The 468,679-nt window shown below is 47.7% G+C and overlaps 8 long non-coding RNA genes across 11 annotated transcripts; 6 read left to right on the plus strand and 2 right to left on the minus strand.

The window, feature by feature from the left end:
* Positions 1-29,910: 29,910 nt before the first annotated feature.
* LOC111556567 lies at positions 29,911-36,358 on the minus strand. Its single transcript, XR_002736074.2, has 3 exons — positions 36,222-36,358; positions 34,628-34,687; positions 29,911-31,472 (listed from the first exon to the last, which is right to left on the minus strand). It is a non-coding gene; the product is annotated as an uncharacterized LOC111556567 (long non-coding RNA).
* On the plus strand, positions 33,024-44,296 carry LOC102901587. 2 transcript variants are annotated; one of them, XR_002145323.2, is made up of 5 exons: positions 33,024-33,217; positions 36,278-36,440; positions 36,536-36,928; positions 42,436-42,578; positions 43,947-44,296. It is a non-coding gene; the product is annotated as an uncharacterized LOC102901587 (long non-coding RNA). The 2 variants fall into 2 exon arrangements; XR_441240.5 differs by lacking the exon at positions 36,536-36,928.
* Positions 44,297-61,046: 16,750 nt separating this feature from the next.
* On the minus strand, positions 61,047-404,087 carry LOC111556568. Its single transcript, XR_002736076.2, has 9 exons — positions 403,382-404,087; positions 253,984-254,091; positions 251,829-251,996; positions 250,831-250,950; positions 242,018-242,120; positions 240,260-240,356; positions 105,012-105,210; positions 91,443-91,678; positions 61,047-64,356 (listed from the first exon to the last, which is right to left on the minus strand). It is a non-coding gene; the product is annotated as an uncharacterized LOC111556568 (long non-coding RNA).
* LOC109491805 lies at positions 102,406-118,240 on the plus strand. Its single transcript, XR_002145328.2, has 3 exons — positions 102,406-102,443; positions 107,608-107,853; positions 118,137-118,240. It is a non-coding gene; the product is annotated as an uncharacterized LOC109491805 (long non-coding RNA).
* Positions 161,363-173,022, plus strand: LOC123380347. Its single transcript, XR_006585959.1, has 4 exons — positions 161,363-161,633; positions 165,548-167,037; positions 169,378-169,452; positions 170,716-173,022. It is a non-coding gene; the product is annotated as an uncharacterized LOC123380347 (long non-coding RNA).
* Positions 249,174-258,739, plus strand: LOC123380348. Its single transcript, XR_006585960.1, has 2 exons — positions 249,174-249,444; positions 258,370-258,739. It is a non-coding gene; the product is annotated as an uncharacterized LOC123380348 (long non-coding RNA).
* Positions 261,856-267,143, plus strand: LOC123380349. The gene is made up of 3 exons (XR_006585961.1): positions 261,856-262,124; positions 262,243-262,374; positions 267,026-267,143. It is a non-coding gene; the product is annotated as an uncharacterized LOC123380349 (long non-coding RNA).
* Positions 311,461-316,879, plus strand: LOC109491804. 3 transcript variants are annotated; one of them, XR_006585957.1, is made up of 3 exons: positions 311,555-312,136; positions 315,019-315,309; positions 316,325-316,879. It is a non-coding gene; the product is annotated as an uncharacterized LOC109491804 (long non-coding RNA). The 3 variants fall into 3 exon arrangements; XR_002145327.3 differs by having other exon boundaries at positions 311,556-312,136; positions 315,034-315,309; XR_006585958.1 differs by lacking the exon at positions 315,019-315,309 and having other exon boundaries at positions 311,461-312,136.
* Positions 404,088-468,679: the final 64,592 nt, after the last annotated feature.

Genomic DNA, 468,679 nt, shown 5'->3' on the forward strand with positions numbered 1-468,679 from the left:
CCCGGACTTCAAGCTATACTACAAAGCTGTAATCATCAAGACAGTATGGTACTGGCACAAAAACAGACACTCAGATCAATGGAACAGAATAGAGAACTCACAATTGGACCCACAAACTTATGGCCAACTAATCTTTGGCAAAACAGGAAGGAATACCCAATGGAATAAAGACAGTGTCTTCAGCAAGTGGTGCTGGGAACACTGGACAGCGACATGCAAAAGAATGAACCTGGATGACTTTCTTACACCATACACAAAAAGAAACTCAAAATGGATGAAAGACCTCCATGTAAGACAGGAAGCTATCAAAATCCTCGAGGAGAAAGCAGGCAAAAACCTCTTTGATCTTGGCCGCAGCAACTTCTTACTCAACACATCTCTGGAAGCATGGGAAACAAAAGCAAAAATTAATGATTTGGACCTCATCAAAATAAAAAGTTTCTTCACAGCGAAGGAAACCATCAGTAAAAGTAAAAGACAACCGACAGAATGGGAGAAGATATTTGCAGATGACATAACAGATGAAGGGTTAGTATCCAAAATCTATAAAGAACTTATCAACTCAACACCCAAAAAACAAATAATCCAGTGAAGAAATGGGCAAAAGACATGAATAGACACTTCTCCAAAGAAGACATTCAGATGGCCAACGGACAAGTGAAAAGACACTCAACATCACTCATCATCAGGGAAATACAAATCAAAACCACAATGAGATACCACCTTACACCTGTCAGAATGGCACCATTAACAACTCAGGCAACAACAGATGTTGGTGAGGATGCAGAGAAAGAGGATCTCTTTTGCACTGCTGGTGGGAATGCAAACTGGTGCAGCCACTCTGGAAAACAGTATGGAGGTTCCTCAAAAAACTAAAAATAGAACTACCCTACGACCCAGCAATTGCACTACTAGGTATTTATCCAAGAGATACAGGTATGCTGTTTTGAAGGGACACATGCACCCCCATGTTTATAGGAGCACTATCAACAATAGCCAAAGGATGGAAAGAGCCCAAATTTCCATCGATGGATGAATGGATAAAGAAGATGTGGTATATGTATAGAATGGAGTATTACTCGGCAATCAAAAAGAATGAAATCTTGCCATTTGCAACTACATAGATGGAACTAGTGGGAATTATGCTAAGCGAAATTAGTCAGTCAGAGAAAGACAAATATCATATGACTTCACTCATATGAGGACTATAAGACACAGAAAAGATGAATATAAGGGAAGGAAAGCAAAAAAAATAATATAAAAACAGGGAGGGGGACAAAACATAAGAGGCTCTTAAATATGGAGAACAAACAGGGGGTTACTGGAGGGGCTATGGGAGGGGGGATGGGCTAAATGGGTAAGGGGCATTAAGGAATCTACTCCTGAAATCATTGTTGTACTATATGCTAACTAATTTGGATGTAAATTAAAAAAATAAAATTAATAATAAAAAGAAAAAAAAAAACTACTGAGATATTAACCAGGTTTATGGCTAATGCTAAAAACTCAACAATCATTTACATTGTACTCATACTATTTCTACACACAGTGGTCCAATGGGCAGCCCAAATCCAGGAGGGCTTGGCCCCAACATGTGGCCATCCTTCCCTCTGCTGAGTTACCATGGTTCTGCTGCTAAAACATGGAATAGGTGTATAAAAGTCATGCCAGGCTAGACTTGAGGGGCATGACAGATGCAATTTGAGTCATAGAAGTTACTTCTAGAAGAATAATCCCTTCCATTTGTAAGGACCTTAGTTTCCAAAGCACATTTCTCATATAACATCTCATTGGCTCTATTAGAGTGCCTGTCTTATTTTTTTTCCTCCACCCATTTTATTGAAGAGGCCACTGAGTCTTTAAGTGGGAATTTCATTTGCTCGAGGTAACATTATGGTAGAATCCGTGGTGGAACTGGAATATACTTTTCCCTCTATACCTTAACACCCACCATGTTGAATACTATGAGTGTGGGTGACCAAGGGTTCTCTCTCTGCACAGACTGAATTTCCCACTGCCCAAAGCTGGGAAAATAAAAGAATGCCATTGCCATGCTCTAAGACCTTCCTCAATGCCAGACAACATTTCTCCTGATCACTAGTGTGGCATGAACCCCCTGGGCTCCAGCAGTCCAGTCAGCTGATGGCTTTTATGCTTGTCGATTCCATGAACGGATTGAGGCATCAGGGAGACTTTGGGCCATGGCCAGGAGCAAAGTCATAAACTGAAGGGGCAGATGGGGTTGGGAGACAAGCGTTCTGCCTCAGTTTTCTAGAGAGTGGCAAGTACAGCATTTCAGCCCCAAATCATGCCAGATTGAGCTACTTGGAGGTAACCATGTCTATTTGTGCCAGATGTCTAGAAGCTTTCTCAGTCGAGTCAGAAATCCTAGATTCAAGTCCACTCCTACCCTTCGTAGATGTATGGGCTTGGGCAGGACACCACAAAGTATGTGTAAAATGGAGATAAAATGTTATAGTTCCTTCTATATTACTGGCTTTTAAAGAGGATCAAATAAAATGCCATTTATGAAAATTCCTCACATACATGAGTATACTCCACAGATGTGAGTATTTATGAGGCAGACGGACAAGGTGAATTGTCCCCAACCAGCCCCCACCCCCTGTGGGGCCCAGTGGCCTTGCCCTCGACACTGGCCAGAAGATGGGCAGTAGCTCAGCAAGGCTACTGCTCAGAGTAGCACTTTCAGGCTTCTCGATGCTGGCTCATAACCCAAGGGCTAGAGTTAGGACCAAGTGGTACAAATTACAAGGCAGACACATCAGGGCTTCATGTTAATTCATATAAAATTAACACCCAATATGTATTGGATGTCTGCTCTATGTAAAGTCCTTTGCTAAGTTCTTTGCCTATACAAACTTATTTAATGTGTTAAACAAGGTTACAGTCAATCGTTCAACAAATATTTACTGAACATGTACAACGCATCAGGTTCTGAAATAGGAACCCAACCACAGAGGTGAAAAGATGTAGATTCTGTCCTCAAGAAACTCATGGTCTGGTGGAGAGACAAATACACAAATGAAACATAATGTATTAAAAATATATAATGGGAATATATTTTAAAAGGTCAGAGGGACAGAGGACCCAGGTTTATTAGATGTCAGGCAAGATCAAAAGAGGTGGCCCCTTTTGAAGGACGGGTTTATGACCAAGGTGGCAAATTGCTCAGATGTGCAGCATTGTCAGAAAAGAGCCCCTCAAACAATCAGTAGGAAAATAAATATTGCTCTGTACGATGTGGGCTAAATTAGCTGCTCCAGGGGCCAGATAATGGCACAAATACGATTGTGCAAAGCGAGATATTATAACGTATTTCATAAGCTGCAGTGATATTTTTGCAGCTCGTGAAAAACAAGATAATGCCCATAAAAATAAGATATTATGGCAAAATCGGTATTAATTACTAGGAGCCAAAGTGCACTGCTTGAGGCTGTAAAACTTTTAATATTCCAGAAGAAAGCAGTTCAAGTAACAGGCTAACCACGATCACTTAATCGCTTGGCAGCCTCCCAGCCTATCTTTGTGAACAACAGCGTGGAGGCAGCAGAATCAGCCCCAAACAAACAGCCCCGTGAAGCGTTGCTAATTTGGCTGAGATTACAGGGTGGGGCGAGGAGGGCTGAGAGCAGAAAAGTGCCCTCTTTGCAATTTACCTTCTTACTAATGATGAACTGGGCTCAGCAGAAAGCTACCGGGTTAGCCTCTTCGGGGCTTTTGAGATGCAATGGACCATTGGCTCCTTAAGATCGGGTTTTCCAGTTGCTGTAGATACAGATGAACTACAACAGGTCCGCGGTGGGGTGAGAGATTATATCGTCCTCCCTGCCTCTGCCCTCCTTCTGGCTGTAAACACACACACACACACACACACACACACACACACACACACTCGTGCATGAGCACACACGTGCACACACACGTTCATGCACTTGGTACACAGAGCTTCCACCTTATGTAAAGGTTAAAAATCTCACTGCTCCTGTTCCCACACTTTGAATGTGAGACCAATTTGATGACAGCCTCTCATGTGCCATAAACGAAATAGAAACATATGCACATGCAGCGATAAAACAGATCTGAAATGACATCCCCGCCGCCTGTTGGGTGGCAGCTGAAATCAGATATCTTAATGTATGATATTATGGGAATTACCCACATTAAGATAAAATATCTGGATTTAAGTAACTGTCTTTTGCTCTGAATTAACTTGCAGATTGAACTCAGAAAAAAAAAAAAGGCAAACGAATGGGGGTAAGGGATTCATTTCACAGCCACTGTGCCCAGCTGCTGCTCTGAGGGTGGCACTGGGCAGGAATGCCAATAGGAACAGGGTCTGCTTCATCCCTGAGGCTCAAGCACTCGGCAGAGGCCCCCAATATATAGTAGGCCCTTCAACAATATTTGTTGAGTGGGTGATGTGGCGTGTGGTGAGTCCTTTCTCAACCACCAAGTACCTTCTCCATTCCTTCTGCTTCCCCTTTCCTTTGCCGGTACCTTTTACATCAGTGCAAACCTCTACCTCCCTCACCTGGTTGGAACCTATATTGCAGCCCCATCAGCATGAGCCAGTCTGGGAAGGTTCCTTCTCTAAAGGAGCTTTGCAAGACTTTGAGTCGGTGCTATTTCTAGTTGCTAGGAGTCCCTTTCCTGGCAGTCTTCTTTGCAGGCTACAGATGCAGGTCTGAATAGGAAGACCGAGGTGCTTTTGTAAACTGGTGTGGGGGCAGTGAGTACAAGCATCTCCAAGGATTCTCTCTGTCGGTTGCCAAAGGACTTCGGTCTCCTGGGATGACGATCTGGCATCGCTCCTCTGGGTTTCAGAATGCAGTTGGTACCACCTCCCACCTGGCAGACGTTTACTCTTGCAGCATGTGGCCCCACGCTCCTGGGTGTCTTAGATTTCCTTGGGAAAGACAGGTAGGGCCTTTCCATTCCTCAGCGATGTCTCTTCAGCCTCACTAACGCCACCAGGATTACTCAGATGCCAAGTAAATAAATAAATAACCCGTGGTTGAGGAGTAATGTATCCCAAAGGGCCCAAATGACTGCGTTTTCCAGGATGGGCAAGTCCATTGAGATTTGAAGATCTAAGTTCAGATTGACCTTTGAATCTTTTAAACACGTATTCATTGCATCTACTAGGGCTCTGGAGCTGCGAGGTGTTGGAGTGGGGTGGGAGCACAGCAGAGATCAAAGAAGCACAAGAAAAGATGCCTGTTCACAGGAGTTAGTGTGTAAGACATAAAGATATATGTACGTGATCCATGAATGGTAGAGGTGAGAGATCAAACAAGGGGGAGAAAGAGAACTGATAAACAGAGGATCGGGGAAGAATTCATGGAGCGGGGAGGTCTTGGATTAAAGAGTCACTGGAAGGGGCTGGTGGGAAGGAGAAGGAAACGTTCGTGTGGAGGTTTAAGGTATCATGGAATTGATACAGGGCTAGGCTAATTGACCAACGGGTCAGAATAGAGGGCTAGCAACATCCCCACTAATATATAGAAACTCGATAGCTGACAGTGCCCTTGCAGATCATGGGGAAGAGGAAAGGCAACCTAGCATTGGGCTGAGGCGATCACCTATGCTTATGGAAAACACTAGAAGCTGGATGCTAATGCATAAACTATAAAATTAATTTCCTCATAAACTAAAGACTTAAATGTGAAAGGCCAAACTTTAAAGCTTTGAGAAGTAAATAAAAGAGGCTATATTTACGACTACGAGATGTGGAAGATTTCTTTAAAAAAAAGCATTCATAATGAATTAAAGGACTGATAAATTCAACTACATTAAACTTAAGAATGCGTGTTGGCCAAAACAACGGCATAAAGGAAGTAGAAAGACAAACCACAGATGGAAAGAATATATTTGCAATAAATAAATTCAGTAAAGAATTAACACCCAACGTATAAAGAATTTAGAAAAATCATGAAGGAAAAGAACAGTCCAACAGTTCAAGGGGAGAGAAACACATGAAAAAGCATTCCATCGTAAAGAGAATAAAGATTGGCAAAGGGCCGAGAACTGAGTAGAAACTGGGCAGGTTGGGGGAAAGGGATAGGGCCCAAGGTGGAGACAGACCCTTGGCTGGAGATTCCGCATTTTGTTTCCCACTGCTCCCCCAGGGAGGCTCTACTTTTAAGAGAGAGTCTAGGCACAGAGATTAGCAACAACTTCCACTCTTTGAAACTCCCTCCAATAGTCTTGAACTAAATGCATGACTTTAGTCTGTCACCGAAAGGTCATCAAAAAAGCATAAAATGAAGAGCTTACAGGTAATATACAAAATGATATGCCCTGGACACCCCCACCCAGCAATCCACATCTTGGGCCCCTTCTAGAATAGATCTGCAGACTTGGGTCTCTGTGAAGCAGAAGGGGGCTGGGGTTGGCTGGCTATAGTAGTTGCCTCTATTCACCTTCCACTTGATCCCATCGTGCCTGCTGGGGGCCCTACAGCGTGGGGTTCTCTGTTATTTTTCACTGCAAATAGCAGAACGGTGGCTGATAAAACCCTCTCTTTTGGCTCTGGCAGTCAGCGCCACTAGGCAGAGGCCGCTCTTCAAGAAAATCCTTCAAAGGCCCCATTGCCTTGAAATGTTGTGCACTATTTCTGTGGGCTCTTAAACAGAATAATTCATTAGTCAGTGAAGAACAATCAATATCACATTCCGACAATTACACACTGACTCTGTTTACCCAGTGGACCCTCTCTGATAATATTATTTATGATCCTAAATAACTCCATCGGTGTTCAATAGAGCTGGGGGTGCCTCTGGGACCAGGACACAATCAAATTATGAAGACATATGGTTTGCTCTGCCCTGGAAATGTTCACATGCATTTCATTGATGTTAGTCTTGAAGTTGTACTTTCCGCAGTCAGTTCTCCAGCTTCCCGAATGGTGCCTGCAGGGGGGTGTCCCCGTTGAGCAGGTTCTGCGCCATAGGAGGGAGATGTGGCCGCCAAGGGAATTTACTAAGGCTATTTTAGGATTGTCTAAAGTGAAGAGCATGAACAGTTCGGTGGATTCTGGACCAGAGCAGCAACTGGGATGTCACTAGGCTTTGCCCATAGGAGATTATGGAACAAATGTGTCCATCTGGGAGAGGTTAGCGGGGCAGCAGAGAGAGGTAGATGACACTGTGAGGTGTGTGTGCGCACGCACGTGTGCATGTAGATAGGAGCCCACAGTGGGGGAGGGGTTAGGTGAGAAGCAGAGGATTGTGAGGGCTGAGGGCCCCACACACTGGGGAGACTATTCGCTTAAGAACACATCTCTTTATTATTTGACTCGTTACAATGAGCATGTACATTTACGTAAATTAAAAATATATATAGATGGTAAATCTCCTTCTCCCTTCCTTCTCTCGCTGTCTTCCACTTTCTCCCCCCACCTGCATCCTTCTCTCTCGTTCTCTCTCTTACACACACGTATACACGGGCACACACACTGACGCACTAGATTCAAGACAAGCGTTGCCACTGGATGCCAATGGCAGGCCGGCGTAACATGAAGATGGGGTGCCTCTCAGTACATGTTCTGAGCCCATTTGATAGAAAGTTGTGTGAAGGCAGAAGGTCAAGGAGGGCCGAGAGTGGAAGTGTGAAGACGACGCATTGAAATCCTACTTCTCTGTTTCTACTCATTGGATTTTCCCTCCTGAGGAGAGTAGACTGGACGTGGGGAGGGCTGTGGTCATGAGGAGAGGGAGCACACGGTCCAGGATCTCCCAGGCTGTCTGCATTGTGCTCTGATCCCACCTGGTGGGGAAGTCTCCAGAACTGAGAGGAAGAGCCCAGCCTTCTGGGGCTATGACAGCCTTTCAAAGGGCACTGAAACCTTGGACTGGTGCCAGCACCTGGCATTCACGTTTGAAACCTGCCCTTTCCAAATGCTCTCCGTAACAACCCTGAGAGCTGGATGGAGAAGGCATTGCTACCCCCCATGTACCAGATGAGGTGACTATGAGTTTCAGGCAGGTGTCCATGGGCCTGATGCCAGGAACTCCAGACACCCCATCCAACGATCTCTACATCAGCCCAGTAGCTTTCCTAGTCATGTGACTTACATGCTGATGGACAGAGGCAAGTAGCTGTGTGCAGGTCTGGACCAAAGGATTCAAAGACCAGAAATCCCTTGCAGAATGTGGGTGAGATGCCCATCAATTCTAGCACCACAGTCCTCTGGTTCCTTTGAAGGCCAATGACCTTTGCTGCACAAAAGTCTCATGGATGCTCAGACCTTTTTTCCTTTCTCCTTCCCCTCTTTCCATATTTCTCTCCCTTTCTTCCTTTTATCCTCAAATATTTACTGAGCACCTGCCATGCTCCAGACACTCCGATAGGGGTTTTAAGAGATAGAAAAAGAAGACACTTGTCTGCAAGAGGCTTACAGTCTACCAGCCCAAGAAGAGATGTGCCCATAGTGACCACACTGCAAGTTAGGGAAAATCTATAATGGACGTGCAGATCAAACACTATGGGGCTGTAACCTGTACTTTGAACAAGCTTAACATGTAGTGTGAAATCACAAAGCAACTTTGTCTTGGTTCCCACTGCCCATTTACGTTTATTCAGGGGGGATGTCCTTCTATCCCTGGGTATGTACTTGGACAGACCATAACTTTCATCAACACTTTTCAGTGACAGAAAGCTCAACGACACTTTAAATAATGCTCAGACTCAGCTCATATTTAAATGTCCAACCCCAGGTAATTGGCAAAGCTTCCAAGTTCATTTAGGATTAAAGCCACATTCCCTCTGTCTAGCCCGCACCCGTAGCAGGTGTCACCAGCCTGTTGTCATCTGCGAAGGGGGAAGGTGGTGGGTTTCTCTCCTGCTCCCTTCTGACACCACTCCCAGTCCTGTTTATGACCCTGTGGAACTGGGTAGCAGCGGGACAGAAGAGAGGTGAGTGGGGCGGGAATGTCTTCCCTGGTGGGCCCGTCATGGCTCAAGACAGCATCCAGTACTCTACCATCTCAGGTTCTGGGCTCTGTCCTTGGCAGGACAGAGCAGAGAGAGGTTAATTTTGACCAAGGACGTTTGGGGATGTGACCATGTGGAGATGTGCTGACATTCTAGGTGGAGGGAGAAGTAGGGACATTTCCGGAAGAGCGCCATAGCCTAACCCCGTGCATCAGAGGGCTAAGGTCATGGGCTCTCGGCTGCTGGCACACACCCATGGGAATCTGGTTGCAGCCGGACGACCCTCTCCAGCTATCTTTTTCTCCTCGGGTACCATGACGCCCTTACTCTGGGCTTTGGCAGCACCGGCACGGGGGACAGCTGTTCTAAGAACTTCATGTTGTCTTGGTAGCACCTCTGCCTGAGATTGAGCTACGTGAGAAAACGGGAGGACCTCCCTCCATTTCCCTGCACTTGGATTTAACTCGGGTAGCTTGGACTTTCTTTGGACTTTAATTCAGAGAGGCGAAAAACTTTGATTTTGGACTTTAATCTCTGTGGGATTTTAATCTCTAATTTTCCCTAGGAATTTGATAACGGGAAGGGTTTATATCCAAATTTGGGGCATCTTATTTTGGCATTTATTATTGAAGAATCTTTATGCATTTTTCATTAGCTCTTTATGCATTTTATTATTGAAGTATCTTCACGCTGCTATTAAATCTCATTACAGAACCTCTGATGAGTTTATCGGGCCATGTGGCTAGACATAAATTTGGGTCGGAAAGAGAATAAGTTCTGAACTTTCAGCCTTGGGTACAGCAGAGCTTTGAGGTTAATTTAATTAATGTGCTGTTCGGACCCATTTCAGGGCCTCATGGGAAGAAAATCGACACTGTCTTATGATGGTCCCAGGAAGACCCGTGAAGGGAGCAGGAGTTGGTTAGTACTGGGTGAGCGGCCTCATGTAGCGGGGACAGCTCATTCCCCACTTAGAGCACCACAACCACACCCCTGGTTGACCAGCAGCTTAAAAGTTAAGCCCAGTTGAGGCTCCTGGGTGGCTCAGTCAGGTCATGATCTCATGGTTGGTGAGATCGAGCCCCACGTCGGACTCTGCACTAGCAGCACAGAGCCTGCTTGGGATTCTCTCTCTCCCTGTCTCTCTGCCCCTTCCCCTGCTCTCTTTCTCTCTCTCTCTCTCTCTCTCCAAAATAAGTAAGCATTTTTAAAAAAAGGAAGTGAAGCCCGGTTGGTTAGGAAAACCAAAAAATGAGAAGCGCTTTTCCCCTTGGTCTCTGGTTTCTGCGTGGAGGGGTTTCCCTGGCCCCTTGCTGCCTCTCTTCTTCACCCAGCAAGGAGGAGCGATTTGTCATTTATGAGCTTATGTGTGACCCCCTTTCCTCCTCCCCTATCCCTCTCTTTGGGGATGTGTCTGCTTTCAGAGGACATCAAGTATCCGCTGTCGGCCAGGAGATAAGACAGTGGGCAGACTGCCTCCACCAGGGAATCCTAACGTTTGGGGGAATCAGATCAGTTGAGGTGCAGGGTAGCAGGTCACTTTGGTCAGACACAAGCCACCCCCTCCCATTTAACGTTATCCGTAATAAAGGTGCCATTTGGACCTCCATTTCTCTGGCTCTCGGTCCACCTTCGATGTGGTTCTTGACACAGAAAGGGAGAAAGCAGTGTTCCATATTTGCCCCCTCAAACCTGCAGAGTAACCCCTTTGGACCAATAGCCAAGTGATTTCTCAGCTGTGAACTAACAGTTTTCTTTTGGAATGAATCGTGTGCTTTCAATTTTCCACTTCAAAAACACACACTTCAGCAGAAGTCACTTCACAGCAAATGAAAGAAGGAATTTCCCGGGGGAAGAGAGGGGTTTGATACTTAGCCGAGGGCAGAGGGTATGACTTAGGGGCATCTATTTTTCCCAATTGTGAAGTCACCAGGAGGTCTTTCTGATATCATTGTCCTCACAGCCCATAAGGGAGTGGTTTGCAAAATGCCAACCATCAAGCAGTGCTCCGGCTGAATGGCATCCTACCGTCCGTGCGTGCGCGTTAGTTCCGGGACAGAACCTGCCTTGGTCAGAGTGGCCGGCTCACAAGGGGGGCACGGGGCGGGGGTTGGGGGGTGGCGGGGGTCGGATCCCTCTTATTGTGACCTTCTGAGTGTCTGCTGCTTAGCGTTGCAGATAGAGCAGGGCTGTTAAAGCGGTGTGTGCTGTAGTGGGGCCCGCTGAGACCACTCCTCAATAAGCGCTTCACCTCAGTTACCACCCTCCTCCTCCTCCTCCTCCTCCTCCTCCTCCTCCTCCTCCTCCTCTTCCTCACGACCACCATGTCTCTGGCCCCCACCCTCATTATTACTATTAGCGCATACTGAGCACTTTACTAAGTCCTGGGCACCGTGCTTTGTGCTTTTCAAGCATTATCTTCTCACATGGGCCCCCTGAGCTAGATACCATTATCACCCCTCATTTCTGATGGGTACACTGAGGCTGGAAGAAGGTAAGCCAAACAACGGTAGATTCAGAATGCCAATTCAGGCCGGCGTGGCTGCAGAATCGGGGCCCTTGGCAGGTACCCCATGCAAGGCAGACGCCGACCTCTTGGATGTTTCCCGTGACAGGAGGCTCACTAGCTCCTAGTCTTTGGCTTTCTGCCCGGAGCCATCCAGGAGGCCTCTGGGAACACGAGGTGGTACGTTGGATGGAGGCAGGGCCCCGTGAATGCTCCGCAGCCGGGCGGGGAGATGGGGCCGGTGCCATGTACAAGACTGGCCTGTGGAGGTGTCGCCTCACCGAATGCGGTGAGGCTTGAAATGGGTGTGCTGTGAATGGCACGGCCTTGCCCTCCTGAGGGGGGCACCCCGAGGGACAGCTGGGCAGCCTGGCAGCGCGCCCCTCCCCTCTCTCAGCACGCCGTGGCCTTCGGTGGGGGCTGCGAGCTACGTGCTGCGGGAGCCTCGTTGCTCCCACATGCTGTTCGCAGTGTTTTACATCTACCTCTGCAAACCTGCCAGGCGTTCTGGCTGGGTGATGCTGTTCACATTCTGAATGCTTGTGTTTACCCACCTCTCCGCTGAACAAATTTACAAGGTAAACATTTTGGGACATCTCAGAGATTTAAAAAAAAAAATCACAACACAAAACCAACACAACTGTGTTGTCCTCCCCAACCCCTTGTCCCTAACTAATAAATCATAAGGTGGAATTAACCGAGACTCAAGTTCTTGGCACTGGACCAGTTTTGAGATGCTGCCTCCACCCTGTTCTCATCCCCAGGCTTTCCCCCTAACCCTTACTAGAAGCCTCACCGTTCTGAGATGTGATGGTACACAGAACACAAGATGGCGGGTCGCCTAGACCTGGCTTCAAATCCCAGCTCAGCCCCTCGCTAGCTGTGTGATGATGGACAAGTTACTTACCCTCTCTGGGTAAGAGAGGGTTTCCCATGGGAAACGAATAGCTTCTTTGCATGGTTGTGGTGACTTTTAGACCAAATGCCTGGGACATGAGTAGTCTGGGCTGTGCTTGACCATTCCAGGATTTAATTTTTTCAACCTCGACCAGTTCGGTGGTCAGTGATTTTCACGAGTTAAACCTGGATGATGGAGTGACAGATCAGGGGTGGGACTGGACAGCTGCACTCAAGCCAGACACGGAGCTACCTTGGGCACGTCCCTGCCATTGTTGTGTGTCCCGCGTCCATCTGTTGAGCAGGGATCATTTTGCTGCCTTTTTGCAGAAGGATGTGAGGCCAAGATGGGAAGACGGGGAGGCGGGGGGGAAAGGTCTGTTGAAAGGTGAGTGGCCCCTTCGAACCCCCAGGTGCTGTGGCTCACTCTTGATGATACGTGGCCCTGGGAGGAGACAGCACAGCAGAGCTGTGGGTCACCCCAAACCTATCAATAACTGCTGATGTCTCCTAGAAAAAGGCCCTGTCTCCTGGGTATTGACCGTGTCTCCACACTCTGGCCCCAACAGACCTCTGAAGCTTCATCTCTGGGCTCTCTCTCTCTCTCTCTCTCTCTCTCTCTCTCTCTCTCTCATCCCAGGGCCCATGGGTGGACCATGTCTATATGCCCCTTGGAGCTTCTACCCTTCTTGGAATGTCCCCCATTGGACCTCCCTTATTCCAACACTGCTCTAGCCATATCAACTGCGGTCGCCCCCCAGCCTTCCTTGGAAGTATTCCGTGCTCCCCGGGACTCTTCTGTTTTTAAACTTTTTTTTTAATGTTTATTTTTAGTTCTGAGAGAGAGAGACAGAGACAGAGACAGAGCATGAGTGGGGGAGGGGCAGAGAAAGAGGGAGACACAGAATCCGAAGCAGGCTCCAAGCTCTGAGCTGTCAGCACAGAGCCCAACCCAGGGCTGGATCTCACGAACCATGAGATCATGACCTGGGCCGAAGCTGGACGCTTCACCGACTGAGCCACACAAGCGCCACTCCCCGCTTCCTAACTCCTCTTCCTTCCTCCCCACCTTTTCCCCTCTCTGCTCCCAGGACAGCCAGCCAAGCCCCCATCATAGCACCTGGCATTGTGCTGGAACTGTCTATTTCCACGTCAGCCTCCCCTGACAGAGCTCAGGCAGGAGCCGCCTTCACTCTTCCCCATCCCCAGTGCCCAGAACAGTGCCAGACAGATGACAGACAGTATCAATAAGCATTCATCGTTGAATTGCATTCACAGCTGTGTACCCGGCGCTCCCATCAGCACGCTCCTCCCCACAGCACACTCCTGGCCTTTCCCCCCTGCCCTGCTCTCTCACTCTTCCTCCTCCCTCTCCCTGCTGTCCCATCTCTGTCCCCGAAGTCCCCTAATTGAACCTTTCTGGGCAGTAACAAGGCCAGAGAGACCTCGCAAAGCGAGTGCCCCACCTGCCGACAATCAAGAGTTGCCACTGTCCTTTTAGGCGAGCGCTATTTGGGGGTTACCATCTATCTGCCCCTTCTTCCCACACGTGCAGCCCCGGGGTGGGTCGGGAAGGGGACAAAGCCATCTCCTCTAATTTGGTGGCCTCCAGCACAGAGCCAAGCAGCCCGCACCCCCGTCCCCCTCCTCTTACCTCTGCAGGCAGCTCTGCGCAAACAAGTCAGTCTTCATTAAGACAAGGCGCACCTGTTACCTGGGCGAACTCTGCCCCTGTCCCTGGCGGCAATTAGCCCGGCTCCGGCTGGTGGAGAGGCGTTCGCTTCCCCTGCTCTCTCCATGAGACTTTCTTGGCGTGCGGGCGATCAGAATCTCCTGCCCAGGGGTCCTGCTGTCGGTTATTATATCGCTGCCCCTGCCATCCCTGCCTCTAAAGCACCCCTTGGAGAGGAATTTTAATGTGGGCTGAAGACGGCAGCACGAGTGGGTGGGGAGGGCACGGGGAGCCACGGCCTCGGGTTTCTGGGCAGGGGAAGGGGGCCTGCCCTGGATTGTTTTAAACTTCAAAGAGACAGCTTCAGGAACCCTGCATTTATTTATTCCACATTTCCCGGAACGGTGAGGACGGAATGACAATGCCAGCTCTCGAAGGGCCAGTCTGGTGTGGACTAGAGCTGCCTGTGTGGTGGAGGTCTGAGTGGGGGAGAAGGAGAGAGGAGGAAATGTGCTTAGTGAGGTCATTGTGTCCATCCCCCGGCCTCCATAGCCTTTTTTTTTTTTTTTTTAACATTTATTTATTTATTTTTGAGACAGAGAGAGACAGAACATGAACGGGGGAGGATCAGAGAGAGAGAGACACACAGAATCCGAAACAGGCTCCGGGCTCTGAGCGGTCAGCACAGAGCCCCACACGGGGCTCGAACTCACGGACCGTGAGATCATGACCTGAGCTGAAGTTGGACGCTTAACCGACTGAGCCACCCAGGCACCCCATAGCCTTCCGATCCATGAAAGTCTTTCTTCCCTTTCTCTCAAGTCGAGACGGGCCTCAGTTCAGCCATTCGCACCCAGCCCCAGCTACGTCCGTGTCCAGGATGGCATTTTGGTCGTATATCTTTCCGATCCCTCGCAAGCCAGTGACTCCGCCTGCAGCGTTCTGTTTCAGCAGGACGCGGAAGGCGAGTAGCTCCAGAGTGAGCCTGCCGTGGGACACTCCCACTTCTCTGCACACCTACCAGGTCCCAGCCACTGTGATTGATCGTTTACATCCACAATTCCATTAATCCTCATGATCAATCAGAGAAGTAGGTACGATTCCCCCACTTCCCGGATGTGGTAACTAAGACCCAGAGACACGGAGGGATGTTTCACACATCTCGCGGCTGTGAGCAGTGGGGCCATTTACAGCAACATGGACGGACCTCCAGAGCATCACGCTAAAGTGAAATAGGTCAAACCGAGGAAGCCCAACATTGTATTATCTCACTCATATGTGGAATTTAAAGCAACAGCATCAACAGCAAAACACCAAGCTCATAGATACAAAGAACAGATTGGTGATCTCCAGAAGCAGAGGGTGGGATGGGCAAATGGGTGAAAGGGGTCACAAGGTGCAAATTGCCAGTCATAAAACAAATAAGTCCTGGGGATGTCATGAACAGCGTGGCCACGTAATGCATATCTGGAAGTTGCAAGAAAGGAGATCTTGAAAGTTCTCGTCACAAGAAAAAGAAAAGTCTGTAACTATGTACGGTGAGGGATGCTGGCTGGACTTATCGTGGGGGTCATTTCACAATATATATAAATATCGAATCATTATGCTGTACGCCTGAAATGAATGTGCTGTTATATGTCAGCTATGCTATCATTAAAAAAATGATTGTTCAAAAAAAAAAAAAACCCCACCAAACTTTATATCCGTTAAATAATTCCTATTTTCCCTTACCCCCAGCCCCTGGTAACTTCTATGCTATTTTTAGTTTCTATGAATTTGCTTATTCTAGGCACCTTATATAAGTGGCATCATACAATATTTGTCCCTTGGTGTCTGGCTTCTTTCAGCACAATGTCCTCAAGGATCATCCATGGTACAGTGTGTGTGAGAATTTCCTTCCTTTTTAAGCTAAATAATACTCCATTGTATGTAGTTGGCCAGGTGTTTTAAACTTTTCACCTCAGCTTCTCCATCTGCAACATGGAGCAAATAGTGGCAGCAGCCCCACGGGGCTGTTGTTACAATTAAATTAGTTAATATATGCAGCATCCTTAGAAGAATGCCTGGCACATCCTAACCGTTTCATAGGTGTTAGCTGTTATCACGGTTATTGTTGTTGTTAGGTCGTACCAGCTCTCCCAAAACAGAGTTTTCTGGACCTGATAGTAACAGTTTCTATTTACTGAGCACCTTCTATGTTCCAGGCACGTGCCAGGTGTTTTACATTAATGATCTTACGATGTAAGCCTATGATGGGGTGTCACTTTCCCCGCATTTCAGAGGACTTCACTGAAACTCAGAGAACTTAGCCTGAGAATATGGAGCTCTGTGGGTGGTAAGGTGACCGTTCAAAGCCGGGGTCATCGGATCCCCAAGCCCCTCAGCCTCTGCACCACACCACCTCCCAGAGGAACCAGCTCCCGGATGACCCAGCTTTGTTTTCTACAAAACAAAGCTGTGCAAGGCAGCAGCGTCCCCTGGTCTCCTTCCATGGCTGCTTACTCTCCCACGTTCCAGCCGTGAAAGGTAGAAAGGGGCAGGAGGGAAGCTGGTCCCTGTCCCCTCTCTCGTCCTTCTCTCCCCCGTCCCCTTCTCCTGTACCCCCGGTTCCTCTGCTTGCATGCATCCTGAACCCGCCCTGTGCTGGCAATGACTGACCCCCTGAAGGAGAGATGCCCCTGTGGGATTCTTAACAACTAAAGCAGACTATGAGGCGCCTGGGTGGCTCAGGCGGTTAGCATCCGACCTCTGCTCACGTCATGATCTCATGGGTCGTGAGTTCAAGCCCTGCGTTGGGCTCTGTGCTGACAGGTCTGAGCCTGGAGCCTGCTTTGGATTCTGTATCTCCCTCTCTGTCTCCCGCTTATGCTCTGTCTCTGTCTCTCAAAAATAAACATTGAAAAAGACCAAAAATGGGTAAAGCAGACTAGCTGGGAAGGAATTGGGGGCAGGAGGTTTTGGGCTGGTGAGTGTCCATAACATAAGCCTACCCATTGGTCAGTGGCGTTAGAGAAAAACGGGGCAGAGATTGCCCCATTCCTGCGGGGTTTACGTGGGGTTTGAGCTAGATAACCTTTACCAAGGGTCTTATAAGACGTTCTAGGTCTATTACAGCCAGTCATTCTGAGGTTGGAAGAGTTTCTGTGGTTTAAACACAAGGGAGAGGAGCTGAGGGGAAACAGAGCCAACACCTGGGGAGACTCCTGTTACCACTGGACGCATCATTTACATACACCTCCAAAGCCCAGGCCAGCCATTCCAAGGAAGTCAAGCTGAAATGGCATTATCATTCTCCTGGATGTTGTCACTCTAAGCCCACACTCTCTGGGCTTTCTCACACATACACTTCATTGATCCAAATCCCCAAGAACAGAAAAATACAGCAGAGAGCCGAGAGCCTTTCCACTCAAGCAGGGCAAGTGTGTATGTGTGTGTGTGTGTGTGTGTGTGTGTGTGTGTGTGTGTGTCTGTGTATGTATGTATGTATGTATGTGTGTGTGTATCTGTGTGTGTGTGTGTGTGTGTGTGTGCCATAGAGAGAGGATGGCTCTCAGCTACGTCTCCCAGCCCTTCAAGCCCCTTGCCCTGATTAACCTGGCTTTGTGGGAGCTGGCCCTGTCCTGCCTTTAGACAAGACCCAGATTTTGCAATTTTGGGAATTCGTAGAGAAGTCTACTGGCTTGTAGCTGGGGAGTGACCAAAGCAGACCGGTGGCAGTGTAGGGAGTGAGGTTCCTGCACTTTGGAACCATTGTTTAATGGCCAGCGTGGCCACATACGAGTCTTGGGAATCTGAGCAGACCCCTTCAACTCAACGGGCCTTCTTCTCCTGAGACACTGAAGTAATAATAACTACAGCAATCAGGCAGTAATAACAGAACCAGTTCTGCAAAGATGTGGTAGGACCAACCGGATGTGAAAGCATTCTGTAGACCATGTATGCCATCCATGGGAGTGATGTTCTCACACTGGAGCCAGCAGCCAGGAGTCTCGGGGGGCAGCATGGAGGAGGGGACTCAGGGACACTCATGTGTGGCTCCCTGCCTTGCCCGTTAGCTGTGGATCTGACCTGCAGACTCCCCAGGGGTTAGAAGGAGCTTGGGGATGAAGGGGAGAAGGTAGTACAGAGAGTATTTGGTGACCAGTAAACGGTCATTCTCTCCCCATCTCAGATTGCTGGCACTTCACAGCGAATGCTCACAGAGCCTCGTAACCCTCCCCTCCCCCCCCGTGTCCCAGTTTCCTTATCTGAGACATGTGCTTGTGGTTTTGCCCCCATGTAGCTCGTAGGATCAAACCGACTCGAAAAGCCTGCAGTGTCACTGGGTGCTGAATGGGCTTTCAGGCTCCCCCGGGTGAGCCCCTCTGTGCCGGCCCGTATGGTGGCACCGTGGGCCCCAGCCATCTCAGTGCTTCTGTCCAGTCCTGCCCCCACCTGTTCCCAGCATGTGCCGAGACCTGGGCTCCGGGGATCCTACAGGAAGCAGTTTCTTACTGAGGGAGAAACAAATCCGCTTCCTGGTAGGGGAGCAGCTGCAGGCTGTGTGCACCTCGGAGCCCAAGCCCTCTGTCCTCCTTTCCTAAGAACTCGGGTGGGGAGCTGGGACCAGCCATCTCACCCACGTGTCCTATCCTTTAAACAGCTCTGCGTTGTGCTTTGTGGGGTTTCAGTTTATGTTCTCGGGATTCAGAACCGGGGCTCGGGAAGCTCCCTCAACTGGGGAGTTCGCCCACGCACCAGACTGCAGAGACCCGCTCCCCACCTGCCTTCCTTCCCTGCCCCTCCTATGGGAAGAGTGTGAGGCACCTGCCTCAAGCGTCTGCGGGAGGGGCTCACATGCCTTTCTAGAGGCTTCCACAGAGAGACAGTGGCAGAGGAGAAAAAGGAGGATTGAAGAAACAGAAGAAGGAAGAAAAAAGAGGAAAGGCTGGGATCTCACAAGGGATCAGGAGGAGGCTGTTTAAGTACACAGTGATTTACATGGGAGCTGGGCTCCGGTGGCTGATAGGGGCTGGAGCTGGGAAAGGGTTGTGCATTTTAGAAGCCAAAGGAAAATGGTCATCTTCCAGCAGGGTCCTGAGGAACTTCAGGCAACACTCAGCTCCCCGAGGGCAGGGCTGGGCCATCGACGTGCCTTATCTCAGCCTGGGGGCCACAGACGGTCTGAAGCACTTCTCTGGGGCAGACATACGAGACGGGTAACGTAGGTGTGTGTGTATAAGTAAGGTACATTTATCAGTGCACGGACTGCATGCATTCACTCTGCGTGTGCCTGGCTGTGTGAGTGTATACACCTGCCCAAAAGGCATACAGGCAGCCTGAAGCCACATCAGCTCCCAAGCCACGCGACACCGTCCAAAGCGACAGCCCTCTCTCTCTCCAAGTCAGGGCTGCCTACTCCCCAGCTTCACACACACAGGCTCTGAACTGGGCAGTGGTTCAAGGTGGCCGCCTCATTCTTGGCTGGGTTAAATTCATAACTGATATGTGGCCAGGACCTGGTGGTTTACCAAGAACTGTCACCCTCGGGCTCTCATGTGATCCTCATAGAAGTCGGGTGGGCAGAGCGAGCAGTCCCCATCACCAAGATGGGAACTAAGACTCAGAGTCTCAGAAATGTCTGCCTTTAAGACAGATGCAGTATTATTCCCTCTGCCCCAGAATGTCACAGTGTGCTGTTTCCTTTACTTTTGGACTGTCTCCTCTTATATCTCTACTCTTTGGATCCCTGCAGGTTAGAAAGGTGCAGGGCAGGCCAACTTAGTGGCCTGGCTCCCTTATCCAGGAACTTCCTGGCTGCATTTACAAGGTCAGGGTCAACGTGGCTCCCGAGCCCAGAGCTTAGCTGCTGGGTGAGACCCTCGGCCGAGGCCCAGGGGCCCACACATTCCAAATTTCCATACTTAGAGAGATTTTAAGGTTGGGACTAATGCTTGTGTAGAGGAGAGAGGTACTGCTATCAGGAGCTCAGGGAGGCTTTTTGACTTTGGAATCTGTTGGGACTGTGTTCAGATCCTAGTTACGTGACAGGTTGGTCTCCATAGTCTCTGGACCTCCGTTTTCTCTGCTGTAAAATGCGCATAATAATAGTAATAACAGCTAATATTTATGGAATGCCAATAATACGACAAGCTTCATGTTAAGGACTTAATATATATTAATTTAATCCCCACAACAATCTTGTGAATCCGGAATTACTATCACCACTTAACAGATAAGGAAACTGAGACTCAGTAATTTGCCCAACATCACATCACCAATTGACAATGAATATGCAATGCGAGTCCAGACTGAACGATTGGTGACCAGTTTCAAAACATGTTTGCAAACTCCTTTACGCCCTTTGACCAAAAGGCAGAGAGTCTCGGCCTCCTCCCCTGGAATGTTCTAGGGGGCTCTGCAGCTGCCTTAAAGAATGGGAACGTGGCAAATAGGATGCTATGAGATCGCCAAGGCTGGATTAGAAAAGGCCTATTCAGCTTCTGCTGTCTCCCTTGGGACTCTTGCTCTGGGGGCCTTCAGCTGCCATCTAAGAGCCCTGACCCCCTGAAGCTGCCACGGAGAGAGACTGAAGACACAGGTCGAGATGCCCGAGAGCTCCAGGAGTTTGTGATCTCCCAGCCCAGCCTCCAGACACATGGAGTGAAGACAGCTTTGAGAAGACCCCGGCCCCAGCTCCCTCCAGACTGCACCTGCAAGAGAGACCCCCAGGGAAAATTGCCTAAGTGAGCCCAGGCGAATCCCAGATTTGTGAGCAAAAGACAGGATCATTATTATTTTAAGATACTGTTCTGAATGGTTTGTTATGGCACTGTAGGTGCTTCACAATAGTTACTGTGGAGAATAATTAAGAATGCCTATGTCAAGTCCCTGGCGGTGAATGCCACCTCCCTTGCCCTCATCCATCAGCCTTCTCTGGGTCCCTTCACCAATACCTCTCAACTTGTCTTACAACAGAAGCCATGTACACCCCAGCTGAATGGCCACTTCAGTAAAGCCATGAAAACCAGGGCAATGGATCCAAGCCTTCTCATGTGTAACCTGCGGGCTCCAGGCCCTTTCAGAAACAAAGATGCTCAGAAGACGCTGTGCCCTGGAGCCCGTCGGCACAGACAAGAATGACTGGCATCCTGTGTCACTCAAGAAAGCCCCATGGAGCTCATGCAGCCCATGCTCTGATGCTGACCTGGGTCCCTTCATTACAAACACCCATTGGGCTCACACTATGCTGAGTTTTCCTTAGTCTGAAAGTTGTGTGGGGGTAAAGGCTTTAGCTTTATTTTATTGTTCTATTTATTCTGTGAGGTTCATCACTTTCCATAAGAGAAAAGAATGCATGTTAGAGTATAATGAGGACCTAGCCAAGGGAAGAAATGAAATGAAAGGGGGAAATGAAAGAAGGCAAGGCAAGGGAGATAGAAGGAAGGAAGGAAGGAAGGAAGGAAGGAAGGAAGGAAGGAAGGAAGGAAGGAAGGAAGGAGGAAGGAGGGAGAGAGGGAGGGAGGAAATGGTGAGGGAAGGAGGGATGAAGAAAAGCAGAAAGAGAAAAAAAGAAGGAAAACAGAAGGGGAGAGAGGGAGAAAGGGGGGGGAGAGAAAGAAAGACAAAGAGGAAAGAAGAAATGAAAGAGAGGAGAGGAAGGGCTTTGGATGAAGGCAAAATGCAACATGTACATAGTAGCCAGTCTTGATGTGCTGCTTCTGCCCTTGGCCTTGTCCTGGAGCCAGGGCAGCTGGAGGCCCCAGTCCCTAGATCTGCTCACCTCACTTTGTGCCAGTGCTGGCCTTGCACACACAGCTTTTGCCTGTAGCTCAACACCTCAAGCTCCTTAAATAGCTCTGAACTGCACTGAGTGGTGGATAAACATTTGTTTCACAGCTCACAAAGCAGAGCTGCTGGCTACCGGCAGGTTTGATGTAATGAGTTCCATTCTGGACCCCAGGGAGCATTTAGAATGGGCTCTTCTTTGCCCAGGCTGCCAGTCAAGCTGGTACCAGGGGCGGGGAAGAAAAAACACAGCACTAATCTCTTCCCCACCATCCCTGTCTAGATCTGGAATCCCCAGAAGCCAAACTACTGCATTCTCCCAGGACAGGATCGGGGAGCAGGGTGCCAAGAAGAGTGACTGGGTCACCTCCTTTCTCCGCATGCTCGGGAAATGACCTGGCTTCGTGAGCAGTCCAGAATACAGCCCTTCTCAGGAGCTGGAAATGGCTGGAAGTTTACAGTCCTTTCAAAACCTGTCTGCTTGCCTTACTGAGCCTCCTGCAGCTGGAGAGCTTGCTCTGAAGGAAGGGGGACAGACTGCCATTGCCATCCTGAGTTGGTAGCCATCTTCCTTGACCGCGATTCTAGACCATCCAGAACGTGCCCAGCAACTTCTTGCTTATCTAAGAGCCAGTGTCGTACAGTCTGACCAACATCCCTATCACAGGGTGGTTGGGAGGTGGGTGGGGAAGAGGTGGCTGATTCTCCCCTTTCTTCTCCCCTTCCTCCCCAACTCCCCACCCCAGGACACTATGACACGCTGCCGGAAGGAGCTGAGGACCAGTTGATATGATGAATAAATGGTAATTATGTTGTTGGCCTTTCCACACTTCCTCTGTGGATATTAATAGCCATTAATGCCCTGCTGTTTTGCACCGCACCGAAGCCTGACAGCCGGAGCGCTGGGGCGGGTCACAGCCCCGGCCCCCTCGCTCACCCCCCACTGCCGATGCCTCCTCTGCTTCAGAATTTCAGGAAGGAAATGAACTAGTAAAGACAGTGGGTGGAAATTAGAAGTGGAGAAAACAAATCCAAGGGGAAGTGATTTGGTTTTTCAGTCAAATTGGTTGTTGAATTGGCTTCTTGGATTGTTCTGATTGGGATCTCCTAGGGGTCATCTTGTTCCTTTCCCCAGACTCCAGGCAAGAGTCACCATGGAAGTTTATATCCTTGTCCTTAAAGTTAGCAGGACTGAAGAAATTGGTAAATGAGCTCGGAGGCAGACTTGAATTTTCCCACTACCACACATTAGGTGACAAGAACTGGATGAATCAGGCTTAACTAGCAGAGGTGTAGACAAAAGTGGACTTTCCTGGATCCCACTGTTCTTTGTACCAGCAGCTTGGTTCGTGAGAGACCATGAGCCGTGGACTCAGAGACCATGGTTGACCAGATGGCTCTGTGCCCTGGACGCTAGGGGATGAGGAGGAGGGTGTATCCTTTGGGTTAGAAGACTCACCTTCATAGTTGTGTGATCTTGAGCAAGTTACATACCTTTTCTGAGCCTCGATTTCCTCATCAGAAAAAAAAAATACTCCTAGAACAGGCCAGGATAGAATAATAGTAACTATTGGTCCTTGTCCAGTGATGTGTTGGGGCAGTTTGTACCAGCTCCTCAGCCAATGGTGTATGTCTCTTCCAGATTTGAGATAGGTGACATCACATTGGTAGCTTGAAACCGGCCATGGCAGGAGCATTTACACCACGGAAATTGGTGGATATGCTACAAATCAGGACTTGTATTTTTCCCTTAGGAGGAACAGACTGTCCAACATCTGCCAGCATGTCGCTGTTGTTGTCCCATTTCAGCCATCTGGAATCACAGGGTCTTCGAGCGTGTCCTCAGGTTCCCGGAAACCACACACCAGCCCTTCAGATGATCTATGTGCCTTCTTCCCTTGCTTCTAGCAGGGATTGTCAAAACCTCCTTGAGGCCCTATTAGAAAGCTGCACCTCCTTGATATATTCAGCACCAAGAGGCAATTGTCAAGGAAGTTGATTGTAGTCCAAATCCAGGTATCAATTCAAAATGTTTTTGCCTCAGACAACCGTGTACGATCAATCAGTAATGTAATCCTCTGTTGGTAGAACACAAAAACAAAGCCCCACCTTGCCTCTTAAACACAGCATCATTAGTCTTAGGATAAACTATAAATTGATGCATAGAGCAAACAGCCAGAGCTGCGTCCTTAGGAACGGGGACAGATGAAATAGCAGTACTTTATGGTGAATGACAAATCGTCGCTCGTTCTGTTCCCTATCAAGTGGAACACCATCCATCACGTGGTGGTCGCGCTGGGTTCCAAGACAAATAGGACACCAGGAGCAGATGCTACGGCTGGGACTGCTGGCCTGGGCTGAGCTGCGCTTTCTGCTTTTCCTGGGAGACGGAGAGGAGCCCAATTCACTTTCTGTATGGTCCTGTCCTTCATTCCAGTTTATAAGGGTGAGTGAGGCAAGGAGTACCATCAATTATAGTGTCCTTGAGGATGGGGAACTTCATCTTTTTCATGTTATACAAAGTCCTGTCTGAACGGCAAGAAAAGAGCCAAGCTTCCAACCAAGAGAGAAGGAGCAGAGAACTGGTCTCCTCCTTTTTTCATTTCAGGAAGTCACTGAAGTCTTGTGTGGCCCCATATGGTGACCCCTCCTCCCCGAGCCTGCCCTGGTACCTATACTCCCAGCCCTTCCAATCACTTTTTTATATTAAGGTATTATGTCCAAGAGGATTGTACTACCGTGCACGTTCCCGTCCCAGTGTGATGGGTCACTATCTGAGCACAAAATGGGTGTTCAACATCTGTTTGTTGGATGGATAAATTCAAGAGGAGATGCATGGCAACACAAGGTAGGTAAGCTTGGCTGGAAGGAGAGAAAGAGGGGGAAAGGGCTGAGGGCTGAGGTTGTGAAAGAAACGTTAGAGCAGGAGGGTCTAATTTGGGAAATAGGAGACCGGAGTAAGAGATCTGAAATGAAGGGGAGTGGTATTAGAGGAAAGGGAGGAGGTCCTGAAGTCAATATCCACTTCCTTCCCCATTTTTCCCAGGACCAGCCCTGGCTCTGGTTGATTTTTAAACAAAGTACATTGACAGCAATAAATATCAAAGGCTGTCTGTACCCTAATGAAAACAGGAGGCAAGGAGGAAAAGTTAGTTGGTTGTGATTCACCACAGCTCATAAATAATCCCACAGGCCCTACTTCTGGCCCTCTGCCATTCCTGGGGCCAGGGAACCGAGGAGCCACGGAATCTTTCTGACTGCTGATTTAATTAAGTGTGGCTCGTCTGTGACGGCGCCCGGCTCGGCTCAAAGCCAAAGGAACAGGTGAATTGGCCGTGTCATTGATGGGCAGGTCAGGCCTCTTGTTCGACCAAATCAACCAGTCATTCGGGAGATCTGAAGACTTCTGGACAGCAGTTGACTCTGCCACAGTGTTGGAAAACATCGGTGATTTGGTTAAAACCTATCACGATAGTGACAAACATACTGGTCAAGCGGGTCTATGTGACAGTCTGTAGCTGCCACTTCAGTGATACCAAGTTTTGACATTATGTAGTCAAAGCCATGTTTGATTGACTGATTTTTTTTTTTTCCTTTCACCTGGTCGTTGTGGACGTAAAGCTGACACAGCAGAGGGGGCAGTGTAGAGACAGTTGGCATGTTTCCTTCATGTAGTTTTCACCTTTACCATCTGGAACTCGGGAAAGATGTCTTTCCTTCCACCGGCACCAACCACCTTCTCCGCACGGAGGTCTACACCACGTTTACCCAGACATCAGGAGCAGCTGTCTCAGGCAGAAGGCGGTGGGCTCCAGGTGGGCGCTCAGCGCGAGGGCAGGTGAGATAATGAGCAACAGTAAAGGCCTTTTCAGGGAGGTGGGAGTCTATCGGAGGGGTGAGTCAGCTGGCATATGCCAGGCCTTACGTGGCTCGAAACATTTGTTCTTCTGTGTGGCCTGTTTCTCAGCGTGGGACCAGATCTGCTCTTCCTTCTCTCCCCTTTTCCTGACTTCTTTTCGGTGCATGACACTATGTTTGATGTCATAGGAGAGTCAGAGACGGTGCAGCTATAACCCCCCACCCTCAAGGACCTGGTCACCCTCTACTTGGGAAGGCAGGCAGGTTTGGAAGTAACCACACTGCAAATAATAATAATAATAACAACAATAATAATAAGGAGGAGGAGGAGGAGACATAAGCCAGAAGAGATTAAGGGTTTGTGAATTCAAGAGAAGGAGAGTGGATGTTCCCTTGGGCTTCATGGAGGAAGTAAGTAGCATACATGAGCCGGGAAAGACAGGTGAGATTCAGACTGATACGATGCCCAGGGCAGTAGGGGAATCTGGCAAATTACATGCAAGGAGAAAGAAAAGAACAAAGATGTAAATGAGGAAAACAGGGCTGCGTGGTTGAAGTGGCCAAAGATCCTTCCAGAGAGAAGATTCAAACCAAAGAGTAAGTAGGAATAACATTTTGCCCTGATGAAATCGGGTCAGAGCACAAACGGCATTCATTGGATGCCAGCTTTCGGAGGTTGGACATATTTAGGACGTCTGCTGGGAGCCATTGAGGATTTATGAGCAGGTTAATGGTATTGGAACTAATCTTTAGGAAAAACAATCTGGCATCAGTTGTGTGGTAGTATGGAAGAAGGGGAGACAAGCCCTAGAGATGGAAGTTCATCCAATGTGAGACAGTTCAAGAGACTGGAAACATGGCGAGGGTCAGCAGTCTGGGACTTTGATGTTTGGTTGAGCCGACAGGAGGAAGGATGCCAGTCCTGCCGACCTCCCCTTGATCTGCCTCCGCTTGTGGCACAGACGTGGTGGAGAGTCCCACGTGGCCTCAAACTCACTTTGCGCTCTGCCTGCACCTCACCTCAAAGCCTCCTCGTGTTTCATTCCATTTGCGCCCCAACGCCTTCTCTGGAACCTAGAAGCTCCCCGCCCACTCCACGTCTCAAGCTCTGCTTTGGGGATACTCTGAGACAGACATAGCCCGTGTGAGGTGGGCAGTGGGCGTTCAGGTGGAGCTTTTCCTAACACCAATGTAAATGTGACTCCAGAATTTTAGACTGATAGGGGAAAAGAAGGAACAGAGGTAATTTGATGGTCTGAGGCAAGAAGGGAGGGAGGAGATGTCTTAGTGTAGAAGAGATGTAGAGGGGATGCATCCCGGGTAGAGGGAATTGAGCCTGTGGAAAGGAACGTATTAAAGATGCAAGAGAAAGGGAGTCATATGTGAAGAAGGACTCAGAAGAGAAGGAGGGATCGAGACCACAAGTGGGGTCCAGGGAGTCTGGCTTTAATGAGGATTCATTCATCCAGCCATTCAACAGGCATGGATTCGGTCCTTCTGTGAGCCCAGGCTTCGCGCTAGGACCCTTGGCACAAAGAGGCGGGCGAGGCACAGCCACTCCCCTCTAGGAGGGAGGAGGGGGAAACAACCATCCCTGGAAACGGGCTAGCTTCCAGAATGGAAACATTTGTGGCGGAAAAGGAAGAAATGCTCCTGCTTCAAATAGCGCCTCTGATGGCTTCCCCACAGGGGGGCCGAGAGGGGCTTACCTCTTGGAGGCTCACTCTCCTCCTCTTTCACCACTACCCCACTAAGCTGTGACAGCAAACCAAGCAGAGAGGTGCTGTGTGGCACCACCGATCCCAGCAACGAGACGAGCACGTACTGTGCCTTGCAAGCTTAGCTTTGTTTCTTCCCGGGGCAAAGCACAACAGTACTATAGAGGATGACACTTTTAACTCTGTTCCGAGCACCAAGTAAAGCTGTTGAGAGAGAAAATTAGAGCTGAGGTAGGGGAAAGGGAGAAGGTGGTGAAGATTCAGGAATAATTGGAGTTAAGAACAGGGCAATGAGGAAGATAGATCTGATGGCTCTGGTCTTCTAATGAACAGAAAGCAAGGTTGTCTTTTGAGGCGGTATGGCCTGAACCGTGTCCGCCCCCCATTCATATGTTGATGTCCTAACCCCAGTATTCTGTAATGTGACTATTTGGTGATAAGGCCTTGAAAGAGGTGCCTAAGGTAGAACGAGATCATACGAGTGGACCTTAAGCTGACCATGTCCCTGTAAGGAGAAGAGGTTAGATCACAGACACCCTGGAATAAGACGGCCATGTCCAAGCCAAAGGAAGTGGTCTTCGAAGAAACCAACCCTGCTGTCACCTTGATCTTGGGCTTCTAGTCTCCTGAACGAGGAGGAATAATACATTTCTGTGGTCGAAGCCACCTCGCCTGTGGAATTTGTTACAACAGCTTTCACAGATTTACACATTAGGGGTAAGGGGACAGCAACGGATTGGAGAGAATGAGGATGTTTTGGAAGAACCATAATGGGAAAGTCTATTAAATCTGAGTAAATGGGCTCCTGAAGAGAATATGGTCCATCTAACTAGGGATGAATCCATGATTTTTTTTTTTTTTTTTACCTCCAGCAATATTTGGGAAGACAGCACAGAAAACTGGGCTGTGTTTGGGCTTGGCAGCAAGAGACCTATGAGGCGGGACAGTGGGGACTTCCGGAGTGACAGTGAGCAGGTGAAATGGCTGCCCAGGTAGGCACATGAGGCTGGTGAGAACACACAAACTAAGAGGTTAAGGAAGATTCTAGAATGGGAGAAGACTTGGGTAATTACGGGGGATGGAGTGGGAGGTAGAAGAGGGCAGAGTTGTGCTCGCAGAATGGCAGTCAGCTTGGGGGGGGTGCTCATGGTTTAAACACAGTGGACAGTTTTGTCATATCATGTGATGTCTGAGTCGGACTGAACAGTGGTCAAGTACAACATGGAGAGTTAGGTTAAGGATGTTTTGCAGCTTCCAGTGGTCCATGTTTCAACAGCAAGGTTCTGAAAAGTGGAAGTCCCGGCTTGCGGACCCTTCTTGTCTGCTATGGAGGGGCATATCCCCTTTATAAGGATGGATATGAGGCCTTGCATCCTTCCCTAAAATGATTATGCTCTGGTGGAGCTGGAACCTGGGCGTCCTAATTCCCAATTCAGGGCTTTCCACAACCTGCTCACGTTAGCAAGTGTGTGGTGGTGAGGGCACCGGTGTCCTCCTTCCACAGAGGACATGGGTTAAGAGTCATTTTCCCAACACCTCACCAGGATGTAGCCTTGCAGCCTGTGGATTAGCAGGACCCGGTGACCAGAAGGAGGCAGCTGAGGGTACAGGCCACATGATAGGGTTCCTTCTTAGACTCTCCCATTCTAGGGTCCTGGAACTAAGGCCACAAATCATCCCTACGTGCTTGGAGAAGAATGGGAAGTAACTGGAATGACATATGTCAGAATGTCATTGGCCTTGCCAATATTTTTTTTAAGTTTATTATTTTGAGACAGAGAGAGAGAGCAAGCGAGCCAGTGAGGGAGGGGCAGAGAGAGAGAGACAGAGAGAGAGAGAGAGAGGGAGAGAGGGAGGGAGAATCCCAAGCAGTCTCCATCCACACTGTCAGCACAGAGCACCATGCAGGGCTCCTTCCCACCAACAATGAGATCACGACCTGAGTGGAAATCAAGAGTTGGGCACTTAACCAACAGAGTCACCCATGTGCCTCTGGCCTTGCCCATTTTCTGCCTGATCTCTGCTTGGGTGATTTACTTTCTTTTTTCTTTAAATGTTTATTTATTCTTGAGAGAGAGAGAGACAGAGACAGAGACAGAGTGCAAGCAGGGGAGGGGCAGAGAGAGAGGGAGACACAGGATCCTAGTAGGCCCCGGGCTCTGAGCTGTCAGCGCAGAACCTGACGTGGGGCTCAAACTCACAAACCATGAATCATGACCTGAGCCAAAGTCGGATGCTTAACCGACTGAGCCACCCACGCGTCCCTGCTTAGGCGATCTTCTAAACCATTCTTAAAGATATTCATAGATTCCAGTTACTCTTGGAACAGGCAGTCATGCCCCACACCTAGCACAGAGCCCGGCACCAAGTAGGCACTCAGACGTTTGCTGAGTGCTCATAAATCGCCCTACCCAAGAGGCTCTTATACTCTCATGCCCTGCCACACGTGTGTTCCTTACAGTGTGCTTGGCTGTTGGTTTCTATGCCTTCGTCGCAGTGAGGCGCACTGCGAGTACTTTGTTACCAATCATACGGCATCAAGTCCGAGAAGCTTTTATTTGAGAAAGAGAGAAGATCTGAAAGAGAGCTTAGCTTATCATAATGTCTCTTGCACCGCACCCGGCATTTCCGTTTGCTCTTAGCGGGAAAGCCAAGGGCAGAGTCACAGCAGGATTGCGGGGCCTGGCGCACGACCTCTGTAGAGGCAGTGGGGGCCGTCTGGGGTATGTAGCTTTTGTCCAAGTGTCCTGACGTAGTCAGGGGGCGGGGGTGGAAACAAGCATGAGCCTTGCCGCTGAAACATTCATTCCTCATCGTGGGGTGGATGGCCAGCTCTTCAGCTTCCCCCTTGCCAGGCCGGATATGCACAGATCTGCCCAGGGGACTGGATGTTTAGCACACTCCTGAAGAACAGTTTAATTGTCTGAGTGGGTCTCTGAGGACCTGCCCCCATTAGCATGAGAGTGATTCCTGAAAGTTGCCCAAACATAGCTGTGTCCTAACAACAGGGCGCCGGTGACCTCTGAACCACGCCTCTCTCCATAGCCTTGGCTATTTCAAAGAGATCATTAACAAGGTGGAATTGGGTGCCCCCAGGGTCACTGCACAATATACATTGTTACTGTCTTTTAATGGACTTTCCCCAGACACGGTGATTCTTAAACTGCAGCGTCGGCAGCTGCTAACGCCAGGCTGAGCCACGCTGTCTGCAAGGAGAGAGCCGGCCTGCCAGTCCTGCCAGAGCAGATCTGAGCTTGGGCAGATGGATCGGGCTGAGAGAGAGGAGGAGGGGACGTGGGCTTAAGGGGAGGGGGCACCAGCGGAGAAGCCTGGCAGCCCTCGGAGGTCTTTGTTATTGATTTAGCGTGAGGACTGAAAGTGGCAGGCAGGCAGGTGGCAGGGGCTGGCGGGCGGGGAAGACAGGTGTAGGCGGTCGTGGGCAGTGATTAGCCGGGGTGTTCCAGATGTGGCTGGGGGTGTCAGCTGGTGGTGACGAACGTGGGTGCTTCTGAGGGGCGTGGCGTCAGATGGTGGTTTCAGAATGCAGATGCGAGAGTTCGGGGCCCCCCCCTCGCTGCTTCCACACCGCTTCACACGAGTTCTACTCTCCCGAGCATGCGCGTTCAACTTCATCTTTACTTCCGCGTCGCGACTACCCCTTCCCTACATTCCTCTCTAGGCCAAGGGCAGGAATATGCAGATTACTCTCCCCCAGCCTTCAGCCTTCAGCCTTCACCCAATTTTGGAGATGATCACACGGACCGAGCGCCCTCGATCATGTACGAGCAAGTACAATCAATTACGATCATGCGCGTTCACGTGAGAAACATACCTGGTGGCAGAGGACGTTCATAGTCCACGGTCTTCTTTGCCTGCTTCCTTTTTGAAAACCTGCCTCCGATTTTTATAAAAAGATTTTTATCGAAGTAGAATATACACAAAAAGTAAACATAGTAGTACCACTCCCACTGGATCAAGAAACAGATAATTCACAGCACTCCAAAAGCTTTTCTTAGTCTGTTCCAGTCACACTAACTCTGTTCTGGCCTTCTTCTCCAAAAGTGGCCACATGCCTTCAATCACCACAGATTCGTTTTGGCTGTTTAGGAATTAAAAAAAAAATTTGTTAATATTTATTTATTTTTGAGAAGAGAGAGACAGAGCATGAGCAGGGGAGGAGAGAGAAAGAGGGAGACACAGAATCCGAAACAGGGTCCGGGCTCTGAGCTGTCAGCACAAAGCCCGACACGGGACTTGAACTCACCGACCGTGAGATCATGACCTGAGCTGAAGTCAGACGCTCAACTGACTGAGCCACCCAGGCGCCCCATGTTTCGGAATTTTATATGAATGGACCCAGACACAATGCATTATGGTCTAGCCAGCTCTTTCTGCTCAATGTTTGTATGCAATGTTTGTTCTTTTTCATTGCTGTATACTATTCCACCAGCTGAGTCATTCACAATTATCTGTTCCACTATTGAGAAACATTTGGATTATTTATGGATTTGGGTTACGATGAATAATGATGTCCTGATCATTTTAACAGGTATTTCGTTCTATATATGCATCCATTTCTGTATATTTGGGAATGGAGTTGTTAGAATCATAGGGTATGGGTATGCTCAGCTGTAGTAAGAACTGTTTAGTAGAAAGGATTTTGCAAAACCATGTGCCATGCCTTGGCCTTGATGTTATGGCACCAGCCCCCCTCCACACCACAGGGGCCCAGGAACTCACCACAAACCAGTCATGTCTCAGGAATCTTGTTGGACCACTCAGCCTCTTACCCACTTTGACATGTGGCTCTCCCTATTCATCTACTCTTGCGTCCTGACCCTTATGAACTCTGGCTCCCTATGACCATTTCAGGCCTTCCTTGCTTCAATGACCCCTTTGTATCTGCTTCTGTGACTCACTGACCAATTAAACTCTTGACTACACTCCATCCCCAATCACAGAGTTCTGGTGTGGCCTCCACAGAGCTCATTCAGGCCAGCCCCAGCTCCTGGCCTGTGTGTTAAGAGTGGGTAGAGCGATCGGAAGGAGAGCTTTGCCATCCCAAGAAGAGAAGCAAGTGAACTGTAAGACAGGCAGATCAATGAAATTGGCTGTTTTCATTATTAATGGGCCCAATTTGTCCTGGGTTAGTGGCTATTTACAAAATTTCAAGATGCCCAGCCCTTTGAACTTCCCTGTGTCCCGACCAGATTTCCTTGCTATGGTGAATGTGTGTGCGTGTGCACGCGTGCGTGTGTGCATGGGCATGTGTGTGATGTGTCTCTGTCTCCCAGCGTCTGTGACTTGCATGTCTGCAAGCAAGTGCTTGCACCCAGAAGGAGGGTGTGATGAGACGCTGTCACGTGGCTAGCCGCGGGCGGTGAGTCAACAAGCTCCCCCACAGCCACCTCACTGGAGTGGAGGGAACAGGAACCACCACACTTGGCAACTTGGGCTGTGTCCACATGGTTGGAAACAATCTGTGAAGTGAGTCAGATCCATTGAGAAAACAATTAAGTCAGTGGGAAAAGAAAATCAGTAGGCCAGGTTATTTGGCATGGTGAAAGAAAGCAGCCCATTGTTTGTTCACATTTGTCCCTTTCCAGCTGGTCATTGTGACACTAGCTGATGCTGGGCTTGCCTACACAAGTGCTTTTAACAGTTTGACCCAGACTCTGTCTACACAGCTCTAAAACCACCCAGCGAGCTTGTCCAGAGTCAAAGAATCAACTATCTGCCTCACTAGTAATTCTGTCCTCAGGACTGTTTTATGGGGATCCCACTGAAAATGATGGCAGATATTTTGGGGCAAGATGGAACTTTGGGGCTGCTCCACCACTTCTGGTGAGTTCCATGTCTGAGGACTGAGTAGCTTCAGGCAGCTCTAGATAATATCTGGCCACTGGTATGGGAGGCAGGGATAGGGGTCAGATGAAGTTCAAAACTGTGAAATCCAGAGATAATCCCCCCAAATCATGCTGACCACCTGTTTTGTTCTCGCTTAGGATTGTTGGGTGAGTGACCCCAGAAGAGACAAACTTCTAATTCTGGCCTCTTGGAGATCATTATCCCAACTCCCAGGTTTTTTTTAAGCTTTATTTTTTTTAATGTTTATTTCTTTATTTTGAGAAAGAGAGGGTGTATGCAAGTGGGGGAGAGGGGCAGAGAGAGAGAGGGAGAGACAGAATCCCAAGCAAGCTCCATGCTCAGTGCATAGCCTGACACGGGGCTCGATCCCACGACCGTGAGATCATGACCTGAACCGACATCACGAGTCAGATGCTTAACCGACTGAGCCACCCGGGCATCCCCCAACTCCCAGAACTTAAAGGGGAGAAAAGGGAGGCCCAGGGAGATACAGAGACATACACAGGGCTACACAGGTAAAAAGTGAGTGTTCACTTGGCTAAATTTAATTGCACCTGGCTGTCTCCAGTTAAGGTGCTAATGAACCAGGAGACGCACATACAACATAGCAACTTGTAATGGACATGTTGAAAAGGAATGGGTTATGAAGTAGAATTCTCTCTTAAGAACTAGGGAGCTTCTCTGAGTCCTTTTTTGGGCACCTTTCCTGTATCCAGCTGCTAGTTACCTGCAAGAACTCTCATCAATCTCCAAAGAACAGCGGTGTCCAAAAGTTGGGGAATGTGTATGATGTGGCTTTGGCTGGAGCATATTTATGACCTGGAGTGTGCTCTAATTGTGCAGATATTCCCATAAATGTTATTTTATTAAGTTGAGCTACAGTAAATCTGTCATCTCCATAAGTAACACCACAGTGAATCTGTAGGTAAGCTCAGAATACTGCCGTGAGCCATGCTGGGCTATTAGCTTCAGTCCAATGTTGTTATCTGCGCAGTTATAGCATCTCAGGGGCAAAACTCAGGCACTGCGTTTACAAGATTTGGTTCCTCATGCATGCCCTTGGCTCCCAAAGACAACAGAAATGGCTACAAAAGACGGGGGCGAGAAAACCAGAGAATGCTGAATGTTTGCTTCCTCGAGCCCGTTTGGAAACAGCTCAGGCCAACATAGAGAGCTGGAACAGGGAATTCAGCGTCTTGGGTTCCATTGTTACTCTTATGAACTTCTCAACCTAAGGAAGATCCGTTGGTGTGACGGGTCTCACACCTGCCATCTTGGAAATGGCGGCACGGTAGGCATGCCTCTCCATGGTAAATACCGCAGTCCTGGAAGCCACGTTGTTGAGATCTCAGGGTGAAAGCAATAATAATTAAGTGTATCTATTACCTGGTCTGATATCCTCTGACCACCACCTGGAGAGGGTCCATAATCCACTATCTCCTTCCCCTGGGGAAAGAAAGGAAAGGAGATTAATGATGTCTCTTCCTCCAGGGAAATTTATGACACGTTGATATCCAAGCACTTTGTTCATGAATCCGGGTGACTCATGTCTACTTGTGGTGTAGAAGCCAGACTATTGTAAACATAGCATTCCTGAGTATATTAGGAATTTTCCAGAGCTGACAACATTCAAGAACAATCAGGTTCAGCCCTAGTCCTTGCCCCTCAAAACCGATCGCGGGATCCCAGTTGTGAGGCAGTACAGTGAGTTCAGAGGAAGCAGTCTTTGAAGGGACAAAATTGGGAGGCATTTGCTTTAGCGCTCTGGATTGAATTAGTTGTTATTCATTACAGGAAATCACATTTCATAGTTCCTAAGAAATAAGACAAACGTTTTTAAGATTTGATTCCACATCCAATAGAATCTCTCTCCACAGCCTTTTCAGAGCATCACTGTAAAGTCCCCCCAGCCCCCGCCATTTTTTTTTTTTTTTTTTTTTATTAACCTGAGAAGAAAATGAACTGAGTTTGGAGAAGGATGTTAGGCGGACACAAGGGAGGGTTTACAGACCCGGGGAAAATGCACTTGAAGAAAAAATGCCACAAACCGGGGTCAGCAGACATTAAATTACAGACATGCCCATGGTTTGTCCAGATTGGTTAGAACATGTTTCTTTTCAGCAGTAAAAAACAAGAGCCATTAACAAGCAAAGATGTTAGATGGAATTAAGTGGCGTTCAAACGATGAAAGGGGAATTTAAGGAGCTAACCTTCCACTGCCCAGGCAGTTTACCCAGTCAATTAAAACACAAGACTGTCTTTCCCACCGTCCTGCCATCAACGGGAGAAAGTGACTCTGATAGGCCACAAGGCTTGGCTGCCATATACCCTCACGCAGCCGTCCTTCCCAGAGCCTCCTGACGGCTTCAGGTGACTAATTGGCCAGCTAAGCACGATACATTTCGCTTGAGCATCTTGTGTCTCGTGGTGGTTGCCTGATGCCTCCCTGATGCAAGGCACTGTCATAGATCACCGCCATCCTACAGGCACGCCACCCAGATAGCAACCATAGGATTGTCAACAGAACGATTCGCACACCGGCAGCAGCAGCTAAACGCAGCGCAGTTCGCGACCCCAAGCACGACACCAAGATTCTAAATGGGATGTTGCAGCAGCAAAGATTCTAAAACACAACTGTGTCACTGGGGCATTCAGAGGGTGTCACGACCTGTAACTGACAGGCACAGCTGCCCTGGTTTCCCCCTGGGCACAGCATTCTTGCATTCCCCTGGGCCTCCTGTTGCATTGCGGCTGCTTATTTGCTTGCATCCGCAAGCAGGGAGCAGGTATCCTGCAGAAATAGTCCGGGAGTGGTGTCTGATTCCCATAGGCCTTTGCAGCCAGCTCTAACGGAATGATTTCCAATATTCAGTTTCTGAGAATTCTAACCATGATAGGCAGACCATGGCAGATCTTAATGACAATAATATCATCTCACATTTTCATGGCATTTAACAGTTTACAAAGTGCTTTCACATACATTATCACATTTAATCCCGGTGAGGTCGATACTCTCTTCTTTTTTTCTATTGGCAGCTTGGTGTAGTGGAAAGAGCACTGGACCCAGGCAGACGTAAGTTCAAATCCCGGCAATGACCACCCACCAGCTGTCCAACCACAGACGACGTGCTCCCATTCTTCCAGTGTCCTTTTTTGTACCTGTAAGATGGGGAATCATTTCTACTACCCGTAAGATGAGGTATGCGGTAAGAATTAAACAGCCTATATAAAAACACAGTGTAGGTCCTGATGCATAGAAGCACCGGATAATCGTTACTTTCTATCCACTTACAGAAGAAAACGAAGCTGGAGAGGTTAAGGGAATTGCTCAGAGTAACAGCTAGTAAACGGCAGAACTGAGACTTCATTTATTTTACAAACATTATTGAACACCTACTATATGCCAGTGCCTCAGGCATAGGAAAGTGGATAAGTCCTAATTCTAGTTCTCGAAATGTTCACAGTAGAGTGCCAGAGCCTGAAACGCAAATAATCAATTACAGTCTAGTGTGATGTGAAAAGCAAGACGTATTTAGGGAATGTCCTAAAGCCCAGGGGTGGGCCCAGGTATCGACACAGGAAGTGAGTCTTAAGGAGAGGACCCTTCAGAGGAAGCAGCCACGGAGTTCAAGCTGGAATATACATCAGCAGGCGGACGCTGCAGCCAAGAGGGGATTCGAGGGACAGGTGAGAGGGAGAGAGGAGGAAGCAAGGGTGGGCAGAGTCAAAGGGGCTCACAGGGGATGCCGCAAGGTGATCCCCTTCATCCAGTCCGCGCTGGAGCGAACCCATGGGATGACTTCACATAGGGACCCAAGGTGGTCAGATTTGCATTTTTGAGATCGGGGCAGCAATGTGGAAGATCGACTGCAGGAAGGAGATAATGGAAGCAGTAGTTCAATGAGAGATAATGAGGCTGTGAACTAAGAAAGTGGCAGAGCAGACAATTTTGAGAGGTGTAGCAGAGTCAGAATTGACAGGGAGAGGCCATTGATTTGATGTCGAGGCATGAGAGAAAGAGGAGTCAGGAAGAACTCCCAGGTTATTAGCTTGGATGGCCGGGTGAATAGGTGCCCCCCCCCCCCCGACACAGCGGGGAGTGGGCTTGAAGGGTCAATAATGAGTTCATTTGGACTTGCTTGTTCTGGGAGACCTGGGGACATCTAGAAGCAGGTGTGCAGGAGAGGGCTGTGAGTCGAGCTTGGGAGAGAAGGGGGGTGCCGTGCTCTGATCTGGGGGTCCCTGGCTTTTAGATGGTGGTTGAAGTTGGACGTAGGCTAAGACCACAGAGCAGGAAGAAAAGAGGGTCATGGAGAGCTCTAGGGAACACCCAACATTCAGGTGCTAGAATAAGGACTGTCAGAGTCGCAGAAGTCCCAGGAGAAAGAGGGGCTTAAGACTCCAAGGGAGACAAGCATTTTGTGATGGCGCAAGCAGATGGAGGTGTCAAAATCTACCCAGGGTCAAAGAAGATGGAAACCGAAACATGCCTATCACATTCGGAAATTAGAAGGTCACTTTGGCGACTTATTTTAAGACGTAGTTAAGAGAAGAACTTTTCCACTTTGGTTGTTGCTGTTGTTACTATGATCCAGAGTAAGAAAAATATGTTATATTATGACCTGGGACAAAAGTTTCATGACCAATACTCGCTCTCTGATATTTCAGACTTTTCTATTCTATTCTATTCTATTCTATTCTATTCTATTCTATTCCATTCATTCCATTCCATTCCATTCCATCCTGTCCCATCCCATATGGATGCTCCTTAGTATGCACTAAATTTGCTTTATGGCCAAATAGTGGGCTGCAAGCTGCAGTTTTAAAAAGCATCGGTTTAGATAGATATAATTTTCCTAGAAGAAGAGACATGTAGGATAAAGGCAATAACACTGGATTTTGAGTGGAGATACCTGATTCATGGCATGACTCAGCTACTTATTGCCTGTGTGACCTTAGATGTGCCCATTAACCTCTATGTGTCTCTTTCATTATCTGTAAAATTCAGGTAATACATTAGCTGTAAAGGGATATTCTGGGGGATCAAAGAAGATAAAATATATGAATGCAAAGAGAGTATGTCTAGAATAGTCTTGGAAAAACTACGACTTTTTAGTCACATTCAAAGAAAGAGCAGAATAACGTCTTATGTGTCCCAGTTGGTTCTAGCTCTCTAACCTGAATCCTGGAGCCATACCACTGCAAAACATACCAAGAACCAGGATGGAACCAAAAAAAAAATCAGGCAAAATTGGTGGTGTTGCTACATTTATAAAATACTCTTGTTCTAATACTATTGTAGCCATCTTAGTTTCCTGATTTATATCCGGAATCTAATAGAGGACTTCCCTTAATAAGAGAAGAGCCAATACAGGCAGTTTTTTTTTTAATGTTTATTTTTGAAAGAGAGAGAGAGAGAGAGAGAGAGAGAGAGAGAGAGAGAGAGAGAGAGAAAGACAGAGGGAGACAGAGAATCCAAAGCAGGCTCTGCACTGACAGCAGACAGCCCAATGTGGTGCTCAGACTCATGGAACCATGAGATCATGACCTCAGCCGTGGTCAGATGCTTAACTGACTGAGTCACCCAGGTGCCTCTACAGGCAAGTTTCCTCACCACTGTGTGAAATGACAGCAGAAAATACCGCAGGCAGACACAGAAAGATGGGATCCCAGTGGCACCTGGGTCCCAGTTGGTTGAGCGTCCAACTCTTGGTTTCGGCTCAGGTCATAATCTCACAGTTCATGGGACCACACCCTGCACTGGGCTCCTTGCTGGCAGTGCAGAGCCTGCTTGGGATTCTCTCTTTGCCCCTACCCTGGCACACATTCTCTCTCTCTCCCTCTTTCTCTCTCTCTCAAAATGAAAAAATAAACTACAAAAAAAAAAAAAAAAAGAAAGAAAGACAGATCCTTTAATATAGGCAATAATCTTTACGAATTCCAGTAGACCAGCTGGTATCACTGTATTAAGGCATAATACAGTAATTGATTTTTATGATTCACTCAACAAACTGCTATATTTTAATACCTAACATATGTGTTGACTTAGGTGTAAGGAAGACAAAGATGACCAAGGCATCATTTCTAACCTCTAAAAATGTGCAAACAGGTGGCTGAGCAGACACATAAATGGATAATTCCAATGAAATGGTACAACTAAAAGAGACATGCATTTGAATATAATAACATATGAACATACCATGAGAGAAAAAAAGAGCAGCCAGCCCAATCTGGAGTTCAGGGAATGCTTCCTGAAGGTCACCCTGCCCAAGATGAGTCTTGGTGTAAGCATTAACAAAGGAAGCTGGGAAAGACATTTCAGAAAGGCAGAATAGTCTAAGAATGCCACAAAAGTACGAGAACCTGTATAGTGTATACACTATCTCTTGAGCATAAAAAGGCAAGAACAAGCTAGACAACAGAGGTAGGTATGGTCGCCATCTTGGAGAGACTTCCCTACCAAGTTAAGGTGCTTAGAGTACATTGCATTGGACATGGAAGCCATTAGTGGGGACCAATCACTCTGGAAGCCTTATGGAGAGGAAGTTAAGAGTAGGTCAGGGACATATTTGGTGATAATTGCAGTGATCCAGGAGAGACATGTTGAGGGCCTGAGAAGCAGTAATAGAGAAGGGAGAGAGAAGTTAGATTTGAGATATATTTTGGATGCTGAGATTAGATGTGGGGGGTTGAGATCATATGACACTCTACTTCAGAGACCAAAAATGAGTAACACTGGCCTATACTGCCCAACAACATTGTCATCCTCAAGTTCGGGGTCCAGTGTGGAAAAATTAAGACAAGTCTGTTGTAAGCACTTGTGACACAAGGTTGAAGATGCTAAGTGTTGAAAGAGAGGCGTAGACACCTGGCTGTGGGAGTCAGAGGAAAGAGGCATAAATTCCAGTTGAGTTATCCAGACAAGGCTTCATGGAAGAAATGGCCTTCAAAGTGGGCTTTGAAAGATATAAAAGATTTCACCATGACTTCATAAGAGGAGAGGGCATTTCTGGTGGAGGAAGCATCCTGAGCAGTCATTGGGACACGGAATGGTGTAGTCTAGGGACAATACCACAGGCTCTGGAGTTACACAAGCCTGGGCTCAAACAGCTCTGTCACATTCTAGGCAGAGAGTTAGGGGTAAGTTACTTTGCTCCTCTGAGCCTCTGTTCCTCATTTGTAAAATAGTTATAATTATCATTTATCTTATGGTTGCTGTATTTAATGAAATAATGTATTTAACTGTGTTTGACTCAAAGCAAGCCATCAGCACAGTTAAGTGCTATCCTCTTGTCATGGCAGAGCAACAGGGAGTGGGGGCTGAGGCAGGGTGTGTCATGTAAAGAAGAATGCATATGGTGCAGAACAAAATGGAGAGTGAAAGTGGGTCAGAGAGCCTGGGAGAGACTGTGCAAGGCCTTGAGTGCTAGACTAAGGAATTTGGACTTTCCTGGGTTGGCAGCTGGGAGCCACTGAAGATTCACAAATAGGGCTGAAGAGTTGAGCTGTGTTGACTGAGATTAATAAGTACCCATACGAAAGATGGTTTGGAGGAGGAAGGGATTGAACACATGACAATCATTTATGAAATTACAAGAGCTCAAATGAGAGGTAATGAAGGTCTGAATTTGTGTAGTGTCAATAAGAATGGGGAAGCGATATTAAACACGGGGGAATCTGTTGAGGTAAAATAAGAGGAAATATCAAATACCCAAATTTCCAATCAAGGTTACTGGAAGGAGCACCAACAAATATTGGGACAGGAGTTGTGGGAGTCAGGGAATAGACAAAATGGTGGCCTTTTTGAAAAACTGAAAAGTTTTGGGGGTTGCTAATGACCTCAATATTCCTTCTCCTCCATGCTGTATAGATGGCTACCCAGCTAAAGACTTCATTTCCCAGTCTCCCTTGCAACAGGTGTTGCCATGTGATTAGGTTCTGACCAATGGGATGTAAGCGGAATGATATGTGCCACTTCCAGATCATTCCCTTAAAAAGAGCCCCTTGTTTTCCATTCTTCTTTCCCTTTCCTAAAGGTCTATATAGGAATGGAGTAGTGAGCCATGCAGGCGAGGGCAACCTCCAAAGCATTAGGATTAGAACAACAAGGGGCCCCAGCAGAGCTGTGCCTCTTACCCAGACCTCTACCAGCTCAGATTTTCACATAAAAGGGAAACACAGCTTAAACAGTCCTCTAATAAAGAGACAATGAGTTTGGTGTATAGCAGAAGGCAGAGGTGGCCAGGAGAGGTCAAGCCTGAACAGTAGCCATAGAGAGGGATCCAGGGTGTAGACAGGGATTTAAGAGTCATGTGAGTCATCATGATGCTTGAAGCCATGTAGTGAGTGAGATTGCTCAGGGAAGCACTGGAGAGAGAGGAGAGGTGAGGACCACAGGGCACCCGGACAGCATGTTTGCTCAGGTGGGAGGGAAGGAAGAGGAGCAGGGACTGAAAGTGAAATGGAGGCAGGTGCACAGCGGCGATGAGCTGAGAAGGAGGAAGAAGAGACAGAAGAGAATAATGGCAGGGTCATCGGGAGAAATTTTTTTCCTTGATGAAGAGTGGCCAACAATGTCAAAATCTGCAGAGGACAAGGGAGGTAAGAACTGAGAAAAGGCCACAAAATTTACAGAGATTAGAGTATACTTAGGACAGGGAGCAATCAAGAAGAAGTCAAATTATGTTCAAAATAATGTGCTTAAGGAGCCTGGGAATTTATTATTTTTTTATTATTTATTTTTTATTTATTATAATTTATTATTTATAGTAAAATGCAAAGAGTTCAATCAATCTAAAATTATTTTTTTAAAAAGTGTAAGGCAAATAATATATGTAGAAACGTCTCCCTCTGGGAGGTAGAGCTTAATCCTCCCTGTCCCTCAGTATGGGCTGGACTTAGTGAGTTGGCTTCTACAGAATAGGATGCAGAGAGGGGAAAAAATAGTAACTTTAGAGTGGAGAAGCCTGGTGAATACCTCCCACCTTACCCAAATGGTCAAGGTCAACTACATCAGTGATAAGTCACATGGATATAATGCGCCCTTGTGTGATGTGTTGAGAAGGGCAATTCAGCTCTGTGGTGGTCTTTCCCAAAACCCATAACCTCAGCCTAGAATTGAGGAAAACATCAGACAAACTCAAATTGAGAGACGTTCTACAAAATACCTGACCAGTATCTTCAAAACTGTCTAGGCCATGAACAACAAGGAAAGACTGAAAAAGTGTCACAGACCAGCAGCTATGGAGACTTGATGATCAAACGTTATGTGGATCGTGGACGGGATTCTGGAACAGAAAAAGAAAGGGTATTACTGAAATCTAAATAAAGTCTGGAGGTTAGTTAATAGTATCGTACCAACATTACCTTCATAGTTTTGATAAATATACCACAGTTATATAAGATGTTAAAATAGGGGAAGCTGGGTGAAGGATATCCTCTCTATTCTTAACTATCTTTGTAACTTGTCTGTAAATCTAAAATTATTTCAGTATAAAAAGTTTGGGGGGTGGAGTTGTTTTGTTTTGCTTTGTTTTTTGAAGGTGTAAGGCAAGGGCAGAGCTAGGTTCTTACTAGGACTAAGTAAGCTTGCAATAGGAAGTATCTGGTCTCCCACTGCCCCACCTCCACCCCCCACCCAAGAAAAACTTTCCGTTAGTCCATTATTACAGTACAATGGAATGTTCAATTTCACACTGTGTGTGACATTCCATGCCAGCTAGAATAGTTAATGCAACTTTACATTTATGACTCTGCTTGGGTGTGAATTATTGTGTTTATGAAAATCTCCATATTAATGTCTGATTGTAAATCATTCTGCCGGCTCCTTTATTAATAGCTCAATTCCCACTACTCACTGCTGCAAGCCATTCAAATTACGGCAACCGTACAGGAAACGGGCTGCTTCCCATTTGTTTCCCATCTAAATTTAACCATCTTGGGCTTTGCTTTAAAGCCACTGTTGCTCTGAATTGTTCAAGCCAGACATGTTTGACTGTGTTCGTTGGTGAAGTTAAGACAGCGTGTCTGAGGGGTAGTTTATTACTCTCTGTTTCTGGATTTCCTGCTCTTCAGAAGCGATCTGGGCGCAGATCCTGGTGGTGTTGGTTCAAACCCTGGCTGTGTTACTAACTGGCTGTGTGATCTCAGCAAGCTATTTAGTCTTTCTGGGTCCCGGTTTCCTCATCTAAAGTGGAAATCATAACACATCATTTTTATTTGTTTGTTTTTTTAATGCTTATTCATATTTTGAGGGGGGAGAGGGCAGAGAGAGAGAGAGAGAGAGAGAGAGAGAGAGAGAGAGACCCAGAAACTGAAACAGGCTCCAGGCTCTGAGCCGTCAGCACAGAGCCTGATGCAGGACTCAAACCCTTGAATCATGGGATCATGACCCAAGCCAGAGTCGGATGCTCAACCAACTGAGCCACCCAGGCACGCCAATCTGAACTATTGTTTTTAGAGTTGGTATGAAAATTGAGCGTGATGTTGTTAGGAAAACTGGTGGTGTAATTGTGGCAGGTAGGAAGCTCTTGGTGGTCTTTTTGTGATGGGAATTATACTAACAATGATGGTATTAATAGTGGGTATAGCTGAAAGAATTTAGGACTGGCATCCAGAAGGTCTGGGTATAGTTCCAGTTTGTCTGTAAACTAGAGTTGTGATCTTGGAAAAGTCACTTTATATCTCTGGCTCTCTGTTTCCCCAGGTGCACAATGAAGGAGCTGCCTTTCTTAAACATCTCTTCCCCAGGCTAGTATTCCAGGCTCTACGTGTGCAACGGTCACCCCTAAAAGGTGTGCCCACCTTCATTCCTTTTTTTCCATCCTTTCCCCAACCACCGCCAGCTCCTCGGGTCAGACAGCTCAACCGGAGGCTACAGAATGTTCAGGAAGGGGCCAGCCTTGGCTTTGCATTTTCAGGCTTCCTCACACGACAGCTCAAATCAGACCCCCTACCCCAGCCCCCTTACCGGCAGGAGGGGAAATATGAAATCTCAGCAGGCAAGGAGGTTTTTTATGCTTCTGTAAATCATTAAAGTGGCCAATATTTCCCTTTGCTGCACTTCTCCCACCTCACAATATTTTTTTTTCCTGCAGTGAAATCCATTCGCCCAGCCTGGAAATGTGGTCACTTTATAGAAAATCTTTAGCTTGTACCAGCACAAATGGATGGGTCTTATTTCCTGTCTACAGTTCATGGTGTTGCAAAGGCATTGCCAAAAACTATTGACTGAGACATAAAAGCAAGAAACGGATGGAAATGAACGTGGGCACGTTCGCGTGTACATTTACAAACACACAGAGCCGAACGTGATCAAGTCTACACTTAAAGGAAGAGATTCCCTGAAGGGACGTCCTAATTCATAACTCAGCCCCCTACCCTGCCCATGTTCAGAATCTATCTCACGCTCTGGAGGAGAGAGAAGAGGGTAGGACCAGGCAATGTGGTTTAGATACTGGGGAAGGAACTCGGTCCCCAGTAAGTCTCCCTGATCCCTGTGCCATGATGCTGGAAATAACACCCTTAACAATTCATCCATCTTGTAATTTCAGAAGTAGAGAAAAACATTCAGAATCCTCTGCGATTCTTTTTTTACTAAAATGATACTTCCTAAAAACGATTGCACCTTGCCTTTTAAGAATGAGCTTTGGGATACGTGTAATGCCATATACGATTTTTACAGATTTCTGAGGGAACTGTTAGCACCCCCATTTTACTGATGATGAAGCTGGGGTCCTCAAGGATGAGGTGAGGCATTCGATATCACCCAGCTAGGAAGTGGGGCAGCGGGGACCCCAGCACACTCTCTTGAATTCAGTCCCGATGTTCTTTCCACTCGGCCACGTTGCCGCCTGGCAGTACCCTGAAGCAGAGGGCCAATCACCCTCAGGAACTCAGCTTCCTTCTGATCACAAGGTTTGTAATCTGTGGGAGAAGAGACGGAGCCCGAGACGCAGGGACCTGGAGGCACGGATGGAGCCAAGGGACTCACAACAGTGAGCAGCAGTGGGGGCGCGCCTGTCACTCACTCTCCTCACCGGATCTGGAGAGCCCAGTACGTGCTCAACAACACCCAATCTCCCTGGACACTGACTTACTCCCTGTGTGATCGCTTTGTGTCCCATTTCCTCATCTTTCGAGAGGGAGTCACAATACGGATTTCACAGAGTGCTGGGAGGATTGCTGAGACATCTAATAGAGAAACGTGTTTCATTTCTTCCTTCTCCCTCCCTCCTCCCTCCCTCCACCCCTCCTTCTACCCCTCCCTCCCTCCTCCCTTCCCTCTTTCCCACCGTCCTCTCCCTCCCTTGTCCCCTCCTTCTTTCCTTCCCTCCTTCTCTTTCCCTCCTTCCCTCCCTCACTTTCTTCTTTCCTGCCTTCCGTCCTTCCCTCCTTCTTCCTTCCCCCTTCTTCCTTCCTTCCTTTCTTCCCTCCTCCCCTTCGTCTTCCCTTCCTTCCCTCCTCCCCTCCCTTCTCTCCCTCCCTTGTCCCCTCCTTCTTTCCTTCCTTCTTTCCTTCCCTCCTTCTCTTTCCTTCCTTCCCTCCCTCCTCCCCTTCCTCTTTCCCTCCTTCCCTCCCTCACTTACTTCCTTCTTCCTTCCTCCTTCCTTCCTTCCTTCCTTCCTTCCTCCTTCCTTCCTTCCTTCCTTCTTCCCTCCCTCCCTTCCTTCCCCCCTTCTTCCTGCCTGTCATCCTCTCCCTCTGTCTCTGCACTGTTTGGTAGCTTTGGACCCAAATAACCTGAATTGAGTCACTTGAGGAGCTTCAATTGTCTGCTGGTCCCTCACCCCTGGCCCACCCCCACTTCCTCCACAGAACACTCAGCTCTTTCCCTCCAGGCAATGTCCTCAGGGAAATGCTGGCCTCCCTTGCAGCCAGAGGCCAACAGGCCAGCCCGCACAGGCCACGTGTCATTACACTGAGGGGCCCCCTGCACAGTCTCGTCTCTGGCAGAACCAACATTCAGACCAGGTGGGCTGCCCGCTGTGCCCAGCCTGCCGTCGGGGAGGCCTTCTGCCCAAGGTCAGGCTGCAAGTTCAGACTGACCCAAGCTGCTGCCCTGCTTCCTCCTGCCACACCTGCGACCTGCCCAGAGAAGTCACCTAGTGCATGGTGACAAAGGCCCCCAAAGAGAGGCAGGGCTCAGAGTCAGTGCTCTGAGGGGCAGTGAGATTCCCCTCGTGGAGGGGAAGGGGCCACTCGGCCCCCAGCACAGTGACACCCCCTTCTCAGGGCCGGATGCCACCTCGGCCCTCTGCCCCCAGGTGCGTCTGAGTGTAAATAATCCCCACCTCCACCTGGGCTCCCGCCCCATCACCCGCCCTTCCCTGGACTGTGCGAACTCCCTGGAGGTTAGGGGACAGTGGCTGTTTTCCTTTTGTTCCTCCTTAGATGTTCTGTTTGTTGAGCGAATTGTTTTCTTCCAGGCTCCGAGCTGGCGGCTGACACGGGCTCACCCGCGCTAATTAGCTAGGCCAGCTGGTGCGTTGGGAAGGTTTTTCTGGGCTCCTCGGTATGCGTTTCCTTTTTTAAACATGATCAATACCCTCTCCGGCTGGGCTCCCTCACACACTCCCCATTGTTCTCCCGTTCGCATTGTGCCCTGGTCCTGGTCAAGGACTCAGGGAGCCTCAGAAGACACGCTTTTCCCCGAGGCTGGCGCACAGCCTGCAGCCGGGGAGAGACCGCACAGCAGATGTGGCTCGACCTTCCCCTGCTCCCGTGCCCACAGCTTGGAGCAACTTTCAGTAGCTCTGGACGACGGCCCGGGGAGGCCCAAGTGGATGCCGAACGGTTGGGTAAAGAGGAGAGATTGCTGTGTGGCTCCAAGCAGATCCCTTGCCCTCTCTGGGCCTCTCCTTCCTTGTTTGTGAAGAGAGGAGTCAGTTTCTAGTTCTCGTGTGAGTAGCCTAGGCCTGTAATTCTCAGAAGTCTGAAAGGGGCATCCTGAGATGCGGACCCTTCTAGAGGGAGGGATATGAGGACAACATGCTCACCACAGGACCTCAGCTTGCTCCCCACCTCGGTCCTGAAGGAGGACAATGCAACCTTTTCTAGGTGGACACTCAGAGAGACCTCAGCCCGACAGGGGCAGCCTGAGGCCTGACCCTCCCCTATGGCTGGTCCTGCCGTCCTCACAGCCCACTGGGGTCCACTTGCTTATTTCACACAAGAGACTCTGAGAAGATTCTCTGACGTCCCCCCTTCTCCTAGTCATCCAGCTGTGGTGACTGGGTATGCCCTGGGTGCAGAAGCTGAAAAATGTCTTCAACGTGTTTTTGTTTTACACGTATTTTTTAATAAACAGATGCTAGTTCAAATACGGTTTTACTGACAACTCATTCGGGGGCTTAGCTTTTTTCTCCCGCCTCCTTCAGATTAATAGTGTCTTCTGAAAATCACTGACAGACCAGGTGCTGGAGAGATTTTTCCCCTTTCTACCCAAGGTCATAATTTTTTTCCCGTTTTCAGAAAGCAATAGTGATGATTTCTCATTGTTACGGAGAACTTAGGATGTGCCAGGTATTGGCACAAGGCATGAGCTATTTTGTTAATCGATACGATGCACTTATGACATCCTCATTTTCTAAGGCTCAGAGAGGTGAAGGGATTTGCCCAAGGTCACACAGGAAGTAAGCTGGGGAACCCAGAAGCAAGCCCTGGCCTTTCTGACCTCGAAGCCCCTTCTCTCTTGGATCTTCCCCTGGATGTCCTGTTTCAATGTCCCATCCCTGACTGCTAAGACGTTCATCACATCTGATGACAACATCAAAGAGGAGGGAAGACACTGGCCTCAATGTCAAGTCTAGGTTTCCAGCCCTGACTCTATGGTCTTGTACCAATTAAAAAACAAAACAAAACAAAACAAAACAAAAAAAACCAAACACCCTCAAAACCCCAGTAAGCTCTCCAAGCTTCTGTTCCCTACTTCACAAAGATACCATGAAAATGAAATAAGATAATAATCGTGAAAATGCTTTGAAAACTATAAAGCTCGCTCTCTCGGAATATCCAGTAAGGTATTTTGTTCTGACATCCGCCAAGACGGAGAACCACATTAATTCTCCAGGCATGGAAAAAGTCCTCCCCCGTCCCTTAGTAACGCCCGCCTCCAGGTCCCTGCCGCCAGCCCCGCTGCCCGTCCCACCCCCCTCCCGAGGAAGCATGAGAGGGAAGCCCCCCCGCACCCCCCACTCGCCCCCGGCACTGGGCTCTGCAGCAATCTGCGGTTCCTTTACTCCCAAGGCTCCCTCTGGACTTACAGGAGCCTAGAGTGGCTGAGTCAGCTGCATTTCCTCCCGTCTCAGGGCTCCCTTAAACCTGTTACTGAAATTGGCTCCCTGGTACCCGCAGGTCCGCTTGCCATCCAGCAAGTCCCCCGGGGTGGCCCCATTAATCACATTTGCTCTCTCTCTCTCTCTCTCCTCTGGCTAGCTGGGAGGACAGCAGGTAGGTGAGCCGAGCGTCCGCAGGTGTGGGTTGCGTGAGCCTGTGTCTGTCCCCCGGGAGCGGGGAGACTAAGTTCTCCCGCAATAAAAGTGAGTTAGTTGCTGCCTTCCTGATAACCATAATCCATCCCACTTCGCCCAAGGAAGTGACAGGCCCCCTGGGTGATGCATCTCCAAGACTGGGAGAAATCAGCTATTTCAGTCCCTTTTCTCGCAGAGGCTGGCTCCCAGCGCTATCTCGCGGCGGCCTGCCGGGCCCCTCTCCCATGCCGTTCGCCAGTTCCCGGGCTCCCCAAGACCATCCACGTGAGTTTAGGAGCTGGAGAGACACCCCGTGCGGCTCTGCCGGGAAGCTGGCCCTCTCAGAGGTGGGGATATACCGGATGCTTTCAGGGGTTTCCAACCACTAAAGTTCATCCTGACAGAACAGCCTGAGAGAGTCCGCCTCCTGCCCTCGGGGAGGCCTGGGGGCACACCCTGGAGAGGCCCTGCCACACGCCTGCAACGCTTCTTTGAAGTCCTACGGGGAAGTCCCTTGACTTTTGCATTCCATTCCATGATGTATACGTTTGTTTTAACATACAAATGCTGAAGCCCACATCTTCAAGTAACAGGGGCGGTAGACTTGTTTATCCACGTCATCTGCCACTGCGTACCCCGGGAACACGAGCACTGAGCAGAGAAGCGCGTGAAATAATGCAGCAGGACTCCTCCCCAGACTTCTGAAGAAGATCCCGCGTCTGTCTGCTCAGCTCTCCTGTCTTCTGTCCAGACGGCAGGATAACAGGGAGAACCGAAGAACTGGGGGAGCCACAGAGGCCACAGCGGTCCACGGTGTCCGGCTGCTTCCAAATGTTTGTTGAATGAACACTTTTCCTTGTGGCCTTAGCTCCACCTGCCCGTGGAGCGTCACATCCTAATCAGACAGAGCCTTTTCCTCAGCTCGAACCCCGCTCCAGTAACAGCACAGGCAGCTTTATTATCCACCCACATATCATTTGCGCCTGCCTCGGAGAGTAGAAAGGAACTTCTTTATAAGCTATGAAGTTCCTAGAAGAAATGACCCTGAGAAGTTTGGGGGAGAAGAGGCGATAGTTTTTTCCAATTCAAATTGTCTGGAGGGAAGGCCAGTCATGAGGAAAACTGATGTTGGGATTGAGTGGATGAGAAAAAGAGAAGTCAAGGGACCTTAGAAAATGAGAGTGAGGAGAATTGATTTGACCTAGAGGAAGCCTTTTTGGATGATCAAGGGGATCCCACCCAGACTGGACAAATAGGGCTAGCGGGTCCCTGGAGGAAGTCCCCAGAAGTCAGGCAACTAACTCCACATAGAACAATTTCAAGGCCCGTCCGTCCTGGAGACAGGAGGGCTGGAGCAGGCGATGTGGGGCAGCGTCCGCCAGCCCCCTCCCTCCTCCTCCTCTATCCGCTACGGTCCCCAGAAGCTACCACTACAGGCGAGATAAATTATGGGACGCAAAGGCGCGACCTGATATAATATTTGCAGTATTTCTTAGACAGACAAGGGAAACATCCAAGTCTGTGATTTCGCTTGAGACAACAAAGCCAAACCTTTATCACACAAGCATACGCGGAAGCCAGGAGTGAGAGAGCTGTAAACATCTCAGAGCAGCTCAGCAGACAGCCCCACATGGAGACACATTTCAATGGGGGTGGCCGGGGTGGGGAGGAAGGCTGGAGCTTGCCAAGTCACAGGGTTTTGATTTGCAGGGAGCGCAGGGTGGATATTTCAAATCATTTCTTTTTCATTAGTACCTAATCTCCCAGCTGTTCTCCGAGCCCTGGCTCAAATGCTGGGAAACAGTCAGCCTCAAATGTAAAAGCCACAGGGCTCCTTTAAATTATGTTGTCTTGCTACATTGGTGTGTCCTGTCAGCCCAAACTCCTGTACAGCTTCTGGGACAAGGGAATGTGTCTGATGGTGAATTTAAAGGAAAACGAGCCTTTTTTTTTTTTTTTTTTAATCAAGGCCACTTACAATTAAACATAGCTTGGGCTGTGGTCTTATTTGAAGGCTCAGGAGTCCGTGAGGGAGGTTATTTTACAGCTGGATCAGAGTCCCCAGTCTCTTTTGCAACGGTCCAGGCTGTGAGGTCTGAAGTGACCGTGAGCTTACGAGCATCAGGGGAAATGGAACCGATATCTGATGCCTGAATCCCAGATGACACTTCATTCTACTCACATTAATCAAACGCTCTGTGATGCAATGGTACATTTGCCCGTTCATATAGATTAACTCATGTAGCCCCATGAAGCACCGAGTATTGGCCCCATGTTTCTCAGATGTGGAAACTGAGGCTTGGAGGGCTGAAGCAACCTTGCGTAAGGATCCCACACTTAGAGATGGTGCATCAGGGTTTGAACAAAGGTTCCTAATGTCCAAACTTGGGCTTTTCTACTCTACCACTTTAAAAGGAGGCCTTAATCCTCTCTCCCAAAAATAAATAAACCTTTAAAAAAATGTAAAAAAAAAAAAGCAGGGGTGGGGGCAGCGCTTGGATGGCTCAGTTGGTTAGGCATCCGACTTTGGCTCAGGTCATGATCTTGCAGTCTGTGAGTTCAAGCCCCACGTCAGGCTCTGTGTTGACAGCTCAGAGCCTGGAGCCTGCTTCCGATTCTGTGTCTCCCTCTCTCTCTGCTCCTCTGTTGCTCGCGCTCTGTCTGTGTCTCTCTCAAAAATAAATAAAAATTTTAAAAAACGTAAAAGGAGGCCTTAATCTACATTCATGGGTTCACGTATTCGTTGATTTATACACTCAATAAATATGCACCAGGCATCTGGGGACTCAAATAGGCCAGGCACTAGGGAGATACCAAGATGACATGGGCAAGTTCTCTGCACTAACAGATTACAGAATCTAGTGGAACTCACAACCTAGTCTTGAAATATTTATTCAACAAATATTAAACACTTAGTAAACAAACAGCTGGCCTGAGTGCACACAGTTCTCAAGCAACTGTTGTCACGTCCCATGGTTGCTACATTGCTATTGTTTTATGAGTGGGTTGCATCCTCTGCACTTGTCTTCAAGAAGCAAGGCAACCTCATGGTCCATACCCGGGAAGAGCCTCGTCCTGGATTCAGTCGGTCTGGAGCAAGGCCCAGATACTGTAGTTTTGCAGAAGCTCTACAGGTGAATTCATCCCACTGCCACCTGAGAGCCATTAAAACCCAAGGCTTGGGGGAAACACATTCCCTTGCGATCTAAATATAATTTTGCTTTTCTGGTTTTTAATCTATCATTTTGGGCCTTCATTAATTTTGGAAAATTAATTCTGGAAAAATTAATGAAGAGGGTTTTTTGCTTTTCACTTATGATGTCTTGTATTGTTACATTAAACAGAACCTCGGTCTTACCCCAGACCTTAGCTGGGTAATATTGTACATTGGTCAGGGGTTACGAGTCACTTGTTTGAAACTATGGTCATTGAATTGGCTTGACGTTGAGCTTAGCTCCTTCCCCACCCATAGCCTTCCCGAAGACGCTGTCTAGAAGAACTCACCCTTTGTCCCCCATTGCTTCTGGAAATCCCATTGATGCTGCCTCTGCAGACGCCCTGTCCGTTCAGAGGTGCCAAACCTATGCTCTGGTTCTGACACCTGCTCATCATCCCTTGCCTCCTTCTCTTTCATGCTCCTCACACCCAATGCCCACCTGCCGACCCCGCTCCAGTGACCTGTGACCATCAGGTCAGTTTGAGCCCTCTTCCCTTGGCCCTGCTTCCTCGAAAACCCAGACTCAGCTTAGCTCATGGGAGGTCACGAATTTTCTAAGACCAGAATAATGATGAAGAGAAAAGGAAGAGAAAGGAGATAGTCATAACAGTCTTCTTTTTTCTCATCCCCATACACGCATATTTTGGTGCTTAGGACTGATAATTTACCGTAGACCTTTACCATCCTCCTCCTCTTCCTCCCCTTCGTGCTTCTTCCCCTCCTTCTTTAAAAACATTTTTTAATGTTTATTTATTTTTGAGAGAGAGAGAGAGAGAGAGAGCGAGAGAGAGAGAGCAGGGGAGGGGCAGAGAGGGAGGGAGACAGAATCCAAAGAAGGCTCCAGGCTCTGAGCAGACAGCACAGAGCCCAGTGAGGGGCTCAAATCCAGGAACCGTGAGATCATGACCTGAGCCGAAGTCGGACACTCAACCGACTGAGCCACCCAATTGCCCCTCCTTCCTTCTTTTTTGATTCTACCGATCATTTAACCCAAGACAGAGAATCATCCAGGGAAAAAAAAAACAGAAACAAAAACCAGAACCAGACAATCAGAGCCGAATTACTTTGTCCAATTCTTTCGTTTTGTAGACAACAAAAGTGAACCCAGAATGAGGAGCGCTTTTCCCAAAGGCACACGGCCTCACAGTGCCATTGGCTGGAGCCCAGAGTCATCTTTCTGAGGTACAAAGGAGGAGGCCGCGTGTTCGTGTCAAGGCCCGTGGTGAGCACACACCTCCAGATGGCCAGGGATGTGTCCACTCCCCGCTCCAGCCGCTCAGCCTTAATACCAGGACACCTTCTCCGGTAGAACCAAGTAGAAGACAAGGAATTCTGTGATGGGTCAGGCCTGCAGTGCCTCCAGGCAGCAGCCGGGTGTCAGCCGGGCGGCCGGGGGGTCATTAGCATTCAGGAAATATGACAAGCCTCTGCTCCCTGTCTGCTGCCGTGCATCATGTGTTGCTTTACACGACAGGAGTGGCCCCGGCTGCAGACGGGAATCAAAGGCAGGGCCATTCCTGCAGCTGCAGGTTAATAGTGGACGAATTACACACTTGGAAAACAGTTTTCCCCTCGATGCATTATCTGGACCATTTCAAAGCCCTTTGTCTGGGCTAAGCTGGCTGCGGGCGATGTTTGCAGGCTAGGGACTTGCAGAAAAGATGTATTTTCTGACAGGGAGAAGGTCACCCGGGCAGAGGCCATTACAATGTGCTGCGGTCGGGTCGGAATTTCCCGGATCCCGATCGATGTGGTCTCTGGGCATTACTCAAGCATTGGGATTAGAGCGCTGGCCAAGAAAATGCTCTTCAAATTGGACGACAAGTCACACGCCATAGAAAGTCACTCTCTCGTTTACCCTCAATCCTTCTGTGCCGAAGCTGGGGCCTCAGGGGTCAGCAAGACTTCAGGAGGTCAGAAGAGGAAACTCAACAGATGCGGTGCTGGGAGGGGTGGTTTGGTCTGGGGAACCTGAGTCTAGGGAGCTCCTGGCTCAGTAGACTGAGCTGGTAGAGGGATGTCGGGTCCCGGCCCTAGTTTTGCTCTGGACTCACTGATAACCCTGAAGAGGTCACTCAGTTTACTCATCTATAAAGTGGGACTAATGATACTCACAGGCATCCTTGGTACTTCATGCATTAGACACAACAGATATAAAAACTCTGAAAACATTAAAGTGGTATTACCTTTTGGATGTAACTTTTGGAAACAAAAGTCTTCTTTGCCAAGCCCCTTAGAGGCGTGTAGATGGGAACAGAATGGGTTCTAATCAGTCCACCCAGCAACCCAGCCAAATTTAATATGAGCAAAAATAATGTGCACTAAGCTCAAAACTATGGGCATTGCTTCCAGTCAGTCATTCCCAAAGTGTTGGCCCAGTCTTGGGAATTGGCCCATCTTGTCCAGCCCATCTGCTTTGAGCTGCGTTTTCCAGAGGCAAGCTGACCCCCAAATCCAGCCCTGATTTTAGGTGGTAGTGAAGTTGGGCTAACTACCTGTAAGATTTCCTGATTTCAAAATGCTGCAAACCTGGGCTTTTGTGGTTTGAAATCACGCTCTTGATCACACAGATGCAATGATCACACAGATGCAATGCAGGAGATTCGGAACTGACGGACTCATTTAACACCTCACAAAACACACTTAGGCCCCAGAGAATGCTTTGCCCTGTCCAGGGTTTCTATCCACAGGGATGTGGGGACAGTGGGGCACAGGTGAGAAATGCTTCTGTTATCACGTCTTAACAGCCAGCTAGCTCATTGTCCATCAGGACCCCTTGTCCCAGGCTGAACATGTTGGACTCCTGTCCGTGAAGTGGGACAGGTGCCGTGGTTTGCACAGCCACAGTCCCACCCCTGCTTTCTCCTTCCTGGACAGTTGCCATTTCCATGCAGTTCTCTGGGTCCCATCCTGTTCTGTGATTCCAGTCTCCCATTCGTGGACACCTCCTTTGCTTTTGACGGTCACATCTGGTCTACCCAAACTTCGGACCATCAGCTCTCCTTGAAGAGTTCTGTCTCAGGTCCGTCCTATCTGCTCTGTCTTCCCAATCTATACCCTTGGCAGCGGTCAGAGGGGTGCAGGCCACCCTCGCCCACTATAGAGTGTTTACCGAGCACCTTCTGGTGCCATTCTGCCATTGCCTTCTGTGGTGCTGGGACCCTGAGACAGCTCCTTGGATTGTGGATGTCATGACACCATCACGTCACAGAATGTTCTAGCAAGAAGAGCCTCTAGATCTCACCTCATTAGCAGTAGAACCCTTTCTTCTGGTGAACTACCACACAAAGCCATGATACATAAACTAACTTTTTTAAAAGGTGGGGGTTCCTGGGGCGCCTGGGTGGCGCAGTCGGTTAAGCCTCCGACTTCAGCCAGGTCACGATCTCGCGGTCCGTGAGTTCGAGCCCCGCGTCAGGCTCTGGGCTGATGGCTCAGAGCCTGGAGCCTGTTTCCGATTCTGTGTCTCCCTCTCTCTCTGCCCCTCCCCCGTTCATGCTCTGTCTCTCTCTGTCCCAAAAATAAATAAACGTTGAAAAAAAAATTAAAAAAAAAAAGGTGGGGGTTCCTCTGGTCCAGGCAGACTCCTGAGCTCCACCCATTTCCCCAGCGACCTCTGGGTCCTTAGAGTTCTAGCTACTCCACTGAGCCCCACTTGAAAGCCACCGATGCAGCCCACTCTCTTGATTTGGCACATAAGGAGACAGAGGCACGGAGAGGTGAAGTAACTGTTGGCTGAGTCACACAGCTGTGGGCGGTAAAGCTGGGATTCGTGCCTGGAGCGCTCACCACCTAAGTCCCAGCTATTGTCCTGCACTTCCTCATTCTCTTCATCTGCTTCATCCTCATCGTCATTCTCTTCTTTCTTTCTTTTTTTTTTAATGCTTGATTCATTTTTGAGAGAAAGGCATTGAGTGGAGGAGAGGCAGAGAGAGAGGGGGACAGAGGATCTGAAGCAGGCTCTGCACTGACAGCAGAGAATGTGATGTGGGGCTCGAACTCATGAACCGTGAGATCATAACCTGAGCTGAAGTCAGGCGCCCCTCGTCGTCATTATCTTCATCAACCGCAGTTAACACTGTGTGCTAAACCACTTCCTTTTGTGACTATGGGTAGCTCTGTGCGTTATTGCCGGGCCCACTGCGGTGTCCCAGAGACGAGAATGTGGTACAGTTAAGGAAAAATGGTAGAGTTAGGGAGAGACCCAGACTGAGAGGCAGAGACCTTCCCTAGCCGCCCAGTCCGCCTACTTGCTAACCGCATAAGCTCTTCGGGCCTCACTTTCCTCATCTGTGAAGTGGGAGGAGCACCCTCTACTTTAGAGATTGGTTTTGAGAGCCCAGGGAGGAGGCATCTATGGAAGGGCTTGGCACGGTGTCCCATGTGCAGTGGGTGCCCCCACTAAGTGCATTCAGTTCTGACGGGAGGCCCGCAGGGAACCAGCGTGAGGAAGTTCTGCTTTGCCTGAACAGAGTGGGCATTTCCGTCAAAATAAACTCGGTGTCTTTGCTCTGCACTAACGCTTTCTCTGGCTGCTTCCGTGGCCTCGGCGAAATAAATAAATAAATAAATAAATAAACAAGCAAACAAACAAACAGACAAACATGAGATGGGGTGAGAGGTGGGAGAAGGGATGTGGCAAAAGACAAAGAAAGAGAGAGGGAGATTGATTTCTGGGCAGAATTTATACCTTTTTGGCTTTTTCAAAGGTAAATGAATAGATTGTTGTTGTTTTTCTGCCTGCCGCTGAGAGTATGCGTGCGCCTCTGTTATGTATAGACCCTTTTAAAGGCTTCTGGAAGCAATCCCTAACATTTTCTATAGGTGCAGACAGATAATTGAATGCTTTCAAAGACCACTGTGAGGCAGGGAAAGTTCAATTTTGCTGTGTGCCATTGCCTGCATTGACTGAGCGCGCCGTGTGTGTGTTTTCCTGGGGAAGCTGAATTTCTCTTTTGCTTTTCTTCCCACCACTGCCCCTTCACCCCTGTCCCCCCATCTCTGATGAAGCACTTAGACAGAGGACAAGAAACAATATATATTCGCCCCGAAGTCACACCAAATAAACACAGCCAAACCTCCCAGCCACATCTCTGGCTGCCAATGAGAAGTGCTGTCTCTGTGCTCCCGGGCCTGACGGACAGGGGGGCCTTTCTGCTCGGCTACTATTAGAGCTGCCGCGGCAGAAGCCCAGGCAGCTCTGGGCGATGGGGGGTTCTTGTTTTAATTTGTTGCCTGTGCAGCCAGAACAAAGCGACATAGGGAGAAAGGATGGGGGGATTCCCTCCTGCTGCTATTTCTCTCCACGACAGCCATCACGTGTGTGTGTGTGTGTGTGTGTGTGTGTGTGGTGCAGGGGCTGCGGCCTGAGTGTGCCTGCTGTGTAGAACAAGAATATGCTGTATCCGCAGTAAAATGTTCCCTTCAGGGCATGAAGACGAGACGGACAAGGGTTTGAGGCAAGGAGGTAAAGAAAGCCCACCCCTCCAGATTCATGGCAAATGCGATTAACATTGACCATCACCTTTATGGGAGATCCTCACCTTAGCTGTCACAGCTACCCCTTCTCTTTGTAGATAAAAACCTGAGGCTCAGAGAGGTTGACTGAATTACCTAAGGTCTAGCCCAACTGGCTCTAATTTCAGCACGATTTCTAATAATATATTTGGCATGCCCACTGCGTTTGTGGGGTATAGCAGAAAGAGAATCTCTTAGGGTTTCCGATCCACGCACTGGGGACGATTCAGCAAGGTGCTTCCTCCTGGCAGATGGGTACAGGGCAGTGTGCCCTTTCTGGAGGTTTAAGGAAGGAACGTCCCCTATGTTCCCATGGCGTCACTGTATGACTCTACTCCTATCTACCACTCAGGGAGCACCCACTCTGTGCCAGGCCCTGGACCAAGAGCCTATGCACATATTTCTTCTATCCTCAGGCTCTACGTCAGAGAATGTAGCACCTGCTACCAACCAATAAGGGATCAGGCAGGGATTCTCACCCAGGTCCATCCCTGAAGCCAAGTGGCTTTATCTTCTCCAGACATGTGAACAGGAAAATTCCCTCCCTGAGTTCAAGCCCACCATGTGATGTCTTAGTTCCAGCCTGGTCCCACCACTGCTCCTCCCAACTGAACTGAAATGGCACTTGTCCCGAGCTACATTTCTGTGTCCTGAGCAGCACATTGGAATATTCGGAAAATGCTGTTTCCTGGCTTTCTGTTATCCATCTTGCTTCCCCACTTGGAATGCAAACGCCCCAAAACAAAGCCCCCAGGGCCAAGAAGTTTGAATTTACTTTTTACTCTTCACCAAGAGTCTCTAGCAACTCCATATGGAGCACTCACTATATTATGCTGAGTCTCCAGGTGTTATTTATACAACCCTCACGTTAGACACAGGAGGGAGGGATTGCAATAGCCATTGTACAGACGGGAACTCAAGGCTCAGCCATGTTGCATAACTTACCCAAGATCAAACACATAGAAGTCTTTAAACCACATTAGAACCCAGTGCCCACGCTCTACTTACGGTTTAATGCCTCGCTGTGTGTGCGGTGCCAATGCCTTTCCCCTGTCATGTCATGCTGCATCCCATTATGCCCCGCCCTAGTGATCAGAGGCGTTTAGTGCACCAGGATAGTGCCCCCTAGTGATCAGAAGCATTTAGTGCACCAGGATAGTGCCCTTTCCTGGTTCCCACAGGCAGGATCTGTCAAATCTGCAATGAGGATGTGCTGTTCAATCTTGGGGGTTGGGAGCTGACATACCCACTGTTTGGAGAGTTCTGAAGTGAGCTTTCCTTTGTCCACTTCTTGTCATCCTCAAAGACAGTAGGGGTTCAGAGTTTAAGCTCTGGAGACAGAAGGTCTGGGTCGGAATACTAGGTCTGCCACCTAAGTGTGTGACCTTGGGCAAGGTAATTGACTCTTTAAGATTTGGTTTCCTCATCTGCATTGTAGGAATAATAATAGTATGTACCTCATACAGTTATTATGTGAATAAAGAGAGCTATACATTTAGAATACTTAGAACAGTACAAACCCTGAATAAATGGCAGCTAATATTACTGTCAACATTCTATAGAATCATAGATTTTATATCTAGAAGGAACCTTCAAAGCTAACTTGTTGGCCTAACACCTTATCTTTCGGCAAAGAGAGGACTTGTAATCAGAAGACGTGAATTTAAATCTCATATCTACCACTTATTACTGGTATCTATCACTTTGGACAACTTGTTCAATTTCTTTGAGCCTCAGTTTCTTCAAATGTTAGCAAAGCGCTATAATAATATGCTTATTTCATAGGATTGATCCTCCCATAGGGGATCCAGGGCAGGGATGTAATAAAGGGGCAGATGTAATTTTATATTAATATTATTTGATTATACATAAAGACAAGTAAGACTCAGAGAAGTTAAATGGTTTACCCAAGAAGAAACAGCTCACTTATCAAGATGGCATCAGCAACTAACCAACATGCGAAGAAGTTTCTACCATCATGGCGTTGGGTTTGAACTGGAAGGCCCAACAACTAAGGGCCGTCCTCAGGTAAATGAAGACTAGGGCCAGGCAGAAACTGCCAAGCAAAACAAAACAAAACAAAACAAAACAAAACAAAACAAAAATGGTGCCAAATGACAGACAGACCGAAGAACCAGGGGACCACACAAGATCAGACCCTCACTAGAACAGGAACAAGCATATAGGCTATATCAACCAGGAGTAGGTACAGTCTGGTCACAGTGTTAGGAGAAAACAGTGTTTATCTCATTCTGACTCCACATGAAGAATCGGGGGAAAGCCACCTACTTTCCAAGCTCCTTATGGAGGATATTTGTGGTACTGTCTGCCCAGCCCTGCCTTTCAGGGCACTGCCCATTCCCTAGGATCCAGCATCTCCCATGCCCATATCTAACACAAGAGCAACAGTTTAATATACATGATCAGGCTCTTCAGCCTCAGCTGTTAGGTCTGGGGATAAGCAAATGACTCAGGCTAATCAGAGTTCTTTGCTGAGATGTTTAGATTTCACATCCAGGCTGAAGCTTTAAGGCCAAAGGTGTTTTTAGCTGTTTCCTACCATGTGGAAAAAGCTTGTCTGCAGTGAGAATGAAGAATAGTGCTGAGACTCACTGTGATGTGTACAGAAAAAAAGGATGAGGAGTGAGGACTGATGGCCTTCAAGGCCATCCTTCCAGGTGTTCTTGAGATGCAAACACGGTCCTGATGATGCGTCCCTTTTCTCATAATGAATTACCATTTTGCTCAAGTTAGTTCCAGTTATGGTTTGTATTTTGTTCTTCGATCAAAACTGACCTGATGCTTCTAACAACTAGTTAAAAGCGTCCTCAGTCATCTTCTTCTTAGGACTCTAGCATAAGATCTTGGTGAGAAGGGCTGAATCAGTGGGCAATTTATAATTACCCACGTGGATTGACTCTCATTTCTGAGGCCAGCCTCTGCCTTTGGACTCCACTTTGACACCTTGCCTCCTCCTCCTTCCCAAATATTCAAACTGACTCCAGTGGTTCAGATGGCCAGTCCCTGTATATATCCAAGCACATCCAAATTTACGGGGCACACATGGCTTAGTTTTCAGAAAATTAAGCTGAAAGATAGGGTTGGTCTACACCCTTTGGTCCTCTTGGGAAAGCCCTTGAATTCATACCTCTTAATGATGTGGAGTTTCTTGGACACAAGCCCCTATTGCTTCTGCTCTATGACAGCCCATCCCCCTAAGGAGCTACTAATCTTTCTCTCTACCTGTCATCTCACTTGAATGAGATATGGTCTTGGGAGACAATGAATCTCTTTGGTGCTATGGGGTACTATGTATTTATTTTTTAAAATTTTTTCATGTTTCTTTATTTTGAGAGAGAGAGAGAGAGAGAGAAAGAGAGAGAGAGGGAGAGAGAGAGAGAATGCACACAAGCAGGGGAGAAACAGAGATGGATAGAGAATCCCAAGCAGGCTTCATGCTGTCAGTGAACTCATGAACCATGAGACCATGACCTGACCTGAAATCAAGAGTTGACACTTAACCAACTGAGCCACCCAGGTGCCCCAAAGTAAATGTATTTTAATGTGGTGATTTTTCACTCAGGGTATGGGGGAGGGGGAAACAAGATGTTTAATATTTGGGGGGGGGCATGATTTCTTGTGTACTTAGAAAACGTATACACAATATGCCAGTTGTTTTCATAATATAAAACAGAAAAAGCCCAATGTAATAATATCGCATGGATTGGGATTATGGAGAAGATAGAATGAGAATACATCGAGGTACATATTTTAGTGCAAAAAAGATTAGGAACCACTCCACATTTTCTTTACCATTTTTAATAAGGTTTAATTTACATGCAGTAAAGGTTACAGGTAATAAGAGTACAGCCCAGCAAAATTTTACATGTATATCCACTGTGTAACTACCACCCAGATCAAGATTTAGAATACTTCCAATATCCCAGAAGCCCTCCTGTATCTCCTCCCAGTCAGTAGACCACAACCAGCCACCCTCAACGATAACCATTACTCCAACCTCCAAACATCGTAGTCAGGGTTTGCATGCCTTGGAGCTTCATACCAATGTAAGCACACATATGTACTCCTGGCTTCCATGGTTTCACATTCCGCTTGTGAGACTGACCCATGTCGTGTGAACAGTACCTCACCCTTTATCCTTGCTACCCAACACCAAAGCGATGCGATCATTGTGTAGATATGCTACAATTTGTTTGGCCATTCTACTGTTGATGGACATTGGATTGCTTTTGTTTGTGCCTATTGGAAATAAGGTTGCCACAAACATTCTTGTACATGTCTGAGTAGACATGAGCCCTTGTTTCGTTTGGATACATACCCAGGCAAGTCAGAGCACAGATACACTCAGCTTTCAGTAGATTCTGTCAAATAGTTTTCCAAAGAGGTTGCATCCAACTGCACAATGTAAGGATTCAGTTCATCAAACAGTCTTTGTGCACCGATGATGAGGCAGGCACTCCACTGAGCACTGGGCACATGAGAAAATGAGGATCATCCATGGCCCAGAGCAGCCACTAGCCTGGTCACCAAACCAATGGATGATTTTACATCACATAGTAAATGATAGGGCAGAGGTGGCCTTTGGGGGCTCTGGGGTTGGCTTCCCAGCTTCAGATGATCTAACAAGAGGGCTTTTCCAGGTGAGGAAGGGCTGGTGTTTGAGGGAGAGTCTGCAGAGGAGGAGCCTTTGGTCCCTCCAGAGGCAGACCCTGCAGGTCCTTCCCAGCTGGGAGTCCCACTGACGGAGCAGCCAGGCCCAGCGAACGAACGGCTGCCAACATGAGCAATGATTTAAAGGAGAAGGTTGAGACGTCGGGGAGATGAATACCACTGACTCCGCTGCCATCCTGGAAGCGATCCATCAGGGCGGCTTGGCAAAGAGGGGCATAAATCCCCAGCCAGCGAGGCCAAGCAGGGCTCCAGGAGGAGGAACAGGACGTGATGGCAAGTTCCAGAGCTGCCTCCGGCTGGGCGGGAGCCAGCAGGTTGAGAAGTGTCAGTCTGAAAGCATCCCCAGAGGAGGGTTTTGTAGTGAGGGTCCCTCTCCTCCTGAGATGCGCATCCCCAAGGAAGGCACCCTCCTGGTTATTTGCCATATTTGTGCCACATTCCGTGGGAAGCTTTTCTTCAAAGGAGGTTCCGCCTTTCTGTCTCCTCTCCAGCCTGAATCTTGCCGCTCCTGGGGTTTGGCTCAAATGATGCATTTTTCAACCAAAAGGGGAAGATTTGGGTTTGAAATGCATCCACACCTCCATCCTCTGAGCCTCCCATTGATCACCCTCCAGCAGCAGCCTGAGGCCCAGAGGGATGTGGACCTGGGACGTGAGCGGGAACAGAACACTGAGTGGGAACGGCAAAGTGTGTGAGTGAATGGGAGATTTTTATGAGTGAAATTTGCTCACGAGCTTCTTTAATAATGTTATTCATCTTTCTGTCAAAGCCGTCACATTAATGTAGCGGGGAGAGATTTAGGGGAGATGAATTAAGACTTAAATACACAAAATGACTTGGGGAATATTTAAATACAATACATTTTATTTTGGTGCTGCATCCTTCCTCGGCATCGCTCGTGACTCTTGCCAGGCGAGCACAGCCTGGGAATCGACAAGCCCCTCCCTCCCGGCACTTCATTCACTGAGCGTTTGCTGTGCACCTAGTGTGGTGAGTTAATACAGTCTAAACAGAGCACTTTCACAATAGCCCGGGAGTCAGGAGACCTGGGTGCCGGTTCTGGCTTAGATGAGCCACTTTTCCTTGGGGGCCTGCTTCTTCATGGTGAAAATGAGAGGCGTTTCAGTCTGAATTTCAGAGGATGCAAACAATCCTTAGGGACCGTTGCAGAAGAACGGGGGAGGGGGGGAATTACTTGGGATGCGGAGTTCTGAACCCCCTCCCATCTCTCCATAACAGTTCGTTGCTCTGTTTTTGCATATTGGCAGCTAGCAAGCATTTCATTTGAAATAAGATTTTGACTTTGGAAAAAGAAGAGTGTATGAATTTGTTCATTCATTCATTCAGTGACTACTGATGGAGCCCCTTCCCTGGGCCAGGAGCTGTGTTAAGCACTCGGGATATGTCAATGAACAAAGCAGACATGGCTCCTGCCGTCCTGGTGCTCAGTTATCCAGTCCAACTCTTACATTCCCTGGTGGCAGTGCTGAAAACGAAGACTGTGTGCCTCTGGGATTAAGCAGAGAAGCCTTCCAGAAGGAGGAAGGCTTTGAAGGCCACCCGCCTTTCTATCTGCATGCACACTGGACTTCTGGGCACGCAGAGCTAGTTTCTCCCCCATGAGTTAGGGAGGCTCAGCCTTGGCTTTGGCTGCAGAGAGGGTGAAGTGAGGACACCAGACAAGAAGCCAAAATCAGAGTCAAGGAGGACAGCCCAGATGAGGGCCCCCCATTCTATTTATTGCCCCACTGCCTGGGCCTGGGCCTGGGCCTGGGCCGGGACCGGAGACCTGGGGAGCTTGGGATCCCATCCCCTTATCCCACCCATCTCCCCACCCCAGGCCCCACCATTACCACCACCATCTTGCCCTCCTATCTCTCCCTTTCCTCTACTCAGGGTGTTTGGAGAACAGGAGAAGGATGCTTTCTCAGAGGGGAGACTCTCCCACCCTGCCAGCCTCCGCTCGCCCCTCTCTGAGCCACTCTCCCAGACCATATGCAAAACATCTTCACCTATAGCCCTCCAAATCCCCCGAGAGTGTTGCCCCCAGTGGCAGGCCCAGGGATACACCTCAGCCTGACCCAGCTGAGCGTGTCATATGGGAAATGAAGAGGAAATGACGGGCTGGAGGCCAAGGAACCTCTGGTCAATGCTTTGCTTACCTTTTAAAGCAGGTTGTTTTGAGTATGTACTCTGTGCAAGTTACATTCTTTTGGGTTCTAGAAAAAGAAAACATGCTCAGGCCACTGTGACTGTTGCAAGAACACAGGAACTCAGCCTTATGAGAAGACAGGCCTGGGAGTCCCCTGTGCCCCGGCCTCTGGGTCCCACCTGTGGGAGCAGGCACTGCGCCAGCCTAGGGTCACCGAACTACTCTGGGTGCTGCCCCTACCACCTCCAATTTACTAACCAGCCCACTCTTTTACCTCTCTCTTTCAAGCTTCTGGGGGACAATCTGACTCGTCTGGTTAGTCACCATCCAGGACTGGCCAGCTTGGAAGCTTTAGAAGCCTGACAACCACACAGGCTGCTGGTAGGCTAGAGGCGGCTACGTTTCGGTCTGAGGCCCCTTCTGGTCCCTTAGCTGTGGTGAAAGGGATGAGTTGGGTAGTCTGAGACACAGAGACCATGCATAAGAAGGCCTCCAAAGAGGGTTCTGGAAATGGGCAGGCAGGGCCGAGGGTCCCCCGAAGAGGTCACTCTAATAGGCAGCCACCTGCCTTTCTCCCCAGGACAGGAGGGAAGCAAGAAGGTGGGCCAGAGGCGGGACCTCAGAATATACGGAATTTGGAATTTGAGGCATTCAGAAACAAGGTCTGTGTGTAATTCCTTGCTTGGCCTCAAAGCAGCTTATACAGAGAAGGAACCAAAACTCCTCAAAGAGAGTGCCTTTTTTCTGTCAAACATGGCAGCCAGTGGAGACGATCCAGAATGCAAGTGTCAGGGTGACAAACTTAGGGGGTGGGCACACTCACAATCTCCCCCTTCCCCAGGCATGCAGGAGAAAGGCTGGACTCCTAGTCCAGGTTTGAGGACAGGACTAGAAGCTTCAAGGCTAGCCAGCAGACCTATGATTTCTTGAGTCCCTTAGCACCACACTAAGGAAGCATTCCAGGCACACGGGGGGGGGGGGGGGTCAGAAAGCTCCCGGGGAATGCCAGATGGCCCTCCCATCTCCCTCTCCTTTGCATAGAGTGGGTATATCTGGCCATTGTCAAGTCCATTCCCAAACCCTTCCCCCCCATAGGACCTGAGGCCAGACTGCGGGGGAATGTGCGGACCCTGGCAGGGAGAGTTGCTTCCATCCCATGGCTGTGTGTTGGGTCATTTTTCTCAGTGGTAGGAACGGAAGCATGCTGAGCCATCCATACTCTCTTACTGGGACTCCTTTGCCTTTAAGGAGAGTGTTTGTAATTCAGCTGGCTGGGGAGCAAGTAGAGGGTCCCCCAGGAGCTGCCTCCTAGGGCTGAAATTGTATGAGTGCTAAATATAAGTAAACCGGAAACTACTATCCTTTCTCCCCATCTTCCCCAAAGAATCCAAGGGCATTGGGCAGATCTATAGTCCAGCCAACTGAAGGTACAAGGAACAGGAAGGGGTCTCTTCAAGAACAGCCAGGCCGCCCAGGCCATCCAGGGGCTGTTCTTCCTGCAGGCAGAAAAGGCACAAGGTGACTCACGAAACCCTGCAGGCCCAGATCCAGCAGACTCCCCCAAAACTGGTTTCTATTTGAGACGGTTGGAGATGGTCTTGGGCCAGGATGGGGTGTCTCCAACTTCATGCAGTAGAATCAGGACATTACCAGCACGTTGAGGGGATGTGTCCAATTCCCAGGCCTTAATGGGATTTGTACTGGTAGCTTCTTTTATCCAACCCTCTGCTTCCAGGCTCATAGAAAGACTCTCTCAAGCTTTCAAAACAAGAATGGGAAAGCAGAAACAGGCACATCTACCCTGGAAACGGCTCACCTCATTATGGCCTGCCTCCTTGCCTCTGCCTGTCTGTGCTGCAGCGGCACGAGTGAATCCAACATCGTGATTCCTGGAATTATTGAGCCCCAGGCAGATGGCAGCCAGCAGTGATTACAGGGTAAATTCAAGTGGCTCTTGGAGGCCTTCTCAGGCAGCAGACAGACAATTCATATGAAAGCATTTTGGAAAATACTTATTGACACTGAAGCTATTATTTAATTATTAATATTATTATTGTCGTGATTGTTAGCAAGATGGCACTATTGCCCCTCGCAGAGAATTGACAGTAGGAATGTGCTTCAAAGAGTACAGCCCCCTCGGAGACCAGCTTTTTCGCAGAGGCATCCATTCGTAATTCCATTAATGCTTCCCTCCTAAGAGCACACAGAGGTCCCTCACCGAAAGGTAGATTCCCTTCCTAGAGTACAGAGGCTCCTGGTGTGATGGTCTTTTCATTGTAGGGATATAATACCAGTGAATTTGCATCTGAGGATAAAATGCAAATTGTATATGAATGTATAAAGTATAAAGGATCTTATCTTCTGACCCACCTTCCATGACTACGCATGAACCCATGTTCCTGGTCTTCTGGAAAATTAGGTCCTAAATGGTGGCCTGACATGGAGCACTTTCTGTCCACGGAGCTTGGGGATGTGAAGAGAACCCTGGGCCAAGAGTGAGGAGATCGGGTTGAATCTTGATGGGCTCCTTGCCAGCTCTGTGTCCTTGGCAAACCCTTCGTACTCTTGATTTCCTCAAAAGATACGTAACAATTGTGTTGATCCTTTAGGCTGCTATAACAGAATACCATGGGATGGATAGCTTATAAACGGCAGGATTTTATTTTTCACCGGAAGCTGGGAAGTCCAAGGTCAAGGTGTTAGCAGGTTTGGTGTCTGGCGAGAGCCCACATTCTGGCTCAGTAGATGGCCATCTTCTCACTATGTCGTCCCATGGTAGGAGGGGTGAGGGAGTTCTCCAGTATCTCTTCTAGAAGGGCACTAATCCCATTCATGAAGGCTCCACCCTTCTGACCTAATCACCTCTCAAAGAGGTGGGAATCCTCACACTGGGGATGAGGTTTTCAACCGCTAAATTTGGGGGGATACATTTAGTGTGCAGCAAAAGAGTTGCCTAATGTCAAAGTATTGTTGAGAGGAACAAATGAAGTAATGGATATACCCTCCCAGGGCCCTGAGCCCTGTTAATAGTTAATATTAATTGAATCAGAGTTAAAGGGAGCTATTCACACATAGTAGGTAGAATTATGGGGGGAGGTTGGTCGTAACGCACTCTCAACAGGTTCAAGACAAAGAATGGACAATTACACACTGTGTTTAGACCCTTGTCAACCGCAAGTAAAGGGAAATCCAGCTAGAAGCCCGGCCATAGGACTTGTCAAATCCTAATATGCGAATTCTGAACAAATCAACAGCATTCTTCCATGGATTCATTAAAACAAACAACCCCTCTTATTTATCAATGCTATTCACCCCAAGTGAAGATGACAACAATCAATTAAATAAACAAATCAAGTTTAAAAAAGCTTAACTCAAGGCAGACGTGATTAATTTCCTCATCATTGATTGACATTAACTATATTAGCCAGCTTTGCTATGGTAACAAACAACCCCTAAAATCTTAATGGCTTATAACCACAAGCATTTATTTCTTGTTCACGGAACATGTTGGCAGCTGTGGATACATTCCACTTGTCTCCTCATTCCGGGACTTAGGCTGAAATGGCAGCCCCTAATTTTGGACTGGCTCTTCTGACAGTGGAAGGAAGCAAGCCAGAGAACTGGCTGACCATGCCCTACTTCTGATAGCCTCTGAACTAACATTCCATGGGGCCAAGTCAGTCAAATGGTCAAGGCTGACAATGGCGGGATAGCACACAGGGCTGAGGGAGTGGCTAAAATGCATCCCATTTTCTTTTTTTTTTAATTTTTTTTTTTACATTTATTTATTTTTGAGAGACAGAGTGAGACAAAGTGAGAGTGGGGGAGGGACAGAGAGAGAGGGAGACACAGAGTCCAAAGCAGGCTCCGGGCTCTGAGCTGTCAGCACAGAGCCCAACGCGGGGCTTGAACCCACAAACCGTGAGATCGTGACCTGAGCCGGAGTCAGACGCTCAACCGACTGAGCCACCCAGGCGCCCCAAATGCATTCCATTTTCTAAAGGCCACAGTGAGTCAGAGGTTCACGGGCAAGGGAGCATAATGGTCTCATGGGAAGAGAATGAATACCTGGTAGAGCAATTCGATCCACTACAGTGGGCACTGACCCTCTCCTTCCCCTCAGCTGCCCCGATGGATACAGTATTCTGCTTAGAAGATATCCTGTGCTCTGTTAATTTCATGTACCTGGTGACTTGAAGAGTGGGCCACACCTCTGGGGGGCCTCTGTGCAGCTGGGAGTCCCTCCACTCACCCCTTTCATCCTTCCTGCCTGCTTCCTTCATGTCTGCCTTACCCTTCTGGACTTTCCTCCCTCTCCCACTGGGCTCACTGAGGTGACTCTTCCTGTGATGGGGCAGCGGACACAAACTCCTTTGATGACCTCGTTGGATCCGGTGCCAAAGCCAGACCATCCCTCAGCCCCCCAGCCCCCACAGGCTACTGGGCAGGCCCCCCGGCCACCCTTCCAGATTGGCACCTGAAAAACAGAATTTCTGCTTCAGGGAACGCAGCTGCTCCTGTCTGAATAATGCATGCCGTGCACCGCACCGGACCAAGGACAAGTGGCTGAGAAATTGGGGAGCTTTCATTTGATTTCATTATTTTGCTTTTAGACCCGAGCATTTGCTGCTGTCAGGCATTTCAAAGAGGACAAGACAACAAGGTGTTCTGAGACAAGCAGAAAAGGTCAATCATCCGCGGGGGCTGAAGGGATTGCAGTGGGGGACGGCAGGGCAGGGACATCCCCCCTCAGACACAAGGTCCTAACGGGGCAATGTGGCTGACAGTGCCCGTGGGGTCTGGGGAGCCCGGAAAGCCTGCGTCGACCGACTTTCCATCAGGTACTTCCAGGAGGCTGGGGACCGACACCTCCACACAAGTCAGTGGCAGAGGAGAGCAGGACACACAGGGAGCTCTGACATGGAAATGAGGGATCGGAATCAGAGTCCAGAGCAAAGGATGGTCATCAGTGTAGTAAATGGGCCTTGATGAAATGTGGCTCCAACAAACAAAGAAGGTTCAAGGCAATGAATCAGCCCAACTAGAGTCAGACAGCTGAATCCCCCTCCCTGTCCACCGGGCCTTCTCCTTCCTGGTTTGGGCTTCTCATCCGACCTGCTCAAGGAGGGCGGCCTTAACCAGCCCATACCCCCCACCCTGCACACGTGCTCTGCTCTACTCTCTTGTGCCTGCAGAGCACAGGTGATCACCTACCTCCCTGCCTTTGCTCACCTCCAGGCCGCCGTCCTCTCCCTGCTCCCCTCTGCCCGGTCAGACACTCGCTTTCCTTAAAGGATCAGTGCATGTCCCGCTGCTGTTTAACACTTAAGCTCACATTGATCTCTCAATTCCGACAATTATCTCCATTAATGGCCAGTCTGTATGATTAATAAAAATAGTAACACACAATTTCAGAGCATTTTCTCACTGGTCTTCGGGTTACAATTCTCAGAGCCATCGTGTATTCACGGGTGCCGCAGAGGTCAGCCTGGGGCCGAGGAGAGGCTGGGTAGGTGGGTGAGCCCTACGCCCCCGCCCCTCCAAAAACAGCAGCTCAGCCACTCTCTGTGTTGTATCTTAGACTTGCACATACAATGTTCCTTTCTAAAAAGGATCCTGCTATTAATTTGGAAACCACAGCATTTTTTTTCTTCCATCCTCACAAGAAGCTTGGGCGGGCACATAAGACTAAGTGTTATCATGCACATATTACAGTAGAAGAGCCTGACGCTCAGGGAGGCCCAGGGAAGAGGGAGGATCCCAGCTTCTGTCTCCTGACTCTGTATTTACAACCCACGCTTGGGAGTGGCTTATCTGTGATTCACTTGTTAAACTTCTTTCACGAGCAAAAAATGTATTTTAATATCTGTCCTGTTTATCCGGCTTACTTCCCATTGGAGCACGGTTGTGGGCACACAGTAGGCATTCGCTGCCTTTCTCGCTGTGATTGTGGGTCTGCCCTGGGCTTTGCCGAAGATGCCAGGCCTCCGGCGGCACGTGGCGCAAGCTGAGCGATTTACAAGGCTGTACTAGAAACCTGGGCGCTTTATGTAATCAAAGGGATACTTCCTCGCTCCCTTTCTCTTGCTGTTGACATGGTTACAAAATCTTATTATTAGCCCAGAGGATGGGGTAATAGGACACGACATTCATATTGTCACTGTTTTAAAGAGCTGCAGTCACCTTCTGGAGAACAATGCGTGTGTTGTAGTGATAACACCGTTGCTTGTCAAATGCAGCGTCTGTTCTCCACCTTCCTCTGGTCTGGGAATGGGGTGTTCCCACCAGGAGGGAAGATGGGGTGTCCTACCTTCTCGGCCTCCCCCGGCCACGCTTGGGGGATCCAGCACCATTCCTGCCGCCATCGTGACCCCGGGAGGACTCATGGGGAGGACTGCCTTCAGGTAAGGGAAGGAGCAGAAGCAGCGGCTGACACACAAAGGGGGGGGGGAAGAAAAGATAAATCGAGGTAAAATTGTTTCCAAATTGAATGTTTTTCACTATTTTCAGTGTGGTGTCTGCAGTGCTCCAAGATGCTTCCCTCTCGGGGGCTTCAGAAAAGCTGTAAATAGAATGAATTGCTTTTAGGGACATACTCCGATAGTTCTCTTCTCAAGAAAATATATGCTAATGCATGTAGACTATCATTATTGGGGAGACCTATGTACCGACTCTTTTATGTCTATGAAGAGCGGATTTCTGATTGCTAGCATTTTGCCAAAGTCTTTGTCACTCGTGGGCTGAATATCTAGCAGGAAGAGGCAGATCAGCCACAACTGCATGCTGTGTCTCTCCTCGGCCAGGGCTGGAGGGGGGTCTGGGTTTGCCCGAGAGAAGTTTCTTAGAAAACCAGAAGCAGAGAAAACACATCTTTGTCTGAGGACAAAGCCAAGCCAGTCCGGACTCCACTGCAATTCTGGGACCTCAGGGAGGTGAAGAGGCAGGGAGCCCCCCCCCAAGGGAGTGAGGGGGTGCCTACTTGGTTCAGCAAGGCGTGATGCTACACCCAGCCAGAGGGTGGCAGCACCTCCCACATGCCCTCAGAGCTGTTTCCTGCGACCTTTTGTGGGATGATGTTCCCCTTGCCCAGCCAGCCTCTTCTGCATTTTCTTCCTCTGTGGGAAAGTAGGTTAGACGGCACTCGACTTTGTGACGAACGCTGCCAATACATGAGGTATCAAACACAGCTTCCCGTGTAAGAGATCAGACTCTGTAGGGCATGCACGCGGGCGCTCTGCTGGAGCTCTTGGGCTCTGCAGCCAGCTTCCTTTAGGATTCATAAATACTTTTGCGCACTCCGGCATGTATTGCCACCAAAGGAATTTCATTCTGCATCATCTGCATTCGAATGCAACAGAGTGCAAAACTGTGGACCTGAAGAAGAGGAGGAGGAGGAGGAGAGGTTCTGAAAGCAAGTCGGAGGCTCGGAATGGTGTGTGTTTGGTAGCTGGTGACTTGATGAAGCCTTCCGTCTGGCTTTCCCTGGCTCCAGTTCACCGGTAGCCAGTTTGGTAAATGCCAGTTGGCATAGGGTTCCTTGGCCAATGAAGCTTTGAAAACTGCCTAATTGGTGCCTGTCAACGTGGGCATTGACCTTAGACATGTGTTGATCGTAAAGTCCCTCCTTCGAGGCTTCTAGGGAGCTGGGACGTTTTGAGCTCCAACTTGGGTCTTAGGTAGCAAACCCAACTGCCTCTGGGAACCAAGCCGAGGAACTTAAATGCGCCAGGTGGGCCAGGTGATACGTAGAGTGTGTCTGCCCAGCCTAAAGAGGGCGGCAGCTGAAACTCAGTTTCAGCTGGTCATTGTCAGGTGGGAATTATCAAATCTCCAAGTTGATCAAAAGAAACCAGAAACCCATCTCTCTCTCTCTCTTTTTTAATATAAAATCTGATTTTCAAGTGATGACAGCTAATTAAAAAAATTAAATACTAGACGGGCCATAATAACAATTCCAACAGGTTACACCCTGTGCCACATCTACCCTAAACACCCTAGTCTATCAAATACTTTCCTTCTCTGGTTGCTTAAAGCTTTATAACCTGTGCCCCATACATTTTCAGGTTTGTTTTTTTCCTGACTTGTTCTCTGGTTTGCATTGTTTGCTCAGCAGGACTCTATGCATTTCAAGGGCAGAGTCATGCCTTTTTTCCCAATCGTTCCCAGCTGCCAGTTGATACTCAGCAATTTTTAGAGAGTTGTAACCTACCCTATTCCATGAAAGATTTGAAGAACCCTACACAAATACATTCTACAGAAAAACACAATAAATAATCAAGAGCGTCAGCGTGAGTACTTGGGCTTGACCTGTTGTCTGGGTGCCTCTGTGGTACTTGTGTGAGTTTCCTCAGGATAACTGCCTCCTTGCAGTATGTGTGGAACCAAGAGGTATGAGCGAGTGCCTGGCACACGGGGCAAGCTCATCAATTGTTTGTAGAGTGAACAAAGGACAAGGCAAAGTGAAATGGCCCTGGGGGAGGAGTTTTGTCTGAGAGGACGGGAGCTCAGAATGCAAAATCCAAGCTCAACTTGGAGCCAGGGGGCCAGGGTAATGAATGGTAGCCTCTCTATTGAGCCCCTTTTGGTTGTAAGTGACAGAAAACTGGTGTAGGCAAAAAGAGGAATGTACTGGAAGGGGACTGACACACTAGCATCCCAAGCCATGAAGAAGAAATGCATTTGGATCCAAAGAAAACCTGAGCCGGATATACTGTCACCAGTGTCTGTGCATTCTGTCCCCCCTTGGAGTGTGGGCTTAGTTCTCTCTCCCAGCAGTTAAACCTCCCCCACACATTAGGGAACAGAGCAACCAACCGTCTCTGCTTCTCATCTAACAGCTTCCACACCCAGGAGGGAACCGCTTCATACTCTTTTCTCATGGCAAGATCAAAACCCTGGGGAAGGGCTCTGAATGTCCCCCACAGAGCCATCCCAATCAACTGTGACAGCCATAGGAGAGGGTTGCCATGACTGATCTGGCTTCGGTCAGACACCCACACATGGAGCGACAACATGGCAGCTTGTATTCAAATCACAAGGTTTGTTGTGAGGGAGGAACATTCCCCAGAAGATGGGGCCTCTGTTCTTAGAAGAAGGGAAGGGTGCTGTCCGATCAAATGTCCCCTGGAATTCACACGGCACTTGGCTACTCGTGGCTCCTTATATGTATCATGTCATTTTGTCTCTCACCAAACTCTGCAGAGAGTATAAAACGTTTATAATTCTTTCCATTTTACTGACGGGAAGAATGAGGTTCAGGGAGGTGAAATGGATTAAACAAGGTCACGTAGCTTCTAAAGGACCAATCCATGACCTGCGTCTTTACCGATTGCTCTACTGATTTTTATTTCAATACGAATCTTCATTCTCCTGTACAAGAGGGGAGCAGGAAGGTTGTGAGCTTCCAGGAAAAGAATGTCTTATTGTAAGATCGTGTTTTCCTGAATGATATAAAGCCTTGGCTGGTAGACTTCTTGGGGGCTATTCCTCAGCTCCATTTGAAAGTTTGTTGGGATCTCCTGAGATACAACAGCTGACCTCAATGACCACGTCTGCTTAACTTAGGGATTTTGTTGTCTAGCGAGGATCCATACCCAAAGACTCTGGCCCCATCCCCATTCCACTCTTGATTGTCTAATTTTGGGTACTTAGAGATTCTTCTACCTTGTGAAATGACTGGAGACCTCTGGTCCAGAGGCAGTACTGCCTATGGGGAAAGAGAAACTGGAAAAGGGGATAAAATCCATCTAGAAGGTATAGTGCAAACTGAGACAAAGTAGATCATTCCCATTGCTGTGGCCGGGAGCAGCTCCAGTCACCTTCGGCAGGTGGCACTTACTATCGTGAGTAGTAAGACTATGGCAGACAGATATTTGACATCTTCTATCCAAAGATGATGAGGGACCCACACGTCCTCGGCTAGATCACCACTAGACTCACCAAGTCTCACGGCCTCTCCTGCTTTTGAGGCAAATCAGCAACATGCACCTCTCCACCATCCTTCATGTCAACACCCAGAGAAGTACTGGGTTGAATTGATTGGAGCTGGATCAGCCAGGCCCTGTGTCCAAGTCACTTTGCCGAGAGTAGTAAGTACCACATAACAGAAAGAAAGAATTACTCTTGACACCAGGATTATATCGCTGCCAAAGGCATCAATAATCTATTAAAGATGTGGGATAATATAACACTAATTATCAATTGAGGGCACCCATCACAGGGAGAAGGCAGGTAAGGTTTCGATTTCCCTTTCTGGATGAACCTTACCCCTCCATCCCACAACGATTTGCTGTTCCCTGGGTTTGGCCTCATGCATAATTCAGTGATCCGTGTGGCAGGAAAACATTTAGAAAACTTCTTTTGCCTTCTCCAGGAGGCTGGGGCAAAGGTGGCTTACAGCTAATCATCCGTGCAGGGAAAGCTATCACTGCTGCAGCCCGCCGGAAAGGACGGGGGCCTTGGCCTCTCTCATTCCCATTTGGTGACTTGCCTAAGGGTGACATAATGAATTGCTGTGACCCAGTCAGAAGAAAAATACAGGTTGGAGGAGATAAACTGACGCCCCACCCCCCACCCCACTCTTTCCTGCAGTCCTGGTGGTGAGGAACATCTCCTCCTTGGAGGCTTTGCTTCCTCGGAAGGAAGGAAACACCAGTGCTTTATGTTGCCGATGAAGGTAAGAGAATGGAGTTCTGTGGGGCGTTACAGAGCAATGTAAATGAATTGACTCATTCCTAACTGTACCCATGTATTCATCCTAAAAAGCTCAATGAGCATCTACTAAGCTCTAGCTACCGTGTTAGGTCCCAGGAAGGCAACGAAAAGCACCCAGAGTGTGTCGGGAAGCACAGACAAGTGGACAATCACACTTCGTATTTCTGCTGCCTGAGCTGCTGGAAGCATTTATTATTATTTTTTTAATTCATTCATCAGAAAGATCTTTCTTGAGCACCGGTTATGTGCCCAGGCCTGCACGAGATGTTGGGCATTCAGCAGCGCACAAGACAAAATTTCTACTGAGGCAGGTGAACAATAGACCAGCACATGACGTACGTGCACAGTGTAGCTACTGATCAAAGTAAGTGCTCTGAAGGAAAGAATGGGTGATATACCAGAAAGCGACTAGGGTGGGGGATAACTTCAGACTAAAGGTCTCTCTGAAGAGGTGATATCTGAGCTGAAATGTATAGATTAGAAGAAGCCATTCATGCCAAGAGATAAGAAGAGAGTTGCCAGCAGTGGTGTGCCAGTAAATGTTTCACAGCTGGCTCTCCGGGGGAAAAGAAAGCCCTGACTTGTAACGTTTGCCAGTTTCCATGGTGTAAATACTCCCGTATTGCCAATTTCGAGCTGCCAACGTGATATCACTGCACACAGAACCAGGAAGAGATGTGAAGGACAGATCCCCACCAGCCCAGGCAAGCTGCCTTCAGCACAGCACTGGTTCGCAGTTACCTGGCCCAACCAGAGGGCGAGTAGCGAATGGGTCGGGGCCAATGTTAAAGGATCAGACAACCGAAATGATGGGAGTAGAGAGAGCTCTCCGGGGCTATGGGCTGAGGATCGGGGATTGCTACATTCAGGCACAACTCCCAGATACATGGATGGCACACCCCCCAATTAAATGCAAGAGACACTGCACCTGATCCTTCTTAAAATGATCCCATTTAAAATGAAATACTCCCGTGCCACCTGCCTAGATAGGTCTACTTAATTTAATAAGTGCCTTTTTAACGTGTGCATGGATGGATGGATGGAAAAGGCATGGTGTTAGGAGTACAAAAATGGGAAAGGCAGGGTCTCTGCCCTCATGTCACCTACAGACTGATAGAGAAAGGGGAAGCAGGGAGAGAAAACAAATACTTCTACCATTAGTAAAAATTAGAGAGGTCAGGAGGGAGGAAACATGAAAGATCATATGTATTTTCTGTGATATAAAGAATATATTTTTATAGTTCAGTGTGACTCAGAATTTTTCAGCACAGAATATCTGGGCCAGATGGACAGAATGAATGGTTTTCTTTGGTCCAGGCCAGGAAAATGTCATCTGATAAGAATTGGTCTCATTACTCTTTTAGTGAACACATTGTTCACCCATCAAGAAAGCTTTGAGAGGCACTCCAGATGTCAACTTACAGATTTTGGTCATAGACACCTGCAGAAATCAAGAATCTAGAACCCAGGGAGATGGGTAGCATCAGGAAAATGTCAATCCCTACATTGCCACAACAATACCCAGAGACCTACGGGAGTAGACATTACCACCTTCTACTTGAATACCGACGCTACAATTTATAACATGAAATCTATCTAACAGGGATTGTTTTCCTCTGATTGGCATTTTGGGGGTGGTCCCTGATGGTAAGTACAGTTCTTTATAGGGCTGACCGGTAATCATTCAGTGTCTGGCCTTTTCAAACTGCTTTGTCAGGGGCTCTGCGAAAATGTATTGATTCACCTTGTGTCAACAATGAAGAGTTTGAGATTCTGGCAGGAAAACCAGATGGAGAAATCCAACAGAGTTGCAAACCTGGGACCAAAGCTTTGGGAAAGAAGTCGGAGCTGGTTATGTACCCAGAGGAGATAGTTGGACCCTCTGGGAGAGAGATTATTTCTTGAATTCTAGGTGAAGGAGTAACAGTAGGAAAAGGAAGACGGTGTTGCTGCTAGGGGCTAGAAGAGGATTTGAAGAGGAAACTGGGTAAGATATGTTAATTTCCTAAAAACAAATGAAGAGAAAATCATGAAAAGAGTTTCACAAAGAGGGACATGGTCAGCAGATTCAAATGTAGCCAAGGAGTTAGGACATTGTGAGTTGAGGAAAGACCATGGAAACAAGTGATCAAGATGTCATTAGTCAACTTTGTGACAGCAGTTTCAGTAACACTGACATCTGCATAGTGCTTTTCAGTGTGTGTGCGTGCGTGATGGGGAGCGTCTTCCTTAACTAGTAGCTCATTTGACACTCATAACAAACGGGATGATGAGAATGAGTTTAGATAGTAAATGGCCGATCCAGAAACTAAGCCCAAGTTTTCTGACTCCAAATCTCGTTCTCTTTCTGTTACATTGCGTAGCATCCCTCAAGAGAATCCCTTGGGACCAAAGCTGTACCACGAGGAAGCAGGGAGGTACAAGGATGTGGTCAAGGTCAAGGTCAAGCCCAATGAGAGTAACGCGTTCTCTTTAAAAGTTTGGATGGTAAAGAGAAGCTGAGTAGTAATTGAAAGGGCTTTTTTTTTCCAGATTCAAAAGCATTTTAAATGTGTGTGGCCAGGGAAGGAAGGACTGGATATGGCAAAGGATGGAGCAAGGTCCCAGAAGGGGGAGAAGGGACATGGGACCGAGCACACATGGGGAGGGGTGCATCTTGACACATCACTTTGACAGTGAAGAGGCAGAAGAAATTCTGAGCTAGAGGAAGGCGAGGGTGACGAAGACCCTGCCGATGGGTGATGACATGGTGAGATCATCTGTAAGGCTAACTGGGGGCATCAGTAAAGGGGAGCTATTGAGAAGACAGGAAAGGGAGGAGGAAAGCTGCTGTGGGTGTTTTATTGATGACTTCCTGTTGTCTCATGGCCTCCCATTCATGTCTCCTGGGGTTGGGGAAGACCCAGACACTTCCTAGTCCAGAGTGGCCACTTTTCGGCCCTGGCGGCCCTTCTCCAGGATAACCATGGTATAATGTGAACCTCCCCATGCTCAGAGTACAGTTCTGACCTCCTCAGCTTCACGTCCAGGAACTCCAACTACTGGGCGATGTGCCAGCAAGTCAATACTGCTTTTTCCAAACTCACTGGGACAAAAACCATCATGAAGTTACAGAATTGCAAGTGGTGGAAGGATTACCTGGTCTCATCGTTGAATTCCCTTTATAACAACTGTGCCAAATGTTCTGCTGATCATTTCCTGTAATAAGGAACTCGCTACTTCTTAGGCTGCCTGTTCCACTTTTAAGCATGTCTAATTGATATAAAATCCTTTCTTATATTTGTCTTAGATATTACTCCTGGGCAATACGGAACACAGAAATAAATTGGCCAATTCCTGTTCCCCTGGGAGTGGTCGTCAAAGATTTGAAGAGAGCCATCATGTCACCCTCTATTTTCTATGCTTAAGGGCATGCAAATCAATTTTTTTTTCCTATTATTTCTGGGCTAGCGACTGTCACATTCATTTTCGCCTGGACACACCCTGGATGCTGATGACCATAGGGGTGCCTTGGCTGAGCCCACCTTCTGCCTCTTGGCCTTTCTGCCTGAGGCTCTGATCCCCTTGGACCTGACCATAGCCTCTTTTTCTCCAGTTTATCTTCTTTCGGGTTTAATCTGAATGCCACTGTCAGACTAACCATACTAAAACATGATTTTTTACAGGTCACTTCCCCTTATCGGAGAAACCACAGTGGTTCTCCATTTACTGTGAGATGAAGTCCAAATCTGGCATTGACCACCCACCCAAATGATGGCATTTCAGTATGTCTCCAAGCTTATCTTTGTTCTGAATATTCCCCTCCAACCAGGTCCCCTCATTCACTTTTTCATTTGTTCATCTATTTATCCATTAAAGAAACAATTATTGAATGTCAACGATATGGCAGGCACCATGACAGGTTAGGAGAATACAACTATGATAGAGACATGGCCCTTGATAGGAAGGAGTTCACAGTCTGGGGAGGAAGAAAACGAAGTATGTGCATAAACAACTCATGTTATCAAATACAGCCAAAAAAATCACTACCAAAAATGTGTACTGGTAACAGGGGAGGGCGTGATCCACCCTCCTTGGAGTGGTTAGAAAGAACCTGAGCAGATGCCCAAGTTGAGACTGTAAGCGTAAGCAGAAGTGTGGATGGTTAATAAGGAAAGCCAGGAGTATTACGGATAGAAGACATGGCATCTGAAAGGCCATATTCTAGAAACTCCAAGTTGTCTAACATTGTAATAGTGTGGAGATGGGGAAAAGGTGGGAGGAAGCAGTACATTTTTAACAACCAGTTCTTTGGGGGAAGAAGGAATCTTTTTTTTTTTTTTTTTGTAGCATTTGCCTGTTTCTATGTTGCAAATACTCCCATCGTGGCTGATTTCAAAGTATCATATGTGACATCACCAAACACAGAGCTGGGGGAACAATTGTGTTGACCTGGCTACCACATGCCTATAGGAGATAGACAAGGACAAAATCAGGAATGGCTTTTATATGTTAAAGAATCAGGATTTTTGTCCTGTGGGGTGACAAGGAGGAGGCACTGAAAGGTTTTAGCCTCCTCTTTCTTCTCCTTTCTTTATTATACTGATGAGGACGTCTGATATAATGTTTAATAGGAGTGCTGAGAGCAGACATCCTGGTCTGTTTCCTGTTCTCTTGTTCTAGGTTTTTCATAGTTGCCTTTTATCGGTTTGAAGCAGTTCCCTTTTGTTCCTAGTTTGCTGAGAGTTTTTATCGTGAACAAATGCTGGGTTTTGTCAAATAATTTTTCTCTGTAAATAAACAGGATGAAATGTTTTTCTTCTTTCATCTGCTGAACGGTAAATTACACTGATTAATTTGTGAATGCTGGACCAAACTTGTATCCTGCAATAACATCCACTTGGTCAGATGTATTATCCTTTTTATACATTCAGGATCAATTTGCTATTCTCCTATTAAGAAGTTTTATAACAATGTTCATGGGAGGATATGGGTCCGTAGTTTTCATCTCTTGTAATGTTTTTTTCTGGTTTTGGTATCAGGGAAATGCTGACCTTATAAAACTATTTGGGGAGTGTCCTCTCTTGCTTTCTGGAAGAGTTTGTGTAGAAATGGTATTTTTATTATTATTATTAATTATTCTTTCTTAAATGTTTAGTAGAATTCACCAGTGAAACCATCTGGGCCTGGAGTTTTCTTCACTGGGATTTTTATAAACACAATTGTACTTTCTTAATAAATGTAGAGCTATTTAGATGATCTATTCTTAAGTGGACTTGGTGAAATTTATGTATTTCTTGCAATGTGTCAGTTTCTTCTGTTTTCAAATTTATTGGCATAATGTAGTTCGAATATCCCTTTATTATCTTTTTAATGCCTGTAGGATCTGCATGCTGTTTCTTCTTTCATTGGTGATACTGTTCATTTGTATCTTTTGTTCTTGATCAGGTCTGGCTAGAAGCTAATTAATTTTATTGATCTTTTCGAAGAATCATCTTTTGATTGTTTTCTCTTGATAGCTTTTTCGGTTTTATTTTATTTTTTTTTTAATTTTTTTTTTCAACGTTTATTTATTTTGGGGACAGAGAAAGACAGAGCATGAACGGGCGAGGGGCAGAGAGAGAGGGAGACACAGAATCGGAAACAGGCTCCAGGCTCTGAGCCATCAGCCCAGAGCCTGACGCGGGGCTCGAACTCACGGACCGCGAGATCGTGACCTGGCTGAAGTCGGACGCTTAACCGACTGCGCCACCCAGGCGCCCCGCTTTTTCGGTTTTAAATTTTGTTTATTTCTGCCCTTGTCATTATTATTCCCTTTCTTCTGTTCGCTTTCTTCAATTTTATCTCCTATTTTTGGCTTCTTAAAGTGAAAATTCAGACAATTCCACCTTTTTTTGTATCGTCTAATAGAAATACGTAATGCTGTAAATTCCTCTTGAAGCACTTGCTTTATTTGCATTCCACAAGTTATGTTGTAATTTTTTTCTAAGTTTTATTTATTTTTCTTGAAATAGAGAGTGAGCATGAACAGGGGAGAGGCAGAGAGAGAAAGGGAGAGAGAGAATCCCAAGCAGGCTCCGTGCTTAACGGACTGAGCCACCCAGGTGCCCCAAATTTTCATTATTATTAAACAAAAAACGGCTACAGATTTTCCTTGTGACTTCCTCTTTAGTCCATCAGGTATTTAGAAGTGTGTTGTATAATTTTCTAGTATTTGAGGGGGCACCTGGGTGGCTCAGTCGGTTAAGCATCCAAGTCTTGATTTTGGCTCAGGTTATGATCTCACAGCTTGTTAGTTCGAGTTCCCGAGTCTGGCTCTGTGCTGACTGGAGCCCGCTTCGCATTCTGTGTCTCCCTCTTTCTGCCCCTCTCCCACTCATGCTCTTTCTCTCTCTGTCTCTCTGTCTCTCTCTCAAAAATAAACAAACATTAAAAAACTAATTTTCTAGAATTTGGGGATTTTCGGCCTTCTGTCACTGTTTTGTTTTAATTCCATCGTGGTCAGAAAACACACTTTTGATTTTAATTCATTCTTATTATTTTTATGGTCCTTTTTTTGATGACCATTTCATGTTCACTTGTAAAACATGCGTGTTCTGTTGTTCTTGTATAAATGTCAATTAGGCTATGCTGGCTAATAATGCTGTTGAGGACATCTATCCTCACTGATTTTCTGTCTATCTGTTCTATTAATTAATGAGAGAAGTGTTAAAGTCTTTGACTATAATTATGGATTTCTCTCTTTTCCCTTTCAGTTCTGTCAGTTTTTGCCTCATGTATTTTGAAATATATTATTAGGTGCATAACCATTTGGAAGTGTTACACCTTCTTGAAATTGGACTCCCTCATCATTATGAAACATCTCTTTTTGATCCCTATAGCGTCCTCTGTTCTGAGGTCCACTTTGTTGTTAGGAGAGCTGCTCCAGCTTTCTTATGATAATTGCTTTCACCATACATTATTTTTCTATTCTTGAATTTTAACGTACACGTGTCTTACGGTATTTCTATTTTTACTTTTTTGAACTTATCTGTGTGTTTATACTTAAGTTGGGTTTCTTATAAACAGCGTATAATTTGATCATGCTTTATTATCCAGCCTTACAATCTTTGACTTTTAATTGGAATTTTTTTCCTATAGGTTTTCTGTAGTTTTTTTTCTTTCTTTTTTTGAAGTATAATCAACATACAGTGTCGTATTAGTTTCACGTGTAGAATATAGTGATGTGACAGTTCTGTGCATTACTCAGCGGACATCATGGTAAGCGTGCTCTTAATCCCCATCACCTGTTTCACCCATCCCCCACCCACCTCCCTTCTGGAAACCACCAGTTTGTTTTCTGTAGTTAAGAGTTCAGTTTGTCTCTTTTTTTCTTTGTTCATCTGTTTTGTTTCTTAAGTTCCACATATGAATGAAATTGTATGTTTAAACCATTTATTTTTAATATATTTATTTATATGGTTTAAGTTCACCCTATTGCCTTTTGTTTTCAATGTGTTCCATCTCTTTTTTGTTATTTCTTCCACCAGTTGAACCTTTCTTAAAGTTTTAATTTTTGTTTCAGTACTTTAAAAAAAATTTTTTTTAATATTTATATATTTTTGAGTGAGACAGAGACAGAGACAGAGCAGGGGAAGGGCAGAGAGAGAGGGAGAAACAGAATGCAAAGTAGGCTCCAGGTTCTGAGCTGTCAGCACAGAGCCTGAAGTAGGGCTTGAACCCATGGGCCATGAGATCATGACCTAAGGCAAAGCTGGACATTTAACCGACTGAGCCACCCAGGTGCCCCATTGGTTCAGTGATTTTAATGGTTCCCTTTTTATCTCCTGTAGTGGAGTAGGTATTAGCTGTATTTGTCTTATTTTTCATGTTTGCATCATGGTTTCCAGCACACATCTTCAGCTTATCACCATCTACCTACAGTGCTGTGACATGTAAGTCACAGTGCTATTTCACATGTAAGTAATGATCTTGAATCTTGAGCTCTTAGACAAGAATCTTGTTTCTCTCCTCCTATTCTTTGTGCTTTTGTTGTTACATATTTTACTTTGACATGTTATAAATCTCAAAATAAACTATTATTTTCTGTAAATAACCAATAATCTTTAAAATAAATTAAATGAGGGGCGCCTGGGTGGCACAGTCGGTTAAGCGTCCGACTTCAGCCAGGTCACGATCTCGCGGTCCGTGAGTTCGAGCCCCGCGTCGGGCTCTGGGCTGATGGCTCGGAGCCTGGAGCCTGTTTCCGATTCTGTGTCTCCCTCTCTCTCTGCCCCTCGCCCGTTCATGCTCTGTCTCTCTCTGTCCCAAAAATAAATAAACGTTGAAAAAAAATAATAAAATAAATTAAATGAGTACAAAAATCTTTTATACTTACCTCCATATTTGCTATTTCCAGCACTCTCTACTTCTTTAGGTGAGTCTGTTTCTGTCTGCTGTCATTTTTCTTTTGGGTCTGTTTCCCTTGACTCATTTTCCTCCTTTCATTTATGGGCTACGTGCTCACGTTTCTTCTCACGTCTACCAGTTTTTAACTGGAAATGGCGAATTGTACATTGCTGGGTGCTAGATTTTGTTACATTCCTTTAAAAATATTGGTCTTGGGGCACCTGGATGGCTCCGTGGGTTGAGCACCTGACTTTTGATTTCAGCTCAGGTGGTGATCGCAGGGTTCTCACTCCCTCTCTCTCTGCCCCTCCCCCACTCACGTACACACACATGCACTCTCTCCTAAATAAATGAATAAACAAATATTGACCTTTATTTTGGCAGGCAATAAAGTTACTTGTGAATCAGTTTGATCTCTTCAAGACTTGTTTTTTGAGATTCTTAAAGACCAGATCTAGAGGAAACTCCTATAGACTCAGTTTATCCACCTAGTAAAACATGACCCTTTTCAGTGTCTCTACTATATTTTTTGTGTCCACAACAAAGTCTCTCCATTCTGACGGGTTGGCACTCTGATGGCGCCTGGCCTCGTACAAGCTCTGTAAGTTGTCCTTGACTTCCAGTCCTCAGGAAGTGCTCTTTCCCCAGGAGGTGTCCTTTTTCCAGTCTTGTAGAATTTCACCCTGTACACGTGAGGGGTGGTTTGCAGCTAACAACCCCAAGGAATTCCTGGGCTGATTTCTGGAGCTCTTTCCCTGCATGGCTTTCTCTCTCTGGTGCTCAGCCCCACAAACTCTTGCCACCCCAATTTCACCAGACTCTGATGAAATCAGCGAGGCTATCAGGCTGTTTTGACTCTCCTCCCCACTGCCCAGAAACTGCTTCAGCACAGAAGGCCAGGGTGATCGTAGGGTCCTCTTGTTTTGTTCTTGTTCCCTCAGGGACCTCTTGCTCAAGGTCAGGGAAATGCTTCACCTATCTGGTCCAGTCCCAGGTGCTGACCCTGGGAAGCCAAGTCTGGACTCTCTTACTCCTTCATAGCCACAGTGGAAGTTACTAGATTGCAGGTTCATATTTCACTTCCCTAGGTGTACTGCCCAGTTAATTTCAATCTACACTCCCCTAGGAATGTGAAAAGTTCCTTCATCCCTCACCGCTTATTTTTGTAAATTGAGTAGATGTCAAGTAACATCTGACTTTTTAAAGTTTGTATTTCCTCATTACTAGTGAGGATAAGCACCTTTGCTTTTATGTGTTTTTTGAATATAAATCTCCCTTCTTTATATGCTTTGACAATGGTGACCATATATCCTTGCTTACCTGAGACAGTCCCAGGCTTTATTATAGGGTACATAAACAGCATTACGTGGAGAATATTTATTGTGCTTCCTGATATTTAGATTTAATTGTACTTTTCATTGTTTTGTCCTTCCCCAGACTTTCCTGCTTTCTCCTGCTTTTCATTTGATTGATTGCATTTCTTTTTAATTTCCTTCTTATATGCATTCTATTTCTCTTTTTTACATGAGTGTGGTTAGCTTTAAATTTTTAACATACCTGCTGACTTGAAAAATCTAAAGTTAATCAATATTTCTACATTTTCCTGAACAAAACAGGAAAGTTTAATCATTTTAGCTCCCAACTATTATGCCCCAACTGTTTTACTTGATATTGTATATTTACTTGATATATATATTTACTTGATATTATAGTCCACTATTTTACTCTCCACCTTGTTTGTATAAACCCCAAATCAGGTACTTTCGTTATTGTTATTTTATATAATCTGTTTCTGCATCTTTACCCACATATTCACCCCTTCATTTATCCACCATCACTTTTTGTGTCTTACTTTCTCCTTCCGGTTTCAATTCCCCTCTATAATTTTTCTCTCAGGAGGGTTCTGTGGGTTACAAAATCTTTTAATTTCTACCTTTCTGGATATATCTTTATTTTTCCTTCACTTCTGAACAGTAGTTCGGATCAGGATGGAGTTTGGCACTGGCCATGACTTTCCTTCCTTTAATCTTTCAAACACCTTCCATCACCTTCCGGCTGAAATACTGCTGTTGTGAAGTCGGCTGCCCAAATAACCTGCTTCTCTGTAGTAAAGTCTCTTCTCTTTGACGTCTGCATTCAGCACTTTCACTGTGAAGTGTTTAGTGATGGACTTATTTTTAATTATTCTGCTTGACCATGATACCTTTTTAATGCAATTAATCAAGTTCGTCATCAGTTCTGGACAACTTTTGTCTTTTCATTCTGTCAGTACTTTCCTTCTGGAATGCCTACTAGGCATTTGCTGTGGGTTTATCCTTCCAGCCCCTCTACATTTTTCATATTTTTATCTTTTCCTCACATCATATTCTGATTAAAGTCTCCCAGGGGCGCCTGGGTAGCTCAGTCGGTTAAGCGTCCAGCTTCAGCTCGGGTCACGATCTCACAGTGTGAGTTGGAACCCCGCGTCAGACTCTGTGCTGACAGTTCAGAGCCTGGAGCCTGCTTTGGATTCTGTGTCTCCTTCTCTCTTTGCTCCTCCCCTGCTCACACTCTGTCTCTCTCTCAGAAATAAATAAACATTGAATGCAAAATAAATAAATAAATAAATAAATAAATAAATAAATAAATAACGTCTCCTGATCCATTTTCCAATTCACCTATTGTCTTTTCTCCTATTTCCAACACATTTCCATTGAGCTTTTCCTCACAAAGGCTTTATTTCCCATTTCTATGTGGTTCGTGCAAAAACCTGCATGTTCTGTTGTTCATCGTGCTTTATGTGTGTATTAGAACTTCTACTACCTTTAAAGTTTTTTTATTCATTTTAAACAGACTTATTGTACATTATCTTCCAGACTGCTTGTCTATTATGTCAAGTTTCTGATGCCCAAATTGGCCTATTGGTGGTGTTTGCTGATTCCCACTCATAGCAGACCATATCCCCGTGTTTTCCTCTGAATACCCTAGTTTTTATCTTCCCCTTTTATGTTTTCCTTTTTTTTCCCTTGAGAGTTTACTTGTGCATTTATATGATTCTTTTAAAATATGAAACATATAAGGGAAGGGCGCCTGGGTGTCTTAGTTGGCTAAGCGTCCGACTTTGGCTCAGGTCATGATCTCGTGCTTCATGGATTTGAGTCCCGCCTCAGGCTCTGTGTTGACAGCTCAGAACCTGGAGCCTGCTTCAGATTCTGTCTCCATCTCTCTCCCTTTCTCTGCTCACTCTCTCTCCCTCTCTCTCTCAAATATAAATAAACACTAAAAAAAATTTAAATATGAGACATTTATAGCTGCTTGTAGTGGAAAGATTTTTGGGTTATAATGATTTACCATCTTGCCAAGACCTCGAGTGTCAACTCTTCTTTCTTAATGATGGTGCTTCCCAACACACAGGTAAGATGAGAGCAAAGAGTGCTATATTGTCTTAACTGGGTCATTTCTATCTTTGCAAACTTCAACTTGGTGGCAACTATCTCCATTGACCACTGATTCTATTTTTAGCAAAGTAGTTCTAGTTGCGGGAATCAAAATCAAACACACAAAATTTGAAACAAAAGTGCTTAACCTCAGGAGGTGGTGGGCTTTATTCCAAGGACATGGGGACATCTTAAGGACATTGAGGAGAAAGAGCAGCTGAGCCTCAGGGTGGACTGGAATGCTGTCAAGTGCCCAGGCAAGACTCCCTCTGATGTCTGGCCTCACCTCTCTCTATATCTGCATTATTCTTCTCTACCTTCTTTTAGATTGGCTTTTCCTGCTTCACAGGCACATGGCTAAACATGGCTATAAGTTTACTGACACCCCAGTGCACCCGTTCACTATTTCTCTGTTCACAGAACTAGCTCAGACTAAAACTAGTCTCTTGGTCCTTCTTTCTCAACTCCTGGAGGAGACAATCAGATTGTCCCTGTCCGACCGTGAATGTATGTTGGTCCTCTCACCTGTGGATAAGGAATCAGGACCATAAAATGTAAAGACAGTTTCTGGACCTACACCAGAAGGTCAAAGAAAAGCATGGCCATGGATTGGGAAGACACCCCCAAAGATAGGTACCATATCTCTAAGCAGAAGTATTATTTTTTTGCATAATTTCTTACAAAGTGACCTGGACACACAGATATAACAACAATTAAGAGAGCTGGAAAGACGTCTCAGCAGATACACGAGGCTCAAACTATATTGAGGCATTTCCCATGACAGGAAGAGTAATGATCTAGAAACAGAAATGGGGAAGTAGCAGAAAGTTGACCCTCACCCTCCCTTGTCTAGATGATACAGGGTGAGTGCAGAACGAGAGTCCTCCATTGAAAGAACTGCAAAGAAGGCCATGATCTCGGAGGAATCAGGTTTTTATAAGAGCCAGAAGATCGAGCATTGGTGACGAAGTTGAAGATACAGGATTTTTTTTTTTTTTTAAATAATGCGGTAGATGTGGATGGGTTACAGGTAAAAGGACTGGGGGAAAGTTCAATAGTGGGGGAGCAGATGGCAGGTAAAGGTGGGAGGTGCAGGGCTGTGTGAGGAGAATCCACAGGTGCCCATGAGCTGAGACTGAGTGGAGAGGCAGGGACAGGCCCTCCAGTGAGGGCTGCCTGCTCACCAGATCTGGTCATGGTGTTCTGGGCTCATTGGGCTTCATTGCCTTTGAATATTTCTTTGAGTATTCTCTTTTTCCTGTTCTGATTTTATCGGCCTATCCTGTTCATTCCCATCTCTCATCAGGCCTTCCAGGAGCACTGAAATCTGCCTTCCTGCCTACCGTGGCCCCTCTGGTCTACACCATTCATTTGGGATCATCTGTGGACCATCTTGTAGTATTGTCCCAAGTTGCTAAGCATCTCCTACGTCATCATTTGACCACCCATGGTTTTCGTTTTGTTTCACCAGTGAGACTGGCAGCTTCATGAAGGAGGAAGATGTTCTGCACTTCTTTGTGCTTAGTGCAGCACAGTGGACAGTGACCCACACATAGCAGGTGTTGAACATGCATTTATACAGACTACCGGGATTCTTATGACCTTTAGCACACCACTCTGGAATGTTCAGTTTACCTAATGGGAAAGCATAGATAACAACATTCACTCTCCATTTGCCTATTTTGTCTCTCGGTAGATACGTCTTGAACACCTACTCTGTGTAAGGATGAATTTGTGGAGTGAAAGCTTATTAACAGGATCACTAAAAGCATCAAATAAGATAATGGACATAAAAAATGCCGTGAAAAGCAGGAAGCACTTAGGAACAGCGTTATTTAAACATTCACATTTAGACATTGGAACATTAATCAAATGATTTTATAAGCTCCCTCCTGAGTTCCCATAGCACTCTGACTATACAGTACCTATATTATAGCACTTATCACATTGTATTGTAGTTATTTGTGTATGTTTCCATTTCTGCCCCAGACTGAGTTTCAACATTGAGTCCCCGGCACTTAGCACGGTGCCTGCCACATAATAGGTCCCAGTAAATATTTTAAATAAATTAATGAATAAAAGAGAATCAGCATCCTAGCATTCTCAGCCTATAAAAATATGTTCAGACAATAAGCACACAGACAAGAATTCTGTCCTAAGATTCTTGTGGAGAGAGAGTTACAAATGGAAGTGGGGAAAAAAAAAAGTATAGATTTTGCCCGGAAGGAGCTTATAAATGGAATGGAGAAGCAGAGCACATGCATATGAAAATGCCTGAAGATGATTTATCAAATTACCTAAATGCAGTTGTATTTTTAAACTATGACACAGGCATTGATGGATTTCAGAAGAACGGTAAAAAGCAGGAGGGGTTAATCAAGAGGAGCTTTTTGGAGAAGCAGGGCATTATATGGAGGCATTGGCAATATAAACAAAATTCTATCTGTCACTTTGGATGGAGGGGGTGAGCAGACACCATTTGCAAGGGCATTTGAAAGTTCTGGAGCCACAGCGCTCGTGGGAGAGGTTTCCTCTGCGGGACGCACGCACGCACGCACGCACGCGTGCATCCCTGTGGCTGCAGGGGTGGAGTAATGGACTTGAAGTGCTTCCCCTCCCTGGAAGGGAGTCCTCTCTCCTCAAGTGCTTCTTTCTTTGCTTTCACGTCGACTCTTTGAAGGTAGCAGCTTCGCAGCTCTCAAGAGCTCTCTCCCAGGATTGGGTCTGCACTGCAAGTGCCCCCATTTCCAGGATGTAACACGGAACCCATTCAATGATGATTCTTTGTTCCAGTGCCTTTGATCATCTTAGGAACAGGAAATTTGAGCAGGTTGGCCGAGGGCAGAGCCAGGGTGACAACTGTTTATGTTTCTCAGGGCTGGCCATGGGAAAGCACAGCCCCCTGCTATTGGGGGTGATGGTGTGGGGTGAGGTGAACAGGCGACTCACTGCCCAGTGCACAGCCCGCCCGTCCCCCAACAACATCCAGAGATGTGGCCTCCGAGCTCACCCTACAACAGGTATCCTGTGCTCATCGATTCAACAAATGTTTATTGTACTACTACGACATGCTAGCTATTATTCTAGGTGCTGGGAATAGAGTTGCCAACAAGAGAAAAAAGTTTCCTAGTTTCACGGAGATTATATTAAAGTGAGAGAAAAAGAAAATCAGCAAGTTAATTTTATACAGGATAATGTATAGATGCTATTAAGGAGTAAACAGTGATGTCCTAGAGAGGGTGCAGGGAAGATCTCCCTGAAGTTGCAATATTTGAGCCAACAGCTGAAGAATAATGAGAAGCCAGCCATGGAAAGTAGTAAGGAAAGGGTTTTCCAGGCAGAGAGACAAGTACAACATGCTGAGGCGGGCACAAAACCGGAAACTCCAAGGTATGTGCAGGTGCTTGCAACTCACCACATATGTATGTATCCACACCCACACCACATATACTTGTATCCACACACACATACTGGCCTGTGCGTAAGGAGTAAGAACATCGGGGAGAATCAAGCCAAAAGCCAGCAAAGGCCAGACCTGCAGGCTGACTAACGTATGGCAGTATGCTGGGATTAGATTCTGAGTACAATGGGAAGCCATTGAACCACTCATGGCCCCCTGAGGAAAAGCTTCGTATCTGGCCTGGGTCGTGGGAGGTGGCAGCTGCCATGCCAAGTCTTGGGTGGGGGGGTGAACCCTCCCGTATGACCCCAAACCTTTCGACTCTCCTGAAACCTGGACCTTGCCATGGGGAGAGATCGTCCACCATCCCCAAAGGCTGCTTTAAGATACATCAAGCTGGAAAGCCCATAATGTTTTCCTATCTGCAGGATGTTTCAGGTAAAGTATCCTGGCGGTGGGGGGGGGGGGGCAGGGGAAGAGGACACACCAAGTGCTTGCTCTTAATTTATGGGAGCCAGGTGGCTCACCTTGGGGCCAGGGAAGACAGGTGCAGGGCAGGGGTGGGCCAGCTCTGTGTGAGGGGTGAAGGGGATGGGCCCTGGTAATCCAATATCCTCTTGGAGCCACTCAGCGCTCCAATCCAAATCCATCACTGCAAATGAACCAGGTGACAGGATTAAATATCCCCTAATTGCAGTCCCCCGGGAGGGGCTGTGCCAGCTGTCTCTTCCACATGCCTAGCCCAGCAGATGGGAGATCAGATACCGAGGGGTCACTTTTGAGAGCCCAGAAGGCAGCCTGGGTCCCGGCCACCTGGGCCAAGTGGAAGGAGGAACAGAGGGCACACTGGGGTGCTCTAATGGGTCTGAAAAACAGAATACTGAGTACCGCCTGGGCCCTAAGCTTCTTTGTAGTAAGGTCTCCACTACTCGCTGCTGCCACTTCCTTGTCCTCCTCATTCACCAGGACAGGATTTGAGCTTGTCCTCTGAGACTCACTGCTAGCAATAGCTCTCTGTTACTGAAAACCAGAAAACCCTAGGGGTATGTAGAAGTCTGCCCACGCTAGGTCCTACCTGGAGGCCAGCCTGCTCCTCACCGAACCCTAAGAGGCAAGGGTATCTTGTCCTTCCTCCCAGAACTCTCAGGAAAGACTCTCTACAGGTTTGCTGGGTTGTGTATTCTGGTAATCGGGGCTCCAGTGAAAGGGGGGTTCTCCAAATCCACTGAGGACCAAGCAAGAAGAAATGGAACTTACGTTTAGGCTCAAGACATGGACTTGAGTGCGAAGTCAAAGCTCCTGGGCTGCAGAAGCTGTCTGGAGCCTCTCTGTTGGCTGGACTGAGAAAGCCCGTAGCAGAGGCGAGGTGGCTCCCGGCAGGCCCCCAGCCCTTCTCTTCGAAGACCTTTCCATTCGAGAAGCTCTGCTGCTGTCTCACCTCAAGGCTAGTCTCCCCCAAATCAGCTCCCATAAAAGAGTGCTGGGTAGTTAGTCTGTGGAAATAAAAGGCATTTTCATTTAGCTGAAATCATGATATTGCAAAATCAGCAGGAGCAGGTACATGCCAAGAATAGCTCTCCATCCAGGGAAGGCGAGACCACAAGGCAAAACGAAGGTTTGCACGTCAAACTTCACTGAGGCTTGGGCGAAAGGCAGAAATAGGCATTGAAAGGGCCACTCAGGGCCCACAGTGAGAGGGCTGCCTGAGGCTCTGGCAACCTTTGAAGCAACATGATTGTTGAGAATGACAAGACCTCAGCAGAAGGGCCGGGACTCAGGTCCATGCTCCTGGGTGAAGCCAGAGATCTCCTGGCTCATCAGCCCCAGCACTTAGGAGAGGGTCCGATGCCTGGTCCAGCCCTAATAGATCATCTCTCCTTTTTTTCATGTATTTGTTCATTCATTAACTCAACAAATGTACTTTTTTAAAAAAAAAAAAAGAATCTACTATTTTTTTAGAAATATGCCAAGGGCAAAAATGATTAATACTACTGCTGTCTTTGTCCTTAGGGATCATATGTCTGTTGACTGAGGGAAGTCAGTGCATTGCTCTGAGCTTGAACATCACCATCCATCAAATGGAAGTTGTAACACCCAGCCTAGGTCCTCTGTACGGTTGCTTAGAGGTGCATGTGAGATGACAGAGGGAAAAATGCTCTGGCAAAGCTCTTTTGCAGGAACCATAAAAGTGAGCAGTATTGGGAGTATGGCTTTAGCTCAGAGAACAATATGGCTAAGTCACCAGGGAGCTGACTTAAACCCTTTTCCCTTCTTCCTTGGCCTTCCTTATCCCCTTACTCAAGCTCTAAACAGAGACTTCATCTAAAGAGAACCATCCCATGCCAGATGATAGAAGGGACAATGGAATTTCCCGGTGGTCCTCTGGGCCCACGGACAGGAGACCTGCAGTCCAGGGTGCCAAGGAAACCAGGTTGTTTTGGAGTGAGTCAGAAGCAGACATGTAGGCTAAAAACAAGGGACTTGGCCCCTTTCTGCATCTCTGCAGTGGTCACGCACCAGCTGAGCCCAGCAGTTCCTGGCTGTGTCGCAATTTTAGGAAACCCACAAATCTGGAATCTCAACATAGCCCCCCAGCCCCTGCAAACTACTTGATGATTCCTGGTCATGGTGACTTCTGGCTAATAGTGTGCTATCATATAGACCAATGGGCCCAAATGTTGGAATTAGGACCTCAAAAATGATTCTGGTAACCAGAAAACTTGACAACCTCATATATAGACAGTCCACATGGGCCCATATCTTGTCTCTCTCTATATACAGATCATTTATATATAGTTCATATATAGAGATCTATATGATATATAGGTACATACACACACATATATTAGGACAGAGCACGGGACAGACATTTAATAAATGTTTGGTGACTGAGTAAATAAATTCATTGAAATATATTCAAATACATTCAAGGAAAGCGCAATGAGGGGCAAAGGTCAGACTTTTCTTTAGGATTGGAAGCTTTCTAGGAACCAGTTATATCTGATTATCTTTCTGGCTCTCTACTGTCAGGGTACAAAATTGAGAAGCCTAGAGTTGAGCTTTATGAGCTCTTTGTTAGGTTAGTTTTGAATAAATGGAGCTCTGCTCGCACTGCCATAAAATAGAACTTGGTGTAAGAATGGTCTATCTTGTTTCTTCTCTCACTGTATTTTATTCTTATTATTGTAGTATCAGTAATAACAATAATAGTAAATGCTCTTGCTTGCGTTTTCTCATTTTCTCATTAGGGATCTTATGAAAGAGATTGGGAATTATTATTCCCACTATACAAATAAAAAAAAAAAAAACCTCATGCATAAAGAGGTCATATATCTCACTTTCCCTACAATCAGCCAATTGGAAAACGGCAGCATCAGACTCCTGACTTGGAATCTGATGTTCTTCGTACCATTCCAAACTTCCAAAAACACCGCGGCAGATCTGAATCCAGTGACCTCCCACATATGTCATTCCAAATGTGAACACGGAATGACTGGAATCATTCACAAAGCACCAGGAAATATTCCTTTTCCAAAGAATCCCATTTTATAAAAGCTCTTCGTTTTATGTAGGATCATTAAGAGGTTGAGTAAGACAGATAACATAAAGAATCACTCCCTGCTAATGGAAATGCAGGCAAATCATCTCTGAAATGATAATGTAAGCTAATAGGAAAAAGGAATTTGTTTTAGAAGAATCCGGTATGTATGTGACTTTTCGGAAGTAAACCCGGCACTAGAAAGTCAGGTAAGTGTGTACCCTTATACACCAGACTTCGGCAGGAAACCCAGTCCTGAACTGAAAATAAATTCACAAATAAGCTGCTTCTCCTTTCCTTTCTCCCGGAGCTGGGTCCTTGTGTTGTCAGAACATTCCAGCATCCCAGCGACGACACTCAGTCAGACCATGGGCTCATGTATTTTCAACGAGGCAGCTTGAGCTGAAAGAAACTTTCAATGGAGTCCAACAAAATGAGCACAGCCTTAGGCTGGATCCAGATGATACCCAAGGAATGAAAAATGATGGCAATTTTCTGAATATTCCAAACTTGTGGATTGTGAAAGTGTCATTCACTTCACATACAAGCATAATGACTGAATATTTAGGCTGACCTATTACCCTAAATATTTTAAGCAATGCCTAAATTCATGACTTTCCTTAACTCCTGCTCATTTGGGGCAGAACTGATCAATTACTTCATCCTAAAGTCAATTTGATTAAATAGCCCATCAATTCAGTTTAACATCTGGCTGTTCCAATGAATGGGCTCACTGACAAAACAGACCAATAATCTTGAGGATGGGTCTTGGAACCAGTAGAGAGATAGGGTAGGAAGTAGAAGTCACCAGCTTCCCAATGTGGGGCCACTTGCTATAAAGCAAGAGCTGATACAGACATGAACAGAATAAAGGCACCCTTTACTCACTATGTGTTTCTGGGGCCCAGATAGATGGACAGTTCTTGTCCCTGGAGAACCTGGCTGCCTCGTGGAGCAACCTGGCTCCCCACCAGCACCCTCTCCTCCCCAGACCACAGGCATCCAGGTCCCTGTCAGCTCTAACAGGGGGTGGGGATTGGTCAGGCCATTCATTGGTTCTGAAGTTTCTACTACTTAAACCAATTTGTTAGGTGCTTCGTGATTTACAGCCACAGTGGAAAATGGGGCTGGGTATTGATTCTTGGCCTTTTCTATTGCAAATGGGCGTAATGTTTTATAGTATGTCAGAATAATAGCAGTGGGCACTCTATCAATGTCAAATGTTAAAAATGATCAGCTATTGTGATGTAGGAGATTAAATATGAAAGCTTGATGGGTATATAAAAGTGAAATGGCAATAATAAAGGGATTTTTATGTTCGGCTCATTGCTCTCTGGAATCCACCTGGGGAGCTATTAGAGCCAATTGTGCAGATCAGTGACATATCACCATGGGTTAAAGGACGGGACAGGTGCACCCCTTCCCAGGTGCTGTTCAGCCTGGCAAAGTGAAATGGGAGAACCCAAGTGGAGAGACCAGAGTTCATCTGGCCCTACCTTTGGGAGCCTGAGTGCAACTTCTAGGTTAACAAGGAAGGGAAGGTACAAGGTGACAGAGGCCAATCAGAAATGCCACAGGTCTTTATATCCCTCCAAACACTAAAGTCCGCCTAGAGAATTCTTCCTATTCTTTAGGGTCTCTGGAGGGATGGAAATCCCATGCTATACACCTAAAGAAACTTACAACCGGAAGAGATCTTGTAGGTCACCTGGAATAGTCAACCTTCTCTTTTAAAGCTCAAGGAACTGAGGCCCAGGGAAGTAAAGAGATATGCCCAAGGTCACACAACCATTGAGTGCTGAGGCTGGACCAAATCCAGCTCCAGGCTGGAAATGTCCTCACTGTAGATCAGCATTGCCCAATAAAAATATAATGAATGCCCTATATGTGGCTTTAAATATTCCAGTAGCCACATTTAAGGAGTAATAAGAGACAGGTGAGATTAATTTTAATATTTTCTATTCAACCTAACACAGGCAAATTAGTATCCTTTTAACATGTAATCAACATAAAAAGTGTTGAGGTAGTTTACATTCTTTGCGTCATGCTGAGGCTCTGGGTCCATTTTACAATGACAGCACATGTCAATCTGGAGTAGCCACATGTGCTTGTGCCTACCATGCTGTATTTGCAGCTCTACACTGAGATATATGAGGCCAGGGCAATGTACGCATATCCCCTGGAGAGGCAGGGAGGGCCTAGGCGAGGGCAGGCGTACTTTGAAAAGGCAAATAAATACAATACACTTGGAAACTTTTAAAAACCTGATTCATAAGCACAAGCTACATACAGATAGTAAACCTTGACAAAATCTTAGGACACCCTGAAGACAGACTGTCAGTCACGTTATGAGTCCTCTCAGGGAGGTATGGAAGGTGAATGAGAGTTTCCGGGCGTTATTAGGGGTCTGTGTTTGCCAAAAATGAGCATGAACTTATAGGCTAAGAAACATGCCAGCCCTTTGGGGCAGAGCAGTTTCTCAGATGACGTTGTTGCCACCACAATATAAGTTACCGAATGCGTTTCCTAAGAGAACGAAACTCAGTACCTATAGAGTCTCACGTGGAGGTGGAAGCCTGAGACTTTATGTAGGACGCCGGGGAACCCTCGAGGCATCCACGTGCCTGAGCCGTCCGTGTCCCTCTATCAAACACGCAGGGGAGCAGCAGCCTAGCCCCATGTGCAGGTTGGCCCATCTATGCCCTGGCACGTCCACTGGGGATGCCCAAGGGGTGGGGGGAAAGTCGTGGCTCCCAGCTTTAAGCTGGAGATCTGGCTAGCGGGGCCCTGGAGGTCACCCCCTGGCCAGCAGGTGGGGAGGCAGGAGCCGGGGGAGAGCGGAGATCAGGATGCCATGCGGCTTTGTGTTGCCATTACCAGGAGCAAGCCAAGCATATAACGCACATAAAGCCAGCCTGAGACCGAACAACAGGTCCCTTTCAGCCAGAGACAGCTTGTCACTCTGACAGCTATCAAGCCAATCAGAAGGGTAAATTAAGGCATCCTTTTTTTTCTTTCTTTTTTTTTTCCTCTTTTTTCTTTCTTTCTTTCTTTCTTTTTTTTTTTTTTTTTTCCTGAGGAGCAAGGGTTAGTTAAAATGCTGATCTCCAAGTGACAGGTTTCTGAGCTGAGAGTGAACTGTCACCGCCAGAGCCTCTCAGGAGGAGCATGTCAGGGAAAACCAGCAGGCTCCTTATAGACCTGCTTGCTCCCTAAGGGCATCCCGGCTCAAGTCACACAGTCTGATCTGCCTCCTGGGACCAGGAGGGTGAGAGCACCAGTCTGCACCAGCTCCCACTGCAGTGGGATCCAGGGATCAACTTTCCATTTTGGGGGAGAAACCCCTCCTTCTTGCCCTCACGGCAGCATTAATAATTAAGCGGGTGCTTTAATGATGTGGATGTCTCGTTACGGGAGCGACACCGAAATACGCACAGAGGCACACACACCCTCGCGTGTGCACATGTCTTCTGGAAACCAGACATCAAATCATTAAAAAAAAAAATTATCGTGAGCAAAAATTTTAAATAAAAACAAGGGATGTATGTGTGCTTAATTACAAGAGGACTTTATTAGCCGGTGCTAATTAAAGCATGTTATGGCGTCTGACGAATGTCTAAAATTACCCATTTTTGTAAATAGTTTTGATGCAAGTAATTTGTTTAAAGCTAGAACTTGGTGGAAAAGTTCAAGCAATTTTATTTTTGCCTGGGCAGCACATTATGCGATGTCAAGGGGGATAATTAACGATTAGTGGTTTAATGACAGCAGCACATTCATTATCCTGGTTCCAGCTGCTACCAGGACTTACATGCTGGGTACCCAAGCTTGCTCCACCCCCAGCTCCGTGAGAGCTGACAGTTGAACCCATTTCACAGATGGGCATCGCCAAGGCCCAATGCCTGCCCTCTGGTCTTCCCAAGATCCCAGAAGTGTCCTAAATGCACACTCCCTATGCCTCACGGACAAGGGGCATCTTCCAGTCGGCACTGTCTTCACAGACCCTGCCTCTTGTGGGTGTCCCAGGGCAGCGGACAGGCCCAATTGTGAGCTCCGTGGTTTGGTCCCCTCTCCCAGGAGCACCGAGCCCGACCCAGAGAGCAGTGGCTCCTTTCCAAAGCTAGGAAGGCCGTCGCCGATCCTTTCACTGGCCCTCGCCTGTTGGTTTCCTCACCTGTTCCAGTGCCTTCTCACCCCACCAGGGCAAAAGCAGAGCTAAGTCCTTATCCACACACAATCCAGGCCTTTCAGAAAAAGGAAGCCTCTACATTCAAGCCCAAATGAAATACATTGGCTGTGCGAGCAGGACCATATCCTCCCAGGACCGTCCTGTGCCTTGGTTTTTATGTCTCCCCAGAATGGTTCAGTGCCCTGCTCTGGACAGCAGGCTTTTTGTGGGAGGCAGGGAAATGGACTGATTGACCTCATGGGGCTCCGTTCAGTCTGTAAATCTGAGACAAGAAAGGGTCACTTCCTAGTCAATACAGACGCTTGCCTTTACTGTTCTTAACCCAGGCATACTTCTTGGAGGCAGGAAGGGAGACTCAGAAGAAGATCGCAACATACAGAACATTCTCTGTTTCGTCACCCGGCCCCACAGAGGAATCCCCCTCCTTCTTTCTCTCTGTTTTTTTTTTTTTTTTTCTTTTTTCTTAAACCAAAGTTTGAAGGCAAATCCACTGTGGGCTGAAGGAGGCACTTTAAACTTCACTTGCTTCCAAGTTTAAATGGGAAGACTTGACAGGTATGCTAATGCTCCTCTATTAAGTCTGCAGAAAATGACATTAAAGGTATTGGTTAAAGACACGGCTCAGTGTTTGAGCAATTTAATGAAGTGTTACACACAAGCTGACCTTGTAGAGGGAGAAGCTCGCGGCTCTCTCAGCGTTTCGGGAGGCCCTGGCCACTCTGTTTGACATCTGAGCTTAACACCAACCCCAGACTCATTACTGTCTGCGAGGTTCTGGGAACCGCCAAGGGGGAGACCGGCCTTTGCTTGTAAAGTCCAGTGACAGAAAGGAGAGGTAAAAATACAGGCTCCTGATCCTCAGCTGTGCGAGGCCAGAGGTGCCGGTTTGAATGACATGTTCAGTTTTCATAAACATGGGCAGTGGCCCCCTGGGGGAGCCAGACAGGAGAAAAGGAGGGGTTCTCGGAGTGGGCAGAGTGGACAGGGTCAGCCGAGTGTAAAGGCCAGAGCTTCTGGCTGGCATCTGATAGCCAGGTAAGCTGGCGGAGCTCTGAGGGGGGTCTCTGCCAGGACAGCGGGCAGCCCCACAGAGAGTCCAGGATGAGCTTGCCCGAGCCATCGGTGGCACTACAGAAAGGTGAACCCCTAGGAAGGTGGGGTCCCCAAGACCCCTAAAGCAACCTCACTCACTCACCAAATCATTAATTTGTTCATCAAACGGTATCAAGCCCCTGCTATATATCACTTCTCTCTCCAACCGCACCCCATTCGCTATGTTTCACCCATACTGGTCGGCCAATTCCTAGAACATTCGAAGCTCCTTCCCACCACAGGGCCTTTGCACACACTTTCCCCTCTGCCTGCAATGCTCTTCTGAGATTTTCATAAGGATAGCCATTTTAAGCCTTCCAAAATCAGTTTATCTATACTCTTATCAGAGAGACAGGTGCGCAGCTCATGGACAAGTGTAAGACCCACAGGTCTTGCTGGGTACACGACAGTGAATAATTGTTACATTGATGATACTTATAATCTTTTGCTTTTGAGTAGCTTGTTATGCCTGTCAAAGTTCTCTCATATGTTATCTCATTTGAGGTTTCTAGAACCTCCTAAGGCAGAAGGGAGGTCTGCTGGCTATACTTATGTAGAGGCAAGTAACCTGAGGCCAACAGAAGCTGCGAATGTCCAGAGAGACAGGGCTGGACCCACCCAACATTCAGGTCACCTGACTCCCAGAGAAGGGCTGTTTTCTGCAATGCGGTGCGTCCACATTTAAGGACCGGGTCTGGAATGCAGGTCTCAGAGCACCTCGGCTTGGAGATATGCAGAGGGTGAATGAGCAAGAGCATCAACCAGAGCAGTGTCTCTTGCGTCACACATGCACATTGCTGGCAGCTGGAGACATGCAGAAGGGAAGCCCTGCCTGCAGGAAGCCTTTACACCCGCGCTGAGCTAAGAACCATGTGTAGAGTCTTGGACAAGTCCCTGCTGATACTCTGTCCGTTCTCCCTGCTCCTTGTCCCCTTTGGTCTCTGCCAACAGCTGCCGCCTTCCACCCCTGTGTTAGCGGAGTTGGCTTATGCAGAAGAATTCTTTGGAGGAAGAGCCACAATCCAGGCCTTACAGGGGAGAAATTCATTGATCAATGAACATTTGCGGCGTCCCTCCTCTGTGTCCTCCCCTCTGTTCAGGCTCTAAAAATAATAATTGACATTATCGAGTTCCTGCTCATGCGGGTCTGTGCTCAGCCACTTACACGTGCTGTGTGCCTCCACTGTCACCACAGTGCTGTGAGAGGTACAGTCACATTCCCACCTTTCAGGCAAGGAAACCAGGGATCGAAGAGGTTAAATGATGGGTCTGAGATCACACGGTAAGGGTGGTTCAACCAGGCTGTGGACTTGGGGCTGCCTGACTCGGGGTCAGAGAGAGTCAGGGTCCGCAGAGTCCTGTGCACATTGTGGCGGGTGGGAATGATGGCCTTTGGGGGTGTGTAGGGAACGCACCAGCCAGGCAGCTGCACAGAGTGGTGTCGCTGACTCCAGAGACCAAGGGCTTCCCGTCACAAGATTCCATCTCCTCTGGCACTCCCTCCAGGGGAGCCCCTTGCAAAACAGCCAAAGGAGAGTATGGCAGACCTCATCTATTGCTGGGCTGTGTGGTGCAGACACAAGAGCATGGCCCCTTCAGAAAAGAAGGTTGGAGTAGTCACGGAGGGAGGGCTTCATGGAGAAAGCGGTTTGAGACGCCAGATCTCAGATGGGTGCTAATCACCCTACTTCACAAGCATCTAATGATAAAGTTATCACGGTCATTATTGTGAATCATTTCGTTGCAGGTCCCATCGTAGGTACATGACATTATTATCACATTTAATTCTTACAACAACCCTGTGAGGTAGGTAGATGAGCGAAGCCTGAAACTCTGCTCTTTCCTAAGCTGTTCTGATGCCATGTCCAATGTGATACAGCAAAGAGAATAAGGGCTTTGGGTCTAGCACACCCACATTTGAGTCTCATAGGACTGTTGTGTTGTGAAACTCCAGGAAGGGTCGGGGTTGCGAGAGTAGTCAGCAATAGGTACAATATACACGTGGAAGACACAAAACAAAAGTTAAGGCTAATGAGCAGTCTTGTGGTTGGATTGTTGAGCCTGGTAAAAAAAAAAAAAAAATGTTGACTTAATTATTCTCACTGGTAGCAGGTGAGATTTTCGAGGACTTAGGGCAGCGGCTGAACGAGCAGGCATTAGCTCCAAACACCTGGGTTCAAATCCTAGCTCCGCTGCCTGTAAGCTGTGTGACCTTGGGCAAGTTCAACCGCGTTACTTTGGTTGCCTCCTTTTGAAAATGAGGACAACTACAGCATCTCCTCGTAGGATCGTTTTGAAGAGTAGAATTAACACATGCAAAATGCTCGGGGCAATGCCTGCCCTCCTGTAGTGCATAATGTGTTGGCTACTATTAACAATTCTGAGTCTTTGTGTTGAACGCCCATTCTGCACAAGACGCTGTGGCAAATATGAAAATGAACCAGGCCTAGTCTTGGCCTTGGATGAGCACTCAAATAATTAACATAGCCCAGAAGGGGGTCGGGTGCTGTTTGTGAAGGACAAGAAAAGCATTTATAGAATGATACCAGTCCTGATTGGATGGGGTCCATGATGGAGAAAGAAGTTGAGCTGGTGCTTGAGGAAAGGGCAGGATTATATAGACTGGGAGGGCGGTCACAGGTACCGTTCTCACCACCTCAGCAGCCATCAGTTGGTAGGGTGTCTCATGTTCTCTGGGTGACACCCGCCAAAAGGAGAAAGAAGTCCATCCAACTAACATTGCCCTTTAGCACAGTGGGAGTCTCCATGCTCTTCCCAGTGAAGAGCTTTCTGGCGTTTGCAAGAACACAAGCCCATTCTTGTTTTCGTTTTGGAGCCCTTGGGCAGACCCAGCCTTAGCCCGCTCCACCCAGGCCTTCTGCAAAAGGAAGTGCTCAGCTGACACGATGGCCACCCACACTCTTGGCTTTGAGTCCACAGCTCAGGCACGACTGGGAGTGGGACTTATCGGAGAGGTTTCTGGAAGGCAGCAGGAGCTGGAAGCCTGGGGCCCAGTCCTGGATCCCACGGGACGCCCACAGACCAGGAGCACCTGTACCCTTCCCTTTCTGCTCCTTTCCTGCTCTCTACAACCATTCTCTTCTTGGGTCCTTCCTTGCTGCTACCCCTTTCTGGTTTTGCTTTCCTTTCCCCCCTGAGATTCCCCCACACACACACCTTCTTTCCTTCCTTCTTCTTTTTTTAAAAAAAATTTTTTTTTCAATGTTTATTTATTTTTGGGACAGAGAGAGACAGAGCATGAACGGGGGAGGGGCAGAGAGAGAAGGAGACACAGAATCGGAAACAGGCTCCAGGCTCTGAGCCATCAGCCCAGAGCCCGACGCGGGGCTCGAACTCACGGACCGCGAGATTGTGACCTGGCTGAAGTCGGACGCTTAACCGACTGCGCCACCCCGGCGCCCCTCCTTCCTTCTTCTTGGTGAGTGCCATTTCTGGGATTTACTTAAGAACCCCTTGTGCACCCCACAACCCTACACTCCAGTTTCTTCGTGCTCAACCCACTTCATGAGCCTGAGGCTCACCTTCCCTTTTTCCTGGAAGGTGGACAGATAACATGGCTGGGGCCAGAGCAGAGAGAGAAAGAGGAGGAGGAATAATCCTCAGACCAGGAGGAGATAGGTTCTTCTCCTAAGGAGGAAAAAGAAAGCCAGGAAAGAATCCACTCACAAACCTTTTGAAGGGACGCGGAGGAAAGTGGAGAGATTTTTTTTCCTCTTCTCCTTCAGGAAAAAAAGCTTTTAAAATAAATAGCTGACAGTGTCTCTTATTTGAGTAATTCTTCGGTGGTTATAAATGTGCCACTCTAGAGTGCTTTATTTAGAAGTTAAAAAAAAAAATGTATTCTCCAGGAGAGAGCTCAGCATCACCCAGGAGAGCAAGGCTCACTCTCCTCCCGGCTCTCCTGATGCCCAGGCTCAGACATTCATATATTCTCCTATAATCTGATCTACGTTCTAAAAATTAAAAAAAAAAAAAAAAAAAAGAGGAGAGACATCTGGTTCTCCCACACATCTGACATTTTCCTTTATGCCTGGTTTAACTTCTTTATGACAGCCTGGGTTCACTCCATTGGAGAATTCCTCTCTTCAAATGAGCTTCGTGTTTTATGTTTGAAAATTTTTCTTTAGACAAACCTGGTAATTTTTCAAGTTAAAATGTGTACACTTGAAGCACTTAGGAAGTTTAAGGATCCATCTGATCGGCACATGAATCTGAGGTTATTCATGCTAAAGTCCCATATCTAACTGCACTTTTAAAAAATAATAAAAAGCAAGTGACATATTTTTACTTGTTTTCAAGCGAAAACCCCCAGACTGTCAGTTTTCTAAGTAATTGATTAGTATCTCTGCACACTCCCCACTTTTCCCTTGATGACACGTAGTTGTGCGGCTGTTCCTGGAGTGCACCAGGCAGCTCATCTTGGAGCAGGAAAGGAAGACAGGGCCCATGAGGTGAGCTTCCTCTTCTCAGTGGGGAGACAGATGTCCTCCCTGGAGGTTCATGTCTGCTGCGTCCAAGAACAGGGGCTCTTTGCTGGGCTGATGTCTGGCTCATTGACTTCTGGGCTTGTGCAGTGTCCTAGAAAAATGTAGACTTTGGAGCCCAGAACCTGGATTTGACTTGCCCTTTGCTGACTGAATCACCTTGGAATGCCTGCTTGACCTCTTGGTGCCTCTGGCTTTTTCATCTATGGAAAGGTGTTAGTGAAAATGTAGAGCTGTATAGTATAGTATAGTATAGTATGGTATAATATAGCATAGTACAGTAAAGTATAGCATAATATAACACTGTGGGTTATACTAAGTGCTCAGTAAACAGTATGTCCCTGTGTGATTTTATTTGTTGGTTTAACATGGCAGGAAGCCAGATTACTTAATAGCCCACCTCCTTCAGACCCTTAAGTAAGCCAGCCAGGGGCAGAATGTAAAGTTCAACCCCTCATTCCTATTTCATCACACCCTGAGTTCCAGAAAGAACCTTGGTTATGGTAAATGTAAAGGGATAACAAACACCCCCTCTGCAAGCTTTGCCCTCCGTTAACCACCTGCTCTGAACTTCAGGGCCATCTAGGAACCGCAGAAACTGCATTCCTTGCTCGTGTTATATACATTGTGAGCTGGGCACACCGATACCATATACAGAATTCTATCCATCAGTGCCGTATAGGTCCTTTTACCTCTGGTTGTGCTCATAGTGTGGTCCCTAGACCACCAGCACTGGCATTGCCTGGGAGGTTTTCAGAGGTGCAGATTCTCAGACTCCCATCCCAGACCTACTGAATCATAATCTGCATTTTAATGAGACCCCGGGGAATTCATATGCACGTCAGAGTTGGAGGAGACAGTCCCCGACCACAGCAATATTGCAGGAGCCCAGGCCGCCTGAGAAGAAGGACCTTCCATCTACCATCTCCCACTGCTGGGGACCTGGAGCATGTACCCATAAAGTGCCACCAGGTGACATGAGCTCCTGTAGTGGTGGTTGGGTCGTGTAGACACCCTTCAGCCTCTTTTCCTTTTGTTTCTCTGACACGTGCTGTGTATGACAAGGCACAAGGCTGGGGTGGAATCATCTAGGCAAGGCCTGAGGCTAACAATCGGAAGTCTTCCTGAGTCGTGAGCTGATACTCCGAACGTATCACCATGATTCCTTACGTCGCTATGGCACTTAAAGCTTTGCACATACCGCATCATTTGATGCTCAGAGTACCTGGCTGCTTCAGGGGGCAGGGAGCTATCCAGAGAAGTAAAAGAATCTGCTCAGAGCCACCCATGAGTAGATGGTGGGGTGGTGGGCAAGGACTCTGGTGTGGTGGGTATGCACAGCGATTTATAAATTTGTGCTGCTTAGAGGAACCCCGGATGAAATTTGAAGGGGCTTCTTCCCCTGGAGGATCTGCGGATTCTGGAGATATTGAACAGAGGTTTGCAGCCCAATCAATACGAAATCAATTAGTTTAGCCTTCCAGATAGCTCTGTGTACTCACCCAGGGCTGGAGACTCGACTCCCGGCGTGGAGTCAAAACTGCTGATGCCAATCACCAATCAGCCTGCAGCATTGATTGAGCACCCACTGTGGGCAGCACCCCACGCCAGGCAGTGCAGGGCAGGGGGCGAGAGGCACAGCAAATAAATGTGCTTTTGGAACGGTGAAGGAGGAAGGTGTCCAGAACGCTGTTCGATGTTCTGTAGAGAGAGAGATAGGTCCAGTCAACGTCTGCGTGAGTTTTGTGCCAGCAAAATAAATTGTCTCAACAGATGAGTTTGTATGTTTTCTTTTGTTAGAAAAAAACCCAAAACTGTATAACTCAATGAATATCCGTCCTTTGCCTCAGCTGCCAGCAAATCCAGAGTAAATCTGCCCAAATGGTACAATCTACTCATTTCAGGAGCCCGAGAACATCTACTGTTTCTACATCCCTTCAAGGCTCTGCTCTGTTCCTTTTGTTTTGTGTTCTGGTGTGGAAATCACTTTGAATCCTTTTCCGGTAATAGATAGGGCATAAACACACACGCACAACATTACTTCTGTGTGGTAGAGGAAAGGCGTGCAGCAGTTCCCCGAGGTGTCTGATATGGGGCCTTAGAACTGGGGAGTTGGGGGTCTCAGGCATTCCACCGATGGGACGGGCAACAGTGCTCACACCCTTCCTCCTTCCTGGGCCCCGAGTGCCCCATTCACAAAACAGGGAGTTTAGGCTAGCTCCAAAATCCTGCCAGGTAGGTGAAAGGGAGGAAGAGCAAAAGGACAGGTACGAGTTATTAGAAATGCAGAGAGGGTGAAGAGCATGAGCATGCTTTGGCATTGCATTCGAGACAGAAGCTCTCCTGGAGCTTTGAACCGGGTGTGTGAATCAAACATTAGTGTACGTGTCTTCGCGGGGGCTGGGGGGAAAGAGGAGAGAGGCTATTCAAGCTGTAGCAGATGAAAGAAAGAACGGCCACAGACTGTTCCCCTCTGGTTCTGATGCTGAGTCCAGAAACTGTTTCCCCACTCCTTGACCTGAGTAGGTCATATGACTAATGGCCTGAGTGTAGCCATATGACTTTGCCCAATGCGAACAGGGGCTTGAAAACTTACGCACACTTCTGGCGTTGCCCTGTCACTGTTTTTGGAGCACAGCTTCCCAGACTAGCCTGTTAGATTGTGACAGACACATGGCCCGGTCACCCTCATGGCTTTAGCCAACCACCAGGGGTGTGATGGGGCCGTCTGGGCCAGTCTCCAGTCAACCCACTTGCACATCAGTGAGCCCAGCTGAGATCAGCCCAGCCCAGCCCAGCCCAGCCCAGCCCAGCCCAGAATTGCTCTGAAGAATTGTGATCGAAGGAAATGGTGATTGTTTGAAGCCACTAAGTTTCGACGTGGTTTATTACACAGCAAAAGCCAACTGCTAACCCCAGTTGGGAGGGCAGGTCTATTTGAAGACATCAAATCCTAGCTGGGGGAACCTGCTGGGGAGAGAAGGTAGGTGGGGACTTTTTCTCTCCATTTGCAAAGCTGGATGACTTCACACCCTCCCAACTCTTATCCCTGTCCCCATTCTTTTTTTTTTTTTTTCCCCTCTTTTTATCCATCATGCTTCCAGCAGGGGAAGGAAGCAGACGTTCCCACTCTTGGTGCTGCATACCTGCTAAAGGGAGAGAGGATTAGCTGTGGTAGACCAGCCAGGGAGCAGGACGCCCGCTAGATAATTAACCCATCCTCCTACATACCTTGGCTTCCAACAAAAGGAGCTGTACAAATCGACCCAACAAAATTATCGGTGCTAATCTCCCAGCCCCTCCTTCCCGCTGTCCCTCTCCTGGCCAGCACCTGGCAGGGCTGTTAAGCCATCACATTCTACCCCCCCTCAACCCCCAGCCCTGTCCCCACTCTCCTTTTCTCTCTTTCTCAAGTTGTTACCGCACAGGCATCACGGAAGGAATCAAACAGGGACAGGTCCTATTGTTCGGCAAAGAGGCAAGAAAAAAAAATAATCAAAAAAGCAGGGGACTTAAAAAAGACCAGAATTATTTCTCAAATAGAATGGGAAAATCTAACATGCCTTATCACTACGGAGAACAAGCACTGTGCAAACGCCCAGGCCTCTGACTGGCATGCCGCTTGTTTTGAATAGACGCATGACATTGTCAAAGAGCCTGCCATTGTGTTGCTGAAAGGCACTTGCAACATTGCATAAAAATCAGGCGTTCGTGTCACCCTCAGACTAGTCAAAGCTGCTGTTTTTTTTCTTTCTTTCTTTCTTTTTGAAAGAAGAAAGAAGGAAAATAAGAAATGTCCCCAGAATAAGACCTTCAAAGCCAGATAAATGTTATTTTTGAAAGACACTAGGAAACTGGGCACCCAAGCAAAGCCGCGAACGGAAGAGGTATTCCCTTTGGAAAGGGTGCCCGGAGGGCAACGGGGAAGTCAGAAGCCGGCGTGGGATTGGGCGCATGGCTTCTCCCGGACTTTGAATTCTTCAGGCTAGACTTGTTGTCCGGTACCTTCTGGATTTGGCCAACTCTCTTGCTGCCCCGATTATTTCCATTGTGAGCTGTTATATAATTTACACGTTTTGTTTTCCAAAACCCCTATAGTGTCCTTCTCATCTGTCACTTCTCGGGGAGGAAATGAAGTTTCAGACCTTTGGAATTCCAGAGGGATCTAAACTCGTCTCCGGGAACTGGGCTTATCTCCTGCCACCCTTAAACCATGCTGAGGAACCCGGAGGGAGCTGACCAGGGCTGTTCCTCAGACACCCCTCTACACTGCAAACAGCCTGCAGCTTTCACCGTACGCGGCGACTGTAGATAAAGAGTTTGATTGTTCTCCTGGTCAAATAGGTAAGTTCTCCCCCGTGGAACTTAGAGAAGTCATCAGAGAGAGCATGGCATGTTCTGTCTGGTCACTGCACCGAGAGACAACTGTTCCCTGTTTCCTAAAGGCTTACTGCAGGAGAAGGTGAGGTTCTGGCGTCTCTGGAGAAGTTAAGAGATTTGCACGTGCACATAAAGCCCGTACTGTGCTCTAATCGATTGCCATCCCTTACAGTCTCACAGATGCAACATTTAAGAAGAGGGAAGAATTTAACTCCAATATTGATTTGATTTGTCGTGCTTCCTGTGGGGAAGGGGGCAGGCCGGGAAACCAGTTCTGGGTGGGCAGTCTGGCTGAGGGATGCTCCCTAATTGCAAGCTTTGATTAGTTCAGCTGCTTCTAGATTTCTGGCTGTTAACAAATGGCCCTTAGTCTGTGCCTGCTGTCCTCAAAGAGAAGATGAGACGCTTCCTTGCACCTAAGAGCTGCCCCTAACGGGCTGCCAGCTCCCTCTCACAGACCAGTAAGTGTGGAGGAAAGAACTGTGAACTCCCAGCCTGCCGCATGCTCTTGGGTTAGCCATCGGACCACCTTGGGTTAGCTTCCTCATAGGTAAAATTGACTTCATTTTATTTATTTATTAATTAATTATTAATTTATTAATGCCCCACAGGTTCCAGAATGGATTTAAGGTGGCTTAGCTGTAAAATGAAGGGATTAGGCTAGGTGATCCCTTCCGGAGTATCCTCCCAGCTCTACGATGCTCTGACAAGCCTGCTTCCCACTTGACTTTGTAGTGTCCGCAGTTCAATTCCAAGTTTGAGGGATGCCAGCTGCCCCTCAAGTATGAGTGATTCAGAGTCACGGAGGGACTGTGGGATTGCCTGGGGGGACGTGTGCCTCCCGCTGTGGTAACACTTTGTACTCAGGGTTTCACATCAGCACACCAAATTCTGTATCAACACAATTCCCACTCACCTTTAATAGCAAAGAGTTTACACATTGGAGCAATTTCCAAGTAGTTCCCTACACGGAATAATTCTTTTTTAAATCCTCAGCAACATAATACAGCCCCTTACTGACTCTCAGCCCTGTGGCTCAGCCCTGTGGCATCCCACAGCCCTGCCCATCACTCACAGGCCACCAGAGCCTGAAGTCTGAAGAGTCAGTTTGGGGCACTTCCTTCTAAGAGTGACGCTGACAAACGGGGGTTTGTTGTGAGGAGCGTGATCAGGGAAAGAAGGGTGTGGAAGAGGTGCCTGATGGGGAAAATTAGGTGAAGCTGGGAAAAGAGGAGACTTCCCATTTGCAGAGCTGTCATGACAGAGAGGACATGGAGGTGCTCAAGCTGCCCCATCGGTGGGATGGGGTGTCTTGGGAGGTGGTGAGCCAGAATCACTGCAAGTATGAAACAGAGGCCAGGTGGGCACCTGTGCAGGGCCTATGGCAGGAATAACGCCTCCTTTGGTCCATTTCAGCAAATGGTTGTTGAGAGGACCCACTAGGAAGCGGGCTCTGCCCTGAGGTAGGTACAGTAGGAGATGCAAAAGGGCATAGCTCTTCACTATTAATTAGAATTCTCCGGGTTACAAGCGACCGAAACCAACTGGAGATGTTAGTCAAAACTATGGACATTTATAAAGATGCAGGGACGACTTTACACAAAAGGGACAGAGAGATGTTGCTGAAGCAAAGCAGAGTCAGGTCCTCAAACACCAGCAGAGTTCAGATTTTTGCTCCCTTCTGCACGTCTTTTGATTCTCCTTCTCTCCTTCTCTTCAGAACTAGCTTTGTCTGCTTCTCCTGTCCCTGAAGTTGAGAACATGGCAGTTGACATATTGTAGGCTTAGCCTTCTCTCTCTCCCAGGTCCTCATTTTCCAGAAAGGGACACTAATTGGTCCAACTTGGGCCAGTTGCCCAGGTACTTGTTACTGACAAGCGTCGTTCCCGGAGGGCACTGCTGTCACCTATGGATTGGACTTAAGTCGAACAGTTGGCAGAAAGAGGACAGAGATGAGAAAAGAAAGCAAAGAGTGCCCACCACAAAGGCACAGTTCTTGGACTCAAGGAGATTATAGTCCAGAGGGGAAAGCAGACACATAAACCATGAACCCTAGTGTAAGGCCAACTGTGGCACACGCTAGAACAGAGATTTGTGGTCCAGATGGTGCACGGGAGGGAGGAATTCTGATAGACAGAACCAGAAGGCTTCATATGAGAGCATTCCAACACGGCTAGTTTTCTGGCTTTGTTGCCACCGGTGGTGATAGTGGTGGTAATGAATTTTTAACCTCACAAACAAAAAATAAATACGTTCTTCTTATTAAAAAATTGACCATCTTCTCGTAGTTAATCATGACATACATATCCTTTTAGACTATGGCCACAAATTTACATTGATGTAAATGTCTTATCGTATAAAATATATGATTGTTTTGCATATGTTTTACATAAATAAAATACCATACATATTATTATTTTACAGCTTCCATTTTTCACTCAATAATACCTCTTGGAGAGCTACCCATAATAGTATATTAGAACCAATCCTATTCTTTTCAACTAATGCATATTATCCTGTCATATGACTACAATGCAATTTATTTAAAGATAATATAATTTATTCCTCAACTGATAGGAATCTGGGATGTTTTCCATTTCTCACTTAAAAAAATATTGCAATGGACATATTTGTACATACCTCTTTGTGCAATAGTACAACTGTTTCTCTAGATACAGAGAAGTGAAATTGCTGGGGTATAATATATGCATACTTAAAATTAAAAGGAAGTTGAAAAATTGGACTCCAAAGCAGCTGACCAAATTTCTTCTCTACCATCAGTGTCTGAGAGTATGTTTCACAACACTCACGCTTGACAAATATTTACCATTTTTGTGGGTTAGAAGGGGCATCTCACTGTTGCTGTGATAGTCATTTTCATGGATTATGGGTGTGAATATCCTCACTTGGCCCTTCCAGATCCACTCCCCACATTTCCCTACCCCGTTCTCTAAGAAGCTGGCCTGAAGGACTATTCCAACAGGCTCCTTGTCCTTCATCTTCCAGCTGGATTCAGCCAATAGAAGGTTCAGAGGACAGGAGGAGAATGAAGGTGAGGACTGTATTCCTTCGTTTCCTTCTCTGCCAGGTCCCAGTGGGTTAATGCACCCTGGACAGTTGCTGTCATCAGCTCTCTCCATACAGTACTCCCAGATTTCTACTCTTTGTCTTGGACCTTCAAGCCTTGAGGTGGCAACAGCTTCCAGTTTATCAAATTATGCGTTATTTTGCTATTTGCTCTATCAGTTATTGAGAGGAAGTTGTTAAAAACTATACCTGTGGATTTCCTTATTTCTGCATTTAGATTTGTCAATTCTCACTTTCTATATGGGAAGCTCTGTTGTTATTAGGTACATAGACCCTTAAGATTATTTAGGGTTTTTTTTTTTTTGATGGACTGACCCACCATTTAATGTCTTTATTTCCAGGGGCGCCTGGGTGGTGCAGTCGGTTAAGCGTCTGACTTCAGCCAGGTCACGATCCCGCGGTCCGGGAGTTCGAGCCCCGCGTCAGGCTCTGGGCTGATGGCTCAGAGCCTGGAGCCTGTTTCCGATTCTGTGTCTCCCTCTCTCTCTGCCCCTCCCCCGTTCATGCTCTGTCTCTCTCTGTCCCAAAAATAAATAAACGTTGAAAAAAAAATTTAATGTCTTTATTTCCAGTAATATTTTAGTCTCAAAATCTGTTTTTTTCTGATAGAAATATAGCCATGCCTGCTTTCTTCTGCTTATTCTTTGCAGTTTGCATCTTTTATTTTCAACCTGTCTGTGCCTTTATATTTGAATATTTTAAAACACCATACAGTTGGCTTTTTAATGCTTTTTGGAGGAGGAGGACATACATGCTATTTTATTGTGGTAAATATATATAACACAAAATACACATAGTATAAAATTATTGGCCCAGGATCCCTTGTCTGTTTATTTAAATCTGGTCCACACCTCTGTAAATGGTCCCTTTATTAAACTTTCTTCAAATTGCCTAATTTCACCCTCTATTTCTTGCTGGGGCCTTGAGTGATAAAACCAGGGAGGTTGAGCATCTCTTTGGGTTTCTATCAACCATATTAATGTCTTCTGTGAATTTCCTGTTCATATCTTCTGCCCACCATTCTAGGGGGGTAATCGTCTTTTTCTTGTTAGAGTGACTCCTTAATTTGTAAGCTGTCTTCACATAACCTCAATACTTATAATCTCTTGTCTGTTATTATATGTTGAAAATATTTTCTTCAAGCCTGTGTTTTATGCTTCCAACTTAGTTCATAGCATCATTGTGACAGCTAAGTTTTAATTTTTTTTGAGAGAGAGAGAGAGAGAGAGACAGAGACAGAGAGAGAGTGAGTGGGGGAGAGGAAGACAGAGAGGGAGAAAGAGAGAGAATCCCAAGCAGGATCTTCACTGACAGTGCAGAGGGGTTTGAACTCATGAAACCGACAGATCATGACCTGAGCTGAAGCCAAGAGTCTGACGCTTAACCAACTGAGCCACCCAGGTGCCCCTTAACTTTTGATATAGTTCTATTTATCAATCTTTTCATGCTGTGTCGGGGGTCAGCACAGTTTCTAGAAATGGCCAGACAGTAAATATTTTCACTTTCATGCGATCTACTGTCTCTGTCACAACCACTCAACTCCCACGGTAGCACAAACAGCCCAAAACAATGCATACAACAGATGTGGCTGTGTCCCTATTTTTACATAAAGATAGGTGGTGGGCCAACCCCTGCTCTATATATTTTGCATATTTTCATTTATTTAGAAGGCCCTCCTTACCCTAAGGTCATAAACAAATTGTCCTATAGTCTCTTTTAAATATTATGAATATCTTTATGATTTGGTTTTTAAGCTATTTGGAATTGATTTTTGTGACTGGTAGAATCTACCTCTATTTTTTCCCCTAATGAATAGTCAATTGTCCCACCACAATTGATGTGAAATGCCACCTTTATTTATTTACCTGACAAATATTTATTCAGTGTCTACTATGTGCTAGAGTTGGTATTCTAGTCTTTCAGCCTGCTTACCTATTTTTGAGTCAATACCACAGAGTTTTACTATAAATATATAGTATGTTTGATATCTGAGAGAGCACATCTCCTTTCCTTTTTCTTTCTTTTAATTATCTTGATTTTCTTGATATTTATGTTTCAATATGGATTTCAAAATTAGCTTGTCAGGTTCTATGAAAAACCTTATCGGGATCTTGATTGGAAGTGCATTAAATATTTATAGATCTATTTGGGGAGAATTGACATCTTTGCAATATTGAATCTTCTATATCAGGAGCGTGGTAAATGTCTTCATTTTTTCCAGGTTTTCTTTTATGACAATAATGCCTGGCATATTCTTAGCAGAAAGAAGACTTGTTTCTCTGACTTGTTGGCTAGGCCTGTCAGAGTAGCCTCAGATTGACAGGTTAACTTTGTACTATCTCAAACTTTCCTTCCCATTTTCTAGGACCCTCTAAGGAAATCAGTGTAAAGTCAGTTGGTGTGTAAGAACAGACTTTCTTATTCTAGAATTTTTCTTCATCTCTAAGAAACAGAGTTCCCATTGGTACATACAACTCCAGGCCATTTGGTAAAATAGTTCCTTTTATATTCAGGGTGTCAGGAATCATGGGAAATCTTCTGGGGTTAGGTATTTAAGAGGACATGATCATGCATGTAGTGTCATCAGCTAAATGTAGTGATTTAAAGACTTTCGACAGACAGGTCATGAGTGATTACTGTGAGCCAGGAACTGTGTTAGCTGCTGGGGCACACAGAGAGAACAATCCAGTCCCTGGATAATGAGCTTGCAGTCCAGGATTGGAGGGCAGGGCTACAGGTCACCAACACATGAACAAGTAATTTGTCCTCTTAGGACAGTGCACACGGGGGACTATGGAATCATAGCAAAGGAGACTCAGCCCACCTGAGATTCGGCAGAGGCTTTCTGGAGACGAGGATGCCTAGGCTGAGTCTTGATGAAGAAGTAAGATTAAGCCCAGCACAGAAAAGTGGGATGGGAACTCCAAGGAGGAGGAGAAGCCTAAGTGAAAAACACTGAGGTGTGAAACCTCCTGGTGTCTGCAATAAAGGAATTCTGAGCAGTTTAGCATAGCTAGGGAATATGACGCAGCGGAAAAGGCAGAAGGTAGGAATCAGGAGAGAAACAGGAATCACAGAGCACCTGCCAGTGCCTCACAGAGTGCAAACTTTTTTTTTTTCTGTGAGCAGTTGGGAAATATGGAGTTTTTCTTGGAGTCTTGTTAGAGATGTTTAAGTCACCCACCAGCTGAGTACAGATGATGGATTTAGTGAACATAAGACCAAAGTCAAGGAGACCATGAGGAAAGGAGTTCAATAGCCCAGTGCAAAGGGTAGGTTGATCTGAACCAGGGAGGAAGAAAGGGGCCATGTCTCCAGCCAGCCATGCGGCACTGTGGTTAAGAACATAGACTGCAGTTGGCAAGCCTGGGTTCTAGTCCCTATTTCCAATAGAGACTTGGACAAGTTTTTTTGGCTGCTCTAAGCCCCGGTTGCCCATCTCCAAAACAGAAGTGATCATAGCTTTATTCATTTGCCGGGAGGACCAAATGAGAGAAATGCCCAGCCCAGAGCACCTGCTCCATCAACCTTCGTGACACCAGCAGCAGTAAGGGCAGGAAGTAAGGGCAGGAACAATGAATGGAAACGTAGTTGTCATGTGGGTCCTACAGGGGACAGATCTGGTAGACGGGAAAGAGCATCCTCTCTTGCATTGCCCACCACGATCTTTGCTTATGGGGGTTTTGGCAGGTCTAGAAACAGTGGCTTTGGGGTATGGTGATTATATCCAGGGCTCTTGGATAGCACGGAGGCCTGGACTTATAGGAGGGAGGGCAAGTAATCGGGCCCTTTCTCATGAATCACAAGGGACCAGGAGAGCCAGGCCCATGTGGTGGTTAGGGTGGGCAGGACATGGGAGTCAGGCTGGACTGGGGGTGGGGGGAAACCATGAAATTTGTCACATAAAACTTAGATTTGGATCTTGGCTCTGACACAATCACCTGCTCCGTTACTTTGAGCACATCTTAGAATTGCTCTATGCCTCAGTTTCCCCACTCGTAAAAAGGGAAGAACTAACCACGGTGTGTAAAAGCCTACTTCACCTACTTGTAAAATGCAAAGGAGATAGTGGAGGTAGAGGCACTATTAACTATAAAATGGTGTTTAAATGTTAGTTATTTTGCTAAGTGAAGGTGGGGCCCTGGGGCGAGGCTGGGTATCTGGGAGCTGCTCCACACCACAGCCCAGCAAGCTTCAAGTCCAGGAAAGAATTCAATTATTGCAGCGTGTAATTTTCTGTTTGCAAAGCTCATATTGTGTATGTAATTGAATCAGAATAAAGAGATCCAAAGGCTGCGGGCTTGGGATAAGGCTCTGGAGCTGGACTCCAACGAAGCCAGGCTGCGGAGGGGGGTGGGGGGCTAGCCGGGGCGAGGTGGGGGGCACTGGCTGGGAGCGAGAGGGAGGGGAGAGGGCAAGGGGAGCAGAGGGCCAGGCGGGTCCTGGAGCAGGAGCATTGCCCCTCTATTTGCTTGGTTCCCCCAAGCCTTGTTCCCCCAGGGACACAGAGGCTCTTGGCTTGGAAGGCATCTCCAGGTGTCACTCGCCCTTGGCTGGACATCTCTTTTCTCTTTTGCTGGCATGAGAAGACTGAGCCGCTCAGGTCTGAAGGCTCTTTCCTTCCCACTCAAGCTGCCCTCTTGCATCCTTCTCACTGCCTTCTCCACCAGAGTGCATTTCAAGCCAGGAAGGTACCTCTTTAAAAAAAATTTTTTTTAATGTTTATATAATTTTAAGAGAGAGAGAGAGAGAGAGAGAGAGAGAGAGAGAGAGAGAGCGAGCATGAGTGGGGGAAGGGCAGAGAGAGACGGAGACACAGAATCCAAAGCAGGCTCCAGGCTCTGAGCTGTCAACCCAGAGTCCGACAAGGGGCTCCAACATCATGACCTGAGCCGAAGTCAGACGCTTAACCGACTGAGCCACCCAGGCGCCCCTAAGCCAGGAAGGTACCTCTTGAGAAGGCACACCAGAAGCCAGGTCAGGAGTCATGGGGTGATTTGGGTCAAGTGACTAAGGGTCCTCGTAGGCCCCAGGACTGTCCCAGTTTGAGCTCTGTGGAAAATGCCTCAATTCTGGGAACATCAGGTGGTTGATCTCCCTAATTGGGAGAGAGAGTGGATTTGGAAACAACGAACAGTGAGACTCAGGGCTTCTGGACACCAAACAGCCTCCTCTTAGATGCGCTCAGCCAACATTCTCCCCAAGGCCGGGAGACGACACCCCTCCCTATGCAGGCTCTGGAGGAGGACAGAAAGGCTGTGGCTTTTCTGAAGTCGGTGCTGCTGAAAGGAGGAAGGGAAGAAGAATCTACTCCCCCCCCCCCCCCATTGTCTCTGAACTGGTCTGTCCCCAAGGCCCGGCCCCTCTGTCCCTGCCTACACTGACTGCTCTCAGTGGTCCTGCATCATACAGCCAGTGCCCTGCCACCCTGTCCCCAATTCCAGCCTCACACGCTCTCTGTCTTCCCCGACAGTGCGCCACACTCCTTCTCTTCTTCTCTAACCCTGGGGAAAGCGAGTGGGATTTGGCAGTTGGTCCAAGCCAGGGGAGACTAAGGGATTGGATTCGAGCAAAGAGCCAAGAGCAGGTCGGAGACCAGCTGCCTGATGACATTTCCTGAGCACTAACAAATCTGACTCCAAGACAAACAGCCGGGGAGAGACGGAGACTGGCGGCAGGCTCACAGAGCGGGAGGCAGGGGAGAGAGGAGGAAACGGGGACCTGGGAGAAAGACAAAGTGAGAAAAAAAAAAAAAAACACAGCACACCCAACCCAATGGCCCAGAATCTCTCCCACATCTGCAGAATCAGAAACACTTATTAATAGCCAGCAAAAGGCAAAGAGGAAGTGTCTCATTGTCTGCCGCTGTCATTCCTCACTGTGACGAGCACTTAAAATGTCAAGACCCCTTTCAGCAGCTACGCACAAGCAATCAGGCCCTCTCATCGGTCACTGCGATTTCGCAGCCGCTGCCTCTCGTCCCCGCGACTTATTTCCACGCTGTGTTTGGAGACAAGGCGTGTGGGATCACATAAACAAACCCTGTCTTTGGGAAGGACGGCCTGTGCGCAGGGGTCCAGGGAGGCAGGGGAGGGCTGGACTCGGGGGAGGAGGCCACAGCCTGTCTCGCCTACTCCGGGACATGGGAGAAAAGGTCATCAGGCGGACATTTGGAGGATTGGGTCTGGACAGGGGGTGGGGGCTGGGCGCCGAAGGTTTTCCTTGCTCTGGGAGGTTGGGGGCAGTCAGCTGCTATGGAAAGGAGACTCCATATCAGCCGTTTAGGCAACCAAGGCCTGTTTTCTGGAGGTGGGGGTTCCGGTTGACCATTGTCTCTTCTGAGGGTCAAATAAGACAAAAAGGGCTGGACGTACAGCAGGTGGGAATTAGGCGGGATAGAAGGCAGGACCTCCTGATCCACAGTAATAGCTAGATCCACAGGAAGCCAGACTGGGCTGCAAAAAATCACTTTCCCTGAGGATCTTTGCCTGCTGTTACAGTCCCTCTACCTCATTCTCTTGGGTGGAGTCCTGACGGGGGTGGGGACGGGGGAGAGGAGGGAATACCCTCTCCGGCAGGGGGGCACCTCTGATCGTATTAATCTGCCAGGCCTACAGTAACAGGCACCACAGCCTGGGGGCTTCAACCACAGAAACTGATGGTTTCTCAGTTCTGGAGGCTAGAAGTCCAGGATCAAGGTCCCATCTGAGGGCTGTGAGGGCAGGACTGGTCCCAGGCCCCTGGCCTAGCCTCTGGTGGTTACGGCATCCCTTGGCTCACAGACACATCATGCTGCGTCTGCCTTCGTCTTTAGGTGGCATCTCCCTCTAAGAGCGTCTGTGTCCGTGTTTCCCCTTTGGATGAGGACGCCAGTCATACTGGATTAGGGTCCCCACCTCCCACTCTAGGACAACCTCATCTAAATCTCCAACAACCCTATTTCCACATAAGGGTCACATTCTGAGGTACTAGGGGAGAGGACTTCAATGTATGGATGGGGGAGAGGACATAATTCAACCCATAACTCTTATCACCAGGAGAAAAAGACTATCCAGAGAGGGAGTGACCCAGCAAATCAGGAGTTAGAGGAAGGAGGAATTCTGGCATCTATTCCCCCTGGCTCCACAAAGACATATCCCTGTTTTCTGTCTCTATTCCAGGAGCCAGGATCTACTTCCCAAACCCCCACTTTTGGGGCACCCCGGTGGCTCAGTCAGTTAAGCGGCTGACTTCGTCTCAAGTCAAGCCTGCTTCGAATTCTCCCTCTCTCTCTGCCCCTCCCCTGCTCATGCTCTGTCTGTGTCTCTTAAAAATAAATAAACAAACAAACAAACAAAAAAACCCCACCACTTTTCTGTAGCCCCCACTTTGACTCCCCAAGCAGAGTCAGAGGCCTGGCTGTTACCACGGAAGGGAGCTTGGGTCTCCTGCCCCTGAAGGGCCAGCTAGTGCCCAAAGCATCTCAACCACCAGAAATCTCAGAACACATCTTCAAACTCCCCATTGCAGGTTCCAGGAAGGACGCGATGAGTCTGTTCACTGACAAAAGGAGAGAAGGTAGGAGTATTTCGTAGTCTGCTTTCTGCTGACCTGACAATGACACAGCCCGGGGATCTGGTTAATGTTCAAAGAAAAATTAGCCTGTTGTTCAACATTCCCTATAATGTCCATCCAATTCAATTAGTTAATAGAATCATGAAATGTCAGTGCTGGAAGTGTAGAGATAATTCAATCCAAACTCCTCATTTTTTAGATGAAGGAAGCAATGTTGAGAAAAGGTAAAGAGGTGTCCCCACATACAGTCGGGGTCCCACATGGGAACATGCAGGTCTGAGGGCTCCCAGGGCACTGCCTTTCATTCAGAGAACATGTACTGACTTCCTGCTGTCACCAGGGCCCGGTGCAGGGTGCCATCTTGGAGGAGGGAGGATCCGGTGTCATTGAAAAGGACACGACGCCTGCCCTCAGGGAGCTGTCTGGAGGGAGAAGTGGGGGGCACCCTGTTGCCGTGCACCTCCAGGGAGGCGTGCATGGGCTGTGCCCCCTCTCTGCTCTGTATTACCCATGATACAGAGAAGGCCTGGCTGCCAGTCCAGCATGTGGCCTGGAATCTCTGAAGCTGACTCGCTGATATGCAAAGGGACCCTGTGACTTGGGTCTCACTGGCCCTGCCTTTAAAGAGATGAGCTGCTGTGACCCATCACCTATGAGTGGGAGGGAGCTTCCCACAGCCTGACTCAGCCTTCCTCCTCCTTCATGGCGATCCCTCCAGCCTCCCTGTCACCGAGTCACAGACTCGCCAAGGGGCCGAGAGCAGGTATTTGTCATGGTGTGCAGGCCTGCCCAGCGTAGCCTGGGACCAGGCCTTTGTCTATAGTCCCCCTCCCCCGCCTGGGCTGCCAGGCCAAGCTCTTGTCAATCTGCAGCCGTGACTCCCTGCATCATCCTTAGCACCCCCCCCCCCCCGGAACTGGCAGCCAGTTAGTCATGAGCTGGGCCAGGAGATCCGGCCCAAAGATGTGCAGGGGGCTATCTATCTTCATGGAGCCCCCCGGTTCTCCAAGAGGGTCCTGAGTCATCCCCAGATGCTCCGAGATTTGGGGGAGGGGAGGGGGGTTGGAATATAGGCCGGCTGACCTCCCCCTCTGCTCCCTCTGGAGACTGGGAGGGAACTGAACTCTCATCTCCTGATCTGAGAGGGAAGGCAGCAGCCCGGGAAAGGGGTTGAGTTTCAGAAGGGACTGTCACAAGATTGGGGATTTGGAAAACAAACAGGCACCAGCAGTGTCTTTTTAGTGATAGCCATGGTAACGGCCACCGCTCGAGTCGCAGCCCGCACGGGGCCTGCTCCGGAGTCTCCAGACACGGAGGCAGCTTACGCCATTTGCCCTCCGCTTCACTGCCGCTGCTGTGGCTCTTTGACAGGCACAAACACACCCCGACGTTCTCTCACGTATATCCGGGAGGTGCATCTTCCCATGGTCCCTGCAAACGTGTGTTCATCCAGCCCCAAGCACACGCAAGAATGCACACCCACAGGGACACAGGACACACCGTGACACGCTCCTCGGCTGGCGCAAACAGAAACACGGGTGCACACGCGTGTGCCTTTGCTCACTCCTGAATCTGCTTCAAAATACGTACTGCCATCGCCGGAGTAGGTTGGGCACTTGACCTCGGGTCTCCTGATACCGTGTCCGGGCTCCGCGAACATTTCACGTGTACCTGCCATCTCCTCGGCACGTTTACCGTTCTGCGCCCAGGAAGTGCATGGTTATCCGGGCTCCGTGGACATCTTCCCACGGATGTGGCAACACACGCGTGTGCCCAAGTACATAGAGCTGGCACGTCTCCCCCGTTGACATGCTCGAGTGTCTCCAGAACCGTGCTCACGCCTGCTCCCTCGGATGTACGCTCTTGGCCAAAGGCAAATGTACACTCGCACTCCTTCTCTCGTGTCACGTCGTGGCTTCTCAGGGCTGAGGGTGGGCTTGTATGTTTGAGCGTGAGTATTCCAATGCAGGCTGGCGGAGACGCTCTTCTGAGGCCCCCTCCATACCTGGCGTCTCTCCTGCCCCCATTCTCTGCCCCCCCACTCTCGCCCAGCAAAGCACGGAGTCCGTGCCTTCTGTGTGCCCCGCACAAGGAGGGGGAAGGCGCTCATTCACAGACCCATGGGTTCCTCAGCAGGCGAAATTGGGCAGCAATGTAGCACCAGAGCCAGTGTGTTTTTTAAAAATTGCACAAATCTCCCAAGGAGGCAGAAAAATCAAAGCCTCGTCATTTAAAATCCCCACACAACAGAAGGAGAAATAAACACAGAGCTCGCAGAAAAGGCTGAGCCTCCCCCATCCCTCCTGCCCTCCCCAGAAGAAAAGACAAACAGAAAACAAATCAAAAAACAAATCTGGACTGAAAGGAGCAATTGTGGAAAGAATAGCTGCGGGCTGCCTTCTCGGCCCAGGGAACATGCTCCCTGACCACAGGGCAGGAATGAGAAGGGACTGGGTGATCCACTGGTCAGAGGGGCCGCCCAGGCCACACCGACCCGAGTGATGGGGTCTTTGCTCCAGGGCAATGGGGTGGAAAGCTCACGGACTTGGGAGGGAAAGAGACCTGGAGCTGAGGCCTGGGTCCCTCATCCAGTGGGTATGTGACCTTGTACAGGGCACTTGGCCTCTGAGCCTCAGTGTTCCCATCTGTAAAACAGGGCTAATGCCAGGTCCCTATGTCCAAGCCTGATTGTGAGGGCCAACCATAAAATTGTTTCATAACTGTAATAGGCGTCTAGCAACTGACCAAAGAAAGATGTCAGGATTCTAGAACATGAGACCTCCAAAGGACCTCCAAAGTCCTGCCTTCAATGACAACAATTGCCTAGAGCATCTCCAGAATATGATCCGTGCCTCCACTCTTGGGAGAGGAGAGACATCTAAGGAGACAAGGAGGGTGAGTGTCATCGGCTCTTTTGTTCACACATTTGATGGCTTTGTCCTAAGACCCCCATTCCTTCCTGCTGCTCCTAAGATCTCCCCTCTTCTCGTTGCCCCTCAGAAATGACTAGGTTTTTACCGTTCACCATGCTGGGCCCTGTCCATGTGGGATCAGTCTAAGACTAGGCTTCTGCCCCGATGGGCCTGGTTCAGTTGAAGAGGCCAGACTCTCAGCTGGGAAATATTAAAGCGTCCCTACATTAGTCAGCATGGGCCATTCTAACAAAGTGCCGTGGGCTAGGAGACTTAGACAACAGTTTATTTTCTCACTGTTCCAGAGACTAAAAGTCACTTTCCTTCTTGTCTCCCAAAACAGTCCCACGGGATTTTGTGGGGGACACGATTCAGTCCATAACGCGCCCTGTCCCTCATGCCGTCATGGAAGGTGGCTACCGGAGAAAGTAGGCAAGGCCAGGAGAGGACTGCCTGAGGCAGGAGCTTTGGTTTGAAAACGCATAGGGCATACAACACCACACTGGAGCAAGGCGAAAAGCGTTCGAGTTAGGCACACCCCGCTTGCAAAGGTGACCAAAGATGGGGGGCTAATACCTGGAATCTTTTCTGTGCCAAGAAGCCTAGAAACCAGGGAGCAGCAGACAGTAAAGGGCAACCGCTGGCTGGCACAGGGAAGGGTGTGAGAAACTAAATAGAAGCACGACCCTTCCCTTGGAGACAATAGCTGTACAACCACACACAGCACAGAACGTGGGGCAGGATGGAGCACGAGCCCCAAGGAGGTGTCTGTGAGCAGCCTGCCTTGTCTGTCAGGAGAACCCTACAGTTCTCTCTCTGCCCAGCTCTAATACCACCCCCTTTACAAACCGTCCTCTGACACCCCACACACACACACGCACACATGCACACACACGCACACACACATGCAGCAACCATTGCTTTTTACCCTATGCATTCACAGCAGTTGGTGCCAAGCTTTGTAACAGCATGCTCATGGTTACGTTTGGGGTCATCCCCTGCTTTTAGGATGTAAGCTCCTTGAGGGCAGGACCTGGAGCATCTGGTTCTTAACTTTAACTCCAGCCTATGAAAAATGGAGTCTGGCACCAGGGTGAACAGCCCGCCTGACTTGCCTGGGACTGATTTCCAGGACAATGAACTTCCCAGCTGTAAGACCAGGATGGCACCAGGCAGAAGGGAATGGTCGGTCTGGTCACCTTGCCTGGTGCCTGGTAAGCATTTGGTAAATAATTGACGTGCAAATACTGCGATAGATCGGGAAGAGATCCAGGGGCGCCTCGGTGGCTCAGTCGGTTGAGCGTCCGACTCTCAATTTCAGCTCAGGTCATCGTCTCACGGGTTGTGGGTTCTAGCCCCGTGTCAGGTTCCACGCTGTCAGCCTGCTTGGGATTCTCTGTCTCCTTCTCTCTCTGCCCCTCCCCTGCTTGTGCTCACTCTCTCAAAATAAATAAATAAACATTAAAAAATAAGAGAAGAGATACAGGAAAGAATTACAGACTGATCAAAGGGATGTAATATTTCCTTAGGATAAATGTCTACAACTGAGATTATCAAATCAAGGGGCAGGATAACTTTCATGACTTATACATGCTTTCACCAAATATTCCTTGGACACCTACTATGTGCCAGAGACTGTCCTGGGCACTGGGGATACAAAGATGAAAAAGCTCACTCTGCCATCATGGGGCTTGCTGGCTAGTGGGGCACAAGTCCATAAAAGATACAGTTTGATAAATACTACAAATGTGAGATGCAAAGAGTTACGGGGACCCAGGAAATTACTTCCAAATAAGCCGAGGGATATGGGTAAGGCCAAGCAAGCTGCTGCAATGGTAGGGAATGTCACCCTGGTGGATAAGGTAAAGAAGGGAATTCTGGACAGCGAAAACAGCAAGATTCAAGTCACAACAGCTCCAGAAAACACAGTGTATTCCAGGACCTGCTGGTGGCACAAGGACCGTGGGGTGTAGATGTGGGTGTGGAGGGGTCCCCAGACGCTCATGAGGGGAGGTGAGACTGAGCGGCTAGGAGGGGCAGCCCGTGTTCTGTTACCAACGAGTTCACATTTTATCCTTAAGGTAATGGGGAGCCAGTGAGGGATTTTCAGGAGACTCTGGATACACCTTTCCAATTTGCTTTCTAAATTGTTTGTGCTCATTTACAATAAGAAATCCTCATCTCAAGTGTTCCTATTCCAATTCTCCTTGGGATTCCTCAGGGCTCTGCTCCCATTTCTGCCATAGAATGAGGGCAGGAACAGCTGGACTCTGTCCTGAGGCTGCCATAGGTAAGTGAAGGTGAATGTTCTCTGAGGAGGTAGAGAGGGGCTTGAGGAAGATCTTGCAGGACTAGAAACTGAAGAAAAGAGTGGGTACGATTAGAAGGATGTGCCCAGTCCCTGCTGCCTCCACCCAAAAGCCAAGCCACCCAAAAGCCCAGACCCTTTCGACGGCCACATAAACAAAGGTCTCTTGGTCTCCTTACCCTTCTCTAGAACCTTACGCTGGGGAGTGTGGCTTAGTCACATTGACCAGTGTAGGGAGAAGGAGGCAGGTCCTTTATCCCAGAAGCTGGGAGCCTCTTCAACCCCCCATCCTGCTGCCACTTGTTAAGCAGGGCCCTATAGGGGACATCAGCTACTAGCTTCTCCTGCTCCCACATTCTACATTTTCCCCAAACACACTGTGCCCATCAGTGACCCCCAATCCTTTACCAAAGCTCTTCTTTTTTTTTAATGTTTATTTATTTATTTAGAGAGAGAGTGTGTGTGTGAGCAGGGGAGGGGCAGAGACTAAGAGAAAGAGAGAGTCCCAGGCAGGCTCCACACTGTCAGCACAGAGCCCGACCTGGCGCTTGAACCCACGAATCTTGAGATCATGACCTGAGCCGAAATCGAGAGTCAGACACTTAACCGACTGAGCCACCCAGGAACCGCACAGCTCTTCCTCTTGCTGGGACTGCCCTTCCTCTCTCTGCCTGTTGCGCTAGCTCTGACTTGTTTTCCAGGTCTTGGCTCAGAGGCCAGGCTCCGTGAAGCCCTCCCAGCCCTCTGGTCAGAGCTGGGCCACCACCGGACCCTACACAGATCCCTTTCACTGTGACATCAATTAGGGTGAGTCACTGTGTGCATGCCTTTATCTCTCATTAGACTGAACATGTTGAGGGCACGGATCGTGCGCCCTCACCTCTGATTCCCTGCATCTACCCAGAGTCTGATACCTATAGGTGCTGACAACTACTGTTAACTACTTAACTCATATTTGGTCACATGGTGAAAGGGAAGGAAGGAAGGGAGGACAAGCGTCCAGCTACAAAAGACCCTGCACTGGGTCGCGTCACTGGGATGCATGCGAGATATTCAGAGCCCCTGGAGATTCTAGTGGCTATTTGTTCTTTTCTTCTCTTGCCTACATCTCCTTCCTCTCTGTCTCCTCTCATTCTTACCCTCAGCTTCCAAAGACACAAGTAGGCATCCACCCAGGTGCCCGCCTGCTCGCCTTTCTTCCTCCCCGGGGGCTGGGGCACAGAGGGGACCGGGCCAGTAGCAATGCAGATCCACCCACGACTCTAATTCCTGTCCCTTATTAAATTCAAGGCTGATTTGGGCGTGGGGAGTTTTCTCGGACCACCTGCTGTCTGATCAATTCCTTTTCTTTTTCTCCCCCTGGTGACTAATAGCTGCTCTTTCCTTGGCCTCAAAGTCTCTTTGTCCCCTCGTTCCCCGCTCCCCCTGCCCAACCAGGTTATTCGGAGGCTGGTGAGTCATGATGTCTCCTCAACCACTTGACTCCCTGAAAGCAAGGCGGTGGGGGGGGCGGGCTCCCCTCTCTGGTTGGGGTTGCCGTGGAAATGAGAGTATGGCTGGGAGGGATGGGGGTTGAGGAGCTAGGGCCACCACGCAGAGAGAGAAGCTCCTAGAAAGGCAGACAACGTCTAAGAAGGCCAGAGAGCCCAGGACACATAACAGAGTCTCGAGCAAGGGAGCAAGGGAGCAAGGGAGGGAGAACATGGGCGCTCAGACAAACGTATGAAACAAGGACATGAGGCAGGTGGGTAAGGTGGAGTGCCCACGAGAGCAGAACTGCTGTAAAAGGAAATTTTCACACCTGAACACTTGCAATCTCCTGTCCTCTTCAGAGGAGAGAAAGCACCTTGGAATCTGTGCGGGGACCCCGCCCAGGCACCCCTTGCCTGTGTGGACGTGGACTCGGGGGGACTCGGGAATCAAAGCTTCAGCCACAGAGCACAGAACCAGGCATGGCCTCAGGACAGCTGAGTGTGTGCGCTGTCTCAGGGGGCATCACCAGGGTGGGAGCCCAAGGCCAGGGGGAGGCAGGGCAGCCTCCGGGAGGGTGCGGCCTGGGGTACAGACTGGGCCATCACCCTGGCCCCAGGCAAGGAGTCTGTATAGAACTTTGCAGGGAGGCAAGTATCAGGCTAGGAGCCAGACCAGACTGTGAGTCCTGACCCTTAGCAGTGTGCCCTTGAACAAGTCACCAGGTGTCACAGAGCTTCTGTCCTCACCAGTGTTCAGAATCTCGGCCCTGCCGTTCATCTTAGCGGGCAGCAAACCAGATGAAAAAATGGACATGGAAGCATCTTGCAAACTGTAAAGCTCTCCAGATGCAGGAAAAGTGTGTCCTTCCCAGTTAGAAGCTCACAGGAGGGACCAGAGGAGAGTGTGGAGGCCCCCAGCCCCCCTGCTGCATCTGCTTGAAGGACCTCTCCCAATTCTTGCCACAGCCATTCTGAACTTCTTTGTGTTCCTGGGTCCAGGGAAGCCGGCTTCCCCTCACCTCAGGGCCTTTGCACATCATTCTCTCTGCCTGGACCGTTTTCCTGCCTTCTCTTTGCTGGACTAACTCCTACTCTGCCTTCTGGTCTCAGTTTGAAGGTCATTTCTTCCAAGAGGGCCTCCCAGAACCAGCACACAGGCTGGCTTTCCTGGAACCCTGTACTTCTAGGAGTGTGTGTGTGTGTGTGTGTGTGTGTGTGTGTGTGTGTGTGAGAGAGAGAGAGAGAGAGAGAGAGAGAGAGAGAGAGAGAGAGAAGAGATTGATTGATTGATTGTGAGGAACACGTCTGTGCCTGAGTTGGGGGGAGGGGGTGGGTGTGAGTCCCTCAGTCCCAATTATAGCCAACTCCAGAGCCCCCAGACCACTGCGGGGAGCAGCAGGAGCTGAGTGTGGGTGCTCGGCCACCTGTCCACCAGCTGCCACTCTCTTCAAGCTCTTGGGAAGAAGCCACGGGAGTCTGAGGCATTTTCTGGGTCACTGCCTAGCGATTGGGAAGAGCGGCCTTCTTCCCCACCCGCGCCTGTCGCCCAGGAAGCCCCGCAGCCCCCGCAGCAGCCACGCTGCGGCCCCATCCCCCGAAGGAAGCTGTCGCTATGCGCGTGTGCACGCACTGTGCCACACCAGCCTGCCTCCCCAGTGGCCCAGGTGGAAGCGTGGCCTCGGGTATGAGGGTCTCTCACCCATTGCTGGAACCAGGCAGCCAGGCCCTCCCCTCATCCGCATCTCTGCACAGGGTCACCTCCTCGGAGGCCCCAGGCCACTCCGCTTAAAAGAGCCCCCTTCGGCTTGCAACACTCCACCTGCTCAGTTTTTCTGCATCACGCGCACGGCCACGTTATTGTGCCATATCCCTTTCCTCGTTTGCGCATGGCGTGTGTGTGTGGCGACTGTCAGAGTAAAAGCAGGGGGAGGCAGGGGTGCTGTGGACCTGGCGCCCACCGTGCTGGCTATTCTCTGTGTGCTCCTTCCTCACTCGGGCCGGGCCCGCCCATCTCTGCCCTTCTCCGGCCTCAGGAAGCTGACCTCCGGGTGCTACACCTTCCAGACTCTCCCGGTGACCAGCTGCTTGTTGGCCGAGGCCGGTGCAGCCTCAGGGAGAGATGGGAAGGCAGGGGAGAGAGAGGTGGGGGTTTCTTTCCCACTCCCTCCCTGCTCTGACACTGGGAACCTGGCAGAAGGGTCAGTCCTCCCTAAGGCTTGCGCCAGACAGCCTCATGCCTGTGACTCCAGGGCTCCCTGAGCCCCAGTGCTGCCTCATGTGGCTGCCTGGTCGTCACTCCTGGTTTCGGATCCCTCACTGCGCCTTGCTGGTTCCCCTGACCTGCCCACGTCTCTGTAACTAGTTCCTTCATCAAAGCCTTTGCACCTGAACTGGTGTAAACAATCCTGCTGAGACTCTGATACAGTTTTGGTTTAGCACAACAACTATTGTTGAATGGATCAATGAATGGCAAGGGCCCCAGGCTAATGGTGCCCGCCCCCCCACCCCCTGCCACCCACCCCCAAGAAGCCCAGGCCGGGCCACAGAAGGATAGGGTGGAAGTCAAAAGGAAACTCAAGGCAGACATGAGGTCTCTAAATAGGATAACCCCAAAACTGTCCTCCGACCAAGATCAGCACTCACATTTTTAAAGGTTATAAGTAAGAAAATTCCAGCGTCCCCCTCAGTGGCCTGTTTTTATGATTTACAACTCTCCCCGGCAGAAATATCTTCCTAATGTCTAACCCAAATCCCTTTTATTGAGACTGGAAACTCCTTCTTCTTGATCTAAAGATACAAATTGCCTCTCTTATTATTTCACAAAATCTTTATACCACGTCAGCATGTAGTATTGTAGAACATTAATATATGGAATGGGAAGTGCAAAGGACACAGGATTTGAGTCCAGAAAAACTAAAGTATTGGTTCTGACATACTATGCTGAGTGGCTCTAGGAAGCTCATTTAACCTCCTAAGTACCTTTTCACCATCTGTAAAATGGGGATAACGTGAGCCATGCCCAGCCCACCTCCTGCCCAGCATTCAGGAAGAGCATATGCACATAGCAATGCATTCTATATCCAAATGTTAGCTCATACTCTCATCCTCTTAAAAGTATTTCAGCCCAGGATCTGATATCATCTTAAAGTTCTCTTTTTCCAATCCTCCTGAAACTGAACCAAATTTTCAAAAGGGTCCTTCCTGGCATTGCATAGACCGGGGGCATGGGATGGGGAGGGGGCCTCATCCACAACTATATATTGGTGGCCTAGCTGAGGGTGGAGGGGAAATGGTAGCCTGATCAGATGAGGGCCTTGCTGAGGCCTTGATGGAATAGGAGGATGGTGATCCTGTCACCCGTCTGGTTGGCCTGTGAGGGATGCGTGCTGCCCTGTGTTGACAACACAGGATGCGAACATGCCACACCCTTCCCGGGAAACATAAACTCCAATTGTCTGCTGCTGGCTGTCGTGAAAAGCCCGGGGCAAGAAATCATATTCGTGGAGGATTATCTGAAGGACCTGTGCCCAACTACTCCTCCAGATATTCTAGATTTTTTTTAAATTTTTTTTTAACGTTTATTTATTTTTGAGACAGAGAGACAGAGCATGAACAGGGGAGGAGCAGAGAGAGAGAGGGAGACACAGAATCCAAAATGGGCTCCAGGCTCTGAGCTGTCAGCACAGAGCCCGACGCGGGGCTCAAATACACGAACTGTGAGATCATGACCTGAGCCGAAGTCTGACGCTCAACCGACCAGGCCACCCAGGCGCCCCCAGATATTCTAGATTTTATCTGTGGATGAAGCCAGACAATCAGAGAGCTGAACATCTGGACCGAATGGTTTTGGCTCCACATGGAAGTAGATTTATCGGCTTGTATTTACGCAGACTGTTTTCAAGGTCCCACCAAAGGAACGCCTGACCGGAAAGTTAAGGGTCTAGCGATGACATTTAAAGGAAGAACGGTATTTTCAAAGTTGATTCCACATTCCTTTTTGAAGCCTCAGATGAGAAACTTCCCTCAGCTCCAGCTTCTCCAGGGAAACTGGTGTAATTCTGACTGACGGGCAACACAAAAATCTGTCACTCATGGCTTCCCTTTTGTCTTTGGTTGCCAGGAAGCTCAGGCTTAATGGCAGGAATTCCTGCGTTCTAGCTTTTTCTACGTCTCCCATTCTGACTCTTCCTCAGTTTCACTTTATCCCAGGCTATATCTTTGTGTTATTGGAGTGTATCATGATTATAAGCTACCTCAGTTTCCCTTTGTAACTCAGAAAAGGGAAGAAGACTGGCGATTCAGAACACTCAGAAGGTTGGTCAGTACAGATAAAGCAGCATAAACCAACGTGTCTATTGAGGGATGTACCCCCCCCAAAAAACCCCAAAACCAAAAAACAAACAAAAAAACCCAAAAGACAAACAAACAAGAAAACCCCACTAATTTCACTAATTTGTCACATACCCATTGTGGTGTACTGAATGTTTGGTACAATGCGAGACCCCAGGGTTATAAAATCAAGCCGACATTTATTTACCGAACACACATTTCTTAGGACTCACCGGGTGACAGAAATACAGCAGTGGACAATGTGACTGCATCGTTTCGCCCTCGTGAAAATTACGGCTGGTGGGGGGGCGGGGCAGGTGATTTAACCCAAAAGCTACCCTGAAGCGAGCAGGTACTTCCTGCAGGAAGTACTAGGGGAAAAACCTAAAAACCTAATTCTGTCTAGAGTCTGAGAGGCCTCCCTGGCAGAGAGATGTGTAAACTGCTGTCTGAAGAAGAAGGATGAGGAGTCAGACTGGTAAGGACGATGAGGAGGGGAAGAAGGTCCCCCCGTAAGAAGAAACAGCAGGCACGTCTTCAGGGGAGTGGATTAACGGACCCGTTTTCCTCCATGAAATGAAATACTAGTCAGCCATAAAAAGGGAGAACAAACTATTGACACACCCAGCAACTTGGATGGGTCTCGAAGACGCCGAGTGAAGACGTTAGTCTCAAAAGGTTACGCTCTGTGCCACCGCATGGACGGACGGTGCTTCTTTAAAAGCAAACTATAGTGATAAACAGACGGGCGCAGTTTAGGAGTTAGGGAAGGAGGGGAGGTTTGACCACACACAGTGACACAAGACTTTTCAGGACTGAGGACACTGGTCTGTATTCTGAGTGTGAGGGCGCTGTGTACATCTGCATATGTTACAACTCACGGAACCGTGCACCAAAAATAGAGGTCGGGGCGCCTGGGTGACTCAGTCGGTTAACCACATCCTGACTTTTTTTTTTTTTTTTAATTTTTTTTTTCAACATTTATTTATTTTTGGGACAGAGAGAGACAGAGCATGAACGGGGGAGGGGCAGAGAGAGAGGGAGACACAGAATCGGAAACAGGCTCCAGGCTCCGAGCCATCAGCCCAGAGCCTGACGCGGGGCTCGAACTCACGGACAGCGAGATGGTGACCTGGCTGAAGTCGGACGCTTAACCGACTGCGCCACCCAGGCGCCCCCACATCCTGACTCTTGATGAGACCCGCGCAGGGCTCTGCACTGACAGTGTGGAGCCCGCTTGGGATTCTCTCCCTCCCTCTCTCTGCCCTTCCCCTGCTCACGCACATACATGCTCTCTCTCTCTTTCTCAAAGTAAACGAATAAACATTAAGAAAAACGCAAACAGAGGTCAACTTGACTGTTGGCTAATTTAAACAATTTAAAGCCACAAAAGAAAAATTTATAGCTGAAGACCTCAAAAAAGAAAACTGGGGTGGAGAATGGTACACAGTGGATCTTGACAGGATCTGCGATGTTTTGTTTCTTAACAGATCTGACAGGAAGGAATCGGCCATGCTAAGGCTGTGTTTGCACATTTTCCTGGTGGCTGTGGGGAGCCACCCAAAGAGTTTTAAGCAAGGGAATGGCATAACCGGATTTGCATTTTAAAACAGTTCCTCTGGCAGAGCGGACCAAAGGCAGCCCCAAGTGGCTGTGGGGAGGCTGGTGAGGGGCAGCTGGGGAGGTCCAGGTGACAAATGTGGGATAGAGGAGGAGGAGGAAGAGAGACAGGCTCACAGAAAGCAGCAGCCTCTGCCCAGGTCCAGAGGGCATGGGGAGGGCAGGAGGTGGGAGCCCCTGAGGTCTGAGGGAATGTGGACGGTGGCTGTGGACCAGAGGCCACTGTGAGTAGAGCCCGGTCGCCCGGCCCAACCATCGCGTCAGGTCACCTGACTTGTCTGGTGACAAGAATCCCTTGGCTCTCCCAGTGAGTTGCTCCCATGTCCAGCTTTGGATAACGACAACCTGTCAGGGCTGATGGAGAGGCAAGCGCAGGTTGTGGCCCAGGCCGGGGAGAGGGCGGCTCTCCACTCTGGGGTCTCTCTCATCCCCTCTCGTCTCCTTCTTCCCTGGGCCCGGTTTCATTTTGGGAGAGGCAGGGGTGGGGGACCAAGGGCAGAGACGGGGAGAGGGAAGGCAAGTTATAATACTGTTTCCCACCAAGTTCTGCTGAGAAATGGCTTCCTAGTGCTTTATCTGCCCTGGATATCTGCCGCAAGGATCTTATCAGACTGTAATTACCCAGGCTGGGTCTGTGCTAATTGGCTCTCTGGAGTAAAGTTACCTGCAATCTGTGTGCTATGGGTGCAGAGCGGGAAGCGATTTGAGCCAAGGAGGTTGGTGGTGACGCGTCCAGGGATCACGGTGGTGGCTGGGGTGATGTGGATTGGGACCCACATTCTCTATGGGTTCTCTATGTCCCAATCTGAACCCCAAATACCCAGCCAGCCTCACATCACCTAGTGCCCAGAGTCCTCTTAGAGAATAGCCAGTATGAGATCATTTTCTTCCATTTTATTTTTATTTTTTTAATTTTTTAATTTATTTTGAGAGAGAGGGCATGAGCATGGGATGGGCAGAGAGAGAGAGAGAGAGAGAGAGAGAGAGAGAGAGAATCTCAAGCAGGCTCCAGGCTTTCAGCACCTGATGCAGGGCTCAATCCCACAAACCGTGCGATCCTGACCTGAGTCGAAATCAAGAGTCGGATGCTCAATTGCCTGAGCCACCCAGGCACTCCAATAGCAGGGGCAGAGGTAGGGGTGAATTGGGGAAGAAGAGATGGTGGAAGGAAGGAAGAGGGAGGGAGGGAAGGAAGGGAGGGAGAGCAGGAGGAAGGATGGGAGGAAGAGAAGGAGGGAGGAAGAAAGGGAAGAAAGGGAAAAAAAGGAAAAATAGAAAAAGAAAGCAGAAAAAAAAATGCTCTTTGACACCACTGACTTCCCTGGTTATGAGATTCTTAAAAATTATCCCAAGATTTGCAGGCACAGCCTCGTTACCTTACCATCCACTTGTGTAATCTGGCTTCTGTCTCAATCTGCAACGGAAATTTTATTTGCAAAGACCTCCAAGAATTTAGGATGAAGGAATCTGAGGATCGACATGGGTCTTAAAGATCTCCCAGCCCTGAGTGTATCTTCTGCATGGCTGCCTCACCAAGAGCGGTTCCTGTACACAATCAGATGGGAACTCTTAACCTGACAGACTGCATGCTCAGAATTACTCTATTAGAAAGATCTGTTGTTGTGTTTTGTAATGTTGACCCCAAACCCTTCTCCTGCTCCTTGGATGGCACTAAGCAAGTATATTATTTGCTCAGCTCCCCGCTGAGAGCATTTCAGCTATTTCCCCCTCAAGTATCAGAACCCAACACCATCATGCATCCTGTGCCTCACGACAAGACCCTGGGTGTCACACGGAATCCCCCATTTCCTTACATCCTACATGCATGGTGCACCCTGTCAGCTCTCTGCCTTCAGACAAGTCTGCAGCTCATCTCTGGTCCTCCCTCCATCTCTGCTGGCACCACTCTGGTCCAAGGCACCATTATCTCAATAAGACCCCAGGACAGACTCCCCCACATTGGTCTTCTACTTCTTCCCCCACCCCCACCGCCCCCGCCAGGAAGCCCCACAATCTATTCTCCACACAGCAGCCAGAGGAAGTTATGTGCAACTTTTTCATCACGAGAAAATAAAATATGTTGCGTATAAAAGATATGTTTTTACCACTTTTAAGTGGCCAGTTCAGTGGCCCTAAGTCCATTCCCACTGTTGCGCATCCATCACCCCATCCCACTCCAGAACTTGTCCACCACCTCACACAGAAGTTCTATACCCACAAAACAATAATTCCCCATTTCTCTCCCCTCAGCCCCAGGTGATCTCTGGTCTGTTATGTCTCTATGAATCTGCCCACTCTCGACACAACACAAGAGGAAGCAGATAATATTTTCCCTTTTGTGTCTGGCTTATGTCACTTAGTATCATGTTTTCAACGCTCAACCATGTTATAGCATCTATCAAAATTGTATTCCTTTTTAAGGCTAAATAATATTCCATTATAGATAGATAGATAGATAGATAGATAGGGATACGTACACACACACACCACATTTTATTTATTCATTCATCTCTTGGTCTGTATGGCCTTAGGATGGTTACATGATCTTTCTGAGACTTAATTTCTTAATTTCCCCAACTGTAAAATGAAATGAATAATAGCATCTTTTAAAGATGGTTGTAAGGGCTAAATGAGATAGTAAACCAAAAAGCACACTGAGTGCAGTAGGAGCTTAATAGATGGGAAATATCATTATTATTAGATTATTGATGGTTCCAATGTTTCAAGTCCATGAATCCCTCGGGACCTACCTAACACCATCCTTCGCACATGGTAGGTAGTCAATAAATATTTGCTAAATGAATGCATAAGTGAAACTCACCCCTACATGTGCATATCATTTTCCTGTTTCTACCTGTTTCCCTGCCACATTTTCTTATTCTTCTGTCACTGACATTTTTATTCTTCTAGTTAGTGAGTCTTGTGAACAGTTAGTCATTATTGACCCCATCATTATCTTTAGCTTCTAAATCCAAAGAATATGTAAAGAAATAATAATCATGATGCCTTCCCCCCTACTCAACCCATAGGTTTTTCTAAGGCCCCGCCTGCAGTACCCAGGCTCTGCGTTTCATCACGTGAGCCAAATTCTGGCCCCACCACACCCCCACCAGACTAGGTTGATTGGACCAGGAGTGGGCACCTGAGCCAAGACCAGCCAAGCCACAGGTTGGCTGGCCACCCACAAGATTAGAATGTAACAGGTATGGAATGCTGAGTCAACCAGGTGCCCTCCCTCAGAAGTGTGAAGAGGCAAATATTGAGTAGCTGAGTCACTTAGCAGTGGGAGGGCCAAAGGTGATGGCTGAACTTGCTGAGGGAGAGGAAGGAGTAAGTGATCAGAGGAAGCCAGAGGGTAGAGAGAAGAAAGCAGAGGAGCTGTGTAGGAAGAAGAATTGGTTCTGGGGTCCAAAGAGAGGGAAGGAGAGACAGAAAGAGCTGCCACCTCCATGGGTCTTCTTGGGTTTTCCAATGGCTTCTACATTCCGTTTTCATTCCCATAATCTGTGTTCTTTCAAGAGCTACCCACCCATCACCTTTTACTTTGATCTGTAACTCACTATTAAACAGTTTTGACCAGCCCCCAGGTCATGCTCCCTCCTTGGGGCCTTAACTCCTGTCCCTTTTGGTCCATCCTCATGGCCACTACATGACTGTGAAACCCAGAATCCCCAGTTCTCCTGGCTGGTCCCACCCAAGGCTCTGACTCTAACTGCTTTCTACCCTCTGGTCATACCCTCCAAGATCTGTCATCAGGCTACTTCCCTTATCAAAAGATCTGGTGGCTTCTTAGGGCTTCTTAGAGAAAAAGTCCAAACTCAAAGACGTCTGTGACCCTACATCTTTTGGTTCTCAGATAAACCTGTAATTTATCTCCGAGCATGAACACCACCCACCAGTCAGTCAAGACTCCTCCTATTCATCCACTTCTCCCTATGCCACACCTTTCCCTTTAAGTCCTACAATTACCTCTTTCTCTCCCTCTTTAGTTTTCTTCCTCTATCTCTTCTATTCTTCTCCATTTCCCTCTTCCTCTTCTTACCCAAATTCTACTTCATCTTTCAAGGTTTAGGTCAAACATTCCCCAACTAATCTCAGACTTCTTACATATATTTCAACTGCTTTGACCTTGAAAAACTCTAAGGTCCCCGAGAACATGGACTCTGTTCCATCACTTCCATATCTTGCATGGCACCTAGCAATGTTCCATGTTCTTAGATTTTTTTTTAATTGAAAACATTCTTGTCCAGGTAATTCCAATTATAAAATTAATGAATGTGGGTATAAATAGGTACTTTATTTAAGGAAGTGGAAGCTGGAATGTCAGGCAAATTACTGCGTGCACGTGAGAGGGGGTGAGGGTGTGTCTTTTGGCATCAAAAACTTACCACCACAAAGCGTACCAAGAATGTGGTCGTCTACCATCCCAACAGTTCTGGCTAATGTTATTCTAGATATTCTTCAATAGGATGTAACTTCTGAATTCATTTTTTTAAAGAACTCTTTAGATTAAGGAGGTACATCAGCTTCTAGTCATAGAAATTCAATTAAAATTCAAAAAGCACTTATTAAGCACACTGCAGGAAATAAAAAATGATTAATAATACCTAATCTCTTCCTGCAAGATGCTCACTGTCTGATTCGGGGATAGGACAAGTGTATCGGTGACTGTAATCCAGGTAGGGTAAGACCTGCGCCGTAAGAGAGATTTTTATTGCCATGGTACTATGCTGGGTCAAAGAAAGAGGGGCCATACATGATAGGGAAGGGTCTGCAGAGAAGCTATAGGAAGAAGCATTTGATACAGGGAAATGAATGTCAGCGCAGGTAACAGGAGGCATGGTGGGAGGCTTGAAGGGTCCAGTCAGTACTCAGTGCCTGATTATCAGATCGCTGCCATTTTTAAAAGAGGAAAGTCCTCATGGCCAGGAGGTGTCATCGATACGCAGATGCTGAGCATTTGTTGAACATGTGGACTTGGACATGACAGACGGGGAGAAGGCACCTTGTTGATCTATTTCTTGTCAAACTCCCTTGACAGGGAATAAATTGTCCACTTTCCCCTTCACAAAGGCACAAAAGCGGAGAAGAGTGTTTTCCATTCAATGAAATTTTGAATACAATTATTACGTTTTATTAATAAATGTTATCACATATTCATTAAACACTGCTATAAAGAATGAACTAAATTCTGTATTTTATTTTTATCTCATGTTGAAAACACTGTTTCCTTTATTCTTACCCGGCCTCTGAGATGGGCAGAAACCAGATGTTTTCCTTCTTGCCTGTCATCAAATTTTAGGGCTATGGGGGCGCCTGGGTGACTCAGCAGGTTAAGCGTCTGACTTCAGCTCGGGTCATGATCTCACAGTTCGTGGGTTCAGGCCCCACGTTGGGCTCTATATTGACAGCTCAGAGCCAGGAGCCTGTTTCAGATTCTGTGTCTCCCTCTCTCTCTGCCCCTCCCCTACTCGCACTTTGTCTCTCTTTCTCAAAAATAAATAAATAAAACATTAAAAAAAAAAAAAAGGAACTAGGACTATGGACATACCTAGACAGGCAGAGAGAGTGCGTGCACTCTGTAGAACCATCCCATTATCATTCGATTTGATGATGGGTGATATCTCAGCCAGTGGTATGCTGAAACCATCTCATGCCAGCTCGTGAGAGCTGACTGTGGGCATCTCTTCCCATTCCATATTCAGTGACATCAGGCGGGCAGCTTGAAATCGGCCATGGTGGGAGTATTTACACCATGGAAACTGGCAAAAGCTACAAATAAGGGCTTTTCCTCCCTGGAGAGCCAGTCAAATATTTGCCAGCATACCAGTGGATCTCACTGTAGAGAAGAGGAAACCAAAGCAGAAAATGAAGTAACTTGTCCAAGGTCACTCAACCAATTGGTCATGGAGCTAGCATGGAGCTCGTGGGGTCACCTGCTGCCTATGTATTATTATTCTTTTCAGTGGGAGGCTGCAGTTCTGAGTAGGTTTAGAGGATGCCTCTAAATACATAAGAATGTAGACAACAGCGCAGATTATTATACAAAAGAAACAGATGCCATGGTCTTCGAGTTAATAGCTTGCCAGGGCTAAAAGAGGAACATCTAAACTTCTCTCCCCAGATGGTTCTTTTGTAGCCCCCCCACCCCACCCTGCCATACTCCTACCCTCCTGAGGGGAGGGGTTCCTGGGAATAAAGTAGCAGGAGAGGAAATTGCAATTTCTTCCCACTTTGCAATGGAGGGAGTGACGGAAGGCATTTCTCGGCCAAGTGCCTTGATTCTTTGGACTCCACATTGCTCTGTAATTAGTGTCTATTTGTCTCCTTAACTTAAACTGGTTTTTAGCAATTTAGAGCCAGGGAGCCCATGTTATTTCAGTGAAGTGATAAAAAAATGGATATGTAATTGAAATCCCGTTCTACTCCTCTGGGAACCTGGTATGTTGCTTCACTCGGCTGAATGATAAAGATTCAGGGCCCTGATCACAGGCAGATAAGTAGGCTGGTTGATTAGGATGAATCCCATAGGCAATCCCTAATCTACTAGTCTGTTTGTTAACTATCTGTCTTTTTAGGATATTTGGTTTGCATAATACGATAATATAATAATGCACAAGCTCTTTAAAGGTGGAAATGAACCCAAATTGAGGACAAAACAGCCACAGCTGGCATCCTCCCTCCCTGCTGCAACAGATCAATTATCAATTAGCCACAGGTCTGTATTGAGTACTTATTGTTTGCACAGCACTGGGTTAAGGAAGAAAAGGTGTCATCTGTCCAGTTCCTGGCCTTTAGGATCTAGCAAAGGCAATAAGGCATACCCACAGGAAATTAATAAATGCTGTGAGAAAGTGAATGCTTTGGTACGAAATGTGTGAATCAGACCAAAGGAGCTGCTATAACACGGAATTCAGATCTTGGCTGGATCGAGCCATGCAGCTCTGCAGAGCCTCACAAGCCTCCTAAACACTCCTTTGCGAAGAGCACTAAGATGTCTGGCCCAACCAGAGGTTGGTGTCTTAAGGTGTCTTAACCTCTGCGGTTAAATGGTATCTTTACACCCATGTAAAGTGCTACGTGCTCAGCAGGACCCAGGCACAGCCAGGACCCAGCTGGCTCCTTGCTGCCCTCTGACATGAGCCCTGAGGAAGTAGACTGACGGGTGACCTTCCTGCCTTCCTTGCCCTTCGCATTTCAATAAATCCGCTCAATAAATGTACCGAGAATGGCCATGCCCCTGTGGTGTGGCCACAGGGCTCCCGTGGCTAGCCAGACTCTGTGCCAGGTGCCTTACACCCGACATTCCAAGGGCACTGCACCCACAAATGCATGAGCGTGTCCAATCAATAAGCTAAGTGAGATAAAACAGACAAAGACAAATACCGCATGGTATCACTGTGGAATCTAAAGAAAAAGTCAAAACTCCTAGACACAGAGCATAGGAGGGTGGTTGCCAGAGGCTGAGGGTGGAAGAAATAGGGAGAGGTTGGTAAGGGGGTGCAAACGTGGCGCTAGAAGATGAACAGGGTCTGAGGATCTAAGGTATCACTTGGGGGGCTGTCGTTGAAAACACTGCAGTATGACCGAAATATGCTAAGAGAGCAGAACTTCAATGTTCTCCCCAAAAGAACAAAAGAGACAAGTATGTGAAGTGATGGACGTGGGGGGGGGGGATCTTTTCACACTGTAGATGTAGATCAAATCATCGCAGAGCACACTTTAAATCTCTTACCGTGTTGTTTGTCAGTTACCCCTCCGTAAAGCTGGGGAGAGGGGAGGGCCCTGTCCAGGCTCACCCGGGCAACGTCCTGACTCCACAGTAGCGTGATTTCCCCGTTGATCCTACTCAGGGAACGCCGCAGTGCCCCATACCAGCATATGCGGGTGTCTGGCCCCCACACCACAGATTCCGACCCTCAGGATCAGAAGCCGGGCAACTGAGTTTTTAACCAACTTCCCAGGGGATCCTTCCCACCAGTGCCTGCGAGTAGGTGCTGTTACCTGTTTATATGCTGTCTCTTTTCCTCTCCCTCCCCAAGTCCAAGAGCACCTCAAGGTCAGAGAGACTGGGTCTGAGTTATCGCTGTGTGGCCAGCAATTGGTATAGCTCCTGGCACAAAGTGCCCAATGCGCTTTTCGTGGAAATGCTGAGTAACGTTGCCTGGTTTTGCGTTCTTTGGAGCCCATCTCACACGCTGCCAGTTCCTGAGACTCAGTTCACGTCGTGCCTCGGGGGGCTAGTTTGCAACATGTGCAACATGCCGGCACCTGCAGCGCTCTCCCAATTACCCAGGCGGGGCTCCCTGTCTGCCGGCTCCCTTGCTACCTGCCTCTGTGGCGGGCTCAGGGAAAAGGACCTGAATGTCACCTAAGCGTAAAAAGCATAGCTGGGAAGGAGGCGGCAGACAGCCTCAACAGAACTTTCCAAAACAGCACAGCACTGACCCCTGGCCAACCCTCGGTGTGAGCGTGATGGCCCCCCAAACCCCGGTCTGGGTGGAATTGCCACGTGAGTATTACGGAGGCACGCAATGTTTGACAGGGACGAATGCAAGGGCTTTGTCACATGCTCCCCAAGGCATATCGCTGAGAGCATCAACATCTATAGGACGTTCATAACGGCTCTGCAAAATTTGGGCCAAACCAGGTTAAACAAAACCAATTCTCCCTATTACAGGACTTTGAAGAGATGTATTATGCTAGCCTGCACTCTGATTACCTTCATATATTAGGCAGAATTTCTCAAACTTTCTCTCGAAACCTTATTTCTCTGGAGCTCTTTTCTTTCTTGAAATCTCTCACCGATGTTCCAAGGAATACGGTTTGCAAAATCATGATCTGGTATGACTCTTTTCGCTCCACCCTCCAGTGCCCATTTTGCAGATTAAGAATCTGAGAGTCCAGGGGCGCCTGGGTGGCGCAGTCGGTTAAGCGTCCGACTTCAGCCAGGTCACGATCTCGCAGTCCGTGAGTTCGAGCCCCGCGTCAGGCTCTGGGCTGATGGCTTGGAGCCTGGAGCCTGTTTCCGATTCTGTGTCTCCTTCTCTCTCTGCCCCTCCCCCGTTCATGCTCTGTCTCTCTCTGTCCCAAAAATACATAAACGTTGAAAAAAAAATTAAAAAAAAAAAAAAAAAAAAAGAATCTGAGAGTCCAGAAAGGAAAAAAGGAGTTCACAGGACCTCACAGCTGGGTAGTGCCAGACGCAGACCTGGGCGTCAGGGACACTGGGTCGTTTCTGCTCCCAGGAGCTCCCCTGTGATCGCCACACGCCTGTATGATGGTCCCCGTAGCCAAGATCCGTGCCAACAGCTTTACACTTCCAGCTTCTGGGGAATATCCTTTCTGCCGCGTCCATGGCCAAAGGTGGGAAACAGGATGAGCATCATGGAACACTCAGCCCTTTACATTCTACAGCTTGCCAAGCTGTCCACAGACTACGCTTTCCAGAACCTTCCACAGCCCACGGGGGTGGGGAGGGGAAACACATAGGATTTAGGGGTTCCGGGCATCTGGAGGCTGTGAGAGATTAAGGAATAAAACTGAATCATCCCACTAATAAAATGACAGAACTGGGACTCGAACCCAGGACTTCCAACCTATTCTCCAAGCACCCTTTAACAACAAGTCCCCCCGCTGGCTCCAGAAAGCTGGCTTGCAGCTCACCACGGTGGCACGTGACCAATGCACAGGGCAGGGCTTACCACCCTCGCCCTCCAGGGACAGGGAAGGGAGTGAGCGATACATTCCCTCTGGTGTGGCTACGTGTCTAATTCCTTCTCGGGGCCTTCTTAAGCCCTTGGCCTCAATTATGTTCCACGACCAGCAAGTGACACAAATTAATTATCTGCTGGGAAAAGAAGGGCTTTCTTTTTATCTGTTTGAAAGTAGTCACCTTCTCATTTCAAGGATTGGCCTTATAAATTCCAGGGAGGGACAAAGGAAATGGCTGCCATAGGAGGGAGGGAGGGAGGGAAAGAGAGAGAAGAAAGGGGAAAAGCAACACAGGAGGAGCTGAAGAGGCAGAAGGGGGGGGGGCAGAGTGTGTAAGGGTCAGCGCAATGTCAAGGGCAAAATGACAGAACTTTAGACACGGGGTGGGTAAACAGGAGGGGGCACACATCTGCAAAGGGAGGGTAGATGTCAGGGAAGGTTGTAATATTTAAGCGAGTGTGAAATCGTTCAGGAAATGTAAGCTCCATGAGGAAAGGAAATACCTTTGTTTGGTTCACCATTGTGTCCCCACCGCCCGTCACTGTGACTGGCACACCGTACATGCTCGGTAAACATGCATCTGCTAAACGGATGAATTAATCAGTAGATGCTGGTCCAGCCAATGGAGCAGGAAAAGCCACTCAGGGAAGAGATGGCCATGTGAGTGAAGATAGTTGGAATGACGAGCAGTGCCCACGACGGGGGGCCCGGGTGTGTGTTGAAGGATGGACAGGCAGATGCGAAGTGGGACAGGCAGGCAGGAACTAGAGATCTAGCTGGGCTGTGCTCGGGTCCTTGATCATAATGAAATAATGGAAAATTCCTTTTACATATAAAATTCCATTTCATCCTCAAGGTCACTCTGTGAAGGATACAGGAGGCTCAGAAAGCTTACAAGATCACAGGGCAGGAACCAGTACCTGATTCTGAACCCAAACCCTGTGATCTTTCCGTGACAGGTGCTCACCCCTTAGGTACCCGCCCCAGTGGTGACTCCCCCACCTTAGTGTTTTCCCCTCCAGCCACACATTGTCCTCTGGGCTGGGTTCAGAGCATGGGTATGTGTTTTCATGGCAAATGAAGATGGCAAATATGCTAAAAAGAAAATCCATATGATTCATTCCAAAGGCAAGTAGGTGATTATTTGTATCGTCATCTGGTTTTCCAAGATCCTGCACACCTGTAGCTACCCTCATTTGCTCAAGGATGGCTGATGCAAGGGTAGCTATAGACGAGGGGATAGGAGCTCTGTGTCATTTCCCTTGTTGTCCCAGGATAAAGGGAAAGAGAAAGAGAAATGCCCTCAATAAGCCCATAGATAGGCACAGGCCCCAAGGACCGGGCACTCACCAGGGCATGCCCACCAAAAAGTGTGCTGAGAACAGGACGCAAGAGGCATAGAGGACATAGCATCTGGCCTCAAGGGACCTGCACCCACATGGGGCAGGAGGCCAAGTGGTACCAGGAGAATGGATAATGGGAAGGAACTATACTTCACGCCTGCTTCCTGCTTCCCTGGGAGGCAGGGATGCAGAAGGGGTCTGAAGCCAGACGGGCCTGGGTTTCATCCTGGATCTGCCACTGGCTGGCTAGATGCAGTCAGCTGTCCCAGTAATACCGAATGCACGAAGAGGGCTGTAGAGTTCGATACATAATCTCATCTGAACCACATAGCGCTAGGAGACAATGTGGGAGCAAGCGCTTGTTGCAAAGCCCATTTTAGGGATGAGGAAACTGAGAGTCAGACAGTGATTCGGCTGAAGCTGTCCTGAAAGCAGTAGATCTGAGACTTCCACACACCGAAGCCCACAGCCTCTCGCTGTGCCGCACTGAGCAGGAAAAGCCCAGTTTCCCGAGCGGTGCCAACAAGGAATCTTAGCAAGAACCAGGCGAAAGCCAGGGTATGGATTTTAGATCCCCGAGGCCCTGTGCCAAGGGGCCTGGAGAAGGGGAAAACAGAGCCTCATTAACATAGAGGTGGGGACCCCAGGACTCCTGGGCTGCCTTCCCAGCTTCCTCAGATCCTTTGCCCACTGCCCTTCTCTCTCAGGTTGCTGCCTAATTATAGAGCTGTTGATGCAAATTATTCTAATAACTGGTGCTAATTTATACACATTTACATATAATTTGCAATTCATTTGCTGTCCACATTTCGTCAAACCTCACTAATTCAGACCAAAGTGGGGGAGCCTACTCTGAAATGAAGAGTCTAAAATATAAAATAATTCAATAGTTTATCACCAGAGAGTCTCCTTTAAAATTAAGCATGCAAGGTAAAAATAGGTGTTGTCAAAGTTCTCCTTGAAAATCCTTAAAATCAAAACGTGGGCTCTCAGAAGCTCAAAAGCCAAAAATTAATAAATTAATGGATAAATAAAAGCCTCTCTTTCTCATTGTCTCTCTCTCCCTTCTTCCCTCCCTCCCTCTCTGACTTTCTATGATAGAATTCAGCAAGTTCAAGTTCAGTTATGTGATGGGATTCCACCTACGAACTCCGTTTGAACTAGCGAAAATTTCCTGATGCAAAATTCTCAATCCTTCAAAACATGTAGATCGGAATCACTTCACTGATGCAAGAAACCCCAAAGTAAATTGGAGTTAGACATATGTGGGCCATGTTGTTCATGAACATGATCCGGGGGGCACAGATGTGAACATGGGTATACACCAGATAATGACGTTGCAGAAAGAGGTACTGTGTTTATAGTAAACAGACATACATAATAACACAAATAATGCATATATTGTCTTAGGCTGAGTACCCTAGAAGCAGCTCTAGGGTAGGGATTCTTGCTCACGTGATTTGTTGGAGGGAGCACTCTTCGGAGAGAACAGGAGGGGAAGGGAAGCTAAGTAAAAACGTAGTCTTGGCTGGTCAGTAGCTTCAGACTGAGCCCATTGGGAAGCTCTAATAGAGAGCACTAAATCAAGGACTACCAAAGAGTCAGTCCCACCTTGAGGACCTTTGTTCCCTGTGCTGGTCAGTCAATGGCTGAGATCGGCACCTGGGGGGGAAGGGGCTAGTCATCTCCTAGGTCAGGTGGCCACGACTCACAGCAGGTACATGGTGTCTGGGCTGGGCCCCAACAGTACCTGATACACTCAACCTTTGCACAGTGCTGGTCTGCTTCCTTCTCTGTTAGGTCTACTCTAACCAGATAGAGCATCTCCAGGATTCTGATAGGTCATGGGTTCCTGGAAAACATACAAAAGGTGGGCTAATAGAGTGAACCACAGCCCAGCTGCCTGTTCTCAAGGTCATGACCACTACTCTTGACCTTCCATCTTCACCACTCATTTTAGATAACCCCTCACACTGAGCTAGTGCTCCTGTTGGTTTTAGTGACTTGACCAGGCAAGTACTGTCCAAGCCAGGGGACTCCCAATGTCACCTGATAAATGGGTTGTAGCAGAATTTCCAAGCATGGAATATGCTGCCTCCAAAACCACAGAAGCCTACTAGCTGTTATGCTTCTTTCTTAGTGAGAGGGGGTACGAAGAGACTTTCCCTAGGCCATTGGTCCCCTACACTTGATCTTAGCCAAAAGGCTGAGAAGCGATCCATTGGTCCCCTAAAAATGTCAATGCTGTGGCAGAATCCTAGGTCTCTAGGACTTATCACCAGCCCTCTGGAAAGCATGAGCCTTTCCATGCATCCAGAGTGTCTGTCACTTCTTCTCATTGGGTCCAATTAACATGATGGCATCAACAAAGTGGACCATTCTGATGTTTGGTAGAATGTCCAGAGAGTCGAAGGTACTTGGAACTATACTTTGAATAAAAAATTCACAATCTCCCAGAGGTAAGATGGTGAATGTAAACTTCTGTCTGTTCTAGGTACATGCCAAGCGCATTTGATCCTTCCTGCTTATGAAGGGTATGAAGACAAAGAATGCATTCAGCAGATCAATAGCTGCATGACCATTAACAAGGCCATGCTAACCTGCTCTGGTAAATATAGGATGAGTCATACAGTGGCTACAAGTGAGACTACTGCTTGGTTAAACTCGCCAAAATCTGCCATTGTCTGTCGGATCCACCTGAGTCTTGCAGCGGTCAGACTGGTGAACTATATGGGACTATTACAAGGAACCATCATCTCAGCACCCTTTAGGTCAGTCAGGATGGAGCTAAATCTCGGCCATCCTCCCTAGAATGTGATGTTTTTGATTTATCATCCTGGTAGAGGGAGGGAGGCTTCCAAGAGTTCTACTGGCCTTTCCTATTCAATAGTCCTTACTCTACAAGTCTAAGAACCAAGTAAAGGTTATATATATCTTCTGCTAACGACGTCCACTCCAATTATATTTCAGCAACCAGGGAAGTGACCACCAGGTGGATATTTTGAGAAACACCTGGGCCAGAGAGCCATTTATTACCTGGTCCCCGCTAACCTAACAGGGACATCATAATTGTACTTTATTTCCCAGGCATCAGTGTCAGCCCAGAACTTGTCTCCAGCAGACCTTACAAGGCTCCAGGTATTCCTTTTCCCCAGTACCTGGTTATGCAAGTAAATAATTACAGGCTCTTCGGGAAAGAACTAGTATATGCAGCGTGCTACTGTAGACACTTACCACAGTGTTACATGACTTGGCCTCTCCTTTAGTCAATGCGTTCTGGGTTTGAGAACAAGCTTAGGTTTGGAAACGAGGCAAGGGAACATGACTTTCTTTTGGAGAGCCTGAATTTGGACTTAACACTCATCCATGCTTGATCTCTTTCAGTTTTACCTATACACATGTGTGTGCGTGTTTATCCAAAGCCATGTATCCTTGTTGGCTGCCCATCTGTCTCCCTCTAGGAACACCATGATCTTCATGCCATTTCCAGAAGTCCCTGAAGGCCAGGCTGTCCTGGCTCTCATGCTAACCTTGATGCCCATTACGGTAATTATGCTCTCCTTGCCTCTGACAATTATGCTACCACCTGGCATCTGCTATTCTGAGACATCCCCATTTTTACTAAGAATTTCCATCAGTCCTACCACTGAACCCCCTGGTGATGCTGGTACCCCTCATCACCTTAGCAACAAGAGTGTCGTCCAGGCCCCCTGCGGAGCATGGTTAGTTGGATTTTCCAGATTATATCACAGACCCGCTCTAGCCTGCCCACTTCTCCAAGCCTCTGGTCTCTTCCTACCTGTTCACCATGGTAATTCTGGTAACTGTGTTTTATTTAATGTAGGCCATTGCTTTAGCCAAGCTTCCAAGAGTCATCTCAGCAGTGCATTAGAACCATATCTCAGGGCCCTGGCCAGAGCACTATACCCTGAGTTGTGGGAGAGTGCCTTGTATTGGAAAACTGGCCCCATCCAGCTTTGTATTCTGGTCCCCTCCTCACCCAGGCCCTTCTGAATCCATTCCTGGTTCCTGCCATTATACTGCAGTCAGGTCTGGTAGCTCTGGGTGTGATCTGTGGGTCCCTTAGCAGACCCACTACTTCCCCAGTCTGACTGTGCTGAGATCTAACCCTGTCTGTGACTCTGGGGGCCAGTAAGGGGAGGTAGGGCAAGCATTGTCTTGAAGGCCTTATGTGAGGCCTCCGAATCATCTTCAAGCAAGTAGGAGCCTCTACCTGTGAACAATGGAGAGTAGGCCATTTGTTCAGGCCCAAATGGCTCAGGGAATTCTAGAGAATGAGTTCTCAAGTACATCTATCCAGATATTCACATCCCAAATACTGAGGCCCTGCTTTCAGCATAGGTGATTCATCTTCGCTGAGAATTCACTCCTCTTTAAAGTTCTGTCACTTCCACAATCAAGCCCTGTGCTTGGTTTTTAGCTTTGTCTGCCTCTGGCCATAGGAATGGAAGTTCTCCTCCTTAAAGGCGTGACTTTGCTTTAAACTGTTAATTAACAGAGTTGAGGCCGCCATTTTCTCTCTCACAATGAAGGTACACTTCATTGTGGATTGAATTGTGTTTTCCCCAAACTCATATGTTGAAGGTCTAACCTCCAATGTGACTGTATCTGGGGAAAGGGCCTTCTAAAGATGAAATGATAATAAGGGCAGGGCCCTAATCCAATGTGACTTGTATCTCTATGAGGAAAGAGACACCAGAGGAGCATGTACACAGAGAAAAAGCCATGTGAAGACACAGCAAAAAGGTGGGTGTCTCCCAGACAAGAAGAGAGGCCTCAGGAGAAATCAAAAGTGCAACACCTTAATTTTGGACTTCCAGCCTCTAGAACCATGAGAAAATGAATTTTTCTTGTTTAAGCCCCCCTGCCCCTTCAGTCCATGGTATTTTGTTACAGCAGCCCAAACCCCTAAGACATTGAACCAGCTGGTACGTCATCTTTGCAAGTTCACCTAGGTAAAGACCTTAGCAATCGCACAGCCTGCCAGAGGCTAGCAATAATTCCACTGATAAGCAACGATGCAGTCTCCATTGCAGTCCAGTTCCAGAATCCCATACTTGGTGCCTGCCTTTATTTTTTGTCCGCTTGCTTGCTTGCTTGTTTGCTTTTTTAGGACCAGTCTTGATAGCAAATGTCTCAGGTCAGGCTCTCCAAAAAGCAGAGCCTAAGATAAGGGCTTTCACTCAAGTATTTTTATTGGGGAAGTACACTCAGAAGAGGAGGATTCAGGAAAGCAAAACAGCGAAGCAGGAATGTGCTCTCGGCTGAAAACAGTTTTCAGTCTGATCTTCCGGGGAGCTCTGCAGTGCAAATTCTACTACAGACTTTGTCCCACATGGGGGCAAGAGGGCTGTCCATTTACCCCAGTGCCAGTCAGTCATTGTCTGAGGTCGGCCACTGGGGAAGGGGAAGGGTTTCACAGCCTCCAGGATAAAGCAGCTCCTGTCTGGCTAAAGGAAAATTTCCAGAAAGGGGTGCACCTGTGAACTGTCATGAGTGACTGTCATGAGTGTCACTGTCACAGTGATAGCAGCTGGGAGAAGGGTGCACCAGCCAATAACGGGGACCTGGGTGGGGCACCAACAATATTGATAGGTAGAAAGATGACAGATAGATAGATAGATAGATAGATAGATACGAAAAATAGATAGATAGATAGATAGATAGATAGATAGATAGATAGATAGAGTAGATAGACAGACAGACAGACAAGTTATAGATTGCAGGTAGAGTTTTGTAGCAGTTAACAGAGGTTGAGTCTGGAAAGAATCGAATCCACATATCTCTGCTAGATGAAAAACCGTAAATGGCCTCATTGCATTATGTCCCTCCTAAAAAGCCTCCTCGGGCATCACACTGCTGTCCACTGATGATGTTAGCCAGAGAGGACACTACAGTAACACAGAGAAAGATCACGGTCACAGGGTGAGCCAGCAATCAGCTCCTGAGAAGGAGATCAGCATGCCGGGAGAACATCAGGGAGTATTCATGGGCTGAACTCCTGTGGAAAAGGGAGGAAGCAAGAGTGGCCCAAAGGAGGGGTTGGGCTGAAAGGCAGTCTCGTTAAAGGCTGCAGCCAACATTGCAGGAAACTGAAGCTCAGATGGCATCTCAGGGTGGTACCAAACTGAAACGAATGGCCCAGGCCTTGACACTGCTGCATGGGCCAATCATTGGAGGCAGGTGTCCCGTGAAAAGGGCATGACTCTGGACAAGTCAGCTCTCTTCAGTGAGGGGCATTCCTAAGAAGGGTTGACAGATGAGAACCATCTACTGACAACCCCCTCAGCAGCTAGCAGAGCAAGCCCTTCAGAAGGTTCTGGGCTGAAAGCACAGCATCCACTGCAATCACCTGACCTAATCCAAGGGAGCTGGGTGGCTTCCATGATGAGATGGCACATGAGCTGGGTCTTGAAAGAGAGTGGGAGTTAGGTTGGGGGCCAGGCACAGCCCTGCTCAGTTCTTCAATGCCAGGTTAGGAAGTACTCCAGCAGGCTGCTTCACGCTGAAGACTTTTTTGGGAAAGAAGCAATTAGGAACCATTAACTAGGATACCTGTTCTCTCTCTTTTGTTTTCCTTTTTAAAAACAAGCTGGAAAATATGCCTTAATTAACCCACTTTTCACTTGGAAGACAGCAGCAGCCTTCTGAGCATGTCAGCCTGCTTGAAGATGAAATGGAAGGGAGCCTGTCAAACATCTCCCTACAAGGGCAGGAAAGTGAAATCAGGAGGTGAAAGGTTGGGTAGGAGGATTGCTCAGACTCAAGAAACTATCTGCGAGGCACTAATTGGGCTGCCAAAATGCGCTGGGGCAAAGAGGAGAAACACGGACAAACAGTTTGCAGCAAGGGGTCAGCGATGAGGGTGGGGGTGGCAGGCAGGGAGGCACAACCAGGACTCCCCGCTCCCCACCTCAAAGCAAAGGCCTGAGGATCAAGCGGGGTTTCAGAATGAGGCTGGGGCTGCTCACGAGGCTGATGCCCATTGAACTTCCTATTTCAGGCTCAGGTCCAGGCAGCATTTCTCTCCCCAGGCCACTGCACCCTCCCGTCTGCAGCATCACTCTGGGGGAAATTGCTGGTAGGGAACAGGGGGAGGGTCACTGAGCCTGACATTCTCAAGGAGGAGGTGAGGAGGAAGGTCAGGGAGAGCAGGCTCCTGGTGGCTCTCCGGAGGGCAGGGCCAAGTTCACTGAAGAAGGAGAGTAACAGGGGTGAATGCTGGTAAGGGCAGGCAAAGAAGGTCACTCACAGCTTTGGGGCAGAAGAGAAAGCTGAGGGTGGGGACCAGATATGTGAAGGTAAAGAGATGAGTTATATCCTGGCTCATTCTCTACTTGTTGTTGCCCTGCCTTCCTTCTCAGCAGATCTCCCTCAGCAAGGATCCCTACGCAGGGAGGCGCAGCCCATCCCCGGCCCCACTGCTCCCCACTGTCGCCCTCTGGCCTCTGCCCAAAGTTGAGTCCCCAGAAGACAGTGTGCAAAGCTACAGAGCTAATAAACCTCCCGGCTAATTCAACTATCTTCCTTTTCCATTTTTTAAATGTTTATTTATTTATTTTGAGAGCTTGAGAGAGGGGGGAGTGGCAGAGAGAGAGACAGAGGGGGAGCGAGAGAATCCCCAGCAGGTTCCATGCTGTGAACACAGAGCCTGATGCAGGGCTCGAACTCACAAACCATGCAATCATGACCTGGAGCTGAAACCAAGAGTCAGATGCTTAACCAAATGAGCCACCAGGCACCCCTCCTCCCTTTCTTCTTTTAATTTTTTTTTAACGTATATTTATTTTTGAGACAGAGAGAGACAGAGGATGAACGGGGGAGGGTCAGAGAGAGGGAGACACAGAATCCGAAACAGGCTCCAGGCTTCGAGCTGTCAGCACAGAGCCCGACACGGGGCTCGAACTCACGGACCGCGAGATCATGACCTGAGCCGAAGTCGGCCGCTCAACCGACTGAGCCACCCAGGCGCCCCCTTTCTTCTTTTAATGAGAATCCAAGAGTGCATTTCCTTGAAGGCCTGACAGAGAACTCTGTCCAAGGGTCTGGTGTCATTCATTCATTTATTCATTCATCCTTTTGTGCATTCATTAATTTCCCAGCTCCTAATATGTCAGGCACCGCGTTAGTGGGAAGGTAAAGCTGCAGGCCGGCGTGCACACTATATGTGACAGCCAAGCAGATGGAGGAAGGATTTCTGCTGGGAGAGGGGAAGGGAGGACGTTTGAAAGGAGTTGGGGCTTTAATGCTAAGTAGGCATTGACCAGATATTAAAGGAGATGAGAAAAGAGACTCGCAGCACCAACAGCATGTACAAGGGCAGAGAGGCATGAAAATATGTGCCATGTATGTGACCAAAAACTGGTGAGTAATCTGGTAATGTCAGAACATAGTCTTGTACGGGAAACTAATGGAAGGTGATTGTGGGAGGCTGTAAATGTGAGCCTAGTTATTTTAGATGCTGTCTTAGTTTGCTAGGGCCACCATAACATAAAACCACAGACTAGGGGGCTTCGATGACAGACATTTCTTTCTCTCAGTTCTGGAGGCTGGAAAGTCCAGCATCAAGGTGCTGGCATCGTCATGTTCTCAGGCCTCTCTTCCTGACTTGCAGGTGGATACTTCCTCACGGTGTCTTCATGTGGCCTTTCCTCAGCATGTGCATGAAAAGTGAGAACAAGTTCTCAGGTGGCTCTTCTTAGAAAGGCACTAATCCCATCACGGGGGCCCGAGCCTCATGACCTCCCAAAGGTCCCCATTACCAAATGCCATCACCTTTTGGGATAGGGCTTCAACATATGAGTTTGGGGGCACATGCATTGAGTCCGTAAGAGATGTGCAAAGGCAATGAAGATTCTTAGGAAGATTTTTAGGAAGATGTGAGTGTTTAGACACACTACCCTGTCAGCAGAGGGGGAATGACGAGGAGCAAACGTGGAGGCAGAGATACAAGTGGAGACGCTGTTGAAGGAGTCAAAGCAGGAGGTGATGAGGGTTTGGCAGTGAATTCCAGCAGTGCATGAATCCTTGTCAAATCAGTACGGACTAGGTTTGGAGAGATTCTGTGGCTGTCTCCAGGCTGGGGAGTGGGTAAGCACGGCCGTAATACTGATGCTATAGTCAAAAAAGAGAAGTGTTCACCTCGGGACTTTCCCTTCCTTTGCATTCATTACTTGGCAAAAGTCCGAGGTGAGGCAATAGGCCATTCGAGGGCACATACGGCAAGGCACATTATGGTCTGGATTTGGCCACATTAGATGACCTCTGATCCGTGACCACCGCTCTCAACTTTTTGCAGGATGTGATAGGCTGAGCTTGCTCCTTGAGAGGGGGAACCAGAAGAGACATCCTCACAGAAACCATAGAATTAGTCAGAACTGGCACGTTCCTGGCCGACTGGCAGCTGCCATCCTCCCATATGCTCCCCCACCCTAGTACCCAGATCACACACGCTTACTCCCTTAGGAGTAACATATCCTCGTTGACCCAGGACAGTCCCAGTTTAAATGTGTTGTTCAGGCATAATTCTAATACAGTCCCTTTCACCCTCAAAAGTGTCGCAGATTAGATGATAAGTTTACACATCAATGGCAACCCTCCTTCCCACTGAGCCCAGATGCAATCTCAAAATCCTTCTCAGCCCACCTTCTAAGCAACAACGATCCATCAGTCAAGGCATTGAAATCTACTCGCCGCCTTCCACGAAACAAAGAGCACAGGTCCAATATCACTGGGGCAATCTCGGGCATGCAGTTCGACCTCTCAGAGTCTCTATCTCTTCACCTGACCCCTAGGGCTGGTGTGAGCAGCAAACAGGGCAGAGTGCAGAGAGGTGTGACGAAATGGTGGTGGCAGTGTGGTTATTCAGGGGCGGAAACAGCTGGCTTCGCAATCTCAAGGGTCTGGGCATCTTCTGTTCCAGTAGGAGACCAGGATCCTCCTTGGGAAGGAGGCTCCTGATGCCAGAAACTCCTCTTGGAGTTTAAACCTCTCCTCCCCTAATCCCTTCCTCCTTTGGAGACAAACAACAAACCCCTCCAGCACCCCCGCCCCTCAGATCAACTCCATCAAGAAGCGAGGCTTGCCTTTGTAGTATAGCAAACAAACGTCTCTTATTGATGCTCCCCTGGGACCCTCTGCGGCAATACTTGTAGCTTTGAAGCTGTGAGTGTGTTTAATGCAAGAGGGTCCCGCCTCAGTTCAAGGACAGTATTTTAAGTCTCCGAGAAGACAGGAACAAAGTTTTGACGCTGAAAGAAACAGATTCTTAACAGACTTGAATGATAAAACATCACAGTCCCATCTGATTGCAGCAGTCAGCTCTGAAGAGAGTAAAGGGAGAGACGATTGAGAAGCCTTCTATCCCAGCCTTGAGCCGGATGCCTGACCTAAGTTGGTACCACCTCCTTGACTTGTGGCAGGCGCTGGGCTAAGCATCCACAGTGTGGACTTCTGAGGACAGTGCACAGGGAAGCCAGCCTAACCTCAGCTGTGAAGATGAAGACGTGTGTGGGGAAATGACCTTTGCAATATTACTGCCTGGAGGAGGGGTCGCTTGGCCAAATCATAAAATCCCAAAGTGGGCAAAGCTCATCTCCTGACTTAGATTCATCAGCGCGAGCGTAGGCAGCTTTCCTCCTTCTCAAATGAGGTATATTATTTCAGAAACGGACCGTAACCTTAGGAGCAGGTGCAGAGAGAGTCTAAGCATCAGGAAGAAAGGCAAGAGTTAGTCTTCTGGGAGCTCCTAAAGGAAAGAAATATGAGGCTGATGCATCTTGAGATCATGGTCTCCTCACGGATTCTAGAAGGACCTGGTCCACAACCTGAGTGGAGAACAGGTTGAGCTTCACCAAGCTTACCACCATTTGTGCTGCAGGCAGAGGGACCCGGGGGATGCCTGGGCCAGGAGGGAGACTGCACTAAACGCCAAGATGAGCTCCGTGGTACCTGAGATTTAGGAAGTGCTTATTTTTCTGAAGGAGTAAGACCAGCAAGCTGGGCTCGTGAGCAAGAGTGAGATGGAAGGACTATTTCACGGTGTCCTCAGGAAATTTGGGTCTCATCGTGATCCTCAACTTTGCAAAATCAGGAATAGAATTCCCCTACCTCTCCCAGGGGTGACCTGGTGCTAGGGGGATGGTTTTCACTGGGTAAGGAACATCTTACTTATCTTTGTATTTTCTGGAGGCAAGCACAATGCAGGGCATACACCAGGTCGATGACTTCAGCCACGGTTGCTCATTAGAACAACCTGGGCTGCTTTATAAAAGTGTCTGTGCCTGGGAGCTACTCCCGGAACCTCTCAGTTAATTAGTCTGGGGAAAGGCCTGGGAGCTTTGTTTTGCGTTTCAGCTCCCTAGGTAATCTAAAGTGGAGCCAAGGCTATGAGCCATTGCACCAGCTCCTCTGTGAGCATGAGCTGAATGGATGAATGAACGAATGAAGAGCAGGAGACTGCCAGCACTCATTTACAATGGCAGCATCCCCTGTAGGACCACTGGCATTGCCATGCCATGGGCTCTGCACAGCTCCACTCAGGAGACCAAATCACCCATTAGAAGGCTCTTTGGTGAACCCATTGTCAGCAAGGGGAAACTGGCTGTTGCTGAAAGAATCTTCACCACAAACCCTTATAGCTGGGTGAGTTGCCCCATCCTTTCTGCTAATTCTGTTTAGACTGCTGTTATGCACATCCCCTCATTTCATTCTTATGACAAACCAGGGTCAAAGGCAGGATAGGTGTTTTTATCTATGTTTCATGAATGAATATAATGGCATGCCCTCTGCGCTCCCGCCCCCACAATGATACGGGTTGTCTTAAGTCACTCAGTTCCCTTATGTGGAACCAAGGACCCTGCACTGGAATCGGTTATCCTGGATGCTAAGGGCTAACCTGGGAGTCTGACCTCTTCTTCCCAGCATCTATCCTACCTGTTTTTCATCACATAGGCACACGCATGGGCTGGGGCAATGCAACCAGACATCCAATTAGGCAGATATCAAACTCAAGAGAGTCCCATTTCCTCCACTGTGACTTTGTAGCTCTGATAAGGAAATGCAGGAGCCTGAGGGTTGAATCACAGACTTAATAAACATTTCCACCATTGCCTGGAGCCTGATTTCTGTCAAGGCCCGATGACTTCTTGATCTAACTTGTTGAGTGATTGCAAACTCCTTTGAGAGCTTCATGGGAGATGATTCTCAATGCAGGTCAAGCATGTACACAAACATATGCCCATTTGGATGGATACCCTAGCTCATTTCTCTTTCTCTCTCTCTCTCTCTCTCTCTCTCCTTCCCTCCCTCCCTCCCTATCTCGCTCTTTCCCTCTCTCTCTCTCTCTCATGCACACGTGCACACACCCTCCTCACAATGCCATAATGTCTATGTAAATTGGATCTTTAATATCCTTCAGATAAATGGTTTCAGAAAGAACATGGATACAATAGTCTGTCTCTGAGTTAACATGATAGGCTCTGCCTCCCAAATTGGCTCAGAGAAATTAGCAGGAAGGAAGGAAGGATCAGACGAAATAATAAACCTGCTTACCTGTTCATTAATTCAATCTCCCCTCACCCTCTCTTCGCCCTGTGGTTTCACTACCCATAAAATAACTAGATAACTTCGAAGTCCTAGATGAAAGGGGAACTAGGTCTGAAGCTCTAAGATTAAAGGAGAATTTATAGGATTAGTCTTTGATTTTCTCCTTCTCCCTTTCTCCCTCTCTCTTATTTTGTTCTTTTTATCTCAGAGGTGACTGAGGAGGCTTCCCCTTCAGTACTCCTGTCTGCTGAGCTTGTCAGCCCGAAGTTTCCCCAGCAGAGCTCACAGGCAACTTGGGGCCTGGGATAGAAGGTGCCATTTCTTGGGAAAATTGCCCACCAGAGGCTCACTGGAGGGCTTCTATTGCCTGGATGATGTATGGGTGCAGGGAACTGCTCCCTCCTCATAGTTCCGGTGAAACCCCTCTTTGTAGATTCTTGAGTACCCCACTCTATACTTCCCCTTCTGGGTAGTTCTAGTGCTTAAAGGGTCTGGGATGAGAAAGAGAACTCCAGACCCTTCTGGCCTGCAGAATCTTAGGAGATGTCAATGATGTCTTGATGTCTGCCCAGTCTTGGAAACAAGACTGCAGACATCTCCAACACTGCTCAACAGGGTGGGTTTCAAACGCACTTCACAGAAGGTCACAGAGATCCTTCCCAAGGTCAACTCCTTCCCCTGGATGTAACTGGCAAAAGTAAAACACCCTGCTACTGAAATTGAGCTTCAATTCAGGGCATTTGTTCTCAGACTTTTCCACTCTTCTTGGGAACTCCTGGCATGTCGGGTAGTGAGCACCTGCCTCTCAGTGCTGAGTAACCAGATCTTTATTCGGCACTCTTCATCCATGGGTATCTCTTGCATCCTTCCCAAAGTCCAGCAAGAAGAAATAAGTCAAGGTACGTAGACACTGCATTCAATTGGTGGAAGGTGAATGCAATACATTTTAAGACAAAAGGGGGCACAGGTCATCAGTAGGCTCTGTTCAATAGGCAGGAAGCCCAGAGTGATGAAGGCAAGAACTGTGAACCGGAGTGGTGGCCTGCCCTGAAGCTCACACAGGGTGTCATTACAATGGCTCTCCCAGTTTGATTGAAACTTTTTCATACAGGATCATCTACAATTTTGGAAAATCACATTCATTAATACCACCTTTGATCTCATACAAAAAAGTCTTGCGGTTATTTGGAAAGGTCACAGTGCAAGCACCACTGTGATTCAGATCTCATAGGAGAAGGTGTGGTTGCAGCCCACTGGAATGCACAGAAGTCTTCTGGATTGCTCTGGACCAAAGCTGGGCCATAGTCAATGGGCTGAGGCTGGAAAATAGGGAACCGGTATATAGGAACCCCCCACTTGGGTACTGATTAAATCTTCATGGAAGCCACCTTTGAGGGGTATTGTTGAAGTAAGCCATCTGGGGAGTCCATGGAACTCACTAGAAAGCTGCCCTCTGGAATACTGCCCTTACCAATCAGGGCAATTCATCCTCTAGGGTGCCAACAGCAGCGACTTATGGACAGGTGCCAGGCTGGTGGAGATGAGCCCCCATTATCATTTTAGATATAAGTTGCGGGAGATTAACTTTACAATTTGTTCTCGAGGTATTTTTAACGGAGGTGTGGCTAAATTTAGGAAATTCACATAGCCAGCAATGGATGCAAAGACTTTTGGGACTGTGCATCTCCTTCTCTAGGGAAAGGGTGAGATCTTTACCAGCTCAGAGAATATCCATATCTGTGGAAAGAGAGCTGTTTTGATGTTGCATGGAAGTTGAGCTATAGGCAGAAGCTGAGCAAGCAAAGGGGTAGACTGTACCAGTCTCCCAGCTATTGCTGACTGGCCCAAGTCCATTCCTGCTATGATGCTGGAATGTTTCTTCCTGGAGAGCAGGCACGAGGTGACGTTTTGCCAGTAGACAGCACTGGGAGGACATTGGGAGAGGGAAGAGAGTCTCTTCCTGGTTCCAGTGATCTCAGCTTGCTCTTTGGCACATGACAGCCAGCAGCTTGAGGGACAATGGGTGACCTCATATCCAGGTCTGGCACTGCCCCCCCCCATTAGTAGCTTCCCTTGGCACCTCAGAGAGTGACTGCCATGGGGTTCTGGCCACAAATACAGCACCTCCCTGCAGGCAGCCCCGCTGGAACCACAGAGAAGGAACTTCCAGGTAGCTTCTATAGGAGCCACAGCTGGCTTTCCAGATGGCTTTCCAGGACGTTTAATACCCATATAGACAGCTTCCAGGCAAGTTTCATTGACACCCCTTGAGCAGTTTCCTGTCTGCCAGCCTCTGCACATCCACACCCCAAGTGTGACTTTCCTGTTTGCTGGTCCCATCTCATCCCTCCCTGCCTGCCAGGTCTGGCCCACCAACTGCGGGCAGACTCAGACCAAGGACAACTTCACCATCCATTTGCAACAGCATCATCTCCAATGAAGTCAGAATCCCAGCCTTGAGGAGGGATCTCCTTGTTAAGTGTCTTCCTTCCTTGAGTACCTTCCCCTGGACTTACAGTATTCGTCAGGGTTGTCTTTTGTTCTTGCAAATAGTTTATAATTCTTTATATTTAACCTTCCCTATCCAAATTGCTAGGTAGTTTCTGTCTCCTGTCTTGACTGAGACTGATATAGTACAAATGCAAATGTTCCCAAATACTAGTATTCGGGGAAGCTTGAATCTCACCATCAGCAACAAATACTGTCAGGTGCTTTCCATGAAGCAACAGTCTCACTTTGTTCATTTGCAAGAATCCAGGTATTTGTTTTTCAAATACTCAAGTCTGGATAGTCATAATTTGTCTGTCAGTCATTCTTTCAAGTAAAATGCTGTTTTTTTTTTAAGTGGCTAATTCAACTCGCTATTCAAATAATCACACATGTGCTTTTCTACAAGATAAACATTATATTTTGCATAAATGATTTTTGCATACTTCCCATTTCATTACACAAAATATTAAATAGACATGTGCTCAAGGGTCAAGATTTAATACAATTAATATTTTTTACTGCTTTATTAGGACATTCTTAAGTAAAACAGCTTTTTGTTGTTGTTGTTGTTGTTTTTCCTGAAAGGCTGTCCCAGTGAAAAATACAATATCTAGAAGTACAATTTGATGCCTCTGCCTTGATTTGGGCTGAGGAGCCAGCTGTTTCACCCACCACTGATTTTGAACCACAAATGCCAGTGTCAACATAGTGAGAAAGGCAAATAATGTCATAGCACAGTCTTGATCCTGTAAAGGATCTAGAGAACCCCAGGCTTCCGCGAGCCACACTTTGAGAACCGCTGATCTTCAGGTTAAGCGTATATGGCTTGACATTAAACAGACCTGAGTCTGAAGCTTGACTGTGCCAATTTTTTTAGCTGAATGACCTTGGACACTTTATTTAATTTCTCTATTCATTGGTTTCTTCGTATGTAAAATGGGATTAATAAGATCATGTTCCTCACAGAGATCTGCAAGGACTAAATGAAATATTGTCTGTGCAGTATACAGCATGGTGTCTAACATATAGTACATTCTTAGTCAAGAGGGAATTGTGACAGAGGAATAGAAAGAGCAAGAAGGAGTAAAAGGAAAAAAAATGTAGAGCCCTGCTTATCTCAAAGTGGGGACAGAGGAGACCATTATGGCAAAAGGGAGGTCAAAGAGCTGTGTTAGTTAAACCCGGAGCTCAGAGTTCTTCCACCTTGCCCTCAAAGAGTGTGGGAGGAGTAGCCAAGTGGCGAAGAAAAAGCAAGTTCGAAGGCCAGATGCTCAGCAGCTCACCCACATCTGGCTCCTCTTTAGAAGATGGCCCCAGAAGGGCTGTATATCTCTTAAGAGAATTTCCCTTCCCCTCTCAATAGAGACAGGCTGTGCGAGAGAGGGGCACGGCTGAGAGATGGACCTGGTTGGCTTGGGACCCCCAACCAAAGGGCTTTGTGTTTGCGTCAAGGTGCAAAGCTGGTTGCACGGAAGCTTCTCCCCTCTGGCTCTGCAGTACCCCTCCTGCGATGCTAGGAGACACAGCGATCTCCTTTCAGAGAAAGAGTGAGGAGACAAACCTGTGACATAAGGCAAAGTCACGTGGTTCAGGCCCCATAGCCACATCTCCATTCCTCAGAGCTGCTTCCATATGCTCAGCTCCTGGATTGTGATACTGTTTCACAACAGCTTGGCAGGCTAGCCCACAAATGGCCAGGCTGCCTCAGCTCCCCACAATCCTCTTCCTCCTCTTCCGTCTTCGGAGAAAAACGAAACTCCACCACAATAAATGTTATTGCTGTCAACGAACCCTTAATGGCATTGAGGTCTTGCTTCGCTCCAGGCTAAGGGCTGCACAGAGATTCCTTGGTATCATCCTCACGCCCGCCATATGGAGGGGAGTACAATTTAAGCCCGTTTTAAAGATAAAGAAACTGAGTCTTGGAGAGGTTGTTACACTTGCACGATTGGTCAACGTCAAATTATGTGTCTCTCAGGCCGCAGAGCCTGTATCAACAACTCTTCAAAGTGTATTTTCACAGCGGGCGAGTGAATTTGCTCCTTCTTGAACTTGGCATTTGGGGTCACAATCTTCTTTCCTAGTTTATCTTGTTTCTATGCCATTCCCAACCCACAAGTGGTTTCTCCAGTGCCCGTGGTTACTGGCGAAAGATAACTTTCTGTATATCCTTTGAATCAAGACTCACTCCCCAACTCCTTGTCCCAATTCCTCTTGTCTTTGGCTTTCCTGCCATCGGCAGGAAAATTCTCCTGCAGACCATCCTTCATGCTGTGGCCATCACAGCCTTTCTGAACACACACGTCCTTTCCTAGCTTAAATGCCCTCAGGGCCACCCCAGTTCCCACTGGGTAAAAACTAAATTCTCCAGCATGGTATTCAAGGCACTGCCTCCAACGGACCTCCCCAAGCTCACTGCTTCTTGTCCCTGTCTTGTGTCCTAGGCTCCAGAGTCCTGGAAGGATCCTACCACCTCCACAACCAGGACTGTATCTTACTTCTCTTTGTGTTCCTAGTGCCTGAAACCATTCTTGATACATCATAGCTGTTCGGAATATGCAACTGAAGGAATACAGGAAGAATGGTTGCATAAATGATTTTTCAACAGCACTTCCCTTATGCTTCCTTGGACCCTGTTTATTGAATCTTTCCTGAATGACAGCCTCCAAAATTTTGGATTCACTGCATCACTGTTCTGACCACCCTGTTTCCAGATTTTAACAGCCGGGCCTCCCTGTCATCTTTTCCCCCTCCAGCTTTCCTAGGGAGTAAGGTAGCTGCAGCCCCTCTTATCTGGGTCAGCTCCTCCTGGGCTCATCTCCCATTTCCCTGTCCTGGGAAACTTCCCAGTCCTCCTGTGCACAGGCTGTAGAAGGTCAGATTTGTAGAATGATCATGTCTTTCAAATTCTCTGCCATTGGCTTCTCCATGGAGCCCCAGTGTCCCTGCCAGTGGTCCCCCAAACTCCCTCAGCTCAGAGAAATTCCATTCTGAGCTATCGTCATTGTGAGGTCAGTTTAGCACAGTGCACATTCACAGCTTAATTCCACTCCTGTCCCTGTGGCTCCATCCAGGCTGGGAGTGCTCCCAGGTCCACTTAGAAATTTTGCCTTGGGTTGCATAGAGGGAGGGAGAGACGTGTTACTGCCACAAAGAACTCGAGTAAACACAGCAGAGATGCGGAGAGCGGGCAAGTTGTTCCTTAACATCACAGTTGCTTTGCAAAGTTTGGGGTATGCACCTTATCTAGACGCAACATGCCCAGGGCGTTTCTAACCCCAAAGTCTTCCTGGAGCCCTGCATAATCACCCGGGAGGCCTGTCTATCCATCAGTCAGCACCTACCTTGAGCACAGACCAGTACTAGCCTGGGGGTGATGATGGACGAGGGGAACACCGAAGACATAAAAGGGGGAATCCCTGCCAAAGGGCCACACTCTCCAAAGGGAAGACATCACAGCAGACATGAAGCGGGGAGCCATGGAATAGGCATTACTCTGGGAAGAGGGAGACCACTGTGACCCATGGGGTGTGGACTGAGCTGGGGTATTCCTGAGAGGGAGTCAGAGAAAGGGAGTGTCCTGAGAAGCTTACGTGGAGTGAGGGCACCTGTCTGCTCTGAGCCTGGAGTATGTTCTGGAGGTAAAAGGTCAGACTTATATAATGACCACAGCTTTCAAATCTTCTTCAGACAGGTGGTCTGATCCCGCCTCACTGATGAGATGCAGCCCTCAACCTCCCTCAACCCAGCCCCCTAGGAAATGCTAGCAGCCATTGTGAATTCCAACCCGAGAATGAATTTACTGACAATTCTTGAACGCATAGCAACAAGCATAGGAAAGAAAGAGAGAATTTGCAAGTCATCTCACCAGATGAATAAAGGCAAGTGAGAAGGTGCATCCGGGAGGTGGGAGAGCAGATAAAACAGATCACGGCTTCTTTTACGCCTCCGGTATTCAGTACATTTGCCCCACGAAATATTTTAGCTGTTTATTTTACGCAGTTGCTTGTTATCTCACTTAACTAGAAGTCCTTTGGGGATGCAAAGTGTCTTATTTTTCCTTTTGTCCTCAGCATTTAGCACAATATCAATATCGACACACAAATATCAATAAGCAAGTATTGAATGAACGAGTGAAGAAATAACTGAATGAATAATTGATGGTTCTGAAAACAAAAAATGGTGAGGCCATGACAGAAATAGAAGATAAAGAAGGGTGCCAGCACAACAAGGAAGTTGTTTCAAAACAAAGAGAAACCAGGTTTCATCTCAACGTAAGGGAGACCTTCACAGAGGCCAAGAGTTTTAAAGATGGACCCTGCTTCATCAGGAGGCGACGATGGCGAGGGTAAGGATAGTCACCGTTTGTCTCCATATTCATGTCACGTAAATCTCACCACCGCCCGTGACACAGGAATAGTCTCCATCCTCAGCCGACAGGTGAGAAGAGCAAGTCTCGAACAGGTTGCGTAAAGTATCCACGCGATAGTGCCCGGAAGTGATAGAGACAGGTTTTAAACTGAGGCTCACCTGATTCTGGAACCTCAATGCACTGGGACTGCGAACTTCTCTTCCCTGGGGACGCACACCTGAGGAGCCCCACACCATTTGCTGGCCACCCCTCACCCGGTGTCTGTTGCTCTCCCACCAAAATCAGCCTCCCCCCCTTCAGACTTCCTCTTTGGAGACCAGCCCGTCTCCAGGTGGAGAGGTCACCCCAAGGCTTTTGCTGGGCTCAGATGCCGAAAGATGGGTAGAGAGGTAGGTGGCTTCTTCCCAAGCAGGCCTAGACCTCCATGCCCTCTGGGGCCTGCTCTCTGGGCTCAGCCCCCTCATTGGATATTTTTCCAACTGGACAGGGATGAACTTCACCCTAAGAAAGACTTGGCCCTTGCTCGGCTCCTGGGAGGTAACCTTAAAATGTGCCTGATAAGGGTGTGTTTCCTAACCCGTAGGTCTTGGGCCACTCAGTATCACCTTGACCTTGGGAGGGCCTGGAGACTGCCTTGTGCCGGGCAGGCACTCCCTGCCTAAGTTTCTGACCCCACCAAAAACCAGACAGCGAGGCGCAGGCAAGCTTCCCTAGATGAAAGTACTGTCAGTGCTGCTTGGATAATTCCATGGCCCAGGACAACAGGAAGCACATCCCTGGAACTCTCCTGACACCTGCCTCTGCACCTTTCCTGTCACGGACTATAATCTGTATCCCTTTGCTGTGATGAACTGTAACTGTGAGTCATACAGCTTCGCCGAGTTCTGAGTCCTAGTGAATTCACTGAGCCCGCGAGTGGCCGTGGCCGTGGGGACTCCTGCACAGCGGTCATCTTGACCAAGCATTGCTCCTGCCTGCTGCCTCTCACTGCCTGTTGCTGCAGAGCTGGGCCTGGCCCTCTGCGTGTTCCCCTGGACCTGCCCCCCTGGACCTCTTTGTGCCTACGTTTGCATTGTCCGGGGACGGCACGTGCAGCAGGTGGCAACCGGCCCCAGCTGTGCCCATGGCCTGTTCTTGCTCCTAGAGAATGCACCCTGGGCCAGAGCATTCTGCTCTGTCCTCCCCAGGGAAGGGAGGTCAGACACGCGTCACCATAGCTGAACAGCCTCTTGGTGGAGGCTCCAGAGAGACAGTCAAAGGGAGGGCGCAAGGAATGAACCAGAAGACCTTACGTTTCTCTCAGACCCTAAAGCGTTGATTGTTAGATGCATGCCTTGGTTTGGATACTTTCAGCTTGAAGCAATGACAGGATTTTCAGACAGGGGTGTCCTCTCATATGCCCACAGACAGGCTGGGGAGACAACTGTGGCTGGGAGAGAATATTCTCAGGACAGGGCCCTGCCTGGGGGGCTGGGGGGAAGGAGGCAAGCAGGGAGCTCAGGCTGCAGGTGAGACTTGGGAGCCCAAGAAACCAACCAGTCAGGCTGCTTTTCAAAGCTCAGCTTTGGTTCTCTAGAACTTGCTGGGGAAGGCTCCCCTTCCCTCCTGCCAACTCCTCTTTTCCACCTGGCACCGAAGGGCCTAGCCTCAAAGTCACCACTATGAAAGCCATGCAAGAGATGCTAATTGCTGTATCTGACCTCCCTTCAGATAACAAGGGAGTCGCTCTCCCTAATTAGCCCTGCCGCCGGTAGACCAGCAAAGCCAAATGTTTATTATGGGATGAATGCACTTACTGTAAATTTTGACATATGCTGTGGAAAGATGTTGGATAAATAAGACTTCAGAGGCATGGGTTGTTTAAATAATGAATGCCCACCGCTGCGGGTGATAAGGGTGGAGGGGAGAGAGGCAAAAGAGAAGCTAAGGGTCCTAGAGCAGTGCACGGAGCCCAGGAACAGACAGAGCCGGTAGAGAGAGGTGGAAGGAGGCTTTCTGGGGACAGGGGACCGAGTGGGGGCAGCAGGAGGCCAGGGGAAGGAAGAGAGGCAGGCTAGGCAGCCCCACGTCACCCCAGGCACTTCAGTGGCCCCACCTTCCTGCAGAATCTCCCTCCCAGGCTCACCCATTCACACCCAGTCATAGTCCCTGGGAGGGGTTCCTGGGAAACAGTGACAACTGGCTGGTGGAACCACGACAGGGAAGCACCCCTCCCCCAACCCCCACCAGGATGGAGCCTGCAGCACGGCCGTGCCTATTGTTGCTGGTGTCTCACATCTTCCCAGGGGTGAGTGTATGGGAGCCTGATCCTGTGCCTGGACTCCGTGGCTGGGCCAGCATATGCAGAGGGAAGCATTCTGCCCAACCAGGACTCCCAAGCCGCCATGTTCGGAGGCATCTTGGAGGGAGCACACGGGTGGTCTGGCTTCCCGTGACTCCCTGCAGGCCTGGGCCTGGTAGAGCAGGCCGCACACTGTGGAAGAAGGATACCACTTCTCAAACAGGAAAGACTCTCCCCTCCAGCACCACGGGGCTCAGGCCCAGAGGGCAGGTCCACGAGCAGGGGTCACAGTGATTGGTAGCCTTGTTGTCTCTCAGCTCACTGGGTCCCCACCGTCCAAGGGAAGAGACGTGCTCTCATCCCAGTGGGTGGGGGTTTGTTGGACAAGATGTCAGGGAGACAGGGGGACTCTCAGGAACTGCACGGACAGCCCCACAGAGACCACGCCTGTTTCAGACACACGGCCCAGCCCCAGACCCTTCTCTTGTGAAGTCTCCCCGGCAGCCCCTGGGCCTCTGCCAGCGGGGGCCTCCCTGCCCTCACGGCTGCTGGTCTTTCTCTTTCACTGCCAACTGAATGACTCTCCTCCTGGGCCTTAAACGTGAACCTGGAGGGGCTTAGGCAGCACTGAAAGCAGTTTGCTTTGCAGCCTTGGTGGTCACTGGAGAGCCACTGAAGGGGTGTGAATAAGAACAGACCTGTCACCTCAGGAGTTCACAGAGGTACAGCAGCAGGCAGGTGGGCCAGAAAGGGTGACCCCAGGGACACAATGGCCCTTAAGGAAGCTGCCACGATTGTGCAATCGTGGGCGCTCTGCCTGGCCTGTGCATCGGTCAGAACAGGCCAGGTTATGCTTATATGGCAAACAAGCCCAAACCACAGTGCCTTGCAAACAACAGATGTTTATTTCTCGTGTGGGTCAGCAGAGGCCTCTGCTCCACTCGGTCACTCAGGGTCCCGGGCTTTGGAATTTCTTGTGGCCCGGAGACAACAGGAGGGCCACTCAACGGCTCTCCCACACTTCAGCTTCAGAATGACACATGAACCACTCACAGCTCATCCAGCAGATCAAGCCACGGGGTCTCACCTCAGGGCGAGAGGGCGGGAACACGTACAGGCATGCTTGGGGGGCAGCGGCCTCTGTGCCTCAGATCACATTCCCGCTAATGCTTCTGGCCCTGCCTTCCTCCCGTCCACACATCTGCACAAGCACAGAATCAGAGACCCACAGGGTATCAGACCTAGACGGCCCCTCAGTTTACAGATGGGGAAACCGAGCCCAGAGGGCTTGTGGTTGGCTCAGGCTGTGCCAGCAGCCCCCACGAGCCGCTCCCCAAGCTGCTTTCCAGGCCGGCAGTGACCCTCCAGGGCGACCCCCCGCTTTGGGCTCTCCTGGTTTGTGAGCTGGCTCCTTCTCCCTTGTCATTTTTATTTCAGTATTCTCCTCCCCTCGTTCGGAGGAACTTCCAAATGTCATTCTTTCTTTAGTTTTTCACCTCCACAGAGCCCTCCTTTTCTTTGTCTCCCCCCTCGGGCAGGCTCTTTCACTGTGAAGGGCTCTTTTTTTCTCCTCCCACAGAGCACGCTGACCTTTTCCTCTTCTCCATAGGACAAAGCCTGGCCTGGCTCGCTCCTAACAGGAATTGGCTCTGGAGATTCCGGTAATTGCTCCGTCCTTATTATTGAGCCTGTGAAGCCAGTCTTGGCCAGGGTGGCCCCCTCCCTTTTAGCCACTCACTTGCTAGAATCAGGCTGCAGATGGGCTGCTAACGAGGTGACCAATTAACAAACGCTAAATAACCCCAAAGGGTATTTTCCTCCCTGGCCTGATTTCCAGGCCCCTTTGTTCCTCCTTGGGAATCTGTCCCCTGTGACAGGACCACAATGGGACTGTTTCCAAGCCTGACCCTGTGAGAAGCTGACCACTCAAGCCATGGTCACAAGACTGACTCCTTTGCTTGGGGGTGGGGGGAAGCATGGGAGCAGGGAGGGTTCCTGCCTCTCAGGAAAAATAGGGAGGGTTCCTGCCTCTCAGGAAAAATGCTACAACCACCCCACGTTACTGACCACTTACTATGTGTTATATAATTCTTATGCAACCTTTCATTCATGCATTTATTCAAACAAGCAGGAACTGAGGACTTCTGACGCACCAGATGTCGTAGTGGGCAGCCCTGACCTCAGAGGCCCCGGGCCTCACGGGGCCTGTATGTTAAAGCTTTGGCGCTTTGGTGCATCTTCCTGTGAATTCTCAGTCTTTCTCTGATGCCTGGTACCTGCTGGCAGTGAGGACCTGGTGTGGAGCCCTGAGCTCCATGTGAGTCCGGTCCCTGCTTCTCCCCTTCAGGGCAACCCTGGACCCTCTACCCTACCTCCCCACCCCACTCCCACACACGTAACATACATTAGGGTTGGCCAGATCCTCTGAGGCCACTTGCACTTATAGAATCTCTTCCCGGAGTGTAGAGTGGTGAGTACATCACTCCCTCCTGCTGAAGCTTCCTTCCTTCCTTCCTTCCTTCCTTCCTTCCTTCCTTCCTTCCTTCCTTTATTTATTTATTTTCATGGAGTCCCATGAGATTGACCCACCAGAATGGTGCTGGCTCTCTGACTTGGTGTGACTGCCATTGATTGCAAAGACAGAAGCCTCACAAAGCAAAATTTGCTTGGGACTCTACACATCCCGGGAGTGGCACTAACACTAGAGATATGGTGGTGAGTGAAACGGACACAATCCTCGTCCCCAGAGAAGTTGTGGTCACAAATAGCGCTCAGAAGGGGACCGGAAAGAATAGAAGGCATTTGAGCCTCCACAAAGGCACCTGATGTGTTGTCTGAGGTAGGTGCTATTGTCAACTCCGTTGGACAAATAAGAAAACCGAGGCACAAAGATGCCGGTTGCCTGCCCGACGGTGCACTCCTAGTAGAACCAGAAACAAACTAAGGAACTTGCTCACCTAGGATCCCATGAAATGTACAATTGCTCTTGTCCACTTAGGTGGATATTTCGGCCTGGAAGCAGGAAAGCGGTAGTTGTCGGGACAACTTTAGTAGCAAGTGAGAGAAAACCAAGCACAGTCTGACTCAAGTACAAAAAAGGTGAGGAGATCAATTGGCTCTTAAAAGGTCCAGGAGTGTTTACCTTCAGGCATGGCTGGATCCAGGTGCTTGGACACTATCACAAGACTCAGTTTCTCCCTTCTCGTCCCTATCTTTTTCTTATTAAATTAAAGGATGACTTAACATACAGCAAAATGTAGAGGTCGTAGGTATACACTTCAGAATTTCTACACACAAAACCATCAGATCAAGATATAGAATTTCCAGCACCCCGTAAAGCTCTCTTTTGCCCCACTATAATCAATAACCCCTAAAGGGTAGCCACTGTACCGACTTTTATCACCGCAGGTTAAGTTTTGCTATCGTTTTATTGTAATTACGGAGATGTAATTGACACATAACATGATATTAGTTTCAGGTGTAGAGTACAATGATTCGATATTTGTATGAATTTTGAAATGACTGCGACAATAAGCCCCATTAATATCCACATATACATAATTATAGTGTTTTCCTCGTTGTGATAAGAACTTTTAAGATCTACTCTCTTAACAGCTTTCAAATATGCAATACAGTATTATTAACTATAGTCACCACGCTCTACATTTCACCCCCATGACTTATTTTAGAACTAGACGTTTGCACATTTTGACCCCGTTCATCTGTTTTGGCCACCCCCACCTGCCTCTGCCCCTGGCAATCAAAATCTGTTCTCTGTATCTAGGAGTTTGATGTTTCGGGTTTTTTGTGTTTGTTTTGTTTTGCTTTGTTTCATTTTCGATTCCAGATGTAAGCGATATCATAAGGTATTTGTCTTTCTCTGTCTTATTTCACTTAGCACAATGCCCTCCAGGTCCATCCGTGTTGTTGCAAACGGCAAGATTTCATTCTTTTTTTATGTCTGAATAATACTCCTGTGTGTGTGTGGATTACCACATAAATATATAATATTTCTCTTCAATTCATTCGCTGATGGACACGTGGGTTGTCGCCTTGTACTGGCTATTGTAAATAACGTTGCAATGAACACAGGGGTGCAGATATCTTCTCAAGTCAGTGGTTTTGTTTTCCTAAGTAAATGCCCAGAAGTGGAATTCCTGGATCATGTGATAGTTCTATATTTAACTTTTTGAGGAGCCTCCACACTGTTTTCCATAATGGCTGCACCAATTTACATTCTGGCCAACAGTGCATGAAGGTTCCATTTTCTCCACATTCTCATCAACAGGTTATGTCTTCTCTCCTTGATTTTAGCCATTCTGACAGGTGTAAGGTGAGATCTCATTGTGATTTTGATTTGCATTTTCCCTGATGATGAGTGACACTGAGCATCTCTTCACGTTCCTGTCGGCCATCTGTGTGTCTTCTTTGGGAAAATGTCTATTCAGGTCTTCTGCCTATTTTTACATCAGATTGTTTGTTTCTTTGCTGTTGAGTTTAGGCTTTCCTATCTTGGTCTCATATAAATTGAATCATGTGTGGGTATTCTTGTGTGGCTGACTTGGCTCAGTCAAGATTATGTTTGTGAAATGTATGCTTCTTATTATCCTGTAACAGGAGTTTGATCCTTTTAATTGCTGTGCAGTATTCTATTATATGAATATACCACAAATTATTGTTGGTAAACACATAGATTGCTTCCAATTTGGGCTACCACGAATAAAGGTTTTGTGAGCATTTTTGTACACATCACTGGTGGACAAAAGCACTCCTTTCCGTTGGGTATACATACTCAGGAATAGAGTTGTGCCCCGCCCCCCCAAAGAGAGAATGTGTATGTTTAGTCTTAATAGATACTTCAAAATAGTTTTTCTGGAGCAGTTATCCCAATTTACACGCCCACTAGAATTTTTAATTGGATTGTCTGTTGTTTGCGCACTGGTTTGTGGGAGTTCTTTATATATTCTGAATATTGTAGTCTTTTTTTCTCTGATATGTGAGTTGCAAATATCTTGTCCCAATCTTTGGCTTGCTTATACTCTTTAATATTGAATTAACTCTTTAATATTATGAATTAACATTCTTAATTTTGATAAAATCAAATTAACATTTATTTTACATTCAGTTTTGTGTATTGCTATGTATAGCCTGTTGAAGAAAAATCTATCTCAAAGGCATGGACATATTCATTATCCTTTGTTTTAGTCTAGAAACTTGATTGTTCTATCTTTTGTGTTTAGATCTATGCTCCTTCATGCATTGATTTTTTGTGGATGGTATGAGGTAGAGGTCAAGGTTCATTTTTTTTCCACATGAATTAACCCGGCACCATTTATTAAAAAGTACATCCTTCTCCCCCACTGAATTGTAGTGAAGCATTTGCTATAAATCAGATGATTGTGTGTGTCTTCACTATTCTTTATTCTTTACTACCTGCAGCTGGGGTCATTCCATGAGGTGTTAAGACAGTCCAGCGTGGCCCAGTCCTATCTGCAATCAATTCTGCTGCCCCGGGTAAAAGGAATGCCTCCTTCCCATCAGTAACCCCAGCACCGCACTTGCCTCCCATACTAATCCTTGGATCAATCACTACGGTCAAATGTTGACTGACCAACATTTGGTCACATGTCTATCCCTTAACGTGGGGTGGAGGGCGCTCAAATCTCTCCATTGGGGTAAGAAAGGCACGGCCTCTCCTCTCAAAAGGAACTTGGGAGTCTACTGCCAAAAGAAAATGCCACACAGCAGTGTGGTGGACAAAAACAACTTAGAGACACCCTATGGCTTTGGAGAGGCCCTGGGCCTTTCAGGTCATCCTTCTCCTAAGGTCATCGTGGGGCATTCCTGGGCCCTGGGCACTCCGTGAAGCACTGTGATCGGTACAGAGATGCTTTAACATTTGGCACACGCCCCACCTTTGCGAATAGGTAAGATTAAGGAAGCCCGAAGACTGATCCAGCGTGACCGGGGCTCCTGGGTCATCCAGGAACCCCTGGGCTGTGCTGGGCACCTTTGAGTGGCTGCTGTCAGGCTGCCCAGGGAAAGCAGGTCCGCAGAGTTGCATGTCACGCCTCATTTCATCAGGTGTGATTTCCAATGAGACATCGCTCCACTGGGGCCTAATGACACGGGGAGAGTCGGGCAGGGAGGCTGTGATTTCCAATATGCACCAGCCCGTCATTACTAGCAGGAAATGGATTTTTGCTGGGTAATCAAAGTCAAATCCCTCACTATCCCCACCCGTGAGTACCCCTAGCACCAGCCCCCATCGCATGCAAGGTGCCCTCCCTGCACCCTGCTCCCTGAGTCCTCAGCGAACCAAAGTCAAAGCCAGCCTTCCTGCCAGAGGAGACGCAGCAGCATGCTCCCCTGGGACGTCTGGATTCTGTGCGGGAAGGGTGTGTGTGGAGGAGGACAGAGAGGTAGGAGGGGCGAGGTCACAGGAGGGAGGTCTTCACCTGGTGGGGAGCGCTGGAGAAATAAAGCAACGATGTCAGAGGTTTAATCAACCTTTGAAGACTTCACAGTGTTTGGACAGAAGTGTGTGAATAATATTCATTTAGATTGGCACCTGTGCACACCACTGAAAGGAAAATAGCATTTTGTCGCGCTTGTGATGAGGAGCAAGCAGTCTGGAGAGACAGGCTGTGCATCTCCTGGAAGCTGTGAAGATGGGTTTTTTTCCCCTTTTGTTTCCGTCTCCGTGTGACCCTGTGACTCCTTGGAAATCCAGGGGCTCGGAGTCGATGCCTGACATTCCTTTTTCTGCTTCTCCAGACAGAGAAGGAACAAGAAAAGAGCTGGCAAGGGCACCTGGGCAGGACGGAAGAGACCAGGCTTCCGGTGCTGGCTGTGCCGCTGGCCACGGGCGAGTGGCATTGGGACTCTGGCCTCAGCTTCCCTGCACGCAACCTGCAGAGAACCTGCTGGTGTAACATGCTTCCCAGTTTGGGGTGAGGGTCACAGGAGGGCAGGTGAGCCCAAGAGTGGTTATTTGATGGTGACGCCATTCCTCTTCTCCTGAAAGGTGCCCAAAGACATTCCACCACCGTTAAGCAGCAGGACAGTCACGAGACACGTCAGGGGGCTGAGTGTCTTTGCTGAGCCCTCCCACTCCCACCGTCCAGTGTGAGAGCCACCTCACCGACTTCACCGATCCCTCATCCTTCTTTCCCTCCCACCTGGGCACCCCAGTCTCTAGACCCCAGCCAGGCATATGTGACTTGTCATCCTTTGCTCTGGGCTGCTGGCCAACCTCCCCAGGCACAGTGGGTCCTGGCCATTGGCCCATGCCCCTGCTGCCCCAGACACTCTTAATCCTGTCCCCATAGACACCCCAACTTCTGCAGATCAAAAACCTCCTTCTCACTCTTTGGAGACTCCCGTCCACCACGGCCACGATGCTGTGTTGACAAGAGCTCCTGGAGGTGAGGAGAACCCTCACAGCTGCAGCCTCTCCAGCCTGCCTCAGAGGGAGCCTGGCCTTCCTCTCCTGGAGTGCCCTCCCCTGGGATGGGCCTCTCTGCCTGGTCTATCTCAGCCACTTTGACCTATAAAAACCTTCTTCTGCACCCCCCACCTCCCTCCCTTTCCTCCCCCTCTCTCCTTCCCCCTTCCCCTCCATCACTTCCCTACTCTCCCCTTCCTCCTCTTCCCCTCTCTGCCTCTAGCCTTCCCTTCTCTTTGCTTTCTCCCCCCATGAGGGCCCTTCCCTCCTCTCTTCTTCCCACCCAACTCTGCTCTTATCCATCTTTCAGGACAACTACCCGCAGGGAGAGAGCCTGGGCCCTCCTCCCAGCCAGCTTCCCCAGCCATTCCAGCAGGTAGGGCTTTCTAAACTGTTGCCACCAAGTGTCTCCCAAACACCATACACAGGTTGCCCTACCTGCCAGGAGGTCAAACAGTTGGTGGGGGGGATGTGTCCACACACAGCACAAATTAGCCCACCATACTAGTCATGCAAGATGCGGCTGTCGCCATCCCCTGCTTTCCTCCCCTAGACGGCAAAATGGAGTCTTTGAAATTTAGGGTAGAAGAGCCCTTAGAAATCCATTGTGTTCCCAGCCAATAGCACCAATACAGCATGTTTGATATTCAAAATATGATCAGATGTTAGTGTCTGTCTAATATTAGGTATTATCAATATTATATTCTCTATAAAATAGTACAGTATCTCTACAGAGGAGAGTGTGGGTAGACCTATAATGAAGTATAATATGAACTCATATCCAATATTAGATATTAATGTCTACCTAGAGAAAAAACTAAACTGGAAGAGCCAGAAAAACACTAGACAAGAAGAATAAAGGGGAAGAATTGCTCTATAAGATACAAAATATTTTAAAACTATCATAATTGAAATAGCCCAGTATTGGCATGGGAAGGAAGAGACAGTACAGTGGGAAAGGATAGAGACCAGAAATAGGCCTAAATATAAAAAATAATTGAGCCTCTGATGGAAGTGGTATTTCAGATCAGTGCATGGAAAGATCTGACCAATGTCATTGGCATTACTATTTAACCCTGGATTGTTCCATATGGTAACCAGTAGCCACAGGTGGCTGTTGTGCGCCTGAACTGTGGCCAGTCCAAAATACACACTGGATTTTGAACTAGATATGAGAAAAGACATATAAATTAACTCACTTATAATTTTTATATAGGTTATACATTGACATTATGCTTTGAATATATGGTGGGATAAAATAATATGTTATTATGATTGCTTCTACCTGTTTCCTTTTACTTAAATTGTGGGTAACAGAACATTTTAAATTACATATATGGCTTTCTTTATATATATATTGGACAGAAGTATTCTAACCACTTGTAAAAAGTAAAATTGAATCCCTATCTCACACTTCATATGGAAAATAAAATCCAAATGGATTGATATTTTGATGTAAAATACACCGGGAAGAAAATGTGCATAATCTATTGTATGATTTTATTTTATGATTGTGGAATGGGGAAAACCTTTGAAAACAGACTAAATTCAAAGCTATCTTTTAAAAAGATTGATAAATTTGATGTCATAAAAGATAAAATTATCTACAAAGAAAAACACCTCTAAGAAGGTTGAAAAGACAGGGGCGCCTGGGTGGTTCAGTCAGTTGAGCATCCGACCTTGGCTCAGATCATGATCTCACAGCTCGTTAGTTCGAGCCCCGCATCAGGCTCTGTGCTGACAGCTCAGAGCCTGGAGCCTGTTTCGGATTCTGTGTCTCCCTCTCTCTCTGCCCCTCCCCTCCTCATGCTCTGTCTCTCTCTCTCTGTCAAAATTAAATAAACATTAAAAAAATTAAAAAATAAAAAAAGAAGTTCGAAAAGACAATGAACACATTTAATAGGGAAAATATTGGTAACATATAATAGCAAAAAGTTTATGTGACGAAAGCTCTTACAAATCAGTTTTTAAAACAAAGATGAAAAACCTATACTATTGGCAAAGTATATAAAGAAGATGTTCAAAGGAGAAAAAGAATTAAAAATCATCAATGCACACATAAGAAATGTTCAACTTCACAATCAAAGGCATGAAAACTTCAAAGCAGGACACTGTGTTTCTTATAGCATATTGGCAAAATTTGAAAGACCATGAGGATGGTAACAAACGAGTCCTCTCGTTGGTGGAATATAAATTTGGGCCACGTCTTTAGAAGCCAACTTTGGTAATAATGATCAAAATTTTACATGTGTAAATGCTTTGACCCAAGAATTCTACTTCTAGGAATCTAGCCTACAAACGCACTTGTGTAAGAAGGCCTAAATATGTATATAAGAATGCTCACTGTGTTATTACAATAGCAAAAGCCAGCCAACCAACCAACCAACTGAGAAATAACATAAACATTCATCGGGAGGGACGGGGGAAGTGAACTCTGATAGAGCCATTCCATGGAATACTACGCAGCCATAAAAAGAATGAGGTTAGTTTTATGTATATTACTATAGAAATATCTCCAGTCTTTATTAGTAAATGACAAGAGCAAATTACAAAAAAAAAAATTATGTATAATTCTATGTGTAGTTTTCAAAGATAGAATTGCAAATGTTGTGATCGCATAAAACATTTCTGGAAGGACCTATAACTTATTGAATGTAGTTATCTCTCAGAGGTGGGAAGGAAATTGCTCGATTTCTTTTTTATCCTTTTATGCTGTTTGAACTTTTTAAAAATACTATGTTCATCTCCTACTTATGATTTTCAAAACATAGGTTTAAAATTTGTCTTAGACCATCTAACCACTCGTTTTAAAGAAGAAAAGCAAGACTCAAGAGCAAGTGTTTTGGTTACTATTAGCAAACTACTCCAGAATTTAGCAGCTAATAAAACCATTTTCTGGTGCTCGTAAATTTGCAGATCAGGAGTTTGGAAAGGGCTTGGTGGGGTAGTTCTTACTTGGCCATTGCAGTCAAATGTGGGCCAGGCTCATGGACATCCAAAGGCTCTGCTAGGCTGGCTGGTTAACAGGGTTCATGCTCATGGCTGGCAGTCCACGCTGCTGGTCAGGTGGGAGCTCAGCAGCACTGTGGCCTGGAACACCCACCCCTCCAGCATGGCAGTCTCAGGGCTACCAAATTTCCTACATAGTGGCTGGCTTCCCCCAAAGACAGCCAGGCAGGAGCTGCATGACCTTTGCTGACCCAGCCTTGAAAGTCACACAACATCAATGCCATGGTCAAAGTAGTCACAAATCCACCTAGAGTCAAGAAGGACCCTCTCCACTCCCCACCCCTAAACGTCACCACCACCATCACCACCTCTCACTGGGTTAAGTGTTAAAGAATTTTGTGGCCGTGTTTGTTTGAAAACCATTACAGGAAGTAACTTGTCCAACATAACAGGCAGGAAGTGGCAGAGGTCAATGGAGAGCAAGGGAGGAGTTCTCTGGCTCCATCACTGTCTGGGGCTCTTTCCGAATGTGACTTCCCTACATCCAGTACCTGCTACCCTACCAAGTCCCATTCACCAAGGACTCCCACCCCTAGACAGCAGAGTTCACCAAGCCCCACAACTGAGTCACAGGCTGCCATTCTTCCATAGCTGCTCCCCCAGAAAAATCCAAAATGGGACCTTGGCCCCATTTTATACAAATCTCTAGTCACTCTCTGGAAGTGTCCTCTGGGGCAGACACACAGGAGCAGCCAGTCTCACTAGAGCCTCCTAACATCATCTACTGATTCAGTCCAACTGAGTGAAGCCGGGGGCCGCCTGGGCCTTCTCCGTTGGTTCACGGTGATAGCTTAATTACTGAACCTGCCTCGCCCTCCCCCACTCACTCTTTCCCCCTCCTCTGCCCGATCTCTGCTCACCCCTCTTCTCCTTCTTCTTCAAGAGCGTTGGCAGAAATTGTCAGGGAGTTGATCAGATTTATTCAATTTAGACTTAACAGACCAGGGACTCCTATTTCTCCTTCAGGTTCATAAGGTTTTTGATTCCATTTACAGGTTTATTCATTTATCAGATATTCGTTTCAATTCACTTTAAACACCGGGCACGGGGAGATGAGTTCAGGGGAGATGCTCATCATTTATTGCTCAGGCTTCTTGGGAGCGGCTGGGCTGAACCCATTTCCAAGTGTGCCGTGGCACCAGGCGGGAGTGCTTTAAAGGGACAGGACACTGAGTGTACATGTCCTGGGCAAGGATGGATCTCTCTCTCGGCAGTGCCTCTTTCCCACCCGGCTTGAGGCACTCTGGGTGCCTGTGGGATCCCCCAGGCTGGGAAGGGCTGTTTTCTGACTTTGAGAAGGCTGCCTTTCTACATGGGGAGCATCTTCCCATTTTCAGTCTCATGGGGCTACAGTGGAAGTCCCCAGTAGTTCCTTCTCTCATTTTCCAGAAATGAAGAACCCCATCCTTCAGCCACTGCCCACCTGCCCTCCATCATTATGCCCCTCCATGGATCTCCAGGGAAGGACACTGCCCAAGACCCATCAAGAGAGCTAACGCTCCCCCAAGGGGCAGGGTGGGGGCAAGAGGGAAAATGTAGACCTGGGAGATCTCCCTTTCCCTCATGGCAGGGCCCCAGCACCCCACAGTCATCCACCGCCGGGCCCAGAAGCACCCTCACTGCAAGGAAACCAATCTAATCTTCACGTATCCAGGCTCCATTCTCCTGCATTATTCAAGCCCCATTTTCCATGTGCCATCTGCCCATCATCCTCTGAATGGAGAAAAGTGAGGGGGTGGGGGGGACTCCCAATTCTTTAAAGAGATACCAAGCCTGTTTCAGTCTCTTTACTTCACTTAATTATCCCACAAAGAAGTATCAGACCTTCAGCACCTCTCTGAGGGACATAGGTCTTCCTTTCCCTGTCCTATCTCCCACCACAGAAAGACAGACACAGACTCTACATTCCCCCCGGGGTGTGGCCTGTGCCCTACTGAGCACCTGCTCCCACTGGTTCTGGGTGAGTAAGGCAAAGACAGTGGAGCGCCAGTATCCTTGGCCCCGGAGATAGGGGTGCAGAGAAGAGGTGGCCAGTGGCCGTGGCCATGCGGTGTGGCAGGCCGAGGCCATGGCAGCCCCATTCAGCGGCAGGGTGATGTCCTGGCCAGACAACTGCTAAAAACCAACGGCTACCTCCCTGCCTCTCACTCCTCAAGACCACCCTAGTGCCCGGCCCTTCCTCAGCCTAGTCAGGCAGCCTTCCAAAGATTTAGCGAGTCCCTGATGTCCTCCAAAAAATTCCCCTTTTTGCGTACTCTGCCCAGAGTCAGTTCTGCCTACTTGTAACCAAAAACCTGTCCACGCTCCAGAGCACGGGGGCCAGGCCGCCCGGTCCCCAGAGCCTGAACAAGCAGGTCACGAGTATTGCTCCAGAGATGCCCTGTCCACCCCAGAGCGGCTCTCTGAGAGCCACAGGCAAGCAGGCGTGGGCATTGGAGGCCAGTGCCTCACTAAGCTGTCGGGGCAGCTCCATTATCATTCCCGTGGCCACTCCAGCAGCTTGTAGTTGACAGTGTGACCTTACTCAAGAGGGGCTTGGGGCTTGAAGAGTCTCAGAATTTTTGACAACATGACATGCACAGAGAGAAAACAGTTACATTGCTCCCCCATTCAACCTTGAACCTGGCTTACACACCCCCCAACACACACACACACACACACACTCACACACATGCACACGCACACATCTTCCCTCAGAACAGAAAGGCAAGAGCCCGAGCTCAAGTAAGAGCTAATGAGAGGGCAGCAATGCCAACCTTCCTCTGCCCTCTGAGGTGGCCTCTGGCAGCTTCTTCAACCCCTCTCAGCCTCAGGCTTTCCTGGCTGGAAGGCTGAGAGGGGGACTTCCTTCATCTTCTTGGTCCATGAGGAAAAACTGGGATGGACACATTGTCCTGAATGCTGTCCTGAATGAGCCGGCCGCCTCGCCCACCCCAGGGCTCTGCCGGAGAAAATGAAAAGTCCTTGGAGAGGCCGCATAGGAACGCAAGCGACTGCCCAGTTTTGCTGACCTTCTTATTGAAAGAGAGAAGAATTTTTTTTTTCTTTCTTGTCCCTGAAGCAATATATATGTGAGCCCAGAAAGAATTGCAATGTGATTGTTTCTCCTTTGAGACAGCTTATTCCAGAGAGGCTAAGAAAAGAAGAAGGCAAGGGGAGATCTGGCCGCGGGAAGAACTTTCTGGAAAGCAACATCTCAGAAAATGGAACGGTGGGGCACACCCAATTTGAAACAGGAGGTGTATTCTGGGCCTGCCTCTAACTAATCTCATGACGTTATTTAACCTGGTGGGCCCTCAGTTTACATGCCCGCAAAACTGGCGTAATAGATCTGCTGTCCGACTTACAGGGTGCCGGAGGGGGACTGCGTTTGGAGGCGGCCTCTTCTTTGTCTCTGTGAAATCCTGCTCATTCTGCACCATGCCCGTCAGAGCAACCTGCACTTTGTGGCTAGTCAATACGTGTGCATATATTTATCTGAGTCCTGCCTTGTTCTAAAAAGACTTGAAGTGTCTAACGTGTTCAATAAACATGTACAATGAATGAATCAATTAATGGGCTAATGGATGTGAAAGTGCTTTGAAAAGTGTAAGATGAAAGAGATTTTTATTATCAGAAAAGTGACGGAGGGAGGCTGCCTGGAACTTCCAGGGAGCAGATGCCCTCTTCAGACCTCTGGCCTGAGAACGGGTGAATTCTCTCCTAAACCCAGGTGATGGGCCAATCGGCCGGTGAAGGTGACATCTATTGAGCATTACTTTTGAAAAGGGGTTCCAATACCCAGGTTTTAAAAATACCATCCTGAGGGGCACCTGAGTGGCTCAGTCGCTTAAGCATGAGATTTCGACTCAGGTCATGATCTTAACGGTTCACGGGTTCCAAGACCACATCGGGCTCTGTGCTGACAGCTCGGAGCCTGGAGCCTGCTTCGGATTCTGTGTCTCCCTCTCTCTCTGCCTCTCTCCTGCTCGTGCTCTGTCTCTCTCTGTCTCTCTCTCTCTCAAAAATAAATAAATAAATAAAAATTAAAAATTAAAAAAAAAAAATACCACCCTGAGGCTCCTGGTAAGAAGTCACAGGATTTTGTAGGACATTCCTCCTCCAGACTCAAGCTATAGGCCACACAAAGGCAGGAGCAGGGGTTTCTGTAGGTACGTTCCCACACCTACCTCGGGGATTCTGCTACTCCCAACACTGTCTGGGGCCATGGCCTGCCACCTAGACTTTCTCAGCTCCTTGAGCAGGGTAGGGGCTTGCCCTGGTCTTCCTTTGAAACCCCAAAGCCATGACTAGAAGGTTTGCTCTGAGGGACTTGGGTTCGACGCCAGAGACATGGGGCTGGGGGGCTGGGGGCTGGGGCTGGGGGCGCCAGTGGCAGACTGCAAGACCCACAGTGAGGGGCAGCTTCTCGAAACTAGTGCCGTCTGCAGCCAGGTCGGTCAGAAACTGTGCCACAGCGGGGCACCGCAAATGACTTTATAGTTATTGTTCCTCAAATTGGACCCCCCCTCAGAGCTCACACAATATGAGATGAAACGGCCTGCAGGAGGTAACAGAGAAATGGAACACCGCTGGAGGGGTTTTATTCCCCCACTAAGGGAAATGCTCCAGACACTCCAGCTTCCGTCCCCTCCCCGCCCCTGTTGCCGTCACCTCATCTCCAGACATTTTTATCTGGATGGGTTCACAGTGTCTCCGAGATTGAAAGGGACTGCTTCCCCAGACACCTGCCCCATAACCGGTGGGTGTGAACGCGGCACTTCAAGAGGGAAGGAGCGGTTAGTTAAGGGAAAAGGGAGGGTTGTTGCCGCATGAAGCAAAACAAACAAAAACTAAATCTGTATCTGCACAGGTATATGCTTTTGCACACACCAGCATCAGTGTCTGCGCGTTTATACTGTGTATGTGAATTTGCATACGTGCATTATATGTGCATGCATATGCATATTCATATGGATGTGTGAGATGCAGAGTGTGTGTGTGTGAGAGAGAGAGACAGACAGAGACAGAGACAGAGAGACAGAGAGAAAGGGGAGTGCCCCGCCCAGTACATTCTGGATTATCTATAGCGCTGAGCCTTGCTATTGTAGTTGAGCCAGAGCCTAATCATTACCACCAGCTGGAAACATCATTTGGTGTCATTTGGCTTTGTCGAGCTCCTGTACCAGTGAGGAGCCCCAGGAGGGAGAGTTCTTTTGGAAACGAACAAAGGTGAGGGGAGGCTGAGGGAGAGAACTGCAGGCTTCCTGACTAGAGACAGAGACAGAGAACGCATGTAGATAAACTGAGGCAGGTCTGAAGTGGGTGGGCTGTAGGTTGGCTGACTTTAAGACAAAGCAAGGCTTTCATCTCCCTTCAGTGAAAAAGAGTTTCTATTGTCTTTTGAGCTGTCTGAAATCCTATCTTCCCACTTTGCATTTCACAGAACAGCAGACCCTTTAGAAAAGCACTCCAGGGGCACCTGGGTGGCTCAGTCTGTTAAGCATCTGGCTCTTGATTTCAGCTCAGGTACTGATCTCATGGTCTGTAGGATCGAGCCCCATGTGGGGCTCTGCACTGACAGTGCAGAGCCTGCTTGGGATTCTCTCTCTCCCTCTCTCTCTCTCTCTCTCTCTGCCTCTCCCCCCTCTCAAAATAAATAAATAAACATTAAGAAGAAAGAAAGAAGAAAGAGAGAAGAGCTCTCCAGAACATAAAAGAAAGGTTGAGAGGAGGCAACCCTCAGGAGTGATTTCCAGATTGGAATCCAATCAGCTCCACACTTAATTTGGCTTTGGACCTGGCATGGGGCTTGAAGGAGCTGAGGATGAGGAATAGGAAGGACTCCATACTCTGCAAGAAAACCTCAGTCTGAAAAGGTAGGTGAGTCTCCCTGGGTCAGCTCTGGGCTTCAAGCCACTGGACTCCGTCCCTACTCTACCACCCCCTGTATCCAGTTAGGTCGATGAGAATATTGGCTGGTCAGATGGCCGTTGGATAGAGAATGGATAGGCAGAAATTGGGTAGCAGTCAAAGACCAACCCCCCCCCCCACTTCTGCAGAGGCCCCCTAGTATTTATCATGGAGTCAGAACTGGAAATAGTATCTTCACTGCCCTCACTCTGGAAATCTCTCCTACCTTTGTAAATTCCCAGTGATAGAGCATTCATAACTGCCTCATTAACTTAGCCTTGACTGCCAGGCATTCCGAACTCTTACTCTTAGAAAGACTCTTAGAAAGGACGGCCATTTACCGCAGTAACATCTAACATCCACAAAGACCTGGTATAAAATATGGGTTAGATATGGTCTTTCATAATATTTACCATACACTTAAGTCTGTTCTCGATTTCCTATTCATTTCCATGTAAAATAACATGGATTACAGTTCTGCATTAAAAGGAGAAAAATTCATTGAAAATACAGCAGCAGGGATTAAAGCATAGTTGACTAGGAAGGGTTGATGTGTGTAAGCTGTGGCTTGCACATAATTGGTACCCTATAAATGTTGAAAAGATGAATGAATAAATATAACTTGGAAGAGGTAATCAAGAAAACACACACACGCCATTTCTTAGATATTTAAAATGCACTGGTGCTGCTGAATAGGTGAGTGAACTACCCTTAAACCACCTGCATCAAAATAGCCAAAGTTATTGACAAATACATGGATCCCCTGGCCCAAAGCCAGACTGACAAAATCAGAATCTAGGTCGTGGGGGCAGGACTCATAAACTTGTATTTTCTAACAAGCACCTCAGGATATTCTGATGAGCAGCCGGGTCTGGGAATCACTGGGTTAGATGCCTTGAGTGCCATGTGAAACTAGCAATAGGGACATCAAGACCCCCAGGTGACACTGGTTTGCTACAAGAGCATGCGACCCGGAAGCAAAAGGGCTTGGTTCATACCTCACGGCCAACTGTGTGCTCTTGAGCAAGGACGACACAGTCTTCAGTTGAGGTTGAGAGCCCCTTCCAACACAAAACTCCACATTTTCATAACAAATCAGCAGGCAGAGAACTAAGATGGGTTCAAGAACACATAGGACACGTCTCTGAGGTCCTAAGGACCTGCCTCCTGGCCTCTCAGCCTCCCCTGCCAATGTGAAGAAGGGGTCAAGTGGCGGCAGGCAGGTTCCTGGATGCAGGGCCATGCAGCTGCGCCACCCGTAAAGCCTCCAGGAAGAAAGTAGAAGGGAACAAACCCAGATCCCCAGCACCCTGCCCCTCTGACAGTCACCTAAGTCTTCCGGAAATGGCACCAAGGGGAAGCTCTAAATCACGTGCAGATTACAGTCGTTCTGTTTGCCTTTTTCCGCAGTAGATCCGATGATTTAAATTAGGTCTCGATTCTTGTTTAAATTATAGTTTACTGTTCTGCACCCCGCTCAGAAGTGAATTACCTTAAGCAGCGGTATTAATAACATGGTTATAATTAAGCCTCATTACTGCAGGCAGTTTGCTGAAACAAATTGCTTCTTCATTATTATTATAGCACCTTTGGTAAAAAGACATTTCCCCAGAATGCGACCTTGATGCTTTATATAGTAAAAGCCGAGATATGATAGAGATGTAAGGATGAATTAGCATCTTTTGCCTCCTCTATCCAGCTCATTAGAAGGAAAGGAACGCACGTCAAATCCAAACAGCCTTGATGGCAATTTTAACCTGTATGAAATGGATAATGAATAGTTGTGAACTTTCCGCGACATTTTTGTAATGGTGTTTTATTTATATGACGCACCATTAAAATGAAGAAAGAAATACAAGCCGAGGAGTAGAGGCAGGAAAACCCAGGAAAGTCTCGCCAGGCGGCCAATGGCATTGAACTTGGGCTTGTTATCATCAATTGGTTTGAGAGTTTCTGGCCCAGAGCCTGTTACACTGGGGGAGAAAAAAGGCAGGAGGGTCTGTTTATTTATTCTAATTCTACCGCCTTACTCTGGCCTTGAGGCCTGGGAAAGAAAGGGCCCTGGAAGGAATGACCTAGAAACTTTGCAAACCAAGTTTGAAAGGCAGGCGAACTTCTGAGGATGCGCGCAGCCTCAGGAAATCCGTGATGCCCAGTGGGGCTCTGAGGCTCTGGGAAGCTCAGCCCCCTGCCCGCCCCTCCCACACACCCCCACCCGGGAGCATGTGCTGAGACCCCAGCTCAGCTCTGAGAGGCTCCAGGACGCGGCTGGGTCATTTCCTGTTTCGCTTATTAATTACTCTTTCTGGTGATAATTAAGACTCTGAAAACTAATTTTGTTTGGTGATTTACTCTTTTTTTCTGTGATTAGATGTGGTGATTAGAATGTGCTTTGTATCACATTAGTGTTTTCTTAGAAAGAGGCAAGCAGAGGCTCTCACACGCAGGCATTCACACGCAGGAAGGGCAGCCCCTGGCACGGGGACAGCAGCCTCTGCCGTGACAGGCCAAGCCCCCACTCTGCCTGTCCCACCTCCCATGGCAAGAGGAGCTAGGTCCTCCCAGAGAGGGTCTAATTCATGTCTCCTGACTTTGTCTCTGGTTAGAGACACCTCCACTCCTGTAGAGAGCGGTACCATAAAGAAACATTAGGGTGCCATGTTTCTGTCACACAGGCTGTCCCCAACAGAACACAGGCCTAATCAGTAAAATAAATCCTCTCTCCACTACACACACACACACACACACACACACACACACACACACACACACACACCAGATACCCCAGATGTGAGAGCAGCCCTCGCAAATCAATTGCCCATCCGTAGCCCTGAGACTAAACTCTAGGTGACAAAGGTCCTCCTGAGGGGCAGACGGAGCTGCAGGGGCAGTGTCCCACCCCAAGACTGTGGAATGTGGTCGATGAGAATGTGGACTTCTGGAGTCAGGCAGACCTGGGTCCAGATTCCAGCTCCATCAGTTACTAGCTGTGTGGTCTGAGGCAAGTGACTTAAGTATCCTGAGCCTCAGACTCTTACCATCCCTAAGTTACCACCATGTGTCCTGGGAGAAAATGGGTGAAGGTACACAAAGTGCTTAGCACCGTGCCCGGCACCCTGTACGTGCTCAGCAAGTGGGAGCACTTATTATCTTTCCCACATGCGTTTTCTTCTTTCTCTGGGGACATAGCTCCTGGGCTATGTACAAGGTGATAACTCAGCCTCCGGGAGGCCCGGAGAAAGGTCAGGGAGCTGGTCAGGGGACTCTCTTTATTACACAAAAAGCTCCTAAGAATAGCTGGACCCATTTGGAACAGGCCTTCAGGCCTCAAACTCTCTATCCCTCGGTGGCAGGCTGCTGAGCTCAGCCTGGCAAATGAATCATGATCGTAAAAGAAAAGAGACAAGCAAATCCTCGGCTACCTTGCCCTTCCTGGATGCACAGCATCTGTGGTTCCTTACCATTCACCCCGCAAGAGGGCTTCTCTTTCATTTATCCACATTCACTGGGCACTTGGCAGAAGCCTAGCACTGAGTAAGCTGCAGTGCCTAGTACCAAACAGACGGCTTCTACACAGTCTGGGCCTCAAACAACTTCCAGCCTCGGGAGAGGGTGTGTCTGCGGTTACAGGTCAAGTCAGGAGGTGCGAGGACCCAGAAATTCTCACCCGAGATCAGGGGCGGCTTCACCTGGGGCTCGGAAGGCAGGGAAAACGTTAATGGGCCGAGAAGAGAAGACAGACACAGGCAAGTCCACGTGAACCAAGGCACAATGGTAGCCAGCATACTCAGAAAATGGGCAAGCGGGGGTCCGTTAAGAATCCGACTCCTGGTTTCAGCTCAGGTCATGATCTCAGGGTTCGTGAGTTCGAGCCCCACATCAGGTTCTGAGCTGACAGTGCGGAGCCTGCTTGTGACTCTCTTTCTCCCTCTGTGCCTCTGTCTCTCTCAAAATAAATAAACTTAAAAAAAGAAAGAAAGAAAAAAAAATGGAGAAGTGGGATGGGCGGAGCTTAAGGTGTCTGGAGGGATGTTACAGGAGCTGAGACTTGAAAGGTAGGTTGAGCCCAATTCCTAGTTGAGCTTAAAAGCCAAACCGAAGAGTTTGAACTTATTCTGTAGGGCTCTGAGACTTGCTGAAGGATGTGGGGGAAAGTGACATGGTTCCACTTATGTTTTACAAAGGTTACAGTGACAGCAATGAGAGACAGGAGTAGAGAAGGGGAGAGCAGCAGCCTTGCAGGAGCTCGGTAGTCTCAGCAAGCCTGCCGAGGGTCTGAGTGAAGGCGGGCAGGCTCCAGCCTGGAGCACCAGCCAAATGTGGGGATGCATTCTGCTGTCCCCCCAGGGTGTCTCTCAGCTCAGCCTGTTTCCCGGGACGAAGGGGTATGTACCTCACCATCTGCCTGCCTTGCTATTTTCAGACTAATACTTAAGAAAGAGGCAGTCAGGCACTTTCCATCCCATTCTCCATTCTGCTTCCTCTTGTGTGGACGCACCCCAGGTCCTTCACCCTCCTTGACCCGCCCACAGTCAACCCCTGAGGTGAAGGCACTTCTCAACTCCTGGACACGGTCCGATCGCCATTCGGGCTCTGAAACCCCCCTCAATACCACCTTTGTGGCAGCCGGGCATTGAAATCACATCCTCAGGGGGTCCTCCCACTCTGTTGCATCCCTCTCCCCTCCTCTCCCCTCCCTGCCACTGCTCCGGCCCCCCTGGCACTCCCACCATCAGGGCATTTAGACTCTGGAGCCACGGCTGCACACTCCTCCTGAAGGGGCCTGGGTGGCATTTGAGGCAAAAAGCCACAAAGCTGAAGCTGAACTTTCACAGCCCTTCAGTCTCTTGTCATTTCCCTACTTTGCAAAGAATTGTGAGTCCGACTGAATGATGCCAAGAGTGCAATTAGATCAAAGGTTACTGCAGAGAAGAGTCTCTGCCATTGTTAAGTGAAGAGACCGACCAGCCAGGCCTCTCGTAACCTTTTCCTTGGAAGCTTAACCCCTCATGGGCCGAGTTAGAGAGAAGGCTGGAACAGGTGCTTCTCAGGCCTTGGAAAGCCTCTTGTGGAGAAGCACCAACACCAGTAACCACCCTGACCCCACCCCCATCAGCCCCTGGGGAGCCGGGCCAGCCCAAACTCAGGCAGAGAAGGGGGACAGAACGTTACTCTAGGGGTGGTTCTCTGATTTACAGGAACCCCTAGACCTTCCTTTTTTATTTGTGGGGAGAGCACCGAGCTGTGAGGCATGGGCAAGAGAGAAACTACAGCAATGAGCCATCTGATTGGCTGCCTGTAGGCGGCTCTGATCCACAGTGGGGACCGCGAGGGGTTAAGGCACTGGGATCAGATTGAAAATGACAGGAGTGGAGAACCCTGGTTTTCCCAGAATAGCCCTGATTGCATACAGTGGTAGTAGTAAGTATACAATAAAATGCCATTTAATATGCATGACATTGCATTTATACAGCAGGAAAGAGACTTTGTGTTATAATGAATTATACTGCTTGACAATTTTTTTTGATATGTGTTTATGACTGTCTTACTTACCCCCTAGACTCTGAGCTAGTAAAGATCAGAAACTGTCATGTTCATCTTTGATCTCCAGCATCTAGCGTGGTGCTGATATACATGGGAGGTTCCCAATTAATATTTATTGAATCGATCAATAAATAAATGGAGAGGAAAGAAAGAGTGCCTACTAACATTTTTGCGCATGTATTTGGAACCAGGTAGTCACATAGGCATCTACTACTCATGAAGCTTACACTGGTCTTGCTAACTAGGTAACAGCATCTTGCTGCTCTTGGGGGCGAAGATGAAACTCCAAGATGTTTAAAGTCTTTGCCCAAATCACACCAGTATTTGAACCCCTAGCCGTCTGGCTCCAAAGTTCATCTTCAAATTGTCTGTTCAAGATAGAAATTACAATGAATGTTTTTCTGGCTCCTGAGTATCAGTTCCCTCTTCCTTTAGTAACAATACCCCAACTTTTCCTTCAAGAGATACCATTCCCCACCCTCAGTCCATGTGCTGTGGGAGGAACTGGCTCAACTCCCCACTTCAGGGGGTCTTAGGACTCGGGGTGATTTTTGGAACATAGCAGACCCAGGCACCTAATCCCACCAGAACCAACAAAACATAATCAACCCTTTGCAAGAGAGTTATTAAGAGAGGGGTTATTTGTTCACATCCAGTACTGTCCCTACCCTTCTTAGCTATCTCCTGGCACACAGGACTGAAAGCCAGGAAATTCTCTCTCCCAGGCACCCTCCCCAGCCCGGTCTCTGTGAGAGTCCTACAGTGACAGGAGTTTGTAGAAGATGTGGAAGGTGGAAGAGAAGCCCCAGCCATTTTTTCTCCAGCTATGTGGAGTTTTGCAACTTCCAGACATGCCCTGGTGGGTCACTTGGGTGCGATGGGCACCTGAGACCACAAGCGGCAGCTTCCCCAAGATTCCTGCAATTCCAGAATTCCTGGAGATTAGGAGCTGCCTTCCTGGCCTATGCTCTCCAATTCTTCCAATGAATGTTAACTTTTACTCTTTATATTAAATTCATTATTCCTCCATATACCCAAAGTGGCTTCCGGTTTCCTGAGAAACTGTGACTGATTCCTGCAAGGAAGCTCTCCTGACTTGATCCCAGCCCTGCTGGGAGGCACCCTGGGGAATCTGAGAAGCAAGCATCGGGCAGATCTGAGAGATGGAGAGGAAAAAGAGACTTGATAACATCAGCTGAGGCCCTCCATCCCATCCCATCCCATCCCATCCCATCCCATCCCATCCCATCCCATCCCATCCCATCCCATCCCATTCAGCTTTGCCTAAAGCCAGTGCTAGCCCTGGGGCTTCTCAGCGCCCAACTCAATTAGATTCCCCTTGGCAATTATTTAAACTCATTTCCTCTTACATTTGGCCAGGGGTGTCTACAGCTAAAGACCCCAGCCTATCATCCCCAGCCTTCTTCGGTCAGAGCCTTCCGGCTTCTCAGAACACGCCTCAGGCGGCTTCTCAAGCAAACTCCTGGACTTGGAACCATCAAGCTTCTCCAAATTCCAAAGACCTGAGGGCAACAGTTCTCCACCTGGAACCCTGCAGGCCTCAAGACCCACCTCCTGAGCCCCCTCTCTTCCAGGGTGAGAGATCATCCTCCTGAATCAGCTGAGAGCAAGAAGGGTTTATGCCTCTTCGCCACGATTTCAGAAGCAGGCACAATCTTTCTCTTTCCTTCACTGCTAGTCTTTCAAACCACCCCACCCTTCTTCCACAGCTCACCAACTCCTCACACCCATCCCCAGAGGTGGTGTTAGGAGATCAACATTTAGATATTCATAGTTCATATTCCTATTCGTAGGACCTCTGGCCACCATTAAAATGTAAATCCCTCCTGAGAGGCAACATGATAAGGCATAGCAGTGAGCTCAAGAAACGGAAGGCACAGGACTCCTAGACTCCAAGGTAAGGTTTGGCTAATGTCTCTGAGCTTCAATTTCTTACTGGCACAGTGATTGCCGCGGCGTGCCTCACAGGTCTTTGGGAGGGTTGATGCAGGAAGCATCTTTGCTCCCTGTGAGCTGAGTCCTTGGAACATCGATGGAGCGCCATGAGCCAGACCATTAAAGCCTCTCATGCATTACATCACTGCATCCCTACAAATCCCTACCCCAGGGCACTGTACGTGTCTGCATATTACAAATAAGGAGACACCAGCACAGAGAAGGTGTTCCACTTTACTACCCAGAAGGGGAGACAATATATGAACACGTGCAGGCTACTACGAAAGCCGCACTACTAATCTTTACTTCATATGGTGCCGTGGTCGAATACCGAAATATTGTTTGCTTTTTAGAGGAGTAAAAACACGTGATCTTTGGGAACCAGAAAAGTTAGAGGCTGCCTGGGGAGAGAGGGTGCAGAATTGAGGGCCAGGAAGAACACAAGCCCAGGGGTACCTCCTACCCCCTGGCCAGCACAATGGGCTCAAATAAGCACCCCCTCTTTTTTTCAATAAAGTGAAAGTTTATTAAACTACTGCCCTAGAATTTTGTGGGAGACACATGTAAGGCTATGCAAAATAAAAGAGAGTTTAATAAGAATTTTTTAAGAAGAAAATGTGTCTGCCACATATGTTCAATAACTGCTAGTGTGTGTGTGTGTGTGTGTGTGTGTGTGTGAACTACCTCAAACATGCAATAAAGTATGTGGACAATCCCCTGCAACTTGGACCTGATTCTGAGGGGCTGCTCCTGAGTAGTAAGGGTTGTGTGGGAAGAAGGAAGCCAGGACGTTCTGCTGGCACTGGGGCCTGGGCAGGCCAGTCTCCCCATCCCGCTCCTGGTCCCACTTTCCCAGGGCAGGGCAGGGGCCTGAAGAGAAGCGGCTCCTTCAGTTCATTTCTGGGCCACTAATGGTTTCCGGCCTCTTCATTTGCATCTGTAATTGACAGCTCCTTAGCAGCTCATTAGAAAAGTAGGGCTCTTTGTGACCAACAGAAGAGAGGAATGAGTCCCTGAGGGTGGGATTTGAGAAGGTGTTTAAGAATCTCTGAGAGACAGCAGACAGGTTCACGGGAACCCAGAGCAGGAAGGAGTTTAGTGATAATCACTGGCTGAGAACCAGAGCTTTGTAGCCCTCTACAGTGAGCCTAGAACCTGCGCCTGCTCCCGCCACGGAGGAACAGACAGATGGACAGACGACAGGAGCCCTGGGCTGGGCGGGAAACGCATGACACTCAGGGGTCAGCTAGCCATGGTCTTCCCTGCCTCATCGGGTCCAGTCTGGGCTCTCTGGTCCTCATGTCATCTTCAAGCCCTGGCTGACCCCTATAGTATCTGATCCCTCATGCTATGGAGGTATTAATAGGAGGAGACAATCAGGCATTTATTCTATAACCACTTATTGGGCACCAACGGTTTATCAGCCATGTCCCATACACTAGGTTGTTTTAAACCTCACAATGGAATTATAATACAATTTGTTACAAAAAAAAAAAAAAAAGAAAAAGAAAAGAAAGAAAAGAAACCAAAGCACAAAAAAGATTTACTAATGCATTAGAAGTCACATAGGTTTTGAAGCTAGATCTTGAATATCCAGGAACCATTTCCCCTGCAGCAGCATGGTGGTGAACAGCCCCAGGACATGCTAAATGTGAAGGGAGCTGTATGCACAGCAAACTCTACAGAAAATCAAGGGTAGGGAGAGGCTGCTCTGAACTAGGGAAGCCAGGGTAGGCTGCCTGGAGGGGGTGGCCCTTGAGCTAGGTTTCAAAGGATGAGTTGGGTTTGGAAGAACACAAAGAAGGAAAAGGGCAACAGGCGAGGGTAAGAGGCTAGGAATGGGCCAAGCAGTGACTCCATAGCAAAAGGCCTCTGCACATTCTGGTAGCATCTAAATAAAGATGGGTGGTCCTGTAGCAGGGATGTGGGTGGGGAAGAGTGGAAGGCCTTACTCCAAAGGAGCTCTGCGGCCGGAGCCAGGACGGCAGCAAATGACAGACTAAGGAATGAGGACCACAGCCTCTGGGAGTTGAGAGACATAAAATATGCTTGAGAAAAAGCATGTAGCTTCAGAAAGCTGGGGAGCCTCATCCCCTGGGAGCCCAGGCAGCCCAACCAGGGTTGGGGCAAGGCCTGCGGCTAGCTCCGGGATTCTGGGAAGAACAAAGCTCCCCTGGGCTATTTCTACCGATTCGTTCACCGCTGTGGACTTAGGCCCCCTCATCTAAGACTGCACCTTCCACACGCCACCCAACCCTTCCTTTCCGAACTTCGGTGCCTGGCATGGCATCCAGACACACCCACCTGTGCCAGGGCCTGGATTTACACACCATGTTCCTCCTTCCAGAATGTGCTTCCCTGTCCACTGCTGACTAGGGTGTGAACTCCTCTTCCCATATACGCCACCCTCTTCCTTCGTGTTCCAGATTCCTCCCTTTAATCTTGGGCATCACCACTCCTGACATGGGACCTCTTCTCTGTGCCCCCACTAAGATGTGTGTGTGGCTTTCTTCACATTTCCTGACATTTTTGTTGGCCTAAATTATTCCACCATTTTTCATGTGTATCTTCTCTCTCGGAGTGATGACAGGTCTGGCATTGCCAAGATTTTTTGGACGATCCCTGTCCATGGGCCTCTTGCCTCTCAGAGCCCTCACGTCCACTTTGCAACTGAAGGTGGCACGCATGGTGTTTGTTTCCCATCCATTCCTTCACTTGTTTATTCACTGCGGGCAGCAATGATTCCGGTGGACCCACACCTGCATCTCAGCATCTTGGGCAAGTCACCGGAATACTCCAGACTACGGTTGTGTCCTGTGTAGGACGGGGCAATAAGGCCAAATCTGGTGGGGCATTTTATAGACATTAAGTAAGGTAATATTCGAGAATGCACCCTGCACAATCCCAGGTGTCCACAGCCAATTGATAAATGTCCAGCGATTCTTAATTTGTGAATGCACCTCACCCAGCATTCTTTGAGAATCCACGTGGCAGACACACTCATAAACCCTTGTTGTGTCCACTCTTCTTTTTCTTCCCTTTGCCCCCTCATTCCCTCTTCCACCCACTGAATCCAGGATACTAGTGGGTACACAGTAAGCTTCGAAAGACACCTGCCAACCTCATGAAAGTCAGTTTGCATTCTCCAGACGCTCCCAGGGCACTCGGTCCATGTTGACATCAGTAGTGGCAGGGGAGGCTGGAAGTCCTGACCCGATCCTCCCTCTTGATGGTCATTCCCACTCTCCGACAGGAGGTGGTGCAAGCAGAGAGTGACAGATCATCTTAGCTGGAACTCTCTAGCATTGTCAGCCCCAGTGGCCTGGAAACAGCAGGAACGCCCCAGCCTTTCCACAGGGTGGTGCTATGGGCACTCAGGCTCCCACCAAACCTCTCACCATCGCACAGCAACCCTACCAGCCCCAGCTCCTTCTCCCAGACTTGTGGTCTGCACAAGTCCAGCTGCACTGGGATCTGCCTCCTCCAAGAAGCTGGTTGTGCCCAAGGCCATTTGGGGGCCTCAGTGAGGTAGCTGGCTCCAGAAACCCACCCACTAATCTGAAATTAATCTCGGTGGTGTCGCAGCAGGGGAAATGGGGAGGCCGGCACAGAAGTGGGATATCCAACCCTTGGGATCCAGGCCCTGTTCTGCGGATAACTAGCTGAGCAACTATGGGCAAGTCACTACCTTTGCCCGGCCTCCCTCTACTCCTTTGCAAGCCTCAGGGTTGTAGGGACTGGCCTCTGAGCTACCTTCCAAATGTAAAGATGAGTAATGCCAGTGTTCCAGGATCCACAAGGCCTTTTGTCAACCAGCTTCCAGCCAAAGAGTATTTCCCTGTATCCAACCTCACTGCTTCCTCCTGCAAATTAAACTCTCTCTTTTCTGTTCATCTCTAGGCTAAAGGCAAATTGTCATCGTTTTTTGCTCCTTTTCCAGTGTTCTTAGCAAGGGTGGGGGTGGGGAGCTTGTGCTGAGACAGAAAGAGAAAGAGAGGAAAGCTTAATATGGTCTCTTTCATCCTCAGGACTCAGTTTAAATGTTACCTCCTCAGAAAAATCTTTCCTGACCACCCGATCAAATCAGGTCCCCTGATACCATTGCCTATACCCATTATTCTCTAACATACATCATTCATACCCTGTGTATCTCACCTGTAGCGGTTACCACTCTCTGTAATTTATTATTTGTTTGTTCATTTATTACTTGGCTCCATAACAAATTACTACAAATTTCACGGCTAAAAACAACATAAAGGTATTATCTTAGCATCCTGGAGGTCACAAGTCCAAAACGAGTTTCACTGGGCTGAAATCAAGGTGTTGGCAGGCCTGTGTCCCTTCTGGAAACTCTAGGGAAGAATCTATTTCCTTGCCTTTCCAGCTTCTAGAAACCACCTGCATTCCTTGGCTCATGGCCCATTCCTCCATCGTCAAGCCTGCAACATGGCATCTTCAAATCCCTCTCTGCCCTGCTTCTGTTGTCACATTTTCTTCTCTAATTCTGACCCTATTGCCTCCCTCTGATAAGGACCTTTGTGATTACATAGCACCCACCCAGACAATCCACAATAATGTCCCCATTTCAAAATCCTTACTTAATCACATCTACAAAGTCCCTTTTCCACGTAAGGTAGCATATTCGAAGGTTCAGAAATTAAGACATGGACATCTTTGAAAACCAATATTCAGACTATCGTAGGCTCCCTTACCATAATATAAGCATCAGGAGGTACAGCTTTGACTGCCTTGTTTATTACAGAATCCTCAGTTAGAAAGAGCTGAGCACTCCACACTATAAATGAACAAAAGAAGGAAGAAGGAAGAGAAAAAAAACACATTTTGTAGAGAGACAAATGGCTCTTGCTTCTGCTATCAACTAAGGTAGAAAGTAACAGTTTTAGGTTTATTTGCCTTCCTTATCCAAACAAGAAACCAACAGGCCATAAAAAATATGATCTTGGAAATGAAGTGGGACAGAGGTAGAAAATTTGGGGGAGGAGCAAGACATTCTTCAGCACTGTGGAATAAACTCTGGGCATCCCTGGAAGAGCAGCCCAAACAAATACACTTGCTGTCACCTGATAAGATATGTCAACATCCAGCTCAGCTCCTCCTGATGTCCCAGCCACTGGTGGAATGTCAAGGAACAAAGACCAAAGTCCTCTTCCAGCCAATTGGAAGTATGAGGAATAGATACAAAAATCTCCAACATCCAAGGTAAACTCGCAGCATCTGGCAACAAATAAAAAACTAGCAAGCACACAAAGAAGCAAGAACAACCCGTGAAGATCAAAATAAATTAAAATCAACTCAAAACTAGTGTATATGTTAAAAGTAGCGCATAAAGTTATCAAACCAGTTACTATGACTGGATTTCATATGTTGAAAAGCTAAACAGAGATGTGGAAGATACAGAAAAGATCCCACTGAACTTCTAGAAATAAAAACTCCGAAATGTAAAAATAAAGACACTAGACAGGATTAATGGCAGATTAGGCATTTCAGAAGAAAAGATTAGTGAACCTGAAGGCATGGTCACATAAACAAACGAAAATGAAACACAATGAGAAAAGAGAATTTTAAAAATGAATAGAGCAGGGGTGCCTGAGTGGCTCAGTCAGTTGAGCCTCTGACTCCGGCTCAGGTCATGATCTCACAGTTCACAAGTTTGAACCCCACATCAGGCTCTGTGCTGACAGCTCTGAGCCTGGAGCCTGCTTCAGATTCTCTGTCTTCCTCTCTCTCTCTTTGCCCTTCCCCACTTGCACTCTGTCTCTCTCAAAAATAAATAAACATTAAAAACATTTTTAAAAATGAATAGAGCATCAGTAAACTGAAAGAAAACCTCAAGCACCCTAAAATATATGTCATTGGGGTCTCCAAGGGAGAAGAAGCAGAAAAAAAAAATTGAATGATGTCAAATAATTTTCCAAATTTGATGAAAACTAGAAATTGACAGACCCATGAAGTCCAATGAACCCCAAGCACAAGAAACATGAAGAAAACTATATAGCAAGCCACACCATAATCAAACTGCTCAAAATCAATAAGAGAAAAAACAATAACAGAAGCTAGGGGGGGAAAACATGTTACATACAAAGGAACAAAGATAAGAATTGATAGTAAATTTCTCACTGGAAACAAGGCAAGTGAGAAGAATGTAGAACAACATCTAGAAAGTACGAAAAGAAAAAAAAAATGGTTGACCTAGAATTCCATACAAAGCACAAAGGTCTTTCAAAAACAAAGGCAATATAAAGACTATTTAGACATAAAAAAAAAGCTGAAATAATTCATTACTAGCAGACCCACACTACGAGAAATCTTAAAGAACATCCTTTAGACTGAAGGCAAATAATACTAGATAAAAACATGGATCTGCACGAAGGGGTGCAGAGCACCAGCCATGATAACTATATAGGTGAATATTTCAGTTTTTATTTCTTAAGTGTTCGAATATCTTTAGAAAATAATGGACTATACAAAAATGTTAGCACTGTAGTATGGAAGTTATAACAGGTAAAATGTGTGACAACAGTAGCACAAGGAAATATATCACTAGAAGTTCAACTGTGATGAGAGGAAAATACTGTAGCCCTAAAGTAAGCAATACAAAAGTAAAGTTACAGCTAATGACACAACAAGGAGAATGAGACAGAATTTAAAAATGTATTCAATAATCCAAAAGAAGATAGAAAAAAGAGAACTATAAATGGGACAAATTAAAGAAAACAAAAGAGCGATAAGATCAATTTAAATGTAATCATATCAACAACAGTCACTTTAAATCTAAATTGACCTTAAATGCCTCAACTATCAAACTGGATAAAAAATGTAAGATCCTACTATACACTTCCAAAAAGGAAAGCAGGTCAAAACTAAAGACACAAATTGTTTAAAAGTAAAAGGATGGAAAAAGATACACCATACTAACACTAGTTAAAACAAAACAAAACAAAACAAAACAAAACAAAGCAAAACAAAAAACTGGAAACAGATTTCCACTGCTGGGAAGGTGGAGTAGATGTACTTTTCTCTATTCATCCTGCTAAGTAAAACTAACTATTCTGGATGCTGTATATAAAACATAAGACAATCCCCAAAGGTGAAGAGAATAAAGCAGATCAGCTAAGGGAATTCAAGACTCCAGAAATAATATGGTGGTAAGCTCCCTGGGATTTCTTTAGTCTCATAATTCCAGAAGAATACATAAAGAACCCAGCAACCTAGAAATGCCAATAAACAGAGACAAAAAAAGAAGAAGGAAAAAAAATAAAGCCTGTTCTTTATAGCCAAAGACCAAGAAAAGAGCATCTTAACAATACAGAAGGCTTTTGGACAATTACTTCTCTACTCTAGTTTAATACCACAGAAAGAAAACTGTGGGTTTATCACAATCCCTGCTACTAAAGGCCAACTAGGACCGTAGACTCCACCCTCCTGAATAACAAGGGTTATCCTCCTCCCCACTGGGGCATAAGCAGACTCTGGTCAGGACTTTTATCAGGACCCAGCGGGAGAGATGCCACTCCTGCCACAGCATCCCTGGAGACCACCTGTGGAGCTGGAGCCCTCACCATCGCCCAGCAGGAATGAAGAGCCTTTCTCCTCGGGTGTCAACAGAGGCTGAATGGGGAATATGAACTTCTACCGCCACCTGCCAGTAACAAGGCAGCAACACCTCCTACCCCTGAGTAAGAGAAAGGCAGTTAAAACAGAAAGTACAGGGGCACCTGGGTGGCCTGGTTGGTTAAACATCAGACTTCAGCTCGGGTCATGATTTGATGGTTCACGGGTTTGAGCCCCGCGTTGGGCTCTGTGCTAACAGCTCAGAGCCTGGAGCCTGCTTTGGATTCTGTGTCTCCCTCACCCTCTGCCCCTCCCCCACTTGTACACATGCTCGCTCGCTCTCTCTCTCTCTCTCTCTCTCTCTCTCAAAATTAAATAAATATTTACTTTTTTTTAAATAAAATAAACCAGAAAGTACAAATAAGATCCAGTTTCAAACATAATATTAAAATTTCCAGGTTCAATAAAAATTCAGTCATTATTCCAAAAACTGCAAAGATTTCAAATGAAATTTAAAAATATAATCAAGGAACACCTGGGTGGTTCAGTTAAGCATCCAACTCTTGATTACAGCTCAGGTCATGATCTCATGGTTGTGAGACTGAGCCCCAAGTTGAGCTCTGTGCTGTGTGGGGCCTTCTTGAGATTCTCTCTCTTCCTCCCCGTCTTCCCCTCCCCCACTCATTCTCTCTCTCTCTCCCCCCCCTCAAAAAAAGATAATCAATAGGTGCCAACATTGAAATGATAAAGATGTTAAAATTATCTGATAAATATTTGAATGCAACCATGGTAAAAATGCTCCAGTGAGCACTTATAAACATGCTTGAATAAAAAAAAAAAAAAATATATATATATATATATATATAAACCCGAAGCAAAAAGAATGGAAGATACAAAGAATAACTAAATGGACATTTTTGAACAGGAAAACACAATAACCAAAATAAGAGTCTCAGTAGATAAACTTGACATCAGAACAGAAGGGAGAGACAGAAAAAAAATAGTGAACTAGAAGATAGAACAATAGAAATGACTCGGTCTGAATTATGGAGGGAATATAGACGAAAAAAAAATAGGCCTCAGGGATCTGGGGAATAATAACAAAGGAACTAACATTTGTGTTATTGGAGTCCCAGGAGAAGAAAGAGGATTGAGCAAAAAAAGTGTTCCAAGAAATAATGGCTGAAAACTCCCACAATTTGTCAAGAAACATAAACTTTTAGATTCAAGGAGTTGAGCAAATCCCAAACAGGACAAACCCAAAGAAATCCATGTCAGGGTGCCTACGTGGCTCAGTCAGTTAAGCATCTGAATTCGGTTCAGGTCATGATCTCTCGGTTCATGAGTTCAAGCCCTGCATTGGGCTCTGTGATGACAGCTCAGAGCCTGGATCCTGCTTGGGATTCTGTGTCTCCCTCTCTCTCTGCCCCTCCCCCACTCATGCTCTGTTTCTCTCTCTCTCTCTCTCTCTCTCTCTCTCTCTCTCTCTCTATCTCTCAAAAAAAAATAAACATTTAAAATAAAAAATTTTAATGATGGATAGATATCAGTAAAAAAAAAAAAAAAAAGAAATTCATGCCATGACATATCATAATTAAACTTCTGAAAAGTAAAGACAAAGCAAAATTCTTGAATGCAGCCAGAGGAAAATGGTACTTCCTCTTTAGTAGAGAAATGATTCAAGTTACAGTGAATTTTTCATCAGTAGCCATGGAGGCCCAAAGGCAGTAACACAATATTTTTCAAGAGTTGAGAGACTAGAACTGTCAATCATAATCCTATTGCTCAGCTTTATATATCCTATATCTGGCAAAACTATCCTGCAATCATGAAAGCAGAATAAAGATATTCTCAGAAGAAAGAAAACTAAAAACTTGTTTGCCAGAAGACCTAACCAAAAATACAATAGATTTTCTTTCTCTTGAATGATCTGAACAATGTTTGACAGTTAAAACGAAGACTATAACGTTATCTGATGTGGTTCTAAATGTAGGAACTATTTCAAATAATGATTTTACAAATGGGGGCAGGTAAAGGAAAAAAAAGGAGATGAATTCTCACCTTATCACTTCATCAAACTGGTAAGATAATGATATTAGTAGTCCATGATAAGTTATGTGTCTATAATACCTAGAGTAACCTCTAACAAAGCTATACAAATAGGTACACTCAAAACCACTATTAACAAACCAAAATGGAATTCTAAAAAAAAAAAAAAAAAGTTCAAGTAACCCATATGAAAGCAGGAGAAAGAAAGCAGAGAAACAATCACACAAATAAGAGACTGAAACAGAAAACCAAAAAAAAAAAGCAATAACAGACTCAAGCCCTGATATAGCGATAATCACATTAAATGTAAATGGTATAAATACACCAGTTTAAAAAGTGGATTAAAAAACTGACCCAACTATATGCAGTCTACAAGAAACTCATATTAAATATAATGATAAGCATGTTGAAAGTACAAGGATGGAAATTATATATAACACAAACACTAATGTATGGAAAGCAGGAGTAGCTACATTAATATCAGATAAAGTAGACTTGCAGAGAAAAGAAAAATTACTAGAGATAGAGAGGGATGTTATGTAATGATAGAAGAGTCAATTTACTAAGAAGACATAGCAATCATAAGAGGGCATGACCCAAACAACAGAGCTAAGGAATACATGAAGCCAAACTGTTAGTGCTAAAAGAAGAAAGAGGAGAACAAACAAACAAACAAACTACAATTATAGTTGAGGACTTCAACACTCTATTCTCAGCAACTGACAGAACTCCTTGATAGAAAACCAGCAGGAATACAGAAGAATACCACCACCAAACAAAAGGATCTAATTGGCATTTATAGAATACTCTCTCAACACCAGTAGAATACACATTCTTTTCAAGTGTCTTGGAACATATAGCAAAAAGACCATATCCTGGGACAAAAAACAAATCTCAACATATTTAAAATAATTGAAGGCATACAAACTGTGTCCTCTGACCACAATGAAATCAAACTAAAAACCAATAACAGAACAGAAATATAACAGAAAAAGTCTCCACACACTTGGAAACCAAACCACATTTCTAAATAATTTGTTAATTAAAAAGCAAGTGTCAAGAGAAATCTTTTAAAAGTATAGGGACTTGAGTAGAAATAAGAATATAACATCAAAATTTGTAGGACACAGCTAAAGCAGTGATGATAGGGAAATTTATAGCACTCAATGCCTACATTAGAAAAGAGGAAAAGTCTAGGGGTGCCTGGGTGACCCAGTCAGTGAAGCGTCCAGCTTCAGCTCAGGTCCAGCTTCAGCTCAGGTCATAATCTCACAGTTGGTGTGTTCAAGTCCCATATCAGGCTCTGTGCTGACAGCTTAGAGCCTGGAGGCTGATTTGGATTCTGCGTCTCCCTCTCTCTGCTCCTCCTGCCCCCGCTCATGTGGGCACATGCGCACGCTCTCTCTCAAAAATAAATAAACATTTTAAAAAATTGGAAAAGAGGAAAAGTCTCAAATTAGTGATCTAAGTGTTCACCTGAAGAATCTAGAAAAAGAGGAGTAACTTAAAATCAAAGAAAGCAGAAAGAAGAAAATAATAGAAGAGCAGAAATAAATACAATTGAAACGAGAATATCAAAACAAAGAGTTGATTCTTTGAAAAGATCAATATAACTTAACAAATCCCTGGCAAGACTGGTTTTTAAGAAAGACACAAATTGCCAATATCAGGAGTGAAAACGGTATCATTACAGACCCTGCAGATAGTAAAAATATACAAGAAGGTAGAAGATGGTGGCACAGGAAGACCCTGGCCTCGCCTCCTCCCACAGACATACCAAAACTACACCTACATGTAGAGCAATCTTCCAGAAGAACCGACTGACTGAACAGCTTCTGCACAACAAATACAGAGAAGAGGCAGAGACAGGGAGACATGGTAATGACAGGAAACTCGCCCCCAATGCAGCAATCTGCAGTAGAGAGGGACATCACTGAGGGTTCCATGCATAGGCTAACCCACACTGAAACATAGTGAAAAACCAGTGCCGTAAAGGGCACCTAGACTATAAATAAAAGAAATCCATTTACTAACCTTAGAGTGTCCACCAGACATGCGGGAATTGCTGGAACTCTCTCCAGGGTCAGAGACACTGGAAAGCACCATTTTTTACATTCCTCCTCCACCTTGAGAGTATGGATAGGAGCAGGGTCCAGGCATTCTAACTAGACTGTTAAAAACACACAGACTGAAAGCAAATGGATGGAAAAACATATTCCATGCAAATGAAAATGTAAAGAAGGCTGGAGTAGCAATACTCATATCAGATATAATGGACTTTAAAATAAAGACTGCAACAGAAACAAAAAAAGACACTACGTAATGATAAAGGGGTCAATCCAAGAAGAGGATATAGCATTTGTAAACATGTATGCACCCAATATAGGAGTGCATAAAAAGTAAAGGAGATATTAACAGACATAAGGAAGAAACAGATAGCAATGTAATAATAGGGGAAATTAATACCCCACTTACATCAACAGGTAAATTATCCAGACAGAAAAATCAATAAATAAACATTGGCCTTCAATGACACATTAGACCAGAGAGACTTAACATATATAAGAAGCATTTCCATCCAAAAACTGTAGGACACATATTCAAGTGCATATGGAACATTCTCTGGAATAGATCATATGTTAGGCCACAAAACAAGTCGCAGTAAATTCAAGAAGATTAAAAGCATATGAAGCACCTTTTCCAACAACAACAGTATGAAACTAGAAATCAATTACAGGAAAAAACTGGAGGGGTGCCAGGGTGGCTCAGTTGGTTGAGTGTCTAACTTCAGTTCAGGTCATGGTCTCACGGTTGGTGGGTTCGAGCCCTCCATCAAGCTCACTGTTGTCAATGCAGAACCCGCTTCAAATCCTCTATTCCTGTCTCTCTCTCTATGCCCCTTCCCTACTCTCTCTCTCTCAAAAATTAATAAACATTTTTAAAAAATAAGAAGAAAACTTGAAAAAATACAAACACATGAAGATGAAACAACATGTCATTAAACCACCAATGGGTCAACAAAAATTCAAAGAGGTAATTAAAAATACCTCGGGACAACTAAAAATGGAAACACATCTTTCCAAAATCTTTGGGATACAGCAAAAGCGGTTCTAAAAGGGAAGTTCATAGTGACACATGTCCACATCAAGAAACAAGAAAAATCCCAAATACACTAACTTTACGTCTAAAGGAACTAGAAAAAGAAGAACAAACAAAGCCCAAATTTAATAGAAGTAAGGAAATAATGAAGATCAGAATGGAAATAAACAGACTTAAAAAAATAGAAAATATCAACAAAACTAAAGGCCAGCTTTTTGAAAACATGAACAAAATTGATTAACCTCTGGTCAGACTCATTAAAAAAAAAAAAAAAAAAAAAGAGGGGCCAAACAATTACAGGCATACCTTATGATATTGTAGGTTCAGTTCCAGGCCACTACAATTAAGCAAATATAGCAATAAAGTGAGTCAAAAGAATTTTTTGGTTTCCCAGTGCATGTAAAAGTTACATTTACTCTATATTCTAGTCCATTAAATGTACAATAGCATTATGTCTAAAAAAAATGTATATACCATCATCTGAACTTTCAATGAGTCATAGTCACTGGTCACAGATCATCATCGTAAATATAAATATAATGAAAAAGTTGGAAATGTGAGAATTACCAAAATGTGACAGATATAAAGTGAGCAAGTGCTGTTAAAAAAAAAAATAGCACTGATAGACTTGCTTGGTGCACAGTTGCATGCTCAACATCACTAATTATGAAAAAAAACACAATCAAAACCACAATGAGATATCACCTCACATCTGTCAGATTGGCTATTATCAAAAAGACAAGAAACAATAAGAATTGGTGAGGAAGTGGAGAAAAGGGAACCCTGGCACACTGCTGGTGGGAAAGTAAATTAGTACAGCCACTATGGAAAACAGTATGGAGTTTCCTCAAAAAATTTAAATATAAATAGCATATAATCTAGCAATTTCACTTCTGGTTATTGATCCAAAGAAAATGAAAACACCAGCTTGAAGAGATATATGCACTTCTATGTTCATTGAAACATCATTTACAATAGTCAAGATATGGAAGCAACCTAAGTGCCTATTGATAGATAAATGGATAAAGACATGTGAGATAGCAATAAAAAAGAATGAAATCTTGCCACTTCCAACAACATGTATGAATGTAGAAAGTATTATGCTAAGTGAAATAAGTCAGAGAAAGACAAATACTATATGATTTCACTTGCATGTGGAATCTAAAACACAAAAACAAATGAACAAACAAAACAAGCCAGAAAAAAGACTTGTAGATACAAGAAATAAACTGTTGGTTACCAGAGAGAGGAGGGGTTGGGAGATGGGCAAAATAGGTGAAGGAGATCAAGAAGTACAAACTATCAGTTATAAAATAAATAAGTCATAGGTATGTAATGTACAGCATAGGGAATATAGCTTCTAACACTGTAATAACTCTGTATGGTGACAGATGTTAAGTAGACTTATGGGGATTATTTTGTAATGTGTAAAAATATCAAGTCACTATGATATACACCTGAAACTAATAGTATATTGTATGTCAATTTTACTTCAATTAAAAAAATCATAAAAAGGGATGATTATGAACAACAACACACTTACATTGGACAACTTAAATGAAATGGACCAATTCCTCAGAAAACCCAGACTAGCACAACTCATCTAAAATGAAATAGATCACTAAGTATCTCTGTTATTATTAAGGAAATTGAATGTGTAATAAAAAATTCCCCCAAATTTTTTATTTCAGGGTCAGATGGTTTCACTGGGAAAGTCTACAAAACATATAAAGAATTAACAACAATTTTACACAATCACTTCTAGAAAATAGGAGAGAACATTTTCCAATTTATTTTCTGAAGCTAGTATTACCCTGATACCAAATTTGTCAAAGACAGTAAACAAAAAGAAAACTATTGGCCATCATTCCTCAAGAATATAGACGTGAAAATTCTTAACAAAATATTGGCAAATAGAATTCATCAACAAAACAAAAGAATTACACAACATGAACAAGTGGGGTTTATTCTAGTGATGCAATACTGGTTCAAATTTCAGAATTTAATCAATGTATTCCACAATATTAACAGGCTAGAAAAGAAAAACCATATGATTCTATCAGTCAATGAAGAAATGGCATTTGACAAAATTCAATGTTGATTCATAATTAAAAGAAAAACCTCTAGAGGAAATAATAACAGAGGAGAACTTCCTCAACTAGATAGTGACTACAGAAACCCACAGCTAACTACTAAGTCATGTATAACTGAATGCTTTCCCCCTAAGATTGAATTAAAAAAAGTAAAGGATATCTTCTTTCACCACCCTAATTCAGCATGGTGCTAAAAGTTCTAGCCAGTGAAATAACATAAGAAAAAGAAATAAAATGCATATAATTGCACAGAAAGAAAAAAAAACTGTCTTTATTTGTAGATGACATAATTGCCTAGGTAGAAAATTCCAAGGATCTACAATAAACTTTTAAAACTAATAAGTGTGTTCAACAAGTTGCAGGATATAAGATAAACATACAGAAATCTACTATATTTTTATATGCTTGTTAAAAAAAAAATGGAAACCAAAATTAAAAATACGATACTGTTTACAATCTCTCTTTTAAAATACACTTACACGAGGGGTGCCTGGGTGGCTCAGTCAGTTGAGCGTCTGACTTCAGCTCAGGTCATGATCTCACAGTCGGTGGGTTCAAGCCCTGCATTGGGCTCTGTGCTGACAGCCCAGAACCTGGAGCCTGCTTCAGATTCTGTGTCTCCCTCTCTCTCTGCCCTTCCCCACTCACACACTGTCGCGTGCACTCTCTCTCTCTCTCTCTCACTCTCAAAAATAAATAAAACATAAAAAAAATTAAAACACAGTTACATGTAAATCTAAAAAAACATATACAATGCTTATATGTTAAAAACTACATAATGTCAATGAAAGCAATCAGCAAGATCTAAATAAATGGAGAGATATTTCCGCTCACAAATTGGAAGACACAACAAAGATGAGTAAAATTAGGGGTGCCTGGGTGGCTCAGTCGGTTGGGCGTCTGACTTCAGTTCAGGTCATGATCTCACAGTTCATCAGTTCAAGCCCTGTGTCAGGCTCTGTGCTGACAGCTCAGAGCCTGGAGCCTGCTTCAGATTCTGCATCTCCCTCTCTCTCTGGCCCTCCCCTGCTCATGCTTTGTCTCTCTCTGTCTCAAAAATAAATAAAAACATTTTTTTTAAAAAAAGATGAATAAAATTGTTAATTCTCACCATACTAATATGCAGGTTTAACAGATTTTCTATCAAAATACGAGACCAACATACTGGGTGCATGCATAAGATAATTATAAAATTTATATGGAAAGAGAAAAGAACTGAAAGAGCTAAAACAATTTTGAAAAAAAAAATGAGTAAAGTGGGAAGAATCAGTCTACTTGATTTCAAGCCTCACACAGCTACAGTAATCAAGACTGTGGGTATTGGCAGAGAAAAGACACAAAGATGAATGGAGGAGAATAGAGAATCCAGAAAGAGATCCACACAAATATGCCAAATTGATTGATGACAAAGTTTCAAAAACAATTCAATAGAGGAAAAATAGCCTTTTCAACATATGGTTCTGGAGCAATTGAACACCCACAGGCAAAAATCAAAAACAAATAAAAAACAACAACAATAACAAAAAAAAACCCTCAACCTAAATCTCATACCTATACAAAAAGTAACTCACAATGGATCAAACTTAAATGTAAAATGTAAAATGTAATGTAAACTATAAAACATTTAGAAAAAAATAGGAGAAAATCTAGGTGTAGGCAACGAGTTGTTAGATTTGACACCAAGAAAAAGGAAATTTTGATTAATTAGACTTTGTTAAAATTTAAAACTTGTGCTCTGTAAAATACCTTGTGGAAAAGGTTGAAAAAGTAAGCTAAAGAATGAGAACAAATATTTGTAAACCACACGTCCAACAAAGGAACCCTTATTTCAGTGGCAAAAAAAAATTTTGTTTTAATTTGAAAATGAGGATATATAGATGAAAAATAAGCACATAAAATGATGTCCGCTATGTCAGCCTCTGGGGAAATGCAAATTAAAACCACAGTGAAATATCACTATACACACTTCAAAATGGCTAAAAATATATGCAAATAATAATAATAATTAACACCAAAAGCTGGTGAGGATGTGGAGAAACTGGATCACTCGTAATTTGCCAGCAGAATGGCCAATGATATAGACACTCTAGAAACCAGTTTCTAGAAAAACTAGACTTAGGCAGTTTCTTGAAAAACTAAACTTGCAACTACTAAGGAGTCCAGTAATTGTACTATTGGGCATTTATCCCAGAAAAATGAAGACTTACATTCACATAAAAACCTGTACATGAATTAAAAAAAATTTTTTTTAAGTTTATTTATTTTGAGAAAGAGAGTGAGAATAAGCAGAGGAGAGGCAGAGAGAGAGAGAGGGAGAGAGAAAATCCCAAGCAGGCTCTGCACTGTCAGCACAGAACCTGATGTGGGACTCGAACCCATGAACCGTGAGATCATGACCTGAGCTGAAATCAAGAGCTGGACAGTTCATCGACTAAGCCACTCAGGCGTCCTATGAATGTTTGTTTTTGTTTTGTTTTGTTTTGTTTGATGTTTATTTTTGAAAGAGAGAGAGAGAGAGCAGGGGAGGGGCAGAGAGAGAGAGGGGGACACAGAATCTGAAACAGGCTCCAGGCTCTGAGCTGTCAGCACAGAGCCCAACACAGGGCTTGAATTCATGAACTGCTAGATCATGGCCTGAGCCAAAGTCGGACGCTTAACCAACTGAGCTGCCCAGGCACCCCCTATGAATGTTTTTAACAACCTTATTCATAATAGCCAAAAAGTGGAAACAACCAAGCTGTCCTTCAAAGGATGGATGGTTAAACTGTCATACCATGGAATACTATTCAGCAATAACAAAGAACAAATTTACTCCTATATGCAACAACCTACATGCATCTCCAAAGAATTGTGCTGAATGAAAAAATCCAATCCCAAAGGTTACATACTGCATACTTCCATTCATATAACATTCTTTAAATGACAAAACTATAGGAATAAAGAACAGATTAGTGGTTGTCAAAAGTTATGGAGGAGGTGCAAGTGGGAGGGAGGGGCAACATGAGGGATGTTGGTGGTGATAGAAATGTCTGTATCTTGCTTGTTCAAGATATTACCATTGTGGGAAACTGGTTAAAGAGTAATGTGCTTTCTCTGTACTATTTCTTACAACTGCATGTGCATCTTTAATTATCTCAAAATAAAAAAAAATTAATTAAAAATAACTTTTAAAATCCCAAATACAAAAACCACATATTATATGATTCCATCTATGTGAAATGTACAGGACAGGAAATGCTATAAAAAGTAAAAATAGTTGCCTAATCCTGAGCGTAGGAGAAGAAAATGGGGTAACTGCTAATGAGTATGAGGTTTCTTTGGGGGTAATGAAAAGGTTCTAAAATTAGATTGTGATGATATTTGCACAACTCCATACATACACTAAAAACCATTGAACTATGCATTTAATGTGTGTGAATTTAAGCTGCATAACTTCTATCTCAATAGAGCTGTAAAAAGGAAAGAAAGCTTTAGTGTCTATATTAACTTCAGAAAAAGTAGATTTCAGTCCAAAGAATATTACCAGGTACTTTTTAAAACTTATTTCATAATGAAAAGGGAGGCAATTCATCAAGAGGACATAACAATCCTAAATGTTTATGCACCTAATCACAGAGCTTCAAAAACGCGAAGTAAAACCTGACAGAACTACAAGGAGAAATGGGCAAATCCATAATTATAGTTAGAAGCTAAAATACTCATTTTTCAGTAATTGACAGAACAAGTAGACAAAAAAATTATTAAAGATATAGATGATTTGAAGAGCACTATCAAACAAAGCGACCTATTTGACACTATAGAACAATCCATCCAACAGTAACAGAATACAATTTTTTTAAAGTGTACAAAGAACATTTCACAAGATGGAACATATTTTGCAACACAAGTAAGTCTCAAGCAATGTAAAGAGCACAAGTCATACAAAATGTTTTCTCGATTAGGGTTTAATAACAGAAATATCCCTGGGAAATCCCCAAATATTTGAAAATGAAATAACATACTTTCAAAAATGTGTGGGTCACTCACGGCACCTGGAGTATCCTGATTTTGGCTCAGGTCATGATCTCACGGTTTGTGAGTTTGAGCCCTGCGTCTGCATTGTCAGCACGGAGCCTGCTTGGGATACTCTCTTCCTCTGTCTCTGCCCCTCCCTCCCTCTCTCATAAATAAATAAACATTTTTTTAAAATGCATGGATCACAGAAGAAATAAAAAAGGTCATTAGAAAGTATTTTGAATTGAGTAAAAATAAAATGTAACCTAGTCAAAATTATGGGAAGCCACCAAAGCAGTGGTGGGCTTGTGGAACGGGGGGAAGAAGAGAGACAGCACTAAATGCCTATAGTAGAGAAGAAGAAAGTAGCAAATCAAAGACCTAAGCTTCCACCTTACGAAGCTTGAAAGCAAAGAGCAAATAAAACCCAAAATCAGTTAAGTGTTAAAATAAAGATCAGAATAGAAGTCAATAAAATAGAAAATAGAAAAACAATAGAGAAAAATCAATGAAATCAAAAGTTGGTTACTTGAGGATAGCAAAAAAATTGATGAGCCTTTAGCTGGACTGTTCAGTAAAAATAAAGAGAAGACACAAATTGCCAATATAATGATGAGAGACAGGGCAACTCTACAGATACAACATATATTAATGAGTAATAAGAGCATATTATAAATAAGTGTATGCCAACAAATCCAACTTAGATAAAGTCAATATACTGAAAGATACAAATTACCAACTCTCACTAAAGAGGAAAGAGATAACTTGAATAGATTTATATCTATTAAAGAAATTAAATTTGAAGTTAAAATTTTCTAACAAATAAAACCTCAGACCTAGATAGGTTAAGCAGTGAATTCTACCAATACTTACAGAAAAACAACACTAACTCCGCACAAAGTCTTCAAGATAAGTGAGAAGGAGGCAATGCTTCCCAACTTATTCTATGAGGCCTGCGTTACCCAGATATCAAAATCACACAAAGATAATACAAGAAAATTACTGATTAATATCATAGATTTAGAAAATTCTAAACAAAATTTTACTTAGTGGACTCCACAATAAATGAAAAAGGTAATAATCATGACTAAGTAGGATTTAACTCAGGAATGCAAGGTTCATTTAACATTGAAATTTCATCAATGTAACTCATCATAGGAACACATAAAAAAAGAAAATCCATATGATCTTCTCAATATATGCAGAGAAGGCATTTGACAAAAATCTAACATCCATACAGGACAAAACTTCACAGTAAAGTGGAATAAAAGGATCTTCCCCAACCAGATAAAGGGTAGACAAAGATTAATATCTCCCTCCCCCTGCCCACCCCCCCACCCCCACACATATGCCAAAGCCAAGAACAACATAAGAATGTCCACTTCTGTTCAACATTGCACTGGAGGTTTGAGCCAGTGCAATAAGAAAAGAAAAAGAGAGAAAAGGAATCAAGATTGGAAAGGAAGAAAAGCTGTCGTTATTTGCAAACAATAGGATTGCCTATGAAAAATTTCAAAGGAATCCATTAAAAGCTACTGTAACTAATAAGTAAGTTTATCAAGGCTAAAGGATACAATACCAATACACAAAAATTGTTTTTATATGCTAACAATGAAAAATCAAATATAGACATTAAGAAGGCACAATATGATTTACAGTGGTATCAAAAATATAAAATACTTAAGGATAAATTTGCAAAAGTTGTAAAATCTAGGTATGCCAAAAACCATAAAACATCACTGAGAGAAGCTTTTAAATATCTCAATAAATGGAGATATATACTATGTTTATGGGTTAGAAATTCAATGTTCTTGGGGCGCCTTGGCTCAGTAGGTTAAGCATCCAACTCTTGATTTCTGCTCAGGTCATGATCTTAGTCATCAAATCAAGCCCGTGTCAGGTTACGGGCTATGCACTGAGCATGGAGTCTGCTTAAGATCCTCTCTCTCCCTCTCTTTCTGCCCCTCCCCTGTTCCTGTTCCTGCTCCCTTTCTCTCTTTCAAAAAAATAAATAAATAGGGGCACCTGAGTGGCTCAGTCAGTTAAGCATCTGATTCTGGCTCAGGTCATGACCTCACAGTTCATGGGTTCGAGCCCCGTGTCGGGATCTGTGCTGATAGCTCAGAGCCTGGAGCCTGCTTTGGATTCTGTGTCTCCCCCTCTCTCTGCCCCTCCCCCATTCATGCTCTGTTTCCCTCTCTCTCTCAAAAATAAATATTAAAAAAAATTAAAACAAACTTAAATAAACATGAAAAAAAAGAAATTCAATGTTCTTAAAATATCACTTCTTCCCAAATTCATCTACAGATTCAGTGTAACCACAATCAACATACTAGCATGCCTTTTGGTAGAAACTGATTCAAATATTTGTATGAAAATGCCAAAAACCCAGGATACCCAAAACAAGTTTGAAAAAGAAGTGCAAAGTTGGAGGATTAACACCATCTGATTTCAAGAACTAAAGGTTGCAGCAATCAACATGGTGTGCTACTGATGTAAAACCTAAAATCAAAAAAACAAAAAAGAAAAAAAGAAAAAGAATTAAACTAAATTAATCAATGTAACAGAAGAGAGCACAGAAATAGGCTCAAACATATACAGATAACTGATTTTTGGCAAATTTGTAAAGGCAATTCAGTAGAGAAAGGATGATATTTTCCACTAACAGAACTTAGAACAATGAGCTATCTATATGAAAAAATAGGAACTTTGATCTATTTCTTACACTATATACAAATATTAATTCAAAAGGGAACAGAGACATAAAACCTTAAAACTTCTAGAAAAAAACATAAAAGAAAACTTATGATCTTGGGTCTGGCAAAGATATCTTAGACACAGTCACATACAAAAACAAACTGGTAAACTGGACTTCATCAAAATTAAAAACTGCCCTTCAAAACCACTGTTAAGAGAATGAAAACACAAGCCATACATTTGATGAAGGAGTTGTATCTGTGATGTGTGAATAACCACAATCCAGTAATAAGAACATCAACAACCCTATTTAAAAACAGGCAAAGGATTTGACTTTATCAAAGAAGATATACAAATAGCAAAGAAGCGTGTAGGAAGATGCTCTATGTCACTAGTCATTGGGGAAATTTAAATTAAAATCACAATGAGACACCACCGTGCATTTATTGGAATATCTAAAATTAAGATGCCTGACCATACCAAACGTTGCCAAGGAAGTGAGGCAAGTGGAATTCTCGTACACTTCTGGGCAAACTGTAAAATGGCACAACTAATTTAGCAAACAGTATGGTGGCTTCTCAAAAATTTAAACAACCACCTACTACATGGTCCAGTCATTCAGTTCTTAGGTATTTGTCCAAGGGAAATGAACATGTTTGTCTATACCAAGACTTTCAAACAAGTATTCACGGCAGCGCTATTTGTAATAGCCCAAACTTGGAAACATCCCAAATGTCCATCCACTGGTGAACAGATAGACAAACCGTGGTGTCATTTAATAAAATACTATCAGAAATGAAAAGGAATGAACTATTGATCTATACAACAACACAGATGGATTTCAAAATAATTATGCTGAGTGAAAGAAGGCAGACAAAAAAAGAGTGCATACTGGATGCTTCCATTTATATAACTCTAGGAAATGCAAATGAATCTATAGTGACAGCAGATCTGTGGTTGCCTGGGAATTAGGGCTGGGGGGAGCACAGGAGAGAGAGATTACAAAGGGGCACAAAGAAACTTTTGGGGATGATGGATATTTTCATTATCTTGAACATACATATGTCAAAACTCGTCATACTGTACACGTTAAGTATGTTCAGTTTATTGTGTGTCAATTATATTTCAATAACGCTTAAAAATCAAAGGATCTGTAAAGAGGTACAGGAGCAGTAGGGAAGATTACTGTTTTGCCTCTTGCCTTCCCCTTATCCTAACTCCCCAGTCAAGGCCTGGGGATGATGGAGGAAGATAGAAAGAGTACAGATAAGGGGAAATATGAGCTTAAGGCAGCTGTAGGACAGCTTCTACTCCCCAGTACCTCTTATCCATTGCCCTGCTCCCTGCCACTGCCTATTTCTCACATTGATGAATATGAGAGTTGGAAGGGACCAGAGAGATGATAAAGTCACCTTCAATAGTCAACAAGTATTTACTGAACACTGTTAGAGAAATAGAACCAATAGTATATATTGTCTATTTCGCTGTTCCAGAGAAATAGAACCAATAGTATATATTGGTTATACACACACACACACACACACACACACACAGAACCAATAGTATATGTGTATGTATATGTATATGTATATGTATATGTATATGTATATGTATATGTATATGTATATGTATATGTATATATACAGAGAGTATACAGAGAGAGAAAGAGATATATAGATTAGATATAAGTACAGGTACGGATGGATATAGATACAGGGAGAAGAGAGGGGACTGATTTTAAGGAATTGGATCATGTGATTATGGAGGCTGAGAAGTCCCAAGATCTGCAGTCCCAAGAGACCCAAGAAAATCAGTGGTGTAAGTTTCAGTCTGAGAACAGGAGAAGAACAATGTCTCACCTGAACAATCAGGCAAAAGTTCCCTCTTTTCAGCCTTTTTGTTCTATTGAGGTCTTCAACTGATTGGATGAGACCCATTCACCCTAGGGAGGGCAATCTACTTTTATTCAGGTCCACAGTTCAGCTGTTAATTTCAGCCAGAAACACCTTCACAGTCACACCCAGGATAACATTTGACGAAATGTCTGGGGACCTCGTGACCCAGTCAGGTTGACGTAAATTTTAACCATCACAAACCCCTGCTGGGTTTTATACATTGGAAACAAAGCAGCAACCCAGACAAGCATTAGACTTTTCAGTCTATATGGAGACAGACACTAAAGACATTGTTAATGAGGGGTGCCTAGGTGGCTCAGTCGGTTAAGCTTCTGACTTCGGCTCAGGTCATGATCTCACAGTCTGTGAGTTCAAGTCCTGCATCGGGCTCTGTGCTGACAGCTCAGAGCCTGGAGCCTGTTTCAGATTCTGTGTCTCCCTCTCTCTCTGCCCCTTCCACTCATGCTCGCTCTCTCTCTCTCTCTCTCTCTCTCTCAAAAATAAACATTAAAAAAATGTTTCCTAAAAAGAACATTGTTAATGATAATTTACTGTGGTCAACAGAATTCTAGGATGGTCCCCATAATTTCTGCCCCCTGGTGTTATTATGACCCATATATACCTTCCCCTTGAGTGTGGGCAGAGCCAATGGCTGCTTCCAACCAATACAATTTGGCAAATGTGATGGGATATCACTCCCTTGATCATATTACTTAAATGGCAAAGGTAAAGGGATTTTTTTCAGATGTAATTAATGTCCCATATCAGTTGGTTTGAGTTAATCAAAAGAGATTATCCTGGGCGGGCCTGACTGCATCTGGTAAAACCCTCAAGAGGAACCAGGCTCCTCTTGAAAGGGACACTCCCCTGATGGAGAAGCAAACAGGAATGTTGTGAGCTCTCTAAGGAGACGGGCAGCCTCCATGAGCTGATGGCCCCAGTCTAACCATCCCAAGGAACTGAATTCTGCCAACAACTTAAATGCACTTGGAAGAGGTCACTGAGCTCCAGGTAAGAATGTAGCCCAGTCACCACCTTGAAGGCAGCCTGATGAGACCCCCAGCAGAGGACCCAGCTAACCCATGCTGGGATTTCTGACCCATAGGAACAGAAAGACAATAAGTGTGTATTGTTTTAGGCACTGATGTTGTGGAAATCTGTTATGCAGCAGTAGAAAGCAAATGCATTCACTCACCCCAGACACACATTTAGAGAAAAGATCACTGGCGCCCAGAAAAGTGATATGACTTGCCCAAGGTCACACAGCTGATCACCGACAAGGTGGTAATAACTAGTTTCCCCAAGATTTACGCTGCACAAAGCACAAGGCCAAAGTCTTGGGTAATCTTAGTGACAACATCATGGAGTACATATAGACATTAACTATATGATCACCTGTTAGTGTCCCTGTTTGACAGGTGAGAATCTGAGGCCAAAGAGGTAGGAGAGCTGCCAAAGGCCACATGGGCCAAAAAGGATGCACTGGGATTTGGTGCCAGACCTCTGGCCTCTGATCCTGTGCTCCTGACCTCTCTGCCTCCTGCTGTACCAATGGGCGAAAGTGCAGAGAAGAGCTGGGGTCATGGCTTGAGCTCACCTCTCGCAACTGTATACTGGAGAACAGGTCCCAGAGACTGTGAGGGACTATGTGCCGAGGCCTGAAATCACACACCTGAGTGTCGTGTCCCTGGCCCAACCTCAGAGAACAAACAGAATACACAAGCCCTCGGGACTACAAAAGTGCAACATAGGTCATGTCTCACCATGACAGCACTTCACAGTTTACAAAGCACTTTCATAGATCTCGGCTTGTGACAGCCTCCCAGTGGCCCTGGGAGGTGGGCAGGGCACATGCAGATCTGCAAACGTCACGCTGGAGAAACGGGAGAGCCAAAGGTCTAAGTTCCAGACAGAAAACCAGCAGGCTGAACACCCAGGAAGAGTTCATGTTTCAGTTGCAGCCTGAAGGCAGGAAAGAATCCCGGTCCCATCTCGAAGGCCATCAGATAGGAGTTTTCCTTTACCCGGGAAAGGGTCAGCATTTTTGTTGTACTCAGGTCTTCAACTGATTAGATGGGACCCACCCACACTAGAGACGGTGATTTGCTTTACTCAGTCTCTGATTCAAATGCTAATCTCATTCAGGAACACCCTCACAGACACACCCAAAATGATGTCAGGGCACCCTGACCACCCTGTGGTCCAGTCAAAATGACACACAAAATTAACCATCACACCCACTAAGGGGATCTTTTGCAAAGATGTGGGCTGGGTTAGGGAAAGCAACAAAGAACAGTAAAGTACTTCAGGGCTAGCCACAGCCGGAAGCCACTGCCCTTCCTGGCCGAGGAGACCTTGGAAGGGGCAGTGACCAGAGCCTCAGTTCAGCAGCTGCAGGAGAGAAACAGAAGACGGGAGTGGTAGCCATGGCCCAGCAAGGCAAGAGCCGGGGAAACGAGTACCTTCACCTAACTTTCCTGCCTGCGGGTCTTTGCATTGGTACCTCCCAGCAACCCAGCTGGAGGGAAAGGGAGCCTGGTGGTGCAGAGCACACAGACCAGCCCCCAGGGCCCAGAGCAGGGCCTAGAAAGGTGGAGGGTGGCTCTCCAGGGACCAGCGGGAAACACACACAGCACACCCATTACAGGTGGAGAGGCGAAGGCTTGGGGCAGTGAATTTGATGAGGAGTAATTAGAAGAGCCAAAAACAGCCTGGCCTTTCTGACCCCGAGCTGACGATCCTTCCCAGCCCCTCTGGCTGCAGGCTAAAGCGGGACATGGGCTCCTTTGGGACACCAGGCCTGTGTCTGTTTCACTCCCCACTATAAGCCGGTGCTTCTTGAAGTGCCTGGTATATAGTAGTAGGTGCTCAATAAATATTTGTTACAGGAACGAAGCAGCTTGCTCTGTGACAGAGCTTGAGTCTGAGCGAGAGACACAGAGTTGGTGAGAGGCACCAGCCACCAGGGCAGATTCCCAGACCCACTGCTTCCCTCATGAGGAAGCCATCGATTCCCAGCAGAGATTTCGGGAGCGGCTCTCTGCTTTACTGCGCCTTTATGGCCTGATTCCGTTAGAGCAACAAACCTTCGGTTTAAGAAAAATTAAGCAGTTCGTCCCCTTGAGAAAATAAGTCTCCTCCAGAAGAGTAGAACGTTTAAACTTCCCAGGCCCTCACACCTCAGGGTGCGTGAGTTTCTGGCTGCTTTGATCCTTCGACAGAAAGCATGGGAGAAAGGGTGCTTGGAAGGAGGAGTGGGAGCATCACCACTAAGCAAAGGGAAGGGAGGAGCATGAGGAGGCTCCTGAACTCTCTGAGAGGATGCTGGCTCAGCCCTGAAGGTGTGTTCGCCAGTTGTGGATCATAAACCACGGAGCAGACTCGTGCCTGGTGCTTCGCACACAGGCCCCACGGGAGGCAGGGATATTACCCAAGACGTTCTCAGGCCCCACGAAAGCAAAGTGACCTGCCCACGACTTAACATCGAGTACGTTAGGGGCAGAACTGGGATTTGAGCCTTGACCTGTCTGCCTCCAACAGGCTGGCTAATTTGACAGCTCCTCCCAAAAATCACGCAAAAGTTTATAGAGGAAGTTTTAAATGTGACCCTCCCTGTGGCAGGAGGACAGTTGGTCTCAGCCAGATACTCTCTTCGAGAGTAGTGGAAGCCACGAGTCTAATATATCTAACAGCAGCGACAATAATAGTAATAGTAACAGTGATGACAGCTCTTTGCCAAGCACTCCGGCCAGGACCATATTTAGTACTTCACACAGATTCCTGACAGCTTTCTTTCTTTCCTTTTTTTTTTTAATTTTTTTAATTTTTTTAATATTTATTTTTGAGAGACAGAGCGTGCGCAGAGGAGGAGCAGAGAGAGAAGGAAACACAGAATCCAAAGCAGGCTCCAGGCTCTGAGCTGTCAGCACAGAGACTGATGAGTGGCTCGAACTCACAAACCGTGAGATCATGACCTGAGCCAAAGTCGGGCGCTTAACTGACTGAGCCACCCAGGCGCCCTGTGATGGCTTGCTTTATTATCCTCATTTGCCAGAGAGGGAAGCAAAGGTATAATGGGGTCAAGTACTATCCCCCAAATTACACAGTCAGTCAGTCTGGAGGCAGGACCCTGAGTTCTAGCTCTGACTCCGCTCTGCCCCATCCATGGAGTCCAGCTCCTGGGTTCGCCACGGGGGGGTGCTGCCTGGCACCTCCCCAAACAGCTGCCTACCACCTGGGACACAGCGAGGCCCCTCCTCCCCTTCCATGCACCACCCACAGCCATGTGGGCAAACACCCTGCCTCTCCCCAGGCAGGGGACACCCGATTTGCATAACTTAATTAAATTCTGCATTCTTGGTTTCGAAGGAGCCGGCCTATGAAGGATGCTGAGTGCATGGTCTTAAGGCAAATCAGCGCGGATGATGAAAGAGCCTATTTCGGTTAAGCAAATTATGAGGAGGCGGGCGATGTCCTCACTCTAATAATTTCCCGTGAATTATTTATATGGAAACTGCAATTACATTGGGCAAAACAGTGTTGTATGCATAAAGCTCACTTAATTACCCAACCACCTGTTGGGACACAGGGTCCTGCACCAGCCTCTTTCTTCCCACAACGGGTCCTTCTTTGGGGAGAGCAGGGGACCTGGGACGCAAGGCAGTGGGGTTGAGAGGAAATGGTGGCTGCCAGCTGAGGGCATGCAGGCTCTCAGACCTGAGTCCCCCATCCTGGCTCCTCTGGCCCAGACTGGAGTGGGAATCCCCATTCTCCAGGGCCCAGGCAGAGCCTGGCCCTGTAGTGCCTGGCCCTCATCCCTGGAAAGGGGGACAGGAAGGTGAGGAGTGAGAGAGGGGAAAGGAGAGAGGGAGGAAATAAGGAACCTCACACCCTTCCCCACAAAACCTTTAACCAAAGCAAACGAGACCCTTTCATCAGTGCCCGGTTGTTTAACTGGAAATGAGGGTTGCCATGGAAACCATCCTGTCACATAGTATTTCTTACCACTTGCCAGCAGGAGAGGCGTTGATGTGTAGAGAACCCTGGCTGGGTGGGGAAGGTCGGAGGGGTGGGGGGCTGCATGGTTGGTGATCCATTTGTTGAGAGGCAAGTCACATAGGCTGTCCCTAACCCGGGCCATCCCGAGTCCGTCTTTCCCTTTCCTGGATCTTGGGGTGAGGTCTGGGGGTAAACATCTCCTTCTACTCACACCCTGGGAAAAAAACATCATAAATGCCAGAAATGTGAAGGAACTGTCAAAAATACATGGAATGGGCTGTATAATAAATGGCGAAATACGTGTGCTTCTTTGTTCTGTGTCTCTAAAGACCATGAAATTTCTCTAAGAGGAAGTAAGAACCACAGAAAAATCATGCTGGAGAGGTTGGCCAGTAGCCATGAGTGTTTGTCCCAAGACCGGGGGAGGTCACCCTCCCTTCCTCCCAGCATCTAAATCAGGGTTCTCTAGATCCCAGACAGCAGACTTGAGTCTGGTTAAGAGATGGGCAGAAGGAAAAGTTGGCCAAAATGCTCTAGACTTGAGGTGGGAAGGCATTGTGGGGATCGAGGGCTGCCTGATAACTACGGGAAGTTGCAGGAGTCCGAGAATCCTGGGTTCCGACTCTATCACTTACTACAATATAACCTCGAGAAATCAAGTAACAGAAAGAAATTTTAGCTAGCGGTGAAATCCAAGCACAGTGATTGTAGAACCCTCATTTATTTCACAGTTAGTGATACACACAGTAAGTGAATACACACAGTAGCATTGTATTTAATAGGTTAAAATAATGCCAGTAGCTCACATTGTGATGCCCTTGACAATACACCACGTGCTGTCCTGCACTTTATCTGCATTTTTCACGAATCTCAGCTCGCCATCAAAGAAACTGAGGCCGGGAGAGGGAAGCGATCTGCCCTAGCTATAAAACTAGCAAGTGACAAAGGCAAACCCAGATCCTACTCGTGCAAAGCTCAGATTCAAACCCAGATCCTCCTGGTGCAAAGCTCATGCTCTTACCACTGGAAAAAAGTTCGGAGCTCCCAATCCAAGTTCTCTGAGAGTCCAGCCTGGGCCCAGCCCACATCAAGACTGCGGCGCATCTCCGTCCAGTTTAGAACCGGCTGCTTAACAGAGATGAAATGGAGTGTTTTTTCTCCTTTAAAGATTTACCATGTATAAATGTATGAGAATATTAAAGGCAACAATTAACTTTATTGGAAACCTTATATTCTCCAGCCTCATTAGAGCTGCCAACAAGATCTATTATTAGTATTACTATGCAGATACTGTAATAAAAAGGGTATTTAAAGTGGATAGTTTGGCAATGAAATAAAATAGCTTTTCTCTCTCTTTCTTTTCCTTTTTAAGATATATGTGTGTACCAGAGATGGTCTTGAAGCAAGGCAAAAGCCTCATGGGGCCTGAGGACTGAAGAGCTCATAAAATGTCCCTCTGGCAGCATGGCAGAGGAGACACAGGCCGGGGGGTGGGGGAGGGCAAGGCGGGCTACAGGTCACTAGAACCCTCCTGGCCTCCACTTGGAAGAGCAGAATTTCTGCAGGGGAGGGGGCCTGTCTGTCAGAGCAGAAAGGTGCCACAGCACCCTTGTGAGCATCTCTCCAAATTCCCTTAGGGGTTTCTCATCTCAAAGGTGATGGAAGTAAGATCAGGGAAGGACCCCACTCATCCCGCCCTCTCTCTCTCCCTCCTGTTGGCCCACATCCCTGCCCCGGGGGACAGAAAGTCAGAAATAAGAGGAGCCTGCCTCCTTGCCTTCTTTATCTGGGCCTGCTTCCCCTGCTACCTCCTGAGTGTCCCTTTCTCCAGCCCCCGTCTCAACTCGGAAGGCTTCCTGGAGGAGGCGAGGACTCTCTCAGGCCTTTCCCAGAAAGCAGTGGAGCAAGGGGTTCTCTGGATTTCTCAGTCCTGGGCCTGCTTGCTTTCACATGCAGAGAATCTGCCCTGCCTCCCAAGGCCACCTGTTCCCCCTCCCTGACCCAAGAAGCTCAGGATGGGTGAGCCAGCGGGGGTAACTGGCATGTTATCCTGAACTTCCCGGAGGCACCCCTGGACCTGCCAAATGGAAAAGTCTCTGCTTAATTAAAGGCTCATACCTCCTGTGAGGGCCTGGCTACGTGAGCCCTCACCCCCTGCCCACACTTAACGATTATTACTCTTTCTATCGGTGCTAATAATTGCCATTCATTACACAATACACGTCATGTATTCACTCACTTAATCTCCACAACCACCCTGTAGTTTAAGTACTACTGTTATGTTCATTTTGTCAGCGAGGAAGCTGAGGCTCAGAGAATGATGTAACTCACCCCAGCCGTGAGCACTGCCGGCCAGGACCTTTGCAATAGCCTTCTAGCCAGTTTCCCTACTTCCACTTTTTTTTTTAATGTTTATTTTGAGAGAGAGAGAGAGAGAGAGAGAGCGAGAGAGAGAGCGTGGGAGAGGGGCAGAGACAGAGAGGGAGATACAGAATCCCAAGCAGTCTCTGCACTGTCATCGCAATGCCCGAAGTGGGGCTTGAACTCACAAACCATGAGATCAAGAGTCAGATGCTTAACCAACAGAGCCACCCCGGTGTCCCCCTACTTCTGCTCTTGATCCCCTGCAATTCATTCCACATGGAGCAACAGCAATAAACCCAGGGAGCCTGTCAGCCGTCTTTGTGCCTCAGGGCCTTTTCACTGGCTGTTCTCTCTGTCTCAATAGAATGTTCTCCCTCCAGATTACTCCTTCATCATCATTCAGGTTGCAAGTCAAACCTTGACCACCTTCCTGAACACGTACCTCTCTGTCCTATTCCTTATACTCTATCAGCATACATCCTTTACCACCGCAGGTCTTGCCTAAAATCATACCTGGCACTTCATAGATGCTCAGTAAATACTTTTTCCCACCAAATATTTCTTGAACAAACATTGTCAAGCTCGCCCAAGGTTACATCCTCCCGAGTTGGAGCATAGAGAATCAAATTTCAGGCGGTCTGACCCTTCACCACACAGCGTGTATGCGGGTGGTTTTGGTGTTCAGGGTGAAGGACGAGTGAGATGGGGGATGCCCCGGGGCACTCGAAGCTAACTCACTGACGGTCCGGGTGTAAATGCTTCACAGGACCCAACTGGCAGCCCCAGCAGTAAGAAGGCCGGGGAAGGACTGACCCACCGCCCAGGAGGACCGTGAGGCCCAGGAAAGAGAGAGAGGAGAAGAGCAGAGAGCGTAGTCCCAGGACACTGCTGGGTGACATGGTGAGCTTTACACTGAAGGCCAGCGCCACCAGGGTGAGCAAGCCAGCGACGTGAACCCCTTCCTGTCAACTACTACCCGCCAGTCCCAGACGCTAATCACTGAGCTTTGTTTCTCCCTCCTCCGGAGAGACCCGGACAGGCCTGTGGGACAAGCTATGGGGGGCCTCAAGACAGGTTCTCATCAGCTGGGAACCGGGTGTGAACTCCTCATTTCCAGAACTTCTCTTACCCTCAAACACCAGAGCCAGGCTGAACAGGGCTTGCTCCGCTGTGAGACAGCACAGGTAAGATCTCATACACTCGGGTAAAGACAGAGGTCAACCGTGCCTTCAGTCTGTGACCCAGGGAAGCCTGTCCTGGCTCTCGCTCTCACTGTCCATTCTCACTAGAGTGTCTGGCACACCCACAATAATCAGAGCATAATCCTGAACGGCGGGGAGACAGAAAGGCTGATAGAAAACACAGTGCTTCTTCCCAGGACACCCCCTGATCTAACTGGGAGACGGGGAGAACACACACACAAGAGCAAAATGCTTAACTGACGAGGAACACGGGCTACATCAAGCCAGACAGACTCATGTCCAAATCCTGACTCAGCTACTTATGATTTGGGCAACTATTTCTTTTTAATGTTCTTTAATGTTTATTTATTTTGAGAGAGAGAGAGAAAGAGAGAGGGAAAGAAAGAAAGAGAGGGTGCACGAGTGGAGGAGGGGCAGAGAGAGAGGCAGATTCACAGAATCTGAAGCAGGTTCCAGACTCTGAACTGTGAGCACAGAGCCCGACACGGGGCTCGAACTCACGAGCCGTGAGATCATGACCTGAGCCGAAGCTGGAGGCTTAACCGACTGAGCCACCCGGGCAACTATTGCAATCCACGCCAAGTCTCGAGTCTCCACATGCACACTACCCCACAGCCCCGTTGTGAGTGAATGGTGAAACACCTCAGTCAATGGCGGTGGCACAGTAATATTATCTGTTACAGGAAACAACCCACAGGCCACATATTAAGAAGTACAAATTAATTAATTCAGGCTAACACCACTCATAAATGCTGAGAATACCATGACAGAGGAACGGCATTGAACTTAATGTAGGAACAGATTTCTTGGAACAGGTCCATTTTGAATCTAGGAGATGACTCGTGGGATACTGGTGACATTATCCCACTAGAGACTTCAGGCATGATTTCCAGGACTTCTTGACGGTTTTTACATCACGGCTCACAGAGAAACGGCCACATTTGTTCTGCACGCTGCAGCGCACTGCGTCGGCTACTCCCAAGAGAAGAGACACAGCCAGGGGACCGCCCCCGCCCACCCAGGGACTCCCCATCTCAACACAGGGCACCTGTCTGGGGCTCGCCAGCGTGCTGCTGCACGCCTGTAGGGAAGCTGGGGTTCAGAACGAGCTCATCGAGTGATGGATGAGAAAACAGATGTGGTGAGCAAAAGTGGCTTGGCTGAGGCCACGCACGTGGGCCAGCAGCAAGTGCAAAACTAACGTCCCTGTACTGTATCGCCCGCTCTTAAAAAATGGGAGGACATCAGGTCCTGGGAGAAGGTCAAGGAGCTCATTCCAGGGCAAGGGAGTTAAGTAGTATTAATGGAGGAAACCCGACCCAATAAATAATGAGGGTAACAGTAGCTGGACGGAGCATCTAGAGTATCTCAGGCGGGTGTTAAGTGCTTTCCATGCCTTCTCTCATTAGACACTGGGGACTGGGAGGTGGACCCATGATGGGCCTATGAGAGGGCACGCTGTCAGCCAAGCTGTTATGCCACTGGGAATGAAAGCTGGGGGGAAGGTCCATTCCCAGAGGTAGGCCCATCACACTCCTCTGGAGCAGGAGGCAGGCTGACCCTAAGGCCTCAGACCTCCACAGCCAGGGCAGAGAAGAGAGCCCCCCAGGAAGGGGTGACAGGCCTTGCTCCATTTCACCTGGAAACCCTCCACCCCACAGCCCTCCCGACCTTCCCTCCCTGCTGCATCCACGGGCACAACCCTGGAACTTGGCCCTACCACCTTGCCTACACACATCTCTTGCGATCCATCTCTCAGGTAAGAGGAGTGTCAGTGTTGCACATGCTCCGCCTGTTAGAGTCACTGGCCAGGACTCTCGGGGGACCAGCAGCATGCAGAGAAGCGAATCACAGATACCCAGCTCTAGCACAGATTCGACCAGAAGAGCCCAAGGCCCAAGTCTGGCCTCTTCCATCAGGAGCCGTTAAGGCCCTGGCTGGCTAGACCACCACCTCGGCCCCAGTCCTTGGAAGTACCTAGCCCATTCTGGTCAAATTGGCCCCTCGGTTGCCCCCTGACAGCCTCTTATGCCAGCCTCAGCCTCAGGACCCAGCCTCTTGGCTTGGGCCTTCTTGGGCATCAAGGGGAGCTTTTCCAGCAGCTCCTACCTTGCGTCCCACAGTGTCTTCTGAAGCCCTGTACTCATCACCACTAGGTCCCTCCTTTTCCGGGTTGCCACAGTCAGGCTTCAACCTTTCCTGGTGCCGCCCAAACGCAGCTATTCTATTCTATCTGCATGATGGAGATGGGAGTGAAACCTGTCTTTAACTTGACTTAGGAAGGCCTGTCGCGTGATCTTGCCTGCCTCCTTCCCCACCGTCCTGTCCTGCTACTCTCTCTGGCGCTCACCCTGCCCAAACACGCTGCCTTCTGCTTGCTGGTGTTGGTCTCTTTGAGCACATCAAACTTCCCTACTTTGGGGCTTTTGCACAGGCTGTAGCCCCCGTCTGGAGATCAAGAGTCAGATGCTTCTGACTCTTCCCCGTCTTTGCCTGCCCCCCTACTCTTCCTGCAGAGATAAGCTTATATATGGTTTCATCTTCAGCTGTGACTTCTCAGGCCACCCATTCTAGAGAGTAACCCCCTCCTCTGCTTTTCTCTCTCATACCACCTGGTTACTCTCTCTTGTAATGCTTACAAAAAGCGGGGATTATACATTCATTCTCCCCCTCCCCAAGGCAAACTCCTTGAAGGTAGACCATGTTTTCTTGCTCTCTGTTATCCCCTTGGCTGGCACAGCTCTTAGCATATACTAGGTATTTACTAAAAATCTATTGATTGAGTGATTCATTGAGTTAGACAACGTGAATTTCAATTCCAACCTCGCTCCAGACTAGCTGTGGGACCTTGGGCAAAGTCTTCTGGCCTTGGAGCCTCAGTTCCTCCTCTGCCAAATGTGGATGGAGAAGGAGATGGTTGAAGTCATGGAAGGTTCTTCAGCTCTGCTCCTGCCTCAGCCAGAAGGAGATGAAAAAGCTGGCCTTAAAGAGGATGAAGCATGCCTCATGTGAGGCAAGGTCTCCCTTTCCCAGGCCCAAAGCCAGGCGCCTATAGACAAGAGGCTTAAAAAATGCTGCCATATGGGACGCCTGGGTGGCTCAGTCAGTTAAGCGTCTGACTTCAGCTCTTCGGCTCAGGTCATGATCTCACGGGTCAGGAGTCCGAGCCCCACATCGGCTCTGTGCTGACAGCTCAGACCCTGGAGCCTGCTTTGGATTCTGTGTCTCCCTGTCTCTCTGCCCCTTCCCTGCTCATGCTCTGTCTCTGTCTCTCAAAAATGAATAAACACTAAAAAAAAGTTTTTAAATGCTTCTGTAATAGGAGAAGCAGCTCCCATGGTGAAAAGCTTTGCTGGATGGAGCCTGGAATGGAGACAGCCCTGGGGCCCCAGTGGGCAGTGGCGGCGGCCAAGGAGGCGTCTGTGGCAAAAGCGGGCCCCAGGCCTTAGTCCGGTGTGGGCTGGTGAGCAGAGGTAGCCTGCGTCCTCCATCTGACAGAGCTCAGCCCCTCATGGAGATGGCACCCTGGGACCTGGGATAGGCGCAGTGCTTATCATCATACAAAGGAAGCTGTTTAATCTGCGTTGTAAATTTTAAATGACTCCACCTGAGACTAACTGCTCTTGGCCCCTCTCATCTCCGAGCCCAGCCCCAGCGCTGGAGGCTTCATTCAAATTCCACTTCTGCGCTGACACCCCCTAGAGGCTGAGTCCATTGCAAGGAGGCCACTTTGATCTCATTTTTGGGCTCCCCCTCTCCATCTCTGCAAATCTCCTGGGTGCAAAGGCAGTTCCAGAAGCCATGCTGGGACACCCCCATTCACCATCTGATGGGATGCTCACCAGGTCAGTCTGCAGCCCCAGTAAAGTGCCTGAGAGGCTCTGAAGCTCTCAGGGCCCCCCAAATCTGGGGTCCCCATTCACCCCGTGGCACACACACTATTCTGTTTCCTCCTTCTGCATCCTGACTCTTGGGATGCCTTTATCGTGCCGATGTTTGGTGCACATTTGGAGTGTAGGGTGTGTGCTAGGCCTAGCATGGTCAGTAATATCACAAATAAGGTCTCTTCCCTGCCAGCCTTTCAAGCTTCAAATGTGGGATAGACCTCAGCACTGGGTCCCGATCAGCTGCTATGGCTCCTAAGAGTGGCGGCTACGGAAGGCCCAGGCTCTTTGATACAGTTCTGACTCCAAAGATCTTCCTTTCTTTACCCATAATCAATCCCCACAGCACACGAGCAATAATTTACTTGGTCAAAATGCCAGCAACTGATTCTGCCCCACCCCTGCCGAGAGACTGGAGGTCCCTCCTCCACTGAGGGGGAGAGACTGGACCAGATAAACACCACGTTTCCTATTCCTAATATCCTAGAGACGCAGAGCAGGCTTTAATAATCCCATTTTAGAGGAGATGAAACTGAGGCTCAAATCACAGAAGTGATGGGCCTGAGATTCCAGAAAGCTTAGCTGAAAAATTAAGCCCCAAATTACTTCCCCTCCAGAACCCTGCTCTTAAGTTATTTCCAGGGGCCCCTATGGGATTAGTGGATACACTGCTCTCCCCTCAAGGGCACAGACTCAGCATCTTCATCTTTGTTTTTTCGGTGCCTGACACTGTGCTTGGTATCAGAGTGCTCACTTACCTGATGGATTCGTTGCTGGCAGAAAGCCCTGCCACCCGACCGGGACCTGGGCCCAAAGTTCAGGTTGGGGAACAACACTGTGAGGGAGAGCCCGTCCCTCAGAGGGGGGCGGCCGGGAGCCCAGCTGCTGGGATGGAAGGGTCTCTATACGCTGTAGAGTGAGGGGGGCACCTGGTACCAGTGGGAGGAGAGTGGACGGGAAGGAGCAGGCACCACCCAGGAGGGAAGCCGGCAGAGGGCGCCTCTTTCCCCACCCCTGCAGATACAGTTCTAGCTGGGGCAGCTGCCTCATTAGCACCAGGAGGCAACCCTGCTAATTACCAACCCCAAACTTGGGATTTGCATTTTCATGAAATGCTCACGGAGGAGGCAAATCTTTTTCCTTAAAAAAAAAAAAAATCAAGATGGATAGGGGGAGAAAAAGCTCATACCAGTACATACTAATTCAATCTAATCTTGGTCATTTCAGTTTCTATAAGAAAGTGCTTTCATAAAGCTACAAAGCTAACATCCATAACTCTCCAGTTTCCCCAGACAGGATACCTCTGCATTAAGTTTCCCATTTATCTTCGGGGATGGCAAATCATCCATATATAATGGGATCTAATAAAGCAAGCTCCCGTCGCAGTCCCAGCTGCTGGAATGCGCCACAGATCCAGAGATGCTGCTCTGGGGCCACGACCGTTTCATCTTCCGGGGGGCTCCCTGACTAGGTTTGTCAGGGAGCACAGTGCCTGGGGCATCCACACGCAACATGGTTGTGGCAGCGGGGGCGGGGCGGGGGGGGCGGTGGGTGTCCAAAAGGGGCACGGCTGTCAGAGGACCAGATACCCTACTCCCACCAACCTGTCCACACAAACTCTTTCCTGTGGGAGCCTAGATGAAGCCCCATGGAGCAAGTGCTGGGCCTGGCTGGAGACTCACTCTTTAAGGTAGTAGGAGGCGCTTTCCATAAACATGACAGGTGGTGAAGGAGCAGGGCTTGGCAGACAGATTCCAGAGGCTCAGCTGAGCAGGCAGGGATGAGGTCCCGCTGTGACAGGGCGGGTTCCTTGGTAAGTGGCCCCTGAGATGGAGTTTGACCAGTAGGGTGCTTACTAAGGAGTGTCTATGAAGTCTGTACTGGTGGAAAAGAAGGCTAGGAAGCAAGTGTAGGTAGGGGGGGGGGGGGAGGAGTCTGGCTTTTGTGCAGACCAACAGCAGCCTTGGCCAACCCCACAATTTGCTCTGGAGCCTTGGAATGGCCCTTCGGAGCTGTCCCAAACCCAGTGGAGATGGCCAGGCCGTCTTTTTCCCACATCACCCTGTCCCTGGATATGGACCAGCCCAGAAGGGGGATAACCTTGGGCAGGAAGCTTTCTGTGGCTGAAGTGATCTCTCTAGGGGCTGACTGCCAAAGTCCACCAGCCGATCACTTGCCTAGCAGTTAGGCCAACAAGTCCTCCCTGAAGGATGATCTGGATGACACGCTACAGGGGCGACCACACTGTGGGGGAGGAAATGTTTTCCCTCTATGCTTTCAGGTTCTTCGGGCCGTTCTATTAATTAAATTGACATAAGACAGATTAACAAGAGAAAAACAAATGTCATATGTGCAGGAGCCTCATAGAGACATGACAGTTTCAAAGCCAGGCAATTGAGGCTTATATGCCATCCTGAGCTAGTGAGAGGGGGTAGGGGTTTAGACTTCAAGGGGGGGGAAGACAATTCATAGGAATATGGGAAGAGCAAATGTTTGATAAACAAAAGCTGCTCACTGGAGCAGAGACAATGGAACACAAGAAGACTCTGCACAAACAGGCCCCAGCTCCCCCTCAGCTCACCCTACCTGGCCCAGAGTCTTTGTAATTGTCTCTGCCGATGGCCCTCTTCCTGCACCACACCTTCCGTCTAAATTCTTAGAGGCGGTTAAGGGGGAGGTAGAAAGCTCATTCTGAGTCTTTTGGGCCTTGATCGCCTTTAGCTCAAAATGACCCGCCTGCCAAAGTGGCACATTTTGAAGAAACTCGTTCTGAACCCCTTCAACACCTACTGAACAACCTGTGTCTCTCTCCCTCCTCCCCCGCCAGGACATACGGCCTAATCATGCTAACCCTGGGCCTCTGGTGCCCAGGCCTTGTTGGGTAGTAGGCAATGAGGGGGCAACTTCCTGCTTGCCCAGTGAACAACAAAATAGGTTCTGCGACCAGAGAAAGCTCTCAGGTAAGGAAATGCAGGTGCTGGCAGCTGGAACTCAGCCAGCGTGCACTGAAGAGATAGGAAAAAGAGGACACGGGCAAGGATGCGCAGGATCTGCTGTGCCCTCTCTACACCACCCGTGTGTGCCCACGTAGCCTCTGCTCAAGCTTTTTTAGAGACAGGGATCTTACTACACAGCAGTACCTTCTATCATGGGGCAATTCTAGTTGTCAGGAAGTTATTTCTTAGGTTAAAAGTTAAAATCTGTTTGGTGTCCAGTCTTGATCTGGTACCTTGCACTAGAACACGGGCAAGAATGTTTGTCTGTAACTTGTTCCACTGCTCTATTCTCAGCATCCAGGAAGAGCACCTGGCATATGTTAGGCTCGGTAAATATCTCTTGAATGAATGAACGCTTGCCTGCATGCATGGCCCCTGCCTCCAAGGACTTTCCAACTTCTTCCTGTTTCTATTTGCTTTTCCATTTATTGCCTATGTGATCAGCTCCCCATGCTCCCCGTGTGTTCCTGTGCATTACTTCACAGCGCCTGGAACGAAGCTGAGCTCAAGTGCTAGAACTCATTCACTGAGCAAGCAGTCGCCGAACTCCTACTATGTGTCAGACACTGGGCTTTCACCCTCAAGTAGTGTTAAGATGGGAGGTAGAGGGCAAAAATTACCAGCAGTGATTAATGATTTTAGATAAAGGTCCGAGGTATTGACAGGCACAAGGGCAGATGCATACCACTCACTCCCGCTCCTAAGTCCCCACTCCCATCCACAAGGTAGACACTGAGGCTGGGCCTGTCCAGGAAACAAAATCTCCCGGAAAATCAGCGGCTTCGGCTCTGGTGCCCACCCCCTTCAGGAGAAGAGATGCCCGGCACCTTTCCTGTTGCTCATCAGGGGCAGAGCACCGGCTTCTCACTGCCCCTTCGGAGGAGGGGCCGCACTCCCTCTTTCGTTTGTGTTTTCTTTGAAACGTCTCTGTGTGCCGAGTGGGGGCGGGGGGGGAGCAGATTAGCTCCCCTTCCTGAAATGAGGCTCTGATGCCAGGAAGAGTGAGCTCCAATGGGCAAGGCGAGTTAAGCTTTCCGCCTGGAGCCGCGGGCTTAGCGGTGCAGATTACAACAGCAGGTGAGGAGCCACGCTAGCCGCTGCTGTGGAGACTGTGAAAATCCTGTTACGGGGCAAAGGCACTTTAGCTACAGCTCCAAATTTCAAAGAATGATTGAGTTGGAACGTGGCAGGCAGGAGGCAACTGGAGACCAAAGTTATTTGACTTAAACTGAGAACCAGGCCCGAGGGCGGCTGGTGGGGTGGAGAATTCCAGGGGGACCCGGGTGTGCCACCCCCTCCCCCACGGTCTCCTGGGTCCAGCCTCCCTCCCCGACACCCCCTCCCTCCTGCCGCCCTCCCTGCCCTCTCCTCCCCTCCCCTGTCTGGCCACAAGCAGAAGGAGACTCCATCTACCTTGAATCCTGTCTTCCTCACCAATCCGCTAGCTCCTGGAGATCAGAGCGGGCGCATGGTTTCCTCAACCCTGCGGGGTTTAGCACAGCCCCTGGCACATGTCGGTGCTCAGTAAAGTTTGCCGAATGATCCACTGGTCACTGCCTCAGAGCCACATCTTCTTTGTGGGGTTCCGCCTGATTTCTAGATCACACACACACACACACACACACACACACACACACACACACAGTGCTCCCGGAAACCCACGTCTTCAATGCAGCCATCCCCGGCTCCTTGGAAAGTAAGTTGCTCCTGGCTGGCAGACTCACTCTGACTGCAAAGGACACACTTCGGCGAGGAAAGTACTAACTCAGGAAAAGAACGAGCCTGGGTATTTGCCGTACCCTATTAGCTGGGAAAGTGATTCAATGACAAGATTTGGAGTCTCTCCTACAGTCTTTCAGTCCAACATCACCCTCCACCACCTCCCCACATGGACCCTAATTTGTTTTTAACAGGAAGCAGTTTGATGCAGTAGAGAGAATTGGGGCCTGGAGGCCATTAGGGATCCGGGTGCAGATCCTACTTTTTCAAGTCACGTAAGCTTTCCGAACTTCCAGTAAAACTGGCCACCTCACGAGCTGTATACACAGACCGTGTATATAAAGCAATTTTCATTGGTCAGCACACAGTAGAAACTAATCAAATAATAACAAAATTGTTATTGTTGGAATCATAGTGCTCCGTGTCATAAACATGAGCATTGCCTCTCACGCCAAAGGGAACTCAGTTTACACAGGGTGAGGACCCTTGATCTGATTTGATGGCCACACAACCCAATATGAGGCTAGTGCTGCAACCTGGGTATCGAGGCCAGAGCCTAGAGCTGTTCTCCACACCAGGGCATCTCCCAGATAGAGGAGACAATGATCGTCACAGGGGACACTCCCCAGAGTGCAGAGTCATTGTCCAGGGGACAAAAAAGATGTGGACAAATCTTTCTATTTTTTCTCCCTCCCCTCCTTCCTGATTCCCTCCCTCCCTCCCTCTGTTCCTTCCTTCTTTCCACCATGCAGTGATTAAACGCTTGCCATATGCTCAGCCCTCCAGTAGTGAGTATGTGGGATATAAAATATAGGGACGATCTGGTCCCTGCTGAAGACAGCTTACGGTCCAGCTGAGGAGATGCAACAGCTACCACAGGAAGTGATTTGAGAGCACAGGCCACATTCCCAGGGGAGCACAACGCACTCGTGGGGTCAGAGGACAGCCTACGCATAGCAGTGCCACGAAGCAAGCGGGGGCAAACGCCAGGGCTCAGCAGCCCCCGGATGGCGAGCCGAAGCTACAAGCAGACAGAGTTGCAGGCACTAGCTGCACAAGACAAGACGGGCTGTCCTGGCAGGGTACAGAGGTCCCTTCTCTGCAGGTGTCTACAGAGCACCCGGGCGATTCACTTCAGGCCCCTCCAGCCCCAAGATCTCCAGATTAGCGACAGTTTTTGTTAAAGAGTCCAGTGGAAGAGAAGCAAGGGGATCCAGAAAGGTCAGCCCCCATTCTCTGCGGAGAAGCCGGAGTTTCCCCGAGCAGGGTGCATATCAACTGGCCCCAGCTCGGCTTAGCACCGCTTCGGCTTCTCATCTCACATAAGCCATCCCCCCCCGCCCCGCCCCACTTCCTGCGCCTGGCTCCTCCAGGCCAAGATTTAGAGGACCCATAGTGGCTGCCTCTCCCTCCAAGGGAAAACAAAGGAGAAAGCATGCAAAGACCATCTGAAAATCCCCTTGTTTGCTCTCTTCTTCTGAGTCACCACAGAACACGGCTGGCAGGGTCCCAGACAAACAGGAAGCTGGGCTCCACTCACGCTGTGCCCTTTTCAAAGGCTCCTGCCCACACCTCCTCCCCCAGCAAGGCCCGTGTGCAGACCGTGGCGAGGGACCATAGACCAAGAGGTGCTCTGGGCTTCTGGCCACTTGTTCCTCCACATACTCCCTTCCTCAGTGCCACCAAGATGAAGGAGCCTCCAGGCTGCCTGCCCTGGGGATCCTCCAGGGCGGTTGAAAAGCTTTCGTCCCGAGGACCCCAGAACCTGAGAACATGACCCTTAGCGGTCATCTTCTCCAGGTTCCTCATTTACTCTTGACCGTAGACGACATAGCACGGCGACATCAAACCCTCAGTGACTCCCTTTGCTGGCTGACAGGTTTACTGCCTGGGCACCTGGGCAGAACAACATCGCTGCTGTGAGAATGCTGTTAAACCGGACGGTGGCCCCTCCGCCCTGAGGCAATACAGTTTCCAGAGCCTGCACAGACATGCAGCTTCCCAAGATGAGCAGGAAGAGGAAGTTTCAAAGTATACCTAAGCTGGATTCAAATCCTGGTTCCAGCAGTTGGCAGTTCTAAGACTCTGAGCCGGTGATGTAAACTCCGTGCATGTTTCCTTGTGGTTACAGCAGAGAGGAGATTTGCCCTTGCTGAGTCTTTGTGCAGCTTCGAGGATGTGATGCAGGGAGAGCCTTTGGCATTTAAGTCGGCAGCTCCTTTTTCCTTCCTCTGTGAGGCCACCAGTAGGGGGGAAACAGAGAGGGAAACGTGCTTTCTTTTTCTCTTCAAAGATCAATCCCAGGATATGATTCCTATTGGCCCAGCTACCACTGCCTATGATTCACCCAGAAGCAGAGAGGGACATGGCAGAGAGAAGCAGGGACATGGGCTTCCTTATCCTGATAGCCAGTCATTTTCTCTAAGACAGAACCAAGTACAGGCCATTCAGTATCGCCCTCTCTGGCCAGAGCAGCCTGGTATTTCAGACATGTATCAGACTAAGTGGGGAATGATAGAAAGGAAGGGGGGTGATTACTTTTATGTATTAACCTGATGGGGCCACTGGATGCCAAAGACATTTGGCTAAATATTCATCTGAGTGTTTTGTGAGGGTGTTTCTGGATGAGATTAACCCTTGAATTGGTAGACTGAATAAAGCAGACCCCTCCCCAGTGTTGGGTGGGCCACATCCAGTCAGGTGAAGGCCCAACTATAGCAAAAAGGCCGACCCTTCCATGAGTAAGAGAGAATTTCTCCTGCTTGATTGCATTTGAAATGGGACGTCGGCTTTTTCCTGCCTTTGGATTCAACCCACGACAGCAAAATTTCTTAGGTCTTGAGCCTGCCAGCCTTCAGACTGGGACGACACCAGCAGCTCTCCAGTTTGCCCACTCACTCTGTAGGTTTTGAGACTTGTTAGCCTCTATAAGCACATGAGCCAATTCCTTTTAATAAAAATCTCTTTCCATATATATGTGAAATATATATATATATACACACATATGGAAATATATAAATACATACATATAAATGGAAATACGTACACACACACACACACACACACACACACACACACACACACATCCTACTGGGTTTCTCTCTCAGGAAAGGATCCTACCCAAACTGGAGAAGATGTTCCAACATCCTGAGCTGCCCCCCAGCTCAGGGATGGGGAACAGTGCTCCCCTCCCCAGGATGTATGAAAGCAGGGCCCTGGCCAGTATCCACATGTCCAGGAGGGAGATGAGTTCTGCTCTGTCCAAAGACCCTTCTGTCTGTCAGAGTCTTGTTTTAAGGCAGAGACGGGGAGCACAGGAAGCAGGCATCCTTCTCCCCAGATGCTGACCAGGGTAGGTGCAAGCACAATAAAGGGGGCCACATGCAATCTACCTCCTCCATAAGCCTTCATGCTCCCATCTCCCTGTCCACTTGGATCACATGTTCGTCTGACTCCCACCCCTGTGCCGAGGCCAACGCCCTGTGATGCTGAGCGATGGATGTGTGGAGGTGTGAGGAGGGAGGTGGACAAGCCCTGCGGCCAGCGGGGGGGGGGGGGGGGGGAGATGCACCAGGCGTGGGGGCCAGGATGCGACTTTGTGGGATTCCTCAAAGAGGAGTCCCAACACCCTGACCCCACACCCAGCTCTAGAACTTAGAAGCACAGCATGGCTCGAGGGCCTCCTGATAATAGCGAGGACCTGCCTTCTGTATCTCCAGGAGGAAATTACAGGAGAATGATAAAGATATAAGGGCTACTCAATGTGGAAAAGAAAATTCTGATCTTTGTGTCCTTTAAATAAAGATTTAAAAGAAAACAGCATTTCTCTCGCTTGAAATGTTTTCGGAATAATCCTATTATGAGGAAAAAGTGTGGTGAAAAGGCTTTCTCCATGGCTGTGTGATGGCAAGCTTGGAATGAGGGGGAATTTGACTAATTCCCAGTCTCTCTCTTCTCCTCTCTCCCTCTTGCCTGACTCTCCCCACACACCCGATCCCCAAATCCTCTTCAGAGGCACCCCCTCGTGCTCTCTGGCTGGCTCGGGCCCGGATGTCTCCAAGGACACCTCAAACGGCCACCTGAATGCTGTGGTTCCTTCCCTTCTGGAATAGAGACAAGTCAGCTGGGGTGGCCCGGGCCCCAATGAACAAGCTGATGACTTGGAAAATGGCAGCTGTGAGTAGGGCTGACAACTCATAAAGTGGGGGTGCATGGCAGAGCCTGGGGTGGCCTGGGGGCTCCCTCAGAAAAGGGAGCTGCAGTGTGTGTGTGGGGGGACTATTCCCATCCCTTGCCTTCAGAAAACCAAGCAGACTGTGCCAAAGAAAGGAAGCATGATTGAAGAGCCATCGGTCTCTTTGTAATGGATTCTGGGGTGGTGGTGAGGGGAGTGTGGGGCTGGTGGAGCTGGGTGGGACTTGAGTCTTACTGGTTGACTTGCCTTTCCGGAAATTCACCTGTTGAAGTGAATTCACCTGTTGAAGTGAGGTCTCCCCAGACCTCAGAATGGGATCTTACTCGGCTATAAGGTCTTTACAGAGACAATCAAGTGAGATCATTAGGGTAGACCCTAATGCAACAACCTGCCTGCGCTACTGACTGAATTGTGCCCCCTCCCCCCCAAAATTCATCTTTATGCTGCACCCCCTAACGTGACTGGATTTGGAGACAGGGAGATGATAAAGGTTAAATGAGCTGGTAAGGGTGGGGCCCTAGTTTGACAAGGCCCGTGTCCTTTTATGAAGAGGAAGAGACCCCAGAGCCTTCCCCTCTGTCGCACGAGGATACAGCCAGAAGGAAGCTGTCTGCAAGCCAGCAAGAGACCTCTCACCAGAAACTGAGCCCTGCCAGACCTTCATCTTGAACTCTCCCGCCTCCACAACTGTAAGAAAATTTTCCATTGGTTTCTGTTGTTCAGAGCCGTTTCTGTTGTTTAAACCATGTCGTCTTGGGGTATTTTGTTATGGTAGCCCGAGTGGACTAGTACAACTAGCATCCTAATGAAAAGGAGAAATTTGGACACAGAGAGACACTGAGAGGGAAGACAGCGTGAAAAGATACAGGCACAAAACAGCCACCTGCAAGCCGAGGAAAGAGGCCCGAACGGATCCTGCCCTCACAGCCATCAGAAGGAAGTAAGCCTGCCAACACCTTGGTCTTGGACTTCAAGCCTCCAGACCTGAAAAATGACACATTTCTGCTGTTTACGGCCCCCCAGTCTGCGGTACATTTTCACAGAGGCCCTAGCATGCTCATACATGGGCTAGACAGGTTGCGCCATGGCTCTGACTTGGGTAGGGTTGGGTTTGCACTCTGTGCAGCCCTCTGCTCTGAAACCCCCCACCTAGCCTACAGGGCAGGGGTTGGGAATCAATTCTCAGACCTAAGGCTCTGGGCCCTTGGATTTCCAATTTCCCATCTCGTTCAGGGGGTGGGCTCCACACAAGACCCTCTTGTGCTTTGCAAGAAGAAATCATTTGTAGTCGGGCAATAGTGACTCTCTGAGAGAGAAAAATCCATGGAGACGAGAGCAGGTCTGGTACCAGCAGAAGGCCAGTTGCCAAAGCCCACTTCGCTGCTTTAATTCCATGGCTCGTGTGGGAGGGCATCTCCGCCCCACCGAATGGGTAGGAAAAAGACAGGGCTACTTATCAGCAGAAGCAGATGCCCTCCCAGGGGCCTGGCTGGTGCCCTTCTCGAGCTCGGGCCTCTCCCAGCATGATATGAAGCTGGATTGGAAGGAAATGGAGGCAAAGGCAAGCAGAGGCAAAGAGAAGGGGGTAGACTTCAGAGAGGAAAGGTGGTGGCCTGGTCCCAAATGACAAGTTGCGTCCTATCCCCCTTGATCAGCTGCTCCCCCTGCAACTGGGAAAGGGGTCCTGCCACGTGGTTTCAAATGAGAAGCGGGGCACGGAGGCATACAGGCAGGAAGGAGTCTGGTGGGCATCCAGAAAAGGCTGGCATGAGAACAAGGGACAGAGACGAGAGTCACACACACACACACACACACACACACACACACACACACACAGCTGCCTCCAGAGGCTGCCGAGACGCTTCAGAAAGCGCACATCAGCCCATCTTTCAGTCTTCTCCAGACTGCACCACCAGCACCTTTGGGATTTGCCCAGCACAAGAAATTAGCAACCGTGTTGTGGTCTGCAGCCCCAGCTATCTGCCCCTGCCCGGCCAAAACACTCCTCCATTCAGCCCTGAACGGGGTCAGTGTGAGAGCCGGAGAGAGGAGCCGTCGCCCTGGGTGAAGAGGGGAAGCAAGGGGCTACCGCATGCATGGGTTTCCAGGCCATGGAGTGAAACCCCTAAACCATTACGTCTATTTGGGATCCTCACAGACAGACAAATCTGCAGATGAGGAGAGACGTCAGGGCAGCTTAACAAACCAAGAGAGCTGTTTCCCACAACATCTCCTCTTTGAATTTTCAAAGATGGATCCAGAAGATAGACCAACATCACCGCCAGCAGCGGCAGCAGCCTGTGTTTTCGAAAGTCAAGCGTGTCAAGTGCAGCTCCAGAAAAGTGCACTGAAGAATTTTAAGCCTATGGGACAGTATTTCCAAGTCCCCGCAGAAGGCAGATGAAGTCTGGAGCAGACAGACCTGGTCTGGATCCCAGTTCCCCTCTGACTAGTTGGGCTGCGTGGACTAGTTCCACGATGCTCTGAGCTTGCCTTCTCTCTTTTTAAAATAGGGATCAAAGTAAACCCCATGGGTTTGGTGAGTGGATTAAATGAGATTATACAACTAAAGAGTCGAGCACATAGTAAGTGCTCAATAAACATTCTCCTCATTACCCACTCCCTCTCTTCCTACCTAACACGCCAACGCCCTAGACAAGATTCATGGCAAATGTGCCTTGTCTGAAAATCTCCACTGATGGAGAACTCACCACTAACCAAAGAGGGCTGGTCCATCTGAGGGGCTCACATGCTCAGAATGCTATTTTGCTTATCATAAAGTAAAGCAAAATCAGCCTGCCGGTAATGCCTCGTTGGTCCTTATTCTGTCCCGCACCCCATCACAAATAAGACATATGAAGAGAAGGAATATGTTCTCCTTCATCTTTAAGAACAGTCCTGTCATCATCTGTACCTTACCCATTCATTCACCACTTCATCCGGTGACTCACTCACTCATTCGGTTAGCCGGTGACTAGATAGCTTCCCCAGGGCACTTTGGGAGAACAGGAAACAGTAGTCGAGGCTTCACTCTGAACCACAAGTTCCTAGTTAGCTCGTATCTCAGAGTAGCTTTGTAATTTTTTTTTTTTTCCTTCCAGAGGAAGTGCAAAAGCAAGGAAAGGATAAACCGGTTTTGGAAGTGCCTAGAATGGAAGGCCATGTCCTTGAGATCTACAGAGGATCTGAAGGCTGGGAGCAGACGAAGCACGGTGATCCTAATTCCTAGCTCCCAGTAGGGCCTAAATCCTCCGTACATGGCAGGAAACTGCTCTTTACTTTGAGATGAGCCAGCTCAGTCTTATTTGCAAAGCTGTCCCCAAAGCCTCCATAGGAAGTATAATATCACCATAAAGAATCATTACACTCTCATGTGACTACTTCTCTCTCTTTAAAGAAATAGTCTGAGTTTGCAGTGAGCGCATCTCTTCCCTCCCCCTCCTCTACCTGATATTACTTTGGCTCCCTATAATTAGATTAGGTATAGAAAGTGACTTTATGGTGCTAATAATTACACATGCTTACAAAACAGATGGGTCCGGGGATCTGGAGGGGGAGCGTTTATGGACTCGGAAATGAGACATTTTGTTGTAGGAAATGGATAGTTATTTCCAGGTTTTATTGCTGTGTTTCATAGGACTCTTCTTAAATCTTCGTGGCTAATACTTTGCCTGTATTGACTTCCATGCGTTTCGTAAGATTTGGCTCCCTCCAGTCCTGGGTGTGCTGGAAAAATGGCACTGACACAGGAAGGGGAGCCAGAGACAGAGAGCAACAGGTTGGTGCCCTGGGGGAAGGAAGAGTCGTAAACTGGGGAATAAAACCCCACAGAGCTTCCGAATCAGAAGGAACCTTAGACATCATCTGGTCAGGCACTTCTCAAAGTGTGCTCCCCCTCCCCAGCAGTGATTAGCATGATCTGGAACTAATCAGAAAATCTCAGGCTCTACACAAACGCTGCCAGTGGCACCCAAGAGTCTGTCTTTCATTTCAGGGGATTCTGATGGTTGAGAGTTTAAGAAACACAGATCTGGTGCAGTCCTTTCAGATTAGACATGAATAAACTAATGCCCAGAGGGCCTAAGTGATTTACCCCAAGTCACCCAGCCAGTCAATAGACAGTTATGGCAAGAACTTCCAAACTACTCACACAGTTCTCTCCCCAAAACACCATCTGGTCCACTAAGAGCTAGGCACATGATCCTGCTGACTTGCTTCCCCAACTTTGGTGTGCACAGAAGTCACAGGAGGATCTCGCTAAAATGCAGATCTGGATCCGGTAGTTCTGGGGTGCTGCCCAAGATTCTGCATGTCAAACAGGACCCCGGGGGATGGGATGCGGCTGGCCCCGGGGCTCACACATAGAGCGGCGAGATGCTGGCATGCACTGGTGGTGGGACTCTGGCCCTCACTTTCCCACTTCCCCTTTTCTCTGCCTGGCAGCAGAGGCTACTGAGAGGGGGCTAGAGTCCTTCATATCCCTTTGTGAGATGAGTTCGTGAGGATATTGCAGCCCACTGCTCACCCCTCTCATTCCCTTTGGAGCTTTGGTCCGTGGGCCACAGGCCCGCTAGTCCCTTGCCATCTCTGACCTGTTGACTCCCTACCTCCCTAGGCTGTCCCGCTTTCTTGAGGAGACCTGGTCCTCTCCCATTTCCTCCAAAATTCCACATGATACGCAGATAATGGGATCCAGGACAAATGAAATATGTCTGCCTTTCTTTCAAAAGATTCTTGCTGGGTAGGAACCCCAGAACCCATTTTTGGTCTCTCATCCCTAGTTCCTGCTCCCTGGCAAAGAGTTCCTTATGATGTCCGACCTAAGTCCCTCTGGCTGCCATGAAAGACATTTATTCACCCAACAAGCACTTTTTGAGTGCTTCTGCAAAGGAGCACTAGGGTAGACTATAGATAAAGGGACTTCATCTGTTTTCTGTCTTCTAACCACCCCCCCTCCGCCATCGTCTGTGGCTTAAAGCGAGCTAGGTCCAAAGCTAAAACTCCCACAAGGACCACTTGTTGGACATGTTTACTGAATTTCTTCTAATTCCATTTGACTTACCTCTTCCCCTGTCCAATCCAGTGGGCTCGCCTCATCCTCCTAATTGGGAACACCCATCTCCAGCCCCCAGACACACCCATTCGTCAGCTGCCAGCAGCTCTTTCATATCCCGTCCCCTTTGGAATCCTGTTCCCTCCCCACCGGGTCCCTCTCACAGACAAACATTGATAATGAATAAATCTCTTTCAGAGAAGGGAGTGGGCCGGCGTGTCCATGGGGAAGGCCCTGCAGACACAGGCAGGATGGATGGCTGGTGGGAGCAGTGCTGTCGGCTCTAATTAACGTATTGTTCTCTGGGCTCCAGCAGGATTATGGATGAGTTCCACAAAGCGGCCCACTTAACCTGAGCATCCTGGTTCCAATCCATTACTTTCTCCACTGGCTCCAGCCTACAATTTGGCCTGGTGTGGAGGGGCGGAGTGCGGGCAGGGAGCCAACAGAGCTCAATTTGAGGAGCTCCCCAAATGCACCTGCCTAGCTTACTTCCCGACAGGTGAGCCTGTTGGGGGCCTGGGCTTCTAAGCCCCCAGTGGGCAGAGAATACACAGCTCAAAGTGCCACAGGTCTCTGCTCGGAGGTCCCACCCATGCAGCCTTGCAGAGAAACCCAGGAGGTTAGCAGCCCTTCAAGACGTGGAAACTGCCTGACAACCCCCAGCTGGCAGGAAACAGTCAAACCGACTTTAACGATGGCCCCTAAGCCATATCTTTCATTTGCATATCACTGAAAGTCTTGGCTATCTCCTGATTATTTTTTCATGCGTAAACTATTGTCTGAGGGCTGTTATATCCAAAGGTACAAATTGTACAAGACTTAACTCTCACCCTGGTGAAGCTCACAGCTGGGGAAAAAGATAAGAAACATTCTCAGAAGACCATGGCACCAAGGGTGCCTCGGAGGGAAGCACAGCATGAGGGTACTGTCACAATGATGAAGGGGTGGAGGTTGTGCTGAGTGATCCAGAGCGGTATCTTAGAAGTAGCAACAGGTAGGCTAGCAATGAGGGCACCCCGGCAGCGGGGTGTCCGAGGGAGGAAGAAGAAAGTACGGCAAGAATAACATTTGATACATTTAGGGGAGTCAAGGGGGATCCGTCGAGATGGGTAATGTAGGGGCAGAGTATCAAGCACCATGACGGGCTAACTGAGGAGCTTGGACGTTATGGCAGTCATGAACGTCGTTGTGCAGAAGAGAGGCACGATCAAGGGGTGTGTGGTTAAGAAGGTTACTTTGTGGGATGTGCAGGAAGGGATTAAAGACAAATGGCGTGGCCTTGGTGAAACCAATTAGGAGGCTATGCAGCATAGCAGGGTCTGGAACGAGGGTGGTAACTACCATCTCCAATTTGCAGGAGGGGAGGGTGCGGTACTGAACCACACGGGCCTCCGTTCAGAGGCCCACAGTTGCACAGTTAACTATGGCTGGGTTTCCGCATGAATATCTCTTGACTCCCAACCCAGCTTTGCTCAAGATCGTACAACTGGAAGTCGGTTCCCAGCTCTGCTAATATCTCCAGGTGCGTGGCTGCCAAGTAAACTAAGCTACAATGGCCTAGGCCCTCATATTTCTCCAGATGCTTTGCAGCGCAGAAGGCGGCGAGAACTTTGCCCACTGCATTTGCATCCTACTTAAGTATCGTCAGGGACGTCTGCCCTGCGGGATTAAGAAGGCTGGCTCTCCACCTACTCAGACCCCAATCCCATGACCAGCGGGAGCCATAGCAGCATGGGAGAAAGACAGAAGACGGGAGCCAGAAAGGCTTAGACTCACACTGTCACCTTCCCACAACCTCAAAGAAGCTCCTTGATCTCCCTGAGCTGCACTTGTCCTCGAGTAGAAGGTAGGGTTATCCTATGTAACTTATGGGGTGGTGGGGACAAGAAATGAGATGTGCATATAACAGGGAGATACTGTGGTCGTTATCAGTGGATTCTTATCGATGTAAGGACTTCCAGACCTAGAAAAAGACCAGGAACATGGCTCCACTGAAAAAGCTTACTTCTTCAAAGTAAAGTGCCGGAAGAGAAAAGCACAGTACCAGGATCAGAACCTAGGTCTGAGGACTGATTTCACTGCCGTGGGCTGTGTGAGTCTGGGCGTGGCAGGACTCACTGGTACCCTCATTCTCCTTTTCTTGCCGGACCCACAGCTTCATGACACTCCCTAGCCTCCCTGCTGTAGACGTAGCAGGTGACTATGTTCTAGCCCGCGGAACATGAACAGAGGTGACGCCGCCACTCCCAGGCCCCACCCATAAAAAGCATTGTGCATAGACCCCTCACTTGATTTTTCCATGCACCTGCCAAGTCAAGGCACTCCAAGCACTCCAAGAATAGCAGAGCCCCAAGAAGGAGCCTGGGTCTCAGAAACATTGCATCAAGCGGGGCATCCTTTCCAGTTCTCATTGAGGAGGGGCATATCTGCAAAACTTTTACGGAACTAACCCACTGAGATTTGGGGGCTGTTTGTGACAGTGATTAGCCCAGCCTGACTCATTCACCTGGCAAGCTGCTCACCTTCCCCGAGCCCCAGACTCCTCATCTATAAGATAAGCATACTAATACCCGTTCCAGTTACATGACAAGGTGAGCGTGATGATAGAAATGACATAACAAAGGAGGAAGCACTTAGGCAAAAAGCCAAGGATTTACTCACGTCAATCATCACCACTGTTGGCACACAGCAGTCCACCCCTGACATCGTGTCATGTCCTGAGCCCCTCCCACGGCTCATCTTGGGCTTCAACCACCGGCTGAGTGAGGACAAGAACACATCAGGCGATACACGTCGGAATTAGCTACACTAGACCTCTTAGTCTCTTCCAGAGAAAAACTTCAATTACCTTCCCTGCATCCCCATGCCCTCATTTCCCCACCTCAAATGCATCCATCAGTGTTCTTATCTTGCTGGGTGGACCAAGGACAGGTGTGTGACTGGTCCTCCTGAAGCCATTCCACCCCGAGTCGGGGGTTAGCCAGACACCCCTGACTCACCTTTGTAGCAAAGATGCCACCAGGCACTTTCTCCCCACATTTGATGTTTTATTGCAAAAGCCATTAGGTCCCCCACCTCCTTAAGGCAGAAAGTTCAGAGGAGACACACAGTTCACTGGAAAAGGCACCAGTGCAGCTCGAAAAGGTAAACATGCAGATGAAAGTGCATATACCCCTGTCTGTGCAAGTGTGTGTAAGGAGTGCAAGTGTGTGTATCTATGTGGATGTGTTTGAGGGTGTACATGCATGTGTATTTGAGGAGTGCATACGGATGTTTGCTTCACGGCTCTGTGTGTGTGTGTATGTGTGTGTGTGTGTGTGTGTGTGTGTGTGCGTGCATCTGTATGGATGTGTCTGAGGTGCTCGTGCATGCGAGTTTGTGTGTCTGTCTACATATGCAGGTACATGAGTATGTGTGTCTGGGGATGGGAGGTGGCAGAGACGGCAGGCAAAGGGGCCACCGTTAGGTAGGTTCTTCCAGCATCACTTCTAGTGGAGAATTGACTGCAACTACAGGGAATGTCATAATTGTTAGGAAAATTCTGGATCTCCCCTTCCGTATCCTTTTCCCCTGAGCATTTTAGAATGGACACTTTGGGGCACCTGGTGGCTCAGTCGATTAAGCGTCCGACTTCAGCTCAGGTCATGATCTCACGATCTGTGGGTTCGAGCCCCGCGTCGGGCTCTGTGCTGACAGCTCAGAGCCTGGAGTCTGTTTCAGATTCTGTGTCTCCCTCTTTCTCTGACCCTCCCCTGTTCATGCTCTCTCTCTGTCTCAAAAACTAAATAAGTGTTAAAAAAAATTAAAACAAAAAAAAATAGAATGGACACTTTTTTTTGCCACCATGCCCTGAAGAAGACAGAATCTTCTTAGGATTCACCTGCTCTCTCGTACGCTCACCAAGCATCGTCCGGCCCTCCCTGCACCAGGAGCCTGCACCCCTGGGTCCATCCACCCTTCCCTTTCCAGCTCTGCTTCAAAGAACAGTGTGCAAGAGAATTGTCTCTGGAACAAAGAAGGCCAGGAGGCCGTTGTGGGGGAGGTGGGGAGGGGGAAGGCTGCAGCCTCTTCTGGGCAGGGAGGAGGACAGAGCTGGGTGGGGGGCAAGGCCTCAACTTTGGTGGGGGAGCTGTAGAGGAGGCTCTCAATTCTCAGCCCTGCAGGGGGCCCGGGAGACACATTCCGGCATGGCAGGGCTGCAGGGTTAGGAACAAGCCCCTGACACAAGGGGTTTGCACAGGCGCACAAAGGGAAAGAAAATCAGAGGAGATGAAACCATACAAATTTCGGGTAATAGAAAGAGAGGAAAGAGATGTGCGTGTGGCCTGGGTCTCGGCTCAGAAAGGTCGATTCCAAGAAGACGCTGCTCAACTTTATATTACTTTTCAGAAAGCCAGTGAGCTGAAAAATAACTCTCACCTTTTTTTTTATATTATTATTCGTTTCTTCTTCACATTGTTTTGTGCATCTCGGTTGTTCATTTCTCCCCGGCCTGATTTCATTTGGAGATTTGGCCTGGAGCCTGGAGGGGAAGACAGTCCTTCTTTTCAGAATGCATTTATTTCAAACCCTCAGCAGCCTCTCCTGGGTCTGCCCCTGTCCGATCTTGGGGTGTGGGGTGTGGATGGGGTGGGGGCGGGCCCTCTCCTCTGGTTCATAGAAGTCTGCACGTTGTCTGTGGACAGATGTGTGTGTGCACACGTGTGTGTGGGTTTGGGTGGAGGTGAGTGTTTATGAAAGGGCACACATGTGAGTCTGCACGCATGTGGAAATGCACACGTGTGGGCTTCTGAGTGGCTGTGAGGGTTACCACGAGTGTGTGCTTGTGGGGTCGCGTGTGTGTGTATGTGTGTGTGTGTATGGGCGTGCGAGTGCAGGCGTGGGCCCAGGAGCCCCTCCAGGTGGGAGGGACCTGCAAAGCTGGTTTTTCTGATTCCCTGGAGTCTGCAGTGGCAGAGGCTGGTTCCTTCACCTTTCACCAAGCTCAGCGAGCCACAGATGTTGTTTGAACCAGGGAAAATGTCAGCCCCCAGGAGGAGCCCAGCTTTAACTCAGAGTGAGCCCCTAGGACGCGAGGCAGTGTATTCTGGGTATTGTGCTTTGGATCCATTTGCATTTGCTCTTTCCAGTGACTCTGGGCTGGTGGGTGGGTGTGAAGGAAGGGGGCTTCTCCTCGGTACCCCCCGCCCCTCCCAGATCCCGGCCTCCTGGTGAGGCTGGTACCAGAGGAGGCGAAGGAGTTGCTCCAACAAGCATCCTAATCAACCCCCGACGTCACCCCCACTCCCACAGCAACCTAGAAGGATTCCTCCTGAACCAAAGAGCTGTCAACTGGGTCTCAGGGGGTAGGCCTCGTAGCCAAAGCTGGGTTTTCCAGTGTTCATGATGCCCCCGGCAGGCGCCTCTGAAAATAGCCTCTCTTGTGCAAGACAGCCTGCCCTGCGGGGCGGGTGGCAGAGCAACTGAGCTTTGCTGGAGACAGAAAAGTGGACAATACAAATGTTCTTACCCCCTTCGTCACCAGCCTTACAGGTAGGGAGTCGGTCGGATGGAACCCTCCCAAGGGAGAACCCCACAGACCGTGCAGAAGACACAGAGGCCCCAGGACCACGCGCCTCTGGGGCCCTGGTTCATCAGGACCACCCCCACTGTTTCACTATTGAGGCAAATGATGAAACTCTGGCTCAGAGAGGCTAAGTTACTTATCTGGGGGCACACAGTCAATACGCGAAAGAGCAGAGTGGCTTCTCATCACGTGGGCAACTGACACGCAGGGCTCACCACCCCTGGACCAGGCAAGCTGCCGGGAGGAGACAGAGCCCAAAGAGAGTGACGAGAAGAAGTACTTTACGCTTGGGTTCTACCGGGTCACAAGCAGATCCAGGTCCTGCCCCAGACATGTCCGGTGCCTGGTGAAACAAGACCTACGTGGGACCTTGGGAGCACTGGTATCTAGGCCGAAGCTCCCCTCTCGTTCACTACTGGATTTTTGTCATCCATCTACATCCGCTGAGCCCTGCGGGAGGCAGTGGGCTGGAAAGAGAAGAGGCCGTGTGACCATGTTTCAGTCACTTAGACTCTCGGCACCTGCAAAATGATGATGCGGGTGGATGCCTCACTCACAGGGCTGGTGTGGAGTTTGAATGCACTGATAGGTGTGGAAATAATTCACGTGATGCCTGGCACGGGACAGTATTCAGATTGGGTCCATTTCCCTTTTGCTATGATGGGCGGGGAGCTTGAAATTTCCCACAAGCGCCCACAGGTGGGCTCAGCCAGGAAACCCTGCCCTGGTTACCACCTCCACCGGGGGAAGCTGGGGCATGGCAGCTGTGAATCTGGCTCATTCCAGGTGGTGCCCTGATCTAAGGGGGGGGGGGTCCCTGGCTCCCCCTCCCTCTCTGTGCTGATTCTGTTGAGTTACAGAGCAGGGGTAACTGCTGCCCTCCCTTTCCTCTTTGTTCAGGACCAGAAGCAATTGACTGGCAATAGCAGAAGGGTTCTGCTTTGCCTTAGAGAAGGTCTGGGAGAGGGGACACCCCGTAGGAACCCCACCTCTTCCTTAGCACCCTAGACCTCCGACTCCCGAACATGAGTCTTCCCCTTGGCAGAGACCCCCCAACATTTGTGGATAATAATAACTGACATTTTTCAGCGCTTTGCAGTTGAAAAGCATCTTCACAACAGAGCATGATAAGGAGTGTGGGCCCGGGCAGCAGAGAACCTAGGCTGTACTGCCAGGGTCTATGTAAAGCCGGTGCCCTGATACCAACCCAGAGGGATGCTGCAGGATTCAGGGAGGTAAGAGATGCATACGTGTAATCCAGGAGCCTAATTCACCTAAAATAAACATGCTAGCCCTATCTGTGTGACCTTGTGCAAATTGCCTTAAACCCTCTGTGTCTCAGTTCCCTTATTTGCAAAATGAGGCTGATCATAGTATCCACCTGATAGGGTTAAATGTGTATTAGATGAGGATTAATGGGGATTAAGTGAGTTAATATTAATAACACACTTAGAAGAGTACCTGCTGCATCATGAGCGCTCAGTGAAATATAAATAGAGTCCTTTCTGGGATTATTGTACCACCACAGCTACCTTTTGCAGTAAGAACATTGTTAGTCCATTTCATAGATGGAGAAACCGAGGGGCTAAGTCACTGGCCCATGACTTGAACTCCAGACTATTTTGTAAAGTTTATTTATTACTTTTGAGAGACAGAGAGACAGAATATGAGCAGGGGAGGGGCAGAGAGAGAGAGGGAGACACAGAATCTGAAGCAGGCTCCAGGCTCTGAGCTGTCAGCACAGACACGTGGGCTCGAACCCACGAACTGAGAGATCATGACCTGAGCCTAAGTCAGACGCTTAACTGACTGAGCCACCCAGCCCCTCTCCCACTTTTTTTAATGTTTATTTATTTTTGAGAGAGAGAGAGCATGAGTGGAGGAAGGGCAGAGAGAGAGGGAGACACAAAATCCGAAGCAGGTTCCAGGCTCTGAGCTGTCAGCACAGAGCCAGATGTGGGGCTCAAACTCACCTACTCTGAGATCACGACCTGAGCCAAAGTCCTATGCAACCCAATGAGCCCCCCAGGTGCCCCTTGAACGCTAGACTCTCTGATGTCAAGTGAGGGTTCCTTGCACTCCTCTGGCCTCAGCAGCTTTGGCGGCTTCTCCTCTGTGGCTAGACTGTCCAGGGGACCCTGGCCTCCCTTGGTGTCCCTCTCAGCCCAGCTTCAGACAGCCTCTCTCTCCTTCCTGCCTTCCCACAGAGTGGGGGTGGCTCAGGCTTTCTCCCCAGACAAGGGAGCAGCCTCAGAAGAGCTGGGCCCTCAGGCTCCCGCCCTTTGGGTTTTCCAGGAAGTCTGGTATGCCCAATCCTCCTCTGACTTCTGTCCTTTGGTCCTTTCAGAGGCTGTGGAGCCACAGCCCTCACTACATGCGGGCCTGTGTTGGGGGCGGGGCACGTGGGCCAGTGAGGTCTCTCTCCGCAGTGCCCCTCCAGGCACCCAGCTGCAGCTAGGACCGCAGTGAGGGCCTGGAGGATTCCGTGCCTCCCTGAACCGCCTGCGTGCACCCCCAGCACACACGGGCGCGCGCGCACAGCCCTACACAGAGGAGATGATCAAGCGCAAAGAGTCCTCGTGTGCTACTTTATATGGCAAATAATTGAGCCGTACCCTTGTGGTCTCAGTGAGGAGTTTCATCCATATTCATGCCTCGCGTTTCCTGTGGAAACGAACACGCAGACATTCCAGCACAACAGTGGGTGCAAGAAACCTCAAGCACTAATTCAGTCCCCCCACTACCCATACCGCCTGAGCCGAGTTAGATAGCCCTCTAACCAGCAGGGAGGCAGCCTGCTCCGTGCTGGGGACTTGTCCTCCTGTCCCTGTCCCGCTCTCTGGCTTCGCTGTCTTCTTCCTTCCTTTCCTTTTAGGCCTTCTTGGTCCCCTGCCCCTCTTCCCTTCCCTCTCCTTCCATATGGCCTCCCCTCCGTCCAGCCTTCCCCTGCCGGCTCCTCTCTGCCTTTCCTGCCTTCCAGGCCTCCTGCCACCGTGGCCAAACGTGCCTCCCCAGAGCCTACAGGTTCACTTTCCTCGTCTAGTTATGATGGGGTGGGGGTGCTGGGAAGCTGGTTTGGAGAGTGCGTGTCTGTGAATACCAAGCATGTTAATAGGTTAAAGTAAATCTAAAGTAACATTTGAAAGCAGAGAGATGAAAGCAGATCACAGGCCAAAGATCAAACAATCTAGAGCCACTTCTAAGCCTTTTACAGCTGGAGATTATTAGCATTTGAAAGTGAAGAGCATTACAGGGAGAGAGGGGGAAAAAAAAGTCGGAAGGAATTTTTGTTGTGGAGATAAAAACTGAAATAAATGACAGTGGAAAGCGAGAACTAGAAAGAGGCTGACTTATTTTAAAACCACATTAAGACAGTGGGGGAGGGGGGATACCGATGGCTATATTTTTAGCTCCTCAACCCGCATCTGGGCTCCGTGCGGAGGTCTGCAGCCCTCCCGGGCCTTCTGGAGGTAGGAAAGAGGTTTCCGGTGCCCACTGACATCCCCTTCCCTCCAGCTGAGACAGAAGGCCTGCTCTGGGAAGGGGGTGTGGTAAGGGGACAGTGGGAAGGGCTTGGGGCTGGAGCCAGATCCTTCCTCTTTGCTGCCAGGCACCCAGGACCCCTCGCCCACCCCTCTCTAGGGGGCATCCAGCCAGTCTCCCTAATGCTCCAACGTTCGAGTTGGTGGAATCAAAAGATTGTCCACCTGTGAAGTTTTTTTTTTTTTCCTGCCATCACAGGTATGACCCTCCCCACCACATCTGATCATCTGATAACCCCCATTCAGACCCAGGCTCCTCATTTTTCAGAGGAGGAGACTGAGGACCTCCTCCCCACACCCAGTGCGATAGATACCGCTAAATAAGAGAACATATAAAACCTCCCATCCTCCACACTTTTAATGTAGTCAGTATTTTCTAAGAACCAAGTATGAGTTAGGCATGCTGCTAAGTGCAGGGAAAAGTGTTGAACAAAGCAGGCAGAATCCCTACCTATGGGGCTCTTGAAATCTTGTGTGAGGGGGCAGATATTAACTAAAAGCTTCAGGCTAAACATGGGGGATTGATCACCATTTTTTTTTTTTATCACTGTTCCCTCCTGAAATCACACTAACGTGAAATTCAAGTCACTGGAAACCGACCAGGAAAAGGCAAGTGGGAAAGATGTCTGAGGCATAGGACAAGTGTTAGCAAATGGAAGAGTGACAACTGACTTAATAGAAGGGAGGAAATGTAAATGACCCTGTCTGCAGGGAAATGTCCCTGGAAAAAGAGATGTGGCCTCTGGGGACTGCCCTCCACCCCAGTCCTAAGGAAGCAGGGGCATGAGGCACAGCAGAAGCTGGGATGGGGCTAAACAGGGGCACTGGTTAGACCTCCAACATCCCCTCCATTGCCTGTGCAGTCAGGGAAGCAGCCTTCTCCTCAACGGTGAGCAGGGAGCCAGCAGGTGAGAGACCAGCCATCCTCCGAAGAAACTGAACCAGAGAGCACTGGGCTCAGGGACCCATGTGCATCGACAGATGAGAGTAAAGTATCGGCACTGGGCATAAAACAGGATGTTTAGGTTAAATTCTGCATCTTGAACAGTGAGATCCTCACTCTCCATTCCCAACAGAGCATTCATAATGGCATCAGCCTGGATATCCCTGAACTTCCATCCCTCACCCCTGCCGGAGTCACCCCTGACAGAGTCAAGAGAATTCTTCTCTGGAAAAACTGAATGGACAAAGAGGGTAAAGGGCAATACTGAGTGTCCCCTGAAGAAAAAGCCAGCGCCCTGTCCATTCCCTCTGTGGTGAATCCCACCAGTAAACAGGACCCAGTTGCGCCCACAGAGCTGCCGATCAGGTGTTTTCTAATGACTTACAATCTTAAATATGGACAACTGAGGATCACCAGACATTCTAGGAAAGCCTCCACCATTAAGACCAGACAAGAAAACAGGAAGAAAAAAAAAAAAAAAAAAAAGGAAAGGAACTCTGAAGAAACAGACACGGTCAGAAATAGAAAAAAACTTCAAAAATATATATAATCAATATTCTCAGAGAGATAAAAGGAGACCTTTCACCTGAAATAAAGTGGGAGAAAGACGGATGGATGGATAGATAGATAGATAGATAGATACAAACTATAAGCATATACAGATACCATATATAAAATCAAAGCACAGAGAAAAGCTCTTGGCTATTAAAAATGATAGCAAAATTTCAGAATTCAATAAGAGGTCTGAAAGATAAAATAGAGGACATTTCCCCCAAAGTGGAACAGAAAGAAAGAGAATAAGAGAAAGACAGATAATGGGAGAGAAAATGAGAACACTAAGGATCAGTTCAGAAGGTCCCGCATTTGACCAGTGGAAATTCTAGAAAGGTTTAGAGAAAATGGACGGGATAATTATCAAAGAAATAATAGAAGAAAATTTCCCCATACTGAGAGATGTTGGTTTCCAGAATGAAGGGTCATTAAAGGTCCAAGGCATATGATCGTGACGTTTCAGACACCAGAGATGAGAGGCTCCTAAAAGCTTCGAGAAAGGGAGCAGCAGGGAGCCACCCTCAAGAGATTGGAGGGCAGTCTCCCTGGAAAAAAAAATAATAAAAGTAAATTATAGATTATTTGATACACTCTCTCATATGACAAATAAAAGCAACAGAGGTTTCCCAGTTGTGTTGAATCATAAAGGAAAAATTATGAGACAGGTACAGAAAAGCAAGTCAAAAATGAGGAAAAGCATAAAGTTGCACAAGAAAGGAAACATAATCAGCATTGAGTATAGTACTGTCTCGGGAGTGAACCGTTTTTACTTACTCTTTTGTAAGAAGAGTATTGATTTAATTTTTTAAAGTGTGATATAAGTATATTATGGGAACTGAAAGTTATGAGCTAAGACTCGTGCCATAATAAGAAACCGCTAGACAAGGTCAAAAATAGTTCTGTCAGAAAAGAGAGTGGAAAAAAAAAAAAGAAAGAACAGTAACCACCTGCTTTATGTGGGTAGCAGTCAGTACTTACCAAGAAGGTGCGTAAGGAAACTCCCCAGGGGAACGGTAAAGGTCTAAGGGTCATAGTTTGGTTTGGTTACATAGTTGTATGCCTAGGTCTGAACTCATGGATTGCTACACCGGAGATCTGCACATTTCATTGCACGTAAAATCTATTTCAAAAGGGGGGAAAAAAGGAACCAGCAGCAAATAGTGAATTCTAATGATACGCTTGGTGGAGTGTTTAAGGAGGAAATGTACTTACATCTGCAACTCACTTGGAAATGCATGGAAAGGTAAGATGGAATGATGGATGGGTAGAAGGATGGAAAATTAAAAAGTTATGTGATAGAACAAATATAACAAAATGTTAAGGGTAGAGTCTAGATGGTGGGTTTATGGGTATTTGCTATAAATTATTTCAACTTTGGTATGCATCTGAAAATTTTTGTAATAAAATGTTGGGGGGAAAGTAGAAGCTGGGTATATTATTTGGGTGAAGGGCAAGGAGAAACAGCCAAGAGTTGAAAGTGGTTATCTCTGGAGGGTGGGAGGAATGTGATCAGGGCCAGCTGCCTGCCATGAAAAATCTCTCGACATAATTTGATTTTTAAATTCTGTGTATGTATTCCTTTGGCTTAAAAAAAAACTAATTTAAAAAAGGAAAAGAAGGGCGTATTTACTGATAAGTACTTTAAAATATGTAATGTATTTGCAAAAGAAAAGTATACAATTTAATAATTTGTGGAAGACAAGAACAAGACGCCACGGCAGTGAGAGGGAAGCAGGGTACTCCTCAAGGCTGTGAGCTGGGGAAGGCCTCTCTGAGCCCCAGGACGTGGGGTTTCAGGCAAAGGGAAGAACATCACAAAGGCCCAAGAAGGCCAGTGATCCTTAATGTAAGGGAGAAGGAGGAGGAGGAGGAGGAGGGGGAGAGGAGGAAGAGGAAGGGGAGGGGGAGGAGGAGGGGGAAGAGGAGGGGGAGGAGAAGGAGAGGAGGAGGAGGAACAGGGAGAGGAGGAAGGGGAGGGGGAGGAGGAAGGGGAGGGGGAGGAGAAAGGGGAGGGGAGGAGGAAGGGGAGGAGGAGGAGGAGGGGAAGGAGGAAGGGGAGGAGGAAGGGGAGGGGAAAGGGGAGGGGGAGGAGGGGGGGAGGAGGAAGGGGAGGGGGAGGAGGGGGAGGAGGAGGAGGAGGAGGAAGGGGAGGAGGAAGGGGAAGAGGGGGAGGAGAAGGGGAGGAGGAGGAAGAAGGGGAGGAGGAGGAGCAGGGGAGGACAATGGGCCACCTCCATGTTTTCAAGCTCCAGGTAGAAAGCCCCGGGGTGACCAGCAGGACTCAAAGCGGAGGAGGGTTCATAGGCTCTTTGCTTAACTGTAATTGCTGCCTTTCTGTCTTCCCACAGTTAGGCTCTGTTTTTATAATGCCTGTGCTATGGAAACTGAGGGAAGGTTTTCAGGCCCGAGTTACAAAGGTCGGAGAGGGGCCAACAAGACCTTGGCCAGCGCACTTGGGGGTGAGGGCTCCAAGGGGGAAGGTCACTCCATCTGGCCCCAGCCTCCCACCTGCACCACCCCAGCCTTCGGGTCCCCTCTTGTGCGTGTTTAACGTCGGAGGTCCCGCAGTTTGTTGGTAAGCAGGGTGAGAGGTGCCTCACACATGTCCTCCCACAGTGCAGAGACTCACCATACGCAGTAGTGTTAGGCGCAGACCCAGAGACGTGTGTGCCCTTGTTCTTGAACGAGACCCAAGTCCTCATCCCAGAAGCACTTCACGGGCCCCTTTCTCAGCCTGGATTGGAAGAAGCTGGGGGTGGACACAGGGCATCCTAGCGTGAGGCAGCTGAATTTAAAAAGCAAAGTGCAGGGCACTTGGGGGAGAAACTAGGCTGAATCACGCTGCCAGAGCAGAATCTTCCCGTCAGGAAAGTGGAGGGGACTGGGGAATTGGGGGCCCTCCTAGGAATAAGGAAACGCTGGGGACAGAGGCAGCGAAGCTGCTAACCCCTGGGAAAGGGACTCAGAAGGGTCTGAGTGGACTGCCGGCTTGTTGGAAGAACTTCAGCCGGAGCCCGGAGAGCAGATGCCCAGAGTCCAGGAGCCTGGCGTGAGAGACAGCCATGCACCTCTGGCTGGCAGGTGCCCGCCCCCGGTGACAGTGAATGGCACGGAGCAGGGACGCCCAGGGCTCTGGCACAGAGCCGGCAGCTGCTACTGCTGAGGTTTTTATGCTAATGCCACTTGTCAAGCCGTCAGTGCTCGGGGCAGCTGGACTTGACAGGGAGGCAGCTGGATCCCCTGGGTTTTGCTTCCCCTGAGCCTTGCCCAGGTCCTCAGAGGTGTCCAGCGAGGAGAGCTGGAGGAGGAGCGGATGCTGATGGAGGGCTGGGGCCTACAGAGAGGAGGGGCGCCATGGGGTCTCCCCAGGGCCGCATAAGAGGAACCCCTCCCCCCAAAGCCCACCCACTCTAAAGCAGGAGCCCGATAGCCAGAATGGAGGGCACCTCTGGGTTTTCCCAGTGGGAGGGGAGCAGAGGATTGACTCTCCTTCAATTATTCAGCCCGGAGGACCCCGCCTAGAGGGCAACAAGTTGTAGCCCAAAGAGCACAGGGCAGGGGGGACTAAGACCTGGGTCCCAGCCTGGTTCTGTCTCTCACTGTGTGACTCTGGCCCAGTAACCGTACCTCTGTGGACTCCAGCTTCTTCCTCTGTAAAGTGATTGAGAGGGTGGTGGTTTCGAGGCACTCATGTATTTAGCATACAGGCACTCAATACTCCTCGTGTGCCCGGCACCGTGTGAGATGAGATCCGGGCGAATAAACACAGCCTCTGACTTCCCATAGACCTGCGTTCTGGGAGGGAGGAGGGGACATTCTTCACATCTCATGGTTCAGGACTTGGGTGCAAGGTATGCAGGGCATCCCGGGCTAGGGCGTCCCTCACAGGACGCGAGACAGAAGTAGAGGCTGTGATCTCCACCCCAGGGCACGCCAGGAGCCCAACCAGCAAGATTCTTGGAAATTTACTTTCAAAGCTGTGCGGCAGGTGCAATCTGAGAGGAAATCGGCTTTCTGCCTTTTTCCATGAGAGGTTGGGGGCATACATGGCGCGAACAAGCACCGGACACGGGGTCTGGAGACCCATTCCTAGGCCTCAGGAGCTGGGTGACCACGGGCGCAGACCCTCCCTGTCTCTGAGTTTCCACTTTTTCCTTGGTAAAATAGGATCCATCCATCTTGAGAATCTGCTGCTTGTAATGCACAGCACGCTTGCTGACCCATTTCAGGAAGGTAGTCCCACCCATGAGGCTGCCTGGTTCCTAAGGGTGGAGCCAGCCAGGGGGCCACAGCAAGTGGAACCCCCACGCATGCCTGATGGGTGCGAATGTGTGCTTCCTCGTCACCAGCGGCCATCCACCAGCATTCCCCGAGACATGTGGGCAAGTTTCCTGTAATTGGTTTATGGACGGTTCTCTCAGCATTGTGTCTGGCCATAAAATATGCTCACTTAATAGTCTCCAAGGAACTGCCAGGCCTTCCAGCTATAACTCGGAGCCCCCAGCCTCTCCTGCCTGGCCTGACACCTTGTTTGGTGAATCTGATTTGATTTTGATCTTAAATCTGCCCTAAATGTCTCTGAGCCGTAGCCACAGGAAGGGTAGGAGTGGGGAAGAGGAGGATGGTTGTTGAGAATTATGACCCAGGCCCATTAGGAAGGGTTGACCGCTCTGCACAGCCCCTTCTAAATCATGCCCGTGAAGAATGTCACCGCATCCTGAGCAGGCCTCTAGCTGGCAGGCAGAAACAGCGGCTGGGAGGGCGGAAGGAAGGGACTCTCTCGGCCTGGCCTACATCTGCTCTGTGCTCAGGGCCCCCAGTGTCCTTCCTGTGCCTTTCTGTGGCTGCTGTGGCCTGGACACCCCTTCTCAGTCTGTCCAACAATTTTCTCCTCCTTTTGTAGGACTCCAAGAAGCTGGTGCCCAAAAGGTAGTGTGCTGTAGTGGGTGGGAACCTCGTGGTGATGGGCGTAGAAAGTACAGGGATGACAGTGCTTGCATGTGAGGGTGAGAGCCACTGGGATGCTCCTGTGGCCTCACCTCCTGTTCTCTGAGGAAGGGGCCGTGAAGAAAGATGGGGAGCGGAGTTGCTACTGGCTCCCTCGCCCGGCAGCCTGGGCCGCATCAGCTGTTAGCTGGTGGAGGGCCTCGGTCACGTCTGTTTGCAGAGAGCACAGCATTCTGACTCCAGGAACTCATTCACGCTTTGTAACTCTGCTGTAACATCTCCTCCTCACCACAGTCGATCCCTCCCTCCTCTCTTTCCTCTGAGCATTAGAGTGAAATAAAAAGACAGTACGGTGGCTGAGACCCCGAGCTCTGAAGTCAGACTGTCTAGATTTGAATCAAGATTTCACCACTCACTGTGTGACCTTGGACCATTACATAACCTCTCTGTGCCTCAGTTTCCTTAACTATTAATTGCAGGATAACGAGAGTACACGCCTCTCAGGATCAATGTGAGATTTAGCCACATACAGCTCTCAGAGCAGACCGTGGCACATTTCACCTGCTATTCCTTTTGTTTGTTAGTATTCCCTGGGGTGTGTGGCTGGGGGTAGTGGGGCTCAGGAATGACACTGAATGTTCACTTCCAGTAGACCATGTCTTCCCTATGTGTCCAAGGCCTGGGATGAATGAATGAATGAATGAATGAATGGATGGATGGATGAATGGATGAATGAATGAATGAATGAATGAATGAATGAATGAATGAATGAATGAATATCAGTGAACATGGGAGTGTGGGGGATGAAAAGACCCCAAGGTTCCACAGTACTTACCTTCTAGTTGGGCAGCCAGGACAGCCATCACAGGGAGAATGTTCCATGGGCCAGTCTGGCAGCAGGAACTTAGAGGTAGATCCCAGGTGGCCACCAGCACCAGAAGTTCTGGAAAGGAGTGATGAGTTGGTGAGGTTAGGGAGAGTCTAGATACCCCCAAACATCCCTGCCCTGTAGGGACCACTTATGGGGCAAGGGAGTGCAAGGCCACGACTCACTGGATTTACCCTCAGCTGACCCTCCCAAGCTTTGACTCATGGTTAAGATTTCCTAGGTGACTTTGGTCCCTGAGTATTAACCAAAGGATCTTTTAGTGTTAGCTGCTAGGGATTTGAAAAAGTCATAAAGCCATGATTTTTTTTTTCCTTAGAACTAGAGGGGGTTGAGGAATGAACATTTTTACCAGCGATTTGATAGCCGGGAAGCTAACACTCAGAGAGTCGAAATGGTTTTCCCAAGTCAGCTGAGCTTATCTCCCAAATGTGTCCCTTTATTTCTTGTCACTGAATCCCTGTCCTCACCACTGGTAGAGAGGAACAGAAATCACTTTTCCAGTTTTAGGGAACTGAACGTAAGAGCTGAGACCCAGATTGCCGAGAGGCTGACCCCAAGCCACCCTGCAAGTCAGCAACCGAAGCAGCCGAACCAGGGGTTCTGACCCAAAGGTTAGCTGCTCTGCTCCCTGCCCGCCCCGACTCCCCGCTATCCGGAACACTCTGATCCAAGGCAACTGGGGCCTCCTGGAGCTGAGTGCGGTGCCGGCAAAGATGTTCCTGCTCTGGGTGGAGGGGAGCCGTCCCCCCCCCCCAACACACACCCATGGAGCACCTGCAGGGAAGCCGGCTTTCCAAACCACCCTTTGTCAGCTGCTCCTCTAAGCAGAACACACGGCGCGCAGCCTGAGAAGGAGCCTTGAGCGCCAGGGAGGCTCCAAGTCAGTATCAAGAGGATTTTCATAAACACAACTGTCTGTGTCTGGGCAGCCATGTGGAAAGTTGCAATATAACCCACTGATGTCATGTGGCAGGGGAAACAAGATTTCCAGAGGCAGCCGCGCTGCTCTCTCCAACCTCCGCGTGGGGCAGAATCCCAGACAGGCTTTGCGAAGAAAGGGAAGGGAAAAAAAAAAAAAACACAACCTGCAACAAATTGCAAAACAAAACCCTGGGTCTGAGGTCTGCGAAGAAGCGCGGTAGGAAAGGGAGCTGGGGATGATCTGGAGTTGGTGGGGGAGCACACTGGGCTGTGGGATCACCCTGCAGGCTCCGTTCTGTGGGCTTTCTGGGATGAGGGCAGCCTCCCAGAGGAGCTGGGGTGCGCCGACCTCTCCCTGCCACCCGGCACCTTGGATCCCTGGACCTCAGAATCACCGGTCGTTTCTCTCCCCCTGGGGGATTACACCTCACCAGACTCTCACTCTCCTGGTCTTTAAAATCTCCGGATTTCAGATTCCTGCAACCCATTCCACTACCAGTTCCGCGTTCACGTCTAAGGTCTAACCCAGGCTTGGGCTGCTGTGGTTTCAAAGTTTCAACACGGTTCTGGTTCTGCACTGGGGCAGGGGCCCCCTAGAAGAGGGGAGCAGTGGGGAGATGGGGTGTCTTTTCCTTCTTGGTTGGTGTCTCATAGCATTACCTCACTTCTCTGCTGTCTCCAGCGGCCGGCACACCTTGGCCGGGGTCACTTCACTTGCCTGTACTGCATGCACTTTTCTCATTTCTACAATGAGGTGCAGGGGTCCTTTTAGGTCAAAAAGTCTAGAAGCGTCTGACTTCGGCTCAGGTCGTGATCTCGTGTTTCATGAGTTCGGGCCCCGTGTCAGGCTCTGTGCTCTGTGCTGACAGCTCAGAGTCTGGAGCCTGCTTCGGATTCTGGGTCTCCCTCTTTCTCTGTCCCTCCCCTGCTCATGTTCTCTCTCTCAAAAATAAATAAACATTAAAAAAAAATTAATCATTTTATGACTACACATAAGGAGGAGCAGAGTGGTGCAGATTACACAAAGGATATTTTCTGCTTTTATGAATACTTTTGGGGATCTTCTTCAAATTATAAATCATTCTAATGGCAGAAAACTTGAAAACCAAGAATAAGCATTTAACAAATAAACAGACAAACACCTGTTTCTCAAATACAACCCAGATATCATTTCGATTAACCTTTGCAATGTGTCATTTTAGTCTTCAGAGTTTGCATATCCATACATTCTTTAAGTAAAAATATACTAGAATCACGTCCTGCAGTCTATCCTTTCATCATTTGGGGATGCACTGTACACATTTCCTCTTACACGGATATTCTTCTGCGATTTTCTTAAGTTTGTTCTTTTTCTCGTGATTTTTAATATTCAGGAAAACTGCAGATGAAGAATCACAAATGGCCAACAAGCATACAAAAAAACACTTTGCCTCAAGAATAATCAAAGAAGAGGAATGAGATGTTATTTTTATATATCCGATCAGCATAGTTTTGTTTTTTATTTTCTTTTTTTAAGCTGACACAATCTATTTTGTTACCTGGATGAAGAGACGGACAATCTTTTACATGGCTGGGAAACCTGGAAAGAGTTTTTTGTATCGAGATGTAAAAATGTGTATGATGGTTCACTGACTAATTCCATTTCTGGGAGTTTACCCTGTGGGAGTAACCCCCTAAGTATTAAAAGATAGCAGTACAAGGATGTTTGCTGAAGCACTGTTTCTAAGAGCAAAATTTTAGCAACAACCTAAATGTCCATCAACAGGGGAATGAGCAGGATGAAATCGACAAATGGAAAGATAGCATGCAGTCCTGAAAAATGATGATGTAGCTCTATAGGTACTGACTTGGAAAGAGGTCTTGGGTATTTTGTGGAGTGAAAAAGAATCAGTTAACAGAACAGCATTTGAAGGCTTAGCCCATTTATGTAAATTTATATGCACAAATCTGTATGTGTGCCTTAGATAAAGAAATGCTGGAGGCTTTGTTGGTTTCAGATAGGAGGGAGGGCTTAAAGGTGGCAGTCTGGTCTGGGGGTGGGGTGGGGCAAGGACTAAGGATTCACTTTGAAACTGCATTTGCCGACCAGCCTCCAAGTTGTGTGTGTGTGTGTGTGTGTGTGTGTGTGTGTGCGTGTGTGTGTGTTTCTTAGGATGTATGTTCTTTTGGGGTGCAGGGAGGGACACTGATGGAGATTATGAACACCTCCACCTGCCGTCAGGCATTGACCAAAATATTAGCAGTGATTATCTCTTGGAGGGGCGATTCGGCATGTGTTCATTTCTTCTTTGAATTTTTAGTATTATTTGAACATTTTGCACAAAGCATTTTGCAATATTTGCTGTCAGGGAATGCTCACAAGTGCTGTTTTCTTTCTTTCTTTTATAATATCCTGAGAGCCTGGATTTCTGTGTCTTGTCTGTCAACATCTGCAATATTAACTTTTCTTACACTGCTGTTGCCCTTCCTCGAGAACCCCAGCTGTCTCTTGCCAGCTTTGGGGTGTCTCTGTAGATGCAAGCCCGCGGACAAGCGCCATGCTCAGACCCTACCTGCACCAAACTCCCCAAGTCTGCCTCTCTCCCACCTGTGGAAGGATGGTGCTCACATTCTTCTGACCGGGCTGAGCAGGGACACTGCCAAATTTTTATCTTTGCCCCTCACCTTCCTCTGCCTTCCTTTTCTAACACTTGTCTCTTAGGTTCTGATTTGACCACAGGGCTCTCACCAGACGTGGAAATCCCTGCCATCGCCTCCACGCCTACCCTCGGCTCCGTTTATCCTAATACCCTGCTTGGCATCTGACCTTGTTCTGTCTTTCGTCTTGGACTTTGCTGCTTCCTGGAAGTTTCCAGTCATCCCTACCATGCTAGGTGTGACAATGCTCTATTCCACTTGATTCAACAGTTCAAAAAACCTACTGTGTGCTCCTTACGTGCTCAAGCCCTGGACAGGTTCTTGTGGACATCGAAACCGTGAGTAAAGGTCTCTACACTTGAGAGAGCCGCAGGGACTCTGATGGTAGCTGACCCTGAAGGTCTATGACTGCCAGGTGCTGTTCTAGACGCTTTGCATGTATTATCTCCCTTAACTCTCGCTATAATCCTGTGAAGTAAGTATGATGAATGTGTCCGTTTTAAAGAGGAGGAAACTGAGGCATAGAGCATAGCTTCCCCGAGGTCACAGAGAATTAAGTGGCAATCTGGCTCCTAAACACCATATGCTATGAAAGAAAAGAGGCCACCTGTGAAGTGTTGTAATAGACATTTATAGAAAGACTACAGGAGTTTGGCAAAAGTGAGTCATGAATTCTTTTGGCTCTCAGACTCTTGACCTGTGTGAGAACCCAGGTAGGTAACCAGCTTCCTCTCTGCTGCTTACTCACCCAACCTTCTGCTTTTATCTCTGCAGATGACACGTCAAACATCGTCTTAACTTAGACTCAGCATCTGCTGTGAGTGACTGACATCTGCTGGGCTGGCCTCCGGCCCCAGGTCCACCTGGCTGGGTTGGCAGCCCCAGATCGTGTCCCACACCATCTCACATGCAGCAGCCCAAGTGCCCCAGAGCTTTCCTGCTTGGGTCTGGGCTTCTTCCCAACGTTCCATGAGCCCTCCCACTGGGGAAAAACTGATGGAAACTGCCCCGTGACCCCTTTGCTTCCAGTAGGCCATGTTTTCTGCAAGAAAGATGTTCCAGAAGAGCTCTGTCCAAACTGAATGTTTGTAGATTGAATCCCATTTAGAATACATTAGAATAATTAGCTAATGACACAACAGCATCAACTTGCCTTGAGTCCTCACTACATGCCAGGCACTTTGCTCATAATATCCCTTGAATTCATGGGACACATCTGTAAGGTGGGCACCTCTTTCCTTATCCTGACATAACCAATGAAGAAACCAAGCCCAGAGATGTTAGGTGATTTGACCTAGGTCACACAGCTAATAAGTGCCAGAGCTGACTCCTGGCCTGGCACGCAGTCTAAACCATCACTCTGCTGTGTCTGGTCCAAGGAGCATTCGGTGAATTCTTAGGCAAACGGTCTCTTAGGGAAATCTGTGAGCCCTGCTGAACAGTTCTACAGCAGGGACAGTAGAAGTTTCTCCCCACCATCCCCCAGAAGGGGGAGCTCTGGAGCTGCCCCAGCTCCAGCCCAGCATGCCTGTGAGCACACACATGCACACGCGCTCGCGTGCCTTCCTGGGGCCAGCCCATGACTGTCTCCTCTGACCAGGCAGCCGACTGGGTACACAGGACTGAGCCACTAGGAGCCAGGGCAATCAAGAGCAAGAAAGCTGAATAAAAGCAGCTAATACTCTATCTATGATATGCAGCTTCGGTTGTAATAAACACTGCAGCTGAATATTCCCGCAGGGACTTCCTAATGGAAGAGATGGATACACTCCAGAGCGACCCCAGGGGTTTTACACGCAGCTCTGACTAAACTCCCTATAAAATCAATCCCGCCTTTTCACCAGTTGTGACAGGGTGTTCTAATATTAATCCACTCTCCTTGTCACTCAGCTCCCCCAACAAAGGCTTTAATGATCTTTAACCAGGCATGATAAACACGACACACTCAAGCAGAGAATGCCCGGACCCAGGGAGCCCCCGCACCTCACGACGACAACACGCTTAGAGGTTAAGGGAGACAAGGGTGACCCCCTTAGTCCCCCTGACATCCTCCTGTCTCCCCACAGGATGGTCTGCAGAGGAAGGCAGCTCCATGAGGGCAGAGGCAGTCAACTTGTTCAGGCTGGCTGGGGGGTAGGAGGGGTACAGGCCCTGGGCATGGGGTGAGGGTCTCAGCAGCCAGGGGAAGGAACAGAGAGGCCTAGAGTTTGGCCTCTGTGCTGGCCCTCCCAGCACCCCCAAACCCAGCCTGCACAGACTTTGCACACGCCTGCTATTTACCCACCCCTCTCTTGCTCCCTCCATGCCTGGACCCTTCCCTGGACCCTCCATGCCCCTAGAGGCCCCGGACAGGGGTGGACCAGAAGAGTGGAGGTTCATAAAGGCAGTTGGAGGGGGAGATGGGCAGTCAGGTGGTGGCAGGGCCAGAGGCCTGGGCCCTGGCGTGAGGAGATACACAGGTGGATGAGGAGTGTCTACACCACTAAAACTTTAGTCCTTCTATTTCTAATCCACCCCTCAGTCTTCAAGGCTGCAAAGCGTTTATGGGAGCTGAGCAGGCGCCCTGCGCTGGCTCTGGGGCAGTTCAGAGGCCTCCTCTCTCATGCGCAAACCTGTTCAGGAAGCAGCAGGGTAAAGTGCCTGGCGGCCTCGGCCCCAACCTCCCAGCAAACTCCCTCTGGTGACAGTGAGTCAGAGCCTGGAGTTTGGCCTCTCACTTCAGAAAACAACCCAAACTGGCCTGAGATGTTTAATTTAACCAACTGGCTGCTCCAGCCCACTGAGGGGCAGCTCAGCAGGGCCCAGGGGCCTCCGTGGCGGTGTCCGTCTCCCCCGTGGCCCTGAGGGTCTCAGAAGGCCGTGTGAAGCTTGGGGAGCAGCACCGTGCCTTCCCTGTTGTAACAGAACTTGGTTTAATGTTTTCATTTTAACAAAAAACAGCCTTAAGGAAAATAACAATGTAAAAAAGTAGGGAAGCCATGACCTGCATCCGCCACTGGTAACATTTGAATGTACTGCCTTCTAACACTTTTCCCCTTAAAGGTGTTGAATTCTGGCTTGGCCTTGGCCTTGCACCAGAGACCTGCACACGCTCTTTTGCCGACAAGAGGCTCCCTGCACAGGGGAGGGAGGGATTCTGGAGCATGATTTTTTGGGCGATCAGGGCTCCTTCCTAAGTCTTGTGCCTTCATTTTCTCAATTATAAAAAGGAGATAGTAATATAGGGCACCTTGGCGGCTTAGTGGGTTAAGCGACCAACTTCTACTCAGGTCATGATCTCATGGTTCATGAGTTTGAGCCCTGCTTCGGCTTCTGTGTCAAAGGCTCTGTGTCTGAGCCTCTGACAGCTCAGAGCCTGGAGCCTGCTTCGGATTCTGCGTCTCCCTCTCTCCCTGCCCCTCTGCAGCTCACGCTCTGCCTCTCAAAAATAAATAAATGTTAAAAAAAATTAAAATTAAAAAAAAGGAGATAGTAATAAAACTGACCTACAGGGTGGTGACAGGGACAAAATGTTTTTATATATGCAAAGAACTTAGAAAAGTGCCCGGTGTGAAATAAATGTGGTGGTGGTATCACTGATAGCATTATTATTATTATTATTATTATTATTATTATTATTATTAATTACTTTTAGCATGATCTTGCCTGCAAGGAAAGGGGAGTAGGGATACACAGTCCCCTCTTCCCAGTAGCCTGCCACCGAGGATGTCTAAGCACCCAGCTATGTAACAAGTGGGCAGGACAGTGCCCAAGAGAGAAGACAGAAAGCCAAATACTGCCGATCCGGGCTCTGTGGTTGCTGGGGTGAAAAGGGAAGGCACATAGCTACCACCTGTCAGGTGGGTTCAAGTTGCCCAAGTAGCTCCGTGCTGGTACCTATGGCAGGCAGCTACTCCCTCTCCCCCTTGCCCCTGTGGGGGCCATTGATCCAACCCCTCACTCTTTGCCCCCCGCCTCCAAGAGAGTGAACACCTCAATCACACATCCTGGTTGGTGCACCCAGGTGTCTCTTTGCCTGCCCTCACCTAGCCCTTGAAACTTTCTGACTTAGACCATCCACATCCAAGAACATTCCTGGAAACAACCCTGGAGATCCTAGAATGGCTCATGACAATAACACCTCATATGTATTCGGCGCTTACTATGTCCTTGGCTAAAAGCTTTCCATATATTACCTCATTTAAGCCTTACGGCGAGACTGTGGGCTAAGAACTATCATTGTCTCCACTTTACAGATGAAGCCGTGGCTCAGAGAGATTGAATGTCTGCCTGAAGATTGATGTCCTGCTCCATCTGTCAGCAGGGTGACTTGAATTTAACCATGGAGAGACGGCCCTTTGTTCTGGGGAGACACCACCATGGACCTGTTCATTTTCTACAGCTACTCTTCCAAAGGGACTCCGGTGCCATTATTAACCTGAATGCTGACGAGTCAAGTGTTTGTTTTGATCGTGAAAGCTGGATGTATCTCTTATCTGTGACACAAAAATACAAGGCAAATGAATAGGAGAAACTGAGACCCAGAAAGGGTAAGTCTTTTTTCCATGGGCACATGGCTAGGAAGTCACAGAGCTAAAACCAGAATCCAAGACTCCCCAGTCTTGAGTTCTCTCTAACAGATGCTGCTTCTCATCTGTCCCCTTCCAGAGGGCCCTTGGCTGAGGCCAGAGACCAAGGCCCACATCTCTGGTACACCCTGCATATCACCCAGAGCAGGTCTGTGCACAAAGGAGGTGCTCACTCCATCCCTGCCAACAAGCTGACGTTAACTTCCTGCAGGTGAGTTAGCACCACACACTGACACGCGCTTCCGACCTTTGCCTGATAACCGGCTCTGGTTCATTCATCCACGAATGGAAATGAGCTCACAGAAGAGGCTACTTAACATTACTGGCCCGAGCCTGGCCTAATTCTCCCACAGCCAGCCATGACTGCCCGGGTCCGTGCCCCCCACTATCTACTCCACCAAGTCCACCACTCTTCACCCCTCTTCCCCTAAGAACACACCACAGGGGCGCCTGGGTGGCTCAGTCTGTTAAGCGTCAGGCTTCGGCTCAGGTCGCGATCTCATGGTTCGTGAGTTCCAGCCCTGCATTGGGCTCTGTGCCGACACTCAGAGCCTGGAGCCTGCTTCGGATTCTGTCTCCCTCTATATCTCTCTGCTCCTCCCCCACTCACACTTTGTCTCTCTCTCTCAAAAAAAAAAAAATAATAAACAATAAAAAAAATTAGAAAGGCCTTTCTTAAAAAAACAAAAGACAAAAACACACAGCACAGCCCCAGCCCAGGACAGGGTCCCTTGAGAAGCTAATACCAAAGGAAAGAATCCGAGAGAGGCAGAGCTGACTGGAGTCTTTGCAGTGCTGCTGCCTGGTTTCGTTGGGGTTCTGCCTCATTTCTGTCATTCACAGGTTGGTGACTTCCTGACTTCCTGCTGCCCACGGTAGCTGCCCCTGTGACCCTCAGGCTGGAGGCAGGCAGTTTGGGCCACCTCCCCCAGCAGCGGCAAGTCCGGGTGGCAGTAATGGTGCATCTTTTATTGAGTTAGCGGGTTAACGGGCACGTAAAACACACACAACTTGTCAGCCTGTTGGCTGCTGCCACCACCATAATGCTCTCGTGCCTCAGGCTCCACTGGATTGCTCGTCAGCTTGCTCTCTCCCTCCCTCTCCTTCTCCTCGTGATGTTGTTGCTTTGTTTGTTTTTCTGGGGTTTTGTTGTTGTCGTTGTTCTGTTTTTGTCAAAGTCTCTCTCTTCCCAACCTGCACCTCCTCCCTCCCCGAACAGCTAAAGGGTCCTTAGAAACATTATTATTTATTTATTTTCAATCGTTTTCCTGGGCAGTCGGTTCCTGAGAATACTGAGCCTTGAAGGCTCAGATGCCTCTGCCGAGTTAATGTTTCGTTATCTGTCCCTTCCCAGGACACTCAGGTTCAAGGACAGAGGCAGCCCAGAGAGAGTTTCAGTCCATCGAAGGATGAGGCGCATGGCTTAGAGCACTTGCCAGATGCCCGACACCAGTGTCAGCTGAGCACACAGGCTCACGCTGCCCACCAGGGCAGGCACAAGGCCAGCACCGTCCCCGGCAGGCGGCGACCGCGTGCACCTCCACCTACCCACACCTCCAAAACCCCACGCCCGCGTTCACGCACCCAGAAGTCCATATCTACACGCCCAGACCCCACCATACAAACATTCTCAAAATCCACATTCTGGATGGGTACTCCTGAGGATCTACACTTGAAAGAGTGCACACGCACGCTGCAAGGTGCATTCTCCAGTCTGCACGTACACGCCTCATACACATATACTCTCGACGGCTTCGGTCTGCACGCACATGCCCAGGTCACCACACCCTCAATCGTCCACGTGTACATTCATGTGTGTAGACACATCATCATCAACAGGCCATTATTCACATATATCCCCGCAAAGATGCACCTTTAGTACTGATGCTAATCACAGGTGCCCTCAAAACTATCTATTTCTGCATGCACAGCACCCAACTATTTACATACACTACCAGGAGCTGAACCCTGTGTGCACACTTCTGATGTGCATGTACCTCCAACAGACCACATCTGCACACACTCACCCCGGATACACCCCGCCTCAACCACCCACATCTGCAAGCTGCACTTCTGTGTACACATCCGCTGTTTGCCGGCCATGTCTGCATGTGCCCACCCTACATAAACACTTCCTGGGCATATCCCCAAACCTCCATGTCTGCCACATCCTCATAGAAACCGCTACTCCCACCAGCCTATCTGCAAGTCAGACTTTAATGTGTATTTCAGATATGTTTGTAAGCACCTCATGTACACATACATACTTGATCCCCTTTGCTTATATCCCAGGCACATGAACTCTTAACCCCTATCAGTGTGTATATTCCATGTAAACATCCCATAATATTCTACTGTCTGTATGTTCACATTACATGTCCCCAGATAAGACACCAATTCTGCCCTTGCTCATACTCTGACGTCTTCCCGTCTTCATGCACATCTCAAATGTGTGTGCTCACACCTCTGAATGCCCTATTCTACATGTGCGTGCATACGGGTTACATAGACCCCAGTACATGGACACACACACACTCAAGTCTGCCATTGCCACCTGCAAAGGCAACCACGTACAGCTCCCTCTACCACCCTGTGCCTGTATCAAATGCCCACCATCAATTCAATTTAATTAAGACTGAACTAAACTCTTGGGCCCGGAGAAGAGTCTGTTTGGTGTTGGAAATAGGGAGATGAAAAAGACAGCATTGAGGAGGGCACTTGTTGGGATGAGCACTGGGTGTTACATGTAAGTGATCAATCACTAAATTCTACTCCTGAAACCATTATTACACTGCCTGTTAACTAACTTGGAATTTAAAAAAAAAAAAAAAGAAAAGAAAAAAAGAACAGGGACCTCACCCTCAGGGAGGTCTCTGTCTAGGAAGAGAAATGGACAAGAAAGCAGACAGTTACGACAAAAGCTGGTTAGTTCAGTCACAGAAATAGGTGTGCACACAAGCACACGCCCTCGGGAGCTCCAGATTTACAGGAACATTCTACATGCACACAGATGCACAAATGGACACACCATTCACATCCCCACTCTGTGCCCAAACCCCATGATTTTAACCATGATCAGTGACTTCAATTAGGCATAGGGGCTTAAAAAGCCACCCATCAAGCGCCTCTCTCATGCTAAAGCTGCTGTTAGGGAGAGAATGTTCTCTCCTGAGCACCATCACTGCTTGGACTGAATCTCTCTTCTTGGCTGTTCACTGAGTACCTAGTCCAGCACTGACACAGCCTTGGGTGTGGGGAGTGGTCTCTCCAACAATGGACTGACTTCATTCTCAGCCTGACCTCAGACAAGCCACAGGCTTTGAAGTTACCCTCTCCACTCTTTGCCTTCTACAGAGGCTGCTGTGGCCATGATAAGCCCAAGGGATCATTCCTGCTCACTCCTCCTTGCTTGGGCTCCAGCAGCTCTGATATGCTTATTTTTTATAGTTAATCCAATTCCATTCTGAATTCCTAGGATTTTAGTGTCTAAAGCAGAGGTCAAAACAACTATGCCTCATAGACCAAATCTGGCCCACCATCTGTTTTTGTAAATAAAGGTTTATTGACACGCAGTCACACGCATTTATTTAAGTATTGTCTATGGTTGCTTTGAGGCTGTAACGACCGAGTTCAGCCTCGGTCTGAGACTGAGACTATGGCTGGTCAAACCTAAAATATTTACTATCTGACCCTTCGCAGAAGGTGTTGGCCAAAGGGGCATCAAGTACGGAGGTACTAGTCCTACTCTGGCCTTCTCTGGTTAAAACAGCACATTTTAAGAGGTAAATAGAGAAACTGCAGAGTGCAGAGGGAGAAGACCAGGAAGGAAAGGGATCTAAATTACTTAACTCATCAGATGTCGACGGAGTGCCTCCCATCTGCCGACACTCTGCTGGGCACCAGGTTACAGCAGTGAAAAGAACATAGCTTCTGTCCTCCTAAACTAAACAAGGCTATTAGCGGACATTAAACCACAGCTCATACAAGGACTGCATAGTGAGCAATGTGATAAATACTGAGAAGACAAAAAGTGGGCAGTGTTGGGGCCAGGAAAACAAACTCAGAAATACTTTGATGGGTGACCTCAAATATGTGAGGGAATGATGTGGCAAAGGGATTGAACAAGCTCTCTGGGCTTTCCCAAGTGGGGTCTGGGACCAGAACAGCACAGGAAATACAGGAAGACCCTGTCTTAGTGAGTCAAGGAGATTTTAACCCTCAGCACTGCCCTACAATGGGCCCTGCACCACAAAAGCTTGTGTACTCCATATTATTAATGAAGGAGAATCATTTGGGGGATGAGTACAGGGGACTGGTGCTTGGGATTGGCCTACACGACGTCTGTGCCCAAGTGTAAGGCTCACCATGGCTTCTCAAGATGATGCTTCAAGCTAAGCTTTGCCAATATTCCCTCTCCCTTCCCAGCATCCTCTGCTCCTGTTATGCAGACATAAGGGATGGCGGCCTCTCCCAACCTGGCCCTTGGGTGGGCCATGGGCAGCTCCTGTCACAGTGTGCTGTGAGGGCGCCCATCACTCCTGTGGTCATCATGGGTTCCTACTTAAACCAGTTGAAAATAAGTTTCCATACCAACTGGCTTCTTCAAAGATCCTGAGAACCTCCTCCTCCTTCTCACAAAGGACCCCAACCTTTTTCCACTTGCTCTCTCCCCTCAAGCTCCAAACTTTTCCATCTCTCCTTTGAGTCTTCCAAGCCCCTCTCCTCTTCAGCCCCTCAGGTGGCATCCAAGGGGCCATGCCTGATCCTCTCTTGCAGAAGGTTCAAAGGAGGATGTCGAAGTTTGGCCTCATCCTTAACCCAGGATTCTTGGTGCCCACTCCTTGTTCATTCCCTCCCACCAGGGGCATACTTCCCAGATCTGGACATCAAAGACACAGATAAGAGCAAGAAGGATGTGAAGATGACAGCAAGAAAGAAGGCAGGATCAGGACAAAGAAAGGAAGCAAGCAAAATGCAAGACAAAATAAAAGGGCAAATGGGGAAAGCCTTAAGAACTCTGGTTTTAAGTGGTCTGATAATTAAATAACAAGGGTTTGGTGGGGGAGCCCACCTTTCAAAATCCCCGCCAATGGCAAAGCTATGAAAACCCAAATAGCGGGGCGCCTGGGTGGCGCAGTCGGTTAAGCGTCTGACTTCAGCCAGGTCACGATCTCGCGGTCCGTGAGTTTGAGCCCCGCGTCGGGCTCTGGGCTGATGGCTCAGAGCCTGGAGCCTGTTTCCAATTCTGTGTCTCCCTCTCTCTCTGCCCCTCTCCCGTTCATGCTCTGTCTCTCTCTGTCCCAAAAATAAAAAAAAAAAAACAAAAAAACAAAAACAAAAACAAAACAAAACAAAACAAAAAAACGTTGAGAAAACCCAAATAGCAAACATTTACTCAGAATTAACACGGAACAGATCCCATCAAGCAACCTTGGGGCTGTTTCTGGAGTCTTACCTTAATGTCTTGTGTGGCACTGGGGCCCAGGCGGGTACTAGACCTGGCGTAATATGCTAAACAAATCTAATGGTGTGCTTTATTTCCCCCCTCAGCAGAACTCTTAATTACGTATGTTGCAAATGCACAGAGAAAATGGATTAGCCAGAGCAGCTGTTCGATGCTGGAGCGGCACCCTCCCCAGAAGGCTTCGCAAGGAGACTGTGAGGAGGCCCCACAGGCCGGGCCGGGGAGCTGGCAGGAGTCTGGGAAGAGCAGGTGAGAGGCTACTGCAGGATCTGAATCTACAGCCACAAGGTGTCTGTTCCTTGGTGCCCCGACGGGAGAAGTGGAGCATGGGTTAGAGGGTGAGTGGTAGTGCGGGCCAGGCCAGTCCTGTGACCGCATGGGCTGAGGCTCAGCTTCACGGCTCACTGCTAAGGCCATCGTCCTAGTCGACCCACGCAGAGCCATGCCTGAAGCCCTCACCGGTGCTAAGTGTCAGTAGGTCCTATGGCAAGGTGACTCACTACTGCCCCCTTGGAAGTTGCAGGAATCATGTCAGTTTCGCAGTCACTTATGGTCTGTGAGAGGAGTCTTCTAAGGGACATAGGAGGGCCTCTTCCCTGGAAGGACAAGTCAGAAAGCTAAGAACTTGGGGCTTTAACTGGGGAAGGCAGACCAGTTAATGGAAAGCAATAGAAGGTGCAAGGTATAAGGGCAGAAACCAGCTTTGAAAAGAAACATCCTCCAGATGGACAGAGTCCTGATGCAACATGAACTGGACACTGGTCAGTGACAGAAGTATCACGGAGAGACCTGTCCCCTGAACTCAGGTCCGAGGCGCTGGTGTATGTGTGTGTGCACATGAGCGAGTGTGTGCGTGAAGAGGACTCTGCCTTAGACACAAAGGTCCTCATCTGTGAAGCCTTTGGTACTGCCATCCTGAGCGGGAGAACATCCAGCGGGCTGTGGTGGGATTCGTACCCAGGACCTGGGTTCGGGTCCCATCCTCCCACATACCAGAAACTATTATAACCTTTCTGGGCCCAGCTTCTCCAACTAGCTTGGCCTATGAAAAACCGGCCTTGAACTTACCAGTAATAGTGCTTGAATCTGAATGTGTTGAAGGACCTGTGTACTTACAGGGGATCTCTCTCTCCCAGGGTTGTAGGAGGGGTATGCACTGAATCAGTGAAGCTGCTTTATGAACTGGAAAGTGCAATAACAATAACAGTAACAGTAGCATTTACTGAGCACTTACTATGTGCCAAGCACTATTCTAAACGTTTTACATGCTTTATCCCATCCAGTGCTCATAATACACCTACCTACAGGTCCTGTTTGTATCCTGATTATTCAGATGAGGACATTAAGGCAGAAAGAGATTACATCGATTCTCAAGGGTTGCACCACTAATAAATGGGTGGAGTCAGGATTCAAACCCTGGCATCTTAATCCTATCTGCTACACATCTGTTATCAGTTATTGTTTCATATAAGACCATCACCCTCATGTTAAAAAAAAAAAAACTGGAAGGTATTATGCTGAGTGAAATAAATAAGTCAAAGAAGGACAGATATCATATGTTTTCACTCATACGTGGATCTTAAGAAGCTTAACAGAAGTCCATGGGGGAAGGGAAGAGGGAAAAAATAGTTACAAACAGAGAGGGAGGGAGGCAAACCACAAGAGACTCTTAAATACAGAGAACAAACTGAGGGTTAATGGGGGGCGGAGAGGGGAAAGTGGGTGATGGGCAGTGAGGAGGGCGCTTGTTAGGATGAGCACTGGGTGTTGTACGTAAGCCAATTTGACAATAAATTATATTTAAAAAAAAAAAAGACCACCACCCAGTATCGGCTGGGCTTAGGACAGGGCAAGAGGAAGCAGGCCCATGCACCGCCCAGCAGCATGGGACACTGAAGGTGAAGGGAAACCTTTGGGCTCCAGTCATGTAAGCAGCAGGTGTAAGGGCACATGTTGCATTTAAAAGTCAGAACAAGGCTATAGCGTAGGTCCAGGGCAGCAGTCTGGCCTGAGGAGGAGGAAGGGGGCACCATGGCAGGGACAGTGGAGCTTTGAGAGCAATGTACTGCTAGTCCACCTGCTAATGATTCCTCCGAACATTGGTTCCACTCCATTCCATGAGACACATCTCTACGCAGCACCTACCTTGCACCAGGTGTGGGGGACGAGATGAATGAAAAGTGTGGTCTGTGTCCTTCTGTAGCTTGTAGTCTACCAAGGAAGGTCAATACCCCATGCGCCCTTGCAAGCATGAGGAGTCTAGAGGACGACGAGGCTTGGGTGTGTATTAGTTAGGGCAGTGCTAACTGCTACGATGAACAGACCCATGATGGCTCCAACTCAGAACTTCATCGTTCACTCACTCAGCAGGACAACACCAATACTCCCGGTTGGTGAAAGATGCTCTCCTCTGCTCTTCATTTCCCTTACAGACAGGATGACAGCAGCTCTGCCATCTTCAACGGGAATCCTCCAAGGCCTCCCCGGGGGCACCATCAACGTCAGCAGAAGGGAAAAGAGCAAGGAGTGTGTGGGAAGTTTCTGTGGGCCAGGCTTGAGAGTAGCACAGATCAATCACTTTCTACTCACATGCTAATGGCCGGACCCCAATACAGGCCACGCCTAACTGCAAAGGAAGAGCAGAGTCCCCACAGGCCATAGATTTGGTGAGGAGCCAGCAGATGGTCACAGCGGGCAATGGAGGATCTTGGCCCGCCATGTTCTCTCTGCTTGGAATGCCTCTCCTAGTCCCACTTCCCCTCTTTCTACACAGCCAACTCTGTGACTTCATGAACAATGGCACATACCAATTATAATGTTCTTTTTTCTTCTTGTACACATAAGCCCCTTCTATTCTCAAAAGCCCTATAAACATAATTGTCACTGATAACGTGACTTGCATTAGTGATACCGAGGGAAGGGAGGAGGCCTTTGATCACACGGGGGCCTATCTGGACAGGCAGCAAATAATAGCAAAAAGCAAGACATCAAGAGGGGACTCCAGAATTGAGTAGAGACAGGAATTCAGAACCACAAGGAGCCAGCAGAACATAAGGTCACCTAGAGAATTCTCAAAACTACTGGGCAGAGTGACTCTCCAGAGGTGTGTGGGATGTTGACTCAGATTACTTTATTTAGAAATTAAGCAAAAGGTGAGATATGTTAATAAAATCTGGAGGACACATAGAGAAAGGAATGAAGTACACGAGACAGTGTTTCACACACGGTCATCAGATGGAAGATTAACAGACACGACGCGTTGCTCCGTCCGGGGTGTCTGCTTCTCAGCCACCTCGTTACATAGGAATCGCTATGCCCAACTGACAGACAAGACAATCATTTCAAAGAAAGCCTCACAGCCCATGAACAGAGGAGCTGGATGCAAACTCAGGCACGGTCTTAACCGCTACACTCCACTGCCTGAGAAAGGAGAAGAGCAAGAGGACAGAATTTATCAGGAGTTTGGGAAAGAGGTGGGCAGGCGGGAGATGCAATTGTGGCGAGGAAGCAAGGCTGCCAAAGGCCAGACTTTCTGGAGACAGAGCCGCGGGCCAAAGAGGGCAAGAGGGCCCCCTGGCTCCTGAGGGAAGGAGGCTGGTGATCCCAGCTAGCCAGCCTCCCCAAAGGGAAAGAGAAGAAGCCTGCTCACCCAGACGGTGGTTGCTCCTCTCTGCTGGGGCAGAGGGAAGGGAGTTCTTGGCAATGCTTGACTTGCTAAGCCTCAGGGGAGAAAAACCAGGGAGTTGGTGAGAGCAGCTCCCTAAGGTGCCTTGGGCGTGATGCAGCGCTTTCCAGCAGGGAGCGAAATCAGGAGGAAGGGAATCAAGACCAGATGGAGTTAGTGTTCCAGCAAGTGCACGTGGTTTTAGAAATGAAGGAGAAACGTGGATTGAGGCCAAATCCAGTTTGCAGGGTTCCACAAACCTGCAGTCCCTGGGGAATCATGCAGACACAGGATGTCGGGGCTGGGAGGCATTTCAGAGATCATCCTGCCCGGCTGCTCCTTTTACAATGGGGGAAACTGAGACCTGGAGAGAGTAGGTCAGCGCAAGGGTCGGGGCCGTATCCCAGATCCCTGCTCGCCCTTATCGTCACCGAGACCAAGGAGGCATGTAGGCAGCAGGCCCGCTTTTCACTCCTCCCTCTGCACCAACTCTGTGGAGCACCACTAACCAGGAGGTGCTAAAGCCTTGGGGGCTGCTGAGGTGCAGGGTTTTGTGCAGATGTCTCTTCATCCACCTCTCCTTCCACGGAAGGTCCCTACTCCAGGGTCTCTAAGTGCTTCAGTAGCTGTGTGACCTTGGCAAGACACTTTGCCTCTCTGACTCAATTTCTTTCCCCAGGAAATGGTGCTATTGGGCAAGAAAATGATTGAGTGGTGTGCTTTTCCTGTGCCCACAAGAACTACGATGTCAGGATAAAGGCTGACGTTGGGAGAAGGCAACCAAGATTGTCACAGCGGACAAGCAGACCTTCTCCTAACACTGGTGTTGGGGGAGGGGGCAAGGCAACCAAGTCCCCCAAATCACGGGTCTAAATGCTTAAAAGGTACAATGAATATAACAAACTGATGAAATACGCTTGCCCCCCTACCTTGACAAATACATCTTCATGATGACAAAATTGAAAAATCTAGGTGTAAAACCACAGATTTCTTTTTATATGACTTAAAGTTGGCAACTCTTAAAGATAGATGAATTTAATCATTATTGCACATGTTTGGGAGCTGACAATGTTTGGATGAGTAATAAAACAAAGATAAAATAATTCAAAAACTATTGTGTATTTACTCCAAAATTATTTTTCTTGCCTTTATTTAAAGAGTCCCTAATTATGTTGTCATAATCGAGACGTTTACATAATTTGTGTTCTGTTGAGATTAATGCCAACTTAGACATCTCTTGAGGTATTGTAGTTCTTAGATAGTTTTTTTCTTGTTGTTGTTGTTGTTAATTTCAATTTGAAGAAACTTCTCTGCCGAGGCAGGATAAATTAGAAATGACAATACAATTCTTAAAGCCCCACATCTATGTATTCAGAAATAAGCAGAGAATTTTACTTATTTTCAAACACTATAATATGGCCACATATGATAAATTATCATTTCAGGAAATGATATAAAACAGTTGGTTTTCATCCTGTTTCTCACGGGATAGAGTAACATAGGCGTTCTGCATGATACTTTATGCATGTTACATCTAGACTTACAGATGGACAAAAGTAAGAGAAACGGGGGTTGTTTAATACTGCAAAGTGTTTCTGATTTTTTATATACAACTATTGCAAATACCACACTAATTAATGAATACCTCCATGAATTTGAATTTGAACACAAAGAAAACAAGAAAATGGATGCTCAGTGCTGTGGACAGTTCATTATGAAAGAATCTATTTCATTGTGCTATCTGAGAAGGATTTGACAAGTTAATTAATTGGCCTTCTATCTAAGCACTTCCACTGCTTAAATCCTAGTTTGCCCACCATCCACCCCAAAACACTGTCTCCCTGATGTGGGCAGCAGCACAACCCAGCACCTTCAGAGCAACCTAACCCAGCCACCTTTTGTTTCAAGAACAGAGGGCAAAACACCGGGAGAAGGACCTCCCTGGGGCATGATTCATGGTAGTCCCGAGAGTGGCTGTTTAGGGTTACAGGTCCCACCAAACCAACACTGAGCACTGGAACCCGCTAACACAGGGACCCAAGTGTTTTCTTATAAATAGATGTATTAGCGTGGGGGGGGGGGCTTACAGAGTATGTGGAGCTTCTAACGTGTAGGAGAAATCCTCCCCTTGTCCAGAGAAGAGTGTTGCTGGAAATTTCAAGCTGGAAGGGATGAGGCTGGGAGGCTACCTGATGCCACCTGGGGGCAAGAACCTCTAGGATCATGTCCAGCTTCCTTCTAAGAGCACACGCTAGCCTCCCGAGCCCTATCCTCTCCTGTCCTGTCACTCACCCAGCTGTCTCACCAGACCACTCAGACTTCCCTGCCATGTGCTCACACTCCTCTGTGACTTTGCTCTTGTGGTTACATCCACGTGCCTTTTCCCCTTCCCTTTGTTTAACTGGTTTATTAAATGGTTTATTAAACAGTTTATATTCAGTGGGGCATAAATACAACATATTTTTTTCAAGCCATCCCTTCCATCACATTCTTTGGATTCTCTCATTAACAGATACCCTAACTTTCTGGTTCCTTTCCCAGATCTGGATCCTTTGGTGCTGAGGCCAGGAAGGGGGGCGGGCGTTTAGAAATGATGGCTGGGGTCATTGTGTGGAACTGGCAGCCTGACAACATGGGGAAGGCCTTGGACTCTAAAGGTTCAGTTTGGTCCCATCCCCTGCTGGTGGCTTTGCCTGTGTGCAGGTATACATGGTGATCTTGGATTAGTGTTGGCTTTACCTATTCCTCCAGTGCTGAGCACATGTCAGGAAGGGCAGCCATGGCTACCTCAGGCCCCTGCCAGTGGTCTACCCCCTGGAGAAGGCCGTCGCTTCATGCAGCGGACAGGCCCCATACCAACCGCCCCTCCTCCAGACACCTTGTCCTTCCACATCAGTGAGGTCTTCTGGGTTTTCTTTGGTACTCTCTGAGAGCTGGAGGGATGTAGGATGGAAGGGAGACCCCCCCCCTTCCCTTCCCTTCCCAGATTTACAACACTGTGGTTCCTTCTGGTCTTGGCCCAAGCCACTCTGGACTTCAACTTCTGTGCTCTGCACTCCCCATTCCCTGGCTCCCGCTTCAGAAAAATCAGGAAAGACGCAAGCAGAGGACACAAGTCAAACCTGTGTGAGAACCCCTCGCTGTCCCCATCTCCAGTCAAAGCCCGGAAGTGTCTACTTTGTCCTGGGAGTGATGTGTCATCTTTCCTCCTATGGGCACTCCCAACCTCCCTGAATAATTCCCTCAGAGCCACTCTCAGCTGGCTTGGGGGAGAGAGAGAATTCTAAATAGTCTCCACAAAATCAGCGGCCGGCCCCTCTCCCTTCTTCTACACACTGGGACGTTGGACACTAGAATGTGCTGTGGGGCAGGGGGTGACAGGGCCCGATCAGCTTCTTAACAAGCCCCAGCTGTTGGTGTCTCTCTTTAGGATGCGGTTCTCTTACCATTTCTCTGCACCCAGCTGCTGAGCCCACTGTTGGTCCAGTCCCCTCACACACTTCGCCAGTGGAAGATTCCGGTTAGGTCTCAGCCCTCTGCCGGGTCTGCCCCAGCCTCCCAAGCTGCCAGCCTCTCCTCCAGGTTCCCACAGGGGTTTGGATTCACTCTGGGTCTACTGTGGTGCACTTAGATGTTTGCAACTGTTTTCTCTGGCTTGTCTGTGAGTACCCAACGGGCAAGGAGTGGGCTTAGGCATCTTGTACCCCCAGGACACACCCCTGGGCCTGGCGCCTCATAGACACACACTGCCAGCTTGTCGAAGGAAGGAAATGAGATGGATGGACTTAATTAGGGAATAACGAATGAGTCAGTTATTGAGTAAAGGAAGGAACTCATCAGCAAGTGAGTGACCAAAGGAAGCAGTGAATTATCGCAAGCCTTTCCTTGGCCCCCTTCCTGTTGTCCAGCCTCCCCGGGGAGCTCCCAGCAAGCCCATCTGCAGCCGGCCCTCAGCTCATCAGATTCTAGGAGAGCGGTCTGCCCTACCCCTGGTAATGGAACTGTTAGCTCAGGGGGCAACAGTCTCACCGTGTAAAATCACTGTCTATTCTAGTCAAATTAACTAGGTAATACTCTGCATTAGTGTAAAATTCTCCATCAAACCATGAAGACTGCCATTTAAAACATTCAAGGCCCGAGTAGGGGAGGTGAGGGCAGAGAATGCAAGAATCAGCACTTTTTCCTGAAAAGCAATGTTTGAAAGGCCTCCCAGCCTCTCCAAGCAGGGAGGAATCCCACCTGGGATTGTTGAGAACCCGGGCCGCAGGCTGCCGGCTGCTCTAGCCTCCACTCCCCGGGCTTCTGAGTGACTCCTCTGGTCTTACTTCTTGAGGTCACCGCCCCTATACCGCGCCCTTCCTCCGAGGGCTCAGTTGGTTGATGCTGAGACTGTAGAGGGAAGGACAAGATGAAATCTCGAGCACAAACATGCCAAGTCATCTGCTGGTGCCCCCTGCTCTACAAAGAAGCCACTCTGAACCAACTGGAGAGCATGATTAATTCTCAGAACCCCAAAGGTCCAGCCACCTTATGCTCCCAGTGGTGCCTAGGGGTCCCCCTAGAGGCCCCACGATCGAATGGAAAAGTGACCGTTCCTGAGCCCGGCTAGATATTAAGGGGAGCATCTTTAGCATTTACTGGGCACCTTCCACAGTCAGATGATAGGCAGTGGAGGAGAGAGCTTCTTTGGGGATCACGGACCCAGATTTGAGGTAGCCTGTGAGCCCAGGAGATGGGACTACACTTCCTTTACCTTTCTGACACCCTCAATTGGCACCCAATTGGTGCTGGGCAAATGCTACAACAGACACTTGCGTTCGGGAATAAAAAGTGAACCAACAGAGCCAGGGATATGAGGCACCTGCACATACACCCATCAAACTGGCAGCCACTCATCCCAACCCCTCGGGGCTTGGTCCTGGAGCCCCCCGCAGGAGGGGGAGAAAAAGAGGCAGCTTCCCAGGGGACTGCTCCACGCTGAGGTAGCATACTGGCTGCTGTGCTCTGGGGAACCAGCTCCCTGCCTAAACGCACAGATGGACAGATAGGTCTTATTAAGCATACGACATTCAGGGGCCTCGTCTGGAAAAGACATTGATTCTAAACGGCTGTTTGCCATCGACAAGCCACGGCACCAAGGCAGACAGCTCTGGGTTATCCGGCTTGCGTGCCCTCCCCCACTGCCCCACCCCCTGCGTGGACACACACAAGCACCCCAGAGCCCCTCTGCCCTGGCCCTGTGCCTGAGCTGATACTGCATTCCGGGCTGCGGACTCGCTTGGTAGAGCACAGGTGCCAGCACATCCCTCCCTGTCCCCTGGGGACCTCAGGCCCAGCTGTAGCAGCCAGGCAGCCTTGGGACCCTGCAGTCCTCACCAGCCCCCACCCATAGAGCCCATCAGCACAGCCCCCCATCTCCCTGTCCCCTCTCCCACCCCATCCTCCCTTCTTACTGCTTATGCCTGTGTAGGCAGGAGGCAAAGCAATGCGAATACATTAACATTTCCTTAATTCTATCTGCGCCTCCAAAACTCTGAGTCACAACTGGGTGGGTTTTCCTGCCTCGTGAACTGTCAGCCTCATTCAGAAATGCCATTTTCTACTTTGCTCCTGGATCAGCAAGAGGGCAAGGGGTGGGGCCCATGGGGTGAGAAGTGGGCACACCCAACCCGTGCTGATCCTTGCCCAATGATGATGAGGTCAGGGCACAGGCAGCTCCAGAGAGAAGCCGTACAGGATTCTACCAAGAACCCGAAGGTCAGCACCTTGCCTTTGTAGAGCAGTTTTTACGTTTTACAAAAGTGCACTTTCCTATATTATTTTGTTGTTCGTACACCCATTGCACCTAAGTGGAAACTGAGGCATGATGATCTGAAAGCCTTGGCCTGGGTATCACACAGTAAGTAATGATAGAGTCAAGACTAATACCTTACCCTCTGACTCCAAGTCCATGCATCTGCTGGGGAAAGTGCAGGCAAAGTCACGTACCCCCCACCCCGGGGCTGGAGAGTTAACATTTGTTTGACCCTATAGCCACGGTCTGGCACCAGAAACCTCAGACATACCTTCTCGGCCAAAAGTGTTTTCAAAGAAGTGGGTCTGGCTGTCTGAGGCACGGCACACATTCTCCAGTTGTCCACATCACCCCCACCCCCTACTCTGTTACAGTGATCCATTCACACATGCTCATTCCCTGCCTGGCTCTGGAATTTGCCCCTCACATGAGCTTTCTGCCACCTAAGGACAGTTCCACATTCACCTAGAGAAAGGGGGGGGCACCAATGGAGTGTGACCTCCAGGATGTTAGATAGTCCCCAGCGCTCAGAAATGGCTGGCTGCTAACACGTATTAAATTCTATGTTCAAGGCAGTCTGTTGGGCACTGGGTGGATAGGAAGATGATTAAGTGTGGCCCTTTCCCTCCAGCAATGTAGTCGGTCACAGAAAACAGACACAATAATTATATCAGAAGCCAGTGGCGTGGGTACAAAGATGCCGTGGAAAGATGGCAGCCTAGGGGAGCGGGGCAAGGATGATGAAATGGGTGGATGTGCAGGGGGGAAGGTGGGAAGGCACCCAAACAAAAGGACTTTCTCCTCTGATGCCTCTGAGGCATGAAGACTCCTGATGGCTTAGGACCCTGCTCCAGCCACTCAGCCACTCCCCACCGGGATGTGCCTGCGCTTCTGATGTCAGGATTCAGGGCCTCGCCTTGCCAGCGCGAGCATTTGACTACAGCGACTGTGCTCAATTGAGTGTCTGTCCTCTCTGGCTTAGCATAAGGGAAACTCAGAAAGAAGCTACCAGATTCTTCCACGAGTCAGTCCTGCTTGAACACAAGGAATACTGGGACTTGGTACCAAGGGCTGGTGGGAAAGGAAGAAGAGCCAGAGCCAGTGTGGCCGGGACAACGGAAAACTCATGGGGTCCATGGGGTTCTCAGAAATCCAAGAGAGCAGAGAAGGCACAGAACTTTCTCGAGCTTGCACTGATATCCAGTGTCCCCAACCCAGCAGGTGGAATTTCCTATAATGGGGCTATTTCTAGAGGAGCACGTCTCTACCAGTTGAAAGGTATTTTAGAAGTAATGCATTCCAAACAATAAAAAAAGTAAACTTTGCAAAGCATTTGCTTGATTCAATCAGAGTGGGTTCATGTGTGTCCACAGAATACTCGTTCATTTATTCATTGGCCATTCATTCATTTCACAGATACTAAGCCCTGATTATAGAAGCTAGGCACTGTACCTCTCAGTCTTGTCGCACCACTGAATGTACTCTTGAACGGTAAAGGAAAAAAGTAGTGACCACCCGGTCACTCGGACACGCCACAGAAGTGTCCTGTATGCGCCCAGCATCTGTGCGTCTGATGGTGAAACACAGTTGAGAAACCTAGTTCTAAAGGCTGGCCAGGTACTTCCTGCACCAGCCCACATTGTCCCCTGGCTATGGGCCTCCAGCCCCCTTGATGAGGGTCCAGGCCCGGAACCTGCTGCATAATAAATCTCAACAAACTCACGGTCATTCAAAGCATGCTCCCTCCACTGACCCCTGGGGGTTCATAAACTTTGTCTTCAAAAACCTCACACGTACACACACCACCTCATCGGCGCATCGCGTTCCAGAGCCCCAACGCTGTTTCCTGTTCCTGTCCTTTGTCCCAAGACAGGCAGTGCTCTCCTTCCCACTTATACCCATCACATCCTCTTCTCGTCCAGAGTAGACTTAGTGAGAAGTAGACTCAATGAGACTGATGGACTAAATTCCCCCGGTAGACTAGGGCTCATCACAGCCCAGAGTTCCCTAACCGAGCCCCTTCTGGTGAAATGCCAGGCTGTCTTAGATCTACCAAGATGGTATTCGAGGGCTTTAGAAAGCTGGAAGGAAATTTAGGGCTCCTGTGGTTCAGCTTTAGGAGGCAGAAGGACACCAAACTGGTTAATGATTGCACTGGCCGTCACTTCATAACAAGTCACCCTGAAACTTAGTGCCTAGAAGCAATACTCATTCATTTAGCTCACAATTCTGAGGACTGGAAATTTAGGCGGGGCTTGGCTGGTTGGACCTCTTGCAGGTCAGCGAGGCGGCTCTGCTTCTAGGGACTGTCAACTGGGCAATGGGAGACAACAGGGCCACATGTCTCTCACCATCTCATCCAGCGGGCCGGTCTGGGTGACAGCAGAGTTCCAAGAGAGTGAACAGAGGCAGGCAAGCCTTTTGAGGACTAGGCTCGAAACCGGCATGGCCACACTCCTGCTGAATGCTATTGGCCCAAGCAAGTCATAGGACAGCCCGGATTCAAGGGGGATGGCAATAGACCCACATCTTAATGAGAGGAGTTGCAGTGTCACATGGCAAAGGGTAGGGACAGAGAGAGGCATGAAGCATTGTGACTGTTTTTTGCCATCTTGAGCCAGGATGGGAATTCAAGTCTCCTGACTCTGTGTTGAAGGTAGAGCACCCACTTCTGATTCAGTCCATGCAAATCTTACCCACTGTCCATTCTAGTCTCCTCCTCTGCAATTCAGAAGAATCTGTTCTAGAAGGAAAAAAACTCAGCATAGGACAGTGGGTCAAGTGCTTCTGTGTCCTCGGTGTAGAGTCAGGAGAAAGAGTAGGAGCCCGGCTTCTCTCTATCTATACCAGCATCCCCCCAGCACACCCCTCACCTCTGACTCCCACCCTCTCCAGGACAGAGGCCAGAATTCCTCCCTCTGTCCCCTCAGCAAAGCCTCAGATTCCAGATTTATTTATTATTTTTTTTTTTGCAACTATCCCACATAACTGTAAGCTCCCTACTGCTCCACAGCCCTGGAAGGGGGGACGACAGCCAATTCTCCGACACTGAACAAGCTAGCCCCTGGAGTCACTCTTGAAACACCACCAATGTGTTATGCCAACTTCTTTTCTGGGGGAGAACAAAAGCTATTTTTCCTCTCTTTTCTTCCCCTGATGGAGAGAACCAAGACCCCTTTTTGAATTCAACTTTCTCTTCTCTGGCATTAAAAAAAATTTTTTTGAAAACAAATCTGTCAAAATTCCCACCCTGCCTTCCCAGTTACATTTTTTAATTCAGTTGGCTCCATGCGGGGGAGTCTTCTATTAATAGGTATACCAGGAGGCTTAGCAACTCAGGCAGAAGAGCACCTATAAGAAGACTGCAGAGGGCTGACGCCGGAACAGTGAGCAGGAATCAAACCGGGCTTAATTAGGAAAACATGACTTCCCTATTAACGTCCCTGTCCGTGAGATGCTGCCGCTAGGAAAAAAAAATGCCAAGAAGCTTATTTGTTTTGCAATTACGGATGAAATAAAAAATTACTTGGTCTAATTGGACCTCTTTTACTAAAAGAAGCGTGTAAAATAACCCCAGTTTCATTAGCAACTCAAAATGCACCACTCCGTGTGCTACATATGTTTAAGCGAAATGTGGAGGGTCAATTTGCTATGTAAATTTCCACAAATTTGGCTAAACTAAAACGATTAACCTAATGTGTATGCAAATTAACTTAATTGATAACGACTTTTCTCCAGGAACTTTAAAAGGGGGGGGGGGGAATATCTTCCAATTGTAACAATCCTCCAAAGTGCTCTGTCACCCAGTAACGAAATGATATCTTGACAAATTAAAGAAAATATAATGAAATCAGATTAATTAATGCCAAGGCCAATTAGCACATGCAAAGAAACAAATCTCACTAACAGACAAATCCAGCAATAATTTGAATGAGATTTTTGAAAGCTTTCCCTATTTGTCAATTTGTGTGTGTGTGTGTGTGTGTGTGTGTGTGTGTGTGTGTGTGTGTGTATGTGTGTTTAATTCCATCTTTGAAATGTTCTCTTTTGTTTAGGATGTAAGAGCTGGAAGGGACCATACAGTCTGAAACCTCTACTTTAACTGGTTAGGAAACTGAGCCTCAAAAAGGGGAATTTATTTGTGGAAGGTGGCCTGGGCACATTGGCACTGGAGCCTACAGAAAGCACCCTGTCTGCCAGCAACACCCTCTGACGTAGGAAGGCATTCCGTTGTCCCTGTGTGGGAGCGCCCTGCTCTGCAAAAGAAACACCCACACTCTCATTCTTCCCAGGAGACAGTTGCTTACCCAGCTTGGAAGCAGAAAGAACATTCTAGAAGGCCCCTTCTGCTCTGGGACTAACTGATCCTGTAGTCTGCATTGGAATGTTTACCATATTACAATGCAGTCTATATTAGAATATACCTATATATTTCAGAATTGAGGGGATTTTCATCTTGAGTCTCTTGTCCTTGACTCAGGACGCCCTTGTTGTGCCAACGGCAATCATCAAAGCAAGCTGCCGAGGCTAACCCCAGTCCACACTGGGCTCACCTTGAACCCTTATGCAGTTCATAGTCAACTGTCAGGGCTGATCACTTTGGCCATGAAAGTTTCAGCCCGCCTCTCTCCTTTCCCCACTCCCCTCAGCTAAGGACTTTGAGCTAAAAGGCAAAACTCTGGGTTGGTTTTTTAATTTTTATTTATTTTTTCTTGGTTTTCCAGACGATGGTTGCTGACAGATTAAAGTCTGAATTGCTTCCACTGGGATCCTCAGACAATGGCAGAGTGGAAGGAGAGGTAGCTCTGGATGGAGCTGGGGCACCAGGGAGCGCACAATCCCCAGTCAAGCCGCCAGAGGCAGTGGGAACAACACAAACAGAGCCCACGGGGCTCATTCCAGGGGCTCCCGCTTGGGGTGGCCTCCTTTGGTGAACTCCCAGGCTTTGGGTTCAGCTCTTGCCTGGACTTAGGCAAGGCTATATGTCGTGGCAAGCTGGAAGAGTACGAGCAGGGCAATAGATACTAGCTGGGAAGTCAATAGACCCATCACCTGGCCACTGACCTTGGCCAGCACATTTCCTCTCCCTGGCTGTCAATTTCCTCCCCTGTAAGACAAGGGACTAGAGATGGGGTAAATAATCTCTTCCAGCTCTAACCCCAAGTCTCAGCTTTCTGGGCACAGTTTTAGGCTCAACCAGCACCAGCCACAGAGGTCTGTTGAGAAGATTCATCAGTTTGTATATGTAAGGTGCTTCAAACAGGCAGATGGTAAGTGATCAATAAATATTAGCTTATACGGTTTTTATCCTGCCCCGTGGTCCTTCACCCCTGCTTGAACACTCTAGTTGTATGGATTGCTAAAACACTTTAACAACCGGACAAGGGTGGGGCGGGACTCTGTTTTGTAGGGGTTTGCCAACTACCTAGGTGTAACTAACCCCACCATGGCTGATTGCAAGCGGTCAATGTGACCTAAAAGAGCTCACGAAATTCCTAAAAATTTAGCAAGTAGCTTTTGCAAGCCAGTAGGGGACAGAACCAGAGAAATGCAATGCCACACATTCTCAAGTACCTGACTGTTGCCCATCTTGCACATGGGCAGACTAGATGTTAAATACAATGTACTTGTGGATCCTCTCTCACACAGCAAGTTTGCGGCCAACACCAATTCCCTCCCTACCTATGAATGTATCCCCACCCCACCCCCCTCAACCCTCCAAGCAGAGCAATCTGTGTGTACTTTGGAAACATAAACTCACATTATCATTAATCTAAGCCAAGCATCATTGAGAAAGCAAATCTGCTGAAAAGAAACATTTACTCATTTTTAAATTTTGATGATGTATATATTAATCACTGTTGGGGATTATCCACTCCATGTACTTTTGGGAGAATCAGTCACCTTGTCCCGGGCCTTTGACCCCAGCCTCCATTCTGGCGGCCGTGGCCTATCTTGTTGGGATTGTTTCACCTAGATCCTGAACTTGACATTCCTCCTGCTCCCAGAAAGTTGGTTATTTACCGACTCAAAATGGAGAATTAAAAGAAGAAAAATAAAGCACCTTTCCCAGCGGGGGCCATAAAAGGCTCATGAAGTCATAAAGACAATTACTGGCAGGCCTATATGGAATACCCTCTGTGAATCATCTGTCTTCTGCTGGCAATAAAGGCACATAGCAAATTAACCATGAGGGAGGCCCGCTCACTTACCCTGTAATTAGACAGAGCTGCAAGATGCTTCCTTTCAAACTTCATGTGGGAGGATCCATTCTGGCTCCAGGTGGCCCTGCCACCCAGCCTGGCCAGTCTTGGGCAACTCCTTTGGCTATTGGGCACAGGCACCGGGCCTGGAGCTAGGAGGCAAGGACAGGGCCTCCTGTCTGACGGTAAGGTGTGCCCCCCCCCCCCACCAACGCCCTTACAGTCTATTTAGAGAGGTAGGCAGCATGTAAAGAGTCAGAAGTGACCATGAGCTTTTCAGATGGCCTTTCTTCCCCACCCCATCCTTCACCACTTGCTAGCACAAGCTCTACCTTGTAGCCACATTAAAGAGGCTCTTTCTCAAGTTCATTGTCAACCTTCTGTCCTCCATACCTTCACAAGTGCTGTTCCCCTCTGCCTGGAACATCTCTCTTTGCACAAGCTCTTGGCTTCCAGAGACACAGAGTGGATGGCAAGCTCTCTGTGAAGCCTTCCCTGACAAGTCTCTAGGCATGTTAACTCGTTCTCTCCCCGCCCACCTTGGTTACTCTGTCCTTAGCACATGAGTTATAAATACTTGTCTTGGAATCTTTCTGCTCGCCCCAGATCGTGACGTTGAAGCAAGGCAAAGGCTGGCGAATGTCTTGAAAGCCCATTTGTCATCCTACCCCAATCCTAGCTTCCAGCACCATGAACTTACCCAACTAAGTGCTCAACAAATGTTAGTTAAAAGGATATAGTACAGGGGCGCCTGGGTGGCGCAGTCGGTTAAGCGTCCGACTTCAGCCAGGTCACGATCTCGCGCTCCGTGAGTTCAAGCCCCGTGTCGGGCTCTGGGCTGATGGCTCAGAGCCTGGAGCCTGTTTCTGATTCTGTGTCTCCCTCTCTCTCTGCCCCTCCCCCGTTCATGCTCTCTCTCTGTCCCAAAAATAAAAATAAAACGTTGAAAAAAAAAATTAAAAAAAAAAAAAAAAGGATATAGTACAAAAAAAAAAGTAGTAAAAAGTGGAGCTTATGACATATTTAAAAGAGGGGGTAAGAGCTGCATGTAGTTCCCAGCCAAGTCCAGACCCCGGGGAGGACAGCTGGGCTTACAGGCCTGGCCCTCACATCTAGCAGAGGTAGTCTCCGTCCCTCCTTCCTCTCCAGGTTCTGAGGTTCTTCCTCCTCACTTGGGACCCTGCTTTGTGCAGTCAACACCTCAACTCTGGCTTTGTATTTAGAAGAGGGAAACAAGAGGGGGTCAGAGAGGGTCCCTTTGTCTCAAGACAATCATCTAGGACATTCGGCAACCAAGGGGCAGAGCCAAGCATGCAAATTAGCGCTGGCCCACAAGCCCTATGCTGAAAATAAGTCTGCTGGAAGCAAGATCGATTGCCAGCTCAAAGTGAAAGATGAGGTGGTGATGATGCTGTGTTTCCCTGAGCTCAGTGCATAGACAGCCGGAACCTTCCCTGGAACACTGGGGAGAGAGCAAAGAGTAAATAATCATGGGAAAGATGTGAGAATGTGCAGGCTGATGGTTGGAGTCTGAGTACGGACACCCTTTGGGGCAGAGAGGATGCACAGAAGAGCCGCATCAGCTCCCAGATGCCTGGATGAGCCATTTCACCATGGCGGGTCCTTGCCCTTTTCAAAGTGCTGTTACCGAAGCTCTCCCCAAGCTTCCTATAGGGCCAGTAAATCAGAGAAAGGCTTTTCAGTCACGCAATGGATACTTACTCATTGAGAGCCTACCATGAGCCAGGCACTGCTCCTGAAGCTGGAGATACTATAGGAAACAAAACAGTCCTAACCCTCATGGAGCCTACACTCCTGAAGTGGCAAGTTGGGGGGGGGGGGTGGCAAGGGGGCAGATACACAAGTCATTAATGCCAGCTATTTGTCACAAGAGTGTAAAATGGGGTCTTGACCCAACCTGAGAGGTCAGGAAGAGCTACCCCGAGGAAGTTACATTTCCACTGAGACCAATGGGGTGAGTGACAGTTACTGTGGTAAGAACAGAAAGAATGTTCCAGGGAGAGAGAGCAAAAGGCTCTATGGCAGCAGGGAACGCCAAAAGGAACCAACAACAGGGCACCTGGGTGGCTCAGTTGGTTAGGTGTCTGACTTCAGCTCAGGTCATGATCTCACGGTTGGTGGGTTCGAGCCCCATGTCGGGCTCTGTGCAGACAGCTCAGAGCCTGGAGCCTGCTTCGGATTCTGTGGCTCCCCCTCTCTCTGTTTCTCCCCGGATCGTTCTCTCCTTTCTCTCTTCCTCCCTTCCTCCCTTCCTCTTTCCTCCCTTCCCCTCTCTCTCTCTCTCTCTCTCTCTCTCTCTCTCTCTCTCTCTCAAAAATAAAGAAACCTAAAAAAATATATTTTTAAAAGGAACCAACCTGACCACAAGATGGGCTGGAGGGGAGACTGGTAGTTGCTGAAATCTGGCTACTATGAGACCACGTGTAGGCCAGGCTGAGGATGTGAACTTGCCGAGGTGAGAAGTCAAGTGAACTCAGCAGGTGCCAGGTGACTCAGCAAGCCTGGCCTCCTGGCATAGGGCCGCATCCCCCAAGCCCGCTGTGCCCAACAGAAAGTGCTATGTCAAATTCACACAGAGGGTCCTCTTGGTACCTGATAAGCATGATCTCTAGGGAACTCTGAAGCCCCCTCAGCCCTAGGCTTCAATACGTCCTTGAAAGAAGTGGGCCATCATATTACAGTTGGTAGGGGGGATGGGGTGTCAGGGACATGGACCCAAAGCCAGAACAGCCTTCTGTATCATTAGTTTCCTACTCGGACCACCACGCAGTTTCACCTCCGATAGTCTCCTCACCCCTCCAGAGGTAGGCGAAGGGAGGGATCCCACGGAGGCCTCCTGATCTGAGCAGGACTGAGCAGGACTGGCCATGACTGCCACAGATATAGGGCCAACCCTGGTCAGACAGCTTCTGTGGGTCCGGCCTTGCTGGTGCTCTGCTCCACACTGTCAGTTTCTGTGAGAGGATGCCCAGGGACACAGAGCCCCCAAGGAGAAGGCATTGTTTGCACAAAGCGACTGTCTTTGCCTGAGGCCAGCATCTCAGCTAGACTCAGTCCCCAGCCAGCTTGGCTGGTGGTAGGTGGCGCTGGGACCAACGAGGGCACTCTGTCAGACTCCATCCATCAGGGTGTCATGGTGGGCACCAAAGGCGCCAGTGGCCCAGGGCTCTGCCTCCAGCCCCAGTGCCTGGGGAAGAAAGGCGGCTTCTTCCCTTCCCGGTTCTGTGGTCCTGCAGTGGCCACAGCCCAGCGCCAGCCTCCCCCCCCGTCCCCCGCCCCCCGCTGCCATCCATATCACATCCCTAGCAGCACATTCCTGAGCTCAGACTTCCTACCCCACCCTGGCAGGCTAAGCATGTCAACACCGTCCTCCAGATTTGTTTACAGTAATATAATGTAACACAGTTTCCATGGATAGACTCTAACTGTGGGCCTGGTACCAGGCAGAAAGCTAGGGATGCAGCTATGAGCAAATGGGCAGCCTTGCTCTGGTGACATTGTTTCAAAACGGTGTGGCATTTGGCAGCAACGTAAAGTGTGGTGGCTCAGCTTCCTAATCTGCCAAAAAGGAGTCACAGAGGCAGCGACCTTATCGCAAGGGATTGTCGGGAGGAATGAATGAGACAAGCATGGAAATAACGCAGCACCCGGTACAAAGTAAATCCTCTATGTTGACTGTTATTATTAGCTATTTATGGGGCATCCCTGGGGCACCAGGCACTGTGCTATAGGACTTCCAAACATGCCATTTGTCCTTCATCACAACTGTATGAAGCGTGCGGTATTAAACCATCTCGGGAGCACCTGGGTGGCTCAGTAGGTTGAGCGTCCAACTTTGGCTCAGGTCACGATCTCGCGGTTAGTGAATTCAAGCCCCGCATGGGGCTCACTGCTGTCAGCACAGAGCCCACTTTGGATCCTCTGTCCCCATCTCTCTCTGTCCCTCCCCCTCCTCTCAAAAATAAACATTAAAAAAAAATTAATTAAACCGTCTCACACAGATGGAAAGGAAGCACAGTGAGTAGATTTTGATCCCAGATCTGTGTGGCTCCAAACCACTGAACTGTCCTGCCCACTAGGTACGGGACCCCAGATGCCGCTTATGCTTTCTGCTCTTCACTCAAGTTCCTGAGGAGGAGACAGCCCTCAGGAGCGGGAAAGAGGAGACCTGTGAACCTCAAGCTTCCCCATCAGTTATCTAGGGCAAGAGCTGTCGCTTCAAAATGTCTTGGGTCAACATGGGATGCTCACCACACTTACCTCTAAACAAAGGGAGAGGTGAGAGAATGTCTGATAGAGGACGGACACTGGGATTCAGAGGCAGAAGTCTTGCCCACCACCTATTGGCCGTGTGACCTTGAGCAATATACGTAACATCCCTGACACTCCCTTCCCCATCTGCAAAGTGGGCTAATAACTTCCTTCATAGAGATGCTCTGAGGATCAGATTAGATACTGTCTACGAAAGTGAGCTTTCTCCACCTTAACATGATACCCAACCATAAAGAATTGTCACTGAGGGGCACTTACTTAGAAGAAATAAGTTAAATTGTAAGAGGACCTTGGTTTAATTTAACACATGAGTATTGAGTGCCTGCAAAGGCATATACTCAAACTCAAAGATGAGACCAGGAAAGGAATGCAACGTCTTCCAGGGGTGCTATGGCACTCACGGACCAGGTTCAGGGTGGAGGCAGAATCACCCAGAGAGGCATTTTCACAGACATTTCCAGAAGAGGATAAGAAGGATGCTGGTCAGGGGCGGGTGCTCCAGCAGAACACAGACTCATCAAAGGCAGAGGCAGGCAGAGTCCAGCGTGGCTGGACCACAGCATATATACATGAGGGCACAGGGGAGAGTCGACGAAGCTGGCACAATTATTATCCCCATTTGACAGATGGAGACACTGAGGCACAGAGTGGTTACAGAAGTCACACAGCAAGTATGTAGGGTTGCAATCAGCCAGAGGTCTGGCTCCAGAGTCCATGCTCTTAACTATATACGGCCCATACGGCCCAAGGTCAGACTGTGGCCACAGGAAGAAGATGAACGAGGGGGCCCCACAGAGATCCTGCACTTCACTGGATGAGAAGATAAAGAAGGAGGAGTTAGGAGGCTCAGTGAGTGGACCCAATGATTAGAGCCAGTAATCAGAAGTCCAGCTAAATGTGTCTGAGGCCTTTTCAACCCTGAATGGCGGGGTCCCCTCCCTGAGCACACAGGTAGCATCCTGGGCTTGTGGGTCCCGTAGCCAGAGCAACTTGGTCAGGGCTCATGTGGGAAGATGACGTCATTACTTCGATGGCCCGGTTAGCACCCCAGTCCCCAGATGCCACAGCACCCCTGGTAGGTTCTCTGCACCCCAGGCCACAAGGTTAGGAATCCAGATGCTCCCCTCACTCTCAATCCTTTAAGATGGTAACCCCATGGAACTCCTGGCCTAATCTATCTCATTTGTGCTGTGCAGGTTGGAACAGGTGCAGTCCTGCAGCATCTATGTGTACCTTACCCTGGATGAGCCAGCCAGACTCCTGCCCCCCAAGGGGACATAGCAACCTAGCCTTCTTGTTTACTGGTGGTGGGGGGCCAGGGTACACACAAAGATGGGCAGAATGGGAAGAATTTAGGCTTTGGTGGCAGACCAGCAAAAATTTGATTCCTGGCTGTGACCCTCACAAGCTGTGCAACCTGGAGAAAACTCCTAATCTCTGGGGACCTCAGTTTCCTAGTCTATATAATGGGGGCAAAAAATACCTACCACCCAGAACAGAGAAGTACAAGGGTCCAAAACAATGTTGACAAATGCCTATCCCAAACGACCCTCTGTAAATGCCAGGTCTCCTCCCTGACCACTTTTCCAGACCGGCGTTAAAAAACCCACTTGGTGGCATGTACTCTTTGCTCAGAGCATCCGCCCAGGTAAAGACAGGTAGCCTCAAGCCTTGCTCCCAAGGCACAGACCAATGGAGAGGTCCCTTAGCTATCCTGGAAGAGAATTCCATCCTGCTCCTAGAGCAGCCCTTTGGTGTGGATATGACCCAGGCTGCAGCCTCATTGCTTATGAAGGAGGCGCTGAAAGATTTGTAGAGGAGATCTGTATGGGACACAGCAAGAGGAAGGCAAGTTGGAGAGCAAGGAAGTGCACGCGCCTGGGGACAGACAGCACGTCTTAGAGAGGTGACCGCATGCCCATCCGTGTTAACTGAGACAAGACCAGAGCCTCCACACACACGGAGCTGGCTTCTTCCAACGCCCTGGTCAGGAGGAAGCCCGCCTGTGGTGGGCGCCTACTGTGCGCAAGCCTCCTTGCAGATGTTGGCTCGTTTCACCCTCACAGGGATTCCCTGTAGGTGGGCGAGGAAACGGAGGCCAGGATGGTTACGTCATCTGCCCGGTGCCACACAGCATCACAGATTTCAAAAAAGAAGGTGGCATTTGAGTTGGGCCTGGAAAGATGGGTATGATTTCTACACACAGAAAGCCGGCCTGGAAGGTCTCCAGAGCAGCACCAGCACACGGGCAGAGGGCATAAGATGACCAAAATCGGGGAGGGTACAAACAAATCAGGTGTCACTCAGAACGGGGGTTTGCCAGGGGCACGAGTCTAGTGGGGAACCTACATGTACCGATGCTCTTGGGGTCTAAGAAACTTGCTCAAGGTCACCCAGCTAATGAGCGCTAGAGAGGAAAAGTCAAATCTATCTCGTTTGACTCTTTTACGAAACCAAGACGTGACCCTTACGCTGCCTGAAGAAACAAGACATCAGTCAGGCGGTAAAGGCAAAAAAGGGCCAGGAATTCCAAGTTCAGAGAAGAGGCTGAGGTGTGAAATGACAAGAACTGTTACCAGACCCGGTGACCAAAGTCTCCCGATCTTCTTCCCCAGAGGACGGGAGGAGGGGCGACAGGCCTGACCTCCCCTCACTGACCCCAGCAGCCCCACAGCGCCCCGGCTTCTAGCAGGTTCCGTACTGTCCCCAAATCTCTGAGCCTCTTCCTCCGGCTGCTCTCCCTCACTGGCTAATCCCTCTCTCTCCTCTTTCTTCATTTACAAAAGGCAGCAAATACCAACTACATCACAAGATTGTCTCTGAAGTCCGTGAGACGATTCATTCTTGGAGTCCATGGAAACTCTGTGTGCACTGAGCCCTGCTGCGTGCCAGGCACAGGGCTAAGCGCTGGGGAGCCCGCAGGCAGCTGCCCTGAGCCCTCCCCTTCCGGGAGCAGGTGGTCCAGGGGAGAACAGAGCAGGACACAGTCCTCCCGAGCATGCTGACACTCCCCCAGCGGCAGGGGAATCGGGGAAGGTGTCCTGCAGAAAGTGCCAGTGAAGCTGAGACTCCGAGGGCCAGCGGGAGTTGGCAAAAGGCAAGAGTGTTCAAAGCAGAAGGAGCGGGTGTGGAACAGCACCTGGCAAAGGCTTGCAGGCAAGGAAGAGCACACCATTTGGAGCGAGTGTCTGTAGTTGGGTGTGAATGAAGCCTAGGGTCGCGGGGGCAGGCGGGGAGGGGTGGCCAGAAATGAGGCCAAAGGGTAAAACCAAGGTGGGGGGGGCTACATCCGAACGGCTTGAAGACAGGGGTCCATGACCTTTTCATGTGCCAAGGACCCCTGGGCAGTCTGGTGAAGCCTTTGGACCTCTTCCCAGAATAATGTCTTTTAAATGCATAAAATAAAATACATAGGATTACATAGGAAATAAATTAGATTGAAGTGCAGTTATAAAAATATTTTTTAAAAACTAATTTGTGATATAGTAATATATGAGCTTTTTATTAATGCAGTAAATAATGAGTTCTAGTGGCAGGTCTAATTACATAATTTTGAAGAAGTACCGGGAGAAAACAGTATTTCAAGATTAAGTGTAATAACTGTAATGTGATGTGAAAATATCTGCGATTTCCACTGGTGACAAAGTCACACATACTGCCTAAGTGACTGTGGATTCCATGCTACCGATGGCGCCTACATTTGTAATCAAAGGAAATGCTAAACTCCACTTAGAGGTTAGTAAAATTGAAGAATTTTTTTTTCCCCTCATCTATGTTCATGATCCCTGGATGGAAAGGCCTGTTAAGAAACGTCCCCTGGATCCTCAACTCTTGAAAAGTCCACGCCATGACCACAGCCCCCTCCCCGTCTTCATCTCCCACCACTTGCCTGCTAGATCCTGTTCGGCCACACCATCAGCCTTCTGGCCACTCCCTGAACATACCAAGCATGTGGCTGTCTCAGGGCCTTTGCACATACTTTTCTCCCTGCTTGGATTCCAAGAACTACATATGTGGCTCTCACCCTCCCTTCTTTTATGACTCTACTCAAATGTCACCTTATCAGAGGTGGCCACCCTAGGAAAATAGCAGCACGCCCTTTCCTTTGGTATTCACACTTCCATTTTCAATTATACTATCTGATGCCCATACGCCTTTGTTTCTTGGGCTTCACAATAGCACAGACTTTGTTCTATTTGCTACCAGCTCCGCGGCACTCGGAGTTCACACTAGGAAACTGTCAACCCCACCCCCTTCCACTCATCCAAATCCCACAAGACCCATACAAGACCCACCAGCCCCACGAAGCCCTCACCACCACCCCAGCCTCCTCTGGACACCTGCGCTCAGGGAGACAGGTTATTGAGGGTGGAAACCATGCCTTGCCTTTCTGCATCTCCTCACTGTGCCTGGATGTGGGGCAGGCAGCCCCTAAATCAGGAAGTCAAAATCTCCCAAAACACATGGCCACTCATAATCCCCAGGACCTTTGGATGTGACCTCATTTGGAAAAAGGGTCTTTGCAGAGGTAAATTCAAGAATCCCGAGATAAAGAGATCATCCTGGATTATGAATGTGGTTCCCTAAATGCCATCCCAAGTGTTCTTACAAGAATCGGGCAAAGAGAGACAACACAGACACAGGGAACAGGGAACGTGAAGACCGAGGCAGACTGAAGTGACGTGACCACCAGCCCGGGAATGACAGGGCGGCCACCAGAAGCTAGGAGAAACAAGGAACAGAGATGCTCTCCTTGAACCCCAGAGGAAGCACCGAACTCCTTCTGGAGTTCTGATCTCCAAAACTGTGATAGAACACATTCCTTATTGTATTAAGGCCATCCAGTTTGTGCAATGTGCTATAGAAGCCACAGGAAACTAATATATATATATCATCTACAGGCCTGCCATAGAGAAACACAGACCTAAACCTAGATCTTCCCTTTTTCTGCTTCCAAGAGAAATTAAAAATTCAACCTTTTATGTGACATCCCCTAATTTATAAATACGGCTGGGTTCTTGGTTGCAAGCACTGAAGCCAACTTTGGCCAACGTGAGTAGACGACACTTTATGAGAAGCAGCTTGGTGAGCTCACGGAACTGAGGAGAAGCTAAGAAACAAGAGTGGAAAGTAGGATCCAAGGGAGACAAAGCCTGCCATTTCCAGACCACAGGACACTGATGCCACTGGCCACTGGTGGCCACATCACTGGCTGCCATTGGATTCCAACATGGAGGTTGCCTGTGGCAAATGCCCTACTCACCAATGCAAGGGGCACACTGGGCATTCCCACTGGGAGCAGAGGCTCCCAGCTTCGCTGCTTGGGGCCCAGAGGAAGAGGTACATTCTAGATCGCAGACCATCACAGAAACAAACCACAAACTAGCAACAGTATTTACCTGACCGTGGGCCATCCATGCTGACACTTTTCCCTCCTCTTTTCTGATTTCTTCTCATTTCTGTCCATTTTATCTCATTCCATTCTATCTTATCCCATCTTCCTTATCCCCCTCCATTTGCATTCCTAGAGTGATGTTTATTTATGGAAATAAGAGAAAATATCCCCCATGCATTGGAAGACTCAGAAAATATACTACTTAAGAACTTAGTTAGAGATAGATTTTTCCCAAAATCAAAATGTAAGGATAGGCAACTTGGGATCCCTTCTAAACTGATGTTGAGACCCACGAAGGGGCCATAAATCACAGTTTTAAAAACACTGCACTGAAGCAATTGATTCTATTTTTAACAAGAAGCAACCAACAGTATTTAGGATAAACAAACACTGTTTTTGAGCTAGTCCATGGACTGCCAGTTTATGACCTCTTCATTAAAATCTTGATGTATTGATCAATGGGCTGATTGATTCAACTGTAGTAAGAGAGGATGCGGGAAAGAGTCGCTTTGGCTTAGATTTTTTTCACAACAACATTAACTCTGTGCATCTAGTACAGAGCCTGGCGCACAGTGCATGCACAGTAACATTTAAGAGCAGCTGAAAACAGATGGTTTTCCTCAGTTGTCTTGTCCTGTTGCAAGTCCTCCTGGAGACCGGGTGTGGCCCCACAGAAAGGGACCCACATCCGCAGGTGGTCAGGAGACGGACGCACCGCCAAGCCCCGCCCCACCCGCCAAGCCCCGCCCCTGGCTGCCTCTCCTTCCCAGGCTCCATTTATGGCCATCCTCAGAACCGCCAGCAAGGGAATGCTTTGTTTTCCCATCAAGCAGCATCGCCCTCCCCACCCCCTCTTCTCTCATCTCTCATTTGGCAGTGCTATTTGTTAAACTGCAAAACCACACAAAATACAGCTCTGTGGTTGTAGGGCGGGGAGAAGCCAGGGAAGGGAAAGGAGGAGAGGGAGAGAGACGCTTTTCAACTTTGCTCTAATGTCTTCGTTAATTGAACTCATCAGCTAAAATCATTTGTGGAAATTTTTTAAAAAGAGAGAGAGAAGGAACTGATCATATGCAAGAGAAATAACTCAGATGTGAAAATCCTCCAGACTGGGAGATTGCAGTATTTATTCACCCAAATGTCCTGCTGTGTCTCTGAAATGCAGTGATTTAATGAGGTGCTGCAAAGGTATTTGTTATTAAGAAATCCTGTCTCTGCTTATTCTCCTCTGTGTGATTAGGACAGAGCCTGGCGGAAGCTCCTCACCAGCACGCTATGAAAGATTCAGGAGTCTGTTGCTCTGCCCATGGCTCCCCTCTTACAAGTGCCTTTAGAAATGGTTCCAAAATTAAATATTGTACAAGCCGATCAGCCTTGTTTAACGCAGATGCTGAGTGAGATTTAAAAAGAAATTAGAAAAGCATTTGTGTTAACAGATGTTCCTCCTTTTCTCTCTTGGAGCCGAGATGATTCGGGCTGGGTCCCTCCCGAGCCACGGAAGAGCCAAAAGGGATAAGCCCCAAGCTGGCAGAGGGGAGGGGGCCCGGCAGGCCTGGAGGGGACACTTGGGTCCTTGGTCCCCCTGTTAATGAGGATCTGGGGGCCCTGCAGAAAGGGGCAAAGCGAGCTGCCAGCCGGGCAGGTTTTTCCCCAAAGCTCCTGGATCCTGCCGGAGCTTCTCCCCAGGCAAGGGCTTTCAGCAGGTGCTGGCTGCAAATCTGTAGCCACGCCAACACCATTGCCCGTAGCATCCGGGAAATCAGCAAAGGAGCAGATATCTGTCCCCAAACCCATCCAGCCATTGGCCCTGATGATAGACAAAATCCCCCTAAGGCCTGTAATCCAGACCCTCCATCCAGCTAAGACCAGCTCTGATCTAGCCCCCCACTAAGTTAGACACCCTGCTTCCTTTCTGTCTCGGCATTTCCTTCCCACCAGCAACACAGATGGACCTGTGTGAGTTGTGACTGGTGTCTCACATCTCTCTTGAATAGACTTTTTGCTCTGTCCTTAGTTAAAACAAATTGGGGCCATCCCTTGTGTATATTACTTTTTTTATGTGTATTTATTTTTGAGACAGAGAGAGAGAGAGAGAGAGAGAGAGAGACATAGTGCGAGTGGGGGAGGGGCAGAGGGAGAGGGAAACAAAGAATCCAAGGCAGGCCCCAGGCTCGGAGCTGTCAGCACAGAGCCCTACGCGGGGCTCAAACCCACAAACCGTGAGATCATGACCTGAGCCGAAGTGGGACGCTTAACTGACTAAGCCACCCAGGTGCCCTGCCATCCCTTGTGTAAATAAAACCATCCAAGGGTGTGGCCAGTTGAGGCTTCTCTGCTCTGAGGACTGACCCCCACCACCTCCCTTGAGGCAGTACTGACCAGCAAGTGGCAGTTCCTAGAATCAGGAACCCCGAAACTCAGTTAACTGTCCCATCTGATAAGAGTCCGATGTTGACAAACAGACTGTGGTGCTTTTTGCAATTTAGTTTTATTTATTGTTGTTGTCGCAGAAACACAAGGCACGGAGAGACAGCGACTTGATCACGATCCCACAGAGCATCAGGGACAGAATCAGGCAAGAACCTGCGTCCCAAAGGTCCAACTGAGTGGTTCTCCCTTTGGTGAGCCTACTGCACTATCTACACATGTTTTTTTAGTGCCTGCTGCGTGCTGGGCTCTGTGCAAGGCGCTGAGGGTATGGGGGGAGCAAGCCAGACGCTCAGGGAGGCCCCCGTTTGTCAGAAGAAGCAGACACTGAGCAAATTATTGCAGATATCCTGACAAAAGGATTTCTGAGAAGGAGTATGGGGCTCATGGGAGAGTACAAAAAGAGAAACAGGACAAGCCTGGACTCCGCTGTCTCCAAGGGAAGACAAAGAACAAGCAATGCCTTTCACCACGGCCAAGAAACCGACTAGAGACAGGCAGCAGCTGCTGGCTGTCCCTTTTACCCTGGGGCAGCCTTTGCCACTTGAGCTCACTGCTCCGACAGAAGCAATCTTCCTTAGTCCCTCCTGCCAACCCTATCACAACCGGCCCTATCACTCGCGGAGCACTGACCCCTCCCCATCCCCACCACCAAACAGGGGTGGAGAGTGATAACCTCCGCCCCCCCCATTACCACCGTAACTGGCCAGTTCTTCTCTGAAGCCCAGCCCTGAGTGCCCACCGTAACCGGCCAGTTCTTCTCTGAAGCCCAGCCCTGAGTGCCCACCTCGGAAGCCAGAAGAAAGACAAGCTAAAATGGGGACCAGGCAACTTCCTCATTAACACTCTTGAAAACAGCCGGACTTCTCCCTGCACACAAATGAAGAACGTCGCCCACGGCCCCACAGAGTCTTTCTCATCACTTGCCGTGTTGAGGCTTCGACGCGGACTGAGCCACTGGCAGAGGGAGGTGGCACGCAGAATGAACGTGGCACTGGACCCGGCTGGGAGGGGTGCAGACCACGGCGCTCCGTAACCAGCTGCGGGGCCGGCCCCGGAAGGCTCTCCACTGCCCTGGGTCTCTGTGTCCTCATCTGCAAAACGAGGAGTGAGTCCAGGGCAACCGGGGACCTAGGGGTTCAGTTCTCCTACCGGGTCCCCTCCATTTGGAGGCTCCACCGCAGAGTTGAGCCGATTATGCCCCACACCTCCTTCCTGCCACCTGCACCAAGACTTCGCTCACCTCTTTCCTTAGCCTTAAAATGTCCCCTTGCCTGGCGCGCCTGGGTGGCTCAGTAGGTTAAGCGTCCAACTTCAGCTCAGGTACCGATCTCAACTTCAGGTACCGATCTCAATGGTTTGTGGGTTTGAGCCCCACGTCCGGCTCTGTGCTGATAGCACGGAACGTGCTTAGGATTCTCTGTCTCCCTCTGCTCCTCTCGCACTCTCTCTCAAAATACATTTTAAAAAATAAAATAAACTGTCCTCTTTTACACCGATATCACAAAGGGAACTTTAAGTAGACAGGTTCCTCAGTGCCACTCCTAGAGATCCTGGCTCAACTGGCCTTGGCCAGATCAAGCTGTGCTGGGTCCCTTTCAGGCATTTTTTTTTAAATTTTTTTATTTTTTTTTTCAACGTTTTTATTTATTTTGGGGACAGAGAGAGACAGAGCATGAACGGGGGAGGGGCAGAGAGAGAGGGAGACACAGAATCGGAAACAGGCTCCAGGCTCCGAGCCATCAGCCCAGAGCCTGACGCGGGGCTCGAACTCACAGACCGCGAGATCGTGACCTGGCTGAAGTCGGACACTTAACCGACTGCGCCACCCAGGCGCCCCCCTTTCAGGCATTTTAATGGCCACACAAAGGGCCAAGAAAAGGACCCAACAAGTTAGGACTAGCACTGCTCCCTGGAGGCAGAGGAGACCCTTCTGGCCTTCTCTTGTTCGGGTCCTACTCCTGAGCCTTCCAAATTGCAGCAATAGTGTCCAGGGCAGGGAGGTTTTAGCTAGCACTGTAACTCTCGGGCTCCGTCTGTGACCTTCACCTGATCTAGATGACCTCTTCCTTCCCTCCCTCTCTTCTTCAAGGACCCTTGCCATGGGCTCTTCCACAATCCTCACCCCAGCCACATCGATCAGCCCATACTTGTCCCTGTGCCCCTCAGCACCCCCGTCTTGCCTTCCAGCTAGTTGTTGACACATCTCCATTCCTCTGTGGACTTCAAATTCTTTAGGAGAGAAACTGGTGTCTTCCTCACCTTCGTATCCTCCTTACACCAAGGATTTGCCTGGTGCTTCGAATAGAAGAGAGGTTCAGAGTTTTTAGTTGGGGAAACAACAGTCACGCACACTAAATGGCTAGAGAACAATATAAAATCTATATATATCTATATAAAATCAATATAAAATCTATATATTTCTATATATTTCCAGGAGTCAGAAGGGTGGGATCCCAGACCCACCTCTGTAAATTTTGGGCAAACCGGTAATGTCTCTGGGCCTCGGGTTTTTTGTCTCTATAAAGCAGGGGGTTGGACTCAACCATCTCTAGGCTGCTTCACACTCTTGTTTCTCACATTCGGAGCCCCTAACTGCCTCTAGGCGTTCAAAGAAGCAGCCCCGGTTCCTTGTTCCCCGGTTCCTTGTTACTTGAAGAATCGTCACACGAGCGAAATCAGTGTTTCACACTTTTTCAGTCTGAGACATGACTGGAGCCGTCCCAGGATGCATGGGAATGGAGGTTCCCCTTCCCTTCTAGAAATACGCATGTAGACACCGACACATTCTTATCAATCACATCTTCCTTTGGCAATCTAAATCTCTACCCTCACGTCCTCACGTTTTACAAAATCCAGGAAGGGACCAAAGCTATACCAATGTTGTTTTTGGCTTGCACCAAAAATAGAGGAGCGCCAAAAACAAAAACAAAAAACAAACAAACAAAAGACAAAAAAAAAAAAAAACTATGCTAGGTGGCATTATATTAAAAAGTCCCATGATGCAAACTCTTGCAGAGGCAGAGTTTTATCCAAAGGAGGAAGGGAAAAAAACAAAACAAAACAAAACTTGTTTTTCTGCCAGCAAGATCTACTGCTTCAGCTTCCCTCCCGACTGGGAATTTCCTAGAGGACGGACGGGGAAGGTGATGTGGGCAGCCAGTTTAGAGACTAAGGAGCTGTCCTGAAGGTTCTACCTGCTTCCCAGTGGCCACTCCCTCGAATTTTCTTAAGAACAGAACACAAGCCCTGACTTTTCACTGGGCACCCAGCTAAGAGATGACAATTTCCAGCCTCCCATTTATCTAGTGTGGCCAGAGACTAAATTCTGGCCAGTGAGACAGAAGCATTGTGTGAAACTTCCAGAAAGTCTTCTGGAAGGGAAGAGTGTCCTCCTTCCAGCTGCTGGGTGTTATGACTGGAGCTCCAGGAGCCATCTTGGACCATGACGTGAACTTGGGAAGAAAGCTACACATGGCAAAGTGATACGACAGAGAGAGTCTAGGTCCCTAACCCTGTGGAACTGCCATGCCCTCTTCTGCTTTCTTTTACATCTGATTTGCTTGTTTCTAACTTATTTTACAACAAGGAGTAAAGGTACTATCTTGGGGGTGTCTGTTACAACCAAACCTCGTCCTACTTGATATTGCAAATGAAGGAGACAGAACACTGGATGGTAAATAAAGGTAAGGTTTCTTGTCCTTGGCCTACCAGTAGGCTGTGACCTTGGGCCAGTTCCTAAATTCTCTGGGCCTAAGCTTCATGATCTGTAAAATGGGTGCATGAGGGAAAGGGAATAAATTGCATAGTCTCAAAGGTCCATTCAATTTCCTACAATTCGAAACTATAATAAGGGGGCGCCTGGGTGGCTCAGTCAGTGAAGCATCTGACTTCGGCTCAGATCATGACCTCATGGTTTGTGAGTTCAAGCCTCACATAGGGCTCTCTGCTGTCAGTGCAGAGCCTGCTTCAGATCCTCTGCCCCCCTCTCTTTCTGCCCCTCCCCCACTCTCTCTCAAAACTAAACAAACATTAAAAAAAAAACCTACAATGAGCTATCACCTCACACCTGTCAGAATGGCTAAACTCAACAACGCAAGAAACAACAGGCCTTGGCAAGGACATGGAAAAAAAGGAACCCTCGTGCACTGTTAGTGGGAACGCAAACTGGTGCAGAGCCTCTGGAAAACAGTATGGGGGTGTCTCAAAAAAGTTGCAGGTAGAATTGTCCTATGATCTAGCAATTGCACTACTATGTATTTACCCAAAGAATACAAAAATACTAATTCCAAAGGACATATGGACCCTTATACTCAGAGCAGCATTAGTCACAACACCAAACTTATGGAAGCAGCCCAAGTGGACATCAGCTGATGGATGGATAAGGCAGAGAGGGTTTATATACACACCCACACACAGTGGAACATCACTCAGCCATAAAAAAGAATGAAATCTTGCCGTGTGCAATGATACGGACAAAGCTAGAGAGTATAATGCCAAGCGAAATAAGTCAGTCAGAGAAAGACAAATACCATATGACTTCACTCATATGTGGAATTTAAGAAACAAAGCAAATGAGCAAAGGGGGGAAAAAAAGAGGCAAACCAAGAAGCAGACTCTTAACTCTAGAGAACATGCTGGTAGTTACCAGAACCATCTGGGGGGAGGGGGAGGGAATGGGTGAAATAGGTGATGGGGATGAAGGACTGCACTTGTCGTGATGAGCACCAGGTGTCATATGTACTGAATCACCGGAAGCCAACATTATGTTGTCTATTAACTAACTGGAATTTCAATTAAAACTTTTAAAAAGCCCATTCCATTTCCAAGCCAGACACTTCTGTTACAACTTCAAGATGGCCCTGTGACTTAGGAATGACCAGTTGGAGAACCCAGCAGGAGAGTCCTCAGGGTTCCAGAGAGGGCATCTTTAATCAGCAGGGGTGCAATGAATACCAGAGTCAGATGTCACGGGGCAGGGGGGCGGGGGTGCTCGAGACACCCAAGACCACAGACTATGAATTTCAGTCAACCCAACTTCAAATCACAGTGCTGTGCTTTACAACTGTGAGACCCTGGACAAGTCACCCGCCCCCACCCTTAGTATTGGAACAAACAACATCAAAACACTGCAGGGACGTGGGGTGGACTCATGGAGGTGTGCACATTAAGCTCCCCAAAGGTAACTAAGTGGCACAGGAGATCCCTGTAGACTGTGCCACAGCAAACTGGATGCCTGGAGAAAAGTCCAGATGCCCTGGGCAGCTGTCTTCTGTCCTCGCGGGTCACCAGGATGGGAGCCTCACTGCCACTGGGTCCACACTAAACCAAGTGCGTGGAGGGAGACATAGCTCTGCTTTCACATCTCTCCATAATGGAAAAGAAGTAGTGGGGGGGAGGTGGGGGAGAGGTGGGATCACAAGAATAGAAAGAAGGATAAAATTGAGGAGCTGAGATTTGGGTTGGTGAGCACTTCAGCAAGAAAACAAGTATCTTTATTGGCTCTGGACAGTCTGCCAATCAGCCACGAAATTACTGGTTTCTCTCTCCTCCCAGAAGGGCCTCCGCGGCTGCACACAAAAGCTGCTGAGGGAACTTCGGGGCCCGGAGAATAAAAGCCCCTCTCTGCCGAATGCGGGCTGATTTGCAATGCATTGCTTCAGCATAATTTCCCAACTCCGCAGCCACACAAAGGCGTTTCTGTCCCTATCTGCGAGTTTAATAATTTCTATTTCCTACACCTTGCATTCATAATGCGTCCTCCCAACATGGGCCTGGGCTGGGCGCCGGCCTCGGGCCTTCGGGCACATCAGCTGCCCTCTCCAGGGCCCTGGGCTGGGAAACCATTTATTAGACAATTTAGCATCTTCTGACGACGCAGCAACAGAAGGCAGGCCACCTGACCTCCTTGAAACGTACCTCTTGTACTCACCTTGCCCTTCATGACCCTTTACCCCTTTTCATTAATTTATTTATTCCACGCAGCACCTACTGATGGTAGACATTGTCCCGGCCACTTTAAAACCTGCCTTCATATCGCCAGCAACACAGCGCTGAGGGGCCGATAGAGAAAGAGAGCGGGAAGTGTACTTGACCGTAACTCTGCGAGGGCTGGCATCACAGCCATTTAGACTCACTCTTGATATCTCTAGCACCTCACAATATCTGCACATAATAAGTGCTCAATTATATCTGATGAATATTGAGTGGAAAAAAAAAATAGATATCAAGACCTGTAACTATAACGAAAAGAGATTTTATTTGTTGGGTATTATTTTGTTTGGCAGCGGGGAGGAGGAAGGGAGCAGGGGGAAGGTACATGTCACAGGAGACACAGAAACCAAGCTAGCTGTGTTGCCAACCCTGGAGGAGCACGGAGGTGTGACTATATGGAAAGAAGCAGAGATGACAGAAGAAACCCCCTGCCAGGAGGAGAGCCCCTACAGAGGCATGAGAGTTTGGGAGCCGGGGGGCTGCTTAAGCATGGGACAGGGGCAGCCGAACACGCTGGACAAGTGAGTTGGCCCCGGTGACCCAAAGACTCAGGGGCAGACCAGGCCAGGATTGGGAATGCTATCAGACAAACCTAAGCTTGGGTCTCCACTTCATGGCTTACCGGCTGCGTGACCCTGGTCAAGGCATCTCACCTTGCTGAGCCTCGGTTTCCTCTTCTGTAAAATGCAGCCACTGTAAGCACTCACCCTCTAGCATCATAGTGAGGATGATAAGGGGCAGGGACATACCAAGGGCACAAAGCACAGCCGATTCATTAGATCTTGGGTGGAAGCCACATCTGCTTCTCCTGGGGATCCTAGCAGTTCTGATTCTGATGGCTCTGAGACTGGGCAGAAAACAGGGCCTATCGTGGACTCCCGTGGCCCCTCTCCTCTCTGGCTTTAGCCACCTCCAGCAACATCTGCCACATACCCACCCCTGCAGGAAAAGCTGACCCAGCCAAGTGAGAGGTGCCAGGCCCAAAGGGCTGTGAGCGGACCATGTGCAAGATGACACGGGTCAGAGAAAGGTCGGGGAAGGGACAGAAAGAAGGCTATCTGGAATGGCTGCAGGGACGGTGCATAACGCAGACACTTCCCTCGGCGGCCAGTGCATACATCCTCTCTCCCACACATATTACTTCCTTTAGACAGTGAGAAAGGAGACCCCCTCTTCCTTTCCTTCCTCTTCCCTCCACCAGCCACATATGAGATGGCGTTCTCTCTAATTCCAATCCTTCTTTGCACCTTCCCCCCGGCCAGGGTACAGATCCCAGTGCTGAGCACAGTGTGTAATTTGAAGGGGTAGAGACGGAATGCACCCTTATCCCTACCCTCATTTTACAGAGGAGAAAACCGGGGCCCAGGAAAGTCGCGAGACCTGCCCGAAGTCACACACTGAGGCAGCGTGGTGGAGACAGCAGGGCCTCAAGTATACACATGCTGGTTGATTATTTCTGCCTGTGTATTGGGAAGCTTCTGGCCTCATGTAATAAAATGCCCGACCCACAAGAGCTTAAACAATGAGAACATTCATTATCTTATATAACGAGGAGCCCTGGTAATTCAGGTGATTGGCATCCAGAACCAGTTCTCTCCCCCGCTCCGTTCTGCCATACTCGGCCTAGCGGAAGTTACTTTTCAGCCTGTTTCCTCATGGTCATAAAGCAGCTGCGGCAGCTCCCAGCATCATGCCTCCCACAATAATGCCTCTCAAAAGAACGGAATGTCCCTCTTTTGTGCTCATTTTACGGTGAGAAATCCAAGAATCCCTGCAGGCTCTAATGTGTTTCACTGGTTATAATTGCCAGAAGAATACATCAAGTGTGATTGATTGCCTGGCTTGCCTACGTGAGACACCCTCGGGACTGGGAGAAGCCAGCTTTCCCTGAGGTGCGTGGGTGCAAGAGATGGAGACAAAGTAAAGGTTCTGCCGGCAAAGAAGAAGGTGGAGACTGACTGGGACGCAGGCTGCCAAGAGCTGGACACGCTACCTCGCTGTGAGGCTGAACCTCGGCTTCCCGGGGACAAGGAGGAGACGGCTTTCCCTGGGATGCAAGGGTCCATCAGCATCTCTTACAGCCTAACTCTCTGTTTTGCTTCTCTTTGCCAGACACCCAGGCACAAAGCTAATCGAGTCCTCACTAACTCCATCCCACCGAACTAGCAGCTTTTCCTAGGGGCCTCAGTTCACTCAACCACGTGAGAGCAGGCGCTGTTGCCTATGCACCTCTGCACCCCAAAACTCAGCATCATGCCCCAATGCCTAGTAGATGCTCAAAAAATGTTGCTGAGCAAATGAATAAAATCGGCAAGCCTGGGATAAGTATCCCTATTCTACGGGTCTATAATCGAAATCCAGTGGAATAAATGGAAAAAAGAAAAAAAAGCATGTTGTTAGAAGTGCAAGGAGATGTTAATATTTTTATTATTCCCCTCTCTTCTCTTTCCTCTCCACCTCAAAATACCTGACTCCACACACAAAGTTTACCCCAAGAAAGCCAGGGCGTGAGTGGAGAAGAGGACATCAGGTCACAAGGCTTAGGTCAAGGTCTGTATTAGTCAGCTCGGGCTGCTATAACAAAATACCACAGACTGGGTGGCTTAAACAAATTTGTTTTCTTACAGTTCTAGATGCTGGGAGTCCAAGATCAAGGTGCCATTAGGGTTAGTTGCTACGGAGAGCTCTCTTCCTGGCTTGCAAATGGCTGCCTTCTCACTGTGTCCTCACACAGCTCTTCTCTGTGTGCCCGTGCAGAGACAGAGATCTCTGGTCTCTCTTCCTCTTCTTATAAGGACATCAGTCTTATTGGATTAGGGCCCCACCCTTATGATGTCATTTAACATTAATTAATTCCCCAAAGGTCCTATCTCCAAATACAGTCACAGTGGGGAGTCAGGACTTCAACATATGAATTTGGTGAAAAGGGACACAATTCAGTCCATAAGGTCTGGGGAAGGTTCTGGAATTGATCCTCTGGTTTGAAGATCTTAAACATAGCCTGCCCTCTGGGACCTTTTTGCAGCAGAACGTTGGAGTGACAGTGGCATCCGTCCCAGGTACATTCTCAGATCTTACCAACTGACCCTGCTACCATCCATATGACTCCGGCCCCACTCATCCCTAGATGCATGTATGGGCACTCATTATTGGCCTTTTCTCTGCCCAAGCCACGTGCACAAAGATCTAGCGACCCGTCCAGACTCCAGCTTCTGGTTTGCTAACCTTGGCTTCCTGCTGAAGCTACAGGACCCGCCCACCCCTTTGGTTTGAGCATCATTTATCAGGATCAGTGAGACTGCTCTGGCTACCGTGAATTCCAAAATCTCAGTCACTTAAGACAACCAATTTTATTCTCACTCATTCACACACCCAGTGCTGTTGGGTATGGGCTATGACATACTCATCTGGGGACCAGACTGCTGGTTCCACCAGACTGTGACGTCACCATCTCTGATCTTTCTAAAGAGGGAGAGAGAGAGAGAGAGAGAGAGAGAGAGAAATACATGCCACCTCTGAAGTGATCACACATTATTTCTGGCTATACTCTATTATCCAGAACTAGCCCCACAAGACTGGTTAACCCCTCCACGTGAACAGGAAAGGGAAGAGATTTTGAAATATTGGTGAACACGAGTAATGTCTGTCAAACTCACACCTCCTGCTAAGTGACACGACTTCTAATAACTATGACCCTGCCCCCACAGACAGGAGAGCCCCCACATCCCCTTATCCTCTCCCTTCTCCATAGGGAATAGAATATGTACTTGTACTTTCTCAATATACACACCCAATAACAGGCAAAGAGCCAATTGTTACTTCTGGGCCAACGGCTTTGCCATTTTTCTACTAAGTTTCCCAGCAATGCAAAAGGGTGACTTGCTGACTCTTGTCTGCCCAGAAACTGAAAGCATCTTGGCCCACCTACACAGACAACTGCCGTGCCCTCTCTTACGGCAAGGTGTTCAGGACCCACGTCCTTGCCAGACCGCCACTGCCCCCACCCCCATGACCGCCTAAGCCGGGGAGCACTTATATGCACCTGGCGTCTCCCCTCTCCTTCCAGGGCCCCCGACCCACGCAAAGATAAATAATCCAAGCCAAGACGCGCTGCCACGCTGCTGCCATGCTGGGGATTTAGTGCATACATCGCTCACGCTCCTCTCGCCGCACAAGAAAAATTACAAATTGATCCATAGGACCTGACTCTCTGCCCATACTTCTCCTGGGCTGCTGCTATTGCCTCTCCTATAAGTAATGGCTGAGCTGGTGACAGCACGATTTAAGTTAGGAGACGAGGGTAGTAAGCTGAGAGTATAAGAAGAGTGGACTGTGGGAGGAGGAGGGGCTGCAGAGCTGGGCCTTGACCATGACACTGAAGGCTGAGCGTCTCAGCCAAGAGTCCCCATGTAGAAATAAGGCAGGCACCCTGCAGCTCAGTGGGCACCTTGTCTCCTGTTTTCTTTGGAGTAAGGACCGAAAACACTAATATGAGCCACCGGTTCTTAAGCCTTTATTATATGCTAAGCACTAGGCAGAGTGCTTCACATGGGCCAATTCACTTGAATTTATTAGAATTGGGCTCAGCCTGGAGTGACGGTTAACCCAAAATAAGAATGGTTTAAGTAAGACGGACGTTTGTTTTCTGCTCCCGAGGTCAGCTGTCCAGGGCTAGTAGGCACATCACAGTGTTCAGAACCCAGGCTCCTTCTATCTTGTTGCTCTGCCTGCGTGGCCTCCACTTCCAAAGTCACCTTATGTTCCAGGGTGACCGTTCCAGCTCTATCCACTCTGCCTGGATTCCTGCCAGCAGGACAGAAGTAAGAGCAAGAGGAGAACCTGATCCCTCCCTTTAAGAGCACTTCCTAGAAGCTGCCTGAACTTGCATTCCATTGGCCTGGACTCATCATGTGACCACAGGAGCAAAGGGTCCTGGGAAATGTAGTCTTGACTCCAGGCAGCCACATGTTCACCCGACATTTGGAAGTTTTATGCCGTAGAAGGAGAGAAAAACAACTGAGGGACCACTGGCAGTATCAGCCACCTCACTCATTTGACCACTTTGTGAGCTAGCACTGTTACTAAATAAATGCCTTTTACAGATGGTGTAACCGGCAGACAAAAATGTTTGCATGAAGTTCCCTGATCCAAAACATTCTTATCTTTCAAGTTCCTTACTACATGTTACTGACATTCCGCCTTGTATTCCTATCTGCTGTTTATCTCTCAGGCTACCCAAGAGGCTACGAACTCCTGGAAGGCAGCGCTCCGTGTTTAAGCGTTACATCTCTCACTCCATGGTGCCTAATACCGTGCCTGGTACAGAGGGGACATCCGGCAAATAAACGTTTATCATATTAGATAGAATCTAATCCCTTCCTTTGCTCTGTCATCCTCACTCTCATTACCAAAAACCTATTAATTGCCTGTTACACCCACTTAGCACTCTTAAGATAAACAGACATGGAATCCACTGTCCAGCAATTTATAGTCTAAATTTGGGAGATTTTAACATGCAAAAGACAACACCCACTTCTCTCCCCACCATCTTCTCTGGAGGAGAGAGACTCTTCTCTCTTGGAGGAGCTCCCTGTGGGCTTTCTAGTCAGGAGGCTACAAACTCCTACCTCCCTGGGGAGGAGGAGCAGGGCTGCACCCAAGAATATAAAACTGCCGCTCAGCATCCTTTGCGGCCCCCCCACCTCCGTGAGCTGACGAGGCTGAGCAGTTCAAGCAGAGTTCAGCTCAAGTGACTTCCTCATCACCCCACTCTTAGCCCATTCTCTGCGGCATTTGCAATTTCTCTGCTCCGGGGGTCAAGTCTCCAGTGTGCCCTCCCTGAGTAATTGTGAAATTATTATGGTTGGTGATTTTAATTTAAATTGGATGGAGAAATGTCATACTGCGGTCGACTCATTTGCTATGGATTTTCACTTAACCAAATTGATTAGTCAACCAACTAGACTTAACTTGAGAGTTGTAATCATTCATTATTAGATCTCATTTTTCCCAACGCACCCAGATGATGTCAAGAAATTAAAACTGCAGCAAAAACTTCAGCAATGTCTTCTCATCTATGGCAGGGGGTCTGCCTGAAAGGCCCAGAGATGGAACGGGCTGTGGCAACCAGGTTGGGGGGGTGGGGGAAGCCACAAGGGCCAAGTTCCTTGGTGCTGCCTTAGAAGGATGGCCAAAAGAAATGAGGCGGAACATCTGGGCAGGCAACCAGGCCAAGGAACTGGGTTTTCCCTCCTCCCCTTCCCACGTGCCAAACCTCTGCTCACCCTTCAGGAGCCATCTCAAATGCTGCCTCTTTGAAGCCCTCCATGACTTCCCATCTTCTCCACTCCCACGGTACATCCCTGTTGCAGGAATTTGTGCATTTTCGTGTAGTTATTGCTTAAATACCTTTTCTAAACTAAAGCTCCTTAAGGTCAAGGTCAGATTTGATTCGACGTTGGATCCTAACTCCTGTCACTGTCCTAGCACACAGGGGGCGCTTGGTAAATGTTTCTCTATGGACTGAATGAGTGAGAAATGGCCTAAAGATAACAATGTGGTTAAGCACCAAGATGGGTCCTACGGGCAGAGCAAAGTTCACTGCTGCAGATTCTTGCAACCGCACAAAAGTGAGGGAGGGAGGTCGGCCCCTGTGGATACGAATCAAACCCAGACTTTACAGTGGATGCTAAGCTGAGTATGACTCACCTGGATGCTCTGACTGCCAGTAAAGTTAATGTGATCATCAATTGCTTCGATAACACTAATGGATACATTCAGAAAAAAAAAATGACTGTCACTCTGCTTCTGGGCAGGCTAACCCTGGAACATCACTTAGAAGGACACTGCAGACTGACATCTGGGAAAAGAGGTCCCCTATGGTCAGGGCTGCCTGATGGGTGTGCAACCTGTATAGTCACTCAGAAGGGTCCTAATGTCATCTTGAAATTCCTAATAATTTTCAAACAAAGGGCTCCGCATTTTCATTTTGTACTGGGGGTTCATACACATTACGTAGCTGTTCCTGCATATGGTGGAGAGACCCAAAATCATGCCATAATAGAAATAATTGAAGAACCCAGGGTATTTTGCTTGGAGAAAGGTAGCTTTGATGGGGACATTGTAACTATCTTCAAATGTCTAAAGACATTCATGCAGGAAAAGAATAAAACAGCCTATGTGCTACCCCAGAGGACAGAACCCCAGCCACCAGGCTGAGGCTCATTTAAGTTGGTGTTGGAGTTGGCAGGCTAGGGGCTGGGGGCACTTGGCATTGATTGGAACTATTTGAAAAAGACACATGGGAGATGATGTGTAGTGCATGGTCAGAGGCATTTAAGCCAATACCAAATTTGGCAAAGGATGTTGCAGGGGCAAGAAGATAAAGCTTCAGATGGGGGTTGGACTGAAGGATTCTAAAAATCCCTTCCAGCACTTTGATCCTCTGCTTCCCAGGCTAGGCAATCCCCTTTCCAAAGGAGAGTGGGGAGGGGCAACTGGCAGAGAGTGAAGAGGTGGAGTAGAAGAGAGTGAAGGGGGAGACTCAAGGACCATAGGTTCCATAGCCACTTACCTGGACAACTGGTCAACGCTTTCTACCCCACCCAACACACAGCCGCCAAATGGATTTAATCACCCACCCAAGGTGTCTCTGGGGGCTAAAGAGGAGTTAAGTCCATGATCAACCCTCAAACTTGTCCCAAGTGGCTCTGATCCAGAAAGATCCAGGGGAGTCATAGCACATGAAAAATAAGTTCCGGGCCAACTGCTTCCTTCCTGGCTCCTGGAATCATTTTTCCAGCCGTGCTGTCTGCACACCCCATGGGAGCTATTCATTAATGAGGGTGAGAAATGCCTAAATTACACCTCTGGTTCACGTCCAGCTCATTCAGAAGGTAGGAACGTGAGAAAACTCACTCCCGCGTGGTTTCCATGATCATCGTCGACTCGTTTCCCCTCTGACACAGAGAGGCCATTGACCAAGAGATGGAAACCGCACGCGCACCCTCATTTCTGCATCCCACACCTGACCCCAGGACCCCTTCGTCTTCATCGCTGTTTTCTTCATCAACGGGACCCTTGTTTCACCTTCCCTCAGCTCCTACGTGGGCACCTGTCTCTGTCTGCTTAGGAGACCAACAACGTTGAACCCTTGTGATGCTCCTTTTCCTGGAGAACAGCAGCTTCCTGCTCACGCTCCCTGCCCCCTTCCCTCACCCCGCCCACCCGCCACCACCTCCAACTTCAGATGGGCTCTGAACACTGCCGCCGTTTCTTTCGGGGAGAGCAGAAGGCAGGGAGGAAGGGGTGCTAACATCTCCAAAAAAGCTTTTAACAGAGACCATCATTTCCCTCCAAGAATCAATGCATTTTAATTCATACGAAGATATTTGTCTGCTGCTCTGTTCCTTCGAGGCGTGGAGACACGTTTAACAAAACAAGTCAGCCTCGCGTGGAGACAAACGCACCAGCTTCTCCCTGAAATTACTGGAAGTTCATTTTCAAAAGCCGTCCTGTTTTCTGGGAATCAATGCATATCAACTAAAATCAATAGCTTCTCCGTGCGGATGGGCTGAGACACCAAACTGATGCAGCGTTCCAGTGCGTTTGTATCCAAATCTAGACGTTCTCAACAAGTCAATGAATTTAAGCGCCTGCCAGTGTCTTTTCACTTAAAACTAATCTGTTTGCTGATCGGACTGCACATTTCCAGAGTGCGTAGTAATATACTCTGTGTGTTTACCAGATCCAATGTACATTAACTCAAATAAAAATATTTCCACTTAACTTAAAATTGAGTTTGTCCCAACTTCGGCAATGCTCATGGGAATTAGCTCTAACCAATCAGCCTACTAGCCCAGCTCTCCCAGAGCACAAGGCCCCATCTCCTTTATCTGGTCCCAAGGGTGTGGTCTCTCTGGGGCTAATATATTCTGGAACAAAGTGCTTCCGGCTTCTGCAGACCGTAAACTCCAGGATTAGAAGGGACACTGAGGGATTTGTTTGGTCTGCCCCTCTGCCTTCAAGCCGCAGATCACCCCCCCCCTCAGCCATTCTACAGAAGGGGCCCCTCTTCTGTTCCTAGAATCACCCAGGAGAGTCTTTCTGTGGTCACTCATTCCTGAATGGCAAAACGTTCAGCCAAGGACTGTTCTCTAATGAGCCACTTACAGAACACCTACCATATGCAAGGTTCCATGGAGATTCAAAGCAGTAAAAAACAGAGCATTCTAGGTCTAATGGTGGAGGGGCCCTAATCTACATTCAGATGGTCAGTCGGTCAGCAAATGTTACTTGAGCACCTCCTTGTCCAGATTCTGTGCTAAGCACAGGGAGACAGTGATGGATGTATCAGACTAAGCCCATCGCCTGCAAGCCCCCCAAAAGAAACATCGGGTACATCAGTACAACCAATACATCATTAATTAGAGGCATGTGCAAAGAAAGGACTACAAGGTGGGAGATTCGAGGTACTGGGGAGCAAAGGGTAGCATCGAAACTGGCGGTGGGGAGGGAGGCAGCGGGCAGGGGCTGTACCTACTGCTCACCAGACCCCCTGCCAGCACCTGCACCTTCACTTACAACAATTGATTTAATCCCCACAAGTCTGTGGGGAATTGCTAGGACTCCCATTTTCCAGGTGAAGAAACTGAGACTCACAGGTCCCTTACCAGCTCTGGGAGATGACTGCTAAGTGTACTCATCCTATGAGAGCAAATTACCAACTGCCAGAACCACGATTCAAGGCCAGGAGTAACAGACACCCGGCCTTCCCCACTGTACCACCTGCCCCTCACATGCAAGTGAATTAATAACTCGAGACATTATGTGTTTGCAGGAGAAAATGAGACCCAGAGAGGCAGTGGGTGTCTGGTTTTAGAAGGGGGGCAGAGCTCCAAGGGCTCAGGTCTTAATCAAGGAAGGCTTCTAAGAGAAGGAGGCTCTGGAACCAAGCCAGAGAAATACTGAGGGAAAGGTCCCAGACAAGAGACAATGGCTGGAGCCAATGCACAGAAGCAGAAGTAAATGCTGTTTTAGTGGGGAGTGAAGAGACCAGGCAGGGCTCAAATAGCACCTCTGTGTCGAGGAGCCGCAGGAGACAAACCTGGATCGGGAGCATGAAACCAGGTTCTAGAAGACCACGGATGTCACACACTATGGCTGTGTTCTTAGATTGGATCCCAGGTTCCAACGCTGTGGCTGGCCTTGGAGAAGCAGAGGGGCAGGAACCCACTGCCAGGACCTGGACAGACCCAACCTTGTCCTCCCTGGATCCCACAGGCCCCTCTTCCCTGCCTCTCCCTGATGCTGGCGGCTCGGGGATGCTGCTGAGAGAGGCTGGTCCCCAGCTCTGAGAGGCTTCAAGGCATCACCATGGAGACGCTCCAGGCCGCCAGCCACACAAAAGGAGCTGTGAGTTCCCCAGCTCACCTGGGACTCCGAGCTAACGAGGAGGTGGCAAAAGTGTTTCATTTTCTCTCCTTGTTCTCTTACAAAAAGAAAGAGGCAATTTACACAGACAAACAAACCCCACCCTGCCCTGAAAGGAAGCTGCTAAGCCTGTCCTTCCATGGTGACTGGCCTCCTCCTCAGAGAAGAAGGGAGAAGCCTGGGCCTGGAGGTCTACAATGGGACATTCGCAGGAAAGAAAGGGGGATGGAGGGACCAACAGGAAACCTAGGGCCGGCCCCCTTCTCCTACCCAAATAGAGAGGCCAGCTCAGAGCCAAGTGTATGAGTGTAAGTTGGTATCTTTGAATTCATTCGCGTCGGAGTTCTGAAATGCCAACAACCTTTACAACTGTCTTCAAGACAATTTATATTGGGGTAAACAATGCAAGCTGGGTACACCGGGAGGCTTTCAACGCCATCCCCGCTCAACAGGTGCATCATGGATCAAGCCTCCCAAGCAGCTAGTCCCCACTTAGCAGCCCAGGGAATTCTGACGGAGTATAAAAGGGCCCGGGAATCCTCTGAATGGTGGAGGGGGAGACAGTAGAAGAGGGATGGCGGTGCCGGGATACCCTGAAACAGACAGGGCTGGGGATGTGGAAAGGAAGGCGGTCGGTTGTTTCTGAGCAGGGAAGGGAGGAGAACGAGAGCATCTCCAGCCAGCAAGCAATCTTCACACATGCATTGTCGTTCTCTTCTGCAAAGGGGTGAGAAGAGGGGAGGGGGAGAGGTGGCACCAAGAGGGAGCAGGCGGGAGAGGTGAGAAATCCAGCATCTTCAGACCTGCCCACACTGCTGGCTTCTCTGCTGTGTGCAGTACCTCATCTCACAGTCATTAGAGAGCCCACAGGAAGGATTGAAGCCGGACACCCCGAAGGGTGGGAAAATGAAGACAAGGGCTGCACACAGATGTACGTGCGCTTGAACGTCTTGGGAGAGATGGGGTCCAGCCTGGAGCTGTCCAGTGCCCAGACTGCCAGAATCCTTGCAGCAGCAAGTGGACTCTGCCTCCAAAAGCCCCAGGATCACCTGACAGGCAAAGTCTCCCTGTCCAGTCCGAACACTCTTCCTCTTTCCTTGCCGTCTCCTACGGCAAAAAAGGACACAACTTCTCCTCCAGTCTGGCCCAGCCCCCTCTAGCTCCTGAGCAAAGAGCAGTAAACTGGGGTGGCGGGTGGGGGGGGGGGCACTTGCTACTAAAGTGTCAGTCAGATCCTGACAGTTCTCTACTCAGGTCTTACAATGGCTCCCATCTCACTCATGATAAAAGCCAAAGTTCTTACATCAATGCCCTATAAAATCTACAAACACACCCCTCCCGCCCATTACCTTTCTGTAATCCCTTGGTACGTTGCCTCTCACTTGCCCTGATCAAGTTGCAGCATCTCCTTTTTACTCCTCATACAGATCAGTGCTTTGGGGCCTCAGGGCCTTTGCACTTGCTATTTCGTCTGGGCAGAATGCTTTCCTCAGATGTCTTCATACCTCACTCCCTCAGGCCTGTATTTCAACATTATGTTCTCAGTGAGCCTTCTTGGTTACCCTATCTAAAACTGCAGCCTCTCCAATGCTCCCAGCCCCTCTTTCCTGCTTTACTTTGTCTTAGCTTTTACGACCACCTCTACTTGCCCATTCATGTAGTTTACTGTCTGTGTCCCTCACTTGAATGCACATACCATGAAGGCTGGGGGGTTACCTGTTTTGTTCTCAGCACCTAGAAGCATCTCGGAAGATGGTAGGTCCTAAATGACTACTCACTGAATGAGAGAATCGTCCCTAAGCCTGCCCCCGCCCCCTGCCACACTTTCCCTGCGGTGCCCACAGCAATGCCCCTCGTCAGTACCTCTGAAGACACCAACCTTCTGGGAAAATTACTTGTCTTTTGGATAAAGACTGAGAATGACAGGAGAGAGGTGACAGGGAGAGCAGATGAGGGAGGACTCTCTCCTGCCAGGTCCAGAGAAGACAGAATATAGGTGCAGGGAGACATTTCTTGGGTGGGCATCCCACTGAACTCCGGAAGGCACCATCATCACATGCAAGGGGCAAATTCATCTCTCTCATTAGTCTCTTCCTCCGTAAGGACACACGCACAGGTGTGCATGTTTACACACACATGCTCACACACACACACACCCCTCCGTTTCAAAGTCACGGAGGTTTGAGGAGTGGAGAGAGCTTCAACATCAGCAGACATGGGCTCCAGCCCCTGTGCCATCACTCCTGAGCCCTGCAGTTTTCAGTGCCAACAAGCATCTCATTCAGCTGTGGAAGCCTGGTTTTCTGGGGCCAGAAGCGCCTCCTCACCCAACCTGTCCATCAAGAGTCGGGTAAGGCTCTCAGGTGCTCCTGGGTGTGGCCACCTCTGTAAACATGGACCTGCTGAAAAGCATCCTTGATGCCTATGCAACTGAGTTCTACCTACAGTTCCTGAGGGTGGGCCTGGGGGACTTGGCAAGAACAAATGGCAGAGAAATAACCCCCAAGATAGCAGGCCATTAGGCAAAGCACCACACTGTTCCAGCTGCATTGATTTCCCGCTGGAGCAAAAACCTTTTGCAAGTTTGGATTAATAATGAGCACCACAGACTCAAGCCAATGGCTCCCAGGCCTGGGTGCGATCCCAGTCCACTCCTGTCTCGCCTGCGACGGTGGGACCAAGGACAAGGGCACATGTTTTTCTGGCAGATCAGCCAGGTGCCCACGATGTTGTAAAGGTGGCCTGGGTGGGGGAGGCGCGGGACCGAGGCAGCCTGGCCGCGGTGGGCACTCTCGGCCCAGCTGGGCTGGCCGGGCCCGGGCATTATTTATAATTGAGCTTATCGCGTGCAGCGCTCCCTGTCGCTGTCGGTTAGAGCCATTTGATGTCGTTGAGCCTTTTGGAAAAAGGAGAAGGGTGGGAGGAAAGAGGCAAAGGCAGGAGAAACAAAAGGAGTTTCGTAGCGGGACTTCAAAAAAGCCAAGTGTTTGAAAAGATCTTTGCTAAGGTTCTGACCTACTTTGCATGGGGATAAGCCATCTCTTTCACTTTAAAAGAAAAAAATCCCGCACAAAGTGGCCGCAGCTCTATCTATTCAGGAGAACTGGGGCTGCACTGCAGAAAGGGGCTTTAGTGCTGTAATCAGAGACCATTTAGGAGCCATGATTTGGGTAATTATATAAGATTTCAGCCTCTCTTCTTCCAGGGTCACGCACAGCTCTGGATGATGGGCTGCCGAAGTAAGACAGCCAAGGCTGAAAGAGGGGGTGCCTGACAGAGCAGAGCCGCAAAAGGCAAACCCCTGCACCCCAGAACACCTGGTCACACCCTTGGCTCTGACACTTCCCAGCTGCGTAACCTTGGTTTTGTGACCTAGACTCTCAGAGACCTGCCCTTCTTGTCACGTTTACACCTCGGACGGTGAACCAGGTTGTGACGGTCACAAGTGAACCCTCCGAGGCCAGTGCCTGGCACACAGTAGGTACGCAGCGATGGTGACTCTCTCCTCCGCCTCCTCCCTGTTTTCTAGACTGAATTTGAGGGGTCATCCTGTCCTGCTCACAGATTGCTTGGATTGATCAATGCCAACTGGGGTCTATCAGGGCCTATCAAGTAAAGAGCAGAGGCAATAGGTTCTGGGCCTGAAGGAGGCCCCAGGCAGTCTGAAATCAGAGCAAAGGGGACTCACGAAGGAGCTGGACAGGAGGGACAAGGACGTGTGGCGGGGAGGAGCAAAGGATGTTCTGCAGAAAGCAGATGGCGCTCCCTCACCCCAGCACCCTGCCCATGGCTTCATACCTCCGCTGGTCTAAAGAATACAACACTCTGAACTTGGTGCCCAACAGACGGAAGAAAGTAGAGGACAGTTACAATGTTCAAGTGAAACGAACTAGGACAGAGGTTAGAAAAGATTTAAGAAGGAAGAACTGCAAAGTTAAGTGTTCATTATCATTAAAATAGTGAATACTATTAATAACTTTTCTTATACAATCCTAACAATCCCTGGAGGCTGGTAGTATTAGGAAATATTACTATACCCATGTCACAGATATGCCAACTGAGGTTAAGAGAGAAACTCAAAAAAGTGCACAGCTAGTCTGTGAGGTCTGTGTCTGAATCGAGAGTCTGGGTTCTCAGTTACTTTTTATTGCCTTCAAAGCCTTTGAACGTATTCGGTAAATATGCAATGAGCACCCACTGTGGTGCCAGTCTCTGTTCCAGGCACTGGAGGTCCAGCCATAAACACAAATATGTCTCCGCCCTCACGGCACCCACATGGGTCACCGTTCTGTGTGGGGCTGGTCTACACCACAACCCTCCTCTTCCCCAGCATGGCATGGGACTACTTCAGGGATGCTCTCAGGGGATGCAAATAAACCCTTTTAATCTCAGTCAAATTCAAGCATCTAAGGGTAGGTCAATCTCCTTTGAAAATCTAATCATTTATGAATTCCAAACAAAGACAAAACTAATTGTGGATTATCCTTTGTCCTTAGGTTGCCCTCCAGATACAGTTATCAAAAGTTCCTCCAGCAAAGAAGCTACTTCTGGCTCCATGGAGCCGCCTCCTGGTCCCTTGACGGGAATACTCTTGACCGCTCTGTTGGTGACCGTGACAAACCCCAGACAAACCCCAGCACCTAAAGCTCAAGGCAGAGAAGCAAGGATCTCACAGGCTAAGAAATACACCTGCCTTCTGATCCGGAGTTCCATTTAAAGGATTACACTATAAAAGCCTTACTTATCCTGCAAAAAGACAAATGCATAAGGATGTTCAATTCGGCATTGTTTATAGTAATAAAAAATGGAAACTCATAAATATCCATGAACAAGGCAATCTATGAAATCACCGTGGTACAGACACACAGTGGGATACTACATAGCCATTAAAAAGAATGAAGTGGAAAAACAGACTGCCATGAAAGCTCTCGAAGACACAGTCAGTAAAAAAGTAAGCCACGAAACGATACACTCAGTGTATTTAAAAAACAATCTGTGTTTGTGTGGGGGGATACACAGTTTCAAGTAAAATAATGTATGTAAAAAAACTGGCACCGTGTCTGGCCCATGGTAAGTTCTAGATGTATTTAACTAACGTCCAAATATACTTTGTAAAGTCGGGGCACAGGAACGGTGGTTACCTCCAGGGGCACTAGAGCTGCAATTGTTCGAATGTTCAGGAATGCATAGTTTTTGCAGCGCTCAAAACCTAACGGGGGAGAAGGATGTAGAGCTGCATTTTCCCAAACACTCTCAGGGAAGGAGCGTTCCTCGATCCCTTGTCCTTTGGTCTTTGAAAATTCTTTCTGGTAGCTTCTCTGAATGCCTACGGTGCACTTGCAGCCCATGCCTTGACTTCCATCCTCCTCCACAGAGGCAACGGGAATGCCTAACCACGCTGGATCACCAAGGGGCCGAGAGGTCAGAGTGCGTCCTCTCCACTCGCCTCAGACCTTCCGAGACCACCTGCGTCTGCTTGGTAAAGCGGCCGTGGGCTTGCCCTTTTCTGTCCTTGTCCTTCCTTTCAGCTCTGGCTCTCCATTTCTCCCTGACACATCCACCCTCACTCACAAACACAGCTCTTTGCAGAGGAATGAATGCAGAGCTTTTGGCCCCCTGTCCTCCCGACCTAAGTACCATGCCACCCAGGGCTAGTGGAGAGGGTCGGGCAGGTCTGAGGAAGGGGACCGGCTGGGTTCAGAATCACAGACGAGTAGACATTTTCTGCTCCTCCTCTTTTTACACGTGAGGGATGTGGGATCCAGACAGGTGAAATGCCCTGTCCAAAATCACACAGGATTCACCCTCTGCTAGGATCCAGGCACCAGATGGTGAGCTCACCTGTCTCCAGGTGAGCCCAGCCCATGCTCCTCTCTCCTGGCAGAGACTGGGCAGGGTCTGGGTGGATGATGTTTTCTTGGTAGTCAAACTGGAGCGTTGAGGGATTTCAAGGCAAGAGGCAAGAGTGCGCCCTGGTCTCCCCTCACAGGCATCACCAGAGACATGTGAAGGGTTTTCAGCCAGATGACTGTGAGCGCCTCACACGGTTCTGCGATGCATCTCACCCCTCCAGGCGGAGGCTGCCCGGACAATGCCAGGACGTGGGTACCAGGAGGTGGTGCCGTGGCTTCTGCCCCACGCGCTGGTCCTTACTGCAGCCTCTGTTTCGTGGACTCCTACCTGTGTTAACCTGAACTCAAAACTCTGAGACCCGATGGACAGAGAAAGCACTGGTATGGGAGTCCCGAGGCCCGAGTCTAGCCTCAGCTCTGAACCCACTCTAGGGAAGCCCTGGGCTAGTCTCCTGCCTCATCTGGGCATCGTGGCCCCAGCCATGAAGTGAGGAGGTTGGACCAGATCAGCTGTAAGGTCTCTCCAGCCCTGGCACGCCAGGCTCGGCCACTTAGGAAGAAGGGAAGAGCAGGACTGAAAAATGTAGACGTCAGGAAAGGCTGGCGTAAGTAACACTCACAATGTAACATTCCTTAAACAAGGGTTAAGTCTGGGAACCTGGCTCCGGGCTTCTCACAAATTCTTTCTTTTGATCCTCACAACAATTTTTGAGATACTCTAATTATCTTCGTTTCATAAATGATGCAACTGAGGCTCAGAGAAATTAAGCGATTGTCCAAAGTCATACAGCTCATAACCAGTAAGGTTGGAACCGTTCAGCTTCTCTCCCTCACCTTCCCACCCCATGCACTACACACACACTCACACTCCTACACACACATGCGCACACACATGTGCACACACTTCCACACATACACACATTCACACTTATGTGCATGCACACTTATACACTGTGTGCACACATTTCCACACATACAGACAACCCCCATACACTCACACTTATGTGCACACATACACACGTGCACACACTCCCACACACACACATGCTTACACACTCACACATGTGTGTGCACTTATACACTTATGTGTGCACATACACACTCCCACACATACTTTCACGCCCTCACATTCACACTTGCACCTGGATGCACACTTCTACACTTGTGTGCACACACATGCACACATTCCCACACATATGAACAAACCTCCATACATTCATACTTACATGTGCACATACACACACATGTTCATACACACACGTGCACACATTTACACACCCTCACACATTCACATACACACACTTCCATACACATACACACTCTCTAACCCTCACACATTCACATATATACACACATATTTACACAGATACTCATACATAGCACACATGTGCATACATACACACTCTCACACATTCACACATGCACTTACACACATTCACTCACACTTGTGTGCACGTGTGTACACACTCTTACATATTCCCATACATACATGTACATACCCTCACACCTACATATTCACACTTACACATGTATGCACACTTATACTCATACACAGTTACACACACATAAACATACACTCTTACATGCACACACACAGAAATACACATGTACACATACTCATGCAAAAATACACATACATAAACACATAGATGCACATTTACAGACTCACACACACGCATACATACACATTCTCACATACACATGCACTTACATGTACTCACACACACATTCACACACATGCACACATACTGAAACATGCATATTTATACACACACTCACACTTACATACATACACATTCACATATACTGTCTTATACATACTTACACACATACATACATTCACAGATGCACTCACACATACACGTTCACACACATACATACACCCACGTTCACACTGTACACACACACACACACACTCAAAGAGCACTCACACGCTCACACACATGCACACTCTCTCACACACTCACACGGCGCATATCCCGCCTGGAGCCAGGACACTCGGGGTGGTGGCTGCAGCCGCACAGGAGGCCTGTCCCACACTGCCAGCCTCGAGAACTGGTGGGCCCCCCCACCCCCGGCATCAGCACACACCCCTAACTCCCAGGTACCCCCTGGATGTCAGAGACTTGTCAGAGCACAAGTCCCACTTTTTGCTCTAGAGACAATGGCTTCGTGCCTTGTCTTCTCAGGTCTCCACGTCCGCCTTTTTCACCCCCCAATCTGCCCTCATCCCCCAAAGGTCCCTGCTCACAGCTCAGCCCCAGGCCCGAAGCCTCTTCGGGGGGCCTCCGCCCCGCCTGCTCCACAGCGCCGGTTCTCCCTACACCCGTGAGTCCAAATCCTTCTCAGCTGCATCTCGGCCACTCCGGCTCTGGGCTTCCAGGCATGCTGGGGCGTGAGGCCGCCCCTTCCTCCACCCTGCCCTCCCTCTGCCTCTCCCCAAATACTGCCGGGATCAGGCCCCGTAGGCTACACCTGGCGCCGCAGGAGCCGTGGCAGGAAACGAGAGCAGCCCCTGGGGGCCACAGCGAGGGGCTCCCGCGTCGTCAGGGTGGCCAGGGGCGGGGCCAGAGGGCGAGGACCACACTCAGCCAGGAAAAGGGCCGGTTGGACCCTGGGCCCAGGAGAGAGGGTGGGCGAGGCGTGCAGGGAACACAGAGGAGGGGAATTTAAAGAAAAAAGGCCACAGGCCTCCAAGGTGGATGACACCTGGGAGACAAGAAGAGGGAGCTGCAGAAGATGACACCAAGGCTCAGGGAAAAGCCGGGTGCTGGGGAAGATGTGGCGACCCTCAGAGAACGGGGCTGTTGGGGGAAAGGTCTGGGGGTGTGCAGGAGAGGGTGGAGAACCTGTTTCAAACACTGTTTCTGAGATAGCACAGGGATCTTCAAGTGGAAATGCCTGTTGGGTGGTTAGAAACAAGAGGCCGGACGGAGCTGCTGGGAAAATGCGGGGTGCGGGGGGGTGCGGGAGGGTGCGGGAGGGAGGTAGAAAAGACCCTTTTGTGCACTGAACTCTGAGCCGCAGGGGGTGGGGCCCCAACCAGCTCTCCCCCACCTGTGCCTACCACACTGGGAGCCTGAGCCAGCACACCTCAGTGGAAATTTGGGGATGTCATCATGATGTCACCCTGAAGGTGACCCCAGGGAGGTCAGGGCGGGAGCCGGGCCCCGAGGACAGCTGCCCTGGGGTTGTTAAATGTGCAGGTGCTGTGGGGAACAAGAGGATGGGGAAGGGAGCCATGGGTAGAAAGTGAGGAAATCTCCGGTGACCTTTGTGAGAGCCATTACCCAGGGGGCGACGAGAGTGCCTCATCTGCAGAAGACCAGAGGGGAACGAGTGGGGGGCGGCAGTATCGGGTTTAGGGGATGGAGACAGAGGGGGGTGGGCAGTCAGATGCTAGCTAGAAAAGGTCTCTAGACAGGTCACAATCAGTCCTTTGCTCCAGCGGTTTCCTGGATGCCATTTCATGCTGGGCACTGACCAGGTAGGGGGACCCAGGGATGAATCAAGCCCCACCGGAGGGGGGAGGAGCAGGGGACCCTGCAGTGACAGCACAGTGAGGCAGGAACACAACACGCTCCCGAGGCAGGGGATGTGCGCACTTCTGGGGAGACAAGACAGGGGCTACGTAGGCCTTGGGAGGTCAGGGGTCACAGTGGTTCCTGGAGACCTTAGAACCCCAGGATGCAGCAGCCTCGCCGTGCCAGAATCCAGCCCTTCTTCTGTCTTCATCAAAGCTTCCGGACAGTGAATACAGAATACGGCTTCCTCAGACCTTCAGGCTTTCTAGAACCCAGGTAGGGGGGCAGAGAGTGTAGCCAACACTGCACGTCTTCTGTCTCCTTCCTTCTTGGCAGTTCCTCTAGGCTCAGCGAATGCTGTCAGTGTGAGGTCCTCTCCAACACACAGACACACACGCACGCACGCACACACACACACACACACACACACACAGTCAGTCACACAGCTGAGCCATTTCTGCCTTCTGCCAAGGTCACACACCAAGTCACTCTCTGAGTCAGTGAGGAACCACTGAAGGGCCTTTGAGCAAATATTCCCAGATGGGTGGGGATGAAGGGAGCATCCCCCTGGGAAGACCTCCGCTCTCCCCCCCCCCCACCCCCAGCCTCCATCCGCTCTCCGAAAGGCACCTTCCCTTCCCCTGCCTTTCCCAAAATCAATCCCGACATCTCCTTAAATCGAAGTCAGCCACAATGAAAGGGTGGTGCGGAATTTTGTTTACCAATCCTGGCATCTAATTAAAATTAGCTGATGGTTCTTCTAGTTGGTTTTTTGTTCCGACTATTTTTAAGCCAGAGCTGCTAGATCAGTGCAGCCACTAGTAAGCTGTCAAATCAAATTTCCAAAAGCAAATTGCTTTTATAATTAATTTAATTATTATTACGGCTCCCAGTTTTGTGTTGCCTTAATGAACACAATCAGGTTTCACCCTCGGCTTCCCCTCCCCACACGCACTTAGCACCCCCTTGCTTCCTGGAACTCACCTCCCACCTCTCCCATCCAAGTTGGGCAAATGGAAAGGAAAGAAGGAAGGCAGACACGTCCCCAGTCCCCCTCCCCAAACCCCCCAATAGCCACCTCCTCACTCACGCCCTCACCCTCAGAGTGAGTAATTAAAGTTCTGCTCCCTGTTATGGAATAAATGGTACATGTTTTAATTACCCCTGAGCCTACCCAGGCATCCTCACACCCCCGCCCAAGTCTGTGAATCCATGTGGGGGGGGGGAGGGGCAGTGGAGAGAGAGAGTGCGCTTGTGTGACAGTGACAGCAGTCTGTCACCCGGGGTCTGGAATTCACTGGGGAGCTGTCAGTTACTAAGGAAACTAGGAGGGAGAGAGAGGAAGAGAGAGAGGCAGTTGGATCCAATTTTGGGTGACACATGTGAGGCATGAAGACTTTGGCCCCCTTTGTGCATCTAGCCTCAGTGGAGGGGTCTTCAGGGATGGGCAGGGGGCCCATCACGGGAGAGGCGTCACCGGGACCTACACCCCTCTCAGGGACCCGAGGCAGGTCAAGGCAATGGAGACACAGAGAGAGGAACAGCCAGTGGCCAGGAGAGTGGCCAGAAGCAATAAGTGTGCTTATGTGTCCGTGTGTGTGTGTGTGTGTGCACACGCACACCCATGCACACGCACATATTTGCATATGTATGTATTTAGCGTTTCGGTCTTTTGGGTGTTTTCTCTTTTTTTTCTTTTGTTTTCCTCCATCCTTGGTTTGCAATGTATCTCATTTCCATCCTTCTCGGGTTTTTTTTTTTTTTTGGTTCTTCTGTCCCTTCTTTTTTTTCTCGTTCTGTCTCTCATTCCCCTCCTCCTCCTCCTCTGCTCTCCTTCCTCCTGTCTTTCCCTGCATCCCCCCCAAAACCAGTATCATTGTCTGTTGGCCACAGTACGCCTGCCTCCCGGCCGCCTGTCTCTCTGCCTCTGTTTTCCTCCCCCTGGTCTCTCTCAAGCTCTGGCTCAGACTCGTCGTCCCTGTGAACTGTAAGAGTGAGAGACCTGGGACCCCAGAGCACGTGTGCCCCACCATGACTGACACCCCATCCCCATCAAGGCCCACTTGATACTTTCTGTCCTGAGAAGACACAACACCCACAGAGGAAGGGTCCAGGGACCAGCTGACCTGCAGCACCACGGATGCTAGTGGGGAGGGGGGGACAGAGGCCATGGCCTGTTCTGAAGCAGGAGCAGAGACCGGGATTCAGGGTAAGGGCTGGAGGCAGGACCAGACACTGGCCCAAGCACAGGGGAGCACGGACAAGCTGAGGGAGACAGGGGAGCAAAGTCCAGGGTTTATTTCTGGGCCTTTGACTTGAATGGCGGGCACAAAGATGCCACCGGCAGAAGGGTGTGAGTCTGCAGCTGAGCAAGGACCAGAGCCTGGCTGGTGCCAGTGCATAGCAATTGCATGCCACTCAGGAGTCCCAGGAGGTCGCCAGGCCCTGGAAGAACCGTGAGACAACGCAGTGCCAGGAGAGGCTGGGCGCCCCCACTTCCCTGGACCTGGACCCTCACCCATCTCTCCAATAAGCTAAGGCTGGCTCCCCTTTCCCTGCTGCCGGGACCACCTCCCACTTGTGCGCCTCACTCTCACCTCCTCCCCTTAGTGCTCCCTAGACCAAGGCTTGAATCTTTCCCTGTTCTCTCCTGGTGCAAAGACAACCTGGGCCCAAGCGTGCTCTGACCCCTGCCTCCTAGGACCCGCCACCCCCTGGGGTGAACCCAGTTTGCTGGAGTGCCAAGGGTCTGGGCCACACTGGGCAGAGGGTTGGACAGAGGTGCAGGATCACTGAGGCCACCCTGCCCAGAGCAGGGACAGTCTAAGTACTGGGATGGGGAGGTTCCTTTCTCTCCAGATCCACGGTCCTTGGAATGCCTCCGAAGATATCAGGTGCATTTCTGTCCACCACACCCACCCATCCACCCTTACAGGTACACAGATCTAAAGGGAGGCAACTCAGCCCTCCCTACTCCAGGGGGCGCCCTCTGGTCAGCTACCTGACATCAGCCTGGAGGCCCTTTCAAGGAGACCAAGGTGCCCTTGGAGCCAGGATCTCAGCGGGAGCCCAGTGCCAACTTGAGAGGCCTCAGCCCTGCTTCTGAAGCCGCCCACGCTGGCCTCAACACCCCCAGCCGCGGGCTCCTTTGGCATCCTCTGACACCTCCAGTCATTGCCAGGCAAATGCTCCAGCCAAGGCATCTGTGTAGAGCAAGCCTGCCACCTGGTGGTGAGGCCACCCAACTACAGGCCAGGGCTCTTGAGGGGGTTCCGACCCACTCTGGGCCCCCCAGCCTGGTGCCCACTGGCCCCCGGGCGCCAACTGCTGAAGCCTGCGCTGCTCCCTTCTGGAAGAGTTGGTGGGAGCAGACAAGCAAAAGGCAGGGGTGAGGTTGGGTTCAAGGGCCGAGGCAGGGGCTCATGGGCAAGGCTGCACGGAGAGGCTCGTGAGAGAAGGTAGTTCTGGCTCCTAGGCCAGCTCACTTGTCTCTTCCCTGGATGGCGGCCAGGAAGCAGCCGCACTGGGCAGCAGAAAGCCCACAGGCCTGGATTCCACTCCTGATTCCACCACAGCCACCACTCAGACGGTGACCCTTTCCCTGGATGCAAAGCTCCTGCTGCAGGAGCAGGGATGACAGACGTGGCCGGATGCAGCCCTGCTCTCAAAGAGCTCACCAGCCAGAGCCAAGATCAACCCAGAACGAAAGCGGACAATGGCTCTGGAAGGTTCTGGAAACCAGAGGCTGTCAGGGCAGGAGGGGCCTTTGGGGTCAGCTAGTCTAACAGAGGCTACGTGAGAAGTTCCAGGAGCCCCTTCCTCCCCACACAAAAAGGTTCATACTAAAAATTCACTTTTACAACCGCTTTGGATGAATGTACTCATACTCTAGATTAAAGCAGTTTCTTCAACCCAGAAGTTCATTGTTTTTCTTCTGACTTTAAGAGAAATTAAAACATCATGTGCCTAGTGGATATGTCACCTCTGAGTTCAACCTCATCTGACAGGTGAGAGGCTGAAGTCCAGACGAGGAAGGGGTCTGCCCAACATCACACAGCAGGCCAGAGGCCCGGCTGGGCCACAAGAAACTCATCCGGCTTCCAGGCTGAGGCTCTCTCCATTACCCACTTAGCCTTTCTCCGGAGAGAAAAGCCCCCACAGGCACAGGCCAACGAAGGGCCCCTCTCCCAGCAGCACAAGCCCCCCTGCATTGCCCACCACATGGCAACCCTAGCCGGACTCCGTTCGGCTCCTGCCCACCCCACCCTCCCAGGCAGCAGTCCTCCCTCCCCCAGTCCTTGCCCTGCAGCCAAATAGCCACAACCACAGCAGCTCTTTGGCCTGCTGTCTTATTAATTCCTAATTTCCAATTTGCAAGAAGAGAGAGCCTTAAACCTCCATCTCACCAGCCCAGCAATCACACAGATGATCCAAGTATCTCTGGACAGCCTTTAATTTATTTCCCAGCGCACGCGGGCACTGCTGAGAGACTTGATGGCACCAGCTTAAACATAATAAATTACTCAAGTACCAGAGATTAGTTAATAAAGCTCCAGGCTCCCTCCCAGCCCCTGCTGACTTGGTCGGCGACACCAAAGATTCCTTTGAAGATGCCCGATGTGGGGGAGTGGGGCTCAGTGGTAAGCGTCCCCTGGTCTGAGCCAGCTGTCTAGCCCTCCTCGGGACCCTTGATGGCAGGCACGGGTTTTGATTTGATCAGAGAGACGGGGGCCCCAGAAAACTCCAGGGTGGACTCGGTCCTTTCTGCTCCACGTCTCACTTGTCAAAGGGGGTCATAATCCAGTGGTGGCAAGCCAGACTCTTACTTGGGCACAGCTCGGAAGACCAGGGCTCAGAGGCATGCCCAAGAATGAAGGGAGAGGCCAGTGAGCTTTGGAGCCAGGGAAAGGGAATGGAGATGCTTTTCCTGAAAACACAATGGGCCAGGGATGGTCTTTCAGCATCTGAAGGCCCATCCCTTCCCCTCACTCTAATAACCTGCCGGTCTGCATCCTTCACTGGGTCTCACATCCATTCCACATGCCGCCGTCTCACCCCGAAAACCTTATCCTCTCAGCAGCCTTCCAACAGCCCTGCCTCGCCCACACATCCGCATTCCACACCCGCCTCAGTCAGACGATCTTTAGGAACCCCACCTGTTACCAAATCACTCCCCTGACCACAAATTCCTAATGCTTTTCCATTGCCTGCCTGAAAAAGTGTGGCTCCATAACCTGGACTTCAATGTCTTCCTCTACTAGTGATGAATCCGGAGAGCTGAAGAGACGGAAAAAGATGCTGAAGAGAGAGGGTGCAGCTTGCCTACCAGGGAGCCTCAAAACAGGAGCTCCTCGTCTGCTCGGCTGGCGCAGCAAAATGCTTCCAGAGAGCAAGATGGACAAGGAAAACTCAGAAGTGGGTCGCCGTCCATGACCCTGGGGAAAGGGCTTGGGGTAAGGGACAGGGTGTAGAAGACAGGCTAAGCGTTGGCCAGAACCCTGTGCTACCCTGGGGCCTCTATCCTCCTTAAGAGTCTCCCCGACTGGCCTCAGCTCAGGCACCCCAAACCTAATGATCTCAAGAAACATAAACCAAGTAACTGTATCCTCTCCATCTCTCCTTTGTTACACCTGATACCAAAGCCAGAGCTTCTGGTTCCCAGGCCCCGACCACTCCAAGCCCCCACACAGGTCCCCGTTAATCCCAGGTCAGACCTGTGAGCAGGGAGCTGGCCTTCTTGCTGGGCCCCAGGGGTACCGAAGTGCTCCGGAGGCTACAGAAATCGTGATCCACAGTCACCTTTGTTCCCAGGCATTAGTATTACTCATTGTAGCAGCAATAAAAACCTCTTCAGTATCTCTAATTCTTTCCTTCCATAATGCTCAAAATACTGCCTACACATGCTCTTGTTTATGCAGAGAGGGCCTCCCTTCACACAATAGGAAGTGGCTGAATACGGTATAAATTGAATCACATTATAAACGCACTAGGGGAATCCTAACATGAATCTTTATAAAGTGAATAATCATCCCCTAATTTATCATTAGTGTAAACCCAGGTGTTCATATAACAAGTTTGTTTGATGTGAGCAAAACCTGTGTGTGTATACACGTGTGCATACACACACACACACACACACACACACACACACACACACACACAAATATTCTCTCTCCAGGGCAGTGGAAGCCACAATGCCCAGCATAGTGCCAGACATAAATTAGCATTAATAAAAACTTTCTCAGGCACCTGGGTGGCTCAGTGGGTTAAGTGTTCGACTCTCGGTTTCGGCTCAGGTCATGATCTCATGGTTCATGGGATGTAGCCCCATGTTGGGCTCTGCATTGACAGCACAGAGCCTGCTTGGGATTCTTTCTCTCCCTTTCTCTCTGCCCCTCCCCTGCTTGTGCTCACCCTCTCTCAAAATAAATCAATAAACATTTAAGTGAAAATAAAAGAAATAAAAATTTTTCTGATAGTGATTCTGGTGAACCAAAGCACCAAGGATTATGTAAGAGTATTGTTTCCACTTACAGAAAAGAGATACTGAGGTCTAGAAGGGACCAGTGGTTTTGCTGTTGTCACCCATCTTTTCCAGGTCTTTATAAGACCTTCAGGGTCACACGGAGACAGTGCAGAAGTTGGGGAAAGGGTGGGCTAACTGGGGAACAGGGATGGATCTTGGGGGACACTGGGTTTCAGGGCAGTTCCTACAGGCTCGGGGGTGGGGCAGGAGTGAGTCATGGGATGAAAAAGTAGATGGGATGCTAAGATTTCACGCCTATGCTAACTTCTGCCAGGAGTGAGGTCTCAAGGTGGAGGCTCCCCTGAGCCTGATGACAGGGTCCTGGGGTTCAGAAGCAAGTACTGCTGCAGCCTGAGGGGACATAGCCTTCTCTGACTTCCTTCTCAAGGCCTTCCTTATACAGGCCTGGATGCCATACTCCACCTGCCCCTTCCAGGCACACATCTAGCAGAGGCTGGGAGCAGCCCCTCTGTGGACAGGCCTCCGGAGGCCTCACCCCAGGCACTAAAGCTTGGACAGGTCCAAAAACCCAGTCCAGAGTATTTTCTTTAGGACTTCCTACTATCTAACCCCACTCCTCTGGGTCCTGAAAAGCCCTCAGCCTCCCCAAGCTGGGGCCCTTTTAATCCTGGCACACCAGAAAACCTGAAAAAGAAACAAACAAACAGAAAAAAACAAAAACTAAAACCCTAAACCAAAACAAACAAAAAAATAACCCCAAAAAACCCAGAAACCCTGCCAATATGAACAACCCATGTTTGCATGGGCTTTAAACCTGATAAGTCACCATCCTGCAACCCTCACCGCAGCATGGAGAGGCAGAAACGATTTAGGTCCATTTTGCCAGCGAAAAGACGGATGTGCAGAGAGGTCGCAACTCTTTGCCAAATCATATCAGCTCTTCTAAGTGGAAGCCCACCATTCTTCTGCCCTGCCTGAGCTGCAAGGCTTTCTGGAAAGAAGCCAGCCCAGATAATCCGTAAGGTCTCTCTCAGCGTATCCTTCCATTCTACAGAGAGGAAAGCAGTGGCTCAGAAATTAGCAACTAATCTAGAGAGAAGGCTTGGGAGACGTGAGTTTAGAGCCAGATGTGGAAAAGAGGGGCAGACCTAGTTGGTGGAAGAGAAGAAAAGAATCCTTTGCTGTGTCTCCATCAAAGGAGCGTCCACCCCACTTTCTCCATGCTCTAAGAAAACTAAGAAAAAAAAGACAAATGATGGAAGTTGGGAGATAGAAATGCCACCTTGGTTGCTGCAAAGACTGAGGTGATGGATATGGCCAAGTGAGAGGGCAAATGGACCCCCTGGACCCCCGAGCCAGGGGGCTCTGACCACACAGCACACACTGGAAGGCTCTGCACATGGAAGTGATGGTGGAAGGCTGCCCAAGGGTGACGGGTGTCATGGATGGGCAGGAGACAGCTTGGGCTCTTGCCATAATCCGACCTTGAATGGAGGTCCATGCCTGATGGATTCTCCTGAGATCACTGAGTGGATAAGTCTGTTCCCTTCCCTGGGACACAGAGAGGAGAGAAAAAGAGCAAAGCCAAGAGCTGCACGTGCCTCCACGTGGGAGGAGTGACTGACAGGAAGCACGTGCTCCCACGTTGGGGGCCTCCCCGCAGCGCCCACCCTCACCTCCAGAGTTCTCAGAGGCGGAGGACAGGGCCAGCCCTCTCTGCTTCTGTGTCGTCAGACAGCTTTCATCTCCCCCCACACCGCCCCAGATTTGGAAGATGCGGGTGCTGGGGGAAATGATCTCCTTCACTGTCTGGGGGTGGTGGGGGGGGGGGGACGTGCATGGTGGGGATTCTGGAAACCTTCTTTTCTGACTGGTGAACGAGAGCTTACAGAGGTGAGAAAAGACCTAGAAAACCTGGTGTGTGGGGTGAAAGTATTTTCTTTCACTGTTTTCTAAACTGATCTAGGTCCATGCCGGTGTGCGAGACCCCTCGTTGCTCCGATGATGATTGTTACCCATCTATGGAATTCTAGTAGTAATAGTACTAGGTGGAGAAGCGGTATCACAACACTGTGAAAATCGTACAAGAGAACACAGAATCCCCACCTTGGCTATCACAATACCACACGCCAGTCACCAGTTTGTGGCAAGTAGCCTTGTTACTCTCAGTGAGAAACCAGATATATAAACGAGAGCGGACTAGAGGCACCCGGGTGGCTCAGTCGGTTGAGCATCCGACTTCGGCTCGGGTCATGATCTCACGGTTCGTGGGTTTGAGCCCCGTGTCGGGCTCTGTGCCTGGAGCCTGCTTCAGATTCTGTGTCTCCTTCTCTCTCTGCCCCTCCCCCCCTCATGCTTTGTCTCACTCTGTTTCTCAAAAATAAATAAAGGTAAAAACATTTTAAAAAGAAAAAAAAAACGAGAGCGGACTCAAAATCATCCCTTTTAACATGTTATTTGCCCGTCGGTGTCCTTCTATGGCTAAGACAGCGGAGGGTGATATGGTTAGTGCCACAGGGTACCCACACAGCCAGTCACCTCGATCCCAGTTATCCGTGTAAATTTAAAAGCCATCTATCTTGGAAAGAAAAGGTGAAGAATCATGGAAATAATATATACAAAATGTCCTTGTGAACACAAATGAGAACTGACATGGTAGACACCACCTATTGCCACTATGATGATTATGGAGACAGGGAGGAAAGGGCCTTGACTCTCAGCCGGGAGCTCGGATGAAGTAAAAGACCTCCCCCAGACCACTGCCATCCACATCTGACTCAGACAACCCCTAAATTCGTCCTGCACAACCCAGCAGTCAATGATACAGTTCCTCTCCCTCTTGACCACTGGGTTATTTATGCATAGGCCAGACGTTGGCTGAGGCCTACCCACTCCCCAAATATAGGTAAACTTGACCACAGTGGCCAATTTGCAGCCCGTGGGGATCCAGAACCACCTCCAATTTCCATAAGGCCCCCACAGCTACTTAATTCCTGGTCCCTGATGTCTTTCCTCCTCCTTCCAAAGAGCTACCTCCATTCTCCTTTGCCCTGCCTGGGGCATAAAGCTTAGGGCCTCCGTGGAGGGTCCACAAAAAAACCCATGCGCAGCAAGAATTTCCCGAGTATAGAAACACTCCTGGGAACATGTAGCATCCAGGAGAGGAGCCGTGGCAGACAGGAGTCTTCCCGGATCCTGCCTGTCCTCTCTCCCCGTCTGCTTCTTTGTCCTCCTGAGAAACCAGCTCATTCTTCTCTTAGGACTGCACAGAACAGGGCAGGTACCTTAGAATCTCAGTTCCCCTGAACCTTCCAAAAACTGAATGAACTAAAATCAACTAACCAAAATGCAATCTCCTTAAGTGATATTGCTGTGAAAGACCTATCATCACCACCTAATTGTAAGCACCGTGAGGTCAGGGACTGGGTTTTGAGATCCACTGTAACTAGCCCAGAGCTCGAGTTTAATAGATACCACCACTACCTTCGATTCTGATTATCCACAGCAGTCGTGCTCTGTAAAGTCACTTCGAACACTGGATTAGCAATTACCGAACCTTTGTCCCTAGGGGGAATACAGGGTTAGGTTTTGTGAGTCGTTGGTCACAACATTTTCATCAACTGACCAATACGTAACCTTGTTTTAGGTGAGTTTCTGTTTAAAGACAACTTACTTGGGGCGCCTGGGCGGCGCAGTCGGTTAAGCGTCTGACTTCAGCCAGGTCACGATCTCGCGGTCCGTGAGTTCGAGCCCTGCGTCGGGCTCTGGGCTGATGGCTCAGAGCCTGGAGCCTGCTTCCGATTCTGTGTCTCCCTCTCTCTCTGCCCCTCCCCCGTTCATGCTCTGTCTCTCTCTGTCTCAAAAATAAATAAACGTTAAAAAAAAAAATTAAAAAAAATAAATAAATAAAATAAAGACAACTTACTTAATGCATATTGTTGATTCATTAACATTGAATTCACAGCCAATAGCACCATAACTCCTGCCTGAACAAAGCTCCTACGACACGTGTGTTTTTCTCCATAAGGCACATCACAGGCTTCTTGCTTAGGAACAATAGCAATGCAGCACTACGCTCGGGGCCATTTGAAACCGCAAAACCACCAACAAAAAGCACAAAGACACGCAGAAAGGGATGGCATGAAATAGGCCATGGGAAGGACACTTGTTTACAGCGTGAGAGCCGAAGCAAGACGCTGAGCGTCGTCTCGTTTGACCTCAGCTGGCTATGTGTGCATCACGTAACTCAAATTTTTCACGACTCTGCACGTGTCTGTGAATAACCATGAAAGCGCTGTGGGTACCAACTCAGGGGTCACAAATTTTAGCAAGTAGGCAAATTTATGAATACGGAATCCACAAATAATGAAGGCTGACTGAACACGCACATTATGGAGTATTACTTAGCGACAAAAAGGAACTGCGGATAGACACGACCCGGAGGAATCTCATAGGTGTTGTACTGAGCAGAAGGAGGTAGTCTCAAAAGGTTACGCACCATATTATTTCATTCGTATCACACTCTTGAAAAGACAAAACTACGGGGATGGAGAACAGATGGGTGGATGCCAAGGGGCAGAGCTCTAATAAATACCATAAAAACGAGTAACCAGAGAGGCAATACGCCTGGCTCCAGCCTGGACCGTCTTGCTCCATGGAATAGGGCTTCACAGCTCCACCTGAGACCCTTCCGATCTCCTAGTGGCCTTGTCAGAAGGAGGAAGGCCACCACCCGTGTGCTTGAGTCATGGCCTCATCCCCCATGCAAGTCACCTGCTAGTCACCAAAAGAGGGCAGCCAGCACAGTCCAGAGGCTTCCCTGGCCACTTTCCATATCTTGGCTCCTCTGTGAGAGGAGACCCCACTCCTACAGGGTCCCCAGGGCATCGGTTTTATATCCACATCCAGAGATTCCCCCTCAGAAGTTAGTGTTGCCCCTAGCAACCAGCTTTCTCTCCAAACCGCTTTGAATACTGACTGCCTTAGGAAGACTGCTCTTCAGAACTGATTTCTAAAAGATCTCCTATCACTATGTGAACAAAACAGTTTTAAACAGAAAATTTAACAAGGTTTTAAAACAAAGGTTCAAATTATCTTCATCATATTCTGACTATGTATTTGCTGAGTGGCTTCAGGGGGACTTTCTGTTCCTCCCAAAGGAAGAAGGAGGAAATGATGGTGGTAGGTCATGAAATGTTACCTATTCCAAGAGACCGTTGAGAGGTAAAACAGAGATAATATGATCTCTCTGTAAAATCCTCTAGTACATGGGGATTTGGCACATAGTAGGTGCTTAATTAGTGCCCAGGGACATCAGGAAAAATCCCCTAGTATAAAGGAGCTGTACGTTACCATTATTAAAACACACACACGTTTATTGAACATCGTCTATATGGCAGGCTACTGATACTCAGCAAAGAGCGTGCCACATAAGTGGTGTTCAATAAATAAATTAGATATGGCCCGTACTTTCTGGGGGATCCATCTGGTGGAAAGAGAGATATGAATAAATAGTTGTACTATCAGGCAGAGACACTGATGCTAGAATAAAGTATAAGAAGCATGCTATGGGGAAGTGGGTAAGGGGGTGTGCATTCATCAAGGTTTTTTGGTTGCAAATGACAGAGTCCCAAATCAAATGAACAGAAATGGAACAGTCAATGCATTGGTTCACCTAATTTGTAAGGAGTTGGAGCTAGGTGTATCAGAGACTCAAATGGATGTTGATGGGAAATTGTGTTCTTCTGCAAGTCTTTGTCCTTCTCTGCCTTCAGGAAAGAGGTCTTAAGTTTGGGAATGAATCTGGCTGGAATATCCCAGCTCTGCTATTTACTAGCCTGAGCTTCCCGGAGCTTCAGCTTTTCCTCATTTGTAAAATGGGAATAATATTACCTACCTCACAGATGGTAGCAAAGGCTAAGGGCGGTGGGGGGGGGGGATTATAACTGTAATTGTTCAATGAATCTTGCACCCCTATTTCAGCTCAACAATCTTCTCCTCTATTCCTCAAGCGTCCATCCATGCACACACCCATCCACACATCCACACAATACGTATTGAGCACCTGCCCTGTTCCAGACAATATGCAATCCATTCAAAATATTAATGTTAATACAATAGGCTCCCCTACCACCCCTCCCCCCCCCCCCCCCCCCCCCCAGTTACTTGCAGGTAAGTGAGAGTGATAAGGCAAACAGGAAACATGAAATGTGAGGAAATGTATAGAAGTGCAAAGAATCCCTTAAATCTGAATGGCGCTTTTTATTTTTAAAGAAGACTTTTACACCCAGTAGGTCCACTGAAGTCTCTTAACAACCTCATGAGATGCATTATCAGTCTATCTTACTAGTGCGGAAACTGAGGCAAGCTATCCCTAATGTGGCTAAAATGCTCACAGTCGGTAGGGGGTAGGAAAAAGTCCTACCTTCTGTCATGCTACAGTCATGTGGAACACACAAGTGTTACCAGGGGGAGGAAAATATGATTTGTTTTGATGGCAGTTTGAAAGATAGTGGCCAATAAAGAAGCTATAACCGGCTGTAAACAAAACGTCAGACAACTGAAGGAAAGCGGGAGAGAACCAAATCGTATGAAGTACCACAAGCATGAACGTGGGTAAAAGAATTGGTGTGTGAGCACAAGCAGTTTGCCATCTGCGTAGAAATGTCTAGATTAAAGCATGAGTAGTTGAATCATACTAAAGTGCTCACGTTTTTCTTTTCAATCTTGATAGAAATTCTGCAGTTTCTCGCATTACCTCAGAACACTTAGCACTCTCACGCGGTGCAGTCTACATTCTGAATCTCAATATCCACTGCGTTTCTCACATTTATAGATTATCTTTCTTTGGGATGTTAAGATGGTCTTTGCCTTCCACTCCCTCAACCCCCATACTACCTTTAGTTGAGACGAATACTGTAAGTGATCGGCCCCAGGTGACACAACCACCAGGCAGGAAACCTGGAAATCGACCCAGGGTCTTAAGACGTCAGTTCTGATGCCTTGTCAAGCACATGGTCTGCTTGCTCTTCCTACCACGTGCCAGAGGCAAGAAAGGACACCTGTGAGATCCCCTGTGCTCCATCTGGGTCTGACCTGCCTAGAGGAATTTCCCATCATGACCTGAACTTTCCTCCTTTCCCTCTCTCCAACTAGACTATCTTGGAGGACATTTCTCCATGTCCCTTAATTCAGAGGAGTGATGTGGATAGGTCAGATCAGCAAGAGAGAGATTTGGAGTCCGAGGTCTGTCAGGGCTCCCAAAAGGCTGCCTAGTCCACCTGGGGGCACAGTGATCTCTGCTGGTGGTGCCAGGGAACACGAGGCCACCCTGGCTTTTCCAAAATCAGAACAACTTCTGCCACAGGGTGAAGCTGCCAGTACTTGGACCAAGGGTTGGGCTTATGGTATTGGAATAGGACCACACTTCCCAGCCAATTGCCTGGTTTGAGTCCCAGTTCTGCCACCTCCTAGATGTATGATCTAGGCAAGTCCCTTAACTTTCCCAGACCTCAGTTTTCTCATCCACAAATAGGGATGATGATGATGATGATGATGATGATGATGATGATGATGATATGTGTACTAGAGGATCGTTGTAAGGCATAAATGAGCTCATCTATGCAAATACATTTTGCCAACTGTATGTGTAAATGCTTGCTCTTATTACCCCTTCATTCTTGTTGACAAGTGGAGGTTGGGGAGGAGGGTGTGGTTGTCCCCAGAGATCCCACTAGGAACTTTCAGAAATTCCCTAGGATAGACATAGCAGGAAAGATTTATGCAAAGTAAAATCATAAAGGATCCCACAACCAGGGACAGCAAAAAATTTGGGTCTTTGGGCTTGCTTTTTTTTTTTTTTCAATCCCAGAAAAAAACTGTAAAATAGTTGTAGAGGGAAGAGTAGATAAAATGGAGGAATAAATGGGACATTTTCCCAGCTGGGCAGGAGGATGCTGATTGAGTACAATCAATGCCACCAGCCCGCTAACGAGACCCAATCAGGCGGGGCGATTAGAGATATTCTTCAGGGAAAGAAGCCTGACAGCTGCGGGAAAGTTTCTGCTTTTCTAGAAAAGAGAGCGGGAGAGACAGGCAGAGTGGTGTGGCAGAAGGAAGAGGGAGGGGTGGGGGGAGAGGGAACCAACAAAGCAGTAGCACCCACCCAGTCCTTTCTTGAAGAACTCAAAGAAGAGTGAAGAATTCAAAGGAGAGAGAGGTGGGTAAAGGCTCTGGGGAGAATCTGCTGCTGCTTCCATTTTCTTACACACTGATTTCCATAATCATTCCACTAACTGCCCCCCCCCCTCCTGCTTGAGCGAGGAGTCATGGGCTCCACTATAGTGTGCCTTGAGACAGGCACAGCTTGAACCCCTAACAAGGACCGCACCGTCTGCTAAGTCCGGTACAGGTTACAAAGCTCCCTCGGGTATAAAATCACATTTTTGGTGCCAAAGAAACATTTTAGGTAGGTAGTTTTCATATCATGCCCATTTTCAGGGTGACTTTAGTACAGTTTATTTCAATATATATTTATTGAGCACCTACTGTGCATACAGCATTGGTGTTTGAGCTAAATACATAGTGCCTGCTCTCAGGAAGCTCATAGTCTAGTAAGAGAGACTTATATAACTTCAATATTGTCTGGTAGCTATTCCTTTTGGTTGAAATGGCAACTAACAGATACAGGAGGATTTATTCAGTTAAAAATCATTGTCTCGCAAATATCAAAATGATAATTGATTCAGGCGCGAATCATCAATGGATGTTAAAACCATGGAGTGAATATTTGGTGAGGACTAGTGTATTTACTATCTCAACATACCTCCCCATGGATTACTTATTAATCGCAAAGAGGGAAATGATAAACTTACAAGTAGAGAAGCTTGGAGAGCAACACTTAACAAGGTGATCAACATAAACAAGGGCAAGAGTGGGACAAAGCCATACAGTGCGCCTCCCAATGTGATGCACCGAAAAGGACACAAAATAATGTACAAAGCACTCCTGCCAAAAATATTTAATCTGAAATTAGCCATGAAGAAACCATCATACATATCCAAACTAAGGGACATTCTACATAACAACTGGCCTGCACTCTTCAAAACTGTCAAGGTCACGAAAGATAAAGGCGGAAGAACTGTGCCAGGTTAAAGACACTGAAGAGATCTCACAACTGAACGTAATGCGTGATTCTGAATTGGGTCTTGTATCAGAAGAAGAATTGCTCTAAAGGACATTCTGGGGATAATTTTGTGAAATCTGATTGTGGACTGTGGACGAGCAGAAGCCTATTTGGAATGAGGACGTGAGTGAGGGGCAAAATTCAACTGCCTACCTGACATCACACACTGATGTCCACAAGATTTCTTACCATTAATTATTGATTGGTTATTATTAGTTATGGATTCCTCCCACCCCTAAACCTGTAACTATCATATTTCCCTTGGGGGTTAATACCACCACCCAGTTGCTCAAGCTAAACACCTAGAACATATCTTGGTTTCTTTCTGTTAGCCCCACAGACTATCTATCAGCACTTCGTGTTGCCTTTACCTTCAAAGTATATTCCACGCTGACCCACTGATTTTTATATCTACTGCTTACAACTGTAGTCCAAGCCACTGTCATCTTTTGGGAGAACTACAATAATCTCTTCATTTCCCCCTTCAAGTCCTCTTTAACACAGGGGCTAAAGAAAGTTTCTTTACTTATAAATCGATACATGTTACTACCCTGCCTAAGCCTCTCCAAAGTTCCCATTGAGCTTAGAATAAAATCCTGAAATATTCTATCTCTTCCTGGAAAGAAACCCTTATCTCGTGGCCTCAGTGCTGAGATTTCTGAAAATCAAACACAGAGTGATACCCTGTGAGATACCTGAGCAACTGAATTACTACACAAATTGTATTCCCAACCTTGCAGGGTGTCTTCTGGTAATTAAGGCCTGGACTGAGAAGAAATGGGACACCCAAAATTGGAAGAAGACATGAGAAGATCCTAATGAAGTTGAAAATCCCTAAATTCTGCTAAGCCTCCTTTGCAGAAGCAGCAAGTCTATCCCTGCCTAAGGAGGCTTGCCCATTTTTGCCTGATGCCTTGGTAATATGGGGTAATACGGTAATATGAGAGGAAGGTATCCAAAGACTTAGGGAGATTATAATATTAAGGTGAATTTATCATGAAAATCCTATTCACCTACCCCAGGAGGGTCTAGAGGACACACGTTTCCCCACCACTATGAAAAATAAATTTATGGGTATTGAAGGAGGTTGTCAAGAAAAAAATGAACACTGGATGGCCCATGAGCTAGACCCAGGCAATCAGAGGTTCCACATCCCCTCCCCTACCTTGGAATGTAGGTTCCACTTGTCTTCCCTGCTCCTAGAGGTTGCTGTAAGGACACAACCTTGAGATAGTGATGTAGTGTTGAGACCATGTGAATGGTATACATGAATAAACTCAGTTGAGGCCTCTATATAAACTTTTAAGATGCGGTGAACAAGTGTGGAGATATACTCATCTTTGGCCTCCCAAGACAAGCTACATATGTAACTGCCTTTGCTTATGAAACCTGCCACCTACCCATCTGGAGTAGCCTCTTCCTTCAGTTTCTCCCTGCTCTCTGCATATGAGGGCCAGTTTGGGATTATACCGAAACTCCCAAGGAGTTCCGGAGCTCCCAAGGAGGTTGCAAACCAACAATGAGAGAAGTGCCAGCATCATTAAAGAGTTCATTAGTCGCTCTTCTCCGTAGGTAGGAAATTACAGTGGGAAACTGCTACCATTGAACTGAGAGCTATTAATGCAGTGGGTATAATGGGATACTGGGTGGCAGGGCCCAAATGGTGGCACTTAATTAAGGGGGCACGGTTACCATAAGGGACAGCACAATCAAAGCAGTAATCAGTAGAGTCTGACTCTCACAGACTTATGGCATTGGCTAGTTGGTCATGGTGTCCCTAGAAAAGAAACAGATGTTCAGTCTACTAAATTCTTAACATATAAGCAGGAGAATTCTAGGTCTCATGAACAGAAGTCTAATATAAAAGATGAAAACACCTAGCCCCTCAATAAATTCCCAGACTTGAGCCCCTTTACAGACTCAGAACCCTTTGAATGAAAGGGAGCCTAGATCCACTTGAGGAAGGATCTTGCTACATGGCCAAAAATCATACACTGTTAAGCCTTCTCCTGCCCTTCTCCAAGGGATATACTGATTGGTGTGGTTGGTGTGAGAAGAGAAATGTAATTGCATATTTCAGGGATTTGTAGACATTGGCTTGGCTCTGAATTGATAGTATTTCCTAGAGACCCAAAATGTCACTACGATCCACCAATCAGAGTAGGATCTTATGGAGGGCAGATAATCAATGGAGTTTTAGTCCAGATCCTTCTCACATTGGGACTGGTGGACCCTTAACCACCCATCCTGTGTTATTTCCCCATCTCTGTAATGCATAGCTGAAATACATACTCAGCAACTAGCAGAAGCCCTACATTGGTTCCTGTCTTACGTAGAAAGGGTGATTATGGTGGGAAAGGCTAAATAGAAGCCACTAGTACTGCCTCTATCTACAGAAATAGTAAGCCAAAAGCAATACAGCATTCCTGGAGGAAATGCAGAGATTAATGCTACCACTAAGAACTTGAAAAATGTAGATGTGGTGATTCCCACCACATCCCCATTTAACTCATCTATGCAGAAAACAGATGGATCTTTGAGAATGACAGTGGATTATCATAAACTTAGTCAGGTGGTGACTCCAATTGCAATGCTGTTCCATATGTGGTTTTGTTGCTTGGGCAAATTAATGCATCCCCTGGTACCTAGTAAACAGCTATTGAGATGCCAATGGCTTTTTTTCTGTATACCTGTTAGTAAGGACCACCAGAAGCAGTTTTCTTTCAGCTGGAAAGGTCAGCAATACCCTTTCAACTGTCCCACCTCAGGGGTATAGCAATTCTCCAGGTATATGTCATAATTTAGTCCACAGGGAATTTGCTCACCTTTTCCTTCCACAGGGCATTCTACTGGTCAATTATATTGATGATAGTATGCTGCCTGGACTTGGTGGGCAGGAAGTAGCAGCTACTCTAGACATATTGTTAAGGTATTTGCATATCAGAAGGGGTTCAGTGATATGGGGCATGTCTATACATGTTCTCTAAAGTGAAGGAGAAGTTGTTGCATCTGACTCCTCCTACCATTAAAAATAGGCACAACACCTAGGAGGCCTCTTGTGATTTTGGAAACAATGTATTCCTCCTTTGGGTGTGTTACTCCAATTCATGCACCAAGTCACCCCAAAATCTGCTAGTTTTTAGTAAGAGCCAGAACAAGAGAAGGCTCTGCAACAGGTCCAGCCTGTCATTCAAGCTGCTTTTCCAATTGGGCCACATAATCCAGTCGATCCAATGGTGCTCGATGTGTCAGTAAAAAACAGAGATATGTTTGGAACCTTTCATGAGCCCCTGTAGGAAACTTAGGGTTATAGAGCAAAGCCTTGCCATATTCTGGGAATAACTAATATCCTTTTGAGAAATAGTGTTTGGCTTGCTACTGGGCCTCAGTAGAGACCTAACAACCATGGGCCACTAGGTTACTATGCATGCAACCTGAGCTGGCCATCATGAACTGGGTATTGTCTGACTCCTCAAACCATGATGTTGGGCATGCAAGCCAGCATCCCATTATCAAATAGAAATGGTATATATGAAATAAGGCTCAAGCAGGTCCTAGAGGCACAAGTAAGTTTCATGAGGATGCAGCTCAAGTGCCTATGGTCCCTACTTCTTCTACATTACGTTCCTTCTCTAGACCTGCACCTATGGCCTCATGGGGAGGTCTATATGCCTAGCTAACTGAACAAGAGGAACTCAACTTAGTTTATAAATGGTTTTGCGTGATGTCCAGGCATCACCTGAAAATGAACAGGCACAGTACTTATATACACTTTCTGGAACATCCCAGAGGACAGTGGTAAGAAATCCTCTCACAGCAGGCAAAACTTTGAGCTATGTACCTTACTGTTTATATTGCCTGGAAGTAGAAATGGTCTGACATAAAGTCCATACCAATTCATAGTCTATGGCCAATTGTTTGGCTGCGTTATCAGGGACCTGGAAGGAACACAATGGGAAAATTGATGACAAAGAGATCTGGGAAAGATGTATGTGAATACAGCTCTCTAACTGGGCAAGAATGTGAAGATAATTGTGTCCCATGTGAGTGCTCATCAAAAGGTGACATCAGCAGAGGATGGTTTTAATAATCTTCCAGATAGGATGACCACTCTGAAAATACCAATCAGCTTCTTTCTCTGTCATTGTCAAATGGGCTAATGAACAAAGTGGTCATTATTCAAAGGTAGAGGATGTTCCAGGGCTTAGAAACATGGACTTCCACTCACTAAGGTTAACCTGACTGTAGCCACTATTGAATGTCCAATCTGCCAACAGCAGAGACCAACACTGAGTCCTTGATATGGTACCCATTCAGAAAAATAATCAGCTACCTACCCGGTGGCAGGTTGATTACATTGAACAACTTTCATTGGGGAAGGGGTATGCTTTGTTCCTACCAGAACAGACCCTTACTCAGATAAAGATTTACCTTCCCTGCCCCCAATGCTTCTGACGAAACCATCATTCATGAATTCATAAAGTGTCTTATCTATCATCATGGTATTCTATACAGCGTTGTTTCTTATCAAGGAATTCACAGCAAATTAAGTGCTCTAAGGAGCTCACTCATGGAATTCACTGGTCTTACCAAGTTCTCCATCATCCTGGAGCACCTGACTTGATAGAATAGTGGAACAGCTGCCTGCTGGATGATGATACCTTGTGGGACTGAAGCACAGTTCTCCAGAAGGCAATATATGATCTAAATCAGCATCCAATATATGGTGCTGTTTCTCCCATAGGCAAGATTCATGGGTCTAGGAATCAAACACTAAAAATGGGAGTAGCTCCATTAACTATTATTAACTAAGAACTACTAGGTCTTCCCCTCCCTGTGACCTTAGGCTTCTTATCTAGAGACCTTAGTTCCAAACAGAAGAATTTTTCCAGGAAGAGACACAACAATAATTCCATGGAACTGCACAGCTGCCACATGCGATGGCTCGTCATGTCTCTGAGGAGATGTCTATAGGTGAGGAAGGGGGTTACTACACTAGCTGGGATGACTGATTCTGACTACAAAGGGAAATTTGGGTTGTCACTACACAGGGGAGATGAGAAAAAGTATGTCTGGAAAGCAAGAGGTCTCTTAGGGTCTCTCTTAGTAAGACCATGTGCTGTGATTAAAGTCAATGGAAAACTATAACAACTTAATTCAAGCAGGACTGCTAATGGTCCAGACCCTTTAGGAATGAAGTTTGGGGCCTTTACCACACAAAGAACTAAGGCCAGCTAAGGTACCTGTTGAGAACAAAAGGAATGTTGAATGGGAACAAGATGGTAGTTATACCTATCAGCTTTGACCATGTGACCACTTTTAGAAATGAGGGTTATAATAGTTATGAGTATTTCTTATTTTTTATAAAAAATATCTATATATTTATTTATATAATAGTTCATATTAATATATAATATATAAATATATTATGTATTTATAATAAATATATTTACAGGGGTGCCTGGGTGGCTCAGTCGGTTGAGCATCTGACTTTGGCTCAGGTGATGATCTTGTGGTTAGTGAGTTCAAGCCCCACGTCGGGCTCACTGCTGTTAGCACAGAGCCCACTTCAGATCCTCTGTCCCCTCTTTCCCTGCCCACCCCCTGGCTTGCACTCTCTCTCAAAAATAAATAAAACATTAAAAAATAATAAATAAATAAATTAATTAATTAATTAATTAATTAATTTATACTTACGACTTGTAATATAGAAGCGAATATCTAAATTTATTATATAAATGTGTTAATATACATATATATAATATTTTCCTTCTCATTCTTTTATCATCTAACATCAGGTATATTAATAATAGCTAACTTTATATCTCAGTATTCAAGATACAAGACCAAGAACAGTGAACACCATCCAAGGACTTTGCAGTCTCTTCTGGTGAAAGCGTTAGTGGCTTTTTGGCTGTTCTCAGGATACTTACAGCACGTTAAGAAGAAGTATGACTTTGTTATTGTCCTTTTTTGGATATTATGTATATTTTAAGGAGATGTGTATGGGTGCCAAGTTGGCAAGGGGTGGTCCGTGACAGTCTTTCTGATGTGTCAACTTGGCTAGGCTACCATCCCCAGTTATTCAACAGAACACTAATCTAGATGGTGGTGGAAAGAAACTTTGTGGATATGATTAAAGTCTAGAATCAGTTGACCTTAAGTAGGAAAGGTTATCCTAGACAATCTGAGCAGGGCTGGCTCAGTTGAAAGGCCTTAAAAGCAGGGCTGAGGGTTCCCTAAGCAAAGAAATTCTGCCTGTGGACAACAGCCTCAGCCTATGCCTGAGTTGCAGTCTGTCCTTCCTGATGTCTCCTCTATGGATTCCAGACTTGCCTAGCCAGCCCCCATATTCATCTATGCCAATTCCTTATAATAAATCTCTCAGTATATATCTCCTACCTATTCAGCTTCTCTGACTAAACTTCAGCTGACAGAATTGGAGGTCATGGGTTTTTAAATGACATAGGACAGTAGCAGCACTTAACCATCAGCAGCAAGATGGATGTAATTACCAAAATGGTTTGCAAAGCCTGAGCTCTGCAATCAAAGGGGATTGAACTACAGGGTCTGCAGTATTGGCTAATTGATATGGAGAAATAGAAGGCTACCTGTGGCATCATGCTGCTTGTATAATTAAAAAAAAAAAAAAAGAGCTGGCAAGCAGAAGCCTGTCATCAGCTGCCACAAAGAAAATTTGTAGGCCTTCACCCACTTTCAGACTGGGCAGACCCAGAGCCCATAGATGAAGTGGTATCTGTCATATTGTGGAAAGATCATACAATGTCACTATAAGTATATGCAGTATGTACTACCCCAATCCTTCCCCGAAGTGACATGAGGATATTTGTCAGAATGATCATGTCCTAGAGAAAAGGAAATACTTTGACTTTTCAAGGACCATTAAATACAGGATTTGAGCTGACTCTGATACCAGAAAACACAAAATGGCATCATGAGCCTCTGATTAGAGGTTTATGAAGGACAAATAATAAATGGAGTTTGGTCCCAAGCCCATCCACAATCTATGGAGCCTATCAAGGTCATTCTGTGGTTATTTTTTGGCAGCTGTTAGAATCCTTATATTCATTCCCTGGCCTGTGGGGTACAGGTCAAAAAGGTGGGTAAAAAGTCAAGTGGAACCTCCTGAAACTCCCCACTCTCACCTCTGGCCAGGACAGTATATCAGAAATGATGCTGCAACAGAGGTATTGCAGAAGTTACCATCACCATCAAAGAATTATATGTGGGAGTGATACTCCACATCACGTCCCTTTTCAATTACCTATCTTATCCCTGTGAAAAGCTGGTTGACTGTAACAGATGATGACATAGGACTATAAACTTAACCAGGTGGTAGCCCCAATTGCAGCTGATGTGGCAGGTATGGTATCTATACAAGATTAGATCAACCCAGTTGGGAATATAGCTAATGATCTGGCAAATGTCTTCTTTCCCATAAGTAGAAAAGATTTAAAAGTAGTTTGCATTTACATGGTTAGGGCATCAGTACACAGGTACTGTATTTCCCAAGGGCTACACTAACTCTGCCATAGTGTAGTGCACAAGGACCTTGTTCATCTTGACATTCTGAAGACCTTCAGAGTGGCCTACTCTATTGATGATCTATAGATGATTATACTCCATGAGTTAAAGTACCAAATATACTATATTCAAACAATCTGTGAAGGGCCAGGTTTTTTTCCAATTCATCACAGACTAACAATTGTAGAAACCTCAGTAAAAATGAATTACTATAAAAATGAAATAAAAAATAGAAACATACAAAATAATACATAAATTGTTAGATTCAATAGATATAAAATTACATTTTGATAAATATAATCAAAAAAATATATAACATAGGGAAGAGGTTAACAAAAACTGTATACGTGTTCACTGAAAGTGTACATTAGATTATTAATATAAAATCACTATTACACTAAAAACATTTTATCATTTTCAACTAAACAGAGGTTATGATGACATATTGATTCCCCTACATTAAATGCCTTTAAGCATACTTGCTTCTTGCTTGTAAAATTACATAAATTGGGTTGGATTTATGATAACCATGCTTGCAAGACATAAGTACATCTAACCCGTTTCTATGACTTATTTAATTATATAACACTTACAATAAAGAAACCAGTTGTATAGAAAGACGTGGCCAGGAACCCAAGAAGAGATTTCAAAATCATTTCAAGCAAGCTTGAGGTATTTAACTTTTCTCTAGAATGAAACAAGTGTGCTGTATTTTCAAAGTCATTCTTCAGTTCTTTGTTTATCCCACAAAATTATACTTAAATTTGGATTATCTTTTAATAAAAGAAATATGTTCATGGTTTTGCACACAGGGATTACATCGTACAAACTAGCTTTTAACTATCATTATAAATGGCTTGTATGAGTTCAGTAACACCCATATTGACTAACCTGGTTGCATAAGATAAATCCACTAGTCATGAAGTTAGATGTCATAGCAATGTCAGATTGCTATAATATCTTCTAAAGGCTTACCTCTCAACCTTGGCATTTATCTCACTGCAGAACAAACAGTTCACAAATCACACTTTCAGTAGCACTACTATAGATAGCCTAGTAAGAAAAATGGGTGCAACAAATAAGAAATGCCATTAAGATTCAGGGATCCTGCCATATAATGGAACTTTTAAGATTCTGGTGGTCTGGGGCAGGTTGAGACATTCTCTCTAAAACAAGTTTTTGTATCTCATACCTCCTATGTGTGATATATAAGCTGCACTTGAGAATACTATTTTGATCCATTATCAGGTGACTGTGAAGGCCTTCAACAAGACCATCCTCTGCAGCATATGTATGCTGCAGGTACAAGCTGCCTTGCCAATCAGGGCATATGAACCAGAGGCAGAGAGAGGTATCCATAGTGTATAAGGGTGTTTCATGGAATCCTTTGCAAGCAACAACTGGACAGACAACTGACACAATACTGGACCCTCATAGAAACTGAACCATGTAAAATCCAGGAACTATGTAACCATTAGGAACTGTCCCTTACGGTGTGGGTGTTATTAGATCCCCTCAAGTTGTAAGGTTGAGTGGCCGTAACAGTAATCCGTCATACAATGCAAGTGGCACATTGGAGGCAGAGCAGGTTTTGAAGATACAAGTAAATTACACTAATGGGTGAGCCAGACTCCCTTGTATCTTACGTCTATTCACTGATGCCTCTACTCACATTTATTATCTCATGGAGAAGAGGAGTTCCTATGACCAACCAAAAAAAAAAAAAAAAAAAAAAAAAAGACCTCAGGCAGGTTTGTAAAAAGTGCAATATGCTAGTACTAGCCAAAAATTGCAGTTGCATTAAGGCCCTACTCAAGAGTGACTAAAGGAAATTTTTTCACTGGTAAATATTCCCAGTGGGCAGATCAGGAACACTATGCTTCATCATTTACTATAGGTGGAGAAAACGAAATCTGAGCTGTATATACACAGAATAACTGGGTAGCAGATGGCTTGGCTGGAAGGAGCCTGGAAGAAACACAATTGGAAGATCAGGGGTGAGGAGGTCTGGTGAAGAGATACATCAACAGACCTACAGGGGTGGGCACCAAGCACAAAGCAGATCTTTGTATCTCCTCATAGTCAGCAGAGGTCACCCACTGTAGAAGCAACCCTCAACAAACTGGTAGGCTTGTCTCGTGAAATCAGCCAAACCACCTCCTCAGCCAGCCGGTGCTGATGCAATGATCTCACGAATGGAGTGACAGTGTGGCAAGGATGGATACTACACATGGACCCAAAAGCATAGGCTCCCTCTCATCATGACTGATTGAGCTGTTTCCACTGATAACTGCCTGACATGTCAGCAGCAGGATCCTACTTTGAACCCTTGATTCGGCAGTTTTTCAAGGAGACCCTCTTTTGCATCAGACCCCTTGCACCTTGAGGGAGACATCAACTTGTCCTTACAAGAACTGATACTCTTGATATGAATTTTCTTTCTCTGCCTACAATACCTCCATTGCCTCCATTGGCACCACCATCCAAGGGCTTAGGGGATGCTAACCTACCAACATGGTCTCCCATGCAACACTGTTTTGGATAAAAACTCCTATTTTATGCCAAAGAAGATGCACCAATGGGCACATGAAAATGATCATGGGCTACACTGATCTAGCCAGGTAATGCATCACCCCAAAAAGCCAGTTTAATCAAGTGGTGGGCTGATCTTTAATGTTCCAGCTAAAATTCTCTCTCTCTCTCTCTCTCTCTCTCTCTCTCTCTCTCTCTCTCTCTCTCTCTCTGAAAATAAACTTTTTTTTTAAAGGAGGAATTACAGTAGCTGCTATACAATAAGGGCAGGGAAGGGGTACATTTGGTCCCAGGGTGTTTGGAGGTATGTCACTTGGTGCTTTCATGCTAGAGATAATAGTTGATATGCAGTGCTAGAAACCACAGCCCAGCAAGGGCTGTTGAGGACTTAGACACCTCGTGGATAAAAGGTTCGGTGTCCCTATCAAGACCAGTGAGAATGCTAGGAAAATCTAGAACGGTTGATAAGAGAGAAAAATGATGAATGTCAGTTACAACTTTGGGACCAACTAAAGGACACTTGCTTGCCTTACTAACCATTTGCTTTGAGTCTCTTCAGAGATTGTGACTAGCCTTAACTTTGAAGGGAACCTATAACTTACTGGACTTGTATCGCCCCTCAGGTAAGAAAGAAGGCATATTCTTTCATTAAAATGGGGAGGGCTCCACACAAGCAAATCATGGAAGCAATAAACATCAAGCAGTAGCATGTTGTTTGGGCAGAAAATGTGATGCTGATCATAGGGAGGGTGCTAAGACTCTCTTAAGGGTGACGCAGAGAAGAAGCAGAAGAGGAGGCCTCAAACCTAAACTTATCTTCTTAAAAAGCAAACTTTCCCCTGCATCTTGCTATTTACTGAGTAAGGGCCACAGAGTGAGCCTCTGGTGATATAAAGATGTATACACCATGGCTGCTACCCTCAAGGACTAATTTAAACTTGCCGTTAAGCATATATTTTCAAGTAAAGAATAACACGAGGCAACCAGAGCTAAGTGCCAAAGACATAGTCACACAGTGCTACAAAAAGCTCCCGAGGGACAAAAATACTTCCCCAAGGAAGGCCAGGTGGACAGAAGGAAGGCCTGTTGAGCTTGAACGTGGCTTTACCAATACTCGTTATCTTAGAAGCAGAGGTCGGGGGAGGGCGTCCCTTGCCAATGCAGTGACCTTTAATTTGGGGTGGCCCTTGTGCCAACCATGAAACTAGTGAACCTACAAGGATATTGGTGTGCCATATAGCTGCTCACACTCTTCGGATGCCACTCTCTTTCCCAGCCCTGCTAGTGCTTCCTCAGTGGACCTAGGAACAAAGTGGTCACGGTAGTATGGACGGAACCTACTCATGGTACTGACAACATGCACTTCCTCTCACCAAAGCTGACTTGCTCACCACTCCTGCTGAGCGCCTAACCTGGCAGAAACAGAGACCGACACTGAAACGCCTATATGGCACCATTTCCCAGGGGGACCAGCGGCAGCTGGATTACACTGGACCCCTTTCAACATGAAGGGGGCAGAGAGTTGTCCTTCACTGAGACAGACACATATTCTGGGTTTGGATGTGCTGCCCTTGCTTGTAATGCTTCTGCTACCACCGCCATCTAAGGGCTTATAACACACCTTATTCACCATCATGGTATTGCTCACAACATTGCCTCTGATCAAGGAATTCATTTCTCAGCAAAAGAGGTGTGGCGTCGGGCTCGGGCCCCATAGAATTCCTCTTGTTACATAGCTCATCACCCAGAAACGAGTGACCTAAAAGCTGGGACGAGCCACTGGAGTCTCAGCTGTGGTCCCAGGGCCTGTCTTAACAGACTGCAATATATCCTTTGACTCAGTGATCAATAACTGGTGCTATTTCTTTCTTAACTGGGATGCAGAGATTTCAGAACCAAGCGCTGGAAGCCAGAGTGGCTCTTCTCACCAGGACACCTAACACCTCACAGAATTTTTGCTTCCTGCCACTGCAGCTTTGAGCTCTGCTAATCCAGAGGTCTTGGTTTCCAAGGGAGAAAATCTTCCACGAGGATAAACACCAATGGTTCCAATGTTTTACAAGTTGAGACTTCCCCTGGCTGTTCTGGTCCTTGTGTCACTGAAGCAATAAGCAAAAAATAAATAAATAAAATAAAATAAAAGGGGGGGGGGGAGAAATTACTCTACTAGTTGGGGTGATTAAAACCAAGAGGATATTTAATTGCAGGGATGACAATGTTTGGAGCCTAGGGGATTCTCAGGGGGGATCCCTTACTATTTTTGAGTCCAATAGTAAATGTTAATGGAAAATCACAGAAATCAAAAAAAAAAAAAAAATACACAGAATCTCTAAGGATTCAGACTCTTCAGGAATGAAGGTTTGGGTTACTCCACTACTCCACCACGTAAAAAACACCAAGAAGAGGATATCCTGGGTGAGGATAATGAGAACCCAAAAATATGGAACAGATAGTATACAAAGGAAGATTCTATGTGTATATATAAACTTACATATACATATAGATGTAAGTTTACATATACATATAAACTTACATATACTTAAGGTGTATTTTATGAGCAGTTATATGAACAAGGACTATAGTAGTTATGCACTTTTTCTTCTTTTTGTATATGTGTGTATATTATTGCCTTTTCTGTCCTGCTTCCCTAATTATGTTATACAGGTTGTTGGAAGATTAACTTTGCAATTTACTCTTTAAGGAAGAAAATACTCATATGAAGAAACTGTCTGAGGAGAGTAGCCAACACAACCTGTCTCCCAGAGAGGGATACGATGACTGTTGAAACTTTGCTTCTCTTCATCTTGAAGAGAGGGCAAGAACGTCTCCCTTTGTGCAAAAGATGTTTGCATCTTGTTAGGTGAAAGGACAATTTTTTTACGGTTGCAGGAAGTTCTTATCTGTGTAGAAAGGAGTGTATGGATACTGAGGACCCAAAAGAGTAACCTGCAACAGTGTAGACTAGCCTTTGTGAATGACTCACAAGCAATTGTCTTTCCAATTTGTGATAGCAGGGTTTCTGCTGTGCCACTGGCTCCCTGTCCCAGTGTTACTGGAGGAAGACTGTAGGGATAAAAGGAGGGATTAAAAAAAAAGGGCTTGGTGCCCAGTCGACTTCCTATTTCTGTCAGACTCATTGACCCAGCCGTGGCAATTTGTTTCAAGGAAGCAGTTGAATGTGGTTTGAAGTTTTTCCAATACAGCCTCACTGTGCCCCCTCAGAGACACTGATTCCAGCCAGCTGGACCCCCGTCTTAGAAGGATTGAGTCCTAACCCCACAGGGCCCCTCCTCCAAACTCAGTGACCAGTCCCAGCCGAACAGCTTCCTTTTTCAGAAAGGATGTTTCCCTCTTTCAAGATTCTAGCTTTCATTATTTTTTTAAAAAAATGTTCATGTTTGTTTACTTATTTATTTTTTAGACAGAGACAGAGCATGAGTTGAGGAGGAACAGAGGGGAGACACAGAATTGGAAACAGGCTCCGGACTCTGAGCTGTCAGCACAGAGCCCAACATGGGACCCAAACTCACAAGCTGTGAGATCATGACCTGAACCAAAGTCAGATACAACCGACTGAGTCACCCCGGCACCCTTTAAGATTCCCGCTTTTAATAGTTCTAACCTCTTCCCTTTGTTCCCCCAGTTTCTAGGGGAAACTAGAAACTGCTTCCTGCAAAAGCTACTTCCATGATGATTCTCTAGTGTTCCCTTTTGCCCTCTCAGCTGGCAATTCTTCCGAGCTAGTTAACAGTTCTTTATGTTGATTTTCATGTTTAAAATTTTCAAAATACCAGGTATGGCTTCTGTCTTCTGACTAGACCCTGACTAACGTTTCTCAAGGGGCATCTCTACAATAACATGGCCAAATGGAAGCCCACCTTTGAATCTGGCCTCCTCTACGTGTTATGCTCCAGCAACATCACAACTGCCTGGAGCTCCCCATTCATAATATGGTTTCCACTTCTATGTTATCTACCTGTTTTCAGAATCATGACAAGACCATTTCTTTGGACCGAAGGTGAGTAGTGAGACATGGAGCTAGAAGCATGGGTTGGGCCAGGCTTTGTGAATGAGCCACAAAGAGCTCTACTCACGCTATTGAGAAACAGACTTGGAAAGATTTGGCAATGAGTTCTATAGAAATAGCTATTCCAGAGGTACATCTGGAAGCTGTATCGGAATGTTCTTCCAGCCCCAAATTTCCCCTCCCCATCTTAACATTCTTGCTGTGGAAAGGCTATCCTCAAATCCTTAGAAGCTCCTCCTTCCTCTCCCTGCCCTACCAGCTCTCCTCTGAGGGCAGAGCTTGCATTTTTTGGCTACCCAGACAAGGTATCCTTCACCCTCGTGATCACTACCAGTACCACCACCATTATATTCTGCAGGTTAACAGAGGATAGTGGAAGGTTGACAAAAGAGGAGGCCGTTTGGGAAAGGGGAAGGTAGAGCCTGATGGGAGAGGAGGTTGGAAGAGAGAAATTGGTAGAAAAGAGAGATGTTCATAAAAGGAGAAATGAGAGATGACCCTTAGCGAGCAGAGGGTATGGTCATCAATAAGTAAACATAATGAATCCTTTCAGTAACTGCAGAGCCAAATGAAGAGGGCAGAGACTACTCAAGGCCTCGTTTCAGCAGAAAGCTATGCTCCATTTGAGAATAACTTGATTGGCAATTTGGTGCTGAGAATCTAATGGGAATGAGAAGTCTCATAGGACAGCCTCTAGGGACTGAATGTCTGTGTCTCCCACCAATTTCATACGTTAAAACCCTATCCCTCAAGATGATGGTATTAGGAGGTCGGTGGGGTCTGTGGGAAGTGATTAGGTCATGAAGGTGGAGGCTTCAGGAATGGAATCAGTGCCCTTACAAAAGACGCAAGAGAGAAGTTGGCACTGTGCAACCCAGAAGAGGTCCCTCACCGGTACCCATCCATGCCAGCACCCTGATCTTGGACTGCCAGCCTCCAGATGTGTAAGAAGTAAACTATTATTGTTTCTAAGCCACTCTGTCTGTGGTGTTCTATCTAACAGCCCAAATGAACCAAGGCAAAAATCTTGTCCTTAATCTATTTACCATTTTATTGCAAAACAGTGACTGGTGGGATGGGACTGAAGAAAGGCTAGTTATGGAGAAAACACAGGTAGAGCTTAGGGCTCCCTTACATAAGGACCACGAAGAACAGAAGGAAGAGATTTTAAAAAAGCCTCCTACCTAACCTCTGTGGTCCCAAACTTCTCATTCAACAAGTATTTAAACGAGTCTACGCTGTGCTAGACGCTGGGCTCATGGTATTAAACAAGACAGATGGTGTGCGTGTCTTCATGGGGTTTACAGTCCCGAAACTAAGAGGTGTACATAACACAAAGTGCTAAGTGCCCTAAGAGATAAAGCAGTGTGGCAACATAAAAGACTGAGAAATTCCAATTAGCCAGAGACCAGGAAATGCTTTATGAAAAATATGGCATTGGATCTGGGTTTGAAAACGTAGGTAGAATTTGAGCAGGTGGGGGAGAAAGAAGGAAGGCCTTATAGGCAGCAAGTATGCCTAAGCAAAGGCCCAGAAATGGGAAACCATGGGGTGCGGCTGGAGGAGAGTAAATACAATTATTTGGGTAGATTATTTGGGCACCTGGGTGGCTCAGTCGGATAAACTTGCGACTTTGGCTCAGGTCATGATCTCCAGTTCCTAAGTTTGAACCCCATATGGGGCTCTGCACTGACAGGGCAGGGCCTGCTTCTAATTTTCTGCCGGTCTCTGCCCCTCCCCGACGTGCGCATGTGTGCTCTCTCTCTCTTTCTTTCTCAAAAATAAATATTTAAAAAATGTACAGCAAGGAGACAAGTACTGGCGCCTCTTACACCCAACAGGGGTGGTGTGCCAGGCACACCTAGCCTTTCCATCTTTTGCTGCTTCTACCTCTCCATCTCTGCCCCCAGGGAACCCCCAATCAGAATGAAAGGATTTACAACCAGGAACACTCCCTTCTCAGATCAATGGCCAAAGATCAATAGCTATAATGCAGAAAATTAATCCATATTCATTAGAATTGAATTGAGCAAATGATATTATTAAAACTCTCCTGGAAATCTATAGAAGGGAATTAAAGAGAAAGTTGTTCTAATGTCACTACTCTCTGCCAGGCCATAGGTTTAAGAAATCAGGCAAGGGGAGCTCCCGTTAACCTTCAAAGGAAGCTTGAAAGGTCATTAGGGACATAGCTATAGTGACCACACATGCAGAGGGTATGGAGATGGGAGAGACGTCGTCTTCCACATGGATCTGGAGGTCTGGGAGCCACAGCGGGATAAATGAACTCATGAGTCACCTCAGGTACTAGAATCCTGTACCTCCCGGATTTGTCCTTGGCATCCTGAGGAGTCACAGACATGCTTTAAGAATGTCAGGTACAATCATTAACCAGAAAATAGCCTTGGCTCCTAAAGACCAGTGTCCCTCCTAGTGTCTTCCCCTGTCCCAGGGAGTTCCTGGCCATTGTCAGAGCGAGACCCTCAAGTCTCTGCCTGTCATACGTCTCACAAAACCAGAACAGTCACAAGATTCACAAGGAAGCCTTAGGCTCGCACAGCCGTGAAGAGTTGAGGAAGCTCAAAGAAAGGTGCAAGACCCTGGGGACAGTTTGCAGGAGCACTGTATTCCGGTTCTGACTTCACCTTCTACTAGCTGTGGGAAAGTGACATAAGCCCTGTGAGGTTTGGTTGCTTTATCTGTAGAATAGGGACAATATAATAACTCTTACCTCAATGAGTTACCATGAAGATTAATTAACACAGCCCACGGTCAAAGTGCTTTGCAAATTGCAAAATGCTATTCAAAATCATTATTATATTGTCCTAAAAGCTCGGAGGTGTTCTTCTCCAGCAGGTATCTTATTAATGGGACCCGTTGATAGGTTCCATGATGTCCATAAATGCTCTGAAAGTTTCATACCGAATAGTCTGTCTGGGTGTGTGCATTTTGAAGGGGAAGACGACCCATGGCTTTTGACAGATGCTCCAAGAACTCTGTGACCAACAGAGATAAAGAATTGAGAACCATGGATATAAGGATACTGAGTGGTAGCTCTTCATCTCTGTGCAGATGGGACCAGTGTCTTTTATGTACTACAGCAAGGGAGACCTTTCTAAAGCGGGAGTCCCTGTAAAATGAAGCGTCAACACCAATGAGAAACATTGGAAAGTCTTGGTGGTCAGCCACACACAGGGTCAGGGTGCTGACTCGCCCTGAAGGAGGTGAGATGAATGGCTTTGTGACAGGTGTTCCAACCTTCCATGTTGCCCAACCCCGGGAAGCTCTGCTCAGCTCTGCGTGAGTGGAACCCTTTGCAGCACAATGGCAGGGCTTGCTCTTCACATGGCATAGGTGGTGCTCCTTGGAGTTGGGCAAAGAGGAGGTCTTGCTTCCATCTCACTGCCTCTCCCTGCCCTCCTTTCAGCTTTAACCCTATGAGATTAGAGGATCCAATCTAGAGGATCCAAGATCCTATAGTAGCCTGTTGCTCTCCTATGCCATTTCTGAAACTCCTTGCTTCCTTCTCCTCTGGGCATGCTTTGACATTGATGGCCTGCAGGGCAGAGCTCCATCCTTAAAAGCTGGCTTACCGGAGGGACTCACCCAGCCAGAGACCATTTTCATGTGCTTTGTGTAGTTCCCAGAACATGGTAGATGCCAAGGGGAGGGAGAGGGACACCTAAATTGCATTTTACTTTATATCATTCTGTGTTTGGAACCCAGACTCAGGTACAATGTAGTACCCCACTCCTTTCTTCTAACCCAGGCCTGTCTGACATCTCCCTGGGGTCTCTGGAATCCTTCAAGGGAAAAACATTAATCAAGGCCCCAGCTCAATGAAGATGTGGTTAGCCAATTGTTGGGTTTTTGTGTGTCTATTGTTCATGTCATTTTGCTCTCCACTGATGCCACATGAAAATCCTGGAGGCCCCTGACCAATGTCGTTTTCAGTGCCCTTATGAGAACGTTAGAGGGTGACCCCACAATGGGAGGAAATAAAGAGGTCACTTGTCCTTGCCTTTGCCTCTGAGAATCCCATAGCTCTCCTTTCCTGAAAGGGTTCTGGGGTGGACCCTTCACCAACCCCTCTCATTGGAAGACCAGGAACTTCCCCTAGCGTCTTCTCCAAGTCTCACTGATGGTGTTATATAAAGTAGAGCAAATGACTCCGCATCTAGACTCCGTGCCTCCTGCTCCAACATCCTGCAATTCCCAGGGCGCTGTTAACTACTTTGGGTCTCTTTTCTTCCTCTGGGTTGTGTGTATTTTTTTCTTAGAAACTGCCAAGCATTTGGGGGAGGTAGTGTAGGCAGAAATGACCACAGAGCTAGAGGGGATGTTTAAGGAATCCAACAACCATTCAACACAGATTTATTGAGCATCTGTCATGTTCTGGGAACTATGGAAGGCACACAAAGATGGACTCTGGCTGAGTCAGCCCCTCCCGTAAGCCAGCTTCCAAGGACAGAGCAGTCACCCTGCAGGTCAGTTCCAGTGACTGCCTATCTTTAGGGAATTTATTCCAGTCTGTCTAATGGGTAGCATGGAGATCCGGGTAAAGGGCCTATGCCCTTACTGAACAGGGGCAAAGTGGAGTCCAGACAAGTGTTCTGCATTTGCTTGTTGAGTTAAATTGAACTAAAACAGAGTTCATGTCCTGTTCTTTATTATCTCTTTGGGTGGTGGAGAGCAAAGGTAAAATGGAATTGAAGAGTGAGCATGGACAATGTTACTGGAGAATTCTCTATTAAGTGCAAACACTCACATGCACACACGTACATATGCGCAGATGCATGCTCGCGCACACATACACAGAGGAGACTCTTGGCTCCCTGCCGCTTGCTTGAAAACCTGGGCTTCAAGAGACAATTAAATATTGATATCTTTGCATCTCAGTATTTTCTTCTCAAATCCAAACAGCCCCAACAGGAGCCATCACTGGCACTTATTTAACTCCTTGAAAACATCCACGAGGGGTTTTATTTAAAAATCAAGTTGTTAGGAACAGAGATAATGCAACAGCCTATGGGATGGGAATGAGCTAACTCCCCTGAAACTGGTGCCGTGGGAAGCACCGGTTCCCTCTCCTAGACTCAACCTGGGGTCCAGCTCTCCTGGAGCCAGGGCCCAGCATCCCAGACGGCACCTGCCTCACAGTCTGAAAAGGACAAAGGGATACTCTCTTGCCAGCTTTCCCCAACAGGCCCTCATATGCCCTGCAATCAGAGGTTTGGCAGAGTTATGCAAATTGCCTTTGCATAATGATGTCCTCGCTGAATAGATTAACCCAGCGGGGGCACCGGACAGGAGCAAGCAGGTGCTGGCTGCCAGGCCCTTAGCTCTCTGCCCCAGCACCGAGCGGTGACATTGCTTCTAGACCAGGCTGCTAATGGCCTTCTCACTGCACCACCTTCCACACCTGCCGCCAGGCCTCTATCATATGCACACTCCTGTCTCTTCTCCAGCAATCTGTCCCCAGCAGCCTATCTTGTAGGATCTCCAGGGTCAGGGTTGAGAGGGCAGGGAACAAAGTCCTTCCCAGGAATTGTCTCAGGCACATGTACTGTCTGCCTGAGTAGGTGAGGGAGCTTTCAGATGAGCCAAATGTTGCTCCCTGGAGTCACTGACATAGGTGTTCATGTCTAATTCCCCATCTGCGGGCAGGACTTAAGTCCTTGCTTTCTCCACAAAACCCAGTCTAGGGCCTTCAACAGAGTAAGTGCTCACCAAATGAATACTTCTTGGATAGAATGGAATTCTACAATTATAGGGCTGGAAAAGTATCTTTGAAATTATTCAGGCAGTCAACTTCATATTCTGATTATAACTCATGTGCCAGGCACTGTGTAAACACCCGCATAGGGATTCTAGCCTGCCTTCTAGGAATTCCTAGAAATTATAGGCAAATTATGTTCACATGCTTTTCTTTTTTTATGTTTATTTATTTTGAGAGGGAGAGACAGAGAGAGAGAGAGGGTAAAGGGCAGAGAGAAAGGAGAGAAAGAATCCCAAGCAGGCTCCGTGCCATCAGCGCAGAACCCTACACAGAGATTGATCTCACAAACTGTGAGATCGTGACCTGAGCCCAAATCAAGAGCTGGACGCTTAACCAACTGAGCCACCCAGGCGCCCCTTCAAGGGGAGAGGGCCCCCATGGCTTTTACCGTATCTTCATGGGGTCATGACACCTTCCTTAAAAAATTGTTAATGACTGCTAGTCTATGGGAAGGACGGACACAAAACCCAACAATCACAACAGTGTGATAAACCCTGTGACCAGGAAGAGCACAAAACACTTTGATGGCACAGAAGGGGGGCCAGCATGCAGAGGATAGAGCCCCGCAGTCAGGATCAAACCCTTCAAAGCTAGATGTGACTAGTCCTATTTCACTAATGAGGGAAAGGAGGCTCCAAGAGGTTAGACTACTTGATCAAGGTCACACATCAGTAGAGCCAAAATTGAAGTCTAAGTCTCTCTGATCCCAAGCTCAATGCTGTCTTGCCCCCTCACCTCCCTGCAGCTGCCTTGGCATTTGAGAGCCCAGCCTCCAGACTCCTCGTGTTCTCCCAGGCACTGGGGGACGGAGGAACGGAACCCCTACAATGGCTGTCTAAATTCTGAACAAACTTGGAGCGGGCTCGGAGGCTAGGCCTCCAGGTCCCTGGTGTGCACATCTTTGCATGCTTCAGCGGACTTTGTGGAGTCTATTTACCACATCTAAGACCAATTTCCTTCCCTTCAGTTGCTTTGAAGATAATTGAAGGTACTTGCATTGTCTGCCTGGGAATGTAAAAAGCTAGCTAATGCTGCAATCGATGCTTCCTGCTTAATGCTGCACCCGCCTGCCTGCCCTGAGCAGCCGCTAAGGCAGCCTTCAATGACGGCTTCTGCAGATCTTCCCGGCCGGCTACTTTGTTAATCAGAAAGGGGCTGGGGGCTGCGGGGGCCTTCGGGATAATGGCAGACAGATTGAGTTGTTAAGCCTGAATGAAATATTTAGTAGCACCATTCGCAGGACTCGGCTGGTCGGTCGTTAACAGTACTCTCAGCCCTGCTTGGGGATGGGGGTGGGAGAGGGTGCCCAACTTGAGCTCCCCAAGCTAGGGGCACTGATTAGCCTGCTCCAGCCTGCCGTGAGGGAGGGGCGACGGCACGGCTCAGGCGGAGAAAATGCCTCAGAGAGGAGGAAGGAGAAGTCCAGCCAGGACGTGACCTCCTAGCTGGCACCACTCCCAGGGCAGACGGGGACTGCCTCAGGAGGCAGGACAGCGAGCTCTGTGAAACCTGCACCTGCGGCCCCCAGGAGGGCATGAAACAGGGGAGCTGCCACAGACAAAGCTCCCTTCGTCTCCCTCCATCCACACTTCTTCTAGGTCCTGATGCTGCACACTGGAGCTCAGCTTACCGTGGGAAGTTTAACAAGAACTTATGGGTCTAGCCGAAGCTTGAGGGTGTAAGAGGGGGAAACAGAAACACTGGCATTCTCCCCGTTTTCCTTCCGGCACTACTCTGGGAACAGAGCGTTTCAGTCCTGTGTACTTTGTACCACACCGTCCTGACTTCCTCGCTTCTGAAATCCCGGGATCTCAGCGTTGGCTCGGGTTTTGTAGGTCACGTGTTCATTCAACATTTACTGAGCTCATCACCTACGGTGATCAGGTGTAACTACAGTGGGCCATGTAGCCCACCCCACATCCAGTACTTTAAGCCTTCTACAGTACCCTATCCCACTTTGGCCAATGTTTAAAGACCCCAATGGATGGGGACGGTGTTAGTCCCTAGCAGTCCTCATTCCAACCAATCTTTGTTGGAAATAATTCCTCTTAAGCAAGCCAAAAATCTGTCTCTTCCGCTTCTAGTTGTACCCTTGGCCTTCGTTCCCCTGATCCACTCCCTACTGCCGCCCCTAGCCACTAACGAGGCCACAGCACAGTCCTTCAGGTAGCTGAAAACAGCCTCCAGGTTCCTTCCAACCCAGCAACATGACCAACATCTAATTACTACTCTGAGGAACAAGGTGGACTGTGGCAGCACTAAGCCTTTTGGATGTCAAGTAACTTAATCCGTTTGTAACTCTTCTCCCTCACATTGATTTGAATCCTTTTCTACTTAATCTCCAGTCTAGCACAAAGTAGCAGTCACCAAAGTCCTTCATAAAAGCAGGTTACAAGATTTCTGTCCTTGTCTGTGACAGAGTGGCTTGTATCGGACAAATTCTGCTATTAAAAACTTTTTAAAAACAAAAACAGAAACCAACCCTTTAAAAATCACCGGAGAGCCACCAAGGCAGCCAGGACTTATGAGCCAAAATCCCAGAAAGAAGGGAAATGAACTGGGAAGCACTCTGCCTTCATGACTGCTTTTCCCTGGAGGCATTCGCTGGCTCATACACAGTAGCTCCGAGGCTGAGAAGACAAGCAGAGACTAAGAGGACAAGCGTAGACTAGTAGCTAAGACACCGTGAAGCTAACAGAGCCTTTGACAGTCTCACGAGTCTGAGGAGATATAAATTGGAGTTCAGAGCCACCAGAGCATCCAGGGTACAAAGGGTGAGATCCTAGAAAGAAGGGCAGATCAAAGAAGTGAGCCTAATATTTAATGCCAATTTCCCACAAGGCATTTGTGATCAATAAGCAACAGCCCAGGGGCTAAGAAGCTGAACCAAAACGTGGCCATGAAGCTGAGAAATTAGAAAGAGCTTTTAGCTCTCAGGTCTTCACTTCCAAGATGCCTGAAAGGGGCTGAGGCTGAGTGTGTCGCACACCCTTCCCGACAGGATCTTCAGCCTGATGTGGACCCAGAAAAGAAGTAACAATGGTGGTTCCAAAGAGCCACGGCCATGTGCAGCCTATACTCTGCACTAACGGTACCCTCTGTGCGCCCAAGGACCAGGCCATTAAGAAGTTCATCACTCAAAACAGTATAGGCACAGCCATCAAGATGTTTCCAAGCAATACTCTTTGACACGCACATGCTTCCCAAGCCGTGTATGAAACTACGTTACTGTGGAAAACTACATCGCTATGTGTGAATTGTGCCATCCACAGCGAGGTGGTCGGGGATCATTCTCACGAAGCCTGGGAGGCCTGAACACTCCCACCGAATTTAAACCTAACGGCGCTGCCCCATGGCCTTCACCAAAGCACACGCAAGAAAGCTGGGTTCTTAAGGACTGAAGAAAAGCTGTGCTCTGGAAAAATAAAAATAAGGGGAAATTATACTTTTAAATAGGCTTTTCAGCACTGTAGTCTTAAAGTGCTGGGGAGTAAAAATGAAAGATCACCAAGGAAGAGAAGGCTTGGTACACATTCCAGGATTCCATCTGGGACCCATGAAGTGCTAAACCCAAAGAGTAAAAGTGAGTAGGGAATATAGCAACCTTCACAGAGACTGGAACTCAGCTTCAAATACAGATGATCTTCCCCTACTCTAATTGACTAAGCAAATCTTAACTGGAAGAAGGTATCATCTAGAAACAACAATTTTCATAACCATGCCTGGCATCCAATAAAAATAAATGACTAGGCATTCTAGGACACAGAAAACGCCTAAAAATCAAAAGTTCAGATCACAGGACAGATTCACATCTGAACAAAATATTGTCCTCAGATATAGACCTTAAAATATCCATGATGAATATCTTCAAGGAAATGGATCAAAAGGAAATCTTTTCAACGAGAGAAAGAAAGAAAGAAACGAAAAGAAAGAAAAGAAAAGAAAGAAATCTGAAATCTTTAACAAGAACCAAAACAAAATTCAAGAAGTAAAAATATATACTACCTAAAATCAATAATTGGGGTTTAACAGGAGATTAGACACTGTTAAAAGGAGGAATAGGTTGGAATGATAGGTTGGAAGACAATAATCAGACTGATAACAAAAGAGACTATTTTTTAAAACTAAAAATGTAGAAAAGAGTATGAGACATATGGGACATGGTGAAAAGATCTAACATATGTGAAACTGGAGTCCAAGAAAAAAAAAGCAGCATTAACAATATTTGAAGAATAGTGGCTGTGAATTTTCTAAAACTGAAGAAAGACATTAAGCCACAGATTTTCAGAGAAACTCAAGCAGGATAAATGTGTATCTAGGCATATCGTAGCAAAACTGTTGAAAACGCAAAACCAAGAGAAACATTTAAAGCAGCCAGGAAAAAAAAAAAAAAACACTTTCAAATGAGTAACAATAAAACATGGATAACTTCTTAATAGAAATTATAAAAGTAGCAAAAATAATGATTTTTCCATTTATTGTAATATATCAAAGATGCATGTTGTAATATGAGGAGTAACCACTAAAAGAATAACAAAAGTACACAACAAACACAATAATAGAAATAGTAAACATACTTAATTAGCTCAAAAGAAGAAAATAAAGGAGGACAAAGGGAAAATTTCAAATAAGAAAAGATATAAATAGAAAACATTGTGTATTTAAGCCCAAACATATCAGTAATTACGAAAGGGTAAATATAATAAATTCTCCTATTGAAAACAAAAATTGCCAGGCAAATTTTTAACTGGTCAGATACGTTTTTGATAACTATTATTTATTTATATTATTCTGAAAACAAATACAGGGTTTCTGGATTGGGGAAGACTATTATTATAGCAGTAACTGCATTGGTTCCCTATACCCAATTCTTCGCCTTAAGGGTGGTGTAATGAGAGCCAGATAGTCAGGCTAGTACATGCAAAGAAGGTTCTGGTGCAACAGGAATCCCAAAATTATGAATCTGAGTGTTTATATAGGAAAAGTCACACAGCTGTCTTCCTTCCCTCCTGAGAGAAGGAGAGGAGCTTTATCTTTCTAGTGCAAACGAATTTTCTCAGGGAAGAGAAATGGCAAAGTTTCTACTCTAGAATCCAAGTATTTGACTCTGGGGTAAGTAACTTTATTTACCCTTTGAATGGGAGCAGATGACTCCATTTTAAAGGATAAAAGCAGCTCCAGGCTTATCACCCTTAGAATATGAAAAGCAAATGTGTCTGGGGAAAAGAGACATTTTCCATTATTACAGCATGACAACTTTCTTTGCTTAGAAAGACTTAGAAAACTTGAACCATGCAGAAACATGAAAATATTTATATTGCTCTCTAATAACCATGATACAAGAAGATAGCTATATGTTGCTTACAAGTGATGCATCTTATATATATGACCAAAGAAAGAGTAAATGTAAAAGAATAGAAAAATATATGGGGCGCCTGGGTGGCGCAGTCGGTTAAGCGTCTGACTTCAGCCAGGTCACAATCTCGCGGTCCGGGAGTTCGAGCCCTGCGTCGGGCTCTGGGCTGATGGCTCAGAGCCTGGAGCCTGTTTCCGATTCTGTGTCTCCCTCTCTCTCTGCCCCTCCCCCGTTCATGCTCTGTCTCTCTCTGTCCCAAAAATAAATAAACGTTGAAAAAAAAATTAAAAAAAAAAAAGAATAGAAAAATATATTCTATGAAAACACTAACCAAAACAAAGTTAGTATGGCTATACTTACATCAAACAAAGTAGACTTTAAGGCAAGAAGAATTACCAGAGATGAGGACAGACAGTTCCTAATGACAAAAAGATCAACTGCCAGGAAGATATAAAAATTCTAAATTTGTATGCAGCTCATAACATGACTTCAAAATGTAAAAAGCAAAATTTGGAGCAAGCAGAAATAAAGGATTTCTTACATTTTTTCCCAGTAACTGTTAGAGTGAGCACAAAAATACCATAAAAGATACAGAAGATTTGAAATATACCCTTAACAAGCCCAAACTAATTAAAACTATGTTAAACTAATTAAAGTATATAGAAACAATACACTCAATATTCACTTGAAGTAACAGATACCAGCTATATCCTCTCACAGAAAACAACCAAAAAATTGAGAACTCAATGAATTGGATTTATATGGGGAAATAAATAAATTTTGATCCCTATCTCAAACATACACAAAAATCAGTTCTAGATGTATTCTAAACAAAAAAGTCAAAGATAAAACAATAAAGCTTCTAGAACATGAAAGAATTTATCAATGACTTTAAAGTAGGCAAATATTTCTTAAATAGGGCACAAAATGTGCTAATCATAAAGGAAAATATTGATAATAGGATTACATTAAATTTAAAATTTCCATTTACCAAACAGTGCCTTAAAATATTGAAAAGCCAACACACATGGTAGGAGAAGATACTAGCGAAATATGTTTGACCAAAAAATTAGTATCTAGAATATATAAAAGACTCCTATAATCAATAAGAAAACCACAGAAAACCAAATAGAAAAATGGGGTAAAGATGAACAGGTATTTCACAAAAGAAGATATCCATGTGTCCAATAAGCATATGAAAAGGCACTCCATTTCATTGGTCATTAGGGAAATGTAAATTAAAAACACAATGAGTTACTACTACATTGATAATAACCAAGTGTTAGCAAGGTGTGGAGCAAATGGGACTCTCACAGACTGTCGGTACAAGTATAATTTGGTACAACCCCAGGTCTGTTCCTAAGTAATTACCTAATAGAAGGGGATACGTATGTAATACTAGAAAATATTCTTAACAGTAGTACAATGGGGTTGGGGGAGGGAGGAGTATACATCAATAGTAAAAGGTGTAAATAAACTGTGAAATATTCACACAGTGGAATACTACGCAGCAAAGAAAATGGATGAACTATTGCTATATACAGCAGCTTGAATGCATCTTGAAAATTCAACATGAAATGAAGCCACACATAAGAGAGCAAATACCATATAATTCTATTTGTATAAAACTCAAAACCGGGGAGCACCTGGGTGGCTCAGTCAGTTAAGAGTCTTAACTCTTGATTTCGGATCAGGTCATGATCTCATGGTTTGTGAGATTGAGCCCTGCATCAGGGTCTACACTGACAGTGTGGAGCCTGTTTGGGATTCTCTCTCTCTCTCTCTCTCTCTCTCTCTCTCTCTCTCTCTTTCTCTGCCCCTCCCCTGGCTTGTGCACACGTGAGTGAGCTCTCTCAAAAAAAATAAACTTAAAAACAAAAAACTCAAAAGCAGACAAAACTCCTCTATAGTGATGGAAGTCAGAATGGTAGTTACGTTCGGTGTGGTCAGTGACTAAGAGAGTTATAAAAGGTTTTGGGATGCAGGTAGTAGTCTGTTTCTTGATCCGGATGGCAGTTGATTACATGACAGTGAAAATTCATTGAACTATATACTTACAACTTGTGCATTTCTCTGCATGTGTTTTTGGCTTCGATTTTTTTTAATGCTTACCAAAAAAATAAAATAATAAAACAAGATTGCAAACATCATTTGTAGCTTGATTTTATATATGTAAACCTATATAAAGAATATGTGCTTAACATGTATAACTCTATATGCCAAAATGCTAACAGTAATTATGTCTGAATGTTAGCTTATAAGTAATTTTCATTTTCTTCTTTATACCTTCTTGTATTGTCTGAATATTTTCAGTGAGAATGTATTACTTTCATAAAAACTAAAAATAATACAGCTTTAAATAAAGTTCTAATTTTCAGATGGTAAAATGGTATTGTAGTTATGTTTAAAGAAGAAAAGAGTCCTAATCTCCTACAAATACATAACTGAAGCATTTACATATGAAACAATATGATGTCTAGCAGGGGGCAGGGAGAAGTGGGGAGTATAGATTTTTTTAACGGCTGTATGTTGGTAATTGTTGAGGCTGAATTATGGTCCACAGGGGTTCATTACACTCTTCTTTCCACCTATGTTTGAATAATAAAAAGTTGAAAAACAAACAAACATTATTCCATAAACACAGAACTTATGCATGACAGATATTACCCACAGCAAAAGCTATGCATAATCTGTATACAGCCAGAGAGAGGCTAAATTATTAAAGAAGATATTCTCAATACTTGGATGGAGGGCGGCTGGACTCCATATAGAGTCTAGCATGGAGACTGCATTCATACCCCATGGAAAGTCCACCGGGATCCACACCTTGTTCACGAGTCCAGTTCATAGAACCACTGCTTCAAAGGAAAGAGACCCTTCATAGGACCTCAACCTCCTACCAACCTGGAGAGGATCTATGCCTGATGCAGCTCATAGCGACTTAGAAGAGGGAGCGGCAAAACTGACCTTTACTCTAAGCCTTCTCTAAAAAAGAGACGAGGAAGTGACTTTTTTTCATGGGAAATCATGACCTACCTTAGAAATTTCTTGTCTTTTCAGCCTAGAAGGAAGGTTATCAGGGAATCCGGAATTGGTGAGGAGGTGGGGAAGAGGAAAGAGGAGTCCTAAATTGTGTTAGATGGAAGGGCAGCAGCTGTTGTGAATTCCAACCAGAGCTAGAGGCCCTTGGGTGCTATCTCAGATCCTGCATCAGACATTGTCTGCTAGGCTCTTGCCCTGACTTTCCTTTCATTTCTGTTCTTCACCTAAGCCTGATCAGCCTTCATGTGGACACGACTATGCCTCAATCTGTCTTCTTGACCAATCTGGCCTTGACATTCTGGGACACTACAGTTTTCCTATAACCTCTTTTGTTAATGGATAAAATTCCCACCAGCTGAATTTTCAACAAATTTCAAGTACAGGCTGAAGACCTTAATTTCTTTTGGAGAGGGATACCAGGTGGGTAGAGTCAGTAAGGCAGCTGAGAGATCTTCTAAATGGGGGAAACACTGCCATGCTTCTTTACAAAAATTAGAAGAATTAGGCTATTAATTAAAAATTTATGTTTCACTTTTGATTTTCATCTGAGAGCAACCTAGAAGATTAAAGAACTTGGGGTGCCTGGGTGGCTCAGTCGGTTAAGTGTCTGACTTCAGCTCAGGTCATGATCTTACAGTTTGTGGGCTCAATCCCCATGTCGGGCTCTGTGCTGACAGCTCAGAGCCCGGAGTCTGCTTCGGATTCTGTGTCTCCCTCTCTCTCTCTGCCCCTCCCCTGCTCATGCTCTGTCTCTCTCTCTCTAAAATAAATAAACATTAAAAAAAAATTTTAAAGACGATTAAAGACTTGAAGCCTTATCAAAGACAAAAACTAAGGCATTCTCTAAAACAGTGCTGCCCAATAGAAATATAGTGCAAGGCAAAAATGTGAACCACATTTTGAATATTTGAAATATTTGAATTTTCTCATAGCCAACTTTAAAAACAAAAGAAACAGGTGAAGTTAACAATGTGTGTTATTAAATCTAATATTTCCAAAATGTTATAACATAAAACATAAAAAGTATTAATAAGATAGTTTCACATTTTGGTGCTACACCTTTGAAATCCAGTATATATTTTGTACCTAGGGCACACGAATTCAGACTAGCCATATTTCAAACACTCAATAACCACGTGTGGCTAGTGTCTACCATTGGACAAGCACAGCTCTAGAAGTAAGCAAGGAATAGTACCCCTTGTGACCACTAAAGACTATTACAGCTGAGGAGCTGGGCTCTCAGTCATAATCTTTCCTATTGCCCCCAAAGCACCAGCTATTCCCAAGCCCTGGAGAATCCAGTTTTCTATTCAAGCTCTAGATAAAATTGGAGCTATGAGAAGCAATAACTTACAATAATTATGGAATTGGTAAAAAGTGTTATCAAACTCTTCCTTGTCTACTTATTCTTTTTGAATGATGATACTTGGCTCTTCCAATAAAGTTCAATAATTTACATATTTAACGTATAATTAAAATGTAAAGGTATTCTAATATTTCTTAAAGGTCATTGGAAGCCTACTGATTCCAACCACATGACCCTCTGTCAGTGGCTACCAAAGTACCAGAAGAAACTATAATCACATTCCTAGAGGCACGACTTACAGAACTAAGCCTTCAAAATGGGAAGAGCTAAGTGAAATTCTAAAAAGATACATACAGAGTAAAATATATAACATGATTCAAATTAATTACAGTTTCAGAGTAAGGGGCAGGATGGTGTGACGAAGAAGTTCGGGCTTTGGAGCCACGGTGACCTGGAGGTGTCTCAAGCCTTGATTCCCTCACCTATTAACTGGGATAATGGTATCTGCTTCTCAGCTGTCATTAGGATTAAATGAGGCAAAACATGGTGCCTAGCAAGTACCTCCCCCATTCCAGATGAAAAAATAAAATGAAATAAAATGCATTATGTCATTTTTGTAATCCATAAATATTTGTTCAACAGCCTATACATAGCGGATGCTAAAAAATAAAACATACAAAGGGGTATTAGTAAATGTAGGGCAGTGGCTACCACTCAGAGAGCCTGTCCTTTCTAAGAAAGGGTTCTACTCAGCTCCACAGCTCAAGACTCTGCATTTGTTGCTTGTGTCCTGCTCACTTATGAAATCTCCAGAGCAACACACTGGGCTCAGGAGTTGAGCCTTGTCCAAACTATTCGATGTTATTATGTCTTCTGACGCTGCACTCAAGGAAAGGATGGGAAAATTTCTTGGGGGCAAAGAGAGCAGATGTGGGCATATGTCCTGACCACCTAAAGGTGTAGAATCCAGGAAAACTCAACATTACAGGACTGAAATAACAGCTACAGAGACAGTCACCAAAAATCCTCTTTGTGACTTTCTGGGTCACCTCTATTTGCCTCATCTCCCTGCTGCCACTGTTTTGGAGCACCTGTCTCCTTCTGAGCTGCCAGTGTAGAGCAGGGGCACAGAGCCATGACGAGCCAGTGATTTCTGGAGAGCTGCAGCTAAACAGCCTATCACCTGCTGCATCAGCAGAAGCGGGGGTCTAGAGCAGGGGAACCTGTTGTCAGGCTACAGGTGTGTGTGCATTAGTGCCATGGGAACTTCAGGATGTCTAGTAATTGTGGTTGCTGATGTGCACAGCCTTTTGGTTTTGTTCTTATCCCCACCCCCCCAACTTGGCTTCTCGAGTGAGAGCCTCCATCTACCCCCACTTCCTTCCCTCTCTCAGCATCTAGTCTCCCTCTCCACTGATCACCACAGGGTGATCCTTTGCAACGCATCTACAGAAGGCAGGCCATGGCCTTGAGCTTCTCCAGGACTGCTGCCCGTCTCCAACAAGCCATAAGTCAGAAATAGCTCTCAGGGCTCTGCATCTCTGTGTGGGCACGGGCGGGTACCTGCTGCTCAAACCATCACCAAGGATTGAGCACATAGAAGGCCCCGCACTAGGCATCAGGAACATCACTGTAAATGAGACCTGGGAGGGGAGAACCAAAAGGGCTGATGAGAAAGCCCAGATCCTGGGGGAGGTGGAACTACCATTTATTGAATCTTACTAGGTCTAAACACTATGCCTCACATGTATTACCTAATTTAGACTCCAGCACAGTTCTGTGAGATGAAAGGATTAGCCCCATTTCACAGATGAGCGCCACTCAGAGTACAAGGGATTTGTCCACAGCCATCCCTGCAGGATTTGGCAGAGTCCGTATCAGAAATAAAATCTCTTCATTAATGTTTTCGCTATAAATAGTCTCTAAACTTTACATGAACGTGTACTTGCCTCATAGACCCCAGCAAGTGAATGTACCTGAATAATTCAGTAGAAGGTGTACCGAGGAGGCAGTTCTGGCATGATGCCCCTGTTCCCTGTGGACAACCTCGCTCCGTTAAACCCCTCAACCATCGTGATTCTACCCCCAGTGCTCTGTCTCACACATAAGAAACATTCGTCCCCCTGAGACTCACCCTGCATCTATCTGGGAGCTTTTGGGAATCTGCTACCTCCCTCACACTATGGAGCACAGCCAGAGCAGCTGGGATGAGTCCCAGCTCAGCCTGGAAGCTAAACAATCTGTGACCTAATCTTCTTGCAACTGAGGAGCTTCTGGTTGGAAGGAGACTTCAAAGTCATCTTTCCAACTCCCCAATTCAAGTTGGAATGGTCTCTTCAGGGAATCCAAACATAGCTCTCTCTCCCTCCAGTCTTAAGACACTTCCCAGCCTCTGCTTGATGGCCTTCCTCCAATGACCAGAAACTTGCCACCTTCCCAGGGAGCCAATACCTCCCTTGGTCAGCTCCAGCTGGAGAAAAACCTTCCTTGAATTGGGCTCAAGGCCATCTTCCTGGGCCTTCTACACACGTCCTATCTCTACCCTTAGGAGTGTGGAGAACAACTGTGTCCTCTTGCCCACAACAGCCCGTGGGAGACAGTTATAATGCTCCTATAGGTCTTTTGGCCTATAGAGTAGACATCTTCATTTCTTTCAACCATTCCTTATGAGATACGGCTTTTACTTTCCACCCATATCCATCACTCTCCATTGAATGCACTCCAGCCGCAGGTCTCTCTGAGAGTGTACTGTAAAGGGGGGCCAGTCTTCACTGAAAGCCCCTCCTCTTTCCTCCCTGTCTCTCTCCATCTCTGTTTTTCTCCCAGGTTCATCACAGAGAAAAAGTTAGATCAGATCCTGGGGCCTCATCCCCGGGCATTCCCACGGGCCCCTTGCAGCCACTTTATTAGCACCTCTCTCAGGAGCACACGTGGGGGCTATCCCTCCAAACCTCCACCACTACCTCACGGAGGCATCTGCTACCAACAGTTGCTAGAGGAGATGGGCACACGCACATAGGAACGTTAATTTGCCGGGACTTGGCACAGGCTCAGAAAACCTCCACCACTCTTTGGGTACCAGTTGTGGGACAACCTCCCTCTTCAACTCTGCTCTATTACCTTTATCCAAATACAGTGGGACAATCCAGGGCAGATAAGAACTTCCCGGTCAACTGCCCCTAGATCTGAGAAGGATTGCTATTTTCAAAGACACTTCTTGTCTTTCTCGAGACAGCATGACACAGGGACCATGAGTGAAGCACAGGAGACTTGGGTCAGAGGATGAGAAAGTGCCCTGCATTGAATACAACCGGGGATGCTGAGGCTCATGACAGTCATCTGAGGACACCCGGAGAAGCTGTCCCTTGCTCAAAGTCAAGGGGGTAGCAGGACATTCCATCACCTTACACATGTGGGGAAGTTCCCTCAGATACAGAGAGCACATGCACATCTTGAAATCCAACCTGAACCCACACGTGTAGATCACTCCTGCTCTCCACAGTTACACAACTAGCCGACGCGATTGCATGGGAGTCTGGAGAAGGATAAAAAAGAGCAGCAACTTCACACATCCCCTAGCCCTGCCTGTGACATCACCTCAGTCTGGCAAACTCTGCAGAAGCATGCAGGAGGACACCAGGAGCATCTCAGCAGGCGGGAGAGTCCCTGGAACCACTGCCTGTCCCCCTTGTTTTACATGCCATCTAAAACCTGTCCCTGTCCCTGAGACCTTCTAGCACGTTGGGAGACACATCACACCCTGGTGGCAGAAAGTTCAACCACATGACAGGCAGCAGAGCAGGGCATGGGCTGTCTGGGGAGTTAACCACACGGTAAAAGCTGGAGGGACTCTTGTAGAGAAAGTGGTGTCTTCAGGGAGAACACACATGGGAAGTCTAATCTTTCACTGGAGCCAATACATTTACTCTAGTAACTCCGACTATGGCGGCTCTGATAGGGCTGTCAGGGGAAATTCTCCCTTGGATGATACCCTCGGATCCACGCACTCCCCTCCCTCCCGCCTCCAGCCCCACCAGCACAGCCAGCTCTAGGCCAGTGACCCAGGGAATATTGTAAAGGGAGGACCCTAACTCTTCACTTGCTGTCTCCCTTCACTTGTCTTTCTGCTGTCCCAGGTGTCCCTCTTACTCCACCAGTTCCAAGCACCTTCTACTCATTCTCCAGCAAAACACACTCAGGAAGTGATCTGATAAGCTCATTCACACCTATATGTTGCCTTGTAAAAAAAAACAAGCACCTGGGTGGCTCAGTTGGTTAAGCGTCCAACTTCAGTTCAGGTCACGATCTCATGGTTCCTGAGTTCGAGCCCCGAGTCAGGCTCTGTGCTGACAGCTCAAATCCTGGAGCCTGCTTTTGATTCCGTGACCCTTTCTCTCTGCCCCTCTCCTGCTCAGGCTCTGTCTTTCTCTCAAAAATAAATACACATAAAAAAAAGAAGAACAACAACAACAACAAACACATTAAACTAAAAGAGTAACATTCAAATGATGGAATCTTGTCTATCAGGACATGGGTGGGTAGGGGGAGTATTTCTAACTCAGAAAGTAAGACGGGGTGCTTCCAAGATCCCCGGGTCCCACGGTTAGGTAATGGCTTCCTCAGAGTCCCAGGAGGCCATACTTCTTCCTGGAGCTGGGAATCTCACCAGATGACAGCAAAAGGAGACACCCATGTTCCTTTTTTCCCTACTTCCAAGGTGATTGGGGGGCAGTGCCCACACTCAAGCATAGTATCTCCAATAGATCCCATTGCTGTAGAACCAGGTTCACTGTGTGACCCTGGGAAGGCCTCTTCCCCTCCTTGGCTTGTTTGCTTATCTGTTAGCCAAGGGGCTTCTAAGCCCACTTCCTAGCTGACACTCTGGTTACACGGATCTCTGGGCCTCAGTGGACACTTGCTTCTTGAGAGGAAAGGTGGTCCTCCTCCCCTCCCCCATCTCTCTCTGGTGACCTGTGCCCCCAACCTCACCAGCAAAAGAGGAGTCAGAAGATATATGCCCTAAAGACTCTCTTCACAGGTACTCAGGAGATGCCTGGAGGGACAAGACACTGGGTGGTAGGAAAAGAATCTCTCTAATAGGTCGAGTAGGTATTTTTCTCCTGGCCTAGGATGGAGAGAAGGGAAAGGAAGAGCCAGAGGTTGAACCTGATACCCAAACCCAATCAGATCCTAACCTGAACCAGCATCCAGTCCTGAGTCTACTCCAGGCAAGATACGAAGACAAAGAGAGGCCAGGATCACACTTTCCTTTCTCTCTAGACCGGGCTCCACGTAGCTATTTCTGTTGGAAACTGGAGATGGGCTTGGCAGGAGAGCTTGCAAAGAGAGAGATTCAAGCTTCAGACAGGGGCTAGATTTGCTGACTGCTAAAGCCCCTTCCGGTCCTGGCACTATGGGAAGCAGCCCCCGGACCGGGCCATCGGGGTTGCTGAAATAGCTATGGTGGCCACTTTGCCTGTCGCCGTGCAGAGCCCCTGCCGTCTGAGGGCCCAGTTTCCAAGGCAGGATGCCCATATGGGTCACGGTCAGCCTCACCACCACCCCCACCACCACTCACCCTCCCCATGCATGCACTTCCAGATCCCTGTTTATGGAGGAGGGAGAGGCAGGCAGGCTGGGGAAACAGCCATTTCTATGCTAACTGCCCACATGTGGCCTGAGGGTTGGAAAATGAAACTGCAAAAATGCTCAGAAATCAGTGAAGCTGGAGTCCCTGAGCCCTGAAGGCTGAGAAGAACCCCGGCCACCTGGGTCTGACCTGGATCGAAGCCCTGGCCCTGGACACTGAGGGCCCATCAGGCTGCGGGAAGGGCTGCTGGCCCTGGAAACCAGTGACCAGCGTGACTCCACTTAGAACACCGCTGTGTTCAAAAAGCGGAAAAAGCGCATGACCCCTCCGCACAGCCGGGACCGCACACGGCCAGCTTGCCCCCTCCTTTTCCAAACCCACCCTCGGACAGGAGGCCGGGATGCCCAGTGGAAGAAGTACAAGTGGGACTCGGGAGATGGGCTCTGCCAGGATATCTGCAAGATATCCCCACTCTGGGCCTCAGTTTCTCCATAAGGGGTTAGCCTATGTGACCCCATGGGCTCTTCCCACACAGCATCCCCCTGGCAGGAGATCTGGCAGACCCGTTCACAGTGAGGTGCATGCAAATGGTAAGGCTGAAGTATTTCCTTTCCCAACTTAGGAGAAAAATGTCTATCACAAGGAACAAAGAGACGATGACAGAACTTCAGGTAAGAGAATAAGCCGGTCTGCTCACCCTCTTGAGGAAATTGGCCAAAGATGTCCTCTGACAAAAATGAAAGGTGTGACCTAGCATAGAAACTTGAACCTCACTATTTGGCCGAAGTCACTCCCAAAAATAGGGAGGAGGAAGGAGTTGGCCATTGGCCCAGGCCCCCACCCTCTCGAGGACAACCCCAAAGCAAGTGTCCCCAGATACCTTCGTGCCTCTCACCCACTGTCAGTCTTGTGGTCTCAGGGTCTAGTGAGGGCAAGGGGGCTGGCTGCTTCCTGACAATGCCATGGCCTTTAGCAGGGCTTGGGCAGGGGGTCCTGCAGACCACACCTGGTATGCAAGGGATACTAGATTAAATAAACACTAAGCACCAATTGCAGGATGGATGTTTAAAAAACAAGGGAGAAGGAGTGGCGTAACCAGGGGGAAACACCTACCCACTGGCTTCAGGGGTTAAGAAGAAAGAAGCACAGACTGATTGCACGTGGCAGGGGAGGGACGGGCTTTTTAATGCTTCTGGCCGAACCACCTAGTGGCCATGCCCCCCCAACACTGCAAGTAGTTCACGGACCCTCCCCCCTCCATCTCCTCCTCTAGTACAACACCCAGCCGCAGTGCATTCTTTTATAACACAGTTATAGACCTCACATTTCATCCACACCCATCATCTCATTTAAATGTCATTGCATTTTACTACCAAGAAAATTGAAGCTCAAAAAGTTAAGAGCCAGCCAAGACCAGACATTCAATCAGTGGACTTGAACCCAGATCTCCGGAGTCTATACCTAGAACTGTTTCCTCTGTGTTAGAACCCCCAGGCTGGGTAGGGTGGAGTGAGGCGAGCTTCAGAGCAGGCTGCCGTCAACTCCTGTACGGCAGGAGGGCAGGAGGGCCAGCGCCGGTGGAGGCCCAGGGGCCCACGGCATGGCAGGAGAGTTTTCCCGCAAAATGGAGCAGGCCGCCAGTACCCTCATTACCCAGCCTTATTCCATTTCATAATAAATGGAGCCCCTGGAGGGCCAGGCATGATGGGGTGGGGTGAGATGGGGAGTGAAGACTATTACAGGATTTTAACCTTCGTCTTCTCTTTCCGGGCCTCTGGAACAGCTGTTCGACAAAATGGATCTGTGCAGACAATCATTTTTGCTGCATTACTTAATATACAGTTGCTCTCGGCAAGAGATATAATTGACTTGCTTAACTAATCAATCTTTCTATAAGCATAGCTGCTTTTCCTCTCCCACTGGGGGAGGGAGGCAGGGGAAGGGGGAGGAAAAGAGAAATTGCAAGGAGCAACCTTTGGCATGAATTACCGAGCTCTAACACCCAGCTGAGGTTTCAGGGCCGGGAGCAGAAGCGCTACCAAGCGGTCCCATCCAGCTTCCTTCTCGGCCCAGATGTGGCCGGCAGTGGCCTGGGGTAAGGGTAGCCCCATGTGATATGGAGGCATGAGCGCCGAAAGAAGTCAAAGGAGAGGTGGCCCCAGCGATCCGAAAATCCTCTTTGTTGTTTTTGGAATGACTTGCCGTGTGTTTAGAAAGAAGAGTGTGCCTGACAACCCGGGACTTCACAATATTCAAATCAGATAACGAAGCCATGGATAAAAGCTCAGTTGGGCTGAGCACGAAAATATCCGGCCTCTCCTATGCTCCACCCTGCCCCCTGGTTCCTCCAGCTCAGTTTCCCCATTCCCCTTCTTCTGGGGTGCAGCAACATCTCTCAGCTCCTCCAAACTCCTCCAAAGTGCAAGCCCTCTCCCCAACATGCTCTGCATCTGACGCCCCTGTTGTCTCCAGTCCAAAGAGGAACCATCACCTTTCCTTCCTTTTCTTCTCTTCCCTCCACTCGGATCTCCAGCTCTCTCCACACCTACATGCATGCACTCCCCTCGCCGCGGATGAAAATGGGGCTATCATGCTAAATTTAGGGGAAACAGTCGAAGAAGGAGTCACACCGTGATGGGCGTGCCTAAGTTACAATGACGATGGCACCAGACCAGCGAGATAATGCTGTTTCGCGTCATCCACCTCCAGCCCCTCCCAGCACGCCAAGCCTGAAGTGTCCATCTTTAAGTCCTAACTCAAGGATCACTGAACTGAGTGAGGTGCACCCATTGTCCGGCCTCTCACCCCCATGCACCCAGACAGACTACCTACGTGTTATTATTATTGGTCTATGTGCCCATTTCCCCAACTCCACAGGGGCTTTCTGAAAGCAGATTCTGACCTGAACATCCGTATTTCTTCAGGGCCTAGTACTTCACCTGAAGTGTAGTAGGCATTCCATGTAGGATTGATACGTCATTGCAAAATCAAATATCACAGTGTCTCTCTTCCAAGATAATGGGTTCCTGAGTAGGAGATCTGTCTCTAGGGAAGAGGCACAGACCCACCTTCTGCCTCATTCAATATTTTTATCGATGGCAAGAATGGAGTTTGAGGAAGGGTGATTACCTAATTTGTATATGACAGAATTTGAAGAAATTAATGGCACGGCAGACAGAGAATCTGACTATGTGAGTAGGCTAGAACACAAGCCAAAACCACACAGATGAAATCCAGGAGCGTTAAGTGTGAGGACAGGCATTTAGGTTCAAAGAATCAATTGGACAAGTATAAGATAAAGGAGCGCTTGGCTTGGCAAGGACCCATGAGAAAAAGATCTTGGGGTTTGAGCAGACCACAAGCCCAATAAGGTGGTGCAGCTGCTAGGAAGGGAAAGAAATCTTAAATGTGCACAGTCAGAAGGGAGAAAGAGTAGCCCCTCTGTAAGTCTACCCTGGTGGAGCCCATCTGGACCACGGGGTTCCACTTTTACTAGCTCGTTTTAAAAGGAATAGAAAGGGGCGCCTGGGTGGCTCAGTTGAGCGTCCGACTTTGGCTCAGGTCACGATCTCACCATCCATGAGTTCGAGCCCCGCGTTGGGCTCTGGGCTGACAGCTCAGAGCCTGGAGCCTGCTTTGGATTCTGTGTCTCCCTCTCTCTCTGCCCCTCCCCCGCTCGTGCTCTGTCTCTCTCTCTGTCAAAAATAAAAACATAAATAAATAAATAAATAAATAAATAAATAAATAAATAAATAAATAAATAAATAAATGGAATAGAAAATGGGGCACCTGGGTGGTTCAACTGGTTATGCATCTGACTTCATCTCAGACCAGGATCTCATGGTTCATGAGTTTGAGTCGTTCACGGAACTCTCCACCAACAGTGCAGAGCCCGATTTGGATCCTCTGTCTCCTTCTCTCCCTGCCCCTCCCCTGCTCTCTTTCACAAATAAATATATATTTAAATATATATAATATATAATATAAAATATATAATAAATATAATATAATAAATATATATGAAGAGAGAGAGACCAAAGAGCCTAGCAGCAGTGGTAAGGCCCCTGGGAGTGTTTCATCCAGAACAAATGACAGCTAGTTTCAAACATGAGACAGGCTGTTTCTTGGAGGAGACAGAAATCAAGATTTACCTAGTAGTGTAAGGGGTTTAAAAAGGCAGGCTCTTGGGGCACCTGGGTGGCTCAGGCGGTTAAGCGTCTGACTTCGGCTTAGGTCATGATCTCACTATTTGTGGGTTCGAGCCCCATGTCGGGCTCTGTGCTGACAGCCCAGAGCCTGGGGCCTGCTTCAGATTCTGTGTCTCCCTCTCTCTCTGCCCCTCCCCTGCTCGTGCTCTCTCTCTCTCTCAAAAATAAAAAACATTTAAAAAAAAATTTTTAATAAATAAATAAAATTAAAAAGGCAGGCTCTAGAGCCAGACCAGCCCGAGTTTAAAACTCAGCTCTGCCATTTGCCGGGTGGGCAACTCAGGGCAGGTTTCTGGACTTTGCCCTGCAGTCTCTTTATCTATAACATAGGAGTGATGGTTCTCCGCTTGTGGGTTAAATGAATTAACACACGCAAAGCTCTTCCAAGAGGCACAACGTAAACTCTTGGTGAATGATGCTATGACTGTGTTGTGAATCCACAAGACAGACCAGGACAATTGAGCAGAATTTACTAGAGGGCTTACTTCCATGGGGTGAGCACTTCTGACAACCGACTGCTGCTAATGTGGGGTGGGAGACCTGTGAGGAGCACCTGTCCTACAGGCTGGACACTGTGGATGGGACCTCTGTGCCAGGCGAAAGGCTGCTCACAACTCCACGTGAAGTCCCCTCAACTCTAAGATCCTGGGAGATGCCAGGAAGTGCCCCCTCCCTTACCCTTCAAGGGAACTGAGAAGTTTTGTTTTTTTTTTCCCCTTTCATACAGAAAGGGCAAGAAACAAAGCATCAGTGTGATTTCACACTCAATAGAGAGGGGCTTCAAACACTCCTTGGCCCACCGCAGAGCCCTACGGCTCCCACCCCCCACTGGGACACACAGACTATGCCTCACCTCAGCAGAGTCCCCAGAAGGCAGGCCTGAGCTCTGGGTGTCTCCAAGAAGGGAGGGGGTGCCTTCCTGGTGAAGCACCTGAGCCCCACAGAGAAGGCTCAGGTCTTGCCCCCCACGCCGTGAGTGAGCACCAGAAAAGGCCAGGTGCCTGGGGCACTCAGAGGGGGAAGAGAAACGAGATTTAATTACAGGAGCCACCGAGCTCCCCTGGGAACAGAGGCTCCACAGCCAGGTCCAAGGGTGACATTTCAGGAGGTCTCCTCACGCCTCAGCCTTGCAGACAGCTGCCAGCATTATTGGAGCAGAAAGGCCTTGTTGGCCTGGCCTGGGCCCCGGGTGTGACTGAATTACTGACCCACAACCAGGAAGCAGGTGGGAGGGGTCAGACATCCAGGTGGCTGTGCTGCAGGTCTCCTGAGAAATGCTGCCTCCTATCCCACGCTGCTTTGGGCCTGGCTTCGGCTTGGAATTCATTATAATGACTTTACCACTTTCTCCCAGGGTGACCTTGAGCCAAGGTGCTTCAACTCTTTGAGCCTCTGTTCCTGTATCTACAAAATGAGGGTCTGCACGTGTTGACCACAAATGCCCCTTCCTGTTCGAACACAGTCTGCCAGGAAACTTCAGAGTCTTGGGCTATTTCACTCCCCCAGCAACCCACTGAGGTAGGTGGGCCAGATCCTATAGTGTACAGAACAGGAAGCCTTAAGAGGGGTGAGCAACTTACCTAAAGTCACAGAGCTAGGAGGCAGAGAAAGACCTACGTCACAGTCTTTTGGCCCTCAAAACGCGGTGCATTTTTCTTCTCCACCCATCATCCTACTCACACCACAGTGGGCACCCCGTCCACATGTTCCTACCCCAAACCCCACAGGGCCTCCTCTCTGGCAAGGGAGCCGGCGGGGGGGGGGGGGGGGAATTGCACGGTGAGCTCGGTGGGGGGCAATAAAGGGGACAGAGACTGCTGGGGGTTAGGGCCAGCTCCCCTCAGACAGCAGCTAGGAATTGATCCTCCCCGAGGACGCAGCTTCCTGGCCGCGCGAGAAGATTGATCAGGGGTTCATGCCGTAAGCGCACATCATTGTTTGGCACATTAGCGCTGAGCCTCCATCTGCAAATGGATGTGATTTTTATGGCATTGTTTATGGAACTGAATATTCAGATTGATTCTCTTTTCCCTTTCCGAGGGCTCTTCTGGGAAGGAACAAACACCCCCACCCCCACCAGGGTGGGAACTGGCTCCCCTGCTCCCCCAGGCAGACTGCGGCCGGGGCTCCCTGCCCCCTGCAAGCCCCTCCTCGGGTCCCCAGTAATCAGGGGCTGAGTCCCAGAGCCTGGAGCCTCAGATGCCTCCCAATCCTCACCGTTTACTCCCCTGAAACCTAGAAGCTTATGATTAGGAAAACAAAACGAAACAAAACAAATAAAACAAAACAAACTGAAGAAAAGGCAGTCCCTGAGCCATTTCCGTTGGCTGGGTCATCTGGGGCTTCGCTTCTCCAACCCTCCACAGGGCGGCTTATCTCCTGGTAATCTCTGAGCAGGTGTCTTCCCATTAAACCAACAGGCCCAGCTCCCTTTCTTTTATTCACTAACAGAGTCGAGACAAGCTTCTTCCTTCCCCAGGGCTGCAAGCCCTCCTCCAGGCTGTGTTTAAAAAGGGGCACCATTCACACTCCTTGGGACCTGGCCTTTCCTCAGTAGGAAACAGCATGACACAACAGAACCCCATTGCCATCCAAACCACCGTTCTCCCTCCCTTCTGGGGCTCCGAGAGACCCTGGGAGATCACTCAGTCCAACTGCTGCCACTAACTGTCTGGACTACACTAGTCATCCTCTCCCAAACCTTGGTCCATGCCTCGTTAGTACCCACTTACACACAATGAAGGTTCTGGAGCCAAATATATTTTCCTCCTCTTAGAGATTCCCAAAGCTTATTAACATCTGAAAGACTCCACCCACCCCCATCGCCCACCCAAAATCCTGCAGTGACATGAGTTCTTTTACTGTGTTTAACCCAAGGTTCAAACTTTTTCAACTATGGACTTCTTTTTCCAGAGGATGATCATTGACATTTTGGGACTAGGATCTCACAGAACACAACTCCGGAAACTATGGATTAACTGACTTTCTGGGCGCCTTGTAAGCCCTGACAGGTTATGATTCTATAATCTAAACTTCTACAGTAATCATTTCATGTGGCCAAAGATGTGCAGCCCCTCTCTGGGTCTCTAGAATATGTCTCTGTGGTCTACCATGCCCCGTCTGGGGGTAACTGAAGGGTTCTTTGCAGTTACCCGCTGAAAGAGGGAAGAGTTCAAGATCTACACTCCTGAATCTCAACACTTATAACCCCCCATTCCTACAGTAGAATGGTTGCCATGGGTTCTTATCAGCAGGGTTCAGTTCTGGCTCCTCTGCCTCTAGCCAGGGGAACTTACACAAGTCCCGGGAGTCCTCTGAGCCATGGTGTGGCATGACGAATTCTGAAACAGCTCCCGAGGGTCCCATGCCTGAAGTATACACCCTGTAGTTCCCCTCCCCTCAAGTGTGGGACTTCACTCATGCCATTAGATTACTGATCATTGACTCTGAATTAACCAAAAGAGAGTTTATCTTGGGTGGGCCTGACATGGAGGCTGCCTTACAGAATAAGGAAGCCAGAGCCTCACTCCTACCCTCCTGCTTGTCTCTTCTCACTTCCTTCCAGGACTGACTGTCTCTGGGTGTAACTTGGGATTGAGGTGGGCTGAGTGGGACCAAACTGTAACCGATCATGTGAAGGAAAGAAAGCTCTCAAGAATAGATTAATGGATCAACTGCCTGAAAGTCAAAAGGTCCGGCAAGTTTCCAACCTCCACTCACCAGGTCCAGAGTAAGTTCACTGAGTCAGTCAAGCATGCATTCATGCAATAATAAGTACTTACTGTGTACCAAATGTATGTGGGCCTGTGTTAGGTGCTTGGGATAAGGCAGCACCTGTGACCGTAAGGAATTCCCAGTGTGTTAGGGGTGCAAACAGGTGGTGACAATAAGATTTCCATCAGGGACCCAGCCTTCCATTGGAGTTCCATAGACCTGTTCAGCTGTGAGCAAAGCAGAGGCAATGACTATTTCATCTGGGTGGACATCAGGTGTCTAGTTATAAGATGTTTTCGATTGCCAAGGTTACCCCCTAATTTGGAGGCAGTGAAACTCAGTTAAAGGAGGAATGCATCCTGAATGGAGACAAAAAACTTGAATCAGGTGTATCTGCTGATCCATAGAGGAGGATGATCCCTGGGAAGAAAAATATTGGGAGTAGCACTATGTGTGAGCACCCACTATCTCCAATCACTCCTACCCCTGGCAAATCGGTAAGTTTATTAATGAGTTAAAAAATAATAAAAATAAAAAGGAAAGACTTGTATGGAAGACTCAGAGAATCATCCTGGCAAATGTATTCAACAAGTACAAAGTAATTACTATGTTCCTGGACATTGTTTAGATACTGGGCATACATCAGAGGAGAGACCATGATTCTCCTTTTATAGGGCTTTCAGCCTGGCAGAGAGAGGCAAACAATAAACAGCAGACATGATTTTTTTTTTTAGTAAATAAATCAATATGATAGAATAAATCAATATGGGGATTGCAGACGCAGGGAGATTTTACCGTCTTAAGTAAGTCATCTGTGTGCTCTCATTAATAGGGCAGATTTGAAAAAAAAAACTTGAAGGAAATGAGAGAGGCAGTCGAGCAGACACTTGGAAAAGGAGTGTTTCAGACAGGAGAGAGCTAGAGCAAAGACCCCATGGCAGGACTTTGGGAGCAGCAGAGGTCTGTGTTGCTAGATCAGTGTAAGGCACAGTGAGAGTAATAGAATATAAGGTAAGGGGCTCGGGGTGGGGTCAGGGTAGGGACTTTGGTTTCAATTCTTACAGAAGTAGGGAGCCACTGCAAGGTTTTGAGCAGGGGAGTGTCACAGTCTTTCTCAGCTTTGGGAAAGGATCATTCTGGTTTCTATACAGGGAACAGGGGGAGGGGGGAAGAGCAGAATCAGGGAACCTGTCAGATGTGACATGAGGGTCACCTCCAACCAGGGCGAGGTCAGTGGTGGGATGAAAGTGGCCAGATTCCATATTTCTTTTTAAGTGGAGCCCAAAGTGGAGCATTTCCTGGCAGATGTGTTGTCCTAAGTCCCCAGAAGTTTGGAGCTGTCATCAGCTGAAATAGAGAAGGGGCTGCTCATGGAGCAGACGCGGAATAGCAAGGAGGGGAGGTCCGATCTATGTGGGGTTGTCGAGTCTGAGAAGTCCGTCAGCATCCAAGGAAATGTGGGGAAGATTCTGATGTCTAAATAAGTCAGAGTAGGCTCATTGAGGCCATGGGTTTGCAGGTCTCAAGTTTAGGAAGAGGGGTAACCATTGGAGTTGTCAATATCTAGCCAATATTTCAAGTCACAAGAGGAGGTGAGCTCACCAAGGGGATGAGTGTATTGAGAAGTACTCCCTGGGCTCACAGTGAGCCCAACGTCAGGGCGCCTTGGAGAAGAGATGAGAAAGCAAAGGGGACAAGAAAAGAAGCATCAGAGAGAGAGGCAGAAGAACCAAGACATCGTCCCATGTGGGGACTCGGTGGGGGGGAGGGGAGCGCACAGCCACCGGAAGCAAAGTGCTGCTGATGGGTCAGGCAAAAGGAAGGCCGAACGCTGTCCACTGGACGCAGCCACAAGGAGATCCTTGCTGGCCTTCCAAAGAGCACTTGCCGTGCACTGGTGCCTAACTGGGTGGAGCCAACTGTTTAGAGGAGCTTCGCTGCACGAAAAGCCAAGATAGGAACACTCTTAAAAGAGGACAGCGTGTGCACATGCAGATGGAAATGGCCCCACGCAGAGATGAAAAAGACTGGCAACGGATAAGACAGGTAAGAAGTGCTGGGGGAGAAAGGGAAAGGGATTCTAGCACCATCCACGGTAGCATGTGGGTAGGGCCGAGGGGGCAGAGGCTGGTGTGGGGGGAGTCGCAGCGGGAGAAGTGTGTGGAACTCTTCCGATGGCTTCAGTTTGCTCAGTGAAGGAGGGAGCGGTCATCAGCTGAGAGAGAGGACAGGCAAGAGGGACTCGAGGAAAATCTCCGCGTATGCCCTCGTCACGATATGGGGCTATGGCGTATGGTATTTATTGAGCTTTTGCTTCACACCATGTACTAAGCTTCTGACATGCATCATCTTCACATAACCCTCAGAGGTTAGTTATTATATACCCTGTAAAGATGGAGAAATGAAGCTCAAGATGATGACACCAAGTGCCCAAGCCTCAGCCTGACTCATTGCAAAGACTTTGCTCTTAACCCAAGGAGGGAGTGGAAGGCGGGAGCTGGGGTGGTATGAGAGGGGAGAAGGACACTTTCCCTACCTCGTGGTGGTGATGGGCCCAGAAGAGAGTGCTGGCCTAGTTGCCTCCAAGGCCCACGAATGAATGCATTCATCAGTGAGTTGTTCAGATGTTCCCCACCCCTGCCAGGCACCCCCTTCTGGGCCCTGCCTATATTTTGCACATATATTTATTTTAAAAAAGCACTTTTCATGGTCGATTAGGACCAATTATAATACACCTCATGCTTCCCTCCATTATGCCAGCCAGATTCAGGACACCTAGAAGCATTTCCATATCCATCTCCTATTAACTGCCGCAACAAAGCACTACAGACTCAGTAGCTTGAGACAACTCAGACTTACTATCTTACAGTTCTGGATTTCAGAAGTCCAAAACACGTCTTACTGGCTAGGATTGATGTGTTGCCAGAGTCTAGGGAGGAACCAGTTCGGATTTTGCCTTTTCCAGCTGCCAGAGGCCTCCTGCATCTCTCGGCTTGTGGCCCCTTCCTCCATTGTCCCAGCCAGCAAGGCAGGCTGGGTGCTTCTCACATGGCATCACACTCACTTCTTCTTCTCCCTCCCTCTTCCACTTTGGAGGCCCCTGTGATTGCAACGGGCCCATATGGATAATTCAGTCTACTCTCTGCATCCTAAAGTCAAGTTGATTAATTCCATAGTCACAGGTTACAGGGACTAGAACTTGGCAGAAGGGTGGGGGTGTGGTGGTATTGTGTCTACCACAGTGGATCTCATTTCTAGGTCATAGTCTGCACAAGCCACATCTCTGGACCATTAGTCTACAGGTCCTTATTGTCTTCATTCAGTCAGTCAGTCAGTCAGTCAGTCAGTCAGTCAGTCAGTAATGCATGTATTCATTCAGGAATCTGGGCCTTAGGAACCAGCCCTCGTCTGGCAGTCATCTCCTGCCTCTCCTGCAATGTTATTTTCTTAGTGGATATATTCTTTTGCCCGGAAATCCCGCAGAAGTCTGACACGAAAAATTATTTTGCGTCTAATCCAATACCACTTCTGTGCTTTGGGAGGGTGTTGGGGGGAGGTTCTCAGGAGGAAGCAAGAAGAGTGGGGGTGAGGGGGGAGAGATACCCACCATTTTCCAAGCATCCCTTGTCCACCCCTTCCTTGTTCAGCATGGAATAGATATAAGGGATGAGTCCTGGCGGGTTGTGAGGTTTTTCCTGACAAACTTTGTTACCAGGGTATTTAAATCATTCCAATTATTCCAGAAACACCCCATTAAGTTTCCCGGTGAGGGCTGCTGAGGAAAAGGGCGAGGAGAAATAGAGGAGGGGCTGAGAAAGAGACATTGCGGTGGGCCTGCCCTTCGGCTCCTGCAGCCTCCGCGGCCATTTGCTTCAAGCAAGGAGGCAGGGGAGGGAGCCAAGGGCAAGAGACAAAATAAACAGGTAGTGTCGGGTCCTGCCATTAGAAATGCAAAATTCATTAGAAAAACATTGATTGCAAAGAATTGATTTAGTAGTGATTTGATTGTCAGGCATACAGTACCTCCAAGGAAAATTTTCATTATGATTCAGAATTCGTTAAAAAGAAGACAAGACAGGAAGGCGGCGGAGCAAGGATGTGCTGCTGCAGTTTCCCGTTACTGGAGACCGAAGCCTGGCCTGGGAGCTGCTCCCCCCCACAAGAGGGCCATATCTATTGCATTAACAAGGAACTAGAAGGTGGCCTATTGCTTCCTGGGACCTACAGTCTGTGTACTCTACAGAGGGGCACAGACCTGTGGAAGAGGATCCCATCTCGTGGGCTCCATGGAGTTTCCTACTGCAACCACATTCCCAGTTAAAGGGGGCCACACTCCAGCCCATGAACCCCTCTGCTCCCCACCTCTGACCTTGCTCTCTCATCCCCTGCGGTGAGGTCCTACAGCTGACTCCAAGACCAGATAAGAACAGGGGCTGCAGGGAACCACGGATGCCCAACTGTATGCCACACTGGTCCAGCTTCCCACCCTTCAGCGAGCTTTGCTGTGTTTCCCTCCCCTGGACCCTGCTCTCACCCCAAGCCCTGCCTGTGGTTCTGAGGCTCCTCTTCTTTTCTGACTCACTCTGCAGCCAACTTCCCCTCCATTAGGTCCCTGAAAAAGCCACGTCTTTTCTGCTTAGGATTCTGGTATATTCCTTTTGGCTTCTGGTCTTGATTTCATCTTCCTCACCAACATAGATTCTCTGGGAAAACCTTGACTTCTCCTCAGTCCCACCTTTCCAGTCTCTGATAGAAGCTGGTCTCCTCAGCTGATTCTAAAGATGGCTTTCCATCTGCTAAAACCACTTGGATATTCTGTATTTCCTTTACTGAGCTAATTATTCTAATAGGCTCTGCCTCCATGCCTGCATATCAGTCCTGCTATCTTCCATTGCTGCCAACCCCCTACCCCCGGCCCCCCTGGCCATCTCTGTTCTTCCCTGTTTATACCTGGTACTCTTGGCTTCTTCTCTCCCCTCTTTTACCAAACACCCACCACTAGCTTCTCTAGGGCCAAGTGGCCAAGTATAGGATCTTCTGCATCACTCAGCTTGAATATCATCTCCCTTTACGAGGTTCCTTGACCTCCTATCCTAGATTCTCTTCTGTGAAATGAGCATAATAATAGCGACATGCTTACCTACCTCAGAAAAGCAAATATAATCACGCGCTGTGGAAATGCTTTGCACACCGAAGGGCTACTTATATGTAAATTATTTTATTTCTCCAATTCGGGGATTCACAACATAATTTGCATTTTGAAGTCAGCCCTCCACGATTAGCATTAAATATTTAAGAAATACTTTAGGCCAGAGATTCTCAACCCTAGGTTGGGAATAATAGCGGTTTCATCAGTCCGGGTTAAGACTCAAGCAACGTATTCTCGAAAAGCTCCCAGGGAATGGACCTTTGCAGCTGGTTGAGAGCCAGTGATTTGAACTTCACATTTTTACAGAGCCATCACCTACCTACCCCCTGGCACTAACTCTCTCCTCCATCTACTTTCCTGCTGCATCTTCCCATTCAAAGTAGGCCTGTGGACAGAGATTTGTATGGAAGATAAGGAGTCCTTGCATTTGGGGGACTGACAAGAGACGGAGGGGGGTTCACCTCTGGAGGGGGTAGGGCAGTGCTCACAGCCACAGGGAGGCCCACCTCCACCTTCTAAAAGAAACACAGCTGCACTAAGATGCTAGATGACACCTCTGGTCCCCATTTCCTCTTTTAGATGCCTCACTCGCCTCACCATCGCCCTGGCTCTGCCTCTTCCTGAAGTCCAAATCTGACTCCAGCGTTGACTGTCTTCAGTATCCATGTCTTAGCCCTGACCTCTGCTAACAGGTAACTTAACCTGTTCTATCAAGACTAAGACACCAATTCTAAAATGTGCCATCACATTATGTATCACTGAGAAAGAAAAGCATACTGTCAAACTATGAGATGCTATCCATGCTGTCCATGGTAAAAATCCATTCTGATTTCAGAGATGCTAAAACGTGAACAAATGTAGAAGTGATGAAATACAAAAGTTCATCCACTAACTCCAGCTCTTCCTGCCCCCCCCCCCACCACGGATTTGATGTTCCTTCCCTGCTTCTCTGGGGCTACGTAACTTCAGGACTGACTCCTCTGCAATTCCTGACTCCCCTAAAAAGAGGAGGGACAATAGTCCTGCTCCCAATCCATCAGTCATCTCGCATGCTAAAGAGCCGATCCAAACAGAGCCCTGGGACCAGAGGCAACACGGGAGACCTTCAAACAAGCCCACATTGGAGTAGCCTTTCCCTCACCAACATGAGCAAATAGGACTCACACCATTCTGGAACAAAATGCTAAATGCCAAGCACTGAGCTCAATGCTGGGGGTGCGGGGATAACTAAGACATGCTCCCCAGCCTCAAGCATCTTATCTCAGTCTAGACAGATGTTGAGTATAAAACATGGAAAACTACTCTATCATGGCATATGATCTAAGTGGGAGGGTGTTCCTAACTATGTTGGAGGTTGGGTTGAAAGTCAGAGAGGGCTTCATGGAGGAAGTGACCATGAGCCAGATCTAGAAGAATGAAAAGGAAATTAATAAGCCAAGAACAGAGGAAAGGTATTCGAGGCAGAGGGAAAAATGAATAAGAACCCAGGTATAAAAGGTCAAAGCATATTGAGGAGCTGCTGTGGTCCCAGGTAAACTGCTGTGAGGGTATGCGTGATGGGGGGGGGGGGGGTGGAGATGACAAGGGATAAAATGGAACCTGGTTATGAAAATCCTGAATGGGAAGCTAAAGAGTTAAGACTTAACTTACCAATAGAAGGTGTGTGAGCAGAAGTGTGGCATGCCTTCTGTGCATGCTTGTGGCACACTTGTTGGCTAAGGACTTCTGAGTGAGCAGGGCTCAGTGACCTTCTGACTCCTGGTCTTCTCATACTACTATGTCATTTCCTAGACTCTGCCCCTGCTGCTGACTCTGGCAGGGCTGAAATTCCAAGGATGGCATATATGGCCAACTCAGCGGGCTTGGCTTGGAGGAAATCCTCAGAATCATTTACTGAGATCATTAGCACTGACCCAGGTTATAGTAACAAAACTTACTCCCTGCAGCTCATGGGGCTGACATAGAGAAGAATCTCATCAGGACCATTTGGGAAGAGCCAGGGGTTCTGAGCTAGGAGAGAGTTTGCAGAGGGAAAATCAACCATATGCTATTGATCACCAAATGTCACGTTGATCAGTCCTCTAAGGGGCAAAGGCATTGGCTGAAAGGGCTGAGGTGTGTGAGTAGAGCTTAAATGATGATTCTGGGGCATCATAAGAAAAGCCAGCGATCCTTCTGAAGGGTGAAATTTGCTGAAAGGACAGCCAGAAGTGCTATAATGAGTGCAACCATTAATTTTATCATATACTGCAGGAACAGTCACCATGGTGACTCAGGTTTCGCCACAGGGCTGGGCTGCTCCGGGTGACCAAAAAACGGACCCCAATCTATGCTATCCTGTAATTTAAAATTTTTTTTTAATGTTTATTTTTGAGAGAGCGAGAGACAGAGCATGAGTGGGGGAGGGACAGTGAGAGAGAGAGAGAGGGAAACACAGAATCCAAAGCAGACTCCGGGCTCCAGGCTCCAGGCTCCAGAGCCCGACGTGGGGCACGAACCCACGGACCACAAGACCATGACCTGAGCCGAAGTCGGATGCCCAACCAACTGAGCCATTCAGGCGCCCCCTATGCTATCCTGTCATTTAGAGACAATGTCAGTGAGACAGGATTTCAGAGTTAAGGATGCTGGTAACAATTTTGCCACCATCAATGTGGTAGGCCCTCACTTCTAGCCAGCAAATGGGGAAGATTAGGGGAATATATGTCTAGGAGGGTATTATGAATAAGATTTGGAACTGGCATATAACAGTCACTTCCACTCATATTGCACGTTCGGAATTCAGTCACGTGGCCCATGTAGATGCAAGGGGTGATGGGAATGTGGTCCCTGTCTGCATAGGGACTAACCCATGACGACTCTACACTGCGGAAGGGAAACGTGAATCTTCAGTGGGCTGCTAGCCATCTGCCCCAGGAAGCCTGATGCAAACAAGGAAAAGAGCATGGGACCGGAGTCCCAAGAGTAAATGTATGACCTAAAGTAAGTTTCTTTTCCTCCTCGGGCATCAGTGTCTTATCCCTAAGATGGGAGGCTTGGACTTCAAAGCTTCCAGCAGGCTTTGACTATAAGGCTGAAGTTGAGGCTGTACTATTAGTTAGGAAGGGGTTAGTGACCTGAGCCCATGCAAAGTTCTACCCAGTGAGACACCCTCCTGGGCATGGAGTCACATGGCTTTGGGAAGATTGTACCAGGCCACAGTCTCTCTCTCAACCTGACATCACACAAATGGGACCCCAGAGAGGCTAAAAATTGAACGGTCCCCACAGGAGAGGAAACATTAAAGGTTACATGATTTGAGCCTACACGGGGGTCCAAGCAACATTTTCTTGAGTGGAAAGACGCAGGCTGCTAGTCCAGTGACCAAGAAGGCAGACTGCGCCAGAAGCTGGCCTGTCCCCAGGGACCACAAGGATTGAGCAGAAGGGCTCATGCTGCCTGAGTCACAAAAGTGAGCACACTGCATGCAGGCTGGAAATGTCAGAGCTATACAGAAACACACACATACAACAACAACCACATAGAGCATTTACATGGATGGACACCAAGGTCATGTACACACCAGAAATGCACACGTTTGGTTGTACACATAAATGGATACACACAGCTGGTGCATACCTTCCCAGGGCAAACAGGAGTAGACTTTTACACACACAGCTATCCATGGATGGGTATACACACTTAGACACACACAGAGGTGCATTTGGATATTACATCAAAAGCCAGGGTGGATACATAATTAGGTATATGTAGATGGATATGGAAGCTCATTGGCACACAGAATTTACACTGATACATGCACAGCATTCTCATGGATATCCCTACAGTTTTCCACAGATGGAAACACACCCAGGAACACAAAATGCCACCACATAGGGGACTAGCACCACAGGTATATACACAGACATACACAGAGTCCACACAGAGAAGCATCTCATGCTTAACCATCTACCTTGCACACACACAGGAGGCTAGGAGCTTGTCTTAAACCCTGGTTATGTATGTTGACTCTAGGCAACTCATTGCCTCTCTTTAGGCCTTAGAAACCTCATCAGTAGGGGCGCCTGGGTGGCACAGTCGGTTAAGCGACCGACTTCAGCCAGGTCACGATCTCGCGGTCCGTGAGTTCGAGCCCCGCGTCAGGCTCTGGGCTGATGGCTCAGAGCCTGGAGCCTGTTTCCGATTCTGTGTCTCCCTCTCTCTCTGCCCCTCCCCCGTTCATGCTCTGTCTCTCTCTGTCCCAAAAATAAATAAACGTTGAAAAAAAAAATTTAGAAACCTCATCAGTTAGAGAAGGGGGTCAGACTAGGAGATCTCTAAATGCCTGTTCTAAACTGGCTGACAAACATTTATAATTAAATGAGAAGGCATGGCCCCCATGCATGGAGTGCCTCCAGTCTAATGAGAAGTGGGCAAGCACAGCCTGGAAATGACTGGGAGGCACAGAGAGCTCCCAATCTGTGAATGACTGAGGAGGGCAGCTATCCAGACAGTCAGGGTTTGAGGAGACAGAGGTGGCACCAGAGCTTCCTTTAAAGAAGACTGGGCTTCCACAATGCAGAGGTGGACCCAATGGCGTCCAGCCATTCCGGGGGGGGGCATGCTAGCACAGCCTGCAGAGGGGGGGACTCAGGAAGGAGAGGGCATCGTAACAGGGCTTTCTCCCAGGCCTTGGGACAACTGGGAACGGGCACATCTGTCCAAGAGTCCTCTGGAAAGCTGAGAGCCAACACCAGGAGACCCAGACCTACAGTGAGCTAGAAGAAATGACCGTAGTGACAGGCTGGAGGCCAGTCACTCTACCAACGCTCAGCCCACAGCAGCCCTCTGGCTTAAGGAACTCCATAAAGTGGCCTCTGAGCATATCTGTACACTCTGTCTTCCACTGTCAGATGACTCATGGCTCCTTGCAGGACAATGCTGGCCAAGATCCAGGAGGAGGGTGCTACAAAGTATGAGTACCTGCATCCAAGTGGGCCCACACACCGTGTGTCCCCATGTGAGCGTGCGTGTTTATTGGGTCTCTGCGCAGGCGCCTGATGCTGAAAACCTCACAGGTGTAACTGTTCACAAGTGTGTCCTCAGCCAATGAACCTGCTAGTGTAATGCACACTTGAATATGTACATCAGCTGTGTGTAAATGTGTTTGTTGGTTTTTACCCATTCACCCCATTCACTGGTACCCAGATATATCCATCCCAGAGGGAAAACTGTGTCTTCTGTTCCTGCTCTGACTCATACAATGGGAAGTTCTGCCTTACAGGAAATAGTGGGAAAAATTTCTATTCTCCTCTCTACCTGCCTCCCTTCTCTGACCCACTCCTCCCCTTACTTAATTGGCAAGACAAGGAAAAGACTGGGGCATGGTGTCTACATGGACCAGGTCAGTGTAGAATGGGCACACCCGTCCTCCTCGGAGGCTCCGCTCCGAAGCATGGTGGCCTGCAGGTGTCTGGGTTATTGGTTTGTGACAGCAACCTCAATGCCGGAGGGAAGGGTAGGAAGCCCAAGTGGGCCTCCTATCTTTAAATCAACTCTACTAGCAATAAAGCTAGTATTTCGACAAACTGATGCAGTTGATTACACACACACCCCAATTTCAAAAATGTAAAAATATGTGTCTTTAAAAAGGGATGAAATACAGGAATATTTTGGTACTGTCTGCCTTTTGTGTCTACTTTTCACTTGATTCAGAAACTGATGGGAAGAGGGGTGCAATTAATTCTCGCCCTCACATCTCCAGACATTTGCTCATATCTGCACACGTGGGTATGGAGGTGTTTGCCATCATTACAGCTGGACTGTGGAGCCTGCCCAGCTGTGGTTATTGGTTGTGTCCCCTGATCGCCGAGGACCTGCATTTATTCATGTGAATCACTGGGCATGGAACACCAGCATGTAGAGGTATTTTCACGTGGGGGTGAATGATTTCATGGGTGCCTATATCTGTTAGTGTCATCCTTGAAAGGGCCACTAGCTGTAAACCAGGAGAGACACAAGGAGGGGGCCTGTCTACCTCACTTCCTCCTCTCCTTGTACTGGTGTCTCCCTTACCAGGAGGAGGTGACCAAGAGGCCCCCCCAGAGAGACAGGCCCCGCCTTGCCTGTCTGGGAACAACAGGCACAAAGCAATCTAGCAATTAGTAACAATCGTGTCTCTCTGACAAGCCATTATTTCACCAGGACAAAGAAGGAGCTCAGGGGGTTACAAGGGCCAGGAACAAGAAGGGTGGAGGAATTATTCCTTCACTTCTATGGATCCAGAGGGAGTTTGGGACTCTCTCAGGGCCTCCTCCATGCCCCCCACACACACACACACATCTACCTCCCACCCTCTCCTGTCCCCTTTCTCTCCCTTGCCTCTCAGTGCCCAGGCAGGCCTCAATTCCAGCCTTGCAACAGGAATGAAATGGATCAGGCACAAAGGAACTCAGACCAGCCCATGGCTCGGGGCACGACTACAGGAATGGCTGACAGGAAAGACCCGGATTTGCCAGTCCTCTGCCCTTGGACTCAGCAGGACACCTGTTTTACAGAACCGAGCAGGTATGGAGCTGCCTTCTGGAGGACATGCCTCAGCATCCAGCCCAGCACTGGGTCTCACTGACACTTTCTGAAGACAGATGATTCTTAACCCCTCCAGTATTCATGGAGGCTTCTTAGGCACAAAGAATGTTGACAAGAGGACACAGAGGCCCAAAAGATATGGCTCCCTCTCTGGAGGAGCCTAAAGCAAACAGGAAGGAAAGGAAATCTACGCAAATGCCCGCGATACGCAGCGCAGTGGAGAAGCACCATGGAGAGGGAAGCCAACAGATGCCACAGACGATGAGAGACCACGCACCCAGGAAAAACGGGAAATGCTTCAGGGAGAGAGAACACACAAGCTGAATCATTCAGAACGAGAAATAAAGGAATCCAAAAGGAGAAGAGGGGTATGAAGGTGCCTGGGGTCCAGGACATTATGAAGATGAAGGAGGAGAAGGAGAGGATGGCAGTCTTCAATGTCATCAATAAAAATGTTCCTGTCCCTTTCTAGCATCTTCTCCTGGGCCCAGACACAGCCATTCTGCTCACTCTGCCTGACCAAGCCCATGCCTCTTTACCTCTCCAGCCTCTAGCCTTCTGGGAATCGCTAAAACATAGAGGTGATCCAATCTGCCCTCCACAACACACAGCTGTTGTGATATGGAAGGAGACAGGTCTTTGGTCCTGGCCCAGTTACAGGGCAGGCTAAGGATAGATGAGAAGTTAATAAAAGGAAAGGAAAAAAATAGTACTTTGCATTTGTATAATGCAGCTTTCAAAGCAGTGTTATACACATTATGTCATGTTGGCAAAAAAAAGGTAGCATCATCCACACTGCAAAGATGATAACCAGACTCAGAGAGGTAGGGGGTCAGCCAAGACTCCACAGCTGGCCCAGGCTTTACCTGCTGCCTGGCCACAGTGCCTGAAGGGCACATGTGCACCCACTTGGAGCCCATTCGAGAAGACGCAGGTGAATGTTCTGAGGACCTCTCTGTGGTGGGCCTTTCTATCGGTTTTCCAGAAGAACGGGAGGGGTTGGATGTACAGCAAAGCCCACAGCCAGGCTTCTCTGTCTGCAAACCTTCAGGAACTGCCAAAAATGTGACCCTAGCACAGCGTCGAGCTGTGTGCCCACCCAGAACACAGTAACCCCAGAGATGCTCCTCAAAAACTGACAGATGAGCCCAGGTGCCCACAGAACAACGTTATGCTTCCCATGGTCTGGCCCAACCCAACCTCCCAGGACCCATCCCTGACCATGACTTTTCTTCTGCAGCAGTAGGCTGGCCACCATTCATCCACCAAACTCACCTGCACTCCCTGCCTCTGAGCCTCCTTTCTTTCACCCCTCCACTGAACACCCCTCCCTAGCCTCTCTGTTGACCTTCACCATGCTCTCCTCCTCCTCCCGTTCAGATCAGAATCCTTCTCCCTCTTCACCGGCACTTGCTACCTCAACGGTGCACTTAGCCCAGCCCACCAGGTGGCAGGGTGATTGGGGCTTGCCTCCTTCTCCCTACAGTGGGCTATGGGCCTCAGGGAACCACAGGGCAGCCCTCCTTTATTTCTGCATCTCCCCCAATACACTCACATGCGTGCGCACGCGCACACACACACACACGCACACACACACACACAGTACGCACTTGGTTCCTATTTATTGCATGCTGTTTCATCAGAAGGTTACAGCAACTTTCATCAGTGCTGCTGCTGAGCCCTACTTAGTGGTCCATGGGGAGAGCCAGAATGCTGGAGCATTTTCCTGAGCTGGAGGACACACACCTACCTGTCTGGGACAGTGGATCATGGATGGAGTTGTGTATCCAGGTCTGTTAGGCATGGAAAGACGTGCAGGAAATGACCCACTTGGGAAACCTCCATTAGCACCTCCTCTCTGAATCAGGCCTGCCCCAAAGGACCATTCAGATCCCCCAGAAATGTCAACCCTCCCTGACAGAGGTCTTGACTGGCCCGGAAATCTCCAGGCTGCTTGTACTTGTGATAAGCACAATAAATAAAACAATGAGACCCATTTGAAGGCACTTGTGAGACAGAAGAGCTTTGAGAACTTGACTTTGATGAGTTTGAAAGGCAGAGGAAAGAAAGAATGAGTTTCCTCTTGGGCCCAGGTTTGTTTACCCAGCTTCTCAGAAGCCCAAACCTACCAGCTTGGAGGTTTCAAACGCCCCTGCATGTTTCTTCCAGGCTACTATATGCCTGAAGGCACCTGTCTGCCCTGGGCCAAATCCCATGTCAGCACAGAAAAAGCACAGCCACACTGGCTCCCTGGAGGGTCTCTGCTGGGACAGTGAAGGGGGAAGAGGAGAGCCCAGGCTTGAGTCCTGCCTTCTAGGGTACACAGAGGAGGTGGAAGAACTCCATGTAAAGGGAGAATCATAATGTACAGGTGGCTGTGAGATGCAGCCACTGGACCCCCTATGGGCATCCCCTCTGTGGGGGTTAAGAACAGAATCCTGGACCAGGGGGCTGGAACCCAGGACTTGGGCCTGGGTCTGCCTCTCACTTGCCTGGTGCTAAGCTTCTTCCTCTTACAGGGGAGGACAATTTTTTTTCTCTACCCTTCTAGATTCTTTTAGTCTATTAACTAAATTGACATAACACAGATTAACAGGAGAAAGACAAATTTAACTTCATACATAGAGGAGCCCCACACAGACATGAGAGGCTCAAAGATAGGCAGTTGAGGCTGATTGGCCATCCTGAGCTGAGGAGAAGGGTGTAGGGGTCTGGGCTTCAAAGGGGAGGAAGAACTTACAGGAAGACGAGAAGGGCAAATGTTTGGTAAACAAAAGTTTGTCATGCCATGCCGAGACGATGGGACCCAGACAGGACTCTGCACACACAGGCCCGGTACACCCCCATCTCACCACCCCTGGCCCAGTCTTTGTAGTTATTTGTGCTCACGGCTCTCTTTCTGCATCAGGGCTTCTGTCTAAACTCTTAGACGCAGTGAAGGGGAAGGTAAAAAGCTCTTCCTGAGTCTTTTGGGCCTTGATTGTCTTCAGCTCAAAATAATCCACCTGCCAAAGTGGCACGTTTTGGAGAGGAACCACTTCACTTCCGCCGAGTCTCATCTTCAAACAAGGTAATCTCTGCGCTGCCTCTAGACCCTGCTTTAATTGACCCCATCACTCTGTAAGCAGGTGGCTCCACAGTGGGCTCCTTCCTGACCCATGTCCTCCCCAGTCCACCCCAAGCCAGGGTCATCTGGACCCCATGCTGCAAGGGCCTTGCTTCCTCTCATCTGTCAGCACATCCCGGCCCAAGAACACCCAAGCAGCTGGAAACCTGTAATGCCCTGTGGCATTTCCCCCTCACTATGGTAACTCAGAACTTGTTGCTTGGGGGCCAGAGTCTACGTACTGCCAGAGTTCACAATAACAGACACCAGTACCTCTTCAGTCCTTACTACATGTCAGGCATTTACACACTCTCCTCCTGGACTCAACCCCTTCACCAGATGAGAGAGAACTGGAGTTTAAGAAGATTAAGTAATCTGCCCTCCTGTTGCCTTCACAAAGGGTCTTGGCACTTGCTTTACCCTGACAACAGGACCTCCAGGTAGGCAGCCAGGTGTTCTCGTTTTAGCAAAAAGGAAATGGAGGCTGGGAAAGGTGAAGTGACTTGCCCAGATCACAGCTGATAAGGAGCAGAGCTGGGGTTTGGGTCTAGCTCCCCACCCGCCCGGCCTTCTGATGCCTTCCCCCACCCTGCAGGCCCAGCGGTCTTCTGTAGAGTTGTCCTGGAGTCCCACTCATCCTGGGGGAAGAAAAACAAAAACAAAAACAAAAAAACAACCTATGAGGGCTGGGGGAGGGGAGAGGGGGCGTGGCCTAACCATAGGCGAGCCACCCTATTCATGCAGCAAAGTGCTGCATCCCTCTCTCCCCCACTGCCACACACCATCTTTGCCACAGCGAGACAGCCCACGCTGCCTCCCCCGGGCCATTCCACACAGCGCGGCTAGACACTAATTGGCTCCGAGAAGTGATTACTTCAAAGAAGTTCCCATGGGACCAAGATTTCTCAGGAAAAACAAACAAACAAACAAACAAACAAACAAACAGCAAGCGCTCAGGCTTCCCTCTGCCCGGAAAGCTATATGCCTGGAGATGGATCTTCTGCCTGCCTCTAGGTGGGGCTGCTGAGACGGACCTGGGACAGTGGGAGCCACAGCCTGCCCCAGCCCAACTCCGGCTTCTTCCTCTCCCACCTTGGCCCCCTCCAGTCCAATTTCCTCTGCTCTGACCCTGTCTGGAAGCAGAGGCGTTTGAGCTGAAAGGCACCGAGTAATATGAGGCTAACCCCCACACAGAAGCACAGCCTGAGAGGAGACAAGACAGCATGGCTAGTTATCAGCAGAGCTGGCCCCTAGACGCCACGCACAGCCCCATGCCCCCCTGGGCCACACCCCACTCTCTAAGCAGAATGCCACCTGCGCAAGAACTCAGGAGATTCTGGTTCCCACATCTGGGACATCATTCCTTCGGCACATATTCGGCAGTTACCTACTGTGTGCTAGGCCCTGGGCGAGGCCTGGGGTTCCAGGGTAAATGGGAGGCTTCTCTGCCTCTCCAAGCTCATAGCTGTGCCAGAAAGTCCAGACTTCCTCCCCACCTGCCCACCTGTTAAAACATAAGGAGCCCCTGGGCTTGCCCTTCGGACTGTTGAAATCAAGTAAAATGTAGAGAGGGAATTCAAGGAGCCTAACAAGCTGAAGTCAGAGGTCAGTGATTGCCAGCACAGGAGCCTGGCCCACAGTGAATTTTTAAAACACTGTGAAATTGTATCTGACAGCTAAAACTCAGGTTTCTCATTGAGATTCAGATTCCTGGCTCCTCTTGATAAACTCAGGAGATCTGGTAACACAGGGCCCACATTCCTTCCTTTCATTCATTCCTCCTTCAGTGGTGGGGCTGGTCCCCCTCCCAAGTGCTGGGGACACTGAGCAGACCACAGCAATCGAAGTCACTGCTCTTGAGAAGAACCACTTCACGGGACCACGCAGGGCAGGGAGTGTTGGCTCAGGTTCGTCCAGGCTCTACTACGCCCTAGACCACTTCTTGGGTATGACCTTTGCCTGGCCGCTGAGTTTGTGATCTCCTCCACTAGCCGGGCCGATCTGAAAGGTCAGAGGCAGCCAGCACGGGTGACAGAGGCTGATCTCTCTCCAACATGTGGTGTGGGTACGCCAGGGGTCGTGTGGATATTTGTGCGTTGTCCTTTGTTAACTGAGAAATGAGACTGAAAGCGAAGAAAGTTACTTGTGAGTGGAACTCTAGAAAGGTGAGGGAGGGGGTAAAAGAAATAAAAGCAAGCAAGGGCTGTGCTCGGCGTCGCTCGGGGAACATGCGGAGGGAGGGCAAAGGGAACCCTGTGATGCTGGGGCCCTGTGTGGGGTCCTGAGAGACAGAGAGAGAGAAGAGAGGGGTTTTTAAAGTTCTGCTGTGTGTTAGGAATAAATGTCCCTTTGGCATTTTTCAAACAGCTTCATAAAAGATTAAAATTATTTTTCAATGCTTTTTGGATGTCCATCTTCTGCTTTCTTTGAATGTAATACGCGGGCTGGATGTGGGGACAGAGTGTCAGGGAAACAGTCAGTGCCATGATAGGGAGGGGCAGGGCTCTGTAGAACCCCCTGAGAGGAGCGAGGAGTGCCTCTCCTATTCCCAAAGTCAAGAAAGACCCCTAGGGTGGTTCGGTCAGTTAAGGTCCAACTTCAGCTCAGGTCCTGATCTCACGGTTCATGAGTTCGAGCCCCATGTCAGGGTCTGTGTTGACAGCTCAGAGCCTGGAGACTGCTTCTGATTCTGTGTCTCCCTCTCACTCTGCCCCTCCCCTGCTCACGCTTTGTCTCTCTCGCTCTCAAAAATAAACATTAAAGGGGCGCCTGGGTGGCGCAGTCGGTTAAGCGTCCGACTTCAGCCAGGTCACGATCTCGCGGTCCGTGAGCTCGAGCCCCGCGTCAGGCTCTGGGCTGATGGCTCGGAGCCTGGAGCCTGTTTCCAATTCTGTGTCTCCCTCTCTCTCTGCCCCTCCCCAGTTCATGCTCTGTCTCTCTCTGTCCCCAAAATAAATAAAAAAAGTTGAAAAAAAAATAAATAAATAAACATTAAAAATTTTTAATTAAAAAAAAAAAAGAAATGCCCCCAGGGAGAAATTCTTTAACCTAAGACATGGATGAATACATGCTAGGCCAACACAAGAAGGTGGTGAGAGAAGGAAACGCAAGGAACATTCCAGGCAGGAGGAATAGCTTCGGGAAGGCTTAGAGGGAAGACCCTATAGGATGTGCATTTAGTTCTAGGTGACAGGACAGTCTGCGTGGGGTAGGGACATAAGCAGAGATGAGGCTGAAGAGGTAGCCAGCACCCTGCCAGGCTTTCTGAGCTACGTGACAGCTCATGGACCACGTCCAATGGGCAATCAGGAGCCACTGAAGCTTTAATCAGGGCAGTCATGTGGCCGTTTTGTATTTTAAAATATTTCTCTGTTCCAGAGGAAATGGGCTGGCATGAGGCGAGGCAGAAGTAGGCAGACTAGAAGGCTATGGGAACATATCAGGCAAGAGACAATTGTGGCTTGCCCTGGGTTACCGGTGAGGGGACCAAGAAGTAAAGTTGGATTCCAATGACCAGTAGGAGAGGTCAGGACAGTGTGATCACCTATGACACATCCCTAGAGCCTGGCACACTTGGTGACACGCAGCGCAAACGTAATGACTATGTACTGAATGAGTGAGGAAATGAATGGAAGACCGAGCAACGAAGCAAATACTGGTACATAAGCATTAGCTTACTTAAACCTCATCCTTCTTTGCATTGCACAATGTTCAAAAACAGTGGCTACCAATTTCTGAAGGCTTACTGTGCGCCCGGCAACAGTATGAGGCGCATCTTATACACCATCCCTGCGCGATCTCTAAGACTCACAAAACTCCTACATGTAGATGCTTTTATTTCCATTTTGAGGGTCAGGAGACAGACTAGAAAGTGATGTAGCTTGCTCACGTTCACCTGGGAAATAAGAAGCAGAGCTAAATTCTCACCCAGATATATTCTTTACACGCTACACAGACTCTCAGAGTGACCCGTCCTCATTGAGCTGCCCCAGGGCTCAGCTTCCCCCTCGGCGCCCCCAACTTTGTACCGTGGGTAAAAAGGAACAGCTACCAGCAAAACAAACGGTTGGAAAACATGAACCCAAAGTTCCTGAACATTTGGTTCTGAAATTCCATCAGTCATCTTCGTCATCACCAACACTTCATGAGCACCTACTGTATACCAGCTACAGTGCTAGACAGTAGGGATACAAAGGAGAAGCAGATATATTCTCTGTGGTCTAGTGGGGAGCAGGAGTGATTGAAAAGTGCCCTAGGGTTTTGCAGGAGTGCGTGCGAAAGCTCAGAGCACTGCCCACGCTGGGCGCATCTAGGGAGCCCAGGATGTGGGGTCTATGAGGGACAGTGGCAGAGGAGAATGGAAGGATGGATGGCTGAGCCCCCGGATTCGGGCCATAGCAATGGGGTCAGAGAGAAGGAGACAGAACTTAAAGATGTTTCAGTGACAGGCCAGATGGGATGGTGACCCCTTGGTTATGATAATGAATGGACCACTGCCCACCTGGAGGTACTGGAGAATCTGGGCATTTCAGCCAGAGCAGCTGCCCAGCAAAACCGTGCCCTCCACCCTGCCCCAGTGTGGCTGCTGAGACATGTCATTGTTCCCAGGGCCAATCCCTCAGGAGCAGGCCAGGAGGACGAAGAAGGGACTCAATCTCCACCCCAACTCCCTTGACATACACAGCTTCTGTTCCTTTTCCTGCTCTCCTTACCTGTCGAAATTCACAAATCTGATCAACTCACTTGCCCTGAAACCAAATAACTCCGTCTTTGGCTAAATAGAGAAGAGGAGATTGAGGATTTGAAGAGACACTTATTTATCTCTTTACCAGACAGTCTAATGAATAATTTCATGTTTGCAAAAGCTCATTTTGAAATTTGAAGACAAGAGATATATTGCCAAGGCGGCTCTAATACTGCGACATTAATTTTGCACTGAAAGATTTACTCAAAAATTAGATTTTACAATTTTAATGCCTCCATTCTTTTCTTTAAATAAGCTGTGAAATACAGTTAATTAGACTTAAACCCTGGAAGCTTAGACGTTTGAGCTTTGGTGTAAGCTACAAAAGAAAGCAAGCTTTTTCACTTGCAAATTAAATCTAAATTCATTACACGCCTAAACCTATACCACTTGCAGAAATCCTAGTGGGCTGAGGAAGGGTCTTCTTAAGGCTCCACATGTCTCCCTACAGAATCCTGGCTGCAGAAAATGAAAGCAGAGACAGACAGGAGGCAGAAAAGACAGGGTATCTGACAAAGCTGTCTTGGGCAATGTTAGTGTATTCTTTGGAACATCAGCCTCGAGAATTGCTCCCTGGGGAAAAGAAGGTGCCGTGCTCAAAAAAAATTAGGGAGATGCCACACATCGTGTTCCCTTCTTGGAAAACCAGAAGGTTCAAAGAAATAAAACAAACAAGCTAACAAACAAAAACTGCCTAACTTTGTTTCATCCAGAATTTCCCAAACATATCTGACAGCGAAGCCATTGTTGTCAAAACGCTTCATACTCAAGTCTATCCACTGCTGCACAGAACACAGTCTGCTCTGGGCTCCAGCTCCTTCTGAGACATGGCCTTGGAGACCCAGCCCCAACCTTCTGCTCTCTTCCACATTGATCTCTTCCGTGAGAGCTGGGAAAGGATCACATACACAGCCGGCTAAGAAATACACCACTGAATTCACAACAGGCTGAGGAGTTTGGGGCCCAAGGTAGATACAATACAAGTACTCAGCAAAGTGATCATGTCTTCTGGACACTGCTTAACACACTTATCAGAGAAACAAACAGTTGAAAGGTGTCAGGAAGTGCAGGGACCTTTTAGCCCAACCTCCCACCTAATGCCAGAATTCCCTCTACAAAACTGCGCTGCGTTCGTCAGTGCTTGAGCCCTTCTCAGGACAGGGGACTCAGCCGCTTCCGGGGAGTCTCCCCCATCCCTCGACAGATCTGACGTCATATGTGGATACAAGGCTGCCTCCCAGTGAGAGCCACCCCTGGCAAACTTATCCAGGACCCTCCCAGGTTGGCTCCAAAGTAGCTGGACTAGAGGCTCCATGCCCAGCAACTCGCAGGATTTCCCCATCCCTAACTTCCCTTTCTGAACCAAAGATCCTCTTCCCAGCTACTAACTTGTGCCTGACTCCAGGGCCACTACTTCCTCTTCCTTCTGGGGACCATTGAGAATCTAATGAATCTAGCCAGTCTTCTTCCCAGAATGATCTAATGTTAGAAACTTCGCAGATGCCTCGAAGCCTGTCCATCAGCTCTGTCTAGGACTCCCTGGGAGAGGCATCTTGGTCTGATTGCTGGGGTTGGCTAAGCCTAACCAATACCAATAGACTACGGGGAGTTTTCCAAGTGTCCACTCTCATCTTGTGTCCTTTACAACTCAGAACTCCACCCTTTCTGTCCACCGCTTATTATTCTGTTCAGGACAGAATTCATCTTTGGAGAGCAACAATAAAAATGAGCACAATAATAATAATTCCACGTTATTTTTGCAGTTTACAGAGTGGTGGCATAACTTTATTTAATTTACCCTTCACCAAAGCCCAGATCATAGGAGTTCTCTTCTGCTTTTAACAAAGGAAGCAATAAGCTCAGACAGACTGAGTGATGTGCCCAGGAACGGAGCCAAGAGACAGGTTCCCTGAGTCGTAGTTCAGTATCCTTATAAAATATCACATCGCCTCCAAATTAGAAACCCTAAATCCCACATTTTCATACAGTACCCATCGTCTTTGGTGTCACAGAGGGGAGGAGAGGCTATTTATTCTTTGCAGAACAAGAGAAAAGACCAACAGATTATTTTGTATATGACAGGACTAAAAAGAATGTTTTGGATTTTAAAGTGCTCAGTTCAATACTGTTATTGAACATATAGCGGTGAACTCTGAGCAAGAGACCACCTCTGGAACCAACAGCAGAGCCAGGGACAGGGCACTACTTGTAGAATGGCCTGGAGTCACCCACACAGAGCGCTTGGCACCTGGTACACACTGAGCAGATGTTAGACTAACATGGAATGTGGACCACGAAAGCTAAACAGGTCTTCCTGGAACAGGTAAGATAATTGGGCTCAGGAAGCAGTTGTAGGTGTGGGTGTGTGGAAGACAGAATGAGGCCCATTCTGACAGAATGTGAAAAGGTGTCCAGACAGGAAACTACAAAGTGCACCATGGGGAGCAGGGGGGTGGCAGAGAAGCTCCAGTCTTGAGCAGATGTTGGGTGGGTCGGGGGAGCAGAGGGCGGGAGATAAGGCAGACTGGTGCTTTGGAGCTTGGATTCCTCTCTGAGGCCAGAGGGAATCACTGAAGGCTTTGCACTAGACTGATAAAGGGTGATGGTTAATCGGCTGACTAAGACTAGAAGCAGAGAGAGACCAAGGAGTGGTCAACACGGAGGTTTGCGACAGGGGCCGGTAAACTAATCTTAGTCTTATGTGAATCTGTCAAACAGCCCCACCTTACTCCCCATCTCCAGGCTCACCTCCCGGCCTCACCTACAGTGCCCAGGGAGATGACTGGGCCTCCATGCTGGGCCCCCTTCTAAGATTCCCATTGTAATGGACTGACTTGTGACACAGTCCTAATCTGACTCTGGGGTGCTTCTTAACCCCAGGATAGCCTTCCTGGGAACTGGTGCCCCCTGTCCCCGGGACCCGCCCTTGGTTGGACCAAGATGCCAACCCTGCTATATCTAACTCATCGTGTTGAAAACAGCAGTATAACAGCGACTTTCCCTGTGACCTCAGATTCACTCACAGGAGTGTTCAGCCTCTTGCCGACCACAGGCGAGGTGCTGTGCTAAGTGCTAGGGAGAGTGCAGAAGCAGGTACACTGAGTTCACAGCCTTCAGGAAACTTGCAGTCCATACAGAAGATAAGCAATATATAAGAATGACATTGGTAGGGGCGCCTGGGTGGCTCAGTCTTTTAAGCATCTGGCTTTGGCTCAGGTCATGATCTCAATGTTCATGAGTTCAAGACCTGCATTGGACTCTGTGCTGACAGCTCAGAGACTGGAGCCTGTTTCAGATTGTATGTCTCCCTCTCTCTCTCTCTCTCTCTGCCCCTCTCCCACTTGTGGTCTCTCTCTCTCTCTCAAAAATAAATAAATAAGCATAAAAAAAAAAAGAAAGACAACATAAGGTCAAGAATGATTCAAAGAAAGGGAGAGAAGCCAAGATGGCGGAACAGCATGGAAGTTTTTTGCGTGTCTTGCGTCCCCAAAATACAGCCAGACCAACCCTAAACCATCCTGCACACCTAGAAAACTGATCTGAGGATTAACACGACAATATGCACAACCTGAACCACAGAATTCAGCAGGTATGCGGCGCAGAGAGGTGAGCCGGGGGAGCCAGAAGCCACGGAGGGCAGGGAGCTGTTTTTGTGCGTGGAGAGAGGACGGAGACAGGGGAGAGAGTGTAGGAAAAGCACCCCGACAAAAGCAGCTGGAGAGAAAGCGGAAAAGTGGAAGCGGCCGCAGGGACTGAACCAAAAAGGGAGAGAGGAGAGGGTTTAAATTCCACTAGGACTAAAAACAGGGAGCGCAGAGGCTGAAACGGCGCGGCTCCATACCTGGTGGTGCTCTGGTGGGAAGGGCGGATCCCCAGGAGCAGAGCGGAGTCCAGGGTTCTTCGGGCCACACGGAGAGAGGCAGTTCCCCTGCTGGGAGGACATCGGGTAGAGGCTGTGTGGGTCCCCCAAAGGCAAGGCCCCAGCGGACCCGGGAGAACCACCACGTTCGCTGGCGCTGGAACGAGGTCGTTAAGGGTGAAGCCTGGCGCCAGGTGTGTGTTGTGGTTTTCCGTAATCCCGGAAACGCTGCTGCTACACGATCCCGGGAACTTTCTCTGGGGGGGGCTGGCACCTGGCCGCAGTCTCTGGGCAGCAGCAGCAGCAAGGTCCTGCGAATGTTCCTGGGTGCGGCTGGCACCCGACCATTGCTCGGTGAGACCCTCCAGCAGAGGGGCAGAACGGGTCAAAGCCGCAGTCCCTCAGAAGTGAGGGGTCGGAAACACAGCCGCATCTGAGACAAAACTCAGGAGGGAGGTACTGCCTGGGGCTTGGTCACGGACTGTGTAAAAGTGGAGAGTAGATGGAAGCCGAAGACAAAGGACGGGTGTGCGATTGCTGATCTTGGAGAACAAAGTTCCAATACTCGACACTGGGTGGCTGGGTGATACCATGTTCACCAGTCCCACGCATGCGCATATGCACCTACAAGCGCTGCAGCGATCCACCCCCAGTAAGCTAAGCAGCGCCATCAAGAGGAGAATGGAGCCATTACACTAAGCCAAGCTCAACTGGGCCAACCTCGCTCTTCAGGAACACAAGTCTCTCCGCCTGCTTAGTTTATGGACTATAAAGTGATTCATAGTTTGACTTACAGGGGAAAACGAAGTAATTTCAGTTGTATTTCAGTCTGTTCACCGGTCCATCTATTCAATTTTCTCTTTTTTTCTTTTTTCTTTTTTCTCTTTTTTGTTGCTTTTCTTCTTCTTGAATACAGAAAGAGAAAAATTCACTTTTATTTTCAATCTTTATTAAAAATATTTTTTAATTTTTTCTACTATATTTTTTACTTTTGTGTAAAATTTGTCAATTTCTATTTAATTTCCATCATTTCATTTTAGTCTAGTGTATTCATTTTTTCAAATTTTCAAATGATTTCTTTTTTCTCTCCCCTTTTTTCTCTAATCTATCAACCCCTTTCAACACCCAGACCAAAACACACCTACAATCTAGCATCATTTATTCGATTCCTTTTGTGTGTGTGTGTTTTCAATTTTTTAATTTTAATATTTTTTTAATTTTAATTTTTTTCCTCGTTAATTCTTTTTCTCCCTTCAAAATGACGAAATGAAGGAATTCACCCCAAAACAAAAGGCAGGAAGAAACGACAGCCAGGGACTTAAACAACACAGATACAAGTAAGATGTCTCAACCAGAATTTAGAATCATGCTAATAAGAATACTAGCTGGAGTCGAAAATAGATTAGAATACCTTTCTGCAGAGATAAAAGAAGTAAAAGCTAGACTAGTCAGGATGAAGTAAAAAATGCTATAACTGAGCTGTAATTTCAAATGAAGGCCATGGCGGCAAGGATGGATGAGGCAGAACAGAGAATCAGCAATATAGAGGACAAACTTATGGAGAATAATGAAGCATAACAAAAGAGGGAGATTAAGGCAAAGGGCACAATTTAAGAATTACAGAAATCATTGATTCATTAAAAAGGAGCAATATCAGAATCAAAGAGGTCCCAGAAGAGGAAGAGAGAGAAACAGGGGTAGAAGGGTTATGTGAACAAATCATAGCAGAAAACTTTCCTAACCTGGGGAAAGACACAGACATCAAGATCCAGGAAGCACAGAGGACTCCCATTAGATTCAACAAAAACTGGCCATCAACAAGGCATATCATACTCAAATTCACAAAATATTCAGGCAAGGAGAGAATCATGAAAGCAGCAAGGAAAAAAAAATCCTTTACCTACAAGGCCAGGTTTGCAGCAGACCTATATCCACAGAAACTTGGCAGGCCAGAAAGGAGTGGCAGGATATATTCAATGTGCTGAATCAGAAAATACGCAGCCAAGAATTCTTTATCCAGCAAGGCTGATATTCAAAATAAAAGGAAAGATAAAAAGTTTCCAAAAATGAAAGGAGTTTGTGACCACTAAACTAGCCCTGCAAGAAATTTTAAGGGGGACTCTCTGAGGGGAGAAAAGATGAAAAAACAAAAAACAAATAAAGACCAAAAGCAACAAAGACTAGAAAGGACCAGAGAACACCACCAGAAACTCCAACTCTACAAGCAACATAATGGCAATAAATTCATACCTTTCAGTACTCATGCTAAATGTCAATGGACTAAATGCTCCAATCAAAAGACATAGGGTAACGTAATGAATAAGAAAAAAAGATCCATCTATATGCTGTTTACAAGAGACCCACTTTAGACCTAAAGACACCATCAGATTGAAAGTAAGGGGATAGAGAACCCCCTATCGTGCTAATGGTCAACAAAAGAAAGCCGGAATAGCCATACTTATATCAGACAATCTAGACTTTAAAATAATCTAGACTTTAAAATAAAGACTGTATCAAGAGATGAAGAAGGGCATTATATCATAATTAAAGGGTCTATCCACTGAGAAGACCTAAAATTTTTGAACATTTATGTACCAAATGTGAAGGCACCCAAATATATAAATCAATTAATCACAAACATAAATAAACTCATTGATAGTAATACAATAGTAGAGGACTTCAACACCCCACTTACAACAAGGAACAGATTATCTAATCAAAAAATCAACAAGGAAACAATGTTCTGAATGACATACCGGACCAGATGGACTTAACGGATATATTCAGAACATTTCATCCTAAAGCAGTGGAACATACATTCTTCTCCAGTGCACATGGCACGTTCTCCAGAATAGACCACATACTGGGACACAAATCATCCCTCAACAAGTACAAAAAGATCAAGATCATACCGTGCATATTTTCAGACCACAATCGAAATCAACCACAAGAAAAAATTTGGAAAGGTAACAAATACTTGGAGATTAAAGAACATCCTACTAAAGAATGAACAGGCTAACCAAGCAGTTAAAGAGGAAAATTAAAAAGCTCATGGAAGCCAATTAAAATGATAACACCACAACCCAAAACCTCTGGGATGCAGGAATGGCAGTCATTAAGAGGAAAGTATATAGCAATCCAGGCCTTCCTAAAGAAGGAAGAAAGATCTCAGATACACAACCTAACCTTACGCTTTTAAAGAGCTGGAAAAAGAACAGCAAATAAAACCCAAAAACAGCAGAAGATAGTAAATAATAAAGATTAGAGCAGAAATCAATGCTATTGAAACCAAAAACACAGTAGAACAGATCAATGAAACCAGAAGCTGATTCTTTGAAAGAATTAACAAAATTGATAAACCACTAGCCAGTTAGATCAAAAAGAAAAAGGAAAGGACCCAAATAAATAAAATCAAGAATGAAAGAGGAGAGATCACAACCAAAACAGCAGAAATAAAAACAATAATAAGAGAATATTTTGAACAATTATATGCCAACAAAATGGACAATCTGGAAGAAATGGACAAATTCCTAGAAACATATACACTACGAAAAGTGAAACAGGAAGAAATAGAAAATGTGAACAGACCCATAACCAGTAAATAAATTGAATTAAGTAATCAAAACTCTCCCAAAAAACAAGAGTCCAGGGCCAGATGGCTTTCCAGGGGAATTCTACCAAACATTTAAGGAAGAGTTAACACCGATTCTCTTGAAGCTGTTCCAAAAGATAGAAATGGAAGGAAAACTCCCAAGCTCTTTCTATGAAGCCAGCATTACCTGGATTCCAAAACCAGACAGAGACCCCACTAAAAAGGAGAACTATAGACAAATTTCTCTGATGAACATGGATGCAAAAATCCTCAACAAGATATTAGCCAACCGGAGCCAACAATACATTAAAAAAAAATTATTCACCAAGTTGGATTTATACCTGGGATGCAGGGCTGGTTCAATATCTGCAAAAACAATTTACATGATTCATCACATCAATAAAAGAAAGGACAAGAATCATATGGTCCTCTCAATAGATGCAGAGAAAGCATTTGACAAAATACAACATCCTTTCTTGATAAAAACCCTCAAGAAAGGATCATACCTCAAGATCATAAAAGCCATATTTGAAAGACCCAATGCTAATATCATCCTCAGTGAGGAAAAACTGAGAGCTTTCCCCCTATGGTCAGGAACAAGACAGGGAAGTCCACTTTTGCCACTATTATTCAACATAGTATTGGAAGTCTTAGCCTCTGCAATCAGACAACACAAAGAAATGAAAGGCATCCAAATCAGCCAGGAGGAGGTCAAACCTTCACTCTTCGCAGATGACATGATACTCTATATGGAAAACCCAAAATATTCCACCAAAAAACTACTAGAACTGATTCATGAATTCAGCAAAGTTGCAGGATATAAAATCAATGCACAAAAATCGGTTGCATTCCTATACACCAATAATGAAGCAACAGAAAGAGAACTCAAGGAATCGATCCCATTTACAACTGCACCAAAAACCATAAAACACCTAGGAATAAATGTAACCAAAGAGGTGAAAAATCTATACACTGAAAACTATAGAAATCTTATGAAAGAAATTGAAGAAGACACACAAAAATGGAAAAAGATTCCATGCTCCTGGATGGGAAGAACAAACATTGTTAAAATGTCAATACTACCCAAAGCAATCTACATATTCAATGCAATCCCTATGAAAATAACACCAGCATTCTTCACAGAGCTAGAACAAATAATCCTAAAATTTGTATGGAACCAGAAAAGACCCCGAATAGCTAAAGCGATCTTGAAAAAGAAAACAAAAGCAGGAGGCATCACAATCCTGGACTTCAAGCTATACTACAAAGCTGTAAGCATCCAGACAGTATGGTACTGGCACAAGGACAGATACTCAGATCAATGGAACAGAATAGAGAACCCAGAAATGGACCCACAAGCATCTGGCCAACTAATCTTTGACAAAGCAGGAAAGAATACCCAATGGAATAAAGACAGTGTCTTCAGCAAGTGGTGCTGGGAAACTGGACAGCGACATGCAAAAGAATGAACCTGGACCACTTTCTTACCCCATACACAAAAATAAACTCAAAACTGATGAAAGATGTAAATATAAGACAGGAAGCCATCAAAATCCTCAAGGAGAAAGCAGGCAAAACCTCTTTGATCTTGGCCACAGCAACTTCTGACTCAGCACATCTCCAGAGGCAAGGGAAACAAAAGAAAAAATGAACTACTGGGACCTCATCAAAATAAAAAGCTTCTGCACAGTGAAGGAAATAATCAGCAAAACTAAAAGACAACTGACAGAATGGGAGAAGATATTTGCAAATGACATATCAGATAAAGGGTTAGTATCCAACATCTATAAAGAACTTATCAAACTCAACACCCAAAAAACCAAATAATCCAGTTAAGAAATGGGCAAAAGACATGAATAGACACTTCTCCAAAGAAGACATCCAGATGGCCAACCGACACATGAAAAAATGCTCCACATCACTCATCATCAGGGAAATACAAATCAAAACCACCATGAGATACCACCTCACATCTGTCAGAATGGCTAACATGAACAACTCAGGCAACAACAGATATTGGTGAGGATGTGGAGAGAGAGGATCTCTTTTGCACTGCTGGTGGGAATGCAAGCTGATGCAGCCACACTGGAAAACAGTATGGAGGTTCCTCAAAAAATTAAAAATAGAACTACTCTACTACCCAGCTATTGCACTACTAGGTATTTATCCAAGGGTTATAGGTATGCTGTTTCGAAGGGACACATGCACCCCCATGTTTATAGCAGCACCATCAACTATAGCCAAAGTATGGAAAGAGCCCAAATGTCCACCGATGGATGAATGGATAAAGAAGATGTGGTATATGTATAGAATGGAGTATTACTCGGCAATCAAAAAGAATGAAATCTTGCCATTTGCAACTACGTGGATGGAACTGGAGGGTATTATGCTAAGCAAAATTAGTCAGTCAGAGAAAGACAAATATCATATGATTTCACTCATGTGAGAACTTTAAGACACAGAACAGGTGAACATAAGGGAAGGGAAACAAAAATAATATAAAAACAGGGAGAGGGACAAAACATAAGAGACTCTTAAATATGGAGAACAAACAGAGGGTTGCTGGAGGGGTTGTGGGAGGGAGGATGGGCTAAATGGGTAAGGGACATTAAGGAATCTACTCCTGAAATCATTGTTGCACCATGTGCTAATTTGGATGTAAATTTAAATAAATAAATAAATAAATAAATAAATAAATAAATAAATAAATAAATAAATAAATAAATAAAATCCAAAGAGCTTCTTAGAACAGTTCTGGCTAAACAGCTATGGCTCTTTCCAAAAAAAAAAAAAAAAAAAAAAAAAGACCTGGAAAGCCATCATAGGTCTCCATTTATTTGGCCAATTTGACCATTCCCTTGAGAGCTTTCTGCCACCCATCTGTGAAGGAACAGCTGCCATGACCGTGTTCAAAGTCCCTTCCTGGCCTGGCTCCATGCTTCCTGCTTCCATCTCTCTGCATGCTCCAGATTTCTGATTTGGCTCTTCTTGACTGTGAGGTCATGGTCGATACCCCACCTGGCCATTGAAGCATATCTCCCCCTCTTAGGTCTGCAAACACACCCACAGTGGGACCGGGGTGAGGAGAACCTTTCAAGGAAAACAAAAGAAAAATACCAAGGACTATAAAAAGAAACATGTTTGCAGAGTTCTTGTTTCTGATTGCAAATTGAACATTTAGCAAAATATTGACTCAGTGGGTACAGCCTGGGAGGTCCCCCAGGCCCCTGCTTCTTCTTGTCATTTCACCTTTTCCTCCCTGAATGTTTAAGAGATGCTCAGATTTCTCTCCAAACCGGTTAGGACTGGCCCTGCTCCCAGGTGTTATCTCTGAACCAGGGGGAGCCTAGTGACCTTCACTGGGCCAGAGCTGCCACTCTAACATGCAAGTTGTGTTCTATACAGCCCATTTTTATTGAGATGCTGCCTCTGCCCTAGCCCCAGCCTGGGTCTCCTTAAACTGAGCCAGTAGATCAAGACCCTCTTGTCTTAGCCTGAAATGGCCCTCTTACCCTCCCTCCCCCTTGACTGATCACCAAGGACCAGTTAAAACCCATTCTATCCCCAAGGAAGCTCAGCTTTGGCACCCTTGCTCACCCACGTCTCACACTCATCAGCTTCCAGGGGCAGCCAACAGAACTGACACCATCTTGCCCTGGCTGCTTCATGCTGTCACTTTCCATGGATCAGAAACAGACACCATGTCCTTTTTTGCCTGGAAACTTCACCCTTCCTTTTGTGCCCCTTCTCCAGTCTCCTTGTGTGGGCAGCCTTGAGCAACAGGTTACAACTGCAACAACACTGTAAGTGTCATCCCTGCCTCCAGCCTTCGCCTCTCTAGCCTGTGTTCCAAGGTGCAGTTGGGGAAAGAGCATTCTACAGTGCACGTCGGTGCCACTTCCCAGCTTCAGACTCACAGTGACTCCCAGTGTCCTCACGTAAAACCCGCTTTCGTGGCATAGCTGACAGAGCCCTGCATGATGCATTCCTCACCTGCCTTCCCAGCCTTATCTCTAGCACTCGTCATAACACACATTCCCTCCAGCATTTGGGGTTGGAAATTACTAAATGTAACCTGCACTTTGCTCATCACTCTGCCTCGCACCGAACCCATCCGATACACATAGAGAATGCCTATTCAACCTCCAGTTCAAACGTTACCTCCACCAGGAACCCTCCTTGGCCTCCCTAGACATCTAGAGGCAGCCACATTTTTTCTCTGTGGCTCCTACAGTGCTGTATTTGGACCTGTGTTATAAGATGATGCCATTTCTATAATTCTATGTATGTTCTGTCTCCCCAAGACATATATTATGGCCAAGAGCCCAGATTCAGAGTCTAACAGGGCAGAGCTCAAATTCTAGCTCCATCATTTTTTTTTTAATTTTTTTTTCAACATTTATTTATTTTTTTGGGAGAGAGAGAGACAGAGCATGAACGGGGGAGGGGCAGAGAGAGAGGGAGACACAGAATCGGAAACAGGCTCCAGGCTCCGAGCCATCAGCCCAGAGCCTGTCGCAGGGCTCGAACTCACGGACCGCGAGATCGTGACCTGGCTGAAGTCGGACGCTTAACCGACTGCGCCACCCAGGCGCCCCTCTAGCTCCATCATTTACTAGCTGGGTGGCCTTGTGCAAGAACAGACCTTAGTCTCAGTTTCCTCCCATACAAAATGGTGGCAATGATAATGAGACCTACCTTAGAAGGGTTGCGGTGAGGATTTAATGAGTTAATGCTGTAAATCACATTGCCTGGTATACAGTAGGCAGCGATTCAATGTTGATTTGGTCTATTTTATACCCTAAGACTCTAAGGTCTTACTACAGAGGAACAATAGCTACATTTCTTTAGCATTTGCTAGCTGAAGTTGTACCAACCCACTTCATGTCCTAACAAATACATGAAGGTGTTATTTTTGTTACCCCCGTTTTGCAGATAAAGAAATGGAGGCAAAGAGGCCAACAAACTTGCCTCAGTCAACACAACCAATCAGTGCCAGAATCACATCCAGGAAGTCTGGCCCCAGAACCTTCACCTCTAAAGACTACACCCCGCTGGCCCTGTAGATATTCACTGAACATTTATTTTAAAAAATGAACCAATCTGTTCAGCTTTATGTCCTTAGTGTCTAGCATGGACCTAACACCTACTGAGTTGCCACAAATGGCTGGTAACTGATAAGGAGCAGAAATTGCAAGTGCACGGAATAAGGCCTCTGCCTGGGACCAGTTCTCCCCACTTCTCCATGTGCTCTGATGAGAGTCAACTCAGGAGCCCCAGTGGGAGGGGTTTTACTCTCCACAATAAACAAGTACAGTAAATAGAGCAGACCTGCCCTTCACTAAGAAAGGGGAGGAAAGCCCCCCTCATGGGCTCAGGCAGTCACAACCTCTGCTGTAACCACTACAACCCCCTGACACGGGCCATTGTCTACAGAAAGAAGAGGGAAAGAGCAGGCCCCAGACATGGAAAGATAGAGAGAGCATTTGACTCATTAGCTGCATATTCAATTCTGACGTTTGAACCTGACGGAATCTGAGTAGGGCGAGAGTAATGAATTAATCCCAGGGAAGGAGACAGGTCTGCAGCTCCTCAGCTATTAGCAACCCGCTGTGAAGGGGAGCCCTGCTGAGCCAACGTGTACCACAGAGTTTGCTCCCCACCACCTGGCTCCTTTTGGAACCTCCCTGGTCTGGCCCAGCCAATCTCAGAAAGACCAGCACATGATAGGTGTTCAATACGACTTTGTCAATCAAGGGACTGACCCAAGAGTGAGACATTCCCTCTAGGCTCACTGGGGCCAGGACCAAGCATCCTATGACTTTATGCCGCAGTTAGCAATCTCTGTATCTCCTAGGGGTCATCCTGTCTAGACCCCTGCCTTAGGCAGCCTGCTTTTCTTTTTCGGGGTCACAGATCAGGATATCTCCCACTGACAATCACAAAGGAAAAGTGGTCATCAGTTACCCTAGATTTATTTTCTTTCATTCATTCACTTATTCCTGATTCCCCTTTGCAGAGAGGCAGCTGAAACCCAAAACAGACACCAGTAACAAAATCCAGTGAACACAATGTAGCCATTGTGTGAAATCCTCCCTGAAATTCCAAGGTGGGGCATTAGCGTGTGTAAGCTTACCAGGCATTCGGACTCTGATTAGACCCAGGATTCAACAGTCAACTTGATCCACTCAAAACTGAGCTACAGAGTTCAACTCCGTCCCTCCCTCCCTCCCTTCCTTCCTCCCTCCCTCCCTCCCTCCCTCCCTCCCTTCCTTCCTTCCTTCCCTCCCTCTTTCCCTCATCTCTCTTATTCTCATACACACACACACACACACACACACACACACACACACCCTCCCCAAATCCACCGTGCTCCCATCCAACCTCTCTGGCTTCCCACACTCTCAGTGGCACCAGATCCAGAGGGTCACAGGATGAAGCTGGCATAAATCTTCAAAAGAGAAAGACAACACAAAGGGAGCGACAGACAGGAAGATAGGCGTCCCTGCATCCCCCTGGCTCTCTTCTCCTGACTGGGCTGTCTCTAACCCCAGGCCACAGAATTCATCGCTCACTCTGATTCAGTGGGACAGTTATTTTATATTATTAAAATAAGAGATTATCATCACCACCGATCTCCATCTTCTTTCCAATCTCATCTGAAAAGCAGGCATTGCCTGCTGCTCCAGGACCCCTAATTCTTTCTGCCTCGGCTGTTAAATCATTTAACCTGGCAAAGTGTCGGGATATGCATTTTACATGAGAGACACGAGGCAGGATAAATCTAGGCTGACTGCAGAGGCTGAAAAGAAATATCTGAGGTGCGGCCAAGGGTCAAAGGAGCACTGGATGGGATGCAGAGTCAGGAAGGGCGGGGTTTCCTCCCTCTCTCCACCTGCTTAGGGGACAAGAGAGCCAAAGCCTGACATCCCTTTGCAGAGAAGCAACTGAAACCCAAAACAGATATCAGTAACAAAGTCCAGTAGACACCCAGCAGCCAGGCCTTCCCTGGACTTCTAAGATGGGGCGTTGCCATGCATGGCCTTACCAGGCACTGGGACTCAGATTAGAGCCAGGATTCAACATCTATCGGATCCACTCAAAGCTGTGCTGCAAATCCCAGCAACAGTGGAGCTGTCTCAGAATGCCTGGGCTGTATGGACCCCTATACATGACAGCCTTGATTTAAAGATGAGAAAACCAGAACCGGGGGTGGGTGGGCAGCACTTAGCCAAGGCACAAAATATTAGCAAAAACTAGGACCTGCCTCTAGAGTATGAGCCTAGCGATCCTAGCCCCTGGTCCAATGCCTGGCTCTGACCCTGGCCATTTCTGTACACTTAACCCTTTGTAATATATAAATGTCAGCTCTAGTTACTCAGGAGCCTGGGTGAGAACACAGGGAAGGTTCATTTGCTCATGATTTCATTTTATCAGCTTATATTAAGGGTCTGCCAAGTGTTAGCCCTGGGCCAAGTTCTGGGGATGCAAGTGTGGACTAGACTCATCTGTGCCATCAAAGAGCCCATGGTTAGATAACCCAACAGGGCTAAAAGCTAAAAACAATGTCAGGCCTGTGCTCTTGGTCAAGAGTATAATTTTCCATATGCTTTATCAGTCAAATGGAGATTTTGCAAACCACTGTGTGAGAGTCCCATAAATGCTTCAGTGCCCCAGAGGTCAAGGTTGCTTATTTCTTGCTTGACCTAGAAAGGTAAGCAATGTGCCCCCAGGTCATTTGGCATGTAGATAGTAGCCCAGGGTTCAAACCCAGGAGTCCCGCTTCAGCTATGATGTCAGGCTACTAAAACAGGATAATAGGAACAGGGTTGTCAGATTCAACAAAGAAAAATATATAAGGCCCGATTAAATTTGAATTTCAGATAAACAATGAGTAAAATAATGCTGTAATATAAGTGTGTCCCAAATACTGCATAAGACATACTTAGACTAAAAAAAAAATTTTTTTTCATTGCCTGAAATTCAACTTTAACTCCTGTATTTTATCTGGCAACCCTGTGGGTATGGGAGAGAGATGCACTTGGAAATTGGATGCACAGTGAGAGAACCCAGGCTCAGAAACCAAAAGTCCCAGGAGCCCAAGGAGTGGCCCAACAGCTCATGGGGGGTGCTGAGCCCTTCTTCTAAGGCGGCCTCTCCCAACCCCACAGCAGCTTGAATGGCCTCTTGCAACTGTGCTAACGAGAACACTCTTCTCCAAACAACAGATTAATTGATTTAAAACTTTTAATGCCAGATGCTTGGTGGAGGCATTTTAATAATCCTCGAGTCAGAATTAATCATGTCTCCTGATCTTTAAGGAGGGCAGTTATTAAATCCTGCAGAGGCCGGGGATGGGGACGAGGGGAAGCTATTTTTCCTGGGTCCTCTTCCTGCTGTGCTCTAATGATGAGCCCTGGGGCTGGCCAGTGGGGTGCAAGTGGGGAGCAGAGGCAGGGTGAGGTCTAGAACAACCCCTGTGGGGCAGGAAGTTGGTTAGCTCAGCCTGGCTTTCTCACTGCCCAAGGCCAGGGTGGGGTACCTATTCCAGTGGTCTCTGAAATAGTGGTCCCAGGACACCATTAACTACAGAACCAGACACATTTGCTCAGCCCCGGAACATCCCTGATGGTGAGATGACTGCTGGTGAATCCCTCTCACTCACCACCTTTTTACTTCTGAGGAACTTTAGAAGAATCCATTTCTTTGAATTTGGGGCTAAGGACAAGGACACAGGTCTCCTCTAGTGAAGCCAGGGCTCCTGTACCCCTCGACACTGCCTATCAGCCTCCTCCCGGCATGCCCTCCCCAACCGTTCTCCTCGCCTCTCTCCTCTCCTCTGCTCAGGGGCGATTCATCCACTCCCTTCCTCGACCCAGAAGCCCCTAAATCCCTCCCAGGTGTCTCCAAACTTGCATCCTCCACCCTGTCTCCTTCTTATCCAGTCCCGGGTTCTCTGTACCATTTCCTCTCAATCCAGACTCCTACACACACAATGTACCAAGCATGTCACCAACACAAGCTCCAATCTTTATAACCTTCCTATTCTGTAGATGGTTATTAGACCTTGCTTACACAGGGGCAAACTGAGGTTCAGTTATTTTTATGGCTTGTCCACAGCTACACACCCTCACTGTGCCAGCCTTGAGACCCCTTCCACCCAGAAGGTTTCCCTGGCCCCGTGTATGCTCTTGGTTTCAGAGTGCCTAAAGGAATAGTGATCATAGGAAGCTGATTTTGCATTAATGATACCAAGTGTTTGCCTTATTCAAAGCTCCTAAACGTCCAGGTCCACATTATGTACTCGTATGCAGGGCAGTATACCAGAGCAACTGGAAATATTGGTTAAGTGACAACAGGAAGGAAGCTCATGGCTGGAGTGACCCTATCAGGGCACCTGAGCCTCCCACTAGCAGAGCTGGGCAACTCTGCTTCTCTTGAGAGCCATTCTATTGAGGATGGCATCACTCGTGCTTCACCCCAGATACCCTCACATGCCCCTCTGCACTATCACGGAGACAGTAAGCTCTGAGCAGGCAGGGGCTTGCCACTGGTCTCCACCATGTATGAAGTCCAGCTCCGAAGCAACACAATCCCAGGTCGGCCTCAAGGGTGCCACATTCTGCCCCTATTAATGCTGAACACCCTTGGGCTCCCCTGGTCCCCTGATGCCCCACTGTCAAAGCTAAATCGATACTCCCTTTTTTCTCTGCAAGAACATCTCAGTAATCCTAATTGGTCACTATGGCAACCCCAGCTGCAGCTCCTCGTGGCCTCAATGAAGAGACAGAAGGATGAGAGGGGGCGAGATGGAGGTTAAGCCTACTTATTGTATAATGCTCTGCCTTTGATATCACCTAGATCCACATGCTAAGTACCTGGAAAGAAACAAAATCCCGTGTAAATTAGAATGATACCATCCAATCCCCTGCTTATACCCTCACTAGTAGCAGCCGATAAGGCCATTGTCTGCAGCCACTGGGCCTGACCTCCTCTGCCTGGCAGCTGATGGGGTTTCGGTGGTGGGTCACATTCATCACGGAGGATGGGCTGGGGTTGTGAATCCCGCAGGGCAAGATGGCTGCAGAGGGGCCACTGTCTGCAACACCCCCTGCCCTCCACCAGCCAGGAGGGGGTCCAAGGGAAGAAGAGAAGCAGGAAAACCACTGCACAGAGCCTCGCTACGTGCTCTCTTCCTTGGCAGAATTATGGGGCTGCTACTCCTTGGAAGATAGATCACTCCCCACTTGGTTGGGTGCTCTCCAAGGCCCAATCCTGCAGTGAGCTCAGTGGTGAGCCCATGTCTCTATCTCTTGCTCTCTCTCTCTCTCTCTCTCTCACACACACACACACACACACACACAGACCCTGCCTGCAAATGTATCTTGCCATCCAGCCACCCTCAGAAAAGACCTCTGTTCTTTTCATTCTTTAAGGCTTTTTACTCTTGTTGCCCTCAGTGCTGCTGCCTGCATGGGCTGGGCCCTCCTGCCGTGGAGTCCGTGATTCCTCCAGCACTATGTGGAGGTGGCCTCTACAGCTGCCACGCACATTCACCAATGGCCTCATGGTCCTTCAGCTCTGCCCCCTTTGGTTGTAGTCTCAGACCCAGACTTCTTCCCCATCCCAGGAGAAGTGGGTTTGGGCTTTCTCTCCCAACACATTGCCCTGTCTATGCTCCACCTGCCCCATGTGGAACTTCTATCCTGTTTCCCACGCTCCAACAGAAGACTCCTGGATTCTGTTACTCCACGAGTAACAGATATACAATAATACTCCAGGAGTATTCTGATACTCCACCCCAGCTCAGCCAGAGTCTGATTAGCCCTTCTAAAAAGAGCAGGGTTCAGGGCAGCCTCTTTTCTCATCCCTGCTGTCCCAAGTCTATTTGAGCAGAGTTTCTGATCCTACCCTGTGGCCCTAAGAGAGACCCCTTTGTTGAGAATGCCTCCAAATTTCTCCTTTTGGGGGTTCTCTGTCCCTGGGGAAAGGAGGGCCCAAGGACACTGGATTTTTCTCAATACTAAACAGAATGTAAGACAGCCGCATCCCTTTTGGCTCTTTTTTGTCTGCCCCTTTCATAACTTCCCCTCCTTCAGCCAGTAGTCAACCATCCATTTCTGAACTCTGGTCAACACCTAAGGCTTTCTCTGCCTCCTGCCAGGTCATTCTCTCTACCGTTCATCTTGTAATGATGTAGAAGCACTTTACCACATAGCAAGCACTGTTAGGGATATAGAAAACCAGAGAAGTGTTCCCATTTTCTAATCCAAAAAGGATTAGCAAACACGCATCTGTCCGTTTCTAGTCTGTAGAAGACAAAGCTTTTCTCTTGGTTGTGTCTGGGAACAGAAAGGCAGAACAGCTGTGGTGTGGTAGGAGGAGGTTCAACTTGGAACCAGACAGATTTCTGGCCAAATTACTCAGCGTTTCTGAGGTTCAGCTTCATGGAGGTCATAATGCCTGGCTTGGAAGGTGCCCATGGGCCGTGAGTGGGACCTAGGCTCAAAGAGGACTTTGTAAATGCCATAACATGGTACAAACATAAGAAATGGCCATTACCATAACAGTGATATGGGCCCTGAGAGCTCCTGGCGATGGGTAGGTGATCTTCCCAATTCTCCCATCATGGAGCCTGTTATGGGAGAGGGAAGCGCGACTCCCTATCAGGCCATGACCCTGTGCATTCTTGCCTTCTCCCCGATGTGGGTCCAGGATTGGTGACTGTAGCTGGAGAATTTAGACATGGAGACATTCCTGCCACCACTTGCCCATAGACAGGGGGAGGCCTCTTAAGGTATACCCTCTTACCCTAAGATGTGCTAATCGTCTTTTCACCTCTGAATCCCAATCCCACCTGCCTGGGAACATAGGAACATGTTCCCATTAGGTAACTTATCAGGAATGTAGGTATAGACACATTTCAGATACATCTTTTGAGCCCCAACACCTCCTGTGACATAGATAAAGCAAGCCTCGTGCCTATCCTCATTACACCAAGGAGGAAACTGAGGCAAGAGAGGCAAAGTGACTTTTCTGAGGCCACAGAGCTAGTGTGCTGCAGATCTGAGACTTCTAATCCCCAAACGCAAAAACCTGTGCTCTCTTCCTCTGCGTTGCAGCTGCCTGCCTCCTGAAAGCTGCTCCCCGTGGCCCACTCATCTGCTATTCTGGCAGGGTAAACACTTGAAGAAGGCCCTTGGCTCAGAGGGCATGTTGAGTGGAATATCAGGTCAGGGTTCATCTGCATTTCTGGCGACAGAAGGCTGCTGAGATAATAGGAGCCCCTTTGTGTTCCGTGAGGCTGGGTGGGAGCGAGCGGATGTCTGAAGGAGATTACAAGCAGTTATGGATATTGCTTGTCATGCTACCATCAGCAGACGCCTTTTTCAATTGACTAGTTGCTTGTATTTCCAGAATAGGGAATGCCAGATGTATTTACTGCACTGAAAGAGAGTGCTGAAGGCCCTTGGAAAGGTACCCAGCTGTAGAGTAGCAGCGGAGGCCAGGGTAGGTTAACCCCTGGTGGCCTAGTAATCAGAATTCCTGGGGAGCCAAGGACAAACAGACAAGGCAGCCCGCATCTAACAAATGTATAGAGACTTGGAAGTGCTTTCTAAGTTGCTTGTTTGGAATTTAAAATTCATTTTCCTGTGTAAACAATGTTATTAGAATGAACATTTATTAAGTCCTGCTATGTGCTAGATGGGATTGAGGCGTTCTACCTGCATTTTTTTTTCCATTACATCCTCACTTCATTATAATCTTACAAGATAGGAGTGGCAGACACTAGCTTGTTGTTCACCAAATCAGTAACCCTTTCCTGTTAGGCTCACAGTTAGTCAATCCTCGGCTTTCCTTACATTAGATGCAGCCATGGGACAATGGAATGTAGATGGATATCATGTGTACCATCTCCTAATCTGGCCCATAAAAAATGCCTCCTGTTCTATCCTTCATGCTGTCTCCTCCTTCATCTGTCTGCTTGATGCAGAGGATCCAGTGAAAGGCTCCCAGGCTCTATGGAAGTATATCCACTGAATGGAAGGATCCAGAGTCCCTGAATGACAGCATGGAGCCAAACCTCACTACTGACCTATGTTGGATTGTGACATGAGCGAGAGATAAAACTTTATTGTGTCAGGCCACTGAGATTTCATGAGTTTTGCTTCTGTGAAGCTTATCTACCCTAACTAATTCAGTAAGTGCCAGGATATCAACAGCCCTCATTTACAAAGGAAAAAATGGAGGCTCAGACAGGTAGCATGACATGCCCAAATGACATAGGAAGAACACTGTGAAGCTAAGAGTCAAACTCAGGTATGTCACACTCCAAAGCCAATAATTTTCTAAATTGCCTACCACTACTGGTGGCCAGGTTCCTAGCTCAGTCACAAAAATCTATTTTACCAACAAAATTGTCAGTGCATTTTTTGACTACCACTAGCCACTGCCCATAGTAGTTTCCATGGGACAACAATTAAAATTCAACACCTGACTCTGAGAACATATCCCATGTACACCCCCTCACCTCCAAGTATTGGAACACACATCCAGGCCTGAGTAAAGGAGATGCTTCTCCATCAGTTGCTACCTAAAGACTCTGAATCAAGATAAAAGATTCCCATTGTCCCCATGGGAATAGAGAAGGGACCAGCATTCAAGCTTCCACTGTGTACCCCATATTGCCCTTGCTAGGTCAAATTGCTGGTAAGTTGGAAGTTTTCTTGTGACATAGGACAAGCAGGTCGTTTCTGGTTCTTAGTACAATCCTGTATGGGTCCTAGCAGCATGGATTCTAGAACCATATTTTCTAAGCCTAAAATCGAACTGCATGGTCCAACCAGCTGAGGTACACTTGTGGTGACAAAGAGAAGGAATATTTAAAATTATAAGGGTCCTGGAAACACTGAGAACTTGATTGCTGTAGACAGAGGAAAACTCATGCTTCTTTTCTGAACAGGTCTTATCCAGAGGACACAAACCAATTCTTCAGTATATCCTGAGTGTGTGCTGTGTGCCCACCAATGTACCATCCATAGGAGGGAGGGAGGCAAAGGAGGCACCTTGCCTGCCTTCCAAAGGACAATAAGCTGATCAGAGAGACCAAGCTGAAGCACAGAGACAAAACCCTAGAAACTCTCCACTACCACAGCCAAGAAAAAACTCTCCAGCCAGTAATGTTAATTTGCAGGTGTTCATATGTGGAACACTGACCTCACTGTCCCTTTCACCACCTCTTCAAGCTCTCAAATAAATCCAGCTGCATGTAATCAATGGTGTGGGACTTAACTGAACGCTTGGTAGGAAAGATGATGATTTACTTCACACACCCCTTTGAAAATTGTTTTAACATTCCCCTAGTTCTCTTTACCCCAACACTCTCTCTTCCTTGCCCCCACTTGGGACCCCCTCCTTTCTGACTACCCACATACTTTTTCACTCCTTAATCCAATTTAACTTACAAATCCCTCACTGCTGCTTTATTATGCAAAAGAATGTGATCCTTTCCCAGATCTTTTACCAAACTGTAACATTTCAAAGTGCCCCCCTCCACCCAACACATACACACTATGAGGTCTTTAGCAAAAAGGTGTCCCCTGGCTACTAGAACCCATTCGAGGGGGAGGGGTGGGTACGTTACGAGTAACCCACTCAAAACCATTTCTGGTACTGGGCTTGTGCAATTTCATCCTGCAGAATCTTAGCCAGGGCTTTGCCTGCCAATAAGTCTGCTATCCATGGTGCTGACCTGGGGGGCTATACAGCTGGTCTTCCACTCCCCCCATTCAGGCAGGGAATTGGATCACCTTGCTGTCTGCTCTGAACTTCATTCCTGTCATCTCTAAAATGGGGTTATTAACAGTAATTACCACATGCAAAGCATTTAGCATAAAACCTGGCACAAAGAGTTCAATAAACAGTAATATGTATTATTAGTATAATGCTATTATTCTGCAGCCCCCAGGAACTGTCCCACATCTCCTATTTATTCACTGCCACTTCCCAGACATATTCTTCCCTCTAAAATCCGTAGCTAAATGGTATTTGCATAAATGATGCCACTCTCATCTCTCTCCCAACACTGCTTTAGAGTGAATGCAAGTTTTCGAAGGTTTTTTGCTTTACCAGTGAAAGAGAAATAGGAGTTAACAAAACAACTAACTGGTTTCACTGGTTGAAATATGAGTGGAGCTAACTCTAGACTTTTTTAGCTCTGGTTCAGTTCATTCATTGATTCATCTCTTTGTCTCTTGGCTCCTCATTGGGGAATAAAACCCATTCAAGTGTCCTCAAATGTTTTGTTTTTGTCTTTGGGTTTTGTTTTGGTTTTGGTTTTCAAAAGCCTATCTTCCCAAGATTCTCTGTGTTTGCTCCTCTCATAGTACATCTCATGCTCTACTGAAACTGTCTCTTTATAAAAACTGTATCACCCACCTTTGTATATTCAACAACTTGCAGAATGTACATTGTTTGGGCTTGAATGAATAAATACACTAATAAACAAATGAACAAATGACAAACAGAATGTGGTAGGTTGCATTTTTTGCCTCAAATTTTGATCCTTCCCAATATCCACACAGACTTTGCCATGTGTCTTTGCAATTATTCTCACTGAAGGAGTGAAGTATATTTTCCCTCCCTTTGACTGTGGGTTTACATATGTGAGTTTCTTTGGGAATATAATGAGACAGATGTAACAGGGGCCAGTTCTAAGCCTAAGCCTTAAGAGGCTTTGCACCCCTGACTTCATGATAAAAAGAACATACCCTGGATAGCCATGGTACCAGGAGGAGGATAAAAGCCATGTGTATCAGAGCTACCAAAGCTGCCACAAACTGCATCAGAGCTGCTCCAGCTACCCATAAATCTGAAGATCTGAAGTGAAGCCATCTAGCCAAGCCCATTCTAGATGAGCCACATCTCAGCTGGCCTGCAGAAGCATGACTGATAATGAATTATTACTGTTTTAAGCTACTAAGTCTGGGGGTTAATTTGTTACACAGCATTATTTGGGCAAGAGCTAACTAATACATGGAAGAAAACACAATTTTTTTTAATCTGAAGATCTTGGTTTATGAAGTTCAGCATCTCACCTTCTCTGAGACTTGACTCCTCTTCTATAAAGTTTGGATAATAATTTCTGACTAACCTAGTTCACAAATCAGGGTTACAATCAGTTCACAATCAGGGTTAGTTTCAAATTATATAAGGGTAGGAGAACACAGCAGTGAATTAGCCAGCAGCACAGAGATAAAAGAGTATTATAATTAGGGGCTGGTATTCATAAGTTTCTCCAACATCTTGGTACACTCATAATCTCCATCCTGGATCCTGTATACTTAACTGAAATGGGACACCAGACAGCTAAGGATGAGTATTTGGGTCCACAAAAGTATTGATAAAATTAATTATCCTCCAAGAGGGAACTTGTTACTGCCTTTTCACGTTCAACAACAAAAAAATTCAACTGACTGGGACACCTGGGTGGCTCAGTAGGTTTAGGGTCTGACTTCAGCTCAGGTCATGATCTCGCAGTTCATGAGTTCAAGCCCCACGTCGGGCTCTGTGATGACAGATCAGAGCCTGGAGCTCCTTCAGATTCTGTGTCTACCTCTCTCTCTGCCCCTCCCCCACTCGTGCTCTGCCTCTCTCTCTCTCAAAAATAAATAACAAAACATTTAAAAAATTTTTTTAAAAATTCAACTGACTGGGGCACCTGGGTGGATCAGTAGGTTGAACGTCCAACTTTGGCTCAGGTCATGATCTCACAGTTTGTGAGTTCAAGCCCCGCGTTGGGCTCTGTGCTGACATCTCGCAGCCTGGAGCCTGCTTCAGATTCTGTGTCTCCCTCTCTTTCTGCCCCTCCCCCAATCATACTCTGTCTCTCTCTGTCTCTGTCTCTCTCTCTCTCTCAAAAATAAACATTAAAAATTTTTTTTCAAAGTGTGCCTGGGTGGCTCAGTTGGTTAAGCCTCCGACTTTGGCTTAGGTCATGATCTCACGGTTCATGAGTTCAAGCCCCACATCAGGCTCTGTGCTGACAGCTCAGAGCCTGGAGCCTGCTTCAGATTCATTCTCTCTCTCTCTCTCTCTCTCTCTCTCTCTCTCTCTCTCTCTCATTGCCTCTACCCCGCTCATGTTCTGTCTCTGTCAAAAATAAGCAAACATTAAAACTTTTTTTTCTTGAATTTTTTAAAAATATTCAACTGACATCCTAGATTTGGGGAATAAGAATTTTTCACCCTGCCATACCCAGTGCTTAATGCACTTTACAATACCCCCATCCAGAGTCTTCCAGCCTTCACTTAAATCCTCAGTCAAAGGAAAGCCAATTGCCAAGCAGCCTATTTCAACTTTGGACAGTTCTGATTGTAAGAAAGCTCTTTCTTATCTTCCCTAACTCCCAGACAAGGTCAATTTCCCTATTTATAAGCTTTTCATAGCACTCTATTCCTTCAGAGTATATATTACAGATTATAATTTCAAAGTTATTTGTGTCATAATTTGTTCCATGTCTGTCTCCCACACTTCACTATAAACTTCATAAAAGCAGAGACTGTATCTTTTTTGTTCACTGCTATATCTTCAATACCAACCATGATAGCAGCAAATTAATAGGCATTAAATAAATATTCACTAGATAGTTGAACAAGCTATGTAGGTTTTTTATTTTATTTGAGAATCTGTATGTAGTACTTACTTAACAAAGATGAACTCAATAACGAAGGAACGAGTAAATGAACAAATGAACGGGGGATAGTATCTGTCATCCTGAACTTCCTCCCTACCAAATGGTATCATTTCTATCTTTTGGGGGATCCAAGAGCACAAGTCTCCTCCCTGTATCATTCCCTCACATTCCATAGTCATAGAGGGCTGACCTAGGAGATTTCTGAATAGAAGAGGTAAGGGATTGAGAGTGAAGAATGTGTAACTCATGTAACAAATAATCTCCCGAGCAAATATTATGTTCTTAAAAAAATATGTTTTAACGTTTTTATTTATTTTTGAGACAGAGAGAGACAGAGCATGAGCAGGGAAGGGGCAGAGAGAGGGGGAGACACAGAATCCAAAGCAAGCTCCAGGCTCTGAGCTGTCAGCACAGAGCCTGACGTGGGGCTCGAACTCACGCATTATGAGATCATGACCTGACCTGAAGTCGGACCCCCAAATGACTGAGCCACCCAGGTGTCCCATGCTGAGCATATATTATGTTCTAAACATATTTATGGGTATTGGAGATACAGCATTAAGTAGAACAGACAAAAAAAAAAAAAAAAGCCTTTCCCTCATACAGTTTATGCTCTAATGGGAAGAGAGAGATAACAAACAAAAAAATAAAACATACAGTGTACCAGATGGTGTAAGTGCAACTGAGAAAAATGAAGCAGGGAAGGAGAATAAGGAACACGAGGGAAGATTGCTGTTTTAAATTAGCTGGTCAGGGAAGGCCTTTTTGAGAAGCTATTTGCACAAAGGTGTGAAGGTGGTGAGGGAGTGAACGTGCAGATACTTGCAGCAAGAAGGCTCCAGGCAGAAAAGAACGGAAAGTGGGGAAGGTTGTGTATTGGGAGTATGCCTGGCAGCATGTGAGAAAGGTATAGAGGCCAATGGACCGAAATCAGAGCGAGCAAGGGAGAGAACAGTGAGAGATGAGGTCAGAGGGGTCACAGGGAGACTTGCAGCCATTGTAAGCGCCGCGGTTCACACTCTGGGTAAAAGTTAGAAAAAACAAAATAACCATCGAATGATTCTAAGTTCTAAGTAGAGGGCTGAGACATGACCTGATCTTCCTGGCTGGTAGGGTGGGTCTAAATTGTAGACCAGCAAGGGCAGAAGAAGATCAGCTAGAAAGATATGACAATAATCTGGTCAAATGATGACAGTTTGGACCAAGGCAGGGTTTATTTTCCTCTGTATCCCAGCACCTAGCCCCCTGAATAAATGTTGAATGGATAGTAGACAGAACACGCTCAGGTTTTAGAGTCAAAACAACTGGATTTTGAGTGAGAATTCCACAGGTAAGTCTTGCCTACATCCCTTGAATTTGTTTTCCCTAAAAATCCCACGTTCTGTCTAAGGAGGGGAATTAAAGCTGTTAATACATGTATAAGAGTGGCCAGCTCAGCCAGACACAAGAGGCCACATCCTGTAAGATTCCATTTATCTGAAATGTCCAGAACAGGCAAAGCCATAGAGACAGAAGATAGATTAGTGGTTGCCAGGGGCTGAGGGGAAGGGGATCCTTCCTAAAAAAAAAAAAAAGGATGTTAGGTAAAAACGAAGGAAATCTGAAAAAAGTATGGATTTTGGTTAAGAACAATGTATGGGTATTGGTCCATCAACAGTGACAAGTGTACTTGGTTAATAATTGGTTAAACAACATGTAGAGCATATGAGCCCTCTGTACTATTTTCATAATTTTTACAAAACTAAAGCTAGCTAAAATAAGAAGCGTATTAAAAAAAAAAAAAAGTAGTGGCCATTCAAGCTTAAGCAATGGAAGAAAGCATCTCAGTGGTTTATCAGCCAGAAAGCACAGGGTGTCCCCTACCACCTGCAGAGCTGGGCCCACCCTGCAGGCTGCAGGCTTCGGGGAGGTGATCTACTTTGGCTGTTCTCCCACAATCCATTCTTAGAGCTGCTCCTTTCTGTGTGCACCCTGGGCAGTAAACCGGTTGTTTAAAATAATAATAAGGTAAGAAAACCTTGATACAAAAAATATTTCTCAATGACTTTAACTAATGTCCTCTGGGCTTCTGGGTGGGAAATCTGGACCCCTTCTGTGTACAGGCAAATGTGATTACAGAGGGGCCTGTATTGGCCTGTCTCTGGGCCCCAGCCCCCCAGGCTGCAGCCTGCCCTAACCACATTAGCAGCACTAGAATCATCCATCAGACTAATAGGGGCCTGGGATCAGGCCTGGCCCTCCTGCAAGTAGCTGGGCCCTGTCATCAGGGGACATCTGGCTCCGACTCCTCACAGCCACAAGATCAAGGATGTGGCTAAGCAACTGACCTGCCTGTCTTGCCCCTTTCTCCTGATGGCCTCAGTCACCACACTGCATCCTCAGAACTGCTTGGTGGGGGCCGGGGAGGCTCCTTGCTTCCTGTGGATGGACCAAATCTGGCTGGGGTGAGAGGCCATGCTTCTAGCTGCCATCTGCCTCTCGCCCCAGTTCAGCAGGTGCCCTCTCTTCTGCCCCCGCCTGCGAACCCTCCCAGCCTCCCTGGCCCAAGCCTGTCAAAAATAGAACTGGCTGGCAGCAGGAGCAGAAGCATGGAAGGGGCAGGGGGTCTTGTTTACCTAACACCGTGCTAGTTGCTACAAAGGTCAAGGCCCATCTGCCAGGCAGTGGGTGCCAGGAAACCAGCTGCCTTTATGGCACAGGCACCAAACATTAGTGAGGGGCAGGTGGACAGACCAAGTAACTGCCCCCTGGTGCCCTGGCCTGCCACACGCGCGCACACACACACACACACACACACACACACACCCCACATTTAGGCCCAGAATCGACTGAGTAGGCCATGGGTAACTAACTCATTTGCTGCATGACCCATAGCAAACATTGAGTTCTGTGTTGGCTTCTCCCTGTCATTTACCAGGCCCACAAAACCACCATCCCTGCTCCCTGAGCAAGTGCAGAGAACCCATTTTGATATTAGATGAAATTCAACATAATTAAGAAGCTTAATCAGCTATTGTTTTTTTGGGGGGGGGGGGTGGAAATAACCAACAATTCTATGACAGTTTTAAATCCGAACAGAAACAATCTGGGAGCACTTTGGCTTTGGAGATTAACTTCAGTCACTTGAGAGTTGTTTCCCAGAAACCCATTATTTCCCATTTTCCAATTCGGCCCCCCTTCCCTCTGCTGTCCTGCTTCAGTCCCGGTGGAGTCTGCTGAGATAGCCATGTGAGGTAAGAGTGAGGCCGGGAAACCTGGAGCATCGTGAGGACAGATGAGGACCTCCCCCAGCCTCAGAGCCTCCATCAGAGAAATGGGGAGGACCCCAGCTTGAGCCCAAGATGAAGAACTGGCTTTGGCAAACTTAGAAATGAATTGTTAATGCATGTCCCCTGTGAGCCCCCACTTCCCAGGACCTCACGTGTGGGCTCAGGGAAGCCAGGAAGCAGAGTGATGTCCCGGCAGGAACAGTCCCCTTCTTCAGGGGGCTTTCCACATACAAGTAGGTATGGCTGAAGAACACATGGTCCAGAATACAGGTCCCGTGTTGACAGCAAAGGTAGGTACTACCTGACAGGAAGTACAGGTGTGGCTTGCTGCCCTGAAGGAAATCATTAGAGGTGGACCAAGGGCTCACAGGGGTGCACACACATGTGGGAGTGCATTCTAGGAGCCGCTGAGCCCCTACATGTGCGTGGAAACAATGACAACTTCAGGGAAGGGAACCAGGGGCTCTGAAGCAGGCTCGTATCAGCCGTGGGACCCCAACAAGCCACTTTCCTTCTCTGAACCCGTTTCTAATCTGTAAATCGCCAGGCTGGTTCCCTGAGCTTCAACCTTCATTTTGCATCAAAATCACTTGGAAAGCATTTAAAAAATACATTTGCCCAAACAAGCCCAGAGATCTGGAGTTCATTTGTGGCAGGAGCGTCACTAGGAGGTTTTTAAACTCAGCGGGTCATTCTAAAGTTTAGCCAGGCCTGAAGAAATAAATACAGGTGCCAACTTAGTGACACCAACCAGAGGACTTATTAAAATACACATTCCTGGGCCTTGCCCTGATAATTTATTACTCAGTAGGTCTGCGGGGGCGGGGCCTGAGAATCTGCATGTCTAACAAGTTCGCAGGTGATGCTGATACTACCATTCTGGGGCCTACGCTTTGAGAACCACAGTCCTGGACCAAGGCTACTCAAAGCACAGTCCCTAGAGTGGCAGCAGTAGCATCAGCTTGCTGGCTGGAAATGCAAATCAAGATGGCTTATTGTTTAGATTTTTATTTTATCTTATTTTTAGTAGGCTTCATGCCCAACATGGGGCTTGAACTCAGGACCCCAAGATCAAGAGTCTGTGCTCTACTGACTGAGCCAGTGAGGGGCCCTGGAAACGCAAACCAAAGTGCCTAATGACTCAGTGAGATAATACGCCCTCATGTAATGGAAAAAAGGGTGGTGGTGACGATGTCGATGATGTGGAGTTGCGGAGGGTCGAGGAGGGAGTTGAGGGAGACAGGGGACATACAGCGGGAGCCAGTGCTGCCTCGGTGCCAGGTGCAGAGGGACGAGGAGGAGGCTGTGAAGCCCAACTACTGTTGCTCCTCTCAGAGAGTTCTTCTCCCCACACCTTGCCTTTCCACACTGTCACGAAAGGTTTTCGCGAAAGACCCCCCTCCCCCCGCCCCAGCCCATTTTCCTCAGGTGGTAGATTTGTATAAATCATTGGCTCAGCACCCATGTAAGCCATCATGTCTGAGTTCCACAGGTGGAAAAGAACGTGTGGTTTGAAGGGTTGCCTGGAACCTCCAGGGCAGGGCCTGAATTCACCTCTGACCCTTGGACGAGTGGTCTGTACTGGTGCTGTCCCCATCAGCACGGGCAGGCTGGCAGGTGTGTTTCCTCGGCCTGCTGCCTAGTTTCTAGCCACAGCACCTCTTCAAACCCTGAGCTGCACAAATGCTATGAAACATTAAGAAGAGAGGAGGTAGCAGGCTGGGTGGGAGTGCCCCAGCCGGGAAGGCAAGAGCCCTTGTGCTGTCTTGGGCTCAACTTCAATTTACCATCACCTTGGCCCAGCCACCTACTCTCTCTCTGGGCCTTAATCTCTCTCTCTGCAAAACAGAAAAAGAAATCCTTGCTGGTTTCCCGAGGATGGTGTTGCAAGCTACCTCACATCCACTAGATTGCCCTTTGTTGGGAGTTTTCCCCGCCAGTCACTATTGGGCATCCTGTATTTGAGGAAGAACCAGTGAACGTGGGGCGTGCAACATTTGGGGTGACCTCAAGTACCATCCTTAGTGTCTTCACTCTAGGGAACACATTTTGGCCACGTGACTGATCTTGACATAATATACTGTAAACATCGAAGTGAGATCAGGGGCTTGTCCCACACGTGATTCCATTACTTACCCCATTACTCAGGCCCCATCCTCGAAACCACCAGAAGGACACATTACACGTTACTTTAAATAACCTCACTGGTGGCAAATCTTTATTCTAGGAAGGTGGATGTGCTCATTGGAAACAGCCCAAAGCCATCCAGAGCCAAGAATGGTGAACAGAGTGAGATATTAAAGCTGGGAAATACCATTTTTAGTCTAAAACAAGGTGTAACTATAATTAAATTGATCCAAGGGTTGGTCAGGATAGCCTCTAATGTCTCAGTCAGCTCCAACACACTATGATTTTCTTGTATAAATAGAAAATGGATTCTGAAGGCAAAGGAAAAACATTCCACAGGTGTTTTGAATGAAGTAACTTCAAAGCAATCGTATAAAATCACTCTTTCCAAGACGACTCCTTTAAAACGTAGTCCTTCCTTTAGATACACACCTTATTACATGAATTCAGAGACACGCTTTTATTTTCACGTTTTATCTCTGAAATCAGGACACGGATGACAATTGGAGGGTCAAAGTTTAAGTGGCAGCCCTTTCTCTTTCTCAGTGGTACGTAAAATCATGGTGCATCTTTCTGTCAACGGCTTCTTAGATTCTGTGAAATTTGGTAAGTCCCAAACTGTTTTGACTTTACCTTTCAATACGAGTTACTTTAGAATTTCACTTCTTACACTTCTTTTTTTTTCACTTCTAAGATTAGTCTTGATTCTCAACTTTGGCAGCACACCCCAGACCAATTAAATCCGAATCTCTGGGAATAGGATTCAGGCATCATTGGTTTCTAAAGCTCTCCTGGCACAAGGCCTATGACACCTTCAGATAACTACAGCCGTCTTGGACCCTATAGGAATCTTGGCTTGTGGGGAAGCCAACGCCATGGCTGGTGGATCAGAGAAATGGAAAATTTCAGAAATAAATCATGTTGATCACCTAGATTGAGCCATGCCTGAAGTCCCCCATCAACATCTGGACTTCACAGTTCTCCACGCAATAAATGTTCTATATTGTTTGAGCTGTTCTATTACTTGCAAGACACATAAAATGAGATACCAGCAGTGGTGTGTTGTATGCAACTGACTGAGCGGAGGAGGAAAAGGGGAGGGTGGGGAAGGCCCCCCTACCCTGGGCCAGCAGGTTGGTAATTCTTGCTCTCAGGTAGCAAAACCACTGATAAAGCTATGAAGTTTTCAATCTGAAGACTTACACCATGTATTTGCAAAGATTTTTGTATCCCAGAATTTGTTAGTAGAAATTTAAGACACTCGAGGGTGAAGACTACTTTTTTGAAGACTTCAGGATGACTTAAAACTGCCCCACCTGAAAATAGCTTCAGAAGAAAATATAGATTTGCTAAGAGAGGCCCTTTTTAGCTTTTAGCCTGCAATACACATCCCCCAGGGTCTGGCAATTAATAATTTGCCTTGTGGAGTCCAAAAAGCCACATTCTCTACCTCAAGCTCCATTTCCTGCAGGTGGAGGTAGGAAGTGAGAAACTCAGCAAAAGACAGATTAGGACCCAGGAGAAGCCTAATCCTCCAGGTGTCTCTCAAGTACACCTATTAACTATTGCCTGTCTAAGAGAAGTATGTAACATTCCCCTGGCTAAAATTTATCTGTAAGCCAGAACATTTAGAGGGTCTTTCTCACCACAGTCTGAGGTTTCCAAATGCCCCAAAGTAGAGTCAGCTGAGGACAAGAAAAGTATAACATTGAGGTCAGGGCTGTTTGCTTGGGGATAGAAGTTTGCAGACCCTGTTCTGGCCTCAAAGGCAAATTCTCTAGCCTTGCTTAGTAGTCCATGGCCTGAAGCAAATATATGCATGGGTCACAGGGCCTCTTAGGATTGAATTTAGTTGCCTCTACAGAAGACTGACTATACTGGCTTCACCAAAACATATATTTTTTTCCTTTGGGCCATCCCTCAATCACAGTACATTTAGAGTAGTTTCAAATTTCTTTTCTTTTTTAATGTTTATTCATATTTGAGAGAGAGAGTGCACAAGCAGGGGAGGGGCAGAGAGAGAGACTGAGACAGAATAAGAAGCAGGCTCCAGGCTCTGAGCTGTCAGCACAGAGCCCGATGTGGGGCTCCAACTCACAAGCCTCAGCTGAAGCTGGACGCTTAACCGACTGAGCCACCCAGGCGCCCCAAAATATCTTTTACTTATTAAAGGTGCATCCCAAGCATTGAGCAAACATCTCGATATGATGATTCATCGGGTGAATGAATCCAGCCCAAGCACTACTGATGGCATATGGAATTTATAGGTCAAAATATAGCAAGGGGATTGATGGTGAGAGTAGAGTCTCTCCATCTGGGTTGGGAAAGAGGAAACCAGAATGAGGGATTTGAGCCTTAACCTCTTAGGCCTGAGCTGCCTCTTCCTCATCTCTCAGATGGAGCTAGACTTTGCCAGGCAACCAACACTACTGCGGGAGCTTTGCAGGCTCTTCTCTGGAGATTTACACTGGATACCAGAACACAGTCCCATTCCCTGGGAACCTTTAATGTGTTGGGTGAGGGACAAGGTGGATACATCCAAAAGTGTTCTCTCTGGGCGACAGACACAGGAACCAGGGAGACGATGTATCAGATTTATATGGAAATCCAAAGGACCCAGAGTAGCCAAATCAATCTTGAAAAGAAGAACAAAGTTGGAGGAGTCACACTTATCAATTTTAAAACTCACTACATGGCTAATAAGAAAGACAGTGTGGAATAGGCATAAAGATAGGCATATAGATGTGGGATAGAACTGAGAGTCCAGAAATAAACTCCATACTTAGGGTCAATTGATCTTGGCAATGGTGCTAAGATAATTCAGTGGGGGAAAGAACAGTCTCTTTGACAAATGGTGCTAGGACAAATAGATATATCCAGGTGTAAAAGAATGAACCTGTACCCCTAAATTACACCACACCAAAGAAATTAAGTCAAAATCAATCAGAGATTAAATGTAAGAAATAAAACTGTAAGACTCTTAGAAGAAATCATAGAAGTAAATCTTTGTGACCTTGAGTTAGGCTGTGATTTCTCAGATAGGACACCAAAAGCACAAATGATAAAAGAAAATTGATAAACTGGACTTCATCAAAATTTAAAGACTCTTCAAAAGACACCAAGAAAATAAAAATATTAGCCATTCGTTGGAGAAAATATGTAAATATATTATTAACAAATCATAAAACTGACAAGGAACCTATGTCCACATCTGCCAGGCAGAATTATGACCCCTCCCCGCAAAGATGTCCGTGCCCACATTCCTAGAACCTGTGTATGTATTACCTTACATGGCAGAGGAACTTTGCAGATGCGATTAAGGGCTTTGAGGTGGGGAGATTATCCTGAATTATGCAGGTGACCTCAATCTAATCACACGAGTGTATTTCTAGGTTGTGGTCAGAAAAAGATGTGACAATGGCAAAGGGGTCAAAGACATGACACATTTCTGGCTCTGAAGACAGAGGAAGGGGACCACAAGCCAAGAAACGCAGATAACCTCTAGAAGCTGGAAAAGGTAAGGAAATAGATTCTCCCCTGGAGTCTGCCAGCCCTCTGCTTTTAGCTCAATGAATCCAGTGTCAAACTTGTGACCTACAGAAGTATAAAATGATACATTTGTGGTAATTTGTTACAGCAGCAATATAAAACAAATACACCAAAATATACAAAGAAATCTTCAAACTCAATAATAAGACAAATAATCCAAAATAAAAATGGGCAAAAGTTTTCGGGGCAGTGTGAGTGGCTCAATCAGTTGAGCGTCTGACTCTTGATTCCAGCTCAGGCCATGATCTCATGGCTCATGGGAGGGAGTCCTACATCAGGTTGTGAGCTGACAGCACAAAACCTGCCTGGACTTTTCTCTCTCTCCCTCTCTCAAAAATAAACTTTTTTTTAATGGGCAAAATTTTGAATTAACATTTGACCAAAGAAGATACATGCATACTCAATAAGTACAAGAAAGGATGCTCAATACCTTTAGCAATTAGGAAAACACAAATCAATACTACAATGACATACCACTTTACACCCACTAAGATGACTATAATCGAAAAGACATACAGTAACAAGCTTTGGTGAGGATATGGAGAAACTGGAAAGCCCACACATGCTGATGGGAATGTATAATAATGCAGCCACTTTGGAAATAGCTTGGCACTTTCATAAATGTTTAACATAGAGTATATAATAAATATAAACATAGAACATATAAATATATGACCCAGTAATTCCAGTTTTAGGTATCTGCCCATGAGAAATGAAACCATATGCCCACACAAAGGCTTGTTTGTATGTGAATATTTATAGCAGCATTATTCTTTTTTTTTTTTTTTTTTTTTTAGTTTACATCCAAGTTAGTTAGCATATAGTGCAATAATGTTTTCAGGAGTAGATTCCAGTGATTCATTCCCTATGTAGAACACCCAGTGCTCATCCCAACAAGTGTCTTCCTTAATGCCCCTTACCCATTTAGCCCATCCCCCCTCCCACAACCCCTCCAGCAACCCTCTGTTTGTTTTCTGTATTTAAGAGTCTCTTATGTTTTGCCCCCTCCCTGTTTTTGTATTATTTTTGCTTCCCTTTCCTTATGTTCATCTGTTTTTTATCTTGAATTCCACATACCAGTGAAGTCATATATTTGCCTTTCTCTAATTTCACTTAGCATAATACCCTCTAGTTCCATCCACGTAGTTGCAAATGGCAAGATTTCATTCTTTTTGATTGCCGCGTAATACTCCATTCTATACATATACCACATCTTCTTTATCCATTCATCCATTGATGCACACTTGGAATCTTTTCATACTTTGGCTATTGTTGATAGTGCTGCTATAAACAATGGGGTGCGTGTGCCCCTTCGAAACAGCATACCTGTAATCCCTTGGATAAATACCTACTAGTGCAATTGCTGGGTCATAGGGTAGTTCTATTTTTAAGTTTTTGAGGAAGTAGCATTATTCTTAATAGCCAGAAAGTAGAAATAACTCAAACATTCATCAACTGGTATATGGGTAAACAAATAAATAAAAATAACAATAAATAACATGGAACAAAGTACTAATACACGCTACAAATGGATGAAGCTCAAAAATATTATGCTGAGTCAAAGATGCCAGTCACAAAGGGCCACCTATTGTATGATTCTGTTTAAACAAAATTTCCAGAAGAGGCAAATCTGTAACAGCAGAAAGCAGATTAATGATTGCATGGAGCCAGGAGCAGGGGAGGTGGGAAGGTGAGGGCTACGAGGACAGGGTTTCTTTTATGGGGTAACATAAATGTTCTAAAATTAGATTGTAATGTGGCAGCGCCTCTCTGTAAATATACTAAAAATCATTGAATTGTACACTCAAAACGAGTGAATTTTATAGTATGCAAATTATACCCAATAGAGCTAAGGAGGAGGGGAAGAAAGAACAGGACTCTATCATACCCCACCAAGAGGGCTGGATCGTCAACATCAGGAAGCTGTGCCTTGAGAATTCACATCCATGGAGAACTAGCTGGGCTCCTCATTGTACAGATTAAATGTGGAATTTGATCTTATTTCAGTAGCCTACAGCATTGGACAGGATTGGTCAGAACTTCCCCGAGAAAGGGATCTCTTCTGGAGAGTGCCTCACTGAGCAGGGGGAGGGGGTGGGGGTGGGGGGGGGGTGGGGATGAGACTGGGAAGTGAATATGGCAAGAGGAAAGATTAGCTATAGTGCCCACGATTTCCAACCAGAAAACAAGGCAAATGCGAATGTATCTGAAGGACAATGGGACAAATTATACAAAAGCCATGCCCACCTAGAAGACCCCCAGGCCCCCTTAAAGGCGCATTAATCTCAGCCTTGCAGCCTGTGTGGGTGCAAGGAGGAGAATCCAGGGCTTGTGGCTGGCCTGGTTCTCCAAGGGCTAGGCCCTCCAGTCAGCACGTGGGGTTGCGGTCACTGTGGAAAGAACGGCATCATCCAAAAAGGCATGGAACCCATGCAGGGAATGGTCCAATGGAATAATGCTTGGCAATGAGAAAGAATGAAATCCTGCCATTTGCAACGGCATGGATGGAACTGGAGGGTATTATGCTAAGTGAAATATGTCAGTCAGAGAAAGACAGATATCATATGTTCTCATTCATATGTGGATCTTGAGAAACTTAACAGAGGACCATGCGAGAAGGGAAGAAGAAAAAAATGTTTCCAAATAGAGAGGGACACAAACCGTAAGACACTCTTGAATGTGGAGAACAAACAGGGTTGATGGGCGAGGGCATTGGGGAGGGGGGTAATGGGTGATGGACACTGAGGAGGGCACTTGTTGGGATGAGCACTGGGTGTTGTATGTAAGCGATAATCACGGGAATCTACCCCCAAACCAAGAATACACTGTATATACTGTATGTTAGCTAACTTGATAATAAATTATATATATTAAAAAAAAAAAGAAAGAAAGAAAAGAAAAGCAAGGACCTGGGCCGCCTACCTTCTGAATACATGAAGCTCATCCTCATCTATCTATCTTCACACCTGAGAGAGAGAAGGTAACTTGTAACAAGCATCTTGATATATATGCATCTACAACCTGGTTATGAGGTTATCAAGCAAGAAAGACGCCCCCAGGGAATGCATATGCTTTTTTTCATGGAGAAAACTGTGAGTAAATAGCTAGAATTTATCTTGAGGGAGATAATAGAAGCACTTTTTTAAAATGTGGAAAAAACAATATTTTTCCCCAGAGCATTCAAGCCCTTCCCGGTTTAGATAATGTTTCTCATTAATGGGCCTCCCGGCTAAATTCATCTTAGGTCCATGGGACAAGAAAGGAGGTGGATAGGCCTGACCAGTGGTTTTAGTACAAGCCAAGTTGAGGAGGGAGGGAAGAGGGACACCAGGCATTCCAAATTGGGCCTTCCTGTTGCCCAACCTCAAAGCTTCTTGGAGGGTGGCACAGAGCCTAACGTGGGGCTCGAACTCACAGACTGCAAGATCATGACCTGAGCCAGAGTCAGATGCTTAACCGACTGAGCCATCCAGGGGCCCCAAATATATTTTCTCTTATGACCTGGTTCACTTGTAAATATTATCTTTTCACAAAACACAGCTTATCCATACTATACGTGATATACTTTACCATTTTTCTATCTTATTCTATTTTTTTAATGCAGGTCACAGCCCATTAATTAATTTGATTTCACTCCCTTAAAGGGTCATAACCCCCAATTTGGAAGAGCCCACTCTGCATTCTAACAACTATCCCAGCTGCGACACTTGATGAATGTTTACCTAGCCCCCTCTGGGAAGGGGTTCCTTCTGGGCTGATAAGCTCTAACCTGCCATTGCCTCTCTGTCCCCAAGAATGGTTCTCCTGCCAACCGGTTTCACATGTGTCTTCTTCATGAACCCCCAACGCGAAATGACTTGCTCAAGGTCACATCACTAGTAGCTGGAGCAAGGACTTTAACCCAAACAACCTGACCACATGTCCAGGGCCTTCCATGCCACCATCCGCCTGCTGAGACAGGGACCCTGTTGTCAGGCGGTGCCCAGGCCTCCCAGGAAAAAGTCCTCCACCCCACTTGCCTCCAAGCTGTTGGCTTCCTCAAAAAAGCAGAGCTGTTCTTGCTCTTCTGCACCCAGCATTCCTCACCTTTATGTCGCCTCTCAGCATGTGCTCCCAAGCCTGTCTCTGATGTCTATTTGAGTACATGTGGGCCATGCATGTGCTTGGGGATGAGGGACAGGTAAGTTAGAACATTTTGATCTGTCTTCTCCATTGGCATGGTTCTGAATTCTTAGTCCCATGGGAGCAGACATTCTACCTCATGCAGACTTTAACTGGTCAAACTGAATGTGTGTCATTAAAGTTTGGTCTCTATTCTAGCCCCATAAATGAACCTTTGACTCCTCCAGTCAAAGACCCCCCTGAAACTGTGATGGGATAGTCAGGAGTCTGATGGGTGCACAAGCTAGGAATGCTAGGCAGAAAAGAAAGGGTCTATAGCCTCCTGGTTGTGAACACATAGGATCCACTATGGATAGTGCCACTCAAAACTTATATAGTGGACAAGAGGCTCTCACCCCAGAGGGACATCTATAAGCAAAGTTCTGGGTTGAGATTTCTAATGGATATTAATTACTGTGATGAACTTAGGTAGAAAGGACAGGTGGAGAATGATAGCTGGATGATAGCTGATGGATGTTAAATAATAGATAGTGGCTGGATGGTAGGTAACTATAGATAGTAGAGAATAAAAAGTAGCTGATAGATTGTAGCACACAGCAGGTAATAGATAGTAGCTGATAGTAGATCACAGATAACAAATGGAAGATACTGGATAATGGTTGAAGATAATAGAAGCTGATAGTGGATAATAGTGGATAGTTGATAAGAGTATATAATAATGGATAATAGGAGCTAGGTGATAATAGTAGCTAATGGTGGCTAATAGCTGGTAAGTGATAATAGTTGCTAATAGAGGGCAGTGCTAATAGCAGATAATAGTGGCTGGCTGTAGATCAAGGCTGATAGCTCATAGGTAGTGGCCTGACAGACCCACTAAATACCGAACATCATCTAGCTCCATCTATTATTCTAAATGGCTTTAGGACTCACTGGGACACCCTCACGTCAGCCCTCCCTGAAGTCCCTGTAACTGCCCCCAGGGTGGGGGCAGGTGGAATGGGGGATTCTCAGCCCAGTAATCACAAAACCTGGCTTCCAGATGACATTCCTTCATTAACTAGTTTTGAGATCTTGGAGCCCTATGAGTCCTCATCTCTAAGGTCAGAGATGGGTCATATTCTCTGCTCTATCCACTGCAGAAGGCAAAATGAGGATAAATGGTAGAGGTAAGCACACTTTTACATTTCAGCGCAATACAGAAGTCAGCTGGTTAGCAAAGCTGGCAAAGGCCAGCCATAGGAGGCCGACCATCGGTTCCCAGTTTGAGGACAAAAGGATAACTGTGTTTTCCACCCTCATAGTCAGCAGGGTGCATGCCTAGGGGCAGGAACAGCACATAGCTCCTGCAGGCTAGCTTAACTGCAAGAGCACCTTTTCCTGGCCTTGCAGGAATGCTCACAATCTCAACGTTCTCCTAACACCATCCAATGATTCCTGTTGCTTTGCTGATGGCTTCCTCCATTGTGCTTTGAGTAGTATCCAAACAAACCAAGCTCATTCCCACAGGGACTTTTACTTGATTCTCCCTCTTCTTAGAACATTCTTCCTTCACATGCGCACCCCTGAGCTGTGTGCACAGCTCCTTCTCAACCATCACCCTCCAGAGAAGCCTCCCCCACTTCAAGTCACTCTCCCTCACATTGCCCTGTTTTATCTCCTTGGTAGCACTTAATCCCTATCTCCAACTGAAACCCACGGTCTTCTTCTTTTACTCAAGTTGTTCGATGTCCTATCCTACTCTAAGGTAACTAACGTTCGTGAAGTTAGTTCTTGCTGTCTTGCTATCTCTTCGGTGAATGTTTCCTAGTACCCAGAACAGTTCCTGGTGCATAGCAGCGTATCATTATTTGTTGAGTAAGTCCATGAATCAAGAAAAGGCCCTTGAAACTGAAACAAGATGGTAGCTTTGGAGCCAGACAAGCTGGGGTTCTGAGGCATTTCCACTTCAAACTGGTAGTGAGGTGTTGGACAAGGGACCTAACCTCTCCTAATATTTTTAGTTTACGACCCACCTCCATCCTTCCTCATGACTCTCATAATAGTCACTTCTGCTTCCCTTGTTTACCCACCTCTATAAAATTATACACCCCCTTCCTTTTCTTTGAGACAATCCTCATTAATGAGCATTCTTCCCATTGCAAATCGTCGTAATAAAATCATCTCCTTATAGCCCAGTGCATTCTGACTTCCACAATATTTTTCCCCTTGCAGAGTTAATATGAGGATTCAATGAAATAACATGTGTGAAAGTTGTATTGGACAGTGCTTTCAATGTAATTTTTCCCCAGTGGGATATGAATGATCTCCAATGATTCTCTAGATCGACTCACAGGTCAGAGAAAACTTAACCACAAAATATATTCACCGCTACCCAGGACTCCAACCCCCATTACCTCTGCTCCTATGAAAACAAAAACAAAATGTGTACCCTGTTATATGTGTGTATATATATGCGTATATGTATCTCCATGCATATATATAACATACATATATATATATATATACACACACATATGTATACATATATACACATTTCCAAATAGGTATTTTTAATATACATACATGATATGCATTAATGTGCAATATTATACTATAATATTAGAAACCATTTTAGTGTCAACTATGTATTGTGTGACAAGCAATATGTACTAGCTATTATTATTCCCATTTTTAGATCTTAGAGAAGGTAAGGGATTTGTCCAGGGTCCCACATCTAATTAGGGGCAAAGCTTGGATTTGAACCCAGGTCTAGCTGGCCCCAGAGTTCATGCATTTTTTTCCTCTGTACTCCTGTCTTGCTAAATATTATTCATTTAACATGTATCCTAAGTGCCTGCTCTGGCCGTGTCATAAAGAGAATATAAAAGATGGTGTATGCAAATGTTGCCCTTAGAACGCTCCCAATCTGCTTTTATGGCAAGACTGAGACCCCGGCAACAAGAAGAATACATAAGGCAGGCTTAGTAAGTAAACGCTCTAAGGAGAGGTTCCAAAAATAGTGCAAAATAATGTGCACTAAGGAGGCTGGAAGTGCACCACTTTATGTGGTCAATAAGCAGACTAAATGAATAAATGATTTAATTAATGTTGAAGGGGTGCAGAGCGTTTTAATTTGGTCTTTAATTATGACTTGCCCCGACATCTCTGGTCCTTCCATTGCCATAAAGATGAAAGTGAGGAGAGTCATTCTAACCTCAGTGGGCTTCTCCTCTCTGTATTCGCCACATGCTGCCGCTCCTAGGAAGGCTGGATTTGCCTTCCTGGGGAAAAGACCCTCAGCCAAGAACCCCAATCCTTTTGCAGGTGACACCATCCCTTCCAGCTCCCCCACATGACTGTCTTCTAAGCCTCCTCCATTCTGCTGAAGATTTTTAAGTTATGGAAATTAAGGAGCAGGCATATTCCTCAATTCCCTGCATGGCATGACGGCCATTAACCAATTAATGGCTGGGCAGGTGCCAGCCAGTAGGGTAATTATTAGATGGTAATTGCCATATCATTACAAGGTAAATACAGGGTCGGACTGTCATCTACCCCGAAGAGGGCAACTGGGAATTCATTTTATTCCTATTAAGCATAATTATTCCCCAGTCTCTGGGAACCTGTGATTTCCAATATAATTATATAGTGTTTGCCAACTCCATCCACAAGGGATGGGGCTCAAAAGCAGACAATGAGGGGCAGCCTGGGGGAGGTATGGGGCTGGAGCTTGAAATTCACAGCACTGGCAGGGTTTAGAAGCTAAATCAGGCATATCTGAAGACACAGGGCCAAGTAAAAGAAAGAAGGAGAGGAGAGAGTTTCACTGATATTTAATAGAACACTCTTCTCTGAATGTCTAAAAAACAAATTATAGAGGTCTTCATTTCCCCAAATCTCCCATAGACAGTATCATTCACTCATTCACCAAGTGTCAGGTACTATGCATAGCACTGGAGATAGAAGGGGAAAAGAACAGGGAACCTGTTTTAAAGGGCCAAGTAGTGACAGGAAGCACACTATCCTCCTTCCTGATTTTACAGGTATGGAAACGGTGGTTCCCTGACTGGCTACATTTGCTCAGCTCGCTCCAAGAAAGAGAATTAACAACCCCAAAAGCAGAAGGTCATCTACAATGCCAAAAGGTGCAAACCGAAAACTTTTGATACTTGACAGGAGCTGTACAGGTATGACAATTGAGACATAAAGTTGACAAAACACTGCTGGGTGGGATGATGGAGAGCAGTGTTCCCAGTTACGGAAGACGTGAGGTTCTGACCTGATGCAATCTGCGAGATCCAGAGACACCACTTTTCATGCTAATGTGTAATAATGCCATATATCACCTTTAAAGAGAACTTGACTGTAATAAACATTTACACCAAAACTATTTCCTATAAATCAAGCAACAAAATCCCAGGCCTATCTGAGACACATTTTGTGTCTAGGAGTCTTGCTATTAAATCAAGCATTGTAATTTGCTTCAGAAATGTTTTGCCAAAAGGTTAAAATATACATATTTGGAGCTCGTCAATCTCATGGGCTGGCGGGAAAGCCCTTTTGGTTTTTCTTTATAATTCAAGCCTTCTTTCGATTTCCCAACTGGAGTTCTCAACTGGATTTAGAAGATGGGTTACAGGTTGAGGAAGAAGAGGAAGCAGGGGATTAACTACATCAAAGACTTTTGATTACCTACCAGTGATCTAAAATAAAAGAAATTATGACAACAACAAAAATATTACAATGATAGGTACATTCACAAACCTCTTACAAGCTAGGCATAGAGGTAGCATGGGGGATAAAGGGAACAAGACGGACAGGGTCCTGTCTTCGTGGGATTTAGAGTTGAGCAATTACAAGACGCTTTACATTTAACCTCTGCAACCCGGTAGAATTATCCTCATTTGATTGATGAGGTTACGTGAACTGCTCTACTTCCCACAGTTAGAAGTGGGCAGAGCCGGGACTTTAGTCCAGATCTGTCTGGTTATAGCGCTCTTTCTACCGTCTTCACTCCACATCACTCTCTTCATACAAGGAAGCATACAGGTTGCGCCTGAGCGGCTGTTGATTAAGTGTCCAACTCTTGGTTTGGGCTCAGGTCATGATCTCACTGTTCATAAGTTCGACCCCCCTGGCATGGAAACTGCTTGGGATTCTCTTTCTCTCTCTCCCTCAGCAACCCCCCTCAAAAATAAATAAACATTTAAAGGAAGCAATACAGTAGTCCCCCTTTATCTGCCATTTAGCTTTCTGAGTTGTTGCCTGTGATCAAACACAGTCCTGAAGCAGATCATTCTCCTTCTGACGTATTTCATCAGAAGAGCAACAGAAAACTAAGGCTGCGTCACAACACCTGTGTCATTCACCTCACTTCATCTTATGACATAGGCATTTTATCACCTCACGTCAGCACAAGAATAGGAAGGCTGAGTACAGTACAATAAGATATTTTGAGAGGAGAGAGAGACCACATTCGCATAATGTTTGCGACAGTATACTGTTGTAGTTGTTCTACTATATTATTAGTTATCGTTGTTAATGTCTTACTGTGCCTAATTCACAAAGTAAACTTTATCATAGGTGTGTATTTGTAAAGAAAATCATAGCCTATGTAGGGTTCGGTGCAATCCATGGTTTCAGGCATCCACTGGGGCTCCTGGAACATATCCCCCATGGATAAGGGGAAACTACTGTACCTAGTTCTCAGAACACTAAAAAAAGTTCCACCTCTGTTCCTAGCTGGCCCTGCATGTGTGATGTGTTGTCTACTGTCTACTGGGCCTGCCAATAATTGCTCTTCAATTGTGTTTATTATCTTTGTGCCACAGAGTTACCGTAGCAGTAAAATTTATACTCAACAAAAAAAAACAGTACTCCTATGATTTTTGACTAAATGGAATTACTATTTTTGTTTGTTTTAAAGCCATAGCAATAAAATAGGCTCCCAACAATACTCTTGAAGTTTTTTACGTCTTTAAAATTTACTGGAAGTGATAACTATAATAACAGAATGCTTGTAAACAGACAAATGGCCTTCTCGGAAAAGCGGGGGGTGGGGGGAGGGCTTTGGTTTCTATCATGGTGGGGCCCACAGAGTGATGGATAAGAGCATAGAAAGAAAAGCTTGAGAACCACTGTAACCTGGAAGTCCAGAGGGGTCTAAGGCATATGAATCCAATCCTAGATGTTTGATGACCTAAAGAATGAAGAGCCATCCCTTCTCCCTGTCAGGAATATCCAAGAAGGTGACTGATGAAGAGAAAGGAAAGTAAAGAACAACTAGATGTGCCCAGAGTTCAGGCTACTCCTCACCACCTGCCTCCTATGGGAAGGTGGGTATGAACGATGTAGGCCATGCCTCTTGCTCCTGTATGCCACACCTTAGCTTCTAGTCCAAAGTGTAAAGGTCAAGTGAAGGGCAAAGGCAAACCAAAGAAGAAAGAGAGAGTGATTAAGATGGTAGGCCAAATCTGGAACCCTCTCTGAGATGAACACCCCCTACAATATAAGGAGTTTCAGAAGATGTCCTCCCCAAGAACCTCAATCTATGGCTTTAAGTAAAATTCTGCCTGGATTCCTCACCATTTCATTGGGTTAACACAATTTCAGAAGGGCCATGCCAAATTACAAGTATTTTACCGCTGGTATAACATATTCATCTTACAGTAGGGGTGAGTTTCTCAATCTAGCAATCTCCAAGAGGAGCACTCTTCTGGAAGAAGACTCCAGATAAAGAAAACTGGGTGGGGGGGTTAGAGAGTAAGATAGCCCTAGAAAACATTTCAGAGTCTAGAAGAAGAGGAAAGGCTTGGCTGAGCCACCAAAAGGAAGAAGGAGGAGGGCTAGACAAGAGGAGAAGAAAAGAAAGGGGCATAGGTTTAATAAGGTGGTGGAGGGAGGAGAAAGAGGGAACATTCCCTCACCCAAGACAGAGACACTAAATACAAAAGTGGGAGAGGAAGTGGGGACAGTAATACTAGAGTATGGGGGCCACAGTGGGCCTGGGCACTTGCCTGGAGAGCCTGGAATGGAAAACAGGACCATCAAAAGCCAGATTTCAGGGAGATGCCCAAAGAAAAGAGAGTGCTTTGAAGGGGTATTTATTCAAGAGCCTAGAAGGGCATGGGGACCAAGTAGTCCAAAGTTCAAGGCATAAGGAATCAATCAGCCAGCCTAAAAATGTGGTCATCTGAGTCAAACAAAAGTGACCACATGCCAACCACTACATATTCTACACCCAGGATTTCCTTACACACAGCTGATGGACCTAGCTTGGGATGCACGGATGCCCTGCTAGGAGATGAGACTGAATATTCATGTGAGTAGGTAGAAGTTGCCCATAGGGATCCTTGGCCCAACACAGACATGGGATCAAAGGAAAGAGCGGAAGGACTGAGGACCTACTCTCTGACCTCCTGGTCTTCTCCAGCATGCACCCATCCCTATTCCACTCTTAGCTACCCACAGTTTGCCCATATTATCTTCACCTTCAACCCCATCCTGGTCCTGAAATTATCCAAATCCATTCTATTTCACCAGCAAAATCCAAGCCTGACTCTGCTCATCCCCACCATCGGGCTTTAGATGGCAGGGAAGAGGCCAGGCCCTATGCCCACTCTGAGAACCCTCAGGACCCCAGCTTCACTGGGCCAGGACCCAGAAGCATACAGCCACCTCCTGTGACCCCATTGTTGGGGGACATCAAGTTTGATCAAGCTGAGCCTAACATCTGAAGAATAAGAGGGCCAGGTTGGGAGCCATTGGATAGGTTGCTTCAGAGGGAAGAAGCAGACAGGGTAGGAAGCCAGTTAGTGCCTGCTCTGTTGCAGGTATCCAAAGAAAAGAAGGGGCTCTAGGAGCCCATGCCTAAGTACACCCTGTGGTACATATTTGCATCTGCTACTGAATTGATTCATGCAAGTAATAGCCAACTCTCTGCAGATCCACATGGAAAATAATCCATGGCCCTCCCCCACATTTCTAGGGCTCTCTCCAGATGGCCCAAGTCCCCACCAGATTTGCCCACCCACATTCTCTGCCTCTTCAAACCCCACTCATTCTCTTAAAGGCTGCCCCAAGTCTCCCACCCTTCATAGAGCCTTTCTCAAGACTCTAGCCCAGGAGAAGCAGCCATCTCCTGACCTTAAGAACTCATGTTGCCCCTCTCCATACATGGCTTTTGTCATGGGCTCCCCTCTCTAAGGCTGACTCACTTTTCATGTCCCATTGCCACAAAGGGAATATAAGTGCCTTGACACTGTGTACCCTAGAGCCCCCTCATAAGTAAATGCTCAGTAAAAAAATTTCTTCGTAAATCTGTATTGGTAAGAACAGTGATCTCTTATAGGTTCTCACAGAGAAGGAGGTGATAACAGTTCAGTTTCCAGATCTTTTATGCTAGGTGACCTCAACATAGCTTCTCTGCATCTCTATTTCCTCATGGGTGCAATGAAAAAATTGACAAATAAATAAACAAAACAAAACAGACTCATAAATACAGAAAACAAATTGGTGGTTGGCAGAGGGGAGGGAGTGGGGGGGTGAGATGAAATATGTGAAGGGGATTAAGAGGCACAAACCTCCAGTTATAAAAGAAATAAGTCACAGGGATGAAAAGTACAGCATAGGGAATACAGTCAATAACATTGTAATCGTTTTGTACGCAACAGAGGGTAACCACACTTATCATGGTGAGCACTTCATAATGTATATAATTGTCAGATCACTGTTACACACCTGAAACTAATATAATATTATATGTCAACTATACTTCTATCAAAAATACAATAAATAAATAATTGAGCCCTACCTCATATTTTGAATTCAATGAAATTGTATGTGTTCAGGGTTTAAAACCATAACAGGCATGTGATAGATCTTCAAATAGTGCTAGTCTTGGTCCCACCCGCCCCAAAAATTTGTTCAGTGTTTTCGTTTAACAACACTCTTTCCTACTTTACACACCTTACATAAGCCTCACAACAACCCCATGAGGTACATTCTATTAGTATACCTGTTTTACAGGTAGAGAAACTGAGATTTGGGGAGTTGATATAACCCTAACCCAAGATGACATCACTAGTGAATACTAGAAATAGCCTTCCCATGGGGTCCAGCTGACTTCAAAGTCCAGGCTGCCTGGCTAGAACCCCATGGCAAGGCAATGCCTATTAGGGTGCACTTCTGGGTCAGTATGCAGTCACAGAATGAATATAGAAAGGCAGACAGAGGTTCAGGGGCTGCGGTGGTCCTTCAGCTAGGGGGTAGCAGCTTTCTCACACTGAGCCCCCACCCATGGCAGGAAGGATACAGGACCAGCAGCACCCAGGTGTGGCAGCACCCTGCATGGGTGGTTTTGCCTCAGCCAGGATACTAAGGGATTCAGGCTGCAACCAGTCGCCATGGCGATAGTGATGGAGAAGCATCAACCAATGAGCTCTTCCCAGCCCAGCCCTGCCCTTCTGCTAGAGACAGAGAAATAAGATTCTCCAGACACTTCTTGATTCCCCAGCTTCAAACCACCCCGCCCCTCCAGAGACCAAGCCCTCCTTATAGCGGCACCATCACAAGACTATGGGGAGGGGGACAAAATAAGTGAGGGAAATTCAGGGGAGCCAAGAGAGTGGCCACTGCCCCCCAATGTCTCTCCCACCGTTATAAATGCCACCAGAGGATATTCATTGTAAGGCTTTGAGGAGGTGAGAGAGGGGGCAGAGCATGGGTTGATGGACACCAGCCTGTGTCAAGCATTGTGCTACATCTTGGAAGTCCATGGTCTCCTTTGATCTCACAATATTCCTAATGAGGAAGGTGTTGGTATCTCCATTTTACAGATAAAGAAACTGAGACTCAGAGGTTGAGCACACCCCAGTGCTTAGCTCAGCCTGACTGAGCCCAGACCCACTGGACTCAAAATCTGTGTGACTTTGAAGGGGTAACACAGCCACGTTTTACCATCTAACCCTCTGAGAAATGGAGTTTTGGCTGCTGGTGGGGAAGAAGGCTGAGGATATGGGGCACGTGTTAGGGGAGGGCAGGTTCACGGGTGGAAGCTGGGTATTGCTGGGGGCAAAGCACCCAAGCCAAAGTTCAACTAAAGGAGCCATGATCTAGCCTGGCCTTCTCCTCCCCTCTGGCCCCTAGTTCTCCCTGATGCCTCCCTCTCACACCCCTTCTCTTAGAAACATGACAGGATGAAGGAATGTGAGGTAGGTATATACCCTGGCACCCACTTGGAGAGGGGGGCTGGTTGGGTGGGCATAGGATGAGGAAGCCAAGCGGAGACCACCACCCCCACCCACCCGCAGACTTGTATTTAAAAAATCAGGGAAATAATTCAGGGATGGAGAGGATTTATTAAATTGGATAAGTCCTGGCTACAGCCTTCCTTTTAGGCTTTGAGTGGTGTGTGTATTTTTTTTCATTAAGGCTGCATAATAAAATAATTGCATAATTAGTGAGGAATTTGTTATCTTTCAGGGCAAGTCTTTAATTCCCCTGAAGAACACCTCCCCTCCCCCAAGCTCTGTCTCTATGAGGGCTGAGGAGGAAATCAGAGGGGCGGGGGGTGGGAAAGAAGGCTTCCTTTCCCATGGACAACTCCCAGAGGTGAGAAATGAAGGTAACTCCTCATCCCTACCCTACCTCCAAACCTGCTTAACTGTCTCAGCTGAATCACCGATGGCTTGAGCCAGCAGTGCCTCCTGGGGGTCATCGTAGACTCCTTCTAGACTCCTGTCATGGCGCCTACCAATATTTCCCAAATGTCTGCTTTTCATGCTTATCAGAATCTTCATCGAAATCTTGATAGATGCCTGGGCTCCATGCCTATACAATCCAGGGGAGGAACAGATTACAGCCTTCTGCATTTAGCATTACCTAGAGACTGTTACTCATACTGAAGTTTGATCACCACTGTCCATTCCTAACCCTGTACAGTGGAGCAGGGTTTCCGGAAGAGGAAAATTTGGTGCTGATGGGGAAGAGCCCAGGAAGGATGGTAGGGTCCCCTCATTCTCTCCAGAACACCAACAGGTAGGGAGACCCTTATTTATTAGCAAGGCTAGCTACTGTCCCTTCTCCCACTTGAATTTCCCATCTGTATAATGGGGGATTGTGCCAGATTGTCTAAGATCCTTTCCCACTGACAGTCTCTGAGTCAATGGCCTGTTATCAACCAACGGCTTATCATCCGTCATCTTCCACCCTGATCCATTATGCCTCCCAGGTCCAGGCAGAAGTGACCCTGTGATTTTGATGAAAGAAAAGAGAAATCCAGACAGGTGAATCCTGGAAAGGACTCCCCTCTTCAGATTCCAAAACTAAAAGTCCCCATCCTTAGTCAGACACAAACATCCCTGGGAGGGGTTACAGTTTAAGCAGCCACTGGCTTCCTCATTCTGTACCACAGGTTTAATAGGAGGAGGATGGAACGAACAAATTAATGCTACTCAGAGATGAAAGAGATGAGAGAACAGAGAAAAATGGAGTGGTGTCGGTGGAGTGGAAATCCCGAGTCCTGAATGCCAGTCCTACCTCTGCAGATTTAACTGTATGAAGACAGCATCGGACTTTGCCTGAGCCTGTGAGCCTAGAGATCTACAAAGGTTAAGCTGTCCCTCATCTTTGTGACTCCATAAAACAACTTCCTGCAAAAAACCCCGCTTCCCCATGTGACTTAGGAGAGACTCACAGATGCCCCCCTTGTTTCCCTATGACAAGTCCAAACACAGACCCTCAAAATTCCCTTTCTTGGCCTCATCAGTGAGGAGCCAGACTGCTTGTTCCCACCGATCAACTGGGACAAAATGCTTGCTAACCAAACTTTGGTTTTGTTTCTCCTCCTTCCAGACCTCTGAACTTCAGCCCACCTTCATCCTGAGCCAGCAGACAGCCCTCCTGAGGACAGGCCAACCTCAAGGTAAACCATTCTCTGGTCTACTGCCCAATCACACCACCTTTCCCCCCATAGCCCCACCCCTGCCTCTTCCTAGCTTGTTTACTCCTCTCTAGAAAAGAAAACCCCTGTTTGTCCCACTCACTGGCTACATGCAGCTCTTAGGGTCAGATCATCCTCCTGAATGCAATACACGTAGCCCCCACCATCTAAGAGTGAAGCGTTCCTATGAAACCTTTTCTAAGCTGAAATAATGCAAAGTGAAGAAACAATTACCACTAATTTTCATTGAAAATTTTTTGAGCATGACCCCAAAAATAACCTCTCTTGGGCTTTTCTGATACTTTAGGACACATCATTCAAAGCTCTGGCGGTTGGATGCTGAGGGTAGTTCCTGGGGAGGCACAGGGTGTGCCAAGTCTATAGTGGCTCCCTGCAAAACAAATGCTGAACAATATTTTGGCTTCTTCTGCCTTTTCTCGTAAAAGCAAAAATCCTCTTTAGATTTCTTTCGGTTCGTGAAAACAGGTACTAAAGTAGGTCTTTTGTAAAAGCGAAGTGGCCTAACTTGAGCTTCTGGAAAGCAAGGGTACCTGTAGTCCCTCTTCCCCTGCCTGCAAAGGATCCTTTTGAATACAATCTCTCCTTCCTACCCTTGGATTTGTTTTTTATTTGATAATGACCACGGGCAAGTCATCTTACTAGAGTTTCCACATCTGTCAAGTAAGAAAAACACACCACAAAGTTGTAAAATCAAAAACATAGCAGATATAAAAGCACTTTATATGCATAAGAGAATCAAAGCCAGTTCTACAGGGTGCTCAAGTCCTCCAGCCTCGGTTTCCCTCCATAGATACAGGCTGGCACGCACCTCCCCCCCACCTTTGCACTTCACCCCTGCTCGGTGTCACCCAAGCTTCTAGGGGCAGTTTGGCTGTACAGTCTCAATCCACAAAGCCACCACTCCCTTCCCCAGGCGTATCCATCCCTCATTCATCACTGTCACATCCCACAGAGGGCTTTTATTTAACAACCAATTTATTTCCAATTTAACTAATCTGGGGATGGGCATCTCTCTCACAGGCAAACCCACGACGCCTGGGTTGTAAATAGACTTACCAACGAGGGTGCTGGATAATATAAACTCTCATCACAGCAGCATCAGGAGAGAGGGGAGGGGAGGGGAGAGGGGTCAGGAGATTGCACGGTGATAAAATATGCAAGCCCCCAAGGTAAATAACCCCTTGCCGCCCTCCCCCCATGGCCCCTGCACTCCATGCTGCTTAGAATTATTTATTTAATTGTCTCACTGATTCCTGGTTCACCTTGAGCCCAGACAAAGGCTTCATAAACAATGTATGAGCTACTAATGGGGGGCTGGGTGGGAGCACACAGGTGGTTGAGGAGGTAGCCATCAGTCTGGCCCCAGGCCAGGCTCCACTAACCCACCCCGCCTGTGGCCAAGCTGCTTGCACTTGGGTGGGACAATGGCCCTAGATGAGAGAAATCTTGCTCTTGGAGAGGAACAGCTCATCAGTAGTCCACATGGCCCAGGCTGCTCAAAGAATACATATTGATCGCTGGAGATACCTGAGAGAAGGACTTGGTTTGCAAGGCTGACAGGGCTGGGGTGAGGCTCCAGGCTTCCCCCAGCCTACGTGGGCTGAGTTGGATCACCAACAGGCCTAGAGGCTGCCTCGGCGTCTCTGCTCTCCAGCCCTCCTCCTTTCTCCGGATTTCTCAGGCTGTGTACAGACCCTCCCCCCTCCCCACCCACAGTCCCATCCAAGGCAGGGGGCCCTAGATAGGGGAAGAGGCATCGCATCAGGAAATTGGGTTTTAGAAAGAGTGGCCACTTACAGACTGGGTGATTTGGGCTGAGTCACCTGACCTCCCAGCTCAGTGCTGTTCCCTGAAATGAAGACCTTGAACTAGATCAGATGATTTCTGACGCGTCTCCCCGCTCGACCACTTACAGGTGGAGCCATGGAGAAGGCCACCGGGCTGCCCAGAGAGATTTATCCTCACCCCAGCCGCACACGGAGTCCTGCCAGCACAACTTTAAATTACACCTCCTAAACTCTGCTTAACTCGGCACTTTCTCGGGTTACCTCAGAGGGCAGAGCAAGTTTATGTTAAACAAACAGCACTTGGTTATTAAGAACATATTTATGGTGGTTGTGAGACTTCCGGAATAGGGGTGAATTCTCTGCCAGGCCAGGCCTCGAGGGAAGACCATCCCCACTGAGCAGCCCTCTCCGCGCCCAGGACAGAGGGTACCCCACCCCAGACCAATGGCTCCCTGATTTCTTCTCTCCGCAACTGCCATAATTCCAGGCCTATATCATGCTTCTGGCGTCTGGGGAAAACCAACTCACAGGCCTGCAGATTCCATTTAAAAGGATGATGTATGTGGGAACGATTTTTAGTTGGATATCCAATTCAATCCTAAACCAATTACAAGAGGGTGTGTTTATTGAGAGAGCCTGGGGCCTCTCTTTCAGAGGTGAATCAGGATTGCTGGTTGAATGTTAGAGATATGGGTTGTAGGTGGGAACCCTATATCTCAAGAGCAGGGAAAGAGCCCGGGAACAGCAGGGCCCTCCTGGCAGAGGTGCAATTCTCTGAGGAGGAAGCTGAAGACAGAAAGAAGAAAGAAGCAATAAGGCCTCCTTGCCCCTCCCCTTCCCCGCATCCCAACGTTACATGGCTGGATTCCTCTAGTGGCCAGAAACATTTAATCGAATACTTTTGTTTGGATCTTGCCTCCCTGGTAACCTGAAGATGTTACCATGGCAATCCCTGAGTAATACATCTCGATTATTTATGGTCTTGAAAATAGGGTGGGGAACCACTCCAGGCCCCACAGAAACAGCACGAAGGTAGAGGCCTCATTTTCTCCCCTCACTTGTTCCCACCAACAACAGAGGGAAGGGAGAAAGAAGACATCAGTTTGGTTGGCTGGGAATAGCTCAAAGTCGTTCGGCATGGAAAATCTCTCCTCCCCATTCCCCTTTTATGCCCCTTAGAGCTTTCCTCACCCGAAGGTCCCCATAGTTCTCCCAGATCATGCCCCACTCCTCAGGGAATAGGGCAGGGATAGATGGGGGCAGTCAGGAGTATCTAGTGACTTGGGCCCCCAGTTCTAACATGAGCTGGAGTGGAATCCCATTCACACCAGTGTTACTACCTCTGTGACCTCAGACACATGACCTGGCCTTCCAAAGCCTCCATTTCCTCAAGTGTCAAATGAGAATAGGAACAGGTCTTATTTCAGAGTTATTATGAGCGTTTTCTGAAATAATGCATATAAAGCTGTTTGTATGTTACCTGGCACATAGCGAGGGCTCAATAAATCATAATTGTTCGATAGAAATTACATTATCAACTATCCTAACACATTCTTGTTTGTGAATGGAAGTCAGGACTGTCAAGAAGGCAGCAAGGGACAGGGCAGAGCTGGGGAGGAGTGAGATGTTGGAACTGAGGGAGGACAACTTTCTTCTCTCTTCCAGTCCTCTTGAGGCAGAGGAGCAGGAGCCCTAGTAGCCAAATCAAGCCTCGACCCCCTCAGTCCACTTCAATGCCATGCCATCACCCTGCTCCTAATTGGCCAAATCCCCCTTCCCACAAGGCCAGCCCTAATAAGCCCTACACTGGGTTAGTGTCCTCCCACAACTCGTACCCACTTCATGAATACAGCCTTACGTGCAAATGTGGTCTTGGCCGATTACGAGTCATACTGGGTGAGATAGAGTAGACCTGCCCAAAGACCGTCACTTGTGTCTTTATTGTAGGAGGGAAATTTAGACACAGACACACAAGAAAAAGGCCACTTGCCCATGGAAGCAGAGATCAGAGGGATGAGGCCACAGGCCCAGGAACAAGGACTGCCAGCACCTTCCAGAAGCTGGAACACAGGCATCATACGGATTCTCCCTCAGAGCCTCTAGACGGAGCCAACCTTCTAAAACCTAGAGGTTGGACTTGTGGCCTCCAGAACTATGAGTGAATAAATGTCTGTTGTTTTAAGCCACCCAGCTTGTGGTCATCTGTTCCAGCAGCTCTCAGACTCTGGCTAATCTCCTGGGTGACGTGTGTCCCCTCAGCCATCAGGAACAGCTCTGTCTCACATTAACTGACATAACTGGGGGCGCTGGAAAGAGAACAGAGCTAGATCCATTTCCTCTTTACACTCATTAGCTGTGTGTCCTTAAGTGAACTGCTTACCTTCTCTGAGCCACATCTGTGAGACGGGAACATTGATGCCTGTCCAATCTGCTTGTTGAGAGGTTTGCGTTAGAACCAGTCTATGAGATATCTTATCACCTCTAAAGAGGGCCATGCATACAGCCAATAGTGTCTATTTTCATCATGAAGACACAGAAGGAGAACTTGTTTTTTCCACATCCTTCATGCCTTCACACATCAGGGCGCCTATCCACAGTTAAGAGCAGATCGAGGGACACCTGGGTGGCTCAGTCGGTTAAGCATCCGACTTCGGCTCAGGTCATGATCTCACGGTCCGTGAGTTCAAGCCCCACGTCGGGCTCTGGGCTGATGGCTCAGAGCCTGGAGCCTGCTTCAGATTCTGTGTCTCCCTCTCTCTCTCTTCCCCTGCTCATGCTCTAGCTCTCTCTTCTCAAAAATAAATAAACGTTAAGAGCAGATCGAGAACCTTTCCCATCCAAACTGGGATGGCTCACAGAGTGTGGCCCCTACTGCACTGTTAGCATTCCTGACATGGCCCTTCCACCAATGGCCCAAGACAACCATGCCCTGGTACACAGACCGGCCAAGTGTAATCCCCAGGTGAGAACTACCACCAATGAGACCACTGGAGCTCTGGTTACCTGGGGGTGCTCAGGGGACAATAAAGGGGAAGAAGCCAGGGAACAGCTCACAGGTGTTTCTACAAGGTCCTTCTCCCCTGCATCTCCTGATGCTGACACTTGCTCAGAGCCCCAGGGGTTCTTCCTTCATTCTGGGGTGGTCCCAGACTCTCCTGCCTTACCACAGACTCTGGGACTCAGCTTGGCTTCTGGTCTGTCAGGGGGCATCCTTTTTGCCAGTGCTGGCCTGGCCTTCATTTATGATAAATCTGTAGTACCTAGCAGTGCCTGGCACATACGAGGTAATAAATACATTTCGAATGAATGAATACACTTAGGGGCTCATTGGATTAAAATTAGAGACACAGAATTCAGACTATATAGTCAGGAAGGAAAGAATGTCCCAACTAACACTTCTGTACATTCGTGGTGATGTGAGACTGGAAAGTTATATGTTTTAGTCTAAGACTGAATTACCCTCTACTGGAGAAGAAGATGATAGCACTCATGGGTGTGTGTGTGTGTGTGTGTGTGTGTGTGTGTGTGTGTGTGTGTGTGACGGGGGGGGAAGATAGAAAGGAAGAGCTGTGTCTGCAGGGGTGAGTAGGGAAAGATTTGGGGCAGGAGACTATTTAAGATGACCACATCCTGATGGCATAGTGAGTGTGTACATGAGTGTGTGCACATGTGTATGTGTGCATGTGTGTGTGTGTGCGTGTGTGCATGCACTGGGGAAGGACCAGAGCAGGCATCGCACTGTTCACTCTGCCCCTGGCAGCGGTGGTGGCCGGGGGCAAAGGGGTATTCTGCAGCCGCCTCTGTGAAGGAAAGGTACCTGAACAGGTAGGTCACAGAGATGTGGAGGCCTGAGCAGAACAGATAAGAAGGGTCTGGAAGATCTAGACCGGTGGACCCAATCTGTGGTCCTCAAACTCCTACTGGTTCCCACAGGTAGTAATGGGGGCCCAGGAACTATTTTTAATATTGCTGTATGCCTGGCAGAAACGACACACTTACCAAAGATAAGGCTGCAGAGACTGCTAACTGAGACATCATTTCTTTGCTTGTGGCTGGAATTATATCAACTCAGTGTGATAACATGGCTAATCTCACGCTGATCTGAACCCCTGATTGGCAGTCATACATGCCTTTGATTAATAAAAAATGGGAAAACAAATTATTACTTGATAAATGCAGTTTGTTTGGTAGACAAAAATCTTTAAAAATACGGGGTGCTTGGTGCAGAGGGAGGGAGAGATTACGTGACTGTTAAGGAGTCAGACTCTAGAGCCAGACACTCAGATTTGAATCCTGGCTCAACAACCTACAGTAAGTTGTACCAGTCTCTTAACTCTTTAAGCTTCAGTTTCTTTATCTACAAAATGGGAGTCAGAATAGTATCCATCTCCTAGTGTTCTTTTGAGAATTAAATAAGATCCTATAGAGACGGTACTTAGCTCATTGTCGGGCACATAGGAGGCACGCCTTAAATGCCAGCTCTTAATATCATAATCGCTACTATGAGAGGGAAGGTGAAAATCTGGGAAAGTCTAGGCCAGCTCAATCCTGAGATATACCTATCACCACTGCTCTCTAATGGGAACTAGCAGTAACTGACCCTCGGCCCACAGGTCAGAACTCCCCCAAGGGGTAGCAAGTCTCTGGGGCCTGAAGACTTGAAGAGTATGGGCTCCATGCTGACCTACCCCCCACTGATAGGGAACCAGATCTTACTGGCCACATTAGGCCAGAAATTAGGAAGGATGGATTCCAGGCCAAGCGACTGGATATAAGATGCAGTGTGTTGTTTTCTACTGCTGTGTAGCAAATTGCCACAAATTTAGCGGCTTAAAGCAACACCCACTTACTAATCTCTTGGTCTGTGCATCAGAAGTTCGGGCAGACTCAATTGAGTTCTCTGGTCAGGTCTCACAAAGCCAAAATCAAGGTGCTGGCCAGCCTGGTCCCTTTACCTGGAGGCTCTGGGGAACATTCCACATCCAAAATCCTTTGGATTGTTGGCCAAATTCAGTTCCTGTGGCTGTAGGACTGAGGTCCCACTTCCCTTGCTGACTGTCAGCTGGGGGACACCCTCCCCTCACCCTCCCCTCCGGGCTCCCCACATTCCTTACCCCGTGGGCCACTCCACCTTCAAGGGAGCATGACTCACACAATCCTCAGGCCTCTCTCTGAAAAAACTCTTCTTTCAAAGGGCACATTTGATTATATTAAGCCCACCCCAATAATCACCCTATCTCAAGGTCAACTGTGTCATAACGTAATCACAGGAGTGAGGTCATGTTCATGTTCATAAGGAAGAGTGAGGGGTATTGGGGGTCATCCTTAGAATTCTGCCTACCACACGGAGGATGTTGGGGGGCAGTTGGCTTAGGAAAAGGTAACGAGGATTCTCTGTAAGGCCCTGTCTATCTGCCCTCTGGGGAATTGTGCATTTCATTCAATTCAAGGGGGGGGGTGGTCATCACAAAGGCATATTGCTAGCCCAATATGCACTGTCCCCAGCTTCCTCCGGAGACTGGGGAGTAGTGCTGATCCAGTGTATGTCACCCAGAACTGTGTGCCTTGGAAGGCAGACGTGCGTTTGCCCCCTGGCTGCATTCCCTTTCCCTGGTTTTCCCATTCCTCCTTCCCAGCGCAGGCTAAACCACCTTGTCAGCGCCCCTTCCCATCTGGAGGAGGGAAGACTTTTGCTAATTAGCTACCTTCTTCCTCTCCTCTGCTGGCTTCTGTTCAAAACCTCATGACTCCTCTGTGGCCACAGCCCAAGCTCTGACTTAGGTGCCTCTCCTCTGCTTCCTTAGCCATGGAGGAAGCCTCACAGTAATGCTTCATGGATCCAAGACCCCCATCTCTTGACAGTGGATATTGTTCTAGGGCCTCTGTTCCCAACGCACACTCCCATCCCACCTGCATCCTGTGTCCCAAGCCACATCTTACATGGTCCCGGACCAGCCCCTCCACGTCGGCCTTCCGCTTGGGAGCCTTCTGGATCACATTTCTGAGTCCCCACGGTCCCCCAGGCTGGGTGCCCTCTGTATTGTCAGCGTCCTGCTACATAGTTCTCAGTCTTCCCTCTCCTGCTTCCGCACCGTAACATGGGGCCAGTGACAAAGCACGATCAGCAGTCCCCAGTTCTGGCTATGCACCAGAGTCACCTGTGGAATTAGTAGAAACACAGACTTCTGGGTCCCACTCGTGGAGCAGAGATTTGAAGCTCAGCATTGGCTCTAGGCTCTGTATTACTAGGGAGCCCCACAGGCAATCCTGGGGGGCCAGCCAACTGGGGAGCCCCGGCCCTTCTAGATCTAACCTCCTATGCTCTGAAACCTGCAGGCCACAAACAAATCAGACAACTCACAGCCTCTCTCTATGCGGCCCTTCATTCAGCTGGACACAGACACCTCTTGAGGAAGAGGCAGGGGCATTCTGCCACCTTGCTCTCCAGAGTGTTTTAAGTCATTTCCAGTGTCTGCTCTGTCTCGCAACAAGGCTGCCTGAGTGTAATGGCAGCCTCCTTGTTCTCGGGGATAAAGGGAAGTGTCCTTTCCATCACGCAGCCTCGATGGGGAGGGGCAGGGTCCACCAGGACCTGGCCCCGGCCCGCTCCTGTGGGGTGCTGGGAAGCGGCTTCCAGCCAAGGCGCTCTGCACCGCCGATTGTCTCGTTTGCCTGGTTGTTATGGAGAGATCCGACACACAGGCAATCAAACCCCTTAGCTCACCTGCCAGAGGAAGAGAGCGAGCGACAAGTGTAATAGTGGGGAGAGAACAGAGATTCCATGTCACTCGGCTCACATTATCCCCCATAATGAGCTCTGCCCGACAGCTGCTCACACAGCTCACACAGGTACCGCGGTGCGGGGAGCCCACAGGAGGCATCTCCGCGGCTGCAGGTCTGGGGCCGCGCCAGCCTCCCTCCCAGCCCCAGCCTCCCTCTTGCTGAACAGGCCCTGGAAACCAAGCCAGTGTCAAGTGGGAGGCTTGGCTCCCCCATGGAAATGGACAGTTACAAGAGCTGTGTGTCCTCACATCCCCTCCTCTCACACACCTGGAAACTGAGGCAACTTGGCTCGTCATACAGGAGCTCTAAAGGACTTGTCTGGACCCCTGTGTGTAAGGCACTGCTGTGTGCGTGTGTGTGTGGTGTGAGTGTGTGTGTATGTGTGTGTGAGAGAGAGAGACAGAGAGGGAACAGCATCTCAGGAGGTGTACCTTGAAGGGCCAAACTGTCAGGGAGGGCCAGACCTGAGTGGCAGCTGCAGGGAGATGGGAGCTACACCAGGCTTCAGAGGAGAGGCAGGACACAGATACAGGCATTAGCTGGCGGCAGGAGCACGGCAGGGGAGTCACTCTTGATGGTGCCGATGCTGCCCGCTCTGGCTTGAGGAGGGCCAGCCGGGTCATTAACGTCCTCTCTCTTTCATGAGCTCCTGCCCTACTCAGGAGAGGCAAGGGGGAAGGGGCAAGCCAGACTTGGAATCAGGTCTCTGAGTTCTTAGAAATGTGGTTTCCTAAAGCCTCGAGGGTGGGGTCAGGAGAGGCGGGTCCCTGTCCCAGCAGACTTCTGAGCAGCGGCGTGCCTTTGGGTGAGCCACTCGGCCTCCAGGTGCCCCACTCTTGCCAACTGCCACTTCCAAGGCCCTGGGTGTTGGGTTGCTCTTTGAACTGTGGAGGTGGAAGAAGAACACGGTGGCCCCATCTTCTCTGGGACTGAACAAGGAGGCAGGGAGGGGCAGGGAAAGCTTCCTTCTTGCACTAATATAATGTTGATTTGCCCAGTGGCTCCTACGGTGCTTTGGGTCCCCTGGAAGAGAAGCTGTCTCCCCAGCTCCCACACGGGATTTCCCCAGGAGCGCGAGGGTGGCAAAATGAAACAAAACTATCAATTCTTTAATTGTATTCTTTTTCTTCCCCAGCACACAGTAAACCCATTCTCGGTTAACTCCTGGACCTGCTGCCCCCTTCCCACCCCTCCCACTCTCTCCCATGGGGCGGGCAGCGTGACTCAGGCAGATAAGGGAAAGCTCTGGAGAGCCCAAGGCCTGGGAAGGGTCAGGGGGCTGGAGGGGAAGAGAGCCCCACCCCTCCCAGACGAGGCTGCAGACCAGTCAGCCGCCCACCTCCCCACTGGTTTCTCTCCTCCCACAGCCCCATGGGTGGGCTCTTCAGACCAGGCTGGGCCCAATGTAGCCGAGCCCCAGTTGGCTGGGCCTGTCCAGCTGGACACAGCAGGATGCGGGAAGGGGAGGGAGAGAGAGAAACAACCTGGGGACAGCAAGAAGCAGGGGCTGGGAAGAAATCTCGGAGGTTTCTGAGCATTAAATGAGTCGGTGTTTAAATGAGATGCAAATGACATGCAAATGAGCCTCTAGTACTTTTGAAAAGAAGCACCAGCAGTTTGGCTAAGAGAATAGCTGTTAATCTCTCTGCAGCTAGAGACATCCAGAGTGACCTCTCCAGGACTCTCTACTGCATTCAGGAGCTCCCTGAGCCACCCAGAGCCAGGTCCCTCCCTGCCCACCAGGGCTGCCCAGGAACCACCTGCCCATGTGCTCCGTGCTCCCCAGAGAGTATCTGCCAACAACTTCTCTTTCTTTGTTCCCCAACAACCCAAAGGGGTAAGGGGCGAAATTGCACCCCCAGATCTGGGATTCACAGCACCATACAAGTCCAGGGAAGTGTCAGTCCTGGGCATCATCCTTTTCCCATTTCACACGTGAGAGACTCTAACCAAGGCCCCACAGCAGTTCTGTGGCAGAGCTGGGCCTGGCACCCAGGGCTCCGAGACCCAACCCGCTCCTGCTCCTGGTCACCATGTTACCCTGACCTCCCTGCTCTTCCGTCCTCTGATCAGAACTGCCCTTTGGAGGCCTGTGAAAGGGGCAACTACGCATAGGAAAGATGGCCTGACGGCATCCAAGAGAAATGTCACCTGCGTCTCACGTCTGGAACTTCAGCCAATTCCGGCCCGCACTCTGGGGCCCAGAAGTGGACGGACACAAGGGCAGCTCTCCCACCCAGACTCCACACAGTTCTGAAGTGTCCCAGATCTCCATGGACCCCCACCAACAATGCATCCTGCTTTCCCCCACCATTTCCCAACCCAGATCCCGCACAGACATCCCTGGAGCTGGGGTGTTCACACACCCCCTCCCAGGGACCCTCTGGGGTCTGCAGCTGGAGGCTGGGAAAGCCAAAAGAAGAAAGTGATCAAATGGCAAAGAAGAGAGAGAAAGGCAGAGAAGAATGTCACTTGGGGCAAACTGAGTTTGCTCTGGGGCTTCCCAGAGTTTTTAGGGGCTTGAGATGCCAGAAGGGAGCTCCAGAGGGCAAAGAGTTTGCTGGCTGAGCCCCCAGAAGACTGGCAGTCTGGGAGAGAGGCGGGTGGAGGAAGGGGCATGGCGCCACTTGGTACAAGAGTCCAGCACAATCTGCAGCCTGTTCCTCTGGAGGGGCTCCCCAGACCACAAAATGCCAGGCATCCAGAGGAAGAGTTAACGCTTTATTCATGTCCCCCCACCCTTGGAAGGCTTTGGAGCCCACCTTCCCACCCTCACTCAGCTATCCTGCCCAGCCCCTCCCTATAGTCAGCCTTAACCCCAGAATGCAGGCCCCCCAAGTGAGCACAGGCCAGACATGAGGCTGGGGATAATGAGGCATCGAGCCCTGACACTCATGCACTCAGAAGCACTCTCAGACAGGGACCCTTTTAGTTCAGGGCTGGGCCCCTGGTGCAGCTGATAAATGAATATGAGAATTGCCTGGCTAATTCATTATTGCTGAAGACCTTCCAGCCAGTGAATTCTTACCCCCTCCCCAGGCCATGTAGTCACCAAACAGAGCCATTCTTCCAACCCAGTCTGACCACCCAGGGAGCCCCAAATTCTAGATCCATGGCTAGGGAGGAGGGGCACACGGGCTCTAATGATGGGCACATTTTCTGAACTCTACAGGGCCTTACTAAACGGCGAGCCTCAATCCTGACCTCCAGGAAGGTTCTGAGAACACAGGCATCAGATGCTACCTTCCCGATGGTCCAGTCATCTGACTCTGTGGCCAGGGTCTCACCCACTCCTTTAGCCTCTCCCCTTGGGACAGAGGGAGTCATACTGAATACAAATGACAGGCTACAAACTCCACTCCTTTTACCTTCAGATTCAGATAGACAATCTGAACCCCAGATGACAAGGCCAATGGTGGGGTCTTCTAAGACACCAACCTTCCAGCAGGGGGAGGTGATTATCCCCACCCCAAACAGGACCAGCCGGAGGGGAGAAAGTGGGGCTTTGGGGAAGAGGAAAGGGATAATCGCTGGAATTATCCAATTTTCCATGTGCTCCTATTCCCCAAGCTCCACCTTGGTTCTGCTCTTTCTCAGCAGACTTCTGTCAGTGCTGGGAAGAGGAGAAGCCTCCTTGTGGGCAGTCACTGGCCCAGGGTCACCACAGATTGTTTTCATCCAAACTGGGGATCTCCCAAGGCTGAAAGGGAGTGCTATTAATAATTCACCAGGACAGCAGGTGCAAACCTGAACTGTCCTGAGCAAATGGGAACAGTGGTCATCCTGACCGTGGCTATTCCATGGCCTCGCTCTCTGGCAGATCACCTGTGAATTCCCTGAGCATTGACAATTATGACCCCTGTGGCCTCATCTGGTGGCTTCATCCATAGGAATGTGACATGAGATTTGGAACCCTGCTGAGAAAAATAGATGGTGGACAGGGGCATAATAGAGAACTGGGCTGCCATTCACAACATAGTTTACATTTTCCATTCATTAATTTGGTAGATATTTACAAGTCTACAGTGTACCCAGCATAATCCTGGCTACTGGAGAAATGTTGGGGATCAACACAGTGATCCTGCCCTCACGGAGCTTTCAGAGCACTGTAAATATTGAACATCAGTTATAAGATCAAGTCAAATTCTAAACAAGGAAAACGCTGGTGATGTGGGAACAATCAGGAAATGCCAAGGCCATGCCTTGTCTAAGGGAGTCCTGACTGGCTCTATTTTTATTTCAAATCCATTCAATATGGAAGATCAGCACGTAGTAGGTATGTGACTTTGAGCGATTTATTTCACCTCTCTGAGCTTCAATTTCTTCACTTCTAAAAGGAGAAGGTTACCTAGAGAGTTAATCAGAAAATAAATTGGACAATAAATGTATGAAATGCTTTGTACGGTGCCTAGCACAAGGTAGGTACTCAACAGACATTAGTTTCCTTTTTTTTTTTTTTTTTTAATTTCCAAACTGGCTTACAGCTTTATGCCTTCACCCCTGCCAAATAGTCTCTCCTTCCTGTTGTCTACCTGACAAACTCCTACTCAACCTTCAATGCCCAGCATAGCAGCATGAAAGCAAGAAGGACAAAGTAGTAAAGAGTACAAGCTTTTAACCTATTGTTCCTGAGTTTGAATTCTGATTCTGCCAATCACTGTGTGATATGAGGCAAAGCACTTAACCTCTCTGTATCTCAACCTCCTCCTCTGTTTCACAGGATTAGCATGAGGATAAAATGTGTTAATAAGCATGATGCACTTGGGCCCATATCTACTACATAGTAAGTCCTCTATGAATTTTTTTTTTAATAAAACAACCAAGGTGCATCTGGGTGGCTCAGATGCTTTGATTAAGCAACCAAATCTTGATTTCAGGGTCTCGACAGCATGGAGCCTGCTTGGGATTCTCTCCCTCTCTCTACCTCCCCCTCTGAAAATAAATAAATACACATTAAAATAATAATAATAAAACACCCAACTCAGATATCATCTCCTCCAACTTGAAAAATCTGGAATGTTACCGAATTAAGCTCTTAGCCGTAAATGATCCTTGCCATGGAGTCCCCTCCACATTGCCCAGGGGTGGCCTGTGCATCACAGGGTGGGGGGCAGCAGACAGACTGTAAACTAAGTAGAGGACCAGGGCAGGAGCTGACTTGGGGAGGGACCCAGGATTCCGAATCCAGTCTCACCCCCAAGCCTAACTACCCTTCTCTCTACACTGTCTCGGGAGCTTGAAAACCAGACAGAGTCTGCTCTCAAATGGCTTAAGCACTGTCCTTTCCGAGATAGCTTCTCAAGGTCATTGCAAACACGGGATCTGACGGTTCCTCCCTGCAGCCTTGCTCTCCAGAAGATAGCCGCGGAGGCCCGAGCTCTAGCTTCGAGAATTCAAGATGTGATCTGTTCACATGGCCGTCCCTCCTGCCACCCCCGCAGCCTTCTGTCCCCCAGAGCCGGAAAGCAGCCTCAGCGCGGCACGGGCAGAAAAGCCCATCTAGCCCCAGCTTGACATTTCAACAGCCAGAGACCCGGAGATAAAAGTTGTCACTGAACAAAGTTCACGTCCCCCTTCCCTCTCCTTTCTGGAGGCTTGATAGGCATCAGTGTGGGCACCAAGATGCTCCTCCCCACCTTGCTGATGCTGCTGCCACAATTCCTGCTTTTTGGGGAGGGAACCTTCACGACTGATGATTACAAAGAAGCAGTTTATCACCTGTGCTTTTATGATTGCGGCAACTAAGGGGGAAAAGATGTCCTTTCAGATAAGCATTTGAAGGAGGGGGAGAAAGATTTTCAAAGCCTCCTTTGTTCTCCTGAAGAGCCATGCCATGGAGTTCTGGCACGCAGCCCGGGAGAAAGGAGAATTTTAAAAACACAATCTGAGCTGGCTTCCAACCCACTGTACCATCCCTGTCATCAATTAGGACTGTTACTTAACAAGGGGTATGGACCGTTAGTCTCATCCAGCCTGCTCTCCCTAATTGAATGTGGACTCGTGATGAATTCTCTGGAAAAGGGCTCCGTGCAATGGAGGCTGCCGCCTCGGCCCCCTGACACTCAGGGCCAGCTCCAGCTGGGCTGGCGTGGGCCTCTGGGGCGCGTCGCTGGCAGCAAGATAAGAGAAGGACCTTTCTGAGGCCTCTTGGCGCAGGCAGGGAGCACGGACCCAGAACTCAGAGAAGGGCAGACTGCCAGTCCGTGCTGGGAACTCAATTTGGGAGCCAGGGAGAAGATGGAAGGTGAAATCAGTGCCCCCTCCAAACTCAGCCCTGCCCAGCAACACCCCTTCCCCCAGGTTACGGTGATGAACCTCATCAGGGCATGAGAGCTTTTTCAGGGCCTCAGTCCACAAAGGGGTGGGTTGAGCAGCTACAGACTCGATACATATTATGTTCGAGAAGCCTGGATACTGTCAGCCACAGCCTCACCACTGCCAACCACCAAGAAATGGCCATGTTCCTTAGCAAACTAAAACTCTGATCCCCCAAGGTCTGCAATGTGGAAAACTCTTAGCGATAAAGGAAGCTGGATCTCATGGTGCCCTGGATCACCAAGACCTCGGTGTTGGTGACCAAGCCCGAGGGTTCAGGACGCTCCCTGCTTCACCTTGTGATCCCAGGTGGACACATGAACGTTTCATTTGCTGTCTACAGTATAGCTGAGATCAAGCTGGGATGGTTAAAGTCAAACTTTACCAAAGGCTCTGGAGAAACACAAGGGAAAAAACACAGAAGAATACAAAACCCGATCATCTGGTTCAAGACGTACGTCTGGTTCGTGTTTGACCTGGAGCCTTCTATCTACACACCTGGCCTTGCAGGCCTCGGCACCACAAGCATATAGGAATGCAGCCCCAGAGCCTCACACAGGGACAAGAAACACATACATTTAAAAGCAAAGGGTTATTCCGCCGGTCTAAGTGGGCCTAGCCCACTTGATGAACACTCAGTCCTCAGCATGGGTTTCCTGCCTGTCACAGTTCTCTACGAAGACAAAGCCCGCCCTGCTTGGCTGGAGTCCTAATGCACCTGGCTCCCTCTTGCCAAATCCCTGCCCTGTGCAGGGCTCCGGAGGCACTTCTCTAGAACTCATATTTCCTGGCAGAGTCCCTACACTAACCAGATGAACCATCCATATCGGCTATCCCTACCTGATTCCCAGTACTAACAACTCCTACTGCTCCCCACCCCAGCTCAGCATAGCCATTGACACCAACCCCAATGAAGCCTAGGGTCATCCTACATCTTCCTAGAAACTATGAAAGGAGAATCTTAGTGGCCTTCACCAGCAGCCAGCCACACTGCTGAGTGAGTGATAATCAAGAGGCAACCAGACAGAAAACTCTTCATTCTCCAGAGTTCTCGTAAGAAAGAGCATCCTATAAATTTCTACAAAAGAACAGGAATCCCCCAAGAGATCCAGAAGCGAACAGAACTGTTCTACATGAAGTGAGGGTTAGGGTTTGCTTGATACTTTGAAGAGGGAAGAGACAAGGAAGGAGAAAGAGAAAGAGCTGGCAAGCTCACCAAAGGTTGTGTCCCACCAAGTGCCCTGAACCGTCCCTTCAATTCCTGCCTGCCTGAATCTTCAACAAGACCGCAGAAACTCAGCAAATTCTGGAAGGTGACTAGAGGGAATATGGAAGCCAGTAAAGGAGAAGATATAGACAAGCCTGACAATGGAGCATCACACACAGGGTACAAATCAGTGAAAGATCTCAGGAAATCACAGGTTCACATCACAGGACACAGAACTGCTGATGTTCCAGTCAGGCTTAATAGCTCTTTAGATACCAAGAGGGCCCAGCTCATATCTGACAGTAGCATCATTATAGCCACCATTTTACTGAGCACCAAACAGGTGGTAAATTTTGCACATTTTTTCAATCCTCATAATAACCCTGTTAGGTATTATGCCCAACTTACTGATGAGGAAACCGAGGTGGTTCAAAGGGATCAAGTAACTTCCCCCAAATCACACAACTATTGCATGGCTGAGCCAGGATTGCTAGCCTGGCCAATGGAATCCAAAAGCCATGCTCTCCTCTAGGATATGTTGGACTCCAGAGGTCTCCTGGTTCCCTTCCATGTTCATCTCAGTCTCCCGCCATTGTCTCTTTCCATCTGCTCCTGAAGGCCCAGTATGGAGCAATAGTGCTATCGCCTGAGTTAGGCCACAGTCAGTCACTCAACAAACATTTCTCAGGATCTTACCATTTGCCAGGAATTGTGCAGGAGATTGAGGATTCAAACACAAGTACAACACAAACAATGGCCAAGTGCAGGGTGCCCTGGCAGACAAGCATCTACGGAGCTATGGGACAGCACAAGGGGAGCCCAGGTTCTGTCTTGGGGCAAGCAGCAGAGAATGAGGCTTTGGAAATGCACCTTCTTTGGCCAGAATGGACCACACACAGTCTCCTGATGTCAAAGAGCCGAGCCAAGAGGCCCCCTAGGGAATGACTTCTCCCGCCCCCCACTTTACCCCTCTGCCGGCAAGGAGAGAACAAAAAGTGTAGCCTCCACCCTACAGGAAAGGGAAGGAAAAATCAAGCTAACATTTTCTGAGTATCTCCTATGTGCCAGGCACCCCTTCAGGCCTCACAGCTGCATTTTGCTGAAGGAGTCACAGATTGGTTCAGTCACTTGACCTGGGTCGTTCCACTGGGAAATGCAGAGCCGGGATTCAACCCAGTCCCACGCCTCCGCAGCCCATGAATGATCCTTCCACAACTAGACGCCTCACCGCCTCTGGGCAGAAGCTGCCGGAGGTCCACCTGAACCCACTGATTGATTAAACCGTGGCCCAGCAGGTAGTGAGCGCTGCAAGGGCTGGTGCCAGACCCACCGGGACCCTGCCCAAGTCAGAGGGTACGAAATAATGAAACATGTGAGGGCTTGGGGTGCATGCCTGCTCAAGCTCTTTAGCCGCCTCTGCATCAGAAGACCGTCTGCCCAGGCTGCCTTGACTCCCATCATGCCCACCTCCCCTCCCCAGCCAGGAAGTCTGAGCACCAGCCTCAGGAAAATGTCAGCCAGGCCTAGCCAAGCATATGCCTGTGTCATTGGCACCCGCAGGGAGCTCCAACAGTCGGAAGGTGGAAGAACCCGGTGCCAGGGGCGGGGCAGATGGCATCTCGTCAGCCTCGTCACTGCTCTGAGAACCCTCAAACCCACTCTTGGCCAACTCTCTGAAACAAGGGCTGCCCACGAGCCCTCATCACCCATGCTCATGGCAACCCAGCCAGCCTGCAATGCCATGCCAACCCATGAGCTGGCAGAAACACCACCACAGCTCGATTCCCTCTGCCACCTGCCTGTTGTCACTCTTCACTGAGCATCGTTGGCCTTCCACAGGGCTGCGCTCCCAGGCTCCAGGCTTCCAATCTGCTCTCTGGGAGGCTGACAGAGGACGGGCAGGGCTGGGGGGAGGCCTCCCTTCCTCACTCCCACCAGCTCCTTGCCCAGGGCCTGGATGTTGGAACAAGTGCTAGGAACCCAGATGGTAATTGCTGCCATCTAATTATGCGTGCATACGATATTAGCCAAAAGCATTTGACTATCTCCTGCGGTCTCAGGCAGATCAAATGGAGAGGCGCGCGGGTTCGAGGATTACTCCGGCAGGGTAATGGCTGACAAGACTGCCTGCTGCCACTCAGGCAGCCACTGCCTGGCTGTCTTTCCCCATCAGAACCCTCACTCTTCACCTGAAGGAAGAGGGAGGGCTGGGAGCTCAGGCCTTCCGGGGCCAACACGGGCTAGAATCCTCCATGGCTCATGGCTCCTGGCCTTTCTCTAACCCTGTCCTACTAACCACCACGTTGAAGACCTTGCACTTCACCAAGGTGGAAGCAGAGGATGGGTGTATTCCAAAAATGGCATCTATGTGCTCATGGTGAATCCCATCTTCTTCTAAGACTACCATCTCTATCTTGCCATTTGATAACCCCTTATCCAGACTGAATCTTCAAATCCTGTGGCACTCATTTGCAGTTAATGGGAAACTAGTGCCTTTGCCTGGCCCGGGTTCCTGAAGGTCAGATACCCTGTTTGGTTTTATTTTCTTTCTGGAACCAAACTACTTAGGTACATGCTTTGCACACAGTAGGGGCTCAAGACATGGTTACGGAGGTCAACTATTTTCTGGCTACCTTACCTACTGTATGACAGCTTCCATGCAGACGTTGGGACACAGACATGAACAAACCACCACCCCTGCCCCCACAGAATTCTACATCTAACCCACAAACATTTCACTGGGAATGACTGCAGGGAAGGGAAGAGGAACCCCCAAGAAAGAAAGAAAAGGACAGGTGGGAGGTGAAGGTGGCATGGATCGTCACAACAGGACGAGTTTAGGTAAGACATCGGCGAGGACCTCCGAGGATTTCAGCATTTGCGCTGCTGGAAC

This window comes from Felis catus, chromosome D1 (genome assembly GCF_018350175.1).
Source record: "Felis catus isolate Fca126 chromosome D1, F.catus_Fca126_mat1.0, whole genome shotgun sequence".
Taxonomy (NCBI): domain Eukaryota; kingdom Metazoa; phylum Chordata; class Mammalia; order Carnivora; family Felidae; genus Felis; species Felis catus.